General features: G+C 41.2%; 4 protein-coding genes, 3 non-coding genes and 1 pseudogene across 24 annotated transcripts; 6 read left to right on the forward strand and 2 right to left on the reverse strand.

The window, feature by feature from the left end:
- Window positions 1-7,949: 7,949 nt before the first annotated feature.
- Window positions 7,950-406,940, reverse strand: EIF4G3 (eukaryotic translation initiation factor 4 gamma 3). Of its 17 annotated transcripts, none has more exons than XM_057547055.1 (37): window positions 406,418-406,940; window positions 308,996-309,071; window positions 266,740-266,868; window positions 207,566-207,661; window positions 206,039-206,152; window positions 202,473-202,505; window positions 191,053-191,073; window positions 189,947-190,126; window positions 189,035-189,149; window positions 181,563-181,660; window positions 178,872-178,994; window positions 160,679-160,784; window positions 153,405-154,244; window positions 113,072-113,160; window positions 108,424-108,670; window positions 105,727-105,860; window positions 103,889-104,008; window positions 103,385-103,495; window positions 98,117-98,287; window positions 85,701-85,898; window positions 62,900-63,046; window positions 61,241-61,477; window positions 60,093-60,197; window positions 58,469-58,601; window positions 55,343-55,437; window positions 53,350-53,443; window positions 52,227-52,344; window positions 50,205-50,425; window positions 48,111-48,229; window positions 44,002-44,174; window positions 38,112-38,237; window positions 36,858-36,939; window positions 34,595-34,693; window positions 25,783-25,929; window positions 13,807-13,888; window positions 10,059-10,205; window positions 7,950-8,580 (listed from the first exon to the last, which is right to left on the reverse strand). In XM_057547055.1, the coding sequence occupies exons 1-37, from the start codon at window positions 406,624-406,626 to the stop codon at window positions 8,399-8,401; spliced, it is 5,517 nt and encodes a 1,838-aa protein (XP_057403038.1). In that variant the 5' UTR covers window positions 406,627-406,940; the 3' UTR covers window positions 7,950-8,398. The 17 variants fall into 17 exon arrangements, with proteins under 17 accessions (XP_057403038.1, XP_057403034.1, XP_057403065.1 ...); XM_057547051.1 differs by having other exon boundaries at window positions 160,679-160,787; XM_057547082.1 differs by lacking the exon at window positions 266,740-266,868 and having other exon boundaries at window positions 160,679-160,787.
- Window positions 61,638-61,874, forward strand: LOC103005239 (small ubiquitin-related modifier 2-like). Its single transcript, XM_057547132.1, has one exon. The coding sequence runs from the start codon at window positions 61,638-61,640 to the stop codon at window positions 61,872-61,874; it is 237 nt and encodes a 78-aa protein (XP_057403115.1).
- TRNAR-CCU (transfer RNA arginine (anticodon CCU)) lies at window positions 87,918-87,990 on the forward strand. Its single transcript has one exon. It is a non-coding gene; the product is annotated as a tRNA-Arg (tRNA).
- On the forward strand, window positions 242,121-242,193 carry TRNAG-UCC (transfer RNA glycine (anticodon UCC)). The gene has a single exon. It is a non-coding gene; the product is annotated as a tRNA-Gly (tRNA).
- LOC114236827 (U6 spliceosomal RNA) lies at window positions 365,898-366,004 on the forward strand. Its single transcript, XR_003622687.2, has one exon. It is a non-coding gene; the product is annotated as a U6 spliceosomal RNA (small nuclear RNA).
- Window positions 406,941-430,626: 23,686 nt separating the features above from the next.
- Window positions 430,627-430,695, forward strand: LOC114236829 (U6 spliceosomal RNA; annotated as a pseudogene).
- An 8,027-nt stretch (window positions 430,696-438,722) lies between these two features.
- Window positions 438,723-556,454, reverse strand: ECE1 (endothelin converting enzyme 1). 2 transcript variants are annotated; one of them, XM_057543997.1, is made up of 19 exons: window positions 556,306-556,454; window positions 500,572-500,658; window positions 492,570-492,711; window positions 486,320-486,532; window positions 475,923-476,044; window positions 474,004-474,150; window positions 472,814-472,879; window positions 471,485-471,676; window positions 465,287-465,429; window positions 457,366-457,480; window positions 452,929-453,039; window positions 451,243-451,341; window positions 450,704-450,781; window positions 449,079-449,182; window positions 445,995-446,105; window positions 445,252-445,319; window positions 444,251-444,441; window positions 441,997-442,092; window positions 438,723-441,328 (listed from the first exon to the last, which is right to left on the reverse strand). In XM_057543997.1, exons 1-19 carry the CDS (start codon window positions 556,306-556,308, stop codon window positions 441,152-441,154), a joined length of 2,265 nt encoding a protein of 754 aa, XP_057399980.1. In that variant the 5' UTR covers window positions 556,309-556,454; the 3' UTR covers window positions 438,723-441,151. The 2 variants fall into 2 exon arrangements, with proteins under 2 accessions (XP_057399980.1, XP_057399972.1); XM_057543989.1 differs by lacking the exon at window positions 556,306-556,454 and adding an exon at window positions 500,866-501,012.
- Window positions 556,455-563,276: 6,822 nt separating this feature from the next.
- LOC103006756 (28S ribosomal protein S24, mitochondrial) lies at window positions 563,277-568,720 on the forward strand. Its single transcript, XM_057531645.1, has 2 exons — window positions 563,277-563,466; window positions 568,078-568,720. Exons 1-2 carry the CDS (start codon window positions 563,277-563,279, stop codon window positions 568,590-568,592), a joined length of 705 nt encoding a protein of 234 aa, XP_057387628.1. The 3' UTR covers window positions 568,593-568,720.
- The last annotated feature ends 7,996 nt before the right edge of the window (window positions 568,721-576,716 follow it).

Raw genomic sequence — 576,716 nt, forward strand, 5'->3', positions numbered from 1 at the left:
GTTTAAATTCTACTTTTGCATGGACTCTCACCATACCTGCCACTCTTTCTTCATTTTTCAAATACACCCTGCATCCCCCCTACCACAGAGCCTTTGCACTCATGATCCCTTCTACTTGAACCCACCCCCTTAACTATTTAATTCTTTAGATTTCTCAGTTTAAAATTCTCTTCCTGAGGGAAGCGTCCCCTAACCCCGCAGTTTACACAGGGCACCCATTATATGCTCTCATGGCACTGTATTTTCAAAACATGTGCCATTTGTAATGCCACATTTGTGTGTCCAACCAACACCTTGCAGTTTAAAAATATTTTAAAAATATCCGAGGGGGCTTCCCTGGTGGCGCAGTGGTTGAGAATCTGCCTGCTAATGCAGGGGACACGGGTTCGAGCCCTGGTCTGGGAAGATCCCACATGCCACGGAGCAGCTGGGCCCGTGAGCCACAATTGCTGAGCCTGCGCGTCTGGAGCCTGTGCCCCGCGACGGGAGGGGCCGCGATAGAGAAAGGCCCGCGCACCGCGATGAAGGGCGGTCCCCGCACCGCGATGAAGAGTGGCCCCCGCTTGCCGCAACTGGAGAAAGCCCTCGCACGAACCGAAGACCCAACACAGCCAAAAATAAATAAATAAATAAATAAATAAATAAATAAGAAAATCCTTTAAAAAAAAAAAAAATATCCGAGGACTTCCCTGGTGGTCCAGTGGTTAAGACTTTGCATTTCCACTGCAGGGGGCGTGGGTTTGATCCCTGGTCAGGGAAGTTCCGCATGCCGGGAGGTGTGGCCAAAAAAAAACAAAAAAAACAATGAAGATATGAAAAAGGGTTGTAACATGACTGAAGCTTAAAAAAAAATCTGAAAATATAAATTGTTCTCTAAACTGTTTGGTAAATCAGGTTATTTTCACCATTCCACAGTGGTCTCAACCCTGGCTCATATTAGTATCACCTAGGCAACTTTAAAAAAAAAATGATGCCAAGGTTTCATCACCAGAGAGTCTGAAATAACTGGTCTGGGGTAGAGTCCCAGGATTTGTGTTTTTGAAAACTCCCAGGTGATTCTAACACACAACAATGCTGAGCCCCATTATTCTATGCTCTAGGAAGCAATTAAGATAGGACAGCTATTAGAGCTTTGGCAAAGATAGTTTCCTAGGACTTCAGGTCAGAAGACGTATTTTGATTAACAAGAGGTAAATATTTCAGAAGAGTCAGAAAGGAAATCACCAGTAGAACAAGTTCAACTGCTGGATGGTCATTTGTTGTGAAAATTTCAGAAAATCTTGATATTCTTACTTCTTCAAAAAGTTTAATATCCTATTTTACCAAGACTTAATTCACTGTTAAGCTTGGCAAACAGTATTTAAAGTGATTCTGGATGTGCTCATATGGTTGGCATGAGTGAACCCTTTTTAGAGAGGACAGTGGGGGCCCATACAAGTGAGAGTGAACAAATTAGCAGTAAACAGTAGCATTAGCATCAGAACACAAGTCTCCTAACTCTAGTCAAGATCTCTTTTCCACTACAGCATACAACTTCTTCCTGTATGAACTATTGCTATCCACTCAGGTAACATTTTTTTTTACTCAGCTGGTTCCTTTCGATGGCCTAATTTGTTTAACTCTTTCATGTTTCCTGAATAAATCTAAGACTTTACATTTACCTCAAAGTACTAATTTAGTTGCATCTCATCAAGTTTTGATATGCAGTACAATGGTTTCCATTGTCAGTTAACTTCTGGTTATTTAGCAATTTCCATTATTATTATTTAATTGAGTTAGTCTCTCAGGTAAGATTTTAACACTGTACTGTATGGTACTTTAGTAGACTGTCTGAATATTGCTAGCTAAGGGAAAGTTAAAACAAATTATCATAATAGGGAAAGAGAGGGAATAGTTCTAATCCTTTCTTCTTGTTATGTAGGGTGAGCAAAAGCACAATTGTAGGGCTTCCCTGGTGGCGCAGTGGTTGAGAATCTGCCTGCTAATGCAGGGGACACGGGTTCGAGCCCTGGTCTGGGAAGATCCCACATGCCACGGAGCAGCTGGGCCCGTGAGCCACAATTGCTGAGCCTGCGCGTCTGGAGCCTGTGCCCCGCGACGGGAGGGGCCGCGATAGAGAAGGGCCCGCGCACCGCGATGAAGAGCGGTCCCCGCACCGCGATGAAGAGTGGTCCCCGCTTGCCGCAACTGGAGAAAGCCCTCGCACGAACCGAAGACCCAACACAGCCAAAAAATAAATAAATAAATAAATAAATAAATAAATAAGAAAAAAATCCTTAAAAAAAAAAAAAAAAAAAGGTTAAAAAAAAAAAAAAAAAAAAAGCACAATTGTAGTATCTATAGGGTGAAGTCTTTTGGGTACCAGAGTTATCATATAAAAAATGAAGCAGTATTTGTAAAAAGTCAGTACTCCTGTGAAACTGGCAAGATCTCACATTCAGTATAAAAAAAAAAAAGAGTTTACAGTGTTGGCAGAACTAGAAGCAGAGAAACCCCAGTTGTAATGAGCTCACCCAGTGCCCAGATCTTGGTTCTAAATACTATTCTCCTAAAGAAACCAAGCCTCCTTGAAGAAATGACTGACTCTACGACTAGGGCAGGAAAAATACAAAAATACAAGATACTCCAGTGGCATCTTGTACTGTCACAAAATAAGTGCTCTAAAAACAAACAGATGAAGACATGTCGAAGAGACACATGAATCAACTTGAAAGAGCTCCCAAGGCCAAAGCTGGAACAATCAGGGTGACAAAATAATGTGGTATTGGATTATAACTCAAAGTGTTAAGATAAATATACATGAATCTGTACTGATATATATGTATGTATATAATATAGTAATATATGTGTGTGTGTGAGTGTGTGTGTGTGTATATTTACACACGACTTAATAAAGAAACAAACAGAAGAGACAAATCTTTCTTGCAGGAGAATTCGAAATAATAAGCAGGTATCTCCAACTCCAGGAAGGAAGTGGAGCATAATTCTCTCCTATTCCACCCTCCCTCCCCCAATATGGGCAAGACTTAGTGACTAGCTTCCAAATAGACCAGAGTAAGAAAGGGGGAAAAGAAAAATAACTTTAGACTGGAGACCTGACAAACACCACTTTAACCATGCAGTCAAGGTTAAACATCACCAATGACGTCATGGGGGCATCACATACCCCCTGATATGATATGAGGAGGGCACTTCACTTAAAAGGTATTTTTACCCCAAACTCTATAATCATGAGAAAAACACCCGACAAATCCAATTGAGGGACATTCTACAAAGTACCTGATCAGTGCTGTCAAGGTCATGACAAACAAGGAAAGATTAAAAAACTGTCAAAGGCCAGAGGACACTAAGAATACATGATGACTAAACGCAATGTGGTATCCTGGATTGCATCCAGGACTACAAAAAGGACAAAAGGGACAGTAGTGATAAAGTCTGGAGTTAACAGCAATGCACCAATGCTGGTTTCTTAGTTTTGATAAATGTCCTCTGGTAGTGTAAGACATTAATAGGGAACTGGGTGAAGTGTATATGGAACTCTCTCTACTAAATTTGAAACTTCCCCATAAGAGTAAAATTATTTCAAAATAAAACATTTTTTAAAAGTTTGGCACATGGGTCTCTGTAGCTTTTTTTCTTTGATATGTTAAGTCATTTCATGATTTGGTAATACAAAATGATGTCTTCTTTTTTATGGGGGGGTAGGGGATGGTTGGTAGTCCCGACATTAACAGATTATCATTTTTCCCTCTGAGGGATACATGTGATATTTGAAGCTAGTGAGCATATAGTGTATCTCTCCCTAAACTACTGGAGGATGTGGAGACTTAGAGCTCAAGTTTATCAAGTTTATTGAATAGGAAAAGTAATCTTCTATAAGACTAATAAACTGGGACTAACGGGTAGTAGGGGTGTTTCAAGGCATTTTTATTCCTTAATGAGTAATTTTACTTTCATGACAAGTAAGCAGCCTCAACAGTCACTATGTCCAAATGTGCCTCAATAGAGACGACAAATAAAACCTCAGACTCCAAGTCAAGCTACATCTTAACTTTTCTAGGGTACACTGTAGTAGCCTCTAATTCATGCAGGAATTTCAACCCCATGGAAAAGTTATTCAAGTAGCAATAAATGAGAGGTCAAAAATGACCAGACCCTAGTTGTCAGTGCTAGGATGTCAGATATCCCAGGTCATATACATCAAGTTCACAGAGTGACAAAAGAAAATTCTCAGGAACTTGTTCAGAATTAGCTGATGGTTGTAAACATATTTCTAAGTTATACCTAAAGAAGTGACAGAGAACAAAAAGTTAAGTCAAAAACGGGAAAATCAGGGTCGAAACCTTGCTGTCAGGTCCCTGATGTTGCAAACACCTGTAAGGTTTGATCATTTGATAAATGTTGGATTGGAGATCAACACAAAAAGCAATGCAATGTATGATTTCATCTAAATGAATCCACAGAAACAAAAAATAGAATAAGTGGCTCTCAGAGGCTGGGGAGAGTAGAGAATGAGGAGAGACTACTAAAGGATATGGGCTTCTTTTTGGCATGATGAAAATGCTCTGACATTAGATAGTGGTGATGGCTGCACAACTGTGAATATAGTAAATTATGGGTGAATTTTATAGTATGTGAAATATATCTCAATAAGAAAAAAAGCAACACAAAAATAAAGGAATGCAAAATGTTCTTCTCTCCAAAATGGGGAATGTAGGAGTGCATAAGGGCCAATGGCATGGTCAAAACTGAAAAACTGGATCCCTACATTTTTTTTTTTAAAGTAATAAAACTTAAGGGAGTTCCGGTAGTCTAGTGGTTAGGATTCAGCACTTTCACTGCTGTGGCCTGGGTTCAATCCCTGGTCTGGGAACTGGGATCCTGCAAGCTGCATGGCACGGCCAAAAAAAGAAAAAAAAAAAAAAAATTATAAAACTTAAGTAATGATAACACAGAATTACATCCAATAGCCCAAGACTAGTTCTTCTAGCTTAGAATCCTTTTGACTGGATCAAGTTCACAGAGTGACAAAAGGAAATTCTCCTTGAATGGAGCCATTTGAAACAGAAAGATGTCAAAAACCCCAGAATGATAACTTGTTTGAAGAGTGGTCCTAGACCAGATAAAACTGTCTTTGGGTTAATTGTTGTAAATAATCTAGATTGTATTTTGAAATATATTAAAAAAGACAAAAACCAAATCAAAGATCGTCCCACGTCTTAGTGGGACAGTATGCTGATGTAGCAATGCAAACTTCTAGCTTTCTTTTTTTCTTTTTTCCATGAAAAATGTGACCTCCGTGTGAGTAAAGATTGTTTTGTTCACTGTTTTATTCCCTGCACTTAGAACACAGTAAATGCTCAGTGAATATTTGTTGAATGAACCAAGTTCATGATGCAGCCATGAACAGGCTTGCTGGTCTTTGTAAGAATCTAAAATGGGTTTATTTTGAAAATTGGCATCATGTTCTTTTTCTAGAAAGGGAAAAACTCTCATTTAAACTTATTGAGTAGCTATAAGTTAGCTGGTTTGAATACAGGCATAAAGCACCTTAATCAGTGAACTAAACCTTAATTAATGAACCTCTTCCCAAAGTTCAAATGGGTGAAAGAGCTTTTGTGACAGCTTGAAGGAGTTGCAGCCATGTCAGCGCTGACCATGTCACCTATTACTTTAAACCAAAAACAAACAAACCTTGCTTTCCAGTAAGAAAACTGTGAGGGAAATCCAAAAGGGAGGGGATATATGTGTATGTATGGCTGATCCATTTTGTTGTGCAGTAGAAGCTAACACAACATTGTAAAGCAACTATACGCCAATCAAAATTTAAAAAATAAAACACAAGAACAAAAAAGAAAACTGTGAACAGGGTAAGATTCATGACAGTGTTTTGCATTTCAGCTGGTATAAGTGTGGATCAATTATCCCACTTTGCTCATATTTTGCCATTAGGTAATCTTGCTAATCCCATCTAACGTTCTGTGCATAAAGCAACAAGTTACCCATAAATTACTTTGTAGTCTCCTCATCACACTTCACACTTATAGGTGAGATTTCAAACACTATTTCTGTTACTGTACTATAGACGTTTATAGCTGAAGCTTTTTTCAACCCTTGAATTATTTTCCCCCCAATATTATTATCTTTCCTCCAATCCTTACACTTGTCCACATCTAAAATACCCATGAAGAGGCCATCACTACCACCTGAGGTTCCGTCCTGGCTAGACCCCTGCAAACGACAGCCACGGATTTCCAAGAGGCAGTCACCACCTTGCTTCTCCATCCCCACCCACCACCCTTCACCCCTGTGAATGAGTGCTGCCGACACCTAAAACTGCATCAGTCAGGAGATTCCTGGATCAGAATCCTCTGCACTTTTGATTCTGGCAGCTGTTAAAAACCCAATATAACACAGAATCAAGCTGCTTCTTCCGATTGAGGGTTCCCAGGCAGAGCCTGCAGCCAGACCCTGAAACTTTTCAGGCCCCATCTCTGATGACAGCTGCTGTCATACGCCTGTCACAAGACTTTCAGGACTTTGTTCTTCGAGAACAGCTTTCCACCCCTGTGCAGTGGGCTCAGTGGGCTCATGTAGTGAGATCCTGTATTGTGTTCAACTACATTCTGAAGAAGAACTTTTTATTGCTATGGAAAATTTTGTTCTTGTGCATCAAAAGTCTTGCCAAGTCTCTTAATGTGAATATTTCTTCAGAGATGGAAGCTAGAAGAACCCTTTGGTTATCCAGATACAAAATACAAGACTGCTTATTTGGGAGCAGCATGGCTTTCTTCATAATACATTTTGTAGGGTGATGGCCTACAAACAACTGAAATGGAAAGCCACCTGTAGAGACTACAACTTCATCAAAGAAGACAAAAAACAAAGCACAGCACAGCACTCCAGTATCTGTCGGAGAAACAGAGGCCCAAACCACAGTTCATTTTATACTCACCAGAATGGCTTGAGTGAAGTTGAAGTTGGGGAAAAATGTGATTTTCACACATGGTATTGGTTTGGTTTTAGACCCACACCCACTTTTTAAAAAGTGTAATTTAGCTTTGGTTTCTTTCATTTTTTAGAAGACATCTTTGGGTTTCTTAAGCACTGGCAGCAATGATGATTTTAAAAATCAGTGGTAGTGGTAGTATCAAACTGAATTAGTGCCCCTAATCCAAATACATAGAGTGGAACACGTGGTTATTTAAAATATTGCTGTTAGGTTTGTTCCTACCATGAATGCATTTCTAGTTGGTGTTGGAAAGAAGCATCCCCTGGACTTCAGAGAAGCTCTCCCACCCAAGCACAAGTGTCCTCCTTTACCGTCAAAGTAGCCTGCCTTTTCCAACTGCAGACACACAGGCAGGCAGGCAGGCAGGCAGACAGACAGACAGACACACACACACACACAAACACACACACACTCTCTCTCTCTCTCACTCTCTCCCCTACTTCAGAAGTGATTTTGATTAGACAGCGAGAAGCCAGACAGCACCAGAGATGGGCGCACATGCAGCAGCTGTCAAAAGGAGAAGTCACTTTACTTTCTTTTAAACTTGCAATGTTTGTCTTTATTTTGTTCTTTATATTTTGAAAGTGAAAAGAAATAGTATTGAGTCAATTTCTTTTTGTTTTTTTAAATATTTGTTCTATGTATTTACAAGCCTTAAAGTTGCTCTAAAGATTTCAAAAGTATTAAGAGTACTTTTCCCAGGGTAGCACTTTTTTTTAAAACAATTCTTGGAGTTCTCTGGTCCACAGCATTTCCTTCTGTTCCAAGGTTATGTATGTTTTGATTACTATTTTGATTTTTTTATTTTCTGAAGCAAGCTGAGAGGCAGGCAGAAAGATCTGATGCCAAAAAAAAAATAAAAAAATCTTTCTTACCTTGTTCACCCCAAACCTTCTTAAATCTGGACTAAATACTATGCTTTAAAACAAACGTGAGGTGCATCTGAAGGGGAGGGAAATTTATTTCTCTGCTTTTCTATTATACAAGTTGTTTACAGAAACTGCAAATTAAAAAATTACACTGGCATTTGCAGTCCTTAAAATAAATTAAAAGTTCTCAACTTTTTTTTTTTTTGCTAAACAGATGTGTTTTTTTTTTAAAGTATGAGTCCTCGTTTAAAAAGAAAAGATTAAAACAGAAAATACTTTCTATAAATAATACATGTATTTTGGTTTTAGTGCTCCCGCCCTCAGGTTTGAAGTTTACTTTTTTCCAGTACCTTTTTCCTCCATGATCACCTTTCTTTCTCTTTCCCCTCTCCCACTCGTGCACACGTGGGGGTTTCTGCGAGAATTGGCCTTGCTGCACTGTGATTGGCGAAGACGTGACACTTTTTATAAAAATACTTAAATTGTTTCTTTTGTTTCATTTTGTGTATTTGAAGTTTTAGTTATCCTCAGACTCCTCTTCTGCTTCCCGCAGCCATGTGAAGAATGCTGTGACAGATTTCAGGGCCACACCCTTCCCATTCTGCTCTGCAGGGTCCTTGCTGCTTTCCCATTTGTAGAAGGCATCCTCAGAGATCACCTCCTCGTCATACAGGCAATCAAAAAACATCCGTAGCAAATCTGCAAGGAGGTGAAAATAAACCATCAGTTTTGGGGGCACTGTAGCTGTGAGAAGACTGTACTTCCAAGCAGTGAATGGATGCACGTGAACTCCCCAGGATAAGAGCATCCATGACACTTCATCACACTCCCTCTTGATAGCATAAGAGCAAAACCATTTGTCTAAAGAAGGGGAGAAGATTTAAGCAGTCTAAACTATTTCCTATTCCTATTATTTTGTTCAATTTGAACTATTTTCTGATATTGCTGAGCTGTTTGATATTATGTAGTTCTCAACCTAAACACGTGAAAATTAAATACAAGAATACTTTTTTTTTTACTTTCTTCTTTATACATTTTGTTTGAAATTTTACAATAAAAATATACTATTTTTACAAATTTTGGGAGGAAAAGGCAGAATGTACTCCCCCCCCAATGTTGTTTTCAAAATGAAAAGAGTAATAATTCATATAAAAAAATGGGTAAAAACTATCTCATCTGGATTTTATCCAGTGAAACGATAGTCGTTGTTTATTGTTTTCAATGTCCAGATGATCTGGGCAATTTTAATCCTCTGTTTTGCTCTCGCAGTGGAAACTTAGCTTATATTGTTGTTCAAAAAAGAGACACTTATAGATAGAATGTCTCTTCAGTTACACCCTGAGGATTGTTTCAATCTTTTCCTTTATTTCCCAGAGGGATTTAACAGCACTAGCCAAGAAGGAAAACTCTGAAAAAGCTACAACCTAAGGAAATGCCAAAGAACTACTTCAGTGCTATCTCTAAAACAGCCAAGTATTTACTATCCACTTTCACAAGTTTCAACTGAATTTTCAAGATTTAACACAATTCAGTTAATTTACCAGCATCACTAAGACTCTGGTGTTCAGGTTACCTTATTTGTCTGGTTAGCCAGAATTAATCATAACTCGTAACTGAAAATTAGTCTAACTGCCTTAATGTCTTTGTTGGGTATCTTGAGGATTCTGAAGAGTATCATCTTCTTTCATTATTAAGACCTGTGTCAAAGAAGGTGAAAAACTGTACTGTACATATGCTAATGCCAAGGTGCCCTAGACCTGCACTGTCCAATAGGGTAGCCACTAACCACATGTGGCTATTTACATTTAAATTAAATGAAATTTATTTCCTCTGTCACAATAGCCACATTTAAGTGCTCAACGGACATATGTGGCTCATGGTTACCATACTGCATGACAGAGATACATTTCCATCATTGCAGAGAGTCTTATTAGCCAGACCTGCCCTAGAATGAGGATTAAATCTCTAATATAAACTAGTGTTTTTGTTATCATTTTCTCATAAAAGTCTAACACTTAAAAACGTTCAGGTCTATTAAAGTTATTGGTTATCTGAGTTTTTGTAACTAGTGATTCTTCTATTATCCACTGTTCAAGCCCATCCAACCATCTCTCATGTCTTGGCCTGGATAAATCTCACCCTCTGGTTGGGTTAATTGTAGCAAGAGGTAAACTTACTGGCAGGTTGATCAAGTTTTACTATTGATGCTTGTAGTGCATAAAGTGCTTGCAGTTCCTTCTCCGTATCTGAGTCCAGGTACTTGATTAAGATCGGCACTCTCTGCTTGATAACAGCAGTGTCTACTCGGAAGGTAGAACAGTCGGCTGGAGGTGATAGAAGAACTGAGCATTAACACACAGAGCCATTTTCAACTTTCTGAGTCGATAAGACACACAAGACTCTGCAAGGAAAGAGGAAGCAAGGGGGTCCAAGGCAAAGATTTTGAAACCCAAAATTTTCTGAAATTCTTAATGGGATATTCTCCCTGAAACAAACAAACAAAAATACAGAGGTGGGGGATATATTTAGAGTGCGGGGTTCCCTCAAGAGCAGCACACTCAGTTCTTTATCTTTAATCGTAATGAAACAGGGACAGTGGTTTCATGACATTCTAAACTACAAAAGGAATTAGAAAGGAAATTAAAGTGATAGTTCATATAAAATCTTTTCACAAGGGTAAAAGAATTAAAACTGTTTTATTATTACTATCAGGATAAGGATTAACTGTGACAGTGGCAAACAACACATTTAATCTGAGCCTTCTGAGGGAAAGGCACAGTAAAAAAGGGGCTAAGAAAAGCATGCTCAGGGCCTGGAAGCATGCGTGGTTTTTTGTTTTTGTTTTTGTTTTTAACTTTATTGATCTTTGCTATTGCTTTCTTTGTTTCTATTTCATTTATTTCTGCTCTGATCTTTATGATTTCTTTCCTTCTACTAACTTTGGGTCTTGTTTGTTCTTCTTCCTCTAGTTCCTTTAGGTGTAAGGTTAGATGGTTTATTTGAGATTTTTCTTGTTTCTTGAGGTAGGATTGTATTGCTATAAACTTCCCTCTTAGAACTGCTTTTGCTGTATCCCGTAGGTTTTGGATCATCGTGTTTTCGTTGTCATTTGTCTCTAGGTATTTTTTGATTTCCTCTTTGATTTCTTCAGTGATCTCTTGGTTATTTAGTAACGTATTGTTTAGCCTCCATGTGTTTGTGTTTTTTACCTTTTTTTCCTTGTAATTGACTTCTAATCTCATAGCACTGTGGTCGGAAAAGTTGCTTGATATGATTTCAATTTTCTTAAATTTACTGAGGCTTGATTTGTGACCCAAGATGTGATCTATCCTGGAGAATGTACTGCGTGCACTTGAGAAGAAAGTGTAATCTGCTGTTTTCGGATGGAATCTCCTATAAATATCAATTAAATCTATCTGGTCTACTGTGTCATTTAAAGCTTGTGTTTCCTTACTAATTTTCTGTCTGGATGATCTGTCCATTGGTTTAAGTGAGGTGTTAAAGTCCCCCGCTATTATTGTGTTACTGTCGATTTCCTCTTTTACAGTTGTAAGCAGTTGCCTTACGTATTTACCCCTTGAACATTATGTAGTGTCCTTGTCTCTTGTAACATTCTTTATTTTAAAGTCTATTTTATCTGATATGAGTATTGCTACTCCAGCTTTCTTTTGATTTCCATTTGCATGGAATATCTTTTTCCATTCCCTCACTTTCAGTTTGTATGTGGCCCTAGGTCTGAAGTGGGTCTCTTGTAGACAGCATATAGATGGGTCTTGTTTTTGTATCCATTCAGCAAACCTGTGTCTTTTGGTTGGAGCATTTAATCCATTCACCTTTAAGGTAATTATGGATATGTATGTTCCTATTACCATCTTCTTAATTGTTTCAGGTTTGTTTTTGTAGGTCCTTTCCTTCTCTTGTGTTTCCCACTTAGAGAAGTTCCTTTAGCATTTGTTGTAGAGCTGGTTTGGTGGTGCTGAATTCTCTTAGCTTTTGCTTGTCTGTAAAGCTTTTGATTACTCCATCAAATCTGAATGAGATCCTTGCTGGGTAGAGTAATCTTGGTTGTAGGTTCTTCCCTTTCATCACTTTACATATGTCCTGCCACTCCCTTCTGGCTTGTAGAGTTTCTGCTGAGAAAAAAGTTGTTAACCTTATGGGAGTTCCCTTGTATGTTATTTGTCATTTTTCCCTTGTTGCTTTCAATAATTTTTGTTTGTCTTTAATTTTTGTCAATTTGATTACTATGTGTCTCGGTGTGTTTCTCCTTGGGTTTATCCTGCCTGGGACTCTCTGCGCTTCCTGGACTTGGGTGGCTATTTCCTTTCCCATGTTAGGGAAGTTTTCGACTATAACCTCTTCAAATATTTTCTTGGGTCCTTTCTCTCTCTCTTCTCCTCCTGGGACCCCTATAATGCAAATGTTGTTGCGTTTAATGCTGTCCCAGAGATCTCTTAGGCTGTCTTCATTTCTTTTCATTCTTTTTTCTTTATTCTGTTCCGTGGCAGTGAATTCCACCGTTCTGTCTTCCAGGTCTCTTATCCGTTCTTCTGCCTCAGTTATTGTGCTATTGATTCCTTCTAGTGTATTTTTCATTTCAGTTATTGTATTGTTCATCTCTGTTTGTTTGTTCTTTAATTCTTCTAGGTGTTTGTTCTTTAATTTTTCTAGGTCTTTGTTAAACATTTCTCGCATCTTCTCGATCTTTGCCTCCATTCTTTTTCCGAGGTCCTGGATCATCTTCACTATCATTATTCTGAATTCTTTTTCTGGAAGGTTGCCTATCTCCACTTCATTTAGTTGTTTTTCTGGGGTTTTATCTTGTTCCTTCAACTGGTACATAGTCCTCTGCCTCTTCATTTTGTCTATCTTTCTGTGAATGTGGTTTTCGTTCCTCAGGCTGCAGAACTGTAGTTCTTCTTGCTTCTGCTGTCTGCCCTCTAGTGGATGAGACTATCTAAGAGACTTGTGTAAGCTTAAGCATGCAGTTTTATTTCCTCTGTAAGTTAGCACTGGGACAAAATCTTGTTTTTAAAAGCAGCTTCTATACTTTACAACTCTGATATTAAAACACCAAAGTCTTATGGTTCTATAGATACTGAAAATTATTTTAAAAATTTTAATGAAGACTTTCCACTTAGCCTGTTATTTTCCTTGGTAAAGAACTAACATTGAAAAAACATTCATCTGAAAACACATTCATGTGACAGAAAATCTTAAACTCTGAAGCTATCTCTATAATGATAAAGACAGACCTGAAATTCTGAACAACTTTTGAGCTGACAGATTTTTTTTTTTTCTACTTCAGTGACAGAAATGTGGATTTCTATCTGAGACTAAGTGGATGATCTCATCAAGTACTGGTAAAAACTATATGCAGCTTGGAACATTTAGGTTTTCTACCAATCTGAATCCTATCCACCTATGTCTTATCATATAAAGTCAACATAAAGCAGGAGAAATAATTGGTATTTTCTTTCCTCATATATGTATTTACATATAATGGCTCTTCTGTTGAGATTAGTCCTTCATTGGTATTAAATAAGAATATTCAAACTGTTCTTTAGAGCTCTTCAATGGAAGACAGGAGGCTTTGAATGTTGGAAGTGAAAAGTAAAGGTAAGGTCACATGTAGCAGAGTATAAAACAACCCAAGGAGCATGCACCAACTTCCTGTTGAACTGAGGAACACAAGGCACGCAGCAAATGCTCACATCTGGGCTCTCTGCAGGCAGTGCAGCTATTCATCCCCCTGCCCGAGACAGCCAGGCATTACAGAGAGACATGGTATCCATTTGGCACAGAAACTGAGCTTTACAGGGCAAGTTTGGAAGGCAATATAAACTCTGACCCATATCATCTCATCAGTAGTTGACATATGGGGGATTTCAGGTGTTAAGAGCTGCCTTCAGAAATATTACTTACCTATAATAGCTGCTTTACAAACGGCTGTCATTAAAGCTCTAAGGAATGTAGGTGAACTCATCTGGCTTTCATCTAGGTTAGCCTGAAATCAAAAGTAAATAGAATAGTTAAAGGTACCCTTGCACACCAGAGAAATTGTTTTCCCCTAAACCTGGCTTTGTCTGGCACTAAGGGCAGACAGGATCATGTTCAACTTTCTTGTAAAAATTAGCCTCCTAATTCACCAGAAAATACTGGGGCTATCGCCAGTTCTGTCTGAAAATGCTCTCAGTAGCAGTATTTCATTTTCAGAGAGCTTACTACTCCCTATCCTTTGCTCATTCAGTTAAACATTGCTGTGTACTATATACATTCAGAAACATAACCATTTAAAAGCATTTTCCCTTCTCAATAAATAAGCCATATTAAGATGATCTATCCAAATCTATAAAGTTGAAAGAACAACTACACCACAACTACACAGTATTTTAAAGCCTACTTTGCTCAGTAGTGTGCAACTATGTTTAGATGTACTAACACTGCTTTCTCATCTTAATTTTAATGTGACTTGGAGGTTAATTTCAAGCATTACCTCAAACAAACCCTTCAGGTGGTGGTGAGAAAACTATTACTCTTTTCTAAGGATGGCAAAAAAATGTATTTAGAGATAAGGTAAATAGAGTAAATGGGCCCCCAATTTATTTTTTAGTTTCCCTTAAGATCTTATCTTTTTTCTATAAAACACTATACTAGTATGGACACCAAGGGGGGGAAAGCGGGGGGGGGATGAATTGGGAGATTGGGATTGATATATATGCACTGATATGTATAAAACAGATAACTAACAAGAACCTGCTGTGTAAAAATAAAATAAATTAAAATTCAAAGAAAAAAACCCCACTATACTAAACCAGATAACCAGCATAAGGAAAATACAAACAAAAGCAGCCATTTTCTAGGCAGGTATTTCAAATATTTTCCAGAGTTTATGCTCCTTATGCCTGTGAACAGAATTAATGCTTATCTCAGCTTCTTTTAATAGCATAGCATAGTATTTTCTACTGAAAGAGTCAGCCTTAAAACGACTGGCTAGGAAAAAATTAAAGATGCCATTTTAGACGTACGTGTTAGAAAGCTAAGAATTTCAAAGATATTTAGAGATCAGTTTAATGTTTATGAATTTTAGAACTGACACAGACTAACCAGCAGCTCTCTCTTTGTTGAATACCTAACCTCGCACATCACCTGGGAGGAACTGGCGGATTCCTGAGAGCAGAATTAAGAGTGGTTAACAAGTCAGATGGCCAGCTCTGCGGGACACTGGCAGAGCTGAACACAGAGGGCCATGATACCTTTTGTTACCGATCTTTTCCCACAGGACAGAAACATGTGGTGGCACTGCTGACAGCTAAGGCTGAGGATAGGGTGGGGCAAGAACTATGCATAAAAGATTTCATGATGATTTATGTGTTATAGCCAGTTGCTGGTATACCTCTTTAAAAAAATATACAGGCTGAAGCCAAAGCTGGTCTAGCCCCAGAAATTACTTCTGCAAAGTCTGAACAATTATTTTTGAAGAATAAATGAGAGAATAAAAACACACCATTACTTTTTGGCCCAACAATACTTTATAAACATGTTGTAGAGCTATTTCAACTGAATATCATTTGAAATCCCCAAGGATTAGACTTCAAGCAGAGTCTGAGAAAAATAAACAAATTAGCTAAATGTGATTAGATAATAAATAACACTTCCAAACCATCTGACTGTTTCTTCTGTTTTAAAGAAACAAATTGCATATTTCTTCTACCAAATAAAGCCAAATACTGTAATTCTAACATTCAAGAATAGAAAAGACACGAAGAAAAGTATCAAGAACACTAAAGATTAAGCAAAGATGTTAACAAAAATGCACAAGGACAATAAGGAAGATGGGTCTGCTAATTGGAATTGATAAGCGAAATCAGATTATTATATAGTACCAGTATCAGACACAGAGCAACAAACACCTTATATGTACTGTCAGCTCAGTGACCATCACGTTTTTGTCTTCTTGCTCCTTTTTTAAAAGTCACCTTTATTAGGTATAATTTACATTCAGTAAAATTTACCCTTCATCTTCTATTTAAGGAGAATAACTGTTGGTCTGGAGTAGGCAGAATAAATACTAATATTTAAAAAATGAAACCCAACATGGACGAAGAGGTAAAAACAGCATCATTTTGCAATACATGAGAAATAGAAGAAATAAAAGACCAAACTGCTGAAATCTATGAAAAATCATGGAGAAGGAGAATGATGTTAAGTATGCAAACATTGACCTGACTTCTAAAACATAAAAGAAGGTGTCTGATGTCAATAATATACCAGAAAGCCTGATGCTGATTCTATGCTAAAATCTATAACTATCATATGAATGGTTTAAAAGTCTTAGAGAGGGCTTCCCTGGTGGCGCAGTGGTTGAGAATCTGCCTGCTAATGCAGGGGACACGGGTTCGAGCCCTGGTCTGGGAAGATCCCACATGCCACGGAGCAGCTGGGCCCGTGAGCCACAGCTACTGAGCTTGCGCATCTGGAGCCTGTGCCCCGCAACGGGAGGGGCCGCGATAGTGAAAGGCCCGCGCACCGCGATGAAGAGCGGTCCCCGCACCGCAATGAAGAGTGGCCCCCGCTTGCCGCAACTGGAGAAAGCCCTCGCACGAACCGAAGACCCAACACAGCCAAAAATAAAATAAATAAATAAATAAAGTAGCTATAAAATTTAAAAAAAAAAATAAATAAAAATAAAAGTCTTAGAGAGTAAAGAGATGGTTATGTTAAGAGGAATAAATACATACATGAAAAACAAGTCATGCTAAACTAACCTTCTTTCCTTTTCTGATACAATCAGTATATGGTAGCTCAGATGGATACAGCCTTCACTTTTCTAGACTTTAGCAAGACATTTGACAAATTATCTAATAAGAGATATCCCCTTATGGACAAGATGAAAAGGTGAACTAGACAGAAGAATGATGTGAAATAATAAACAAGTTAATAGCTGAAATGTCCACAGGGGTGGGATGACATTTGGTCCTAAAAAGTATGCTGCTTTGTCCTTGGTCCTACCCCATTCACACATTTTACCCATAACTCGAATGAGGACAAAGTTGACATATTAATGAAATGCAAGGAGGATACAAAGTGAAAAAGATGGCAAGCAAAATTTATGAACAAGTCAGAATCTAAAATGTCCTGACAAGATTAAAAAAAAAACTGTCTAATTTAAGAAGATAAATGTAAACAGAATTAAATTATTAAGGGACTTCCCTGGTAGCACAGTGGATAAGCCTCCGTGCTCCCAATGCAGGGGGCCAGGGTTCGATCCCTGGTCAGGGAACTAGATCATACATGCATGCTGCAACTAAGAGTCTGCGTGCCACAACTAAGGAGCCGGCGAGCTGCAAATAAGGAGTCTGCCCGCCTGCTGCAACTAAGACCCAGTGCAACCAAATAAATAAATTAAATAAATAAATATTTTAAAAAAAGAAATAAAATTTTAAAACACCATTTTGGTTCAAAACCAAATGCATAAGTTCAGGATGGGAGAGATGACTAACCTGTAGAATATAAAAGAATGGGTACTACAAGACTGAAAGAGCAAGGAGACCTTCAAGATGGCAGAGGAGTAAGACGTGGAGATCACCTTCCTCCCCACAAATACATCAGAAATACATCTACATGTGGAACAACTCCTACAGAACACCTACTGAATGCTGGCAGAAGACCTCAGACTTCCCAAAAGGCAAGAAACTCCCCACGTACCTCGGTAGGGCAAAAGAAAAAAGAAAAAACAGAGACAAAAGAGTAGGGACAGGACCTGCACCTCTAGGAGGGAGCTGTGAAGACGGAAAAGTTTCCACACACTAGGAAGTCCCTTCACTGGTGGAGACAGGGGTAGGGGGGAGGCAGGGGGGAAGCTTCGGAGCCACAGAGGAGAGCGCAACAACAAGGGTGCAGAAGGCAAAGCGGAGAGATTCCTGCACAGAGGATCGGTGCCAACCAGCTCTCACCAGCCCGAGAGGCTTGTCTGCTTACCCACCGGCTGGGACGGGTCAGGGCTGGGAGCTGAGGCTCGGTCTCTGGAGGTCAGATCCCAGGGACAGGACTGGGGTTGGCTGCATGAATACAGCCTGAAGGGGGGGCTAGTGTGCCACAGCTAGCCGGGAAGGAGTCCGGGAAAGAGTCTGGACCTGCCTAAGAGGCAAGAGACCATTGTTTCAGGGTGCGCGAGGAGAGGGGATTCAGAGCACCGCCTAAACGAGCTCCAGAGATGGGCGCGAGCTGCGGCTATCAGCGCAGACCCCAGAGATGGGCATGAGATGCTAAGGCTGCTGCTGCAGCCACCAAGAAGCCTGTGTACAAGCACAGGTTACTATCCTATCCACACCTCCCCTCCCAGAGCCTGTGCAGCCCGCCACTGGTCCTGTGATCCAGGGAAAACTTCCCCGGGAGAACACACTGTGCGCCTCAGGCTGTTGCAACGGCACACCAGCCTCTGCCACCACAGGCTCTCCCCGCATTCAGTACCCCTCCCTCCCGCCCGACCTGAGTGAGCCAGAGCCCCCTAATCAGCTGCTACTTTAACCTCATCCTGTCTGCGCGAAGAATGGACTCCCTCAGGAGAGCTACACACAGAGGCGGGACCAGATCCAAAGCTGAACCCCCAGGAGCTGTGCGAACAAATGAGAGAAAGGAAAATCTCTCCCAGCAGCCTCAGGAGCAGCGGATTAAATCTCCACAACCAACTTGATGTACCAGCATCTGTGGAATACCTGAACAGACAACGAATCATCCCAAAATTGAAGCGGTGGACTTTGAGAGCAACTGTAAAATTGGGGTTTGCTTTCTGCATCTAATTTGTTCCTGGTTTTATGTTTATCTTAGTTTACTATTTAGAGTTTATTATCATTGGTAGATTTGTTTATTGATTTGGTTGCTCTCTTCTTCCTTTTTTTTTTTAATATATATATATAGATGTATATATTTTTTTCCTTTTTCTCTTTTTGTGAGTGCGTATGTGTATGCTTCTTTGTGTGATTTTATCTGTATAGCTTTGCTTTTACCATCTGTCCGAGGGTTCTGTCTGTCCGTTTTTATTCTATTTTTTAGTATAGTTTTTAGCGCTTGTTATCATTGGTGGATTTGTTTTTTGGTTTGGTTGCTCTCTTCTTTCTTTTCTTTTTTTATTACTTTTTAATTTTTAATAATTATTTTTTATTTTAATAACTTTATTTTATTTTATTTATTTATTTTTTTCTCCCGTTTCTTCTGAGCTGTGTGGCTGACAGGGTCTTGGTGCTCCGGCCAGGTGTCAGGCCTGTGCCTCTGAGGTGGGAGAGCCAAGTTCAGGACACTGGTCCACCAGAGACCTCCCGGCTCCACATAATATCAAATGGCGAAAGCTCTCCCAGAAATCTCCATCTCAATGCTGAGACCCAGGTTCCACTGAATGACCAGCAAGCTACAGTGCTGGACACCCTATGCCAAACAACTAGCAAGACAGGAACACAACCCCATCCAGTAGCAGAGAGGCTGCCTAAAATCATAATAAGGTCACAAACACCCTAAAACACACCAGCGGACGTGGTCCTGCCCACCAGAAAGACAAGATCTAGCCTCATCCACCAGAACACAGGCACTAGTCCTCTCCACCAGGAAGCCTACACAACCCACTGAACCAACCTTAGCCACTGGGGGCAGACACCAAAAACAGCTGGAACCACAAACCTGCAGCCTGTGAAAAGGAGACTCCAAACACAGTAAGTTAAGCAAAATGAGAAGGCAGAGAAACAAACAGCAGATGAAGGAGAAAGGTAAAAACCCACCAGACTAAACAAATAAAAAGGAAATAGGAAGTGTACCTGAAAAAGAATTCAGAGCAATAATAGTAAAGATGATCCAAAATCTTGGAAATAGAATGGAGAAAATACAAGAAACGTTTAACAAGGACCTAGAAGAACTAAAGAGCAAACAAACAATGATGAACAACACAATAACTGAAACTAAAAATTCTCTAGAAGGAATCAATAGCAGAATAACTGAGGCAGAAGAACAGATAAGTGACCTGGAAGATAAAATAGTGGAAATACTACCGCAGAGCACAATAAAGAAAAAAGAATGAAAAGAATTGAGGACAGTCTCATTGACCTCTGGGACAACATTAAATGCACCAACATTCGAATTATAGGGGTCCCAGAAGAAGAAGAGAAAAAGAAAGGGACTGAGAAAATATTTGAAGAGATTATAGTTGAAAACTTCCCTAATACGGGAAAGGAAATAGTCAATCACGTCCAGGAAGCACAGAGAGTCCCATACAGGATAAATCTAAGGAGAAATATGCCAAGACACATATTAATCAAACTATCAAAAATTAAATACAAAGAAAAAATATTAAAAGCAGCAAGAGAAAAACAACAAATAACATACAAGGGAATCCCCATAAGGTTAGCAGCTGATCTTTCAGCAGAAACTCTGCAAGCCAGAAGGGAGTGGCAGGACATATGTAAAGTGATGAAAGGGAAGAACATACAACCAAGATTACTCTACCGAGCAAGGATCTCATTCAGACTCGATGGAGAAATTAAAACCTTTACAGACAAGCAAAAGCTAAGAGAATTCAGCACCACCAAACCAGCTCTACAACAAATGCTAAAGGAACTTCTCTAGGCAGGAAACACAAGAGAAGGAAAAGACCTACAATAACAAAACCAAAACAATTAAGAAAACGGTAATAGGAACATACGTATCGATAATTACCTTAAATGTAAACGGATTAAATGCTCCAACCAAAAGACACAGACTAGCTGAATGGATACAACAACAACACCTGTATATATGCTGTCTACAAGAGACCCACTTCAGACCTAGGGACACATACAGACTGAAAGTGAGGGGATGGAAAAAGATATTCCATGCAAATGGAAATCAAAAGAAAGCTGGAGTAGCAATACTCATATCAGATAAAATAGACTTTAAAACAAAGACTATTACAAGAGACAAAGAAGGACACTAAATAATGAACAAGGGATCAATCCAAGAAGAAGATAAAACAATTGTAAATATTTATGCACCCAACTTAGGAGCACCTCAATACATAAGGCAAATGCTAACAACCATAAAAGGGGAAATTGATAGTAACACAATCATAGTAGGGGACTTTAACACCCCGCTTTCACCAATGGACAGATCATCCAAAATGAAAATAAATAAGGAAACACAAGCTTTAAATGATACATTAAACAAGATGGACTTAATTGATATTTGTAGGACATTCCATCCAAAACCAACAGAATACACTTTCTTCTCAAGTGCTCATGGAATGTTCTCCAGGATAGATCATATCTTGGGTCACAAATCAAGCCTTGGTAAATTTAAGAAAATTGAAATCCTATCAAGTACCTTTTCCAGCCACAACGCTATGAGACTAGATATCAACTGCAGGAAAAAAATCTGTAAAAAATACAAACACATGGAGGCTAAACAATACACTACTTAATAACCAAGAGATCACTGAAGAAATCAAAGAGGAAAACAAAAACTACCTAGAAACAAATGACAATGAAAACACGACGACCCAAAATCTATGGGATGCAGCAAAAGCAGTTCTAAGTGGGAAGTTTATAGCAATAAAATCCTACCTCAAGAAACGAGAAACATCTCAAATAAACAACCTAACCTTACACCTAAAGCAATCAGAGAAAGAAGAACAAAAAAACCCCAAAGTTAGCAGAAGGAAAGAAATCATAAAGATCAGAGCAGAAATAAATGAAAAAGAAATGAAGGAAACAATAGCAAAGATCAATAAAACTAAAAGCTGGTTCTTTGAGAAGATAAACAAAATTGATAAACCATTAGCCAGACTCATCAAGAAAAAAAGGGAGAAGACTCTAATCAATACAATTAGAAATGAAAAAGAAGTAACAACTGACACTGAAGAAGTACAAAGGTTCATGAGAGATTACTACAATCAACTATATGCCAATGAAATGGACAACCTGGAAGAAATGGACAAATTCTTAGAAAAGCACAACCTTCAGAGACTGCACCCGGAAGAAATAGAAAATATAAACAGACCAATCACAAGCACTGAAATTGAGATTGTGATTAAAAATCTTCCAACAAACAAAAGCCCAGGACCAGATGGCTTCACAGGCGAATTCTATCAAACATTTAGAGAAGAGCTAACACCTATCCTTCTCAAACCCTTCCAAAATATAGCAGAGGGAGGAACACTCCCCAACTCATTTAACGAGCCCACCATCACCCTGATACCAAAACCAGACAAAGATGTCACAAAGAAAGAAAACTACAGGCCAATATCAGTGATGAACATAGATTCAAAAATCCTCAACAAAATACTGGCAAACAGAATCCAACAGCACCTTAAAAGGATCATACACCATGATTAAGTGGGATTTATCCCAGGAATGCAAGGATTCTTCAATATACACAAATCAATCAATGTGATAAACCGTATTTACAAACTGAAGGAGAAAAACCATATGATCATCTCAAGAGATGCAGAAAAAGCTTTCAACAAAATTCAACACCCATTTATGATAAAAACCCTCCAGAAAGTAGGCATAGAGGGAACCTACCTCAACATGATAAACGCCATATATGACAAACCCACATACAACACTGCTCTCAATGGTGAAAAACTGAAACCATTTCCACTAAAATCAGGAACAAGACAAGGTTGTCCACTCTCACCACTATTAAAATTCAACATAGTTTTGGAAGTTTTAGCCACAGCAATCAGAGAAGAAAAAGAAATAAAAGGAATCCAAATGGGAAAAGAAGAAGTAAAACTGTCACTGTTTGCAGATGACATGATACTATACATAGAGAATCCTAAAGATGTTCCCAGAAAACTACTAGAGCTAATCAACGAATCTGGTAAAGTAGCAGGATACAAAATTAATGCACAGAAATCTCTTGCATTCCTATACACTAATGATGAAAAATCTGAAAGAGAAATTAAGGAAACACTCCCATTTACCACTGCAACAAAAAGAATAAAATACCTAGGAATAAACCTACCTAAGAAGACAAAAGACCTGTATGCAGAAAACTATAAGACACTGATGAAAGAAATTAAAGATGATACCAACAGATGGAGAGATAGATCATGTTCTTGGATTGGAAGAATCAACACTGTGAAAATGACTATACTACCCAAAGCAATCTACAGATTCAATGGAATCTCTGTCAAACTACCAATGGCATTTTTCACAGAACTAGAACAAAGAATTTCACAATTTGTATGGAAACACGAAAGACCCCGAATAGCCAAAGCAATCTTGAGAAAGAAAAACAGAGCTGGAGGAATCAGGCTCCCTGACTTCAGACTATACTACAAAGCTACAGTAATCAAGACAGTATGGTACTGGCACAAAAACAGAAATATAGATCAATGGAACAGGACAGAAAGCCCAGAGATAAACCCACACACATATGGTCACCTTGTCTTTGATAAAGGAGGCAAGAATATACAATGGAGAAAAGACAGCCTCTTCAATAAGTGGTGCTGGGAAAACGGGACAGCTACATGTAAAAGAATGAAATTAAAACACTCCCTAACAACATACACAAAAATAAACTCAAAATGGATTAAAGACCTAAATGTAAGGCCACACACTATCAAACTCTTAGAGGAAAACACAGGCAGAACTCTCTATGACATAAATCTCAGCAAGATCCTTTTTGACCCACCTCCTAGAGAAATGGAAATTAAAAACAAAAATAAACAAATGGGACCTAATGAAACTTAAAAGCTTTTGCACAGCAAAGGAAACCATAAACAAGACAAAAAGACAACCCTCAGAATGGGAGAAAATATTTGCAAATGAAGCAACTGACAAAAGATTAACCTCCAAAATTTACAAGCAGCTCATGCAACTCAATATCAAAAAAACAAATAACCCAATCCAAAAATGGGCAGAAGACCTAAATACACATTTCTCCTTAGAAGATATACAGATCGCCAACAAACACATGAAAGAATGCTCAACGTCGCTAATCATTAGAGAAATGCAAATCAAAACTGCAATGAGGTATCACCTCACACCACTCAGAATGGCCATCATCAAAAAATCTAAAAACAATAAATGCTGGAGAGGGTGTGGAGAAAAGGGAACCCTCTTGCACTGTTGGTGGGAATGTAAATTGATACAGCCACTATGGAGAACAGTATGGAGGTTTCTTAAAAAACTAAAAATAGAACTACCATATGACTGAGGAATCCCACTACTGGGCATATACCCTGAGAAAACCATAATTCAAAAAGAGTCATGTACCACAATGTTCATTGCAGCTCTATTTACAATAGCCAGGACATGGAAGTAACCTAAGTGTCCATCGACATATGAATGGCTAAAGAAGATGTGGCACATATATACAATGGAATATTACTCAGCCATAAAAGGAAACAAAATTGAGTTATTTGTAGTGAGGTGGATGGACCTAGAGTCTGTCATACAGACTGAAGTAAGACAGAAAAAGGAAAACAAATACCGTATGCTAACACATATATACGGAATCTTAAAAAAAAAAAAAGTTATGAAGAACCTAGAGGCAGGACAGGAATAAAGACACAGATGTAGAGAATGGACCTGAGCACACGGGGAGGGGGAAGGGGAAGCTGGGACAAAGTGAGAGAGTGGCATGGACATATACAGACTCCCAAATGTAAAATAGCTAGCTAGTGGGAAGCAGCCGCATAGCACAGGGAGATCAGCTTGGTGCTTTGTGACCACTTAGAGGGGTGGGATAGGGAGGGTGGGAGGGAGATGCAAGAGGTAGGGGATATGGGGATATATGTATACGTACAGCTGATTCACTCTGTGATACAGCAGAAACTAATACAGCATTGTAAAGCAATTATACTCCAATAGAGATGTTAAAAAAAAAAAAAAGACTGAAAGAGCAGTTTGAGCTCAGTGTAGTGAGCCTGCCAGAAGCACAGAGTTAAAAAAAAAAAAAAAAAAAGCAAAAAGCACCACCTAACTCTGTACTGTTGGACCACACCTGGTGATCATGCTCAGTTTGCACATGTCACTTTGAGAGGAATGTTCAAAATCCAGGTTATGTTTGTATGAGAATAACCAGACAAGGGTCTGGATATCAAGATTTCAGGAAGGAATGAAAGAACCTAGAGGGGGAGATAGGGATATATCTTATTGACTAGTATAAATTACTTAAAAAAGATTCTGAATTAGGTGAGATGATAGATTATCATATAGACAGCAGGGAAAATAGGTAAAAAAACCAATTTATCAGAAGTTTCATTATTTCTCAGTGCCTGGAAATGAGTTGTTAAAAAAACAACAGCCCATTAGAAGGACTACAAAACAAGATATATGCAAGAGGGAGAGAACTAGATTAGCCTTCAACGGCTTTCTTTCAACTTGGATTAGTATATGATCCCATGGAAATGTGCACAAATAAAACACATGGACATAAACAGAAGTTACTATTTAAAGGAATACAGTAACAAATTAAAAACGGACATGATCAACAGACTCCACAACACAAGATAAATAAGATATAAAGTTTCCAGAAGGGAGCGTTGTTATTAAAATCTCAGTCAACACATTTAATAATAATTATATATTGCTTATTAATTTTATCCAGATTAGTATTTAAAACATGAGAACATTAAGAAAGAAATGCAAATTTTTGAATGGTAAAATGCAGGGTGTATCCAAAACTAATGAGAGATCCAGAAAAATGGCTTATGTTCTGAATATTTTTACCTGACTTTATAAAAGACTACAAATCTTATAAAAATAGAAAAACAGGATTAGTTTCAAATACATAAACATGTAAGAATAAAAACTAACTTCATTAAAGTTAAAAACTCCCATTAAGTGCGAGGGTAAATATGTGAATGAAGGGGATCCCACAAGAATCTTTCTTGCAGAGATATCAGGGAAAGTGACATAGTCTTTATACCTCTACCCAGTCAAAGATCTGTTCATCATTTGCTTTGTCCTCAATAATGAGTTTCTCAAGTCGCTTATACAGCTCTTCGGCAGAGAGTTCTTTCTTTGAAAGTGCTTCAGAGGAACAGGAACCATCAGACTCTATAAAGTCCAACTTCTGTAACATACAGTGTTAAACGTTATTAACATAATTCAATATTATTATCACCCTGAGAAGAAAACAAAGTCATGGGCTATCTTTTCTATTGCACATGGAATCAAAATGATCAGCAGAAGCCATTCTATATTTATTGTTCTAAAAGATTCTCACTCCATTATCCTTCTGAATATTTCCCCATTTTTTAATACTGCATAGCCCTGCTTCTTCTTAAAAACAAAAGCTTACTTCTCCTCCAAATCATTCTGAGTTTCAGTCTTTTTAAAAAATTTAAGTATATCTGACATACAATATTATATTAGTTTCATGTGTACAACAGTGATTTGCCATTTGTATACACTGTGAAATGGTCACCACAATAAGTCTAGTCATTATCTGTCACCATACAAAGTCAATACAATACTATTGACTGTATTCTCCATGCTATACATTACATCCTCATAACTTATTTATTTTATAGCTGGAAGTCTGTACCTCTTGACCCCCTTCACCTATTTCACCCCTGCCAACCCCCCCTTCCCCTCTGGCAACCAACTACCTATTCGCTGTATCTATGGGTTTTGATTTGTTTTGTAGACTCCACATATAAGTGAAATCATGCAGTATTTGTCTTTCTCTTGACTTATTTCATTTAACATAATACCCTTGGGTGCTTCAGTCTGGCTTTTAGCTGTGACATAGCTCTAAGGCAGGGCGGGAGTACTGGCAAGGGTACAATTTAACTCCCTTTCTGCAGCTGATGATTTAGTGTCACTATTACCACCGAGCTGTCAAAAACTCTACAGTTTTAGTTTTGTCAAGTCCTTCAAACACCTCTTGACCATTCTGAATCCGAGTGTGAGAAACGATGCCATAATTGTTTAACTCTTAGATGGGTAGTTAAAAAAATCAATAATCAAAATGATTTTTCATTTTCAAGGGTATAAGGAAATGAGGTACATAAGTATGTTTTGCCTTATGAAGTTTCTCTATGCAAAAACCATGAATATTAAAATATTAAAGATTATTAACATATTTTCCTCTAATACCTTAGAAGACTCTGATATATTCCTATACCCTCCTTTGATCCACAAAGAAAAAACTACCTTGAATTCTGTGAAAAAAAAATTTCATTCTATCGTTTTAATTGTCTTTACCACTTATGTCCATTTTAAAATATATTCCTATAAAGTTTAGAAACATGATTCAGTATTACAATTTTTCTGATTCAATGTTGATAAATATCCCAACCACCACATTTCAATATACATACAAAATCACAAGAAGATGGCCATAAGTTCTTTTAAGAACAGGCAATTTTTCACAGCCTTGAAACATTCTCCAAATTTGTTCTAACACTCTTAGGTGTTTGAACACCTACACAGAATACTTTTTTTTTTTTTAATTTTTTTTTCTGCCTTTATTTTTTATTTTTAAATTTATTTATTTATGGCTGTGTTGGGTCTTCATTTCTGTGCAAGGGCTTTCTCTAGTTGTGGCAAGTGGGGGCCACTCTTCATCGTGGTGCGCAGGCCTTTCACTGTCGTGGCCTCTCTTGCTGTGGAGCACAGGCTCCAGATGCGCAGGCTCAGTAGTTGTGGCTCACGGGCCTAGTTGCTCCGCGGCGTGTGGGATCTTCCCAGACCAGGGCTCGAACCCGTGTCTCCTGCATTGGCAGGCAGATTCTCAACCACTGCACCACCAGGGAAGCCCCACAGAATACCTCTTTAAGCTACCCTAAACCTACATAGATGATTGAAGGTCTGAGAGTGATTAACAACAACAGCAAAGTCAAACATGAATTACATTGCTCATTAATATGACATAAAAATGTGAAAGTGAACGTCTTCACCATGGCCAAACAGAGTCAGTGGTGAGCTGTAAAGTTTACCTTGGTCATTGGAGAGAAACATTTATTTCTCAGAATCCCTGTGTTTCTGTATACGTTATCTAATCCTCCTAGAACCTAGAAGGCTGGGCTTCAAATTTATGGATCAGCTCATCACTACCTCTTGCAGAATGTACTCGGGTTTCCAGAAAAAGGGCATTAAACCAGCCATTTTAATTTTTATTTATTTTGGCTGTGCTGGGTCTTCGTTGTGGCTCATGGGCTCTCTAGTTGTGGTGCACAGGCTTCTCTAGTTGCAACATGCCAGCTCAGTAGTTGCGGCACACAGGCTTAGTTCCCTGACCAGGGATCGAACCCAGGCCCCCAATGCATTGGGAGTGTGGAGTCTTAACCACTGGACCACCAGGGGAGTCCCTAAACCAGCCATTTTAGAAGAAAGCTAAAATTCAGGATACAGAAGGCCAAGTTTTCTGGAACCTCATTTTTTTGTCTTTTAAACATTTTTATTAATAACAACATCATTTGTAACTGAGTGAGTTCCTCTCTATGCTCAGTGTTTCTTAAACATTATCTCATTTAATCCCCATAAAAATTCTACCAGATAGTTATTATAAGCATTTCATATGTGAGGAATATGACGCTTAGAGAAATCAAGTAATTTGCTTAAAGTCTTAAATGGTAGAAAACTGGAACCTGAATCCAGGTTTATTTGACTTCAAATCAGGGTGCCATATGTTTTCATTTCTCTTGGATATAAACCTAGAAGTACAACTGCTGGGTCTCATGGGAATTCTGTGAGAAAACATCCTTACGTAGTTATTTTCATAAATTACATCTTTATACAATGTATGCCCATTAACACATATTTAGTTATTTTCTTATGGATTTGCCTTTTAAATCATATAGCAAAGAAAATGAGGAGCTACAACCAAAAACATAATAATACTTGTTTTTATATTTACCTGTGTGGTTACCTTTACCAGTTATCTATATTTCTTTGTATGGCTTCGAGTTACACTCTAGTGTTCTTTTGCTTCAGCCTGAAAGACTCAGTTTAGCAGGGGAGGTCTACTAACTCATTTAGTTTTTATCTGGGAATGTCTTAATTTCTTCTTCATTTTTATAGGAAATATTGCCAGATATAAACAGTCTTTAAATTTTAGTACTTTAGTTATTCTTTTTTTTTTTTTGGCTGCATTGGGTCTTCGTTGTTGCGCGTGGGGCTTTCTCTAGTTGAGGTGAGCGGGGCTGCTCTTCACTGTGGTTCACAGACTTCTCACGGCGGTGGCTTCTCTTGTTGCAGAGCTCGGGCTCTAGGTGCGCGGGCTTCAGTAGTTGTGGCACGCAGGCTCAAGAGCTCAGGCTCAGAAGTTGTGGCGCACGGGCTTAGTTGCTCTGCGGCATGTGGGATCTTCTCGGACCAGGGCTCGAACCTGTGTCCCCTGCATTGGCAGGCGGATTCTTAACCACTGCACCACTAGGGAAGCCCAGTACTTTAAAAATATCATTCCAGTGTCTTTTGACAGCCATAGTTTCTGATGATAAATTGGCTGTTAATCTTATTGAGGCTTCTTTGTATCTGACGAGTCTCTTCTCTCTTGATGCTTTCAAGATTTCTTCTTTGTTTTTGTCTTTCAACAGTTTCATTATATCTTGATGTGAAACTGACTTTATCCTGCCTGGAGTTTGTTGAAATTCCTAGATGTGTAGATTCATATCTTTGATCAAATTTGGGAAGTTTTTGACCATTATTTCTTCAAATACTTAAATACTTTCTTCTGCTCCTTTCTCCCTTCTCTGGGACTACATTATGTATATACTGATGTGTTTGATGGTGTCCCCTAGGTCCTTAGACTCTGTTAATTTTTCTTGATTCTCTTTTCTTTGCTCCTCAAACTGAGCAATTTCTTTTTTCAAAGCCTCTTTATATGTTAAATGGATTATTTTTTCAATATGTATTATTACAATTTAAAGTTTTCTTTAAAAAATAAACTATAGGCACTTTTTAAAAAATTCAGTGATATTCAGTTTCATATAACAATGCCAGAAATTTCATTACCAAAACAATTAGTAAAAGAGTGTATCTGTTGTGAATATTGAAGATGGATTTTCATCATAGTAAATTAGTGCTGAATCAGTGATTCCTGACTGACTGAGCAATTTCAATTGCCCTGTTTCCAAGTTCACTGACTGATTCTTCTGCCTGCTCAAACCTGCTGTTGAAAGAGTCTAATTTTTCATTTCAGCTATCATCATTTTTCAGTTTCTACTTGGTTCCTTTTTATAATTTCTACCTCTTTACCAGTATTCTCAACTTGTTCAGTTCATCATTCTGATTTCCTTTATTTCTTCGTCCATGGTTTTCTTCAGCAACTTGAGCATATTTAAGTCAGTTAAAGTCCTTGTCTAGTATTCCCAATGTTTGGGCTTCCTCAGGGATGCTTTCTGTCATTTTCTTTTTTTCCCCTGTGAATGAGCTGTATTTTCCTGTTTCTTTGAATACTTTATAATTTTTTGTTGAAAACTAGACAGTGTAATGTAGTAAGTCTGGACATCAGATTCTCTCCCTCACCCAGTATGATGTTGCAGTCATCTGTTTAGTGACTTTTAGACAAGGACTATATTCCTTCTCGTATATGGGTACTGAAGTCTCTGATCCATTATCTCTGCAGTCAGCCAGTGACCTTTCAGAGATTTCAGTGAATGCCTGGATCCAATGAGAAAAAGAGAGGGGTGTGGGGGCGTGGGGAAGACATAAATGTGTTCTGTTTAAGTTCTTTGACAGACCCCATCCAAGAAGTTGCTTCAGGGTGAGGAGCTGAAACGACATCAAGGTCCTGCACAAGATACTCGGTGAACTGCTAGGCAGGTTAAAAGACACAACACCAATCTTCAGAGGACAAGGTCTTTACTGCTCAACATGGCGCCAGAAAGAAGGTGCTACTGTCTCCTCAGCTGTCTGTCACAAAGCTGGGGGCTGATAGCTTTCTATGCAAAACACCAAAATCACTGGAATTTACCAGACTCTTTTTTTCATCAAGCATCCTCCTGGTGTTGGTAGTGCATGTGTTCCACTCCATAATTCCAAAATAGCTGATTCTAACAGACCTTCTCAGCTCAATAGTTGTTGCAGTGGAGGGACTAATTCTGGACCTTCTTACTACATCATCTTCCCTCCATCCATACACTGATTTTTAAATTTTAAATTAACCTTACATTCCTGTGATAAGACCTACCTAGTTATGATGTATTATCCTTTTTATATACTGTTGCATTTGATTTGTGAAAATTTTGTTGACAAGATTTTCTCTGTGTTAATTAGGAATACCGGTCTATAGTTCTCTTTTCTTGAAATGCCCTTGATTTTTTTTTTTTTTTTAAAGTATTTTTTTTTTTTTTTTAAGAAATTCACGTTCTTTATTTATTTATTTATTTATGACTGTGTTCTTCGTTTCTGTGCGAGGGCTTTCTCTAGTTGCGGCAAGTGGGGACCACTCTTCATCGCTGTGCGCGGGCCTCTCACTATCGCGGCCTCTCTTGCTGCGGAGCACAGGCTCCAGACGCGCAGGCTCAGTAATTGTGGCTCACGGGCTCAGTTGCTCCGTGGCATGTGGGATCTTCCCAGACCAGGGCTCGAACCCGTGTCCCCTGCATTGGCAGGCAGATTCTCAACCACTGCGCCACCAGGGAAGCCCTGCCCTTGATTTTGTTATCAATTTAATGTTGGCCTCACAGAATGAGTTGGAAAATAAGTCTCTCCTGTTCAATGTTTTAGAAGAATTGGTGTAGAATTCTTTGCAGAATTGGCATTATTTCTCCCTTAAATGTTGGGTGGAATTCATCAGTGAACTCACCGGAGCCTGGAGTTTTCTTTGTGAGAACGTTAACTACTTCAATTTCTTTCATAGATATTCAGGTTATCTATTCTTCTTCTTGAGTCAGCTCTAGTAGTTTGTGTCAAGAAATTTACTCATTTCAACTAAGTTGATGTATTTATTGGCATAAACATTATTCGCAAAATTCTCTTACCTGTTGTTATGTGTAGAGTCTATACAATGTCACCTCTCTCATTCGTTTTATTAGAAATCTGTGCCTTCTCTTTTTTATTTTTCCTGGTTAGTCTGGCTAGGGGTTTATCAATTTTATCTTTTCAAAGAACCAGCTTTTGACTTCAGTGACTTTTCTCTACTGTTCTTCTGTTTCACTGACTTCTGCTCTGATTCTTGTTATTTCCTTTTTTCTATTTACTTTGAGTTTTATTTGCTCTTCCATTTTCTAATTTTGTAAGGTTGAAGCTGAAGTTACTGATTTGTGACCTTACTTGTTTCCTACATACAGGTGTTCAGTGCTAAAAATTTTACTCTAAGTATGGCTTTAGTTGCATCCCACAAATTTTGATGTGTTGTGTTTTCATTTTCATTCCGTACAAAATATTCTTAAAATCTTTTATGATTTCTCGTTTGACTCACGGGTTATTTAGAAGTGTGTTATTAAGTTTCTAAATATATGTTGCCCTTATCCTTAAAGGTTAGTTTATTTGGAAGTCAACTCTAGATTAACTGATATTTCCTCAGCACTTTAAGATTATTCTGGGACTTCCCTGGTGGTCCAGTGGTAAAGAATCTGCCTTACAATGCAGGGGACACGGGTTCGATCCCTGGCCAGGGAACTAAGGTCCCACGTGTCATGGGGCAACTAAGCCCATGCGCCGCAACTACTGAGCTCGTGCACCTCAACTAGAGAGCCTGCGTGCTGCAAACTACAGAGCCCACACGCTCTGGAACCTACACGCCACAACTACAGAGCCCATGCACCCTGGAGCCTGTGTGCCACAACTAGAGAGAGGCCTGCGCTCTGCAACAAAGAGCCCGCGCGCTTCAATGAAAGATCCCATGTGCCTCAACTAAGACCAGATGCAGCCCCCTCCCAAAAAAAAAAAAGATTACCCCACCATCTTTCATTGTTATCTATGTATACTTTGATAACAATTGGCTTTCATTGTTGCTATTGCAAAGTCTGCTTTTCCTTTGTAGGTAATGTGCTTCTTCTTTCTAGCTACTTTAAAATCTTTTTTTGCTTGTTTTTGATATTATGCAGTTTCACTAAAATGTAACTATCCTATGTGGTATACATGTGCTTTCTATATAGATTCATATATTTTTCAGTTCTGGAAAAGTCAGCCACAGTGTCTTCAAATATTGCCTCTTCTCCATTCACCCTATTTCCCCTTCTAGGACACCAATTGGACACATGTTAGACTTTCTCATTCTATCCTCTAAATTTCATAACATCTCTTAGAATTCTGTCTAGTTTCTTCTCCTTCTTTTTTTATATCTGCCCAGTCATTTTGACTACTCTCTTCATGTTTGCTCATTTTTGTGATTCCCTCTTTTTAAAATAATGTTATTTTATATGCTGAGTGATGATTCCATTATCTCACGTCTTTGGAGTCTACATCTTGCACTTATTGTCTGTTTACTGTCACTCATGGTTACCTGTTTCGTTATATGTTAAATGAACTCTAAGTATTAACTCATATATTTAGATAATGTTAATTTGTAGAAAGTAAGAGCTTTATAGTTCTTGAGTATAGTTTTCTCCAAAGAGCATTTTGGTTTGCTGCTTCTTGGAGCCAGGGTAATATTGAACTAGGACCATTTCAACATCTTCAAGATCTCTGGCAGCGCTTATAGGCAACACACCCTTTACATATGCTTACTGCTCAGAGTCGATTTCATCTTTGGCTTTTTTCCCCCTTATTCGTTTTGTTACTTGGGAATTTCTTCCACTTTTTATAAGCCCAGCTATGCAAGATAAATTATGCCTTATGTAGGTTCTTATTATCATGGCAGGAGTGCTCCTCAGTGTATCTAGACTACAACCAAAAGGAAGCTAAAGTCCACAGTTAACCTAATGTCTTTATCCAGCTTAAATATATCCAGCTTAAAATATACTTAAAGTCATTTTCAGATTGCTTTATTATTTTCTTTTTTACCTAAGAGTGATTTTTTTCTTCTTATTGCCGATTTTGTTGGCTGTCTTAGCATTTATTTTCCTCAGGTGTTTTAGGATTCTGACTTGCAGGATCATTTTGAGAGGAAGTTTTTTTGTTTTGTCACTCTTCTTTTTATGGTTGCCTCTATTTGATCCCCCACAATTCTTTACTTAGGACCAGATTATATTGACTATGGAACCTTCTGCCTTGTTGTGGATTTCTGAATCCAGTTACCAAGTCAGTAGGCAGCTTAGCTAAGGTTCTGCCTATAAGACTATATCTACTTCCTTGTATTTATTTATCGAGTTTCCACTCAGTGACATGCAGTAAGCCTGTCTCCAATCTTCTACCTTGAAGGGGCATCTAGACCCTATTACTCCACAGAAATAACTTCTACCTGTCTCTATTTGCTTTCAGACCCAGAGCTCAGAAGACTTGCTGCTTTAGCCCTATTAACCCTGCTTTATTTATCAATTTCATTTCTGGTTCATGGAGACGTGTAGCTTGTTTTCTAAGTGTGGCTAAGTCCTTAAATTTTTCTTTTCTTTTTTACCTATCATCTAATGAATGCAAAGACAAAAAGCTACGATGTTGTTAAAAGTTGCCTGGTGAGAATCGTGATTGATTCTGACGAGAGATCAGAAAATATTTGTCCGTAGGAATCACAAGGTTTTTTTTGGGTAAAGTGGCTTTAAAGCATGGACTTACAATGACATCTTGACCATGATTCCTATTTTGGTCTAATTTTAATAACTGGAATACTAGTACAAATACCTTTATCTCCTCTAAGAAACAGACCAACTACGATCAAACAGGAAGGTACAAGCCTTGCTCTTACTCACCTGCTCCAAGAGAAAATTATGTACATCTTCCCCTTCTGGTAAAAAATCCTTCCAGCTGAGGTCAGCCTCCCTCCATAAGGCTCCCACTTTCTTATGGCTCTAAAACAGAGATTAAGTCCAATCCATTTACTTTTACATTGGAAGGAGAAAAAGAAGTCAAGAGTACAGAAGTTTGAAGGAAGGCTAAAAAACTGAAACTTTTCCTTGCTGATATGAAGTTAATTTCTTAGGACTCTTAGCTTTCAAACTGAGATGTCTGAATGTTCATAAATGTAATGGTAAATGAAGTACAGTTGCTTAACGTTCAATAATTTCTTCTACCAGATGACTAATCTGGGGATCTGCAAGCTGGTGTTTGGGGTTTATGAATATAATCACCTAAAAAGAATCCAATTCACAGAGCTTATAAATTCAAAACTGTCTCTTTTCCTGGAGAGTGCTATATGCATCTGCTATTAAAGCCATTCAATAAGCCTCCCTGGAGTCCCTCTTCAAAGTAGATTATGATTATGCTACCTAACATGAGAATGACTAAGGAAGTCATTGCTCCTGATCAAGGAATGAGAATTATTTCAAGGGCAAGAAAAAGTGGAAGGTTGAGCCCAAGAAACAACAGAGAAGAGCTGCTGTCAGGTGGAAAACTGATGAGGAGGTACAAGTCCACTGCCTGAACAAAATCACAGTGATAAAGGAAAATGTCAGGCTTTGAGGCTGCATCTGTCATCTAAGGAACATGTACTAGTTATTTCACAGACTAACTTGCCCAAGGTATAGCTGATAACCTGGCAGAGTCAGGATTTAAACTCAGGCTAATTCCAGAGCTTATATTCTATGAGAATTTTGTTTTAGTTAGGAGAAGTGAGAATTTGCTTTCTGTTTCTACAAATAAAAGTTAACAAGAATTTGAATTTTAAGGACTAAAGTCAAGTAGGTAGAAGAGGAGAAAATTCTGGAGCTACAAATTAGGGTTCAATAAAAACTTTAGTGCCATCAAGCAAAGAATATTAAGAACAAATAGATAATCAACTAGAATTAGAGATGAGACTGTTTAGTACACCTATCTATGAATAACTATTACACAAATAAGTATAATAGTTTAAAGTCAGAAATCACTCTAAAATTTTCATACGTGAGTTGTTTTGTTTTGACGTTTCTCACCCCAGGAGTTACATCACCTTTGTGAAGCTACACCACTTTCCCAAACGTCTTAGACCTCTAATATAGCACTGACACTCTCTTTTGAAACTATTGGTTTAGATTTGTTTGTCTCCCTCTCCAGTCTATAAATTCTTTGAAGGTTTAGCTATCTTTGCAGACTAAAATCCTAGCATAGAGCTTTGCAGAGAATGATGCAGTATTTATTAAACTAAAATAAATGCAACTTTAAGATAGAAATTCACAATCCTGCAGAATCATTTTTACCACCTATTTCTTTCTTTGCCATTAAAAAAATTTATTTTATTGAAGTATAGTTGATTTATCATGGTGTGTTAATTTGCTGCACAGCAAAGTGATTCAGTTATACATATATATATACATTATTTTTCACATTCTCTTCCATTATGGTTTATCACAGAATATTGAATATAGTTCCCTGTGCTATACAGTAGGTCCTTATTGTTTACCCGTTCTACATATAATAGTTTGCATCTGCTAATCCCAAACTCCCAGTCCATCCCTCCCCTACCTCCCCCACCCCCACCCCACCCCGGGAACCAAAAGTCTGTTCTCTATGTCTGTAAGTCTGTTCCTGTTTCATAGATAAGTTCATTTGTGTTGTATTTTAGATTCCACATGTAAGTGATATCAATATGATTTTTTTTACCACCTATTTCTAATCAGATTACCTAGCCTGTGATCCAAAAACATTGTAAAATTAATCATTTTATGAATCTTATCTTTCTCTGAAAGCAGAGGAGTTTTAATTGAAATCTATTAAAAAGTATAAATAATATAGCCATTTTGTTTCAAGAGAAGATAAAATCATTAGCCACAAATAAAATACATCTTGAGATTCTTTAGAATTGTACCAAACCTGAGATTAGATAATTCTTTCCCAAATTACAAGAAAACAGAAGGACAAATATACCTTTGGAAGAAACTAGATTGAACCAGAAACCTCACTTTTTTTTTTTTCTTCAAATAATAGAAGTTAAGAGAGTTACATGCACAGTGATACCTAAGCTTTTCACGGATAACCCAAGATCAAAATCACTACACTTCCCAATAGGCTGCTAAATCCAACACTCAGTTTAACACTCACCATTTGTTTGCATAGAAGGTGCAATATTTCAGAAAGCAAGACTCCAGCTCTTCCAACAGGAAGTAAAGGTTTGCTAAATTCTCTGTAAAAGATAGGAGTAGTGATTAAGTACCTCTGAACAAATTCTCTGTTCTAGAACAGTATGCAAACAATGTGTGCCGAAAGAACAGATACTGTGCAACCTAAATAATACTGGGCAAGCCAAAATTCCAGAACATCTCTAAGTAATAATTTTCGGAAGTAGTTCAGAGACTTCAGGTTCACTTTACGCTTCATGGGGAAGCTGAAAAGAGACTTTAGAATTCCTGGGTTTTGCCTTTTTCTCTAACTGCTTCAGTGACAGAAGCAATGCAAAGATCAGTCTCACTTAACAATCTGTTTATTTACATGAGCTCCACCTTAAGCCGAAAGAAGAGAAGCACCTTAGGTAGCAGGGAGTTGTGAAGCTTAGCTATGAAGTGTTTTTAAGAACGGAAGCTTTTCTTTAGAATACAGATGAAACAGAAAGGAACCAATTTTCTCACAGTCTATATCAGTATTTCCCAAACTGTGTTCCACAGGATATCAATAATTATTCCTCAAAAAATGATTCTACAGTCAATTAAGTGAAGCACTGCTGACTTAAACAAAGCTAAAGTTTTTATTTGTTGCTTGGTTTTACTATAGGATTCTCATAACCTTTAATGTGCTATAATACGCTTTGTGAATCTCAAAGAAAAGGGACACAATAGTATGTAGAGTTTGACTATGTGGACAGCTTTGGGGGAAATACTAATGTTTTGAAGAAGAGCTTGGGAAATACTAGTCTACACAGTGTAGCAACAATTTCCCACTCACGTCCAAATCTAGAAATGGCTAAGAGCTCAGCTCCTTTTAAAACAACCTGAGCATGTGCTATGCAGGTACCACAGTCTGAAAGTTACTATGTGGAACTATAACTTCTTACAGCATTGGAGCAATGAGAGACATAAAAGTCAGATTAATATTAAGCTTCCAGGAGCAATCACCTTCCAATTACATGATTCTGGAGCCATATCTAACCTTAATGGACCTCAGGGCTATTATATCCCCATCACTTCTCCAATTTAGAAAAATATAACATTTTTATACTGAAATTAAAAGTCTTAAAGAGCCACAGGCTGCGTGTGAGAGTCTTCAAAAGCACTAAAGCAAGAGCACTATGCTAGAAAGCCAGCTGGTAAGCTCTGAGTCATTTTAACTAGATATACATCAAAAGAAACAAGTATAACTTACATGATAAGTTCTCTCATGGAGATTCCGCCTTCTTTTAACATGGGGGTCACCAGTTCAGCAAGGTACAACCAAATATGGGGAATATCAATGGCCATGTCATCTGCCAATTCCAATGTTTCTGAAAAACTGAAAAAGAACAGGAAAAAAACTCACATGCAAATGTAATTCAAAAGTTAACATTAAATAAACAGACCAAAAACCAGTCAACAAATACCTATTAAACAACTACTATGTTCGGTACTGTTCTAGGCATCAAGTAAACAAGTTTTTGCTCTCAAAGAGCTTATATTAGTGTGGGGAGGAAAACAAAACAACCAAAAGCCTATTTGCAGACAGGGCTAATTCTCTGAAGAGCATGAACTATGGTACTAGGCTATCCCTAGAGGGTGATCAGAAAATACCTCTGTATGGAAGTGACATCTGAAAGACTTAAATGATGAAAATGAGGCAGTTATATGATGTTCTAGGGTAACAAGCTATTCTATTTACTCCCACACTATAAATAGTTCACCACAGTTGAGTATCATATCCTCTGAGTCAGTCAGAAGCACCGACTAAAAACTTAGTGTAATGCAGACCAGACACAAGGAGAAGAAAAGACAAAAATCCTTGTCACTGAGGAGCTTACAATGGGGAAGATAACTGGATGGATACAAAAGAGCCTGACAACATTACTATATAACATCGTCATTATGACATGTTACAAACTGTTCGACCTCTAAAGAAAAGCTAATGGTTTCAGGCTTTCATGCTATGGAATATTTCTCAATGTGAAGTAAAATAAATGGAATTTCTATATAAAATTTAGAAACACCAAATACAAAACATCAGCACAGTCTTATTTAGGCTGAAAATCATAGCTATTCATTTTAAGTATAAAAACATAACTCAAGACTTTGTTCATCGTTCCAGTATAGAGCACATTAAAAAGTCCAAAAACAAAAGTGAATTAAACTCTAGGAGACATATACATAATTACAAGGAAATACACATAATCTGAAGGAAAGGGCGAATGAATGAAGGGGCCAAGAGCAGGTGGTATTAGTCTTCCTATCCTTTTAGAGCTCTGCACACATAAAATGTGTGCTTTTTCACTGCAATTCCAGTTTCTAGCCAGAGTGTGCCATTCTTTTTACCCACCCCAGAGGCCTACACAGCACTTTTTCACTTAAAAACTACAAGGCAGGGTCCCTTTTCCTGAAGGTGCCACTTCAAAACAATTGGCAGCTCAGCCACATTATCTAACTCTGGGCTTCATGAATCCTTAATGACAATTTTGTGACCTCACAGCTTGCAGTTATTTGACATCTATTTGCTATTCAACAGATTCTTGACTGTTCTCTCATTATGTCCACTTTCAGCTCGGTTAATGTGCCAATGATGGAACATCATCTGGCCGGGCTCCAGGATTTCTGGGTTGATCACCTGTAATGCCTATTCATGTTCCATGGGTTAGCGGTATAGATTAAACTGTTTAATGAGCCCATGAGACAACCGTAGCCGTCTTGGTCTTGCAGCAATGTATCTGCTCTTCTTTTCATCTCATATTACAACAAAGAGATACCCATATTCTTGCCCCGGTTTTCTACTTTCTTGATTAGTCAGTTTATCATGGTATAATTTGCAGAACACAATCACTGATCAAATCCATACTGCTGATAAAAAAAAAATATTTGGCTGAACATAGGATATCTGAAGCAAAAGCTTGTAAGAGACTTATTTCTCTTCAGATTTACAGTTCCTAAATCCTTTTGTACGATTTTAAAAGAAAAATCCTAGGTGTGCAGAAGCTGCTAGAGAATTATCTTTATGTCTTTGGACTACTACCTAGCCTGTAACAATGCCTTGCATAATATATTATATATTATATATATTCTGAATGTATATTATGCCTTACATAATATACATTCAGAAGCTGGCTGAATAAATGAAATAGAGCTACACCGTAGCCTTGCTTCTTGGTATGTAGTGACCACCACACCCACTAAACTGCACTTCTGTGAGGTCCACAGGTGGGACTTAGGACATCCCTTCCCCCATTTCAACTACAGAAACTCTACTTTTATTTACTTTATATATTGGGTTCCTGTCTAAAATTTAATTAAAGAAAGCAATACATTGTTAAAAGTTAGAAATATATTTTTTAATTCAGTAAAGTTCTGATTAGACATCTGCTAAAAAGGCAAAATAATCTACCGTAATTGGAAATGATATTGTCAAGCAGCATCTTCTACAATTTGCATTATGATAACTTAATAAAAATATAAATCTTACTGTAGATAATCAAAGAAGAAAGAATGAAGACATCTCAAAATTAGACTGGTCAAGTATTATTATGACTGATCATTAGAGAATCTAACTACAGGTAAAAGGAAGAAATAAATAAAAAGGTTTAAAAAGCCAGTACCATCTTCAAAGGAATACCACAAAAGAGAATATTTAAACTAAATCTTACCTATGTGAGCAAATGGGGTCTTCGCTTGCTAACTAGCACCTCTACCATTTTGCATATGGAACTTAGTCTGCTTGTCCATGTAAGTGCCAAATAGTATCTTTTTACCAAAGCAGAACTGCCTTAAGTGGCAAGAAAAGTTCCAAAAAAGTAATCAAAAAAGTTCCAAAAAAGTAGCCAAGGAGGAGATAAGAATTTCCTTTCCAATAAGCATCTCCCAAAATGAAATATTAATATAGCAAGATTCCTTGAAGGGCACATATTTTATGTCTCTAGTCAACTCCAATTTTTACTGTCCTGTTTTTCATTTGTTTATTACACTTTCAAAGAGATTCCAATTCCATGGTGAACAGTGAGCTACACTCAACTACCTTTAGTAGACAGTTTTTAAAAAGAAGTCTTCTGAGGCCATGATATTAAATGACTGTACCACACTATTTGAAATGCACCTACACAGTAACGTGCCCACGTACCTACCTATCTAATTTGCATCATAAAGTATGTAGATTCAAGTCCTGAAATTCCCAAGAGGATGGCTTGATGTTGTGGAAATGTTATTTATATACAGCAACTATTATGCTCAGAGTTTATACAGCATCTTGTAAGGAAAATTCCAAAGGATCTAAGCTTTATTTATAAACCACCTGACACAAAGAGCCTATCTGAAATTTCTGTCTAGTCTATCTTACTATTTAAGTAGCAGTGCATGCTTTGGGGAACTGTAGGAGAAGGGGCAGATTGACAGTTGGAGGTCTTCTCCTTTGTTTTCCAGAACCATCACAGCTTTAATGACTGCTCAGAAGTTGGCATCTAAGCAGTATCAACATCCAAGAAAGCTGACCTTGTGCTCCTCCACAGCGCTATGTAAGGACACAGATCTTTGGATACTGGGACTAAAGAGACAGAAGACAGGGCATTTCTGTGGCTCCAGTGAAATGTGTCTCTCTGGACAATACGATCTATTTATAACTTAGGCTTCAGAAGCAATTGGGAAACTACGATCTACTTGCAAGAAGGCTCTTGGTAAATAATAACCAAGAGGCTATCTCTTTGTTTCCACTGTGCCAGGCCTCTGCATTTAGGAAAGAACAGGGGTCTTCATAGGGCTCTTGGTCTAAGGATGGTTAGGTCTAACTAAGTATCAAAAGCTGGGCCTGAAGCCGCTGCATTATCACAAGCTGCAGAGGAAGGAGGGACAGAGAGAGATGAAGTAGTTACCGAGACACAGAAGTGTTCATCTCATTTCTGGTCTAAATAAAAGGCTGTGGTTGTGGTTGTACTGCCAGCAGCGGCGACAGCACCACCATGAAAGTGTGGACACCATGTCTGGATGTGACACTTTTTCCTCAGGGAATCCCACAAAGAGAAATGAAAATGTGTGAGGTAGCTTAGAAACCAAGCTAGCACCTCACAAGTTCAATTAAGGCCAATGAAGCTAGAACACACTCCTTTGAGGGCTTTCCAGGTATGAATCAACTTCTGAGTATAGTTTCAAGAGAGACAGAAAATGGTAAATAGTAATCTAGCATTCTCATTTCCAAAACTTGCTGGTGAATATATCATAGTATCTGGTAAAAAGCAAATATTTATAAATTAATATAATAGGTATTACTGAAACTATAGCTTCAAGTTGGCTAGGGGCAAAACTCAATGTGTGAGGCTGTAAATACCCTCATTTGCTCTTATTATTTACACTGGCTGGTTACTGGAGTGAATCTCATATATCTCTTTTAAAACTGAAAAAACATCCTGGCTTTGTTTTTTTTTTTTTTTTTTTTTAAATCCTCTTCGGATTTTTTTTTTTTTTATCAGTCTAACAGGAGTGAGTGATATCTCATTGTTGTTTTAATTTGCATTTCTCTGATTCTTAATGAGGCTGAACATCTTTTTTTTTTTTTTTTTAAATTTATTTATTTATGGCTGTGTTGGGTCTTCGTTTCTGTGTGAGGGCTTTCTCCAGTTGTGGCAAGCGGGGGCCACTCCTCATAGCGGTGCGCGGGCCTCTCAGCATCGCGGCCTCTCTTGCTGCGGAGCACAGGCTCCAGACGCGCAGGCTCAGTAATTGTGGCCCACGGGCCCAGCTGCTCTGTGGCATGTGGGATCTTCCCAGACCAGGGCTCGAACCCGTGTGCCCTGCCATTGGCAGGCAGACTCTCAACCACTGCGCCACCAGGGAAGCCCCCATCCTGGCTTTTAAAGGCCAACAACCATAGCAACTTTTGCAAAGTTTCTTACTAATAAGTTAACTGGGTCAGATGGCCTTAATCTAGTCAAGTCACTGAATCAAGAGAAATCTAGCTCATTGCTGAAGGATAACTTCTTAATGATCCTAGGAACAAATATACATCTTCTGGGACCTTGAGGACAATGTCATCATTCCTTACAAAATCAAATGAATATTCCTAAGTACATTCGACCTTGGCATTTAATGGTTACACTATTCTAAGAGGTTGGCCATATTTGAAAGATATACAGTGATCACCAGCATTTAATTTACAAGAACACAAAAAAGATTGGCAAAGAAGTTTTACAATGAGAAAAATAACTTAAATAGTGCAGAATTCTTACGGCCATCCCGCTCAACGAGCATATACCCCGAGTGAGTATGAGTTGTGAGATTTATCCCATCTGACATTTATCCTTCAGGAGGTCTTAGTTCCTTTTCTCTTAGAAAGTGGGTACCTGTCAGTCCTGGGTGTGGTTCTATGTTTACCTTTGCACAACATGGCTCCTAAAACAAAATTTTTTACCATATGCAATTTTCGCCTTAAATATTGATTTTAGAACATAAGCCTGGGCAAGATTCTGTGATTGTACCACAAAGAACCTGACCCATGCATTTGTGATGATCACAAAGATAATCAGAACCTGATCCAATAAGGATATAACACAAGTGACAGCCAGACTTGATCAAACCAGCCATCAAGAGAAATCATAATGAAACCAACTTGGAATAAACTATATCATTAACAACTTGGGAGTTACATATGCTTCTTTGGGGGTACAGTGAACAGACAAGCACTTCCTGTCCAAAATGAACCAGGGTTTACTGAAAGAATAAGGCTTTTAGGTTTAAGTTAATTTTCTCACAAAGAAAAGCTTTTTCCTAGAGAACATGCAGGGGTTTACATATAAATGGGCTGATGAGCTCAGAGCTTCCCGACAGTTAAGGGGGTCTCTGCTATCTTACCTACATCATAATATATGTCTAACAACTAGATACAGAAAATCAGAAAATAACCATTATGCCCTAGCACAATCTATACAATGCCATCATATCAACCAACATATTATCAATATAATATACATCAACATATTATGGTAGATACAGTTTTAATCTACGGAAACAGCTAAACACTTAAAAAGATATGTACTTTTAAAATTAAAGACTACTTAAGAGCCTAGTAACTGAATACCACTCTTGAGTAGGATACCGACCCTTTGAAAAAGTCCTGTTTGCTGAGTTTTTCTGACTGCACCAGCTGATACAGTAACTGGCCCATGTGATCCCTGGTGATCTGGCTCCTTTCCAGGGTGGACTCCACACCCATTCTCACAAACACATATAGCAGGCCCTGGGCATTCAGCTCTTCCACACACTGCATGGCTTCCTGTTCAAATAGCAAATAAAAGCTTACTCCAAAATATGGATAGAATTACCAGAGTGTAAAAATAAGTTTAAAATCTTTTACTTATGACAAAGTCAGTAAACAACTCTAAGAACAAGACAGTTTTCATATATATATATAGTTAAACATTAATATAGCTCAGTAAAATGCAGGCTAATATGGGCAATATTATTAGGCATATTTAAAAATAATAGTGCATCTTTATAAGGCTAATGTGTGTAGATTAACAATTTTATTAAAGATCACTCAAAGGACCAGAGGCAAAAATGTATTTTTCTACACAATATTTACCTATATTATGATCATTTTAAAACTGGAAATGGTATATTATGAAATAATATTTAAATAGAAATTCAATGTCATGATTCAAAGGCCTTAATGTGGCAACTGAGGTAATTCTGTTTGGGTATGTAATATTTGCAAAATCTTCAATGAAAAATGTCTTCCTTCATAGTAAAGTTGACATGGTTAGCTGAAGTACTAAAAACGTTTTAGGAAGATCTTGGGATGTGGGGCTTGTAAACTGGTCCTTACCATGGGATGATCTAGCTAGGTCAATATCTTTGATCTGGAGGATAAAAGCCTGGCAGCCAGGGTCACTGAATCACCAATACAGCAGTGTGCCTCCCTGCGCTCAGCTACCTCAACTTTGTCTGAGTCCAAAATCCTTTGGTTCAACATCTGAGGAGAGTAGCTCTTCTGAGGGGGAAGATGCATGTGAGAAGGGCAGCCTCCTGACTGAAGAAGGGAGTAAGGCATATCTGGGTGTCTCACTGCTATTTTATTTCCCCTCTGCTACTTTATTTAATACCTCCCACATCAATTTTTTATCTAAAAAATTTTCAAACTATAGAGAAATTAAAGAATAATACAAGGTACACCTGTATACCTTTACTTCAATTTAGATTCATCAGTTGTTAGCTTTCTTTCTCTTCATATATCCAAGAAATTTAACATTCATACAATAATGTCAACAAAAATATCTGATATATAGTACATATTCGAATTTCCACAATTGTCCCCAAATGTCTAATATAACTTTTTTTTGTTGTTGCTCTAGGATCCAACTGAAACCCGACATCACATGTCATGATGTCTCTTCAGACTCCTTCTTTTTGGCCTTGCTGTGCGGCTTGAGGGATCTTAGTTCCCCAACCAGGGATTGAACCCAGGGCCCTAGCAGTGAGAGTTCCAAGTCCTAACCACTGGACCATCAGGGAATTCCAATTCCCGCTTTAGACTCCTTTAGCCTAGATCAGTCCTTTCTCTTTTTTGTCTTTTTATGACACTGGTACTTTTGAAACAACTGTCATGTAAAGCTGTTTCTTACATACACTTTTAACCAATCAATCCTTCTGTTTCCAGCCCCATCTGCACCTCACGCACATTCATGGTTTGCTCAGTAAATTACCATTCATCCTTCTAACTTCCAGAATGCTGCTGCCCTCTATTCCTTATGCTCTTTATCCTTGTGGGTTTTTACCTCATTTTAAGCCTATCATCGTCATTAAAAGACCATTCCAGGAGAGAGTAAAAATGAATGCAAGTACTCAGTGCTCAGTACTAAACCTGAAGTGACTAAGTGTCTTCCAGTGAGTATTTAGTCACTGAATCTGCCTACCAGGCCAACTAACTACATCATGGAACTTCTAATGAGAAGCTTCTAATTTCACAGCAGTTCATAATCTTACCCTTCTCCCTGATTTTCTAACGGTTTGATTCTTGTTTTTGAGCTCTCAGCTGAAATGACACCTCCTATAGTCCCTGTGACCGCCCAATCACCAGCTATCATACCACCTAATTTTACTTCTCTGTACTATAACATTGTTTTTTTGTAGTAGTTGTTTATTTATTTTTAGGGCAGCTTTGTCTGTATGTCCCACTAGAACATAAACTCCATAAAAGAAACATAAAAACAGACTATGTTGTTCACTACACATACTACAGTATTTCCAGGAAGTACTCCTTAAAATGTGGCTGGCACATTTCAGGTACTCAATACATATATGTATCACATAGGCTAAAAACACAAGATGTGGAGTCAGACAAACGAAGGTTTGAACCCTGACTCTGCCACTTACTTACTATTGTATGAGTTTAGGGATGTAACTTAATCTCTCAGCTTTGACTTCCTATCATAGGGTTACTATGAGGATTGCATATAATATGTATATATTGATAGAAGCACTTGGCACATTGCCAAACACAAAACAAAGGCTCAATAAATATTAATTTATATTAGCACCTATTAAAATATTAGGGAAAAAAACTTCCTTAGAATGAGCTCTGTAAACCTTTAGCATGAACACTAATACCCTAAAGGGTAATAAGAAAAAGTATAGTTTATGCTCTGAAGCTAGAAGCCTGGATTTGAATCCTGAGTCTACCACTTACCAGCAGTATGACCTAGAGCAAGTTACTTTACATCTTTGCACCTCAGTTTCCTTATTGTAAAAATGGCTATCATAATAATATTAATGTCTGGATGGTATTATGAGGATTAAATAAACTAATACACATAAAATATGGAGTAGCACCTGGCACATAGTAAGTCCTCACTACGTCCGACATTATCACCTGGTTCTTACTGCCACTCAGCAGCAGAGCTGCCTTGTACAATGCATAATGACATTCATGAGTCATAACTGACTCTGTCCCTTCCGTAGTGCAGGCTTGGTCTAGGGCTAAAGAATCTTCAAAGGGTCCTCCTGTTGCACCTAACACCTAAGTGTTACGAAGGTCTTTTTCTTCCTAAACCTCCAGTTCATCACAGGGTCCTACTTTTCCTCTTTCAAAGTATTTGTTGCTCACTGACTTTGTATATCCTTTAAATTATTTCTAAAGACAATCTCTACTGCTTTCTTCCTTACTGTTTCTGTTTTTCATCTTTTCTTAGCCTTTCCATTTTCTTCTTTTGCATTTCCCTACTTCCACATAAGAAAAAAGCTGTGCTGCCAATTTGTAAGCATACTCCTCATTTTCCAGGAATCTAACAAATCACAGTATATGAAGTCAGTTCTTTGGCTCATTCCAGCTAATGTTCACTTATTTTTGCTGCATTTCCAAGGGTTTCTGCAAAGTACTCCTCTCCAAGTCGCTCATGAGCAAAACTTCTTCCTACTTCTTGTAAATTCTGGACAATTTCAGTAAGCTTTTGCCAAAGCAAAAGTAGTTAATGTATCCGACAAATATTTTAACAGATAAGCCTTTGCTGACTCCAGATCCCTAAACTAGGCCTCATTATATGATCTCTCCTAAGACCCTATAGGTCTACTACAGTTTAACTATTTACGGAATTTATCTGTTTATGATCTGTCTCTACCTTAAGACTATAGGGCTCGTGAAGTCAGGCAGTATGTATATCTTATTCACTGCTATCTTAAAATGAAGATCAAGGAGAAGGTTAAGGTTAAAGAAGGGCAAATGGAAAGCCACATCTTGAAATGTTTCACTTAGGCTGTCTGACCCTGGCATATTACTTACTCTTTTGTGCCTCAGTTTTCCACTTATGAAATAAAGAAAAAGTAATGTCAGCTGTACTTTAAAGTTAATATGAGAATGATGATAAAATGATTGTAAAGATAATGACAGGTAATATATAAGGAGCCAGGAATTCCTCATAATGATAATGTGTTATTTTTTGTTCATCAATATCAAAGTCAATTTGGTTACTCCATAGTGGGAATGGATTGATACCCCTTCTTCCTTCCTAACCATTGATCTTGTGATCAATTTAAAAGAGAGTACTTGGCCGAAATGCATCAAAGTTGTGCAAACTGACCTGTGTAGGGCTTGGATTACTCACTCTAAGTCTCGTCAGTTCACAATAACTGATTTATACCAGAACCAAGTTCCTCTGTCTCTTGCCACAGGGCTTTCTGTGTTGTTGTTGCTTTCTTTTTTAAAAATTTCATTTACCTTAAAATCATTAATGTGTAGAAATTCATCAATGATAGATTTGGACTTCCTCTCCATCTCCTCCTCTGACAAGGCAGGCTTGTCAGGGGCTGGCGTTGTTGGAATTTCTGGTTTCGTTACTAGTGAGGTTAAAAAAAGTGAGAAAGTAAAAATGACAAAAATTATCATTAAAATGGGAGGATTATGGTTGACAATATTTATGTGTTGCTACATTGTTTTTTTAGTAAAGGCATTAAAATAGGTACAAATTTGACAAAGCAAGCTACCTAAAAGCAGAATACAGAAACATTTTTTTAGAGTAGATATGCACTAAGTAACTTCATAATCCACAACAGCTACAAGGTATAGGGATATGATAAATTTTTATAATTAGAGTTTTGTTCCTTTCTGCATTTTTTTTAAATTGAGGTTCAGTTGATTTACAGTAGTACATTAGTTTCAGGTATACAACATAGTAATTCAACATTTTTCTCTATTATACTCCGTTTCCTTTCTGTATTTTGATTCCTCTCCGTTGCTTCTATGATGGAGAGCACGTGAGGCCCACACAGTTGTGCACAGAGCTGCAGCCACACCGGCCTTTGGCAGTTGCTTGAATACGCCATGGCTCCACCTACTAGTACTTTGCTCACGGTGCTCCTCCTGTATGAAATCATCTTTCTCTCTGTCTCTCATCCGTCCCTCCCTGCAAACCTGTCTTAACTCCTCTTGGTCCTTCAGACCTGAGGGAAGCCTTCCCTAACATCCCTCTGTGTCAACTGTACTTAGCTCCTTTGTTAAGTACTCTCTTAGAACTATATTTCTTTCTTTCATAGCATTTTGCTCAGTTTGTATTTATATATCATCTTTCGTGGGGTTATTTGATAAAGTTCTTCCTGATCCAGCAGACTGAAGGCCAAGAGCAGGGATCGAATACCCAGAAGTCACTAGGTGCTCAGGTGCATGTGGCAAATGAACAAATGGCCCAGACAATAAACATGCAGAGGGCAGCTGTGCTACATTACTCACTACACACAAGATTATGTTCACACCCTACTTGTTATGTTCTCAAAATAAACTAGCTCAGATTAGAAAGCCACATGTCCTTAAAACTAAAAGATCTGGGGTGGTGGTGGTGGGATGAACTGGGAGATCGGGATTAACATATATACACTAATATGTATAAAATAGATAACTAATAAGAACCTGCTGTATAAAAAATAAATAAATAAAATTTTAAAAAAAACCACTAAATGATCTGAAGTCTTTATCAGTTGGGAGAAGACATTTCAATTTGCCTGTGAAATCCATTTAGAAACTACAGTTGGGAGACACGATTTAAATAGCGAAACAAAATTGAAAGCTTGGAAAATGTTGTAAAACTACCAGTATTACTTCAGGATTAAGATTTAAAACTATTTTTCATCACTGTCATTATCATCAAGACATCTAATACCTTTTGCAAACTTTGTATTTATTAGGTAATGTCCTAAGTATTTACATGTATTAACCTCACTTTTAATCTCCACAACTCTACAGGGTTAGTACACTTATTATCCCCATATGACAGATGAGGACACTGAAACACAGATAGGTTAAATACATGAGGCAGTTTTTAGAGCACCATCTGAGTTGGTCCTCTAAGCACATACATGCTCAACATGTACAAAAACCACAGAGGTTCCTAGATGAAGGTAACTAAAGACAATCTGATACTTTCTCTTTGGTTTGCCCTGTCGTGGCTCAAGAGTGTCAGAATTTTCATACATTTGAGGGGCTGTACAAAGGACAGGCACTCTAATGCACACTGGGGTATAATTTAGGGAACTTCTAAGAAATTCACTGCTTAATATACAGCAAGAGGACCTCATCATCATCACTTTTAATAGTGAAAGGGGAAAATTTACAAATTGCTGAACAAAGGGATATCTGGGGAATGAGAACTATGTTATAAGATTATGAAGATACCCTTTAACTTTTAAGGCACTGGCGTGTGTGCTGTTATCATGTATTGATTCTGAAATCTACTCAGGCACAAAGTCTCCTTTGCATTTTTTCCCTTCCAAATTTAAGGGCCCAATCTTCACCTGTACCTGTTCATATAAAGCCTCTCACCTGACTCCCTGATTCTGCTTCGCTCAGCCTCGGTGCTGTTCCTGTCCACATCCATGCCTCCTGTAAGCTGCTTCACAGTCTCCAGCATCTCTCTCCGTTGCTCTTCTTGAGACTGATTGTCTAACAGGTCTTTACTGCTGCTGCCCCTCATGAAAGTGTTCGGACGAGCTGCTGCAGATGGAAGGGGCTTGTCATTCTTCTCCCTGCCCATGCTTCCGCGACTTAAAAGACAAAACAACAATTTTCAAACTAAAGACCACCCCATCCACTCTGTATTCAAATTATAAAATAACACTAAGACTTTCTAAAAGTATGCAGAAGAATTTTTCACAGATAACTTTAGATGTGTGAGGCAACAATTATATTTCAAAGTATAATTATTTATATAAACAAGTAAAATCATGCTTTAAAGAGAATATTAAGATGTGTTCGACTTTTTTTCTTAAATGTTAAAGGGATACCACTTGAAAATTCTAAATGCCAATGGCAATTCCTTATTTAAATTAAAAATAATCTTTTAGGGCTTCCCTGGTGGTGCAGTGGTTGAGAATCTGCCTGCCAATGCAGGGGACACGGGTTCGAGCCCTGGTTTGGGAAGATCCCACATGCCGCGGAGCAACTAGGCCCGTGAGCCACAATTGCTGAGCCTGTGCATCTGGAGCCTGTGCTCCACAACAAGAGAGGCCACGATGGTGAGAGGCCCGCGCACCGCGATGAAGAGTGGCCCCCACTTGCCCCAACTAGAGAAAGCCTTCGCACAGAAACGAAGACCCAACACAGCCGTAAATAAATAAATAAATTAATTAATTAAAAAAAAATCTTTTAAGAAAAAAGAAGACAGTAATGAATGTATGAGCTAAATGAGTGAAAGGGAAACAGAGTACCAAAAGAACGTGGTATCACAATCTTAAAAACTTTCAATGATACTTTATTTATTCAGAAACTTCAAATACATGGAAAATATTTGAGAACCAAGTAGTAGAAACAGTTTTTGAATAGCCAAAATCGCATACTTCGTTCATTTTAAGAGAGAATCTTCCTATCTTCCTACTCTTTTTTCAGACAATTCTAACCAGCTGGGCAAATAGGTCCTTGGCCCAGGGCAGATCAGAAACAGAGAATTTAAAAGTAGAAAAGAGGGACGACCTAGAGGAATGACAATGGTCTAACCACTATGAAAGAACATACACAGTACTCAAAAAGCAGGGCCATCAGGGGAAATCTGTGGCAGGGCAAAGAGCCACAAACACCTCAATAGCACAGCCGATGCTCAGCGGCAATCTATGTCATCGTTAAAAAGTTGACCTGTGCTATATTTTGTTTCAAAAGCCAAGAGAATAGTAATACAGCTTAGAAAATCTACCTAGTTATACTGATTATAATAAAAAACAAAAATTTGAGAGTTTAAAGAAACTCAGCTCTAAAAGTGTTTACATGAAAAAATTTTATTCTCTGTCACTATATTACAGGTCTCCATCCACTCTCTGTAAACTAGTTAATGGAACACTTGACTGTATAAATCCTATAAAAATGAAAGTAGAAAGACAGTAGAATATAGAGAGTTGTGAAAAATAAAAGACAATCTCAAATATAACTCCAAGGACAGTGTGACAGAGAAATATACGGGTGGGCTGTTATGCCCTTTAACTCACAGCTTGAGAGTGCTAGGTTAATCTAGAGCATCCTGAGGCATTACCTTGGAGAGCCCTACACAAGCCTCCATGGCTCTTTGGGTGGGCCTGGCTTTCTTAGTAGAGCAAAGTATTAGATATTTGTCAGATAACTTGCCCTTCCCTTCCACCTCATCCTAAATCTATAATTTCCTTATCTTGGAGAAAATCAACTTTAGGGATGAAAGGAATCTATCCATAGGGATTATCATCATAATCTGTGTGTGTCTGTGTGTGTGTGTGTGTGTGTGTGTGTGTGTGTGTGTGTGTGTTGGGGGGGGAGAGAGAGACAGACAGAAACAGTCTGACAAGCAGGTCAGTCTTGAGTTAATGTGCAGACTGAGCTTCTTACCTAGTTAAGGTCCGTCGGGAATCAAACTCTAAAGGCGTGGATGATGGAGACCCTGAGGGTGCTGGAGGTTGCAAAGCAGAGAATCTGTTTAAACTGGAAGCACTTGACCTTAAGGCATCTATAGGTATTGAGAAGTGAGAAAAAAATACAAAGCACATGACTAAAATGCAGCTTCTAATTGATCTGCCTCCTTGGGGTGGGGCCTGAGACTAGGCACTTCTAACCAGCCTAACGAGGTGTTACCAATCTCCTGGTCCACAGACCACACTCTCAGAAGCACAGTGTTAGAGGGATCTTGTATGCAAAAAAGGATTTAGGAATCTTTGTTCATTACAACCATTTGCTCCTTTAAAAATATAATTCAATTATCCTAAGTAGGGCATGGGAATGGTAAATAGAGGAAGGAAGGAGGCAAGCAAAAGCAAAACAAAATATTTTACTTAAAAAAGCTAACTAACATAAATGCTGTGATGTCATTTACATAAAATTATGGATGTGAGTTTAAGTGAACAATTTCTTTTCTAATTTAAAAGAAAAAAGGTCAAAATTACGTAGTAGAAGGGAAATACGGCAAGGAGGTTAACAATGAAGTTTACATTTTTTCCACTGGTCTTTCTTTAGCTTTTAAGATGTGTTTGTAATGATCCAAATATTTCAGTCCTAAAGCCAAATCTCTCAAAATCTACTTTTGACAAAGATTTTGAAAAATATTTTAATCTAATTCTTTTTTCTTTTACAACTCCCTGAAATTAAATGCTTCTGGGTAATAATATTATTTTTCTCAGCAATATGAGTTTCCCTTTTTAACTTGGAGTCCCAGTAATTTTTCTAATTATATTGAATTTGTGAAAAATAACAACAGCAACAAAGGAATCAAATAGATTAAAGTTTTAAATAACCTAACTGAATTAAAAAAAAAGGTTTTAAATATTCAAAATACCTAAGGATCCTTACTGAGGAGGAAACGCTCAAATTATGTTAGAGTGGGCCACCAATAAATCCAGTCACGATTAGCCTATAGATATTTTCCTAAAATTATTTATGAAATGACTGCAGAAAGCATTGTAAGGTGAATGCTAATAGACCACATGCAGGTTCCCAAGAAGGGACACTCCATACTTACCAGTCTCACTTGCCTTTGCTCCACCACTGCTGCCTTTTCCCCAACTGCCCAGCTGTGCTTTAGGTACCAGCTGAATTTTCTCATCAATTGTGGGCTGTAACATAAGTGACCACAAGTCAACAATAGGAAATATTTTAGAAGAACAGTTTACCTTTTTTTTTCCGTGAAATAAAACCAATTTCAGCAACAAAATTTTGCCTGGAATGCCCACATAAGAAACATAAATGGGAGCTGTTCACATTAAACTGGGATTCCCATCGCCCCTGAAGGACTCACTGGACTCCAACTTCCGCAAAATACAGTTAGAAACCACTGGTCTGGAGAATGCATTCAGATCCTCTAAGACGGCATGCCAATCTGCTAAACATAAGTAGTTTCTAGTGATTCCCCTCTTACAATGATGCCCAGGGATTTAAAAAAGGAAAAAAAAAAAAAAAAGGAGTACACAAATACTACAAAATTAACTCATTAATCTCTTCAAGTGACTGTCAGAAAACAGGTTGAAAGACACAAAGATTTCACATTTTAGCAAAGCCTAAAATAGGGTGGGGCAGGGAAGGAGAGGTGGAATAGGAGCATTCAATAAAGAGGAATAAGACAAAAGAGAATGAAATGTTAAGACAGGGAGTTAAGGTGCCTGATATCTCTCAGGTTTAACCCTCCCAGCACAACTTCAGTATAAATGAATACAAGTTACTCATAAAATGCACACTGCAACACAAAAGCTGTAAAGCAGCGCCTTGTAACAAAGGTATTACTATATTCTGACAGTACTGTTTGCTATATGACAGTTAACAGCTAACAGTGAATTTGCTTAATGGTTTTGAACTTTTAATGAGATGTTTATATAGAGTACCTACAGTATAACTACCTGAATATATACATTTATTCTTTTTAATGTATATATTTTTCAAAGTATTAAGGAAATAATGTTGTAGGCTTATCATAGTGCCCATGCACAGAAACAATATTGTAAAACACAGACAAATGATTTTGGTTAAAACTGTCTCTTGCTGGAAATGGAAGTGGATGGGAATCAAGTTGTATTCAGAAATGGAATTCCTTCTGAGACATAAACAACTGGAAGAATGTACCAGAATCTTAGAGAACAGGATCCCAGCTGATACATCAAAAGAGACCCAGAGAGGGACTGTTCTATCCTGAAGCAATGCCTTGACAAGACCATAAAGATGCAAACAACATAGCCCATCTTCTTCCATTTGATATTTTCAACATTAGCTTTAGCTTGTCTTTATCCTACTGGCAGGTTGCCAATTTTCAGAACTATGGAAAGTATATTACAAGTAAGGATCAAACTACACTTGCAAGTGATTTGCAAAACTCACTGGGCTGTAGAAGTTTCCACTTTTACAAAATGTAATTCTACTTTCTCTATATTTTCAAAGGTTCTTCATTCTACTTATAGTGATCAACTTCCACTGCTGAAAACATCTGCTAGGAGAAAATTCTTTCCTCTTACTGCCCATGGATTCTCAAGAGAAGGAAAGAGAATACATTAAATCTTTATCACAGAATAATTTCTGGTAGGTCCTCTGTGATTTCTTTTATGCCTTGGATATAGCAAACCATTCATTCCTTTCATGATTAGACTTAGACAGGTACCTGCTTCTTTCTCAGAGCTAAGAATACACTGTATAAAAGCTTGCAATTAACTATGGCTTCTCAAGAATTTTTGTTATCATCTCTCTTATACTAAGCATCTCATACCTTTAAGAATTAACCTAGTCACTTAGTAAGCCTTAGTAAACCTAATTAACCTAGTCCTCCTTAATAAACACTCATAGAAATAAAAGGACTAATGCCAGGACAAGTAGGTAAGAATACACCTACTGATGATGCTGACCTGTAGAAATGCATCTGCATTAAAAACCACCACCCCATAAAATCTGCAATATGGCTATTTTATATGAGAAATAAGTTTGAGAGCCATGTTCTGGGGCTGTTTGAAGTTGTGTTTAAATGTCACACTCACCTTAGTGATTTTCAGGAATTTTGAGGGGTCCAGTACCCGACTATTCTTGGCCCCTTGAACAGTGTTCCACCCACCTTCCTCCACTCTCTGGACACCTGCAGGGAAAACAGAGCGAGCCGCTCTCTCATCTGTCTCAAATCAGTTTGACAATGAAAGGGCAAGCAATATTTTCAACTCAGCAGCTCCAATCAAAACCCAGGAAAAAGACAAAAGAAATTGTAAAAGCATTGCTGACAGTCTCTTTACTACCCACAACATGAAAGTATCAAGTAGAAGTACTTTGTTTGTATCCATCTCCCATGAAACATTACTGACCTAGAAGAAACCAACTGATACAAATGAATAGGGATTTACTGCTAGACAAGGGAGGGCCAAATCTAATGTTTATAGAGGTAATGATGAGAACACTTTGGGAGAGATCAGATGGAAATAATTTATTGCAAAGTTTATTTCACTTAATGGTGTCATATGACACACTATGCTTCAATCATCCCCCCAAAACCTGCTTCTCCAAACTTTCAGCCACTGAGGCAGAAAACCTTGATTCCTCTTTCTCTCACTGGTCACACCTAATCTGTCAGCAAATCTTGTCAGTTCAACCTTTTCAATGTATTCAGCATCTAGCCCCTTCTTTTTTTTTTTCTTTTTTTAGAGTAACAGACCAACCAAGATGAACCACACCCTTTTTTTTAAAGGGAACGCTATTTATTTATTTATTTATTTAGGCTGTGTTGGGTCTTAGTTTCTGTGTGACCGCTTTCTCTAGTTGCGGCAAGTGGGGGCCACTCTTCATCGCGGTGCGCAGGCCTCTCACTGTCGCGGCCTCTCTTGTTGCGGAGCACAGGCTCCAGACGCGCAGGCTCAGTAGTTGTGGCTCACGGGCCTAGTTGCTCCGCGGCATGTGGGATCTTCCCAGACAGGGCTCGAACCCGTGTCCCCTGCATTGGCAGGCAGATTCTCAACCACTGCGCCACCAGGGAAGCCCTGGTCCCTTCTCATCACTACCAACACTACAAATTTGGTTTAAGCCAGCAACACTCCTCGACTGGTATAAAAACATCGTCACTGGCTTCCCTGCTTTCACCCTCACCTGTTTTCATCATGGCAGCCAGTGTGACCCTAGTAAAGTGTGAGTTAGGTCCTGTCACTTCTCTGCTCAAAACACTTCTGTTATCTATTTCACTCTGAGAAAAAGACAGGTTCCTTATAAATGGCCTACAAACTCTAAATAATCTGGCCCCCTGCCTCTCGGATTCAATGTCCTACCGCTCTCCCCCTGTGCCCTTTGCTCTAGCCACACTGGCCTCCTTGCTGATCCTTGAAAAGGCTGCTTCAGGGCCTTTGTACTTATTATTCCCTTTGCCTAAACCTTCTTCCCCAGATATCCACATGACTCATTACTTCATTCAGTCTTTGCTCAAACACCACCAACTTTTAATAGGCTGCCCAACCTCCCTATTTAAAACTGTAACCTCTATTCATCAAACCTTGCACTCCTACCCCCTCCCTCTCTGTTTTAGCTTTTCTATAGAACATATCTATCTGGCAAAACTGTATATTTATGTATTTGTTCCCCACCCCACCTCCCACTCCCCGTAAGATGTAAGCTGCATGAGGTAAGGGACTTCGTCTCTCCTGTTAAGTGACAAGCACTCAATAAATATTTATTGAATAAATGAATGAAAGACCACCAAACTGTCTATCCAAAAGCTTTTCCAATCCTCACATACGTCTTGATTTTCTCTTTGCTAAATGGTATTAATGATCATGAACAGGCTAGCTTATTCCTTGTTCTTGTGAAATGGAAAAGCACACTTTCTTCCCTGGAGGATTCATCTGTCAGAGCTTCACTATGAGCTATACAGTGTCTGTGATAAATAAGGGCTAATGGTTATTGAGTATTTACTAGATGGCAGTTGCTATGCTGAACACTTTACCTATATTAGCTAATTTCATCCTCACACAAATCCTAGGTACTATTATGTGATCAATTTTACAGATTAAGTGACTTGTGCAAGGTCATACAGCTAGGATGCAGGAGAGCTGAAATTCACACCAAGATAGCTTGGCTCCAGAGTCTATGCTCTCAACCTCTATACTAATATGACCCAGTCACTTAACTGATCACTTAACTGTACAGTGGACAAAATGAGCATTCTCATTTTGATGTCATCTTAGAAGAAACAGGCTTAAAAAAAAAAGATCATTTCCTTTCTGAAAAAGTTTTCCTCTTCCAATGTTCCTAAACTTAGTCAATAGACTTTCTATTTTCTCAGGTGTAAAATGCCTTCTATTTCATCTTTCATCTTACCTTCCTCCACATAGGATTTCAGGCAACAGCAACATTTCTGAGTTCAGTGTAGCCCTTGATTCATCATGTGAAGAGCAACAGACTCATTTTATTTATGTATCTCTAGCATGACATTACTCCTTTGGCTCAAAAACACACAATGGCTCCTTAATGTCAAATCAAGCCGAAAGTTCCTAATCTGGCTCCATTCTTCTGGGCAAACATTTTTCCATTCCTTCTGAACACTTAAATTTTACTCTTATCAGGCTTATTGATTCCTCTTTACAGTATATGTTTATTTTAATTTCATGACTAAAATTTTTCCTTCCCTTCCAAATATCGTCCATCCACCAATACCCAGTTCAAGTGCCCCTTCCTCAAATAAGGATTTCCTTCAGGTTTCTACCTCTCCTCTTCTGAATTTTAACAGCCTTAGTGGAGAATACATTTCATAATTGATAGTATCTTCCATTTGCTTGAAAATGTCCCCTTTATTAGTTTTGGCTTTCCAGATAAACTGAAAGCTTTTAGAGGGAAGGAGCTATATCTTCTACTTCTTTTTACATCTCTCACCAATACTGAGTATACAGAAGATGCTCAGTAAAGTCTTGTTGATTACTGCCTTTGAAGTAGTCAAAGAAATCATGTTTAGTTCTTGTATTCTCTGCTTTTACTCAACAACCAGTCTCCAGGTGAAGCTGCTTCACTTACCAATCACCACTCCATTCTTTGGGTTAGTCTTTCTGCTCTCATTTCATGTTTAAAAATAGAATTCTTAAACATCTATCTCTCAAAACTCCCAAGTTCTCTAACGCCTGGTGGACTCCACCCCTCACCTGGTCTTCTCTTCTCTTTGGTCATGAGTTGCTGGACCTTCCTCTGTTCTTCTTGTTCTTCTATTTTAGCTTCTTTGTGAATCTGTTCAATAGTTTTAGGCCCTTGATCTGCTCTTCGAGATACCCAATTACACTATAAAAGGAGAAAATGAAGTTATCAGCCAGATAACTAAAAATACAAAGGAAAATAAAAATACAAAGGAAAATTTTGAAAATCTGTTTTATACTTTCACTGCTGGAAAAGTATAAAATACATATAAAATCTGGTACTATGGCAGTTCTTCATTACAGCCAAATAATTAAATTTTTCTCAATCAACCCTGAGCTACTGTATACTGAGCATTCCAATAGCTGATGGATAAAGACAGAGTGAAAGACTGGCCCAACTATCTATCTATCTATCTATCTATCTATCTATCTATCTATCTATCTACCTATCTATCTATCTATCTTCCTTCCTACCTACCTACCTACCTATCTATGCATTTTATCATTTTGTATTTTTTGAAAGGAGCGAGAAGGGGAATCAACAAAGATCAGGATTCTTTGGGCTTGACTTAGTCTGGTATATTGCTGCTCAGTTCATAGCACACTCCACTGGGGCTCTAAATCGAGGATGACTAGCATTTTTCTTCCTCCCATATCAAGGTTCTGGTGTCTACACAAAATGCCACACCACTCTAAGCTTTGGTTATCCTCTCTACTAAGGACAAAACAAGTTGTCTCCTTATAGTTACACTTCTCCCTTTACTTCCCTTCCCAGCTATAGTCTCAACATCGGATACCAATATGAGTGACTGAAGGAACAGGTGGAGAAGTTTTTAACATTTATATTAGCTTGAAGCAAGAATGGCAAAAAGGTTTAAATCAGCATTCAAAATTCTGATCAACTGGTAGTGGCTTTGTTAATAAGAAGGATCCTGAGGTCACATCTCGGCTTAGGAAGATAAAGAATCGTCATCAATACTATCTGGTCTGGGTGCAGGGCAGGGAAGAGGGGGGACCTATATTCACTTTCTCTAGCTTAGGGTCAGCTGCAGTATATTCCCTGTAGGAGTTAAAATAGGAAAAGGGAAAAGAGGTGGTAGTGGTAAAAACTATACCTGGTATAAGAAATGAGAAAAAAAAAAAAGCAGCAGAACAAGAGGGTATACAGTAAGAAAAACAGAGAGGAAAACATCAACATCTCTTTTGAGCTGGGTACAATACATAATTACCTCAGTGAATCTTCGTAACATATCTGCAAAGTAGGCAACATCACCATTTCAGAGGCTAAAATGTAAGGCTTAGGGAAGTTAAATATATTCATTTTGAACATGAGCCTTCCTGATTATTTAGCATGCTAAGACTAAATTTAAATGACCACAGTTTGAACTCAGAATGGCTGATTTCAAAACTGCAATGTGGTTTGAAAATCAGAATTAAGAAAAGAAACAAGTAACAGACAGGTAGGTGTATATGCCCTTTGTCCTTTCACATAACTCCCTCACGAAAGTTTGTCAGTTCAAGTTCTGAGAGTCAGGCAGCAAAAGCATTAAATTATTATACATGTAAATCTTAGGACATCCTCCCCAAGCCAACTCCTGAAAAGAGACTGTAGTGGTAGGCTTATTTTTCTACTTACCAGCCTTAGGTCTATCACATCCTGAAGCATGAATCGAATCCTAGATGAGGTTTTTCTTTCTTTCACAATTTTCTCCATCTGATTAAAATACTGGTCCATACGTGGCTGCAGGATACAAAATCATTAGTATTCCTGGCTGAGGAATTCAAATGTGGTTTTACCATGTAGAATTTTAAACAGTCTATAAACACAACTTATAGCCAAAAGGCCATGTGGTAGAATTTTTAATTGAACATGACACCCAAAATAAAGGCTACATAGTCCAGGCAGCTGGTCACAGTCACAGGCCAACAAAATATAAATGAAAATGTCATACTGCAGCTCCTTGGAACCTTAAGAGAGGGGTGGCTGTGTCCTTTGCCACTTTCCAACCTTCTTGGCTATCAGATCAGTAAGGACAAGGGCTACACCTTAGTGATGACAAAATGTTAAGCTGGAGGAATTGAAATTTCTTATCATCGCTTAGCCACCAGGCCAGCCTCAGACTTCTTACCCCTGAACTTCATTTACATGGGTGAGAAATTAACCTCAGTCTTGTATAACACACTGATATTTGGGGTTTTCTGTCATAGCCAAACATAATCCTAGCTGATTCTGATGTTATGAAACATTTCTAACATTATTTCTTTGATGCATTTCTAATTTCCCTACCCGTTATTTGGAAAGTACCACGTTATATTTGAATTATAATACTTTTAATGATTTCTTATATTATGGTTAGATAGCTCTGTCGCTAATGTTCTATTCAATTAGAACATAAACTTGAGAAAGCTATCGGGTCTTCTTTGTTTCTGTCTTACCCTCAGTCCTGGCCCTTAGTAGCTTTTCTCTCCAAAATTTCTGTCCACAATTTGCTATACATACACATACAAATGACCTGTGAAACAGTCATGCAGAAAAAGGACAAGGGACAAATAATCTCAATTCATGAACTGGCTTTTATGTAATTTGGGACCTTCTTCACTTCTGACTTTAATGAAAATGTGGTAAGGAGCATGATGGCCCAAAAATGACAATGAGAAGGACAGAAGAAGAAAAACAAGCAGCCTAGACTGCTGGGGCAAGATGGACACTTGTGTTCACAGCCTACTTCTTCCGCAATTGACAAAGAGTCCCTGCCGGAGGTTTCTGAGATTTGGGGTTTTTACCTTTGCTTTCTCAAAGTCCAGGTCTTTGCCAATTGTGGTGAGTAGGCGACACAGGCACTCGAGGGATTCTTCATCATGGTTCTTTAGCAGCTTCACCACACAGTCATGCATGATGGCTTCAGTCAGCATTTTGAGTTTAAAGAGTTCTCCAATGAACTTGATGTTACCAATGGATCTCCGCCGGGCTTTATCCTTAGCTTCTTCTAGTTCATCATGAAGCCTTGTCCTCTCCTCCGGCTATTGTGTAAGGAAGAATAACAGAATCTTGATGATGAAAATGGTACTGCATAATAGATGCTAAAAACATACGCTTGACTGGTGCTGCTTGTGTGCTTGTTCAGGGCAGACCTGGTACCTCTTTTGTGAAGTGGCAGCTGAGGAGACTCCAGTGCTCACCATGGCTGATGAAAAGCCCAAGGAAAGAATCAAGACGGAGAACAATGATTGTATTAATTTGAAGGTGACAGGGCAGGATGGTTCCGTGGTGCAGTTTAATATTAACAGGCATACACCATTTAGTAAAATAATGAAAGCCTACTGTGAACGACAGGGTTTGTCAATGAGGCAGATCAGGTTCCGATTTGATGGGCAGCCAATCAATGAAACAGACACACCTGCACAGTTGGAGGTGTAGGATGAAGATGCAATTGATGTGTTCCAACAGCAGACAGGAGGTGTCTACTAAAGAGGGAACCTGCTACTTTACTCCAGAATTCTGTTCCTCCAGACCAAGAAGATGTTCTCAATCAGAAAACCGCAATTTGGTTCCACCACATCCTGACTATTACAGTATAGTTTCTCTATTCTTTCATTTTCCCCTTCCCCATTCCTTTATCGTACATAAAGTAACTGGTGTATGTGCACAAGCATATTGCATTTTTTTTTAAACTAAATGGCCAATGGTATGTTTTGATCGACATCAAATGGAGATGGGATGGGGAAAAATACTGGTTCTGTGAAAATACCCCCTTTTCTCCATTAGTAGCATGCTCATTCTGCTCTTATCTTTATATTCCAGTAAGTTATTTTGCTCTCACTGTTTAACAAAAAAAGAACAACATAAAAACTCTTGCATACCTTGTTCGATTGGAGAATTTTAATGTTTTTCATGTATCATTGTAAAACCTAGGACAATTTTATAACTTTTTTGTACGTAGCTGTTACATGTAAGGCAACCTGTCTTTAAGTAGGGATAAATTACTCTAAAAGAAATGAATCCTAGATAGTTTTCCCTTCAAGTCAAGCGTCTTGTTGTTTAAATAAACTTCTTGTTTTTAAAAAAAAATACACTTGGATTCATGGTCCTCACCCTTTCTAGGGGTCAGGGATACCCTTTGATATTTTGACAGTAACTACAGACCTACTCAGAAAACAAAACTATACCATAAGTGTGCATCCATTTCAGGAGATTTCTGGAATTTAGTGACCTTTCTGAAGTCTAGGTTCTGAATCCTTATCTTAGAAGGTTGAGTTGCTCTTACATGTGGCACTAAAAGGAATAAAGCATTCCTCTAAACACCAATACAGTATATCTCCACATGAAGAAAAGGCCACAAGCACCTACTGAAGTAGTAGGAAGATATTGTAGCCAGCTTCCTGAAAATTCTATTTGATGATACTCGAAGTGCACAAGCACTGTCTTTCTGTGAAAATACTTACAGCACTGGCAGCCTCGAGTTCTTTCTGCTTCTTCTCAAAGACATCATCATCGGCTTTATCTTTTTCAAACTCCTTCTGGCAACGGTTCAGTAGTAGCTTCCGGAAATTCACTGTGTTACCAGGCTTGTCCGCCATGGGCACTTTCAGCTGCATCCAGATGGGATAATGCAAAAGCGGCAAAATTACTGAAAGAAATTTAATGATTTTCTCAAAATATCTATTTTCTTTATTGTGCAAAATAACGCTGACCGAACCACAGGTAAGCATTCTACAAGATATATACAATTTAGCTTAAGGCATTTCATGTTTCAATGGTTAAGATGTTTTAAGTTTTACACAGAAAAGATACACATTCCTCTCATATAAATGTACTGTATCCTCTCTGACTGGTTGTGCCTCTAGCTGACTGAAATCCTTGTAATATTACTATAATCATGATTCTGCACTCCTCTAGACCTTTTTAACTCTGAAGGGTTATTACTTTTGTTTTTCCTCCTACTACTGTAGGTACTTTGGTTTAAAGGAACAAATAAAAACGAAATAAAGCAGGGGAGAATTTCATGGCCATAGGAAAACTGTTAGAGGTAAGATCCTTATTCTAGAAAAAAGCAGAAGTGCGGGGACACATTTGAGGATTTTTGAGATATCTTTTCCTAAGGGGAATGTCACAACACTGTAATACTAGTATTTACTTTGACTATCAATATAGTATGTTTATTATTATTATTATTTTTTTTGATAAATTTATTTACTTTATTTATTTTTGGCTGCATTGGGTCTTCATTGCTGCACGTGGGCTTTCTCTAGTTGCGGCGAGCGGGGGCTACTCTTTGTCACCGTGCGCGGGCTTCTCATTGCAGTGGCTTCTTTTGTTGCGGAGCTCAGGCTCTAGGCACGCAGGCTACAGTAGTTGTGGCTTGCAGGCTCAGCAGTTGTGGCTTGAGGGCTCTAGGGCGCAGGCTCAACAGTTGTGGTGCACGGGCTTAGTTGCTCTGTGCCATGTGGGATCTTCCTGGACCCGGGCTTGAACCCGTGTGCCCTGCATTGGCAGGCAGATCTTAACCACTGCGCCACTAGGGAAGTCCCTGTTTATTATTTCTTATGTGTCAAAAGAAAATACTAATTCTCTAAAAGTTCAGTCTAATAAATGCCCACCTTAGAAACATTCTTTTGATATACAGAAAGACTCAGGGTGGAGGGGAGGCGCCTCTTGGAGGCAAGATGCCTACAAGATTTCCATTCAAATCCAATGACAATTGCTTTCTAGTAACTGCAGTAGCTCACACCTTCAAGGTTACTTGTAACCAAACACAGAGACATTCTTATTTAGAATATAAAGAAAGTGGACCGGTACAGTGATTGACTAAAATATTCTATTTTACAGACAAAATCCCCTGAGTACCATTTTGAACAGTCATTGCTTCACATGGCAAAATGGTTTTTCTAGAATCACAGTGGCTCCCAAAGTTCTGAAATGCATGGTCTTCACCCTAGATTTAGTGGGAGAAATTGGTAAAAAATGGGACGTGTTGTATTCATACTCACAAAAGAGTTATCAACCAGAATGGACTTGGACAACTACTGACCAAGGCTGAATGGCTAGAAACTTGAGGACTGAGGACTACGCTACTACAGTGCAATATATTTGGGCCAGAACTGATGGCACACTCTCCAATATATTCCCAATGGATACGAAAGACCATTCAACAAGTCCAGTTCTTACCAACCTAGGGTCAAGTGTTTCATTATACCTTCTTTTCAGCAAGAAACATTAACTTAGAAGGAGGAGAAGATGATCAAATACTTTTTAGACAACCATAGAAAAGCATGTCCCTATCTCCAAATTCAGGCCATTCAAATGCTAGTGACTACAAGTCACTTCAAAGTCAGGCCTATTCTACGATCACACAAGAGTAGGTGTTAATCAGCCTTAAAGAAAAGAAATACTACACAAAAGCAAAGGTTTTTTTCAAAGTAAAAGCCCAAAGTAGACTCTTACTATATACAACCCAGAATATACAACAACAATGCACTACAAGAAGCATATCTACAAGCAAGGTTATATATAACAGAGCACCAACATGACATAAGCTCCCAGAATAGACTGAAGGTTCTAAAAATCAGCAGTTATATCCAATTTGCTCCTGTATAGGAACACAAGTAAACCAGTCAAAAGCTCCTATCCAACTTCCTGGCATATTCACCACCATTATCTATATTAACACTAAGAACATAATAGAGTGATATGATAAAAATCACCTGGGCCATAATGAGATGTTTCCTGCATTATGGATTTACTGTGTAGAAAATGAGAAAAATGTGCATAATATGAAAATTCAAGCCACTGTCTTATGGTGAGAGGGACCAGAATTAAAATGAGTCAGAAAGGTTAAATAAATACAACTTGTGATATGTTGGTTTATAGGAACAAATAGAAATGGCATAAGGCAAAGGAGAATTTCCCTACACAAAATGTATAAAAAGCTTTGCCTTTTACACCTTTTATGTAGGGAAGGCTATGTTGAAAGTGTTGGGTTAAAGATCAAAAGATTCACTCACCTGATTTTAAACAAAGGCAATTCTTTTAACCCAAGTTCGTTTCATCATCTAAAAACAAGGGAGGCACAATCCCTGTGTCTAACCTAGAGTGCAGCTTTAAGCATCCAGTGAAACAGGTTTGGGGGAAACACTTTATAAGTCACAAAGAATAAAGTTTACCTGGGGTATGGTGAACACTGAAAGTGAAAGAGCACTGGAATCTTGAGTCATAAAATCAGGATTTGGATCCCAGCTCTATACCTAATCAGTATGTAAATGTGAGCAAGTTACCTCATTAAGCCTTAGTCCCTTCATCTGCAAAAGGAGGCATTCCAGTGATTACAGATTGAGGGACATCATAAAGTAGCTGTTGAAACAGGAGCTTTGGAGATAGTCATAACCCCAGCTCTGCCATGTGACTTTGGCCAAATTAATTAGCTTCACCAAACTTCTGTTTCTTTCTAATATGCGGATAACATCTATCTCTTAGGAGTGTTTGAAGGATTAAATGAGATAGTCTAAGTAAAACAAATAATAGTGCCTAGAACATAATTGAGAGTACAATAAACTAATATAGCTATATTTAAACTTGGAGCTGTATTTGACATGTTTGTAAGTAAAAATTAAGAGAAATCTATATTCTAATAACATAAATATCAAAGAAAGTATTTTAGTTAGCTCACAAAGCAATTAGGGAGAGAACCACAAAAGGCAAGAGAATTGAATATCTGCTATCCCAAAATGATGGTCATGGGGGCTTCCCTGGTGGCGCAGTGGTTGAGAATCTGCCTGCCAATGCAGGGGACACGGGTTCGAGCCCTGGTCTGGGAAGATCCCACGTGCCGCGGAGCAGCTGGGCCCATGAGCCACAATTACTGAGCCTGCGCGTCTGGAGCCTGTGCTCCGCAACAAGAGAGGCCGCGATAGTGAGAGGCCCGCGCACCGCGATGAAGAGTGGCCCCCGCTTGCCGCAACTAGAGAAAGCCCTCGCACAGAACGAAGACCCAACACAGCCATAAATAAATAAACAAATACTTTAAATAATAATAATAATAATAATACTTCTTAAAAAAAATAAAAAACCAAAATGATGGTCATGGGACATTTCACATGTATAGGACATAAAGAACATGTGATTGTGCATAAGCTTTTTAGATATATTCACATGGAAGTATTAAAATCAAACAATCAGCAGAATGGCCACAAATCTGCAAGTACATTTGTCTCCAAATGAATGAATGTCTAGCTACACAACCCCTTAAGACTTGTTTTGGAACTTGATCTTAAGGTCCTCTGGGGATGGTTAACAGGGCTGTGGAAATATGGAAATAGGCCAGGGAGGATATATCCTCTGAGAATTGTGATGCATGGTAACTTTTTTCTTCTTAAGAGATGATAAGTTCAACAGGATTATGACATTAAGTCAGCATGTGTTGTCAGCTGGATGTTGGTCAGGAGACTCAGTAAAATTGGTTAGTTAGAACAGAACATGAAGAGTGGGTGTCTTAGTCTGGTAGGACTGCTATAACAAAATATTGGTTCAGCCAAAAAGTTCGTTCTGGTTTTTCTGGAACATCTTAAGGAAAAAAACCCGAGCGAAAAATTTTGACCAACCCAATACCATAGACTGGTGGCTTAAACGACAGACATTTATTTCTCACAGTTCTGGAGGCTGGAAGTCCAAGATCAAGGTGCCAGCAGATTTGGTTCTTGGGGAAGAAGGACCCTCTTCCTGGTTTACAGACATCTGCCTTCTCCTCTATCCTCATGTGTCCAAAAAGAAGTTCTAGTGCCTCTTCGTCTTCTTATAAAGGCACTAATTCCATCATGGGGCCCCACCCTTATGACCTCATCTAAAGCTAATTACCTCCCAAAGGCCCTGCCTCCTAACACCATCACACTGAGGGTTAGGGCTTCAACATATGAATTTAGAGGGAGACAAACATCCAGTCTGTAACAGTAGACAAGGTAGATGCTTGAAGGTGTGATTGTGGATAATAGCAAAAATGAAAGGTGACATGCAAAAGTGAGAAAAAGATCTCTCTAAACAACTGTAATTTTCTTGTTTTTTTTTTTAATTTATTTTTTGGCTGCGTTGAGTCTTCGTTGCTGCGTGCAGGCTTTCTCTAGTTGTGGTGAGCGGGGGCTACTCTTCGTCGTGGTGCACAGGCTTCACATTGTGGTGGCTTCTCTTGTTGCAGAGCACGGGCTTCAGTAGTTGTGGCATGCGGGCTCAGTAGTTGTGGCTCACAGGCTTGGCTGCTCCGCGGCATGTGGGATCTTCCCGGACCAGGGATCGAACCTGTGTCCCCTGCATTGGCAGGCAGATTCTTAACCACTGCGCCACCAGGGAAATCCCAACAAGTATAATTTTCATCTAACAGTAGTCCGTGATCAAAACTAAGATACTAAGTGTTTCAAATGGGTTGTTTGGGAGATGATTTCTCAGGAAGTGAGGGAGTCAAGGGGGAATATTTTATAGTAAGACTGCTTGGTAAGCTATATTCGCTGGAGAGCACCTACCTTTTCATTTTCACACAACAGTAAACTAACCATGTGACATTACATTACACTGTAAACTAACAGTGTCCATCTCATATTGTGATGAGACCTGTCCACATACCGGTCAGCCAGCAATCTTGGATATGAATGCTGTCAGCATCAGGTAGTCATTTTCTTCAAGCAATAGGATTTGTACTGCTAATATATTTGTTAGTGTTGAGGGTAGATACTCCTTATCCTTAAAAGGATGAAACTCCCTGAGAATCATCAAGGGCTATCAGCTGTGTGTTAATTATAGTAGTCTAATAGGAAACTAGAAAATAGAAGGACAAGTACTGGCCTTGCTTAGCGTGCTCAGGATTTTTTTTTTTAATAGCTTTTTTTTTTTTTAATTATTAGCACCTTTACTTATTATTTATTTATCCATTTATTTTTTGGCTGTGTTGGGTCTTTGTTTCTGTGCGAGGGCTTCCTCCAGTTGCGGCAAGCGGGGGCCACTCCTCATCGCGGTGCACGGGCCTCTCACCATCACGGCCTCTCCCATTGCAGAGCACAGGCTCCAGACGCGCAGGCTCAGCAGTTGTGGCTCACGGGCCCAGTTGCTCCGCGGCATGTGGGATCCTCCCAGACCAGGGCCCGAACCCATGTCCCCCGCATTAGCAGGCAGACTCCCAACCACTGCGCCACCAGGGAAGCCCCATGCTCAGGATTTTGAATGCTGTCCCAGAACATAAAGATGCTAGTGGTAACTCATGGCCCAGTAGTTATTCTGCTCGAAGCACGTTCTGGTCTGAGGTATAGTATTTGGAATGACTAGTATAATATAAACAAGTGGTACCCCCAAACTAACTCTAAAATGCAAAGTGAACAGCAATAAATCAATTGTCTGACTATAACTCATAGGTCTATGGTGACATACTATCATTTATCAGTGGTTATATCCTGACCGTAGTAAATCCCCACCTAAAAATGAACATAATCTGTATGTATTATGAACACATCTATCAAAATGCAGCTCTATTAGATACATGTGAAGAGGTATACAGTGCTTAGGGATACCCACAAGATTGAAAAGGGAGTGGTCAAGTTATGAAAGGGTAAGTCAATTCTCATCAGTCTTTTCTTCAAAACATTTTTCATCTCTCCTCAGGTAAGTTGCACATCCTTCCTCCTCCAGTTGACTCCAGCCACTTGCTGTTGCCTGAGGCCAACTTTTCATGTCTGTAATTCCAGGCTTTATTTCTGAAGAGATTTAATTGTGTCTCCCTTGTTCTCTTAGTGTCTCTTTCTATAATCAGTCCTATCCCTCTTTTCACATCTTGCTTTAAAGCACTTAAAAAGTGGCAACATTAAAAGTCCTGGATGTGGGAGATTAACCAAGATGGCGGAGTAGAAGGACGTGCTCTCACTCCCTCTTGCGAGAGCACCAGAATCACAACTGGCTGCTGGACAATCATTGACAGGAAGACCCTGGACTTCACCAAGGAGGATACCCCACGTCCAAGGACAGAGGAGAAGCCACAGTGAGACGGTAGGAGGGGCGCAATCAGAGTAAAATCAAATCCCATAACTGCTGGGTGGGTGACTCACAGACTGGCGAACACTTATACCACAGAAGTCCACCCACTGGAGTGAAGTTTCTGAGCCCCACGTCAGGCTTCCCAACCTGGGGGTCCGGCAAAGGGAGGAGGAATTCCTAGAGAATCAGACTTTGAAGTCTAGTGGGAATTGATTGCAGGACTGTGACAGGACTGGGGGAAACAGAGACCCCACTCTTGGAGGGCACACACAAAGTAATGTGTGCATCGGGACCCAGGGGAAGGAGCAGTGACCCTGGGGGAGACTGAACCAGACGTACTTGCTGGTGTTGGGGGGTCTCCTGCAGAGGCGAGTGGTGGCTCTGTTTCACCGTGGGGATAAGGACACTGGCAGCAGAGGTCCTGGGAAGTTCTCCTTGGCGTGAGCCCTCCCAGAGTCTGCCATTAACCCCACCAAAGAGCACCGGTAGGCTCCAGTGTTGGGTTGCCTCAGGCAAAACAACCAACAGGGAGGGAACCCAGCCCCACCCATCAACAGTCAAGTGGATTAAGGTTTTACTGAGCTCTGATCGCCACAGCAACAGTCAGCTCTACCCACCACCAGAGCCTCCCATCAAGCCTCTTAGATAGCCTCAACCACCAGAGGGCAGACAACAGAAGCAAGAAAAACTACAATCCTGCAGCCTGTGGACCAAAAACCACAGTTACAGAAAGAAAGAGAAGATGAAAAGGCAGAGGGCTATGTACCAGATGAAGGAACAAGAAAAAACCCCAGAAAAACAACTAAATGAAGTGGAGATAGGCAACCTTCCAGAAAAAGAATTCAGAATAATGATAGTGAAGATGATCCAGGACCTCGGAATAAGAATGGAGGCAAAGATTGAGAAGATGCAAGAAATGATTAACAAAGACCTAGAAGAATTAAAGAACAAACAAACAGAGATGACCAATACAATAACTGAAATGAAAACTACACTAGAAGGAATCAATAGCAGAATAACTGAGGCAGAAGAACGGATAAGTGACCTGGAAGACAGAATGGTGGAATTCACTGCTGCGGAACAGACTAAAGAAAAAAGAATGAAAAGAAATGAAGACAGCATAAGAGACCTCTGGGACAACATTAAACGCAACAACATTCGCATTATAGGGGTCCCAGAAGGAGAAGAGAGAGAGAAAGGACCAGAGAAAATATTTGAAGAGATTATAGTCGAAAACTTCCCTAACATGGGAAAGGAAATAGCCACCCAAGTCCAGGAAGCGCAGAGAGTCCCATACAGAATAAACCCAAGGAGAAACACGCCGAGACACATAGTAATCAAAGTGGCAAAAATTAAAGACAAAGAAAAATTACTGAAAGCAGCAAGGGAAAAACGACAAATAACATACAAGGGAACTCCCATAAGGTTAACAGCTGATTTCTCAGCAGAAACTCTGCAAGCCAGAAGGGAGTGGCATGAAATACTTAAAGTGATGAAAGGGAAGAACCTACAACCAAGATTACTCTACCCAGCAAGGATCTCATTTAGATTTGATGGAGAAATCAAAAGCTTTACAGACAAGCAAAAGCTAAGAGAATTCAGCACCACCAAACCAGCTCTACAACAAATGCTAAAGGAACTTCTCTAAGTGGGAAACACAAGAGAAGAAAAGGACCTACAAAAACAAACCCAAGACAATTAAGAAAATGGTCATAGGAACATACATATCGATAATTACCTTAAACGTGAATGGATTAAATGCCCCAACCAAAAGACATAGACTGGCTGAATGGATACAAAAACAAGACCCATATATATGCTGCCTACAAGAGACCCACTTCAGACCTAGGGACACATACAGACTGAAAGTGAGGGGATGGAAAAAGATATTCCATGCAAATGGAAATCAAAAGAAAGCTGGAGTAGCTATACTCATATCAGATAAAATAGACTTTAAAATAAAGAATGTTACAAGAGACAAGGAAGGACACTACATAATGATCCAGGGATCAATCCAAGAAGAAGATATAACAATTATAAATATATATGCACCCAACATAGGAGCACCTCAATACATAAGGTAACTGCTAACAGCTATAAAAGAGGAAATCGACAGTAACACAATAATAGTGGGGGACTTTAACACCTCACTTACACCAATGGACAGATCATCCAAAATGAAAATAAATAAGGAAACAGAAGCTTTAAATGACACAATAGACCAGATAGATTTAATTGATATATATAGGACATTCCATCCAAAAACGGCAGATTACACGTTCTTCTCAAGTGCGCACGGAACATTCTCCAGGATAGATCACATCTTGGGTCACAAATCAAGCCTCAGTAAATTTAAGAAAATTGAAATCATATCAAGCATCTTTTCTGACCACAACGCTATGAGATTAGAAATGAATTACAGGGAAAAAAACGTAAAAAAGACAAACACATGGAGGCTAAACAATACGTTATTAAATAACCAAGAGATCACTGAAGAAATCAAACAGGAAATAAAAAAATACCTAGAGACAAATGACAATGAAAACACGACGACCCAAAACCTATGGGATGCAGCAAAAGCGGTTCTAAGAGGGAAGTTTATAGCTATACAAGCCTACCTAAAGAAACAAGAAAAATCTCAAGTAAACAATCTAACATTACACCTAAAGAAACTAGAGAAAGAAGAACAAACAAAATCCAAAGTTAGCAGAAGGAAAGAAATCATAAAGATCAGAGCAGAAATAAATGAAATAGAAACAAAGAAAACAATAGCAAAGATCAATAAAACTAACAGTTGGTTCTTTGAGAAGATAAACAAAATTGATAAGCCATTAGCCAGACTCATCAAGAAAAAGAGGGAGAGGACTCAAATCAATAAAATCAGAAATGAAAAAGGAGAAGTTACAACAGACACCGCAGAAATACAAAACATCCTAAGAGACTACTACAAGCAACTTTATGCCAATAAAATGGACAACCTGGAAGAAATGGACAAATTCTTAGAAAGGTATAACCTTCCAAGACTGAATCAGGAAGAAACAGAAAATATCAACAGACCAATCACAAGTAATGAAATTGAAACTGTGATTAAAAATCTTCCAACAAACAAAAGTCCAGGACCAGATGGCTTCACAGGTGAATTCTATCAAACATTTAGAGAAGAGCTAACACCCATCCTTCTCAAACTCTTCCAAAAAATTGCAGAGGAAGGAACTCTCCCAAACTCATTCTATGAGGCCACCATCACCCTGATACCAAAACCAGACAAAGACACTACAAAAAAAGAAAATTACAGACCAATATCACTGATGAATATAGATGCAAAAATCCTCAACAAAATACTAGCAAACAGAATCCAACAACACATTAAAAGGATCATACACCACGATCAAGTGGGATTTATCCCAGGGATGCAAGGATTCTTCAATATACGCAAATCAATCAATGTGATACACCATATTAACAAATTGAAGAAGAAAAACCATATGATCATCTCAATAGATGCAGAAAAAGCTTTTGACAAAATTCAACACCCATTTCTGATAAAAACTCTCCAGAAAGTGGGCATAGAGGGAACCTACCTCAACATAATAAAGGCCATATATGACAAACCCACAGCAAACATCATTCTCAATGGTGAAAAACTGAAAGCATTTCCTCTAAGATCAGGAACGAGACAAGGATGTCCACTCTCACCACTATTATTCAACATAGTTCTGGAAGTCCTAGCCACGGCAATCAGAGAAGAAAAAGAAATAAAAGGAATACAAATTGGAAAAGAAGAAGTAAAACTGTCACTGTTTGCGGATGACATGATACTATACATAGAGAATCCTAAAACTGCCACCAGAAAACTGCTAGAGCTGATTAATGAATATGGTAAAGTTGCAGGTTACAAAATTAATGCACAGAAATCTCTTGCATTCCTATACACTAATGATGAAAAATCTGAAAGAGAAATTATGGAAACACTCCCATTTACCATTGCAACAAAAAGAATAAAATACCTAGGAATAAACCTACCTAGGGAGACAAAAGACCTGTATGCAGAAAACTATAAGACACTGATGAAAGAAATTAAAGATGATACCAACAGATGGAGAGATATACCATGTTCTTGGATTGGAAGAATCAACATTGTGAAAATGAGTATACTACCCAAAGCAATCTACAGAGTCAATGCAATCCCTATCAAATTACCAATGGCATTTTTTACGGAGCTAGAACAAATCATCTTAAAATTTGTATGGAGACACAAAAGACCCCGAATAGCCAAAGCAGTCTTGAGGCAAAAAAATGGAGCTGGAGGAATCAGACTCCCTGACTTCAGACTATACTACAAAGCTACAGTAATCAAGACAATATGGTACTGGCACAAAAACAGAAACATAGATCAATGGAACAAGATAGAAAGCCCAGAGATTAACCCACGCACCTATGGTCAACTAATCTATGACAAAGGAGGCAAAGATATACAATGGAGAAAAGACAGTCTCTTCAATAAGTGGTGCTGGGAAAACTGGACAGCCACATGTAAAAGAATGAAATTAGAATACTCCCTAACACCATACACAAAAATAAACTCAAAATGGATTAGAGACCTAAATATAAGACTGGCCACTATAAAACTCTTAGAGGAAAACATAGGAAGAACACTCTTTGACATAAATCACAGCAAGATCTTTTTCGATCCACCTCCTAGAGTAATGGAAATAAAAACAAAAATAAACAAGTGGGACCTAATGAAACTTCAAAGCTTTTGCACAGCAAAGGAAACCATAAACAAGACGAAAAGACAACCCTCAGAATGGGAGAAAATATTTGCAAATGAATCAACGGACAAAGGATTAATCTCCAAAATATATAAACAGCTCATTCAGCTCAATATCAAAGAAACAAACACCCCAATCCAAAAATGGGCAGAAGACCTAAATAGACATTTCTCCAAAGAAGACATACAGACGGCCACGAAGCACATGAAAAGATGCTCAACATCACTAATTATTAGAGAAATGCAAATCAAAAGTACAATGAGGTATCACCTCACTCCTGTTAGAATGGGCATCATCAGAAAATCTACAAACAACAAATGCTGGAGAGGGTGTGGAGAAAAGGGAACCCTCTTGCACTGTTGGTGGGAATGTAAATTGATACAGCCACTATGGAGAACAATATGGAGGTTCCTTAAAAAACTAAAAATAGAATTACCATATGACCCAGCAATCCCACTACTGGGCATATACCCAGAGAAAACCGTAATTCAAAAAGACACGTGCACCCGAATGTTCATTGCAGCACTATTTACAATAGCCAGGTCATGGAAGCAACCTAAATGCCCATCAACAGACGAATGGATAAAGAAGTTGTGGTACATATATACAATGGAATATTACTCAGCCATAAAAAGGAACGAAATTGAGTCATTTGTTGAGAAGTGGATGGATCTAGAGACTGTCATACAGAGTGAAGTAAGTCAGAAAGAGAAAAACAAATATCGTATATTAATGCATGTATGTGGAACCTAGAAAAATGGTACAGATGAGCCAGTTTGCAGGGCAGAAGTTGAGACACAGATGTAGAGAATGGACATATGGACACCAAGGGGGGAAAACTGCGATGAGGTGGGGATGGTGGTGTGCTGATTTGGGCGATTGGGATTGACATGTATACACTGATGTGTATAAAACTGATGCCTAATAAGAACCTGCAGTATAAAAAAACAAACAAAACAACTAATACTAAACTTTCATTGGGTTATTTGTATGGAAATATATTAATATAAATGTTTCAGACATTACATGAAATTTCTAAAAATCTTATATTTGTATTTGTATGGAAATATGTATGGAAATATGTTAATATAAATGTTTCAGACATTAAAAAAAAAAAAAAAAAAGTCCTGGATGTGGTATAATAGGACACAGAATGCTCAAAAATATACCCTTAGTGCCACTCTCTATAGCTGAGGTATGCATGCCTGCCACAGCAGAGATAAAAAGTAACAAAAGTACGGTCTTAAGTAATACAATAAAAAGTTGTTAGTTATTCTTTCATTCATGCATCTACCCACTCACTCAAGACGTATGTCTGAGGGTTTTTTATGCGCCAGGAACCATTCTAGGCACTAGGAATTTAGCAGTGGAAAAACCTAGAAAAAGTCCCTGCCCTTAGGAACTTACGTTCTAATGGAGTTCTGAGATGGGGGTTTTCTTTAAATTTTGATTAAAACAAAAGCATCTCAATTAAAATGACTAATAACCCAATTTAAAATTTTATTTAAGCACAGATTTAGATACAGGATAGCAATTTCTCTTGTCTACTCTTCTTCACTGGCCGCTCGATTCAGTACTCCTAAGAGGAGTACTGAGTTCTAGTTAAATGCCCTGCAGTTTGTGAAGGACGTCTTGCAGGTCTCTTCAGTCATTCCTAGTTGAACTAGAGAAGCAGCAGCATACTCCAGAGGCACGGGTTACTATCTCTTATGATGCCCTTAAGCCATATGTGCCAGAAGTTTCACTCAGCAGAGCTTGGTAGAGGCAGGCAGCTGCATATATGTCTAAATAAGTGTGTCTGTGTACATAATAAATATGGCATATGCAGAGTAACTTGGTAAAACCAAAACTATTATATCAATTTCCTCTGTAAATCTAAAGAATTCCTTTCTTAAAAGCCTACCCTTTAATAAGTCATGGAAAACTGACACACAATATAATTGTATTCTCAAGCCCTCCCCTAGATAATCACTGCAAAATAACAAAGGAGGGGCTTCCCTGGTGGCGCAGTGGTTGAGAATCTGCCTGCCAGTGCAGGGGACACGGGTTTGAGCCCTGGTCTGGGAAGATCCCACATGCCGCGGAGCAGCTGGGCCCGTGAGCCACAATTACTGAGCCTGCGCGTCTGGAGCCTGTGCTCCACAACAAGAGAGGCTGCGCACCGCGATGAAGAGTGGCCCCCGCTTGCCACAACTAGGGAAAGCCCTCGCACAGAAACGAAGACCCAACACAGCCATAAATAAATAAATAAAATTAAATTAAAAAAAAAAAAGTAACAAAGGAGGTTTTAAATGGAGGTGTGTGATCCAGGTGAACGAGAAAGAGGCAGAAAAAAGGTTTAAAAACTACTCTGAGGGACTTCCCTGGTGGTCCAGTGGTTAGGACTCCACACTTTCACTGCCGAGGGTGGGCGTTCAGTCTCTGGTCAGGGAACTAAATCCCACAAGCTGTGCAGCGCGGCCGAAACAAAACAAAACAAAACAAAACAACCCAGCTCTGAACAATGAAAACAAGCATTCTCTTAAATCTTAAAATCTCAACAATCTAGACCAGGTTTTCAACCTCGACACCATTAACATTTTGGGTTGGACAATTCTTTGTTGTAGGGGGGCTGTCTTGTGCACTGTAGGATGTTTAGTAGCATCCTGGGCCTTTACCCACTAATATGCCAGTAGCCATAACCAAAAATGTCTCCATACATTGCCCAAGGTCAGAACAAAACCACCCCTGAGAGTTGAAAACCACTGATATAGGCCATTGTTTGTGCTAGGGTTCTATCATTTAACATTTGAAACCTCTATATGTATAAAATTCCTACTTAGGCAATTTTCTAACTTTCATAACATAGGGATAATAAAATGGTCGTGAGGATTAAATGAGTTAGATGTAACAATTTTAGCACACATCTCAAAAAAATATTGCTATGATTCCTACTACTTGTTACTCTCCCTACTACTACTTAGGACCATAATTATGATTATGTGGGCAACTACAACTAGATTCCATTACTTCAAATGACCAACATGGATAATCCATGAAAGTGGAATAGGTCTATACATTTCTTACAACTATGAATCAGGCCAAAGACCTTGCAATTTGACCTGTGGTTGTGTCTTAGTAAAATATATTGATAAGGACAAAGAATTTACTTAAATAACTTAATGAATATAATGGATAGAAAAAGAACACCTCCCCTGGGTAATATCTTAATTTTTTAATTCACTGTCTTCAATTTCTCTCATTCTATTGGGAGGTACTGTTTATCAAACTAATAATTATGTTTTTTGTTTTTTTTTTAAATTAATTAATTTATTTATTTTTGACTGTGTTGGGTCTTCGTTTCTGTGCGAGGGCTTTCTCCAGTTGCGGAGAGCGGGGGCCACTCTTCATCGCGGTGCGCGGGCCTAGGTGCGCGGGCCTATCACTGTCGCAGACTCTCCCGTTGCGGAGCACAGGCTCCAGACACACAGGCTCAGTAGTTGTGGCTCACGGGCTTAGTTGCATCCGTGGCATGTGGGATCTTCCCAGACCAGGGCTCGAACCCATGTCCCCTGCATTGGCAGGCGGATTCTTAACCACTGCGCCACCAGGGAAGCCCTAATAATTATGTTTTTTAAAAAAAAAAACAAACCAAACTGCCTGTGGTCAAGAAGGTTTGGAAAACTTCGCAGAGAGTAGATCCTTCTTGTTTGATTTCACAGGAAACATCAGCACAGGAAACAGAAACTTAAAGGAAAATAATCTGCTTAAGCTGGCATTAGTGAAACATATACTACCATTTCAACTTTGGACAACACTGGCCCATAGACATGCCATCTGAAAATAATCAGCTTAACTCCATTTCTTCCCTTAAAATAAAAGAGCACGGGCTTCCCTGGTGGCGCAGTGGTTGAGGGTCTGCCTGCTAATGCAGGGGACGCGGGTTCGAGCCCTGGTCTGGGAGGATCCCACATGCCGCGGAGCGGCTGGGCCCGTGAGCCACAGCTACTGAGCCTGCGCGTCTGGAGCCTGTGCCCCGCAACGGGAGGGGCCGCGATAGTGAGAGGCCCGCGCACCGCTTTGAAGAGCGGTCCCCGCACCGCGATGAAGAGTGGCCCCCACTTGCCGTAACCGGAGAAAGCCCTCGCACGAACCGAAGACCCAACACAGCCAAAAATAAATAAATAAATAAATAAAGTAGCTATAAAATTAAAAAAAAAAAAAAAATTAAAAAAAAAATAAAATAAAATAAAAGAGCACACATTCATGTATTCATCACTAAACTTTGCTAAAACTTAGTATTTTGCCATACTTATTTAATTTATTTATTTATAAATATTTATTTATTTGGTTGCAACGGGTCTTAGTTGCGGCAGGCAGGCTCCTTACCTGTGGCTCCTTAGTTGAGGCATGGATGTGGGATCTAGTTCCCTGACCAGGGATCAAACCCAGGCCCCCTGCATTGGGAGTGCGGAGTCTTAACCACTGCGCCACCATGGAAGTCCCGCCATATTTACTTTAGATCTTTTATTTTTAAGAAACATTAAAGTTCAAGGGCCCAGAGTACTTTTTTATTTTTCACTCTATTGCTTGTTCTTTTTTTTTTTTTCTTTTAAGGTTTAGCTTAATGAACACTGAAAGCCTCCCAGAGCCTCACTTAAATTCTCCTTTCAAAGCACTACCACCTTCCAGCCTCCACAGTTAATCCCATTACCCTATACTTTTATAATAAACACTTTCTTGCTTTTCTTTGTTTCACCATCTAGATATGCATCCCCAAACACCATGAAACCATTGTTTCATTTTTGAACTTTAAATAAACAAATCACATAGTATATATTCTTTTGGGTCTGGCTTCTTCTGCTAAAGCTTTTTCTTATTAGATCCATGCGTGCATAGTTATAGTTTGGGTTGACTGTCCTAGTATGAACATGCAACAATTTATCCATTTTACTGTTGATGGGCAGTTTCAAGTTTTGATCCATTATGAATAATGACACAAACATTTTTGTATATGTTTCTTGGCACATAAGAAATGTATGTTTATCAGCTGGGTATATATTGATACTTAAGAATGGAAATGCTGGTTATAGCAGAAAAAATAACTTCAGCTTTTGTAGATAATGCTCACCTCTTTTCCAAAGTGGCTGTTACAATTTATATTCCCACTGGCAGTGTTTGAGAGTTCTGGTTGCTTCACATATTTGCAAACATCTGGTAAATTCAGCAATCTGGTGTTACTATGTGGTTTTTTATCTAGTTGATTAATTTTCTCACATTTATTGGTAATTTGGATAACCTCTTTGATGAAGTGTTTGTGTAAGTCTCTTGTCTATTTCAAAAACTGAGTTATTTTCTTATTGATTTCTATTAGTTTTTTAAGAAAAACTTTGATATAAGTCCTTAATTGGATTTTTGTGTTGCAATTATCTTCTCCTAACATGTGGCTTGCATTTTCACTTAACAGTGTGACACCTTTTGATGAAAAATGCTAATTTTAATGTAGTCTGATTTACCAATCTTTTCATTTGTATATGGTGACTTTTGTGTTCTAAGAAACTTGCAAATTATTGTTCTCTTTACTATCTTTTTCTTCTTGTAATTAGCTTTACTATGACTAGTTGTAAAAGCTTTCCTTTACTTTCACCCTTTAAAAAAAAAAAATCATGCTTGGGGTTTGTAGGAAATCTTTTGATTTTACCATCTTTTACCCTCCCTGTAATTTTCCTTTTTGGGGGGTCTCTGTGCTTCAGTCTGGATTCTATAGACTTATCTTCTAGTTCATAATTCTTTTCTTCATCTGTGTCTCATATGCTATTAAATCTATCCACTGAGTTCTTAATTTTATTATAATATTCAGTTTTGGACTTTCTATTTGGTTCTTTTTATACTTTCTCATTCTCTATTGAAATTTTCAATCTATCTTTAACACCTTGAACATAAGCATATTCATTTATCATCTGTGCCTGATAAAGCCAGTATCTGGGTCCCAATGTAGGGCATTTGCTTGTTGCTGGTTCTCATTCATACTGTCTTTTTTCCTTGTGTGTCTAATTATCTTTAATTGGGTGCTGGACAGTTTATTTGAAAAACTGTTCATAGAAATAATTTGAAGACTAGTATGACAGTCTCTAAAAAGAATTTTTGATTGCTTATTGCAGGTACCTAGGGGGCACTAACACTGAAATCACCATAATCCAAATTCAAGGATTGAGATGATTTTATGTTGAACTACAGTCCCTGTGAGAGTGGGTGAATTTCTTTCTTTCTTTCTTTTTTTAAATTTTTTGGCTGCGTTGGGTCTTTGTTGCTGCGTGAGGGCTTTCCCTAGTTGCGGCGAGCGGGAGCTACTCTACATTGCAGTGCGTGGGTTTCTGATCGTGGTGGCTTCTCTTGTTGTGAAGCATAGGCTCTAGGCACACGGGCTTCAGTAGTTGTGGCGCATGGGCTCTAGAGTGCAGGCTCAGTAGTTGTGGTGCACAGGCTTAGTTGCTCCATGGCATGTGGGATCCTCCTAGACCAGGGATCGAACCCGTGTGCCCTGCATTGGCAGGCAGATTCTTAACCACTGCGCCACCAGGGAAGTCCCGAGAGTGGGTGAATTTCTGATTCACCCTTGTTCCAAGCATTCAGTCCTTTGGGATCCCAACCAAAAGTATAGGAGGATTTACTAGAGCCTCTTCTGCTACTCCTTTTGGTGGGCCTTCATCCAACTTTTGTGCCTGTAACCCAATGAAAGTCTATGAAAAAGAAGTTGTTCAAGACTTTTAATTGCCTCTTCTAGGGGTTTTACCAAATGTTTCACTTTTCTTCTGATTTCTACCTTTTCTAGGATCTTAGAAATTCTTTACTGTCTTTTAGCTCTCTGATACGTTTAAGATTTTTTAAAATATTGTGACCAGCTTTTCTAATTGTTATCCATAGAAAGGTGCTCTGAATCACCTAACCTGCCAATACCAGAAGCCACAACAGTTTACCTTAATCCTACTTCCTTCTTTCTCCTACCTTGAATTTAGTGTTCATTTCCGATTTGTATAATTTTATTATATATATTTAATAAATAATAATTTTATTTTGCATATTAAAAACCTTGTTAGATGGTGTCATACTATTAATTCGGCAATAAGGTTTTTCAGGTTGATCTATGCTGATACACTTGGCATTACATCATTAATTTTTTTTAAATTTATTTATTTCATTTATTTTCGGCTGCGTTAGGTCCTCGTTGCTGCGCGGGCTTTCTCTAGTTGCGGCGAGCAGGGGCTACTCTTTGTCGCGGTGTGTGGACTTCTCATTGAGGTGGCTTCTCTTGTTGCGGAGCATGGGCTCTAGGTGTGTGGGCTTCAGTAGTTGTGGCTTGAGGGCTCTAGAGCGCAGGTTCAGTAGTTGTGGCACATGGGCTTAGTTGCTCTGCAGCATGTGGGATCTTCCCGGACCAGGGATCAAACTCGTGTCCCCTGTGTTGGCAGGTGGATTCTTAACCAGTGCGCCACCAGGGAAGTCCCTACATCATTAATTTTTGTTTTTCTTTTTTTAGCTGCTCCATGTGGCTTGCAGGATCTTAGTTCCCTAACCAGGAACTGATCCCGGGCCACAGCAGTGAAAGTGCCAAGTCCTAACCACTGGACCACCAGGGAATTCCTACATCATTAATTTTAACTACTGCGTGTATGTATTACTATTCAAATCCACTGACCAAATAAATTGTGGTGTATTCTTATTGTCTTCTTTAGCCTTTTTACAGTTGTTTCCTATTGTTCACTATTAAAATCAATACATAAATAAACATTCTAATATATGATTCCTAGTGCACAACTGGGAATTTCTTTGGGGTATATACCAAGAAGTGAAATTACTGGGGTATAGTATATGAACATCTTCACTGTTGTCATCCAATTACTCTCCAAAGTGATTATATTCTCTTTCTCGACACTTCAAAATGGTTTCTTTTTTCTCACTCTCATGGATGTGACTTGCATAGAACCGTATTTTATCTTGTCATTTCCCTAATAATGAATAACACTGAGTATCTTTTCTTAAGTTTATGAGCCAATGGATTTTCATTTCTATGAATTGTCCATTGTTTAATTGGGTTTTTTTTCTTACTGATTTGCTTTTTTTCCCTCCTCAATTCTGGATTCTAATATTTTGGTAGCTATATGTATTCCAAATAGATTCTCCCAGGCTGTGGCTTTATCTTTTTATTTTATTACAGCATCATTTGCTGCACCAAGGGTTATAAATTTTAACAAATTTGATATTTTTCTCCTTTATATTCATTTTGATTCTTGCCGAAGAAATTTTTCCCCACTCAAAGTTCATAAAGATAGTCTCCTTATTTTTCTCCTAAAAGATTAGCTTTTCATATTTAGATTTTCATTATTCTTATGGTTGTTTGATTTTTGTATTTGGTTTGTATTAGAAATCTATGACTATTCCCGCTGCCACCCTTAAGTAAAATAAATCACCCTTAAATAAAATAAAATAAATCTCAAAAGTAAGTTAGCTATGGTGTTAAAAGTTAGGACAGTGGTCACCTTTAAGGAAGAAAGAAAGGTATGATTATATTTAGGTATGATTATTATCTACAGGGTATCTACAGGGTGGTAGATGTGTTCACTTTGCTGATATAGAATGAGCTATAAACTAATGATTTGTACATTTTTCTGTATACATGTTGTAGTGGTGTGCTAAAGCTGGTTCACCCTAGTTCATGAGGGCCAATTGTTAAACAGTAATTTGTGAGTCAAGTATCAAACTGTTGGTAGCTTAAAATTAACCATTAAGAGAGTATTTACATCATTAATTTAACAAAAACTACAAATAAGCAATTTTTCTTTTCCCAAACTGCATGTATTTCTGTTATACTACAATAAAAAAAGTGTAAAAACATATATATCCTTTGGTATATGATATAACTTTGGGGGAACTTACGCTAAAGAAGTAAAAGCTCCAGCATGTAAGAATAAATATACTTAGTTGTTTATTGCAGTGCTGCTTCCGGTTACAAAAAAACCTTCAAAACAAAAAACTAGAAACAACATGGGGTGGGGGCGGGGGGCAGAAGAGAGGAAAATGAATGGAAAAATTTTATGTGTGTGTGTGTGTGTGAGTGTCTGTGTAATGCGAAATATGCAACTACTAAAAAAGTATGAGTAAAATCTATCTGTAATGACCTAGCGGGATGCCCAAAACATACTAAGTGGAAAAAAAAGCAAAATGTAAAACCATGATATAATTCAATTAAAGCGAAAATTTTAAATATCCTCTTTACACATATGTATATATTTTTATATGATTTTATGAATATAAAGAAAATTGTGGAAGGGTACAACCAAATCGTTCACGTTGATCGCCTTGGAAAGAAAGGAAGCTTAACTGGCTGGGGCTGCAAGTGAGGAGTATTACCTTTCTCTGTGTTTATCCCTATTTTGTTTGACTTATTCCAATAGGTGGTTGCTTTGTAATCTAAAAAAATCCAATAGTTAAAAAAATCTTATTATAAGAGGGTATATCATAACAAAAGTCCCATAAATGGTTGGCTTATCTGTGAATTCTTCCCATTCCAAACTAACTTGTATTATGCCCAGGCCTTTTCAAGGGTTATTATCAGCAAGAGTATGCTTCTCTTAAAAAAAATTAACAACCCTTCATTGTTTGTAGCATTAAATTCAAAAATTGGTAAAGAGCACAGAAGTATGAACCAGAAGATCTGGGATCTAGTCCTAGTTCTAATTTCTGACTACATGATGTCATGGCTGTCACAATGAAAATGAGAGGCATGAGCTGAAGAATCAGTTTGCTTTCAGATAACTGTGGTATGTTAGAAGGCAATATGGCAAGTGATGGAGTTAAATAATCCTAGATTTGAGCTCTAGCACTGCCACTTACTAGGTATGTGACCTTGGGCAAGTTATTTACCCTTTTTTAAGCCTCAGTTTCTTATTCAATAAAGTGCAGCTAATAATACTAACCTTTCAGGGTTATAAAAACTGTTAAAATGACAAATGTAAACCACCTACCCATAGCACAGCCTAGTAGGTGCTAAATAGATGGTTTCTGCTATTATAATCATCCTCATTCTATATCTAGCATTTTAAGATCTTCACAATCTTTTCCACCACCAATTTAGTTTTGAATCATTTAGGGCTTACGACACGCCAGATACTGAGCTAGGACGTTACATATGCAATCTCATTTATTTTAATTAATTTTATCAATATAATAACCTTAAATTGTATGAATTAATCTTATTTTATGTATTAAAAAAATGAGGCTTAAAGAAGTTATGTAACTATTCTGAGGTTATAAAGTCAGCAAATGGCAGAGTTGGAATTCAAATTTAAATTTTAAACTTCAAATTTTAAACCTAGAACTATGATACTCCAAAGTCAGTGGTTGGAATCATTATGCCATGCTTGTTGCCTTAGACTTGAGCCTGCATGGAATACGTTCTTCCTTCTCTATACTTGTACCCCCTCACCCCCTTCCATCCAGGCTGAACTCAAACTCTACTTGCTTCAGAAAAGTTTGTCATTCTCCCACGAATATAGTGATTTCTTTTTCCTTCAACTTGATTTTTCAGGCTAAACCATCCATTCAGACATCAACACACTGCAATATCACAAAATACCTTATAAGTGATTTTTTTCTTGCTAATGTTGTTTTTTTCCAATATGGATTTTTAGTCCCTTAAAGACAGAAAATGTACCTTTTCCAAGTCCCAACAGACATACCTACCTTTGACACAGGTACTCAAAAATACTGGTATAAAATGATGGAATTCTGAATTTTCATAGTGAGGCAAAATGACAATAAGTTGTGATAATTAAGAAAGAACTCAAATGTTAAAGGACACACATTTCTGATACAAGTACCTTGGTAACAGTAACAGGCAGAGAAAACACAGATGGTACATGGCAGTTTTATGACTGCAGAATAGAGGACAATGAACACTAACCAGAAGCTCTTTGGTCTCCCATTCTTTCTTGCCCTAGATTTGACAGGCTGTGGACAATGTAAAGAGAAAGAAATCTAATAGTTTCTAAGACAGTATCATCAGTTTGAAACCTTTATGATCACAACTACCCTATCACTTTTACCAAGGCTAGACTTAGAATCAAAATGTTTTTCAATTTTGAATCTAAATGTAGATGTAAGCATTTGCTTTATTTCTATAAGATGACACCCCAGGAAAAATTGGTTGTCCGTGACAAAAATTTCACAGTACAAATTTAAACCTTACTTGATCTTCCTCACATTGCATGGGACCATATCATGCCTATTTCAGTCTCATCTCCATATTCCCTCCAGAGATGAGTAGGTATTTTTAAAAAGCAAGATTATTTTTATACAATGAGGATATTATATAAAGTACTAAAAATATATTCTCCCCTTTACTCTGCCCCATTAACACTCTGGGAAGAATGTGTAGTGAGGGGAGAATATACCTCTTGGAGATTTCTGGTTTTACTCCTTCCTCTCTTCTTACCGTTACTAGACATCGACACATGTTTGCGTAAGCCACAGAGAAACTGGGTTCGTCAATAGCCTTCTCAAAGACCAGGTCAATGACTCCTTTCAGCCGCTCCTCTGTGTCAACAGTAAGTCCTGACACTTGCTTCATCAGTTGGTTGAACATCTGTGGTGTCAATTTATTTAAGATACTTCGAACTTTTCTAAAAAGTTCCTAGAAGGACCACAAAAAAGAAAAGACCATTATATTAACTGTGACATTATGATGCTTTCTATAAGGATTAATATTTTGTTTATAATTTGTAAGTGCGATTTCCTAAATTATTAACAAAGATTGTGAACTAGTCATAGAAATAATTAAATCCATCTATTTTAACATCTAGTAAAAATTTACACTACCTCTTTTTCACTACAGATGAGAATTCAAGGAACTAGGTATGTTTTCCACTTCACTGGTGGGACTATAATTTGGTACATTTCCAAGGGCAATTTGGCAATGTGTACTGAAACTCTTAAAACTGTGAAGTGCCCTTTAAACCAGCAATTATACTTTCAGAAATTTATTCATATTTAAGGATAGGTTAAAAAAAGGTTTTAGGGGGCTTCCCTGGTGGCGCAGTGGTTGAGAATCTGCCTGCCAATGCAGGGGACACGGGTTCGAGCCCTGGTCTGGGAAGATCCCACATGCCGCGGAGCAACTAGGCCCGTGAGCCACAACTACTGAGCCTGCGCGTCTGGAGCCTGTGCTCCGAAACAAGAGAGGCCGCGATAGTGAGAGGCCCGCGCATCGCGATGAAAAGTGGCCCCCACTTGCCGCAACTAGAGAAAGCCCTTGCACAGAAACGAAGACCCAACACAGCCAAAAATAAATAATAAATAAATAATAAATAAATTAAAAAAAAAAAAAAGAATCCACCTGCCAATGCAGGGGATGTGAGGTCGATCCCTGGTCCAGGAAGATCCCACATGCCACGAAGCAGCTACGCCTGTGCGCCACAACTACTGAGCCCATGTGCCACAACTACTGAAGCCTGCAGGCCTAGAGCCCATACTCTGGAACAAGAGAAGCCACCACAATGAGAAGCCTGTGCACCGCAATGAAGAGCAGCCACCGTTTGCTGCAACCAGAGAAAGCTCTCACACAGCAGTGAAGACCCATTGCAGCCAAAAATAAATAAATAAATAAATAAATTTATTAAAAAAAAATACTGTGTTGCAAATATCCAATGATATGGCTTATATGTGGAATCTAAAAAAAAAAAAAAAGGTACAAATGAAGTTATTTACAAACCAGAAACAGAGTCACAGATACAGAAAACAAATTTATGGTTATCAGGGGGGAAGGGGAGGGAGGGATAAATTGGGAGATTGGGATTAACATATACACAGTATTATATATAAAACAGATAACTAATAAGGACCTACTGTACTGCACAGGGAACTCTACTTAATACTCTGTAATGACCTATATGGAAAAAGAATCTAAAAAAAGAGTGGATATACGTATACATATAACCGATTCACTTTGCTGTATACCTGAAACTAACACAACATTGTAAATCACCTATACTCCAATAAAAATTTAAAAAACAATAAAAAAAAAGAGTGTTGCATATTTGAAGTTTTTATCACAAGAAAAAAAATTTTGTAATTCTGCATGATGATGCATGTTAATTAGACTAATTGTGGTGATCATTTTGCAATATTTATACAAATATTGAATCATTATGTTGTACACCTGAAACTAATATAATGTTCTATATCAATTTATACCTCAATTTAAAAAAAAGGAAATCTCCAGCATCAAAAAACGACAAAAAATTGACTGAAAATCATTTATTCATTATGACTGAATATCTATTTGATGCTCCCAAAATTCTGTATTAAGTACAAATGAAGCATGAGGCACAGTAATCAAAACCATTAAAATTTAGCTGCAAAGATAAGAAAGTTACAAGAGAAATGATACAACAAAGCATGAAATTGATTAGAAGCCAGAGAAGTGAGTCATTTAGGTACAAGAGAGGTCAGAGGCAATGGGTTAGTCAGGAAATACCTTTAGAAGGAAATGAGAATAGGGCCAGATTACGAAGGGCAGAAAAAGCTGGCTAAATGAAAAAGAGGGGGAAAAGACATTTTAGGAAGGGGAAAATATTTTAGGAAGGAATTGTTATTGAGGCTCTTCTATTTCAGGAACAGAAAACAACAAGGAAAGATCAGAGGACTAGGGACTTCCCTGGTGGTGCAGTGGTTAAGACTCTGTGCTCCTAATGCAGGGGCCCCAGGATCGATCCCTGGTCAGGGAACTAGATCCCACATGCATGCTGCAACTAAGAGTTTGCATGCCACAACTAAGGAGCCCAACTGCCACAACTAAGACCCAGCACAACCAAATAAATAATAAGTAAATAAATATTTTAAAAAAACCAAAACAGATCAGAGGACTAGTGTGCACTAGTTGGGAGAGAAAATGATAGGACTTAAATGATAGATTAAAAGCTAGAGTGAAGAGATAAAAATCAGCCTCTCAGGCAGATGAGTCAGGCAGCAGCAGTGGGAATACTGTATCAAGAGAAGAAAGATGAAGCAGGGAACCCCAGCAGTAGAACCACAACAGCAGTGTATGTATGTGGAAGTAGTCTAGACACGTCATTAGCAATGATTTCCTAGAAATGTTTCAAGGAAAAGATTAAATCTTATGATACAGGAAAAATAAGGTCACTGGTGGTCATTCATAATGTTGTTATAAATACAGTGGTAGGAACAAAAGTCAGGGTGAATGAGTTTTCTGGAAGTGGAGGCAACAATAAAACTGTTGTTTTGACAAAAGGGAAGAAATAGAATAACAGGTAGCAGGAGCAACAGGTCAACATGGGGTTTACCTGTGCAGAGAAGAAGAATAAAAACACAAAAAAGAGAGGGAATGAAGCAAAGATGTTCTGTATTAAGAAGAAAAAGTGTCAAGAAAAAGGAGGTTGTATTGGCCCTGAAAAAGAAGTCTATTAATCCTGCACTGTATTTGCTTTATCTATTCACTAAAGAACACTTAGCTAATTAATGACATCTCGAAGTCAGTATAATTATTCTTCTGTTTCTGAAATTAATAATGGAGAGAACTTGGTCAGAATAGCCATCACTGTTAGATAGCCTCATCCACCAGAGGGCAGGCAGCAGAAGCAAGAACTACAATCCTGCAGCCTGTGGAACAAAAACCACATTCACAGAAAGACAGACAAGATGAAAAGGCAGAGGGCTATATACCAGATGAAGGAACAAGATAAAACCCTAGGAAAACAACTAAATGAAGTGGAGATAGGCAACCTTCCAGAAAAAGAATTGAGAATAATGATAGTGAAGATGATCCAGGACCTCGGAAAAAGAATGGAGTCAAAGATCTATAAGATGCAAGAAATGTTTAACAAAGACCCAGAAGAATTAAAGGACAAACAAACAGAGATGAACAATACAATAACTGAAATGAAAACTACACTAGAAGGAATCAATAGCAGAATAACTGAGGCAGAAGAACGGATAAGTGACCTGGAAGACAGAATGGTGGAATTCACTGCTGCAGAACAGACTAAAGAAAAAAGAATGAAAAGAAATGAAGACAGCCTAAGAGACCTCTGGGACAACATAAAACGCAACAACATTCACATTATAGGGGTCCCAGAAGGAGAAGAGAGAGAGAAAGGACCAGAGAAAATATTTGAAGAGATTATAGTCAAAAACTTCCCTAACATGGGAAAGGAAATAGCCACCCAAGTCCAGGAATTGCAGAGTCCCATACGTGATAAACCTAAGGAGAAACACACCAAGACACACAGTAATCAAATTGGCAAAAATTAAAGACAAGGAAAAATTATTGAAAGCAGCAAGGGAAAAACGACAAACAACACACAAGGGAACTCCCATAAGGTTAACAGCTGATTTCTCAGCAGAAGCTCTACAACCCAGAAGGGAGTGACACGATATACTTAAAGTGATGAAAGGGAAGAACTTACAACCAAGATTACTCTACCCAGCAAGGATCTCATTCAGATTTGATGGAGAAATCAAACGCTTTACAAACAAGCAAAAGCTAAGAGAATGCAGCACCACCAAACCACCTCTACAACAAATGCTAAAGGAACTTCTCTAAGTGGGAAACACAGAGAAGAAAAGGACCTACAAAAACAAACCCAAAACAATTAAGAAGATGGTCATAGGAACATACATATCGATAATTACCTTACAGGTGAATGGATTAAATGCTCCAACCAAAAGACACAGGCTTGCTGAATGGATACAAAAACAAGACCCATATATATGCGGTCTACAAGAGACCCACTTCAGACCTAGGGACACATACAGACTGAAAGTGAGGGGATGGAAAAAGATATACCATGCAAATGGAAATCAAAAGAAAGCTGGAGCAGCAATACTCATATCCGATAAAATAGACTTTAAAATAAAGAATGTTACAAGAGACAACAAAGGACACTACATAATGATCAAGGGATCAATCCAAGAAGATATAACAATTATAAATATATATGTACCCAACATAGGAGCAGCTCAATACATAGGCAACTGCTAACAGCTATAAAAGAGGAAATCGACAGTAACACAATAATAGTGGGGGACTTTAACACCTCACTTACACCAATGGACAGATCATCCAGACAGAAAATTAATAAGGAAACACAAGCTTTAAATGACACAATAGACCAAATAGATTTAATTGATATTTGTAGGACATTCCATCCAAAAACAGCAGATTACACTTTCTTCTCAAGTGCGCATGGAACATTCTCCAGGATAGATCACATCTATCACACCTGGAGAATGTCACAAATCAAGCCTCAGTAAATTTAAGAAAATTGAAATCATATCAAGCATTTTTTCTGACCACAACACTATGAGATCAGAAATCAATTACAGGGAAAAAAACATAAAAAACACAAACACATGGAGGCTAAACAATACATTACTAAATAACCAAGAGATCACTAAAGAAATCAAAGAGGTAATCAAAAAATACCTAGAGACAAATGACAATGAAAACACGATGATCCAAAACCTATGGGATGCAGCAAAAGCAGTTCTAAGAGGGAAGTTTATAGCTATACATGTCTACCTCAAGAAATAAGAAAAATCTCAAATAAACAATCTAACATTACACCTAAAGCAACTAGAGAAAGAAGAACAAACAAAACCCAAAGTTAGCAGAAGGAAAGAAATCATAAAGATCAGAGCAGAAATAAATGAAATAGAAACAAACAAAACAATAGCAAAGATCAATAAAACTAAAAGCTGGTTCTTTAAGAAGATAAACAAAATTGATAAGCCATTAGCCAGACTCATCAAGAAAAAGAGGGAGAGGACTCACATCAATAAAATTAGAAATGAAAAAGGAGAAGTTACAACAGACACCGCAGAAATACAAAGCATCCTAACAGACTACTACAAGCAACTCTATGCCCATAAAATGGACAACCTGGAAGAAATGGACAAATTCTTAGAAAGGTATAACCTTCCAAGACTGAACCAGGAAGAAATAGAAAATATGAACAGGCCAATCACAAGTAATGAAATTGAAACTGTGATTAAAAATCTTCCAACAAACAAAAGTCCAGGACCAGATGGCTTCACAAGTGAATTCTATCAAACATTTAGAGAAGAGCTAACATCCATCCTTCTCAAACTCTTCCAAAAAATTGCAGAGGAAGGAACACTCCCAAACTCATTCTATGAGGCCACCATCACCCTGATACCAAAACCAGACAAAGATACTACAAAAAAAGAAAATTACAGACCAATATCACTGATGAATAGAGATGCAAAAATCCTCAACAAAATACTAGCAAACAGAATCTAACAACATATTAAAAGGATCATACACCATGATCAAGTGGGATTTATCCCAGGGATGCAGAGATTCTTCAATATATGCAAATCAATCAATGTGATACACCATATTAACAAATTGAAGAATAAAAACCATATGAACATCTCAATAGATGCAGAAAAAGCTTTTGACAAAATTCAACACCCATTTATGATAAAAACTTTCCAGAAAGTGGGCATAAAGGGAACCTACCTCAACATAATAAAGGCCATATACGACAGACCCACAGCAAACATCATTCTCAATGGTGAAAAACTGAAAGCATTTCCTCTAAGATCAGGAAAACACAAGGATGTCGACTCTCACCACTATTATTCAACATAGTGTTGGAAGTCCTAGCCACGGCAATCAGAGAAGAAAAAAAAATAAAAGGAACACAAATTGGAAAAGAAGAATTAAAACTGTCACTGTTTGCAAATGACATGATACTATACATAGAGAATCCTAAAAATGCCACCAGAAAACTACTAGAGCTAATCAAAGAATTTGGTAAAGTTGCAGGATACAAAATTAATGCACAGAAATCTCTTGCATTCCTATACACTAATGATGAAAAATCTGAAAGAGAAATTAAGGAAACACTCCCATTTACCATTGCAACAAAAAGAATAAAATACCTAGGAATAAACCTACCCAGGGAGACAAAAGACCTGTATGCAGAAAACTATAAGACACTGATGAAAGAAATTAAAGATGATACAAACAGATGGAGAGATATACCATGTTCTTGGATTGGAAGAATCAACATTGGGAAAATGACTCTACTACCCAAAGCAATCTACAGATTCAATGCAATCCCTATCAAACTACCACAGGCATTTTGCACAGAACTAGAACAAAAAATTTCACAATTTGTATGGAGACACAAAAGACCCCGAATAGCCAAAGCAATCTTGAGAAAGAAAAATGGAGCTGGAGGAATCAGGCTCCCTGACTTCAGACTATATTACAAAGCTACAGTAATCAAGACAGTTTGGTACTGGCACAAAAACAGAAATATAGATCAATGGAAGAGGATAGAAAGCCCAGAGATAAACCCACGCACATATGGTCACCTTATCTTTGATAAAGGAGGCAAGCATATACAGTGGAGAAAAGACAGCCTCTTCAATAAGTGGTGCTGGGAAAATTGGACAGGTACATGTAAAAGTATGAAATTAGAACACTCCCTGACATCATACACAAAAATAAACTCAAAATGGATTAAAGACCTAAGTGTAAAGCCAGACACTATCAAACTCTTAGAGGAAAACATAGGCACAACACTCTATGACATAAATCACAGCAGGATCCTTTTTGACCCACCTCCTAGAGAAATGGAAATAAAAACAAAAATAAACAAATGGGACCTAATGAAACTTAAAAGCTTTTGCACAGCAAAGGAAACCATAAACAAGACCAAAAGACAACCGTCAGAATGGGAGAAAATATTTGCAAATGAAGCAACTGACAAAGGATTAATCTCCAAAATTTACAAGCAGCTCATGCAGCTCAATAACAAAAAAACAAACAACCCAATCCAAAAATGGGCAGAAGACCTAAATAGACATTTCTCCAAAGAAGATATACAGATGGCCAACAGACACATGAAAGAATGCTCAACATCATTATTCATTTGAGAAATGCAAATCAAAACTACAATGAGGTATCATCTCACACCGGTCAGAATGGCCATTATCAAAAAATCTACAAACAACAAATGCTGGAGAGGGTGTGGAGAAAAGGGAACCCTCTTGCACTGTTGGTGGGAATGTAAATTGATACAGCCACTATGGAGAACAGTATGGAGGTTCCTTAAAAAACTAAAAATAGAACTACCACACGACCCAGCAATCCCACTACTGGGCATATACCCTGAGAAAACCATAATTCAAAGAGTCATGTACCAAAATGTTCATTGCAGCTCTATTTACAATAGCCAGGACATGGAAGCAACCTAAGTGTCCATCATTGGATGAATGGCTAAAGAAGATGTGGCACATATATACAATGGAATATTACTCAGCCATAAAAAGAAATGAAATGGAGGTATTTGTAATGAGGTGGATGGAGTTAGAGTCTGTCATACAGAGTGAAGTAAGTCAGAAAGAGAAAAACAAATACAGTATGCTAATACATATATATGGAATCTAAGGGGAAAAAAAAATGTCATGAAGAACCTAGTGGCAAGATGGGAATAAAGACACAGACATACTAAAGAATGGACTTGAGGATATGGGGAGGGGGAGGGGTGAGATGTGACAGGGTGAGAGAGTGTCATGGACATATATACACTACCAAATGTAAAATAGATAGCTAGTGGGAAGCAGCCGCATAGCACAGGGAGATCAGCTCGGTGCTTTGTGACTGCCTGGGGGGGTGGGATGGGGAGGGTGGGAGGGAGGAAGATGTGGGAGGGAGGAGATATGGGAACGTGTGTATATGTGTAGCTGATTCACTTTGTTATAAAGCAGAAACTAACACACCACTGTGAAGCAATTATATTTCAATAAAGATGTTTAAAAAAAAAAAAAAGAAATTAAAGATGATACCAACAGATGGAGAGATATACCATGTTCTTGGATTGGAATAATCAATATTGTGAAAATGACTATACTACCCAAAGCAATCCACAGATTCAATGCAATCCCTATCAAATTACCAATGGCATTTTTTACGGAACTAGAAGAAATTATCTTAAAATTTGTATGGAGACACAAAAGACCCTGAATAGCCAAAGCAGACTTGAGGGAAAAAAATGGAACTGGAGGAATCAGACTTCCTGACTTCAGACTATACTACAAAGCTACAGTAATCAAGACAATATGGTACTGGCACAAAAACAGAAACATAGATCAATGGAACAAGATAGAAAGCCCAGAGATAAACCCATGCACCTATGGTCAACTAATCTATGACAAAGGAGGCAAAGATATACAATGGAGAAAAGACAGTCTCTTCAGCAAGTGGTGCTGGAAAACTGGACAGCTACATGTAAAAGAATGACATTAGAACACTCCCTAACACCATACACAAAAATAAACTCAAAATGGATTAAAGACCTAAATGTAAGACCGGACACTATAAAACTCTTAGAGGAAAACATAGGAAGAACACTCTTTGACATAAATCACAGCAAGAACTTTTTTGACCTACCTCCTAGAGTAATGGAAATAAAAACAAAAATAAACAAGTGGGACCTAATGAAACTTCAAAGCTTTTGCACAGCAAAGGAAACCATAAACAAGACAAAAAGACAACCGTCAGAATGGGAGAAAATATTTGCAAACGAATCAACGGAAAAAGGATTAATCTCCAAAATATATAAACAGCTCATGCAGCTCAATATTAAAGAAACAAACAGCCCAATCCAAAAATGGGCAGAAGACCTAAATAGACATTTCTCCAAAGAAGACATACAGATGGCCAAGAAGCACATGAAAAGCTGCTCAACATCACTAATTATTAGAGAAATGCAAATCAAAAGTACAATGCGGTATCACCTCACACTAGTTAGAATGGGCAACATCAGAAAATCTACAAACAACAAATGCTGGAGAGGGTGTGGAGAAAAGGGAACCCTCTTGCACTGTTGGTGGGAATGTAAATTGATACAGCCACTATGGAGAACAGTATGGAGGTTCCTTAAAAAACTAAAAATAGATTTACCATGTGATCCAGCTATCCCACTACTGGGCATATACCCAGAGAAAACCATAATTCAAAAAGACACATGCACCCCAATGTTCATTGCAGCACTATTTACAATAGCCAGGTCATGGAAGCAACCTAAATGCCCATCGACAGATGAATGGATAAAGAAGATGTGGTACATATATACAATGGAATATTACTCAGCCATAAAAAGGAACGAAATTGAGTCATTTGTTGAGACGTGGATGGATCTAGAGACTGTCATACAGAGTGAAGTAAGTCAGAAAGAGAAAAACAAATATCGTATATTAACGCATGTATGTGGAACCTAGAAAAATGGTACAGATGAGCCGGTTTGCAGGGCAGAGGTTGAGACACAGATGTAGAGAACAGACATATGGCCATCAAGGGGGGAAAACTGCGGTGGGGTGGGGATGGTGGTGTGCTGAATTGGGCGACTGGGATTGACATGTATACACTGATGTGTATAAAATTGATGACTAGTAAGAACCTGCAGTATAAAACAAACAAACAAACAAAACAACTAATACTAAACTTTCATTGGGTTATTTGTATGGAAATATGTTAATATAAATGTTACAGACATTAAAAAAAAAGAATAGCCATCACTAAAAAGTCTACAAATAACAAATGCTGAAGAGGGTGTGGAGAAAAGGGAACCCTCCTACACTGTTGGTGGGAATGTAAACTGGTGCAGCCACTATGGAAAACAGTATGTATGTTCCTTTAAAAAGTAAAAATAGAATAGCCTTATGATCCAGGAATTCCACTCCTGGGCATATATCCAGACAAAACTATAACTGGAAAAGATACATGCACCCCCACTGTTCATAGTAGCATTATTTACAATAGCCAAGATATGGAAACAACCTAAATGTCCATCAACAGATGAATGGATAAAGAAGATGTGATATATATATATATATATATATATATATATATATATATATATATATGTGTGTATATATATATATATATATATATAATGGACTACTACTCAGCCATAACAAAGAATGAAATAATGCCATTTGCAGCAACATGGATGGACCTAGAGATTATCATACTAAGTGAAGTAAGTCAGAAAGAGAAAGACAAATACCATATGATATCATTTATATGATGTAGAATCTAAAATATGACACAAATGCACTTATCTACAAAACAGAAACAGACTCACAGACATAGAAAACAAATTTATGGTTACAAAAGGGGAAAGGGGGTGGGGGAGAGATAAATTAGAGTTTGGAATTAGCAGATACACACTACTATATATAAAATAGATAAACCACAAGGTCCTACTGTATAGCACAGGGAACTATATACAATATCCTATAATAAACCATAATGGAAAAGAATATAAAAAATAATATATGTATGATATACATACACACACACACACATATATATCTGAGTCGTTTTGCTGTGTACTAGAAACTAACACAACACTGTAAATCAACTATACTTCAATAAAAAATTGAAAAAATCATGGGGAGAATTCTGTTACAGAGTAAAGACGCAGATTACACGTCACAACAAACGGACTATTCAGTAACTACAACACTGTGAGTAACAATCTCTTAAAGCTTCAGTTTCTTCTAGGAAGAAGAAAAAAGAGACAATATCTATTCCTTCCTTCATAGGTGTTGTAAGAATCTAATGAAATACGGCACTAATACAAGTGCCTTAAATACTAAAACAAGATCTTTTCATCTTCAATGATAAAGATTTAGCAGGAATTTTAACTATCTTTGCAAACCTTTTAGGTCCCTATTCAGTAAGTAATTCTCAGAGGGACTGGAGGAAGGGATGTAGAAGATGCTTTAAAAAGAAACAAAAAGGTTGAGATACATTGAGAAGAAATGGAGGAAAGATCAGGTACTTGATTTTAGTGAATCTGGAGAAGGATGTACTTAGGGACAAATGTCTGGGGCAATTACTAGAAAGATGAACAAAGGCAAGCAGCCAATTAAGGTTGGACAACATGGCTTTGTGTTGGATCAGTTCATCTTGGTCCTGACTTTGTATGAACAATTTTGCTGGTTAGCATATTGTTTAACAAGTATTTATTGAGTATCTACTGTGTATGAGGCTCTGTGTGTGCTCAATCAGAATCGGGATTTGTAAGGCACATCTCTTTCCCAGGAACATTATCATACTAAGTACATAACTGGGCTCCAGGAACCTACCAAGTGCTTTATATTGCTTCATTTAATCTTCACAATGCCCTATGAGGTACATTATATTAGCATCTTATTTAGTATCAAATTAGTATCTTAATTAGTATCAAAAACATCCAAAGGATATAATAGAGGTAACCCAGGGATAGGAACTGGCATTGTGTGTACAGCAAAAGATGAATAGAGACTTTGTATAATTTGACACACAAAAATAATTTTGTGTGGATTAAAGGAATTCATTCAATTTACCCTAAGGAGTTCTGAGGGCAGGATATGTACAGAAAGATGCACAGACTTCAATTTTATTACAAAGGACTATGAAGAAGATGGGTTTCTAAATTCTAACTTATTAGAAATGAAACATAAAGCAATATACTAACTAGACTAGCACAGGGTAATGACTGAGAATCTAAAAACACATTTTTAAGAAAAGCAAATATTGATCTAAATCTGAATGGTAGAATTCTATGATATATGAGCCCTCTAAATACAGTGTCTGTTTTGAAAAGCACACAGAATGCAATTTCAAGAGAAAACAGTAGGTGGCTGGCATCTATGATAGCTTTTAGAATAATGCTTGTAATATGAAAAAAATCAGGAAAAATCTTAAACTAAAATCTCTACATATATTAGAATAACAGGGCAAAAAGACAAATTAAAACAATATCATTATAATCCCAAAACAGTGTTAGAGTGTGCTTCTGTTCTCACCTGGGTTTTAATGTTTTCAGGATCCTCAGCTTGGCTGTCTCGTTTTTGGCTGGGCTTCCAAGCGTTCTCTGCCTTTTTCAGGTGCACGTCTTCTTTTACAGAGACTGTGATGATCTTTCTGGGTTCTCTTCTCTGTCCAGGTTGAGATCTCCGTGGTCCAACATTCAACAACTAGGACAAGAATATTTTTTATAATATCGACACAGAGTACTTACAATTTACTGTCTCTGCTGTGCTGCTCAAGTCAGGACTGATGAACACACCAAACACTTCTGGATGCAAAGATGGGTACTAGGCATTCAATTTAGATGTGATCTTTTTTTTGGAGGGGGATGTCTTAGAACACCATCACTGTAATTTACACCACCACTACAATTTTTGACCATGAAATCCTAAATGAGATAACTAAAGTGATGGAAAATTATGTTTGATAAAGCTGTTAGTCCTAACAAAAAAGATTACCCTTAACTGAAGCATCTTCTTTTTTTTTAACTAGTTATGTGACTTGGGACTGGTCACTTGAACAATTACAAAAATTCACAGGCAGAAATCATCACAGTTACAAATGTGCTTCAAAAACTGGTTCTCTAAACTTCATGTGAAATGCAAATACACCCTTACCATGAAAATTATCTATAGCATAGACACCCAGCCTGACTGCAGATCTTAATGGATCCCTCAAAGTTTGCTGGGTCAGAAATACTAACACAAGTCTTCCTTCTATTATTAATGAAATCCAACTAAATTGCTCTCTGAAAAAAGTGTCTTCCTTTCTTTGTCAGCTCTTTTTTCCTTCTAGATTCCCTCTGTACTCATTCTGTTGAAACCAATATATGTTAGCATGTCACACTGGTCATCAAATTAAAAATTGTTACTGTAAGAGCAATGGTAAGTTAAAAGTTGTATTCTGTGTATTAAAATATTCATAATAGTTGCTACTCTAAATGCTTGGAAATACTTTTTCACGATTAAATATTTGGGTTGATAGTAAGTTCTGCTCCTCCCAGATCTGTAGCATATTGACAGCCTTTACTTTTTTGAACATGTCCTTCTCTAAACGATGAGTAAATATTGCAATTAGGTTTCAAGAGGAAAGAAAAAAACACTTCACACAAGACATATAGACCAGAATCATATCTCACTTAATGTCCCAACACTACCCTTTAAGTAGAAACTTAAAGGTCATGCTTTATATATAAAGACACATTCTAAGAGACATGGTCTGAGGCCTTTGATAAGCTTCAAAGCCTTTACACATGACTTATCTCAGAATTAATTATTCTCTTACCCTTTACCATCTGCCCTAATTAGAAACAGCAGTATCAAGGATGTATCAGGATCAAAACTTAGAATTTCTGGAAAATACACAGCAATCTTGTCAAATACATCCAGCTAAGGACTTGGTACTGATGATATGATCTTAAGACTATTTCATAAACATGAAAAAGCTGAGGTCAAATAAACCCAGAGGTACCATGCATGGTGTAACTGAGAGAGAACTAAAGAGGATCACCATACTAGAAAAGTACCAACAGGGAACAGCTGCTAAACCAGACAGTACTGAAACCTTGATATGGTAGCTCAGGCAAAAGAATTCTGTTAAGAAAAGGTAGTAAACCATGTATTGTCTGGTTCTTATAATTCAGGATATATTCTAGTGTTAATTCATGTGGGTTACTATCCTTTTCAATGTTTGGATAAAATTCAAAGATCACAAGGCATTTAACTTAATCAATGCATCTGAACATAAAAATTTGTCAAGGACAAAGATTGGTGGGTGTAATAAAAGGTAATTATGTCAAAATCGTGTAAGAGCCATAGTATAATCTGTGGATATAATTTTAATCATGTTTGAATAAAGTTAGAAAACGTCCACTTCCAAAAAAATACTGCAAACACCAATGAATGTTTGAGATTTCTAAAAAGTAAGTATGATTTACGCTACAACTCTTTACCTGCCCCAAGACAGGTAATATGAGTAATATGAGTGAATTTCAAACAAGCAGCATAGAGATGTGAGATACAGTACTAAATAGATAACAACAGTGTTTCAAAGGAAAAAAAGTTTTGAAAAGATAAGATAAACTGTTAGTCTAGGATTAAAAAATTGAAATTATAATCCATGTGCAGCCTTCCAAGACAAATTTAACTTTATCTGTATCTCTGGATAAAACTAAGATAGATACTGTTCACAAATATTTACCTAAGTATACTGAGTCCTCAATAGATTACTATTCTTATAAATGCTTAACATGCTTGATTAATTAATCTCTAACATTCTTATGCTTATACTCTGAGAATGTTTATACTCTGAGAATGATTCACTGTCTGGTGAAGTGGAGAAAAGAGGCAGATTAGAAGACAAAAGAATTGTGGACTCTTGAATACAATTCTGCTACTTATGAGCAAAGTTACTGTGAGCAAGTCTCAACTTTGTTGAACTTAAACTTTCTCACATATTAAATGCTTATCTTACTTACAAGTTATTACGAGGATCACAGGATACAATAAGGCATGTAAAAGGACCTAAAAACTAGGTACAATATCAGGTATTATCATCAATACCAAAGGAAAAAAAGAAACTTTTAAAAAAGTGATATATAGACTGGTTAATTACCTTTAAACATTTCGTGTCCTTTGTGTGTGTGTGAAAAACTTAATATAAATTGTCAGATTTACAGTATCTTTCAAAAGTTGCACCATATGTAATGAATGACTTATCTACTAAATACAAACAAAATCTAGGATCCTGTGCTGAGAGTTATGGAATATATACAAAGAAATAAAGCCTGGTTTCTTTGCTTGAAGGCCAATCCTGACTGATGACTTGAAGAGGAACTTTGAGGTATAATGTGTGCAGGGTCCACAAATGTCAAAACTAAAATGAAGTGTCAAAATTTCAGGCTAACTAGTGATACACAATTTTTTTCAGGTGAGCTAAAAAATTTAAAATTTTTTACCCACTCTTTTTCTTAAATGTATTAAATAAGAAACTATACACATCTCTGCTGTAGAATTTAATATACATTGCTCCTATCTCACTCAGAGACTATAAGCTCAAACACTTCTGCTTACCTGGATAACCAAAGAAAATAGGACCAATATTCATTCTAGCATTTTTTAAAGAGAGATAACCAAGGGTCCCTTTAAGAGAGAGGGAAGGATGATATGAGCTTAGGAAACCTCTTTGCACCTAGGATTTTTATAACAGCTCAGTGAATCTCAAAGTTAGTTAAAATGAACATGAGTGGCAAGTTACCACTATAGGTCCACAGCCCCTTTCTCAATACATTTCTTCTGGGGCACTTTCTGTGATGTCTGCCAACAGATTACTATTAAAATTAACACCACAATAGCCAATTAATTTGATTTTTAAAAAACTAGAGGGATGATACTGCCTGGGTGTTTCCAACAGATATACACTTAACTGTCCATCAAAAGACCTACCTTTATGTTTAAAAATTGTATGTAACTGCATATGACGCTAAAACAATTGCTACACATTAAAAATATTTTATAACAAGTCTGTTGCAGGAAAGTTTATACCAGGAGTCCTGGAAAATTAAGCTATCCTAAGAAGCATACCTAGTAGATCTTAACGTCTTTGCATGGTAATTATTTATAAGCCAATTTGGAAGCTGTATGGAACCAGAAACTATGAAGAGTAGGGCTGCTGTTTTTTTCCAAGCAGCATTATTGATATATAATACATATCCTTTAAAATTCTCATCTTTATCTTCACCAATATACCAAGGTAAGCTGGACAAATTACATGGAGAATGTTTGTTTGCTATGGGAGATGTTGGAAGAATAATTACTTGCATTAAGACTTAACATATTAATATTACCTTGATTAATCAAAATAATTCCACTTAAAAATTAGCTTGTGGCACATGACAAAGCTATGCAAAGAAAGTGAATTAAACAAAGCACATTTTTTGGAGACACTACAAATTATTGATAATGGCTCATTCCCTGTCACATTACTTTGCACCAAATAACCCATTTATCTGATATATGCAGGCACATAAATTATTGGGCAAACATACATTGTGATAGTTACTTTTAAAACTCCTTTTCTAATTTCAGTATTTTGAGAGAGATATAGTTATTCTTAATTCATAGTATTGCCTTTATGCTATACCTGATTATTAGACAATAGCAAGCTGATAATGAAAAGTGACAGTATCCACGGGAAGAGGAGATGCCGGAATTCATATCTTCTGTGACTAACATATGAACAAAACTGAGCAACATGATAACCACAGATATTAACCAGGGAATAATCAAAATGGCATCAACATTATTTCAAATGTTTGGCAAAACAAAGATATAAAACGAAACCAGAACTAAAACAAACGTTAACAAATATAAATTTAACCCACCAACAAGGGAAATAATGCTGAAAAACAAGGTATAAAATGGTTTCTAGAAAGCTGCTTTCTAAGACTCTCTGGTGTGGAAATTCAAAAATTTAGGAAAATATTTTAATTTGGTATTTAGAGAAATTAGATAAACATTAAATTTCAAACCTGTGAGAACAGAATATTATATACACAGAGGTCTTTAAGATGGTGATGCTCAATAAAAAGTATGCTTCAAATTAAGATTTTCTGTAAGTTTTACTGTATAAAGCCTCCAACACGGTGTAGACCTTTAAGTATTTTCAATCAGTATTTGGCTGCAGGCAAATAATTCAAATAATTCAAATGTCTACCAAGTGTCATTTGTTTTCAAACAGTGTAGTCTTATTTCAAAGCAGGTTTCAAAAGTTGCCATTCCAGAAATAAAAAGGTGATGGGGAAATAAAAAAATGTCACCTTATATAAAAATATTTTTACAAACATAAAATAAAGTAGTGTAAACAGGGTGATCCACAAATGTACATCAAACCCCAAGCTCCTTCAGAACTTCAGATTAAGTGTTCTCTATGCCATTCCAACTTGGGAAAAAGAGGTATTCACATCACTGGCAACTTTACCCCATGCTTTCTGTAAGTCTACAAAGCATGGAGTAGGCAGAGCCTGCCAAATTCTGCATAGTGCAGTGCCCCAGCATAACTCCATTGGTGATGCCACTTCCACCGCTGAAGAGCCTGCCACTGGGGGTGTAAAGGCAACGTGCAGTTTACCAACTGCACTCTTTTGTACATATCATTTTTTCATATTTTGACTTCACAACCTACAGTAAATGAGAAGAGCAAAACAGAAAATATAACACCACAGACTACTGTTTTTTTGTTTGTTTTTTTTTAAAGATTCAGCGCACCCCTAGAGGCAGGCTCTTCAGGGGTGGGTGAGACATCTCCAGTGGCGTGCAAGTTGGGGCTTTGCTCTGTTCCAGAATTGGCAATCCATGCCTGCTCTGCACTTTGCAAATCTGTAGAAACAAAGACAAAGAGATGACCATTAGCTGAATGTCACCAGAGACCTCTAGTATATATATCAGGACACCTCAAGACAGAACAGGAATCCTATTCAAGATTGGCTCTATTTTTAACCCATTTGCAGGTCTTTTCAACTGCAAAAATATGAAAAAAAAATCGAGACCAAATTAATGTAGACCAGCTTCTTTCAAGTAAAGACGACTCAAGTGTATTCTTTATTTGTTTTAATATTAGTATGGAAAGGATAGTCTTCGCCTCTTCTACTTCTTCTTCTTGGTTAGAAGAATCAAGGAATAAAAAGCTGCTTGCTCTCTTGCCGTTAGACAAGATGACATGAAGTCTATGACAGTTTCTAACTAACTGGGTTGTAGGGAACTTGCACTTACAGGTACACCTCTTCCACCAGGGGCTTGCCTTCCAAAATCTGCAAAGGCTGGAGTAAAGTCTGGTCCTCGAGGTAAAATCCGAGGATCCAGAGTTCGCATTGGCAATTTCGGTTGGTTGATCTGCACAAAGAAACAAAGGAAAGCTTAACACAAGTTCCAGAGCATTCAGTGCCAAGAAGATAAAAACTTAGACTGAAAAGTTATGTCAGCTGAAAAGACAAGCACTGGCTTTTTGAGCCAGTGGGAGTCCAATCTGAATCCTGATAGATTCTCCTGGGCTAGCCACAGAGCCCTTAGTCAACAATGGTTTTTTGGTTCCCTGGGAATGATTAGGCCTACAATTCCCAAGGGGAGGCTAGACAATCAGTGGACTGGTTCACTAGACACTTAGGACCAGTAGAATGGCACAAGACAAGCTATTTTGAGAACTTATGAACTAGGGCCAAATTTTGGAATCTTTTTCCAGGATCATCAAAGCACTTGCCTCGAAGAAACCTGATATTGCCCCTTTCGGTTTTGATGCTGTTGACTTATGGTTAGTAAAGGATGTATTTTGAGTGGACAACAAATCTCAAAAGGAGATAAGTTTCACATGTTATGACTCATTTAATTTTCCTTTTTTTTTTTTTGGTTGCACCGCACCCCTTGCGGGATCTTAGTTCCCTGACCAGGGATTGAACCTGGGCCCTGGCAGTGAAAGTGCCGAGTCCTAACCACTGGACTGCCAGGGAATTCCCTATGATGACTCAGTTAAAATCTCACTTTGTCTGCCATGTTAATCGGAGATATCTGGCTTTGTATAGGCGTATAATGTGACTATACCCTCAGCAAAGCTAAGTAGCTCAGTGAGAAATCAACTCATGATTGGCCAAAGTCAGAAACAGATAAGGTAGGAAGACAGGAAGGAATATCTTCTAAGATGATAATCTAATTCAGTGGGTATAACAAAACTTGCCCTCTGAGGTACCGAAGTAGTTTCAAATTAGTACCACCAATCATTCAACTGTCCTCATGTTAGTACCTAACAGAGAGGACTCAGCAAGAGAAATAAAACGATTTGTTGCTATAACAGAATAAAATAATATAAATAAGGTCTGGAAAAGCAGCTGCTAGAAATCCCAATAAGAACTGTATCTCATTCTGTAACAAAGTTACCGTCTACACTTTAATTAGGGATTAACAGTTCCTCTATAAAATGAGAGCTTAGTCACCAGAACTGGTTCATCACTGATTTACATGAAATTATTTGGGTGATATACACCTGACTTTACATCTTTTAATTTAATAAACAGATGAAATAAACACTGACTGGACTAATTTTCTGTATGCACCATTAAGAACAGATGTAAAGAGAAAGGGTGCCTATTTATTTGCACAGGTTAAAGACTAATCCTCCTATAAGTATCTCTTAGGGAAATTTTGAGTTATACACTATTTGAATTATGTTAACTCCCACTGAAGTTCGATCTGCCAAATACTTTCCTAGGTTTCTGACCTAACCTCAATACCATTCTAATTCCCTACTGAGGTTTTAGAACAGTGGGGAAAGATAGGTATATTAGCCCAACAGACACAGTTTCTACCACATCACTAGGAAGCAGCCATAATAAGCTGACAATAAATTTTAAAACTTTACCCCTCAAATATGAGCCAAACCCCACAATTACTGTAATCTATAATAATAAACCCAAAACCCAACAATGCTTAATTAAACATTTAATTCAAATGCCATTTGGTCCAACAATTTCTAAGAATTGCTCACACTTCACATATTTGCACTGATAGTTAAAAACAGTTCCCACCAAAAAGACATAGCTTTCTCTGAGTGCTCAGCTTACCTTGTCAAGAACCACATCACTGATAGGAGGCAGGCCCTCTGGTTTCTGAATACATGCTGGCATGAACTGGAAATCCAGCAAAAACTCCCTGTCATACTGCTTCTTGCCTTCTGTATCAGCAGGCTTCCAGGATTCTAAAAAGAGGAATGCAGGCAGACAACTGTCTATAAGGTCATTATATGTATATCCAGTAAGAGTATAAGCTGACTGCAATATTTTACTTTATCTCATCAGATACAAACAAAGCCACCAAGGAAACACTGAGCTTCAGTCAGAAAATGTCATATAAAGATTTAAACTGTTATTTGTTCTTTTATCCCCTTCTGGATACCTTTGAATAGTAAAGTAATCTGAAGTAAGGTGCTATAGGAACCATTTCATTTACACATTAAGCAGCCTTTGGTCAGGGACATGTAATAATCCTCATTAAATAAACTACCAAGCCTTTTTTTTAAATACAATTTTTAAAGGTTATATACTCCATTTGCAGTTATTACAAAATATTGGCTCTATTCCCCATGTTGTACAATACATCCTGTAGCCTATCTTACACCTAGTAGTTTGTACATAATAATACTCTTGGTTTCCTGGAAAAGAAGGATACTTTGTATGTTCACTTGGAAATGTTACTTTGGAGGGAAAAAAAAAAAAGGTAAAAGGATGTAAAACACAAAAGCAAATAACTTATTAAAGATTCTGAAAAGTCTAAGCAGTCTATAGATTATTTTCCCTGATTACAGTTTAATCTGAAGAAAACAAAATAATGTACTTGCTTACTGAGCCGACTAGACTGGAAAAGCACATATCTTTGTCCAAAAATCTTGTCACTAAACATATTCTTAGCTAATATTTTTAATATGAATTTTAAATTAGTTCTTTGCCACAGCACTTACTTTGCTACTCTTACTATTGTTTCAGCTATCATTACTCACAATTCTACTATCATTATATAAAGTTGGAGAATTTCTTGAAATTTTTATTGGATAATAAAAGCAAGTCACAGCTTTTTCTTTTAATTAACAAAACACTCATCAAAATCAGGTCCCAGATCACTTCATGACAGGACACTAGATCCTTCTTTATCTTAGTGGTTCCTAATATACAGGTCATAGACTCACTGATGGTCTGTGAGAATTTCACAGATATTTTATTACCATATCATATTTATTAAAATATATACAGTTTATTAGGATCTAAATTTTAAATTGCCCTTTTCCTCAGTTACTGCTAGTGTATATTACTGGGGCAAAGGGCAGTTAGTTGATCAATATAGTTAGGGTCTATAGTTGTGCACTTTTTCCTTGCCAAACTAAAGGATAAAAATATAATTTATACAGTCCTAAAAAATGACAAGAGTCCTTCAATCCCTGAACAAGGATTGGTGGTAGCCCAAGTGCTTGGCAGTATAAGCCTGGATCTTTAGAAGAAGTGTCAGTATATTGAGCTTTAAGTGTCAGTATATTGAGCTTTAAAACTTTACCACTCAAATCTGAGCCAAATCCCACAATTACTGTAATCTATAATAAACCCAAAACCCAACAATGCTTAATTAAACATTTAATTCAAATGCCATTTGGTCTAACAATTTCTAAGAATTGCTTAGAAATTTAAACAAAATTTACAATAGCCTAACCTTACAATTTCATAAAGCTCATTAGGAGTACAGTTCACTGGTAGTGTTTTCACTAAATATAACTGATCAGTATATTAAGGTGGGATCGATGAAGGGCTTTCAAACATTTTTGACAACAACTCACAGTAAGAAATATAGTGATTTCATGACTCTGAGCAAACACACACATATATAAATGAAATTAAAAGTTTAAAAAAACAATACTTCGCTTAGTGCATGTAATGCACTGACAATCTTTATTCTATTCTCCTTTTTAAAAAATGTTGGTTATAACTTACTAAATTAATTTCACAACCTATTAAATCGGTTAAAACCAGAAGTTTGAAAAACACTGGTCGAGATTATTTTTGAGGCCTGATATTTTACATTCAAACACTACCTCATGCGGACGTCACTTTAGATTTGGCAGACTAAGAAAAACTTTTCACCTAACCCAAATTTTCTACCTTTCCCCACATGTCCACACCAAATATCCATAAATCTCAAAGTCAACCATGGTTTATATAGTATTAGGACAGAGGTTTAGTGCATTTGACAGTGTCTAAAGCTGAAAGATCCTCTAGGGTTTATCACATATTTCATAGGGCACTTCCCATACCACAGGTGCTTAATAACTTAGTCATACTGCTTCCAACTGCCTACTGGCGTTCAGCTCTACAGAGTGAGTTCTATCAACAAACTAAGTTCAAGGTTTGTGAAATGACAAGTACACTATCTCAAGGAACATGGCCATCATATCTGAAATATCTCTTTCAATTAAAATGAAAAAATTAAATTTCTCTTGTCGAATTCTACCAACCTAGCACTGATTTCCTTTGCCAGCTGCTCCTCCAATGCCAGTGAAAGCAGAATACCAGCATCAGATCTCACTTCCGCCAACATAGGACTCTCTGGATTTGCTAGCTACTAACGCCCGCCTGCTGATCTATTCTGTAAATATTACATTGTGATGAGCCTCTTCCTTCCATCCAATATTTCTTCATGAGGAGGCAACATTTCTCTAAGTTGCAGTACAGTGAAGGAGAGAAGGAAAGACATACACAGGAAGACAGGGATAAACTTACCTGATTTAAATGGGAATGTGACCCCTTCACCAGAACTATCAGTGAAGCCTGAATTAGCATCTATTCCTTCACCCTCAGAAACACTCTCAGCACCATTGCGTACAGGCTCAGCCTCTTCTCCATTTTCTTCCACAGTTTTCACATTTTTTAGGTCAGAGGGGTCTCTTTCAGGATGAAACCCTTGGCTCATTTTATCCTGTTCAGATTCAAGTACTTTGTCACCTGAAAGCTCCTCTTCAGCTTTAGGCTAAAGCATAAGTGAACACAGAGGTTATATTCTTTTCACTGTATGTAAATACACAGGAAGACCCACATTTATCCCCTCAAAAAGCATAGGAAAACATGTCACTCAAGATAAGGATGTCTGTGTTCAGCATATGGTACTAAAATGGTAAGTTTATTTAAAACACTTTTCTCATTTCATATCCTGGGATAAAGCAGACAATTCAAATGGCTACTGAAATGCTTTAACATGACTAATGAAATCTAAATATACCAAAGGTTAAAAAGGAAAGAACTGTTAATCCTTGGAACTTGATGGACATGAAAGAGTTCTAGTCAGAATCTATATCAAGCACTATTACCCTTGCCACTAAAGCTCAGCAAATATAAAAAGAAACACACTAGAGGGTATTTTTTTGTGCTGTCCTCTGGCTGTGAAATAGAGAGTTCAATGAATAGTTTAAAGTATGCTAAGTCCCACAAAGCTGACCATCCCTCACATTTAACAAGGAGGACACTTGTTAGTTAAAATCTATTTTGTTTACTGGTTCTTAGAATTCTCTGAGATTGTGACCTTGTTCAAATTATACATGGAAAAATGCTTGGAATATATTCCCCCAGGGAGAAATCTGGGTTCCAGGGCATCCTATTTTTAAAAGGCAAAATCGAATTAAAGTTATTCACCAGATTATTTTTGACCATCTCAGTTTCAGATACAAAAAAAAAAAAAAAGTAATTCTTAAGGGCCATATCAGCCCTCAAAACTCCCTGAGGCAAAGTTCTCAGTGAACTTTAAGTCTTTCTTTTTCAAAGGGAAGCACTCTGAAAACAATCCTTTGGAAGAAGCTCTCAAAGGAAACAGCAATTTACCACAAATCCCAGTGGATAAATTCACACTAGGAGAGCCAAATTCGAGGCTCTATTGAATTGGTTGAACAGAGGATGGTATAAAAGGATGTCATATACACCAGGAAGTAGTCACCCAACTGATTTATGAAAAAAAATTTTTTAAATTAAAGAGTTACAAACCCTACTTTGTTATTAAGTATTATAACAGATATGATACTAATAAATTTTCTTCTACTAAAATCAGATCATGGGGAAAAGACGCTAAATTTTAAAATGTTATCAACAGAAACAGATGGTTTTTAGGCCTTGTTTCTAAAATGGAAATAAAAAGTTCATGCAAATACACTCCCTTCTCTCTCTCTCTCTCTCCCCCTTGTTCTTCCAACAGGAAGAGCACAGAAACCATCAAAAGAAAGACAGACATAAAAATTCCAAGAAAATAAAAGACGAAAATGATTTATTTTTATAAAACATGGCAGTAAGTGAGGCATCTTTTATACTTTGAGAAGAAACTGATCTACCAAGTTTGAATCATGAATTAGCAGCCTCACTTTTTCTTATTCTATACTCTACTATAGTCTAAACTCAAAACAACCTTGTAATACCACCTTATAATTAAGTACAGGTCATCAAGAAGATCTTTAATAATCTGGCATGTGAGTCTGTAAATGGTACTTAAACTTATTACAGAGCAGTATAACTACATTATACAATCATATAGAACTCTTATTATAGATCCTGTAAAATGTGAAAAAATGCTGTTTTAGAGAAAAAAATTTATTGAGTCATCTTCTCTGTACCTAAAACCAACAACAACAAACAATCTATTGGATATAAACAGAGGATGCATTACTTAGAAAGTCAATTTCTAACTGGAAAAAAAAAGTATAAAGAAACTTGGCCCATGAATGACAAACCATAATTCAGAGCACAAAGAATCAATGAGGTGTCTGAGGCACATTATTAGAAGGGATATTTTTCAAGGGAATCCACAAAAAAATTGCTGCATTAAATATTTATGATGATTATTCTTCCTTCAGCAGGATGGAGCTCTACTCAATTAGTCTGTAAATGTCTAACAGTTCTTCAGTTGTTTACCCAGAAAACCAGATTGAAAAAAGAAAACACTTTATTGGCCAGACTGTCAAAGCAGAAACTTTTATAGGAACTTACTAAAACAAGAATTTAGTTGACAAAACTGCCTGCTTAATGCACAAGTTTTTGTTTTGTTTTGTTTTTTTTAATTAATTAATTAATTTATTTTTGGGTGTGTTGGGTCTTCGTTTCTGTGCGAGGGCTTTCTCTAGTTGCGGCAAGCAGGGGCCACTCTTCATCGCGGTGTGCAGGCCTCTCACTGTCGCGGCCTCTTGTTGCAGAGCACAGGCTCCAGACGCACAGGTTCAGTAGTTGTGGGTCATGGGCCCATTTGCTCCGCGGCATGTGGGATCTTCCCAGACCAGGGCTCGAATCCGTGTCCCCTGCACTGGCAGGCAGATTCTCAACCACTGAACCACCAGGGAAGCCCCAATGCACAAGTTTTTAAAGTGCTAGAAAATCAGATTGACAACTACATATGTAACGATCAATGAAATACCTGAAAAATTTAAAATAAATTTTAGGATGCCCTGACTAACAATTTTAAGATGAATCATCCTTCAAGCTACCTTTCTAGGCTATAATTTAAAGAATTTGGTTAAGTACTTGCAATAACGTAACAACTCAATATATAACCTAAAATATGCTGATACCTAAACCCATTCTTTTAAAGGCTGAGAAAAATCTAAGAAAAGAAGACCTTGATGATCAGTGAAAAATGAAGACAGTGACAACCAATATTAACTAAACTACTCTGGTAAATGCTCAATTTTAGGAAAGACAAGGGAATAGGATTTCTGGAAAAAGTCTGTGTGCAAATGACCAAATATCTTTTTATTATACTTTTAAACTATAAGTTTAAGAAAAAAGTGGTTGGTTCAAAATGAGTCCAAACAGTTCTTCTGTATGAAGAATAACAATCTAAAGCAGGTTTTAGCAAACTATGGCCCGTGGGCCAAATCTGGCTCCTCACCTGTTTTTGTATAGTGTGCAAGGTAAGGATGGTTTTTACACTTGTAATGGTGGAAACACATTTCAAAGAAGAATATTTTATGATATGTGAATATTATATGAAATTCAAATTTCAAGAAACTTTTACTGAAATACAGCCACTCATTCATTTGCACATTGTCTACGGTTGCTTTTGGGCTATAGCAGCAGAGTTGAGAAATTGTGACAGGGATCATATAGTCCACAAAGCCTGATAGTTACTTTACCATCTGGACCGTTATAGGAAAAGTTTGTCAACCCCGACCTGAAGATGAGGATGAATACTTGGAGGCACAGGAATAGTGACCTACCCATTTAATATTCAATAATGCTTTGAAAAACAGCCACAGGGCAAAGAAACACAAAGTATAATAGAACAAAGTGAATAAATAACAGCTGAATCTAAAGAGAAACCAGTCTGTGAAGCTCTTACAGCCATACCAGGAATGTATGCGATTCCCCTGTCTCTGGAAGGTATTTTATTCTTTGTAGGAGCAACATTTTCCTGTTCAGTTGCAATAGGAGTGTAGCAACTATTTGCACCTCTATAACTTACTGCCAATTCTTACGCCCTGATAACCATAATGAAATCACTCCCATGAAACATTTTAGCGGTTGCTACGGGACTAACTGTGACATCAACAGAGCACCATGTACGAGCAATGACAGGACAGGGAGAAGTAACAAAGGGGTACTATGAGCTGCCTGAAGGGGGTAATAATTGTAACTAGCTAGAAAAGTTTTATGAAATAAATGCATTTAAAGTTATTTTAAAGTAATTTCTACATTTTAATGTTATCATCTTAAACATTCAATGAAAATTATTTTAATAAAGTAGATATAAGAAGAGCTCAAGAATAAAAAAGCAACATAGAGATTGTTTATATTACTCTTCATTAAAAGCTTCAGTACATAAGACTAAGGATACTGAGATTAGAGACTATGAAATTGGTAGAGCACTCCTTAGGACTAAATCTGCTCTTGATTCTTCCTCACATCATGTCCTGGACCTGGTGTGTTGTATCCTACAGCGAAATCTGGCATGGCTTAGTTCAAATAGACAAACCATATGTGAAAAGTTATATTCCTGGGATTCAGGTAAAAGACAACAGATTCAAAATCAATTTCCTTAAAATACATCTGATGATTTCCACCAGCACTGCTAATAGGTATTTGAAAATAATCCTGTTTTTAAAAAACCAGATTAGTCTTTCCGTCTGTTTAATATAAGGAAAAAAATTAAACAATACTTATTTTTGCCACTTGAGAAGAGGTATTTTAAAACAGAGACAAGAATTCAATGAAATTGAACATGCTATTAACAATCTTTTAAAAATTCTGTAAATGGATTAAAAAAAAAAAATCAGACCCTGAGCTCGATATATTTGCTTGGAAAACAGTATCTCAAGAAAAAGTTACAAACCCACATTGTTTTAGGAAATGGCACCAGTGTTCTGAAGATGAGCTGAAGAGATTTACTGCTGCCCCTTACCTCCGATTCTGCCTCTAACAGCTCTTCACTGGTTCGGGTCCGATCTTTTGGTTTCTTCCACGTCTTTGGTGCAGTTATAGCTGTCTGAGCTGAAACAGAAAAGCAGACTGCCATTACTTCCCACTGCAAAGTTTGGAAACATTAGGTCTAAGTGATACCTGTGTTCAAATTTAGCAGAAAAAAAGAGGGCTTCCTCCACACTGAGGAGACAGATGGATGATAAAGTGAAGAGCTGAGTAGCTGTGGCCCAAAGATGGCAATGGCAAATGTCTTAGGCACAAATTGGTCACATCAGTTCATATGGCCTTCAACCAGTGGCCTAAGTTCCTCCTATTTCATGGTTAGGACATACTGAGGTACATAATTCAGTATGAGGTGAGTATCTATATAAAAAAACTGCCCTACCAGCCAATTCTAGACTTGGGCCTGGTTCTACTGTTAATCAACTATGTGATCATAAGCAAGTCACACTTCTCAGGCACCAGCATATTCAACTATAAAGTATAAGAAAGAGTAAGATTAGAAGATATCTAAGGTTCCTTTAAGCCACAAAAAATATTAAATTCCAGATTCTGGTTTTTTCTTAATGATTTTTATTTAGTTTTGGCTGTGTTTTGGGTCTTCATTGCTGCGCACAGGCTTTCTCTAGTTGCGGCGAGTGGGGGCTACTCTTCATTGTGGTGCGTGGGCTTCTCATTGCGGGGGCTTCTCTTGTTGTGGAGCACAGGCTCTAGGTGCACCGGCTTCATTAGTTGTGGCACATGGGCTCAGTAGTTGTGGCTCACAGGCTCTAGAGCACAGGCTCAGTAGTTGTGGCACACGGGCTTAGTTGCTCTGAGGCATGTGGTAACTTCCTGGACTAGGGATGGAATCCGTGTCCCCTGTATTGGCAGGTGGATTCTTAACCACTGTGCAACTAGGGAAGTCCCCAGATTCTGTTTTAAAAAGCTTTCTAGGGACTTCCCTGGTGGTCCAGTGGGTAAGACTCGCATTCCCAATGCAGGGGGCCCAGGTTTGATCCCTGGTCGGGGAACTAGATCCCACACGCATGCCTCAACTAAGAGTCCACATGCCGCAGCAAAGATCCTGTGTGCCGCAACTAAGACCTGGAGCAGCCAAAAGAATTAAATAAATAAACAAACAAACAAATAGATAAAAAAGCTTTCTAGACAACAAAAGGATACTTTGATTAAGATTTCATTAGATAGGCAGCACTTCTACAACATTCAGCTCTCACTTCACATCAATACTGTTGGCCTACCCTTTCATACTGCTGGGGTGAAAATTAAGGAAGAAACAGATCATTTTTTTTTTCTTTTTGGCCGTGCCGCACAGCTTGCCGGATCTTAGTTCCCAGACCAGGGATCGAACCTGGGGCCCCAGCAGTGAGAGCACCTAGTCCCAACCACTGGACTGCCAGGGAATTCGCAGAAACATAGTTTTTATTGAATTATTCTATTGTACCAGAAGTTTTAGATGGAAAGTTAAGCTTACAAAGGATTTTTAAAATTTATTTGGCTTACAAATTCCACAAAATCATTCAACACTTGGATGTACAATTTAATGATAATTTAAACATCACATAGCAAATAGAATATATTAAAAGGATCCCACAAAAGGAATAAACACAAAGCTGAAGGGAAACATCTAATCTGATTCCTTATAGAAATAAAAGATCTCATTGAGACTAAACCAACTAATCTCTCTGGGGCAGGTTCAAATCTTTTTTGGAAGAACAGTAGAATATAAACAGTCACACTGGTCTGGGGAACAAGGAAAAGGAGACATTTAACCATCTTCTCAAAATTACTGCACCATCATAAAAATACTCTGTAAATCCCCTTTGTTACACACACCTCAAAACAATGTCTTTATCCTTCCCTTCACAGACCATAAGGAACAATAAAGCATTATTAGATCAATTGTTATTCTTCCTTTGTGGCCTACCAAGGTAAACCATTTTCTCAAAGTACGGAACTCAGATTATGGTAACTATGGGTGGGTTTAAATTCGCTGTTGCCTCACAGTCTTATGATGAATATGTACATTCATGTATTCATATATGTGGTATGTGGTGGTCTCTTTTCAATTTTAATGAATCTTCTGATTTTATATAACCAGTCCATTTTATATGCATCTCTCTGAAATGCTTCTGATTAATTCTGCTTCCACAGAAGAATCCTTTTTAAGAGTTATAGAGAGTTTGAGGAAACTGTACATTTAAATTAACATTTTGTTTCATATATGCATGAATTCAGCTCTAATTTCCATTCATGGAAAAGGGGAAGACTACTTTCTGGAGGATTTGTTAAGACGAAACACAAACTCAGGAGTAGTTTCCTCTAAACAAAAAAACCAAAGATGTAGACAAACTTTTCCTTCAAAACTGTATCAAATGTACCCAACCCCAAAACATTAAACAAAACATTTCTTCCATGGGTAACATAACACATATAACATGCTTTTTAAAAATTAGCTACGTACACAGCAAGAATTGTTACTCTGTTCAAGTGGTTAAAGTTGTGATTTAAAGCAATAATTCACAAAAAGAGCTGAGAGAAAGCACACACCTCTTTAGGAGATACTCAGTCCTTTAAAAAACTGGACACAGATACACACCTAGTGTCTAGTGAGATTGTGATATACAACCCCTCTCCTACCATTACTGATGGAGAGGTGCAGTAACCTTCGGTGTGCTAGAGTAGGGAGAAGAAGAGGTAGGCGACAAGGGAGGGAGGAAGCAAGGGAGGGAGAGACACAGAGACAGAAACACCAACTGCCAGATTTAAAGGACAATTAATACCAAGTTAGCTAGAAGAAGGGAAGTAAATTTAACATACTGTCTCAGATTTGTTCTTTCCTTTCTAGTCCATTGCCAATGCCTATACCTTAATTAGGCCCTTAATACTGCACTGATTTAACAAGAGATAGTCTCAACTCACTGCCTCCACTTTCTTATTTTAACATATCATGTGCAATACTGCCTGAATTATGGCCTCTCTAAAGAATTGATTTGATTGGTTATTCTTCTACTTAAAATATTCCTTAAGGCATCATCCATAGTGCCAAGCAAAGTTCCTTACACAGGGTAGGCATTCAAATTTATTGACTGAACAAATGACAGCAGCTCTCTGTTAAAAGAGGTACTACCAACATTTCCAAGACAAAGACAAATTCTTTCTCCCTTGTCTTGCATTAAAGCACCAAAGGAAAAGTGACAATCTCTGGATGAGATTCATAATTACATCAATTTAGAGATGCCTAAAGGAGCCTCCCCAACTCTCCATAAGAATTCAACTCTTAGAGGCACATTGAATTTCTACTACTTTAAAATCCAGAATAAGTAAATTCCAACAGGAGAGCAATGCTATGATTTCAAGATTTTTGCAAATTTTTACATTATTGGCAGGAAAATGTTTCCCCTCATAGCTCTTTTTATGAAATGACTAATATATAAATTCTGAAAAATATTTGGGACATAGACAAGTTTAATCACTGAGTTTTAATAAACAAATGGGATCAGGAAACTTGCACAAACCTCTTAGATAGGCTCATCCACCAGAGGGCAGACAGCAGAATCAAGAAAAACTACAATCCTGCAGCCTGTGGAACAAAAACCACATTCACAGAAAGACAGACAAGATGAAAAGGCAGAGGGCTATGTACCAGATGAAGGAACAAGAGAAAACCCCAGAAAAACAACCAAATGAAGTGCAGATAGGCAACCTTCCAGAAAAAGAATTCAGAATAATGATAGTGAAGATTCAGGACCTCGGAAAAAGAATGGAGTCAAAGATCGAGAAGATGCAAGAAATGTTTAACAAAGACCTAGAATAATTAAAGAACAAACAAACAGAGATGAACAATACAATAACTAAAATGAAAAATACACTAGAAGGAATCAATAGCAGAATAACTGAGGCAGAAAAACAGATAAGTGACCTGGAAGACGTAATGGTGGAATTCACTGCTATGGAACAGAATAAAGAAAAAAGAATGAAAAGAAATGAAGACAGCCTAGGAGACCACTGGAACAACATTAAACGCAACAACATTCGCATTATAGGGGTCCCAGAAGGAGAAGAGAGAGAGAAAGGACCAGAGAAAATATGTGAAGAGATTATAGTCAAAAATTTCCCTAACATGGGAAAGGAAATAGCCACCCAAGTCCAGGAAGAGCAGAGAGTCCCAGGCAGGATAAACCCAAGGAGAAACACGCCAAGACACATAGCAATCAAACTGGCAAAAATTAAAGACAAAGAAAAACTACTGAAAGCAGCAAGGGAAAAACGACAAATAACATACAAGGGAACTCCCATAACGTTAACAGCTGATTTCTCAGCAGAAACTCTACAACCCAGAAGGGAGTGGCATGATACACTTAAAGTGATGAAAGGGAAGAACCCACAACCAAGATTACTCTACCCAGCAAGGATCTCATTCAGATTCGATGGAGAAATCAAAAGCTTTACAGACAAGCAAAAGCTAAGAGAATTCAGCACCACCAAACCACCTCTACAACAAATGCTAAAGGAACTTCTCTAAGTGGGAAACACAAGAGAAGAAAAGGACCTACAAAAACAAACCCAAAACAATTAAGAAGATGGTCATAGGAACATACATATCGATAATTACCTTACAGGTGAATGGATTAAATGCTCCAACCAAAAGATGCAGGCTGGCTGAATGGATACAAAAACAAGACCCATATATATGCTGTCTACAAGAGACCCACTTCAGACCTAGGGACACATACAGACTGAAAGTGAGGGGATGAAAAAAGATATTCCATGCAAATGGAAATCAAAAGAAAGCTGGGGTAGCAATACTCATACCAGTTAAAATAGACTTTAAAATAAAGAATGTTACAAGAGACAACAAAGGACACTACATAATGATCAAGGGATCAATCCCTTGTTATAATAGACTTTAACTTTAAGTCCTTGTTATAAGGACTTTAAGTCCTTGTTATAAGGACTTTAACTTTAAGTCCTTGTTATAAGGACTTTAACACCTCATGTACACCAATGGACAGATCATCCAGACAGAAAATTAATAAGGAAACACAAGCTTTAAGTGACACAATAGACCAGATAGATTTAATTGATATTTATAGGACATTCCATCCAAAAACAGCAGATTACACTTTCTTCTCAAGTGCGCACAGAATATTCTCCAGGATAGATCACATCTTGGGTCACAAATCAAGCCTCAGTAAATTTAAGAAAATTGAAATCATATCAAGCATTCTTTTCTGACCACAACGCTATGAGATTAGAAATCAATTCCAGGGAAAAAAAGGTAAAAAACACAAACACATGGAGGCTAAACAATACGTTACTAAATAAGCAAGAGATCACTGAAGAAATCAAAGAGGAAATCAAAAAATACCTAGAGATAAATGACAATGAAAACACGACGATCCAAAACCTATGGGATGCGGCAAAAGCAGTTCTAAGAGGGAAGTTTATAGCTATACAAGCCTACCTCAAGAAACAAGAAAAATTTCAAATAAACAATCTAACCTTACACCTAAAGGAACTAGAGAAAGAACAGACAAAACCTTAAGTTAGCAGAAGGAAAGAAATCATAAAGATCAGAGCAGAAATAAATGAAATAGAAACAAAGAAAACAATAGCAAAGATCAATAAAACTAAAAGCTGGTTCTTTGAGAAGATAAACAAAATTGATAAACCATTAGCCAGACTCATCAAGAAAAAGAGGGAGAGGACTCAGATCAGTGAAACTAGAAATGAAAAAGGAGAAGTTACAACAGACACAGCAGAAATACAAAGCATCCTAACAGACTACTACAAGCAACTCTATGCCCATAAAATGGACAACCTGGAAGAAATGGACAAATTCTTAGAAAGGTATAACCTTCCAAGACTGAACCAGGAAGAAATAGAAAATATGAACAGGCCAATCACAAGTAATGAAATTGAAACTGTGATTAAAAATCTTCCAACAAACAAAAGGCCAGGACCAGATGGCTTCACAGGTGAATTCTATCAAACATTTAGAGAAGAGCTAACATCCATCCTTCTCAAACTCTTCCAAAAAATTGCAGAGGAAGGAACACTCCCAAACTCATTCTATGAGGCCACCATCACCCTGATACCAAAACCAGACAAAGATACTACAAAAAAAGAAAATTACAGACCAATATCACTGATGAATAGAGATGCAAAAATCCTCAACAGAATACTAGCAAACAGAATCCAACAACACATTAAAAGGATCATACACCATGATCAAGTGGGATATATCCCAGGGATGCAGGGATTCTTCAATATACGCAAATCAATCAATGTGATACACCATATTAACAAATTGAAGAATAAAAACCATATGATCATCTCAATAGATGCAGAAAAGGCTTTTGACAAAATTCAACACCCATTTATGATAAAAACTCTCCAGAAAGTGGGCATAGAGGGAACCTACCTCAACATCATAAAGGCCATATATGACAGACCCACGGCAAACATCATTCTCAATGGTGAAAAACTGAAAGCATTTCCTCTAAGATCAGGAACAACACAAGGATGTCCACTCTCACCACTATTAATTCACCATAGTGTTGGAAGTCCTAGCCACGGCAATCAGAGAAGGAAAAGAAATAAAAGGAATACAAATTGGAAAAGAAGAAGTAAAACTGTCACTGTTTGCAAATGACATGATACTATATAGAGAGAATCCTAAAGATGCCACCAGAAAACTACTAGAGCTAATTAATGAATTTCGTAAAGTTGCAGGACACAAAATTAATGCACAGGGCTTCCCTGGTGGCGCAGTGGTTGAGAGTCTGCCTGCCAATGCAGGGGACGCGGGTTCGGGCCCTGGTCTGGGAGGATCCCACATGCCGCGGAGCGGCTGGGCCCGTGAACCGCAACTGCTGAGCGTGCGCATCTGGAGCCTGTGCTCCGCAACGAGAGAGGCCCTGACGGTGAGGGGCCTGTGCACCGCGATGAAGAGTAGCCCCCACTTGCCACAACTGGAGAAAGCCCTCGCACAGAAACGAAGACCCAACACAGCCATAAATGAATAAATAAATAAATTTTTTTAAAAAATTAATGCACAGAAATCTCTTGTATTCCTATACACTAATGATGAAAAATCTGAAAGAGAAATTATGGAAACACTCCCATTTACCATTGCAACAAAAAGAATAAAATACCTAGGAATAAACCTACCCAGGGAGACAAAAGACCTGTATGCAGAAAACTATAAGACACTGATGAAAGAAATTAATGATGATACCAACAGATGGAGAGATATACCATGTTCTTGGATTGGAAGAATCAACATTGTGAAAATGACTATACTACCCAAAGCAATCTACAGATTCAATGCAATCCCTATCAAATTACCAATGGCATTTTTTACGGAACTAGTAGAAATCATCTTAAAATTTGTATGGAGACACAAAAGACCCCGAATAGCCAAAGCGGTATTGAGGGAAAAAAATGGAGCTGGAGGAATCAGACTCCCTGACTTCAGACTATACTAACTACAAAGCTACAGTAATCAAGACAATATGGTACTGGCACAAAAACAGAAATATGGACCAATGGAACAAGATAGAGAGCCCAGAGATAAACCCACACACCTATGGTTAACTAATCTATGACAAAGGAGGCAAGGATATACAATGGAGAAAAGACAGTCTCTTCAATAAGTGGTGCTGGGAAAACTGGACAGCTACATGTAAAAGAATGAAATTAGAACACTCCCTAACACCATACACAAAAATAAACTCAAAATGGATTAAAGACCTAAATGTAAGACCAGACACTATAAAACTCCTACAGGAAAACATAGAACACTCTTTAACATAAATCACAGCAAGATCTTTTTTGACCTACCTCCTAGAGTAACGGAAATAAAAACAAAAATAAACAAATGGGACCTCATGAAACTTAAAAGCTTTTGCACAGCAAAGGAAAGTATAAAGAAGACGAAAAAACAACACCCAGAATGAAAGAAAATATCTGCAAATGAAGCAACTGACAAAGGATTAATCTCCAACATATATAAACAGTTCATGCAGCTCAATATTAAAAAAACGACCCAATCAAAAAATGGGGAAAAGACCTAAATAGACATTTCTCCAAAGAAGACATACAGATGGCCAAGAAGCACATGAAAAGCTGCTCAACATCACTAATTATTAGAGAAATGCAAATCAAAACTACAATGAGGTAACACCTCACACCAGTTAGAATGGGCATCATCAGAAAATCTACAAACAGATGCTGGAGAGGGTGTGGAGAAAAGGGAACCTTCTTGCGCTGTTGGTGGGAATGTAAATTGATACAGCCACTATGGAGAACAGTATGGAGGTTCCTTAAAAAACTAAAAATAGAATGACCATATGACCCAGCAATCCCACTACTTGGCATATACCCTGAGAAAACCATAATTCAAAAAGACACATGCACCCCAATGTTCATTGCAGCACTGTTTACAATAGCCAGGTCTTGGAAGCAATGTAAATGCCCATCGACAGACGACTGGATAAAAAAGATGTGGTATATATATACAATGGAATATTACTCAGCCATAAAAAGGAACGAAATTGGGTCATTTGTAGAGACGTGGATGGATCTAGAGACTGTCACACAGAGTGAAGTAAGTCAGAAAGAGAAAAACAAATATCGTATTTTTTTTAGTTGTATTTTTAAATAAATTTATTTATTTATTTATATTTATTTTTGGCTGTGTTGGGTCTTCGTTTCTGTGCGAGGGCCTTCTCCAGTTGCGGCGAGCGGGGGCCACTCTTCATCGCGGTGTGCGGGCCTCTCACTGTCGCGGCCTCCCCCGTTGCGGAGCACAGGCTCCAGACGCGCTGGCTTAGTAGTTGTGGCTCACGGGCTTAGTCGCTCCGCGGCATGTGGGATCTTCCCAGACCAGGGCTCGAACCCGTGTCCCCTGCATTGGCAGGCAGATTCTTAACCACTGCACCACCAGGGAAGCCCCAAATATCATATATTAATGCATATATGTGGAACCTAGAAAAATGGTACAGATGAACTGGTTTGCAGGGCAGAAATTGAGACACAGATGTACAGAACAAATGTATGGACACCAAGCGGGGAAACTGGGCGGTGGGGGTGGTGTTGGTAAAAAAAAAAAAAAAAAAAAAAAAAAGAATTCTTTTTTACACTTTAAATAGTTTAACATAGTCCAGAATAGGAAAATCTACAGAGACAGAGAGTAAATTAGTGGTTGCCAGAGGCTAGGGGAAGGGGAGAATGGGGAATTACTGCTAGTGGGTAGTGGGTACAGGGTTCCTTTTTTGCACGATGAAAATATTCTGGAAGTAGACAGTGGTAATGATTGCATAACTTCGTGAATGTACTATAAACCACTAAATTGTACACTTTAAACGTGAATTTTATGGTATGTGATTTACATCTCAATAAACCCATTATTTCAGAAAAATAAAAAATAAAATAAACAAACGGGACTACATCAAACTAAAAAGCTCCTGCACAGCAAAGGAAACCATCATCAAAGTGATAAAGCCAACTGACTAAATGGGAGAAGATATTTGCAAATCATATATCCAATAAGGGGTGAATATCCAAAATATATAAAGAACTCATACAACTCAACAAAAAAACCCCAAACAAATCGATTTAAAAAATGGGCAGAGGATCTGAATAGGCATTTTCCCAAAGACAATATACAGATGGCCAACAGGCACATGAAATATGTTCAACATCACTTATTATCAGGAAAATGCAAATCCAAACCACAATGAGATATCAACCACAACTGTTAGAATGGCTACTATCGAAAAGACAAGAAATAACAAATGTTGGAGAGGATGTGGAGAAAAGGGAACCTTTGTACACTGTTGTTGGGACTGTAAATTGTTGCCGCTGCTATAGGAAATAGTATAGAGATTCCTCAAAAAACTAAGAATTGAGCTACCACACAACCAAGCTATTCCACTTCTGGGTATTTATCTGAAGAATTTGGAAATACTAATTTAAGAAGATACATGCACCCCTGTGTTTAACGCAGCATTATTTACAACAGTCATGGTATGGAAACAACGTTAAGTGTCCACGTACAGATGAATGGAAAAAGAAGATGTGGGGTGTGCGCGCGCGCACACACACACACACACACACACACAACGGAATACTACCCAACCATAAAAAATAATGAAATCCTACCATTTGTGACCACATGGATGGACCTTGAAGGCATTATGCTAAGTGAAATAGACAGAAAAAGACAAATACTGTATGATTTCACTCATATATTTGGAATATAAAATAAATAAACAAACAAAATAAAATCAAAACAAACTCACAGATACAGAGAACAGGTTAGTGGTTACCAAAGGGGAAAGGAGGTGGGAAAAATGAGTGAAGTGGGTCAACTATACGGTGACAGACTGTAACTCGATTTGTGGTGGTGATCACTCTGTGGTGTATACAGTTGTAGAACTATAATGCTGTGTACCCGAAACTTACATACTTAAAAAGAAAAAAAAAAAGGATACTTTACTACTGGTAAGGGAAGGTCTCAAGAGCATTGTCACAGGGTTTTACATAAAGAGTAGAATGTTCCAATAATGGAAAGAGTGCAAGGTCCCACTCTTAACACCCAGTTCCAATCCTTTCTCATTCCTGTCTCCCAGCCTCAATGTTTTATTTTTTTTCCCTACCCGGCTTTGAAATCCTAAAAGTTGGCAATAAATTATTCTGATTATATCATATTCAAGAATTTTGTCTAGAGTTTCTTGAAGTTGGGGATCTTATTCTGTCCTTTTGTTCTTCCACAGATCCTTGTGAGAATCTAGGAAAATGTGATGATTTATTTAAGGAACAGGGGCAGAGCAAAGAAGAAACCCAGGTGAGAGAAGGATTAAGTTTTTACCACGGAGATGTAAATAAACTGGAAAAGAATAATTATGGTGATAAAATATGTAAGAATGATAGGGTCATTAAGAAATGTCAAAGAAAAGAAACACTAGAGTCTAAGTCTGCCAGTGTTTTTCCAGCATCTTCTCAGGTGTTGCTATTTGATATGGATGGATGGATTGGTAATTACGCTCCCAGTGTGTGTTAAAAATAGACTTTCTGCTCTATGACTGCTTCACAGAAGCTTAAATAGTATAAGCTAGTCTCCTCAGGGTCTAGCACTGAAACCAAAAAAGTAAGTATAACAAAATAAGAAGTCTAGACTTAAATTCTACCAAAAATATACATCTATAACACAATTTAAAAGTTTTTACTTCCAGTTTTAACATTAAACATCATCACAGTAAGAGTCAAATCATAGGTGTATTAATTTTATTGATGTTCTCAGTAACTACCTTTCAGTTTTCTTTTGTTTTTTTTTAATTATCCATTTATTTATTTATGGCTGTGTTGGGTTGGGTCCTCGTTTCTGTGCGAGGGCCTTCTCCAGTTGCGGCAAGTGGGGTCCACTCTTCATCGCGTTGTGCGGGCCTCTCACTATCGCGGCCTCTCCTGTTGCGGAGCACAGGCTCCAGACGCGCAGGCTCAGCAATTGTGGCTCATGGGCTTAGCTGCTCCGCGGCATGTGGGATCCTCCCAGACCAGGGCTCGAACCCATGTCCCCTGCACTGGCAGGCAGACTCTCAACCACTGCGCCACCAGGGAAGCCCTACCTTTCAGTTTTATGGGTTTTTTTCCCTATTGTTTCCCTGTTTTCTATTTTTTTTTCCCCCTATTATCTTTATCATTTCCTTTGGGTCTAATTTTGCTTTTCTTCTTTTATTAATTTAAAATTTCAGCTTTACTGAGGTATAACTGATATATAAAATTATAAGATATTTAAAGTGTACATTGTGATTTAATATATGCATACACATACATTGTGAAAGGATTCCCCTCATCTAGTTAATTAACACATCCATCATCTTACATATTTATCTTTCTTTTTTTCTTGGTGAGAACATTTAAGATCTATTCTCTTAGCAAATTTCAGTTATACAATACAGTGTTATAAACTATAGTCACCATGTTTTACATTAGATCTCAGACCTCATTCATCTTATATAATTTGTTCAGTTAATAGTTTCTTCAGATGGAAGCTGAGGTCAATAATTTGAGACCATTTTCTTTTCTAATATGGGCATTTAGTGGTGTCAACTGCCACCCAAGTACTATCCTAGCAGTGTGGTAGGGAGAATAATGTACCACCAAAGATATCTGCGTCCCATTTCCTGGACCTTGTGAGTATGCTACCTGATGTGACAAAAGTGACTTTGCAGATGTGATTAAGTTAAGGGATCTTGACACGGAGACTATTATCCTGGATTAACCCCATGGATTCAATGTGATCAAAAAGGTCCTTACAAGTGGGAGGGAAGCAGGAGAATTGAAGAGATGCTATGCGGCTGGATTTCAAGATGGAGGACGGGGCCCCAAGCCAAGGAATACATGTGTCTCTGAAACATGGAAAAAGAGAACAGATTCTCTCATAAAGCTTCCAGAAGAAACAGAGACCTGTTCATATCTTGATTTTAGTCCAGCGAAACCAGTTTTGGACTTCTTTTTTTTTTTATTTTAATTTTTATTTATTTATTTATTTATTTTTGGCTGTGTTGGGTCTTCGTTTCTGTGCGAGGGCTTTCTCCAGTTGTGGCAAGCGGGGGCCACTCTTCATCGCGGTGCACGGGCCTCTCACTGTCGCGGCCTCTCTTGTTGCGGAGCACAAGCTCCAGATGCGCAGGCTCAGTAGTTGTGGCTCACGGGCCTAGTTGCTCCGTGGCATGTGGGATCCTCCCAGACCAGGGCTCGAACCTGTGTCCTCTGCACTGGCAGGCAGATTCTCAACCACTGCGCCACCAGGGAAGCCCAGTTTTGGACTTCTGACCTCCCAAATTGTGGTGATTTGTTATAGCAGCAACAGGAAAAGGACACAACCACAAATTTTGATTTGGGTTTTCATTTGGTTCAAAATACTTTATATTGATAATTTCCCTTTTGATTTTTTCTTTGACCCTTGGGTTATTTACAAGTGTGTTATTTAGTTTCCAAATATTTGAGGGATTTTTCCAGAGATACTTTTCTTGCTGATTTCTAATTTAATTCCATTGTGGTCAGAGAATATACCTGCTTTGACTTGAATCCTTTGAAATTTATTAAGACTTGTTTTATGACCCGCAGTATGGTCTATCTGGGCAAATTTGACATTTGCACTTCTGTATCTGCTGTTTGACTGTTTAATAAGGTCAAGTTGGTTGTGTTGTTTAAGCCTTCTATAGCCTCTCTAATTTTCTGTCTACTGGTTCTAACAATTATGTTTTTCTAATTACGTCAAATCTGTGTCACTACTTTTTGATTATGTGAAATGCAGTTATAATAAATGTACTTAAAAGTTATTTATGATTTTCTATGCTAATATTAATAACTATGTCAGTCATAAATCAGTTTTGATTATTTTTCTCCTCATTGTGGGTCATATATTTTCATGGCTTCACTGGTTAATTCTAGCAAACATTTGAGGAAGAAACAGTATCAATTCTACAAACTCTTCCAGAATACTGAAGAAGAGGGACTACTTATCAATTCATTCTATGAGGTCAGCATTACCATATACCCAAATATGAAAACTGCCATAAAAAGATATGCCAGTATCACTCATGAACTTAGATGCAAAAAAAAAAAAAAACTAAATAAAATTTTAGCAAATCAAATTCAATAATACATGAAAAGAGAAATACCTCATGACCAAGTTTTATCCCAGGAAAGCAAAGTTGGTTTAATATTCAAATATCAAGTAATTAATAAACAAAAAAAGAAAACTATGATTGTCTCAAGAAATGCAGGAAAAAAACTGATAAAATCCAACATGTATTCCTGATTGAAATAACAAATTTCTCAGCAAACTAGTAATAAAAAAGAACTTCTTCAACCAGAGAATTCAAACCCCTACAGCTAGTATCACACTTAATGGTGAAAGACTGAAAGTTTTCTGAAATCAAGAAAAAGACAAGAATGTTTACTTTCACCACTTTCTTTCAACATTGTACTGGAGGTTCTAGCTAGTGTAGTAAGTCAAGAAAAAGAAAGAAAAGGTGCATCCAGTTAGAAATGAAGTAAAACTGTCTTTCTTCAGAAATGACATATTTACATAGAAAATCCAAAGGAATCTCTACAAAAATGCTAATAAATCTAGTAAGTGAATTTTAGCAAGGTTGCAGGATATGAGATGAAAAAAAGTCTATTGTATTCCAATATATTAGTTATAAAAAATAAAAAATTGAAATAAAAAATGCCATTTACAATAGCCATCCAGATATATGAATCTGACAAAATTATAAAAGCCCTGTATATTAAAAACTTCAAAATATTCCTGAGAGAATTAAAGAAGACAGACTTACATGTCAAAATATATCATGTTCATGGGTCAGAAGACTCAGTATTGTAAGACATCAATTTTATCTGTAGATTCAACACAAACCCAATCAAATTCCAACAGGTTTTGTAGAAAAAACTGCAGAAAAAAACTGATTCTATAATTAACATAGAAAAGCAAAGGACCCAGAATGGCCAAAACAATTTTGAAAATGAAGAATAAAGTTAAAGGACTTAGTGCTATCTGATTTCAAGAGTTATTAAGAGCCTCAGTCATCATGACAGTGTGGTACTGGCATCAAGAAAGATGACTAAAAAAACAAAAAAAACAAAAAAAAACAAAAAAAAACCAAAAAGAAAGATGACTAGATCAATGAAAAAATTAGAGAAATCAGAAACAGACCCACATATAACACGCACAACATATTTTTGTAAAAGTTGTAAAGGAAATTTACCAGGAAAAGGGTAGCCTGAAATTCTCGTACATTGCTGGTGGGGATATAAAATGGCGCAAATACTTGGAAAATGTCTTGCAGTTTCTTAAAAAAAATTAAATATACACTTACATATGACCCAGTCATTCCACTCTTAGTTATTTACTCAAGAGAAATGACAGCATATGTCCACACAAAGTCTTACACATGGATGTTCACAGCAATTTTATTTGTGACAGCCTCAAACTGGAAATAACCCAAATGTCCACCAATAGGTGAACAAATTGTGCTACATCCATAGTGTGTCAGCAATTTTAAAAAATGAGCCACTAACATGTGCAACAATATGGACATACCTAATGAGTGAAAGAAACCAGACAAAACAGTTTATGCTTTCTGATTTCATTTACGTAACGTTCTAAAAAATGCAAACTAATCTATAGTGACAGAAAGCAGATCAGTGCTTGCCTGGGGACTGGGGTGAGGGTAGTGCAGGACAGAAGGATTTATAAACAGACAGGAAGAAACTTTTTGAGGTGATAAATACGTTCATTATCTTGATGGTTGTAATGGTTTCATGAATATATAGAGATGTCAAAACTAATCAAATACTTTAAATATGTATATGTTAATTTTATGTCAATTACACTTCAATAGAGGTGTTGAAGTGGTCTGGGTGGTTTCTAAAGTAAATAAAACATATGCATATCCATATATCTGTTATGAACCTATAATAAATGACAGTGTTTTTAAAGATTTAAGAAAAACATATATAGTATTCTTCCACTTATGGAAAGAAACAGAAATCTATACATTCAAGCAATAGGATTCCAAGGGCTTTTTTTCTTCCTCCTAACTTTTGCTGCTTTTTATCTTTTAATTTTCTTCTTTTCAAAAATGCCAAAAATATCATTTGAAGCGAACAAATATAAAGGTAATATCCCTCTCTACCAACTAGCCAATTCTAGTTGCCTGAGCTGAACAGAGGTAGCAGTCTTTGGGGTACAGTCTACCATACCTTTACGGCTCACCCAAATAATCACAATCAAATATGTAGGTTTATTTTAAATTTAAAAACGGGGTCATGCCATACAAGTTACTTTGCCAAGTGCTTTCCCCTGCCTTTATTATGGAAGTCCCTCTAGGCTACAGGGCAGGCCTGCCCCCGAGGGCCGCCGCACAGGGTCCCTCAGGGTGTGTGTGCACGCCTCTGGGCGAGCTTCACACGCCTTGCTGCTTTTCTTGCCACAGCGACCACTTACAAACCCTTCCCTGCTGCTTCTTTTACTTCCTCCCTGCCACCCCCACAAAGGCACGCGCACACATACGCATTTATCTTAACCGATACCGCCAGATTTCACTCCAAAAAGGTAAAAGTAATTCACATTCCTATCACAAATACGAGTGTTAGCTTTCTTCCATTCTCACAGGTATTGATATTATATCTGCCAAACTAATAGCTAAAAATGGTATTTCAACATTCACTAGTAAGGGTCAGCATCTTTCCCTATTTTTACTATTTGTTCTTTCTTTTCTGTAAATTTCTTATTTTATCCTTTACTCAGTATTCCATTAGTTGTTTGTTTTAACCTGCATACACTCTATAAACAGATTAACCTCTTACATACCGTTTTCTTTTAATTTCCTTTTGCCAAGACAACAATTCAAAATTTTATTTATTACTATTTTATAATGAATTTTCTCTAATGAATATGTGTTATGTTTATAAACAACACCAACAAAAAAGCCATGAAAAAACAACACATGTATTTTAATTAATTTGAAAATAAGGCAAGGAAAAGTCTTCTTTTTTGATACGGTCTCAAATACTTATCAATGTGCCACTTTCAAACCCAAAAATTTTTTAATGGATTCATTTGCATGGACTAGCCTCACAATCTTTAAGACCATGCCTCTCTCTAGTTTCTGAGGCATTAAAGCTAGAAATTTAGCTTCTACATTCTGGTCAAAAGCAGGACCATTTCCTGCCCCAACAAGTGCTAAAAATTTTACCACTAACCCACTTAATATACCTTTGCTATTATATACAATCAAAGACTTAGATACAAATTGAAAATGCATCGTTAGAATTTGAGCCATTTGAAGGTAAGAACTGTATCTTACTGGTCTCCTTTGTATATCCTACATCTAATACAGTATATGCTCACTAAAAATCTGTTAATAAACAAATGCCCTGCAATCAAAATTAAACCGAAGATTAATGTTTCTCTACAACAGCAATAAACACTGTTTCAGTCTTTTTGTATTCGGTAGGTACTACTATATTATTTCTATTTCAGAGATCAGGAAACCGAAATAGGAGGAGGTTAACTAAATGGCCCCAATCCCGGAGAGAGCAAAGGTTGGAGCCAGAATTAAAACGCAGATGTAACTTCAAAGCCTTTGTCTTCCCAACACAATACTCTGCCTCTCAACTCTACCTTGCTCCTGTACTTTCTCATCTTAATTCCAGCTCCATTTTCATTTTGGTTGTCTTTTGTTTTTGTAGCAGGAGAGGATGTGGAGGTAAACAAGGGACGGTAGCGTGAAGAATGCTGTCTGCCTGTGACCCCTAAGCATAGTAGGTCAAGTCATCAGGAAAATAAAATGACAAAGTGACTCTAAGTAGAAGGTTTGTTCAAAGCTCAGCAGAGGACAGTTCATTATGCAATGCTGTCAGCAGTGAGAAAAAAGATGACTCCAATGAGACCACTACCCCATTTTCTAGGCCTCTGTATTACATTTTACTGCTCTTTCTACAGTGCCTCAGGCATTTTTACACTTTAGTAAACACTTCTGCGCCACTTCTACCATGATCAAAATAGACTACAATTAAATTTAAGGTAAATCTAGTACAGATAAAGAAATGTCAATCACTACAGCACAGATATATAATTTGAGAACAGACTACAACACAAGTGGTTATCTTTCTGTCTACTAAATGCTTTTCATCTCTAAATACAACACTAGAGCTCATTCCCTTGAATACATAAACCCTGATTTAAAAACCCCTCCCATCTGATCATCAGTGAGTCCACACTGCCAGTGCTTTGCAAAGTGTAGAGGAGTCTACTGAAACCTTAATCTGGGGGAAGCCACTAAGAATAAGGAAACACACCTTGACAGATGTGATCACTTATCCCTCATCTTCACCTTACCCAACCTTATATTAACACAACTATCTCTCTTTAAGATCATCAAGTTCCCAATGGAAAGTCATCTCTGAGTCCCAGAGGTCAGAAGAAGACCTGTCAGATAGTATATACAAATTGACATTGTTTGAACAAATGAAATAAAGCTATTAATCAATTTAGTTCTGAATTTCTACCCCAAACGGTTAAGTATGAATACATCAAAATATTTCAACACATTATAAAGACCCATCTTTAGGCCATACGTCCATATTTCTTGGCTTTCTATGACAGTTCCCAATTTGAATATTCTTCCTTGTGTCCCAAAATACGGATCAGAATATACTGTCAAAACATATTTTAAGTTACAACTCATCTAAAAATAAATTCGAATTTTAGAGGTGATCTAGAGTCTACTATGGAAATCTAAAAATGTCAGCATCTATTTATTCCAAGCAGAGTTGCTCAAATATTGTTGAGTCGAACAGTACTAAGTCTTAAATCCAAATAAGTGGAATTTTTAAGTACTCTCCCATCCGAAAAACTGACCTGATACAAATGGTATTAGGAATTTACACAAAAAATAAATTCCTAAGGTATACTTCCATTCTTCTGATTGGTATTATTTAACAATGATTAGTGTAGACCCCATTTGCAACATGTATAAGAAAGCCATGCTTTTAGGGGGTTATAACATGATTTAATAATGTGATTGTACAATTTATGAAATATCTTTATATGTACAGAATCACATTTCAAAGGGAGTATCTCCCTATACAATCAAATAGATTTAAATGTTTCAAATAACACTCTAATCGTGTTTGAATTCTGTGTGTAAATAACCAATAATAGCTAACTTAAATTATGACAGCTCTGGGACTCATAAGTAATTGTTGAGTAAATGACAACTACTAATGAGGGTGCTATATTCTAAAATCCCTAATAGTTTTCGGACGTTATCAAGTACTTCATTGCTATCACGTAAAAAATGACCTCTTTTTCATTTTTTAAATGGTGCACTAGGTACTAAGGTACAGCCTAGATTACACGCATGGATTCTGGAATCAGTAGAAACTTGCAGAAAGAGTTATTATTTAATGAGCTGGGGATGACATCTTCTGTGCTTTTGTGGTCCCTTATTAGCCATTTAAGGTGAGTACATTTAACTCTAACCCCTGTCATCATCTACCTGTTTACTCAATTGTTAACTTATATGAATATATGAACATTATATTCATCTCCAATATAAAATGAGTATCTACATCACAAGGATTATTTTAAATGATTTTAAATTATGAGAGGAAATACAGTATAGAGAACAAACTAGTGGTTACCAATGAGGAGAGGGAAGGGGGTACGGGCAAAATAGGGGTAAGGGATTAAGAGGCACAAACTACTATGTATAGAATAAAAAAGCTACAAGGATATATTGTAAAGCACAGGGAATACAGCCAATATTTTATAATTACTTTAAATGGAGTATATTCTATAAAAAATATTGATTTACTATGTTGTACACCTGAAACTAATATAATATTGTAAATCAACTCTACTTCAATGAAAACTATAAATAAATAAAATTTTTAAATGAGAGACAATATAGAAAAGCGGTTATGAGCTCTAGATGTGGAGCTAAGTTTGAATGCTGGCTCTACCATTTATTTACAAACTATATAACCTTTAGCAAGTATTATTTCCTCTGTATCTTGGTCTCCTCTTCTGTAAAACAAGATAATAGGGTTGTTGTGAGGATTAAAGAAGTTAATACAACAGTGCCTGGCAAATAGTAAGCACTTAACCAGCAACAGCTATTATTAAAAACAACAAATTTTTCCAACTAGGATGGTATGGCTCACTTATTTATTTATTGTTTTTGATGTGTCTTTAATTATAGTTGATTTATAACGTGTTAACTTCCTCTGTACAGCAAAGTGATTTAGTTATACACATATATACATTCTTTTTTTGATATTATTTTCCATTATGGTTATCATAGGATACTGAATATAGTTCTCTGTGCCATACAGTAGGACCTGTTGTTTATCCATTCCACGTAAAATAGCTCACATCTGCTAACCCCAACCTCCCACTACATTACCTCCCTCAACCCCCTACCCCTTGGCAACCACAAGTCTGTTTTCTATGTCCCTGAGTCTCTTTCTGTTTCATAGATAGGTTCATTTCTGTCATATTTTAGATTCCACATATAAGTGATATCATATGGCATTTGTCCTTCTCTGACTTACTTCATTTAGTATGATAATCTCTAGTTGCATCCATGTTGCTGCAAATGGCATTATTTTGTTCTTTTTTATGGCTGAATAGTATTCCATTACACACACACACACACACACACACACACACACACACACACACACAGCCCACATCTTCTTTATCCATTCATCTGTCGATGGACATTTAGTTTGTTTGCATTTCTTGGCTATTGTGAGTAGTGCTGCTATGAACATAGGGGTGCATGTATCTTTTTGGATTAGAGTTTTTTCTGGATATATGCCCAGGACTGGAATTGCTGGAGCATATGGTAGTTCTATTTTTAGCTGTCTGAGGAACCTCCATACTGTTTTCCATAGTGGCTGTATGTATGGTTTATTTTAAATACACTTGATTTGTTAGTCAGATACTCTATAACACACACACACACATATGCCAAGAATAAACTGACACCAACAAAAACTTATTCATTTGCTTAAATGAGTAAACAAACATTTAATAAAAGCTCTAGGAGGGTAATAAAACAAATCAGAGCTTTACTAATCTTGAAGAAGGTGTAAGAGAGCTGGAGATAAAATGCATACGTATCAATATTTGTAAAGCCCTACAAGTATTCTAAACTGATATAAACATACTTAGGTGTTAAGAGTCAAGGAGTTATCAGAACAGAAAATTTTGTGAAGATAGTCATATTGAAAAAATTAAATTTTGAGCAAGTTCTTTAATATGGTCTAGGTTGAGAAGACAACGTCAAGGCAACAATGTGGGAATTAGTACATGGTAAATGGATGTGGAGGACTGGCTACAAAAAATAAAATAGTACAGCTAAGAAGAGATAACGACTAACAGAGGACCCTGAAGGTTAACCTGAGAGCCTGGATCTCACACCTCTGCAACAATTACTCTGTCTCTATAACGCTTAGACAGATATATCCAGAAACAGTATTTTCTCTGGAAGACTTTTCTGGGAAATGTGTACTGAACATACTTTTGTAGAGAAGTCTCAAAGCAGAGAGAATTGCAGAAGCTGAGGTATTAAGAGAGTCTGTGAAATTGACTAGAAAGGGAAGGGGATTGAACAGATGGATGGATAAATAAATGGGATGGATAGCTGGAAGGATAAGAAAGGCCTGGAATGGTCCTGGGTAGGCGGCCTTGGAGAGAGCAATGCAACTGTGGCAAAAATATACAAGAACTAAGTTACATACAAAGGAAATTCAGACTCATTAACTTATACAATAAAACACAGATCCCTTATGTTTCAACCACAAATAACGACCCTGCTGTCCCAGCCCAGTTGGGTGTTCCATATTTGTGACATTAAACAATGCACCTAGAATGGTTAACTACAGAGGGGCATTCACTATCCAGCTGAGAAGACCCTCTCAAACTCAGGTAAGATGTAACTACTAGCAAAATAGTAAGACAGAATAAAAATAATACATAGTTCAGACATAAAACACATCAAAAGACAATGTGGTTTCAGGTTGTACTCCAACATTCCTTTACATCTGGTATTGTCAATTATGGTGTTTTTGTTGGAACCTACTTCCTAAATGTCTAAGCTATAACTTCCCTAACATGATTAATTTCTATCTTCAGGGTTTTTAGCATAAAGTTCTTAGGCTGATGCCTCTGACAGATCCTTATATAGATGCTGGTAGCACAACCACTCACAGTCCTATTCATTTATTTTTTTTAATAAAAGCTTTATTGAGATGTAATTCACGTAACTATAAAATTCACCTTTTTAAAGTACACAATTCAGTGGTTTTATCTGTAATGGAAAAACTCCAGTCTTTCCATCTTTCTATGAAGGGAAAAACCCAATTCTTGCCTGCAATGTATTTCCTTTTCTACTAATCCAGAACACTTCACTTCTGACACTTCTGGTCACCAAATATGTAGGGGTTTCCCCCCACAACAAGCAATTCTCTGTGATGCCAGCTGTGTTTCCACAATTTAATTCAAACCTGGAGATAGTGTCAGATATTACAAGTTAGGGCTCAGTTCCAAAAGACTGTCCCCCACCCCCACTTCAGATGCCAGTTGCAAGTCTAGGTTATCACCTGTGCTTCCGAGCGACCTGCTATAGACTGGAAGTTCCAACAATCCTCTCCTCAGGTTTGCTAGAACAGCCCACAAAACTCAGGGAAACATTTCATTATGTCTACCAGTTTATTAAAGGATTTGATAAAGGATATAGATAAACAGCAGGTAAAGATACACACGGGCAGGGGAGAGGTCTGGGAGAGTCCCAAGTGCAGCAGCTCCCCGTTGTCGTGGAGCTGGGGTGCATCACCCTCCTAGTGTGGATGTGTCACCAGCCTGGAAGCTCTCTGAACTCCCTACTATGGAGGCTTCATCGAGTAGGCATGATCCAATATTAATTCCATTTGCAGCCCCTCTCCTCCCTCTGGAGGATGGAAGGAGGGCTAAAAATTCCAAGACTCTAATCAGGACTGATTCTTTCTGGTTACCAGCCCCCATCCAGGAGTCATCCAAGAACCCACCTAGAGTCACCTCAATAGAACAAAAGATGCTCACAGTGTTTTCATCACTGAGGAATTTACAAGGCTTTTAGGAGCCCTGTGCCATGGACAGAGGTCAAAAAACAGTATTAGAACAAGAGATGCTCCTAGTGTTCTTATCATTCAGTAAATTACAAGAGTATTAGGAGCTCTGTGCCAGGAACCAGAGGCAGAGACCAATATATATTTTCTATTACAGGGACACCTCAGAGATATTGCAGGTTCGGTTCCAGACCATTGCAATAAAGTGAATATGGCAATAAAGTCACACAAATTTTCTGGTCTCCCAGTACATATAAAAGTTATGTTTAAAAAAAAAAAAGTTATGTTTACACTACACTGTAGTCTAATAGGTGTGCAATAGGGTTATGTCTAAAAAAATTTATATACCTTAATTTAAAAATACTTCATTGCTAAAAAATGCTAACCATCATCTGAGCCTTCAGCAAGTCATAATCATTTGCTGGTGGAGGGTCTCGCCTCGATGTCGATGCTGCTGACTGACCAGGGTGGTGGCTGCTGAAGGCTGGGGTGGCCGTGGCAATGTCTTAAAATAAAATAACACTGAAGTCTGCCGCATCAACTGACTCTTCTTTTCACGAACGACTTCCCTGTAGCAAGCAAGGCTGTTTGATAGCATTTTACCCACAGTAGAACGTCTTTCAAAACTAAGTCAGTCCTCTCAAAACCTGCCACTGCTTTATCAGCTAAATTTATGTAATATTCTAAATCCTCTCTTGTCATTTCAGTAGTCTTCACCAGGATTAGAGTCCATCTCAAGAAACCCTTTCTTTGCTCATCCGTAAGAAGCAACTCCTCATCTGTCACAGAGTTTTATTATGAGATTGCAGCAGTTCAGTCACATCTTCAGGCTCCACTTCTAATTCTAGTTCTCTTACTGTTTCTACCACATCTACAGTGACTCCTCCATTGAAGTCTTGAACCCCGCAGGAGTTGGAATCAACTTCTTCCAAACTCCTGTTACTGTTGACATGTTGACCTCTTCTCATGAATCACGAATGTTCTTCGTGACATCCAGAATGGTGAATCCTTTCCAGAAGGTTTTCAATTTACTTTGCCCAGATCCATCAGAGGAATCACTATCTATGGCAGCTAAATAGTCTTACGAAATGTATTCATTAAATAATAAGACCTGAAAGTTGAAATTACTCCTTGATTCACGGGCTGCAGAATGGATGTTGTGTGAGCAGGCAGGAAAACATCATTAATCTCGTACATCTCCTTCAGAGCCCTTGGGTGACCAGGTGCATTGTCAACGAGCAGTAATTTTTTTTTTTTTAATATATATGTTTACCTACTTTTCTTTTTTTTTAATTAATTAATTAATTTATTTATTTATTTATTTATGGCCGTGTTGGGTCTTCGTTTCTGTGCGAGGGCTTTCTCTAGTTGTGGCAAGCGGGGGCCACTCTTCATCGCGGTGCGCAGGCCTCTCACTATCGTGGCCTCTCTTGTTGCGGAGCACAGGCTCCAGATGCGCAGGCTCAGTAATTGTGGCTCACGGGCCCAGTTGCTCCGCGGCACGTGGGATCTTCCCAGACCAGGGCTCAAACCCGTGTCCCCTGCATCGGCAGGCAGACTCTCAACCGCTGCGCCACCAGGGAAGCCCAACGAGCAGTAATATTTTGAAAGGCATCATTTTTTCTGAGCAGTGGGTCTCAACAGTGGGCTTAAAATATTCAGTAAACCATGCTGCCAACAGATGTGTTGTCATCCAGGCTTTGCTGTTCCATGTATAGAACACAGGCAGAGTAGATTTAGCAGAATTCTTAAGGGCCCTAGGATTTTCGGAATGATAAATGAGCACGGACTTCAGCTAAAAGTCACCAGATGCATTAGCCCCTAACAAAAGAGTCAGCCAGTCTTTTGAAGCTTTGAAGCCAGACATTGACTTCTCCTCTCTAGCTATGAAAGTCCTAGATGGCATCTTCTTAAATGGAAGGCTGTTTCATCTACACTGAAAATCTGTAGTTTAGTGTAGCCACCTTCATTCCTTACCTTAGTTAGATATTATGGGTAACTTGCTGCAGCTTCTGTATCAGCACTTGTGGCTTCACCTTGTATTTGTATGTTATGGAGACATACAAATACAAGCCTCTTTCCTAAAACCTCATGAACCAACCACCTCTGCTAGCGTTAAACTTTCCTCCTGCAAATTCTTCACTTCTCTCAGCCTTCAGAACCAAAGAGAGTTAGGACGTTGCTCTAGGTTAAGTTTTGGCTTAAAGGAATGTTGCTGCTGGTTTGATCTTCTAACCAGACCACTAAAATTTTCTCCATATCAACAATAAGGCTGTTTTGTTTTCTTATCATTCATGTGTCCACTATAGTAGCAGTTTTAATTTCGTTCAAGAAGTAACTTTTCCTTTGCATTCACAACTTGGCTAACTGTCTGGCGAAAGAGGCCTATCTTTCTGCCCATCTCAGCTTTCGACATGCTTTCCTCACTAAGCTTAATCATTTCTAGTTTTTGATTTAAAGTGAGAGACATGGGACTCTTCCTTTCACTTGAACACTTGGAGGCCATCGCAGGGTTATTAATTGGCCTAATTTCAATACTGTTGTGTCTCAGGGAATAGGGAGGCCCGAGGAGAGTGAGAGAGATGGGGAACAGCTTGTCAGTGGAGCAGTCAGAATACACACAGCATTTATGGATTAAGTTCACCATCTTACAGAAACATCCAAGACCACTATCACTGTAGCAAATATAATAATTATGAAAAAGTTAAAGACATTGTGAGAATTACTAAAATGTGACACAGAGACACAAAGTGAGCAAATGCTGTTAGAAAAATGGCACCAAGAGACTTGCTTGCCACAGGGTTGCCACAAACCTTCAATTTGTAAAAAATAGTATCTGCAAAGTGCAATAAAGTGCATTATAAAGAGATATGCCTGTATCTCACAATTGCATATTTATAGAATTATGCACCCTTCACCACTATCTAGCTTTAGAAGATTTTCATTACCCCCACAACGAAACCCCATATCCATTAGCACTCCTTCCCCACTCTTCTCTCTCCTCAACCCTTGGCAACTACTAAGCTACATTCTGTCCCTAGGGATTTGCCTATCCTGGACATTTCATATAAATGGAATCATATAATACATGGTCTTTTGTGACTTTTTCCCGTAGCATAATGTTTTCAAGGTTCATCCATGTTGTAGCATGTATCAGTACTTCGCTCCTTTTCTTGACTGAATAATATTTCATATTTTACATAGATACACAATACATTGTTTATCAATTCATCAGTTGATGAAAATTTGGGTTTTTTCCACTTTTCAGCTATCCTATTTATTGTTTCCCCATTCCTTTTAGTTTTCTCTTTCCCTTTCTTCCTAATCTTCTACTCCTGACCGAAACAGAAAGTTAATAATGTTATTACTATCCTCTATTTTATACGCTTGTTAAGGCTTTCACTGGTATAGACTCTCCTTAAAATTCATGTTCTAAGCAAACCATCCCTCTTCCAAATGACAGCAGAGGTCACTTTGAGATGTGCCTTGTGAAGATTAATTGATATAATGGTACAAATCCTTTAACCAAAGTTATACATGCATATAGGGACTATTCTAAGGGATTTTCTACCATCTTATGCCTAGAATTTAATTAAGAACTTTTCAGATGCTATCATATTCTTGAGCTGCTCTCCTATGGAACAAAAATTCCTAAGGGCAGAGATCACGACACCCATTTGCTCTGTGTTATATTAGTACAGTTCAAAGGGAACATTTGGGCCTTTAATACTAGCTGAAAATAGTAGTATTAATAATACTTAACATTTATAGGGTGCTTAATATGTGCTAGACACTATGCTAAGTGCTTTTTACATATTGCACATTTTATTGTCACTACATATTTATGAGGTAAATACTATTATTATCTTTGTTTTCTGGATGAGAAAACCAATTCAGAGATTAAGAAACACAAGGTCACAGAGATGGACAAAGGGAAAGGCTAAGACTCAGGAGTATCTGACTCTGTTGCTTTGATCTTGACCACTATACTTTACTGCTGGTGTTTAGACTAACCAAATACATGAAAAGTTACATTCAGATCTTATGCATATATACTAAGAAGATTGCTACTATAACTAAAAATAACAAAAAGATATTATAGTCAAAAATGAGAAGCTTAGAATTCATCTTGAGGGTGAATGCCCCCAGTGCCACCCATCACTCTGAAGGATTTAAGCAGAGATGTGAAAAAGGAGTGATAAGTCCAGATCTCTATTTTAAAAAGATGACTACTTCGTGGAGAATGAACTTGAAGGGGGCCAAAGCTGGAGCCAGAGAAATGAGAGGTATCCATGCAGAAGTGCAGGTCTAAGGCAGTAGGAAATGGAGAGGAGGAGATAAATTCAACAACCATATCAGGTAAAATGAGAGAACCTTGTTAAATATATGAAAAAGGAGTGACTCAAGGAGGAAGTACATCAACAGTGACTTCAGGATTTTAGCTTAATTAAAGCCAGTGCCACTTAGATAAAAGAACAGGTTTGGGGGACTAGGTGATTAGTCTGGTATTGGATATATTGAATCTGAGACGACTCTGGAATTTCCAAGTGGAGATAACCGGCAGGCAACTGGAAATACAAGACTGAAGCTCAGAAAAGAAGGTGGGATGGAGATAAAAAATGTAATTCATTAACACATACCACTGGGGCCATCTACCATTAGATGAAATTACCCATGAAAAATGTGCCGAATAATATCAGAATTAGAACATAACCCAAATATGAGGGAAAATTTTGGGGTGGTGAAACTGTTGTTTATTTTTACTGTGGTGGCGATTACATGACTTTACATGTCTGTCAAAATTCACAGAAATGAATGCTACAAAGAGTGAATTTTATTGCATATAAATTACACTCAATAAGTCTAACCAAAAAAGAAGAAAAGGAGAGTGATCAATAGTCAATAATCAGTACCAATAATGCCATTAGAAGTGGTAAAAAGACCAATACGATAGCATGTTGCAAGCATAAATCAGACCATATTACTTAATAGTGAACACAGTAGAAGCAGAAATGGTAGACTGTTCTTGAGAAGACTGGGTAAGAGGAAGAATGAGTTTAAATGGTAACTACATGGACGCGTAGGATTGAGGGAGTGTTCATGGTCTGAAAGAGACTTCAGCATATTTACAATGAGAAAGAAGTCTGTGGGAAGGTGGTGAATATATATATATGAGACTGCAAAGGGACAGCTAGTAAACTCTGATGAAAGTTTGGATAGAGATAGGTTTGTAGCTCCGGCAGAAGGTTGAAAAAGGCATACTCAATGCACTCAGTTTTCTAAACAGAGACAGAAAAAAAGCCATCTGCTGAGAGTGGGGAGGGTTGGGCTGATTACAGGATTTTACAACAGGGAGGTCATAAAAGGAATGGTTGGTGGTGGAGAGCATGTGTTTGTAGAGGCACTTCCATTCACAGTGGGGTAATCTTGTCCAGTAGTGCTCTGCCTACTGGAATTTAAGAGAGAAGATGGGGTATTAGCACTGTTTTTTTCTAAAGGAAAAGGGGATAGTAATTATCAGATAATCCTCCTCTTCCATCTTTGCTCAAGTCTCATCTTCTATAAAGGCCTACAACTCTAACCATGTTATTTACATACTACAACCTGCTGCCCCTCCAGCATTCCTTTCCCTGCTTGATTATTTTTATAGTACTTAAAACTTTCTAATATAAACTAGGGCAGGGATCACTGGATTCTTCATTGATGAATCTGAAGTGCCCAGAACAATGTAGAACATAGTAGACTCTCATTAACTATTTGCAGCTGAAACAAGTGGGCATTCACAGGTCCTTTTAAACATGCATAAATGTATACTCCCTAAATCCAGAAAATATTAAAAGAACTTTATAACAATGTAAAAAGCATGTTAGAAAGAATAACAGAAATGTGATGTAAAGGAAGGCTTACGTTGTAACTCTTCCGGTGACCCTGAAAAAGCCAATTTACCTCCACGGCTTATTTTTGGTAATAGCAAAGTAAGAATAATTATATCCCAGAAACAACTGCTTAAATCGTAAGATTAATAATGCTTGAGATGCCTGAGAAAAGGTCTTGTAAACATTAAAAAAAAGATGATTTTATTATGATTGCAACTAAATTACCAAGTAGCTTTAATATAGCAATAGAAAATGGAGAAAAATCATATATTGAAGGAAATGCATTTTGGACATTTTTCTGCATTAGTAGTGAAAGTTATCTCGTCAACGATATTGGAAACACTTCTCAAGACTACTGTGTGCAAGGTGAAGATGGATATTGGAGAAACAGAACGCTTTTAGCAAGACTAGGCTTGCCTGAAAGAGAAAAGCATTCCCCTGAACTGTCTGTATTACCCTGTCTGGAAGCAAGTTAAGTACAATGGTTTCTTTCCAAGGTAGATTAATTACTAAGTCTGGGAAAAGTGGGCTAAATTCTGAACAAGGTATCTATGTCTATTCATGGAAATATGTATAACTAAGTTAATTAATATCCAATGAATGAAACTTCAAGGCTCATGTTGCGAAGAAATGAACTTTTGTAAATAGTGGGGACGTGTAACCCATTTGAGGAGGCAAGGAGGACCTGTGCACAGTGCTTGCCAGACAGGCTTGGCACCTGAGTCTGTGGATAAGCTCCACCACCAGGTAGGTGCCTGGACTCCTTCCACAGCATATGAATACAGACAGCATTTGAACCAGCACCAGCATTCTACAGAGAATGCTTAAGATTTCACTGTGGAAGGCAACAAGAAAATAGGAATAACATAGCAGAAATGTTCTTTTTAGGCAGCTTTGTTGACAATATTTTTATCAACATGGTGGGGAAATCCAGTCATTTAAATTTATTTATCCCTAAGGATCACTCAGACTCAAGCCTCTAGAAAAGGGAGCTAAGAGCCCTTGTTTTAAAAATTGCTCTGCTGGTGTTGAAAGTGACATGGAACCAGGAATGTGTAAGAAGTTCTGTTCACAAGGTTCCAGAACACAGTCCTCCAGAGGAATATGAGAAGTTAAATTAGATGGGTGCACAATATGGGAAGGATTGGGCTTGTGGGACACTCAAATCACTGGTGACCTATTTTCGGCCCCAGTAACCAAATCTTCCAGGGATATTTCGAATACTTCTCAGAAGGCTTAAGTCAAGCAAAGGCAAGTATAAATTTCAAATTCCTTATTATTGATGTGGACCTTCAGGTTATGGTTTTAAACATGAGTCTTTTTCAGGTTAGTTTACACAAACTAAAAGACTTTTATTTCTTTTATTTTCTGCTTACTTATGTTTTATCTCTTTTAAGGTATTTTCAATATTCACAAGTGAGAATAAATCAAGGATTATTATGAAGACAATTTTCCTGAATTAAAGTATGTTTCTTTTATACTGAAGTAAATCAAAAGTGAGAACATGGAGATTGGTTCAAGATGAGAGAGTAGAAGGATGTGCGCTCACACCCTCTTGCGAGAGCACCAGAATCAAAACTAACAGCTGAACAGTCATCAACAGGAAGACACTGGAACTCACCAAAAAAGATACTCCACATCCAAAGACAAAGGAGAAGCCGCAATGAGATGGTATGAGGAGCAAAATCACAATAAAATCAAATCGCATAACCGCTGGGTGGGTGATTCACAAACTGGAGAACACTTATACCACAGAAGTCCAGCCACTGGAGTGAAGGTTCTGAGCCCCAAGTCAGGCTTCCCAACTTGCGGGTCCGACAAGGGGAGAAGGAATTCCCAGAGAATCAGACTTTGAAGGCTAGCGGGATTTGACTGCAGGACTTCGACAGGACTGGGCGAAACAGAGACTCCACTCCTGGAGGGCACACACAAAGTAGTGTGTGCATCAGGACCCAGGGGGAAGAAGCAGTGACCCCATAGGAGACTGAACCAGACCTACCTGCTACTGTTGGAGGGTCTCCTGTAGAGGCTGGGAGAGGGGGGAGGCTGTGGCTCACAACAGGGACAAGGACACTGGCAGGAGAAGTTCTGGGAAGTACTCTTTGGCATGAGGCCACCCAGAGTCTGCCATTAGCCCCACCAAAGAGCCTGTAGCCTCAGGCCAAACAACCAACAGGGAGGGAACTCAGCCCCACCCATCAGCAGACAAACGGATTAAAGTTTTACTGAGCTCTGCCCACCAGAGCAACAGTCAGCTCTACCCACCACCAGTCTCTCCCATCAGGAAACTTGCACAAGACTCTTAGATAGCCCCATCCACCAGAGGTCAGAAAGCAGAAGCAAGAAGAACTATAGTCCTGCAGCCTGTGGAATGAAAACCACATTCACAGAAAGAAAGACAAAATGAAAAGGCAGAGGACTATGTACCAGATGAAGGAACAAGATAAAACTCTAGAAAAACAACTAAATGAAGTGGAGATAGGCAACCTTCCAAAAAAAGAATTCAGAATAATGATAGTGCAGATGATCCAGGACCTCGGAAAAAGAATGGAGGCAAAGATCGAGAAGATGCAAGAAATGTTTAACAAAGACCTAGAAGAATTAAAGAACAAACAAATAGAGATGAACAATACAATAACTGAAATGAAAAATACACTAGAAGGAATCAATAGGACAATAACTGAGGCAGAAGAACAGATAAGTGACCTGGAAAACAGAATGGTGGAATTCACTGCCGTGGAACAGAATAAAGAAAAAAGAATGAAAAGAAATGAAGACAGGCTAAGAGACCTCTGGGACAACACTAAATGCAACAAAACTCGCAGTATAGGGGTCCCAAAAGGAGAAGAGAGAGAGAAAGGACCCAAGAAAATATTTGAAGAGATTATAGTCGAAGACTTCCCTAACATGGGGAAGGAAATAGCCACCCAAGTCCAGGAAGCACAGAGAGTCCCAGGCAGGATAAACCCAACGAGAAACACGCTGAGACACATAGCAACCAAATAAACAAAAATTAAAAACAAAGAAAAATTGTTAAAACCACAAGGGAAAAACGACAAATAACATACAAGGGACCTCCCATAAGGTTAACAGCTGATTTCTCAGCAGAAACTTTCAAGCCAGAAGGGAGTGGCACGATATATTTAAAGTGATGAAAGAGAAGAACCTACAACCAAGATTACTCTACCCAGCAAGGATCTCATTCAGATTTGATGGAGTAATCAAAAGCTTTACAGACAAGCAAAAGCTAAGAGAATGCAGCACCACCAAACCAGCTCAACAACAAATGCTAAAGGAACTTCTCTAAGTGGGAAACACAAGAGAAGAAGAGGAACTACAAAAAAAAACCCAAAACAATTAAGAAAATGGTAATAGGAACATACATATTGATAATTACCTTACATGTGAATGGATTAAATGCTCCAACCAAAAGACACAGGCTTACTGAATGGATACAAAAACAAGACCCATATATATGCTGTCTACAAGAGACCCACTTCAGACCTAGGGACACATACAGACTGAAAGTGAGGGGATGGAAAAAGATATTCCATGCAAATGGAAATCAAAAGAAAGCTGGAGTAGCAATACTCATATCAGATAAAACAGACTTTAAAATAAAGAATGCTATAAGAGACAAAGAAGAACACTACATAATGATCAAGGGATCAATCCAAGAAGAAGATACAACAATTATAAATATATATGCACCCAACAAAGGAGCAGCTCAATACATAAGACAACTGCTAACAGCTACAAAAGAGGAAATTGACAGTAACACAGTAACAGTGGGGAACTTTAACACCTCACTTACACCTATGGACAGATCATCCAGACAGAAAATTAATAAGGAAACACAAGCTTTAAATGACACAGTAGACCAGATAGATTTAATTGGTATTTATAGGACATTCCATCCAAAAACAGCAGATTACACTTTCTTCTCAAGTGCACATGGAACATTCTCCAGGATAGATCACATCTTGGGTCACAAATCAAGCCTCAGTAAATTTAAGAAAATTGAAATCATATCAAGCATTCTTTTCTGACCACAATGCTAGGAGATTAGAAGTCAATTACAGGGAAAAAAAAGAAAAAAACACAAGCACATGGAGGCTAAAAAATGCGTTACTGAATAACCAAGAGATCACTGAAGAAATCAAAGAGGAAATCAAAAAATACCTAAAGAGAAATTACAATGAAAACACAACGATCCAAAACCTATGGGATGCAGCAAAAGCAGTTCTAAGAGGGAAGTTTATAGCTATACAAGCCTACCTAAAGAAACAAGAAAAATCACAAATAAACAATCTAACCTTGTACACCTAAAGGAACTAGAGAAAGAAGAACAAGCAAAACTCAAAGTCAGTAGAAGGAAAGAAATCATAAAGATCAGAGCATAAACAAATGAAACAGAAACACACAAAACAATAGCAAAGATCAATAAAACTAAAAGCTTGTTCTCTGAGAAGATAAACAAAATTGATAAACCTTTAGCCCGACTCATCAAGAAAAAGAGAGGACTCAAATCAATAAAATCAGAAATGAAAAAGAAGAAGTTACAACAGACACCACAGAAATACAAAGCATCCTAAGAGACTACTACAAGCAACTCTATGCCCATAAAATGGACAACCTGGAAGAAATGGACAAATTCTTAGAAAGGTATAACCTTCCAAGACTGAACCAGGAAGAAACAGAAAATATGAAGAGACCAATCACAAGTAATGAAATTAAAACTGTGATTAAAAATCTTCCAACAAACAAAAGTCAGGACCAGAGGCCTTCACAGGTGAATTCTATCAATCATTTAGAGAAGAGCTAACACCCATCCTTCTCAAACTCTTCCAAAAAACTGCAGGGTTAGGAACACTCCCAAACTTATTCTACGAGGCCACCATCACCCTGATACTAACACCAGACAAAGATACTACAAAGAAAGAAAATTACAGACCAATATCACTGATGAATATAGATGCAAAAATCCTCAGCAAAATACTAGCAAACAGAATCCAACAGCATATTAAAAGGATCATACACCATGATCAAGTGGGATTTATCCCAGGGATGCAAGGATTCTTCAAAATATGCAAATCAATGTGATACACCATATTAACAAATTGAAGAATAAAAACCATATGATCATGAAAAAGCTTTTGACAAAATTCAACACACATTTATGATAAAAACTCTCCAGAAACCTACCTCAACCTAATAAAGGCCATATATGACAGATCCACAGCAAACATCATTCTCAATGGTGAAAAACTGAAAGCATTTCCTCTAAGATCAGGAACGAGACAAGGATGTCCACTCTCACCACCATTATTCAACACAGTCTTGGAAGTCCTAGCCATGGCAATCAGAGAAGAAAAAGAAATAAAAGGAATACAAATTGGAAAAGGAGAAGTAAAACTGTCACTGTTTGCAGATGACATGATACTATACAGAAAGAATCCTAAAGATGCCACCATTAAACTACTAGAGCTCATCAATGAATTTGGTAAAGTTGCAGGATGCACCGAAATCTCTTGGATTCCTATACACAAACAACGAAAGATCAGAAAGAGGAATTAAGGAAAAAATCCCATTCACCACTGCAACAAAAAGAATAAAATACCAAGGAATAAACCTACCTAAGGAGACAAAAGACCTGTATGCAGAAAACTATAAGACACTGATGAAAGAAATTAAAGATGATACCAACAGATGGAAAGATATACCATGTTCTTGGATTGGAAGAATCAACATTGTGAAAATGACTATACTACCCAAAGCAATCTACAGATTCAATGCAATCCCTATCAAACTACCAATGGCATTTTTCACAGAACTAGAAGAAAAAATTTTACAATTTGCATGGAAACACAAAAGACCCCGAATAGCCAAAGCAATCCTGAGAAAGAAAAATGGAGCTGGAGGAATCAGGCTCCCTGACTTCAGACTATACCACAAAACTACAGAAATCAAGACAATATGGTACTGGCACAAAAACAGAAATATAGATCAATGAAACAGGAAAGAAAGCCCAGAGATAAACCCGTGCACCTATGGTCAACTAATCTATGACAAAGGAGGCAAGGATATACAATGGAGAAAAGACAGTCTCTTCAATAAGTGGTGCTGGGAAAACTGGACAGCTACATGTAAAAGAATGAAATCAGAACACTCCCTAACACAATACACAAAAATAAACCCAAAATGGATTAAAATCTAAATGTAAGACCAGACACTATAAAACTCCAACAGCAAAACATAGGAAGAACACTCTTTGACATAAATCACAGCAAGATCTTTTTTGAACCACCTTCTAGAGTAATGGAAATAAAAACAAAACTAAGCAAATGGGACCTCATGAAACTTAAAAGCTTTTGCACAGCAAAGGAAACTATAAACAAGACGGAAAGACAACACTCAGAATGGGAGAAAATATCTGCAAACGAAGCAACTGACAAAGGATTAATCTCCAAAATATATAAACAGCTCATGCAGCTCAATATTAAAAAAACAAACAACCCAATCAAAAAATGGGGAAAAGACCTAAATAGACATCTCTCCAAAGACGACATACAGATGGCCAAGAGGCATATGAAAAGCTGTTCAACATCACTAATTATTAGAGAAATGCAAATCAAAACTACAATGAGGTAACACCTCACGCCAGTTAGAATGGGCACCATCAGAAAATCTACAAACAAATGCTGGAGAGGGCGTGGAGAAAAGGGAACCTTTTGTACTGTAGCTGGGAATGTAAATTGATATAGCCACTATGGAGAACAGTATGGAGTTTCCTTAAAAAACTAAAAATAGAATCACTATATGACCCAGCAATCCCACTACTGGACATATACCCTGAGAAAAGCATGATTCAAAAAGACACATGCACCCCAATGTTCACTGCAGCACTATTTACAATAGCCAGGTCATGGAAGCAACCTAAATGCCCATCGACAGATGAACGGATGAAGAAAATGTGGCACATATGTACAATGGAATATTACTCAGCCAGTAAAAAGGAATGAAACTGGGTCATTTGTAGAGATGTGGATGGACCTAGAGACTATCATACAGAGTGAAGTAAGTCAGAAAGAGAATAAGAAATATTGTATATTAATGCATATATGTGGAATCTAGAAAAATGGTACAGATGAACCAGTCTGCAAGGCAGAAATAGAGACACAGATGTAGAGAACAAACATATGGACACCAAGGGGGAAAGCAGGGAGGGTGGTGGTGGTGGGATGAATTGGGAGATTGGGATTGACATATTGGGACTGACTAGTATGTGTAAAATTGATAGCTAATAAAAACCTGTATATAAAAAAAAGCGATAACAGCAACTCGATTGGCTGTATGAATCAGAATTTTATTAACAACTCCTGAAACATACAATCGTATCTCCATTTGAGAAATAAATCTCTCATCTTGCAGCCTACAGAAACTGAAAACCATCCTTCAACCTTAGCTGAGCCTACAAGAAATATAAGGCAAACACTCGGAAGCCACACAAACAAGGTCAGCTGCTGCTACCACTACAATACTGGGGATATGGGAGGCTGTTGCCAGTCTCTATAACCAAGGAGTTTACATCTGAACATCCACGTGGGACATACAAGATCCTGGATCCCTACAAAAGCAAGGACTTGGAACTGAGATTCTTATAAAAATCCCCGAGACTCCTAACAGAGTGACAGTCTCAGTGAAAAGGAAGCTAAAACAGTACACAGACCAAAATAAACCAGTGAACCAACACAGAGTGATGACAAGGAAGGATATTTGGTTTCAACTAGGTGTAGAGAGCCTGCTGTCATCCTGAAAATTAGTATACACAGGGAATGCGTTCACTTTGTGTGCGGTAAGAAAGTTCGTTTAGGACATTAAACTCAGATTAAGTTCCAGCTAATGTTTTCCCTAAGACATGCTTTGAGAGGAGCTGCCCTCAATCCACATCCGGGAAAGTTTAGCTGAAGATAAGTTCATAAAACAAATTTATAAAATATACAAAGAAACAATACACCATGAGCAAAGCCAGAGAAGACAAACAGAAAGAGTAGAAACCTCCCTCTGCCAGGAGAACTTCAAATAATAGTTTTATATCAAAAACAGATAATGAATGTAAAAGAAAAAGAAAAAATCACTATTATTTTTATCATTCAGGGCCACTTTGGACAGAGGCTCTGATTCTTTTTTTAAATTTTTTTTTTTAATTTTACTTATTTTATTTATAGCTGTGTTGGGTCTTCGTTTCTGTGCGAGGGCTCTCTCTAGTTGTGGCAAGTGGGGGCCACTCGTCATCGCGGTGCGCGGGCCTCTCACCATCGCGGCCTCTCTTGTTGCGCAACACAGGCTCCAGACGCGCAGGCTCAGCAATTGTGGCTCACGGGCCCAGCTGCTCCGCGGCATGTGGGATCTTCCCAGACCAGGGCTCGAACCCGTGTCCCCTGCATTGGCAGGCAGACTCTCAACCACTGCGCCACCAGGGAAGCCCACTATTATTTTTAAAAGTGGAAAAGTTTATGTTACACAGCATGCATCTCACACAGTATATACACTCATGAAATTGCACAAAATGAATTCCTGAATGATGAGTGGGGAACATTTTTCCACAAGTTCTGAAATTCTCTCTTCTTCCCCACCAAGTATAACGAAACCATAATAAAAATTCCTAGGACTTCAAGAAATCAATTAATACAGGGACTTCCCTGATGGTCCAGTGGTAAAGAATCCGCATTCCAATGCAGGGGACGCGGGTTAGATCCCTGGTCAGGGAACTAAGATCCCAAATGCTGCAGGGCAACTAAGCCCACGCACCTCAACGAGAGAGCCCACGTGCCGCAACTAGAGACAGAGAAGCCCGTGCGCTGCAACAAAAGATCCCGCATGCCGCAACTAAGACCCAACGCAGCCCAAAATAAATAAATATTTTTAAAAAGAAATCAATTAATACAGATTTTTGCACATTTAATTATTGAAGTGATCATATGAATCAAAAGTCTGGCCCATCTCTGAGGCTTTTCAGAGTACCCTGAAGATACAATTCTCGTTTTATAGAGTTTACCCTTCAACCCCTAAGCCTCCAGAATTGCTGCAATTTGCTCCAGTCAGAAATATGATCTAGAATAGTGGCAAGAAAATGTTTTCTAGCAGAAGTAAGAGAAGGGACCATACACCTTAAGTCTGACTTTACTGCTTTAAACAAGTACCTCTATACAAACTACTGCGTATTTCTATGCATCACACTTGTCAAAAGCAAATGGTTTCTGAAGCGAGCTTTAAAGTGTTTCATCCTCAGGCAGAGACAGTAAGAACTATTCTCAAAAGTCAGTATGACTGACTTTCATCCTCAGGCAGAGACAGTAAGTGTTTCATCCTCAGGCAGAGACAGTAAGAACTATTCTCAAAAGTCAACAACAAAAGACTGATATCCAAACCAAACTGTTACAATTTTAATATCCTCTCAAAGTAAACAAGGTATGCTAAATAAGTGCAAAAAAGACGGGAGTCATTAAGCATATGACAATTTCAGGCCGATATTATCTAAAAGAATGACGATGAGTTAATTTTCATGGTTAACTTTTATAGCAATAACATTAAAAAATATTAATACTGAAATCAGAGGGCCAGGAATGTTTCTGGTAAGCCTTACAATTTAAAAAATGCTAGAGGTGCATGGGTTCTTGAGGTTCATTTACTTTGAATTTTGAAGAGTGTAAGATATAAAGGGAAATTACAGAACTTCTAGTTCCTTTAAAACACATTCATAGGTTAAAAAAATCATGAAACTAGAAAAATGCCAAGACACTTTCCTTCCTGACACCACCAACCTCTACCTCATCCCTAATCATGGCAAAAGACACTTCTTTCTTTTAGCTATCTTCTGGTTTACTGCTGAATAATCTATATTCTTTTACTAAGGTGCTGGTGACTTACATTACTAATTCCAAGAGTATTTGCATTTCGAAAAAAAATGTACCATGGTAATGAAGACAACTTAACCCCAGATTCTGTTTGTCCATTTATCCCTGGGAGCTGTCTTGCAATGTCAGGCCACCTAAGTGACAAACTGCTTAAAAGAATGAATGAATGTCAGGGATGAGTAGAAGTGGGATTTCAGTGCAGAACTTTGCTTTATACTTATTTCAGTTCTGAGATATGGTTTGTATCTTTGACTGTATTCCCTATGCCTGTTATTCTTTCTATTATTTGTTTGGATGTTTTTTTCAAAACATTTGTCTTCAATAGCTTCTCCTATTTTTGGAACTACTACATCACTAATTGTTGAATGACAACTCACAGGTAGGTAAATGAAGGGAAAAAATGAAGGGTCAAACAAATTACTCTTCTCCATCAAAAACAAGTGTTCTAAAAAAAAAAAAAAACAAGTGTTCTTTGGAGGGGCATTCACCTACAGCCACACCAAAAGAAAGATTGTTTTTTCAAAGAGTTACAAAAAAGCCCCAGGTCACCACCCCACCAAGGAGGAAGTTCCTAACATAGTGAAGGCACTATGCTTCTGGAGCATACTGATGCTTATGGAGGCCGGTCTATTGAGGAAACAGGCGATTTATAAATATTTATGATAAATTTCTCCCAGTCCCAACTGCCTGGCATTGTTTGCTTTTCTGCTCTGGTTTACTGTGGAACTAGATGTTCTACAGTTCCAAAGAACCAGACACCTCTCAGAGACCTTCATGAGGAAATTACCTCGAGAACTGAGCTGGGTGGGAAAACCACATCTTAAAGGTAGAGATCAGGTTTTTTGATTTGCCAAGTTTCTCAATTAGACAGGTCACAGTAGGCAATAAATATTGGGGATGTGGGTGACTAAAACATCTCCAGTACATATCTAGATTAACTGCTGGGGGATCAGTCATTTGTCAAATTGTATAACTTAACTTGACAGGCACAGAGAGCAAATTATACAGTGTAGGGCAATGTTTCACAAGATGGGCTATGCTGACTTGTTAAAAGCCATATTCTTATGGACTACTGATATAAGAATAGTTGATAAGCCTCAGATAACTTTTGATTAATATTATAAAAACCTAATGGTTAGATCCAAGATTCCAGGTGATGCTACATTAAAAAGAAATAATTTTGAATTCAGAAGAATATAATACTTTGACAATATTAATGATAAAGCAATAATGATAAAATTAATATTTCAGGAAAAATGAAACTTTAAAAAGTAAAAGCGGAAGAGCATTAAACCTATCTTCGAGTTAATCAGAGAGGGTACTTTTATTTTTCAGAACTAGTTATAAACCTTTGACATTCTGATTGCTATTTTCCTTAACCCAAGATTAAAGAAGAGGTCTTGCATAGAGGAATTCTTTTAAGTTTAGAATTGATTAGGCTTTAAAATTCCGAGAAGACAGGATTAGGGACTATAGACCATGCTGGTTTTGACTGGTTTCCAGCCCCAAAGCAACAAAATTAACCACGGAGGAAATGATTCATATGAATGAGGCAAAAACAAAAAACACGTGTACAGTGACATACACCTTGGAGGCATTTTGTATATTTCAAATTTCATTTGCATTTTTAGATAATGGAGTAACTCTTTGCTGGATGCACTAAAACATAAACACACCAATGAAGAAATCAGACTAGGAATTACAGCATTCATTTGATGTTTCTGGAAGTCAAGGGAAGTAGCCAATTAAAAAATAACTCAAACACTGCTTCTTTTTCATGTTCAACAAGCAAAATATAATTAATAACAGAATAGCTTACCTGGGACTGGGCTCTTTCTTGAACTTAAGTTCTGAGAATCCACAATCTCTTCTGTTTGCCCATCTGCTTCTACCTCTATTTTGTTCTGAATCTCTTTTGCATCTTCATTAAGGCAAGTTCTTATGCTCTCGTCCTCTTCTAAGACTCTTTGAACTGTGGTGGGACCACTAGCAGTACTAACATTAGAGGCAGCAGCAGGAAGAATGACTGGTGTGGGAGGAGGAGAAGCTGGAGGAGTGGGAGGAGACGGAGAAAAGGAGGGAACTATGGAAGGGGTGATAGGAGTTGCAACACTCTCCACTTTCATTTCTTCAGGGGGATTTTCCAGAATCTCCAATTCAAGAGTCAATGGCAACACCTCCTGTTTTGCTATTTCCACAATGCTTTCCGTGGCTGGTAATTTTTCACTAACTCCATTCATTTCATTAATTAGGTTAGTACTAGAAATCAGCGGAATATCATTAGGTGCTACACTACAAGATTTCTTGCATATATCATCATCAATTTCATCTATTGGTGAAGGATCTGATGCTTCTGTGCAAGATGTGGGGCTGAGTATAGGAATTGTGTCTTCTTTTGAGGAAGAGAGTTCACATCTGTCATCAGTAGCACTGGTGAATACTGGTTGGCTACTAAGAGCAGCAGGGGTGGGGGAAGCAACTGTACTTCGAGCAAGGGGAGAAATAGTGGTAGGTGATGGAGGCAGAGTAAGCTCTGGTATGGCTTCTACTGCAGTGACCTCAGATGTCTGGCCTGCTTGTTCTTTCTTCTCTCCACTAAGGGCTAGCCTAAGGACTGGGGAAGGAGTCTTTAACACTGGATCTGGTTTTGGCTTCTCTTCTGGGAAAGAAAAAAAGGAAACACATGTCAGAATAACTTTGGGATCAGAGATTATATTGTATTATTTTAGGGTAATTCTTTTAACCTCTTACTCTAAAACACAGGCAGCAGAAGACAGATCAAAATATTACTTATTTTGCCACTCCAAAAACATTGTCATATTTTCTTCTCTATTTTCCACTATTACTTAACCTCCAATACATATAAAGTTTACTTTGAAGTAAGAGAAGGAATTAATTCACCAAATGACTATGTCAAGAACACAAAGGGGGCTTCCCTGGTGGCGCAGTGGTTGAGAATCTGCCTGCCAATGCAGGGGACACGGGTTCGAGCCCTGGTCTGGGAAGATCCCACATGCCGCGGAGCAGCTGGGCCCGTGAGCCACAATTACTGAGCCTGCGCGTCTGGAGCTCGGGCTCCGCAACAAGAGAGGCCGCGATAGTGAGAGGCCCGCACACCGCGATGAAGAGTGGCCCCCGCTTGCCCCAACTAGAGAAAGCCCGCACACAGAAAGGAAGACCCAACACAGCCATAAAAATAAATAAATAAATAAATAAATGTAAGAACACAAAGGGAAAATCTAATCAAACCTGAAACTAAAACATTCTTGGGATGGGAATGGGGCTTTTCTTTAAGGTAGAGAAAGCCTTCATCTGTAGAAAATTTTTCTACCAAGGATACACTGTAGAGACAGGACAGGACAGTTCAGGGGCAAATAACTGGAGATTAAATTATTAGATACAGATACTATTTTTTATTCTATATATTTCTGCATTTGGGGGATTTTTATAAAGAACATGTATTACCTGTATAAAAAACTGTTTCAATAAAAACTATCATGGTGTCATTTATTATCAATGAAGTTTATTATCAGTGAAATCAAGTTCCTGAACATAAAACTTCATTTAAAATTAACTTTCATTTCTTAAAAGAGGCATATAACTAGAAATAATGTTAAGGAATAAAAATGGAAATTTATCTTGTATCTTCAATTGTAAAAAAAAAAAATTCTTTAAGGAGAAATCAACGTTAATATTCAGATAATCAAGTCCAATTAAAAATAAACAATTTATATGAAAATAATACAAAAAATGTGCATCTGTATACAGACAGAAAAAGAATGATAGCAAGAGTGAGACAGATAAATTGATAATCATAATAAAGGTACCAGAAAAATGAAAGGAAAGCTAACTCATGAAAATTTCTGTATTTTAAAATTCCAGGTAAACTGATACATGATTCATGCCTGGGAAGATGAAACCAAAGGAGATTTAGACTGGTTTCCAGCCTTGTGTTTCCTTAGTGGAATGAACAGGCTCCAGCGGAAAAACAGCTACTCATGAGCATGTTCAACAGATGCAAACAAAAATTTTAAGCATTGCTAACAGACAATCTAAACTGAAAGGGCCTTTACTTTCTCTGCCAGAAATCTTTATGCATCAGTGAAATTGAGTGTTTACAATAACTTTTAGTTAAGTAAGTCTGTCAAAGAAAATATGCTCGTTGATCAGATAAACAGATGGTAAAATTAAGCTGTTAGAGGCTAATTCATTCACTGCAACTACTTTTACTGGCCTTAAAATTCACTTTAATTGATGGGCTTAGAGGCCAGTGTTTCTTTAACTCTGCCTATTTACTGTAGTGGAGAAATAAGATCAATAGGCTCTGAATGCCAAATACTTCAGACTAAGTTGCCAGGGCAAGAGACAAAAACATTCAAAGAAATACATCTATTATATTTATTACATATATGTGATATATATAAAATAAATACGTATTTATTAAAATATCCCTGATGAAAATACTTTCCAACTCAACCAGAGTAACTGCTACATGGGTAACCCAGATTATAAGATACCACTATTAAAAAGCACATCAGAATATTACCCTTTGGGACTTCCCTGGTGGTGTAGCGGTTAAGAATCCGCCTGTCAAAGCAGCGGAAACGAGTTTGATCCCTGGACCGGGAAGATCCCATATGCCGCAGAGCAACTAACTCCGTGCACCACAACTACTGAGACCACACGCCGCAACTACTGAAGCCCACCCGCTCTAGGGCCCGCGTGCCGCAACTACTGAGCCCGCGTGCTGCAACTACTGAAGCCCGTGTGCCTAGAGCCTGTGCTCCGCAACAACAGAAGCCACTGCAATGAGAAGCCCGCGCACCGCAACAAAGAGTAGCCCCCTCTCGCCGCAACTAGAGAAAGCCCGCGCTCAGCAACGAAGACCCAATGCAGCCAATAAATAAATAAATTAATTAAAAAAAAAAATAAGGATATTACCCTTTATGACCACTGAATGAAACCTAGATGAATTAAATTAAACAGTAGAAAATAGTAAATCTCACATTAACAATCTAATAAGAGTATGTCAATTCAATTATTAATTTTGGGAAATAAAATTTCTGATACTAAAAATATCAAACAAAAGCAGACCTATGACTGAAACTTCTATATACTCTTGAGAAATAGCTAACATTAATAAAGAAAATTAGAAACAAAAAAAATTTATTTTGAGAGCTCCTTATTCTGAAATAAGCCCTTTAATTAATTCATTAAACTTTTACTACAGAAAGCTGAAAGGTATAATAGACTAGATCTAAATAAAGAACACTGATTTTATTTCTCTAAGAACTTTTACTATTAAGAGTATGTTTTTCAGAGCCATGATAGTTTGAAATCTAATATACTGCATTCAAAATGTTTATACCATTTGGCCATTTTTAGGAATTTGCAGGAATTTCACCTTTAAGAATTTTTTCTAAGGAAATAAACACTGAAGAGACAAGACAGAGGCCTGGAATATTTAAAGCAACAATATTTATAATAGAAAGATAAACTAAATATTTCTATTTATATTATAAACTAATATTTATAATAGAAAAATAAACTAAATGTCTAACAATGAGGGACTTATTAAAGAAACAATGGTCTGGGCATATAATGGTATATTATTGCAATCATTTGAAATAAGCTTTTAAAAGAGTATTTAATTATACAGAAAGTTGTTTATAATAAAAGACATGTTTTTCTAAAAAGCAGGGCACAAAAACTGCATGTGGAGCATAAACCTACTGGTAACAAAAAAAATACAGAATACTAACATAGATGCATATGGGGAAGTCTAGGATTACATACAGCTTATTAACAATGGCTCTGGATAATGAGATAAGAGATAATTTTTCTTTCTGTCTAACCATAGTTTCTATAATGAATGTCAGATTTATAAGAAAGAAAAAACTGCTCCCTTTTATTCTCATAGAGTGGTGCAACCAAGCGCCTAGATGGGCGCCCTTTGGTTGTCAGGAGCCACACATGACCGAGAGGGTGTTACTATCATTTAATGGGGAGCGACCAAGAATGCTAAGCATCCTGCAATCTGAGGGACAGTCTCATTTGACAGAGAATAGTCCTGTCCTAAATTCCAAGAGACCCAACTGAGCTACATTGGTACAACTGGTTGAATTACAACAGAATACCTACTCTACATCAAGAGCCTTCAAAACGCACTAAGACTAAGGCTTAAATAACTTTTATTTGTATTTAATTATACATACCATATCCTCAATACACTGAGCTGAATGCATTTTTTCAAACATCAGACAATCATTTAAGCTGTGTCTCTAGACTATCACACCAACTGAAGATTTTAATTCATTCAACAGTCTTTCTACAAGTCAAGCTGAAGTCTTCCTTGGGTTTTTATCAAGTACCAAAACAAATGGGAAATGGCATATTTGTCTGGAAACTTGGTCTTCATGTAACTATTCCAGCTGTTCACATCAAAAACTGAGAAAATCAGACACTTAATTATGGCAGCTAACATTTATTAAGCACTTAATATGTACCAGGAAATGGGTCAAATACCATATATACATAGTGTCCTTTGATTCTTACAATCACCAATGGGATAAAAACTATTACGTTCCTATTTTACAGATGGGGAAACTGAGGGTTTTAGAAATTAAGTCACAGGTCCAAGGTCATATAACTAGAACCTAAAAATGATTTCAAATGCTAAATTCTTCCAATTCAAGAACCTAAAAATGATTTCAAATCCTAAATTCTTCCAATTCAGAGGGGTAAAGGGGGGGGGCAGTTATGGAAAAAGAAGTATTTAGGTGAATCAAGCTAGTGGGAGACTTTGGGGCTAAAATGGGATCCCAGTACAAACCCTCAGTAATGATATTTCCATCAAGAGAGAAAAACCAATCTGACTGCAGAATGCAGAATCTATTGTTTCTGGGGGTAATATAAAAATTTTTTAAAACAGTGCATTTTCGTATCCTACTTTAATTTCAAAATGAATCTACAGTTAAGAAGAAATTTTTAAAAACTTTCTTAACTGTTAAAAAATTCTCTGAAAAATGATGAACCCTTTCTAATGTTATTTGAATTACATATATTTAGTTTAAAAAAGAAAACTACTCTGAAAACTATTCTATATATTGACAAGCTATGGCTAGAATTAGAAACAGAAGATTAGAATTACTGAGTTTTCTGGAGAACAGCTGGTACTAGAGGGAAGACAGCAGTAGTTCCAAAAAGTTACTATAAGCTCTATGAAATATACTTAAAACAGAAGTTTTTCTTTTCATCAAGGTAATGTTGAACATTTTCCAATTCACTCATATCTATATCAAACATCAATTTGAAATGTTGATTTTATTATTCAAATTTCCACTAAGCATAAAAAACTGAGAGGAAACAAAGAATTCTACATTCCTCCTTCTGCAAATCAAGGCCTAAATATGGTAAGATGCAGGTGTCTACCTAATCCAAAAATCTTAGGTCAGAGCTATCACCATCAAGATATGTTATGAATTCTGTGTATTGTAGCCCAGCTAGAGAAAGTCAGCATAAAGGATATATTTTAAGGCCTCTCTGCATGGTAATTATTCAGTATGTTTAGCACAATTCTAACTAGCAAAAGGATTATAACTGTGCAAAAGTAATGACATTTTGAAGGGAATACCCTGAAAATTCTCCACTCAGATTGAAAATATTCTGAATTTTGACTCAAAATTGCTTGATCATTGGTATTGGTGGTAGGAAGTAGTCTTCCACAATACCTACGAACTGCACTCCTGCAAGGTGAATGGCTTTAATATTAAAAAATTTAACTTTAAGCATGTATGAGTCTCTAACTCTGAACATTGCTGAAAGAAGTATTTGACACTGCAACTTTTAGAAGCATGCCAGTGTAGGATTTACTACCTATCTTGTGGTTTAAAACTATTTCATAAAACAAAATTTAGGACTTGTCTCTGTTCAAGTCTACCAGGCTCCTGAATACTAAAGGGAAAGAACACCATATTATCTTTGCATGCTGTAAAGAAACATTGAAACCACACATTAGAAGTTTGTGTTATCATCTTGCAATCCAGTGAAAAAACAATGCTACTAAATACCTCCACTTTGACTGTGTGCCAATTCCCAATGCTTTTTAAAGAATAATTTTTAGAAAGTACAGAAAGTATACATCAGCTATGGAATATTAATGGGTTTGGAGGAATAAATAATTCAAGAAAACAGAAAACACATATGACTTCTATTCATTCTTAGAATGAAATCAGAAACATGAACAAACTAACTTGCTTCCTTCTGTGTCTAATGAATTGTCTCCCAATTTTAGCTAAGGTCAACTTAAATCCAACTAGGCAGGAAAGAGAGACTGTGATAACCCACTTTCTGGCATGAGATTTCCCTTAAAGTTTCCTATTTATAATCCAAGAGGCAGTATGTGTACTTATTTCACCAAACATTTGGTACTTCATGTTCAAGGTCAACAGTAGAGACCTTAGTATGATTCCTGCATAATAATAACGGCTATAATTTACTAAGTGCTTTTCAAATGCTTGGCATGTCCCCACTACAACTCTGTGAGGCAGGTATTCTTCATTCCATTCTGTAACTGAAGAAATTAAGATATACAACATTATGACTCATCAAGACCAAATAGCGCTTGATGGAGTCAGGATCTGAACTCAGTACTATCCCCAACTGAGGCTACAGAAGCCAAACTTGTAAGAAGAAACATTTTATGTTTTTAAAAATAGTTAAGATACACACGAACACGTTGAACTTATAAACAAAAGTGTTGTTCTTATAAGGAAATATATACATCGATTTATCTTCCCCAACCTTGCTCCAAAAAAAACAGTTTAAGGCAGCTAAGCTTTTACGTATAAATATACACTGACAGCGAGGCATTAATAAAATGGAGGAAAAATTTTTACTAATCATACCTACTTTACTTTCTTAGAGGTAGAACACTTCGATTTTCCATCTCAAAGCTTTGTTTAAAAGTGGGTATCTAAATAATCCTCATGTTTTACTTTTATTCCTAAATGCTGAGGGCAATGTAATTAATTAAAAAAAAAAAAAAAAGGAAGAGACTAAAGGTAAGAGGGAGGAAAATAGTCATACACAAACCTTGCTTCTGGTCGCTAGCTGCAGTGACAGGGGTGCTGGCAGCAAGATGAGCGCTCTCCACAGTCCCATAAACCACAGGGCTGTGCTCAGGGACCTGGCTGGGCAGCTGCTGGGATTTGAAGTACAAAAAAGGGTGATAATGAGCGTGCGAACATAAAAACTAGCAACATGGAACCCAAGGCAAGTGGGGAAGACAAAGTAGGGCAGGAGATCACAAAATTTAAACAAAAAACAAAAAAACGGAAAGCAAGGAAAAAATATATAGGCCAGTATAATAAATTCAAAAAGTACATGGGAAGACAAGGAAGAAAAGGAAAAGAGGCAGCAGGAAAGGGGAAGGAAAAGAGATGATTAATATTAACCACAGCAAGAGAAGACAGCACAACAATCATTAGTACAATGCATTCTCCAGTGTTCCTTCTAAGGACAGACTTTCAATCTAACAATGTCACATCTGAGAGAGAATTTAGCATCCTCCCAGTCAAAACCAAAGGGACTTGGTCAACTTCATTTATAAATTACCTAGCAAAGTAGTTCATCAGTCAAAAAGAGGACAAACAAAACATGATGGGTTTTAAAACCAGTTACTGATTCAAGAAAACAATACTGAAAGGTGATTCTTATCATTTGTTCATATAACCACTCAGGTGAAATGCAACTTGGAAAGCCTTTAAAGGAACTTTCACCTTAAAATGTCTTTAGATTCTGGGTCAAGGATGATATCTTTTCAGAGTCATAAATCTGAGTAAAGTATCTGGCTTTTCAGAGCTAAGAGAAAACTATCCTTTTCAATCAGCCAGTATATGGAATAAAAAATGCCCATCAAAATCCTAGCAGAGTAGGTTGAAAAAAATTGCAGGCACTGTTCAACTTAGAGGGAAAAAGAATTACACAAGAAAGAACAAGAACATTCAATCTGCATCACGTTCCAGTTAGGTATTTGTTCTGGATTTGAGGGTTACACAAAAGCCACACAACAAAGCAGTGTCTCTCCTCAGAGATCTAAGGTCAATTTTTTGATAGCTATAATCGTCTACATTGAATTCTGTTAGTGCTATCAGAGCAGAGCTCCCTGCACAATTCTGATTTTTTTTTTGGAGGGGAGGGGGAAATTGGGGGTAGACAGGGACACTCAAAAATGGGAGTTAATGAAAAATATTTTCACGTCAGTAAGTCTCACATACAGTAGGAATATAAAATGAAATATATGAATTAAACACCTATCATTTACCATGTCATTTAACTAACAATGCTTTTCACAATGTACAACATACAATTGATATAGGACTATATGTAATGTATAAAATAACAGATAAAAATGGGAAACATAGTATTATTTCACCTATTCATTATAGACCATGAAAGTACTCATATTCCACAAAAACTTCTACATGAAGACCACTAAAATTATATTTCCATATGTAAAAAATGAAAGAGTTTCTATTTTCACTTTGAATCACTGTCAAATGGATAGTACTACCATGATTACTCTACTCTGAATCCTTAGCTCCAGTGGGAAAAAATTCTATTATTAAAATTCAAAAATTAGGAAGGGTTCCCAGCTGTAAGTGAAAATAACAGTCACCCCTCTGTACCCGCAGACGTGTGAACCGCAGATACACAGAGCCAACTGTACTAGCCATTAATACCTAAAAGACTTAAATATCCACGGATTTTGCTATCCACGGGTCCTGGAACCAATCTTCTGTGGATATTGAGGGATGACTGTAGGGACTCAGTTCAATTCTATGGTTGAAAACAGCTCTAGAACAAAGGAAAGAGTCTATACTATTTAATATTTATTAAATAGTTATCCAGGGCTTCCCTGGTGGCGCAGTGGTTGAGAATCGGCCTGCCAATGCAGGGGACACGGGTTCGAGCCCTGGTCTGGGAAGATCCCACATGCCGCAGAGCAGCTGGGCCCGTGAGCCACAATTGCTGAGCCTGCGCATCTGGAGCCTGTGCTCCGCAACAAGAGAGGCCGTGATAGTGAGAGGCCCACGCATCGCGATGAAGAGTGACCCCCACTTGCCGCAACTGGAGAAAGCCCTCGCACAGAAACGAAGACCCAGCACAACCATAAATAAATAAATAAATAAATAATTAAAAAAAAAAAAAAAGTTATCCACATAACCCAGGAAAGAAAGATCTGTAAATTGTGTCCTTTACCAGAAAGAAAGAAAATATTAACTACTCCAATAGTCAGGGAAATTAATAACCAATGAAAAAGGGTAACTGCTGAAAGTAGGTCACCAAAATAAATGACATACATGGTTAAGGTGAGAGTTTTAAGACAGTAAAAGACTGCTGATACCTATAAATCTGTATAGATCAGAGAGTTTTTCAATCTAGGATTAAAATACCTTCAATCATATTAAAAAGACAACTGCACAGACATTTTTCCAACAACAAAGCCCTAGGAAGATGTTACGTATAAAGATTTATAAGAAAGGAGTGAGATAACATGTTGGTTAACTCATAGTTCCAAATCCAAGTATCTAGTACTTAGTTATATAGCCACGGAATGCTAGGAAAGTACTCAATTTCCTCAGCTGGGGACTTCCCTGGCAGTCCAGTGGTTAAGACTCCACACTCCCAATGCAGGGGGTGCAGGTTCAATCCCTGGTCAGGGAACTAAGATCCCACACACCACACGGCATGGCCAAAACAAAAAAAAAACAAAAAAAAACACACAAAGGTAATCCTTAGCTGTAAACTGAAAAGGAACTAAAGATCCTACAGTGCCTTTCAGCTTTAACATTCTCTAGCTTCGGACAGGACCAAGAAAATAACATACTAACATACAACATACATCAATACTTTAATCTTATTTCAGATTAATTTTAATTTAGGATAATCTCAAATTTTAGCTAACCTCTAATTTCATCTCTTCTCAGGTGACATGATCAACCCTGTTGAGAATATATTTAATGAATTTCAGAATCACTGCACTTCAGTCACTTTCACTATTGGTAGGAGTTAAAATTTATAAAAATCAGACTGGAAGGGCAATTGATATCAAAACATAAAATAATTCAACAAAGATGCTCAGGAAGTCAGGTTAAAAGGTTAGGGTTTATTTGGCAACATCACATTGTTTCAACAGTTCATAATTTATGTCAATGCTAAATTCCCTCCCCACATCAAATTTTTCAAGATCAAAGCTCTGACTGGCAGAAGAAAAAAAATTCTCACTCTTCAAAAACAATGTTAAGGAAGCTTATTTAAAGAATGGCAAGATATCAGATACTTGATAGTACCCAAGAAGTGAATTTCCTTTATAAACTCTACTTGAGAATCTACTCTGTTGAAGATTTACATATTAAATTTGAAGTATTGGCCTGAAGGGATACTGGTAGATGTGGGCCCAATAGAGTACCAACAGATAAAACAAGGCAACAAAATCTGGGATTGTCTTTAATATTCTTTGCACAATTTAAAATTCACTTCTCGAGAGCAGCCAAGATGGCAGAGTAGAAAGACTCAGTTATCTCACTCATGAGCATGCCAAAATCACAACTGTCTTCAAAACAACCATCAATGAAAAAGACGAACCTACCAGAAAAGATCTTCTACAACTAAAGACATAAAGAAGGAACTAAAACAAGATGGGTAGGAGGGGCAGACTCATGATATAATCAAATCCCATACCCCTGGGTGGGCAACCCACAAACTGGAGAACAGTTATATTGCAAAGGATTTCCCATAGGAGTGAGAGTTCTGAGACCCATGTCAAACTCCCCAGTCCAGGGGTCCTGCACCGGGAAGATGAAACCTCAGAGCATGTGGCTTTGAAGGCCAGAGCGGCTTAATTTCAGAAGCCCCATAGGACTGAGGGCAAAAGAAACTTCACTCTTAAAAGGGTGCACACAAAATCTGATGCGCACTGGGACCCAGGTCAAAAGCAGTAACTTGATAGGAGCCTGGGCCAGACCTACTTGCTGGTCTTGGGCAGTCTCCTGGAGAGGTATGTGTGTGTGTGTGGGGGGGGTGTGGCTGTGGCTCACCCTGAGGACACAGACACTGGTAGCAGCCATATTTGGGAACATTCTACTGTGTGACCACTGCTGCTGGTGGCTGCCATCTTCACTCACTAGTTCCATCACCTAACCCTAAACCCACACAACAGCCTGTAGGCACCAGTGCTGGGACGCCTCAGGCAAAGCAACTCAGCAGGAACAGAGGCCCACCCATCAGCAGACAGGCCGCCAAAAGACGCTGTGATCCCACAGCCACCTCTAGACATGCACCAAGACATGCCCTTGCCCACCAAAGGGCCAAGAACCACTTCCACCCACCAACGGGCAGGCACTGCCCTCTCCCTCCAGGAAGCCTGCACTAGCCTCTAGAACAGCCTCACCCAACAGGGGGCAGACACCGGATGCAAGAAAACTATGATCCTGCAGCCTGCAGACCCAGCCCACTCAGAGCAGGCCAGACCTTATCCTGGGACCAGCTTGGCCCAGGCCCAGTCCACTAGCAGGCCAACACAAGCTTCAGGACACCCTGGATCCCATACCGAGCTGTGTCAGGAACTGGCTCCACCACCAACGATTTGAAATGAGTTCTAGGATCCCTGGGCCCTTCAGCCAGACTTCAGGAGCCAGCTCTGCATGCCACTACTAACCCCAGGCACTAATTCTGGGACCTGGTGTAATACAGGCAACAGCCTCGGAGTCTTTGGGATCCTGACTCCACCCACCAGTGAGCCAGCACTAGCCCAAGGGCCCCCTAGGGATCTAAAACAAGCCACCTCGTGACCAGGCCCCACCACACAGCAGCTAGCAGCATCCACACAAGGCATGGCCTGGCAACCAATCACACTAGGGGCCAGAAAAGCCTGCCAGACCACCCGCACAGTCAGCCCTCCACAACAGAAGGAGTCACTCAGCCCTCTTAGGAGGAACCCCTAGAGCATATAGCTTGGGTGACAAGAGGGAAGTGCACTGCTGGGACACATAGGATGTCTCCTATAGAAGGCCACTTTTCCAAGTTTGAGAAATGTAACTAACCTACCACATACATAAAAATACAAATAGCAACTCAGACAAAATGAGGTGGCAGAGAAACATGTTCCAGATGAAGAAACAAGACAAAACCCCAGAAGAAAAAGCAAATGAAGTGGAGACAGGCAATCTACCCAAGAAAGAGTTCAGAGTAATGACTGTAAAGCTGATAAAAGAACTCAGGAGAAGAATGGATACACAGAGTGAGAAGTTTTTAACAAAGAGTTAGAAAATATAAAGAACAACCAAACAGAGATGAAGAATACAATAACTGAAATGAAAAACACACTAGAAGGAATCAATAGCAGACTAAATGATACAGAGGAATGGACCAGTAAGCTGGAAGACAAGAGTCGTGGAAATCACTGCTGCTGAACAGAAAAAAGAAAGAAATGAGGACAGTTTAAGAGACCTCTGGGACAATATCAAGTGTACTAATATTCACATTATAGCAGTCTGAGACGAAGAGAGAGAGAAAGGGCCTGAGAAAATATGTGAAGACACAATAGCTGAGAACTTCCCTAACCTGGGAAAGGAAACAGTCACCCAAGTCCAGCAAGTGCAGAGAGTCCCACACAGGATTAACACAAGAGGAAGACACCAAGACACACCATAATCAAAATGACAAAAATAAAGATAAAGAGAGAATATTAAAAGCAAGGGAACTCCCATAAGGCTCTCAGCTGATTTTTCAGCAGAAACTCTGCAGGCCAGAAGGGAGTAGGATGATATATTTAAAGTGATTAAAGGGAAAAACCTACAACCAAGAATATTCTACCTGGCAAGGTTCTCATTCAGATTTGATGGAGAAATCAAAAGCTTTACAGACAAGTAGAAGCTAAAAGAGTTCAGCACCACCAAACCAACATTACAACAAACGTTAAAGCAACTTCTCTAGGCAAAAAAAGACACAACTAGCAACAAGAAAACTACAAAATAAAAAAGCTCACTGGTAAAGGTAAACACACACTAAAGGTAGGAAATCATACATACATAAAGCTAGCAGGGAGGTTAAAAAGACAAAAAAATGTAGTCAAGTCATCTATATCCACAATAAGCAGTTAAGGGATACACAAAACAGAAGTAAAATATGATATCAAAAACAGTAATCATGAGAGGAGAAGACTAAAAATGTAGGGGTTTAAAAATGCATTTGAGGGACTTCCCTGGTGGTCCAGCGGTTAAGACTCCGCGCTTCCACTGCAGGAGGCACAGGTTCGAGCCCTGGTTGGGGAACTAAGATCCTGCATGTCGATCTCATGTGCTGCGTGGCACAGCCAAAAAAAATGCATTTGAAATTAAAAGATCAGCAACTTAAAACAATCATGTATATATATAGACTGCTAACCGCAAACCAAAAATCTACAATAGATATATACACAAAAAAGGAAAGGAATCCAAACATAACACTAAAGATAGTCATAAAATCATAAGAGAAGAGAGCAAAAGAAGAAAGGCAAAACACAAAAAAACAAAAAAAAACGACCTACAAAACCAATAAAAAACGAGTAACAAAATGGCAAAAAGAACATACATATCAGTTAATTATCTTAAACATAAACGAACTAAATGCTCCAAACAAAAGGAATAAAGTGGCTGAATGAATACAAAAATATGGTCTATATATATGCTATCTACAAGAGACTCACCTCAGATCTAGAGAAACACACAGACTGAAAGTGAGAGGATGGAAAAACGTGTTCCATGCAAATGGAAATCAAAAGAAAGCCAGAGTAGCAATACTTATATCAGACAAAATAGACTTTAAGATAAAAACTGTTACAAGAGACATAGAAGGACACTACATAATGATCAATGGATCAATCCAAGAATAAGATAAAAAATTCAAATACATATGCAACCAACATAGGAGCACCTCAATATATAAGGCAAATATTAACATATAAAAGGAGAAATCGACAGTAACACAATAATAGTAGGGGACTTTGACACCCCAATTACATCAATGGTCAGATCATCCAAATAGAAAATCAGTAAGGAAACACAGACCTTAAATGACACATTAGACCAAATGGACTTAATTGATATATAAAGGGCATTGCATGTGAAAGAAGCTGAATACATTTTCTTTTCAAGAGCACATGGAACATCCTCCATGATAGATCACAGGCTAGGCCATAAAACAAGCCTTGATAAGGTTAAGAAAACTGAAATCATATCAAGCTTCTTTTCCAATCACAATGCTATGAGACTAGAAATTAACTACAAGAAAAAAACTGCAAACACGTGGAGGATGAAAAATATGCTACTAAACACAAACACATGGAGGATAAAAAATATGCTACTAAACAACCAATGGATCACTGAAGAAATCAAAGAGGAAATTAAAAAATACTTAGAGACAAATGAAAAAAAAAAAAGCTGAACTAAAACCTAGGGGATGTGGCAAAAGCAGTTCTAAGAGGGAAGTTTAGAGCAATACAAGCTTACCTCAGGAAACCAGAAAAATCTCAAATGAACAACCTAACCTTACTAAAGCAATTAGAGAAAGAAGAACAAACAAAACCTAAAATTAGTAGAAGGAAAGAAGCCATAAAGATCAAAGAAGAAATAAATGAAATATAGACTAAAAAACAAAAATAGATCAATGAAACTAAAAGCTGGTTCTTTGAAAAGATAAACAAAATTGATAAACCTATAGCCAGACTACACAAGAAAAAAAGGGAGAAGGTCCAAATCAATAAAATCAGAAGTGAAAAAGGAAAAGTTACAACCGATACCACAGAAATATAACAGATCATAAGAGACTACTAAGAGCAACTATACACCAATACAATAGACAACCTAGAAGAAATGGACAAATTCTTAGAAAGGCACAATCTCCCAAAACTGAACGAGGAAGAAATAGAAAACATCAACAGACCAATTACCAGTACTGCAATTGAATCAGTAATTTAAAAACTCCCAAAACAAAAGTCCAGGACCAGATGGCTTCACAGATGAATTCTACCAAACATTTAGAGAAGAGTTAGCATCTATCCTTCTGAAACAGTGCAAAAAAACTGCAGAGGAAGGAACACTTCTGAACTCATTCTATGAGGCCAGCACCACCCTGATACCAAAACCAGACAAAGATACTACAAAAAAAGAAAATTACAGACCAATATCACTGATGAATAGAGATGTAAAAATCCTCAACAAAATACCAGCAAACCAAATCTAACAGTACATTAAAAAGATCATACACCATGGTCAAGTGGGATTTATCCTAGGGATACAAGGATTTTTCAATAGCTGCTAATCAATCAATGTGATACACAACATTAACAAATTGAAGAATAAAAACCATACGATCATCTCAATAGATGCAGAAAAAGCTTTGGATAAAATTCAACATCCATTTATGATAAAAACTCTCCAGAAAGTGGGCATAGAGGGAATATACCTCAACATAATAAATGTCATATATGACAAACCCACAGTTGACATCATACTCAATGGTGAAAAGCTGAAAGCATTTCCTCTAAGATCAGGAACAAGACAAGAATGCCCACCCTTGCCACTTTTATTCAACAGAGTTTTGGAAGTTCCAGCCACAGTATTCAGAAAAGAAAAAGAAATTTTAAAAATCCAAATTGGAAAGGAAGAAGTAAAACTGTCCCTGTGTGCAGATGACATGATACTATACACAGGAAATCCTAAACATGCTACCAGAAAACTACTAGAGCTCATCAATGAATTTGGTATAGTTGCAGGATACAAAATTAATGTGCAGAAATCTGTTGCATTTCTATACACTAGCAACGAACTATCAGAGAAATTAAGAAAACAATCTCATTCACCAACACATCAAAAAGAATAGAACATCTAGGAATAAGCCTACCTAAGGAGGCGAAGACCTATACTCCGAAAACTCTAAGACACTGATGAAAGAAACTGAAGACGACACAACAGATGGAAAGATATACCATGTTCCTGGATTGGAAGAATCAATGTTGTTAAAATGACCATACTACCCAAGGCAATCTACAGATTCAATGCAAGTCCTATCAAAATACCAATGGCATTTTTCACAGAACTAGAACAAATAATTTTAAAATTTATATGAAACACCTAAGACCCCAAATAGCCAAAACAATCTTGAGAAAGAACAGAGCTGGAGAATTCATGCTCCTTGACTTCAGACTATACAAAAAAGCTACAGTCATCAAAACAGTACAATACTGGCATAAAAACAGACACATAGATCAATGAAACAGGATAGAGAGCCCAGAAATAAACCCAAGCACTTATGATCAATTAATCTATGACAAAGGAGGCAAGAATATACAATGGAGAAAAGACAGTCTCTCCAATAAGTGGTGCTGGAAAAACTGGACAGCTACATGTAAAAGAAATAAATTAGAACACTCTCTGACACCATACACAAAAATAAACTCTAAATGGATTAAAGGCTTAAATGTAAGACCAAACAGTATAAAACTCCTAGAGAACAACATAGGCAGAATACTCTTTGACATAAATTGCAGCAATATTTTTTTGGATCCACCTCCTAAAGTAAAGAAAATAAAAGCAAAAATAAACAAATGGGACCAAATTAAACTTATAAGCTTTTGCACAGCAAAGGAAACCATCGACAAAATGGAGAGACAACCTAGTAAATGGAAGAAATATTTGCAAATGATATGATGGATAGGGCATTAATACCTAACATATGTAAACAGCTCATACAACACGACATCAAAAAAAACAACCCGACTAAAAAGTGGGCAGAAGAACTGAATCAAAAAGAACACAAATAACAAATATTGGCGAGGATGTGGAGAAAAGGGAACCCTCGTACACTGTTGGTGGGAATGTAAAATTGGTGCAGCTATTGTGGAAAATAGTATGGAAATGCTGTGAAAAATAAAAACAAAACTATCATATGACCCAGCAATTCAACTACTGAGTATATATCAAAAAAAGAAAAAAACATTTATTCGAAAAGATACATGCACCCCAATGTTCATAGCAGCATTATTTATAATTGCCAAGATATGGAAGCAACCTAAGTGTCCATCAAAAGATAAATGGATAAAAAAGATGTGATACACACACACACACAAAACGAGCCATAAAAAAGAATGAAAATTTTGCCATTTGTAGCAACATGGATGGACTTAGAGGGCTTTATGCTAACTGAAATAAGTCAGATAAAGACAAATACTGTGTGATATCACTTATATGTGGAATCTAAAAAATACAACAAACTAGTGAATGTAGCAAAAAAGAAGCAAACTCACAGACACAGAGAACAAACTAGTGGTTATCAGTGTTGGGGGAGGGGCAGTATAGGGGTGGGGCAGTGCGAGATACAAAACTACTGGGTGTCAAGTATGTATTGTACAACACGGTAAAATAGTCAATATTTTGTAATAACTGTAAATGGAAAGTAACCTTTAAAAATTGTATAAAAATTAAAAAATTAGATTTGGCAGATTTAAAAAATAAATAAAATTCATTTCTCTTTACATAACCTATATTGTTTCCACCCAAAGAGAGGCCACCATCATTTACTGTCTATTTTAAACTTGTATATGACAGGATGCTTCAGTACAGAAGTAACTGTAGACAGGAGGCCAGCAACTATGGCCCAGGGCCACATGTCTATTTTGGTACTTCCCATGAGATAAGACCTTTTTACATTTTTAAATGGTTGGGGGAATTTTAAAAGGACAATATTTCTTGACATATGAAAATTACAAGATACTTAGAAAGTTTTATTGGAACAGCCACAGCCATTCATTTACATATTGTCTACGGCTGCTTTCATGCAACAATGGCAGAGTTGAGTAGTGGTGAAAGAGACAATTGGCTGCAAAATCAAAAATGTGTACGATCTGGCCCTTTACAGAAAATGTTTGCTGACCCTTATTGTAATCCATTGAGAGAAAGCCAGAGACTCCAAATAGTTACACAAATATAAGTGAGATGCTGATGTAATTTACTGTTAACATAAGAGGCTATTTGAATGTTTCACATTTCATTATTTATATGTAACTGACTTTTCAAAGTCCCACTCAATGACTTTAAAACAGCCATTGTAATAAATACCACATGTGTTTAACATATATACAAACCCTGGGGATAAAGAAGTATTGCCCCCAATTGAGAAACATTATGAAGATTAGGAAGTAAAATAATAAATAAATGGCACCAGGAAAAAGGACCAAAACATACTTCTTCCATAAATGGGAGAGAATTCTCCTACATTCATTCTTTAGAAAGGTGTGTGTCTGTGTGTGTATGCATGCGCACACATGCGCACACACACTCACATGTGTGGGTTTTCCCCCCTGGCATCTATCACATACAAAACATGGAGAACCCACTGGTGACTAAAACAGAAAAATCCTTAGCTTCTGGAGCTTATATTCTTTCAAGGGAAACATATTTAAGAATAAACCTGTATACACACAGAGGAATATTATTCAACCACACAAAAAAAATGAAAGCTTGCCCTTTGCTATAACATGAATGGACCTTGAGGGTATTATACTAAGTGAAATAAGTCAGACAGAGAAAGAAATACCGTATGAGCTCACTTATATGTAGAATTAAAAAAACAAAACAAAACTCATAGAAAAAGAGAACAGATTGGTGGTTGCCAGAGGTGGGCGGTAGGGTGGGAAAAATGGGTGAAGGGGATCAAAAGGTACAAACTTCCAGTTATAAAATAAATAAGTCATGGGGATGTAATGAACAGCATGGCAACTCTAGTTAATAATACTATATTGCATATTTGAAAGCTGCAAAGACAAGAGATCTTAAAAGTTCTCATAAATAAAAAATTGTTTTTTTTGTAACTGTGCATGGTGACAGCTGTTAACTATACTTATTGTGGTCATTTTACAGTATATACAAATATCATTATGTTGTACACCTAAAACTAATGTAATGTGTTATGTCAATTATACCTCAATAAAAAAATAAATAAAAAGAGGGGCTTCCCTGGTGGCACAGTGGTTAAGAATCTGCCTGCCAATGAAGGAGACACGGGTTCAAGCCCTGGTCCGGGAAGATTCCACATGCCGCGGAGCAACTGGGCCCCGTGCGCCACAACTACTGAGCCTGCACTCTAGAGCCCGCGTGCTACAACTACTGAGCCCACGTGCCACAACTACTGAAGCCCGCGTGGCTAGAGCCCGTGCTCTGCAACAAGAGAAGCCACAGCAATGAGAAGCCCACACACCGCAACGAAGAGTAGCCCCTGCTCAACGCAACTAAAGAAAGACCATGCAAAGGAACGAAGACTCAACACAGCCAAAAATAAATAAATAAATATAATTTTTAAATAAATAAATACATAAATAAAAAGAATAGAGAGGCAAGCGGAAGCAAGGAGATGAGTAAGAAAGTTATTGTTGTTTAGAGGAGATCCAAGTGGTTTAGAGAATAACAGTAGCAGTGGAGATGGTGGAAATGAGCCAGATAGGACTTGCTGATATAATGGTTGTGGAATATGGAATAAAGATTTTTGTTTTTAATTAAAAAAAAATTTTTGGCTGCGTTGGGTCTTCGTTGCTGCGCGCGGGCTTTCTCTAGTTGTGGCAAGCAGGGGCTACTCTTCATCGTGGTGCGCAGACTTCTCACTTGGGTGGCATCTCTTGTTGTGGAGCACAGGCTCTAGGCACGTGGGCTTTAGTAGTTGCAGCACACGGGCTCGGTAGGTGTGGCTCGCGGGCTCTAGACCGCAGGCTTGGTAGTTGTGGCACATGGGCTTGGTTGCTCCACGGCATGTGGGATCTTCCCGGACCAGTGTTCAAACTCGTGTCCCCTGAGTTAGCAGGGGGATTCTTAACCACTGCGCCACCCGTGAAGTCTCAGAACAAAGATGTAAAGACAACTTCTAGGCTTATTGTCTGAGCAACTAGGGCAGACTATGGTATAATTTACTGATAACACAAAAACAACCAGGGGAGCACACCAAACACCTGAGGAAACATTAACCAAGGATTCACAAACTCAAATGCTTTTATAAACTAATGGGTGACCTAAATATGTGACTCAAAAGGGTGTAAAATAATAATAGAACAATGTACCAAACTAAAGAATGTATGCCCAGGTTAAAGGCGTTCAGATTGACGGAAACTTTTTTTCTTTAAACACTAACCTGATAAAACAACATACATCTGCAATAAAGAGAACCTCTTCCCTGAAGACAAGGAAAGACTTACAAGGTGTCAGGAATGCTGAGGGAAACTCAGACACTCAGTGTAAAAGCTGTCCTGAGGCTTAGCTAGAGGACTTAAAATGATTTTAAGGTTCCAATGGGGGTAAGAGGGCTAAACAACAACAACTTTAAAAACCAAGTTTTTAAACCACACCGCAACGAAGAGTAGCCCCTGCTCGCCGCAACGAGAGGCCCGCGTGCAGCAACGAGGACCCAACACAGCCAAAATTAAATAAATAAATTTAAAAAGAAATAATTTTTTAACTACACAAATCAATAAATAAAAATTAAATGAGATACCATTTTTATATCTATCAAATAAGCCATAATGTAAGGAAAGGGGTATTCTCTCATATTGCTATTGGGAGATTAACTGGTACATTTCTGGAGGCTAGGTAACAAATGGCCAGATGGTTTCCAGGTACCAAGTTTGTAAGAAGCTCTTCTAAAGACTGAATAACCTGTTAACTTTGGTAATTTTCCCAAAAGACAGGAGAGGCTGTATCTTCCCTAATATGTGCCAGCAATCAATTATCTTTCACCTGCCCCTATACTCTGTGGCATAGGACTCTACCCCAAGTTATATCCATGCTTCATTATAAGAGTAATTCTTAAAACAGAAGAAAGAACAAGAGGGAGTAGGGAGAGGAAGGAAAATATATAGTTCTATTTAAAATTTTAAGTGATTTTAATTCACCACCCCTTTGGAAGTAGACAATTCTGGAAGCCTTGCCTATACAGTCATCCCTCAGTATCCATGGGGGATTGAGTCTAGGACAGCCTGTGGATACCAAAATCCTCAGGTGCTCAAGTCCCTTATATGAAAAGGTACAGTATTTGCATTTAACCTCCTAGGTACTTTAAATCATTTCTGTATTACTTATAATACCTAATACAACGTAAATGCTCCGTAAATACTTGCCAGTGCATGGTAAATTCAAGTTTTGCTTTTTAGAACTTTCTGTAATTTTTTTTCTGAATATTTTTGATCCCTGGCTATTTGAATTAGCAAATGAAGAACCTGTGGATAGGGAGGGCAGACTGTACAACACCATACACTTATTTTTACCCTGCAGGGTCCAAAATGACTTTCAGGAAGCTGGCACATTTCTTAATATGAAAACGTTCCTTGTGCCTCACTGCTATCAACAACAGAGATATAGCTCAGAGACTCTGATGCTGAGGGAAAGTAACAAAAATGTTCCCTTCTTTCCAACTTAAATATTTAAGGACTAAAAGGGAACTCTGAGATTACTTCGTATAATCCCTCATTTTACATATCAAAAAATAGGGGTTTAAATGGCTTAACATTCTGACCCAAGGTCATAAATCTAAGTGACAGAGTGGAGACCGACCAGCATCAAGTACTCTAGTATTCTGTCCATTCATGCACCTCTGTCTGTATACTATGATCATCTGAATGGGCACATATATTACACATATTTCTATAGCTTTAATACATCTGAGATATAAAATCTCAAGGAGTTATTCCACAGATCATTTTAAAACTTAGGAAGCAGGACAATTTTAAATTCAATCTACTCTTCAGGACAAAAACAGAAGTAGCAAAAATCTGTTTCTCCTCTCCATTCTCCTCCTCCAATGCAGTTTCTCTCAATTAACTCTTCTTAGCTTGCTTGCTTGCTAAAATCATTCATTATCCCCCTTTTCAAACATCCCATGTACACTCCATGTTATGTTTTACTATAAATCCCAGTATCTAAGTTTGAAGAATCACCTCTGATTCTTCCCTCTCTCTAACTCCTAGGGGAACCATGCAATGTGTTTACCTGGACAGTACTGGTTTATGCCTGTTGTCCCAGCAAAATGATTAATAGCATCCCCATTCATTTCTAAAACCGCCCCAGTTTAGATGATAAATCATAGGGTTACCCTTTTTATAATCCTTACTTAGTAACCAATTGCTGAATATTTCTCTCACTGGCTTCCTCTCCTTCAACTGACTTCCCAATCTATCGCTAGAAATGATAACAGTCTCCCTTCACTCAATTTCCCATCACCGTGTGCCTTTTTGCACATGCTGCCATTCTGCCTGGAACACCCTTCTCTCTCTTTCCATTTCTGTGAATACAATCTGGGAACTCAGACCAAGTGGCATCTCTGCTGTGAAGCCTTCAAGACTCCTCCAGTCATTCTCTGTGCCTTCTGAAATAACAATAATTGTAATACTAATAACAGATAACATTTGTTGAATGCTCATTATGTCCCAAGCTTAAGCAATTTTAAGTATTTATTTAATACTTATAATAACTCTATATGATATTTATTTCCCTCGTTTTTTAAAATGTGGAAGCTAAAGTTCTAGAAGATAAGTAATTTGGCTAAAGTTACAAAATTCAGTTGTGGAACCAGGACTTGAAACCAAGTATACCTGATTCCAAGCCAAAGCTTTAAACCTCTCCCCTGTACTATCTCACCTGTACCAAGTACCATTAATAGGTTTCTGTGATCCAACACATTTGAGCCTGTGCTGTAAATATGACCCACTTGGTTGCCTCTGTGCTTTAATAATTCTCAGTATACATTTCACAGGAGGATCGGTCATATATTAGTAAGTATCCTCTGTCTCCCTTGAAGAGACTGGGATGAGCTCAATGATAGGGAAGGGGCTTTGCTATTCACAGCACATGCAATTGTGACTCAAAGCAGGTACTCTGTAAGGCCAAAAGCAATACAGTATTTACTATTCAGTCATAAATTCTGAAAAGGGTTGTCTCATCTGCAGTCTTACTTACTAAGACTGTGGTCTAGGATCTATTTAGAATTAGGCCAAGGCTACAAACTAGCAGTTTTTAGGCTAAACCTAAAGGATCTTATTTGGCTGGCATAGTGCTATTTATTAGTAGAATTAGTTGCCAATAAAAACTTGCAGATTGATTTCTAGCTTCTTTTGAAACACTGGGTCAACATTTTTAAATGACATAACAATTAGGCATTAATGACTGCTTCCCTTAACCAGGGATATCCTCTCCTACTCTATGTGCACCACTCTCCATGAATTTCTAGAAAATGAAGCCAAGTGTCGGTTGCCATCATCACACTTGCGCTGTTGTTGTTCTTAAGAGGAAAATGAAATATTTCTAGTACATATGTCTGTTAAAAGGCTATTTATTCATTCCATGAATTTCATGCATTTGGAGTGACAACAGATCTGTAAGTGTGGATTTAAATGCAAACTACCTAATAAAATAAACTGATGCTTCAAGACAACATTACACCTCAAAAAGAACTACCAACATTATAATAGACTGATGACCTTTACCAAATAAAAATGTACATTTAATGGGCTTTATGATTACCCAAACACATACATTTGTATTCAGGCCTGGGATCCCTGGGGAAAGATAAAGAGCAAAAGGATTCCTGTGACTAAGGACAGAGAGATAACCAGAAGAGGGTAGGATCAAGTTTGTTAAGATTAAAGAAAAACCAACCCACAGGGAATTAAAATGCAAAAAGATATACTAATATATATTCAAGTTGAGAATTTAAACACAAATCAACAAAAGGTTGTCGACTACATAGTTGGACAGTAACAATGTGGGAAAATACAGACCAAAATTGAACTGCCCCGATCAACTAATCCTAAATTCTTGCTATAGTATGTTCCCACCTAACAGAGCACATAAGTGGATAACTTAAATGTGTATATGGTGCTTGTCCCATGCTTACGTCCAGGGACAAGATTAAGTATAAGCCCTGTTCAATCATTCCAGATTTGGAATATCCCTGGGGAAATAATAGGGAATGGTGAAAAGTTCTATTAACAATCATTAATATAACCTTACAATTCATATATCTAGATGGTTACGGATTATACTTAGCTAGACGATGGAAGACTGAGATAAAAGTCAGCCAGAGCGTATCATCGTTTCCAAGTGAAACACATCATTATACAGAGTCCCAAGTTTTAGGCCGACTCAAAATTCACAGATTTTCAAGGGGCTCTAAACTTAGACATCTGTTTGCGAGCTCAATTTTTAAAGAACTTTTTTTTAACCTATACAGTACTACTAAAATCAAGTCAATAGTCTGTCATTCTGAAATGCCTTATATTTGACCATCCATATCACTTGTTTGTAAACTGGGCTCTGAGAAGTACCTCACCATCCTGCCACAAGAGGGGGAAGCAAGCAGATCCCTAGACCTTAACAACTTTGGTTACGTCTGTTTTATATGCTGAGCATTCACTTTAGATATTTTGAAGATTTGAAATCACTCTTCTCCTCTGAATGGTTTAGCAGAATTTAAAGTAACCCAATGATGAAATCAAAATTCTGTCAAACTTTGGGGGGGGGGGGTCCATTTTCTATTATAGTTTGCTAAACCTCAGCTTCTCCTAGAAAGCCTTGATGTCTAAAAGCAAGGAAGTGAACTCTTAGAAGATCATGATAACCACATTCTGCAACAGGAACAAAAAGGTGTTTGACAGAACTTGTTAATAACCTTTGTAAATAATTAAAGAAGACACCCTCCACTCAAGAAGCTCATTTATGTAGTACTAAAAAGTAAGAGGTATACCTATAATCCATTTAAATATGCTCTGAATAACACAGGCAATCATCTCAACACAGTTCAATAAAAATGTTTAAATTCTCAATTTTAATGTTTATATTATCACAGAGTGTAGCATTTAATTCCTAAGACTCCATATTGAAAATATAAAATACTCATTTAATGATGAGGTTTCCATAGGAACGCAGCTCCTTTTGGTACCATGCAATAATAGTTCATTAGGAAGAGTGGCAGCAGCTATGCTCTGAATGTGAAGACAATACAGAGAAATATTACCAATAAAAAGTTGGAAGTTATAACAGTTTACAAAGAGAAACAACATGTCTGTTTAAATATCATTTAGATATTCGAGGCTATGAGACAACTGACGGAAAGGAAAAGTACAGTCAAGTGGCTATAGAAGAAAGAAGAGTTCAGTAGAGGTTAGTGAACAAAAAATACACACCATCATCCATCATGGCACATTCTGTCTTACCTGAGGAGGAGTAGGTGTGGATGTGGGTCTCCCTATGGGTGGAGTAGGATTTCTGCTGCCACCTCCAGACATAATCTCCTCTGTTATGTCTTTACCTCCCTGGTTTGGATCTCGAATTCTTATCTATAAGGTTACAAATAAGATGGCATATTTATAGATGGGTGTCTATGTAGTAGATTTATAGGCATCTGATGTATAAAGATGCAAACTGGGAAACCTGTCAAACATCAAAGTTGACAATCACCACATTTGACTTGATTTCAATCACGGAACCAGAGAGGGTCATTCAAAAGAATTTAGGCCATTAGCTCCAACTTGAATTAATTAGCACAACAAGCTAAAATGAAACCTAGTTGGATAAATTTCTAGGTCAAAAAGGCAAAGTATTAACACTTGTCTTTTAAGCAATGCCAAATTGACTGATTTTATTTATAATGCTTAACATAAGACGAGATTCATAAAAGAGTTTTAAAATATGGAAGTTACTATCTAAAGTTTTAAAGCCCTTAAATGGTTCTCTAACAAAATGTAAAATATCCATATCCTAGGACTCAGAAATAGGGATTTATGTTGCAGATAACCTTGTATATGTATGTAAAGATGCTCACTGCAATACTGTTTGTTTTTCCCAGCAAAGACATACAAAGATCCTAAAGACTGATCAAGAACATAGGAATTAAAACTTTATGCTACAATATGTGGAACCTAGAAAAATGGTACAGATGAACCGGTTTGCAGGGCAGAAATAGAGACACAGATGTAGAGAACAAACATATGGACACCAAGGGGGGAAAGTGGCGAGGGGTGGTGGTGGTATGATGAACTGGGAGATTGGGATTGACATATATACACTAATAAGTATAAAATGGATAACTAATAAGAACCTGCTGTATAAAAAATAAAAAAAAAATTTATGCTACATCCTTATAATTAAATACCAAACAGCCAGTAGAAAAAATGAGATTGATCTACATGTACTAATATGGAATGACTGTCAAGATGTATTGGTAAATGAAAAGATGCAAGATACAGAACAATGTGTATGGTCTTCTTTTAATTTTTTTGAAGGCTACCCACGCATAGACATCAGTGGAGATGGTGCTATAATGGAGATGGAGTACCTGGGTCTAGGCCTTCCATCCTGGGACAGTGCTGAAAGCCCCCCCTGCTTGTCATTAAATCCAGAGCTTATCAAGCTAGCCTTGGCTTCTTGAAAATGTCAAAGAATTCACTAATAAGACCATCTGTATCTGGAAGCTTTCCTGGGAGTAGGTCTTTATTAAGATTTCTACTATCAGCTATTTTTTCAGGTATAGAATCTTATTCCTGCTATAGTTTTTTGGGTTTTTAAAAATTAATTAATTTATTAATTTATTTATTTTTGGTTGCACTAGGTCTTCGTTGCTGTGCATGGGCTCTTCTCTAGTTGCAGTGAGCGGGGACTACTCTTCATTGCGGTGCGTGGGCTTCTCGTTGCAGTAGCTTCTCTTGTTGTGGAGCACGGGCTCTAGGTGCACAGGCTTCAGTAGTTGTGGCACACAGGCTCAGTAGTTGTGGTGCACAGGCTTAGTTGCTCTGCAGCATGTGGAATCTTCCCGAACCAGGGCTCAAACCCGTGTCTCCTGTACTGGCAGGCGGATTCTTAACCAGTGCGACACCAGGGAAGTCCCCTACTACAGTTTTATGTACTGTTTTACAATTCATTTATTCTACTTTCTTCTTCAGTAACATCTATTAATACTGTCTTCCATTTTCATTATTTTCTTTACTAATTTTTCTGCATTCTGAGAGTGTTCTTCAAGTCCAACATCTACCATGCTGTGTCAACATTTCCACAGCAGTTTCTCAACTGTAGTGTCATGATACATTGGCATGTCATGTTTATTATGATGTGTGCACAAATAATTTGTCTCTGATAAAAAAGAACCAAAGTTCTGAACCTCATTAATTATTATTAAATGAGAGTACTTGCAAGAGTATTGCTATGATGTCACTCCCACCTATTTTATCTGTGTGAATGTGGGAATCTCTTATAAACATCATTCATTTCGTGTGTTCTGATGGATAAAAGATTGCAAGCCACTCTTCTACAAAATATTCTGCAGTGCATATTTCATATTACTGTACTCTAATTCTCTTGGGCCTGCCTGACTAGATAGAGGCAAAGCCTCTGTAATTTATTTAAAACAATTACAATACATTTTCTAAATTCTGCTTCCTGTTTCTTAAAATAAATATATTCTATAGGAAATATTTTTCTTGCTGTCCTTAATACCATGCCCATCTTCTCTTGTGCTATTTTTCCCCTGTCAATTCATAGTTGAATATAGAGCTGACTAGGACTAGAGTTAAAGGACAATAAGGATGTGAGAATCGAGCTCAAATTCCTCCCACTTAGTGAGACTTTAGAAGATTAAACCTTCCTGTTCTGGAGCTGGATGGCATGTTGTCATTTAGCATAGCTAGCTCAGTGCATGTTGAAAATTGATATTAAGCAAAGGGTACTTGTAACATCTAGTTATATGCCCATACAAATCCTCCAGGTCTAGTGGTGCGGATATAAGGGAGGAATAAAAATTGGCAGTCATTTGGGAACTGAGGTGAATAATTATTACAGCTGTGGGTAAACTTATTTGATAAGTAAATGGACATTCAATTTTAAAGTGAGAAAACTTAATGAAGATCTCTTACTGTTTTTTTCTCTCTCTTGGCTGGAGGGGGCTGCTGCTGCGTAGGCACTATGATAGGTGCTGACTGATACACTGGCTGACTTGGGTAAAAAGGCGCTCCTAAAGAATTAGAAAAGAATGAAAAAAAGCATTCAGTTATTTTGTCAACCACTATAAGACTAGTAATGGCACTGTAAATCTAGACAATTAGTTTAAAAAAAAAGTAACAGACAAAAATAAGCATTCTTCTTGCTCAGCTCTTTCCACCAGCTCCCCTCCAGCTACTGAAGTGGTCAAGGAATGATTCCCAAACAGTCATAAGCATCTATCTTTTCTTCAGCATCCACTATAAAAACAACTAAATAAGCAACTCCTGCAGACTGCCACGAGCGTTACTGCTTAAAAAAAAATCCATCCTGGGGGCCCACTGCCTCCAACCGTGATTCTCAAACAAAGGTTTGTGTGGATGTGTCTTGTGTGTGGGTTTGGTCAGGGGCAGGAGAATATATCTCATCATCTTGGGGGTTGGGGTGGTCTAATTCTTCTCCTTACTTATGGAGAACCACTCCCACAGGGAGCTACCATTTAGGTTTGGCGAATGTCCTACTGTTGGGGCTGATAACAAGCAGCCTAAAGATGAAGTCCAGCCACTAGGAATCCAGGTTCCAAACTACATTTTCTACCATCCTCAAACTCCACACCTCTGCTCTAAGGGATAACGTATTCCTATCCCTTGAGTAGACCAATCTCTTCAACATTGTTCACGCCTTTGACTATACTGCCCTTCTGCCTGAAATTAACTTCTTCTACCTACCCACCTCAGTGAATCCTTTTTAACTTTCAAAACTTTGACTATTATTATAATTACTATTAAACCAGAGTGCTTATAGCAGAGGTGGTAAGAAGGGGTCAGATACTGGATATTTTTGAAAGTAGAACCTCCAGACTTGCTAATGGATTCGATGTGGGTGTGAGAGAAACAAGTGTCCAGGAAAATTCTTAAGGTCTGTCTGAGCAAGTGGAAGGATGGAGGTACTATTTACTGTGCTATTTATTTATTTACTGAGATGAGGAAGAGTACAATTTAGGGCAGAAAAATCAAGAGCTCAATTTTGGACATGTAAAGTTTTGACATTCTTATTAGACTTTCAAACAGAGATATCAAGTAGGCCAAAAGAGACACAAGTCTGGAGTCGGAGAATAGGTAATCTATTTTGGAATTAGACTATATGGACAGTATTTAAACCATGAGACTGGGTAACTCAGGAAATGAGTACAAACAGAAAAGAAGCCCAAGGACTAAACTTTGAAGCACTCTATGCTGTTTATTTATTTATTTATTTTTAATAGTGACCCTTTTTTGGCGGCGCTGCACTGCTTGCAGGATCTTAGTTCCCTGACCAGGGACTCAATCTGGGCCCACAGCAGTGAAAGCACGGAGTCCTAACCACTGGATCACCATGGAACTCCTAAGGCACTCTATGTTGTTTAGAGGTCACAGATATGAAGAAAACCCAGCAAAGGAGATGAATGGTCCAAGAATGGGCAGAGTGCTTAACTATGTCAAATGGTACTGGGAGGTCAATTAAGATTTAGCAAAGCAGAATTCACTGGTGACCTTGACAAAAGTTGTTTGGGGTGGGAGTGGAGGTGTGCATCCTCATCTGTCTTCAGAAAATGAAGACGGTGAGTACAGACAGCTCTTTTTCTTAAAAGTCTTAAAGGAAGCAGAAAAATGGGCTATAGGTGGACAAAAATATGAAGTTAAAAAAAAAAACTTTTTTTTTTTTTAAAGATGGGAATGAAACAATATACCTGTATGCTGATAAAACTAATCCAGCAGAGGGAGAAAAAAAATGATAATGTAGGAAAGAGAGAAGAGAACTGCTAGAGTAACAGCCTTAAATGGGTACATATATGATGGGTGCACAAGTGATGACTGGCCTTTAGTGGGAGAGATGGATAGCAGTCAAAGTAACAAGAAGGAAAGAAATGTGTATGAAGATAGTTAATACTGGTAAAATCCTTGGTACTTTAGTAAAAAGTCAAATAATGTAGGCTCCATTATCACTGTTATCATCGACATCTTCACCATCCCCACCATCTTCATAATAATAATCCTCAAGTGGAAATTTCTCGGAAGCACTATGATTTGCAGTATCAGAACTCTGCAGGTATCAATCAGGTTTCGAGAATCAGATTTGGAAAAGAACTAAACAGGGCTGATGTAAACAGCATGACTAGGATTTGAATAAATTCAAAGACAAAAACACATTAGCTATCCTCTAGTAAGTGAGCAAAGTATTATCAAAGTAGAGCTCAAATAAGCAATTCTATACTACCATATTACGTCACTAGCTCCAAAACTCACAAAACAATCCCCTAAAATTGGTTTCAAATGCTGTTACATAAGCAATACAATTGGCTCACCTTGCCTTATTTTTTAAGCTAAGTGAAATAAGATCCAAAAGGTAAAACATCCCTTAAAAAAAAAAAAAATCAGATTCTTCTAATGAATCAGTTCTGAACCAACACGATTGGGGCAGAGGCTTATGTATAATATATGCACAATAAATACCAGCTGAATAAACCTGGCAGAATAGGATAATCTCAATATAGTGGGGAGTTAAACACTAAATTAGTAAAACATTTAGTCAACTATGGACCCCAGCAGAGCAGGCCTTCTGCCCTACCAAACGACAGTTTTTTAAAAATAATCTAATCCAACTTCCTACATAGGCAGGGACATTTAAAACATTTATTTTATTCTATTAAAAATGTGAATCACTTTTGCATACCATTTATCAGGCAAGTTACTTAATGTCTCTGGAACTCTTATTCATGGAATGAGGTAGGTTTGTCTAGATCAGGAGGCCCAAATTCAGCTTAATACCATTTATTTTGTAAATAAAGTATTATGGGAAGACACCCACAAATAACACTCTATCTACTCTCTATGGCTGGTTTCCCACTACTATGGCAGAGCTGAATGGTTTGGGTTAAAGGTGGGTGTGGGGATGGGATTCTAGTTCTGCAAAGCCTGAGATATTTACTATATATGGTCCTTTATAGAAAAAGTTTGCTGACTCTTATTCTATATCAGTGGTTCTCCTAACCCCAGTCTATATAAAAGGTGCCAATGATATATGGCAAAATATATACAATAATAACCATGAAATACACACATACACACACAACTACAGGCTTGCCAACTTGACATTTTTGGAAAGGACTGTTCCTTTTTTGAAATTATTTCAGTCTTACTCTTTTGTTGTTAAAACAGCCTTCCTATAGGAAATGATACAATAAGTAGCAGTCTGCTTTAAAAGTCTTACTGGCAAAATTTTAAATATAATAGTCATGTATTTTTCTCCCTTTATTTTACTTTACTTTATATTTCACTTGCCCAGGATACTGAAAGATCTGGGAACAACTGGTCTAGTCAATATTTAGATTTCATCTCATTGGCAAAACCCCAAGCACAAACATCACACAAATAAATTCCTGAAAGGCAGGGAGAATACCTCAACATCTACATTCCACAGAATACTTAGCACAAATGTCTTTCACATTGCAGGTCTTCCAAAACCTTTCAAAACCTTCAATTTTCCATAGAAACAAAGATAAATATAGTGGTTAAATATGCAGGCTGGCACATAAAAATCAATTTATCCCATAACATACCCATAATAATAATGTATTGCCGCTCTGCGAAAACACAATCAAACTGAATTTGAGGTGCCAAAAAAGTTTCATACCTACACACACTACGGGGAACAATGACTCCCTCAGCTCTTACAAGCTGAACAAGGTGCCCAAGCCCCCATAGAGACTCAGGAAAAGAGTGGAAAGAAGATGACAGAAGGAAAGGGAAATGACATGACAGAGTGAGAAAAAAGGAGAGTATACTGGTTTGAAGTAAGAGAGAACGGGGCCATCTACCACTGTAAATTCTCAATCTTTTTTTTCTTCCTCAACATCACTGCCACCATCAACCACATCCCTTTGCTCCCAAAACTATGTTTTTCATCTTGGGCGATCACCCTCTAGGGTTGGCCTGTAAATAATTTCAGTCTCCATGAGGTATTTCTGATATAACATCAAAATATTTAAGAAACACTGACAAGAGAAAAACTGAAAAGCGACACTGAGAAAATACTATTCATTAGTTATTTTTCCTCAACACTGTAGAAACACTGCAAAAATTATACAGAATTCTATGATCTTTGTTACTGAAATTCAATGTAGTTAGGAATATTTTTTGAGAACCACTGTTCAAGGCTTAAACCAAGCAGGGGAGTAAACTGTTAGTATGCAGGAATTAAGTGCAAAGTTAAGGATGAAGAACTAAGAACTCTGGGGGGAAAAAAGCCCACCCAACTCACAAACTCCAGCAGTAGAGCAAGAAGGAACAAGTCTTGGATTCATTCCTTGCCAGTTCAGATAAAGGAAGGGCCTCTGCCCTAGAAGAACGGACTCCTGCTTTGGAACACAGAACTAGGATCCCATCCCCACACCCACCTTTAACCCAACCCAAGATCAGGACAGGAGAGGTGAAGAGGAAAGGGGAGGCATCAGGATCAGAGGGGAATTAAGAAATGGAAGTGAAAAGGTAAGAGAAGGGGAGATTCCAAGAAAAGGAAATAGAAAGGGAATGTTTATGGCTTCTAGACCATAAGACCAAGGCAATATAGCTGGAGGATCTATAATTGATGGGAACTATTAGATTACAACTTTTGATTCTGATAAAAACATACTAACTAGTGACAGGCTTTAAAACTAAAACATCTGCCCAAATAACAAAAAGAACCTGAACTTCTATCAGCAGAGAACTAGATTATGATTTATTCTTAAAATGGAATACTATGTAGCTTGAAATTCTATAGGCAATGAAATGGAAAGATGTCCATGAATATGTCGTGAGATGGGGAAAAAAACCAGGAAGTTTTAGAACATTAAAAATAGTATGTGCCCATTTGCATTAAAAATTATTTAAATATGAATGAAAAAAATATGTTTCAATCTGTTAAATCATTATTTCTTTAGGGAGTAAGGAGGGACAAAAATTGGTTATTTCAACTTTTTATGCCCTACATTATTTGTATTTTTCATCAACTTGGTTATTTTCATAATGAAAAACTATCTTAAGATCGTCTTTCTAATCTTAAGGAAACTAGGAAAACAGTGTTTTAATCTAGGTGATGAACTACCTACTCAATGTCTATTGGATCTATGTAAGAATTTCCTGGGGAAGAAAGAATATCTATCAAAAGGAACAGACATCCACAATATCTGAGATACAACTGCACCTCAGTCTATTGCTTTTTTGTAAAAATAAATAAATATGGCTTATATATAATAGAAATAAATAAAACCAAAATGTTATAATACTGTATATCCACATCATCAAAATATTTCTCTACTAGTAAACTCATCTATATTGTTTCCATATATACTGCAGCAGTAGTTTCAAGAGCAAGAAAGAGGGCTGGTACAGACTTATAATAATGATGATATTTTCTGAGTCAAAAAATCATTTATGTGATCTGTAAATAAACAGTAGACTAAAATCAGTGAGAAACCTTTCAAAATAATTTTGTAAATTCGAAGCTACAACTGCATTCCCTTTGCAACATGGATTTGAAAGAGAAATACTGTTAATTTCAGCATGTTTACTCTGACAGATAATCTCATCTTAAAGTTTTTCTATTCAATAAATTCTAGGTAACAACAACAGCCAATTTTACACCTCAAAATAATTTTAATTGGATTTAAATTTTCAGAGCAAGTACCAATACAAAGGCACTAGATTTGTGTGAAAACTGTGCCTTAAAGCTAAGTTCAAGGGGTGCACTAGTACCTCAACAGTACTGGCAATATTCTATGTTAAAGCTGGGTAATGTGCATATATTATTTTCCTTTTAAACATATGTGTAAACATGTATTATTCTGAAAATATCAAGTATTTCTTAGTAAAAATACCACTTAATAAAGCCATGTTAAATAAACATATATATTTGAGACATTTAATGAAGTTTTAAAGTATATCATTTTGAAACAGCAGTTTCACAAGTAACAGAAAGGTTTTCCTTTTCTAAAAGAAGTAAAGCTAGGTAACACTTGGTTGCTTTGCCTATTTCACCTCAAAACCTAAAGGAAACCTTCCTGGGTTATTCTAATACCCATCAATTATTCTATAAAGGTTTTTAACTGAGCCACTAATCCCAATGTTAGGAAATCAGTTAGTGGATACATGTTTATCTAGGGTGGGTTACCATCTTAAAAGAACAAGTTAAAATTTTAATATGTCCTTGCTGTAATGGAAAAGAGCAATGCTTACTGAATTTTTTTTTAAATAATTATTTTTTTAATTAATTAACTAATTAATATTTTTGCTAGGTCTTCCCTGCTGCGCACGGGCTTTCTCTAGTTGTGGCGAGCAGGGGCTACTCTTCGTTGCAGTGCATGGGCTTCTTATTGCGGTGGCTTCTCTTGTTGCGGAGCACAGGCTCTAGGTGCACGGGCTTCAGTAGTTGTGGCACGTGGACTCAGTAGTTGTGGCAGGCAGGCTCTAGAGCGCAGGCTCAGTACTTCCGGTGCACGGGAGTAGTTGCTCCAACACATGTGGGATCTTCCCGGACCAGGGCTTGAACCCATGTCCCCTGCACTGGCAGGTGGATTCTTAACACTGCGCCACCAGGGGAGTCCCCTTACTGAATGTCAAAGTTTAACTTTTCTAGTATTTGCTGATTTTATCACTTATAATTTGTCTTCTAAGGAAAAAAAACAAGTGTGGTATGTTGTAGAAATTTACTGAATAACATAAGTAATTTTCATTATTCCTTAGTTTAGTATCGGTTCACACACCAAGTATAAGCTTGGTGCTTGCTTCTCTGCATTAAAAATACTTGTAATTTTTCAAGGCATTTCCATTTAACTAATCCTTAAAACCTCCCCATGACACAGATCTTACCAAAGTTTTGCAGAAAAGGACTCACAGGTATACTGAGTTAAATTCAGTCATCCCATGTGTATTCTCTAAGTGCCTGCCAGTCACTGTTCTTCAGGTGCTAGGGATATAGCAGTAAACAAAACAAATAAAATTCCCTGCCTTCGTGGATATTACATTCTAGTGAGAAAACATTAACAAATGTTTTGGTAAATGGTGGTAAATGCTTAGAAAAAAAGAAATCATGTAAGGGAGATAAGGTATATTTATGCATTCAGCAAAAATCCAGCAACAATCTAGGTAATCATGAGCCAGCAGCAGACATCACACTCTTGAGACATGGGCTCTTTGCAACAGAATTACCAGCTCCTTCAGAAGGTGTCATTAACTAAATACAAAAAAAGCTTTCAGGTCAGAACTGTTTGCAACATTTTATTTAAAAATCTTTCACACCACCAAACCTCACTACCTAAACTGACCTGCCAAACAACAAAATGAAATAAGCACAACAAACTAGCAGAAATTGCCTAATTTTTCATACTTACCATAAGCACTGGGGAAGTCCCCAGGTCCCGGTCCAGGATAAAAAGGACCTGGCCCTGGCGGCTGAACTGGATACTGCTGTGGGGGCCCAACATACGGAGGGCCACTATGACGGTACTGCAAGAGAGGGGTTACAGACATTTAGGAAGTAACATGAAGGTAGTTTACTATGGGAAAATAAAGGGGTGTGCGTGTGTGTGTGTGTGTGTGTGTGTTTGTATATGTGTGTGTGTGTGTAAGAGAATCATTTAAAGGAGGCAAAGCCACTTTGTTAAACACATTCAAAACACCTGCTTGCCATTAAGATGCAATGAGTAGATAAACAACAAGGATTTACTGTATAGCACAGGGAACTATATTCAGTATCTTGTAATAACCTATAATGGAAAAGAATTGAAAAAAATGAATATACATATGTATAACCAAATCACTTTGCTGCACACCTCAAACTAACACAATATTGTATATCAAATATACTTCAATTAAAAAAAAAGATGTAATGAGGATGTAAAAAAGGTGTGCCTTAGGTAAAGCCATACAGCAAATCAGGGCACAGGCAGACATCAGCTCATTGTAAAATTATTTCAGGCTGATAGCTTTCAATGACACTGAATGGTATTACTGGAACAGGTAGTTATGGACTCTATTTTAGAGCAGCTGGTTGTGGGTAAGGGATTGGGGGAAAGCTAGGATATAAAAACAATTTCTCTATCATCTTAGAAAATTTTAAGAGATGAAATATCTCCTTATGATATTATGAAAAATGACAAAATGGCTTAGACTTATATCCAACAAAAAAGTTCACACGTCACTAAAAACCAAAGCTACCAGCCACCCTCCCTGTTCCCTCTGATGAGAATCTGAGTTAATGCCCACTCTGCTGATGGATCACACGGATCTGAGAGATACTTTACCTGTGGTATACAGTACTGAGGACCCTGGGGCACCGGGTATGGCATGGGCAGGTGGTTAACCATCATGATGTGCTGATTGGCCTGATACACTGCAGTGGGTGTCTGTGCACCAGGACGAATGGAAGGACTGCTGTTCGGGATGGTAGCTCTAGGAGGCTGTATTTGAGGCCTCTGGAAAAACTGAGGAGGGGAGAAAAATATATATATATATATATATTTTTTACAAAGGGCAGTATGTAAATTTTACTATCTTGAGCTTTCTCCTTTTTTCCACTTATAAAAATCTTATCAACTTGAATTAGAAATACAACATACATAAAAAGAGACTTAATTGCCTATATCTGGGTTCACAAAAAGCATTCCACACGAGGCACAGCCACACCGATTCACGCTTTGATCAATACTGTCACTCATTTGAAAACAGTAGGGCAGCCTCACTTTTAAAATGAAATCTCAGATAATTTAAACTAAAAATTCCACACCATAAATTATTAATTTTAAAATGTGTGGTAAAATATAACAAAAGGGGTAGTTGGTATCTCTCTAAAAGTTGTTCTGTTGTATAAAAGCATTGCTTCTTTCATAAAGAGTAGATAGCTCATTATCAACTTATTAAAAATTAAAGTAGTCCCCTAAAAAACTACCATTCAAGTCATTTATAAAGTATTTAGAATAACAATAAATCTTTCTGGACATTAAAATTTTCATCTCAGTTTATCAAGGTTAAATTAAACTAAAACCATCTGTAGGGTTGTCACATGCTAATTGTCACATGACAGGAAAAGCCTCCATTTTGCAAATAGTGGCAATCTCATACTAAACTGAACCCAATTTTGCTTTCTCAAATAGTTTGCAATAAAAGTGGAAAATCTAGACAGGCTTGAGAATGGTCTGGAAGGAGCACATCTCAAATCTTTCAAATGGTAACCAGTACTTGTGGTTGTTTATGGTTTTCACTGCAGGCTTAAAAGCCTTGAAACAATATACCAATAGTAAATTCCCACCGTGAATGCGTGTATTCATCAGCAGACAATCAATCTCCCTCTAATAATAATAATAAGAGAATAGAGAAATAAAGAGGCCATGCAGAACCAGTAGTTTGTTACCTGGATGGGTCTGAATCCTCCCTTCAATTATGAAGCAAGAAAGCAGCAGGAAACAGAAAGAAAGCCAATGGAAAAGCATATAGATCAGTAGGAAGGGGTAGGACATAGCATGCAGCTCAACAAAAATATCTTTCTATTTAGTAATAATAGGAGAAGAAAGAAGATTAGAAAATCAGAATGACAATTCTCTACTTGAGAATTCAAGGGCACATGGAATTGAAGAATCGAATGACATTTAATCGAAAGTAAATAAATCCAGTGGCAAAAATATTCTAATAGTAGCCAAAAGTATTAACAGCTTGAAAGGAAATGTATGCTTAGTGGACAAGTACCATTGGAACTACTGATTCCTACTCTTGGCTCTCCCCCATGATATGACTCAGCATTAGTTATTTAGCATCTCTGTGATCTGCTCTCCATCTTCAACGGAGATGAGAGTTAACAGTATAAGTGCCATTTGTTACTTTTAAGTTTGCAAAAGTCCTAAGAAATACCTAAACCTTTCAACTTTTACCAGGCTCCACATGACAGAAACTTGCTCTTTTCAATTAACCAGGTACATAAGAGGCCACTTACAGCTTTAAAATGGGGAAATATAGTAATACTCTAAAAATGCTGTCTAGCTCCAAAATCTCTTGCGTTGTCTCACAATTCCAGACATGAGTGTTGCTATTGGTCCAAATAACTGCAAGTTTGACCTTTGGGCCCACTCAGGTCTTATCATGTCCTACTCTTAAGCATCAAGCTACCCACAGGTGGTAGGAAGTAACTTGTCATCTTGTGCTGAATTGGAAGAAGTGGGATCCAGTGCCCAAGGCTCATCCCCATTCAGCCCTCATACCCCAGGGGAAAGAAAGCCCTAAAGAGAATAAGTCACAGAAAAGCAACACAGTAAGGTATAGCAGGAGAATGAAGTGAATGGGGAAACCAGATGGGGGAAACTACAGAGAGTAGTTGGTGAAGATGAAAAGAAAATACAAGAGGCAAGGGTGATAGCACAGGAACCTGGGCTGGGTCACAATGACAGCAATAGTCTTCAAGTTATCTCCACTGACACAGTTTTGGTGACAGATACAAGAATTTCTGTCAGTTGCAACCAAGAACACTGGACTAGTAAACTTTCCAGGCTAGACTTCACTTCTAATTACATAGCAGACAGAATCTATTATTCATCAATGTGAGCTGTGAATACATTTCAGGAATGAACCTAACCATTTTTATAACTCGGTGTATATATCACAGGAGCCACAAAACTGTTATGGACTCAAGGAAAGGAGGGTCATTCATCTGGCTCAACTTATTGAGCACTACTAGGTGTTAGACACAGTGAATAAAAAGATTAATTCTGTAAGAACCTTTTCCATGAACTCTAGAGGGCAGGCAAGACAAGGAGAGTATCAAACGGATACAGGTGATGATCCACTGTGGTTATATTATCAACAAATTTTGTCAGAGTACTTATTGCCTGAAGACACATGGTGTTACGGGGAGGTGAGGGGGAGAGAGAGAGAAGAAACTAGTCCATTAACTTATGCAGAACAAGAAAAATAGACATGGGTAAAGTTTTCCCATAAATACGTCTCTCACCACTATTTTCCACCTGTTCTGCTGGAATTTTTAACCAGCCTGTCTAGAATAACTGAGATTACATTTTATTCAAGGAGATTTCTGAATAGGATAAGACTGTTTACTTAAGCTGCTTTGAAAGAGAAACAAACCAATGTTTCTAATGATACTCTTAATATCAACATACAGCCAAGCCAGTAAAACACAAAATTTGTGGTTATGTGGACATACCATATTTTTTTTTATAAACTAAGATTTCAGCTTTGAAGCTAAGTAGAAACTTGCATTAAACAGGAACACTAAATAACAACATGAAGATTCATACAGCACTTTAAGCTACCAGGTACCACTCTAAACACTTCACATATATCAATATATTAAGTTATCCTCACAACAAACCTCTAAGGCAGGTACTATTTTTAACACCACCATTAGATATATGGGGAAATTGAGGGACAGGGAGATTAAGTAACTTGCTAAAGGTCTGCCATGTGTAATTTAAACACATTCAGGTTCTGGGCCTGTACTTTTAACTGTTACACACACTAACTCTCATGAAATGGAACACCCCTCATAATTTCAAACAAGTGACATCAGTCAGAAGAAATCTTTTCTTTTCAAAGGCTGAAGGGATATGGCAGGACGTTTATCAAACTACACTGATGCGTAGCAGATCCCTCAATCGTAATTGATTTCTGGTAAGAAAAACACTCCATCAGTCACCTCATGAAATTCATGTTTATCATTCAGGAAAACAGATTTCTCCTACCTACAAGATTCTAATTCTCTATCTCCCTTAGAGTAACTGAAACTTGTTCATATGCTTTTTTATCCTTGGTACATTTAACAGGCCTACTTTTACTCAACTTCACTGCACTAAGATTTTTACTATGACAGGCTATGTGGAGCTTGTCTTTCCCTTTATAAAGTACACCATTTCTCCCTCTCTCTCTCTCTCTTTCTCTCTCACTCTCACTCACACAAACACACACACACACGAGGTTCTAATATCTCCAGGACTAGAAAAGGTATAACGGTTGGACATGCAAAGAAATAAAAAGAAACGGATCCTCTATTTTGTACTCCCTCCTAACCATTCAATTGTAAATATAGAATTAGATTTAGTAGTTTACGGTAGGCATGGCAGCAAACCACAGCTTATTGAAAAGAGTGTGTGGATGTGAACAGGCTTTCCCAAACTGCTTCAATGCTTCTGAATCCTTTTTCCTCTCCACTGAGTGCTGAAGAATCATTAAAAGAATCAAACTATCCTGTTTTGGAAGGACAGTACAGGCCATTTAGTCTAACCATATACCTAAAGTTTGAATCTCTTATATGACATGCCTTTGAGGTTATGAGACTTTAGCAACTCAGGACACAGTTCCATTTCATTGTTAAATGGAGTTCTGACACTGCAAGAGTCTCTCCTTCTACTGGCTCCAAATCTATCCCTCTGTACCATCTACCCTCTGGTCTGACATCGATCCCAAAAAAAATCACATCAAAGTCAAATCCTTCCTCTCCAGGAGTGACAAACCTCTGAGTTATCTGAAGACTGCCATCACTGCCAACTTACACATCACCATTTTTTGTTCCATGCCAATCACCACCCTCCACCCCATCTCCCTCCAACCAAGATTTTTAAATTCCCTAACCAGCTAACTCTTTTTTCTCAATCTTCTCCCACTGTTCAAAGTTCTCAAAGTAGAGAGCCAAACCTAAACATCCAGGTCTGCCCAGACCGTACCAGGCCCTCACTCAATAAATATCTGTTGCTGAATAAAGGAACAATATATCTCTTTTATCCTGGCCAACTCTGTTTCCATTAATGAACAAGAATCACAGGATCACAGGAGCTCTTTTGTCAACCACATTTTACTACCAATTAGTACTGAGTTACAATCATCTAAAATTCTTTAATATTCTTTATATATAACCTGGCAATAAGTCATGCTCTTCACTTCTGTGTGTACTCTTATAGTTGTGTTTTGAAGTTCATATAGGAATCTAGTATTTTATTCCTTTGAAAATTTATCTGGCTAATTTCAACCCATCATTTCAGATTACACAGATTTTTTTTTTTTTGGATTCTAAATATATCATGCAATATCAAAACTACATGACCATCACCAAATTTGACAGGCATGGCATTAATCCAAGTTACTGATAAAAAATGCTGAAACGGGACAGGTAAGGAGAAAAGAACCTTGTACAATGTAAGTATCATCTCCAAACCTGATATCAATCTGTTTAATCTTTTATCTTTCAATGGTCTACTAGTATGCCAGGAAAACAGCAGAGGAAGATGACAGCCCTCGTTTGACGTGGTACTTTGGGTAGCTCCAAAGGGCTAGGATACATTTAAAACAGAGGGTGAATTTATAGGGTACTTAAGATTGCTGACCTTCACAGAAACACTCTAGAAGCAAGAAGGAAAAAGTTACCTCTTGGAAAATCCTTCTAAAGACGTAGTAATTATAGCTTTACCAAAGTTTCCTGGCCAATAACAATGGTAATAAATGCTTTTTGAAGATACTGCTAATTTTTTTTTTTTTTTTTGGCCATGCTGTGCAGCTTGCAGGATCTTAGTTCCCCAACCAGGGATTGAATCCAGGCCCTGGCAGTGAAAGCACCTAGTCCTAACCACTGGACCACCAGGGAATTACCCAGATGCTATTAATTAGAATATATCATTTTCTCATGACTTTGCTCTCTCGAATCATCAAAAGACAAAAATATCTCTAAAAAACTATATAATAACCAGAAATTCTTTGAAAAACACCTATTCATTTTCAGTAACCAGGAAAAATCTTATTCAATCACATTAGTTCTTCCTATGTCAAAAAACCACTGAGTACTTATTAATTTGCAAAGCAATAAAAACCGTATCAAAAATATGTTTCTGAAATCCCTAGCTTTTTGCATATATAGTTCAACCTACTGGAGGGGTAAACAGTAAGGATCTCAATTAAGAATTTGTTAGGTTGGGACTTCCCTGGTGGCACAGTGGTTAAGAATCCGCCTGCTAATGCAGAGGACACGAGTTCGAGACCTGGTCTGGGAAGATCCCACATGCCGCAGACCAACTGAGCCCGTGTGCCACAACTACTGAAGCCCACACTCCTAGAGCCTGTGCTCTGCAACAAGAGAAGCCACTGCAATAAGGAGCCCGCACACCGCAACGAGTAGCTGCCGCTCGCCACAACTGGAGAAAGCCTGCGCACAGCAGCTAGAGAAGACCCAACGCAGCCAAAAATAAATTAATTAATTTAAAAAAATTTTTAGGTTAATATCTCTTTTAAAAAATTAAGTACTTAAGAAAAATGTTAGTGCTATGATTTTCTGACAAGTTAGAAAGGGACAAGTAGTAAAGAGTCCATATAATGGGATATCATTCAAGTATCAATCAGATATTCTGCTGACTTACAACAATTTATAATGAAGGTTATTCATGTAAAATTCTTTGTTTTCCTCATGTAACATATATTGTCACATAATTTAGATTTCACTAAGAATTAGGAGATGTAAGCCCTATAGCTGAACTGTCCAACAGGTAGCCACTAGCCATATTTAGTTACTTAAATTTAATTTAATTTAAAATTCAGTTCTTCAGCCACAATGCACAATTCAAGCACTCAATAGTCACATGTGGCTAGTAGCCACTATAGTGAACAGCACAGATACAGAAGATTTTCTTCATCACAGAAAGTTCTATTAGACAGTGTTACCGTAGAAGATTATGTCAGATGGAGGAAAGAAACCCTTAAGGATTCTGTCAGGAAGAAGAAAGTGTTCTATCAGATCATAATGCAGAGTCTGGGAAACAAGCATCCTTGGAGAACACTTCATTCATAGGTAAAAATAGCTTGGGAAAGGGGAAAGGTAGGCTGTCTCACTGCTAAAGGAAACTGACACTTATCAAGGGCCCATTATGTGTCAGGCACTGTGACAGGCTGGTACTTTTATTCGTCACAATACCCTTAGGAAACATGCTGTTATTATGACACCTCAATATTACATCATTTGTAAGCATATTTTATCCATTTCACAGATAAGAAAGCTGAAGTCCAAGGTTAGTCTGCAGAAAAGGTTAGACTGAATCCCACTTATGCCAACTCTCAACCTGTATTTTCTTCACTGTCTCTGCTGCAATCCTACAACTCCTTGTGAGGAAGGCACCAGATAAAACTGCCCATCACTGGCCTACATCAAGCTCTGAAAAATACAAGAGTTCTGGTGATGAGACTGCAAAGATGCTTGGCTAGATTTCCTAACCATTAAACTCTGATATGCCAGGTCTGGCCCCAGAGGCACACCCAAAGTCTTCATTTATTTTATTTTCCAAATCTAAGAAAATGTCTAGAGCAATACAAATATTTCTCTACCAAGGACTAGGACTTCAAATGTAACAGCACAACTTGGAGAACAGAAACCTTTAGAGGTCATATTGGAAGGAGGGGATAAACATAAGCCAGCTGTTTCTTTTTTTTAACTCTTTTTGCAAAAAGAACCAAACTACAATAGGAAAACATGCATAGTCTCAATGCTTGCCCCAGGTAACATACTCCTTGATGCCAAACACTGTTTTTTATGAAGCTTATTATTTGTTTAAGCTAAATCCAATTAATTTGAACACTGTGTGAACTAAAATCACGTATCAACATACTGCAAAATGTTTTTGTTCCACAAACACTTTAAAATACCAATTCCCTGGTTTTCCTCATAATGCAAAGACTATTCAGCCATAGTATATAACCAACACTTGCTATTTCTTGTGAAATCCAAAAGTAAAATAAGGACAGGAACATAAGTAACTTTAAACCACAATTACACAAACTTCAATGACCAAAGACATGAAGTTAGTAACACAAGCCAGATCTACATTATACCAAGTCACTTGTTTTAATTCTGGGTGTACGTTCTGTTCTTTCCGTTTCTAATTACCTTGGGATTTTCAAACATCAGAATAAAAATAGTTCACATATTTCTAAAGCCAAGAGTGTTCTGCATATAAAATAACTTAGGACTACTTTCTTTTACCTTTGAAGAAAACTGTTATTCTAAGCTAAAGCTCTCTTCAGATTATAAAATGCAAAAAGAATAGAACATCCTTATTAATCTAAAGAATCCCTGCAAAAGCCAAAAATTAATTGTACCAGGAAGATGATGTGGCTGACATAATACTAGTTAGAACATGGTATCCCTGACTTGAGGGACTCAAAAAGAGCCCTGGCTGGCCACACATAAAGATCTTCTAAATAAAAGCAGTTCCAAGAAACATACACATCCTATAGCAGTTTCTTGGTTGTATTAAACTAAAAATGTTTACCATCCAAAATCTTGTTATTTGTCTCATTTCAATTCTGATAACTTCATTTTACAAAGAAAAAATATATAGGTTCTAGATTACTAGATTATTAGTTTTCTTTTCCCAAGCAACTATCTTCAAATAGCTCATCTAAATAACTATTGATTTTTTTTTCTTTGCATCGTTTTGCCAACTAAAAATTGGCACTTGCCATCTGCCTCTACAAGGATTAAATCACAAGCTGCTGCAGCCGCTGACCTTCAACACACGTTTAAAAGAGTTCAGGGTGGCGATCAGGAATGAGGCCCTCTGTGCTCTGGGAAAAACTGGCAGAACAGGCCTTTAGATAGTTAGATATTTTCAGAAGAAGATTTTATGAGCCCAATACTTGTATCTAGAAAAGCACTAAAATCATTCATGGTGACGTCTGCTCCTCGTGACTAGCAGTAACCTTCACGAGACTAGCAGCAAACTTCTGCAAAAAAATGTGTGCTTGATTACATGTACTCCTCCTTCACCAAAATCACATATATAACTGACCTTCGCTCCCTCTACCTCTTTGGAGGAGTTTCTCAGAGCTATCTGAGATGCTGTCTCCCAGGCTATAGTCCTCATTTTGCCCCAAATAAAACTGAACTCACAACGCTCACCTTGTGCATTATATTTAGTCAACAGTTTATAGAACCAATTGTTACTAAACATCCACGAGAAGTTATGTATTTACTATGGGACTTTAGGAACATCAATCATAGGAAACATCATCCAGCATCAAATTATTCTGTAAAAAAACTGAGATCAAAGCATGAAAGGATATATGATTGGAAAGGTAGTCTCTGATGAATAATGTAATAAAGGAGAAATGAGAAATCTATTCACTAATTCTAACTAGTCAAGACTAACTCTAACCCTTGATTTAATCCTTTCTGGCCAAAGCAAACAGCCGTAGATGAAAAAACCATTTGGGCCTTCAACTTTGAGTCTTAATCACAACAAACTAAAAATATCCCAGGACAAAGATGTTTTCCCTTAAAAAATGTATTTTCTGTATACCACTCAACTTTTGTTATCAACTGTATCGCTTTCATTATGCAAGCCTCTATATGTCTTGTTTTGTATTATGAGCATGAATCCATGCTTCTCCATGAACCTCTTAGGGTTTAGGTCTCTACTTGGCTTACGTTTGAGGAGAAGATCTCTTAAATACAGACTTTGGCCAGGGATTCTTTTTTTTTTGTCTTTCAAGCTTTTATTTAAGAGCACTACGATGGATTTTAGATCTTGTTGAACGCAGCCACGTCCATAGACTGCACATACTCGTCAAAAGCAGTGATCTGCTCCTCCAGCATATCCGTTCCAACTTTATCGTCTTCAACTACAAACTGTATTTGAAGTTTTTTAATTCCATACCCCACCGGAACTAGTTTAGAACAGCCCCAGACTAAGCCGTCTGCTTGAACGCTTCTGACGCACTCCTCTAGTTTTGCCATATCTGTCTCATCATCCCAAGGTTTCACATCTAATAAGATGGAAGACTTTGGCCAGGGATTCTTAAATGGGAAATAGTATCACCTCCACAGAGTGTATCTGGAAATGTAGGAAGGTGTATTTTGTTTTGCTTTTTAAATTGTCATTGGGGGAATTCCACTGGCATGTATGGCCCAAAAGTTGCTAAAGGAACTGCAATATACAGGGCAGTTTTTCATAACTGCTTATTTCATCCAAAATGCCAATACCAACTCCACAGTGAAATAAGCTGAACTGGCTCCTACATCCATGGATACGAGACAGCAAACTCTTCCTAACAGTGTACTCCATGCTGTTCCACAACGCTGGTTCAACTACATGCTGCTCAGCAGTATCACTTCAACCACACTCTCCCCTCCTCTATTTCTCCAAGGTAGCTACTGCAGCAGCCTGAGCCAAGGTTATGTATTTCCTTACTCACTTAATTCTGTGAGGTATAAAGAAAAAAATTTTCATGGTATTTAGGAAGGAAGAATACCAGAGTAAAAGCGGCCAGCTGCCCGAAGTTTCTGTATCCAAAAGCAATGCTCTGGATTTATGCTGCATCTCAAGAACCCATCTTCAAGAACTAGTGTGGGTTTCTTGCTAAAAGATAAATAATAAATATATATACATATATAGTTCTACTTTTTTAATGGTTGAAACATGCTGTAATTTCACAAGCATCATCCTACAAATAAATGAAGGATAATCTGCCAATACTTTCTTTGAGACATATTACACATGAAAAATGATTTCAGCATAGAAATTAACCTTTTCTCAGTAAGATTTCTTAAAGTTTTCCTTGGTTGTTGGAATTAAATAAAGATAAAGTGTATCACAAACCTTCAGGCTCAGAAGAAAGTTTTAAAAATAGATTTTCCCAGGCTTCCCTGGTGGCGCAGTGGTTGAGAATCTGCCTGCCAATGCAGGGGACACAGGTTCGAGCCCTGGTCTGGGAGGATCCCACATGCCGCGGAGCAACTAGGCCCGTGTGCCACAACTACTGAGCCTGCGCGTCTGGAGCCTGTGCTCCACAACAAGAGAGGCCGCGATAGTGAGAGGCCCGCGCACCACAATGAAGAATGGCCCCCGCTTGCCACAACTAGAGAAAGCCCTCTCACAGAAACGAAGACCCAACACAGCCAAAAATAAATAAATTAAAATAAGTAAAATTTTTTTAAAAAGGCACACCTGGTATTCTTTAAAAAAAAAACCCAAAAAACAAATAGATTTTCCCAAAGATGACAACATATAAAGGCTTAAATACAACATCCCTATCTGAGGACCACTGCAACTGAACCCAAGCAATAGAAACACTTAGCCTTATATGAAGGAGCTCAGAAACCTTTTTACTGAATCACTAGTTTCTTTTTACTCTGCTTCTTGAACAGAGATCTTCCAGCTTTCTGTCAGGAGTAACTGGCTTTACCCCTGACTAAAATGCAAACCCTGCCTTTATTATGGCCCTTGACTAGATTTGTTACCAAAAAAATGTATAATCAATCTTTTTACCTAAGAGATTATCTATTTTTTTAATTATTAGTAATCTTATCCTCTAGATTCATAGTCTATGTCACTCTGCTAATCATTTTATTTGTATTATCTCATTTACTCTTCACATTAGTCCTGAGATGGTATTGATACTGTCCCCATTTTACAGATGAGAAAACTGAGGCTGAGAGCAGTAAGTAGATTGCCCAAGAACACCCAGTTAATAAGGAAGAGTTAAATCTAGGTCTAGCTGACATCAAAGTCTAAGCTCTTAAAGTATTTTAACAATGCTATCTCTATCAAGTAAAAGATACCCCTGAGTTTTCTTTATCATATCCAAAGAATTGCCATCCACTTCATACAACCACCTCTGAGTTCTCCTGCAAAATGTCTTTAACACCTCAAAATTTGCTTGGCTTTTACATCGTCCAAATTGGAAAGACTGTATTTTGAGAAGTAGAGCTTTGTATTAAATCACTGCTAGATAATGAAGGGCTTCAATTAAACAATAACCATTTACTCAGTAATAAGAATTCTAAATATGATACCACAGGTAAACGCTGGTAATATTCCTCTCTTTTATCAAACCATACTAAGTTGCATGACAATATTAAAAGTAGCCAACACTTACTGGCTGCTTATTTTATGGTAGCTGACTTACATATATTATCTGTGATGTAAAGGGTATTTATCCCATTTTACATAAGAGGAAACTGAGGCTCAGAAAAAGAACTGCTTAACTCAGCTGGTAGGTTACACAGTAGACTGGTAATATAAACCCAGATCTATCAGATTTAGAATTTAGTAGGCTCTTTCTACTATAGAATGAGAAAATGTTTCAGAACACTTTGGGGAAAAAACCCTGCAAGTCTTTTTCTTTCTCCCAAACCATCCCTTCTAGTATATTCCTGCTAAATAAACTAGTGTCTGCATATACATTTTTGAAATTTTAATTTATACAATTACTTCATTTAAAAGAACAAATAGGCTAAAAATATTAAAATTAAATAAGGTATCTATTTTCTATATATCCTAAGAATAAAGATAATTCTATGCAGCAAATGAATGTATATTATTGTTAATGAATCTGTTATTAGGTCTAAGTTAGTAACTGAGATTAAGTGGTTTTAGAAATACTAATGCTATTTTATACACATCAATACAAGTTACATCAGGATGTTAACAGAAAACCCTTAGAATGTTGCCTATTCCATTCAGTTAAATTTAAACTTAATACAGGTATCCACAAAATCTGTAAGGGCTTAATATATCTAAACATTTTCAAGGTCCTCTAAATTCAGAGCAATTATTTTTTGGAAAGTAAAAAAACTCTATTATTTTTAAACTGTGTAATAAACAGAAGGAAATTGGTTTGTTAATAACAAAATGCTGTGAAATACAAAAAGAACTGTATTACCTCAGACCGAAGCTACTCCGGAAAAGAGTAGTTTGAGTGGGTCCATGGAATGGCAGCATTCTAAGAGTCAGAAACTACTAAAGCCCCCACCTATTAGTTAAGGGTAATAGTGAAGGGGCAAGGGTACAGTACCTGATGATGGGCAGGTCGAGGCCCCGCTGCAAACTGAGAAAAGGAGGGAAAACAAACACAAAAGGAAAGGCACAAAGAGTCAGAAACACCACAACAAAAACCAAAATGTCACACATTATGCCAAAAGAAATAAAACCCACAAGAAAAAAAAACACAAACAGTCAAAGCTTTGCTGCAGGACAGTGACAGACAGGTACTGAGAGTCAAGAGGTTAACACCTCTACCAGAAATAGTTTGCCATTTATCAGCTGGGAGAGAAACAGCTAAGCTGTTAGGCACATAAAGGTGCTTCTCTGAAAGGAATTTTTTTAAACCCTAAAATAAAGCAAAAGAAAGTTTGAAACACTAAGTGGTTATATTAAGACGAACATATGAAAAGTCAACTATGCTTATGCAACTGATGTAACTAGAGGGAATGAGAAATGCTTTTACATTACAAGAAATAGCCAGGAGGTAATTATAATGTCCAGCAGGAAATAAAGAATGTAATAGGATGGATTTCAAATTTACTTAAGTTAAATGGATATCTCACACATGAAATGGAAATTTCAGTATCTTCCTTTGTTTCTTGGAGTTAAAGATTAAAATTTATCTATTATAAATATATAAGCATATATAAATATATGTAAAATATATGTATGATATATAAATATATGTAAATATATAAATAATTATATATATTTAAATTCAATTTACTAGTAATGTTTAATACCAGGCATATGAAAGCAAACAGTAGTAAAGAACATCATTCTGTAACATGAGTAATCAAAGTGGTACTATTATAAGCTCAAGAAGAAAAAAAGAGTAAAAGAAGTCAAATCTCTCAATTACTATTTATACACAACAGCACAAGACTGTATACATGTACCTACTGCTATCTGATATTGAGAATAAAAGCCAAAGAAAACCTAACTTCTTAGCTAAATCATAGAGTACTTGAAAGCAGATAATACATATTCCAACTCTTACTTTCACTAACTTAGAATGGAAGAAAAAGCTTTTTCACCCATCAAATTTTAAATACAAAATCTCTAAGATCAAATAATTCTTCATCAGAGCAAAACTGGGCTTCCAAAGTGATTTTACTAAAAAGAACAGAGGAATTATTCGGGCACGTAGAGTCATGTACTGGCTACCTACACATTAACTACTGAAACGTTAACCACCCTCTTTAACAGTTAACAGAAAATATTTAGTAAGCAGTTTTGAATGCAAACCTTATAAGATTTTACTTGAAACATTTAAAGAGCTAAAATACATATTTTCCTTCAGTTGTTTGAGCCTTCCTTCCGTTAGCTCATTATAATGGGTAAACCAGACTGAAGATGAACTAAGAAACAAACCCTCATACTCAGAATTTAAGTTACCCACAATAGCATATGCAAGAGATTTGGAATTATTTCCTCCACTGCCATTATTTAATATAAAAAATTTTCAAGAAATTGCAGTGGGTCACAAGCCACAATGTAGGAAATGACTGAAGACAGCTCTATCAAGAATTTACCTTAGAAGCTAAAATATATACCTATTATTCAAGTAATGAAAAGTACCTTAACATATTTTGAAGTTATTCAGTACAACTTAATGAGCTCTCCATGACCTGTACGATTAAAGTGTGTTAGCCAGCCATTATATCTGCTAACAACCATTGTAAAATAGTTTTTCAGAATGACGATAATGGCAGCTACAGTTCTTGAAGAACACTTTCTCTTCAAAGAAACTGATGTCTTATATTTTCAGTTTTCCAACTATGAAAAGAACACAGATCAAACCTCTACTATGGACATCAAGCTTCAAGAATAGGTTAATACCACCCAGGTGGTATTAAAGTGGAGGGGGGGGTAGAAGTGAGATGTTTCTTCATGACACTTTTGAAGGAAATGGGAGAGAAGGGCCACGTTAAAAAAATTAACCTTAGTACAGTAGTACCTGTCTTATCACTGTTCCACAGAAAGGCCCCATTTCTAAGGCTCTAAAATAAAAGTTGAAACTTTATATATTTGGAATGTTCCAGTCAAAAGAGAATTTTCTATGAGCAAGAGGAGTACCTTATAAAATTACACATATATTAAAAAAAAAAAGTTAGTGGGAAAGTACCCTAGTCTATTTTGCACTAGTCACCATTGGCTATTGAGTTTTTCATTTGTAATGACAATAGTCTTAATCCTATGGGTAACTGTAAGCAACAGAACAAACTGTAGTCGCTGCTGGCTCATATTAAAAATAGAAACTTTTGTTTCTTTTTCTTTTTTTTTTTTAAAGAGGGGTCTTTAAGATGGTGAGGACTGTAGATATTAAGGAAAGCAGTCTTCTGTGAACTTGGATCCAATGTTAATGCCACCCACTCACCCACCCACCCACTCACTCACTCTTCTGTGCACAGTTGGTAACTGAGCATGGCCAACATATATTGATATAACTTTGGCACTTAGCACCACAGAATATAAAAATAACCAATGGTTACAGGTTACTGCAAAAGCCAAACTGTCCCCCTCTCCCGATTAAGCATTCAATAGTTTCACTATTTTGGAAGCTATTAAAAAACAAATTACAGTTTAAAGAGTTCCAATACAACCAGAAAATGGAACATATAGGTAGCTTATCACTATTTTTTTTTTACTTTTAAACAAGACTTTCAACAATATAAATTTAACTAAGATACTAAGTATCAAGTAGAAATACAGGCACAAAGATCACCTCAAGGAGGGAGGGGGGCCACTTGAAGCCAGTTGGATTGCAAAGGCAGCTGTCCAGGGAAGAACAGAGAAGCCTAAACTGTGCAATTGCCAATGGCCCATTAATGCAGAAATAGAACGGAGTAAGCTTTAGCTGCTCTACAAAGCCATGGGAAGAGTCCCTTCCTTAGTGCAACAGCTTACCTCTCCTCACCAGTTGGGACAGCTGTGGGATGGATGAGACTAGACTATGGCAACTTGGGATGTCAGAAGAAATGCAATCCTGCCAAATTCCAAACCCAACTTCACCCTCCCAGCACCAACACAAATGAAGCAAAGAAAATTGGACCCAAAACAACAAGCAAGAGTAGTGTGGGGTCTGCTAGTCTTGCACTTGTTTTGGGGTACGTAATGGAATGTTATGTGTGTGGTTTTTAGTAATGGGGGTGGTAATGGTCACTAGCAGAGCAGATGGTAAAAATTGCATAGAGGATAGTGTCTGAAGAGTTTATGACCACAGAAAAATGGCTGACAACTATAGACAGTTTTCCCCTTGATATTCAATTATAAAATGGAAAGAGGGAAAAAGAAGCCTTGAAATTTATCTTTTAAAATCAAATTCATCTGAAAGGGATATCCCTCTTCAAGTTTAAAATAAAGAAGAATCTAAACCCCAAATTACTCCTGTCTAATTCCCAATAGAGAAGACCCACCCAATTTGTTATTCTTTTCCCCACTGTGCCTGGCAAAAACTGCCATGCTAGGTTAGACTTTCAGAGAGGAAGCAATCAGTGCATTTGTGTTCATCAGCCAATAAATGGATGTGGTCAAAAATAATGAGTGCCAGAGGCACCACTGCCTGCAAGAAGTACAGTTTGTTATATTGCTTACAATGCAGTATTTTATCCAGCCTCTTCCAGCCAAGGACCTGTAAACGGGAGTCTGTTCCAAAACCTTCCTCCTCTTCCAGTTGTCTGTGCAATGTATTGGCACTGTTCTGCTGGGCTGTCAAAAAAACTGGTTTAGAGATGCAGCTCTTCAGTCAGGTTTTGCGCCAGTTCTAACCATGTAAATTTGATTCTTTTTTTTTTTTTCCCCCAATAATTATAAAAGGGGTAGAGGGGTAAAAAGGGCCACAGAATCCTTTGCAATAAGAGCTCACCACAACGTTCCGTGTTTAATGATTAGAACCGGGGCCTATCTAAATTAATCTGGTGAGATCTCAGGCCCACTCCAAGTAGTCAAGTGTCCACATTCCCAAACCACTCTCAGAACAAAACTTGCATCAGACATCTTGTTGACCATTTCGGCAAAAAAACCCAAAAAACAAAAAACAAACAAAAAAACCCAGACAAGCAAACAGGCACTAGGACCAAAGTCCCACCTCCTTAGAATGGTTCCACCCCCTGGGAAGAACCAGGATCTAAGAACAGGTATTGGAGAAGAGGGCAATAGGGAAAAGGAAGGTAGGAGGAGGATAAGAAAGAGATTACATTTTGGTGAAGTCTGTGATCTCCTAGTTCTTTGAGCAATTCTATCACATATTTCAATATTCCTAAATTCATGCATAAAACCAAATGAACAGGAGCTAATGTAATGAAATATTCCTGTACTACAGGCAAAAAAGCAAAGGTGGAGAACCAAAAGAAGATCCCTATATTCTGAGGAAAACACAGAGCTGAGATACAAGTAGGGGTGTGAGAGACAATGTGAGATGTTACAGAAGCACCTTCTAGCAAAAACTAATCATGCAGGGCAGGAAACAACATTCTAAGGAATGGACAGCTGAAGCCACTGTACACTTTTGTGAAACAGAAGGATGAACCTTGAGTAAATTCTCAGTCTTTGCAATACTTATTGCAATCCATGTAAAAGATGAGCAAAGAGGATGATAGCATTTACACTTGTATGACAATTTATTTATTGTCTGAAGAAATAAATACACTATTGGTGTAAGTCATGCGTATGTCCACACAGTCAAATAGTTAGAACTGATCTAGTAACAACGATTCAGAAGTCATACTTCCCAAAACACTGGAATTTCAGAGTCCAGTTAATGAAATTTAATTTACTTTCAAAATCATGCTTTACACTTCTCCTGAATTTTGAACAGTACAAATAACAAATTAAGAGCTGAGATGAAGTGAACTTGAATGCAACCAGAACTTGAATGACACAGAAAAGTAAAAGAAGATAAAAAGCTCCATTTCTTCTTGTTCTTAATAAATTCAAATTATTCCTATAGGAAAGGTCTGAAAATGCAATGCTATCCAATAATAATAGTAATAATAATTTTAAAAATTGTTTTGGTAAAAATTTTCTAAAATCGAGTAAAAATATTAGCCAAAAGAACCTAAGCTACTCCAAACACAAACTTAGGTGGAGAATATTATCTAGAACAAGTTTCTGCTTACTTACCGGAGAACGGGTCTGAGGTTGTGAATTCATTGTCTGAGGAGCTTGAGGGTATACCAACGTGGTTGGACCTGCATTCTGTCCAGAGGGATAAGGGGTCTGTCAAAGAATGGCAAGAACAATATCATAACGTGAGTAAATATGGCATAGTAACTCAAATTCAAGGAGTTTAAAAGTTCAGGAAAGTGTTTATTAATGTGGTTTACAGCTCTACTTTTAAAAACTTATCTTTATCACAATATCCAGCAATTCAGAATCAGTGCAGCTTTGTTAGAAGTTTTCTTAAATCTCCTGATGAGAAGCAATTTCATCACACTACTCAGAATGGTGAGCAATTTAAAACTTATGAATAATTTATTTCTGGAAGTTTCCATGTAGTATTTTCAGACTGTGGTTGACTGCCGTTAACTGAAACCTTGGAAAGTGAAATTGCAGATAAGGAGGGAATACTGTACTTTATTCTCAACAGTTAGTTGGTGGTATACTGAAGCATAAACTTCTGGCTGTCAAGATAATAAATACAGCATTGAGATGTACCCCTTATGAAAACACAGAGAAATGTAATCTCTTTCTACACTTCAAAAAGTTGCATAAGAACTTAGCCCTCTCATAACTAGTGTATTACAGAAAGGAACAGCAGCCAATTTTTTTCACAGAAGATGCTAAAAATGTGCATGCTGGCCATATTTGATCTTATTCAAACTTTTCACCAATATCTTCAACACTAGAGCCATATAAGTAAACACACAACTAACTGCAAAAGAAGTATGTGAATTAACATTCAGGCTCAAGTTCTTTCACTCAGTAGTACCACCCTTACTGTCCACACATAGCTGGTGCTCTATCAATATTGAAACTCTATCATTGCTCTCAAAATGAATACTAATAAAACAAAGAATTTATTTTCCTTTAGCTTAGAATTACTCTTTTAAACAGACAAAAAATAATCAAGTACTTCTTCTCATATTTAAATTGTATGTATGTGAAGAGCTGATGCATACTCTGTACACAAGCAGTTTCACCTGAATGCAAAGCATAACATCTGATGACTGCCACACATGGATGTGATTCCTCTCTCACAATGTATGCCATTGTGCCGTTAGCAATATATATATATTTTTGTTGTTGTTGTTGTTAACGGACTCGGGTCCTCTTTATTTTTTATTTTATTTTTTTAATTTTTGGCTGCCTTGGGTCTTCCTTACTGTGCGCGGGCTTTTTGTAGTTGCGGTGAGAGGAGGCTACTCTTCATTGCGGTGCGCGGGCTTCTCATTGCAGCGGCTTCTCTTGTTGCGGAGCACGGGCTCTAGGCGCGTGGGCTTCAGTAGTTGCAGTACGTGGGCTCAGTAGTTGCGGCACGCTGGCCCTAGGGCACGCGGGTTTCAGTAGTTGTGGTGTATGGGCCCTAGAGCACAGGCTCAGTAGTTGTGGCGCACGGGCTTAGATGCTCTGTAGCATGAGGCAATCTTTCCGGATCAGGGATTGAATCCGTGTCCCCTGCGTTGGCAGGATTCTTAGCCACTGTGCCACCAGGGAAGTCTCCCATTTGCAATATGTTAATAGGTGCATTGATAGAGAAATTTTGCCAATAGCTCACTCAGCTTTCTTGTAGAGAATCTGTCCATTCTTTGTGACTGGTTTTAGAAATTTCAAGGAATGATTTGACTTGTACCTGTTGTTGAGGCAGGGAGTACAACTGTGAAAGATGCCTCTATGCTTTTCCTCTCTTCTCTGCATTTAATGACATGATTAACCAAGTTTATTGATTAAATTATTCTGGGTAACTTCTTCAATATACTATTACACTTTGTTGAAAAACATTGCAAAAGCCTGAATGGGAACATTCTATGAACATGTTTCATAACATCAAATGTATAGAGAACTAGGGATAGATAGTCATTTTGATAGTCATCATAGATTTTGTTCGTACTTTCCTTTTCAAATACCTTCAAAGTTATCACAAAGATTTACTTCTCCAAGACTATATACATGAATGCTTTATATTTAAATGGCAATCCAGTTCACTGTACAAGTTTACAAGTAGAGACATATTCTCATTTTCATCATTACTTTCAAGTTTCAAAGAACTCTCTTAAGTCACTGACTTTTTTTATTAACTGGAGGTAACAACAAAAACTAGCAAATGGTGGTAACTGACTATCTGTTAACGGAATGCCAGTGAAGGAAGACAAGCCAATCAAAACACACTTTGTACTGCATACATAACCTTTAAGTCCATAATAACTATTTAAAAAACAGTGATTGTGACAATTAAAGATAGAAATCTGAGGGTGAATCCCATTACAACACAGAACACACTAACAGCAACTTAGGTCCAGATGCTGACGGTTTTCAAAATAAGGATATGTGAAAAAATTAATAAGATTTTCAATATAGAAGGGAATTAAGCAAACAAAAATAATTATAGCATTTAGATAGCTCTTAATATGTTTCAGAAACCATTCTAAGCACTTCACATATGACATGGAGATGAAAGGTTATTTCTTTTAAAACACTCACTTCCCCTTAAATAAATACTGCCGTAAAGACTAATTTCAATATTGTGCACATGTGTGCGGACACACATCTGATTTAAAAATTATGTAGCCATAGTCTTTCAAAGAGCTATCAGGTGATACTTACCAAATTTTAAATAAGCTTATCCTTTTACTCCACAATTCCATTTCAAGAAATTGACCCTAAAGATAAATTCATAATGGCAAAAAATAAAGAAGCACTCCATATTTCCATTTATAAGAGAGAGGTTAAAGTAAGCTATAGTCAGTCTAAGAGAGAACGTAGTGTAATCTTTGAGCTAAGAAAGAATGAGGTAAATCTACATACACTGTCATGGAAAGATATCTATAATATTAAGTGACATAAGCAAATCATAGAATTAGTAAGAATAAAAATCCTATTTGTGTAGTGTTTTTTGATATATGCTAATAGTATACTCAAAGATGTCTTGGGAAGACATATAGCAAACTTAAAATTGCTACTTTGCAGAAATAGAATTGAAAGGGGGATATAGGATACAACTTGTAGGTTTTATTTTATATACTCTGTATTAAGGGCACACCTCATTTTATTGTGCTGCATGTTACTGCACTTCACAGATACTTTGATTTTTACAAATTGAAGGTTTGCAGGAACCCTGCATCAAGCATGTCTTTTTTTTTTTTAAGTATAGTTGATTTACAATGTGGTATTAGTTTCAGGTGTACAGCAAACTGATTCAGTTATATGTATCTACATATATCCTTTTTCAGATTCTTTTCCATTATAGGTTATTACAAGGTATTGAATATAGTTCCCTGTGCTATATAAGCATGATTATCAACTCTATTTTCCCAGTAACACTTGCTCACTTCATGTCTCTGTGTCACATTTTGGTAATTCTCGCAATATTTTAAACTTTTTCATTATTATTATTATATTTGCTATGGTGACCTGTGATCAGTGATCTTTGATGTTACTATTATAATTGTTTTGGGGCACCATGAACTACACCCATATAAGTCGGCGAACTTAATCCATAAATGCTGTGTGTATTCTGACTGCTCCACTGACAAGCTGTTCCCCATCTCTCTCACTCTCCTCGGGCCTCCCTATTCCCTGAGACACAACAGTATTGAAATTAGGCCAATTAATAACCCTGCGTTGGCCTCCAAGTGTTCAAGTGAAAGAAGCGTCCCATGTCTCTCATTTTAAATCAAAAACTAGAAATGATTAAGCTTAGCGAGGAAAGCATGTCGAAAGCTGAGATGGGCAGGAAGATAGGCCTCTTGCGCCAGACAGTTAGCCAAGTTGTGAATGCAAAGGAAAAGTTACTTCTTGAACGAAACTAAAACTGCTATTTCAGTGGACACACGAATGGTAAGAAAACAAAACAGTCTTATTGCTGATATGGAGAAAATTTTAGTGGTCTGGAGAGATCAAACCGGCAACAACATTCCTTTAAGCCAAAACCTAACCCAGAGCAAGGTCCTAACTCTCTTTAGTTCTGAAGGCTGAGAGAGGTGAAGAATTTGCAGGAGGAAAGTTTGAAGCTGGCAGAGGTGGTTGGTTCATGAGGTGTTAGGAAAGAGGCTTGTATTTGTATGTCTCCATAACATACAAATACAAGGTGAAGCCACAAGTGCTGATACAGAAGCTGCAGCAAGTTACCCATAATATCTAACTAAGGTAAGGAATGAAGGTGGCTACACTAAACTACAGATTTTCAGTGTAGATGAAACAGCCTTCCATTTAAGAAGATGCCATCTAGGACTTTCATAGCTAGAGAGAAGAAGTCAATGTCTGGCTTCAAAGCTTCAAAAGACTGGCTGACTCTCTTGTTAGGGGCTAATGCATCTGGTGACTTTTAGCTGAAGTCCGTGCTCATTTATCATTCCGAAAATCCTAGGGCCCTTAAGAATTCTGCTAAATCTACTCTGCCTGTGTTCTATGCATGGAACAGCAAAGCCTGGATGACAACACATCTGTTGGCAGCATGGTTTACTGAATACTTTAAGCCCACTGTTGAGACCCACTGCTCAGAAAAAATGATGCCTTTCAAAATATTACTGCTCGTTGACAATGCACCTGGTCACCCAAGGGCTCTGAAGGAGATGTACGAGATTAATGATGTTTTCCTGCCTGCTCACACAGCATCCATTCTGCAGCCCGTGAATCAAGGAGTAATTTCAACTTTCAGGTCTTATTATTTAATGAATACATTTCGTAAGACTATTTAGCTGCCATAGATAGTGATTCCTCTGATGGATCTGGGCAAAGTAAATTGAAAACCTTCTGGAAAGGAGTCACCATTCTGGATGTCACGAAGAACATTCGTGATTCATGAGAAGAGGTCAACATGCCAACAGTAACAGGAGTTTGGAAGAAGTTGATTCCAACTCCTGCGGGGTTCAAGACTTCAATGGAGGAGTCACTGTAGATGTGGTAGAAACAGTAAGAGAACTAGAATTAGAAGTGGAGCCTGAAGATGTGACTGAACTGCTGCAATCTCATAATAAAACTCTGTGACAGATGAGGAGTTGCTTCTTACGGATGAGCAAAGAAAGGGTTTCTTGAGATGGATTCTAATCCTGGTGAAGACTACTGAAATGACAAGAGAGGATTTAGAATATTACATAAATTTAGCTGATAAAGCAGTGGCAGGTTTTGAGAGGACTGACTTCAGTATTTTGTTTTTTTAATTCTTATTTTATTTATTTGTTTTTGGCTGTGTTGGGTCTTCGCTGCTGCACGCGGGCTTTCTCTAGCTGCAGTGAGCGGGGGCTACTCTTCATTGCGGTGCGCGGGCTTCTCATTGCAGTGGCTTCTCTTGTTGCGGAGCATGGGCTCTAGGCACGCGGGCTTCAGTAGTTGTGGCTCGCAGACTCTAGAGCGCAGGCTCAGTAGTTGTGGCACGTGGGCTCAGTGGTTGTGGCTCGCGGACCCTAGAGCGCAGGCTCAGTAGTTGGCGCACGGGCTTAGTTGCTCCGTGGTATGTGGGATCTTCCCGGACCGAGGATCGAACCCGTGTCCCCTGCACTGGCAGGCAGATTCTTATCCACGGCGCCACCAGGGAAGCCCTGACTTCAGTTTTGAAAGACGTTTTACTGTGGGTAAAATGCTATCAAACAGCCTTGCTTGCTACAGGGAAGTCGTTCGTGAAAAGAAGAGTCAGTTGATGTGGCAGACTTCAATCTTATTTTACTTTAAGACCACCCCAGCCTTCAGCAGCCACCACCCTGGTCAGTCAGCAGCATCAACATCGAGGCGAGACCCTCCACCAGCAAAAAGATTATGACTTGCTGAAGGCTCAGATGATGGTTAGCATTTTTAACAATAAAGTACAGTTGACCCTCAAAAAACAGGGGTTTGATCTGTGTGGGTCCAATTACATGCGTATATTTTTCAATAAATACTACAGTGCTTCATGATGTATGTAAGTCAAATCAGTATGCTGTACACCCTACTGATACAGCACTGTTTGTCAATTACACCTCAGTAAAACTAGGGGAAATAAATAAATACTACAGTACTACACAATCTGTGGTTGGTTGAATCTGCAGACGTGGAACCAGGCATACAAAGTGCCAACTATGGGACTTAAACATCCATGGATTTTGGTATGTGTGGTGGGCCCTGGAACCAATCTCCCAAGTTGTTCAAGGGTCCACTGCGTTTTTTAATTAAGGTACGTACATTGATTTTCTTAGACATAATGCTATTGCACACTTTATGCACTATCGTATATAGTGTTAACATAACTTTTATATGCACTGGGAAACCAAAAAATTTGTGTGAATTGCATCACTGCAATATTCGCTTTATTGCAGTGTTCTGGAACCAAATCCACAATATTGCCGTGGTATGCCTATATGTATTTTTCCTTTTTCAAAAGAATTGATTACTTTTATAATAAAAACTCATTGAAGCTAAACTCTGTGATAGCTTCCCTTCTCTTCAACTTCCCTTCATGTGATAGAAAATAGTAAAGCAAACCAGAAAATCCAGTAGGAGGTCTGTATTTTGCGAAGTTTTAAATATTTCTGGAAAACAACTGAAATATGGTCTCATAAATCACAATGAAAACTAAATCAACAATATTTATGGAAATGTAACACAAAGACACTATGCTGTGGGCTATGTGCCTAAATGAGGCCAATAACATATGTTTACTGGTTTTTTTTTTGTTTTTTTTTAATTAATTAATTTATTTATTTATTTATGGCTGTGTTGGGTCTTCGTTTCTGTGCGAGGGCTTTCTCTAGTTGTGGCAAGCGGGGGCCACTCTGCATCGCGGTGCACGGGCCTCTCATTATCGCGGCCTCTCTTGTTGAGGAGCACAGGCTCCAGATGCCCAGGCTCAGTAATTGTGGCTCACGGGCCTAGCTGCTCCGCGGCATGTGGGATCTTCCCAGACCAGGGCTTGAACCCGTGGTCCCCTGCATTGGCAGGCAGATTCTCAACCACTGCGCCGCCAGGGAAGCCCTGTTTACTGGTTTTTTAAGCTTCAAGAAATCCACAATTTAAGCAATAAAGAGATAGATAATAGATGTACGTAGTATTTACTCAGTATGATCCTTTGTAGTCATTAAAAAAGATACAGAGGAGCATTTAATGACATGGAAAGAATGATATTGATAGAGAATGCTGAAATAAGCACATATAGGTACAGAATGTTGGTAGTATTTCAAGTCACTAGAGAAATACCTAAATTACTTAATAAATTGTGTTGGGATGACTAGATAATCATCTAGGGGGAAGGAGGATATATACACTCAACTCATGATAGCAAAAAATTCCAGATTGATTAAAAATGTTGGAATGTAAAACATGACACTTTAAAGGTACCACAGGCAAATCTATTTCTGTCATCTTAGAGCTGGGAATTACTTTTTTTAAAAAAATAAATTAATTTTATTTATTTATTTTTGGCTGCGTTGGGTCTTTGTTGCTGTGCACAGGCTTTCTCTAGTTGCAGCAAGCAGGGGCTACTCTTTGTTGCGGTGCACGGGCTTCTCATTGCGGTGGCTTCTCTTGTTGCGGAGCACGGGCTCTAGGCGTGCAGGCTTCAGTAGTTGTGGCTCGTGGGCTCTAGAGCGCAGGTTAAGTAGTTGTGGCACACGGGCTTAGTTGCTCCACGGCATGTGGGATCCCGGACCAGGGCTCAAACCCCTCTCCCCTGCATTGGCAGGCAGATTCTTAACGACTGCGCCACCAGGGAAGCCCTACTTTTAAAATCTAAATAAAAACAGTACCTATGGATACACCAATTATTTTTTTAAAATAGACTATTACTATAAATTTATAAAAGTTCTCAATTTTGTTTTAATATTTTTCTTTATAACTGTATGTGTGTATATATATACATATATATGCATTAATGTGTTCCTTCATTCTTATTAACTAGCTATTAGAGGATATAAATAGTGAGAAACTCTTCTATCAAATAAATGTTTGACATCTAAATCTGGCCAGAGAAGTAAAGATAATACCTTAAAGTCTAGACCAGCACTTTGACCATATTGGCATCCACAATGCTTCCAAGCACCTTCAACCTCTTACAATTGTCTTCCTGAGAGCTACACAACCAGTGTAAATAAAAATTTCTGTGATGAACTTTTTCATCTTGCAAAACTGAAACTGTATAACCACTGGTCCAATTTAAATTTATTTATACACATTTTAATCACTTAGAATTTAAATTTAAATAACCAGATATGGCTAGTTGCTACCATACTATACAGCACAGCGGCAGAAAGCTGCTAATTCCAAAATTTTACTCTTCTCATGTCTACCTTTTATATCTTTACAAATGTAACTCTAATTTTACAGAAGTACAGTAACATCCCCTAAGCAAGAGTCCAAGATAAAACGCTGGAGAGAGAAGCAGAGACATATCACTGAACTGGACATGCAGTCTTAAGCATATTACAGTTGTCCCTTGCTATCCTCTGGGGCTTGGTTCCAAGACCCCCGTGGATACCAAAATCCACAGATGCTCAAGTCTCATATAAAACAGTTTATTTAGTACAGCAGGCCCTCCATATGCACAGGTTCAGCACCCGCAGATACAGAGGGCCAAATGTACTTGTTTTCCCCAGCTAACTAAAGACTAAAACTTTATGGCACTGATTCTCAGAATGTGGACTGTAGAGCACTAGTGATGAGAAGGCCTGGGAGAGAAAACAGTCTCATAATATTAATGCCAAGATGTTGTTGTGTTGACATTTGCACTGACAGAAAAACAAGAAGCGTAAAACTACTGGTGCCTTAGTAAAAATCAAACCAATGGCAGTCCTTGTATTCCTCACTCCCACATTCTCACCATGCACTCACCAAAAAAAAAAAAAAAAGGGCGAGTACTTAAGTATGTCATTTATGTGACAGTAAAAATCATTAATTTTTATTCTGAGATAATTATAGAGTCACGTGGAGTTTAAAACATAATACAAAGAGTTTCCATGTGCTCTTCATCTAGTTTTCCTTAATGGTAACACCTTATGTAAGTACAGTACAATACCAAACCTTGAAAAATGACACTGATATGATCCAGCAACCTTATTCAGATTTCTCCAGTTTTACGTGCACACACATTTTCATGTATATTTAGTTCTGGGCAATTTTATCACATTTATAGGTTCCTGTCACCACTGCTACAGTCACAGTACAGAAAAGGTTCTTCACGAAGATCCTTTGCACTACCCTATAAAAGCCATAGGCACCTTCTTTCCTTCCTCTTTTCTCCCTTCACCTCTTATGCATCTAACCCTTAGGAACGACTAACCTATTCTCCATCTCTGTAATTTGATCATATAGAGATGTCATAAAAATGACATCACAAAGTAAGGAAGCTTTAGAACATGTCTTTTTAATATACTGTGTGACCAAATGAGAGAAAACAAATGAAACACTTCTGCAGTATATTGGGGTTAGCAGGTTATATCAAGAAAAAGCATTTATAAGACTGTTTAAGTTACAAGCTGAACTAGGTGCTTTTTCCATGTAACACCATTTTACTTGAAAGAATAAATAAGAGACAAACTATGCTTATGCAGACCTTGGTACATGGCAGACATTTTATTGAAAATGAACAAAGTGAACTTATCATATCGAGGAAAATTGAAAGTATTTGTTACCAATGATAAAATTCAAGCTTTCAAATGAAAATTCAACTTTTAGAAAATGTGTAACTGTCACCATGAGCTTGGCATATTCCCAACATGTAGACTTTCCAGATAAGAATGTGATTTTTTTATGCTGTATAATAAACAGTACGTGAAAGATCCACATAACTCAGTCAAGCAATATTTTTCAAATGACCCACGCATGATGATATACAAAGTATATAATTAATTCAAGTGCAAGATAGGCCAATAGATTTTAATGTAACAGAGTACCAAAAGTTCACTAATATGGATTCAGATTCCATACTGCAACTAACGTTTAAGAAACTACCACTTTTTGAGTTTGGTATAGTATCAAAGAATAACCACAACTTTCTGAAGAGGCTGTATAAAATACGCCTCCCTTTCCCAGTTACATCCCGGTGTAAGACTGTATTTTCCTCATATACTTCAACTGAAATAACACTGTAACAGGTCAAGTGCAGAAGCAGATATAAGATTCCAGCTAACTTCTATTAAGCCAGATATTAAAAGATTTGCAAAGCTTTGAATAATACAATTCTTCTCATCAGTTTTTTTTGCTGAGGAAAATATTTTTTCATAAAAATGTGTTATTCAGGTTTACAAAAATAGGTTTAAATTTATTTTAAAACAATATTTTTAAATTCCTCAGTTTTAATTTCTAATACAGTAAATATTAACAAATATAAGACAAAATATTGAGAACCCCCAAGATTTTTATTTAAGAGTATAAAGAAGTCCTGAATCAAAAAGTTTTGAGAACGCTGACCTAGATCAATATGAGAGCTAAAAGGGATCTTCCTTTATTTCTTGCTATTAAAATATTAAACATTCACTTTGTTTCCCTATCCTTAAGTTTTTCCTCAAAACAAAACAAAACAAAACAAAACAAAACTTTCCATTCCTGATGGCTGAGGGACAGTTTGTTTTCACTCTCCCAAATTTCCACATTAATGTGGTTTACTGTGAACCTAAAATAATTTCCATCCGCACTGCCTCCAGGAACCTTCAATCTTTCAAAAACTGTCTTCCTGAGCTCTACATAACCACATTCAAAAGAATAGGAAATGTAGTGGTGTTTTTGCCTGTCCTTGCCCAACCCCTACCTGGCATGGCACAATCTGGAGGAAGACACCCAATTCCCAGTTCCTCCTTCAGAACAGAGAGAAAAAGGCTCAACTTGTTTGTAACATTCTGGCTTGTCTGGGGGCTCACTGAGGGGTTGGTTTCTGTCTCACCTGACTCAGACCACTGATGGGAAGAGTGACATAGTTTGGATATAAGATTGGGTCCCTGAAAGGAGTGGCACCTGTTGAACTACATGCGAGCTGCAGGAAGACTTCAGACCTGCAGGCACCTGGGGCAAGAGACTACAGGCAGGAGAACACAACAGAACATATAAGGCCTTGAGAAGAAGCCAGGGTAAGACTGAGCAATTACAACATTTAAAAGGAGCCATGTATACAGTGGAATTAGGGGGAAACCAAACACACAAGCCCGGGGAAGACGTATGCACAAAAAATGATGGCTGATGGTCTTCCCCTGCAAGAAGCCAGTTTTCAAACACTGGAAGGTATGGCTGTTTTTTCAAATGCTCAATTATCAACAGAAGACTACAAGGCATATAAATAAATAGGGAAACATGGCACATTCAAAGGAACACCATATATCTCTAGAAACCGACCTCAAAGAGACATAGCCTTTGGAGTTACCTGACAAAGACTTTAAAACAACTGTCTTGAATATGCTCAAAAACCTACAGGAAAACACAGAAACCTAAAGGAAATTAGAAAAACAATATAAAAAGAAAATGAGAATAGCAACCAAGAAATAGAAATTGTAAAAACAAGCAAACAATTTCTGGAGCAGAAAAATATAGTAACTGAATTTTAAAAATTTACTTGAAAGGTTCAACAGCAGACTCAAAGAGGCAGAAGAAAAAACTGGTGACCTTGAGGAGAAAACCTTTGAAATTATCGAGTTCGAGAAGAAAATCAAAAAAATAATAATAATAAAGTAAACAGAGATTAAGGAACATAAGGGACCTGATCAAAAAAACAATATGTGCTTATTCCAGGAGAGAGGAACCAAGATGGCGGAGTAGAAGGATGTGCTCTCACTCCCTCTTGTGAGAACACCAGAATCACAACTAGCTGCTGGACAGTCATCGACAGGAAGACACTGGATCTCACCAAAAAAGATACCCCACATCCAAACACAAAGGAGAAGCCACAATGAGACAGTAGGAGGGGCGCAATCACAGTACAATCAAATCCCATAACTGCTGGGTGGGTGACTCACAGACTGCAGAACACTTATACCACAGAAGTCCACCCACTGGAGTGAAGGTTCTGAGCCCCACGTCAGGATTCCCAACCTGGGGGTCCGGCAACGGGAGGAGGAATTCCTAGAGAATCAGACTTTGAAGCCTAGTGGGATTTGATTGCAGGACTTCGACAGGACTGGGGGAAACTCCACTCCTGGAGGGCACACACAAAGTAGTGTGTGCATGGGGACCCAGGGAAAGGAGCAGTGACCCCAGGGGAGACTGAACCAGACCTACCTGCTAGTGTTGGAGGGTCTCCTACAGAGGCGGGGGGGGTGGCTGTGGCTCACCATGGGGATAAGGACACTGGCAGCAGAAGTTCTGGGAAGTACTCCTTGGCGTGAGCCCTCCCAGAGCCCGTCATTAGCCCCACCAAAGAGCCCAGGTAAGCTCCAGTGTTGGGTTGCCTCAGGCCAAACAATCAACAGGGAGGGAACCCAGCCCCACCCATCAACAGTCAAGCAGATTAAAGTTTTACTGAGCTCTGTCCACCAGAGCAACAGTCAGCTCTACCCACCACCAGTCCCTCCCATCAGGAAACTTACACAAGCCTCTTAGATAGCCTCATCCACCCGAGGGCACACAGCAGAAGCAAGAAGAACTACAATCCTGCAGCCTGTGGAACAAAAACCACATTCACAGAAAGATAGACAAGATGAAAAGGCAGGGGGCTATGTACCAGATGAAGGAACAAGATAAAACCCCAGAAAAACATCTAAATGAAGAGGAGATAGGCAACCTTCCACAAAAAGAATTAAAAATAATGATAGTGAAGATGATCCAGGACCTTGGAAAAAGAATGGAGGCAAAGATGGAGAAGATGCAAGAAATGTTTAACAAAGACCTAGAAGAATTAAAGAACAAACAAACAGAGATGAACAATACAATAACTGAAATGAAAACTACACTAGAAGGAATCAATAGCAGAATAACTGAGGCAGAAGAACGGATAAGTGACCTGGAAGACAGAATGGTGGAATTCACTGCCGCGGAACAGAATAAAGAAAAAAGAATGAAAAGAAATGAAGACAGCCTAAGAGACCTCTGGAACAACATTAAACGCAACAACATTCACATTATAGGGGTCCCAGAAGGAGAAGAGAGAGAGAAAGGACCCGAGAAAATATTTGAAGAGATTATAGTTGAAAACTTCCCTAACATGGGAAAGGAAATAGCCACCCAAGTCCAGGAAGCGCAGAGAGTCCCATGCAGGATAAACCCAAAGAGAAACACGCCGAGACACATAGTAATCAAATTGGCAAAAATTAAAAACAAAGAAAAATTATTGAAAGCAACAAGGGAAAAGTGACAAATTACATACAAGGGAACTCCCATAAGGTTAACAGTTGATTTCTCAGCAGAAACTCTACAAGCCAGAAGGGAGTGGCATGATATACTTAAAGTGATGAAAGGGAAGAACCTACAATCAAGATTACTCTACCCGGCAAGGAGCTCATTCAGATTCGCTGGAGAAATCAAAAGCTTTACAGACAAGCAAAAGCTAAGAGAATTCAGCACCACCAAACCACCTCTACAACAAATGCTAAAGGAACTTCTCTAAGTGGGAAACACAAGAGAAGAAAAGGACCTACAAAAAAAACCCCAAAACAATTAAGAAAATAGTTATAGGAACATACATATCGATAATTACCTTAAACGTGAATGGATTAAATGCTCCAACCAAAAGACACAGGCTTGCTGAATGGAAACAAAAACAAGACCCATATATATGTTGTCTACAAGAGACCCACTTCAGACCTAGGGACACATACAGACTGAAAATGAGGGGATGGAAAAAGATATTCCATGCAAATGGAAATCAAAAGAAAGCTGGAGTACCTATACTCATATCAGATAAAATAGACTTTAAAATAAAGAATGTTACAAGAGACAAGGAAGGACACTACATAATGATCAAGGGATCAATCCAAGGAGAAGATATAACAATTATAAATATATATGCACCCAACATAGGAGCACCTCAATACATAAGGCAACTGCTAACAGCTATAAAAGAGGAAATCGACAGTAACACAATAATAGTAGTAGGGGACTTTAACACCTCACTGACACCAATGGACAGATCATCCAAAATGAAAATAAATAAGGAAACAGAAGCTTTAAATGACACAATAGATCAGATAGATTTAATTGATATTTATAGGACATTCCATCCAAAAACAGCAGATTACACTTTCTTCTCAAGTGCGCATGGAACATTCTCCAGGATAGATCACATCTTGGGTCACAAATCAAGCCTCAGTAAATTTAAGAAAACTGAAATCATATCAAGCATCTCTTCGGACCACAACACTATGAGATTAGAAATCAATTACAGGGCTTCCCTGGTGGCGCAGTGGTTAAGAATCTGCCTGCCAATGCAGGGGACACGGGTTCGAGCCCTGGTCTGGGAAGATCCCACATGCCGCGGAGCAACTAGGCCCGCGAGCCACAGCTACTGAGCCTGCGCGTCTGGAGCCTGTGCTCCCAACAAGAGAGGCCGCGATAGTGAGAGAGGCCCGCGCACCGCGATGAAGAGTGGCCCATGAAGAGTGGCCCCCGCTTGACGCAACTAGAGAAAGCCCTCGCACAGAAACGAAGACCCAACACAGCCAAAATAAATAAATAAATAAATTTTAAAAAAAAATTAAAAAAAAAAAAAAAGAAATCAATTACAGGGAAAAAAACGTAAAAAACACAAGCACATGGAGGCTAAACAATACGTTAGTAAATAACCAAGAGATCAATGAAGAAATCAAAGAGGAAATCAAAAAATACCTAGAGACAAATGACAATGAAAACACGATGATCCAAAACCTATGGGATGCAGCAAAAGCAGTTCTAAGAGGGAAGTTTATAGCTATACAAGCCTACCTCAAGAAACAAGAAAAATCTCAAATAAACAATCTAACGTTACACCTAAAGGAACTAGAGAAAGAAGAACAAACAAAACCCAAAGTCAGTAGAAGGAAAGAAATCATAAAGATCAGAGCATAAATAAATGAAATAGAAACAAACAAAACAATAGCAAAGATCAATAAAACTAAAGCTGGTTCTTTGAGAAGATAAACAAAATTGATAAACCTTTAGCCTGACTCATCAAGAAAAAGAGAGGACTCAAATCAATAAAATCAGAAATGAAAAAGAAGAAGTTACAACAGACACCGCAGAAATACAAAGCATCCTAAGAGACTACTACAAGTAACTCTATGCCAATAAAATGGACAACCTGGAAGAAATGGACAAATTCTTACAAACGTATAACCTTCCAAGACTGAACCAGAAAGAAATAGAAAATATGAACAGACCAATCACAAGTAATGAACTTGAAACTGTGATTAAAAACCTTCCAACAAACAAAAGTCAGGACCAGAGGGCTTCACAGGTGAATTCTATCAATCATTTAGAGAAGAGCTAACACCCATCCTTCTCAAACTCTTCCAAAAAACTGCAGGGGGAGGAACACTCCCCAACTCATTCTATGAGGCCACCATCACCCTGATACCAAAACCAGAAAAAGATACTACAAAAAAAGAAAATTACAGACCAATATCACTGATGAATAGAGATGCAAAAATCCTCAACAAAATACTAGCAAACAGAAGCCAACAACACATTAAAAGGATCATACACCATGATCAGGTGGGATTTATCCCAGGGATGCAGGAATTCTTCAATATATGCAAATCAATCAATGTGATACACCATATTAACAAACTGAAGAATAAAAACCATATGATCATCTCAATAGATGCAGAAAAAGCTTTTGACAAAATTCAACACCCATTTATGATAAAAACTCTCCAGAAAGTGGGCATAGAGGGAACGTACCTCAATCTAATAAAGGCCATATACGACAGACCCACAGCAAACATCATTCTCAATGGTGAAAAACTGAAAGCATTTCCTCTAAGATCAGGAACGAGACAAGGATGTCCACTCTCACCACTATTATTCAACATAGTTTTGGAAGTCCTAGCCACGGCAATCAGAGAAGGAAAAGAAATAAAAGGAATACAAATTGGAAAAGAAGAAGTAAAACTGTCACTGTTTGCAGATGACATGATACTATACATAGAGAATCCTAAAAATGCCACCAGAAAACTACTAGAGCTAATCAATGAATTTGGTAAAGTTGCAGGATACAAAATTAATGCACAGAAATCTCTTGCATTCCTATACACTAATGATGAAAAATCTGAAAGAGAATTTATGGAAACACTCCCATTTACCACTGCAACAAAAAGAATAAAATACGTAGGAATAAACCTACCCAGGGAGACAAAAGACCTGTATGCAGAAAAGTATAAGACACTGATGAAAGAAATTAAAGATAATACCAACAGATGGAGAGATATACCATGTTCTTGGATCGGAAGAATCAATATTGTGAAAATGACTATACTATCCAAAGCAATCTACAGATTCAATGCAATCCCTATCAAATTACCAATGGCATTTTTTATGGAACTAGAACAAAAAATCTTAAAACTTATATGGAGACACAAAAGACCCCAAATAGCCGAAGCAGTCTTGAGCGAAAAAAACGGAGCTGGAGGAATCAGACTCCCTGACTTCAGACTATACTACAAAGCTACAGTAATCAAGACAGTATGGTACTGGCACAAAAACAGAAACATAGATCAATGGAACAAGATAGAAAGCCCAGAGATAAACCCACGCACCTATGGTCAACTAATCTATGACAAAGGAGGCAAGGATATACAATGGAGAAAAGACAGTCTCTTCAATAAGTGGTGCTGGGAAAACTGGACAGCTACATGTAAAAGAATGAAATTAGAACACTCCCTCACACCATACACAAAAATAAACTCAAAATGTATTCGAGATTTAAATGTAAGACCGGACAGTATAAAACTTTTAGAGGAAAACATAGGAAGAATACTCTTTGACATAAATCACAGCAAGATCTTTTTTGATCCACCTCCTAGAGTAATGGAAATAAAGACAAAAATAACAAATGGGACCTAATGAAACTTCAAAGCTTTTGCACAGCAAAGGAAATCATAAACAAGACAAAAAGACAACCCTCAGAATGGGAGAAAATATTTGCAAACGAATCAACGGACAAAGGATTAATCTCCAAAATATATAAACAGCTCATGCAGCTCGATATTAAAGAAACAAACAACCCAATCCAAAAATGGGCAGAAGACCTAAATAGACATTTCTCCAATGAAGACATACAGATGGCCAAGAAGCACATGAAAAGCTGCTCAACATCACTAATTATTAGAGAAATGCAAATCAAAACTACAGTGAGGTATCACCTCACGCCAGTTAGAATGGGCATCATCAGAAAATCTACAAACAACAAATGCTGGAGAGGGTGTGGAGAAAAGGGAACCCTCTTGCACTGTTGGTGGGAATGTAAATTGATACAGCCACTATGGAGAACAGTATGGAGGTTCCTTAAAAAACTAAAAATAGAATTACCATATGATTCAGCAAACCCACTACTGGGCATATACCCAGAGAAAAGCATAATTCAAAAAGACACATGCACCCCAATGTTCAATGCAGCACTATTTATAATAGCCAGGTCATGGAAGCAACCTAAATGTCCGTCGACAGATGAATGGATAAAGAAGTTGTGGTACATATATACAATGGAATATTACTCAGCCATAAAAAGAAACGAAATTCAGTCATCTGTTGAGACGTGGATGGATCTAGAGACTGTCATACAGAATGAAGTAAGTCAGAAAGAGAAAAATAAATATCGTATATTAACGCATGTATGTGGAACCTAGAAAAATGGTACAGATGAACCAGTTTACAGGGCAGAAGTTGAGATACAGATGTAGAGAACAAACGTATGGACACCAAGGGGGGAAAGCCACGGTGGGGCGGGGATGGTGGTGTGCTGAATTGGGCGATTGGGATTGACATGTATACACTGATGTGTATAAAATTGATGACTGATAAGAACCTGCTGTATAAAAAAATAAATACAATAAAATTCAAAAATCAAAAAAAAAACCTAAAAAAACCAAACAAATCAATATGTGCATTAAAGGAGAAGAGAGAGAGAAAGAGGGAGCGGGCTTATTTGAAAAAATAATGGTTGAAAATGTCCCAAATTTGAGGAAAGACAAGGACATACAAATGTAAGACGCTCAATGAACTCCAAGACAGACATATTATAGCCAAACTGTTAGGGGGAAAGAAAAAACACCTGTCAAATGAGAATTCTATATCCCACAAAACTGTCCTTCAAAAATGCGGGAGAAATTTCCAGATAAAACCTGAGGGAATTCATTACCACAAGACTTGCCCTACAAGAAATGTTAAACCGTGTCTTTAAATTAGAAACAAAGGACACTAGAAAGTAACCAGAAGCCATATAAAAATATGAAATTCTCCAGTAAAGGGAAATATGTGGGTAAATTTTAAAACTTATATTATTTTCATTTTGACTCATAACTCCACTTTTTATTATTTTATAGGACTTAAAGGACAAAAGCATAAAAGTAATTATAAATCTTTGTTAATGGATACATAATATATAAAGATGCGATTTGTGACATCAATACCATAAAGTGGGAGGAGGCATAGGTGTAAAGGAGTATAGAGTATTTGTAAGTAATTGAAGTTGAGTTGTTATTAGTTTAAAATAGAATGTTACAACTGTATATTCATGCACTCCCCATGGTAACCAATAAGAAAATATCCATAGGATATATACAAAAGGAAATGAGAAGGGAATTAAAACATGTCACTATGAAAACTCAACTAAATACAAAGCAAGATAGTAAGGGAATAAATGATTTAACAATAACAAAAACAACAAAAAAGAGCTATAAGTCATAAATAAACAACAAAATGGCAAGTGTGAGTCCTTCTCTACCAGTAATTAATTTAAATATAAGTAGATTAAACTCATCTAATCAAAAGACAGGTTGTCAGAATGGATTCTAAAAAACAGGATTCAATGACATGCTGTCTACAAAAGATTCACTTTAGACCTAAGAACACACAGATTGAAACTGAAAGAAGGAAAAGGATATCCCATGCAAAGTAACCAAAAAAGAGCAGGGATGGCTATACTAATATGAGCCAAAACACACATTAAGTAAAAAATTGTCATAAGAGACAAAGGGCATTATATAATGAGAAAATGTCAATTTGCCAAGATACAACACTTATATACTCATCAAATATCAGAGATCCTAAATTTATGAAGCTGCCACTGACAGCATTAAGGGGAGAAATAGACAGTTCTACAATAACAGTAGGAGACTGCAAAGCCCCATTTTCAGTAATGGATAGAAGAACCAGAGGGGAAAAAAAAATCAATAAACAAATAGAGGACTTAAACAATGCTGTAGACCCAACTGAACCTAAAAGACATACAAAACATGTGATCCAACAACAGCAGAGTACATAGTTTTCTTAAGTGCACACGGAACATTGTCTACAACAGACCATAAGTTTGGCCACAAGACAATTTTCAATGAATTTTTAAAACTATATTTTCTGATCACAATGCAATGAAAGAAATCAATAGCAGATGGAAAATAACAAAGATGTGAAAATTAAATAGCACACTCTTAAACGACCAAAGAAATGCCAAAGGAAATTAGAAAATATCTTGAGACAAATGAAAATGAAAAGACAACATACCAAAACTTATGGGATGCAACAAAAACAGCGCTAAAAGGGAAATTCAGTGCTATAACGGCTTACATTAAAAAAGAAGAAATCTCAAATCAACAACCTAACTTTACACCTTAAGGAACTAGAAATAGAAGAACAAACTAAACCAAAAGCTATTAGAAAAATGGAAATAATAAACACTAAAGCAGATTTTAAAAAACACAGTATATGTATAACTGAATCACTTTTCTGTACACCTGAAACTAACACATTGTTTTCAACTATATTCCAATATAAAATGAAAATTAGAAAAATAAAAATTAAAATTAAAAAAAATAAAGAATAGAACCATAGGAAAAAAAAAAGCAATGAAACCAAGGTCAACAAAATTGACAAAACTTTAGCTAGACTGAATAAGAAAAAGAAAAATAAGAGAGAGAAATAAAATCAGAAATCAACATGGGGACATTTTAACTGATTTTACAGAAATAAAAAGTATTATAAAGAGAATGCCATAAACAATTTTACACCAAAATCTAGATAACCTATATGAAATGGACAAACTCCTAGAAGCACACAACCTATGAAAACCGAACCATGAAAAAATAGAAAAACTAAACGGACCTATAACTGGAAAGGAGACTGAATTACTTGTCAAAAACCTTGCAACAAAGACAAGCCCAGGACCGCATGGTTTCACTGGTGAATTTTACCAAACATTTAAAGAATTAACAACAATCCTCCTCAAATTCTTCCGAAAAACTGAAGAAGAGAGAACACTTCCAAACACATACTATGAGCCTAACATTATCCTGATACTAAAGACAATAAAAACAATACAAGAAAAGTACAGACTAATATCCCTAATGTAAATATCCACAACAAAATACTAGCAAACAGAATTCAATAGCACATCAAAAGGATTATACACCATAACCAAGTGAGATTTATTCCTGAAATGCAAGGTTGATTCAACAAACAAAAATAAATCAATATAATACCCCCACACTAAAATGAAGAGAAAAAAACCACAAGATCATTTGAACTGATGCAGAAAAACCATCTGATAAACTACAACACCCTTTCATGATAAAAACACTCAACATACTAGGAATAGAAGAAAACTACTTCAATATAATAGAGGCCATACATGAGAAGTTCACATCTAACATCATACTCATTGGTGAAAGACTGAAAGCTTTTCCTTTAAGATCAGGAATAGGACAAAGATGCCTGCTTACACCACAACTATTCAACATAGTACTGGAAATTCTATCCAGAGCAATTAGACAAGAAAAAAAATAAAAAGAATCCAAATTAGGAAAAAAAAAAAAGATTCTCTCTGTTTATAGACAGCATAATCTATGCAGAGAGCCCTAAAGATTTCATAAAAGTCTGTTAGAAGTAATAAGCAAATTCACCAGTTACAGTATAAATAATAAACACATAAAAACTAGTTCTTTCTATACATTAGCAATAAATCTGAAAAGGAAATTAGGAAAACAAATCCATTTAGGTTGGGAGTTTGGGATTAGCAGATGCAAACTATTATATATAGAATGGATAAACAACAAGGTCCTACTGTATAGCACAGGGAACTACAGTCAATATCCTGTGATAAACCATAATGCTAAAGACTATGAAAAAGAATGTAAATATATCTGTAACTGAATCACTTTGCTGTACAGCAGAAATTAACACAACATTGTAAATCAATTATACTTCAATCATTTTTAAAAAAAGAAAATTCCATTTATAATAGAATCAAAAAGAATACTTTAAAATAAAATTAACCAAGGAAGTGAAAGACTTGTACACTGAAAACTACAAAATGTTGCTTAATGAAATTAAAGAAGACATAAATAGATGGAAAGAGATTCCATGTTCATGAATTGGAATACTTAATATTGTTAAGATGTCAATACTTCCCAAAGTAATTTACAGATTCAACACAATCCCTATCAAATCCCAATGACATGTTTTGCAGCTATAGAAAACTCCACCCTAAAGCTCACATGGAATCTCAACGGACTGTGAAAAGCCAAAATCATCTTGGAAAAGAAGAACAAAGTTGGAGATCTCAAACATCCTGATTTCAAAACTTATTACAAGTCTACAGAAATCAAAACAATGTGATACTGGCATAAAGACAGACATATAAACAAATGGAAGAGAATAAAGACTCCAGAAATAAACCCTCATATGTATGACCAAATTATTTTTGACAAGGGTACCAAAACTACTCAATGGGGAAAGGACAGTCTTTAAAACAAATGGTGTTACAAAAACTGGATATCCACATGCAAAAGAAGGAAGCTGGACCCTTACCTTTCTCCATGTACGAAAATTAACTCAAAATGTATAAAAGACCAAATCCTAAGCGCTAAGAGTATAAAAATCTTAGGAGAAAATATAGGGAGAAAGTTTTATGATACTGGATTTAGCAATGATTTTTGGATATGACACCAAGAGTACAAGAAACAAAAGAAAGATACACTGGACTATATCAAAACTAAAAACTACTAGGCATCAAAGGACACAATGAGGGAAAAACTCACAAAATTGGAGAAAATATTTGTAAATCATATATCTGAAAAGAAGTTAATATCCAGAAATCCTACAATTCAACAACAAAAAAAACCTGATTGAAAAATGGGTAAAGAATTTGAATAGACATTTCTCCAAAGAAGGTACACAAATAGCCAGTAAGCACATGAAAAGATATTCAACATCGCTAATCACTGGAGAAAAATGCAAATCAAAACTACAATGACATACTAACTCACACCCATTAGGATGGCTACTAAAGAAAAAAAGAAAGAAAATACAGAAAATAACAAACGTTTGGTTAGGATGTGGAGAAACTGGAACCCTTGTGCATTGCTGGTACGCATGCAAAACAGTGCAGCCAGTATGGAAAACAGAATGACAATTCTCAAAAAAATGGAAAATAGAATTGTCAGGTAGTTGAGCAATTCTATTTCTGGTATATACGCAAAAGATTTAAAAGCACAGCCTTGAAGGGCTTCCCTGGTGGCTCAGTGGTTGAGGGTCTGCCTGCTAATGCAGGGGGACACGGGTTCGAGCCCTGGTCTGGGAGGATCTCACATGCCGCGGAGCAACTAGGCCCGTGAGCCACAACTACTGAACCTGCGCGTCTGGAGCCTGTGCCCCGCAACAAGAGAGGCTGCGATAGTGAGACCCGCGCACCGCGATGAAGAGTGGCCCCCGCTCGCCACAACTACAGAAAGCCCTCACGCAGAAACGAAGACCCAACACAGCCAAAAATAAATAAATTAATTAATTAAAAAAAAATTAAAAAAAAAAAAAGCACAGCCTTGAAGAGATGTTTATATACCTATGTTCACAGAAGTATTCACAATAGCCAAAAGGTGGAAGCAACTCAAGTGTCCAGTGACAGATGAATGGATAAACAAAATGTATATACATATAATGGAGTATTATTCAGTCATAAAAAGTAAGGAAATTCTGATACATGCAACAACATGAATGAACCTTGAAGACATTATGCTAAGTGAAGTAACCCAGTCACAAAAAGACAAACAGTGTATGATTCCACTTATGAGGTACTTAGACTAGTCAAATTTAAAGACAGAAAATAGAATGGTTGTTGCCAGATGGTAGGGGAAGAGGGGGTGGGGGTTATCATTTAATGGGTACAGAGTTTCAGTTGTACGAGATGAAAAGAGTTTTAGAGACAGATGGTATGACGGTTGCACAAATATGTGGATGTACTTAATATCACTGAACTATACAGTTTTAAATGGTTAAGACAGCAAATTTTATATGTATTTACCACATTTTAAAAAATTTTAAAGTATCAACACACATTATCACAAGGTCTGATCACAAACTACTTTGTTTTGACAGCATTTATTCAACTTCATCAATTAGCTGTCAGACTAATACATATCTGTATATACACATATATACTTATTTATATCTCGTTGAATTTTAAGCAGTACTTGATCAAGTAGACCTCTCTAAACAATGACAACTTGATATGGCACTGTAATCCACCTGAAACTCATAAATGGTAGCTACTTACAAAAAATCACCTAATACAGACTTTAAAATCATCATTTAACGGTCTGCACAACACACAATGCCCTTTATATATTTCAGTGAAGGGAAAAACCAAGTTCTTATCTTTTATTTCCAAGGAAGGAGAGTAACACAGAGAATCAGACCCAGGCAGAATATATATTCAACTACCTCATAAAGAGGTTTTAAATGAAAACAAAAAAAATTCCCCCTCCCCACACTGGACATCATCAAAGAAACACTACAAATGACCATAGGAAATAGAAATAATTCCTCCATTACAGAGGAAAACATTGTTTCTGCATGTCATTCAGGGTTCAGTGAGACATCTGTTGCAACTAACTGCCAATCTTACAAGAAGGGGAGAACCACTTTCTCTTTTCCCAAATCTGAATTTATCTGCTGTGGAATAGCTGAGTTTACTTGATATCCTTTTGTAACTTGTTCTCTGGAACATGCCCAAGCACCATGGCTGAACCTTAGATTTTCAGGCCCAGACAATCTTAACACTGAGAAACAAGCAATTTTTTCATTTATCTATTGCGACAGGCCAGGTATGGAACAACAAATAGCCAGTGCAATTGCTGGAACTACTTCCAAATGGTGTTCAAGTCAGTCCCATTTACATGGAGTGAATTAGAAGGTATGTCCTTCCAGGTATATTAAATTCCTAATGACTGCACCAACTAAAAAGATGCTAAAATAGAAATCCCACTAAATATTCAAAATAAAAACAAATTCTCTCGTTTCCTTAATATGTTTTTGAAACAGAGAATGAAGCAAATTAAAACAGTGCAATAACTGTTTAATGCACAAGTCATTTTTTTCATCCACCATAAAAAGGTATGTATTTCCCATAGTATCAAGCACTGTAAGTAATGTAATTTTATAGACTACTAGACTAATTAAATATTCCCACTTAAACATTACTGTAAACAGAATGCTGACATTATTTCTTCCTAATGAATCCATTTTCCCTTTCCATTTCGAAATAATCTCGGACTCAAGTTCATATGCTCCACCTCAAAGAGCAACAACACTCAAATGTCAAAAAGAATTAATCACAGCGACTCACTGCTTCCCAGACAAATGAGAAGATTATGATTACTAGATATGCTCAGGCTTCCAAGTGCTTTCTCTTTCAGAGCCAAGCATGTAAATAGGTACACAGGGTAATAATAATCACATTTTGACACACTGAAAGACTCAATTACAGTACCCATTGGTGCCAACCCTGAGTACAAGGTGAGTAAATCAAGAAAATTAGAGTAACACTACAAATATCCTAAGTTAATATTAACAAAATCCAGCAAATATACATCACTAACATTTCTATTTCAAAAAAGCATGTGCTTTAACTTCACAAAAAGGAAAAGTTCCTACATAAAAATTTCGTACATAAATACCTCAGTGATGGCCCTGAAGCACCCAAAATGAGTATTTGTCCAGAATACAAGCTAAAGCGTAATTGTGCAGAATTATTTTCTGGATAATTAGAAGGCTATCTTCTTTTCCTAACCTTTTATTCAAATATCAAAGCTTTCATATTTACATTGAAAGAAGTGAAATAGTACTGGCCAACTATAATATTCAAAGTTATCTACAAGGGAGAACACTCATCTGTGGGTCTCCATTATGATTCTTCTATCTTGGGATGCTAAATGTAGTAAGAAAATAAAAATCCCCTACAAGCTATTTTTAGATCATCACTGAGCTGGTTAAATAAATATTATGCCTGCTGTGTAATGTGACTCCCTTAGTACTTACTCTGCCGATAATAAACAGACATCATGCACACTCTATCACATGAGACAGGTTGAGAAAACAGCTGAGTCACCCACCAACAGTCTTCCTGCTCCCAGTAACCCAGTGGAAATTTCTGTCTCACTACAACACTTGGCTTCTCCCATTCCCACTAATAAGTTACAATTCCCTTAAATCTTTCCCTCGATAATATGGACCAGTTTATGAGAAAGCTTATTTTAAGAATCACATAGCTCTCCCCCCACCCCAATTAACACACCAAGTGTTCCTGACAATACAAAAACAAAGACAAGCAAAAACAGGAGGCTAATTAGGCTGGCAAACATCTCAATTAGGCCAGTCTACTCTGGAGAAAAACACCTCTCTCCAGTTGACACGGAGGTACTTAACCACTGCACTGTTCACACAGCTTATGCTTTTTTGGACATGACCAATACATCCCCTAGGTTTTCCTTCCAAAGTATCCCTGAATGACACAGTCTACATTCTTGACCTCAACTACAGTTAATAAGGCTTCAAAGCAAAATTGCTTTAGATTTTCTTTCCTTTGAGGATGCTATTTAGTAGTATCGTCAATGAAAAACATTAAGCACACAAAAACTTTTTTTGGAATGAAATAAACTCTCACACCATACATTATTTAAAATGCAGCAACTCAATTTTTTTTCCCCAGCACCAACAGAAGTCCTGAAGATAAAGTTGAAAAAGACATGGTTCCTGTGCTCAAGGAATTGACAACTTACCTAACTCAACTGTAAAAGAATACAGAAAGTGCTTTAAAGAGTGTGAATAACATGTCAAGAAGCAAAGCAAAACCTGATTAATTCTTCCTGGGAGAAGATTTCCAGAAAGCCTCCACAGGTCACAGTTCAACAAGGGATGGGAATGTAGGCGAGCAGTCGGCCATATGAGGAGAGGAGCACAATGTGTAAGCAAAACAAAAAGTGTAACAGAAGCACAAAAACCTGGAAAATGGAAAAGCCGGAAAAATCTGCTGAACTCTGAAAAGGTCAGTGATGCCAGCGCATAGGGGTGGGTGAGCCAGTGTGGCCAAAGAATTAGATTAGGGCTGAATTAAAAAGATATGTCAAGATATGTAAGGACTTTATCTTAAAAGGAGCCCCAGGATATTCTGAACAGGGCAGCAATATCATTGGATTTGTTTAATGAAAAGGACTATTACAATAATATGGAGTCCTGGAGAAAAGGATCCACATCAGGGTTACCAGTTAGGTACCTTTGTTATAGTCTAGGTACATGATGATAAGGGTCTGGTCTACCATGATGAATCTAGACAAAGGAGGCATATTTCAAAATAACTGGTATACTGAAATAGCAGGACTTCTAAGTCACTAGATATAAGTGGTAAGGAAGCACCAAGGTTTGAGGATTGGGTAGCTCAGGATGCATAAAGAGCCAAAAATGATCAGGCCACCTCTTGGACCTCATCTCATATCCCATCACTCTCCTGCCACATTGGCCTCACTTATTTCCCTCAAACATACCAAGTTTATTTTCTCCTAATGTCTTTGCATTAGCTGTTTTCTCTGCTTTGGATGAAAAAGTGATCAATTCAACTGTATTATGTTGAGTTTTAACTGTCAAAGAAAACCCCAGGTATAAAGGTGTACAGAGTTATTAGACATGTATAGAACACGGTTGTGATCAGCAGCATAAAACTAACTCCTTGCCACACGAGTAGATGAGTTCACCTAAGGTACAGGACCAAATTTCATGAGATAGGGAAAAGAAAATGAATCTTTAAAGTAGGAAGATGTAGTTTCTGAAGGATGAAATGCAAGCTCCCTTTATGGAGAGTCTCTTTAGCCAGGCACATATCTACGTTAATTATACAAAACCTCTATGAAGTAAATCTTTTTTAAAATGAGAAAACATGTTCAGAGGAAATAAAGTAACTTGCCCAAGGTCACATACACAATGGCTAATTCTGAGTGTGAATCTCAATCTGCTGATACCAATGAAAGCAAAGAGAAACAAACAGAAGGGGTGAAACAAAATATCAATTAACATAATATTCAGGATAATGGTTACCTGTAAAGACAAAGGAGTGGGGTGGGTTAAAGGAGAAGTACAGGAGGGCTTCAAAGATATTGCTAACTTATTTTTTAAGGTGAGTGGTGGTCAGTTATTTTATTATTCTTTCAAACTGGACATGTTGTAATATATTCTTTTATACAATTATATATTTCATGATAATTATTAAAACTGTAGGTGCTTCAAAAATAAGTAAGTAGAAGGATTAGAAATGGAGAAGCAGGACTAACACAATGCATAACTTCAGGAGCTGTACAGTATATCAGACTGTTGTTGGCCAGCCTGTTGCAGATGAAAGTACAGTGCAGGACATAACCGGAAATCAGTTAATGATGATTATTAGTAGGATTACCAAACAGCTAAGTTACAGCTTAGTCTAGCTGTACTAAGAAATCATAAATTCTTAATAAAGTATATCAGCAAAAAGGTATTTTAATCTCTAAAACAGAAACCTTCATCCAGGGAGCCAGAAAAGAGGAAAACGCTTGGTTAGATTGAGTCAGGGATGGAAACTGGCAAAATACAGAAATTGAGGAAAGAAAGGGAACTAAGGGTTAATAATGATTAATGATAAGATCAAAGCTAAACAAATGGAATGTGAAGGCAGGAAGGGGCTTGTCATATTGAGAATAGAAAGGGATGACAGAATTAAAGGGCGTAGGCTGCAAAACAGGTAACACAGGACTAACCATGGGAAAGGTAGATGTAGGCGGCTGTGGTCAAAGAAAATGCAGATGTCAAGTTAAAGGAAGAGCAGTTCTAGGTAGAAACTAGAGGTAAACTAGTGCTCTTGAACACACATACAAGTCACATAAGTAATTTAAAAATTTCTGGTATCCATATTAGAAAAAGTAAAAATAAACATGTAAAATTAATTTTAGTAATATATGTTATTTAACCCAATATACTCAAAATTTCAACTTGTAGTCAATATAAAAACGGAGACATTTGGTGTAAGGTCAGCTCTCAGTATCTATGGATTCTATATCCACATATTTGACTAACTGTGGGTCAAAAATACTTGGAAAAAAAGATTTCAGAAAGTTCCAAAAAGCAAAACTTGAATTTGCTGCACACTGGCAACTATTTACATAGCATTTACATTGTATTAGGTATTATAAGTAACCTAGAGATTATTTAAAGTATAGGCATACCTCGTTTTATTGTGCTTCACTTTATTGCATTTCATAGATATTGTGGTTTTAACAAATTGAAGGTTTGCGATATGGAATTAATTAAAGAAACCTCAGTTAAAACTGGAGTCAGGACAGACCTGTAGGGGGCGCTCTCATGCCCTGCCAAGCATCATCAATTGCTCCAAACAGGAAGAGCCACAGCCACCATCTCCAATAGGAAGGTACCTCTACTCTCCAGCAGAAAAAAGAAAAGATCTCTCCACTCCACGACAGCCCAGCCAGAGGCTGTAGCAGTCCAACCAATGAAAAGCCTCTGTACTTTGGACTCCCAGCTTCCTTCAATGGACTCTTTGGCTCTCACAGCCCTTCCCAACTCCCCCTTTGCCCAAGCTCCCCTTCCTTGTTTTTTGGATTTGCCTATGGTCTGCCACAGCTTGCATTTTCCGAATTGGAATTCCTCTGGCTATTCCTGAATAAACCTGCTTTTGCTGGTAAGGTAACTTAAATTATTAAAGTTGACTTATTTGATGTCAGAAGTAGGATCTGAAGGAGGCGAACCCTGCGAGATGACGGCTTGCGGAAACGAGCGAGGTACCCGCACTGAGCCCCTTGTGCTCATTGCTTCTGTGAGTCACCGCCTGCTTTTGGTTTGGTGAGTCTCCTCTCAGATTCCTGAACTTTGGTCTTTTTTCATTTTGAGCTCTCCAACTTTACTGAGGAACCGGAACAGTTTCGCTCTTTCAGGAGAAAGGTTTCATCCTTTCTGGTCCAAGTCTTCATCCTTGGTATATACTCAGAGTTGTTTTCTGGACCACGTGGCAGCAAGGTTCTTTGGGAGATGGAGCTAACTGGGATCCAAGAATTTGTTTTACAACTTTTGGAATCCAGAGTAGGACTGTAGCAACTTTCTTGGGTTTCCAGGAGAACTTTGGGAAATGGGATCCCAGTCATCTAAATGCTCTGAGGGAAGCCCTTCTTTGGGGGGTTTCATGTTTAAAAACTATGGGCCCCCCGTTCACACTTTTAACTAAGTGGTCCAAACAAACTAAAAGAAATTCAGAATTACAGTGACCATTATGGGAAACTTTCCATCTCTTTGAACTCATTTTTCTTAAGGCTAAATTGGAGGAACATAGCTCTAAAATTAAACAAAACAAATGGTATATTTATTTTTGTTGATACCTGGAGGTTTCCAAACATGCGGAAAACCCTAAAATTGCCTCTTTGCAAGACTGCGTTTCTAAATTAACCAAAACAAAAAATACTAAAAAAGAACAAAATGGCTTCCAAAGCTTCATGCTCCTTGTGTTCCCTCCTCCAATTTCTTTGTCTCAGGCATCATCATCTTTGTCTTCTCTGACCCCTGGCTCAGACTCCACCCCAGCAGCCACCTTGTGCTCAAGCTGTGCCCCCATGCCATCTTCCTCTCTCCTCCTCTGTGAAAACCTATACTTTTAAAATTGGAACCTCTGAGGATCCAAATGCTAAATCCCTGTTTACTGTTTCTAAGTTAACTTCAGCAAATAACTAGAAGAAAAGATTTAAACAGCAATTGCCCTAGATTTTGATAATAGACAAATACACTCCAAAACTCCTAGGAGAAATCTTGCTTTCTGTTTCTGTTTTTGTTGAGACTTCTGCTAAGTCACCCATCATGTTCAAAAGGAGGAACATTTGTTTTAGATAAACCCACCTTAAGGAGTACCTTAAAAGAGGAGTCTAAGCCTCTTAGGAGACAAAGTAATGAATTCTTTGGTATGCAGTTTGTCTTCTAAAAGACAAACTGACTTGAAAAACAGATCTTAAAAGGAACCTGAAACAATGGAACCTGACAGCATGCAAACACAATTTGGATATAAGTATTCTTTTGAGATTGTATCTGAGACTTAGCTAAAATTTAAAATGAAACCATAAGGTCCCTTTGCATCTGTCCGTATTTTCATGTGTCTTTATTCATGTGTATATCTGTGTTGTAGATGTGTGGGTTGTTTTTTTTTCCTTTTGTATTTCCAAGTGGTACTGCCAAAATTAATCTGTGAGAGAGCTCTTAAAAATAAACAAGTGCTTATGTGATTTAAAGAAATATTACATAAACTAACCCAAAATGTTTTTCAGGTTCACGCTATCTAGGTTTAAATTTTAGAAAATGAAAGCTAGCTTAAGGTCGTTGTTTTAATTAAAATAGGCATGTCTTTGGAGTTATCAAGACTGAAAATAATGCAGGCATACAATTTTCATTCTAGTTGGGTTTACTGGTCAGATTAGTTCATGTTATCTTAGTTCAGGTCAAATAAGTTCATTGTGCTAAAAAAAACCTTGTCAGCAAGAAAAATAACTTGGTAAGATAAAATTTTTCATGAGTGGTCTAAACATGCCTGTTAAAAACAAGTGAATTGATGCACAGCAGAAACTAACACAACAATGTAAAGCAATTTTACTCCAATAAAAAAAAATTAAATTAAAAAAAAATAAGTGAATTGAAGGGATACGGAGAGATAAATGGTTCTAGATAAACCTTTTAAGTAGCTTCCCCAAATTTTTTGGCAACCTGAAACTTTACAGTTTTGCTAAGTTCAATTAAATGATGGGTAGTCATTAAATATCTAGATCATTCCCAAATAACATAAAATACTGAAACATTACTGAAAATAAGTTCATCCATTTTTGGCTTCCTTTACAAAGGAACTAAAGATATTTGAGTTTAAAACTATGAACTGGGAGAAAATATTTGCAACCGTCAAGGGCTTAATTTCCAAAATATACAAACAGCTCATACAACTCAATAACGAAAAAAACAAACAACCTAATGGAAAAATAGACATAAGACATTTCTCCAAAGAAGACATACAGATGGCCAACAGGGACGTGAAAAGACACTCAACATCTCTAATTATTAGAGAAATGCAAATCAAAACTACAATGAGGTATCACCTCACACCAGTCAGAATGGCCATCATTAAAAAGTCTACAAATATTAAATGCTGGAGAGGGTGTGGAGAAAAGGGAACCCTCCTACACTATTGCTGGGAATGTAAACTGGTGCAGCCACTATGGAAAAAAGTATGGAGGTTCCTCAAAAAACCGAAAATAGAGTTGCCATATGATCCAGCAATCCCATTCCTGGGCATATATCTGGAGAAAACTATAATTCGAAAAGATACATGCACCCCAATATTCATAGCAGCACTATTTACAATAGCCAAGACATGGAACCAACCTAAATGTCCATCGACAGATAAATGGATAAAGAAGATGTGGTATATATACCAATGGAATACTACTCAGCCATAAAAAAGAATGTAATAATGCCATTTGCAGCAACATGGATGGACCCAGAGATTATCATATTAAATGAAGTAAATCAGAAAGAGAAAGACAAATACCATATGATATCACTTATATGCGGAACCTAAAATATGACACAAATGAACTTATTTACAAAACGGAAACAGACTCACAGACACAGAAAACAAACTTATGGTTACCAAAGGAGAAAGGGGGTGGACGAGGGATAAATCAGGAGTTTGGAATTAGTAGATACAAACTACCATATATAAAATAGATAAACAACAAGGTTCTACTGTATAGTACAGTGAACTATATTCAATACCCTATAATAAACCATAATGGAAAAGATTATGAAAAAATATATATACATACATATATATGTATATATATATATATAAAAGTAACTGAATCACTTTGATGTACATCAGAAACACAACACTGTAAATCAACTATACTTCAATAAAAATTTTTAAAAATTAAAAAGATACTTGGGTCTCTTGGTAAACATGCCACATTGGAAAACTTACTATGAAGAAAATATGCTTTTAGGAATTATGAAGTGTATTCATAAATTTTCCAGTAACAGACCATTCATAATTGTTTAATGCTACAAGAAATAAGGGAAAAGTTGGATGTGTTTTTTTGGTAAGAAAAGGTAGGAGGAAGGGAAATACATTTTGTTGAGGAAAAGAAAGTAATTTTGTTTTAAAGCGAGGCTGATTGTTTCAGAATAGGAAAGTGGAAAGATAGGACAAAAACTGAATGTAAATAGTAAGTTGTAGAAGATTTGTGGAAAAGGAATCTTTGAAAAAAGGAGCTTTATGTGTGGTCAAGCTGGCTAAATATTATAAGGACTTTAAGAATAAGGTTTAAAATCAGTGGTGTACTTACATAAAACTAAAACTTAATTTACTTTATTTTGCTCAAAGAACAAAGTCTTCTTAGAATAGTGGTCTGCTCCTGATAAAAGACTGTGGAAGTCTTTTCCTTATCTTTAATTAGTCTCCTTAGAAACAAAAATTTGTAGTTTACCAAAATTCTTTTGTGTTTCATGTTGTCTTAACCAAGTCTTTGATTATTAAAGAAAACTAAATCTTCTCAATATTAAAAGTTGTAAGTTTCCCTTACAACCACTTAACCTTTTGTATTTGTCTTTGTAATCTTTTATTACTTTAGTCAAATAGATAATTAAGTATCATTTCATAGTGATCTGTGGTCCCACTGGATCAAACGTCCAAAACCTTTTGATATTTTTGACAAACTTCCCAAAAATCAGGTTCTAAATGAAACCTTTTTTTTTTTTTTTTTTACCTTGAACTAACTTTGGGTTCTCCCAGAGGGCCCATGGAGAATCTAAAAAGATTTGTCTCACCTGGTAAAACACTGAATGAATCAGTCTTATTTGATATATTAAATTACATATGAGGCTTGTCATGTAAGAAGGATTACTGAATCTTTTTACCTTATTTGTATAGGTGTATGTTAATATAACTGTTCAAAACTGTATCAAATTCCTGAAATTCCAAGATGCCCTGATATAATGTTATTAGTCATAATTTTTAAATGTATGTCACAGAAATAAGCAGATTCCCTTCTCAGTCCCATTATAATGAACTCTCATCAGATCTTTAAATGGGCATTTTCAAGTCTTTGCCATTTATAGGCAGTTACTGCTTTATTCTAATGCTTTTATAAATATGTTTCATCTTTAAAGAAATTCAGGACTCTGATGGGTATTCTGGAACACAGTTTTTTGATAACTTTAAAATCATAATACTGAACTGGGTAAGGATTTCTAAAACTCCAGTTGAAAACCGACTGCTTTAGTGTTTTGTTTTCCACATGTAAAGGGTCCTTTATTTTTCCTCTTCTCCTTTAAGCTATCTATAACTTACAGCAATTTGGTAAAGTGTATCTTCACAGCAAAGGTTGAAGAATTTATTTTTTTCTATCTGGTTCCCCCCAAATTCTGAGACTTTCATTAAATACTCCTGTTTTTCATGTATATATTTGCATAGATACAATGTATGCATATTTGCATCGGTTTTACCAGAGTCTATTCTCCTTGTAACAGGATGCCTGAAGCACCTGGGTCCCGCTTCTTTTGATCCACAACTGATAAAGGGAGACATAGTTCCATATTGTAAAGGTCTAATTGCTTCCATTTAAAAAAACTATGCTCTGGTAGAGAACTCATTTCACAGTGCAATCACGAGAGAAGAAAAATATATCACACTCTATACCCTGAAGATTTTGTGTACTGGAAAAGACACCTCCAAAAGGGCTCTCTCCAGCCTCACTAGAAGGACCCCTATCAGATACTGCTGACTAATCCTCATGCTGCCAAACTCCAGGGAGCAGACTCCTGGATCCATATGTATCACCAGAAGAAGACACTGAACCCCAACTGGATCTGCACATCATCTGACAACCTGAATATAAAGCTCACTAGGATCTGAATCAGATGACATCTGAGGGTGACAGCTTTCCCAAGATGTCTGGACTAGGCCTATATAGCTTTCTTTCAATACTGTTTCGTACACGTTTTTCTCCCTCCCTTCCATGGAATGACAGTGCCCTCATCTGAATTTCCCAATCCCTTGCGCAAGGCGGAAACCTCTCTGATTGCTGGATTTGCCATCAGAAACCTCAGTCCCCAGCCTTCCCTGGTGGTTCAGTGGTTAAGACTCTGCACTTCCAATGCAGGGGGCCCAGGTTCGATCCCTGGTCAGGGAACTATATCCCACATGCAGCAACCAAGACCCAGCACAGCCAAATAAATAAATAAATGTATTTTAAATTCATTTAGAATTTAAAAAAAAAAGGAAACCTCAGTCCCTCCAAGACAGCAATGGCCCTTTGGTTCACCCTATAAGTGATTTCACTGGCGTTCCAGATGCTGTTGTTTGTCCAAATTGTTCCATAGTACCATTTCATAGAGTCAGGGTGCTAAACCCGCCTAAACGTATTCCTTGCTTCATTTTGATCCAGCCCTGGGATAAGAAAACAAGATCTTTTCAATATTTGCATAAAAAGTTCTATGTAGGTAACCCTCTCAGTGTGTAACAATGTAATATCTGAGCCTTGGTAAGTAATGCTAATGCCTCTATACCAATGAATGAATCCATAGATACTATCACTTATGTGGGGGCCTTACGTACTCCCTCTGGTTACACTTTCAGATGTGGAAGTTTGGGGAATGGCTTTTAGGCGTGGGCAACTCATTGCCTTGATAGCTGGAGAATACAAGGACAGTGTGCCTGTGTTGTATTCACTGTCCTATTCGCCCTACATACCGAACAGAAGCCTCTCATTGGTCCATCCCATTAATCATCTATAACTGCCCTAAGCAAGAACTTACAGGAAGTGTATGTGATTCTGGCTTTGCCCTCATAGGGAGAGCTTTCTTCCCACAGGTCAGACTGAGTGCCAATGAACAAGTATCAGGAATCTCTCCCTGACACTAGGTGATTTAGCTGACCCCACAGCCAATTCAGTTTTAGCTCAGGAAATCACTAAACTCACTGGCCAAGGTGGTTTTGGATAACTGCAAAGCCCTTGATTACCTACTTGCTGAGCAAGGAGGCCTCTGTGCAACAGCAAACACCTTTTGTTGTACATGGATAAATACCTCTGGGGAAGCAGAGACCCAATTTACATAAAATTAAAGAGCAAGCACATTGGTTACAGCAAATTTCACCTGACAACCAACTGTCATTTATTCAGCTGGATACCTTCAGGTCTAGGCTCCTGGTTTAGAACCCTCCTGCAAACTGGTTTTAGAATGTTGTCTTTAATTCTGCTTTATATATTGGTTTTTAAGTTTGGTACCTATTACTTGTTGAACCTTTGTAAAAATGGCATACCTAGTAAGATGATGCTAGCTCAGCCTTCAAGATAAATTCTACTGCTTACAACCTTGACTAAATATGAACTTTTAACAAGAAATGCCTGAGAGTTCTCCCTAGTACCTTTTCCTGTTACTCAAATGCAACCTGATGAGGGTTCTGATTTGTGTATAATACTTCCCCTTCAACAGGGGACATTACAACCAAGGAAGGGCCTTCCTGGCACTGAAAAACAAACCACTACATGTGGAAATTCTGACTCTTGATTAGTGATGTTTTTGAGGGAAGATCTTGATCAAAAGGGGAAATGTGAAATTAAAGAAACCTCAGCTAGGGCTTCCCTGGTGGCGCAGTGGTTAAGAATCCGCCTGCCCATGCAGGAGACACGGGTTCGATCCCTGGCCCGGGAAGATCCCACATGCCACGGAGCAACTAAGCCTGTGTGCGCCACAACTACTGAGCCTGCACTCTACAGCCTGTGTGCCACAACTATGGAAGCCCACGAACCTAAAGCCCATGCTCTGCAACAAGAGACTCCATGACAATGAAAACCCCGCACATAGCAAGGAAGACCCAACGCAGCCAAAAATAAATAAATAAAATAAATAAATTTATTTTTAAAAAAAATAAAATAAAAAATAAAGAAACCTCAGCTAAAACTGGAGTCAGGATAGACCTGTAGGGGGAGCTCTCACGCCCTGCCATGCATCATCCATTGCTCCAAATGGAAGAACCATAGGCCTCCATCTCCAACAGGACTGTGCCTCTACTTTACTATCCTACAGAGAGAAGAAAACATCTCTCCACTCCACGACAGCCCAGCCAATCAGAGGCTGTAGCAGCCCAACCAATGAGAAGTCTCTATACTTTGGACTCCTAGATTCTTCCAATGGACTCTGTGGTTCTCACAGCCCTTCCCAGCTCTCCTTTTTCCCCTACAAAAGCAAGTTCCCCTTCCTTGTTTTTTGGATTTGCCTATGGTACACCATGACCTGCATTTTCCAAATCGGGATTCCTCTGGCTATTCCTGAATAAGTCTGCCTTTGCTGGTAAAATAACTGGCTATTATATTATTAAAATTGACAGTGGCAATCCTTCATTGTCAGGCAATGGTTAACATTTTTTAGTAATAAAGTATTTTTGAATTAAGGTATGTACACTTTTTTAGACAATGTTTTTGCACATTTAATAGGACTACTGTATAGTGTAAACATAACGATGTTTATTTTATTTATTTATTTATTTTTGGCTGCGTTGGGTCTTCATTGCTGCGGGCGGGCGGGCTTTTTTCTAGTTGTGCAAGCGGGGGCTACTCTTCGTTGCGGTGCGTGGGCTTCTCATTGCGGTGGCTTCTCTTGTTGCAGAGCACGGGCTCTAGGCGTGCGGGCTTCAGCAGTTGTGGCACGTGGGCTCAGTAGTTGTGGCTCACGGGCTCTAGAGCACAGGCTCAGTAGATGTGGCGCACGGGTTTAGTTGCTCCGTGGCATGTGGGATCTTCCCGGATCAGGACTCGACCCTGTGTCCCCTGCAATGGCAGGAGGATTCTTAACCACTGTGCCACCAGGGAAGTCCCTAAACATAACTTTTACATGCACTGAGAAATAAAAAAATTTATGCAACCTGCTTTATTGTGATATTCATTTTATTCCAGTGATCCAGAACTGAACCTGCAGTATCTCCAAAGTATGCCTTATATGTAAGGATGTGAATAGATTATATGCAAATACTATACCATTTTATATAATGGAAGTAAGCATCAGCAGATTTTGCTATTATCTGTGGAGGGTGGTCCTGTGAAACAATCCCATGCAGATACCAAGAGACAATTGTATTTTACATTTTATAGCACATCTCAATTTGTACTAGCTGTTTCAAGTGCTCAAAAGCCACAGGTGACTCTAGTGGCTATTACAGTGAACAGTGCAGGTCTAGACTATGTACATATGGGTTGCTGCATATGTGTTCATATACGATTGTTCTGGGAAAGTGAAAAAAGGGAAAAACAGAGGATGAATCCAGGAGCCCACAGCAACAGTCTAATGGGCCAACAAATGAATGCTAGATATCCTCATGGTAAATGGCAGAAAGTAAAATGAAAAAGTAAATTGTGCGCCAAATGCTAAAATCCTTAAAGAGTGTGGAAATTTGCTCTGGAAAATTAGCGATGATAGCAATAAGGAAAGCAGTATACACATATGCTACACATGGGTCATAGGTCAAGGACCTAGACAGAGTAATGAAGGGCCAGAGCAATGCTGAGCCTGCCTTAAAGAAAAATTTAAAACTAATAATATCTACTTGAAAGGATTTCTGGAAAGTAATGTTACCTAAATTTCCAGAGAGTAAGAAGACAGAGGGATGGTGGGTGAGCAACATGGAAAGGGTGCTAAGGAAGAAACCTGATAAGTAGACCGTTCCAGAAGGTCCAGTAACAGGATGTTACCAGAGATTCTACAAGCACTCTAACTACTATGGAATAAAAATATATGCAGATAAGCAAATAAATAGCAGAAGGCAAGTTTCCTGATTCTAGGACTAATAAGCTTCTTCTGGAGCTTAGAATACATAGTCACATAAACTGGACTATTTAATCTTCTCAGAGAAATAAATGGCTTAAATACAGAGTTGGCAGTTTATAAGGAAACTATCTTGCTTAAACTTTGTGAGGTGGTCTTTTCCAAATAAGCCCATTTGTGCCTAGCACACAGTATGCACTCTACAAATATCTGGCACCCAAATATTTATGGGAAGAATGGCCTTCTAAGAAAATCTAGCTATTAATTCAAACAGATCATCGTAACAGTAAAACCTGTAAGTAGGAAAAAGTATATTCAAAAAAAATGCCTTAAAAATAGGTTTGAGAAGAAATCAAACTACATAAATCCTATTTACCACAAAAAATCTATATGGACTCCTAGATCTTATTTATTAGCTCCAATTTTTTCTGTCAGTCATAACACTGGGAATATAGCACAGGCATTTTTCTGCAGATCATTCAATTTCCTATAATTTTTCATTTTCATAAAATTCCAGCAAGATGATAGACATGAAAGATGAAAAACAATAATGTCTCCCCAGACAAATTCTCATTAGGTTTGTCTTATTACTAGTTAATCTTTGGCAGAATTGTTCATTCCTGATGTCATGGCTCATCTGATAAACTTTTAAAATGTACATTGTAAGTCTAAATCAAAGCATGGCTCTAATAGATGATTTGGGATAAATCTGAATCAAGCTTTGGCTAAAACAAAATACAACTAATCTACCCAAATACTAATAGATAGTACACCATCTCTCCTCCACCCCCTTCTCCCATTCTTGTCTTGAAGCAGAACAATTCTTGTTTAATTTGGTTTAGTTAGAAAAAACATTTCAGCTGTTGAAATAAATGTCTTATGATACTGATTACAGTAAGACACCACAAAAATAATAACCTTTGCAGAAATTCCAGGTCATCATATCTGGTATGACTTTCAAACACTTTCATCTTGAAATCTATTGGTATTAAAAGAGTTACTAACAAAAAGTAACACCCATCGATCAGATGTCATCTTTAATTTATTTTGCTATGTATTCTACAGAGCAATGAACAAATGGTCAAAAGAAGAGTTAGAAGGTTGTAGAGAAGTATTAGTGAGAGGCAAAATAAAAGATGGTATACCTAAACCAAAAACTAATAACCTGTTTAAGCACTTGGACTTTTTTCCAAATACGTCATAACACAATGAGGACTGCTTCTCAAAGAAGCAAATAACAGAGGTGCCTACTGAACAGAATTTTTCCTTTTCGTGTACTATAATGTTTGCTTGACAGTTCACACTGCTGAATGACTTTTGGAAAAGTTCACAGATGAACCTGTCTGTGTTTCTAGACAGCATCAAGGTTATTACCATGGCTTTCTGAGTGATTACCCTGGGATTTCTAAACCACTCTACGTATCAGCTTTGCCTGAGGTGTGATGTGTTTTTTTTTAAACAATTTTACAGGGGTAATAAATACAGTGACAGTCAAACTAATAAAAATTTAACAACATTAAGTGATAATGTTAAAATACCTATGTAACAAGGCCGGGATTTCAGTAATGATGAATACAGATGTAAATTGGTATTAAAGATTTTAGAATAAGTCCCAGAAACGTATGATACTGAAATACAATGCCAGGGTAGATAAGAATTCATTACCTAAAATTAATTCCCAACTTTAAAAAAAAAAATGTTAGGACTTCCCTGGTGGCACAGTGGTTAAGAATCCGCCTGGCAAGGCAGGGGACACAGGTTCAAGCCCTGGTCCGGGAAGATCCCACATGCCGCAGAGCAACTAAGCCCGTGCACCACAACTACTGAGCCTGCACACTACAACTACGTAGCCCGCGTGCCACAACTACTGAAGCCCACATGCCTAGAGCCTTTGCTCCGCAACAAGAGAAGCCACCGCAATGAGAAGTCCGCGCACCGCAACAAAGAGTAGCCCCTGCTCACCGCAACTAGAGGAAGCCTGCGTGCAGCAACGAAGACCCAACACAGCGAAAAATAAATACATTTTTTTAAAAGGTAAATATTACAAAGCTACTGTAGCATAGGAAAAGCAATGGACATTTATTAAGCATCCAGCATGTGCCAGGGCCTTTGCATCTGTTATTTGATTTAATCCTCATACCATCCTGTGATGTAGGTATTGTTATTTCCACTTAGATGGCAAAATTCCACTTGGAAGGAGGTTTAACTTATCCAAGATCTCATAATAACTGGTAGAACTGGGATTCACAGCCAGGTCTCTCTTTTTAAAAAGAAACTTCACGGGCTTCCCTGGTGGGGCAGTGGTTGAGAGTCCGCCTGCCAATGCAGGGGACACGGGTTCGAGCCCTGGTCTGGGAAGATCCCACGTGCCGCGGAGCAGCTGGGCCCGTGAGCCACAATTACTGAGCCTGCGCATCTGGAGCCTGCGCTCTGCAACAAGAGAGGCCGCGATAGTGAGAGGCCCGCACACCGCGATGAAGAGTGGCCCCCGCTTGCCACAACTAGAGAAAGCCCTCGCACAGAAACGAAGACCCAACACAGCCAAAAATAAATAAATAAACAAATATTAAAAAAAAAAAAAAGAAACTTCACTTTCGATAATGCAGCCTTTATACTCTAGCAAACTAAGAATTCTTTTCCACGGCTTGTATTTTGGATGTGGGAGTGGAACTCTTCCTCAAAAAAAAGAAAAAAAAAAAAAAAAGCCCAGACTATGTGATCAATCTCTGTTTTAAGGTAGATCAATAGAAAATCTTTTTTGGTACTTTATCACAGTTCAATTGTTGGGCTGTTCTCAAGGCCTCTTCAAGACGTACTCCCGGAGAGACATTATTCATTTCTGAAAGGAATCTCTTTTCAGCCCCAGAAACATGGCTGCTAGAAAATTAAAAGGGCTGTATTTTAAATGTTATCTAACACAAATACTGCTCTTACTTAATTGTGGCTTTGGACTTTTTTAAATGAATGTTTTAGGCAATTCAACCATTCATTAAGTCATAATATGTGTTTTATTCTGCATTAGGACCATCCAATTACTCTTACTCTTTGTTACCTCAAAAACAGATATTTAATGAGCAGTACCCTATACAAGCTGGAGTGCACTTTAATGTCACTCATCACCCATCTCAATACCTGTACTTGTCAGGCCACTCTTTCTTCAGTCCAACTCTAGAAATATTTACCATAATAAATAGAATTTTAAAATCAGACAATTTTGACAAGTAAACTGATTTCACATCATACTCTGTAAAATGAAATATTTAATACAAAAATTAACCTTAACATCTCACATTACATTTCTTTAAATACCAGGGACAGTATTTCTTTGTACCTAACCACCACCATGACTCTATAAAAAAGCTTATTTGTGGGGACTTCCCTGGTGGCGCAATGGTTCAGACTCCGTTCTCCCAATGCAGGAGGCCTGGGTTCGATCCCTGGTTAGGGAACTAGATCCCACATGCATGCCACAACTAAGAGTTCACATGCCACAACTAAGGAGCCTGCGAGCCGCAACTAAAGAGCCCACCTGCTGCAACTAATACCCAGCACAACCAAATAAACTTTTTCTTAAAAAAAAAAGTTTGTGGATTACATTATGATAAAATTCAGACCAGAAAATGAGATCACCTGCCAGAAAAGGCAATAAATTCTATATCAATATAGTACTCAACTGGTTTTTAAAAATCTAAATCCCTGCCACAATATACACAAAAGACTTTTTCTGGCTTTGGAATTCAATCTTAATTATTTAATTCATGATAACAGTACCATTGAGAAAAGATTCACAGACCCCTCCTCAATATAAGCCTTCCTTAGAACAAGCTCTCGGAGGATGTAACAATAGAGTATTTGGCTCTTGTTTAGTTAAGCTTGTACCGGTAAAATAAACCTCTACTGAATTATACAAAACAGTTAAGAGCACCAGCCAGAAAAAAACTTCTGTTTACCCAAATAAAGCACTGCAAACAGCCACAAAGTTACACTTTTAGAATATTTCATTTAGAGCCATTTCCATCCCCAAAGATTTAGATAGTTACTTACATTCAGGCATTGTACATGGGGGAATAAATTCTTATTGTCTTAAAAAAATTGAAAAACACTGTACTGCAGCTTTAAATCTGAAAGATTTGATCTATTGAAGCCAAAAGCCCCTGCTCATACTCTGCTTGTATTAGAATGGTCAATTATACAACACCTGTCAGGAGAGAATTTGATTCGATCCTCAAAATTAACTGGTATATATTATCAATATAGTAAAAACTATTTGAGTACAGACTGTAATGTAAAGTATATTATGTGTAAAAAGTTAACAGTCCCCTGTAGATACTAGATAGAAATGGCTTCTCAATCACCAGAGCCACTTTCCCTAAGTTAAGAAATTCATTGTTTGTATGTGGTCTAAAAAATGGGGAGGCTTTCCGCTCCTTTCACTGAAAAGCACTTTCAGCAAAGAAGACCTACGAAGTCTCACTTAGGCAGTGGGTATTCCCTGTTCCACAGCTCTGTTCTCAACATCAGAATTACCTAGGTCTCATCCCAAGCAATTAGAGAACCTCTGGAGAATGGGACTCAGGCATCAGAAGATGCTAGTGGCAGCGAGGATTGAGAGCCACTGATCACTTTTCCATTTCTAAGCAGTGACGTTATCTTAGTACAGAAAAATACTGTACTAAGTTTACCACCATTTCTATATTCTTTACACTTAGTTCGACATTTAAATGCTATGGTTTTTTGCCTTTCACAAGACAACGATGGGCTCATATAATAGGATGGCTTTCACAATATACCTAGATCTGACATGCTACTTGTGTTCCCACAATAGTAACTATACTATTCAAAGCTCAGCTCTTCCCTACACAGCATAATAAAAGCCAGTTCTCTCCCCAACCCTAGTACCAGTTCTCCCAAGGCTACTGGGCTAAAAGTACTGACCTGCCTAAAGGAGAATTCAGTGCCTGGTTCACTGAATTCCCAGGTACCAAAGGTATTCTATAATCTGTGCACTGCTGGTTCTCTGCTTCCAAAGTCAATTATCTGCTACTCATCATATCTCCTGTACCTTCTACTGCTAACTACCACTATCATTTCTCCTACTTTCCTCCCCCCATTAGCCTCACTTTTATTTACTCTCTGGTTTCCTGACAGTTTCTTCTTGTACTTCTCATCTAAAACATCCCCAGCTAGAGTTCCCATTCCTCTCATTTGTCACACTGTACATAATCTTCACTCTAGGTCCTGCTGCTCCCGTTATGACCACTTCCTCCTCCCCTAGTTCTTTGGTTTTTTGTTTTTTGTTTTTTGGCTGCAATGGGTCTTCGTTGCTGCGCGCGGGCTTTCTCCAGTTGTGGCGAGCAGGGGCTACTCTTCGTTGCAGCGCTTCTCATTGAGGTGGCTTCTCTTTGCTGCAGAGCACAGGCTCTAGGCGCGTGGGCTTCAGTAGTTGTGGCTCACGGGCTCTAGAATGTAGGCTCAGTAGTTGTGGCTCACAGGCTTAGCTGCTCCGCGGCATGTGGGATCTTCCCGGACCAGGGCTTGAACCCGTGTCCCCTGCATCAGCAGGTGGATTCTTAACCACTGCGCCACCAGGGAAGTCCCTCTCCCACTAATTCTTGAATTTCAGATTTAGACATGTGTCTCTACATTTAAGAACCAGAAGTTTAAATATTGTGTGGCTGAATTTTTATAAAGCCCAATTTTGCAAATTTATGTTCCCCAAAGATGTTTCATGTTGAATGTTTAAAAAAAAAATCACATCATACTATTTCATAAAAACAATGTTATAAGTGGTGGTTGTATTCCCAAAATTATTAAAGCCTATTTTGTCTAAAACGAACCTGAAATAAAGTACTACAATGAATTATGAGAAAGCTAGGAAGAATGTCAAGAGCTGGGACCTGGAGATCTAGACTCAATCCTTTACAAATGGTGCTGTTAGGGAACTGCTGACGGAAACCACCTGCCTTGGCCAGGCCCACCTGCCTGAGTTGTCTCATAACAGGAGGTCCTGATAAGGAACATGGTGCTGCAGCTGAAAACTAACTGGGAGAATTCAGGAGGGGGCAAAAGAGGGAGCAGACAACCAACCTCCCAGAGTCCTTCTCACTGGAATCCATCTTGGCTGAGAGATGCGCACAGCACCAGGAAGGACCCTGAGTCACACTACGGGCCAAGCAAGATAACTGGCCAGAGACAACCTGGAAACTAACCCCATTGCCATAAAACCTGAGACTGTGAGCCACGTGGCAGAGCAGTTCTCCTGGGTTCCCTTACCCTGCTGCTCTCCGCCCAGGCGCCCGTTTCTAATAAGTCCCTTGCTTTATCAGCACATGTGCCTCCTCGGACAATTCATTTCCGAACGTTAGACAAGAGCCCACTCTGGGGCCCTGGAAGGGGTCCCCCTTCCTGCAACACTGCTACCTGTGGTATCTGAAGCAAATCATTTCACTTTTCACACTCAACATTCCCAATCTACAAAATGGAGATAATCATATCTATCTACAGGGTTATTGTAATGATAAAATAGGTACAGTGAAGTAACTGAGAAATGCTCTGAAAACTCTAACCTATAAGGCAATCTACCATCACGATATTATCCTCAAATACATAATCTGATAATAGGAGTACACAATAAATACTAGTTCACACTGTTATAGTTCAAGTTATATTAGGAAGGACAACTTTTAGTTTAAATTATTTCTAAATGTTTCCAACGGTCAAGATCCTCCTACACTCACTGTCCCTTATCTACTCAAGAGTTGATATTTTTTAGGAGAAACTGTCCATCTGATTCCTACAGCATTAGATCTACTTTTAGAGCTTGTTACAGCAATAGCTTCTAGTGCGAGACTGTCTTTTTCAAAGACCCTCTAGGGATGGTCATTCTTCAAGAAACCTATATTCCTTAAGGTTTTTTGGAGTAATTCAAACTATGCAGAACACAAAGATTTAGTGAAGGATGCCTTTTGTATGCATCCAGCTTTTTGATAGCTTTCATCTTCTCTATAAGTTATACAAAGTTTTATAGTCCCCTTTTCTAATATGCACTTCAACAGTGTTTTTCCTCCTTTGGTTTTATACTTCCTAATTTCATTGCTGCTGAAGTTAAGAGACAATCACTCAAAATCAAGGAGAAGACAGTAGAATAATGCCTTCCAGGTCCTTGATACTTATTTCTTTGCCTGTTGGCCAGCTGCCTGTCCTTTTGCTACTTCCCTCCCTTCTTAAATGTTGCCAAATGGTTATGTAAATAAGCCAGCTGGCTTCTGAGTCATCATTTTTGTATTCAACTTCTCTAACTCCCAAAGTGAACCTTGATACACTCTTTGAACCCTTAACAGCCCTTGGAATTTTTCAGTGTCTTTTTGAACATGGCAGCTGGACTTTCAGTGATTTTTCTCACTCCAGTGGGATTATTATTGGCAGCTGTTGGTCACCTACTTGTAAGTATTTCCATCGTTCCTTCCAAACATGCCTGTCCTCCTGATAACTCAATACATTTTTCTCTAAACATGCTACTATTGCCTGAAAGGAGAAAATCTCCATGTGTGTAAATTTTTAAAAGCTAAGAAGAAATGCGATAGTCTACACTGCATTTAGTGTAAAGAAGTAACTGCTGATTTGGCGATGGTTTCTTGGATATGTCATCAAAGACACAGACAAGAGAAAAAACAGATAAATTAGACTTCATCAAAATTAAAAACTTTTGTGCAAAGGACACTATCAACAGAGTGAAAAGGCAACTGATGAGAGAAAATATTTGCAAATCATGTATCTGATAAGGAATTGAGATCCAGAATGTATAAAGAATTCCTACTACTCAACAGCAAAGAAACACAATCCAATTGAAAAATGAGCGGGGCTTCCCTGGTGGCGCAGTGGTTAAGAATCCGCCTGCCAATGCAGGGGACACGGGTTCGAGCCCTGGTCTGGGAAGATCCCACATGCCACGGAGCAACTAAGCCTGTGTGCCACAACTACTGAAGCCTGAGCGCCTAGAGCCTGTGCTCCACAACAAGAGAAGCCCCCGCTCGCCACAACTAGAGAAAGCCCGCGCACAGCAACGAAGACCCAACACAGCCAAAAATAAAATAAATTTTAAAAAAAAATGGGCAAAGGATTCAGACATTTTCTCCAAAGAATACATACAAATTGCCAATAAGCACATGAAAAGATACTCAACATCACTAATCACTAATGACATGCAAATGTTCTACAGACACACACACACACACACACGAATTTCCTGACACCATCATCAAATTTGCTGTTATCAAAAGGAGCATATTCTGAATGACAGTAGACACAAGTTGGCCATTCAGAACTAGAAATACTATAAGGAGAGTTAGTTACTACTATATAAAAGCTCTTGATTCCTGGTATTAAAACAGATAAAGCAGTGTGGCAATTTATAGCTAGTGTTTACAGTCAACAACATCAGAACGAGGTACACTACGTATGCATATGAAAATAAAACCTACAATCCTTAAATTACAACATAACAGCTGTGAAATAAAAGTCATATTTTTATGGCAAGACGAGAAATTTAAACAAAAAATCTTCTCTGTCCTTTGGCCTCCTCTCTTCCCCTCACTGTGCATTGGTGTATCTGCATCACCAAACCTTTCCCATCAGCCATAAAGAGCAACATTCTCTTAGCATCAACAAGACAACACCTTAAGAGACAGCATTCCTTCTTGATCTTGTAAGGGGTCACATGACCCATCACGAAGATGATCTGGATTATTTAAACTGTCAGTAATAGGGCATTTGATGTACAGCCAGCCCTCTGTCTCAAAAACATATAACTAACTGTCCCTTGACTTCTAACAGGTGGAACAGTTCTCAGAGCCTTCTGAGATGCTGTTCCCGGGTTGTAATCCTGAAATTTGGCTCAAATAAAATTTCCCGTTTCTTTCTTAGATTGATTAATTTTTCATCGGTACAGTCTTCCATTGAGATCACTGGTTATTTTCAACTTTTCCTATCTTCTAATATATGCCTTTAAGTCTACACATTTTCCTCTAAGTAACACTTTATGCACATCGCACAAATTCTGATACAAAGTGCTGTTTGTCATTCATTTCTAAAGATAATGTTTTCTATTTTTATTTTATCTTTAAGTCAATAGTTTTTTAAATTTCCAAATAAACTGATTTTGTTATTATTTTTACTCCAACATTATGTTTAAGATTATGAAAAATATTATGAATAATTATATGTATTCATATTATGAATAATTATGTTCAACTAAAATAAATTATAAATCTGATAAGCTTTTTTAAAAACAGCAGTTATATTCTGTAGAGGTTCAACTTAAACACAATTTAGATTTTGTCTTTCTTTTGTTGTTAAGCTCTAAATTCTATAGAAGTATATTTAGAAAAAAATATAAATATGATTGGACTGTAACATTTTTCTCTGTAGCCTAACATGATTAAATTTTATAAATACTCTTTGAGTAGCTGAAAAAAAAAGCATAGTCTTAACTGAATGAGAAAAAATTAAATTAAAACAGATTTATTAATTATTATTTCATTCAAATTATTCATAGCCTTTGTAATAGTTTCTCTAACTTGAATTGGTAAAACACCTTCTCTATTTTTTTTTAAGTTTGATAATTATGATGTTCAAATCACTGATATCCTCAATTATTTTTATCTTGGTTGGCTGTGTACAAAATTTCTCTTTCATACATATATTTGAACTATATATACATTCTTGTGCTAATATATATTTATATAAAAACAAGTTTATTATCTGTGTCATTTATCTGTATCAGGGATTGGCAAAGGATGGCCCTTAGCACCTAAGAAAGGGTTTTACATTTTTAAAGGGTTAAAAAAGAAGCAGCAGCAGCAAAAGGTCATCTGGCCCCAAAATATTTACTATCTGGTCTTTCTAGTTTGCTAATGTACATCAGGGGGTAGCAAATTTATTCTGTAAAGGTCCAGACAGAAAATATCTTAGGCTTTGTAGGGCATAAAATCTGTAGCAACTATTCAACTTGTCAATTGTAGCACAAAAGCAGAATTCATAAATAAATTAGTATGGATGTATTCTAGTAAAACTTACCAAAAACAGGAGAGGGGTCAGATTTGGCCCTTGGGTCATAGTCTGCCAACCCATGATCTATATGGTTACTAACTAATCTGTCCATTTTTCTGAGATGTCAATCTCCCACACTGATTATGAATTTGTCAATTTCAACGTTTACATTTGCTTCATATATATTCTGAACCAATTATTAAGTGTATAAGAATTTGTAAAGTTACATCTTCTAGAAATTAAAGTTTTATATTGTAGGAATTATCTCTCTCCCATATAGTTTTTTGCCTTGCATTCTATGTTGACTTCTAAGGCTGCTTATACCTGCTTTCTTTTTATTAGCATTTTCCTTTTAATGTTTTCCTGCTTTTGTTTTTAATCTCTGTCATGTTTAAATGCATATACCTAGATTTCAGTTTTGACAAACTGAGTGACTATTTAATAGAGGAATTTAATGTCATTATTATTACAGTTACCAACAATGTTGTTTTACCACATTTACTTTTCCCTTTAAATTCATGGGATTTATGGTCCTAGCTTATTCTTTATTATTAAGGTAACGATATAACCCTTTACCATTATTTGTGCCCATTACTTACCTATTGTCTTTCAGCTCTAATCCACCCTGTAAGTAGAAGGGTGCTTTCACCTCCTGTTAGTATGGCTCCAGACACCAACTCCATTCAGATCTCTAGTCTCTGAAAGCCAGAGATCCAGCAGCAGACAGGCGCGCACACCTGATATTCAAAGTACTAGCCTCGCTTTGCTCTCTCACCTACTGAGTTTCTGACAGCCAACCTGCAGTAAAACTCCCTTCTCACAAGTCTGACCAACAGTCCCCTAAAACAGGAGCCCCCAACACCCGGGCCACAGACTGGTACCAGTCCGCTGCTTCTTAGGAACCGGCCACACAGCAGGAAGTGAGCTGTGAGCAAGGGAAGCTGCATCTGCCGCTCTCCATCGCTTGCATTACCACCTGAACCACCCCCCTCCCCCCGCTCACACGGGTCCATAAACAACTGTCTTCCACGAAACTGGTCCCTAGTGCCAAAAACGTTCGGGACCGCTGCCCTAAAGGACACTTCTCTAAGCTCCTAGGTTCTCACAACACCACCATGTATCCTCTTTCATTCCCTCAGCTCTAGAGACGTTAGCTGCTTCCTGTAGTTATTAATCTCTGGATTACTTCAGTGTCCCTTTGAGAATCAATCAGCTAGTTTAACAAATTCATGTATTAGATCCCCTCTATTTGAAATAGTGCCGTTTCTTTTTTTCCTGACAATACTTTACCAGCTGTACTGCTAAGCTAATTAGGCTGTCATGTTGTCAACTATACTAAACAGGCAGGTCAAAATTTTGGAACTAAACTGTAAAAGAAGATGGGCAATTTTAATGGTGATGAGGAGTAATAAAATTTGAGGTAATAAACAGTCTTGAGTAATATAGTGTAGTACCTGAAAATGGAGTATCACTGACAGGAAACTGAAAAGGAGATTTATTTTGCTGGTGAAATACAACAAAATATTGGCAACATAAATTCTTTCTTCTACATATCACCTACTTAGGTACCTATGGAACAAAACACTTGGCAGACAGTAAAGATACCATACAAGAGTGAGAGAATTCAGGTAGCTTGAGAGTTTATCATTCCTCAGAGACGAAAAAAATGAGGGTTCATCAACCAATGAAAACTTTACAATCACATCTAGCTCTTCCTATTACTTAATTATCAGCATCACTGGAAATTTGAGAAAAAAAGGACAGTAAATTAATATATGCATTAAGGAAAAAGTTTGTTAGTTTGGTAAGTGAATTAGAACACTTTATTTTCTTAACAATCAATCTATAATCCTCTTTGTTCATAGTTAATCAATTCTACTTGCTTTAAATATAACAACTTGTCCTTAACTCTTCTTTGACAGAATTTAAAATGACCTACCACAAAGCTATTATACATGATATGTGTGTTGTCTGCTTTTCACTGAGTATGGAGTCACTGAAATTCAAGACTCTTAGTTCTATAAAGATGCTAGCTTTCTTTCTTTTTTTGGGGGCGGGGGCGGGTGGGGAGGCGTGCTGTGAGGTTTGTGGGATCTTAGTTCCCTGACCAGGGATTGAACCCCAGCCCTCAACACTGAAAGTGTGTAGTCCTAACCGCTGGACCGTCAGGGAAGTCCCAAAGATGCTAGCTTTCTTATACTTCAAGTAAACTTTCTCATTTGATCACTGATAAAAAACAAATAAGCCTGTATTAAGCTCATCCTCTCCCTTCTCCCACATCCATGCAAATTGAACTCCCCCCCTCAATTAACCTGGATAAGAACATTTACCTAGGGGCTCCCCTGGTGGCACAGTGGTTGAGAATCTGACTGCAAATGCAGGGGACACGGGTTCGAGCCCTGGTCTGGGAAGATCCCACATGCCACGGAGCAACTGGGCCCGTGAGCCACAACTACTGAGCCTGCGCGTCTGGAGCCTGTGCTACGCAACAAGAGAGGCCACGACAGTGAGAGGCCCACGCACCACAATGAAGAGTGGCCCCCGCTCACCGCAACTAGAGAAAGCCCTCGCACAGAAACGAAGACCCAACACAGCCAAAAATTAATTAATTAATTAAAAAAAAAAAAGAACATTTACCTATATGCCTGATTAAGCTCGGGACACTATTCTACATGTCTATGGTACTTATCCCCTCTGCTGACCTTTCTCCCAGTAGTCCTATCTGCCCACTTCCCCCATAGCTCTCTGAATCACATAAATGGTGCTATGGATGGAGGTGCCTCCCTCGCCCCCTGCAAAAAATTCATAAATTGAAGCCCTAACCCCACAATGTGATGGTATTTGGAGATGGTGACTTCTGGAGACAATGAGATTTTAGATGAGGTCATGAGGGTGGGGCCCTCATGATGGAATTAGTGCCTTTGTAAGAGACATCAGAGAGCTTGCTTGTCTCTCTCTCTCTCTCTCCCCCCACCCCCTGCCGTATGAGGACATAGTAAGGAGGCAAGGCAGCTTTCTGCAATCCAAGAAGGAAGTTCTCACCAGGAACCAAATCAGTCAGCCAGCACCTGATCTTGGACTTCCTAGCATCCAAAAATGTGAGAAATGTCTGTTGTTTAAGCCACTCAGTCTACGGTATTTTGTTTTGGTAGCCTGAGCTAACTAAGACAAATGGAATATAAATTTTTGCAGGAAAAATCACAAGCACTCTGAACTGAATAGTCAAACCACTCCATTTCTTTTTTTTTTTTTTTTTTTTAAAACTAATTTTCTTTTGACCTTATGTGCTATATAACTAAGGCATTAGAATTTGTTGTATTGGTTTTTTTTTTTTTAATATTTATTTATTTATTTATTTATCTTTGGCTGTGTTGGGTCTTCGGTTCGTGCGAGGGCTTTCTCCAGTTGCGGCAAGCGGGGGCCACTCTTCATCGCGGTGCGGGGACCGCTCTTCATCGCGGTGCGTGGGCCTTTCTCTATCGCGGCCCCTCCCGTTGCGGGGCACAGGCTCCAGACGCGCAGGCTCAGCAATTGTGGCTCACGGGCCCAGCTGCTCCGCGGCATGTGGGATCTTCCCAGACCAGGGCTCGAACCCGTGTCCCCTGCATTAGCAGGCAGATTCTCAACCACTGCGCCACCAGGGAAGCCCTCCATTTCTTAATTCTCTGTTCTATTTCCCATTCCCTGATTTACTGGCACATGCTAATTTCTGTAGGTGAACTGAGGCTGCAATTTTCAAAACCATAAAAATCTGAAAAAATAATGTCACAGCTAGGTAAAAAACAGATTGGTGGAGCTGAAATGAGTTTCTCTTCTAAAACTACGGGAAGTAAGTGAAGTAAAGAGGTAAACCTGCAAGGGAAACTCTGGAAGAGGCTTTGCACTACCTATTAAAACAGATGAGTGGTAGCTAGAGAAATCAAGAAGCGCCTCCCAGGATGTGTCCAGAGGAAATAACTCCTTAAACGTGAAACAGATAAAATCCTAAACCTTTTTCCCCCTGACAGAACTGAGATGAAAATAAACAACATCATCAACAAAAAACTGAGCTTACACCAAAGACAATGAAAAAAATGCTTGTGAAATCACTCAGTTCTTACAGATTGGTTCTTAGAAAATTCTTTCTTTTTCTTTTTTAATTAATTAACTTATTGATTAATTAATTAATTAATTTTTGGCTGCCTTGGGTCTTCGTTGCTGCACATGGGCTTTCTCTAGTTGTGGCAAGCAGGGGCAACTCTTCATTGCAGTGCACGGGTTTCTCACTGCGGTGGCTTCTCTTGTGGCAGACCATGGGCTCTAGGCATGCAGGCTTCAGTAGTTGTGGCACTCGGGCTCAGCAGTTGTGGCCCGCAGGCTCTAGAGTACAGGCTCATTAGTTGTGGCACACGGGCTTAGCTGCTTCGTGGCATGTGAGATCTTCCCGGACCAGGGATCGAACCCGTGCCCCTGCATTGTCAGGCGGATTCTTAACCACTGTGCCACCAGGGAAGTCCCATCTTTGGTTTTTAAAACTGTGTTGAATTAATGTAGAATTCATTTTTAAAACTTTCACTCTTCACACTTAGATATTTCAAAATATAGGTTCTAGTCTTATAGATTTCCCAAACAGAATCTGAAACTTGGTGTTTAGGGTACGGAAAGTCTGAATAATAGTTGCACTTAACTATCATTCTTGCAACAAAACTTAAAAACTAACCACAAATATCTTGAAAGAAAATCACTGGGAATTTTTTCTAGTTACATGCAATGCAAAGAGAAGCATAATCAAACAAATATGCCTTTAGGCATATTTCATGGTAAGCTATAAGACTGCATTAAAGATGAAATTTGGAAAACATCTGGTGAAGTCCTACTTTATAAATATGGCTGCAACTGTTTTTGTTAATGAAAAAGACAAAAGAGCTAAAATTCTCTATCAAATATGACCACATTAAGATAAATCTCAAGAATCAGAGAAAAGAGCTTACCACAATTATTTAGCATATATTAGATGAAACCACAGGTATAAATGATTTAAATTTTTATAAGTCTTACTTTTATACTAATGACATTTGTAAAGGTATGTTAATTTGTAAACTGCTTAATGACAGTATTTGCTGATGAAATTTTCAATAGGTATAAATTTTTAAGTACGTACATATATTATCAACTGAAGAAAACAAAACAGAAGATTTGGCAACAGGACCAACTAAATGCAGTCAGTACTGCAATTTCTGGAGGCTACATCAAACCTTCATGTGCCATGAATGCAGCTTCCAAACACCAGTCACTTCAAAGACTGCTTTAGACAGCCATAATATGTTCCATGGGGGAGAAGGCTAGTATAAAAAACAATAAATTTTGCTTTGCTTTCTTTTTTTAAGGAATGTCAACATTCATCTATTTCAACAATGAAATGTGAAAAACCTTTTCAAAGCTTTCTCTACTTATCCTGGTTAGCAACGCTGACTGTCAGTCAGAGTTGCCAAACTCAATTTATTTTCTTCATGAAAGACATTTTAAAAATCAAAAAAAGTATAAAAACTTGCTTGCAGTAAGTAAAATCACTGTTCAACTTAATAAGAAAGATAAAGCAGTTTGCAAAGTCTGAAACAATCCATCAATCAACAACTGTGAGGCAATAGTGAGTATTTTTCCTTAGTAAAACAAGACCTCTGAAAGGAAAATGAAGTCTGGAAGTTGGATAAAGTAAAAAGATTGCAGGAACCATGAGTTGTTTAATCATATTCTTTTGTAATAATGAAAATAGTAATGTTAAAATAAGTACCATGATCAATCACTACTCCTCAGTGAAGAAGTCCTTTGCTTAGCATTTCCAGAGACAATAAAGAATCTAACCAGTGGATCACATACCATCACCATCTCAGTCCACTACTTAACATGACCAAGTTGATCTCTCAGAAAAAGAGAGGAACCAAATGAACAGGAACAGTGGGTGGAAAACATGTACCACTCCACTTCTTTGGCATTATTCTGAGCATGTCTTCTCAATGATTACTGTGAACATAGCTTAAGAGTTTAGACAGGGATACCAAGAGAAAAAAGAAAAGGACTAGACACTGAACCTGATAATCAGTGCCAGTTTGGACTCCTTATTTTGTAATTTAGCTCCATTATGAGAAAATTAACTGAGTTAAAACAAATGTGTACCAACAATCAAGCAACAAGCATAAAACACTTATGTTTTGCTTAAGTAATTTAAGATAATTCAAGTAACAAACTTCCGATATTTTTTACAAGACACAAAATGAAACAATGCAAAGTTTGCTTAATTTTAAGTATAAAATATAGAATTCATAATGTTTTCATGGGACTTGCCTGGTAGCACAGAGGTTAAGAATCCGCCTGCCAATGCAGGGGACATGGGTTCAAGCCCTGGTCCAGGAAGATCCCACATGCCATGGAGCAACTAAGCCCGCGCGCCACAACTACTGAGCCTGTGCTCTAAAGCCCACAAGCCACAACTACTGAGCCCGAGTGCCACAACTACTAAAGCCCGCACGCCTAGAGCCCGTGCTCTGCAACAAGAGAAGCCATAGCAATGAGAAGCGTGCGCACCGCAAGTAAGAGTAGCCCCCGCTCGCCGCAACTAGAGAAAGCCAGCACGCAGCAACGAGGACTCAACACAGCCAATAAATGAATAAATAAATAAATTTATTTAAATAAAAAAAGGACATGTGGTTAAAGAAGTTTCTTTAATCTTTTCTGCAGTTGATTTGAATCTAATAGTTCTGTGTGTAAGAATAAACCACACTGTTTCCAACAGAAAATGACCAAGCCTGGCCTCTACTTTTATCCTGGAAGGGATAAGCAAAGACCTGGAAGACATCTCAAACTCCTGGAGAGAGCTTCTAAATTTCACACTAATACCAGACAGGTAGCCAAATTAGACACACACACACACACACACACACACACACACACACACACAATATCCTGAAGAGAACCAAGTCAGGCACGAAAATAACAAATGTCACTTATTGAAAGCATTAGCATGTCCTGTTCTGAGGCAGAATTCTATATAGTCTTCATAACAGTCCTCTTAAAGAGTGGTAGAATTCTAATTCTCTCCTATATAGCAGAAGAAGAAACCAAGTTCTAGAGATATCAAATAATTTACCCAACATCATATAACCAGAAAGTGACAGACCAAGTCCCAGAACCTGGAGTCTGTTTTGACTCCAAGCCTATAATTCTTTTCCCTCTATTTTGAAGGTTCTACTTTCCATAATGATCTACAAACATGTCAACTATTAAACCTAAGGAGAGACTTCCCTGGTGGCGCAGTGGTTAAGAATCTGCCTGTCAACGCAGGGGACACAGGTTTGAGCCCTGGCCCAGGAAGATCCCACATGCCGCGGAGCAACTAAGTCTGTGCGCCACAGCTACTGAGCCTGCACTCTAGAGCCCGCGAGCCACAACTACTGAGCCCGCATGCCACAACTACCGAAGCCCATGCACCCAGAGGCCGTGCTCCGCAACGAGAGAAGCCACCACAATGAGAAGCCTGCACACCAGAATGAAGAGTAGCCCCCGCTCGCTGCAACTAGAGAAAGCCCGCGCGCAGCAACAAAGACCCAACACAGCCAAAAATTAATTAATTAATTAATTTAAAAATATATATAAACCTAAGGAGACTGAGTTTCCCACAGAACTCCCCATTTTTCCAGGTATGCCAATTTAGAAAAACTTCCTCACTCTGTAAACAGATATTAAGATATTGTTAGGAGACAAATGAATCCATATAAGGCTGTCTCTGTCTGAAAGGCAGGGGATAAAAGGGGGGTAATAAATCAGATGTGAGTTACTGGGTTCATCCATCAGATTAGGAAGATAACAAAACAGGCCACAAAGGGTAGCAAGATAATATTTGGTGACCCTTCTCCCTGGAATTCATGTACTCTGACTTCTAAAAGAAACTAATAAAATGGCATACAGAAAGGCATTTGTGGGCTCGACAACTGAGACCACTGCTAGATCATCCTTTCTTAAATGCAAACTATGCATTTGCAAGCAGCACCGTCTTTCAGAACACTTAAGGGCTTTGGGCCAACTGCTGGGGTCAAATCACAACTGGAAACCGTAAAAATTTGAAATGGAAAACTAAGCTATTCCCCTTATGTGCCAGTTATCGACTGCTTGCCTTTCAGCTCAAAATTCAACTTGTCTGCCAGTACAGTGAAAATGGATCTGGCACAATGTAAAGCTTTGTCAGTAGAGGGCACTGTGAAGATATTGCAGGAGGAAAGGGTTTTGCTTCCTGGTTCCTCTAGGCATGCAGAGCAGGCTCCGGCAGAACAGACAGCTTCTCCAGAACCTGACTTCCCCAGTGCCCAGCTGCTCTAGAGGGCGCAGCTTCTTCAGTGTCAGGATTCTGCTGCAATGTGCAGCAGCCAGCAGTACCCAGTAACTAACAGCTACCCCTGGTACCCTCTCAAGCCATTTTGCAGCAGAGTGCCTCCTAGAAGAAACAGCCCTGTGAAGAGTTTTCCCTCAGCACCTTAGAAGGCAGAATTCTGGAAAGTTCCAGAGGGTGGATTTCTAGTAAGTTCCACTGATGTGGCACCACAGCAACTTCTCTACCATTCAGAGAACCACATCACGCCAGATCTCAGCCCAAGGTGGGGGGAGCAGTCTCCTAACAGTAGCGTGAAATAAAGAGGCACAAGGTTGGACAGGCCTTTTTTAGATTTTGGAGAGAACATACATTACATTTGAGTGTGATACACCTCGACCTACCTACAAAGTCATCTGGGAGGTTTCCAATTTTGATTGAGGGAAAGGACAAAAGGAGGCTCTGCAGTAAGTTTAGGCTGTAACACAAGCTGCTCTACCACATGCGACCCGTGATCCAGCAGATTCAAGGTTACCTGAAGTGCCTGTGGCAGAGATGCTATAAGGAGCCTCTAGCCATTGTGCACTGCAGCAGCTCTTTGCTAAAGGAACCGGTGCTACAGAAGCCAGCTTTCCTCAACACTCCGTAAGATGAACTTCCAGCAAATTCCAGAAGAAGGATTCCTAGCACGTTCCACTGGTATGACACCACAATGACTTCTCTACTATAAGGTATGCCACAGCCATGCACTCTCTGGTAACAGGGTGGAGAAGAAGGCTCTTCCATGGGGACTCCATCTTGGCCCCAGGAGAAGCAGCTACTCCTTATATTTGTAATTTTTATATCATTTAGAGTTTTCTTTCTTATTAGCCAATCCCTCAGTACTCCAATCCCCTATTATATTTAATAATCCTTTATATTAAACTTTCCCTATTCAACTTACTACAGTTTTTCTTTCCTCCTGAGACTCAGACCAACATACCTGATTAATAGCGTGGGTGGTTCTGTTCAGTGCCATGAAAACCAACACTAGAAACTCATCCTAAACAATTAAGAATTCATTTCGACATATTTTACTTTTTTTTTTTTTTTTTTTTTTTCATATTTTACTTTTAAAACTCAAAGTTAAACAAGAATGATTTAGACCGAGTTTAAGTATAGTACTAAGCCCAAATTAATTTACATATTCCTGAATAGCGCTATTTCAATCATGCTTTGGCAAGTTGTACATTTCTTCTCCAAACATTCTATAGTTTAAACTATCATTAATCAACCCTTAACTTATAATCACCAGCTTTTAGCATTATTTTCAGTAATTCTTCCTCTTATTATTCAAGCTCTTAAAGACCTAAAATATAAAAGCCCAAATTGAAAATAATGTTATAATATTAATTTTCATTATTAAAAGGAATGTTTCGTACGTGTAAATACTGACAATCTCAAACAGCTTGGTTCAAGGTTATTGGCTTGACTCTCTCTACATTCCAGTAAGAGACTTCTTAACTCTACCCCACTCTTAACCACAAGGAAGACCAAATAAGCATGTAATGGTGAGTTGGTACAAGCTGAAAGATTTCTTGGAAATGGCTTAAAATGCAGGGGACCCACAGCGACATCTTCTTAAAACAGTTTCGGTGTCTCCTGTGCCTGTTACTTGGAAATAAACTAAGGAGTTCACTATTCTTTAACAGTTTAACAAAATTTTAAGCCTAACAAATTCCAATAATCTACTTATAAAACCAAACAAACAAAAAAGCCCTCTAAAATTATCAATACTAAGAGGGAAAGACAGCCATATCTTTTACAAAAGTAGAAAATAACCACCAACACTCCACCAAAAAGCGAAAAGGGAGACTAACAGATTACACATTGAAAGGCAAACAAGTGCTTTATGAGATTTTTAATGAACTTCATAGAGTCATACTCTAATTTCTAAAACAACAAAAAGGAAAACTAAATATCACTGACAGTTTATTTTGAATGACTCCATAAATGAAATGTGTAAAACTATTAGTAGTCACTATCATGGGAGGTATGTCTAAAAAAATGTATGAGAGAAAATAGAAATTACTCTGTAAGTAATGTTGTATGTTTGCTTAAAAGTTTGCTTTAGAAAAATAGAAATTCGGGCTTCCCTGGTGGCACAGTGGTTAAGAACCTGCCTGCCAATGCAGGGGACATGGGTTCGAGCCCTGGTCCGGGAAGATCCCACGTGCCGCGGAGCAACTAAGCCCATGTACCACAACTACTGAGCCTGTACTCTAGAGCTCGTGAGCCACAACTACGGAAGCCCACGCACCTAGAGCCCATGCTCCACAACAAGAGAAGCCACCGCAATGAGAAGCCTGTGCATCGCAACGAAGAGTAGCCCCCGCTCGCCGCAACTAGAGAAAGCCCGTGCACAGCAACAAAGACCCAATGCAACCAAAAATAAATAATAAATTAATAAATAAATAATTTTTTAAAAAAAGAAAACTAGAAAGTCAGCTCTGACATGGAAATTTCTTTTAGGAAAAAAAAAGGTTCTTCTTACTTGAGAGAGTCCAGGGGACGATGCATGTCCCGGGGGCGTTGCCGCAAGATTTGGATGCCCCTTGTTTATTTCATGTGCTGAGTAAGGGGAAGGGGTCGGGGGTCCCGGCTGTCTTGCTACTTGTGTTACCTGTGAGGAAATCAATTTAGTAAGAGTATTAGTAACTCAATCTTAATAAATATTGCCAAAGTAGCTAATTTTTTAAATATGGAAGTATCTGTCTCACTTTATACTAAAGTAAGTGCCAGACTGACTAAAGGCTTAAAATTTCAAAATTGAACAAATGAAATTCCTAGAAAAAACGACATGAATATTTTCATCCATTTGATAAAAGATTCTTGAAACATACCTAAAACTAAAAATCTTAAAGGAAAAACTATGCTAAATGAAAAACGCCAGACTAGAAACTACATACTGTACGATGCCATTTATATGATATTTTGTAAAAGGAACTAAAAAGAAATAAATGATTACAAGGGAAGAGGATAACTACGAAAGGGGCACAGGGAGATTCTGGGGGGATGACATAACTGTTCTGTATCATGACTGTAGTGCAGATTACATATCTCTTTGTGCTTGTCAAAACTAACAGAACTGTATACTAAAAAAGGTGAATTTTACTTTAGGTAAATTATACCTCAATAAACCTGAACCAAAAAAAGTTACTTATAGAGCATAATCTTATTTTTGTTTTTAAAAAAGTACATCTAAATATACATGTACATGCACATGCACATGTATACATATTTCTATATGTGTATCTACATCTACATATGTGTGCATATATGCAATATACTCACAAGTATACATGTCATATTAAAAAGATCTGTAAGAAGATACACAAAGATCTTAAAAGAAAGCATGCAAGTGTTTCTTTTTTTTCCTATCATTTTTATTTTCTAATATAGTTCAACAGTCAATTAGCTATTTTACCCAAGTTCTTAGATCCCCTGAATTCTACCACAGAGTTAAAAACTCTACCCAGGGAGAAATGAAAGTGGTCTCCAAATGACATTAGATTTTCCTGGAATTCAATCAATCAGTCAGAGGCTCTGAAGAAAGTCTACTCCCTGATAATCTAACCCTAGAATCCATTATGTCTATCTAAAACAGACATAAATGCCTAAAGTCTCAGCTACCTGTTCCCAAAGCTGAAATAAAATGGACTCACGGAGAACTAACTACAGTCAAAAGCTTACAGGCTAGTAAGAGACACGAATATGCTAAAATGTGACCAAAGTTTAAAACTGAAATTAATTGTATTTAATTTCTTCCCTGCTTTTTAAATAGCTTTATGATTTCCTTGAAAAACTTTGTTTCCAATTTGGAGTGAAAATTACATTTATAAGGGCATGAGGTTTACCATGAAATGTTATAGCATTTATAAATCTCATCAGGGCAATTTTTCAAAGGATAAAAGTCAGAATGCTATCTAAACATCTACTTTAGAAAATTAATAACCAGAAATGAAGAGTTCTTACAAGCAAATTTCTCACCAACAAGGCTTTATAAATTCATATTCTTATTTCACATGCTTTAGAATAAATTATTTTGATATTCTACTAAAGCAAAGCATCAAAATGGACACATATTTTTAACTTTAGGAAAAAAATTTGCACAATGAAATAAAGTGAAAGACGTTAGCTATACAAAATGTCAGGTCAATTCTCCAATTCATTCTGATAAAACAGTCAAAGATTAAATTTACCCAGGGCAAAAAATCATAATATGGAAAAATGTTTTTCAAATTGCTATTAAGAATAAATGAATATTAAAAGATACTATTACATGGCCATACTACCCAAAGCGATCTACAGACTTAGTTTGATCCCTATCAAACTACCCATGACACTTTTCACATAACTAAAATAAATAATCCTAAAATTTATATGGAACCATAAAAGACCCAGAAGTGCCAAAGCAACCCTGAGGAAAAAGAACAAAGCAGGAGGCATAACCCTCCAGACTTCGGACAACACTACAAAGCTACAGTAATCAAAACAGTGTGGTATTGGAACAAAAAACAGATATATGGATGAATGGAACAGAATAGAGAGCCCAGAAATAAACTCACACACCTATGGTCAGTTAATCTTCAACAAAGGGGACAAGAATATACAATGGAGAAAAGACAGTCTCTTCAGCAAGAGTGGTGTTGGAAAGTTGAACAGCTGCATGCAAATCAATGAAGTTAGAACACACCCTCATACCATACACAAAAATAAACTCAAAATGGCTTAAAGACTTAAATATAAGACACAACATCACAAAACTCCTAGAAGAGAACACAAGCAAAACATTTTCTGACATAAACCGTACCAATGTTTTCTTAGGTCAGTCCACCAAAGGCAATAGAAATAAAAGCAAAAATTAACAAATGGGATCTAATCAAACTTATAAGTTTTTGCACAGCAAAGGAAACCATAAACAATACGGATAACCTACAGACTGGGAGAAAATATTTGCAAATGATGCAACCAACAAGGGCTTAATTTCCAAAATATACAAACAGCTCATACAACTGAATAACAAAAAAAAACCCAATTGAAAAGTGGGCATAAGACCTAAATAGACATTTTTCCAAAGAAGACATACAGATGGGTCACAGGCACATGGAAAGATGCTCAACATTGCTAATTATTAGAGAAATGCAAATCAAAACTACAATGAGGTATCACCTCACACCAGTCAGAATAGTCATCATTAAAAAGTCTACAAATAACAAATGCTGGAGGGGGTGTGGAGAAAAGGGAACCTTCCTACACTGTTGCTGGGAATGTAAATTGGTGCAGCCACTATGGAAATAAGTATGGAGGTGCCTTCAGAAACTAAAAATAGAGTTGCCATATGATCCAGCAATCCCATTCCTGGGAATATACCCAGATAAAACTATAATTCAAAAAAATACATGCACCCCTTTGTTCATAGCAGCACTATTTACTACAGCCAAGACATGGAAATAAAGAAGATGTGGTATACACACACACACACACACACACACACACACACACACAATGGAATATTACTCAGCCATTAAAAAGAATGAAATAATGCCATTTGCAGCAACACGGACGAACCTAGAGACTATCATACTAAGTGAAGTAAGTCAGAAAGAGAAAGACAAACACCATATGATATCACTTATATGCGGAACCTAAAATACAACACAAATGAACATATCTATGAAAGAGAAACAGACTCACAGATATAAACTGACTTGTGGTTGCCAAGAGGGAGGGGGTTTGGGGAGGGATGGAGTAGGAGTTTGGGGTTAGCAGATGCAAACTATTATATATAGAATGGATAAACAAGGTCCTACTATATGGCACAGGGAAGCATATTCAATATCCTGTGATAAACCACAATGGAAAAGAATACGAAAAAGAATGTATATGTATAACTGAATCACTTTGCTATACAGCAGAAATTAACACATTATAAATCAACTATCCTTCAATAAAATTTAAAAATAAATAAAATATATTACTACATGCATATCACAAATAACACAAATAATAAGTTTTTTTAAAAAAACTTCACCCCAATATTGCCAAGGATCTAAGGAAACAGGACATAAGACAGGATACTGTGAATGGGTTTACCATGTCCCCAGAACTACAGAGCAATGCATCACAGCTGCCTTAAAACCACACCCAAAGAATGATTCCATTTTGGAATACATACCCTGAAGAAATAATCTTACACTCAAAAACTAGGAACTTAAATATATGAGAGCAAAAAAGGTAGAAATAGCAAATAACGAGAAAATAAAGTAACATAACTAAAGACATAAAAAATACATAGATGTGAACTGCCACCAATTGAAATGAATATGTGAAACAATCAAGAGTAAAAAAGAAAAGATACACCCTTTAGAACTACAAAGAGATTCTTCTATATTCTACTGACAAAGACGAAAATAAGTAAATCAATGATTTCAGATAAAGATTAGTGTTCAGCGCACCGCAACTAGAGAGCCCATGTGCCACAAACTACAGAGCCCACGGGCTCTGGAGCCCGGGCGCCATAACTAGAGAGAAGCCCATGTACCGTAAGGAAGAGCCTGTGTGCTGCAACAAAAGATCCCGTATGCCACAACGAAGATCCCGCGTGCCACAACTAAGACCCGACACAGCCAAAGATAAAAAAATAAATACACAAATATTAAAAAAAAAAAAAGATTAGTGTTCATGTTTCCCTGAAAACTGCTTAAGTGCACTTTTTAGAATATTGTTATCACCCCATGAAATACAGATGTTTGACAAAAGGAGAAAAGGCATTTAGCCAAAGCACATGCTACTGCTAACATTAAAATTTTCCTTAAAGCAAGCACCAGTGAAAAGCAACCTTCATAGGCAAATATCCCTGAAGTATGCATTCTCTGCTGTTCCTAAAGGGGTAGGCAAATTGCAGGAATCCTTTGGTATTGTATATTCTAGTAGAGTATTCCCTCCCAAATTTGGAGGTTTCTACTAATAAAAGCAAACCAAAGAAAATAAATCTGTATCATAATAATAGGAGAATCATGTCATTCTTAAAAATTCTCCCAAAAAAAGCTACTACATGCAATAAATCTCTGGCCTTCACTGTGATCTATTTAATTCAAAAAGACCCCCTATTACAAGTGTCATACTGCATTACGTACTACATGCTTGCTTTTAGTGTACTATAGAACTTACTGCCTTTGCCCGGGAAAAAGGTATACCATCTTCAATTAGAAATTATACAAAATATAAGTAGGTAACACAACCCTATCCCAAGGAAATGGCACAAGGGCTAATGAGGTTGTTGAGGATAAAATTCAAAGTTTCATGAAACTTTGAATATCTTCTTTCAAAATATTCCTAGATGAATGATTATTGAATTTTCTAGTCTCTGGCTACAGTTTCTTCTCCTCTCTGGCTAACTTATTCCATTTCAGATCATACTGTTATAATCCATACTGTTATAATCCTTTGAAGGTAGTGACAAGAAGTTCTCATGTAAAGGGGAAAAAAACATGTTTTCCCATTATTTATTATTAGTACCATCTCAATTATGGAGGCTGGGAGTAGAAGTATAAAATAGCTAATTATGGCAACTACTTAACCACCTCCAAAGCTAAAAAGATTTTTGTCTTTTATGCAATATTCACCTTAAGCAAAATTAATCAACCATTTTGTGGTATGCAGTGTGTGTGTGTGTGTGTGTGTGTGTCCTGTATTTAAGTTTAAAAGATTATATGCCCAAGAAACATTTACTTTTTATAGATATTATAGTTTTGCATTGGCAATAATGTAGAGCATCCAGAATTCTCATTCATATGCTGGTGGAAATGTAAATTGGTATAAGCTCTTTGGGAAAGAATTTGGCATTAGTTAGTAACCTTGAAAACAAGCATACCCTATAACCTAGCTCTTCCTAGGTATACATTTGCGAGAAATAGGAAAATGTGCACCAAGGTACGTGTACAAAAATGTCCATAGTTGCATTGTTCTTACTACCAAAAACTGGAAATAACACAGCCATTCACTAGCAGGAGAATGGATCAATAATGAAATATTTTCCTACATGGAAATCAAATTTAAAACTACAGCAACACATCACAACTTGAATGACACTCATTAATGATACTGAGTGAAAGAGAACACAGAAGACTACGGAGTATGATTCCAAAAAAGTTCCAAAACAAACAAAACTTGACTATACTAATTTAGAAATGCATAAATGGATGGCAACACTGTAAATAAGAGCAGGATTTTTTTTTTAAGGCAGACATATTGGGAAGACAAGGAGTTAAGATCAGGTAAGGCCACATTATGTTTTATTTTTTTACACCTGGGAGGTAAGACACAGATTTTGCTTTAAAATTATTTGTTAAACTCTACTTTTATGTTTTATGCACTTCTATGCAGGTATGTTATAATCCTCTTCCACTCCCTAAAAAAGCTTACAGACCAAAACAAGCAAATTACTTAGGTAGGACCTGGGGTAAAATACTAGTTACACTGGTACTAGTTATATGGCTGTTCTACAAGAGGAGTAAGAATATGAAAAGAAAATATATTAAAAGAGAACCTCTAAAATTTTATCTTACTGGAAACTTCAGCTAGCTAGTAAATTTTCATTCAAGAGTTCTACCGAAAATCATCTCCTATAAAATCAATGATATTTGGTGGTTGCTGACCAATGTAACTCGAAGAATCTTTTGAAAGTTTAAAGCTAAACCATAAAGGTCATGGAAACTAAGATGAGTCAGTAAGTATAAAGTTGAGGGCCTCCCTCGGTGGCGCAGTGGTTAAGAATCCGCCTGCCAATGCAGGGGACACGGGTTTGAGCCCTGGTCTGGGAAGATCCCACATGCTGCGGAGCAACTAAATCCATGCACCACAACTACTGAGCCTGCGCTCTAGAGCCCACGAGCCACAACTACTGAGTCTGTGCGCCACAACTACTGAAGCCCATGCGCCCTAGAACTCATGCTCCGCAACAAGAGAAGCCACCACAATGAGAAGCCCATGCACCGCAACGAAGAGTAGCCGCCGCTCGATGCAACTAGAGAAAGCCTGCGCAGCAACAAAGACCCCACACAGCCAAAAATAAATGAAATAAATAATAATAATTTTTTTTTAAAAGTTGATTTATTCAGCCCTAAATCACCTGATTTGAAAAAATATTCTGGCCAATTAAAGGCTATAATACATAAACTACAATTTTCAAATAATAGTAATTTAAAAATTAAACTTTCCTGAACATGATCATTCTCTAATGACCCCAGAGCAATGAAAATACCATGTGGGAAACAGATGTGGGGGGAAAATGGCCAGGTTTAAGCAACAGGAAGTAGGGACTATGGAGAACTGGACAGAATACCCATCCCCCATAGGGCAGTAAATACTCAGATACTGAGCTGAAGCCAAGTGCTGCCATTCAGGAAATAAGCCATGCAGTATCTTCCAAGTTTTCAAGAAAAACTAAAAATAAAGATTTTTACATGAAATTTTCCTGACCTCCAAAACACTGTACAAGCCAAATAAAGCACATCTATAGATTAAGTACACAGGCATTAAAAAAAAAAAAAAAAGTATACAGGCAGCCAGTGTGTGAATCTGGCTCTAGGGGTACCTCATGATCATCACCAAATATGAACTTTCCGGGTTTTTGTTTGTTTTTTTTTTTGACAAAACAAAGGACTATTTATTACTTTCAACAACAGCAGTAGCCAGAGTATGAGCATTTTTGCGCCACACTTTGAACCTGAGTCCCAAGGCAACACAAAGAGGGCCAGATGACAAGTGCACATATGGTGACTTGCATTACCTGAAAGAACACTGCACTTAGGGAACTTAAATCTTTTATAATGGGCAGTAAGCATGCTGTCTTTTGCTCCAGGAAGAGACATTATCTTTATTATACAATAAGCAGGCACGCACATTTGCTCTGAATGTCTTATACACTGCCATGGTGTTCTTCCACCTCTCCCACTTTACGTACCAACAGAAGGAATAGGGTAAAGAAAAAAAATGAGAACAGTAAAGCTCTGATGAATTTATTCTGAATTTTCCAATCAGCAAATCTAGAGAGGATAAACTTTCTGTGTTAAGGAAGTACTCACGTATAGACCTGTGACTGAATTCTAGACAAATAGTCATTGAATGAATACAGATATATTGTTAAACATTATATACACATATATAAAGTATTATATCTTTATTCATTGCACCTACATAATATATGCATATATTGCACAATATATGCAATAAAAACATAGCACTTAAAAACACACAATAATTAAATCTTTATTAAAAGAATTACAAAGGATTCCTATCAAGAAATATTAATGTTTTCAGCAAAAAATGATTAATATAAAGGTTAAAAGGGCACATGGTTTATGTCTGAGAAGCCATCCCTTAACTTTTTATCCCAAGATGAAGTTTATTTAGTGAAGTCATCTAAAAGCATTCCAACAGCTGCAATTCCCACATGGAAATGACCAAGTTCAATTTCTGGTAGACTGGAAAGATTCCAAAGCTTTTCTTACTTGGTTAATTTCAATACTCTATATGAGATCCTCTAGCAGCTGAATGGATAAGTAGTTTCTCCTTCTGATTAGTTTTTCATATATATCATCCTAGTTCTTCCTTCAGGTCATTTATTTTCCAGTATCTAGAGATATTTTTAATTACAGATATTGGGAAATAAATAAAAGCTGGTTTAGTCAACTAAAAAGGAACATTACAGTGGATACTAGAAGATTTTACTATGTATCATGACATTTTTCAAAGTCTCTCTGACATTATCACTGCCAATCCCCTCCCATAACCAAGAAAAAGAGAAAGTAAGTGACTTTCCTCTTTGTTCTACTCTTAGCTACACTTATTAGGTTGAACCATATGGAACTTCAGATATTCAAGTTGTTTTTCACATTAAAAAAAAAAGGCAATTTCAGGATTCCAGTAATACTTAAATACTCAAGCAAACAGATGCTATCATGGACAGTTCTGATAAATGTAATATTTAAACAAAGGATGTCACAGTCATCAACATCTGCAGCCCTCCAATGTGAGCCGGTGAGCCCTGAGGAAACTCAGGGCCGAAAAGACTACCTGCCGGGACTTCCCTGGTGATCCAGTGGTTAAGAATCCCCTTTCCAATGCAGGAGACGCGGGTTCGAGCCCTGGTCAGGGAACTAAGATCCCACATGCCATGGGGCAACTAAACCCACACACCGCAACCTACTGAGCTAGCGCGATCTAGAGCCCATGGTCCACAACCACGATAGTCCCGAGTGCCACAACTACTGAGCTCACGCACTCTAGAGCCCGTGGGCCACAACTAAGAGAGCCCTCATGGGACTTCCCTGGTGGCACAGTGGATAAGACTCTGCGCTCCCAATGCAGGGGGCTCAGCTTCGATCCCTGGTCAGGGCACTAGATCCCACATGCATGCCACAACTAAGAGTTCGAATGCCACAACTAAGAGTTCGAATGCCACAACTAAGGAGGCTGCCTGCCGCAACTAAGACCCGGCACAACCAAATAAAATAAATAAACAAATAAATCTTTTTTTAAAAAAAGAGAGAGAGAGAGAGATCCCTCGCGCCGCAACTACGAAGCCCGCTAGCTCTGGAGCCTGCTCACCACAACTAGCGAGAAGCCCACGCACCACAACGAAAGATCCCACACGCTACATCCAAGATCCTGCGTGCCGCAAACCAATACCCAATGCAGCCAAATAAATAAATAAATATTTAAAAAAAAAAAAACCTGCCATCTAGCAGCCATCAGACTGTAGCCACTCCCTACCATGAGCCCTGAGGAAACTCAGGATGTGAAAACACAGGATACTGGCCCCAGAAAGCTGAGGTGCATACCAAAGGAATGATTTCAGTGAGCCCAGTCTCTTGCATCCTCCCATACACAGAAAAGCGCTAAATTCCTTAACTTGAGATATCTGGTTTTCTTTAATTAACAATAATCTTTTTGATGTTCAGACTACCTGCCCTTTGTTACAAAACTTCTATATTACCTGGCTCCTGCCATCACCTCTTTGGAGCAGTCTCTCAGAGCTATCTGAAATGCTGTCTCCCGGGCTGCAGTCCACATTTTTGCCCCAAATAAAACTTAACTTGCAACTCTCATGTTGTGCATTTTTTTTAAGTCATCAGTTCTATCATGGACTCTGTAGTACTGGGTTCAATTCTGAAGATTGTTTCTTTTCATATTTATTAATTGGCAATGGAAACAAGAGAAAGAAAAGCAGATTAGCTACTTTTTCAATGTTAGCAGTTGAGTACCTACCACAGATCAGTAACAATAGAATAAAACTAAGAAAAAAACACCTGGCCTCCAAATGTGTCTAGGTATAAAAGGTAACAAACAGCATACCAAGTGTGAATCCTTCGGGGCCAGAGGACAAATTGTTGCAAGCAGAATTCTAAAATGGCTCTCAATATTCCTGTCTCTGGTGCAGGTACCCTGTATAATTCCTTCCCCTTAATATACCAGTGAATATGATGAAATATCACTCCTATGGCTAGGTAACTACACAGTTGACTTCAAGTTAATCAAGAAAGAGATTATCCTGGGTGTGTCTGAACTTATTAGGTGAGCTCTTTAAAACACAGTGAATAAGAGAGGTACTCTCCTGCTTTTTTTTTTTAATTAATTAATTTATTTATATTTATTTTTGGCTGTGTTGATTCTTCGTTTCTGTGCAAGGGCTTTCTCTAGTTGCGGCAAGCGGGGGTCACTCTTCATTGCGGTGCGCGGGCCTCTCAGTATGGCGGTCTCTCTTGTTGCAGAGCACAGGCTCCAGACGCGCAGGCTCAGTAGTTGTGGCTCACGGGCCTAGTTGCTTCGTGGCATGTGGGATCTTCCCAGACCAGGGCTCGAACCCGTGTCGCCTGCATTGGCAGGCAGATTCTCAACCTCTGCGCCACCAGGGAAGCCCCTCTCCTGCTTTCTTAAAGACTAAGCTGACTTACAGGTTATGCGAGGGCCACATAGCAAGGACCCAAAGGTAGCCTCTAGGAGCTGAGAGCAATTCCTAGCCAACAGCCAGCAAGAAAACAGGGACCTCAGTCCAACAACTACAAGGAAATAAATTCTTCCAACTATCCTAATGGGTATGGAAGTGAACCCCAAGCCTTACATGAGATTCCAGTCCTTGCCAACACTTTAATTTCAGCATGGTCCTGAGCAGAGGACCCTGCTAGCCCAGACCCACAGAATCTGTGAAGTAATAAATGGGTGCTATTTTAAGCTGTTAATTCTGTGGTGATTTGTTACATAGCAATAACAAAAACTAGGAAAAGACCTCACATGGCAGAGAAAACAACAGGTGTTAATATAAGACCCTGAGATCTTGACAAGGTCAAGAAATGGGAGTGACTAAACTGTTACAAGTGGGGGGTCGGGGGTAGTCCCCCCATCATCAGGCTAAAAAGAGATGGCAGCAGAGCCAATATTACTTAAGGGCTTGTAGGCATGGTAAGGACTTGGGATATTATTCTAAGTGGAATAGAAAGCTAATGGAAATTTTTCTTTTTTCTTTTTCTTTTTTTTTTTTTGCTGCGCTGGGTCTTCATTGCAGCGCACGGGCTTCTCTAGTGGTGGCACGCAAAGCCTCATTAGCTGCGGCATGCAGGCTTAGTTGCCCCACGGCATGTGGGATCTTAGTTCCCCGACCAGGGATCGAACCTGCATCCCCTGCATTGGAAGGCGGATTCTTAACCACTGGACCACCAGGGAAGTCCCACTATTGGAAATTTTAAGCAGGAGCATGACCAGATCTGATGTTTTCCAAAGATCATTTTGGTTGCTTTGTGAAAAGAAAGAATTGAAGAGTACAAGAATGGAAACACATTAGTTTAAAAGCTATCACAATAAGCTAGGCCAAAATTGATGGTAACTTAGAACAGTAAAAATAAAGATGAAAAGAAGTGGACCAATTTGGGTTGTATATTAGAGGCAGAGCCAACAGAATTGTTACTGATTTGACTGAACGGAAGGGACAGAGGGAATGAGGATTGACTGATTCACTTATTTAATATACATTTACTGAGAACAAATTGTATGCCATGCACTGGTACATGGGATACAAAATTAGGTGAATAAGACTCTAAAATCTCTGTCTTCATGGAGTTTACATCCTAGCTGAAGGTAATAAGATAATCGTAACAGATTTAATAATTTTTTAAATATATAATATAAAGTGATAATAATTATGGAAATACAGGATGGCTTTTAAGTTTATGGCTTGAAATATTAAGTGGGTGGAGATATTCATGTGAGATAGGGAGAGCAGATTTAGGGGAAAGGGTAATCAAAAGCAATATATGCCTATTAGATATCCAAATGGAAGTGATAAGTAGCCAGTTCAATATCTGAATCTAAGCTCAGAAGAGGAGTCAGGGCTAGAGAAGATAAATTTAGAAGTAGGTTCATATCAAAGTTTCAGGTAGTCTCTAAGCTAATTATGAAAACTAGCAAATGAAAATATGAAAAAGTGTGAATTTATAAACCAGGGGGCAAAAACCAAAGCTAAATTTATTTCTGGATCTATTTGGTCAGTGTTAATTGTTGCATATTCAAGACAGTGCTCACCCTCTCAATGGAATCTATATGGCTAATTTCTCTGCTCAGAATTATAAAAGAACAAACAAGATTATCATAAGATGAATCAGTAATGTCCTAAACTAAAACTAAACGAAAGTGAGAATCTCAGAATTTTAAAGACAAAAGGTGACTGAAAGACAATCAACCTAATTTCAGCAGTCCTAGGATCAATACAGACCTAGCACCACACAGAAGAAGACCCAAAACAGATATTTTTTTAGACTGGTTAATTATTTTTTTTAACTGAGGTATAACTGACATATAACAAAGTTGTTTTGTTTTGTTTAATAATGGGTCTGCTAATGTTAGGACAGAATATAAAGGACAGGACAGATAACCGTAATACAAACCAATTTGATATGATTCCTAATTTTACCCCCTCTGACATACAGTCAACACTGACTAAGCATCAATGCTCTGTCAGGCACTGTATTAAGCTTTAAAAATGAAATAGCCCTTGTCCTTAGGAGTTCCAATAGAAAGAAAATCACAGTAAGTAAAGAAACAAATCATGTGATAAATCCTATAAGGATATGTATTTAATGCATTGATTAAATACCAGAAGTAACTAGGTCTGAAACTGTTGAAGGCTTAGTAGAATCTGAGTTGCACCTTGAGAAGTAAAAAGCTTGAGTTCAGACCAAGAATTAGAGATATTATTTTTAAAAGAAGTTTATTGAGTACAGAGGTAAGAAGGTAAAACATGTTCCACATGTTTTAGGTAAGGGGTTCTCTTTAGAAAGGGTTGGGGGAAAGAGAGGTAAGTGGAATGAAGCTGGTACAACTGTAGCCTGATTATAGCCAGACTGTAGAAAAACTACATATTCTTTGCAAAGATATTTTAATTTTTTGCTGTTAGCAAAGAGGAGCCACTGATTTTTTAAATGATGATGTAATCTTGCCTCATTTATATTATAAGGATAAAAGAGAGGCTAGAATGTCCACCAAGAATATCTGTATATGAATGTTCCTTATTCAAAATACCCAAAAAGTGGAAATGACGCAAGTATCTATTAACTGATAAAGAGATAAATAAAATAAGGTATATCCACACAATAGATACTATTCAGCCACAAAAACATTATGCTAAGAGAAGTCAGTCATCAAAAGGACCAGATATTATATGATTCCACTTATATGAAATGTTCAGAATGGGCAAATCTATCAGAGACAGAAAGTAGATTAGTGGTTGCCTAGAGCTGGGTGACTGGGGAGTAATGGGCTAATAAGGGACACCAGGTTTCTTTTTGGGGTAATGAAAATGTCCCAAAATTGATTTTGGTGAGGGCTATACAGCTCTGAATATGCCAAGATCCAGTAACTGTACATTTAAATGGGTGAATTATATGATATTCAAATGTTGTCTCAATAAAGATGAGAGAGACAGAGATAGAATCTAGAGCTGAGGAAGCAAACTGGGTAGTAATGGGAAAGAAGATGATTTTCACATGGGAATCAATTTAAAAGGAACAATTTGAGAAATAACAACTTTAATCAAGAGCTGCAGAGATAACTTATGGTTTCTACATGCAATACATCACAATATCCAAAGGCATCAACAGGAAACTTATGAAGATTCACATCTGACTAGGAAAAGACATGGCAGATCTAGAAGTATTTTATCCTATTCACCTAACCTGAACTTCAGATGATTGGCTTTGGTGACACAATAGCAAACTGTATGTTCAAAATTTCTATCTTAGTTACTATTCATTTTGGTTTTATCTATTCTTCTTCCATATGTTAGAAACTGAGGTACTGAAAATACAGTAGGAGAAAACATGACCATACCTCACTTCAGCTCTATCATTTAATAGCTGTGTTACTATGGGCAAAGAACTCAGAGTTTCACTTTCTTACCTTGTAAAATAAGGAAATCTTATGAGGCATGTAATGAAAGATTACAGATACACTTTGGAGAGTACCTAAGATAGTGCATGATACACAAAAATTGGAAGCTACTAATATTTCTACTCACAAATTAAACATGAGGTTCATGAAGACCTTTATAGGAACATACAACTTATTTTTAAAATATAGTTTAACTTGATATCTAGGGCATCTTTAAACATGGATATCATGAGTTTGTATTCATATATGCAAGATAGATAACTATTCTTAGAATATAAACATATTAAATTAAGATGAAATAAATGAGTTTTAGGTCATTTTCCATTAGTTATAACATCAGAGATTTTAGCAGCTGAGGCATAAGCATGAGGTAACAGAGCTCTTTAATTCACTTATATCTGTTCTGTTGATGTGCCCACAAAAACAAATTTGCAAAAAGTACAGTAGAACTAAGAGCAGATCGCGAAACCCCCATCAAAAACAAAACAAAATTAAAATGTAACATTGAATCATTGACTAAAAGAATAACTAATACATTGACTGCATAATAAAATAAATTCCTATGTCCTCTGATATATTCTTAAAGAAAAGGATTACTGATTCCAAAAGGAACCCCCATCCTCTTTAGAACTAGATTTTTAATATTCTTAATATAATTCAGGTTCAGACAGTACAAAGGAAAAAACCTGAGACAAGATTGACACCATACCTAAAACTCTACATTTGGATTAGAGACGGAAATGGTTTCCCTAAAACTTAGTCTCTTTTATTTCCAGGCCACATGGGAGCTCTGGAGAATCTCACAAGAAAGATTCATGGAGATTATCATTCTCCTTTAATGTAAGAGTTAACAATATAAATTCTCTCACGAGTAAAACTGGAAAAAAAAAATCAGACGAAAAAAGAGCAGAGATCACAAAGCAAGAGTTAAGAAGGAAACAGAATTTATAAACAAACAACACTGTTCTGTTTCACCTTTGAGTACGAGTTTATTCATCAAGTATCCAAATTGTTCTAAAATTTTGCTTGGTTATTTGTTAGGGGACCAAGAATCTAACTATATTGAGAGGAAACAGAGACGAGAAAGGAAGACTGTGAAAGAACTGAAACACCACCTATCAAAGCAAAGAGTCAACTGATAACGACAAATCAAACGATGGTTAAAAAAAAGTGTTTTACTTACAGATACAGAGGTAATGCCAGAGGAACTAAGAGCAAACCTAGTAAAAAGCGCTGTCTCTGACGGGTAAAACCAGAAGGCGAAGAGTAGGCAAGGGGTTGTTTCTTTTCATAATAAACCTTTCTATATTATTTGCTTTTTAAAAGCCATATGTATTCTACTGCTCTGTTTTTATTGAATAGATGGATAAATGTTAATCAGTTATTTAAGAATCATCATGAAGAAATTACCAAGATAACAAAGATCAAAAAGAAATAGATGTTAAAAAAAAAAAAAAAAAAAAAAAAAATAGATGTTAATCACAGTATTATTTATAAAAGCAAGAATAGAGAAATAACACAAATGTCCATCAACAAAGGACTAGTTATAGTGACTTCCCTCACGATCCAGTGGTTAAGACTCCACGCTCCCATGCAGAGGGTGTGGGTTTGATCCCTGGTCAGGGAACTAAGATCCCACATGCTGCACAGTGAGGCCAAAATAAATAAATAAATTAAATTAATTAAAATAACAATAACAAAAAACCCACAAATGACTAGTTATATAAATCGTAGTACAAAAGGAATATTCTTTTTTTTTTTTTTTTAAGGATTTTCTTATTTATTTATTTATTTATTTATTTATTTTTGGCTGTGTTGGGTCTTCGGTTCGTGCGAGGGCTTTCTCCAGTTGCGGCAAGCGGGGGCCACTCTTCATCGCGGTGCGCGGGCCTTTCTCTATCGCGGCCCCTCCCGTCACGGGGCACAGGCTCCAGACGCGCAGGCTCAGCAATTGTGGCTCACGGGCCCAGCTGCTCCGTGGCATGTGGGATCTTCCCAGACCAGGGCTCGAACCCGTGTCCCCTGCATTAGCAGGCAGATTCTCAACCACTGCGCCACCAGGGAAGCCCAGGAATATTCTTATATGTAAACATCTCCATTCCTAAAAGTGCCTTCTTCCCAATATAGCCAAAACTCTTATGATGACGTAGTTCTGTATTTAACGACACAAATCATGGTCCACTAAAATGATGCGTAATTCTACCTTGACATGAAATGATACACATGATATGTTAGGATAAAAATTTAACTTCGAGGGCTTCCCTGGTGGCGCAGTGGTTGAGAGTCTGCCTGCTAATGCAGGGGACATGGGTTCGGGCCCTGGTCTGGGAGGATCCCACGTGCCGCGGAGCGACTAGGCCCGTGAGCCACAGCTACTGAGCCTGCGCGTCTGGAGCCTGTGCTCCGCAATGAAAGGCAACGATAGAGGCCCGCGCACCGTGATGAAGAGTGGCCCCCACTTGCCGCAGCTAGAGGAAGCCCTCGCACAGAAACGAAGACCCAACACAGCCAAAAATAAATAAATAAATAATAATTAAAAAAAAAAAAAAAAAAAAATTTAACTTCGAGGAATACACATAAGTATGAGCAAAAATCTTTTTTAACTTACATGTGTATAACTTTTAAAGTTGTATATGTATATTTTATATATGTCTATAATAAAAAGCATAAAAAGAATTCCCTCTACATATAAAGGTTTCTCTGGGAAATAATGGCTGATTCTCCTTCTCTTTACAATTTTATTTTCTGATTTTTTTCTTAATTGGTATTATTTAGTCAGAAAAAAAGTAAAGCTATAAGTCACCTGTTTAAACATATTTATAACTGTAAAAAATACATAACACCGTGGGGAATGGGTAATTGCATCCTTAAAATATATATTTAGAAATACTTTTTTTAATATCTTTATAGGAATATAATTGCTTTACAATGGTGTGTTAGTTTCTGCTTTATAACAAAATGAATCAGTTATACACATACATATATCCCCATATTAGAAAGACTTTTTAATAAGAAGTTGTTTATAATTTTAAGGGGGATACTAAATCAAAAGTATTTTTTTCTTAAGTACAAAGCAAAACAACTGGAAGAAACATGTTAAAATGAGTGGCATGGCCCTTTAGGTAGCAAGATCATGGGTCTTTGTTTCCTGTTACACTTTTCTCTGAGTTTTTTTTTTTTTTTTCTAGCAGGCACACATAAATTTTATAGTGAGCAAACCTGCTTTTGGAAGTTGCTAGTTAGGTTTCAGGATTGGCCTATAAAATCCTACTTAAGCCAATGATGTAGCTGAGGAAGACAAGGCTCACATTATCCTCTCTCTCCCTGCAGCCACTCAGAGTAATCACCACTGTTATCACCACTCTCTTATCTGTTTGCCTCATTATCTAGACAGGGACAGGACTTAAGGAGTACTTACAACAATGTTTGCAGATACATGCCCCTTCAGACATTTAAAAATAAATATTACACTATATTATTAATTCCAAAACTCTCACTATAATATGGCTATTTAGCAGTAAAACTGACTGAGGAGATTGCTTCAAGAGTGCAGAGCAGAAGGACATACGCTGACTCCTCTTGCGAGAGCACCGGAATCACAGCTAACTGCTGAACTCACCAGAAAAGATGCCCCACATGCAAGGACAGGGGAGAAGCTGCAATGAGACGGTAGGAGGGGCTGAATCACAATAAAATCAAATCCCATGGCTGCTGGGTGGGTGACTCACGAACTGGAGAACACTTAATACCACAGAGGTCCACTCACTGGAGTGAAGGTTCTGAGCCCCACGTCAGGCTTCCCAACCTGAGGGTCTGGCAATAGGAGGAGGAATTCCTAGAGAATCAGACTTCGAAGGCTGGTAGGATTTGATTGCAGGACTTCAACAGGACTGGGGGAAGCAAAGACTCCACGCTTGGAGGGCACGCACAAAGTAGTGTGCACATCAGGACCCAGGGGAGGGAGCAGTGACCCCATGGGAGACTGAACCGGAGCTACCTGCTAGTGTTGGAGGGTCTCCTGCAGAGGTGGGGGGTGGCTGTGGCTCACTGCAGGAACAAGGACACTGGGGGCAGAAGTTCTGGGAAGTACTCCTTGGCGTGAGCCCTCCCAGAGTCCACCATTAGCCCCACCAAAGAGCTCCACTGGTCGGCTCCAGTGCTGGGGTGCCTCAGGCTAAACAACCAACAGGGAGGGAACCCAGCCCCACCCATCAGCAGACAAGAGGATTTAAGTTTTACTGAGCTCTGCCCACCAGAGCAACACCCAGCTCTACCCACCACCAGCCCTCCCATCAGGAAGCTCGCAAAAGCTTCTGAGATGGCCTCATCCACCAGAGGGCAGACAGCAGAAGCAAGAAGAACTACAATTCTGCAGCCTGTGGAACAAAAACCACATTCATAGAAAGACAAAATGAAAAGGCAGAGGACTAAGATGAACGAACAAGATAAAACCCCAGAAAAACAACTAAATGAAGTGGAGACAGGCAACCTTCCATAAAAAGAATTCAGAATAATGATAGTGAAGATGATCCAGGACCTTGGAAAAACAATGGAGGCAAAGATGGAGAAGATGCAAGAAATGTTTAACAAACACCTAGAAGAATTAAAGAACAAACAGAGATGAACAATATAATAAGTGAAATGAAAACTGCACTGGAAGGAATCAATAGCACAATAACTGAGGCAGAAGAATGGATAAGTGACCTGGAAGACAGAATGAGGGAATTCACTGCCAGGGAACAGAATAAAGAAAAAGGAATGAAAAGAAATGAAGACAGCTTAAGAGATCTCTGGAACAACATTAAATGCAACAACATTCACATTATAGGGGTCCCAGAAGGAGAAGAGAGAGCTAAAGGACCTGAGAAAATATTTGAAGAGATTATAGTTGAAAACTTCCCTAACATGGGAAAAAACAATAGCCACCCAAGTCCAAGGAGTGCAGAGAGTCCCAGGCAGGATAAACCCAAGGAGAAATATGCCAAGACACATAGTAATCAAATTGGCAAAAATTAAAGACAAAGAAAAATTATTAAAAGCAACAAGGGAAAAAAATGACAAAAAACATACAAGGGAACTCCCATAAGGTTAACAGTTGATTTCTCAGCAGAAACTCTACAAGCCACAAGGGAGTGGCATGATATATTTAAAGTGATGAAAAGGAAGAACCTACAACCGAGATTACTCTGCCTGGCAAGGATCTCATTCAGATTGGATGGAGAAATCAAAAGCTTTACAGAAAGCAAAAGCTAAGAGAATTCAGCACCACCAAACCAGCTTTACAAACATATTGATAATTACCTTACCTTACCTTACATGTGAATGGATTAAATACTCCAACCAAAACATAGGTTCGCTGAATGTATACAAAAACAAGACCCATCTATATGCTGTCTACAAGAGACCCACTTCAGACCTAGGGACACATACAGACTGAAAGTGAGGGGATGGAAGAAGATATTCCATGCAAATGGAAATCAAAAGAAAGCTGGAGTAGCAATACTCATATCAGATAAAATTGACTTTAAAACACAGAATGTTACAAGAGACAAGGAAGGACACTACATAATGATCAAGGGATCAATCCAAGAAGAAGATACAACTACTGTAAATATTTATGCACCCAACATAGGAGCACCTCAATACATAAGGCAACTGCTAACAGCTATGAAAGAGGAAATCGACAGTAACACAATAATAGTGGGGGACTTTAACACCTCACTTACACCAATGGACAGATCATCCAAAATGAAAATAAATAAATAAACACAAGCTTTAAATGACGCAATAGACCAGATAGATTTAATTGATATTTATAGGACATTCCATCCAAAAACAGCAGATTACACTTTCTTCTCAAGGGCGCACGGAATATTCTCCAAAGATTGATCACATCTTGGGTCACAAATCAAGCCTTGGTAAATTTAAGAAAACTGAAATGATATCAAGCATCTTTTCGGACCACAACACTATGAGATTGGAAATCAATTACAGGGGGAAAAAAACGTAAAAAACACAAACACATGGAGGTTAAACAATACATTACTAAATAACCAAGAGATCACTGAAGAAATCAAAGAGGAAATCAAAAAATATCTAGAGACACACGACAACAAAAACGCAACCACCCAAAACCTATGCGATGCAGCAAAAGCAGTTCTAAGAGGGAAGTTTATAGCAATACAATTCTACCTCAAGAAACAAGAAAAACCTCAAATAACCCATCTAACCTTACACCAAAAGGAACTAGAGAAAGAAGAACAAACGAAACCCAAAGTTAGTAGAAGGAAAGAAATCATAAAGATCAGAGAAGAAATAAATGAAATAGAAACAAAGAAAACAATAGCAAGGATCAATAAAACTAAAAGCTGGTTCTTTGAGAAGATAAACAAAACAGATAAACCTTTAGCCCGACTCATCAAGAAAAAGAGGGAGAGGACTCACATCAATAAAATTAGAAATGAAAAAGGAGAAGTTACAACAGACACCGCAGAAATACAAAGCATCCTAAGAGACTACTACAAGCAACTCTATGCCAATAAAATGGACAACCTGGAAGAAATGGACAAATTCTTAGAAAGGTATAACCTTCCAAGACTAAACCAGGAAGAAATAGAAAATATGAACAGACCAATCACAAGTAATGAAATTGAAACTGTGATTAAAAATCTTCCAACAATTGGAGGTTGGGATTGACATATATACACTAATATGTATAAAATGGAGAACTAATAAGAACCTGCTGTATAAAAATATAAATAAAATTCAAAAATTCAAAAAAAAAAATCTTCCAACAAACAAAAGTCCAGGACCAGATGGCTTCACAGGTGAATTCTATCAAACATTCAGAGAAGAGCTAACACCCATCCTTCCCAAACTCTTCCAAAAAATTGAAGAGGAAGGAACACTCCCAAACTCATCCTACGAGGCCAACATAACCCTGATACCAAAACCAGACAAAGATACTACAAAAAAAAAGAAAATTACAGACCAACATCACTGATGAATATAGGTGCAAAAATCCTCAACAAAATACTAGCAAACAGAATCCAACAACACATTAAAAGGATCACACACCATGATCAGGTGGAACTTATCCCAGGGATGCAAGGATTCTTCAATATATGTAAATCAATCAATGTGATAAACCATATTAACAAATTGAAGAAGAAAAACACATGCTCATCTCAATAGATGCAGAAAAAGCTTTTGACAAAATTCAACACCCATTTATGATAAAAACTCTCCAGAAAGTGGGCATAGAGGAAACCTCCCTCAACATCATAAAGGCCATATATGACAAACACATGGCAAACATCATTCCCAACGGTGAAAAACTGAAAGCATTTCCTCTAAGATCAGGAATAAGACAAGGATGTCCACTCTCGCCACTATTATTCAACATAGTCTTGGAAGTCCTAGCCACGGCAATCAGAGAAGAAAAAAAAATAAGGAATACAACTTGGAAAAGAAGAAGTAAAACTGTCACTGTTTGCATATGACATGATACTATACACAGAGAATCCTAAAATGCCACCAGAAAACTACTAGAGCTAATCAATGAATTTGGTAAAGTTGCAGGATACAAAATTTACACACAGAAATCTCTTGCATTCCTATACACTAACAACGAAAGATCACAAGGAGAAATTAAGGAAACAATCCCATTCACCACTGCAACAAACAGAATAAAATACCTAGGAATAAACCTACCTAAGGAGGCAAAAGACCTGTACTCAGAAAACTATAAGACACTGATGAAAGAAATCAAAGATGACACAAACAGATGTAGAGATATACCATGTTTGTGGATTGGAAGAATCAATACTGTGAAAATGACTATACTACCCAAAGCAATCTACAGATTCTATGCAATCCCTATCAAATTACCACTGGCATTTCTTACAGAACTAGAAGAAAAAATCTTAAAACATGTAGGGAGACAGAGAAGACCCCGAATAGCCAAAGCAATCTTGAGGGAAGAAAATGGAGCTGGAGGAATCAGATTCCCTGACTTCAGACTATACTACAAAGCTACAGTAATCAAGACAATATGGTACTGGCACAAAAAGAGAAATATAGATCAATGGAACAGAATAGAAAGCCCAGAGATAAACCCACGCACCTATGGTCAACTAATCTATGACAAAGGAGGCAAGGATATACAATGGATAAAAGACAGTCTCTTCAGTAAGCGGTGCTGGGAAAACAGGACAGCTACATGTAAAAGAATGAAATTAGAATACTCCCTAACACCATACACAAAAATAAACTCAAAATGGATTAAAGACCTAAACATAAGACCAGACACTATAAAACTCTTAGAGGAAAACACAGGAAGAACACTCTTTGACATAAATCACAGCAAGATCTTTTTTGACCCACCTCCTAGCGTAATGGAAATAAAAACAAAAATAAACAAATGGGAACTAATGAAACTTCAAAGCTTTTGAACAGCAAAGGAAACTATAAAGAAGACAAAAAGACAACCCCCAGAATGGGAGAAAATATTTCCAAATGAATCACGAACAAAGGAGTAATCTCCAAAATATATAAACAGCTCATGCAGCTCAATATTAAAAAAACAAACAACCCAATCAAAAAATGGGCAGAAGACCTAAATAGACATCTCTCCAAAGAAGACATACAGATGGCCAAGAGGCACATGAAAAGCTGCTCAACATCACTAATTATTAGAGAAATGCAAATCAAAACTACAATGAGGTATCACCTCACACTGGTTAGAATGGGCATTATCAGAAAATCTACAAACAACAAATGCTGGAGAGGGTGTGGAGAAAAGGGAACCCTCTTGCACTGTTGGTGGGAATGTAAATTGATACAGCCACTATGGAGAACAGTATGGAGGTTCCTTAAAAAGCTAAAAATAGATTTACCATATGACCCAGCAATCCCACTACTGGGCATATACCCAGAGAAAACCGTAATTCAAAAAGACACACGCACCCCAATGTTCATTGCAGCATTATTTACAATAGCCAGGTCATGGAAGCAACCTAAATGCCCATCGACAGACAAATGGATAAAGATGTTGTACATATATATACAATGGAATATCACTCAGCCATAAAAAGGAACGAAATTGGGTCATTTGTAGAGACATGGATGGACCTAGAGACTGTCATACTGAGTGAAGTCAGAAAGAGAAAAACAAATATTGTATATTAACGCATATATGTGGAATCTAGAAAAATGTTACAGATGAATCGGTTTGCAAGGCAGAAATAAAGACACAGATGTAGAGAACAAACGTATAGACACCAAGGAGGGAAAGTGGTGGGGGGGTGATTAATTGGGAGATTGGGGTTGACATATATACACTAATATGTATAAAACAGATAATTAATAAGAACTTGCTGTATAAAAAATAAATTAAGTTAAATTTTAAAAAAACAAAACTGATTTAGAATATCAACTCATAAACACCAGGAATAACTCCAGTGGCCAGAGCTGCCTGCCAGTAGTATAAAGGGATAGGGCCAAGATAGTAAATAGATTTTTATTTCTTTCATTGCTAATAGTAGCCCAGAAAACTGTCTTAAGATTCCAAGGTCCTTTCCTGATTCAGTAATAAAACGTTAGCCAATTAGAGATGACGGTCTTGGGAAAAGGAACAGAGAATAAGGAATTCTGTAAGTCCAATCATTTTTTTTTAACATCTTTATTGGAGAATAATTGCTTTACAATGTTGTGTTAGTTTCTGCTGTATAACAAAGTGAATCAGCTATATGTTTACATATATCCCCATATCCCCTCCCTCTTGCGTCTCCCTCTTGCATCTCCCTCCCACCCTCCCTATTCCAATCATTTATTAAACTACCTTTACACGCAAAAATAACACTCTACATAAGCATGAGAAATTAACTCCTTACTTCTTCAAGAAATATATACTTTGTAGGCCATTTGCTGTCCTTGTTCTCAGAAGAGGAACCACTGAAAACTGACCTAAGGACTAATGGCTTTTATATGTTCAAAAGCCCCATCATCAAAGCTCTTAACTTTCCACCATGGACATGGTTGTATGTGAGTAGGGACATTACTGGTATAGGTTTTACAACTGCAATAGTAGCAGTCATTTCCCACTGTACAACTTACGCTCTTTCTTTCTTTCTCCTGATCTTCATTTATTGATAATGAACCATTTATCTAACTGCCCAAGGTAAGTGGATTCTGCTTTTAATTCCAAGATATTAGAACTATGAACTTGGTATTCAACTATAAACAAACATAAATTCAGTTACGTTATCAAAGTCACAATATTAAGCTGCTCTGGCACAGACCAAGTCACATGAAACGTGATATACGTTTCCATACTGAGGATGAGTCAAAGATCATCACTTTCTGGACAAAAAGCTTGAAACAAAGAACACAAGCAGAGGGTAAACTGATTCAAGTTATCTTACAAGTAGGCCCAACAGCATTAATAAAAGAACATGGGTTTTTCATACCAAGACCTGGGTTTAAATTCTGGCTCTACCACACAGAAGCTATACAAGCAAATTACCTAAATTCACTTTCTTCCTCTATAAAAGGACTACCCTCAAGATTCACTGAACACACTAAATGAGACAAAATGCACCACAATGCCTATTACTTAAAAAGTGTTCCCAAAATGGTAGCTGTTGTAATATTTCATTGTTTAAAAATATTTCAACTTATTTAAACTAAAATCTTAGTATGTGGCATATAAGTGTAAACCAAACAGTTTTGGGTTCAAATGATTCCTACTTTGATTTTCGTTGTACAAATGGGAGAGAGGAACAAGCAGGAATTGCACTAAACCTAAAGCAGTGGTTCTCAAAGTGTGGTCCCTGGACCAGTGGCCTCGGCATCACCTGGCAACTTGCTGAAAATTCACATTTGTAGGCCTCACTCCAGACCTACTGATTTGGTAACTCCAGGCTGGGCCCCACAAGATGATGCTGATGTAACTGAAGTTTAAGAACCGCTGACCTAAATACAACACTGGCAAGTTTTCACCAACATTCTCAGCACCTGCATGTTACACCTGCTTTGTGTATTTAGTCCACCGAGTTACAACATAAATTAGAAGGCAGACTATTGGACATATGTATGTCTATGCTATATTATTGCTGAGTATGACAGTACAAAGAAACACTATCATTTATAAATATCTTCATCCCTAAAATGTGCTTTCTTCCCAGTACAAGTAAAAATCACTTTCTTGACTTAACCAACCCATTCTCTGTTCTTTCCTTTACCCTCCATTCCAAACACACTTAATGAACATTTTATACTAGGTTATGATACAACCTCAATTTCTTGGAATCCCTGAAGAGTAAGTCATTCATTCTACAGTGCCAGATTTTCCAGACAGCTAGGAATGAATCTCTTTAAAAAAGCAAAACTTATTTTTCTCTTGTAACTATTTTGGATGGAAATCTTTACCACACTGAACGTAGGCTAAATTTTTTCTTGGTCGCACAAATTCATCATTATGAACATCAAGTTTTACGCAAAAGTATACTTAAGATTAATGGAGTGTCATTAGCCCTTAAACAATCTGCACACTTTTCTGCATCTATGATTGCTGTCGTGTAGTTAGCTATGACTTCTAGCTACTACAGCATTCCAGCCTAAAGCTGCAATCTTACTATCTTGTAATTAACTCTTTCTAATAATCTTAGATGGGCTTCAAAACTCAATAGCCAACGTTCCAATACTTTTTTTTTTGTAGTTCTCCAGCATCTCTCCAACTACACAAGTGTACACCACTTTTTCACTTACATACCTTTTTCCTTATCCTTAGAAACTCAACCCAAATTTCACCTCGCCTGAGATATATTTCTCAACACCCTGTCTCCGTGGCTGGGTTTCACACTGCTGCTCCACACTTGCAAGAATGGCAAGACATTCTCTGTCTAACTCGAATCAGCATTTATCACACTTAAACTATCGATCACTTTCAACTTTCCCACTAGGTTGTACGCATCTTCAGGACAAGGAGCATTGTATCCCTCGTGCTGTGCACAATGCCCCACAGGCAGATACTCAAAAAAATGATGAATGAACAGGTTAGGGTTTGAAAAAAAATCCCTTAAGAGGAAAGCACAGGGAATTCCGTGGTGGCGTAGTGGTTAAGAATCCGCCTGCCAACGCAGGGGACAAAGGTTTGAGCCCTGGTCCGGGAAGATCCCACATGCAACTAAGCCTGTATGCCACAACTACTGAGCCTGCGCTCTAGAGCCCACGAGCCGCAACTACTGAGCCCACATGCCACAACTACTGAAGTCTGCGCACCTAGAGCCTGTGCTCCACAACAATGAGAAGCCACCACAATGAGAAGCCTGCACCACAATGAAGAGTAGCCCCTGCTCACCGCAACTAGAGAAAGCCCGCACACAGCAACGAAGACCCCACGCAGCCAAAAATTAATTAATTAATTATTTTTTAAAAAGAGGAAAGCACAAAAACCTTGGTGCACTGACAGTCTCTGCGTTGTCAAAGTTTGAGGAGTTTGCTTTTGTTTAATGTTACTGTTTCGTTTTAGCTTTCTTCACTTCCACTGAAATGTTAAACAATTCCTTTCCTCTAATTCTTTTAACAGTTCATTTCCTTTGAGTACATTTTGTCTTTCCAGCCAAAGTGTAAGCACACAAACTAAGTGAAACCTCTCTCTCCTACTACTTTTTCTCCCATAGAACTTAGCCCAACACATAATAAACACGAAGAAAGAAATCCACCCCAAACCTGGTCTGGGTCAAACTTTTTTGTGTGATGTAATTTATCAGCTTCTTCTGAAAACAATTAGCACTCCTGATAAAATGCATGACTAATATTCAGAAAGATATTAATGAGATGAAGACCTCTCCCAGAAAGCTTCCCACCCAACCCAGCTCACTATCAGAGTCTAATAATCTTTAGTCATACATTTCACTATTACACCGCTTTCCTTTTTTCTATAAATGTCTTCACCAAGAGAAACCTCTCTTAATTGGCCTTTAAAAGTTTGAAATAAATATTCGACACATGCTCCTAATTAATTTTTCTGAATGTTTTAAAAAGGGTACTAAGCAGGGACCTCCCTGGCAGTCCAGTGGTTGGGATTCTGTGCTTCCAATGCAGGGGGCACGGGTCCGATCCCTGGTAGGGGAATTACGATCCCACATGACGCGAGGCGCAGCCAAAAATAAAGGTTACTAAGCGAATGCTTATTTGTTAGGGGAACCACTGACAGAAACCGCCCGCCCTGGATAGACCCTATAGTAACCATTTGCGTGAGTTATCTTACAACAGTAGGTCTGGGTAAGGAACGCAGACCTAACAAGCTACCACCAACCGGAGGAATTCAGGAAAGGTCAAAAGAAGAGAGGAGACGCCAGTCCACACGTCCTAACAACCTCCCAGAATCCTTCTCACTGTAATCCATCTTGGCTGAGCGATGCGCACGCCACCAGGAAAGAGCCTGACTCAGAATGACTGGCCAGAGACAACCCGGAAACTAACCCCATCACCATAAAACCCGAGACTGAGAGCCATGTGGCAGAGCAATTCTCCTGGGTTCCCTTACCCTGCTGCTCTCTGCCTGGGCGTCCCTTCCCAATAAATTCTCTTGCTTTTTGTCACCACGTGTGTCTCCTCGGACAATTCATTTCTGAGTGTTAGACAAGAGCCCACTCTTGGGCTCTGGAAGGGGTCCCCTTTCCTGAAACATATCGAACAAATAAAGACTAAAAATATATTGCTGACTTAACAAACCTAAGAATTAATAACATAATCAAAGGTTCTTTGGTATTTGTAACAGCTAAAGAAACTAAACACCCTTCTATTGAACATTCTGTACTCTGTATGGCAATTAAGCAACCACAGAATGACACAATAGACAAAGATGCTAATCCTTCACAGTCTCTTGCCTACAAGATTCCCCTGACAACCAGAATGTGCTTTTAAAAGATAAAAGAGGGGCTTCCCTGGTGGCGCAGTGGTTGAGAATCTGCCTGCTAATGCAGGAGACACGGGTTCGAGCCCTGGTCTGGGAGGATCCCACATGCCGCGGAGCGGCTGGGCCCGTGAGCCACAGCAGGAGACACGGGTTCGAGCCCTGGTCTGGGAGGATCCCACATGCCGCGGAGCGGCTGGGCCCGTGAGCCACAGCTGCTGAGCCCGTGAGCCACAGCTGCTGAGCCTGCGCGTCTGGAGCCTGTGCCCCGCAACGGGAGGGGCCGCGATAGTGAAAGGCCCGCGCACCGCGATGAAGAGCGGTCCCCGCACCGCGATGAAGAGTGGCCCCCACTTGCCGCAACTAGAGAAAGCCCTCGCACGAACCGAAGACCCAGCACAGCCAAAAATAAATAAATAAATAAATAAATAAATAAATAAAATTAAAAAAAAAAAAAAAGATAAAAGAAGGAACTATATGAAGTGAAGTTAAATGCTTCCATGTCTATCAAAAGCATACAGTAAAAAATGACCTCTCTATTCATACCACCAACTTCATGGCAATAATAAATTCATGTCTTAAAATAATAATGTTCTTTGTTTCTTTTTCCTTAAAATAATTCAACTCCATTTACCACACAATTTACTTATGACAGTCCAATTTCCTATGACTCATTTTATTTTAAATTGGTCCCCATCAGTTGTTTTTTTTTAGATAACAACAATACATATAATACTTTATAAAATGGCCCTACAGGGAATACCCCAGAGTTTAAATAAACACATTTTCAAAGTTCTCTAACATTAAAGGACTTGATTACTGTTTCTACTATTTTCTTATCTGAGAAACTCAAAAGCCATTTACAACTGACATTTAACAACAGAACACGCTTTGTATCTTTAAAGTTAATCCTCCTTCTGGAGGAGAAAAATCAGTGAATATATATTAAATATCATTTTAATTAGGTATGTGATTTAACATTTAATGAGCAAATCCACATTAAATACTAACAGCAAGGAATCCTAACTTTCATAAATGTCATTACTCAGCAGATACTAAAATAGGCAGCAAAACAGACCCAGAATTTTTAATAACCAGGATATAAATGAGCTCCACATATACAAATGCTTTAAAAAAGGTACCTCAAGGGGCTTCCCTGGTAGCGCAGTGGTTAAGAATCCGCCTGCCAATGCAGGGGACGAGGGTTCCAGCCCAGGTCCGGGAAGATCCCACATGCCGCGGAGCAAGTAAGCCCATACACCACAACTACTGAGCCTGCACGCCTACAGCCCGTGCTCCACAACAAGAGGAGCCACCGCAGTGAGAAGCTCGTGCACCGCAACGAAGAGTAGCCCCCGCCCCCGCATCTAGAGAGAGCCCGCACGCAGCAACGAAGACCCAACACAACCAAAAATAAAAAATAAATAATTTTTTTAAAATAATTTAAAAAATAAAAAAGGTACCTCAAGATGGAAAAGTAGGTAAAATCTTAATAAGGTATCTGTCAGTTTAACTCACAATGTACAAAATATCAATTGAGCTATTTCCCTATACTGAGAATCATGAAAAGAGCACCCTTGCAAGGGAAAACTTGGTCTAGCCTAGAGCAAGGACTCTTATCAGAGTTAGGATTCTTTAGCTAGATTCAAAGGATACTTGAACTCTCTTAAAACTGCAGTAAAAATTATCTTTGTACGTTCACTGTTCTGCAAAGCAGATCCATAGCTTTCATCAGATGATCAAGAGCCCCCATTCCCCAAAAAACTGAGTATTGCTTTTTACACCTTATTTTTGAGAGTTCAACAAAAGGAAGGCAGCTTCCTGCACAGTAAAATGTAGCACTTCACAAGAGCTGTAAAGTCAGATAGACCTGTACTCAAATTACATAACTTCAGAGAGTCCCATTTCAGTATTTGTAAATGAAGGCTGTCATACAATTAAACAATACACTGCATTACAGTACTTAGCACAGTGCCTGGGGCACAACAACCACTCAATAAATGTTAAAGATCCATCTGAGTTCAAATCCAGCCTCTAACTTACTAGGTGGATGACGTTAGTCAAGATACTTCACCTCTGTATCTGTTTCCCCAACTAAAAAAGGGGATATAATTATACTTACCTCATACCTTTGTTATAAGGATTAAATGAATTAATACAAATGAAGTGCTTAGAATAGTATCTGGTGCATAGTCAGTGCTCAGTGTTAGTGATGATAATGAAGAAAATGTTCTATAAAGTATCCTGTCAGTTTCCTCTTGATGAACTGCTCTGACCAGATTTGCTCAATTTTTATATACCTAGGTTATACATGCGGAGAGTTTAACCCCCATTTGTTAAAGGGTCAACTGTACATTTCATGACTCATTACACTATGGAGCAGGATTCTCATCAGCCACCTCAAAGGATTTAACTGGAATATGTTCACCTAACCCCACTTCCACTAAGATACAGTCCAAACTTTGTCCCCATTTGCATTTTATGGCTTCTTAGAGTTTATCTAGTCATCTTCTTTCTCTGGTGAACAATTACAACCATGCTTCACTCCTCCAAGTACTTCTGCCTAATGAGAATCCTTGATACCTATACCAATAAATCTTACTTATTATTTACATATACTTGTTCTAATTTATATAGTCACTAATGTGTCCTCCTCATTTTCCACTATATACTTAAAATAATGTATTACCATCTCACCTGATAAAATGATAACTCTTAAAGACAAGGATCATATTATCTACCATTGTTATCCCATATTATCTGACACAAAAACTTGCACACAGCTATCATTCAATAAACATTTACTGAATTAAGTTTGTCTAAATATCCTTAATAACTCTGCCACATCTTCAATGTTTAAGCCCTGAACGCAAGCTCCAAGAGGCCAGAGGCTTTTCAGTTGTATTTAAAAATGCCACAAAAAAGTAACTTCAAATATGTCTTAAATTGTTACAACAGATAACAATTCTACATTTAGCAAGAAAGGCAATATACAAAAATAGATTGGATCTAATTAACAGACATTTTTAACAAAGACAAAAAATACAGTTGTAGCAGCACCTAGAGTTCATAAATATTTGATGTTGATTGTGAGATTTGTCTAAAGAAAGGAGGATAATGTTAGTGATGGGTTTTTTATAAAAGTAAAACTTGAAGATATTAGTAAAATGTGAGCCCAGTAAGAATAAGGAAATGATGAAATATATTCAATCTGGAATATCTTATAAATTTTTGTAAAATTCAAGATGATCTTTCAAAGTAATACAAGCCTTAGAATCAGCCAACCATATGATCCAGCAATCCCACTTCTGGGTATATATCCAAAGGAAATAAAACAAGATATCTAAAAGATGTCTGCATTCCCATATTTACTGCAGCATTATTCACAATAGCTAAGATATAAGTCTATCAGAGGATGAATGGAGAAAGAAGATATTTTTTATATATGTATACATATACACACACACATGCGCGTACACACACACACACACACACAACAATGTATACAGATTCCACACCAAGAAAAAAAAACTCTTACAACAATAAATGAATTCATCGAAGTAGCGGGATACAAAGTCAACACACAAAAATCAGTTGAATTTCTAAACACAAATAATGAAGAAAACAATTCCATGTAAAACAGCATCAAAAATACTTAGGAATTAACTTAAAGAAATGAAAGACTTGTGCAACGAAAACTACAAACCATTGCTGAAAGGAATTAAAGAAGACATAAGTAAATGGAAACACATCTCATGTTCATAGATAGGAAGGACTTCATATTGTTAAGATGTCAGTACTATCCAAAGTGATCTGCAGATCCAATGCAATTCCTATCAAAATCCCAATGACTTCTTTTTAAAGAAATAGAAAAATCCATCCTAAAATTTATATGGAATTTCAAGGGACCCCAAATAGCCAAAACAATCTTGAAAAAGAACAACAAAGCTGAAGGACTCATTTACTTTCTGATTTCAAAACTTACTACAAAATAGTAATCAAATAGTAATCAAAACAGTGTGCTACTGGCATAAAGATAGATTCCCAATAGAAGAGAATAGAGAGCCCAGAAATAAATACTCACATACATGATCAAATGATTTTCAACCAGGGTGCCAAGACCATTCAATGGGGAAAGAAGTCTTTTCAACAAATGGCGCTGGGAAAACTGGATGTCCACGTGCAAAAGAACGAAGTTGGACCTTACTTAGCACCATATATAAAAATTAACCCAAAATGGATCAAGGACCTAAATATGAGACCTAAAACAATAAACTCTTAGAAGAAAACCTAGGACAAAAGCTTTATGACATTGGATCTAGCGATGATTTCTTAAATACGACACCAATGGCACCAGTAACAAAAGGAAAAATAGACAACTTGCACATCATGAAAATGAAAAAAATTTTGTGCCTCAAAAGACACTACTGACAGAGTAAAAAGGCAATGCACAGAATGGGAAAAATATCTGCAAATCATACATCTGATACAGGATTAATATCCAGAATATACAGAAAACTACTAACATTGAACAACAGCAAGACAAACAACTTTACTCAAAAATGGGCAGGAGACTTGAATAGATATTTCTCTAAAGAAGATATACAAATGGCCAAGGTGCACATGAAAAGATGCTCAACATTACTAATCATTATGCAAATGCAAATCAATACTATAGTGGCACACCACCTCATACCCATTAGAATGGTTACTATCAAAAAAACCCCAAAGAAACAGAAAACAACAAGGGTTGGAGTGGATATGGAGAAATTGGACTCCTTGTACACTGTTGGTGGGAATGTAAAATGGCAGAGCCACTGTGGAAAATAGTACAATGATTCATCAAAATATTAAAAATAAAATTATCATATGATCCAGCAATTCTACTTCCAGGCATATACCTAGAAGAACTGAAAGCAGGGTTTCAAAGAGGTATCATGGCAGCATTCTTCACAATAGCTATAATGATGAAGCAAACCAAGTGTCCATTGACAGAGGAATGGATAAGCAAAAATGTGCAATACACATACATTGGGACATTATTCAGCCTGAAAAAGAAAGAAAATTCTGACACATGCAACAATGTGGATGAACACTGAGGACGTTATGCTAAGTGAAATAAGACAGTCACAAAAAAAGACAAATACGGTATGATTGCATTTATGCGAGGTACTTAAAGTAGTCAAAATCATAGAGAAAGAAAGCACAGTGGTGGTTTCCAGGGACTGGGGAGAGAGAAGAATGAAGTTGTTATTTAATAGGTACAGTTTTACAAGATGAAAAGAGTTCTGGGAATGGATGGTAATGGTATTTGCACAACAATGTGAATATATTTAGTACAACTTAAGTGTACACTTAAAAATGATTAAGGTGGTAAATTTTATGTTAGGTCTATTTTACACAATTTAAATATATGTATGTACATGTATCACTAAATGTGATTTTCATCTTTTATTATATTCCAAATACAAAAATTTGGATTTCCAACTGTGGTTGAATATCACTCAGCAATGCCACTGGAGAAAAGCGACAATAATAATTTTAAAACTACAATCTTCCTTACAACCTTCTTGCCACAACAAACAGGAAAATTTCATTCCTTTTCTATACCCAGTAATTGAAAAATATTAAACAGGAAAAAAAAAGCTAAGAACAAAGTCCTAAAAATTCCTAAATAGTACGTTCCTACAACTGAGAATTGGGTATATAATTAAACCTTTGTTAATTTTACAACCAAAATATGACATCATTATTTTATCAATGTAAACCTTCTTCCACAGTCACTTAACCTGCTAATTTCCTCTCCTGTGAATTGTTAAATAGCACTTTTGACCTGTCGAATTAGCAAAGATGTTTGAAAATGAGAAGACCTGAAACTATCAAGATAAAATGAAATGGATAGACTCCCATAATGCTTGCAGCAACATAAAGGCCCGTAACTTTACAGTATGTGAAGAGTATTATCTTTATAGTGTGTGTATTGGGTTGGCCAAAAAGTTCCTTAGGTTTTTAAGTAAAACTAAAAGACACATTTTTCATTTTCACCAAGAACTTTATTTAACAACGTATTCACCGTTTTATTCCACTACCTTCTGCCATTTTTCAGGCAACTTAATAATTCCCAAAACTTTTAATCTTTTTGAGCAAAGAACTGTTCCATGTGTCTTTTACAGTCTTCCAGGGAATTGAAATTTTTTTCATTAAGAGAATTTTGTAAAGACTGAAATAAATGGAAATCCGAAGGTGCAATGTCTGGTGAATACAGGGGATGAATCGCAACTTCCTAGCCAAACTGTAACAGTTTTTGCCTGGTCATTAAAGAAACATGAGGCCTTGCGTTAGTTATCCTGATGGAAGATTATGCATTTTCTGTTGACTAATTCCGGATGCTTTTCATCGAGTGCTGCTTTCAGGTGGTCTAACTGGGAGCAGTACTTGTTGGAATTAATCGTTTGGTTTTCCAGAAGGAGGTCATAATAGAGAACTCCCTTCCAATCCCATCATATATACAACATCACCTTCTTACCGGCCTTTGGTGTGGTTGGTGGTGGTTCATTTCGCTTGCCCCACCAACTCTTCCATTCCTTGTTATTGTACAGTATCCACTTTTCATCACCATCACAATTTGCTTTTTTTATTTTTTAAATTTATTTGTTTTATTTATTTATTTTTGGCTGCACTGGATCTTCGTTGCTGTGCGCGGGCTTTCTCTAGTTGCGGTGAGCAGGGGCTACTCTTCATTGCGGTGCGCGGGCTTCTCATTGCAGTGGCTTGTCTTGTTGCAGAGCACGGGCTCTCAGCACACAGGCTTCAACAGTTGTAGCACGCGGGCTCAGTAGTTGTGGCTCGCGGGCTCCAGAGCGCAGGCTCGGGAGTTGTGGCGCACGGGCTTAGTTGATCCGTGGCACATGGGATCTTCTCGGACCAGGGATCGAACCTGTCTGTGTCCTCTGCATTGGCAGGCAGATTCTTAACTACTGCGCCACCAGGGAAGCCCCATAATTTTTTTAAAAACGGAACATTTTCCTTACGTTTAAGTAGAGAATCGCATGCGGAAATACAGTCAAGAAGGATTTTTTTGCTTAACTTATATGGAACCCAAACATCAAAGCTATTAACACAACCAAGCTAGTGCAAATGACTCTCAACACTTGATTTGGATATTTTGAGTATGTTGGCTATCTCCCATGTGGTATAACGTTGATTGTTCTCAATTAATGTCTCGATTTGATCGCTATCAACTTCAACTGGTCTACCTGACTACAGAGCATCGTCCAGCGAGAAATCTCCAGCACGAAACTTCGCAAACCACTTTTGACATATTTGATCAGTCACAGCACCTTCTCCATACACTGCACAAATCTTTTTTTGTATTTCAGTTGCATTTTTACCTTTCTTGAAATAATAAAACATAATATGCCAAAAATGTTGCTTTTTTTCTTCCATCTTCAATATTAAAATGGCTACACAAAAATCCACCAATTTTGATGTTTCTTTTCTTTTAATGCATGCTGATATGACAGCTGTCACAACAGAATCTAAGAAAACTGTTTCGAATGAAGTTAAAGACCACTAAGCACTACTAGAGCCATCTTACGGAAAAAAAACAATGAAACTTTTGTCCAACCCAATATTTTAACCTAGTAAGGCTGCTTTTGGGAATGTTAGCCAAAGGAAATAACCCTATTTAAATAGAAAAAAAAATACACGTATATATGTGTGAATATGTATTTTATATATGTATGTATCACAAAGTTATTTAAAATAGAAAATAAAGAAGAAGGGATCTTTAAACCAAACACTAGTCTGTAAATTAACTGATTATGTAAATTATGGTTCATCTCATTGACATGCTACTTACTTAAGCTGTTAACATAATGTTTATAAATGCTATGTAACAGCATGACAATTATTTACAATGCAATGTTGTATTAAAAAAGAAAACTGCCAAATTGTACAATCATTATGATTTACATTATGTTTAACAAAAACCAAACTCTATTATTAGGAGGAAAAAATAATATATGAAACATGATTATGACAACTCTAAATTTTAAGCCCATAGTTTACTTTTTTTCCAGGAATAAACTAATGATAAACATAGCAACATGGATAAATCTCAGAATAATTAACCTGAGTGAAAAAACAAAAAACAAAGTCTAGAAAATGCAAATGAATCCATAATGACAGAAAGCGGACCAGTGGTGGGGGAAGGTAGAAAGATGACAAAGGCATGAGGAAACTTTTGGGAGTGATGGGTATATTAATTTTCTTGATTGTGGTAGAGGTTTTTATTGCTATAAACTTATAATACAACTTACCAAATTATACACTTTAAATACTACATTTTAGATATATTTAAATCATAGGCACTACATATCCTATATATCAAATACACTCAATAAAGCTGTTCTTAAAAATAAAGTATAAATAAACAAACAAATAACGAGTTCAACTGGTGTTTTACCATTGGGGGGAAAAAATGGATTGTTACTCTGTGCTGGATTATAGGGCAATTAAGTGGATTTACATCTGGCTGGACACCACTGTTTAAGGAGTGTCGATCAACCCAAGCTAAATTTTGTCTCTGTGCAGAGGTCTCCATTGACATGTTGGCCTACTTAATACGTATCAGCTGACTCTAATTACATGACACAGAGCTACAGGATGACAGAATCAAAACTTTATAAAGTATAAGCTGACTAAAAAGGACTGTGAAATGTTATGACATTAAGGAGTAATTTATTCAAATTAAATAATTTATTGACAGGAATTTTTCACAAGCAGTTAATAAGACAGCCCTTCCACTCCCCTAGAATATAGACTGCTGCTTCTTGTAGTAAAGTCACTATTCCAGAAAAAAAATTTATTAAGTTTATCTCTGTAATTATGTTAAAAATACTGGTTTAATAGTCATAAAATCTAATTTCTCTAAATAAGATATACAGTTATCCCTAGGTATCTGAGAGGGATTGGTTCCTAGACCCACTCCCCCCAGATACCAAAATCTGAGGATGCTCAAGTCTCTTATATAAAATGGCTTAGTGTTCCCATATAATCTACACACATCCTCTCCTATACTTTAAATCATCTCTAGATTACACTAATACCTAAAACAGTGTAAATGCTATGTAGATAGCTGCCAGCAAACAGCAAATACAAGTTTTGCTTTTTGGAACTTTCTGAAATTTTTTTTTTCAAATATTTCAAGCCACGGTTGGTTGAATCCGAGGATGAGGAACCCCTGGATATGAAGGGCTGACTATATAAGCCAAAAATATACAACATGGTAAAATTTCACATTTTGTTCTTCAGAAGCATGCCAATAAGACAGTTATTAATGAATATACTTCAGATTAGCTCATGCCTCTTTAGTTTTGCCATTTCCTCTCTACCATAGTATATACTGCTCTTACTAGCATTTAAAAAATACTGGCTTTATTCTTTTTTTGTTCATATGACGAATCACCCTAATTATGGTTAATGAAGAATAATGACAAAAGTATCCCTCTCATCCCTGATAAATACTCCAAGGAGAAACTTAGATAAACCAGACTATAATAAATAAATAATAAGCATGCTAAAACGTAAAATGAAGGCATTATAAAAGCTGAGCCCTACTTCTGATACCTCTTTGATTAGCAGCAGAGAACTTATGTAAAATGGTTGACATAAGGGCATACAGCCTCCATATCAGACATTAAAAAGTAAAATCTTTGTATAATTTTTAAAGACTATCCAGGTGTCTTTTTGCCTTTCAAGGAATTTAACCAACTCAATTAAAGTGACATAAGGGCACCATATGAGGAGCCAGGAGGAGGTGAATTGAAGGTTAGCCTTTATTTTATGACGTTAAATGTCATAAATGATGCTAATGGACCTAGACACTAGAGAATAATGACCAATACATAACCTTGGGGCTGAGAAAAAGGGAGACTAAGCACCTGGTCAACTACCCTCTTACTCATTGTTAATGGGCACAACAGCATTGTAAAAGTGGGGAAGAGACTTAAATTACTAAGAATGGAAATAAGTGATCAAAAAGTAGAGACATCATATTTTAAGGTAACTTTTTACTGTCTAAAACCCCTGGTCCTTCCAGAATAGGTATCACATATAACTGACACACCCAATTTTTAAATTAACTGAAGGACCACAAATACGGCAGTAGCTTTTAATAGTAAAAGTCAAATTTGATCTAACTCAAAAAATAAATTCAAAACCTTAGATGCGAAACAATTCACATAAACTGTGTAGCAGGCACTGTGTTACAGGATTTTGATTATCTCCTCTCTAAAGTACTAAGTTTACGAAGTCACATGTCGTCATTTAATGAGGAATCTTAATAACATGCCTACACTTTAACTCAGGAATTGCATTTCTAGAAAGTTACTCTATAAAATAATCCAAAATACAGAAAAGGGTTAAAATTCAGTAGGTTATTCACGACAGGAAACAACCTAATGCTTAACTCCTCACAAAAATAATGTTCACACATATAAATTTTTCTCAACAAAGACCCTGTTCCTCACCCAGTGTTCCTTCCTATAAATAGTACCATGTTCATCCACTCAGTTGCTCAAGCGACAATCCATGACATCTTCCTTTACTCTTCTTTCTCTCACATCCCACATCCAAGCTATCATCATATCCTATTGACTCCACTTTCAAAATATATAGCAAACCCCATCTCCTCTCTTTGACTGTTACCAGCTTAGAGCAAGCCACCACCATTTGCCTATATTACTACAATAACCGCCTACTGGTCTTGCTTCCACCTCACAACAACAACCACCTACCCTCATCAGTCTACCCTCTATACAGTAGGTACAGTCACCTTAAAAAAAAAAAAATCAGATCTTCTGTTCTTAAATTTCCAATGGCTTTCCATCACATCTAGATTAAAATCCAAAATCTTTACCATGGTCTATAGTGCCCTATATAATCTGATGCTCCAGATTCTATCTCTGGGTCTCTGCACTGCTCTTTCTTCTACCAGAAGTGCTCTTTCCCTAAAATCTACAATCTCACTCCCTTACTTCTTAAGTTTCTACTTAAATGCCATTTTTTCAGATGAAACTTCCCTGGGAGCCCTAGCTAAAGTAGGATGTCCAGTCATTCCTTACCCCTTTATCTTGCCTCGTTTTCATCAAGGCATTTATTACCACCTAATAGCATATTGCACACATATTTTTTTTTATTTAACTATCTTTCTATCTCACAAAAAAGTAAGCTCCATGAGGAATGCAGGTTTAGTTTGCTCACTACTATATTCCCAGCATCTAGAACAGTGTCTGACACACATTAAAAGCTTAAGAAATAATCTGTCAAATGTTGAGTGAATGCTAAATTCTTATAACAAAACAGCATACAACAATTTATTATTTCAGACATGTTTCAAGTAGCATAGGAAAAGCTAACATTACAACATACAGTGAAAAATGAGAATAAAATATCTTATACAGAGCCTACAACACAGAAAAAGAGACAAAGGAACTATACCAAAAAAATGGTTATAGGAGATGCCTATAGAAATCAGTCAAGATTACTAGAAATTTTCATCTTCTTCTTTTTCCTATCCTAATTTTGAAAATAATTTAATATTGAAGGTATACTTCCATAATTAGCAAAAATTATATGTTAAGAGTTATGCCTGATAAAATTCTACAGCCTTTAAGCTCAGTACTTTTTTTTTTGGCCATGCCACGCAGCATGCGGGATCTTAGTTCCCTAACCAGGGATCGAACCCGTGTCCCTGCAGTGGAAGCACAGAGTCTTATCCACTGGACTGCCAGGGAAGTCCCCAACCTCAGTACTTTAAACAAACAAACAACTCTGGCCTGGAGGAAGTTTGTGCCAGAAAAAAATTAAAGGTTATTTTTTTTAATGTAAATTGAAGGTTCCCAGTTAGTACAGTGAGCAGATAGTTTATCATCCAAACTGGGGCCATTTTAAGAGTTACAGAGGGTTCAAAAAGTAATTAACAGGTGTTTAGTTGATCTACAATAGGTGTAAACTGAGACTTGTTTTAAGCAAACCAAGAAAAATAATTACCTTACCCATTACCTGCATGATAAACTTCTATCTCTTTAGGACAACCTTAAAACCTGCAAAACTCACTTATCTCATCTCTACTTTGGCTACAAAACCTAGCACACATGCCACACTTCTGACTACTGACCATTCCATTAACCATGCCTCTAATTTTTCACTTCCTAGAAGGCCTCTTCTTCCCTTTTCTGCTTAGAAGTCTTATACCTTCCAGCTTAGTGTCACTTCCTCAATGAAGCAACTTCTCCCTTTCCCATATAATAGCATGTTCATATCTCTAATCAAAGGTTCTCAACCAGAGCCTTATGAATGGCCTGATGGACATCTGTGAAGTTCTGAAATTATATGTAAACACTTGGCATATGCTCTTTTTTGAGGAGAAAGCACTGAGACTATTTTCAGATTCTACAAGTAATTTATAACCCAAAAGGATAAGAATTATTGCTTTATCATACCACTTGGGTTACAGTTATTTATTTACTCATCTCTCTCACTATACTGTGAGTTTCTTTAAAGCACCCTATCTCCAAGAATGAATGGTATGATGAAATGAAACATTAAAAGATATGTCCAGGGCTTCCTTGGTGGCGCAGTGGTTGAGAATCCGCCTGCCAATGCAGGGGACATGGATTCGAGCCCTGGTCCGGGAAGATGCCACATGCCGCGGGGCAACTAAGCCTGTGCGCCACAACTACTGAGCCTGTGCTCTAGAGCCCATGAGCCACAACTACTGAGCCCACACGCTGCATCTACTGAAGCCTGCGTGCTCTAGAGCCTGTGCTCCACAACGACAGGCCACCGCAATGAGAGGCCTGCGCACCGCAACCAAGAGTAGCCCCCGCTCACTGCAACTAGGGAAAGCCCGCATGCAGCAACGGAGACCCAACACAGCCAAAAATAATAAATAAATAAAACTAAATAAATTTTTTTTAAAAAGACATGTCCAGGGACTTCCCTGGTGGCACAGTGGATAAGACTCTGAGCTCCCAATGCAGGGGGCACGGGTTCAATCCCTGGTCAGGGAACTAGATCCCACATGCATGCTGCAACTGAGAGTTCTCATGCCACAACTAAGGAGCCCTGGAGCCGCAACTAAGGAGCCCGCGAGCCACAACTAAGGAGTCCACCTGCTGCAACTAAGACCCCACACAACCAAATAAATAAATATAAAAAAATTTTAGGGCTTCCCTGGTGGTTCAGTGGTTAAGAATCCTCCTGCCAATGCAGGGAACACAAATTCAATTCCTGGTCTGAAAAGACTCCACATGCTGTGGAGCAACTAAGCCCATGCACCACAACTACTGAGCCTGTGCTCTAGAGCCACAACTACTAAGCCCGTGTGCCACAACTACTGAAGCCTGCACACCTAGAGCCCGTGCTCCACAACAAGAGAAGCCACCACAATGAGAAGCCCGCACACCACAACAAAGAGTAGCCCCCGCTCACCGCAACTAGAGAAAGCCCAGGCACAGCAACAAAGACCCAATGCAGCCAAAAATAAATAAATAAAATAAATGAATTTTTAAAAAAAGAAAGAGAAAATAAGGGGAGAGATCCCCCCTCCCTTAAAAAAATTTTTTTTAATTTAAAAAATAAAAAATAAAGATATGTCCAGGAATTCCTTGGCAGTCCAGTGGTTAGGACTCTGTGCTTTCACTGCCGAGGGCCTGGGTTCAATCCCTGACTGGGGGACTAAGATCTCGCAAGCTACACGGCACAGCCAAAAAAAAAAGACATGTCCAACTCCTCCATTCTCCCCTAAATTCCCTTAGGCTCACTACAATACCCCTGTAATCTGCTTCTAATTTTATTATCTTCATCCTCTAACTTTTAAATTTCCCTTCATTTATGAATTTGAATCTATCATTTAACATAAATATTTAAATTTACTCCAATTAACCACTGTTCTCTTTCCTAAACTTTCTGCATTTTTATATGTAATCAAAGAAGGAAAAAAGTAAAATAAAAAATTTAAGTTAAAAGTGTAAAATTTATTAAAATTTAAGAAAAAATATCCAAAAGAAAATTAAAACTCAGTGTCCTAGAAGACTCACAATATTTATGGAAGGAGGAAAAGGGAGGAAAAAGAACACAGGTGTACAAGTCAATCTACCTTAACAGAATGTTTCTTTCATGTCTACTTCTTAAATTAAGATGACAGGGGAAAAGACCTATTCACCTTATTATATTATATACATCTAATTCTGTTCGAGATTTTATTGAACTTTTCTGTCAAAAGCCTATTATGTACCAATCTAACAAACACTGCCTATAATATCAAAGGTTCATGTGCAAAAAACACACACAATCTGACAAACAACCCTGAGGTACTCACCGTGCTGTACACTGCCGAGACAGTAGGAGTGAAGATTCGATCCTCGAGAGGCTGCTGCACAGGTCCTCTAGGAATTCTAGAAGAGCGAGTTAAGGATAAGAGAACTCAAAAATGAACTGCTTTAGCAGTAAGAGCAAATTACGACCACAAAATTCTGTCAATGACCCAAGCTTTGTCATCTAGTTAGTGGAGTTATACACTTATTTCTCCAGAGAAACTAGAAAACAAAGTATTTCCAATTTCCTAATGTGACTAGATCAGTCTCTCCAAAAGTGATTCCCATGATAAACATTCCATGGAAACTCAAAACAAATAAAAATCATACAACAAGCCTCCTAACTTTAGGCCCATGATGAGAATCTACCACCTTTACTTTCTAGAGAAAAAGACTAAGGAAGTATAAGCAGGATATTCAGAAAGATAAGACTAATTCATCAACGTGGAAATTGCTGACAAAGACCTAGTCTGTTCTGCGAATACAACTGTTTCCTTGTTTTTCTTTTTTAGCTGCTATTTTCCCAATATCTACCCACCAACTCCTCATTTTTATAAAAGAGGCTCTCCACTGTAATTTAGTTTAAAATATTTCAACATGTCAGGATATTCTTCAAAAGACAAAAGACTATCATTTTATTCAGCTTCAAAACTGAAAGACGTAAGCTCTTCTACCTGGTAAGGTGATATTTTACCTCTTTAAGAATGACAACCAAGAGACTTGGCACAGAAGATTAACAGCAATTATCTCTGGATGACAGGATTACATAACTGCCTTTTCTACCATAAATATAAATTATTTGTATAATTTAAATGTATTTTAAAAGAAAGACTATAAATATAATAAACCCAAAATAAGACAGAATTCTTTCTTCAACCTAACAAATATTTAATAGTTCTCATATCATGTTCCTTTCTAATTTAATGAAACAGTAAGGAAGAAGAAGTGACAGCTGCAAATAATAATTTTATATGAATGACCACAAGTTGCAGAGGTCTAAAAGAATCTTTAGAAGTAAAATTCTTTATATCCAAGTAGCAAAAGTTTACTGAGGTGGGAGAGGGAAAACCAAACCAAACCAAACCAAAAAACCCAATGCTTTAGTCACTCAAAATTAGTAACACTGTACCAGTCTCTAGTTAGTTCTTCAAACTAGCAACCTCAGACAACAGTTCCATGCGTTGCCATCATCCCCTACACACAAAGAACTGATTTAAAATGCTGCACTGAGAAATACAAAGCTAAAACATTTCATAAAGGAACTGCTTCATCCAAAGAAACTATATATATGTTTGCAATGTAGAAAACATAAGCCTAACAAGTTTCAGGACAAAAGTCCTTTATATTAGTTTGTCAATTCTTTCAGAATGAAGATTACCCCTAGCCAAAATAAAACTTTCTTTGAATTACGGTTCTGCATTGTGGTCACACGAATGGTAGAAAATATGAGACTGTTCTTTCTTCTACAAAGCCAACTGCTAGTAGTTTTTCGAGCGAGGGCCAACTGTCACTATGTGGGAATAAGTTCTCAAATGAGTCATCGGTAGTGGGCCCCAAGAGCTGAGCCATACCATTTAACCTTACTAGGAAAGGTTAAGGCTCCTGATTTTTATTAGTAACTTTACTGGCTAACAATATTACTGTTACCTACAAGACTTCTAGAGAGACAATCATATATTTGGCCAATGTTCAATGTAACAAACATTCTTTTTCCTTGGTCACATAAAGAATATTGACTTCATTTATTCCCCTCTCTGAAAAATACCAACAGAATATTGTGGATTAATACATTGTTTCTTAAAAGACCATTTGGATAAAAATATTTAAGACAAAAACATAGTTCTATAAAAAGAAAACTGAAAACAGAAGTCAGGAGATCTGAATCTAGAGCATGCGGCAAGCCTAACCAACCATGTTGTCCTCAATGAACCATTTTACAGCATCTCCTATAAACTTAGTCTCAGCAAGATGAAGTAATTTGCCCAAGTTAACAAGGCTAACTAAGCTAAGTGGCCAGGTCAGGTTTCTTCTGTATTCTAAAGACAGCGCTCTTCCTATTACATCAACCCGCCCATGCGCAGAATACTTTATAGCATAGTAAAAAAGCATTATCACAACCTGGTCAAAATATGGTTGCCCCTATCTTCCGGACAGAATTAAATTAGTAGTTCATCTCATAAAAGAGTCAATGGAGTGTCACTCTAGAACTTCTAGAAAGTCCCAAATTCTTGGCCCAGGCTGAATCATCTGCCCAATGGCAAATGAACACACTACTGCAGACTGGGCACGTAATGCATGAAACCCAGGGAACTTATTTTATGGAGCAATTTTCTCCTTAATTCGTAGTGGTGATGGTTGCACATCTTCATAAATATGGTTTTAAAAAACCCCACTGAATTGTACACTTTAAAATTGTGAATTTTATGGTATGTGAATTGTATCTCAATTTTTTTTAATGGTATTTTAGTAATTTGCAACTAGGCTGTTTAGCACCCCCTCCTTCCACTAAAAAAGCCTAGATAAATCAGTATGAGATAAGCACTGCTAGGCATTTTCTCCAGAAACAGGTGAATTTCAAAGAAATGGCATGCATGTAAAGCTCTTACACTACATACTTCCTAATTCTGCCTGTCATTAAGCTTATTACCAGCTCTCACCAAGCTCTGTATCTCCAGCATAAATCACTGGATGCTTACCTCCCTTTCAGCTCAACATAACAAGCAAACAGCTTCTCATAATACCACTTAAAATTCTAATTCAAACAATGAGCAGCGTAATATGCATGTGCAGTGCTCCGGACGACACTGTTTTTATTTTTTAAATCTCATGACTGAAATACAGTAGCACACCCACTTGACACTTCCGTAGTTCAAATTGCTATGATTTATATTATGTCATTAGAAAATACAAGCATAATCGTTAGCAAGATTGGACAGCTGCTATGTAATAACCGAATTAATAAGACTCTTAAGTATTGGGTTGGCCATAAAGTTTGTTTGCGTTTTTCCATAACATCTTATGGCAAAAACCCAAACGAACTTTATGGCCAACCCAAAATAGAACTATAAATACAAAAAAAATCTAATTCCCCACCTTCTTTCTAATAAAAAATTAACAGAAGACAAACTTCAGAAACAAATAAAATTTGAGGGTTAAAGAGTAGTAAAACACAGTAGACTCTGATTATAGTACTCACTACATACTCTCCACTAAATGTCAATTAGGCAGATATTCATCAGAGAAATCCAAGGATCTATGAGGAGATTACATAATGATCTGAACATTTCCTACTTACACCATGAAGGAAAGAGGAGACCTATAATTTTTTGAGCACAGATGTTTACTGACATTTCAAGGATGATGAACTCCCACGAGGATGAAACTTCTTAATCTATGGCAATCATATCTGATCCTGGGTTTGACGTATAGTCAGTACCTCCTCAAAAGGTAGATTTTGACAAATTAGAAAACAAGTAGTGAAAACAAGTAGTGAGGGACTTCCCTGGTGGTCCAGTGGTTAAGAATCCGCCTTCCAATGCAGGGGACATGGGTTCAATCCCTGGTCGGGGAACAAAGATCCCATATGCCGCAGGGCAACTAAGCCGGTGCGCCACAACTAGTGAGCCCAGGCACTCTGGAGCCCACACACAACTAGAGAAGCCCACGTGCCGCAACTAGAGAAGCCCACATGCTGCAAAGAAGAGCCTGTGTGCCACAATGAAGACCCAGCGCAGCCAAAAATTTAAATTAAAAAAAAAAAAAATTAACCCTTTCCTACACTCGGAAAAGCTTCGTAAAAGATAAGGGCTAGAGATGTACTACCAGAGACTGTACATAAGTAAGAGAAGCAAATTCCAGAATGGAGCCTTCAGCAGATAACAGTAAAGCATCCTCAGCTAATTTCTACTTACCTAAATGGCACCAAAGACAGAGCCCATCCTCAAACTCAAGTATGAAACTATACTGGTAAGATTAATGCATGTTATTATGAAAGATGAAACAGACAGGAATGAATTAGAGTTTGAAGCTGTCAAACGTAGGCACCAAGCATGTAAGATGTCCCAAAAAGCAGAACATCCTGAATGACTCGACTTAGCAACTACAGAAATCTCAGGGGTCACAACTTTAGTAATTCTGTATGGACAAAAGCAAAACAGAAACTGTATTCTCAAACCTAAACACTATGACATATCTACTTCTACTTTAACCTTGGAATCTATAACAGAATGTGTTTAAAAAATTATTTTTTTTCATTGCTGCTTATCTTTTGCCACTAAAACTGCACAGAAATAAAACTAGCCAATTTTAATATTTGTTTCAATTCAATTTCATGTTGAGGTGTTAATTCAGGTCCAAAATCCTTTATTGGAATTCAGAATTTTTCCACTGTTAGAAAGTTAATAAGGCAGCACTCCTTAATCAAATAGATTAGTATCTCTACTGTAAAATATATGAATATTGAAATTTCTGTATTTCTGTCCAGAGTTTTTGCCAATTTCAGAAAACAACTCATTTCCCCAAGCTCTTTTGATTTTAGAATTGCAAGCCTATACCTTCTTTCCCATTGTGTTTTAGCTCTAAAAGTCTCTGGAAATCACCATTTGAATGTTAACAGCTAGGAACCATTATATTGCTTTCTTTTCTTTTTTTTTTTTTTTTTTAAACAAATCCAGAAACGTTAGTCTCCAAGTGCTTAGCCAGAAATGCCTTTGTTCTGACTCTGGTTTTCTAACGCAGAACACAACTCACCACATATTACAAATTGATTTCCTGACAGCCGCATTTAAATTTACCCAGAAACATACTCTGCTTAGGTTTTGTGTGTTTTTTTTTTAAAGACCAATATTGCCAAAGAAAATGGCTGCTGACCATGCTGTTAATATTTCATAATTCTATTTTTAGTTTTTGAGGAACCTCCATACTGCTTATCATAGTGGCTGCACCAAACAACAGTGTAGGAGGGTTCCAAAAAGTAATGAATTACTGATACAACAACACGAGTGAATCTCAAATGCTAATTAAGTTAAGTGAAAGAAGCTAGACTCAAAATGGCTATGAGTCCATTTATATAACACTCCGGCAAAGGCAAAACTATAGGGGCTAGGGCCTGGGGGAGAGTTTATCTTAAAAGAGACAGCACTATGATCCAGCAATCACACTCTTGGGCATATATACAGACAAAACTATAATTCAAAAAAATACATGCACCCCTATGTTCACAGCAGCACTGTTTCCAACAGCCAAGACATGGAAGCAACCTAAATGTCCACTGACAGATGAATGGATAAAGAAGATGTGGTATATATATATATACACACAATGGAATACTACTCAGCCATAAAAAAGAACGAAATAATGCCATTTGCAGCAACATGCATGTAACTAGAGATTATCATACTAAGTGAAATAAGTCAGAAAGAGAAAGACAAATACCATATGATATCACTTCATGTGGAATCTAAAATATGACACACATGAACTTATCTACGAAATGGAAAATGACTCACAGATATAGAGAACAGACTTGTGGTTGCCAAGGGTGGGGGTGGGGGATGGACTGGGAGTTTGGGATTAGCAGATGCAAACTATTACATATAGAATTCAACTATTATATATAGAATTATATATAGAATATCTACTATATAGGACAGGGAACCATATTCAAAATCCTATAATAAACCATAATGGAAAAGAATATGAAAAAGAATATGTATGTATAACTGAATCACTTTGTTGTACAGCAGAAACTAACACAACATTGTAAATCAACTATACTTCAATAAAATTTTTAAATAAGAGAGATGGCACTGAAGGACTGTAATTAGGTGATGGAACTTTTCCATATCTTCAGTATGGTGGGGCTGCAAAACTCTGCATTTATCAGAATTCATAAAACTATATATCTAAAATAAGTGAGTTCTGAGTTTCTCCAAAGGTTAAGCAATAAAGTCACTAAATGACTCAGCAATACTCACTCCTAGGTATATATCCAAGAGAAATAAAAACATGTGCACACAAAACTAATAAATGAATGTTCATGTCGGCATTATTTGCAATAGCCAAAAAGTAGAAACAATGTTTTCACCAACTGATGAATGGATAAACAAAATGAAGTATATCCACACAATGAATTTTATTTGGCAATAAAAAGAAATGGAAGTCCTGATACATGCTACAACATGGATGAACCTTGAAAACACAATGCTAAGTGAAAAAAGCCAGTCACAAAAGACCACATTTTGCATAATTCCACTTATATGAAATGTCCAGAACAGGCAAATCCACAGACAAAAAGTATAAAAGAAAAAGACTAGTGGATGCTTAGGCCTGAGGGGATGGGTGGAAATGGAGGAAGGAGGGATGACTGCTAAAGGATATGGGTTTCTTTTTGAAGTAATCTAAAATTAGGTTCTAAACCTATGGTGATAGTTACCTTAGTCTGTAAATATACTAAAACCCAATAAACTATACATTTTAAATGGGTGAATTTTATGTTATGTGAATTATATCTCAATAAAGCTGTTATCAAAAAAGTGAATAACACTGTAGGTAATTTTTAAACAAATTTTTTAAATAATAATATTAAAACTTCATGGTGGGGCAAGCACTTTCTCTACTACTCTATCCCCAGACACTAGAGTATTGCTAAAAAGAGTCATAAACTCAAAATGCTTCATCATCATGATCTAGTCCAATAGACTTATTTTTTAAGATAAGTGATTTTTTTTTTTTTTTTTTTTTTGGCCACGCCACACAGCTTATGGGATCTTAGTTCCCCGACCAGCGATTGAACCCAGACCCTGACAGTGAAAGCACCGAGTCCTAACCACTGGACCGCCAGGGAATTCCCGTAGTCCACTAGACTTAAAAGAAGTATGGCTCATCCTAAGAATCTACATAGCAAACAAAGAGAAGTTTTACACAACAGTAATAGTAAAACAGGTGCCCCACAGGAAAATGGGTAGCTGGATTTATGCAGTGAACTGAATTTCTTTCAATGGCAGAAAGAAATACAGGATCTTATACTCTCCTGAAACTCTGCCTAATGACCTTGCAACATGGAAACTTGCCCAGCCAGCCTCTTGACACTACTCCCGACAAACTTTTCTCTTCAGTAATATCTGGAAAAGATCCTTCTCTATCCACAGCCAACAAACCCAAGCCAAAGCACACTTACACTAAACCAGTGGATCAATACTGCTTGTCAATATACCAAAGGGGAGATTAATTATAGTATCTAGAAATGAGTCAAAGTATTTCTGTACACTAGAAAAACGGTAACAAAGAAAACCACATTTAACAGAAGAAATAACTTCACAAAATAAAGAATTGTGGTTAATTCATCAACAATGAAAACCACACCAAATTATACTTGGAAGGTCCACATGGCTCTAGTCAACCTAACAACAAATGCAGGGATTCCATATACCTAGTACACTCTACTCCACAGGAAAACTCTTCAAATATCTGAGTACTGTTAATATTAATAAATCTTTTAGTCTTTATTAAGTCTTTATTATTTAGTCTTTATCTTTTAGGTGAAATACTCACTTCCTTTTGACCACTCGTGGAGAGGGAGATGTGGTATAATCCTATCAGAGCAAAGTGGAAGGGAGACAATTTTCTTATTATCAATGCAAACAAAGATTGTGTGAGCTTTCTTTACCTCTGCTTATTAATACATTCATGTTGTCTGTAATAAACTATTGTCCATGTGTGTTTTCTTTCCATCTAAAATTGTCACCAAGTCATGTCTGACTCATTCTGGGCATAACTGTAAGTAATCAATCATTTGAAAGTAAACAGAATACATTTGCACCTATTTAATTTCATCATGCAGATTCTGATTCATTTCATTTTGAAATCTAATCTTACACTCAATTTTTTCATCTAAATTTCCCAGTAGTTTTTACAAGGATAAGAATTTCATCTTAATTTAAATCACTGGGGTAGGTCAGAATTAAAGAAAGAGCACTGTGATATTCCAGAAACCCCTTCTTCTTGGCCAGAGGAAATGGAGGAAAGAGTCTTTGTGGGCCAAAGAGTATTAGGGGAATTCCAAAGAAGAAAAGTAGAGGAGGAGGATCCCTATTTCTTTGTATGAATCTACATAAGGCCAGGCTCACCCTCAAAGCTGTACATAAATGGGACAGCTCCAAAGCAGCATATTAAAAGCTCTGAAAATAAACGAAGATTAGAACCACCCCCCACAGAGAGACAAAACTTCAGCCCTGAGCCTAATCAAGTTGATTGTCTCCTTAAAAAAAATTTTTTTAATCACAATTCTCCAAGGATTATAACAGGACCCAGAATCTATAAAACATAAAATTTTGGGACTTCCCTGGTGGTCCAGTGGTTAAACCTTCACCTTCCAATGCAGGGGGTGAGGGTTCACTCCCTGGTCAGGGAGCTAAGATCCCACATGCCTTGGGGCCAAAAAAACCCCAAAAAACATAAAACAGAAGCAATATCGTAACAAATTCAATAAAGACTTTAAAAATAGTCCACATCAAAAAAAAAAAAAACTTAAAAAAAAAAAGCATAAAATTTTAAATGTCCAGGATACAATCTGAAATTACTCAGCATACAAATATAGTAAAATGTAACCAATTCTCAAGAACTAGCAGTCAAATCTAACAAGGTTGATTGCTTAAAAAATATTCTCCAAAGGATTCAGAATCTATAAAGCTTAACATTTACAGTGTCTAGGACACAATCCAAAATTACCTGACATACAAAGAACCAAGAAAATGTAACCAATTCTCAGGAGAAAAGACAATGAACACACGCCAACCTTGAAAAGACTAAGATATTAGAATTATCAGGCATAGAACATAAAGCAACTATTATAACTATGCTCCAAGAGGTAAAGGTAAACACATTTGAAGTGAATGGAAAGACAGAAATCCTCAACAGACTGATACAAACTATAAAAAAGAACCAAGTGGAAATTTTGGAACTGAATGATACAACATCTTTAAAAAATTCACTGGGTGGTATCAGTAACAAAATGGAGATGACAGAGGAAAGAGTAGGTAAATCAGAAAATAGATCAATGAAAATAAAGAAAGAAAAACAATTACTAAAAATAACAAGGAGATAAGGAGGCAAAGGTGGAAAACTACATAATATGGAAGTTTGCAATGGTAAATTATAAGTTGTTAATGTAACCCGTGGGTCAGCAAACTTTTTCTCAAGAGGCTAGATAGTAAATACTTGTGCATTCATGGTATTTGTATGAGCCTACGAGCCATATGGTCTCTGTCACAATTGCTCGCCTACACTGCTGTAATGCAAAAGAAGCTACAGATAACACGTAAAATGAATGCATATGGCATGTTCCAATAAAACTCATTTACAAAAATAGGCAGCTGGCTAGTGGGCCATAGGTTGCCTACCCTTAATTTAACCTAATAAAAGAGCTTTCCCCAATACTTTGTACAACACTACCCACTTAAAATTATAAATGCTCAGTTATACAATATCTGGTAACACAAACCTTATGTTTCCAAACAGTAATTAAATTCACCCATGATGTAGATGGAAGAAGAGTTATAGTACTATGTCAATAGACTGATACTAGTGAGATTCTTGAAATCATCATTAATAAAACAATGGTATTATCTGAAAAAATTAGTGTACATATGGCTTAAATTCAGACTAGTTTTTAATAACTAAAACAAATTCTGATATGCCAATAATCACATATAAATGTTAATTCAGTAACAATGACAGTGAATCCTTAAGTAATTTTACTCCACAATCTCAAGTAGTAGTAGTAGTAGTAGTAGTAGTAGTAATAAAAATAAAAAAAGAAATAAATGTCCGGAGAAAAAATAATTTTAACATATCCACCCATATTAAAAGAAACAGGAAGACATATTTCGTTTCAATTCTCTTTCCTATTAAACCACCTTCAATAATACTAAAAATTAATATTAAAGTCAACTATCTTGTACTGTGCTTTTCATTCTGACAAATTTACTGTTCTAAAGAAAAAAATATTTGCGTGTATTTCTTAAAAATCTATATTTATAAAAACACACTGATCTCCCTATAGTATACTGACTCACTAATGCTCCCTAATGTTTTTTATTTTGTTTTGTTTTGCTTTTTGGCCGCGCCTCACAGCCTGCAGGATCTTAGTTCCCCGACCAGGGATCGAACCCCTGCCCCCTGCAGAGGAATTGAGGAATCTTAACCACTGGACTCCCAGGGAAGTCCCTCCCTATTGTTCTGAGACAAACATTGTTGTGGTTTATTTGATTTAATGTACTATAACAACATTCTGAAATACAGCAGTCCAGTACCCCAGTCCCTATGGCTAGCTACACTCCGCTCCTACGTTGCCTTCTATTCACCATCCCTGTCCCCTTCTAAACTCTGACTACTATCAGTTACCCAGTCCCCTACACCAAATATTCACTATTTAAATAGCAAGGAGGCAGCCAAAAAGGAATGTTAAATCCTCACTGCTCCCTAACTATTGCTCAACTTTTGAAAATCCTGTTTTAAGAGGACTGTAGAAAGTTATAAAGAATTCTCAAGAGAATAGAGAATGTGATTCATTTCACCTAGAGCAGGATGAGTGAATGGTGACTATAAGGATTGGCTAACAGTAGTGAAAGGGTGAAAAAGAAGAGGAAAGAAGAATGAAGAAATAAGATCCATCTCTCCTTTTTTTAAGTGACCAAAATCCTACTTTCCTGCCTAAAAGCATACTCACCACAGAATTTCCTAATGCTTTGTACTCTAGAGGCTCTGGATTGGAGTCAGACAATCTTGGGTTCCATTCCTAGCTTTAGCCTTTAGTACACTGTGTAGTCATAGTTAATCTCTAAACAGCAGCTTCCTCAATTGTAAAATGGTAACATAAAACATTCATAAATTGCTCTGATGATTAACTAAGTCACTAGACTAAATACTTTCTGCACAATGCCTGACAGGTATTTGCCATTCAATCCCTGTTAATTCCCTCTTCTAGCCCCCAAATTAGAATATGCTACAACCATGGTCTGGAAAGTGGCATTAAAAGGACAAATGCAAGAAATCGGCTTTTAAGCAGCTAGTCACCTCATTCATTCATTTTCAACAAATATTTTATGAGTAGCTACAAAGTAGTGAATAAAATAAGCAAAGTCACCAAACTCATGGTGCTTACATTCTATTGGGGGCAGACAGACAAAAAGTCAGTAAACAAACCAGATAATTAAAATGGTGAAAATGGCATGAAAATAAAAAGAATGATATAAGAAGTGAGTAATAGTACTCTGGATAAGATAGAAGAGATAACTTCTAAATTGGGATCTGAAGGGTGCAAATTATCCATTCTACAAAAAGCAAGGGAAAGAGCATTCTAGGAAGGGGGCATCAAATGCAAAGGCCAGAAGTAGAAGAGGGCTGTGTTCAAAGATCATGAAACTAGAGGGGGGTAGGGGAGGCATGGACTGGGAGTTCGGGATTAGCAGATGCAAACTATTATATATAAAGAATTGATAAACAACAAAGTCCTACTGTATAGCACAGGATATATTCAATATCCTATACTAAACCATAATGGAAAAGATTACAAAAAAGAATATACATACACATATTCATGTATAACTGAATCACTGCTGTACAGCAGAAATTAACACAACATTGTAAATCAACTATACTTCAATAAAATAAATTTTTTTTAAAAAAGGATCATGAGACTAGAGTGAAGGGAGTATGTAGGGAGTGGTCATCACAGAGTTCAGAAACTCAAGCAGGAGCTATGTCATCTGAAGCTGTGTAGGCCCTGGTAAACAATATGAAATCTAAGATCAACAGCAACAATAAACGTCTGAACAACCCGTGTCTGCCTAAGAGTAGAGGGGTGAAGGAAAAGAATAATCAAAGAAAGGCTTACAGATGTTTTACCTTGAGCAGCTAGGTAGACAGCAATATTATTTAGCAAAACTGGGAAGGAACAGGTTGAAGTAGGGGTGAGAAGGAAATCAAGAGGTCTGAAATGCCAGTTGGAAATCCAAGAGGAGATGTAAATACACAAATTGGATAAATGAATATTTAGGTCTGGCTAAAAATCTGATCTAAAAATACAAGAACTTGAAAGTCATCAACATAAAAATAGTATTTAAACCCAAGAGAAATAAAGAAGCAAAGTACCACAGCCCTGAGGGTGAGATAAAGGAGGCATCAGCAAAGGACCCTGCCCAGGTAGGAGGAAAATCAACAGATGCAGTAGTACTGGGGTACCGAAGGACCACATCATTATTCAGGGAAGTGAAGTGAATATTGCATCCATAACATTCTCTTTATACTCTAACTGCTGACACACCAGAACAAGAGTAACCAACTTGCCAGCCTTCCAGGAAGCCTTGAGAATCCAGTTTTAGACCACATGGGCTGCTACACGCTAGCCAACACGTTGCTAAAATCTCATCATTAAAAAAATAAAGTATGAATAAATGGAAACTATCTCCTAGAATTGAACTAATACATTCAAGGCATTTAACAGTATCTGGGATACAGTAAACCTCAACAAACATTAGCTATCATGGTGGTTATTTTAAAAACTCTCTAATTTTTAAAATGGCTTAGTGTTTACAGACACAAACCTTGTTGACTAAAAGATAATCTGAGTTCTCAGGCTCCAAGGCAGAGCACTCCACAAGATAGATATACTCTTAAATGGTTTGTCAAATGTGTAAAGTTTTATTAATGAAACAAGTGATACCATTAGTGTAAGCATTATTACAGCTATACATACAAGTTCTAAGAATTTTTTTAAGGAGGGGACTGATCAGTATTTTCCTACTGCAGAAGAAGGGGAACTGGATAAAAACAGAGTTAGGCTCAATTTTATTCAGATATATGCAGCTACAGTAAGTTATCTGCATTTCTCAAACTTAGGTCTTACGTGTCAAGGTTCACTTTGACCCCTGAAGTAGACAGATATGTAGAAAAAAGGTTAACAGCTTCCTCAATACCTAGATTACCTTGTGGGAAATGATCTTATCTCCTCAGTTTCCTCATCTATACTCTGTGGGAATGATGGGAAGATTTAACAAAACAAGGCTTGTGATGTGCTTGGCACATAATAGGCAATATCTAATTATTTCAAATAGTTCTTCCATAAAGATTATTATTTTCCTTTCTCTGAGTATTCAGAAGACATGGCATTTAAGATAGCTCTCCCAGATTCCCACCAATCGCTAACAGCACCAAGAACTTCCTACTTCATTCTTTAGAGCTTAGAAAAGCTAGAATGAAAGATGTGGTGAAGAAAAGGACTTTGGGAGCATCTGACAGATACCATGACATATGAAAAAAGAAGCTAAAAATTATGCAATCTGTTCCATACCTGACAAAATTCTGAAAGATACTGATTGAGTTATGCTACTTTGGATAGTGAACTTTTACACAGACATTTATTCAGCTCTTCAAAGAATTTCTCTCCTCTCTGAAACTTGTTAATTCTGACTTAACTGTTCTCCCCAAGGTGAGCAGCTTATTAGATAAACTTAACGGTTCTCAGCTCAAGGTGGTTTATATGGAATAGTGTCAGAAAGAGGAAACTGCTTTTTTTATTTACGTCTGAACAACCCGTGTCATTAGCCCAAATAAATTCACCCAACTGTCACATGCCAGAAGTCACATTACTGAAAATACTTGTTCCCACCATGCCAGCTATCAAAGAGACTTATGGGGGAAATCAATACCCTTTTACTAGCAAAACTTACCTTCAAAGTCTACCGCCCACTTGAAATTTTTTGAGCAATTTTCTAATTTTCTCCTTAAAAACATGATCTCACAAACATCAACGGCAATACAAAACACCAACCACCACCACTCAAAAAATAAATAATTCTCCTTTTTCTGTAGTCATCATTTTTAATAATGTCAAAGTACACTGGAAACATTTTTCATCACTCCATCTACTTGCAAATACATAGCCAACAAGAGCTGCAAAGCATTCTGCAACTCTGTCTCACCCTACTCAGAGCCACCCAAGAGAGCAGGTCCCCTAGCGATACCTACTGAACAAATAAAGACGACGAGTCAACTTTCAATCACAAAGCCAAAAAATGGATTATAAATAATACCAACAAGAAGAATACAAACTTTTACATCATTATAACTTACTTTCAATATTCAATAAAAATGTCCTGACAAAGGGACTTCCCTGGTGGTCCAGTGGTTAAGATGCAGCACTTCTACTGCAGAGGGCATGGGTTCAATCCCTGGTCTGGGAACTAAAATCCCTCATGTTACACAGCACAGCCAAAAAAAAAAATGTCCTGACAGAGAAAAAAATCTTACAAACTTTCACAACTCTAAACATAATTTCTTAGGATATCAGACCCATATGAAGTCACTGTTATTTTACGTGGTGACTGTGAGGTATGGCAATAACTACAGGCAATGTTTTCCTGTCTCATTCTAGACACGCCTGATTCCACTTAAGAAAGATGGAATGTTTCTTTCTTAAGAAACATTTAAGAAAGATGTTTTCTTTCTTGAAACAGCAGCATTTCTTTTCAACCTAAAATTCTGAAAGGAAAGCATGTTATAATGAAAACTATCAAACAGAAAGTTTTTCAGAAGGTTTCACATGCTTATGTAGAATGGACATAGCCAAGATGACTTTCTTCCATAAATTCCGGCCCAAAGTAATTACTATGTATCCAGTGTCACATGTTTAAATTTAACAGTCTTCCAAAAAATTGTTTTAAAAACAATCACATTCTTCAAAGACGGCAGGCTTATAAAGTTTTTTTTTTTTTTTTTGGGGGGGGCTGAGTTGGGTCTTCGTTGCTGCACGTGGGCTTTCTCTAGTTGTGGCGAGCGGGGGCTACTCTTCATTGTGGTACACGGGCTTCTCATTGCGGTGGCTTCTCTTGTTGCAGAGCATGGGCTCTAAGCGCGCGGGCTTCAGTAGTTGTGGCATGCGTGCTCTTGAGCACAGGCTCAGTAGTTGTGGCGCACGGGCTGAGTTGCTCCACGGCATGTGGGATCTTCCCGGACCAGGGCTTGAACCCGTGTCCCCTGCATTGGCAGGTGGATTCTTAACCACTGCACCACCAGGGAAGTCCCTGATTTTTAAATTTTTATAGTGATTTGATATTTTATTTTAAAATAAATTTGACTGGTAAAATCAGAAAGATACAAATATTCGGAAAACTGAAAAAGAACAAAAAGAACAATGGAGAGAATGATTTGAAATACAATACAAAACATATCAATAACCTTCTGCTCTTATCTTTCTAATGGCAATGTTCCCAAATCAAATGAGTTCCTTTGTTATGACATGCATTTGATAAGTATTAAATAAACCTAAATCCAAGAAGAGTATCCAAATACTGTGTGCTAGAATTTAACAGATTAACTTTTCTTTATCCACAAGTAGCAAACCTTAGCATAAGAGATCAAAGGATACTTAATAAAAAGTAACTTCTAGGGCTTCCCTGGTGGCGCAGTGGTTGAGAATCTGCCTGCTAATGCAGGGGACGCGGGTTCGAGCCCTGGTCTGGGAAGATCCCACATGCCGCGGAGCAACTGGGCCCGTGAGCCACAACTGCTGAGCCTGCGCGTCTGGAGCCTGTGCCCTGCAACGGGAGAGGCCACAAGAGTGAGAGGCCCGCGCACCGCGATGAAGAGGGGCCCCCGCTTGCCGCAACTAGAGAAAGCCCTCGCACGAAACGAAGACCCAACACAGCTAAAAATAAATAAATAAATAAAGTAGCTATTAATTAAAAAAAAAAAAAAAGTAACTTCTAGTTGGTTCTAGTAAATTTTGGTTTTCAAACACGGATAGGTATACAGAAATTCTAACCTTGCATAATGCTTCAAATCAAACAATGCCACTTTATGAATATTTAATTCTCAGAAGCTGCTACTATTCTGTCCCACTGCTCCATATCTCTCTCAGTATCCCCACCATTTACATCAAGGTTCCAGACCAATACAATTCCAAGCCAAGCTCAAGTAGAGTCAGCCTCCCGCTAAGCTTGATGACTGAATCAATTAAGGATTCTACATATTTTCTAGCTCTGCTAATTAAATGTAAACAGAAATCTTATGAAAACAGCAATCTAGATGCTCAGAATTTACTGTCTGTAACTATTTAACTAACAATGTTACATATGGTTTCTCCATCTATTAAAGAAAACAATAAAGTTGCATATAATTCTAAATACATGATAGGCCTCAAAAAATGTTAATTATATAAAGGTAAAAGTTGAAATTCGGCTTGTCCTAGCTTACATAACTCAGAAACCATAAAATCAGAGGTAAAATCTATAACCTGGCTCACCATTAAAATTTATTCCTGTTATATTTTTTAAGGACTAGGAACAATTTCTTCTATTGCTTAGTTGCTAGAAATATTTAATAAATTTGATGGCTTCGCAAATTTTAAATGTTTGTAAAGCTTTATTACATGATTGCATACACACAAAACATCTCTGAAAGAACACATAAGAAACTGACAACAGTGGCTGCCTCTGAGAAAGACAACTAGGGCACTGAGGGTGGGAAGGAGATTTTATTTTCACTGTATATCGCCTTTTGTCCTGTTCAAATTTTTTATCATTTTCAAATATTGTTTTTTAACACACAATTTAAAAACAGGTAAGTTAAAAGATGCTTACCACAGGCTTGATGAACATAAAAGTTAACAGAAACATTATAGTTTTCACTTTTATAAATAGGTATAAAGTGTCTACTCTGAGAACTGTAAATATGCTTTGCCCCAAATATAACATTCCATCATAATAGTTATTACTCAACTTAACCGGAAGGAGGAAGAAGTGGACTCAAGATAGTAATACTGGGGTTTCCCTGGTGGCGCAGCGGTTAAGAATCCCCCTACCAATTCAGGGGACACAGGTTTGATCCCTGATCCGGGAAGATCCCACATGCTGTGGAGCAACTAAGCCCGTGTGTCACAACTACTGAGCCTGCACTCTAGAGCCCACAAGCCACAACTACTGAGCCCGCATGCTACAACTACTGATGCCCGCGCGCCTAGAGCCAGTAGTCCACAAGAGAAGCCACCACAATGAGAAGCCCACGCACCACAACCAAGAGTAGCCCCCGCTCGCCGCAACTACAGAAAGCCTGCGTGTAGCAACGAAGACCCAACGCAACCAGAAAATAAATAAAATAAATTTTTTAAAAAGATAGTAAGACTATGCAAAAGTGACAAATCACTTTTTAATTCAAATTTAAGTAACTCCTATCTATATAACATAAAAAGAAACATTCCTTTTAGAACTGATGCCATGGAAATCAGTAGTTGCGAAGTTTCTTATCATATATAAATAAAATACGATAGGTGTGAGTATGTATTTATATAGAGTCTCGTCACACCTGCATTTAACTTACACAAAAGTAACCAGGCCACACGGAAGGTAGAGGGGAAGAGAGATGCAGGGAAATGTGAACAGTGCTGACTCTTGCCATTCCACTCAAGGAGCAGATGCTCCAGAGTCAGCGTGAGACTTGAGATCTAAACCAACTAGTTTCCTTGGTTCTCAAAGTCCTAAGTGTTACTCTAATGTTGAGTAGGTATTGTTATATAATCTGGACTCTATTTAACAGTGAATTATCCTGTGCTTAAAAAGGGAAGAAATACAACCTGGAAGAAAATTTTACTGTGCTGAACTTATTGAGACACAGTATGGTGATATCTCACGTGATTCCTTTAAAACAGATTTTTAAAAGTCATTTGACTATGCAGCCACCACCATCCCACCACCACTGGTAAACCACTGTGTACAAAACATCCCGATCACTCTCTCCTATTACTCAATTTCCAACTGTTACAGCAACATATCAATTATATTCTTATTAGTAATCTCTGCAGAGACGCACATAATTATTCTATCCCAAAGTCAATCTGTTACATATCAATAAATTCTACTGCATTAAGCATTTTTTATTCAAGAAAAAAATTCTACTGGCTAAAATGGGTCGGGGAATTCCCTGGTGGTCCAGTGTTTAGGACTCTGCGCTTTCACTGCCGTGGCCCCAGGTTCAATCCTTGGTTGGGGAACTAAGATCTCGCAAGCTGTGTGGCATGGCCCAAGAAAAAAAAAGTAAAATGGGTCGATCTATACTACCTCTACTTCAATGCAGCAGCAGCAGTCCAATTATTAACTAATGCGCAGGCTAACTGCTGGTATACAATTTTAGCCTATAAATTCATTCAATTTCCTCTCTATACTACTTTTGTAATTTTTCTAGACGCCATCCTCAACCTCCCCTTTCCCAAAGCCATGGCTACCACTTCAATTCAGATCTTCACTTTCTAGTTGCAGTAGCTGCCTAGGTTTCCTGAGGAGAGTCTCTTCCTCTTCAATTCATACAGTATGGTATCAGATCAATCTTCCTGGACAATACTGTGGTCATCAATGAACAGTAAATGGCTCCCCAATTGTTTTTTTACCTCCAAGTCCAAATCCTGTAATTTGATTACCACCACTACCTAGGAGCTCTCCTATATAATTTTTATTTCCCATTCCCTAAAATAAAACCTCTCCTAAATAACAAATGTTAGGCTCTTTCCTGACTGTTTGATCTTGCAACTTCCAATGCCTGAATGCCTTCCCTTCTTTCCTCCACTAATCTAAACCCTTTCAACTCCCAACTACTACCTGGATTAAATTCCAGGCTTCCCTACTTTGTAATAAGAGATCGTATGTTGCTTCCTTTCACTTAGCCTCAGTTACCCTATTTATTATTTGTAAAAGGAGACAGGAAATAATACCTTCAAGAACTATTGTAAGGATTAAATAAATAATCCTTATAAATAATTTAGTACATAGTAGGTGTTTAATAAATGGTATCTTATATGAGAGAACACTTCAGACACTTTCTCATTATTCCTTATGTTAACATCCTTTCTCCAACCAGACAAAAGACATCTTTATAAGAATCCCTGATGGAATAATTCACACAAGCAAATTAGTCCCAAAGCTAATTAGAATCCAATGCTGTTTGCTTCTCTTTTTGTCTTGATAAAGGCTTTTAGGGTAGGGATTACCCTGCCAAAATAAGTCTTGGTCCAAATGACCAAAAGGATCACTTTCTCACATGAAGACAGGAAAAAAGGATGTGGCACTCAAGCCAGCCCAAGCATCTCCCCAAAGAGTACAGATATTACTTCAAACATCAAATCAATGTACCTAAATACTAAATCAAAGTTCCTAAATCCTAAATACCTTGCCTCTCTTCCAGCCAGCCCAGCTGCAGTCACCACAGATCACCGTCAAGAGAGGCACCAACAACACAGAGGACCCAGGTTAAAGAGAGAAAGACTCCGTAGGTATGCAGAGAAAAGGATATAGGGGAAGGAGGGAAGGAAGGAAGGGCGGGAGGGAGGGCAAGAGAGAGAGAGAAAGAAAGGGAGGGAGGCAGGGAGAGAGAGACAGAAAAAAGAAAAGAAAAGGAAAGAAAAGAAAAAACAGAAAAGAAAGAACTGGAGAAAGAAGTAAGTGCTGATTCCCCCATTTTTCCCTACCCACTCATGTTGCTTGGGAGCAAGCAGATTAAGAATGGAAAGTGAACAAGCACTTGGAAAAATAAGACCTGACTTTGAATCTTGATTTCTCTACTTAACTTAGGAAAGTCACTTCACCTCTCCAAACCTCAGTTTTCTCATAAATGGTAACAGCTGTTTCACAGAATTATTATGAAGATGAAGTAGGATGTACCTAAAATGTGGCAGACACTCAACTGATACTGTTTCTGTCCCCTATGTCTTTGACTTCCATGCTATACTTAGAAAAGTAAATAAGAGGAAGAAAAACTTAATGAAAGAGGAAAGAGATGAAAGAATATTTAAGATATTATATAAGTAAATACCATCTTAGATATAACTGTTAATACTGACTGACATTAAATCTAACAGAGAGACTTCCCTGGTGGTCCAGCGGCTAAGACTCTGTGCTCCCAACGCAGGGGGCATGGGATTGATCCCTGGGCAGGGAACTAGATCCCACATGCCGCAACTAAAGACCCAGCTCAGCCAAATAAATAAATAAATATATATTAAGAAAAAAAAAAACTAACAGAAAAGCAGGCCATTTTGACAAACATTTTATGTGATTAAGAATGTGAACTCTGATGTCAAGATGCCAGATTCAAATCCTGGCTCCCCCACTTACTAGTTGTGCGCTCTTGGGCAAGGTACTTAAGCTTGTTGAGACTCAATTTTCTTATGTGCAAACGGAATAACAGTACTTATACTTCATAGGATTCTGGTGAAAATTAAATAATACATAGGTGTTTGATATAATTGCTAACAAATAATTTAACTATAGCAACTAAATTATTAGTAAATTATAACAAAAAGTTTATTTCTCCTTTAAAATAATTATCTCATTAAAATAACAAGAACAAAGAAATGATAGCTTTAATTGTTGAGATGATAAAATTTGGGTTTCTAAACTTTATGGTCTCAGAACTCTTTTACACTTAAAAATTACTGAGGAAACTAAAGAGCTTTTGCTTAAATGGATTATATCTAAGTATGTTTACCATATCGGAAATTAAAACTAAGAAAAATTTTGAATATCTACTAAGTTATTTTCAGATAGCGATAATAAACCAGTTATATGTAAACGTAAGTAAAATTTTTATTTTAAAAATTAGCCATAAAATTTTTTCTTTTAATTTAGGGAGAAGAGTGGCACTGTTTTACATTTTTGCAAATCTCTTTAATGTCTAGTTTAATAGAAGATCAGCTAAAATCTTAATATGTGCTCTGCATTCAATCTGTTGCAACATGTTATTTTGAAGTCTGTGAAGAAAAGCTGGTCTCACACAGATGTGTGGTTGGAAAAGGGAGAAGTATGTTAATAGCCTTTCTTGATAATTGTGCATATTCTTTTTTGTTATTACACCAAAACTTGACAAGTGGTAGTTTTTAAAGGTTATGTGAAATCTGGAATCTAAAAACCATGTTAATTAACTTTTCATACACAGTTACATTAAAATTAGTTGTTCCAGATTGCTTTTTAAATGGATCTTTCACCTATGCATGATTTTGTAATATCATGCACTGATCATCTGGAAATATTGGCACATTAACTTATGCAGAGTTTCCAGATATTGACACATTTCATTGCACAGTATTAAAAATCAAATCTGTTCAATAAATAAATAAAAATGAAATCTGTTAATATCATCATTGATCTCATCAGAAAAGTCTTATTAAATACTGGGAAGCTGTCAAACTCACGGTGGCAGATACAAGTCCAATATTCTAACTTTCACTTGAAACCTCTAATTTTATCATTGGTAACAGCTTTCCTCAAAAAGGCAGGCACAGTGGTTTATTTTTGAAAACATGTCTGCTAAATATGCAAGTCTGAATAAGCATAGTTCATCATTCTTTCAAATAAAAATGGTTACATGAAAAAAACCAGTTAGTTCTGCCTGCAACTCACTCACACAAGTGGTTTTCATTAAAGCCGTTATTGGACAACTATGCAACAGAAGTACTCTATGCATACCTCCCATTCCATCACACAGAATATTTTAAAATGTACACTTAAAGGTAAAGATTTAATAAAATGAATAAGTTCTACTGTTTCATCAATGATATTAAGTGAAACTGGAGCTTTTTTTTTTTTTTTTGGAGAATGCATGTTGGTGAAAAAAACAATCATTACTAGTTCAGCTGGTACTTCTACATTGATTCATGCTATTGCATCAGCAGTTTAACCCACACCATTGATTGGGCACCATCAGTGAATATGTCAATAAAATGAAAAAGGCAAGAAATATCTTAGAACAATTATTAAAACAGTTCTGACCTCTACCTCTACATAGTAAGTTACCCTAAGAAAATCATACTCTCACAGCGCCGCCTGATGGGCAGGAACAGAATTTCAACACTGCTAACATCCAGAATAAAATTCCTAGAGCAGAGTAAATCTAGGTAAGCAAGCCAGAAGCAGAGATCCAAGTAAGTAAGGGCACCAGAGAACCCTATAAATGTAGTTATGCTAAATTAATACAAAAATGGTCATGAAAAATTTCCAAAGGGCTTTTCATTCACACAGAGAACTCATTAATGTTCTTTCAGAAAAAAAGAACAAACTGGTATGTATGCTGGAGTATATATATCCTGTTAGCCCATATTTAGTAAAATCTTAAAATAAATGTAGCAATGGCAGCTTTCTCTGTGTCCCCACTGCCTCAACCCATGGTCAAGTCATTTTCCTTCTCCACCTCACCCTTAGGATCTCACACTCTAGGCCCTTCCAAAACGACCCTCACTCATCAACGTACTTCAACCACTAGAAAAACAGAGGCTCCTTTTGTTCCTCCTTTCTCCCAACCTTCTTTTCCTTTTCTCTAGCTTCAGGTGTAGGTAGCTAAGCACCTCAGCTCGTGACATATCTGTCTGGAATGGGTACAGCAACAGAGATGAACACTGCCAGTGGCAACAATTCAGTCTAAGAGCTCTGGGTTGAATCAAACACATCCCACACAACCCCTTTAATCTATAAACTAGAGCCAATGATTCCAGCGAACACCTAGGTTAAGAAAAACTTGAATATACCTCAACCTGAAGCCCAGAATTTTAACTGAAACAGATCGAATTCAGACCATCAAAGAGATTTCTTACAACAACTCTAAAAACACTGACCTCACGAGGCAGTTTATTCACATCAGTGATCTCGAATACAAATCTGATTTTAGCATTCCAATTCTTCCACTTACTACCTGTGTGATTTCTGGGGCAGTTACATTTAACATCTCTAAGCACAGGGGTCTCCACCTGAAAAATGAGGACAATAATAGTACCTACTTCACAGAAACATAGTTTATTTAGGGTATTTAACCCAGTGCCAGATATACAGTAGGCATACAATAAACCACTGCTAATATCAAGAACTCTAAGAGCAATTCCTCTTTCTAGTGTAAAGGTCAAAATGAAGTACCAATAGCAGCTGAACCAATGACAATATCGCAGAAATTTTACTCAGATTTCAACCACATATATATACACCAGCTTATATAACATAACTATGAATACATTTTCGCCATTGTTGAATATAATGGTCCCTTCTTAGAATGTGACAACCTAGCTTTAGCATCTAAAAATTTAGTACATATACTTGTTTAATACTGAGGTTATTGGGCTTCCCTGGTGGCGCAGTGGTTGAGAATCTGCCTGCTAATGCAGGAGACACGGGTTCGAGCCCTGGTCTGGGAGGATCCCACATGCCGCGGAGCGGCTGGGCCCGTGAGACACGGCTGCTGAGCCTGCGCTTCTGGAGCCTGTGCCCCGCGACGGGAGGGGCCGCGATAGTGAAAGGCCCGCGCACCGCGATGAAGAGCGGTCCCCGCACCGCGATGAAGAGTGGCCCCCACTTGCCGCAACTGGAGAAAGCCCTCGCACGAACCAAAGACCCAGCACAGCCAAAAATAAATAAATAAATAAATAAATAAATAAAAATTAAAAAAAAAAATACTGAGGTTATTAAATATAATTTAAATTGGTCACAAACACTTTCAAGCAGTTACTGTGTTGTGTCTAAGGGTAATGAACTGTGGCATTCATTAGGTTTACCTTAACAAATGACTTGTCTAGGAAAAAAAGTTGTGACAGATGAGGAAATGAAAAATCATAAACTTTCACAAGACACAGATTAAGACTTCTAGGGTTCAACAAAAATCTCTCAAGAATACAAATACAATAAAGCTGGGGGTATATGCACTGCTGTTTGTTACATTATTCTCTATAATTTTCTATATGCAAAAAATATTCATTAAAAGATGAATCACGTGTAAAAAACAGAGAGCTCTTGAGTAAATTAAAATAAAATTGAATAAAAAATAAAATTGTAAAATATAGTCCAGCCCTATCTGATAAAGTTTACATATCCAAATGTAACACGTTTTAAAAAATAACTTTTGCTTATTTCATCTTGATGGTTTACTTCTATATAAGCAAAATGTAGGACAAAAACAACACTATTAACTTGTGCCTGTTAACTGAGGCAAAAGGCATTCTTTAAATAATCCACATAACTGTCTAAATTCTCCACTTCATATTATCTAATAAACCATAAAAGCATTAAATAATTTAAAAACCATCTGACACCGGTTAAAAAGATTTTCATCTATACTTCATGAATGAATATCAAGCACCAACAATAAGTTAGATGCGATATAGCCATACAAAAAGGAAATAAAGTTCATTTTTACTTTTTAAATGACAGAGAATAATTTCAATAAGATCAAGTCTTGCACTATGGCACTTAGCTGTAACAGGGACCTCTTTTATCAAAAAACCACAAGAGAAAATTAAGCTCTGCTTTTCTTTGCATTTTTCATTAAGAGAAAGTGGATTTTTCTTTTGCAAGTATTTATTTGTAAGTAAGGAGCTAAAATTCTAAAAATGACACTGTTGCTGTTGCCAAGTATGAGCAATGAGACTGGGGGTGGTGACAGAGAAAAGGCTACTACTGCAAGTCCTAACAAAGGCCCAGCACACCGGCCATGGCTAAGCCTGAGTATGAAAGCACTCTTTGTCTTTCTGGTCAATGCAAGGCCATTGAATGTCCCAGTATATAGTAAAGAAAAAAAAAAAAAAAAAAAAAGGCAGGAGAATAGGGAGGATGGGGAGTTCTGCCACTTCAGGGGATATCTCCTCAGCTGCCTGGCTACAGTAAGGATCAAGAGTGCAAGGACACAGAAAAGCTTTCCAAGCATGTAGCTACCCAGTCTTTTGTCTATTAACACAAGCCAGCAAACAAGACTCATGCACCCTGCTTCCATTACAACTCATCTTACCATTAAACAAAATTTCTAAAACACATTGACCCTTTCAGTCTAGTTCATTCAGAAAACCACAGGGGAAATAAAGTCATTTGGCTTCCAATTTAGACTTCAGTAATGATAATCCTCTTGCTTGAAGAGACATCAGAAAAGTTAAAATTAATCTTATTTTGTTGTTCAAATGTTTTTCAAAGCCCAAGTAACCAGAGGAGGTTCCCTAATGAAGGCAGCAGTTCAATGTTTAACACAGGTTCACAAAGAGACGTCACATTTCAGTACACTATACTTGCTTTGAAAATAGCAAGCCCTCAGGGTGTGGATCCTAACCATTTTCCTCAGTGCCATAACTTAACCAACTGAAGGAAAGTTAGAGAAAGAAGCTGTCATAGCTTAATTAAATTTGATTGATAACCCATTGTATAATTATCCATGAAGCTACAGTTGGCATAAGACACCATTTCCTTTAAGGTTCTAAACAAAGAAAAGGCTCATTCTCTAGAATTAAGTATTAAGATTAAAAATAGTAATGTTAATTTGTTTAAAAAATACACATATATACACACACATTCCCCCCCCCACACACACACAGAAAGTTAATATGTCCTCATTACTGGAAATTGTCATTTCAAAATCCCACTCCATGACTAAGATTTTATATATGCATATGGCTGACTTTATGTAGCACTACATTAGAATTCACTCATGAGACAAATCAGACTGCAAATGCACTTAAATAATTAAAGTTGATTCTGAGGTTATGTAGATTTTGGTTAACTAGAAATTTTGCTTGTAAAATACTTTAAGAATTACTGAATTATATCTTTTGAGTTGAAATGGTTATGAAATTATAAAATCAGAGATTTCGAAGAGTCATGGGAGATAATCTTACAAAAATGAATGTCTAACTAAATGAAGAGAAAAAGACTCAGAAATTAAGTAATGTGCTGAAGGTCACACAACTAAATTTCCTTTATAATGAGAGTAGAAAATGAAAAGCCAAATTTGTGTAAGTTTACAACCTCAGTTTTACTGGGTTATGATCTGCAAATGAATAAATCATCTACTGTTCCCAAAGGACCTCTAAACAATTTTCTGGAAACCATACTGACTTCTGAAATAAAATAGTATTTTAGTGAGAATAAAGGGATATAATAAAAACAAAGAACAGCAGCTAAATTTATTTGGTAAATAAAAGGAAGAAGTAAATATTACATACTTTGAAAATCAGACAAAGAAAACTATAGCTGCATTCACAGTCTACAGATCTGTGGTTGCCTGTGCTATTAACTACAACGAGTTTTAAGATCATGTAATCACTATTAAAAAAAAAAATCAAATGGTAAAAAGGATACAGAGAGTACTAGCACAGAAGGATCTAAGATAGAAAATATCTTCCGTCATCCAATATTTTTCTCCTAAAGGTAACCACTGTCGAGTTTATTCATCTTTCCAGAAATTTTCTAAACACATACATTATCATTTTTAACTCTTAAAAATTGTTTCTAAAATTAATCATTATGATTGCTCTAAAATTATCTAAGATGTCAGGGAATTCCCTGGCTGTCCAGTGGTTAGGACACGGCGCTTTCATTGCCGGGACTCTGGGTTCAATCCCAGGTCGGGAAACTAAGATCCCGCAAGCCGCATAGCACGGCCCCCCAAAATGTCAGATCACTATAGGTTTAAGAAAGAAGAGTACGGGCTTCCCTGGTGGCGCAGTGGTTAAGAATCTGCCTGCCAATGCAGGAGACATGCGTTCGAGCCCTGCTCTGGGAAGATCCCACGTGCCACGGAGCAACTAAGCCCGTGAGCCACAACTACTGAGCCTGCGCGTCTGGAGCCTGTGCTCCGCAACGGGAAAGGCTGCAACAGTGAGAGGCCCGCGCACTGCGATTAAGAGTGGATCCTGCTCGCCGCAACTGGAGAAAGCCCTCGCACAGAAACGAAGACCCAACACAGCCAAAAATAAATAAATAAATTTATTTTAAAAACAAAAACAAAACAAAAAAAACTCTGATTTAAAAAAAAAAAAGAAAGAAGAGTAAAATTTCTAAATATGGGTCATTTACATTATGAAAACATAATGATGAAGATTGTTAAAGTTATAAAACAGACAAAATAAATGTATGAAATGTTAACAGAACTATTTGATCTAATATTCTGTCTGTTAAGACCATTTTTAACATTTAATTTCACACAATGGAGCCAATTAAAATATACATACTAGATAAATGACACTGTCACTTGACAAGTTACATCATCTATTAATCTTTACAGCTATTTCTCAGTGTATTCCATCTTCATTTCCCCCATTTCTTTTCCATTATATCTTATTAAACCTGTGACAATCCAGTAATCACTCCTTTAAAATTAAATTAGGTCAAATCATAAACTAACAACAGCACTCCGATTCTGGTGAAAAAAATCAAAGAACAAAAATCTAATACACTATACATGACGTCTTCAGTAAATATGTCCTAATAGATCTGAAATTCAAGATGCCAGTTTCTAATATGTATATTCCAACTGATGGACGTGTACTATGCTAATGAATATGAATCTCAGCAACTCACCATACCCAACACACATCTCAGTACAAGAGCAATACTATCAACTTTAAAATCAGACTTGAGCTAGAATCCCACATCTACCACCAAGCTTAGTTTTCTATCATGTAAAAAGGTATTCTTAACAAGTCTGGCACCTAGTAAACATTCAACAAATGGGAGCAATTATTATTACTACTAATAGTAGTAGCATTTAAAGAAGACCTTTCATACATTATAATAAATGCAAATGCTTCCTATATAGTAATATTTCACAAACAAAATTACTGACAAAGCAGAGTTCCTAGCATAATTGAGAAATGTACATATACATAAAAATATACATTCCATTTCCTCAGTTTATGAATGCACACACATGCTATGATACAGTTAAATTTCAAGAAATGTGAGAACTTAGCTTTGGACCCAATATCTGACATAAATGATCAAAAATACCAACTGAGCACACTTTCAATTTTCCATTTGGCCTTGTAAAACAACTTTTACCCCAACCCAACAAGTTAGTAGTAGTAGCTTCTTTTACAATGGGTCCCAACTATAACACACATGTACATTAGCCATTTCATTGTTTTCCAACCTTTACGCTGTCACTATGAAGAGCAATTGTGAGACACAAAGGTTTTGATGAAAACAGTTTGTGAGCAGTGGTTCCTTTCCTCACTGCTCATATACCAAAATTCTTTGATTCTGAATGCAGTTAGCACTTACCATGCTTCAACTTGCTGTCTTTACAATTATGACTCACAAATCTGTAACTTAAACTCAGATTGTTCTAAGTGATAAAATGTCTTACTGTCTGCTAATCATGTCCTCCTGAAATGTCCCACATGCAAACATGGCCATTTTCTATCACAACTCTACTATTTACCCCTAAAGCACTTCCCTCCTCCTGTTACTCACTTGTTTTTATAGCACTGTCATCTGTCCAGAAGCCCAATGAAGCAGCAGTGATCAATCTTAACTTCTACTCCCTTACCCTATACATCATCTATGCTTCACAACCACATAGAAAATGGGAAAGATCCACCACTATGCCTTTAATTATGACATTTAATTAAGCTTCTTGAATTGCTGTCAATTTTGTCAACTAAACCACTGCTTCAAAATATACTACCTAAGAAAAGATAAGTGGCCACTGATTCTTTTATGATTGTCATAAGCATATTACCAAAACTTTGTAAAATAGGAAATTTTAAAACTACCCACGATTCTATCTCCCTAGGCCACTCCTAGCACTTCTATCTATATTTTCTTACAGTCCTTTCTCCTATGTATGCATTTTCTTAGGAAGTTAATATAGTGTACAATACAATGACTACTCATTAAATCATGTATTTTCCTAGTACAACCGTCCCTCAGTATCCCTGACAGATTGGTTCCAGGCCCTCCTACAGATACCAAAATCCATAGATGCTCAAGTCTTTTGTATAAAATGGTGTAGTATTCGCACCCTCCAATATACTTTAAATCATCTACAGACTGCTTATAATACCAAATACAATGGAATTGCTAGTAAAGAGCTGTAAATACAATGTAAATGCTATGTAAACAGTTGCCAGTGTCGGTGCAAATTCAAGTTTTGCTTCTGGAACTCTGTGGAATTTTTTTTTCCTGAATATTTTCCAACTGTGGTTGGTTCAATCAGCAGACATGGAAGCCACAGATACGGAGGATCAACTGTATTCATTATTACATTTCATAAATAACTTCATTATAAATATATATGCTTTGTTGAAATTATTTTAAATACAAGACTATCAAGAAATTAAAAATCATTCAACCACAAGCCAGTGACAATCACCACTAACAATTTAGTATACTTACTTCCAGTCCTAAGAATTAACTGTTTGATTTCAATTCTGTATTGCTAATGAAACTCTGATAGAATATGGAATTTTCCTAATAATGATCTGAACCAACTTTGGCCCTAGTCAGGTTATTAGTCCAAAATACCATGCTGACTTTCAAAAGTCTTTGCTCATCATTTGTATATCTTCAAGACTGCAATCCCTACCATGCAGCAGTCCAGGAATAACTTCCTAAAGGCAAAGAGCGTCACTGAAAGACGATCAAATTGAAAGAAAATTAATTTCTACCAAACCAGAAGAATAACTCTAATCATCCTTTCATACAAATGATATACAAGTCTTGGCAAAGACTAGAACTCTCGCTAAAAAAAAAAGATAAAAAAATCATACAGAATTATTTTGTTTCTCAAGGGAACATGTGTAGCTAGAAGACAAAAGTGAAACTTCAAAGTTTGAAAAACTGATGAGATGAATTCTAAAACACAACTCTAAGACTAAGGTCAAAATAACACGAGACAGATTCCTCTTTATTATTGCTTCCTTCTTGTTGGTGTGTACTCTAACTGTGACCCTAATGTAAAAAGAAAAATGTTACCCCTTTCACATATCATGACCTGATCCTTCAACTCTACTATGGAGCCCAGGAAAAAGTCACCACAGGTTATCCACATCTCATCTCCAAAATACCTCCAAAGCAGCTATGACCTGCCCACTCCACTATTTGCTGTCAACTTTCCTAGTTCTATGACACTACCTCCTCCCACCTCCATTTTGGTCCTATACCTTCAATCCTCTGTCAACCCCATTTAAATGACAACACCATTGGAATCACCACCCCAGCTTACCTTATCTGAACTTCAGTCCCATCCATCACACCATCAGAAAAGAGGACACAAGCTGAATTTTGGGTTCTGTGGGTCAAAACCCACTACTCATTTGGTTTTCCCCCACCACGGAATGAGAAAACAGATACAATAAGACATTCCTTAGCATACAGAATACTCAAATGCAATGCAGAGATACAGAGAAGAGCATAAATACTTCCAGTTCTGTTAAGATTTATTCATTCATTCACTCACTCATATATTCAACAAATATTTATTAAGAGCCTACTTCATTCCAGACATCAATTTTTAGGAATAGGAGATAGAATGATTAACAACACAAAGTTCCCACCCTCTTGGCGCTTATATATAACCAGTTAACAATATGTCATCATATCAGTAAATGACACCTTCATCCTGTGGCTTTAATCATCATATATCCAAATACTAAACAAATTAAAAATTATAAAACGAAAGCTTAAAAAAAAAGAAGGTGCAGATGTTTTTGTTAAATGATGTGAACAGAGTCACAAAGTAGTCTGCAAGCAAAATATTCACACTAATTACATTCTGGAAAAAAATATATATATATGTTTTTCCATTTAGAGGCTATCAAATCACAATCTCATGTTGAAACGTGATACACGTCTATTCTAAATGTTAGCAAAAGTGACCACAAAGTAATCTGCAAGGACTTAACAGTGCAGATTATGGGCAATGCATATACTAGGCAACTAGGGTACAACAGGGCAAAACATAATCATTAAATGCCCATCAGTGCAAGGCATTATACTACAGAACACAGACATCCTCAGAGAGCTTACAATTTGGCTAAGTAAGATATGTGTATAACAAATAACCATTCAAGAAATTTTTTGAGGAATGCCAATCAGTGATGTCAATGACTTTGTAGGAATTCAGAAAACAAAGAAATATTTGTGGACTGAGATGATCAGGAACCATTCTACAAGAAATAAAAGGGGGGCTTCCCTGGTGGCGCAGTGGTTGAGAATCTGCCTGCCAATGCAGGAGACAGGGGTTCGGGCCCTGGTCTGGGAAGATCCCACATACTGCGGAGCAACTAAGCCCGTGAGCCACAACTACCGAGCCTGCGCGTCAGGAGCTTGTGCTCCGCAACAGTGAGAGGCCCGCGCACCGCGATGAAGAGTGGCCCCTGCTCGCTGCAACTAGAGAAAAGCCCTCGCACAGAAAGGAAGACCCAACACAGCCAAAAATAAATAAATTAATTAATTAATTTAAAAAAATAAAAAGAGAAATAAAAGGACTGAAATGGATTGCAGAGGAAGATTAAGACTGAGAAGTAAAAGACCAAGAGGCATTCTAAGTAAGGGAAATAAGAATGTACCTGGAATAGTCTACACATCGTGACCAGCATGGGTAGTGCAAGTACACAGGAGGCCTACACAAGATTAGAAAGTCATGTGATGTCAGAGCTAGAAAGGACTCCAATTCTACCACGTCCTTCCACGGATGAGAAAAGTAAGACTCAGGAGAGTCACCAAATAAGGCCACAAAGTAAGTCGATGGCAAAACCAAGATTATAACCCAGGTTTTGCTAATGCTTATGACTGAACACTATCTCCTTATTGAGTATGAGTTACTTGCAGAATGTTCCAAGAGGAAATATGCAGCAGGCAATCAGGCAAAGGTCCAGGAGAAGAAATAGTATAGATCTGTTGTCATCTTAGGATAAGGTTTAAAGTTATAGTAGCAGATGATATCCCAAAGAAGTATATGGACGAAAATGAGAGCCAAAGACCAAATCTGAGAAACAATATGGGGGATCAAGCTCTGTTCCCCCCACATTCCTGTCTTAGCCCACAGAATGGATACTGCTGCCATTTTTCACATTACTGGATCTGAAATTGTATCACTGTGCATATGCAAGTTATTTTTGTTTCCTCTCCTCCAAGCAGTAAGCCCTGCAAGACAAGCCCTGTCCTAGACTGAAAGTGTCCCAAGTTCTGCTGGTGACTCTTAACTCTGTTCAACCCAAAGAAGGTAGAAGGCATGAAGAAGCAGCATGTGTTGGAATCTGAGGGAACTCATGTAATCATACTCCTACCCCTTCAAAGTTCTAAGCAGGAGAGAAAGAAAGAGATGCCAGAAAAGAATTAAAATGTCAGCTTTACTACTGCTAAAAGCTAGACCAGAGAATTCAGCTGGTGCCCAAGAACAAAATGGGCTTCCTACTCCATCTGACCTAAGACCTTGGGACTTGTACCTGAGGACAGGTGGGTCAATAGAACAGACATTTACCTACTCAGCTACCCAGCAGAATAAAGAGTGTGCAAGAGAAGGACCACTGATGTCAAAAGACCTTCAAATAATTAACGCTGTTCTCACCTGAGGCTGCAGAGAAGCACAGAAGGCTTCTTACCAATAGAACCAAAAATATACTCCTTCAGGTTCTAAGAATTGACTTGATAAGGGAATTAATTTGATGTCTACTGATTTCAATCAAGGTACTGGTTCTCAACCTTAGCTACACATTAGAAACAGCTGTAGGGCTTCCCTGGTGGTGCAGTGGTTGAGAATCTGCCTGCCAATGCAGGGGACACGGGTTCGAGCCCTGGTCTGGGAAGATCCCACATGCCACGGAGCAACTAGGCCCGTGAGCCACAACTGCTGAGCCTGCGCATCTAGAGCTTGTGCTCCGCAACAAGAGAGGCCATGATAGTGAGAGGCCCGCACACCACGATGAAGAGTGGCCCCCACTCACCGCAACTAGAGAAAGCCCTCGCACAGAAACGAAGACCCAACACAGCCAAAAATAAATAAATTAATTAATAATAATTAAAAATGAATATCTGCTTATAAAAAAAAAAAGAAAGAAACAGCTGTAGGGCTTCCCTGGTGGCGCAGTGGTTGAGTCTGCCTGCTGGTGCAGGTGACATGGGTTCGAGCCCTGGCCTGGGAAGATGCCACATGCCACGGAGCGACTGAGCCCGTGCGCTACAACTGCTGAGCCTGAGCTCTAGAGCCCGCAAGCCGGAGCTTGTAGGCCCACGTGCCACAACTACTGAAGCCTGCATGCCTAGAGCCCATGCTCCACAACAAGAAGCCACGACAATGAGAAGCCCACACACCGCAATGAGGAGTGGCCCCCACTCGCCACAACTAAAGAAAGCTTGTGCACAGCGGCGAGGACCCAACACAGCCAAAAATAAAAAAATAAATAAATAAATTTATAAAAATAAGAAACAGCTGTAGAGCTTTCAAAACTCCCAATGCTTAGGCTGCACTCTAGAACTAAATCAGAACTAAATCTAAAAGTGATATTCAGGTTTTAAACTCCTTCCAAGTAATTCCAACGTGCAGCCAAGGTTAAGAACAACTAAAGTAAAACAAGAGGAGAAGCCAAACGGTACAGAGTAAGGTATCTGAATTAGTGATGAGGAACTTGGAAACATTAAGTAGAAACCAATCTTTTAGCAATTTTGTAGTTAAAAAAGCAAAGCGAAACAAAAACACTGAAACAAACATACTTGGCCAAAATGCCATTCAAGTAGCAGCAGCTTGAGAAAGGTACTTTAGTGTAGAGAAGTTCTGAATAGGTTATGGGCACAGGGGAAGGATTCACAGCAGCAGTCAAGAATGTGCGCACACAAGAAAGGAAGGTCGAGGTAAGTAATGGAGCAGGAGGCTTGACAGAAGTGAGAGGGAATGGAAATAGGACCAAAAGAAGATAACAGCGGGAGCTCTGTAAAAAAAAGGACAACTTCCAAAGGAATCCAAGCGAAGATATAAACATAGAAGTATTTTCATGAAAAACTAGGAAGCATAACGAGAAACTTATTTCCTTATCTTACATTCCCACAGCTTTACTCTTCTCAGCTAAGTCAAGGAAATTATCTGTACTGGTAAGAAACAGAGGAAGAACTACGGAGAGGAAACTAAAGGCCTGAAGTATATGTAAAATGTCTTAATGTAGCAAACAGAGGAGGAGGAGATATTGCAAAGTTTCCTTCCCTTTGCTGTGCTCTCTACCACTGATTTCCCAGCCACATGTATTTTTTTTTAAAATAATAATGATAAGGTATGTGCCCTTCCATCTACAGTTACTCTCACTTCTCATTTTTTAGCAAAAATCATCAAACGGCATCAACTCCATTACTCTAAAGCTTGGCACCATCCACAAACATCTGTGGTAGGAAAAAAAAATACACTTTTAAATAGGCAGTCTGTGGATCCTAGATCAAGCTAGCTGAGAATCATTCACTCATAGCATACATAAAACGACCATTTTGGTAGTCTCTGTCTGGCTTAGGATGAAGTTAATTCAAATCTCACTCTGGCACTTCCCTGGTGGCGCAGTGGTTGAGAATCTGCCTGCCAATGCAGGGGACACGGGTTCAAGCCCTGGTTTGGGAAGATCCCACATGCCTCGGAGCAGCTAGGCCCGTGAGCCACAATTACTGAGCCTGCGCGTCTGGAGCCTGTGCTCCGCAACAAGAGAGGCCGCGATAGCGAGAGGCCCGTGCACCGCGATGAAGAGTGGCCCCCGCTTGCCGCAACTAGAGAAAGCCCTCGCACAGAAACGAAGACCCAACGCAACCAAAAATAAAAATAAAATAAATAAATCTATTCCCTAAAAATAAATAAATTTAAAAAAAAAAAAAAAAACTCTCACTCTGAAGGGCTTCTCTGGTGGCACAGTGGTTAAGAATCCACCTGCCAACGCAGGCGACATGGGTTCGAGCCCTGGTCCGGGAAAATCCCACATGCCGTGTAGCAACTAAGCCCATGCGCCACAACTACTGAAGCCCAAGCACCCTAGTGCCCGCGTGCTGCAACTACCAAAGCCCGCACGCCTAGAGCCTGTGCTCCGCAACAAGAGAAGCCACCAAATGAGAAGCCTGCGCACCGCAACTAGAGAAAGCCCGTGTGCAGCAATGAAGACCCAACATAGCCAAAAATTAATTAATTAATTAATTAATTAAAAATAATAAATAAATCTCACTCTGAGATTTTCCACCTCAGCTCAGATCAGCACTGAACCTAATTATTCCCCTGTACTACTTCAGAAAGTTCATTTTCCACCTTCATAAAATTATTTTATTTCTACTTGAGGTATAATTGACATACAACATTAATTTCAGGTGTATAACATAATGATTCACTATTTGCATGTACCGCAAAATGACCACCACACTAAGTCTAGTTAACACCTGTCACAATACAGTTTTTTTTCTTGTGATGAAAACTTTTAAGATTTACAACTTTCAAATACACAATTCAGGTATTATCAACTATAGTCACCATGCTGTACATTATATCCCCATAACTTATGTTTTCATAATTGGAATTTGGTACCATTTGACTCCCTTCACCCATTTCACCCAACCCTCACCCCCGCCACCTCTGGCCACCACCAATCTGTTCTCTGTATTTATCAGCTTGGTTTTCTTTTGTTTTTTGTTTCTGTTTTTTAAGATTCCACATATAAGTGAGATCATACTGTATTTATCTTCATAAAATTCTTTATTGCTTGTTTTTAAAGAGAAAAGTGGGAAAGAAAACTTACTTATTTTGAATAGCTATTGACCACAATTATATGACTGAAATTTCTTAAATATTGATATTTCATCTTTTCCGACCACAATGCTATGAGACTAGATATCAATTACAGGAAAAAAACTGTCAAAAATACAAACACATGGAGGGTAAACAATACACTACTAAATAACCAAGAGATCACTGAAGAAATCAAAGAGGAAATCAAAAAATACCTAGAAACAAATGACAATGAAAACACGACAACCAAAAACCTATGGGATGCAGCAAAAGCAGTTTTAAGAGGGAAGTTTATAACAATACAATTCTACCTCAAGAAAAAAGAAAAATCTCAAATAAACAACCTAACCTTACACCTAAAGCAATTAGAGAAAGAAGAACAAAAAAATCCCAAAGTTAGCAGAAGGAAAGAAATCATAAAGATCAGAACAGAAATAAATGAAAAAGAAATGAAGAAAATGATAGCAAAGATCAATAAAACTAAAACCTGGTTCTTTGAGAAGATAAACAAAATTGCTAAACCATTAGCCAGACTCATCAAGAAAAAAAGGGAGGAGACTCAAATCAACAGAATTAGAAATGAAAAAGGGGAAGTAACAACTGACACTGAAGAAATACAAAGGATCATGAGAGATTACTACAAGCAACTATATGCCAATAAAATGGACAACCTGGAAGAAATGGACAAATTCTTAGAAAACCACAACCTTCCAAGACTGAACCAGGAAGAAACAGAAAATATAAATAGACCAATCACAAGCACTGAAATTGAAACTGTGATTAAAAATCTTCGAATAAACAAAAGCCCAGGACCAGGTGGCTTCACAGGCAAATTCTATCAAACATTTAGAGAAGAGCTAACACCTTCCTTCTCAAACTCTTCCAAAATATAGCAGAGGGAGAAACACTCCCAAACTCATTCTACGAGGCCACCATCACCCTGATACCAAAACCAGAGATGTCACAAAATAAGAAAACTATAGGTCAATATCACTGATGAACATAGATGTAAAAATCCTCAAAAAAAAATACTAGCAAACAGAATCCAACAGCACATTAAAAGGATCATACACCATGATCAAGTGGGATTTATCCCAGAGATTCAAGGATTCTTCAATACACACAAATCAATCAATGAGATTTACCATATAACAAACTGAAGGATAAAAACCATACGATAATCTTGACAGATGCAGAAAAAGCTTTCAACAAAATTCAACACCCATTTATGATAAAAACCCTCCAGAAAGTAGGCGTAGAGGGAACCTACCTCAACATAATAAAGGCCATATATGGCAAACCCACAGACAACACTGTTCTCAATGGTGAAAAACGGAAACCATTTCCACTAAGATCAGGAAAAAGACAAGGTTGTCCACTCTCACCACTATTAATTCAACATAGTTTTGGAAGTTTTAGCCACAGCAATCAGAGAAGAAGAAATAAAAGGAATACAAATTGGAAAAGAAGACGTAAAACTGTCACTGTTTGCAGATGACATGATACTATACATAGAGAATCCTAAAGATGCTCCCAGAAAACTACTAGAGCTAATCAACGAATCTGGTAAAGTAGCAGGATACAAAATTAATGCACAGAAATCTCTTGCATTCCTATACACTAATGATGAAAAATCTGAAAGAGAAATTAAGGAAACACTCCCATTTACCACTGCAACAAAAAGAATAAAATACCTAGGAATAAACCTACCTAAGAAGACAAAAGACCTGTATGCAGAAAACTATAAGACACTGATGAAAGAAATTAAAGATGATACCAACAGATGGAGAGATAGACCATGTTCTTGGATTGGAAGAATCAACACTGTGAAAATGACTATACTACCCAAAGCAATCTACAGATTCAATGGAATCTCTGTCAAACTACCAATGGCATTTTTCACGGAACTAGAACAAAAAAATTGCACAATTTGTATGGAAACACAAAAGACCCCGAACAGCCAAAGCAATCTTGAGAAAAAAAGACAGAGCTGAAGGAATCAGGCTCCCCAACTTCAGACTATACTACAAAGCTACACTAATCAAGAAAGTATGGTACTGGCACAAAAACAGAAATATAGGGCTTCCCTGGTGGCGCAGTGGCTAGGAATCCGCCTGCCAATGCAGGGGACACAGGTTCGAGCCCTGGTCTGGGAAGATCCCACATGCTGCGGAGCGGCTGGGCCCGTGAGCCATAATTACTAAGCCTGCACGTCTGGAGCCTGTGCTCCGCAACAAGAGAGGCCGCGATAGTGAGAGGCCTGCGCACGGTGATGAAGAGTGGCCCCCGCTTGCCACATCTAGAGAAAAAGCCCTCGTACAGAAACGAAGACCCAACAAAGCCATAAATTAATTAATTAATTAATTAATTTTTTTAAAAAAACAGAAATATAGATCAATGGAACAGGACAGAAAGCCCAGAGATAAACCCACACACATATGGTAACCTTATTTTGATAAAGGAGGCAAGAATATACAATGGAGAAAAGACAGACTCTTCAATAAGTGGTGCTGGGAAAACTGGACAGCTACATGTAAAAGAATGAAATTAAAACACTCCCTAACACCATACACAAAAATAAACTCAAAATGGATTAAAGACCTAAATGTAAGGCCAGACACTATAAAACTCTTAGAGGAAAACATAGCAGAACACTCTATGACATAAATCACAGTAAGATCCTTTTTGACCCACCTCCTAGAGAAATGGAAATAAAAACAAAAATAAGCAAATGGGACCTAATGAAACTTAAAAGCTTTTGCACAGCAAAGGAAACCATAAACAAGACGAAAAGATTGCCAAGAAACACATGAAAGGATGCTCAACATCATTAATCATTAGAGAAATGCAAATCAAAACTACAATGAGGTATCACCTCACACCAGTCAGAATGGCCATCATCAAAATATCTACAAACAATAAATACTGGAGAGGGTGTGGAGAAAAGGGAACACTCTTGCACTGTTGGTGGGAATGTAAATTGATACAGCCACTATGGAGAACAGTATGGAGTTTCCTTAATAAACTAAAAATAGAACTACCATATGACCCAGCAATCCCACTACTGGGCATATACCCTGAGAAAACCATAACTCAAAAAGAGTCATGGGGATTTCCCTGGTGGCGCAGTGGTTAAGAATCCGTCTCGCAATGCAGAGGATGTGGGTTCAATCCCTGGTCAGGGAACTATGTCCCACAGGCATGCCACAACTACGAGTTCGCATGCCACAACAAAGGAGCGCGTGTGCCACAACTAAAGGAGCTGGTGAGCTGCAACTAAGGAGCCTGCATGCCTCAACTAAGACCCGGCACAACCAGAAATGAAATAAAATTAAATTAAATTAAAAAGTCATGCACCCCAATGTTCATTGCAGCATTATTTACAATAGCCAGGACATGGAAGCAACCTAAGTGTCCAGTGACAGATGAATGGATAAAGAAGATGTGGCACATATATACAATGGAATATTACTCAGCCATAAAAGGAAGTGAAATTGAGTTATTTGTAGTGATGTGGATGGACCTAGAATCTGTCATACAGAGTGAAGTAAGTCAGAGAAAAACAAATACCGTATGCTAACACATATATATGGAACCTAAAAAAAAAAAATGGTTCTGAAGAACCTAGGGGCAGGACAGGAATAAAGACGCAGATGTAGAGAATGTACTTAAGGGCACAGGGAGGAGGAAGGGTAAGCTGGGACAAAGTGAGAGAGTGGCATGGACATACATACACTACCAAATGTAAAATCGATAGCTAGTGGGAAGCAGCCGCATAGCACAGGGAGATCAGCTCGGTGCTCTGTGACCACCTAGAGCGGTGGGATAGGGAGGTGGGAGGGAGACGCAAAAGGGAGGGGATATGGGGATATATGTATGTGTATAGCTGATTCACTTTGTTATACAGCAGAAACTAACACAAGATTGTAAAGCAAGTATACTCCAATAAAGATGTTAAAAAAAATTAAGTTGACATAGATTCTCTCCTTGTTTCTAAAAAAAAAACCCAAAAGATTGATACATATTATTATGTCAATAATAAGCTCAGAAAAGTAACTTTCCCTTTAAAATAGAATATTCCTTAGCATCCATAAATTAGTTTTAATTATATAAGCTTAGAACCTTACACACACTTTCAATGCCTCTTAAAAAAACCTAAGTCCGTTTGTATTTGTAGTATGGTAAAAATCTTCCAACTTTCTTTTTAAACCTTTTACATTCAGTTAAATCAATTTTTTAAAAAACATTATAGCAATGAAAATGAATAAAATACAGCTATATACAACTGCTATGAATCTCACAATGTTGAATAAAAGAAACCAGACACAGACACTGTGTTTACATTCATATAAAGTTCAGAACCTGACAAAAATAATCTATGCTGTTAGAAGCAGGTCAGGGACCTCCCTGGTGGTGCAGTGGTTAAGAATCCAGCTGCCAATGCAGGGGACACAGGTTCGATCCCTGGTCCGGGAAGATCCCACATGCCACGGAGCAACTAGGCCCGTGCGCCACAACTACTGAGCCTGCGCTCTAGAGCCCGCGAGCCACAACTACTGAGCCCGAATGCCACAACTACTGAAGCCCAGGCACCGAGAGCCCATGCTCCACAACAAGAGAAGACACAACAATGAGAAGCCTTCCCATTGCAACAAAGAGTAGCCCCCGCTCACTGCAACTAGAGGAAGCCTGCGTGCAGCAATGAAGACCCAATGCAGCCACAAATAAATAAATAAAATAAGAATTTTTAAACGCATTTGAAATTAAGAGATCAGCAACTTAAACAAAAAAAGAAGTAGGTCAGTGGGAGCAAACTGGAAAGTAAGCTGAGGGTGGAGGGTGGTCTTCTACTGCTTGATATCCTATACTGGTGCTTGCAGTATGAGAAAACTTACTGCGATATTCACTTACAACTGTTTTGCGGTGGTTTGTTACACAGCAACACAGATAAACTTCATCTACACACAAATACAATTCTTCCACTATAACAAAATTGGGGGCACCTTATAGCCAGGTATTGCCAAGTTTCTAAACCTCATGTGTAAAATAGAGTTGCTGTGAGGATTAAACAAATTAAACCCTTAACACTGTAGCTAGCATAGAGTCAGTGCTGAAAAAATGTTAGCTTTTGGGGGCGGGGGGTGTTCCTTTAGTGCTTTCTAAATATACCACATTTGTTTTCTCTTCTATACCTTTGCCTCACCTTCAATCACCTAGCTCCTTCGAACTCACCAAATCCCAACCATTCTGAAGAACAAGTTTAAACCCTTCCTCCCAGACCAAGTATTTTGATTACTCTTACCTTTGAGTTTCCCTTTTCTAAGATCAACTGTATTTACTGACTATATACACAAAAAACAGCAATGTAATTTATTATTATAAATGTATACATTTAAGTTTTATTTACCTTAAAAGAATGGTATTTAACTTCCCCCATGTGTTCCACAGTACATAAGAGAGATGAAATAACCTAACTAGAATTTACAAACTTTAATTTGTCACACAGATGAATAACAATATGAGTATTCTAGTTGGATACCCCCAGGATCTTCTAAATATTCCTAATACTTAAGTGATCAATGATAACTAATCCATCACTTCAAACACCTACTTCAATGCCCCAGCTAAGAGTTAGGTAAGCAGCATGAAAAAAGGAGGGAAAGGGCTTCCCTGGTGGCGCAGTGGTTGGGAGTCTGCCTGCTGGTGCGGGGGGCGCGGGTTCGAGCCCTGGTCTGGGAGGATCCCACGTGCCGCGGAGCAGCTAGGCCCGTGAGCCACAACTGCTGAGCCTGCGCGTCTGGAGCCTGTGCTCCGCAACAAGAGAGGCCACGATAGTGAGAGGCCCGCGCACCACGATGAAGAGTGGCCCCCGCTTGCCGCAACTAGAGAAGGCCCTAGCACGGAAACGGAGACCCAACATAGCAATCAATCAATCAATCAATCAATCTTTAAAAAAAAAAAAAGGAGGGAAAGTTTCACATTTTAAAGCTGAAGCTCAATAAGAACACGCACCTATGCTATAATAGCCAAAGGCTAGGACTTCCCTGGCGGTCCAGTGGTTAAGACTCCGCGCTTCCACTGCAGGGGGTATGGGTTCAATCCCTGGTCGGGGAACTAAAATCCCACATGCCTCACAGTGCGGGCAAAAAATAAATTGAAAAAAAAAAAAAAAAAGGCTAATTGTTCCACCTCAGTCTGCTCCTGGGATGAAATGGGATGCTGAAGGTAAGAGAGAGAGGGGTGCCACTTGAGAGAAAAAAGCCTCTCAGCACTGGCAGGGTACTCGTGGAAGAATGATAAAATTAAACACAACAGTAATAGCAGACCCTATTGAGCACTCCCTGCAAGCTGGGCTCCCTGCTAAGCATGCACATGCACTTGTCATTTAAGACTCAAAACAACTTGTGAAGTAGGTGCTGCTATTAAACCGATTTTACAGATTAGGAAGCTGAGGAACAGAGAAGTTAGGTGGCTTTCCCAAGGTCACACAGCTAGAGCACAGATTCGACCCAGATCACCTGAGCTCTAGTTCCAGTGAAGCCTATGGCCACCATCCTCTATTTCCCCTCTGGCATGAATTCATGTATTTATAAACAATGAACTTAAGGACCACGGAGAAGCTTAAACAAAGCTATACTTAAATTTGAAAGAATAAAGGAATTCAGATGAGCTCTCAATAGAGTACCTCTTCCACAACATTATATGAAAATTCCTTTATGCCAAAGAACAAATTGCAATCATTAATTAAAAATAAAATCATGTAAATATTTTAAGGGGCCAAATAATTTCTATTTTACCATATATTGGAAACCAAAAAGCTAAATGACTAATTCTAACCATGTAACTTATTTTTCTGTTGATTTATTTTCAGTTATGAAGTACAAGGTAAGAGAGGAGAATGACACTTTTTTGAATGTCATAAATTAGTTGGAAAATTAGTTACAAATTTAGACTTGCTGCTTTTTAAATAAACATCTCATTATTTAATATGCTTTCACATACCTAATGTTTCAATACTTTCCGCAGTTAGCACACAGATACAGAACAAATTCCTGCCAGGTCAACCAACAGATTTTTTTCAGTTTGGGCTAATTCAAGTTCAACTGTGATTCAATTACTATAGTCCAGGCCAATAATACTGAGCATTTTCTCGTAAGAAAATAACACAATTTAAATGTGTCAAAAACTTCTTTACAGTGCATTTAACACATCAGCTGGGGGTTCAGTCTGCCAGTTTGCATTACACATGTGAATGATGTGTTATTGCATTTACACAAGTAGCAATGCTGAGTTTCAAGTAACTACAGATTCAGGCTCAGGCAAGACCTGAATCATGATGATTTTGGAGACTACGTATTGTGTTTATTTGCAAGACAAGATCACGTATGCAGGCAAAACTACACAGTTGGAAATATGAGTGTAAATGTAAGAGTAATATAAACCAATCCTAATTAAAAATAAAATCCTCTGGGGCTTCCCTGGTGGCGCAGTGGTTGAGAATCTGCCTGCCAAGGCAGGGGACACGGGTTCGAGCCCTGGTCTGGGAAGATCCCACATGCCGCGGAGCAGCTGGGCCCGTGAGCCGCGATTGCTGAGCCTGCGCGTCTGGAGCCTGTGCTCCGCAACAAGAGAGGCCGCGATAGTGAGAGGCCCGCGCACCGCGATGAAGAGTGGCCCCCGCTTGCCGCAACTAGAGAGAGCCCTCACACAGAAACGAAGACCCAACACAGCCATAAATAAATAAGTAAATAAATAAAATTAAAAAAATAAAAAAATAAAAAAAATAAAAATAAAATCCTCTGGAAATTGCTGTTCTTTTTGATGGCCAAGCTTTTTCTCTTATGAGATGTCTTCATGATCCTCCTCATTCTCTCTTAATGGTAAATTATCAAAATATCTGAAGGTTGGAAGACATCTATCTAGTCTCAAAAGATCTGCAATTCTTTTTATCTGCCCTAGTCCCAATGACTCTGAGATATCAGTGAGCTTACATAATACAAGACACTTGAGGGGGAAACAAAAGGAATCAATCAAAAAAGGAAATGATGCTTTCAGTACCTAAACTGAAGTAATTTACAGCATTTGGGTCAAAACTGGCTTAAAATTTAATGGCACTAAAATGAAAAAAAAAGAAGGGAGCTGGAGACAGATTGCATTGGACAATTTTTTAAACAGCAGAAAACTTATTGCAAAAAAACAGCTTCTTTCCTAGATTATAATCAAGTAAAGTTTTGCACAAAGGTCCCATGAAAAACATACAAAATATTATTTTTTAAAATTCCAGTGATAACAAAAAGCATGCATTAAATGACAATATAGTGAAGGCATTTCTATGACATAGAAATGCTATGGCATATACAGTTATCTTTTTGATGGTCAAGGGATCAACTCAGGGATTAAAAATACATATTCTCTTCCTTAAATATCTCAAATATTATATATGTCTTCCAAATATTCAAGGTGTATGACAGAGCTTTAGACAAATGTATTCCAAATGCAAACATTCAAACTGCCATCCAAGAACCCATAGTAAAGATGTGCTATTGCTTGTTATATGGGCACTACTGGCTTCAAACACCAGAAAGACAGCAAATCTGATACACGCAAACCTAGGAGATACTGCAGGTTCAGTTCCAGACCACCACAATAAAGTTAGTATCACAATAAAATGAGCCACACAAATTTTTTGGTTTCCTAGGGCACATAAAAGTTATGTTTACACTATACTGTAGTCTATTAAGTGTGCAATAGCATTGTCTTAAAAAAAACTGTACATACCTTAATTTAAAAATACTTTATTGCTAAAAGATGCTAACCATTATCTGACAACTCAGTCTGTGAAACACAATAAAGTGAAAGTGCAACAAAACAAGGCATGCCTGTACTGGGGTAGGTTTTATTTTGCTTCTGTAGAAGGCCAACTCACTGAGCCATGTACAGAGAGGAAGGCTTGACTGCCTACAGTAGAAATAGATTATTCAGAATTCTGAAATCTTCTCAAACTGTAATACCCAAAATTTGTTGAAATCTCAATATGTTGGCTTTCTCATTTTTCTGTAAAGTCCTTTTTTTGACAGTATATTTTTATTTAATTTTTCTACTGAGGTAGAGTTGATTTACAATATTATATAAATTTCAGGTGTACAACAGTGATTCACAATTTTTAAAGGTTAGGTTCCATTTATAGTTATTATAAAATATTGGCTATATTCCCTGTACTATACAGTATATCCTTGTAGCTTATTTATTTTATACACAGTAGTTTGTTCCTCTTAATCCCTTACCCCTATCTTGTCCCTCCCCACTTCCCTCTCCCCCACTGGTAACCACTAGTTTGTTCTCTATAGCTGAGTCTGTTTCTTTTTTGTTATATTCACTAGTTTGTTTCATTTTTTAGATTCCACATATAAGTGGTATCATACAGTATTTGTCTTTCTCTGTCTGATTTATTTCACTTAGCATAATGCCCTCCAAGTTCATCCATGTTGCCGTAAATGGCAAAATTTCATTCTTTTTTATGTATGAGTAGTATTCCATTGTATATATGTACCACATCTTCTTTCTCCATTCATCTGTCGTTGGCCATTTACGTTGCTTCTATATCTTGGCTACTGTAAATAATGCTGCTATGAACATTGGGGTGCATGTATCTTTTTGAATCGGTGTTTTTTTCTTCAAATATATACTCAGGAGTGGGACTGCTGGATCATATGGCAGATCTATTTTGAGGAAACTCCATTCTGTACAGCCCTTTTTAAAGGAAGCATAAAATGGCATTCATTTCGGTCTGACAACAAGGTATATTCCTAAAAAGTTAAATAGCTTAATTCTTTGAATAAGAGTAATACTAACCATTTTAAACTGGTCACACTAAAGACCTTCATTTTTATGAAAACATATGCCAAGGAGCTCCTTTTCTCAATTGCTAACCAAAAAAAGGGGGAGAGGATAACACATCAGAAGTGATTTTCTGTTACTATGGTGTTTTCTGGTTTTGTCCTTCTTCAACACCAAGTAGATCTAAGATTACCTCCACATCAGTTAACTGTTTCAACTTATTCAGGTTAAGAAACAAGTTCTACAAGACCACATTTAAAGTGACACACATTACCAAAAAATGTACCCAGGCAATATCAACTACTACAAATATGAACAAGAGGCAAGAAATTTAATTATATATCCACTTAAATCCACTGATTTCTCAATAACTGTGTACCCATTACAATGCTATTATGTAAAAGATCAAATCTGGCTTATATATATGGAACTTACGAGATATAAAAAACAGCTTTTTAAAAGAGGAAACACAATTAGACAGTATAATCATATGATCACCTTAGCATAAAACAAGAAAACATGACAATTCTTCATGCCTGGAGAACTGAGCTTGGAAAGCAAAAACTTCTGATAATTACAGATCTAATTTAAAGTTTTTTTTTACTGGTATTAAAGCTCTAACATTAATATATAATAGTATATCACATGTTAACATATATGAGCAATTCTCAGAAGTCAGATTAATATGATAAAACAAGAACAAGAGTTTTAATTAAGATGCTCCATTAGCCTATAAATATAACCGGATTAGTTACTTAAGCACAAATTATCTCTGTATACCCAGTATCAGATCAATTTCAGGGAGACAGTAACACTGAAGATTTTAATAGTCACCAGTTTATTTCAAAATAGAAAAATGAACCAGGCATATCTTGATGATGATCTTCTGGAGTTAGCACATTCCATCAAGATCATTCAATTGTTGACTAAGTTACTGTGAAACAAAAATAAATAGGGAAGGCCTAGAAACAGTGCTTAAATACTGTTGAAATAGTGACCTCACTTTGTCAAGGACAAAGGGCCCTTATAAAGAAAGTCTTATGGTTACATATTCCATATAATAAGAATAGCTAACATTATTAGGCACTTACTAAGCCAGGCCCTGTTCTAGCACATTAATTCATTTACAACAAACCTAGGAGAAAAGTTCTACTATTTTGCTCCATTTCAGGATGAGACAACTGAAGCACAGAAAAGGCCAAAAAAAACAAAAACAAAACTTTTCCAAGCTTCCTAAATATTCTAACTCCAGAGTCCATACTCTTAACCATAATACTACACTGCATTTATATAAAGTATTAAGCCTTAAGCTGAAGAGACTTAAACAAACATTTGTCAAGATAAGGGAAACAAAGACATCAGGTACCAGAGTTATCACATTAAGAAAGTTGGCTCTATTTCAATTGATGAAGTAATAGTTGCGTTTGCCTTGGAACTCTCACCTCTGTATTCCAATCTACTTTCCCCAGTTAGTGGCATTTCCCCTCCTTGATAGGCATCAAGTGTCTTTAGCATCACTTTAAATAGCAAAAGACTGGATCTCAATCACAAATAACATACCTTAATAGACAGATGACCAAATACAGTTTAGAGACTTCTGGAAGTATTCCTATTTTATCACAAGGATAGGTTCCTTAAGCTCAGAGAAAAATGTTCTAAAAGTAAAATTTAAGATACTACCTAGGAAACTGAACAAATATTTTGGAAGAAAACAGGGTCATCCTGATCTCTGTAGACAAATGGAACAATATGGTAATGCAGCATAGTAAGATATTACAGATTTTAGGTGGGTAGGTATATGTAAAATCAGAGTAATTCTTACAAGTCATATAAATATCATGTCTCAGCTCTAAACCCTCCAAAGGCTTCCCATATCAAAATAAAATTCTTACCATTTCCTACATGGGCCTACATGAACTTGCTCCCCACTTCCTCATCTCCAACTACACTGGCCACCTTTAGCTACTTCAAATGTGTGTACATGGGACAACCTCAGAGATCTAACCCCACCTATGCATTAAGGCCATCCTGGCTTCCTAGCAACAGTATGTTAATAGCTTGTTTTGAGGACTCAGAGATTCAAACAGCAACTACCTCAGAAACCATTTGCCACAGAGCTAGCATCTTACATTGATCATCAGGCACTAATATTCATGAAATCACCCAGCTCCTCCAGGAGAGAATGTGAGAAAAGTACATACAACAAATGAAAGAAATAGTATGGTGAAAAAAACATCAAGTATCTGTATTAAAAATATAATGTCTTCAATCAAAAAAATGGGCAGAAGATCTAAATAAACATTTCTCCAAAGAAGACATACAGATGGCCAACACGCACATGAAGATTCTTAGTATCGCTAATTATTAGAGAAATGCAAATCAAAACTACAAAGAGGTATCACCTCACAGCAGTGAGAACGGCCATGATCAAAAAGTCTACAAATAATAAATGCTGGAGAGGGTGTGGAGAAAAAGGAACCCTCCTACACAGTTGGTAGGAATGTAAATTGGTACAGCCACTATGGAGAACAGTATGAAGGTTCCTTAAAAAATTAAAAATGGAGTTACCATATGATCCTGCAATCCCACTCCTGGGCACATATCTGGAGAAAACTATAATTCGAAAAGACACATGTACCGCAATGTTCAGTGCAGCACTGTTTACAATAGCCAAGACATGGAAGCAACCTAGATGTCCATCAACAGATGAATGGATAAAGAAGATGTGATACACACACACACACACACACACACACACACACACACACACACACGGAATATTACTCAGCCACAAATAAGAATGAAATAATGCCATTTGCAGCAACATGGATGGACCTAGAGATTATCATACTAAGTGAAGTAAGCCAGTCAGAGAAAGACAAACATCATATGATACCGTTTATATGTGGAATCTAAAAAAAACCCAAAAAGATACAAATGATCTTATTTGCAAAACAGAAAGAGACTCACAGACATAGAAAACAAACTTATGGTTACCAAAGGGGAAAGGGGGGTGGGGAATAAACTGGGAGATTGGGATTAACACATACACACTACTATATATAAAATAGTCAACAAGAACCTACTGTATAGCACAAGGAACTATATTCAATATTCTGTAATAACCTATATGGGAAAACAATCGGAAAAAGAATATATATATACATATAACTGAGTCACTGTGCTGTACACCTGAAACTAACATGATATTGTAAATCAACTATATTTCAATAAAATATATATATAATGTCTTACACATTACATAATTCACTTCACCAGCTCTGCCAGTAAAAGTAAAAAAATATTTCTTCCTACAATTTAAAAGGCACCAATGAAAAGAACTTAAGTTTGAGCAATGTCAGTCATGTAACTTTGCTTTTGTCATGATGAAGCTCAGATTCAAATCTGTAACCCACAACCAACAACCATCCAGCATCTTTGGCATTCATTTCTATATAATACTCATGCTCTACCTATCTGTCTGTCTGTTGGTACTTTTTTAATCCCTATCCTTATTTCCCCTTTGCTTTGATTTCTTTATCTGGTTTTATTTTTTTATTGAAGTAACACTGATTTATAACATTATATAAGCTTCATTTGTACAACATTATGTTTCTACTTCTGTATACCCTATAGCATGCTCACCACCAAAAATCTGGTTTCCATCTGTCACCATACAGTTGATCCCCTTTACCCATTTTGCCCTCCCCCTCTGGTAACCACTACTGTGTTCTCTGTAACTATATTTGGTTTTGTTTAGTTTGGTTGTTCTTTTATTTTATTAGTTTTTATATTCCACTTATGAATGAAATCACACAATATTCATCTTTGTCCAACTTATTTCACTTAGCATGATACCCTCAAGGTTCATCAATGTTGTCACAAATGGCAAGATTTCACCTTTTTAAGGCTGAGTAGTATTCCACTCGTGTGTGTGTGTGTGTGTGTGTGTGTGTGTGTGTGTGTGTGTGTGTGTGTGTGTGTGTGTGTGCGCGCGCGCGCGCCTATACACCACATCTTCTTTATCTATTCATCCACTGATGGGCGCTTAGGTGGTTTTCATAGCTTGGCTATTGTAAATAGTGCTGCAATGAACACAGGGGTGCATATATCTTTTCAAAGTGTTTTTGCATTCTTTGGATAAATACCCAGAAGTGGGACAGCTGGATCACATGGTAGTTCTATACTTAACTTTTCTGAGGAATGTCCAATACTGCCTTCCATAGTGGCTGTACAAATTTACACTCCCACCAACAGTGTATAAGGGTTCCCTTTTCTCCACATCCTCGCCAACACTTGTTATTGCTTGTTTTTTTATCTATCTTTATTTTTGGCTGTGTTGGGTCTTCATTGCTGCATGTGGGCTTTCTCTAGTTGCGGCGAGCAGGGGCTACTCTTCGTTGCAGTGCGCAGGCTTCTCATTGCAGTGGCTTCTCTTGTTGTGGAGCACGGGCTCTAGGCGCACAGGCTTCAGTAGTTGTGGCACGCGGGCTCAGTAGTTGTGGCTCATGGGCTCTAGAGCGCAGGCTCAGAAGTTGTGGCGCACGGGCTTAGTTGCTCCATGGCATGTGGGATCTTCCCAGACCAGGGCTCGAACCCGTGTCCCCTGCATTGGCAGGCAGATTCTTAACCACTGAGCCACCAGGGAAGTCCCACTTGTTTTTTTTGATAATAACCATTCTTGCAGGTGTGAGGTGATATTTCATAGTGGTTTTGACTTGCAGTTCCCTAATAATCAGCAATGTTGAACATCTTTTCCTGTGCCTGTTGGCCATCTGTATGTCTTCTTTGGAAAAATGTCTATTCAACTCCTCTGCCCATTTTTTAATCATGTTGTTGTTGTTGAGTTGTATGAGTTCTTTATATATGTTAGATATTAACCCCTTATCAGATATAGCATTTGCAAATATCTTCTCCCATTCCGTAGGTTGTCTTTTCATCTTACTGATGATTTCCTTTGCTGTGCAGAAGCTTTTTAGTTTGATGTAACGCCATTTGTTCATTTTTGCTTTTGTTTCCCTTGCCTGAGAAGACAGATCTAAAAAGATATTGCTAAGGCCATCTTTACCTAATTTTATCATCTATTATTATTTCAAGTATTTTTGTAAACCACTTTGAATCCTTCTTTGAATGAAGTTTAGCACAGATTAATTAACTCTACAGATTACTATTAAATTTCTGTTTCTGCTTAAGATACAGAAAACTACAAAAACATGGCACCCTCTCTAAAAGAAGACAAGACCAGATTACCTGAAACACCACAACCTTTCTTGAGCCCATCAGACTGCTGAAGTTGCAAGGCAACCAAATAACCCGAATTCCAAAGAGGAACAAGACCCTCCAATAAAGAACATACACAGTAGATGAGAAGAGAAAGGGGTAATCATAATACAGTGAATACAAAGATCTGCTAAATACTTACTGAATTCCTAAAAGGTATAGGCTAGCATGCCAATTTCCCAACTGGGTGCCCTATCCACAACAGGAGTCTGCACTCACTTGCAAGCTCTTCTCCACTGGCCTCCAAAGGGTGCTCATGAAAAAGATTGGTTTCATGGCAGAACACCAGAGAGAGTCCCACTCAATGGCACAGGAATTCAGGAGGTGACCAGTCATTGCTGGGAACAGGAACATAGCCGCACTTGATTCCCCATATCCTTTTCTCCTATGAAGCAAAGGTGTTAGGCCACTGGAGTAGGGGCAGCAAACCCTTTCTGTCCTAGGACACTGGCAAACATTTGTTGTTGCTGAGATAAAGAGATAAGCAAATCCCTCTATCCCTGTGGGGAGGGGTAAGTAACCATCTTGTGCCTAGGATCCCACACAAATACACCATCCAGGAGCCTCCTAATGCTGGGAGAGGGGCAGGAAACCCTATCCAAGAATAAGTACAAACACAAGGCAAACAGTGGCTGCCACAAGGAGGAGAGGGAACAATGACAAAGTCCTATTTATAAGGCCCAGATGAACAGGGTCTGCAAAAGACTGAAGCTGAACTGAGATAACTGCCTCCAACATAATCATAACACCAAGGAGCAAGCAACAGCATTCTACCACCAGGGGTAACAGTAGCCACCACTACAAGACTATGAAGACTGCGGTGCACTGAAAGTAATGATAACGACAATGAAACCCCAAACTAGTTCAATTCATGACTAGTTTGGCTTAACACCACACACTGACAGCCCAACAGAAGTGGGGTGTACCCATTTCCAAACATAAATACAATTTACCTCAGTCTCAACTGTTGTTCTATACACTATGCCCAACACCTAAACAAAAATTATGAGACACACAAAAAAAAACAGCCTATGGTCAAGAAAAAAAGCAACCAATACAAGTAGACTTAGGGATGATCCAGATGCTAGAACTATCAGAGAAGGATATTTTTTAAAATTGTGATTAATATGTTAAAGGACTTAGTGAAAAAGGTGGACAACATACATGAACAGATTAGATAATATCAGCAAAGAGATGAAAATTTTTCTATACGTTAAATGTAAATGCTAGAAATAAAAAATACAATGTCAGAGATAAAGAATTCCTTCTACAGATTCAGCAGCAGACTGGACTCAGCTGATGAAAGAATCAATAAACTTGGAAAATAGATGAAGACATCAATAGAAATTATCAAAACTGAAACACAGGGAGAAAAAAAGAAAAACAGAAGGTCCAATGTTGAGGGACTATCAAATGGTCTAACATACACGTAAATGAGGTCTCAGAAGGAAAAAGGAGACTAAGGCAGAAGAAATACTTGAAAAGATAAATACACGTAAATGAGGTCTCAGAAGGAAAAAGGAGACTAAGGCAGAAGAAATACTTGAAAAGATAAAGGCCAAGAATTTTCCAGAAATAATAAAAGATACCAAACAGATTCAAGAAGCTTAAAGAAATCCCAAGCAGGATAAAATAAAACAACAACACATACCTGCCTAGCCGCATCAAACAGCTTGAAGGCAACCAGAGGGGGTAAAAAATACTACATACATAATCAAGAACAAAGATAAGAATTACCGTAGATCTTATCAGAAACTATGCAAGCCAGAAGACAATGTTTTTCACTACCTTCAATGCTGTAAAAGAAAAAATTTGTCAACCCAGAATTCTATATGCAGGAAAATTATTTTTCATCATGAAGGCAAAGATCACTATCAACCTAAACAATGTTCTCCATGCCAAACTGAAGATAAATACTGCTAGATACTTTTACTTGAAATGCAATAAACATGGTAAAAAGTGTCTTTGCCCTTGAAATGATGTTAAAAAATTGAGAGGTTATTTTCCATAATACTCAGATATTTTCCTTAACATTCAAATGAAAGTTTATCATCTCCTAAACACGCTTCTAAAAGCCCTTCCTGGGCTTCCCTGGTGGCGCAGTGGTTAAGTATCAGCCTGCCAATGCAGGAGACATAGGTTCAAGCCCTGGTCCAGGAAGATCCCACATGCCGCAGAGCAACTAAGCCCATGTGCCACAGCTACTGAGCCCGCGTGCCACAACTACTGAAGCCCGTGTGCCTAGAGCCCATGCTCCGCAACAAGAGAAGCCACAGCAATAACTCCATGCACCACAACGAAGAGTAGCCCCCACTCGCCGCAACTAGAGAAAAGCCGACATGCAGCAACGAAGACACAATGCAGCCAAAAATTTAATTAATTAATTAAATAAAAGCCCTTCCTGTTAACCCTGATACCTCTCATCCAGTCTATGGTTTAGAATACTATGGAGGAACTGAAACAATCAAAAGAGAATGAAACAAACCTAGGGAAAAATGCTGAATGAAAAAAAAAAGGTTCTCTCTGAATAGTAGAATTATGTTTGATTTTTTTTTTCTTCACAACATCTAAAGCTTCATATTTTCCATTATGAACAGTTACTATTTTTGTTTCAGATGGAAAAAAAATCCTATTACACAAAAATGACAATGTACCATAGTTAAATAATACTGCACTTTAGAGACAGGGCTGAAGTCAAGTACAAACCCTTTCTTTCTTCATAGTTGGTGCCTATACCATACCGGTATGGAGTATCACTGCTAGTTACAGGAAAGTGAATGCAGAGCAATCAAGTAAACACAGTGCTACCTTCTACCATAGCCCTACCTTTCAGAGTAATAAAAATCAAAAAGGAGCAGCTTATAGCTTACATATTCCACTCATCACCATCTTCTCCAACAATTAAAAAAGAGGCTAATAACAAACTAGGTTTCCAGGCAGCTCTTTAAACCCAAAGGCCATAAGTACTAAGGCTTGAAAAATATCTGATATGCTGATAATAAACCACCCAGGATGGTTTAAGGGGCTTTATATACTCTAGTCCTCCCCATTATCCAAATAACGTTAAGTACTCCTACTACCATTTATGGATAAGGAAGTACAGATATCAGAATTTAGATCCTTAAAGATCACTGTCGGGACTTTCCTGGCGCTCCAGTGGTTAAGACTCCACACTCCCAATGCAGGGGGCACAGGTTCGACCCCTGGTGGCGGAATTAGATCCCACATGCCGCGTGGCAAAATGAAAAAAAAAAAAAAAGAGAGAGAGATCACTATCATCATATGCATTATCCCTAGTCCTTAAATTGTATTCCTAGATTTCCACTGTGTATTTTAATGTCACTTGCTTCTTCAATGCTTATGCCTATTAACAGTGAACAGACCATATTTAATAAAAACCTCACATAAGAATTATACTTCACTGTGCAAAATAATTTGAAACGGTCTTGTCCCTACCCTTTAGGAGACAAAAATCTTCTGCTTTTTGGCCACTCCCCACAGCATGCAGGATCTTACTTCCCTGACCAGGGATCAAACCCGTGCAGCCTGCAGTGGAAGCTTGGAGTTCTAACCACTGGACCAGCAGGGAAGTCCCCCAAAATCTTAATTGCTCAAAATATTGGCTAATAATACTTAGATTAGCTCTTTCAAACAAAACCTTGCAACTTCTCAGTCAAAATGACTTAATAACTCTATACAGAAATACAAAGTTGGAAGTAAGTTCAGAAAATACTCACAGGATGAAAAAATACACACAAAACAATTTAGATTTAATAATTCTGATTTCTTCCACAACTGAATTAAAACTAAAAAGATTTAGAAAACTCAAATATAAGTATGTAGTAAATATAAAAGAAATACACTGCACTAATAAATCCCAAATTCAGGATAACAGTTACCTCTAATGAAAGAATCAAGTGATAAAGGAGGGGTACATGCTGAGGTCTTTAAATATACTGATAATGTTTTGTTTGTGAAGCTGGTTGATGGATACTTGGGTTTGCTATACTACAGTGTACTTCTGTATAGTATCTGCAGTATTTCAAAATACATCTTTTAAGTTTTCAAACCATATGTCACTCTTTATCTCCCTGAACACAAATGTAAATAATCGTTACCATACTATTACTGCAGTTTCTAGAAGAAGAACTATATCCCACCACATACACTAAACTTACACACTAACTCCAACCATGACAAGTAAATGCCTTTTGTGACAAAAGACAGTATAACCTATTTTCATCATTTTTACAGTGAGGTCAATCCCACCTACCTATCCACAGTAGTATTATGAAAACGAAGTGGGACAAAAAATGAACAGTCCACATGTTCATCAAATGTTAGTTATTATTAGTGGCAACCGCTAAAGTACAAAAATGCAAAAAATATGACATTGTATGTCAGTATTTACAAACTGTAGGTCTTCACATGTGTACTTATTCCTGACAGTGTATACATTTCCTTCCACTCCTAATTTGTGGAATAACCTTGGGAATGGATACATGTATAACTAACATAGGTGAAAAACATGTCTAGCTCCCAGAAATGCAATAAATCATGCCAAAAATCTTCAGAGGCAGTGTTTAAAGCTTCCTGTTCTCAGTATAGACTTCTAGTAAACATTATTTATTAGTGTCTACTTTGTGCCTAGCACTAACGGACCCTAGAGAAATAGAAACAAAAAATATAATTCCTGCCTTAAGCATTTAGTTCAGTAAAGAAAATAAATAATAAATTTATCTATAGCTGTTAGTAGAGCAACTAACCCAGCTGGAAAGAGGTGTGAAGTATCACCCTATTGATTGGTACTCTCTGCCATATAGCTCCTCCTCTTTATCCTTTCCCTTGCCCCCAGTTCTGCTAGTCCCGGTCTTCTCTGAAAGCAGACAGGAAAGCAGTACTTAACCTTTCTATATACTACAGAAGTGCATTATTCACTAGGTAACCTCTAAGCTACATGGGGCTATAGAGCACTTGAAATACAGCTACCACAAGGTGGATGTGCTATAAGTGTAAAATATACACTGGAGTGCAAAGACTTAGGTACAAAGAAAGAATGTAAAATACAGTATCTCACTAATAATTTTTATAATGATCACATCTTGAAATGATAATATTTTGGATATACTGGGTAAGTATGTTATTAAAATTGATTTTACCTGTTTTCACTTTGTAACATGGTTACTAGAAAATCTAAAATTACACAGCTGGTTTACATATTTCCACCCAACAAATAATCCATAAAAAAAATTAAAACTGAATACATAATGCACTTCAAAAGTATTCAGTAAGGATTAGCTAAATCTGAATCTTAGATTGAAATTTCAAAAATATTAGCTAAAGTAACCTATAACCATATCTAAATTCAATCTTTTTAAAAATCAAACATGAAGAAAGAAAGGATCTATGTTGTCAGAATTCTAATTACCTAGGGCATGTGTTTATGGTCTGACAATGACACTCATTAACCCAACAAACTGAAACCACAAACGTTACTTTTCTAGATTAATTTTCAGTAAAATTGTTCCTCCTCCTATTACACTGAATTACACTAGAAATAGCCCAGTATACCACAGTTCATCAAAATCATACCACAGCATCAAAACCCAAGCTCTTTCTATAATTACAGAGAAGTAAACTTCAAAACATCCTAAAAACAAGGCATTTACTTATGAGCGCTCAATTCATTTAAATTACGTGTAAGTGCATTCTTACAGAATCTGACCTCTGGGGCTAAAAGTCAAAGCTCTTGCTCTTTAGTATCTAGAGAGGCCATGAAAATTAATTCATTAGGTACATGACTCACACTGACCTGAGTTCCTCAAGAGTCACCTGAAGGACCAGCGTAAGAGCAAAGAGAGAATTCCAAAGGCCCTCCTTCCCCAAGCCAAGGAGACTTACGTGGCTGAGAAGATTCTGAATAGATCAAACCAAAGAGACTATAAATGGACCCAGAGAGACTACAAATGACATCCAGGGGCCCTAAGACATGACTAGGCATTCCCTCATCTCTAGAAGAACTTAAATAAAGATCAGTACTAAAGAAGCTAAAGAACTATTACTCTTCCACTCAATATTCATATGTAAAAGTCCCAAAGCCCAGGAAATTTGACCCCAAGGATGTCCATAATATATATTCCAGGAATCACAGAACCAAGACAGCCTCCTTGCCAGTACTTTATAACACAAAAAAAATGTTATTTGAGGGCAAGACGTGGCCTTTGAAAAACTGCCTAAACTGCACCCACTTAAGAGTAACCACTTTGAGCGCTCACTTCGGCAGCACATATACTAAAATTGGAACAACGCAGAGAAGATTAGCATGGCCCTGGCGCAAGGATTACACACAAATTCGTGAAGCGTTCCATATTTTCTGATTCACTTTGTTATACAGCAGAAACTAACACAACGTTGTAAAGCAATTACACTCCAATAAAGATGTTAAAAGTAAATAAACAAAAAATAAAAGAGAAAAAAAATAAAAATAAAAAAATAAAGGTAACCACTTCGGACCTCCCTGGCGTTCCAGTGGTTAAGAATCCGCCTGCCGGGCTTCCCTGGTGGCGCAGTGGTTGAGAATCTGCCTGCTAATGCAGGAGACACGGGTTCGAGCCCTAGTCTGGGAAGATCCCACATGCCACGGAGCAGCTGGGCCCGTGAGCCACAGCTGCTGAGCCTGCGCGTCTGGAGCCTGTGCCCCGCAACGGGAGGGGCCACGATAGTGAAAGGCCCACGCACCGCGATGAAGAGCAGTCCCCGCACCGCGATGAAGAGTGGCCCCCGCTTGCCGCAACTAGAGAAAGCCCTCGCACGAACCGAAGACCCAGCACAGCCAAAAATAAATGGATAAATGAATAAATAAATAAATAAAATAAATTAAAAAACAAAACAAAAAAAAAACAAACTCTAAAAAAAAAAAAAAAAGAATCCGCCTGCCAATGCAGGGGACATGGGTTCGAGCCCTGGTCTGGGAAGATCCCACATGCCACGGAGCAACTAAGCCCGTGCACCACAACTACTGAGCCTGTGCTCTAGAGCCCACAAGCCACAACTACTGAAGCCTGCATGCCTAGAGCCCGTGCTCCACAACGAGAGAAGCCACCACAATGAGAAGCCCGTGCACCTCAATGAAGAGTAGCCCCGACTCGCTGCAACTAGAGAAAGCCCACGCTCAGCAACGAAGACGCAACGCAGCCAAAAATAAATATTTTTTCATTAAAAATAAATAAATAAATAAAAGTAACCACTTTAGCCAAACTGCAGCCTTGGTGATTTACAGTTCTGTTTACAGATTTTCATAAGAGAAACAGTTAATCACATCACAAACAATGAAGACTTATCAATTCTATATATGGTCCAGAGTTAAAGCACAAAAATACTAGTGGCTAACCCCAAACACTTAAAAATAATAATGACCAAGTGTTTCCATATCCCTTGGTATGTTGAAACACAACAAGGATTGACTTGAGCTCAATACCTATGTATAATACAAAGGGACAGTTGACACAACTTCTTTTCACATAAGAGCACCCCCAAAGTGACCCACCCTCAGCCTGGATTAGGTAAGAACCAGTATCTATGGTCCTAGAGAACCCTGTGCCTTTCTTTAATACAGCAAATATCACACATATTACACTTATCTCTTTAATCATCTCTCCCTCACCACATTGCAGGACCCTAATATCTCTGGCACCTAACACAATGCTGGGCGTATCTCTGAGTGCTCAAAAAAAATCTGCTGGTTGAATGGATAATATGGAGCTATGCTGTCCAATGTGGCAGCCTCTAGCCACATGTAGCTATTTAAATATAAACTTAATTAAAATTAAATGAAATTTTAAAATTTAGTTCCTCAGTCACACTTGCCACCTTTCAAGTGCTCGTTGCTACGTATGGTTAGTGGCTGCCATATTGGACAGTGTAGACACAGAATGTTTTCAACATCACAGAAAGTTCTATTGGACACTGCCTGGAGTGTCCCTTGATTCTGGAGGCATTTCCTAACAGGATTATTATTCTAAGAGAGAAAAGGTAGAAAGAAAAATGTTTTAAATGTGCATCAAATTCCAATAGTAAACAATACAACCAAAGGAAAGGAGGTTCTTCTGCAAGACTGTCTCTAACATCAACTATGTTTCAAACTTTTCTGATAATTCTTTATTGCTAAAGTTTCATTATCAACTAACCCCCTTCTCCCACATATTTCCCTGTTGTGCCTAAAAGAAAGCCCTTAGTGACAAAAAGGGCTGCTGCCCATACTCTAGGAAGGTGAAAAAAAGAATATATGAGATTATTTTTACCCTAATCATAGGCTAATAAAAAGGTCAAAAAGGATTTTGGAATTAGTTTAGTCTAGTTAACCAATTTTACAGAGAAAGAGACTGAGCACACAGAAGTAAAATAACCTACAGAAAAGAAGAGATGTTAGAAGCAGACCAAACAGGTAAGGGAAAACAAAAAGCAGAGTGCACAGAAAGCCAGAAACTTCTATTTTTTTTACAGAATTATGGCATATTATCCAAAATATCAAAATAGTCTATACTTAAAAGGGAATGATAAGTAATAGTAAAAGGTCAAGAAACTCTCAACCAAAGTTCTGTCTTGTGTAAGAGACCCTAAGTTTCCCCTTACAAACCCTAATATATTATTTAAATGCTTTCACTGGCAGTTTACTTTTTCTTTCCATAATATAATCACATAAATTATTTATTCTCATAGTCAGAATCTATTTATTCCTACTAGTCAGAATAGATTTCAATTAAGCCACAAATACAGGCAGCTAAAACTGAAAGTAGAATATTTACTAGTTATTTTCAATGGAAACATAATTCCAATGACAAGTTAAGAGTATAAACAATGAAAGTGAACTAAGGGGAGAGAAATAATTTGCTTCTCAAAAATGAAATCACTTCTGTCACTCTGAAAACGTTATCTGAATGAAAACCACAGTAAGAGTGTTTCTGCTTCTTAACTGATTTTCATTTCCATGACCTATAAATAAAAATACAGAAGAAAGTAATTTTAAGTTCTCTTATTACTTCACTATGAGCAAAAGCAAATTCAAGGCAATAAATCCAAAGATGTTATTAAAACAGAGAAAGACTGACAAATATATTTTTTTGACATAATACTTATGTAGCTTGGAGTGTCCTCAGCCTCGTATTCTTAAATAAACACTGAATTTTGTTTTTCAAAGGGCACAAATCTCTCCTTTGTAGGAATTTTATATATCTAATTTCTTACACCTAATTTCTTACACCTAAAGTTATAAGAAAGCTTTTATATCTGCTCCATTAGGTCGAGAATCCGCCTGCCAATGCAGGGGACATGGGTTCGATCCTTGGTCCAGGAAGATCCCACATGCCGCGGAGTAACTAAGCCCACGTGCCACAACTACTGAAGTCCACGCACCTAGAACCCATGCTCCGCAACAAGAGAAGCCACCACGATGAGAAGCCCGGGCACCACAACAAAGAGTAACCCCCGCTCGCCGCAACTAGAGAAAGCCCAGGCAGCAACGAAGACCCAACACAGCCAAAAATAAATAAATAAATAAATAAATAAATTTAAATAAATAAATAAAAATTCTAGGCAGGTTTACGGTAATCCCAATAATCCTCAATAACAACAGGGGCAGGACTATGCGTTGCACACAATAAACTTTGCTGGATTAAGAAAGTTCACTGGGCTTCCCTGGTGGCGCAGTGGTTGAGAATCTGCCTGCTAATGCAGGAGACACGGGTTCGAGCCCTGGTCTGGGAAGATCCCGCATGCCGCGGAGCGGCTGGGCCCGTGAGCCACAGCTGCTGAGCCTGCGCGTCTGGAGCCTGTGCCCCGCAGCGGGAGGGGCCGCGATAGTGAAAGGCCCGCGCACCGCGATGAGGAGCGGTCCCCGCACCGCGATGGAGAGTGGCCCCCACTTGCCGCAACTAGAGAAAGCCCTCGCACGAACCGAAGACCCAGCACAGCCAAAAATAAATAAATAAATAAATAAATAAATAAATAAATAATTTAAAAAAAAAAAAAAAAAAGAAAGTTCACTTCACGGAGTTCCCTGGTGGCCTAATGGTTAGGATTCCAGGCTTTCACTGCCGTGGCCCAGGTTCAATCCCTGACTGGGGAACTGAGATCCTGCAAGCTGCACAGCGCTTCATAACAGGAAAGAAAACAGATAAAGGCTGTCAGTGTCCATTAGTTTGTCAATATGACCAATCGGATACTGGTAATAAAATATTTTAAGTTCTAAGAGGATGTCAGGTGCAAAATGCCTGGTTTGCCCTTTAACTTTTTACCAGGTCTCAGAACCAACCTATTTCAAAAGATATGAACATCTTCCTCTAGTCATCTGCCAAATCCTATTTCAGTATGAATCTACAAATGAAACTTAAAGGACTTGTCTGCTGAGAAGTAAAGGAATCATCCATTTCTTGATCATTAAAAATCAAGAATCTTAACAAAGAGGAGACCTCAAATCCAACAACAAGCAACATGCTAGTACTCAACGCTCTCAGAAAAGGTACAATCCAAATAATTAAGCTAATTTAATGTCATTTATATAATACGTAAGACCTAATTAACTCACAATTGACCATTTCAATTTTCTAGGCTAGGAGTCTTAACTTTAATTATATATCTAAAACTTCAACTCCAAAATATGATTCAGAAGACGTCTGTATATTTTTTAAGTTGCAAAAATTATTCCAATGAGCAGCCTAAATTGAGAACTACTATCCTAGCTTAAACACATCCCTAAAATTATGCTAATTAAGTTGGCATTTTCTTCAATTAAAAAAAAAGTAAAAGATTACTTACTTGGGTCAATCAAGTCTAATGAAAATATTAACTAACTTTAGTTTTCAATGACTGAAAAAATTAATACTTCTCATATTCTTAAACACATCCTCCCAATTTGTTTTACACTGACTTCTCTCATCAAGAGTGTATCACAATATGTCTTTGTCAGGAAAATAAAATGTTTTCTAGACATCTGTGGATAACCAACACAATGACAAAACAGTTAACAAATTGATTTTCAAATTGCAAAGATGGGAATAAACTAATATAAGAGAAGAGAAGGAACAATAAAATGTTCTTCATTTCACTAAAATTCAAGGTTCCAATAGCTTGGGCAGAATTATTTATGAGGCAGGTTATAAAAAGATAAAAATAAGAGAAAGCAGTTTTTAGCAACGGATGACAGTGAAGATGACCATTTGAAAACAAGACCAATCAACAAACTGCACAAAATGGGATCTGAAAAAAAGCAGACATATTCAGGGTTAGGACTGAAAGATGGTTAATTACTTCCTTGTTTTATGAACGCTTTGAAGCTTCAACTAAGCTCTTCAGCTAAGGAATTAAGAGCAAAAAAGTTGTTAGCAGACTTCCTTGGTGGCGCAGTAGTTAAGAATCCACCTGCCAATGCAGGGTTCAATCCCTGGCCCGGGAAGATCCCACATGCCACGGAGCAACTAAGCCCTTGCACCACAACTACTGAGCCTGCGCTCTACAGCCTGCGACCCACAACTACTGAGCCCGCGCACCACAACTACTGAAGCTCGCACGCCTAGAGCCCGTGCTCTGCAACAAGAGAAGCCACCGCAATGAGAAGCCCACACAGAGCAACAAAGAGTTAGCCCCTGCTTGCCCCAACTAGAGAAAAGTCTGCGCGCAGGAAGACCCAAGGCAGTCAAAAATAAAATTAAATAAATATATTTATTTTTTTAAAAAAGAAATTTTAGGATTTCCACTTCACAGTCTCCAACTGTGAGAAGATATGAGTCCAAAATCATAACTGAAATGTATCTGGAAAATACTGTACATGAGAAACTCCACAAAACACAGACAATATGCAAATATATAAAACACTGACTATACTACCAACTTGTTAACATGACTTAACAGAAATCAGTCTACTTTTATTAGTAATATGGTCCTTTAAAAAATTTATTCCAAGAGCAAATAAAGGCACAAATTCAGTAAAATGTCCTTGGTGTCAGGCGCCACCCACAACACTTAAAGACAACCTTTGAGGCCTGTTACCCAACTGCAGGAAATCCATCTGTCAACTGTACTAATCTACCTCATCTTCCATTCATAAACACGAATGGAAACTAAATAATCACCAGACATTAAGAAAGTAAAGAACCAAGATGAATAAACAGAACCAACCCTGGAGGGAGTGAGATGGTGCAGGGAACAGAAAAAGATTTTTTTAATTTCCAATTAGTACCTATGAAAGGATACAAGATACTATTCCAATCATAAAATAAGACGCATCTGCTACACACAGAAAAGGAGAGAAAACAAAAATTCTTAGATATTAAAAAAGTAATCGCCAAATGTTTATTTACATACTCTTCAATTCAGCAGTTCTATTTATAGGACTCCATCCTACTAAAATACTCACACATAGGTATAAGGATATGCACTATACATTTTAACACACACAAAAAAGCCTAGAAACTATACATATATCCATCAATAGGAAAGAGTTAAATGAATTATGGTACAACTATAGAATAATCTACATGTATCAACATGGGAAAGATTTATACAATACATGAAAAAGCAATCACTAAACATGTGCAGTATAATCCCACTTATAATCTTGTCACGCAAGTAATATAATAGTAATAGCTGTTTACTACTATATAACACAAAGTGCCAGGTACCATTTTAAGTACCTTATAGGTATAACTAATTTAATCCTCACAACAACCTTAGGCACTAGAGTCTATAATTAACCCTTTTACATGAGGACACTGGGACACAAAAAGGTTAAATCGTTTTTCCCAAGGTACACAGCCACTAAACCATGGGAGCTGGGACTATCATCTATGGGACTCGAAATCCTCCAAGATCACACTTCACACTTCCAGCAGTTAGGATACAAATCACAGAGTCCAGCTCCAGAGGCCATCCTCTAAAAACCTCCACCTCTCTCCCACTCCCTGACACTCTTCCTTTTTCCCCTTCCTCTTTCTCTCAATTTGTAAATGCATACAAAAAGATCTGTAAGAAGAGAGATGCTGAACTGTCAACTGTTATAGCTGCTAATAATGGAAGTGGAAGTGAAAAAGGTTTTTAATTATTTTTAAATATATAATATAAAGGTATAAATCAATATAATCTGTATTCTTTATAATATACATGCATTACTTGACTGTTTTGAAACTAAACTAAGATCTGAATAAAGACATGAAACTAGCATATAAACAGATAATTTTCAAAACAGTAAATAAAAGCTAATAAACATGGGAGAAAACAACTAAATCTTATAAGTAATCTAAGAATGCAAATTAAAACTGTATATAATTTTCACCTATCAAATTAACAAAGGTTAAAAGAATATTTAATGCTGGTTAAATATAGGGCAATATGCATCAATTATCCTAATGTTCACACCTGCTGATCCAGTAATTTTTACTTTATTGAACAAATATCTGAAATACTGAAAAACATTATACACAAAGATGTTAGTCTCAGCATTTCTTTTAATAACAAAATTGTTAACTGAATAATCCAGTGATAAGCAATGTGCTTTAAGTATACTGTGGTACAGCCATATACAGAAATGTTATAAAACCATTAAGGAAGCCTTCTCAAAATTTTTATTGAAATGGGAATGTATCAATATGTTAAAATAGAAAAAATAATATTCACAGTATGATTTGCAGCTATGCACATATGAGTATATGTACATAAACACATATGCCAACACATGTATACATAAACATATATATATTTAAAAACTCCTCCAAGGAAATATATCAAAATGCTAACAATAGTTATCAATGGGTGGTAAAGTTACAAGTGATTTTTTTTCTTTTTTCCCTGTGATTTTTACAATGATCACATATGGCTTTTCTGTGGCAGGGAGCTTTTTTCTTTTTTAAAAGCCTTTTCTCTTCATCATATTAAACAGAGAAATGAATGAAGCAGTTTGTTACTACCCATCCAGATATATCATATCTTACTGGTTGTCAAGCAGCATATCCTACATCATGCCCACCTCCAGTCACAGGCAGAAAGGACAGAAACTCAGGCACAAATACGCCCCATCCAAATGGCAGTGCATTCACTCTAGGGAGCAGCCTAAGCAGCACGAACAGCAACTTCAAGTCTCCACTCAAACCACTCCCCATCTCTCACCCAGCGTTTTAGGTTTACTTTTGATGTGATACAGTAATCCTCACACAAGCTGAACATGGGGACAGACCATTTTAATCCTCTACTCTATGCCACCCAGTCTGTCCCTGAGAGAAATGCTACCCATTTAGTAAATTTACCCACCAAGCCAGAAATCACTGTCATTCTGGACACTTCTCTGTCATCAACTGAAACAGACAGGTAAGCCTTGCTGCTTTCTAAAAATGGCCAATCCTGCCTGGCAAATGACAGCATATGCTAAGATTTCTCACTTCTGCAGAGAATGGGAGGTTCCCCTGCTAAGGCTATAAATCCCAATACACAGTGGCATTCCCTCTCAACAGCAGAAACTGAAATGTAGTATCTCCTCCACGAGAAAAGTCCAATTCTCCTGGCAACAAGCTTTAAGAGAATCCTGACCTAGAGCACGCTCTCCAGGCTTCTCCTCCTGCTTCGTCACAGGAACCACAGCAGCCGAATCCTATACTACGTCCGCCCATGCTGCAGCAGCAGCCATGTTTGGCTCAGCCCTGCTGCAGCCCCAGATGAAAGCCAGGACAGCAAGGACAAGATGGCAAAGGACTTTAAAAAGGAAACTCTGTAACAAATAAGATGTATCATAAAAAATGTTGCACTAATCTGCCACATCATTAAAAGTAAGGCTTTTTTTTTTTTTTAATGATGCCTCTTTCAAAGTAATTTAAGCCACTTCTCTTGGTATCATGAAAACAAATTTGGGAAGATCGGCATAAGCATTACTATTACGGTACAGATCAATTTAATCAGAATGCATGGGGAACACAATTCGTAAGTTTTTACTTAACTAATAACAAAAAAACGCTCCCTCTCTCCCTTGATTCCCTGTTAAAAAACTACAAATGTATTTTATATCCTCTTCACTCTTAAAATAATGAATGTAATTTAACCTGTCTTTGCTTAGTGAGAAACTTGCAAGGAGTCACATTTTAGCTTAGTTTCATTTTTCAAAGTAGAATGCTTTACTTCTCTGAATATAAAAGTGACATGTGGGGGCTTCCCTGGCGGAGCAGTGGTTAAGAATCTGCCTGCCAATGCAGGAGACACGGGTTCGAGCCCTGGTCCGGGAAGATCCCACATGCCACGGAGCAACTAAGCCCGTGCGCCACAACCACTGAGCCTGTGCTTTAGAGCCCGTGTGCCACAACTACTGAAGCCCGTGAGCCACAACTACTGAGCCCACAAGCCACAACTACTGAAGCCCACGTGCCTAGAGTCCGTGCTCTGCAACAAGAGAAGGGAGCGCAATGAGAAAGCCCGCGCACTGCAACAAAGAGTAGCCCCCGCACGCCGCAACTAGAGAAAGCCTGTGCACCGCAACGAAGACCCAATGCAGCCAAAAATAAATAAATAAATAAATTTATTTTTTTTAAAAAAAAGTGATATGTGGTTAATGTAAACAAAAATGACTTAGCACATAAACAATATGTTACTAAATAACCAAGAGATCACTGAAGAAATCAAAGAGGAAATCAAAAAATACCTAGAGACAAATGACAATGAAAACACGACAATCCAAAACCTATGGGATGCAGCAAAAGCAGTTCTAAGAGGGAAGTTTATAGCTGTACAAGCCTACCTCAAGAAACAAGAAAAATCTCAAGTAAACAATCTAACCTTACATCTAAAGGAACTAGAGAAAGAAGAACAAACAAAACCCAAAGTTAGCAGAAGGAAAGAAATCATAAAGATCAGAGCATAAATAAATGAAATAGAAACAAACAAAACAATAGCGAAGATCAATAAAACTAAAAGCTGGTTCTTTGAGAAGATAAACAAAATTGATAAGCCATTAGCCAGACTCATCAAGAAAAAGTGGGAGAGGACTCACATCAATAAAATCAGAAATGAAAAAGGAGAAGTTACAACAGACACCGCAGAAATACAAAGCATCCTAAGAGACTACTACAAGCAACTCTATGCCCATAAAATGGACAACCTGGAAGAAATGGACAAATTCTTAGAAAGGTATAACCTTCCAAGACTGAACCAGGAAGAAACATAAAATATGAACAGACCAATCACAAGTGATGAAATTGAAACTGTGATTAAAAACCTTCCAACAAACAAAAGTCCAGGACCAGATGGCTTCACAGGTGAATTCTATCAAACATTCAGAGAAGAGCTAACACCCATCCTTCCCAAACTCTTCCAAAAAATTGCAGAGGAAGGAACACTCCCAAACTCATTCTCTGAGGCCACCATCACCCTGATACCAAAACCAGACAAAGATACTACAAAAAAAGAAAATTACAGACCAATATCACTGATGAATAGAGATGCAAAAATCCTCAACAAAATACTAGCAAACAGAATCCAACAACACATTAAAAGGATCATACACCACGATCAAGTGGGATTTCTCCCAGGGATGCAAGGATTCTTCAGTATACGCAAATCAATCAATGTGATACACCATATTAACAAATTGAAGAATAAAAACCATATGATTGACTCAATAGATGCAGAAAAAGCTTTTGACAAAATTCAACACCCATTTTTTTTTTTTTTTTCAAACATCTTTATTGAAGTATAATTGCCTTACAATAGTGTGTTAGCATCTGCTTTATAACAAAGTGAATCTGTTATACATATACAATATGTTCCCATTTCTCTTCCCTCCTGCATCTCCCTCCCTCCCTCCCTCCCCATCCCACCCCTCTAGGTGGTCACAAAGCACCGAGCTGATCTCCCTGTGCTATGCGGCTGCTTCAAACTAGCTATCTATTTTACATTTGGTAGTGTATATATGTCCATGACACTCTCTTACCCTGTCACATCTCACCCCACCCCCTCCCCATATCCTCAAGTCCATTCTCTAGTAGGTCTGTGTCTTTATTCCCGTCTTGCCACTAGGTTCTTCATGGCCTTTTTTTTTTTTTTTTTTTTTTTTCCCTTAGATTCCATATATATGTGTTAGCATACTGTATTTGTTTTTCTCTTTCTGACTTACTTCACTCTGTATGACAGACTCTAACTCCATCCACCTCATTACAAATACCTCCATTTCATTTCTTTTTATGGCTGAGTAATATTCCATTGTATATATGTGCCACATCTTCTTAATCCATTCATCTGTCGATGGACATTTAGGTTGCTTCCATGTCCTGGCTATTGTAAATAGAGCTGCAATGAACATTTTGGTACATGACTCTTTTTGACCTATGGTTTTCTCAGGGTATATGCCCAGTAGTGGGATTGCTGGGTCGTATGGTAGTTCTATTTGTAGTTTTTTAAGGAACCTCCATACTGTTCTCCATAGTGGCTGTATCAATTTACATTCCCACCAACAGTGCAAGAGTGTTCCCTTTCCTCCACACCCTCTCCAGCATTTATTGTTTCTAGATTTTTTGATGATGGCCATTCTGACCGGTGTGAGATGATATCTCATTGTAGTTTTGATTTGCATTTCTCTAATGATTAATGATGTTGAGCATTCTTTCATGTGTCTGTAGGCCATCTGTATATCTTCTTTGGAGAAATGTCTATTTAGATCTTCTGCCCATTTTTGGATTGGGTTGTTCGTTTTTTTGTTATTGAGCTGCATGAGCTGCTTGTAAATCTTGGAGATTAATCCTTTGTCAGTTGCTTCATTTGCAAATATTTTCTCCCATTCTGAGGGTTGTCTTTTGGTCTTGTTTATGGTTTCCTTTGCTGTGCAAAAGCTTTTCAGTTTCATTAGGTCCCATTTGTTTATTTGTGTTCTTATTTTCATTTCTCTGGGAGCTGGGTCAAAAAGAATCTTGCTGTGATGTATGTCATAGAGTGTTCTGCCTATGTTTTCCTCTAAGAGTTTGATAGTGTCTGCCCTTACACTTAGGTCTTTAATCCATTTTGAGTTTATTTTTGTGCATGGTGTCAGGGAGTGTTCTAATTTCATACTTTTACATGTTCCTGTCCAATTTTCCCAGCACCACTTATTGAAGAGGCTGTCTTTTCTCCACTGTATATGCTTGCCTCCTTTATCAAAGATAAGTTGACCATATGTGTGTGGGTTTATCTCTGGGCTTTCTATCCTGTTCCATTGATCTATATTTCTGTTTTTGTGCCAATACCAAACTGTCTTGATTACTGAAGCTTTGTAATATAGTCTGAAGTCAGGGAGCCTGATTCCCCCAGCTCCATTTTTCGTTCTCAAGATTGCTTTGGCTATTCGGGGTCTTTTGTGTTTCCATACAAATTGTGAAATTTTTTGTTCTAGTTCTGTGAAAAATGCCAGTGGTAGTTTGATAGGGATTGCATTGAATCTGTAGATTGCTTTGGGTAGTAGAGACATTTTCACAATGTTGATTCTTCCAATCCAGGAACATGGTATATCTCTCCATCTATTTGTATCATCTTTAATTTCTTTCATCAGTGTCTTATAATTTTCTGCATACAGGTCTTTTGTCTCCTTAGGTAGGTTTATTCCTAGATATTTTATTCTTTTTGTTGCAATGGTAAATGGGAGTGTTTTCTTAATTTCACTTTCAGATTTTTCGTCATTAGTGTATAGAAATGCAAGAGATTTCTGTGCATTAATTTTGTATCCTGCTACTTTACCAAATTCATTGATTAGCTCTAGGAGTTTTCTGGTAGCATCTTTAGGATTCTCTATGTATAGTATCATGTCATCTGCAAATAGTGACAGCTTTACTTCTTCTTTTCCGATTTGGATTCCTTTTATTTCTTTGTCTTCTCTGATTGCTGTGGCTAGGACTTCCAGAACTATGTTGAATAATAGTGGTGAGAGTGGGCAACCTTGTCTTGTTCCTGATCTTAGTGGAAATGGTTTCAGTTTTTCACCATTGAGGACAATGTTGGCTGTGGGTTTGTCATATATGGCCTTTATTATGTTGAGGAAAGTTCCCTCTATGCCTACTTTCTGCAGGGCTTTTATCATAAATGGGTGTTGAATTTTGTCAAAAGCTTTCTCTGCATCTATTGAGATGATCATATGGTTTTTCTCCTTCAATTTGTTAATATGGTGTATCACATTGATTGATTTGCGTATATTGAAGAATCCTTGCATTCCTGGGATAAACCCCACTTGATCATGGTGTATGATCCTTTTAATGTGCTGTTGGATTCTGTTTGCTAGTATTTTGTTGAGGATTTTTGCATCTATGTTCATCAGTGATATTGGCCTGTAGTTTTCCTTCTTTGTGACATCTTTGTCTGGTTTTGGTATCAGGGTGATGGTGGCCTCGTAGAATGAGTTGGGGAGTGTTCCTCCCTCTGCAATATTTTGGAAGAGTTTGAGAAGGATAGGTGTTAGCTCTTCTCTAAATGTTTGATAGAATTCGCCTGTGAAGCCATCTGGTCCTGGGCTTTTGTTTGTTGGAAGGTTTTTAATCACAGTTTCAATTTCAGTGCTTGTGATTGGTCTGTTCATATTTTCTATTTCTTCCTGGTTCAGTCTCGGCAGTTTGTGCATTTCTAAGAATCTGTCCATTTCTTCCAGGTTGTCCATTTTATTGGCATAGAGTTGCTTGTAGTAATCTCTCATGATCTTTTGTATTTCTGCAGTGTCAGTGGTTACTTCTCCTTTTTCATTTCTAATTCTATTGATCTGAGTCGTCTCCCTTTTTCTCTTGATGAGTCTGGCTAATGGTTTATCAATTTTGTTTATCTTCTCAAAGAACCAGCTTTTAGTTTCATTGATTTTTGCTATTGTTTCCTTCATTTCTTTTTCATTTATTTCTGACCTGATCTTTATAATTTCTTTCCTTCTGCTGGCTTTGGGGTTTTTTTGTTCTTCTTTCTCTAATTGCTTTAGGTGCAAGGTTAGGTTGTTTATTCGAGATGTTTCCTGTTTCTTGAGGTAGGCTTGTATTGCTATAAACTTCCCTCTTAGCACTGCTTTTGCTGTGTCCCATAGGTTTTGGGTCGTCGTGTCTCCATTGTCATTTGTTTCTAGGTATTTTTTGATTTCCCCTTTGATTTCTTCAGTAATCACTTCGTTATTAAGTAATGTATTGTGTAGCCTCCATGTGTTTGTATTTTTTACAGATCTTTTCCTGTAATTGATATCTAGTCTCATAGCATTGTGGTCGGAAAAGATACTTGATACGATTTCAATTTTCTTAAATTTACCAAGGCTTGATTTGTGACCCAAGATATGATCTATCCTGGAGAATGTTCCATGAGCACTTGAGAAAAATGTGTATTCTGTTGTTTTTGGGTGGAATGTCCTATAAATATCAATTAAGTCCATATTGTTTAATGTATCATTTAAAGCTTGTGTTTCCTTATTTATTTTCATTTTGGATGATCTGTCCATTGGTGAAAGTGGGGTGTTAAAGTCCCCTACTATGATTGTGTTGCTGTCAATTTCCCCTTTCATGGCTGTTAGTATTTGCCTTATGTATTGAGGTCAACACCCATTTATGATAAAAACTCTCCAGAAAGTGGGCATAGAGGGAACCTACCTCAACATAATAAAGGCCATATACGACAAACCCACAGCAAACATCATTCTCAACGATGAAAAACTGAAAGCATTTCCTGCAAGATCAGGAACGAGACAAGGATGTCCACTCTCGCCAATATTATTCAACATAGTTTTGGAAGTCCTAGTCACGGCAATCAGAGAAGAAAAAGAAATAAAAGGAACACAAATTGGAAAAGAAGAAGTAAAACTGTCACTGTTTGCAGATGACATGATACTATACATAGAGAATCCTAAAAATGCCACCAGAAAACTACTAGAGCTAATCAATGAATTTGGTAAAGTTGCAGGATACAAAATTAATGCACAGAAATCTCTTGCATTCCTATACACTAATGATGAAAAAGCTGAAAGAGAAATTATGGAAACACTCCCATTTACCATTGCAACAAAAAGAGTAAAACCTACCTAGGGAGACAAAAGACTGGATGCAGAAAACTATAAGACACTGGTGAAAGAAATTAAAGATGATACCAATAGATGGAGAGATAGACCATGTTCTTGGATTGGAAGAATCAATATTGTGAAAATGACTATACTACCCAAAGCAATCTACAGAGTCAATGCAATCCCTATCAAATTACCAACAGCATTTTTTACGGAACTAGAACAAATCATCTTAAAATTTGTATGGAGACACAAAAGACCCCGAATAGCCAAAGCAGTCTTGAGGGAAAAAAACGGAGCTGGAGGAATCAGACTGACTTCAGACTATACTACAAAGCTACAGTAATCAAGACAATATGGCACTGGCACAAAAACAGAAACATAGGATCAATGGAACAAGAGAGAAAGCCCAGAGATAAACCCATGCACCTATGGTCAACTAATCTATGACAAAGGAGGCAAAGATATACAATGGAGAAAAGACAGTCTCTTCAATAAGTGGTGCTGAGAAAACTGGACAGCTACATGTAAAAGAATGAAATTAGAATACTCCCTCACACCATACACAAAAATAAACTCAAAATGGATTTGAGACCTAAATGTTAAGACTGGACACTATAAAACTCTTAGAGGAAAACATAGGAAGAACACTCTTTGACATAAATCACAGCAAGATCTTTTTTGATCCACCTCCTAGAGTCATGGAAATAAAAACAAAAATAAACAAATGGGACCTAATGAAACTTCAAAGCTTTTGCACAGCAAAGGAAACCATAAACAAGACGAAAAGACAACCCTCAGAATGGGAGAAAATATTTGCAAACGAATCAACGGACAAAGGATTAATCTCCAAAATATATAAACAGCTCATTCAGCTCAATATTAAAGAAACAAACAACCCAATCCAAAAACGGGCAGAGACCAAATAGACATTTCTCCAAAGAAGACATACAGATGGCCAAGAAGCACATGAAAAGATGCTCAACGTCACTAATTATCAGAGAAATGCAAATCAAAACTATAATGAGGTATCACCTCACACCAGTTAGAACGGGCATCGTCAGAAAATCTACAAGCAACAAATGCTGGAGAGGGTGTGGAGAAAAGGGAACCCTCTTGCACTGTTGGTGGGAATGTAAATTGATACAGCCACTATGGAGAACAATATGGAGGTTCCTTAAAAAACTAAAAATAGATTTACCATATGATCCAGCAATCCCACTACTGGGCATATACCCAGAGAAAACCGTAATTCAAAAAGACACATGCACCCCAATGTTCACTGTAGCACTATTTACAATAGCCAGGTCATGGAAGCAACCTAAATGCCCATCGACAGACGAATGGATAAAGAAGATGTGGTACATATATACAATGGAATATTACTCAGCCATAAAAAGGAACGAAATTGAGTCATTTGTTGAGACGTGGCTGGATCTAGAGACTTTCATACAGAGTGAAGTAAATCAGAAAGAGAAAAACAAATATTGTATATTAACGCATGTATGTGGAACCTAGAAAAATGGTACAGATGAACCGGTTTGCTGGGCAGAAGTTGAGACACAGACGTAGAGAACAAACGTATGGACACCAAGGGGGGAAAACTGCAGTGGGGTGGGGATGGTGGTGTGATGAATTGGGAGATTGGGATTGACATGTACACACTGATGTGTATAAAATTGATGACGGATAAGAACCTGCAGTACAAACAAACAAACAAACAAACAAAAACAATACTAAACTTTCTTTGGGTTATTTGTATGGAAATACGTTAATATAAATGTTTCAGACATTACATGAAATTTCTAAAAATCTTATATGTTCTAGTATGTTATAAGTCATAATTCTAGTTATTACTTTAAAATGTATATCTCAGAAATTAAAAAAAAAAAAGACTTAGCACAGAAAGAAAATGAAAATCACCCAATCTCACCAGCAACCAGAAATAGCCCCTATGAACACTGTTGTATAAGCAAGCACTTTTTCTATATATTTTTTAAGATAAAATTTGATCACACATGCTACTTTTAACTGGCTTCCATAGAATAAATGTGGACTTTTTCTTAGTATTTATTTATTTATTTGGCTGCATCGGGTCTAAGTTGTGGCACATGGGATCTTTGTTGCGGCATACAGGACCATTTTTTTTAGGTGTGGCATGCAGGATCTTTTTAGTTTCAGCATGTGAACCCTTAGTTGCGGCATGTGGGATCTAGTTCCCTGACCAGGGATCGAACCTGGGGCCCCAGCTTTGGGAGCACGGAGTCTTAGCCACTGGACCACCAGGGAAGTCCCAAAGTGGACATTTTTATGTCAATAAGTGTTTTGCAACATTTTTAAGGGTTACATAGTATTTCAATGGATATTGAGCCCAGAATTTGCCCAGAACTCTATTACTAGGCCTTAGAATGTTTCAAAAGGTTTGCTATTATAAATGATGACATGACAACAATCAGAATTTTATTTAAACACTGACTTTCAAAGTACAATTCTGTAAAAGCAGATGATATTATATAAAACAAAAACAAAAAACCAAGCCTGATTTCAAAGTAATCCTTGGATATATGTTGACCTCAGAACCTTAACAAAGTTTATTATAACAACAGTCCAATTTCTGTTACATCACCAAGGGACACAAGAAGCAAAATCCTAGGTCGAACCATCTCATTCATCCCACTTGGAAAAGAAATTCATTTTAGTCTCTGTCTCACCCTAGATACCTGTTTAGTGAAAGAGACTAAGCTCAAAGAAAAGAAAATAGTGGCAGAGCCTGGGGAAGAACTGAAAGTAATTCCGTGAGGTAAAACTGATCCAGGACTCTAAATGGACACTGCTGAGATCCATCTTCAATTGGAGGATGAGGAAATTAAAAGGTTTAGAAGAGGTTCTAGACTCCCAGACCTATAACTGACAGGGAACCAAGCACTTAGAGCAGCCATATTCAAAAGTACACCTGCACATTCCATCAGAGAAATTCCTCCAGGTTAACAAATTTATTTGAAAAGGCCAACTATTTCCAGTTCTGCATCCCTTAAATGAATAATCAAACCTGCTAACACTAGGAAAAAGCACAAGAACAATAAAATGCCCCATTTTCAGGGTCATCAACATGGAGCTTCTTCATGAAAATGAAATCCATTTCCCTCCAACCCAAAGACTGGTTACTAATGCAATTTCAATTATCCTTCCAGACTTCATAAGTCACAGCTGAGTTGGTATCGACCACCAAGAGCTCAAAAACTTCCCAAATACTGTATAATGAAATCTATCAACATTTGAAAACTATTATCTTCCAAATGATCAATGCATGATGCTACAAAATCATGCATGGGTAAAAGATCCATTCAAAGTACCATACAAACCAACAGATTTAAGTGCATGAGAAGTTCATGGAGGGACTTCCCTGGTGGCGCAGTGGTTAAGAATCCACCTGCCAATGCAAGGGACACTATCCGCCTGCCAATGTAGGGTTCAATCCCTGGCCCAGGAAGATCCCACATGCCGCGGAGCAACTAAGCCTGTGCGCCACAACTACTGAGCCTGCGCTCTAGAGCCCGCGAGCCACAACTACTGAAGCCCACGTGCCTAAAGCCCGAGCTCGGCAACAAGAGAAACCACCGCGATGAGAATCCCGTGCACTGCAATGAAGAGTAGCTCCCGCTCGACAAACTAGAGAAAGCCCGCATGCAGCAACGAAGACCCAACGCAACCAAATAAACAAATAAGTTCATGGACATGGTTTCAGGTTCCAAATTGAAACTAACCTTTAAGAAACTACCATTGTCAGAAAGTTAGGTTTAAAAGAAAGAAAGAAAAGAAACTACCATTGTCAAGTTTTCGTATAATAATAAAGAATATCCACAATTATCTGAGAAAGACATTAAAATACTCCTCTCCCTCCCAGTCTCCTTCCCAAATCTGATCTGAGACCAGATTTTCTTCAAACAAAACACTGTATAGCAGAATGAATGCAGAAGCAGATATGAGAATCCAGTTACATTCTTTTAAGCTAGAAATTAAAGAGATTTGCAAAAATATAAAACGCCACTCTTCACACTAATTTTTGTTCTGAAAAAGTTATTTTTCAATTATTTAAGTTAATCTATAGTGGGTTTGTCTTGTTTTTAATTAAGTGAATATTTTTAATTTTTTCATTTTAATATCTAATATAAATATCAACAGCTACAGCCCACGTAAGAAAAGCTCTCTGAGATCCTCAATAATATTTAATAATGTACAGGACTCTTGAGATTTAAAAAAAAACAACAAAAAAAACCCTGAGAACCACTATTTTAAGTGAACGGTTTTCACTGTGTTTTCTGTGGAAATTTTGCCTCAATTTCTTGGAATGTAATTTCCAATCTATAGAATTAAAATATAATTGGGAAGTTTTCACTTCTGCAAGAGATTTTTTTGCATCCACTGCTCTAAGAGCTCACATAAATTTACACAAGCCTCTTTCACAATGTATCAGGTAAATCAGCTTATACACTCATTAATAAATTGACTCCTAAATGTTTCCCACTCTTTTCTCATATCTATTTTCTAGTTAAATTGAAGTTTTTCAGGAACAACGCCCATCTTTCATTTTACTTCTTCCCACATTCCTCCTACAGTATACAGCAGGCATTAAATGTGTGCTGCCCCTGTACCAGTGACTTACGACCACTTTCAGAATGTATTATTTTTGTAGGAAAGCTAAAAAGTACATCTCAAGGATTTCTATACAGAAAAGAGCCCTCAATCATTCAAGAAGATTCTAATGGCTCTCTGAATAGTAGTACCACTAATTCTTATAACTATCAAAATATGGCATCCACCACAATGACCTTTCTTTCGAGGCCATCTGAGAAGGGGCTGAGTTAAAGGATTTCCATGATCCATTCCTACCCTCAGATTCTAAGAGTTGGATTCTTTTTCTTCTCAATCCCAGCATTAAATAATGCTGGATACTATGGTTGTTTAGGGACGGGAAGATGAGTCAGCAGGTGAAGCCATTTGTGAGAAGCAGTTTCATTACACTTCGAACAACAGACAAGCCAGCATAAGACAGCTGCCATTGTTTACATTGCTGAACATGCTGTCGGGTTTCACAGGCCTATAAAACCACCTATTTTTGGTCAGCAAGCTCCATTTTTCTTAGTTAAGGGCTAATAAGCATCAGACTTAGTTACCAGCTCCTAAAGCACAGTGAACAATCTCTTTTCTCAAAGCAAAAATAATTTAAGTGCCTAAAAGAGCATTCAAAAACCATTCTCGCAACTAGGAGCGTGCCTCTGATCGCAATAACCCAGTTCTCTTCATAGACTACTAATGTTATACATGTTCAGACACAGGAAGAAGTGCTTCCAATAAGAAAAACAAATAAGGATTGGTTTTTTTTTTCTTTTTAATCACATAACATTGTTAACTAAAGCACAGTTCAGTGCTTATTTAAAGGAACTGAAAACAAGTGGATAAAATATGACTTACTAATCTTTTTTGAGAGAGTCGGAGAGGCCAAATAACCTGATACTCAATGGAATTACCTTCTCTTGTTCTGGTTCAACTCAGTTTCACTTCTCAGAACAAAAAGTGTTTCACCTTTAAGAATCCTTCTGTCATAAGAAGGATTCCCTCCAAATACATTTTTCTTTTTTTTTAATTATTTTTTTAATTGGACTATAGTTGCTTTACAATATTATGTTAATTTATACAGTACAGCAAAGTGAATCAGCTATATATATATATATATATCCCCTCTTCTTTGGATTTCCTTCTCATTTCGGTCACAAGAGAGCACTGGGTAGAGTTCCCTGTGCTATACAGTAGGTTCTCATTAGTTATCTATTTTGTACATAGTATCAATAGTATATATATGTCAATCCCAATCTCCCAATTTATCCCACCACCCCCCCTTCCCCCTTGGTATCCATACGTTTGTTCTCTACGTCTGTAGTCTGTCTCTATTTCTGCTTTGTAAATAAGATCGTCTATACCAATTTTTTCAGATTCCACATATATGTGTTAATATACAATTATTTGTTATTCTCTTTCTGACTTATTTCACTCTGTATAACAGTCTCTAGGTCCATCCATGTCTCTACAAATGACCCAATTTCGTTCCTTTTTATGGCTGAGTAATTAATATTCCATTGTATATATACACGACATCTTCTTTATCCATTCCTCTGTTGATGGACATTTAGGTTGCTTCCATGTCCTGGCTATTGCAAATAGTGCTGCAATGAGCATTGGGGTGTATGTGTCTTTTTGAATTATGGTTTTCTCTGGGTATATGCCCAGTAGTGGGATTGCTGGGTCATATATTAATTCTATTTTTAGCTTTTTAAGGAATTTCCATACTGTTCTCCAGAGTGGCTGTATCAATTTACATTCCCACCAACAATGCATGAGGGTTCCCCTTTCTCCACACCCTCTCCAGCATTTATTTTTTTGTAGATTTTTTGATGATGGCCATCCTGACCAGTATGAGATGATACCTCATTATAGTTTTGATTTGCATCTCTCTAATAATTAGTGATGTTGGGCAGCTTTTCATGTGTTTCTTGGCCATCTGTATGTCTTCTTTGGAGAAATGTCTACTAAGGTCTTCTGCCCATTTTTTGATCCAGTGGTTTGTTTTTTTAATATTGAGCTGCATGAGCTGCTTATATATGTTGGAGATTAAGCCTTTGTTCGTGATTTGTTTGCAAACATTTTCTCCCATTCTGAGGGCTGTCTTTTCGTCTTGTTTATAGTTTCCTTTGCTGTTCAAAAGCTTTTAAGTTTCATTAGGTCCCATTTGTTTATTTTTGTTTTTATTTCCATTACTCTAGGAGGTGGGTCAAAAAAGACCTTGCTGTGATTTACACTTCACAGCAACACACTTCAAAGAGTGTTCTTCCTGTGTTTTCCTCCAAGAGTTTTATAGTGTCTGGCCTTACATTTAGGTCTTTAATCCATTTTGAGTTTATTTTTGTATATGGTGTTAGGGAGTGTTTTAATTTCATTCTTTTACATGTAGCTGTCCAGTTTTCCCAGCACCACTTATTGAAGAGGCTGTCTTTTCTCCATTGTATATTCTTGCCTCCTTTATCAAAATAAGGTGACCATATGTGTGTGGGTTTATCTCTGGGCTTTCTGTCCTGTTCCATTGATCTATATTTCTGTTTTTGTGCCAGTACCATACTGTCTTGATTACTGTAGCTTTGCAGTATACTCTGAAGTTGGGGAGCCTGATTCCTCCAGCTCCATTTTTTTTTTTTCTCAAGATTGCTTTGGCTGTTCGGGGTCTTTTGTGTTTCCATACAAACTGTGCAATTTTTTGTTCTAGTTCTGTGAAAAATGCCATTGGAAGTTTGACAGGGATTACACTGAATCTGTAGATTGCTTTGGGTAGTATAGTCATTTTCACAATATTGATTCTTCCAATCCAAGAACATGGTCTATCTCTCCATCTGTTTGTATCATCTTTAATTTCTTTCATCAGTGTCTTACAGTTTTCTGCATACAGGTCTTTTGTCTCCTTAGGTAGGTTTATTCCTAGGTATTTTATTCTTTTTGTTGCAGTGGTAAATGGGAGTGTTTCCTTAATTTCTCTTTCAGATTTTTCATCATTAGTGTATAGGAATGCAAGAGATTTCTGTGCATTAATTTTGTATCCTGCTACTTTACCAAATTCATTGATTAGCTCTAGTAGTTTTCTGGTAGCATCTTTAGAATTCTCTATGTATAGTATCATGTCATCTGCAAACAGTGACAGCTTTACTCCTTCTTTTCTGATTTGGATTCCTTTTATTTCTTTTTCTTCTCTGATTGCTGTGGCTAAAACTTCCAAAACTATGTTGAATTAATAGTGGTGAGAGTGGGCAACCTTGTCTTGTTCCTGATCTTAGAGAAAATGGTTTCAGTTTTTCACCACTGAGAACAGCGTTGTCTGTGGTTTGTCATATATGGCCTTTATTATGTTGAGGTAGGTTCCCTCTATGCCCACTCTCTGGAGAGCTTTTATCCAAATATATTTTTCAAAGTTGTGATTTCCAATAAAGTACTGGGCTGAGAAACAACTCCTAATTGCTTTCTCGTTTCATATCCCATGGCTCATCTGGGCATTACACCTTAATAATTTCCCTTTTCATTTCAAAGGCAGTCAAATTAACCTAATATTTCAAATTCCTAGCTGAACTAACAAGGAGATATAGATATATACAATACATATATATCTATGACAAAAGATGCCCTGTTAGCCAGGAGGTACTTTCACTATTAAGTGTTCCTTTATTTGAGTACCAAGACAATATGCCTTTTAAACTATAAACTTACAAGCTATCCACCATGAATCTCCTACAAACCATGCATCAACTGTAAACAAAGGCTGAAACTTAAATCAGAACTACATGTGTTTTTTAAAATATATAAAGTCCGAGTTATCTTTAAATACAGGTTGGTAACAACCAGGGAAATTAACCTAGCTCCAAGTCTCTTAAACAAAAATATCTACACATAATTCATAAATTTGGAAAACTGCAGATAAAAAAGTAAATGAACTGAAAGTCATCCTTAGAAGAAGTATATACAACCTATCTTAAGAGTCCCAAGTAAAAATTATAACCCACATATTTGGATTTGAATTATTTACTAAAAATATATAATCTGATCCTCCTGCCTAACAACATTCCAGAAGGGTCCTTCTAAAACACAAATTGGCCACATCATTCCCCAGCCTACAGCTTTGATGGCTCCTCACTGTCATCTGGCTGAAATCCGTGCTCCTTAGCATGGCTTATACGGCCCTTTTCTGTGGCCTCTGATTATCCACTTCTCCCCTCCAAACTGTTGTTCCAGCAATGATGAACAAGTCATTTTCACTGTCCTAAGTCTCTGTATGTGCTGATTCATGGCTGAAATACTCTTTGTCCTACCATTTTCTTTCACGTGGCTCAGTCATCCTTCCAGATTGTTTAGAAGTACCCCCTTCTCCAGGAAGCCTCTTCCCTCATTCCTCCCAATTCTCTCCCACCCACACCCTTAAGTGAAGTGACCCCCCTCAGAGCTCTCATGGGTCCTATGCTTTCTGATTCCTGTTTACTTACCCTCTTACATATCTGTCTCCTGCATTAGGACTGTAAACTTCTTGAGGGCAAAGACTATGACTTATTTCTAATTTCTCCATGCTTAGCCCAGGACACATTGTCAGTGCTCAATAAATACCTACTGAATGACTAAGCTGGGATACATAAACAAGAAAACAGATTTTTTTTTTTTTTTGGCTGTGCTATGTGGCATGCGGGGTCTTAGTTCCCTGACCAGGGATCGAACCCGTGCCCCTTGCAGTGGAAGCACGGAGTCTTAACCACTGGACTCACTGCCAGGGACGTCCCCAAAACAGATTTCTATTTAGAACCTATGGAGAAAGTATCCCATCTCTGCTTTGTTCTACATTCCATGTGAAACAGCTTGCCAAATCACCAGTTCCCAGCTGGTACAAATACTGGACTAACAAAGCAGTTCCCAACTTGTAAACCAAACTCCTTAGGTACAAAAATTCATCATCCACAAGATACTTTCACTATTTCAAAAAGCTTAAGAAATTATACATCAGTCCACAATAACGAGACAAAAACTCGCTAAAACATCAGTTCCTTTTCTCCTTCTTGAAATTTATCAATTAAGGGTGGTAACACTGAGTTCATTATGCTATGCTTAATTCCTGATTAGTATATAAAATCCTTTATTAAAAATGTGAATTCAAATGAATGATTTCATAATAACTGAGCCCAGAACCCCAATAACAACAGCTTTTGAGTAGCCAAGGTAGATAATATGTGATTTAAGTATATTTAAAGGTTTTTATTATAAAATATGCCATTATTATAGAGAATAAGCAAAAGTATAGATTTAAATATAACTACCCAAACCAAAGTCCATCAGGGACTAATTTCAGGCTTGCAAAGAAAGAGAAAGAAATTTCTCTTCGGTTCCCAATCTTCCTTAAATGTAGCAACAATTACTTAAGCAGAGTTTGGAGTTTAAATCAAAAGGCTAGGACTTCACTGGTGGCACAGTGGTTAAGAATCCCCCTGTCAATGCAGGGGACACGGGTTCAAGCCCTGGTCTGGGAAGACTCCATATGCGCGGAGCAACTAAGCCCGTGTGCCACAACTACTGAGCCTGTGCTCTAGAGCCCGTGAGCTACAACTACTGAGTCCGCGTACCACAACTACTGAAGCCTGTGCACCTAGAGCCCGTGCTCCGCAACAAGAGAAGCCACCACAATGAGAAGCCCACGCACCGCAACAAAGAGTAGCCCCTGCTCAACGCAACCAGAGAAAGCCCACGCACAACAAAGACCCAACGTAGCCAAAAATAAATAAATTTATTTTTTTTTAAAAATCAAAAGGCTACCTGTCAAGTATTAAATGTCACTTTCTCCAGCTACATAAAGCTCAGTGGGAACCTAACCAGGAAAGCATAAAAATATTGTGCTTTCTTGGTTCTCTTTCCTTTCAGCCGCTTCCTCTTTTCTACAGTTTCATCATCTTCATCAAATCACTGGACACTGCATGGACTTAGAACCTTTGCTTTTCTCTTCACGTTCTCCATTATGCTTATATTTTCACACATTTGTTTTCCCAGCCCTTTCTGCTCATGTGACCTTCATCTCCCTATTTCCAAACATGTCCAGTTATCTCCATTTGTTAAATGAGTAAGACGTTCCATTCATTTCAAATCCAACATGTCCTAAACTGAATTTATCTGCCCACTATCTCAAAACGTGATATAAAATTAAACCCTACATCCTTCTTACTCCATCAATGACAGCATAATTTTCCAGTCTCAAAGGCTTGGAGTCAGTTTTAACTTTTTACTTTCTTTTATCAAGGATAGTCAAATCTTTCTTTCTTTTATAGCTTTCATGATATGACCATCCTTTCCTTTTCACTTCCCTCTAGCCTCAATGTGCAGCAGTAAAACCTTGGAAAACCGTTAATGGAACTAGCATATAGTCTCCATACCTCCTGTCTCTCTCAACCCATTCAGCACAATCTTCATCTTCCGGTAATGACCAAACATGTTAGCAGGTCTTAAGTCTTCAATAAACTTCCACCTACTACAAGATAAAAGTACAGATTATTTAGCTAAATACGCAAAAGTCTCCAAAACTATCACATGTACTGCACATTCTATGTTTTCCATTTCAGCCAAGCAGGTCTTCTGACTACCCCAAACATACTACGTACCATTTCCTAACTGCTATAAATGTATCCTTCCTCAACTGTAATTGTCCTGGGACTTCCCTGGTGGTCCAGTGGCTAAGACTCTGCGCTCCCAAAGCAGGGGGCCTGGGTTCAATCCCTCGTCAGGGAACTGGATCCCACATGCCACAACTAAGAGTTTGCATGCTTCAACTGAAGATCCTGTATGCTGCAACTGAAGACCCCACACGCCACAACTAGAAGATCCCACATACGGCAACTAAGACCCAGTGCAGCTAGCTAGCTAAATAAATAAATAAATAAATAAACTGCAAATGTCCTTCCCCTTACATCTACCCAAATCTTACTTCCTATTCCTCTAGTTCTCACTGCTCTTTCAGGCCTCCGATCTCCTACCTCCATTCAGAGAGCACCTTAAATTTTTAACTGTTTGACTAGAGTACATAAGAAGCAGAGAGCACATTTCAGGTTTCTTTTGTATCTCCTTCAATAGCTAGCACGTACTATTATTTAATAAAACTTGCTCCTTTGTTCATTTAATAAACAATGATTGTGTGTCTACTAAGCCTCAGGCACTGTTAGCTTAACCTGTGGTATCAAAACAATGACCAATATTTCCCTTCCCTGTTCTACTTCTTATTCTTTTCTCAAGATTCCATTAGTTCTTTCCTTCTCCCGTGAGCATCCTAACCTTACCATTACCAGTTGTCCTCTTCCATTCAGTTGAATAGCAACTAAGCTATTTTCACAAATATGTTTCTGGAATACAAAAGAAACATGACTTGCCTCTCCAAATATTCTGAGAAAAATTAGAAAGAGTGACCAGCAGTATGTGTGTGAAGGCTATTTTGCCATCTGACAGTTGGAGGCTTCTCACAACTGTCCTTACCACTGCCACTCATTTTCACACACAGTACTCCTATGAATAGACCAAAGCCTTAATTTCACTAAATGTATGCAGACTTACTTTTTGTACCTAGACTCCGTGATAAATACATGGTTAACTGAAGAAAGGGGGTTGTGATTTTTAAAGTGCATATGAACTGTAACTTTTAATGACTAAATTTCTATTTCAGTTAAGCTCCTTCAGGTAAAACAATTCATCAGACCTGGCGTTCAAAATTTAACAACAATAAAAAACAATGTAGGTGGTTTATCCATGGGTTCCACAGGGTTAACTAGAGTACGTCTCCGACCTCAAATCTCATCAAAAGAATTTACTCTTAAAAACTCAAAGAATGTGAAATACGTACATCTTCTGACTAAATCAAACTGTTAGATATGAAGTAAAGACACTGGACCTGTAGTTCCCAATACAACCTAAACATAAAAAGCCCTTCAAATTCAAGTCTCTGGGAGCAAAACAAAGCAAAAACAAAAACAATACAAAAACCTCTACACATTTCCTTCTTTTATCTACTCTGCTAACAGAAGAAGGAATACTTTTTAAATCTGACCAAGTTTTAATACAAATTAAAAACGTTGACTCTTGGGGAATTCAGATGCTGGCCAAGCTCAAAAATAAAAAATTAAGTAATTACACAAGATATGCTGTGATAACCTAAAACCATACTGAAAATTGGTAAAAATAATAAAAATGAAAAAGTAGAACAACAAAAAAACTATGTTTTAATTCTCAAATTGTTTCACAGTAACAAAAGCTTCTTGTACTGTGTCACAAGGTCAAATAAGTCATTTCCCTGGACAGAAACCACTAATGCTGTTGCCTTATAAATGCCATCATAAAGTTTAGAAAGCATTTTCTCTTTCATTATCTCAATCATTATCATAACCCTTGGAAAAGGAGAGAGGTACTATTTTCCTCATTTTACAGATGAGAAAACTAGAACTCAAGGAATTAGGGGATTCACCACAACCACATGGCTACCTTCATGTAAGAAAAGGGATATAAGAAATGTACAGGTATCTACTCATTTGTATAAAAGAAATACAGGAAAGATAAACCAGAAATTAAGAGATTGGTTACCTCCAGGTACAGTTGGGAAAGAAGGCAGAAAGAGAAACTGGGTAGCAGAGATAGGAGTAACACTTCTCTGAGTATATCTTTTTTTTTTTTTTTTAATATAACTCAGACTCTTAGAACCAGAGTAATGTTTCACATATCCAAAGTAAACAATCAAAACTAAAAGTAGAGGAATAGGGTTAGCAATTCTCAAACTTTTTATGTGTATACTATAATTAGCTGAGTAGATTGTAGATAATGAGAGCCAGGTTTCTCATTATTGGAGATATTTAATAAATAAGGAAAAGGGGAATGTTAAAACAAACTGGGTGGCATTGCAGTGGAACTCGAGCTATTAGTATAAACTCGTGGTTTTTAATGTATATATAAATACAGAAATACAGATAATGTGTATACAAGTGGGTTAGTGTATATATATATATATATATATATATATATATATATATATATATATATATATATTTCCTAATTTTGTCTGCCAATAGGGCCTAGAAGCAATGACATTCCAGTAACATTGAACACACCTCGGCCCAGAGCTTGGTCACTAATACCATTTTCCAATAAAAAGAGTCAGGATTTCTTGGAGAAGTGTTTGATCACAGCATTGAGGCAGGAAAAATACAATATGAACCTGAAACACCTTGTGGTGTCAGAAAGTAAAGAAATGCTTTAAAAAAGAAAGGGGGTGGTGTGGGCAAAATTCCCTGGCAGTCCAGTGGTTAGGACTCCACACTTTCACTGCTAGGGGCCTGGGTTCAATCCCTGGTAGGGGAACTAAAATCCTGCAAGCCGCATAGCACGGCAAAAAACAAACAGGTTGGTGGCTAGGTAGAAAAACACAGTAGCCAATCTGAAGGAACTCCTAATGGCCAAAGTTGGAATAATCTGAGCAACAAAACAAATAATGATAATACATATCCGTGACTCCGTGATGATATAAATATATAATAGAATAAATCAATAAATGGAGGAGAGCTCTTCCTCACAGCAGAATTACAATTAATAAATGTAGAAGAGAGAAATAGCCCCAATTATGCAACCACAAACTTAATAAACGTTGCATGTTAAGATCCACCAGTTGCTGAAATTAGTGGGCCAAAGTGTGAGGAGAAACAGTATTTGCAAAGTCTTCCACAAGATACTTATCAATTACAAAGAGAAAGATAGTAACGCCACAGTAGAATGACCCACCATGCAGACGCCAATCTAACCAAGTAATCAAAGTAACCATTACATACGGACATCAGGAATTTCTTAATATGATACACTATCGAACTTCTTGATATGATACACTACTAAAGGATGCATTCTGCTATTCTTACCAAAATTCATAACCTCATTCTGATCATGAGAAAACATCAAATAAACCCAAACTGAGGGACATACTACAAAATAACTGACTGGTAATCTTCAAAGGCATCAAGGTCATGAAAGATAAGGAAAGACAGAGGAACAATCACAGACTGGAAAAGACTAAGGAAAAATAATAACTAAAAGGATAGTGGAAAAATTGGTAAAAATTCTAATAAGGTCTGTAGTTTAGCTGAAAATACTGTATCAATGGTAATTTCCTGTTCTTGATGATTATACTGGTTATGGAAGATGCTAACAGTAGGAGAAGGAGGTGAGAGATACAAGGGAACTCCTCCTACTATTTTGGCAGGTTTTCTGCAAGTCTAAAATTAGTTCAAATCAAGTTTTTTTTTTGGGAGCTGACAATACTTTGCTCCTACTTAGTTGACATGCTAATGTCAAAGACTTCTATAATAACTACAAGGTCAAATACAAAATACAAATTGTTGGACCAAAGGATATAAAATGTTTTGCTGCCTCACAAAGCATTTTAGTAACATATCTAGAAATAGCATAAAGATGCCTAATTTTCTAAGCTATATAATGGTTACTAGGTAGGATGACCCTATAATTTACCATCCAAACCAGGACCATTACAGGAGAAAGGGGATCTTCGGTTACCCTACTAGTAGGTCAAAGTGGTTCATGTTATTAAAGATCTCAAATCAGTCTGAGCTGGCATAAACTTGATGCTTAGGCAAGTCATCCTCATTTCCCTTAGCCTCTGAACAAACGCCCCTGAGGGAGAGGGCCATAAAGTTGGACAGGGAGATCCCCAAAGTAGACTTATGTAATGCGAAAGTAAGCTAATGCATACTTACATGCTTCGATTTTTTAATTATGATTTTTTAAAGGTCAAGAATGAAATCACTGACTTTCCAGAGCAGCATTCAGCTTTCACTGCCTTGCCTAAAATGTACCACATTCAAGTACACTCACCCAGTCACTGCATAAAAGGTAATAAGCTAAGGTTAAGTACTCTGCTGTATGCTTTTGAAACAGCAGTTACCTCAGGAAGTTGGACTGGTTCCAAATTCTATTATTTCTGAAAAAGATCAACAATATTGAAAGTATCAGCTGAATATGACATATTAGCCTCAAAGACTCAACAATATTAACCAGGTATTGATGTCCTTAAAATTCTACATTTAGGTTAATTAAGACCCTCTTCCTTTGCATATTTAGTAAGAGCTAAGCTAAAGATACGCATAGTAATTTATAAAACTTAAAAAGTAGACAGACATAATCTTTAAAAATCAGCAACCCCATTCCCACACTGTAATATTTCAAGTCACTGAAGAAGTTTCTTGTGTGTGGCAAATCTTCATCCAAAGCAAATAAACCCTGTTTTTATCAGACCTGAAAGGTTATACAGAGCCTCTTCTTTAATGTGGTCTTTTCCTAAATAGTAAAAAGAATCCTGTTAGAGATTAGCAGTATTTCTCTATTTTGTTTCTTTATAATAATATAAAGAAACATTAGCGTAGACTGAGGGTATAACCTAATAAATAAAAAAAATCAAATTTAACTTGAAAATTACATAAATGCTTTATGCAGAACTAACATTCTATGTGAAATACAATAACCCAAGAATTTGTAACTTACAATTTCAATTCTTCACAGGACAGCAAAGTAGTCAAATGCCCATACCTTACTTCTTACAAAATTATCACTACCTAATAGGAATTATCTTAATAATAGAAGCAGGCAAAATCTCTTTTGAATAGTTCTAGGCATTATACAAAAGGAAGAAATGGTCAAAGTTTGTTTATTCAATAAGTCATAAAAAATTAGCACACCTCACTAAATCTCAAACATTTAATGGATTATAAAACCTTACACATAGTTCTGTGATGCCATTCCTACTCTCCTAATCTTTCCTGTTCCTTATTTCAACTTGCACACCTCAACCAAACAAATCTTCAAAACTACTGTTTTCATCACCAGTTTCCCAATTAAAAAAAAAAAAACGAAACAAAAGAAATGCAATTGATTTTTGACAAAGTGCCAAGACAATTCAATGAGGAAAGAACAGTCTTTTCAACAAATAGTACTGAAACAACTGGATATCCAAATGCAAAATAAACTTGGACCCCCTACTTAACATCATACACAAAAATTATCTCAAAATGGATCAGAGACTTAAATGTACAAACTAAAATTATAAACTCTTAGAAGTAAACAAAGAAGTAAATATTCATGACCTTGAATTAGGCAAAGCCTTCTTAGACACAATATGAAAGTGCAAGTGACAAAAGAAAAACAGATAAATTGGACTTCATCAAAATTAAAAACTTTTGTGCTTCGGAGGGTGAAAAGTGAAAAGATGACCCACTGAATGGGAAAAAATATTTGCAAATGTTATATCTGAAAAGGGACTTGTATCCAGAATATATAAAGAACTCTTACAACTCAATAATAAAAAGACAACCAAGCTAAAAACTGGGCAAAGGATTTGAGCAGACATTTCTCCAAAGATAAATGGCCAATAAGCCCACAAAAAGATGCACAACATCATTAGTCATCAAGGAAAAGCAAATCAAAACCACAATGAGATACTACTTCACACCCACTAGAACGGCCTATAATCAAAAAGACGTATACAATGCCAAGTGTTGGAACCTTCATCTTTTGCTGGTAGGAATGTAAAATGGTAGTCACTTTGGAAAACAGTTTGGCAGTTAATCAAAATGTTAAACATGGAGTTACCTCATAAAACCCAGCAACTGTACTCTTAGGTATATACTCAAGAGAAATGAAACATACATCCACACAATTATAATTATTCATAATAGTAAATAAGTTTAAACCACCCAAACGTCCATCAACAGATGAATGAAGAAAATGTAATACTTGGAATATTCTCCAACAATTTTAAAAAAAGGTTCTAAAACATGCTACAACATAGATGAACCACAAAAAAATTATGCAAAGTGAGAGAAACCACTCACAAAAGACCACATATTGTATTATTCCTATACGAAATGTCCAGAATAGGCAAATCTCTATAGGCTGAAAGTAGATTAGTACTTGCCTAGGGCAGAGAGAACTGGCGGGGGAGGGAACTGGTGAGTCTAATGGGTTTCTTTTGGGAGTGATGAAAATATTCCAAAATTTATTAGGGTGATGGTTGCAGAATTCTGTGAATATACTCAAAACCACTGAACTGTACACTGTAAATGGGTGGCTTCTATGGTATGCAAATTATATCTCAATAAAGCTGTCCAAAAAAAAGAGCAATGGTTTTGCACAAGTGAGGTCTAAGCTCTTCTCTTATTCATTCAAAGTCCTCTAGAATCTGGATCCATTATCTCAAGCATTCAACCTCAAGACTCCTCCACTCCAAGCATACTGCTCAGGACCCTTACAATCCAGCATACACCGTGCTTATTTCAGGCCCAAATCTTTGTTCATGCTGATCACCCACTCACCACAATCCATTCCTCTCTGCCGAACCAAACCCTGACTACAGGGTTAAACTCTTAAGCCTGACTACAGGCTTAAACTCTTCTTTTTAATTTTTTAAAAATTCATCTTTCAGTTCAAATTGTTTCTTATATGCTATTTTCTAGGGCCTAGAAAGAGTCAGGAGTCACTCACCCTTTCTTTCTTACATTCCTCCATTCTATCTTCAAGGTTCAGTCCTTTCCATTCTCAATGTAAAAATACTGTATTCTGGCTCAAAACTGGCTGTACTTATTTCTATTGCCACCTTGTTTTCCCCCTTGTTATTCCAAAATTCTGTTTGTTCCCATGTTTCAATCTTATTTCCCTAACTCCACATGAGACCGCATATGGTCTTTTCCTCCCTCCTCAATCACTCCATATAATACCAACGTTTGTTGAAACAAATTAAAGGAATCAAGGCAATATCACACATGTATACAATTCATAACTAGCAAATACCACCCTGGCCACGTCTTTTTTAAGTATGATTGAATATATGGATGAAGATGGATTCAAAGAAATAATTTTTTAAATGTACATAACTGTAGGGGGGAAAATCTGTGAAGTTAGATCAAGTTTTAATGTCGTAAATAATGCAAAACATTATAGGCACAAGTCAAAAATGTTTGACTTCTTGATAAAGGTTTCAGCCCTTCTCTTTCTAATGTGTAGTGATAACTTCTGAGCTACAAGCCAAAGGTGAAAGAAGACCTTTCCAAAGAAACAAAAATAGTTCATTCCAAATTGATGAAGAAGAAAACTATTCAAAAAGTAGTTTCTGCTGGCAGATAGCTAAGTAACAAAATAAGCAAGATACAAAACTATATGTAATTTAACCTTAAGTTATGTTACAAAAAAGGGCAGATTTTAAGTCCATTAAAATTAAAGTCCATAGAAAAAAGGACAAGAAATAAACCAAAATGTTAAACAGTGGTTATCTCTATGTACTAAGATTATGACTGACTTTTTACTTTTCCATATTTTAAAAATTTTCTGAATTGATGATGTGTTACTCATAATTATAAAACAAAAATTTTAATAGTAACATTTGACTATAAATGTTTTTTCTCCTTGGCCTTTATACAAATTCTAATCCTCAGTATCTATACTTCAAATGTAACCCAGCCATTTTAGATGGCTATGTAAACTGGGTCAATGCTTATGCCATCTCAAAGGAAATTATGGAACTATTTTCAATTCAATTACACATCAGTGCAAACAATTTAGGGCAGCTTTGAGTGCGAAAAGAGTGTTGTGATGCCATCTCTATTACCCCAAAACTTATCTTAAACTGATTCCTAGACTCTAACTTAATCAACATTTCATTCAACAAATATTTATAGACTTCCTACTACCTGCCAAGCACTGTTACGGGTGCTAGCAATTCAATAGTGAACAAAAGTGACAAAAATCTCTGCCTTTATGGAGTTTACATTCTCTACAAATAAAATTTAATGTCTCAGAAGAGTCAGGAAACACACACACAGGGCTCAAAAAAGTACAAAACAACTACTAGTTAATAAAGATCATAAAAACTGACAAATTTCAAATGTACTTTAAAAAGTTCAAACTATCTCAAATTTCAGTTAAGAGTATAGGAGACTGAAAAACTTCTGATTGGCAGCAAGCCAAAGAACTAGGAACCAATTGAGAATTCAGAAGTATCTTGGGATCCTGCAATATTTCATCCATGTAAATCTCACCTGCAGTTTACACATTACTTGAAGTCAGGCGCCTACCTAATAATCAGGAAATACTTCATTTCGTATTGTATTAGCTCGAAGTATTATTCCTAAAGTAAAAATAGATTGTTTCTCATCACAGGAGTTTACTTCAGAACTTACTTTCCCTCATACCTCATAATGAACTACCTGGATCATCACCCAGAGCAAGGCAGCATCTGACCATGGCGGCAACCTTATTTTACAGCCTCAAGCCATCCCACCACAGACAATACAGTCTTCACTACTAAAGTCACAGAAGTATTTCAGTCTGTTTGGCTAAATCTAACATTAATAAAACAAAAACCAGAGGTTTCTTCTCATTATGAGCAAGCTGCCTTCCCTATGATCCACGTCAGAATGCCTCTAGTATCAGTAAGTCACCACAGAAACGTGTCACTGACCATCAGACAAACTAAGAAACCATTAATAGGTCTCTATAAATCCTTCCCGCCTACTTGCAAGAACAAAACAAACCTCAAACCATAATCTTCAGAATGAAAAGCCATTACAACTCAAGAGGATCACTTTGTAAACTATAAACTAGTCTAACCCCGTCATTTTAGAGAAGGGGAAACTGATGCCCAAAGTAGTTATGGAACTAGTCCAAGATAACACATTAAAATGGAAAAGCCAAACTTGAATCCAGATTTTTTTTTTTACTCCAAATCAGGTGGACTTCTCAATACACCAAGTAAAATCTGTATTTTAAGGCCAGCAGGTACTGCTTCCCAGCCAAAGTTTAATATCAGAAGGGCAAGGGGGTATTATGGGATGAGTGTGAAGGAGACCAGGAAAGAACCAACCACAGAGATCAGATCTGATACATATCTTCTCATACTCTAATTCCTCATATTATGATGCAGAAGATATTTTGAATCTACAGCAATTGTGTTTTGATTACCATGTTCTCTGGTACCTCCTTCTAGCTTCTCTGCTCCTGATAAAAACCTGAAACATGCCTGAAATCCATTTAGTACTAAAATTCTATGCAGCAGCAACAGCAAAGGAATTGTGAAAAGTCAGCCGGCAGAAGGTGAAAGCTCTGTAAACCTTGGGTAATCCTTACTCATCCTTCTAATTTAGCTCAGATTTCTTCTAGGAAGCCCTAATTCCTCCTTCCCCCAGGCTAGGCTCTTATAGCAGAGTTACTGTACTTGCCTCATGGTATTCTGTCCGTTTACCTGTCTGGACCAAGTTCTTTGAGGGCAAAGATTTCAACCCCAGACCTAGCACACAGGAGGTGCTGGATAAATGAACAATTTTAAAACCTGCCACTTAGATTAAAGCTCCAATACAAATAGCAACCCTATTATGATTTAAAACATGGGTTTCAAACATTTTTTAGCAGACGTTTTGTAAAAATCTTATCAGAAACCCCAATGTGGAAAAGCACCATATCAGTCCTTAGGTAATTTAAATTCTCAGTTTGACAGAAAATACCCGTAAGCCTAGGACAGGGAGTAGCAGCAGTACGTGACTGATGTGAGCTGATGTGACTCAGGCATCTAACTTTCTTCCTTCTTTATCTCCATCTTGCATTGGTCTCCCTCTCTCCCGTGCTAGAAGAGGATGATGAGGATCTGCTCTCTCGAAGCACAGATCCATCTTTGTTGATGGTGGGGCTTAGGAGTAAACAGACTGCTGGCCACTGCGTAAGCTACAGAGTTCTAGTTGCTAGTTATAAAGGTATTTTGCTGGAGGCCTTGCTAACATCTGAACAAGCAGAAACATGCACTGAATCAAATGTGGCAGGTCTATTCCTATGCTTTAAAGCTCAATGAGGTAAAGATAACCTACTTGTCTAGCAGTGTGTGGCTATGAGCTAATTAAAACAAGGTGCAGCATCACTGCATTCTAGATTACTCCACAGAGCTCCTTTACTTTATACAGACTTCCCCTAGCTATCAAACATGGGAGGGTATCCTTCCTTCCACTTCCACATGCAGACTTGGTAAGAAGTAGCACAGCATACTACAAAGGACATTCATAAGCTTTGGAACCACGGTCTGAACTGCAGTCCACTACTTACTAGAGAGACAACTGTGGGAACGTTACTTAACTTCTCTGAACTTTAGTTTCCTCATCTGTAAAATACAGACAGTATTTTACAGATGAGGAATATATACAGACTCATTACAGTCCTTGTGAGAATTAAATAAAACCATGTATGTATGGCTCCTAGAATAGTAGGCACTCAATAAGTGAACACTATTGTTATTATTCAGATTTAGCTTTGGTAGAGGCAAAAAAGAAGAAAGCAAACATTATTAGCTTCAGCCTACAAAACTGAAAATCAACACAGAACACAAAAAAAGGAAAACTGTAATACTAAAAAAAAAAAAAAAGGGAATATTTGCTTTTAATATATGTCATATCTAAGACAAAATAGCTGAGGACACAAGTCATTTTTGGGTCACCACAGGCCAAATTTAGTTCCTTTAAAGAACCCACTGCTCTGATTTCTTAACCAAACCAACTCCCCCCAAACAGTAACTAGACTCCCCAGAAGTGTCAGCAGCCCTGAGAGAAATTACACCCTGAAGTCTTTCCATATAAATAGAACACCATGTATTCATAACAGACTGCAAAATTGTTCTGTTTAAGTCAGAACTACTTGCGGACCTGAATTCAAACTCATTTATCTTTAATTATCTCAAGGGTGAGCAATTTCCATCTAAAGAACTAGGCTTTTAATGGGGACCCAAGAACTCCCTGAAAATGTAAGCAAGATTTTCTATGCATGTACAATTTTCTGTGGAGAGGATCTACAAGCTTTCATCAAAATGTCAAAGTTGTTTGTTACCCAGAAAAGGTTAAGAATCACTATTGAGATTCTCAGTAGAGCCTCTTGGAACCTCATACTGGGAAGCTGAGGTGAGCAAATCTCAAGGCAAGTATCCTAAGGTGCCAATTTCATAAACTATTCATATTGGATTATGCTATAAAACTCCAAGCATATTTCTCCCTTGCCATTAGCACTTTTTATATCAGGGTTTATCTTCTTCTTTCATCCCCACCATTCCTGCCCACCCTCTGCCATGCCCCATCCCTTGCCTCTCAGCAGTCAAAGGCGTCTTTCCATGAAATGGCTTTATGAGCCTGCCACGCCATGCCAATGCTTACTTAAGCAGGTTCCGTTTAAATTCAAATTCACTATCATTTCTGATTTGTCACTTGAACACTAAGTACAAATGAAGGACATCTTGTTACATGAATCTCTAGTATTTTTACAAATTTAAAATACTATCTGAACTTATTAATTCAATTCAAACACAACTGCACCCATATATTTTGAGGAACTGGAGAGGTAATCAAGCCATAGAAAGAGCAACTCCAAATTTGCACTCCAATCTCAATGCTTCAATGTGTATCAACTTATACGATAACCACTTTCATCAAACTAATACAAATTCCCACACTCAGTGTACAAAAGCAGAACTGCTCTATTTCAATCCATTTTTAACCAATTCCCCATTACCACTGATAACATTTCACCATTGGTATGTTGTAATGAAATCTGTAATCTACACTTCATTTACTATACAAGCTTTTAGATTTTAGCAATTTGTAACCTTTCAATGTGTAAAGCAAAGAGAAGATAATAGAATTGTGAAATACATCAAGAAGAAAATTTAATCTTACTTCGACAACATGAGGCAAAGTAAAAACTTAAAGCCACATAAAACCAAGTATCCTATATTACTACGTATAGGTATAAAAGTTATTTCCACTAGCAATTACATCTTAAATCCCCTTTAACAACTGTTGCAGTAGTAGTAACTACTTTTATGTTGCAACCAACTCACAGCTTTTATAAGTCCTTCCTTTGTGAAATGCGCTGAGAAAAAGTACACTTGAAACACTTAAGTCACAGCTCTTTGTGTCCAAATAACACCACCAAACTCACCAAGCACTGTCATATTCAGCACTCAGGTCCTTACTTATCACTCTGTAGTCAAGAAAACATACTGTGGGGCTTCCCTGGTGGCGCAGTGGTTGAGAATCTGCCTGCCAATGCAGGGGACACGGGTTTGAGCCCTGGTCTCGGAGGATCCCACATGCCGCGGAGCAACTGGGCCCGTGAGCCACAATTACTGAGCCTGCGCGTCTGGAGCCTGTGCTCCGCAGCAAGAGAGGCCGCGACAGTGAGAGGCCCGCGCACCGCGATAAAGAGTGGCCCCCGCTCGCCACAGCTGGAGAAGGCCCTCGCACAGAAACGAAGACCCAACACAGTCAAAAATAAATAAATAAATAATAACATAAGCATTACCAAAAAAACTTTAAAAAAAAAAAAAAAAAAGAAAACATACTGTGGACCTCCTTTCATTTAATTTCCAAAACAGCTCCAAGACACAGGTAAGGAATAATTTACTTGGTGGCGCAGTATAGAAACTTAGAGCCCTAACCAAATATGGGCAATCAAGACCAAAAACAAAACAACAAAAAACAAACTGAAATTAAAAAGGAATTTAAACTCACAAAGCATTAAGTCAAGATATGTTAAAGAGATCCAGCAATGAATTCCACCTCGAAGTAGGCATATCAGCCAAACTTCTTCCCCCAGAGTAAAGCAACTAGGGATACTGATCAAAACTAACCAGGTTTTGGAGGAGCAACAAACACTCAGGTATCACTAACCATTCTCATTGGTGAACAATTCTTAATTGAACAGAATCTTGCAGTTCAACCTTATGAAATCAGTACACACATGACACTGGAATGGAATTTATCTTACTCTGCGCCACCACTGCTTGGATTGAAAAAATGTGGACTAATAATATTCAAAGAATAGAGAAAATGGCACTTGACAGAAACCAAAACGATGACCTGGAATGACTCTAGAAGGGAGATACCTTCCCCTTCTCAAAGCAATGGACACAGACAAGAATCAAACTACAGACTGTGAAATAATCTGTGGACCTCACAGCAGTTAGCTTCTCACTTGCTCAAATACCCTCTCTCAAAAAGTCAAACACACGATGACACAAATACAAAAACACAACACATCTAACATCCAATGATTATTTATTGATTTACACAAATACAATGGATTGAGGGGAGGGATGCATGATGAAATGTTATTCTAAGGTAGCTAATAATACCTTTCTAAGTCTCCGTGGAATTCATGAACTCAATGTTTTACCTTCACCGGCTGGTTTTTAACTAAAATACCTCGTCACCAAGTCTTTTTAATCAAAGCTGTCCAAAAATTCTACAATCAAGCAAATAACATGAAATTAGACACATTCAATACTAGACTTTCCTCCAGGGTCCCTGGTACCCTCTAGACATAAGGCCTATGAAGAGTAAATGAAAGCCCTTTAAAAATATTCAGCATAACACAAGCCTTCCAAGAAGTGAGACTTTTGGGGGTGATGGGTAATGTCTGTTAATTTCCTCTTCCTTTAAAAAGGTCAAACGCAGGGAAGCGTCCGGTTTAACATTTCCTCCCTATATCGCGTTCCACCACAAACCACAACTCCCCCAATCGCTAAAAAACACTAGCCAGAGGGAGTGCTTTCTGCAAAATTTCACCGTAGATTTAAAATCCAACTTACCGCAGGAACGAGCTGAGTTTAGTTTCATACAGGAAATTTACCAATAAAGTTTATTATGTATTAATAATAATAATTAGAGAAGCCCACCATGCCCCGCTGCAGGGGGAGCTGAAGGGAGATGAGGAGGGTGTAGTCCTCACAACAATCAGAGAAAAGCCTTCCCTGCCGGGCTGGTCACAGGCACCAGCAAATTCGGCCTAATAAAGGGGGGGGGGGGGGTAGGGTTTACGGGAGGAGAGGCGAGGAGGGGAAGGGTCCCCCAGCTCCAAAAGGGAAGGGCTGCAGAAGCAAGGCCGGTGGAGCTAGTTTTCGCAGTAGTGCAGAGGGTCCCGGGGTGCCCCGCAGTGCTGCTGCCGGGGGACCCCAAAAGCTCCGGCCAAGCCGGGTGCGTGGGCTGGAGGAGCAGCCCCTTCCCTGGCTGGGCAGTGGCTGCCGGCAGGAGAGTCCCCGGAGGGGCCACAGCCCCCCTGGTCTGCAGCGAAGAGAGCCAAAGGGCCGGCAGGAAGGTGAAAAGGATACTGTTGGGGCGCCTGGGTCTGGAGGGCCCTGATGTTCGGGTGAGGAGGGGCCGCTGCCGCCGCTGCCGCCGCTGCCGCCGCCGCCGCCGCCGCCGGGTGAGGAGGCGGTACCGCTGCCGCCGCCGCCGCCGCCGCCGCTCCGGTGCCGGGTCCGGTTCCTGCTGCAGCCGCTGAGCCTGATTTCAGAGCCGGTTTCTGCGGTAAACTCATGGCAAAGCGAAGCCACCAACCCCCCCAGAGCGGGACCGGGCGCGCCGGGGTGCAGGGGCCGGGGGCAGCGGGGGGGCGGGATGGGGGCAGACCCGGGGAGGCGGCGGGAGCAGGGGGCCGGGGGGAGGCTGGGAGGAGGAGGAGGAGGGAGCCGGGGCCGGTCACACACGCCCGCCGCCGCCGCCGCCGCCGCCGCCGCCGCCGGCAGCAGCAGCCGCCCCGCGGGCCAGCACCACCGGCTGCCGGTCTCCGTGACAACGCGACCCCGGGGGGGGGCCGGACCCGGCGGGGGCAGGAGGCGGAGAGACCGGACCTTTCACGGCAATATCCTCATGGGCCGGCGGCAGGGGGTCTTTATCCCCCTCCCCGGGGGAAGCGGCGCCCTTCTCGGTAGCGGGGCTCAGGCGATGCCGGCGGATTTTCTTCACTCAACGAGCAGAGCATCCAACATGGCGCTGCGGCCGCCTCCAGCAGTCCGGCAGGACGGCCGCTCGGAAAACTTCGGGCCTTTTCGGAGTAGCTCGGGAGGCCGAGGGTGAGAAGCTCCTTCGGCTCTTTCCGGAGACTGCGAGAGGTCGGGGTTCTTCGGAAACACTCGGGGGCGCCTTCGGCCGCCGTTCGGCAGTTCTCCGGGGCTGACTCGCTTCCTCGGGAAAGATCGGCGAGAGGGGCTTCCAGGCTCGCTGCGGCTGGGGTGCGGGGCGGAGGGAGAGACCAAAGGCAAGGTCTGGTCTGCGAGAGCCCTCCTCTGCCGCCCAGCCTCGAAGAACAATGGTAACGGCCCTGGACCCTGCGGTCCGCAGAGCCCTGTCCGCAGGGGCGGGAGGCGGTGAGGCGAGAAACCTCGGTTACGGTGGGAGGAACCGCTTAACCGGAGTGAAACCGCTGGATAGGAGCCCGCCGCGTGCACCTATTAGCGTAACAAATAGCACTCGCCGGCCCTTAACGCAGTTCCCGTCCATTGTGTCTACATTTCGCCCTCGTCCACTCAGAGAGGTGAGCGGGATGAGGAGCCCCATTTCCAGAGCACGCTGAGTCTGAGAGCGGAAAAGTGACCGGCCCAAGGTCATCCAGCCAGGAAAGGACAGAGACAAACCTGGATCTGAAATCCAAGTTCATTCGTCCGAATGAACCTTGCCGCTTCCCAAGTTGCCTGGGGACCTGATCCGACCCTCCTTATCTAATCAGCAGCCTTAACTTAGGGATCTGTGGATGGATTCTTCCAAGGCCTGCCCGGAGACTGGAGCGCCTTTTGACCAGCAGCCAGTGGTCGGCTCCCCGGTGTCCTATGCCGGCGTAACACTTGGTGATAAGCTCCTTTTCTCCCCAGCAGGGCCAGCCAACACCCCCCCACCCCCTGCCCACATACTCCACCCCCAATTGGGGTCTTGTGCAAGCACAGGAGCATTGAGGGGAAAGGAATTGCAGAGATGAGGGAGCAAGCCAGGGAGTAACTGTAACCAGGCACTGAGCAGTTCATTATCTCACAAAGTCCTGTGAAAGAGGTGGTAATCATTTCACAAATGTAGCGACTGAGGCACAGGGAGGCTCAATACCATCACACAACAGAAGAAGCTGAGAAAATTGAGGCTCGAAACGGACAAGAGACTTTCCCAAGGTCACATGGAGAGTGTAGCTGGCAGAGACAAAATTAGAGCTGGGTTCTGCCTCCTGCTATACTGCCTCACACTGCCTTCCTTTTTTTTTTTTTTTTTCAATTCACATTAAGCTCTACATATAGTGGGTGCTTAATTCTTGACAGTCCCTGGGACCTCCAAAAGCTCCCTCTGGGAAAAAGCATCTGGAAGAGGGTGATACCACAACTGCATCTTTCTGGAGAGGGTTTCACAGCTCCTAGTGTAGAAAAGGAAGCATCATCCCCCCATCTACAGGCTGGAAGGCAGGAGCTACTTCATACTCTGGAATCCTAAACCATTTGGATTTGTAACACCTGTTTAACTGGGATTGGATTTTCTGCTCTTCTCTAGACGTGACTGGCTCCAGGAAAAATTCCCAAATGGTCCTGCAGTTCCCCAGATTCTCCTTCTATGTTCCAGATCTCAGACTTCCTTATCCCAATGGAAACCTGTTCCTGGGAAAGAATTTGGCTTCCCATTTATACTAGGTTGATAACAGACTGATAATTGCTTAATTGTTATTCTTTTCTGAGCTAGTTTCATTTCCTAACTTAATAGCTACAAGCATCTGGCGATTACTGTGTGTCTGGTCTCTGCTAAGCACTTTATGAGCATTATCTCTCTTGAAACAGATAGACCTTGGGCAAAATAATGTAAAAGTCCCTGATAAGATTCTGGCCCCAGGCAATCAATGTGGAAGGCTTATAGGGAGCAAAGTCAGAAAGGTAGAGCACTCTCCTTTCATCCAAAGCATAGCCCTGCTCAACACCTCCCGTCTGGCACAGAGAAGCTAATATTTATTGAACACGTCCTGGGTGCCAGGGTACAACTCTGCTAAACATTCTGCTTAGATTCACTCTTATTCACCTCAACAACTCTGCAAGGTATTATTATATCCCATTCACAAATAAAGAAACTGAGGCTTAAAGATGTGAAGAAGCAACTTGTATAACTTTCAAGTAGAAATGCTGGCATTCAAACCCAGGCACCTGACTCCAGTTCTGATTTGCCACCATTGCCTTCCACAGACCAACCTCCCCACGCTGGCCAGAGGCACTGTCAACAAGCGAAGCTGATTTTGTGAACTTGCCTGCTGAGAGCCCTCCATGGCGCCCCCATTGCCTTCAGGATCCAGTCTAAATTCAAGGCCCTTCAGGATCTGGACTCTGCTTCCATCCTGCCACTCTCCATCTCAGATCCAGAACTGCAGCCACCTTGCTCCACTGCAGACAAAGCCATTCTCTTCCTCGCCCTGGGGTCTGTATGTGGACTACAACCCCAAACCATCCTCTCCCTTCTCAGCCCGTTGGCTAATGCCTGCTCCTGCCTCAAGGCTTGGCTTAAGCCTCACCTCCTCTAGGCAGCCTTTCCTCACTCCCCAGGCTGAGCTAGGCTCCCAAATAGATGCTTAAAACTCAGTGTTGAGCAATAAAGAGTACAGCTGTTGGAATCAAATTACCTGAATTTGATTCTCAGCCCTGCCATTGATTAATTGTATGACCTTGGAGAAATCACATAACCTCTCAAGCCTCAGTTTTCTCATCTGTAAAATGGAGACTCCACCTCTTATCATGAGAAATAAGACAACAAAGTCCGGTCCCTTGCTCATAGTAATAGTTGGATACATTTTAGCTACTATTATTCATTTACATAGGAACATTACCTAGTCATTTAAAATATCCTTGATATCTAGCACTCAGTAAAAAGGATGTGAAGCTTGCTAAAGGACAGAATAATTGTGAACTGCCAGAGGATTTTCAGGTTACCCTGGAGAAGCCCTGGGTACTGCAGAGCCTAGGCTGGGCCTCACTGCACAGGGAGTGGAAAGGGTGAGAGCTTCCTGGAGAAGGCAGTGCTGGCTCACAGGAGGAGTCTTGAATTTTTGACCAGCCAGCCACTGTTCCCAGAGCCCACCACGCTACCCACAACAGAGACCTGCATTCCCTCCCGGAATCAAAATACCTCTCCATCCTCATTCAAAGACCCAGCAGACAGGTGAACACTTGGTTTACACATCTCCTCGTGGCTGGGTGATGGTGCTTTGCTTATTTGTTATCATGTGGGGTCACTGTGCTGTTTCTCTAAGTGAACTGAAGATTGGGCTCAGGGGGACCCCTTAATTTCTTAATTGAAAACTTTTGAAAATATTGTCGCAAGCTGGAGTTCTCTGGTCCTTTCATTTTTTTTTTCTCCTGGAAGGGACTAGCCTTTTAGCACAACAGAAGCCATCTTTAGTAGCCACAGAAGGTTTGTATGGTATTAGGTGCTCCTCTCTGAGACATGCAAACCTCCACCAAGGCCTGACGAGATAGAGCTGGGCATGGAACTTGCTGACCCAAGATCTAGACCCTAGGCAGTTAAGACATAGAGATGGGAGGGCAAGAACATTTAAAAAAGAAGAAGAAGGAGGAGGTGGAGGAGGAGGAGGAAGAAAGACCAAAGAAGGAGCAACTACATGGCACCCATTTGAAATGGACATGGATGGAAGGAGAGAAAGCCCAATGGGAATAGTAAAGAAATATTTTGTCCCATTCCCTATACTGCAGGCCCGTTCATAATTGGCCACGAATGTTCTTCAGTAAAGAGCTGTGCCAGCAGGCCCTGCCCAGCGTCAAAGGGCCCAGTGGTAGGGTGCCATGTAAGGGTGGTAGTTCCTTTCAAAGGTGGTAAACTTTCAGATAGATCTGGATTCTAACCTTACAGACTAGCTGATCAACCTTAAGCAAGTTTCCTAACTTCTCTGGGCCATTTGCAAAATAAAAACAGGAGGTCTGCCTCTAAAGGATTGAAAGCAAGACGGTAAAGGAGCTGGTCTGTAGAGAGCATCGCCAGGGCCTAGGGCATGGTAGGTACCTCAACAAAGCTTCATTCCTTCCCTCTTGCCTCCAAGGCAAAGTTTGCTGCCACTCCCACTCCCACTTCTGGGGCCAAGTCGTCCTACCCCTTTGCCCACGGTGTGTGTAATGGTCTTCATTTCTCAGCTATTCCTGGAGGGGACCACAGCCCCCGCCAGCACTGTGGCAGCAGATGCTTCAGCTTCACCAGGATGCAAGAGGGAACAAAAAATATTATCATAGAATGGTTAAGACAGTAAGTTTTATGTTATTTGTATTTACCACAATTTTCTTGAAGTATTGTAATAGAGTCTAGTCAGGACTGAAGGTGCCTTAGGGATCACCTTACCCAGTGTTTTAGGGGTAGAGCCCAGATATAAGAAAGGCTTTTTCTCAAGGTCAAACAGCAAGTAAGCAGCACAACCTGGACTGAAACTCATGGCCTCTTTTCACTGCTGGACCAAGGTGTTTCTCAAATCTGATACCATCCTCTCATTTAGAAGTCGGATCCCCCTATCCCCCCACCCCCAGTCTTTTCCCACTTCAGGTGTCGGTCATTCCTCCCCGTGTGCCTCTGGAATCACAACCAATCTTCAGGATTTATTAAATAAGCATTTACTGAGTGACAACTATGTACCAGGCACTGTTCTGGGCCCCTAGCAAGGACTGTGAGGCCACGTCTTAATAGGGAAGAGAGACAGGTAACTGGGCCTACAAGTTAAATAATCCCCATAATTATTTACATTAAAAAGTTAAAGACTTCCCTGGTGGTGCAGTGGTTAAGGATCCGCCTGTCAATGCAGGGGACACGGGTTCGATCCCTGGCCCAGGAAGATCCCACATGCCACGGAGCAACTAAGCCCGTGCGCCACAACTACTGAGCCTGTGCTCTAGAGCCCGCGAGCCATAACTACTCAGCCCGTGTGCCACAACTACTGAAGCCCGGCGCCTAGAGCCCGTGCTCCGCAACAAAAGAAGCCACCACGAGAAGCCCATGCACTGCAACATAGAGTAGCCTCCGCTCGCTGCAACTAGAGAAAGCCTGCGCGCAGCAACGAAGACCCAATGCAGCCAAAAATAAATTAAATCTTAAAAAAAAAAGAAAAGTTGAGGTCATGTCACTTTCTCTGCTCAGAGCCCTCCACTGTCCTCACTTCTGAGTTGGAATAAAAGCCAAAATCTGTTCAATGACCCACGAGGCCCTACGTGATCTCCATCTCCCACCCCGACCTTTACATCTCAGAGCTTCTGTCCTACTCTTCTCTTTTAGTGCACTGGCCTTTACAATGTTCCTTTTTATGTACTCCCCGCCTCAGGGCCTTTGCACTTTCTGTTTCCTGTCCTTGGGATATCTGCACTGCTCATTCCCTCACTTCCTTCATGTCCCTTTTCAAATGCCACCTTATCAGAGAGGCCTTCCCTGATCATCCCTTATAAGTTAACAACCCACCCCCAACCCCAGCCTACCCTAACCTACTTTAATTTCCTTCATTACACTCATCACCGGCTAACCAGTGACATATTTACATATTCATGAGTTTACTATCTATCCCTCCCCATTAGAATGTTAGCCCTACAGGAGTAGGGATTCTGTCTGTTTTGTTCATTGCGGTATCTCCAGGCCCTAGAATGGTGCCTGACATGTATTGTGTGCTTGTGATATTGTGATTTATAATAAGAAATATATATTTGGTCTTATCCCATTCCTGGTGTAGAGCTCCTAAAACCCTTAGAATTTCCTAAGCAAGGAAAGCAATAAGGTGTCATTTGTTATGTTAATGAAGTGACTTTTGGAAAGCCCTAGGTCACCTAAGTAGGAGGGGCTGGTTGCCAGGGGAAACAACATTGTGATTAGAGGGTTGGAAATTTCATTCCCACCCCCTGACCCCTGGGAAGGGGAGAGGGCTGGAGACTGAGCTCAATCACCAGTGGCCAATGATTTAATCAGTTAAGCCTACGTGGTGAGGCCTCCATAAAGACCCAAAAGGACAAGGTTCCGAGTGCTTCCAGGTTGGTGAACGCGTGGAGGTGCTGAGAGAGGGCATGGAAGGTTCACACCCCTTTCCCCATTCTTTGCCCTATGCTGTTCCTGAGTTATATCCTTTCATAATAAACTGGTGATCCAGTAAGTAAAATGTTTGTCTTGGTTCTGTGCTCTGCCCTAGCAAATTAATTGAACCCAAGGAGGGGGGTCATGGGAACCTCCAATCTCTAGCCAGTGGATCCGAAGCACAGGTAGCAGCCCGGGCTTGCGACTGTCACCTGAAGCAGGGGGGCGGGGGCGGGGTGCCCCAGTAGGACGGAGCCCTTAACCTCACCTTATCAGAGAGGCCTTCCCTGACCATCCCTTATAAATGAGCTGTGGGATGTGAAGCTCTCTCCAGGTAGACGGTGTCAGAGTTGAGTTAAATTGTAGGATACTCAGCTGGTGGCTGAGAGTTGTCTCGTGGTGTACCGGCGGGCCCAGTAGATACTCGTGGACTGACTGACACAAAATGATGGCCGCTGTGCGGGCGCAGGTGGTGGAGGTGGGAGGAGAACGAGAGGACGGCGCACGGGCACCGCCTCTGACTCTTCAGCCTTCTGCTCTCTGACCCAGCTCGTACAGAGTTCAGAATTAGCCTGTCCTTCAAGTTGAACATCACTTGCAAATGCCTTGAACTAATTCCGACGGGGTGTGCCCGTCATCCTCAAGACATTGCTTTTCTCTCTACCGGTCAGTTTTGAACAAAACTGGAGTGCATTTTCCTAGAAAGGAGAAAGTGGGCCCAGGGAACCATCCCAAGGAGGCTGGGAGACAAAGAGACCTGGTCCTGATCCCAATTCTGCCACTTATCTTTCTTTCAACTCTTTATTATTATTATTATTATTGTAAGATACAACCTAAAATTCTTTTTAAGTGTACAATTCAGGGCAATCACACTGTTGTGCAGTCATTACATTGTGCATCTCCAGAACATTTTCGACATCCCAAACTAAAAACTCTGTACCCATTAAACAATAACTCCCCATTCTCCCCTCCCTCCAGCCCCTAGCAACCACCATTCTACTTTCTGTCTCTATGAATTTGACTACTCTCAGTACCACATATAAATGGAATCATACAATACTTATGTGTCTGGCTACTTAGTATTTTTAAGGTTCATCTTGTGTAGCATGTGTCAAAAATGTAATTCCTTTTCAAGGCTGAATAATAACCCATTGAATGGATATACCACATTTTGTTTATCCATTCATGTATCAGTGGACATTTGAGTTGTTTCCACCTTTTGGCTATTGTGACTAATGGTGCTGTGAACAGGGGTGGGATACTTGTACAGTATCTGTTCACAAGTACCAGCTTTCAGTTCTTTGGGGTACATGCTTAGAAGTGGAATTGCTGGATCATATGGTAATTCTATGTTTAATTTTTTGCAGAACCATCATACTGTTTATCCACAATGGCTGCACCACTTTATATCCCACCAGCAATGCACAAGGGTTCCAATTTCCCCACATTCTCACCAACACTTGTTTTCTTTTTCTTTCTTTCTTTTTTTATAATAACCCACCTAATAGGTGTGACGTGGAATTGCATTGTGGTTTTGATTTGTATTTCCCTAGTGATTAGTGATACTGAGCATCTTTTCAGGTGCTTACTGACCATTTGATACCTTCTTCAGAGAAAAGTCTATTCAAGTCCTTTGCCCATGTTTGAATTGGGTTTTTTTTTTTTTACTGTTGTTGAGTTGTAGAGGTTCCCTTCAGCTCTGCCACTTTTAACTATGTGTCCTTGAGTGAGTTACATAACCCCCCATTGTACCTCAGTTTTCTCAACTGTAAAAAGCAAACTTTTTTTTAACCTATTAATTCCTACTTCCTAGAGCTGTTGTGAGGATTAAGTAAGGTAGCAAGTGGAAAAAAACCATTAGTGTGTCTAGAAGATAAAAACAATAACAGCTAACATTTACTGAGCACTCACTATGTGCCAGGCATTGGGCAAAGCTCTTTACATGTATTAACTCATTTAATTCTCATTACACCCCAGTGGCGATCTGGGTACCAATACTGCCCGCACATAGGAGGTGAATCATAACAGGGCCTTCCTTCCTCCCTTGTCTGGCTGTCACCCAACATGTTCAGGAGGTGGCTGCTCGGCCTGGGGCAAGGCAGCATGTGATCTTACTGCTTCCACACCTTATTAGCAGAACCCCCTACACACCAGATCTGCTGAGCTGCCCTGTTACTGAGATCAACCTGCATGGCCACTGGGTCTGGCCCAGTGAAAGGTCTCTAATACCTGCCCAGCAGGCCTCCAGCGCTCTCTAAACCAAGGGACTTCGCACAGTCACCCTCATATCCCATCTTGAATCTGGAAACCACATCCTTCTACCCTGGGTGGTCCAGCCTTGCCCTGGCCCTTGTCAAGCCTAATGCCATTTAATCATCCTGCCAAGTTTACTGCCTTGGGAAAATCCTGGATTCCGATTTCCCCCCATCTAATGACTAGAAGAGGAAGCTGGATTTCCAGATGCCCACAGCTGGCTCCAAGCATCAGGCTGGCTCCAGTGATCTCCGTGGGAGCCGGTCTGCCAGCCTGGCCTGGCCTGGCCTGCCAGCACTCCAGACACCTGGAAAAAGGCTGAGGAGCGTTGCTATGCTCTGCCTTTCCCACCAGCATGAGAATGAAAATAGCAGCGATTTAGAATTAATTCTGCAGATGAACACTTTTCATCTTCCCAAATTTGGCAATCATGCTTTTTCCCCTCCACCCTTGTCGCACGCCTTTTCTTCCACTTGAACAGAGAAGTTGAAGAAGGTTTTTGGATCTCACCCTTATGCAGGGAAAGTGGGGATTAGATAGAGGCCAGGTTCCTCAGCCAGGTGCCTAAGGCCCTTTTGCATCTGGCTCTTAGCAATCTCTGCAACCTCAGTTCCCACCACATGCCCCTTGAATGGCCACACACTTTCATGTCTCCCAATCTTTCCAGACGCCGTTTCCTCCACCTGAAGTGTCTCCTGCTCCTGGATTGCCTGGCGAGCTCCTATTTGTCCTTCAAAACCCAGCTCAAGTATCATCTTTTTTTTTTTTTTCAAGTATCATCTTATGGGACAAATTTTCCGTGATCCCCCTCCTTCCCAGACAAATTTAATCCATCCCCACCTTCTGCTACTTTTGTGCTGGGATATTTTCTTGTGATTCTATCACACTGTGTGCATAAGGGACTTAAATGTAGCCTAGTACCTGGCACATAATAAATACTCAACAGACGTTAGCTTATTTATCTTTTCTATGAAGCTGGAAATGGCTTGAGGATAAGTATCACAGCCTGATTTCTGAACATGAAGAAAATAGAAGCCTCTTTCATTTCATGCTGCAGTGTGGCCGGCTTTCAGCTTTGGCCAAAAGCACTAAGTGATATCTTTGACCTTCTCAAGCCAAAGTGTTGGGAAGGTACCTCTTAAATAAACATAAATCACCCACATCAGTTATCAACCCAGGCCCAGTAGTCTCTTATTCACACCCACAGCTCCCTGCACTTCTCACGCAGGTACTTACTTGTATCATGGCTGTTCCCTGCTAGAAAGTAAGCTCCCGATGGCAGGGACTCGCTTTCATTGCTACACGCCCAGAGCCTGGCACTAGGCGGCGCTCCGTAAATAGTTGTGGGATGGATGCTGGTTGAGTTACTGAGTGTAACCCTACTCTGGCAGATTTGGGGGAGCACCTCGATTTGGGCAGGTCAGGGTCCTCTGCCGTACAAGGGTTTCTAGAGGGGCCTTCCCTGCTCTCAGGAGAACACCTAAACACCTCTTTGGCACCATAGCTGAGAAATGTGGGAGAAGGGCCCAGGGCAGTGCTGTTTATTTCTGCAGTGTAGGGCTTGGGTTTTGGAAAATGTAGGTCTTCGCTTGAATCCCAGTTCTAAGACCTTAGCCCATCACTTCACCTTGCTGGACCTTGATTCCTCTCATCTGTATGAAGGGGATTATAGTAGTTCTAATGTTCCAGCAAAGTTGTGAGGTGGAAAGGCCTAGCTCAGTACTGGACACATAGGAGATCATCAATAAAAGAGTATCCTCTTCCCTCTCCCTTTAACTCTTCTTATCTCTCAAATAGCTGAAGCTCTTTGGGGAGGGGAGAGTCCACATGGCTCCGTTAGAACTGCACACACACAGAACCCTAACTCATGGACCAGAAAGGCACGGCAGTTAAGAGCTCAGGCACGGGAACCAGGTTGCCTGGGATCAAATCTCAGCTCATTAGCTGTGTGATCTTGGGCAAGACATTTAACCTCTCTGTACCTCACTCTCTTTATCTATAATAGAGTAATGATGAGATAGCATCGGTCTCACAGACTTTAATAATAAAGGAGTGAAACAATACCTCGTACACGGGAAGCTCTCATGACACCAAAACACAAGCCAGCTCCTGTATTTAGAGTGAAGGTAATATGTGTGTAGATTTGATTTGTTCATCTCATGGCTGCCCATGATTGGATCTGCTGCTGTGACTTGGGGTTTGTGAGGATTTGAATCTCTGGGCTGCCATTCCTGGCTGACCTTCCCCCCAGTTCCTGGCCTGGAAGTGAGGGGAACCTGGCTGCAGAGTGGTCCAGTGGCCCAAGTAGTGGGTAGAACCCTGGCACTGGAGTCAGCCTGCAGCCTGAGTTTGAATCTCGCACCTTTGCCACTTCCTGGCTAGGCCCCTTTTCCTCTCCATCCCAGTTTCCTGCTAAGAACCACAGTGTCTATCTCACAGGCTGGATTCGAGGATTACAGGAGATAACGTATGCAAAGCACCCAGGATGGGGCCAGGCTGCGTGGTGAATAGTGAGTCCCTTCTCTCCCTCTTGCTGGCACTCCGCCCCTCCCGGCTCTGGCACTGCCTACCAAGTTCAAAAGCGGCTGCTGCAGCTGTCGTTTCTGAAAATACATTCCCTGGCTGCTTTGGCCTTTTCATCCAAGTCTTCCCCGAAGCCTTAAAAATTCCCAAATCAAGGGTTTAAAAAGACAAAAAGCCCAAGCTGACCTATCCACACCACTCATTGTCAGATGTCCGGGAGGATCTTGATCTGCCAGTCACTGAGCTTGACATTCAACTCCCCCAGTCAATTTCACTCACATCTGACAAGATCAATGAGAAAAATAGGCAGCAATGATCAAAAGGGCCGACAAAGGCTCTTGGGGAACTCTCCCAGCAGGATTTCTCGCCACACAAAAGTGCATGCAGGGGGTGCTCCATAAAAGCTCCTCCGCTCACAGGCAGCCCTCATGCCCAGAGACACCAAAAGACGGTTCCCATGACAACGCTGCTGCAAATGTTATATATAAATGTGTGTGTGTACACAGCCACACAGGGATGCACAGAAATAAACTCTTGGCACAATTTTTTCCTGTTCTAAATACGAAATAACCTGCAAGATTGATTGCTGGAAGAGAGGACAAAGAAGGTTTAGAACAAACATGCTTCCAACAGACTAGCTCTCAGTGATGGACACCTGTTTTGATGTCGGTCTGTTTTGTTTCCTGCACCTGGAATATAGTAGATACTCAATAAATAATTGTTGAATGAATGAATAAATGATGGATAGATGGAAGAAAGGAAGGAAGCAGGGAGAGGTAGGAGGGAGAGAAATAGAAACAGCCTGGAGTGTCAGGGCTGGAATGGCTCCTACTGAGAATCCACTCTGATCTAACCCTCTGTTCTTCTGTTGGAGAAACTGAGGCTCAGAAAAAGGAAGGAATCTTGCCAAAAGCCACAAAAAGAATTACTAGTAAAGCCCCAGTCCTGGATATTAAGTAAGCACTTAATGAATGTGAGTCACATTTCCACCTGAATAATAAACATATATTGAGCAATTATTATGTGCCAGCCACTGTGCTAAGTACTTACAGACATTATCTCATAATTTGCAACCGTGCAAGGGATGTGTCGGGATTCCCACTTAACAGAGATGGAAACTGGGGCTTTGACAGGTGAAATCACTTGACCAAGGTTATTTAGCTAGTTTGTGGTTGGAATGGGGATTAAGCCCAGGTGGCTCAAACACCAGGCTCTGAACCCCTACATTTCTCTCTGAAATGAGGGCTGGGGACCTGGGCCAAATGAGGGGGCAGAAGGGAAAACAGGGGCAAGTTGCCCAAGTTGGGGAGCTGTGGGGAAGGATTGAACTCACATTTTCAGGCTCCCAGTCCAGGATTCCTTCAGTTTATTCACTGCTTTCTAACAAAGGAACTGGAGGCTGCCTCCTGTGGGCCCCAGAGTCAGCCATCTAACTGGGCGAGGGGAGGGGACGCCCTCGGGCTGCCTTTGAATCCCAGGACTCAGCCTGAGGAGGTGGATCAGGGCTGATCCCGAGTCTCTTTAGTGTTTTTGCGCCCTCTGGTGGTCATATCTTAAAACTAGCAAGAATCAGCTCGCTTGCACTTCCTAGCAAACTCTCTAGAACCAGGTTTTTGTCTTGGTGCTCTGGAAGGAAAAGGAAATGGTACACAAGGTCCAAGTGCAGACTCCCTGCTGCCTTAGATGTGTCATGCCCCCTTTTTCTCTGCTTCCTGACTGGTCTCCTTGCTTCGACTCCAACTCTTCTCCAATCTATTCTCTGCACAGCTGGCAGAACCGCTTTTAAAAACCCAAAGCTGGGGCTTCCCTGGTGGCGCAGTGGTTGAGAATCTGCCTGCCAGTGCAGGGGACACGGGTTCGAGCCCTGGTCTGGGAGGATCCCACATGCCGCGGAGCGACTGGGCCCGTGAGCCACAATTGCTGAGCCTGCGGGTCTGGGGTCTGTGCTCCGCAACAAGAGAGGCCGCGATGGTAAGAGGCCCGCGCACCGCAATGAAGAGTGGCCCCCACTTGCCGCAACTGGAGAAAGCCCTCGCACAGAAACGAAGATCCAACACAGCCATAAATAAATAAATAAATAAATGAATTAATTAATTAAAAAAAAAAACAAAAAAAACCCAAAGCTGATCGTGTCACTCCCCTGCTTATACTCTCCAATAGCTTCCCATTGATCTTAAGATAAAGCCCAATCCTGAGGATGAGGCCAATGGCCATTCCCTCCCCCGCCCCCTCCGATCTCCAGCCTCACTGGCCTTCTTCCAGGTGCTTGAGTCTTCCTAATTCAGTCTTTACACCTGCTGTTCCCTTTGCCTGGCACACTCTTCCCCGCCATTCCCCCCCCCTTTTTTTTGACCACACCACACGGCTTTCGGGATCTTAGTTCCCCGACCAGGGATCAAACCTGGGCCCCGGCAGTGAAAGCAAGGAGTCCTAACCACTGGACCACCAGGGAATTCCCACTCTTCCCTGCCCTTTATCTAGCAAATTCCTGCTTGTTCTTCAAGCCTCAGCTCAAAGGTTACTTCCTCAGAGATACACTTTAATATTTCCCAGCGCTTTCTTTTTCTTTTTTAAATTTTCTTTGTTTTATTATTATTATATTTTTGGCTGTGTCAGGTCTTAGTCGTGGCAGGCGGGGTCTTCGTTGAGGCACACGGGATCTTTCGTTGCAGTGCGGGCTCTTCGTTTTGGCACACAGACTTCTCTCTAGTTGTGGCGTGCAGGTTTTTCTCTCTCTAGTTGTGTCGCCGGGGTTCCAGAGCACGTGGGCTCTGTAGTTTGCAGCACGCGGGCTCTCTAGTTGAGGCGCGTGAGCTCAGTAGTTGAGGCGCGCGGGCTTAGTTGCCCTGTGGCATGTGGGATCTTAGTTCCCCAACCAGGGATCGAACCCCCGTCCCCTGCATTGGAAGGAGGATTCTTTACCACTGGACCACCAGGAAAGTCCCTCCCCAGCACTTTCAAGTTTAGAGAGCTCTTTACAATGGAGATTTCTTGTCCAGTGACTGCTTCTCTTGATAGCTAACAACAAGAACCCTATCTCATTCAATGCTGTATTTCCAGCACCTAGCACAATGCCTAGCACATAGTAGGTTCTAAGTATTTGTTGAATGGATGAATGAATTAATAAAACAAAACAAACAAAAAAAACCCCTTGATATTTATTAAGTACTTTATGCCAGGCACTATTCTAAACTCTTGACAAGTATTAATTAATCGAATTACCACAAATCTCAAAACCCATATAACAGATGAGGCAGCTGAGCCTCAAAGTGGTTATTCAACTTGCCCCAGATGACGTAGGGATTTACTGTGGGAGCAAGAATTTAAATCCAGACAGCCTGAACTGGAGCTTACCTTTCGGTTTGCATCCTCTCTTCCCACCAGTATCCTCACCACACCCACCACCCACACCCTCCTCACGCTCCGTCCTGGTCTCACAGCACTTCTCAGCCTTCTCTGCCTCCAAGCCTTTGCACAGCTAAGGAAGCAGAGACCCCAGGATCAATCATCCTGTCTATGTGCTTGTTACTCTCCACTTAAAAGCCCTTTCATAACCATTACCTCATATGAACTCTATGTGAGGTGGGCCTTCTCAGCCCCATTTTATAGGTGCAGAAACAGACTCAGAAAAGTTCAATGATTTCCTCCGAATATACAATAAGTATGCATTGTGCATTTACTAAGTGCCAAGCATGTAAGGGATTCAGGAAAATTTGTAACAAGTTGCTACAGGCCATCTATGGACCCCCAGAAATCTCAGACACAACATGAGTTTGTACCCTCTTGCAGGTTTCTCTCCACAGACCTCCATCAGGCCTGCAGGAGGGAAGTGGCTGCAGCTGCAGGGAAGGTGGGAAGTCTCAACCTCACCAGGACCCTTCCCCTCTGTAGAATGAAGCTGCTGGGGACAGGCAGCAAACCCTCCCCTGCAGGGCACATATGACGACCTATTATAGCTGAGGAAAGTGGGAGGGGCAGGACACCATCTTGTACCAAGATCCTATGCCAAATACCATTACAAGGCTCCTATCACTGGGGAGGGGCAGGAAACTCTCCCATATGAATCTGCCAAAGGTAACAAGGCAGAGTTTTGCTGCCACGGGGAGGAGGAGCAGGATCACTGAGGAAGCCCCACCCCCAAGCCCAGGGATTCAGTTTGCCAGAGACTGAGGCTGGACCAGGATAAGATACACACCCTACCCCCCTCCACCAGGCTAGCAAGCACCAAGTAACAAGCAACAGCAACCCAACCAAGGGATGGAAAGTTGAGGGGTGGAGCAGGAGCATTGATTAAAAACCCTCCAGCCAACCAGTCCCCATCCTGTTTGAGATGATGCTAGACGAACTGGAAGCCAGTAGTGCAATGAAGGTAACCATAGCAACAACAAAGTCCAAACCAGCTCCTGACTACACTGACTTAAGCTCTTACACTAATTGTCTAGCAGAAGATACATGCCCATTTCCAGGAATTAATACCATTTAATTTAGTCTCTACCATTCTACACACAATGTCAGGAATTTGGTCAAAAATTATAAAACACTAAAAAGCAAGAAAACCACTGTCAAGAGACAAAGAGTCAACCACACCAGACTCAGAAATGATGCAGTTGTTGAAACTATTAGACAGGGACTTTTAAACAATCATGATTTATATGTTAGAAACACTAGTAGAAAAGAGGGACCACATGCATAAACAGATGGGGAATTTCTGCAGAGGTGGAAGTTATGGGTCAAATAGAAAATCTAGAAATAAAAAACAACCATGGTAGCAGAAATGAAGAATACCTTCTATGGACTCATCACCAGACTCAACAAAACTGAGGAAAGAATTGGTAAACTTGAAGATAGTTCAATAGAAATTATCCAAACTGAAACACAAAGAGAAAAGAAGTGAAAAAACAAAGAAAGAGAACAGAGCATCCAAGAGCTGTGGAACAAAATCAAATTATCTAATATATGTGTAACTGGAATCCCAGAAGGAAGAAAGAGAGAGAATGGGCAGGAGAAACACTTGAAGAGATAGTGGACGACACTTTTCCAAAAATGATGAAAGACATCAAACCATAGATGTAAAAATCACAGAGAACACCAAGTGGGATAAATAATGCCCCCACCAATAAGAACACAAAAGAAAAAACACTTAGAAACATCATAGTCAAATTGCTGAAAACCAAAGATAAAGAGAAAATCCTGAAGGCAGACAGAGGGAAAAAAAGATACGTTAATACACACAAAGGAACAAAGATAAGAATTACAGGGATTCCCTGGTGGCGCAGTGGTTGAGAGTCTGCCTGCCAATGCAGGGGACACAGGTTCGAGCCCTGGTCTGGGAGGATCCCACATGCCGCGAAGCAACTAGGCCCGTGAGCCACAATTACTGAGCCTGTGCGTCTGAAGCCTGTTCTCTGCAACAAGAGAGGCTGCGATAGTGAGAGGCCCGTGCACCACGATGAAGAGTGGTCCCCGCTCGCCGCAACTGGAGAGAGCCCTCGCACAGAAACGAAGACCCAACAGCCATAAATAAATAAATAAATAAATAAATAAATAAGAAAAAGAAACGAAAAAAAAAATAGAATGTTGTTTCCTAAATACAGAAAGATTATTTAAAAAAAAAAAAAAGAATTACAGCAGACGTCTTATCAGAAACTACGTTGGAGGACAGAGGGAGCAAAAAGTGCTCACTGAACTGAAAAGGTATCTTGAGATTGAAAAATGAGGGAAGCAGCTTCATGTAATCAATGGATCAGTTTGTTAAAGGATAACTTGCAGGGCAGGCAGCGACCCATAAGCACTCACAGCTGCACTGCACACCACCAAGGGGCCATTGGGGCAATTTTATAGTTAACCTAGGGTACGGGGCTACGTGCTTGGAAACACAGAATGCATTCCTAAGTCAAGATTTATGAATAGGTAGCTAGTCTTCTGGGAGCTGGGAATACGTCAGCAAACGTCTTCATCATTGTTTGGGAACTAACAGACCATAGAGGCCACCTGGACCTAACGATCATTAAACATTATCTATTAACTACAAAGCCCTTGATGACAGAGAGGAGAGTTACTACCCAGTACAGCCCAAGGTAGTGTCAGTGGAAGGACAGGAGGAACTGAATGGGCCCAAGATGGAGTCAGTGATGCTAACAGCCACACAAACTATACAAACAGAAGACAATGAACTGACATCTTTAAAGTGCTGAAGAAACATCAATCCAGAATTCTATTTGCAGCAAGAATATCTTTCAAAGATGAAGGTGCTAGTGACATGAATCCATACATGGCATAAAATTGCATACAGCTACACACACACACACACACACACACACACACAGATAAATGAGTGCATATAAAAGCTGGTGAAATGTAAATAAGGTGTTAATAAGTCTGATTAACAGACTTGTATTAATGTCATTTTCTTGAATTGACAATGTTAGGTTTTTTTTTTTTTTTTAAATTCTGAGGATTTTTTTAAAATTATTTATTTATTTATTTATGGCTGTTGGGTCTTCGTTTCTGTGCGAGGGCTTTCTCTAGTTGCGGCGAGCGGGGGCCACTCTTCATCGCGGTGCGCGGGCCCCTCACCATCGCTGCCTCTCCTGTTGCGGAGCACAGGCTCCAGACGCGCAGGCTCAGTAACTGTGGCTCACGGGCCCAGTCGCTCCGCGGCATGCGGGATCTTCCCAGACCAGGGCTCGAACCCGTGTCCCCTGCATTGGCAGGCAGACTCTCAACCACTGCGCCACCAGGGAAGCCCGACAATGTTAGGTTTTGATGTTGTACAATAGTTATGTAAGATGTTAACACTGAGGAAATCTAGGTGAAGGGTACACAGGACTCTCTATGCTATTTTTTTGCAACTTCCTATGAGTCTATAATTATTTCAAAATAAAAAGCTTTTTTTTTTCTTTTTTAATGAAAGCACAACTATTCTGTATCCTGATTGTGGTGGTTAGAGAATCCTACACTTACCTCAAAACTCACAGAACTGTATGCAAAAAAGTCAGTTTTACTGTATATAATTTTTAAAACATGAGGTGAGGTAAAGACTTCCTCAGATGAACAAAAGCTGAGAGATCTCATCACCAGCAGACCTATACTATAAGAAATCATAAAGGAGTTCTTCATGTGGAAGACTGTGATACCAGAATAGACATTTGAACCTACACAAAGAGATGAAGATCTCCAGAAATGGTTAAAATAAAAGTAAATATAAAAGGCATGTTTAGACTCTGTTAATCAACTTGAAAGATAATTGACTATCTAAAGCAAAAATAATAGCGATGTGGATTTATAGCATATACAAAAATAAAATAGATGACAATAATATACAAAAGATGCTAGGGAGGAATTGTGAGTATACTGTTGTAAGTTTCTTTCCCTATATGTGAAGTAGCATAATGTTATTTGAAATCAGATGGAGATTAATTAAAGATGTATGTTCTAACCCCCAAGGCAAGGATTGGCAAACTGTGTCTATGGGCCAAATCCACCCCTCTGCTGTTTTTGTACAACTTGCAAGCTAAGAATTTTTTTTTTTTTGGCCACACTGTGTGGCACGTGGGATCTTAGTTCCCCGACCAGGGATCGAACCCGCCCGGACTGCGGCAGTGAAAGCGCTGAATCCTAACCACTGGACCACCAGGGAATTCCCTGCTGCCAAAAGGGACCTGTGGCTGTTTACCAGAGTGACTGTGCACTGGGGAAAAGGAAATAATCAGATTTTCCAGGGATTACTGGATGCTAGCTCTGAACTGATCCAAAACACCACTGTAGTCCATTGGTCAGAGTAGGGGCTTATGGAGGTGAGGAGATCAATGGAGTTTTAGCTCAGGTCCAACTCATAGTTTGCCCAGTGGTGGCTGAAATCCAACCTGGGGCTGTTTCTGCAGTTCTGGAATGCATAATTGGAATAGACATACTCAGCTACTGGAAGAATCCCCACATTGTTTCCTGACCTGTGGAGTGAGGGCTACTATGGTAGGAAAGGCCAAATGGAAGCTACTAGCACCATCTGTATCTGCAAAATTAGTAAACCAAGAGCAATTCCACTTTCCCAGAGGGACTGTAGGCATTACTGCTACCATGAAGGACTTGAAAAGTGCTGGAATAGTGATTCCCACCACATCTTCATTCAACTTGCCCGTTTGTCCTGTGCAGAAAATAGGTGGATCTTGGAGAGTGACAGTGGATTATCATAAACTTATTCAGATGCTGACTCCATTGCCGCTGCTGTTCCAGATATGGTCTCATTGCTTGAGACCCCCCCTGTGTTTTAGTCCAGTCAGGCTGCTATAACAAAAATACCACAGCCTGGGTAGCTTAAACAACAAACACCTATTTCTCATAGTTATGGAGGCTGGAAAGTCCAAGATCAAGCAGATTCAGCATCTGGCGAGAGCCCACTTCCTTGTTCGTGGATGGGTCATCTTCTTGCTGTGTCCTCAGATGGGTCTCTCTCTCTCTCTCTCTCTCTTTTTTTTTTTTTTTGGCCACGCTGCACGGCATGTGGGATCTTACTTCCCCGACCAGGGATCGAACCTGTGCCTCCTGCAGTGGAAGTGCGGAGTCCTAACCACTGGACTGCCAGTGAATTCCCACATGGGTCTCTTATTATTTTTCAAATGTTTTTTTTTTAATGTTTATTTATTTATTTATTTGACTGCACCAGGTCTTAGTTGCAGTAGGTTCTAGTTCCCTGAAACTAGCAGGGATCTAGTTCCCTGACCAGGGATCAAACCCAGGCCCCCTGAGTTGGGAGCACACAGTCTTAGCCACTGGACCCCCAGGGAAGTCCCATAGGTCTCTTTAATAAGGGCATTAATCCCATTCATGAGGGCTCCACAATCATGACCTCAAGTACCCTCTTCCTAATACCATCACACTAGGGGTTAGAATTTCAACATATGAATTTGAGAGGGACACAAGCATTCAGCCCATAACATCCTGGAACCTAGTGTGCAACTATCAATCAGCCTGGCAAATGCTTTTCTTTCAATACATCTTAGTAAAGACCTCAAGAAGTGGTATTCTTTCAGCTGGACAGGCAAGCAATATACCTGATCATCCCTCCTCAGGTGTGTATCAACTCTCCAGCCCTATGTCATAATTTAGTCCCCAGGAGCCTTGATTGCCTTTTCCTTCCACAAGACATCATGCGGGTCCATTATGGATATTGTACTGATTGGACTTGGTGAGCAGAAAGTAACAAATACTCTAGGGACTTCCCTGGTGGTCCAGTGGTTAAGAATCTGCCTTCCTGGGCTTCCCTGGTGGCGCAGTGGTTGAGAATCTGCCTGCCAATGCAGGGGACACGGGTTCGAGCCCTGGTCTGGGAAGATCCCACATGCCACGGAGCAACTGGGCCCGTGAGCCACAACTACTGAGCCTGCGCGTCTGGAGCCTGTGCTCTGCAACAAGAGAGGCCGCGATGGTGAGAGGCCTGCGCACCGCGATGAAGAGTGGTCCCCACTTGCCGCAACTAGAGAAAGCCTTCGCACAGAAACGAAGACTCAACACAGTCATAAATAAATAAATAAATAAATAAAAGAACATGAATTTCTTTAAAAAAAAAAAAAAAGCAAACTGGGCTATTCATTTAAAAAAAAAAAAAAGAATCTGCCTTCCAATGCAGGGGACGCGGGTTCGATCCCTGGTCAGGGAACTAAGATCCCACATGCCATGGGGCAACTAAGCCCCCAGGCCGCAACTACTGAACCTGCATGCCACAACTAGAGAGCCCTCGCGCTCTGGAGCCCACACACCACAACTAGAGAGAAGCCCACGCGCCACAACAAAGAGCCCGTGCCACAACTAAGACCCGCCACAGCTATAAATAAATAAATAAATAAATAAATAAATAAATAAATAAAAGAAAGTAGCAAATACTCTAGACATTGATAAGACAATTGTGTGTCAGAGGGTAGGAAATAAACCCCACAAAAATTCAGCAGTCTCCCACCTTAGTGACATCTCCAGGGGTCCAGTGGTGTGGGACATGTCAAGATATGTCTTCTGGGGTAAAGGACAAATTGCTGCTTTTGTCACCTCCTACGACCAAAAGAGAGGCACAATGTCTAGTGAGTCTTTTTGGATTTTGGAGGCAACATATTCCTCAGTTAGGTGTGCTACGAGGGCCCACTTACCAATTAACCTTCAAAGCTGCTAGTTTGAGTAGCACCAGAACAACAGAAGGCTCTGCAACAGGTCCAGGCTGCTGTGTAAGCTGCTCCGCCACTTGGGCTACACGATCCAGCAGATCCAACGGCACTTGGAGTGTCACTGGCAGTTGGAGATGTTTGGAGCCTTTGGCAGGTTCCCACAGGTAAATCATAGAACAGACCCTTAGGATTTTGTGGGTGACTACTCTTTTTGGGAAACAGCTTTTGGCTTGCTACTGGCCACTTGACCATAGGCTACCCCATTACCATGTGATATGAGCTGCCCTTCATGAACTAGGTACTGTCTGACCTACCAAGCCATAAGAGTGGGCAGTACCACAGTGCTCATTATGAAATGCAGGTGGTATCATCAAGGCTGTACTTGAAGAGGCCCAGAAGGCACAAGTAAATTTCATGAGGAAGTGGTCCAAATGCTCATGACTCCTATTCCCACTACATTACCTTCTCTCTCCCATCCCACACTTACGGCCTCCTGCAGAGTTCCTGGCAACCAGCTGACTGAGGAAGAGAAAACTCAGGCTTGGTTTACACATGGTTCTGCACCAAGTAAACATCTACAGCACTACAGCCTCTTTCTAGGACATCCCTGAAGGACAGTGATGAAGGGGAATCCTTCCAGTGGGCAGAATTTCAAGCAGTGCACCTGATTATTCATCTTGCTTAGAAGATGAAATGGCCAGAGGTATGAGTCTATATTGATTCATAGGCTATGCTCAGTGGTTAGCTGGGTCATAAGGGACTCGGAAAGAACACGATGGGAAAATTGATGGCAAGGAGGTCCCTGAACACAGTCTTTCTGCCAAATTTACCATCCGTGGACTTATAGTATTGCTTCTGATCAAGGAACTCACTTCACAGCAAACGAAATCTGGCAATTGACCTGTGCTCATGGAATTCACTAGTTTTATCATGTTCCCCATTATCCTGGAGCAGCTGGCTTTATAGAATGGTGTACTGGCCTTTTTTTTTTCTTTTTAATAAATTTATTTATTTATTTTTGGCTGTGTCGGGTCTTCGTTGCTGCACGCAGGCTTTCTCTAGTTGCAGCAAGCGGGGGCTACTCTTCGTTGTGGTGCGAGGGCTTCTCACTGCGGTGGCTTCTCTTGTTGTGGATTACGGGCCCTAGGCGCGTGGGCTTCAGTAGTTGTTGCGCATGGGCTTAGCTGCTCTGCGGTATGTGGGATCTTCTTGGACCAGGGCTTGAAGCTGTGTCCCCTGTATTGGCAGGCGAATTCTTAACCATTGCGCCACCAGGGAAGTCCCTGTACTGGCCTTTTGAAGACTCAATTACAGGGCCATCTAGGTGGCAATACCTTGCAGGGCTGCAGCAATGTCCTCTATGCTGTATATGCTCTAAATCAGCGTCCAATGGATGGTGCTGTTTTTCTCGTAGCCAGGATTCACAGGGCCAGGAATCAAAGGGTGGAAATAAGAGTGGGTCCTCTCCCTATTATGCCTAGTGATCTACTAGCAACATTTTTGCTCCCTGTCCCCTGTGACCTTAGGATCTGCTGATCTAGAGGTCTTAGTTCTAAAGGGAGGAATGAATGATTCCACTACGCAATATGGCAATGAGTATATTGAATTGCCACCCAGCCACTTTGGGGTCCTCATGCCTCAGAATTAACAGGCAAATAAGGAGGTTTCTATAGTGGCTGGGGCAGTTGATCCTGACTACCAAGGGCAAGTTGGATTGCTACTCTACAATGGTAACACGGAAGAGTATGTCTGGAATACAGGAGCTGCCTTATGGCATCTCTACCATGTCCTGTGAATAAAGCCAAAGAAAAACTACAACAACCCAACATAAGCAGGACTGTTAATGGCTCAGACCTTTCAAGAATGAAGGTTTGGGTCACTCCATCAGGCAAAGAGTCATGACCAACTAAGAGGCTTGTTGAGGGCAAAGGAAATATGGAATGAGTAATGGAAGAAGGGAGTTATAATGACCAGCTCTGACCACATTGCAGAAACGAGGATTCAAATAGTTATGAATATCTCTTCCTTATTTTGTTATGAATATGTTTGCATGTATATTATCCAAATATTTTTGTTTTCTTCCCACTCCTATTCTCTTATCATCTAATATAAGATCTATCAATAAGAGTTAAGCTTATTTTCAGAATTTAGGTTACAGAATATCAAAGGAGAAAAGTGAACATCACCCAAAGACTCAGCATCCTCTTTTTGAGAAGGGTTGGTGTGTTTTGGTTGTAGGCAGGATAGTTATATCATGTTTAGGTGGAAGTATGATTTCATTATTGTCTTTATTTGAAAACTAAGTGTGATTTAAATGAGCTAAAGAGGGGGAAATTAAAACTGTTCCGTGACCTTAAAAAAATTTTTTGTCAAAACATTAACAACTCCTTTTAGCCTCAGTCTAGTCTTCCAACTAGATAAGATTTATTAAGCTACCATTCATACATGGAAAACAGTATGGAGGTTCCTCAAAAAACTAAAAACAGAGTTGCCATATGATCCAGCAATCCCACTCCTGGCATATATCCAGAGGAAACTATGATTCTATAAGAGTGCTTGCTTCAGCAGCACATATACTAAAATTGGAACGATACAGAGAAGATTAGCATGGCCCCTGCGCAGTGCTTTGTGACCACCTAGAGGGGTGGTATAGAGAGGGTGGGAGGGAGTGCAAGAGGGAGGAGATAGGGGGATATATGTATATGTATAGCTGATTCACTTTGTTATAAAGCAGAAACTAACACACCATTGTAAAGCAATTATACTCCAGTAAAGATGTTAAAAAAAAAAAGATACATGTACCGCTATGTTCATAGCAGCACTATTCACAATAGCCAAGACATGGATGCAACCTAAATGTCCATCGACAGATGAATGGATAAAGAAGATGTGGTACATGTATACAATGGAATATTACTCAGCCATAAAAAAGAATGAAATAATGCCACTTGCAGCAACATGGATGGACTTAGAGATTATCATACTAAGTGAAGTAAGTAAGAAAGAGAAAGACAAATACCATATGAGATCACTTACATGTGGAATCTAAAATACAACACAAATAAACATCTACAAAACAGAAACAGACTCACAGACATAGAGAACAGACTTGTAGTTGCCAAGGGGGAGGAGTGGTGGGGGAGGGATGGATTGGGAGTTTGGGATTAGCGGATGCAAACTATTATACATAGAATGGATAAACAACAAGGTCCTACTGTATAGCACAGGGAACTATATTCAATATCCTGTGATAAACCATAATGGAAAAGAGTAGGAAAAAGAATATATATGTATAACTGAATCACTTTATTGTACAGCAGAAATTAATACAACATTGTAAATCAAATACACTTCAATAAAATTGAAAAAAAAAGATACCATTTATAGAAGTACTTTCATTTCCTAACAGCATCCAAACTAAAGCCCCACTTCATTAAACCCTCCTCAAGATCACCTACCACAAGACCAAATTCTATAATAAGTATTTTCCAACACCCACTTACTGAGATACCCTATGATTCCCATAGTGTGCGTGCTCTCTGATGCAACAAGCAATAATCCCAATTTGTCCAACCACCAGTGTGTTCCTGGGGGTCTTTGCCTAAAGGGCACTGACACTTGTTTATTCTAAGCATCTTATTTTCTGTTGTTGCTACTGTAAATGAGTTTTCCTCATCCATCATATCTTCTAATTGGTAAGTATTTGTGTGTATGAATGCTATTTATTGTTACATGTTAATTTTATAACCTGCTTCTTTGATGAATTCTTTTATTAAGTTAATTTTATCATTTATTCTCTAGGGTTTTTCAGGTACACAATCATGTCATCTGCAAGTAGAGATCATTTTATTTTTGCTTTTCCGATTCCTGGCTAATTACATTGGCTAATCCATCTGGAACCAGGGTAAATAGTGGGGGAGATACTGGGAGACTGTCTTTTCCTGACCATATATTCCATATTTGGGCTACTGTAAATAATGCCACAATGAACATTGGAGTGCATATATCTTTTCAAATTAGAGTTTTTGTTGTCTTCTAAAAAATACCCAGAAGTGGAATTACTGGATCATATGGTAGTTCAATTTTTTTTTTTTTTAAGATTTATTTATTTATTTATTGGCTGTGTTGCGTCTTGTTGCTGTGCGCGGGCTTTCTCTCGTTGCGGTGAGCAGGGGCTACTCCTCGTTGCGGTGTGCGGGCTTCTCATTGCGGTGGCTTCTCTTGTTGTGGAGCACGGGCTCTAGGCTTGCGGGCTTCAGTAGCTGCAGCACGTAGGTTTCAGTAGTTGTGGCTTGTGGGCTCTAGAGCACAGGCTCAGTAGTTGTGGTGCACGGGCTTAGTTGCTCTGCGGCATGTGGGATCTTCCCAGACCAGGGCTCGAACCTGTGTCCCCTGCATTGTCAGGCAGATTCTTAACCACTGCACCACCAGGGAAGCCCTCAATTTTTAATTTTTTGAGGAACCTCCATACGGTTCCATAGGCTGTACCAATTTACATTCCCACCAACAGTGCACAAGGGCTCTCTTTCCTCCACATCCTTGCCAAGACTTGTTATTTATTGTCTTTTTGATAATAGCCATTCTGACAGGTGCGAGGTCGTATCTCATTGTGGTTTTAATTTGCATTTCCCAGATGATTAATGATGTGGAGCATCTTTTCATGTGTCTGTTAGCCTGTATATCTTTTTTGGAAAAATGTCTATTCAGATTTTCTGCCCATTTTTTTTAATTGGGTTTTTTTTTGATGTTGAGATGTATGAATTCCTTGTATACTTGGATATTAACCCCTTACCAGATATATCTTCCCCCATTTGCAAATAGCTTCCGCTATTCAATTGGCTGCCTTTCCATTTGTTGATAGTTCCCTTCGCTGGGCAGATGTTTTTCTGTAGTTTTGCTATTTGTCGAATCCGAATGAGATCCCTGCTGGGTAGAGTAATCTTGGTTGTAGGTTTTTCCCTTTCATCACTTTAAATGTGTCCTGCCACTCCCTTCTGGCTTGCAGAGTTTCTGCTGAAAGATCAGCTGTTAATCTTATGGGGATTCCCTTGTATGTTATTTGTTGTTTTGTAGTTTTGCTATTTGAAGGACAGTTGGGTTCAATGTAACATCCTTGGATTGCTTCCGTAAGTTTCTTGAGAATGCTGCTCCACTATTGCTTTGCTTTGCATCTTATTTATTTGTTATTGCGTCAAAATATATATAAATATGTATAACATTTATCACTTTAACCATTCATAAGTGTACAATTCAGTGGCATTAAATACATTTACAATGTTGTGTAACCACCACCACTATCTATACCTAAAACTTTTTCATCATCTCCAGCAAAAACTCTGTACCTATTGAACTATAACTTCCCCTTCCCTCTCTCCCTCCAGCCTCTGGTAATCTCTATTCTATTTTCTGTCTCTATGAATTTGTTTATTCTAGGTACCTCATATAATGTATGTTATTTTTTAAAAAGTCTGCCTAAGTTATTTCATATTTTTGCCTGGAGGCCCTGCTTTCTATCTTTAAAGTCCAATAGCTTTACAAGGATCTATCTTAGAGTTGATTGCTCAATGTCAATTTACATAGTACCCAGTGAACCCTTTTGATGTGTAGATGCAGGTCTTTTATTTCTAGAAAGTCTTCCTGGATTATAGTTTTAAATGTTAGCTCTTTGCCTGTCTTTCATTTCCATCATTTTCTCTCTGACTGTTTTAACTTTATCTAATTTTCGTTCTCTTGGTTGTCTTCCTGCTTTTCTTCAATGTCCTTTAGTAAGTTTTCATTTGAATCTATTGTCCCTTGGACACCTTTTAGTTTAATCTTCATTTATGATATGATTTTGTTATTTTCTTCTCCAAGATCAATATCAATTCTCATTTCATTTCTTCCTCTTTTTTTGGCCTATTTCTGCTGTCAGTTTTTGTATTCCTGATTTGAGGTATTTTTCCGTATCCCTAAAGGCTTATTTGAGGATATTTAATTCAGTTTGGAGTGTCATGTTAGTTTTCTTCTGCTGAGATGCTCTGATTTGCATTTATTTTCTCTTTTTTTTTTTAACAGTAGTTTTGAATGTATGTGATCTGCCTTTTTACAGTCCTAGTCATTCATGGACAGGACTTCTTATTCAAGCTTGCCCTCTGCTGTACGTCCTGCAGTCCCTGTTCAACATCCTTTATAAACAGTGTGGAGGAGGAGGTGGTGGTGTGGTGGGGGAATTGGCTTTTCTTAGGTCTCACTTTTTTTAATTCAAGTATAATTGACTTACACTATCATATTAGCTTTCTTGTTTGTTTTTTAGGATTCTTACTTTTCCCTTCTTAATCCCTTCTTTCCTTCACTATCACATCTACAAGGGAACCAGCCCTACTCTATATATCTGCTTCTCTCCAAGAAGCAGTGCTTCTACAAAGCTACCCTTTCTATTCTTTCCAGATTCCTCCTGGTTGCTGGTGCTGCTGGTGGCTATTATGCCCCAACTGTGTTCAGTGTTTTGGCATTTGGTGTTGGACATCCTGAGAGTGATTTTGTCTGTGGGTCACCTAAGACTGCCACGCCCCTCTACTGTTTTTCACAACGTCTCTGAAACCTTCTCTCCATCACTCGCGGCACCCACAGGCTTGCAGCTGTATGTGGTGGGACTTCTGTTGGAATTTGGATTATTTCTCTACTTCAAGTAATTCAAGGTTCCTGTGTGTTTTTTTTTTTTTTTTTTTTAAACTGGGAAATTTGAGTCTCAGATTTTTTTTTTTTAATTTTATTTATTTATTTATTTATTTATTTATTTATTTATTTATTTTTGGCTGTGCTGGGTCTTTGGTTCGTGCGAGGGCTTTCTCCAGTTGCGGCAAGTGGGGGCCACTCTTCATCGCGGTGCGGGGACCGCTCTTCATCGCGGTGCGCGGGCCTTTCACTATCGCGGCCCCTCCCGTCGCGGGGCACAGGCTCCAGAAGCGCAGGCTCAGCAGCCGTGGCTCACGGGCCCAGCCGCTCCGCGGCATGTGGGATCCTCCCAGACCAGGGCTCGAACCCGTGTCTCCTGCATTAGCAGGCAGATTCTCAACCACTGCGCCACCAGGGAAGCCCTCCTGTGTGGTTTTATTTCCTTTCTTTGTTGATTTACCTTCCTTTGGGGGTTGGGTGAGTGGGTACACTTGAAACTAGGGCGCCACCTTTGCCCTCCAAGCCTGGAAGTCCTGGTAAATGCACTTGACATTTAATAAACACTGTCAAATTGGCCCTCACAGTGGGTGGCAGTACCCAGTTCCCTACGTCCTCACCAATGCTTAATATCAAATATCATCACTTTTGTTGAACTGATGGGTGAAAAATGTTACCTCATCGTAATTTTAAATGCATTTCTCATATTATTAGTGGGATTATCGTTTCAAAAAAAATTTTTTTTTGTATTTTTTTCTTCTCTGAATGATCTCTTTAAATCTTTTGCTCTCTTTTTCACCTGATTGGGTTTTTTTTTTTATTTTATGAGTTGTTTATATATATTCTGGGTCATTAGCTATGCATGTTGCAAATTTTTTCTTCCAGTCTGTCACTTAAAAAATATATATATATTTATTTATTTGTCTGCATCGGGTCCTTGTTGCAGTGTGCAGGCTCTTTGTTGTGGCGTGCGGGCTTCTCTCTAGTTGTGGTGTGCAGGTTTTCTCTTCTCTAGTTGTGGTGCGGGTTCCAGAGCTCGTGGGCTCTGTAGTTTGCGGCATGCAGGCTCTCTAGTTGAGGCGCACAAGCTCAGCAGTTGTGGCGTGTGGGCTTAGTTGTCCTGTGGCATGTGGGTTCTTAGTTCCCTGACCAGGGATCGAACCCGTGTCCCCTGCATAGGAAGGCAGATCTTTACCACTGGACCCGTCACTTGTTTTTTAATTCAAAAAATTTTAAATTGAAGTATAGTTGGTTTACAGTGTTGTGTTAGTTTCAGATGTACAGCAAAGTGATGCAGTTTTTATATATATGTATGTATATATATATTTTTTCAGATTCTTTTCCATTATAGGTTATTACAAGATATTGAATATAGTTCCCTGTGCTATATAGTAGATCCGTGTTGTTTATCTAATCTTTTAATTTTATTTATTGTATCTTGTTTATAAATGAATTATCTTCATGTTGCCAAATGTATTAGTCTTTTCCTTTTATGTTTTTTTTCTTTATTCACTTGTATCTTTGTGTATGTGTCTTTAAAGGGCTTTTTAAAAAATTTAATTTATTTATCTATCTTTGGCTGCGTTGGGTCTTCGTTGCTGCACGTGGGCTTTCTCTAGTTGTGGTGAGCGGGGGCTACTCTTCGTTGCGGGGCTCGGGCCTCTCATTGCGGTGGCCTCTCTTGCTGTGGAGCACAGGCTCCAGGCGTGCAGGCTTCAGTAGTTGTGGCACATGGGCTCAGTAATTATGGCACACGGGCTTAGTTGCTCCGCGGCATGTGGGATCTTTCTGGACCAGGGCTCGAACCCGTGTCCTCTGCATTGGCAGGCGGATTCTTAACTGCGCCACCAGGGAAGTCCAAGTGTGTGTGTGTGTGTGTGTGTGTGTGTGTGTGTGTGTGTGTGTGTGTGTGTGTGTGTGTGTGTGTGTGTGTGTCTTTGGATGATAGGATTATGGTAGATTTTCATTTCTTTAGTTTTTTTTCAATATTTTTAGAAATTCTACAATTACTTTCATATTTGTGAATAGCTGTGTCTTTTCAAAGATGACTTTGCCTACCCAAAGTCATGAACATCTTCTGTAATATTTCATCTAATACTTTTATAGTTACTGCATGTTTAGGTCTCCAGTATGTGTAGAATTTATCGCTGTGATCACTGTGTGTGAAAACTGTGTGAGAGAGGCAAGATCTAGATTCATTTTTTTCCCAAGTGGATATCCTAACACGATTTATTAAATGGTTCATCATTTCCCAACTGATTTAAAGGGCTTCCTTTATCCTATACTAGTTCCCACATATACATAGAATTGTTTGTCTCCCTCATCTATTCAAGTTGTTTCATTTCTCTAATCCTACACCAACACCACATCATACTACTTACTAAAGCTTTATAACATATTTTGAGAGAACCAGCTCCCTCATTATTCTTTTTCAAAATTGTCTTGGTCATGTGCATTTTCTATTCCATGTGAATCAGCTTATCAAATTCCATGAAAATTATCTTGGAAGTTTGGTTGAAAGTACATGGAAATTATAGATTAACGTGGGGGAGAACTTTTCCATTCATGATAAGGGTATTCATCTGCATTTATTCAGGTCTTCTTTTATGGTCTTCTGGAAAGTTTTAGTTTTCTTTGCAAAGGTCTCACCCATTTTTCATTATTATTGTAGTAGATTCTTTAAAGTTTAGAATATTGTCTCATCCCTCCCTCTGCAGTTCCTCAACCCTTATGGAGAGTCTCTGCTGAATCCTTTTGCTTTCACAATTAATTATTATTATAGGTTGTATACATTTTCTAGTTGTTCTCAATCGCATCTTGCATGTGTTTCTATCTCCTTAACTGTAGGATAAACTCCTAGAGGGTCGAGCTGGGGTTTTAATTCCTGCTTGGGGAGGGGGGCATGCTTTGGAAGCGGAGGATCTGCTGCTAACAAAAAAGGGAGGCAGTTCGGGAAGGGAGAAGCAGGGGGCCCCAGGGCTCAGAGTGGGGAAGAGAAAGGAGCCTGTTCACTTGGTCATTGGGAAAGGAAGAGTGTCGGTAAGATAGGTCTCTGCAGGAAAAAATGTCTCCCTTCTGCACCTTCAGCCTGCGTGTGTGTGTGTGTGTGTGTGTGTGTGTGTGTGTGTGCGCTTCCCGAGGCGGTACTGTTTTTAGCAGCCTCTCATATTTTCATGTGAGACGAAGGCAGACCGGAGTGATGCTTCTACAAGTAGGGAGCACTAAAGACTGCCAGCAAATCACCAGAAACCAGGCTTCTAGCCTAGATTCTCCCTCACATTCCTCAGCAGGAATCAACTCTGCCAACACCTCAGTCTCAGACTTCTAGCCTCCAGAACTGTGAGACAATAAATTTCTGTTGTATTAGCCACCACGTTGTCATAGTTCATTATGGCAGCCCTGGCACTGAGACACTCTGGTAGGAGAGGGAAGCCTGTATGAGCCACCTGCTCGGGACTGGAGGTCAGAAATGGCTTCCTAGAGGTGCTGCTGAGCTGGGCATTGAAGGATGGGTAGGAGTTTATCAGCCAAAAGAAGTCAGCGAAAAGTATTCCAGTTAGAGGGAAGAATACATGCAAAACCCAGGAGGAGGCATGAGTGTATGTCAGAGACTCCTCCTTGAACTTCTTCGAATTCCCCTTCTCCTGCCTGCCCTGCCCAAGCACCTGAGGCCTGGAAACCCACTGCTGACATCCTTTGCTCCAAGATAATGGAAAAATTATTTTTACCAGGAGGTGCCTTGAGCCCATGTGGTGACATGCATCATTCTCACCAGCAGGGGGCCCTAACACGATCATACGGATGAAGGAAGTGTGGGCAGGTGGGCATAGGCACTGCATAACCATCTGGCATTTGTCAGGGTCCAAGGCCTCTGCTCTGGAGAGGAGGTGCAGTAGGCCCTGGGGGTGCTAGCAGCTCTGTGCTGGCCGGGCGCCCTCCCTCAGCTCCACAGGACACACACCGCCCCAGAAGGACACACACCTGGACCAACATGGTCCTCGGTACAAGTACTTTATTTCAGTTACAATAGTGCCACACCAAAACTACAGTAGCACAAAACATGATAATACAAAAAATAGATTCCAAGCTCCAAACCCCATGTCCATGTGCCCACGGAGAAGCCGCCCCGTGGCTCCCCAGGCCTAGGAGGAAGGGGCCTCTCAGAGGGCAGCTGCCCAAGGCTCTGCGGGGGAGGCAGTGGGAGTGCTTCCTTTGCTTCCATCCCCGCTGGTCCCGAGTCCTCCTCGGCCTGCCCCCTGCCACTCCCTGAAGCAATGAGGGCAGAGGACGTTCCCTCCGGCTGGACCCTCAGCCCTAGGACCCCTGCTTCTGGCTGGCAGGTCCCAGCCCACGGTGCCGGGACTGAGACCCTCCTCGGGGAAGGCTGGAGGGCAGGAGGGTGGGGGAGGGGAGGGCGCAGGCCCAGGAGAGCTGGTCCCTCCGCGGTGAGGTGCGCATGGCGGGCTCCCCACTCCAGCTCCTTCTCTGGCTCCTGTCCTCCCTTTCCTCTGAAGAGACAGCAGGCCCGCCGCTGGTGGGGACCAGGGGCCTCACCTGGAGCCCGCTGCCAACACGCCTGCCCCAGAGGCAGGGCCAGGCTGAAGGTGGGCGAGGCAGTGGCCGAGCCTCTGCTCACTGTGGGCGAGGAGAACTCCGGCTCCCTGTGGGAGCGGGGCTGGCCCGGTGGCCTGGCTGCCAGGCAGGAGGGCTGAGGCGGCTCCTGCCTTGGTCATGGGTGCCTGCTTCCTCAGGGCCAGCCTAGGGCTACGCGAGCTCCACCAGGTGGGGAGCCCAGAGAAACTGTGGCCGCAGGGAGGGGACCACATTCCTGGTCCCCTAGCACCTCAGGCCAGACCAACCAGGTTGGGGAGCCTTCCCCTCGCAGCCTCCCGTGGCTAAGTGCGTCCCCCAAGAAGAGAAGTGGATCTTGCTACAAGTATCGTCTTGATTCAACCCAAGGGGCTGAGGGTGGGCTGGAGCCCAGGGCAAGTTCAGGGGCTCTTCAGACTCCTGACCTCAGTGCCACAGACCTGCAGGCCAGAGCCTCTGGGTGGCCATGAGGGGCAGCTGTGTGGCACTGGCAGTAGGGGGTATGGCCTTGTGTTCCAGTCAGGACACTTGGGGGGCTTCATTGAGGAGGCCAAGGGGCCCCTGGGGGCGGAGGGCTGTCTCCTTGCGGGGAGCCCAGGCGCAGCCTTGGATAAGGCACTAGAGAAGGGCGGGCGGGCCTGGCTGCGGTCCTGGGAGCCCGGCCCGGGCCAGTGGTGGAGGACAGAGCTCGAAGGGAGGATTTGGGCCCTTGGGCAATGAGAGCTGCTTTCTCTTTCCTTCTTCCCTGGGAGAAGAGGGTCTGCAAGGCAGAACCCAAAGTGGCCGGGATGGCAGGATGATGCAGAGAGGCAACAGGCCCCGGGACCGACAGGGGGCAGCCAAAAGAAGGGGGACAGAAAAAGGACATCTATGGCATGGCAGAGTACACCTGATGGGGATGTCTCAGCCTCGCAGGGCTCCTGTGACCCGGATCCGGGGTGCTCGGGCACCTCCAGACAGGGTTCGAGGGCCCTGACCTGGCCTCATGTAGCCATCAGTCCCCTGCTGTGACTTTGGGGTCAGATCTTCCCTGCTGGGGTTCCCACTGTTGGACTCTGGGGACAGAGGCAGGCACACTGAGGGGGCGGTACCAACGAGCTGGCCCCTCCCTCTGCCGGGCCTCTGTGCCTCTCCTCTCTGCACCAGGGGACCAAGAACCAAGGGAGGAGGCTGAAACCGCATACCCCAAGGACGGAGGCAGCTCTCCATTGGGGGACCTGCTCAGTGGCTGGGGATCCTGCTTCAGCCCAACCTTGCAGCAAGTGAGGAAGCGAGGGGGGTAAATCAGTGGGGCTTGTCCACAGGTTATTTAGAAAAACAGAACATAATAAATATAATCAATCCTTTCCTTAAAAAAAAAAAAAAAGTGTTTCAAATGCGTTATTTCCCTGAAGATTTCCAGTGTATTCCACAATGTTTAAAAAATAGTTTCCCCAAAAATACATCTTTAAAGCACTGACACAGTGGTGTTTGTGGTGTATCTGGCGCTGGACGTGGGCAGGAGGCTGTGTCCCGCTGCCCGTGTCGGCGTCGGGCCCAGGCCTGGTGAGCAACCAGCCTGACACCCAAATGCCCATCAGAGTTGACACACGTGTGCCTGGGATGACCGGGTCTTCACAGGGGAGCAAATCTCGGATTAATGTGAGAACCCACATCACAGACTTGGTTCGGGCTGAAAACCCTCCAGCGAGGGGAAGGGGGCCCGAGGTGGCCGAGGGGGCCGGGCGACGCCCTGGACGCCGGATGGCGCGGGCAGCCTTGTCGGCCCTGCCCCGGGGGCTGGTCCTCAGCCCCTGCCCTGCTTCCTCCGTCTTGGTTCTTGGTGCTCCACCCCTCTCACCACACTTCACACTTGTGACGAGGGTTCATGGGTGAGCCGGGCGGGCAGTGGAAGTGTTCCGAGAACTCCCTGGAGTTGGAGATGGAGCCGATGACCCGGAAGCGGGACGGGCTGTGGGGATCGGTGATGAGACCTTCATGCGAGCTCTCGGGTGTGCGGACAGAGCACCAGACCTTCGGGGGAGCGACATGGGAGAGGCCGGGGTCACTGCGGGGCTCTGGGGCCGCCAGACTGGCCCCATCACCACAGCAGGGAAATAAGGGCCCCGCCTGGTTCTGAGACCCCCGGGGGGCCAGGAGAGCCTGTCAAGTGGGTTAGGAAGAGACAGGGGCTGGTGGGACCCCATCCCAGCTTCCTCTGCTGCAGCCAGAGCAGCTCTCTGTCTGTTCCGGGCATCTTCGTGACATTTCACCTGAATGAAGGATTCTGCCCCAAAACCAGTTTGAGTCCACATCACTCACTTCCCGGGCAGAACGAACTGTCTAATGGCCTGGTGGCTCCGGGCACCAACAGAAGGCTACATGCTGAATGCCAGCTCAAGGAACAGCCCGGGACATCTTGAGTTTTCAAGACATTTCTAGAACCCCAGAAGCAGAAGGGCCCTTAGCAGTCACCTCGTCCTCTCACCTACCTGATGCAAGAATTCCTCTAACAGCATTCTTGGCCCTTCCTTGAATTTCTCTAATGATGAAGCTCACCTCCTTACAGGGTAAATGCCCCGTGGACGGACCAATGAGCTAGGGCTTCCCAATTTGAGGAAATTTGCCTTTTGATTTTCAGAGCTCCTGGAACTCAAGATGGCAGATTGTGTCTGAGTTTGGCTTTTCTCTAATGAACTCACCTGTGCAAACCCCAGGAAGAAGAGCTGGTTATTGGTGAGACCCAGGGTGGGTAACGTCTGCTCAGCCCCGTACTTCTTCACCCAGTTCTGGTAGGCCTGGGGGGAGAGGACAGAGCTCAGGGTCCCCATGACACAGGAGCAAGCGGGGTGGGGTGGGGGGCTACCATCGGAGATCGGGGAAGGTCTACCCAGTTAGGACAGGGACTAGCTTCTGGTGGTGGCCTCAGCTCAGCCTAGAGGAGCCGTCCTCTTTACCTGCACTCATTCTGAGGGGAGCTCATTCAACCCTATGGCTTTGAATACCATCTACATCTAAATACCGACGGCTCTCAAATGCACCCTTCTAGCTCCAGCCTCTTCTTGGGTATATTCAACTGCCCCAGCTGGATATCCAAGATGCATCCCAAACTTAACACACACACACACACACACACACCACTTTCCCATCACAGTAAATGACATCACCAACCACCCAGTTACTCAGGCCCAAACCCCAGGACTCTTCCCTGATTCTTCTCTTTCAATCAACCGAACAACCCAAATCTAACCACTTCTCACCTTTCCCATTGCTCTATCCTCTCTCTTGCCTGGACAACCTCACAGCAGCTTTCTAACTAGTCTCCTTGACTCAAACAGGTCCAATTCCAATCCCCTCCCAACTTAGCAACTCAAGTCATCCTCATAAAGCAGGGGTTGGCAAAATTTTCTGTAAAGGGCTGGAGAGTAAATATTTTCAGCTTTGAAAGCCAAACACTCTTTTCTGCAGCAACTCAAGGGTGCCACTGCTGTGTGAAAGCAGACACAGTCACCATGGAGATGAATGGGCATGGCTGTGTCCCCCTCAATTTTTATTTATTTTTATTGATTTATCCAGCTGAGGGCTGGATGTGGCCCAGGGACTGTAGGTCAGCAGACCCTGTCGTAAAGGATAACTTAGATCATGTCATTCCTCTATTTCAAACCCCTGCAGCGGCTCTCATTGTCACCAGAATAAAACCCAAGCTCCTTGCTCAGCCAACAGAGGCTGGCAACCTGGCCCAGCCACTCCTCCGGCCTCCCCTCCTGCACTGGGCCCTGCCCTCCCTCCACGCTGCTCCCGTCCTCCTTCCTGTCCTTGACTACGCCAGGCTTGGGTCCATCTCTCATGGCCTCTGTAATTACTCTTCTTTCCCAGCTTTCCCTGCCTCTTCCTCATCATTTAGGTCTCAATTCAAATGTCATCCCCTCCAGAAGGCCTCCCCTGGTCATCCTTCCCCCCATTTTCCTTTATGACTTTGGCCTAGTTTATATTCTTCTTCTTCTTATCAATACCTGAAGTTACCTCATTTATTTGTGTAGGTATGTATTGCCTTTCTCCCCCTCCCCACCCCGTTAAAATTGTGAGCTTTAGACGAGATCGGGCGCGTTCAGGGTGGTATGGCCGTAGACTAAAATTGTGAGCTTTAGGACAGCAGGATCCCTGTCTGTTTTGTCATAGAATCTCCGGCGCCAACAACAGTACGTGGTGGGTAGAAAGTTCGTGATTCCCTTTCACTGACTAATGGACGTCAGGCAAGTTGCTGAATGTTTCTGGGTTGGTTTCCTCACCTGCAAAATGGGCGTGTGATACCTAATTGTAAAGCTGTCGGGGGCGCTGAGCACAGCGCCCAGCACACAGTAAGGCCTCAATACGGGGCACCTCTCAGGACTTCTGCTCTCGCTACCACAGGGAGCAGGAGGCTCTGCGTCGGCCTCTGGGGTCTCCCTTCCAACTCAGCTAACATCTCTGAGTGCCACTCCGGACCAGGCCCTGAGCCCAAGTGGTCACATGCTATCTTTCTAACACCCAGCCATGCATCCTGAGGCTCAAGGAGGCTGAGTGACTTACTCCAGAACCAGGATGTGAGCCGGAAGTGGCTCCAAGACCACTGACCCCTCCCTCCTTTCCCGGGCCCACTGCTGCCTGAGTCAGTGGTGGCTTCCCCTGCAAAGGGAAGAACAGGCAGGCCTTCAGGTGGGTCTAGCCCAAGCCCTTTCTGGTGACCTTCAGTCGGGCTGGACTCAGAGTAGACAGCCTTCTATGTGTCAGTTCCGTGCTAGGTGCTTCATAGACACCCTTTCAATCAGTCCTCACTGCCACCCATTCCACAGATGTGGCAACTGAGGCTCGCAGGGCTGCTGTGCTTGCCCCAGCTTGTCTACAACCACCCTTAACTGAGAAGCAGCTGGACAGTCCCAACCTTGGCCTGGGGTGTGTGAGGAGGGGGCCTCTTACCCGATAGGCCGCCTTGAGGCCCCCATTATCAGCGATGTTCTCCCCGAGGGTGTGCCGGCCGTTCACCGGCTCCCCGTTCACACTGTAGTTGCCGTACTGCTCCACCATGCACTCGGTCTGCTGCTTGAAAGCCTCCACGGATGAGTTCTTCCACCAGGGCCGAAGGTTCCCGTCCTTGTCATACTCCCGTCCTACGGGGTCAGACAGAAGTGTCAGGTCAGGGGGAGAAGAGGCAGAGCCGGGACCCGTGCTGCTGGTTGTGCCTCTCCTCCCAGGGAGAAGTGATCCACCCATCTACCCACCCATCTACCACCCAGCACCGGGGAGATGAGGCCGGTCTGGGTGCTAAAGGAGCTGGATGAATTAGCTGGTCTGGGGTGGGGTGGGTAGAGGAACATGATCTCGGCAAAGGACCAGCACGTTCAAAGCTTCGGTGGAGCTGGATTCACTGTCAAGGCTGGTGAAGGGCCTCTGACCCTGAGCCAGGAGGAGGTGAACGCAGCCAGCAGTGCTAGGGTCATGGGAAAGGGCCCGGCCTCCAAGGCCTTGCCTCCTCCTTCTTGGCCTTGGGAGTCCCCAAGGCAGGAGGCAATGAGGAGGATTCTGGACATTAGCTGGTGAGGCGCTAACTCTTCTGACTGCGGTTGGACCAGAGAAATCTCTGGAGTGGTGGAGAAACGTTCTCTCCCCGCTGACTACTGGTACCCACCCCTGGCACTGCACACCATCCTGAAGCAGGGTGCTCCGCTGTGAGTCTGCCCAGTCCTCACAATCACCACACGAGCATCATGCCCATTTTACAGAGAAGAAAACAGAGGCCTGCAGAAATGACGGGACTTGCTAAAGTCCACACAATTGGCAGGTGGCCGGGCCAGGATATGAACCCAGATCCTTCTGTCTCTAAGGCTAAGACCCTCAGACGTGAAGGGAGCAAACGCAGAAGCAGTGGGGCAGGAAGCTGGTGGCAGAATCATCTGAAGGGGACCCCAAGGAACCTGTACCTTGATCGTCAAAAGCATGAGTCAGCTCGTGGCCCACGACGACACCGATGCCACCAAAGTTTAAGGCACTGAAGGGGAGGACACGAAGGTGAGAGTGATGCCATGTGGGGAGGGACCACTGCTTTCCCAGCCTGGAGACACGGCAGAGTCCCGCAGGGCTCCAGCCAGGCCCCTGAGCCAGTCAGAGCCTGGTGAGTCTGCCGTGCCCTGCCTGTGCCCGCTGGACGCCAAGCACTGTGCCAGGTGCTCTGTGGCATCGCACGGTCCTCTTTGGTCATCCCAAAGAGTTAGGCCTCGGTAACTAACTCTATAAATGAGCAAACGGAGGCGTGGAATGGTTCAGGCACTTTGCCCAAGGGCCACACAGTCAGCAGAGAACAGGCCTGGGATTCGGACCCAGGCCTGTGTGGATTTCATTTCCGAGACAGTGCCCTCACTCTTCCCAACTTCCCAGCTGAGACTGTTCTAGAACACTGTTAGAGGGGAATTTCCCTATATGTGGCTCCTACCCCCAAGTTCCCACCGTGCAGGGGCTTCCCGGTCCTGGAGACCCCGGAGGGAAGCACAGGGAGTAAGGCTGTTGTTTCCATGGCAACATCTCCTGGCCGGTGGGACCAGGAGCTCTCAGTGAGATGGGTTTGCACGTGGGGTCAGCTGTGGGCCACAGGGCCGGGCTTGGCTGGGGGATCCACTGAGGGGTGGAGGGGGAAGGAGATGGGGCGGGAGCAACAGGAGCAGCCTACTTGGGTGAAGAGCGGGTGTAGAACGGTGCCTGCAGGATTCCAGCCGGAAACACGATCTCATTCTTGGTGGGCGAGTAGTAAGCGTTCACCATGGGTGGGGTCATGCTCCACCTGCAAGCAAGACACACGGGAAAGCTCAGAGCCTGCTGGGGGAGCGCAGGTGGGGACGGCCCATCTGGAGGGTGTCAAGAGCCCTAAAAGTGTGGATCCCCCTTGACCCCAGGCCCCAGGCCACACAAGCACACAACAGTCCCTGAAACTATTAACTTTAGCCATGTGGGCAAGTGTACAGTGAAATCTTATTTTACGTTTAATTTCATTTCACTGACTATTAAAAATGTTGAGCATCTCAGGACTTCCCTGGTGGTCCAGTGGTTAAGACTCTGCGCTCCCACCGCAGGGGGCACGGGTTCGATCCCTGGTCGGGGAACTAAGATCCCCCATGCCATGCTGCGTGGTCAAAAAAAAAAAAAATTTAAAAACGTTGAACATCTCAGAAAAAAAAAAAGAGAACAAAATGGACCATGACATACTAAAAAGTCATTACAATCTAGGCTCAACATGTATTTGTCAGCAGTTTTCAAAGTGTGCTCTGTGGATACCTGGCGGGATGGGAATCCCTCAATTCCCTTTCAGGGGTTCTGTGAGGTCAAGCTATTTTCATAATAATGTTAAGATGTTATTTGCCTTTCCCATCGTGTTGACGTTACACTGATGGTGTAAAAGCAACGCTGGGTAAAACTGCTGGAGTCCTAGCTGAGCCAGGCTGGTGGCACCAGCTGTTCAGTTGGTCACCATGTTCTTCACCCGAAAAAAAAGAGTCATTTTCACTTAAGAACATCCTTGATGACGCAGCATAACTATTAACTTCATTAAATCTAGACCCTTGAGTACAAGTCTCTAAATATTACGTGTGACCAGATGGGAACCACTCATAAGCGTTTCTGTTTTTTTCATGGAACACCATTTGTACTTGAGAGGATGACTGGTGTTTGACAGGCATATCCTTGAAAATGAATAGAGTGAGCTCATCACCTCAAGGAAAACGACCGACACCATTTGTTGCCAATGATAAAAATTCAAGGTTTCCAAAAACCTGAAGTTTCAAGCAAAAATTTGAAAAACTGGTATCGGCCACCACAAACTTGACAGCTGCGCAATACTTAAAGACTTCTCTCTGGAGGTCAGCAGTGATATTACCAAATGTGGATTTTTTTTGATATTCTAAAATGAAGAAGTTACTGTTTGGAAGATATGTGAAATTCAGTGAAGCATTGTTTTCCAAATGACCAATGCATGGTGTTACAAAATCATACAGGGGTAAAAGATCCATTCAAAGCGCAAGACAGACCGATGGATTTTAGTGTAACAGAGTATGAGAAGTTTATGAATATGGTTTCGGACTCGGCGGTGCAATTAACCTTTAAGAAAGTTACACCTGTCGCGTTTTGGTATAGTATCAATGAAGGATGTGCACATGTATCAAAAAGCCTGTTAAAAGGTCCCTCCCTTTTCTAACTACATGTCTGTGTGAGGCTAGAATTTCTTTATTCCTATCTTTTCCTTTTTTTTTTGGCCACACCACATGTGGAACCTCCCCAACCAGGAATTGAACCTGTGTCCCCTGTACTGGAAGTGTGGAGTCTTAACCACTGGACCACTGGGGAAGTCCTAGAATTTCTTTATATATTTCAAAACAATATATTGTAACAGACTGAAGGCAGAAGCAGATGTGAGAATCTGGCTGTCTTCTATTAAGCCAAACATTAAAGAAATTTGCAAAAAGTAAAACAATACCTCTCTTCTCAATAAATTTTTTAAAAAATTGTTCTTTTTCATAAAATTTTCAGAAAAATCAGTATAACTCCCATAGGGTTTCCCTGGTGGTGCAGTGGTTAAGAATCTGTCTGCCAATGAAGGGGACACAGGTTCGAGCCCTGGTCCAGGAAGATCCCACATGCCACGGAGCAACTAAGCTTGTGCGCCACAACTACTGAGCCTGCGCTCTAGAGCCTGCAAGCCATAACTACTGAGCCCATGTGCCACAACAACTGAAGCCCGTGTGCCTAGAGCCCGTGCTCAGCAACAAGAGAAGCCACTGCAATGAGAAGCCTGCACACTGCAATGAAGAGTAGCCCCCGTTTACCACAACTAGAGAAAGCCCACGTGCAGCAACGAAGATCCAACGCAGCCAAAAATAAATAAATAAAATAAATTTATTAAAAAAAAATATATATATATAACTCCCATAAACAAAAAAGCTTTTGGGGGTTCAATGATTTTTTTTAAGAGTGTAGAAGGGGCCCTGATGGTAGATAGTAATGAAACACTTGGCTTCCAAATGATTTTTCTGGTGGGAAGGGCCAGTGGGGAGTGGAGTGAGACAGAAAGGATATTTTCTCCAAGAGCCTAGACCGTCACTATGTCTCCTCCAGTAAGTCCCACAGAGATGTATTTAGGGGTGGGTATATTAATGAGTGGGAGACTAACTTTAGATGGAAAATTTTAAGCTAAATTAAAAGACTTCAAATAAATTCACAACACTGGGGCAGTGCCTGCGCCTTATTCTGGAGATCAAAGACCGCCTTCTTGTACGTTTAGGGGGAGCCCTGGTTGAAGACAATTCAAACCCTTGTTGTCCACAAGAGGGAGCCAGAGGCAAAGAAGTTGCTTTCTCTTTTCTCTAAGATTTACCCTGCAAAATGTTTTAGGCATGGAGGGAGTTTAGTCTGAGAACTAGTACTAGGCTGATTACATCTGAGTTTTCTAGGAGGCTATTAAGCTCCTCGCATCCTATCTACAGATAATGAAGCAAAGGCTCCGAACGCTGAAGAGCTGGGCGGTGATGCCAGGTCCGCTCAACTCCGGGGAACAAGCTCCCTCTGGCAACAGGCTGGGCGCTAAGGGCACACAGACTCGGGCTGATCTCAGCTCCCGGCTTCTGAGCGGGGTAACAGCCGCCCCCGCTCCTCACAGGGCCCTCACGACAGTCACATCCCGTACCCGGCTCGTGCTGAAGGAGAGCTGGGCCCCCATACCCGCCTGCAGGAGCCAGTGCCCTCCCAGCGAGGCCCGGGGACTCACTGATCTCTGTTGGGCGCTTTCCGGAGCTGGTCGGCAGTGACCCTCCACGAGAAGTTGAAAAACCGCATGGCGTTCTCGAAGTAGAGGTCTGGAACCGAGGTGTACTGGACGGGAGGGAGCAAGCCACAGGGTCAGAGCCCACTCAGGTCCCTGAATGCAAACCGTGTCTTCTAAAACCGAGGAAACTGAGACCCCACGCAGTCAGGGGACTGGTCCGCAGGGCAGAGACTAGAACGGAGGGCTCGGAGCTGCAGGCTTGGGCTCTTCCCTTGGCCCTCACCCTGCTGGGGCCTGGCCCCCTCCCCCCTCCAAGGACACACCAAGAGCTTCACCCAGGGCCTCCCAGCACCCAGCAGTGTCTCAAGGCAGCAGGAAGCCCCTGCAGCCGTGCCAGGGCCTTAGGCAGGAAATATGTCCAGTGGGGTCCAGAACTTTCTGCGATGATTGACATGTTCTATGCCTATGTTGTCAGATACGGTCGACATCAGCCACATGTGGCTTCTGAGCATTTCAAATGTGGCTAGTGCAACCTTTTAACTTAATTATTTAATTTTAATTAATTTTGATTTTAATTAATTAGCCATCTGTGGCTAGTAGCTACCATGCTGGCCAGCACAGACCTCATAAATCCAGCTGGGATCTGTGAAACATCAGGGGACAGGCATTACTGCACACCTTCCTCACCACTCAGCCCGGCCTTTCAGTTCTTGCCAGGTGCAAGGTTCTCCCTTAGATCTGCTCTAGAACTTTTTGGCTTTACATCAGGGCTCTGGTAAAATGCTAGGCCCTTGGGGTCATGACTCCAGTCCTGTGGGGTCTGCCTGGGCTGTCTCCAGGAGCCCCTCATCTTATATCATGATACCCTGGAGCATATAAAATTACTCTCAAGGAAAAAGGCTGCAGAATGAGTCCCATATTCTCAGAAGTAGTTTTAATATTCTTTGGTTTTAAATATAACCATGATGAGCGGTTATTACAATTTCAAAAATGCCTGAATTCACAAATTTCAATTATAAGGTATAAAACTTTATCTTTCGGGGCAGAAGCACAATCCATTTAAAGGAGTGATTTGCCCAAAGCTCTAACCATCAGGGATGTATCAACTACGCTTGTTGCCTAAATTAAGCTAAAACGTGCATTTGGGATTTATGCTTCCTCTTTCCCATTAGCATTTCAAAGTCCGAATGAGAGGTCCAGGTTTCTCTGGGGAGGTTGGGGAGAAGCCTGGGGATAGGAGGCAACTCGGGGGGCTGGGAAGTGTATGAGGGGTTCCACTCTGTACTCCACCCCCTGATGCTGTAGGGACACCGATTCTCCCTACACCTTCTAGGATCTGTTTTCCCCCGTTATTTCCCACTCATTCAGTAGAGCTGACTGTGCTGTGCCGGTCATTGACTGCTGGTGGCTCTGGGGAGGCGGGGGTCACCGGCTGGCCCAGGAGAGGAAGGAGCAGATAACGGCTCCTTAGTTCGCGGTCCATGCCCAAACCCCACACCACATCATCTCCAGATGTCTTGACAGTCATGGTGCCTCCAGCGGCCCACCCAGACCCAGCCTCTGCCCTTTCCCAAGTGGGGCCCCACGGGCATTCAGGAATGCAAGGGGGCAGGGTGGGAGCCACTCACATCACTGAACACTTTGTCCAGCTCCTTGGGGTCCATGATAAAGTTGGGGTAGCCTATCATGTTGTAGATCGCATCCGCCTGGGCAGGAGAGACACAGAGGACAGTGAGCGCCCAGCAGTGCTCTGTGGGTGCCGGGCTCAGGGTCTGGGCCAAGGGGAAACGGCCCAGCTCCTCCCACCTCAGAGCTTTCACGTCCCTTTCTCTTGTCTAACTTCCACTTATCCTTGGGGTCTCTGCCTAAATGTCATGTCCCAAGGGAAGCCTTCCCTGGTCACCCCCCCCCACCCCCGCTGGGCCGCGTCTCATCCATGGTCACACCTCCGTTGCACACTTAGCACAGTTTGTTTTCCTACAGTCGTTAATCCGATCATGTGCTCAAGGCTGTCCCTCCATCGGGCTGGACTTTCCACCGCCTGAAGGCAGGACAGCAACTGTGCTGCGCTCACTGGATAAAACTAGTCCCTCCTTCATCCCCCCTCGTCCCTCTGCGGCTGCTGCCCTCTGTGTGGGACCCCCTCCCAGCACCCGTCCAGCCTCACCTTTTCCTTGGCTGATTTCCGAGTGTCTTCATCCATCCACTTCAGGGTGCTCAGGCTCTCTTCAAACGCCTTCTTGATCTCCAGGATGATCTCGCTGGCCTGAGGAGACAGCAGCTGAACCAGTCAGGTCTGGGCACTGGACTTGCCTAAAGGCAGCGGGCATCCCAGGGAGAAGGATGACGCCGGGCCAGAGACTAAACTCAGATCCTGGCTCGAGGCCTTGTGCTCCAAGGTGCTGGGCTAAGGAGGGGGGCCACAGCCACGTTCCCCCAAACTCGCTCCTCTGAACACTAACATCCTGTGAGATGAGACTGGACTTCTGTAAACAGGGCTCCCTGGTCAAATACACTCAGGGGCAAGCTTTGGGAATGCTGGAAAAGTCTCTTTGCTGCGGGACTTTTCAGAGCCTTTACTGGGTACCAGGCACTGCAACTCTTTTCAGAGATGCCAGAATATGTAGCTGTTCTCAGATGTACTGGACCACAGAATTCCTTTCTGATGGACCGGGCTTTAAAATCTAGAGAGGTCGGGGCTTCCCTGGTGGCGCAGTGGTTGAGAATCTGCCTGCCAATGCAGGGGACTCGGGTTCGAGCCCTGCTCTGGGAAGATCCCACATGCCACGGAGCAACTGGGCCCGTGAGCCACAATTACTGAGCCTGCGCGTCTGGAGCCTGTGCTCCGCAACAAGAGAGGCCGCGACAGTGACAGGCCTGCGCACTGCGATGAAGAGGGGCCCCCGCTTGCCGCAACTAAAGAAAGCCCTCGCACAGAAACGAGGACCCAACACAGACAAAAATATAAATAAATAAATAAATAAATAAATAAAGGAGTTCCTTTAAAAAAAAAAAAAATCTAGAGAGGTCGAGTTCTGAGGAGCGGTTTCAGAAATGCTCTGCTTGGGCTGGAGATGAATGGCTGCTTTTGAGGGTGATAATGTCGAGAGCAGACCCGGAGACTGAAGACTCTAGGGCAGGAGAAGGTGGAGTCCCGGCAGCAGAAAGAGCAGAGGGACTGATGGCATCAGCCACTAACAGGCAGGTCATGGTCGGTCACGCAATAGATTTGAGTCTCAGTTTGCTAACCTCTGACTGCAAATAATATCTATGCAGTTAAAGTTAGAAATAAAAGTGGTACCAACGACGTAACAGCTACCATTTATTGAGCCCTTATTCTGTGCCAGGTGCCCTCTTGCATGCACTATGTCATTTAGTCTCCACTGGCAGGATGGACACTCCTACTTGCATGTTCACGGAGTGAGAATATTATCCCAAGTCACCCAGCCAGGAAAGAGGTAAAGCCAGGATCTGAGCTGGGGCCTGGCTGTCTCCTGGTGCTCAGCCATGAGGTTCCTCTGTCTGTCACCCCTCGAGGTCAGGGTGCTCTGTCAACATTACCTCTCTGGGTCCTGCCTGCCCCTTGGAGGTGGAGATGGCTGGAATAACTTGGCCGGGCTGTGGTGAGGGTTACATGAGCCACTACAGATAAAGCGCCTGGTACCCAATCATAGTAGCTATTGTGCGTAACTCAGATTGTTCAAGGCTTTAGAAAACAGGACCTTGGAGTTAAAGCTGGAGCCCTGGCCTGGGGTAGGGAAGGTCCAGAGCAGACCAGAGCGTGGGCTGTCAGGCTCATGAGGGGCCATCGCAGGAGTGATGTCACAGCCTGTGTGCACAGGGAGACACTTACTATGTTCTTGCTGTCCTCGGCGAAGGTCGCTTTGACGAACATAGGGCCCAGGGCGAAGCCCAAGGTGTTCTCTGTGTCACTCACACAAAACTTCCAGCGAGGAAGACAGGTCTGGAAAACATAAGTCAGAGGGGTTACTTGGCCCCCATCCTTCTTCCCAGCCCCTGTCTGTCTGGGAGGTAGCACTAGCTAGGCCCGTGCTTCCGTCCAGAACTTGAGGGAGACCTTTTCTGACCCAGTGGAAGTTATTTTAGGCACTGGACCAAGAGGCCACGGGATAGCCCTAATAACCGGCATCTACTACTTCCTGCAGAGCACTTCACAGATGCTGAGGGTATCCTCCGGAGCCATCCAAATGAACCTGGGAGCCTGATGAGGAAACAGATACTGAGCAAGGGGAAGCCGCTGGTCCAGAGTACCCCAGCCACCGGAACTCTCACGTGCCTGATTCCACACCCCACGCCCCTCCTACCCTCCTGGAAGAGGATGAGGATCCTGGTGGCAGAGAGCCTCGGGCAGTTAACTTTCCACCCCCCAGTGAGGCGCTAGGTTCAGCCCCACTTGCTCCCCTGCCCTGGCAGCCTTTGTGGACAGTCCGTATGACCACAAGTGGTGGCCCTGCTCACATAAACCCCTGTGCTGCAGAGGAAGCCGAGTCTTCTTAACCCTGAAGAGCAGGTGGTGAAAACCACCCAGGCTCAGGGTAGCCTGCTTCATAATAGCCATCAACTGAAAACAACCCAAATGCCCATCGACAGGCAGATGGATAAACAAAATGTGGTATTTTTATACAACAGCACACGACTTGGAAACAAAAGGGAGGGAACAACTGAGGTACACAACATGGATGAATTTCACGGCCGTTTTGCCGAGCAAAAGAAGCCCGCACAGTGTGTGGTCCCATCTACGCCCACCTCTGGGGATGCAGGGTCGGGGGGACTGATGGGAATGGAGGGCAAGGGACCCTCCTGTGCAGAGCACGCTGGACAAACGGCTGATGGAAATGTTCTCTGTCTTGATTGGGTTGGTGGTTACAGGAGTGATTTCATTTGTCAAAACTCACTAAACTGTATACTTAATGTATACATTTTATTGTGTGTAAATTACACCTTTTTAAAAATTTTCTTAAAGGCAAGAAGGAAGAAAGGAAGGAAGAAAAAGGCACTCCAGCCTTCTCTAAGTTCTTTTAAACTCTCCCAGCCATGTGTCCACTTGGCCGCCCCTCTCCTCCCCCCAACCCCACCCACTGCTCTTCCTCAGCTTCAAAGCCTACAGCTGGACACGGGCTGTACCTGGATCTGGCGGAGCCTGACCACACAGGAGGTCAGGACCCGGGGGATTCTATCTCCTGGGCTCTGTGGAGGCTCCAGGCTGGGACGGCTGAATCATGGACTGATTCTTATTGTCTTCTCAGGGGATTCTTCGCATAAACCCATTCATTCACGCATGCGTTCATTAATTCACACAGCCAGTGTTCTCTGAGCAGTTCTGCTGTGCCCTGACTGTGCTAGGTCTTGCCCTCAAAGGGCTCAGTTGAAATGCCCAGAACATTCAGGGGGAGAGAGACAGATGCATAAAAAGCATAACAGCATCAGCAATAGTAGTGAATGTTTATTAAGTGTTTACTGGGTGCGGGGCCCTACCCTGTAGAATCCTCGTTATTAACCCTACGAGGAAGGCACTCTCTGTGCTCCTTTCTGCAGATGAAGAACACGGTGTGGAGTATGGTAGCCTTTACAGCAGACTTTGTAGGGATTCCCTCATGTAATCCCAGACAACCCTCTGGTAAACAGGGCAGTGATTAGTTACCCCTTTTTACAGATGGGAAGACTGAGCTCCCTGATCCAATGAAGTGATTTGCCCAAGGCTGTATGGTTAGAGAAAGCATTGCAAACTCAGAGCTTCTGACCCAAAGCTCTGTGCTATTACCTCCCTACAAGGATGGACACCTGGATGCTCTATAAGGCTTTACAAGTTAAAAGTGTTTTCCCAAATGGAGGCCATTCCCAAGGGTCCTGTGAGATGAGGTCAGGGATGATCCCAAACAACAGATGAGAAAACTGAGGCTCAGAGAGCCACAAGGACTACCCAAGGTCACACAGTGGGGCTGTGCTTTGAGTTGTGCGGGACGCAAGCTGGACAGACCTGGCCTGGACCCAGAAGCAGCCATGGTGGGGAGTGGGGAGGGCCAGAGAATGAGAAACAGATGAGCAGTGTCTTCCCCCCTCAGCCCCGGGGCATCTAGTGAGCCCCAGCTCAGAGCCTCCCAGGTCCAGGGTCTCCCAGCTGCCCTTGCTTCTGCCAAGGCCTTCCTGTATCCCACCAGCTCTCATCTTGCAAATCTGAAACTCTCTGCCCATTCAACAACTTCCCACTCTCCTCTCCCCACCTGCTGCCCCTGGCAACCACCAGGAAGCTCAATTTTAACTTTTGGTTCCTGCAGAGCAGAGGCTGAGGGGTGCAGAGCTCAGGGGTACGGGCTGTGGAATCAGATGTGCTGGGTTTGAGAGCCACTCCACTTACAAGCTGCATGACTGAACAAGTCCCTTCCCCTCACTGAGCCTCAGCTGCCTCATCTGTCAAATGAGATGATGACAACAGTTTCCAACACACAGAACTGTTGTAGGAGCTTGGTGAGATAATGCCTATAAAAAGTAAACATCCAATAATGATATAGTTTATTTATTATCACTAATAGTGAGTAGCCAAAAGTGCCAAAAGTTGTAGTCATCCAGACCTGGGTTTGAATTTGAGCTTGGCTGCTTCCTTGCTGGGTGACTAGGGAAACCCCTTACCTCGCTGAGCCTCAGTCTCCGCATCTGTAACCCGGGGTGGGGGTAAAGTGATGATGGAGGCGTGTGCCCCACCCCACAGAGCCGTATCTGTAACTACCATCCCGGGTCCTGGTCAGGCCCCTCCTGTATAAAGTCTCCTGGGAGACCACGTGTTCAGGGGACAGAGTCCCTGCCTTGTCGCGTCTGTGACCCAGGCACTCACCCAGGGCTGGACCAAGATAGGAGCAGGTGGGGCAGGAAGGAGGGCAGGGCAGCCAGCATTTCCCCTGGCCCTTCCCTGCAGGCCCAGCGTGGCCTTCGTGGCTGAGCAAGCCCCTCTTGCCAGGAGCAGGCATGGTTCCCAGCCTCCCTCTCCCTCAGTCCCCTTCCTGCCAGAGGCGGGTGTACAAGGGGAGGGAGAGACAAAACCTTCCCCTGGACCAGCTCCGGGGCCCACATGCTGCCATTCTCCGCCAGCCCTCATCTGGCTCTGCCCACTCCCCTGGACTCTGGGAGGGGCTGCAGGAGCACAGCCCACCTGGCACCAGCTCTGCTCGCCCTCTGGGGTCTTGCTAGCTGCGGTGCTGGGCGTGGGCAGGGTGTGCCGGGGTAGCGGGGCTTGGCACTCCAGCCTCCACTGCTCTGTGGCTGGGGCACCTCTAGCTGCCTGCAAGGGTCCCGGCTTGGTGTATCCCCTCAGCACGTGAGGACTGATCGGTTTCTCTCAGCCTCCTCAGCAGACGTGGGGGCCTGGGGCACAGACCCCATCTCAGTGTCTCCATACTGGGCTCAGAGGCTGGCACATGGTGGCAGGGCGTCAGTGAACACGCACTAGCTGGCTGTGTGAACGACACAATGACCTCCACTTCCTTGGGGAGGTGGAAGTAGCTAGAGGGCAGGGGTCACAGTGGGGCATTTAAAGCTGGTGAAGGGACTTCCCTGGTGGTCCAGTGGTTAAGACTCCTGGCTCCCAGTGCAGGGGGCTCGGGTTTGATTCCTGGTCGGGGAACTAGATCCAACATGTGTGCCGCAACTAAGAAGCCCACATGCTGCAACTAAAAAAAAGATCCCGCATGCCTCAACGAAGATCCCACGTGCCTCGACTAAGACCTGGTGCAGCCAAATAAAGATAAATAAATAAATAAATACTAAAAGATAAAATAAAATAAAATAAAGCTGGTGGAGACCACCTGGTCTGGGGCTTGGGAGGATAATAATATCAGTGGACACTCGTGTCGTACTTACCATGAGTCAGGGGCTGCTCCAAGGGTTTTACATTTATGGTGAAGAAGTAGTATTATTGGGGGGTCCCTGTGTGAGAGGGGGCTGATGATCATACCCACCTTGCAGGGATGTGACAGTCACATGAGTTATACAAGGAAAGCCTTATCACCATCACCATCACCATCGAGAAGGAGTCGGAAGGGAAAGACCAGAGGCCGCCTTTCGCTGTAAATTAGCTAAATCACTGCGAGTCCTCTTTACACTTGAAGACGGTGTAATCACCTCTTCCTGGAAACTTCTGCCCACCCCTGGCTGGCCTGGATCCCCTCCTGTGCGTCCAGGGACACCTTGGTGGGTCCCTTCAGTGGCCCTCTTCATTCTCTGCCTGTCATCTACCTCCCTCGCGAGTTCTAGGGCCTGGCGCACGGCAGGTGCTCACCTTCTTGGTCCCGTACATGACTTCCATGAACTTCTCGTCGGCGTCCTGAAAGCGCTGATCGAGGAAGGAGCTTGTCTTCCGCACCAGGTTCCAGATCATGTAGTTGTTCAGCAGGCTGGGGCAAGAGGATGACAGACAGGCTCAGAAGTGCCCCAGGCTGGATGCACAGGAGCATTCCCCCCACTGGCCTCTAGGGGGCGCTCATGGAGATGCACCCTGGATGCTGTGTGGTACTGGGCTGAAGAACGGAAGGAGTGGCCATTTCCAATGCTTGGGGAAGACCCAGCCAGAAGGCCAAAGATGGGAAAGGGGGCCTAAGAATCGGAGGGGCAGGAAAGGAAGCTCTGGCCAGCCGGGCCAAGGTCTCCATGAATGAGAGCTCTTACTGTCCCCACCTCCAGGGCACAGAGAACCATCTGTGGCTGTTGTCACCTTTGCAAGCAAGTCACCTTCACACATAGATATAGTGATCACTATGGTGAACATCCAGCCTCAAACTGGAACCAACCTGAATGTCTGACAACTGGGGAATGGTGAGTAAATAATCATATTTATACTTGATGGAATATTATGTAGCCATGAAAAATGAGACCTGCAGAGGGTCTAGGATGACATGGGGAAGGTGCTTATGATAAAGGTCAAGGGAAAAGCAGACTATACACGTGTTCACAATGATGGGGAAAAAAGGAACCATGTATTAGAAAATCCATCTCTTGCTCTCTCTCTCACATACATGCTTCTCTCTACAAACACACATACGCATCCCATAAGATCAACATGAGTGTTTTGGGTAATTTCAATTTTTCTCTGTAGTTAAAAACATTTCTGCAACAAATCTTTACAATTAAAAAACCATAGGAGGAACCAAGATGGCAGAGTAGAAGGACGTGCTCTCACTCCCTCTTGTGAGAACACCAGAATCACAAATAGCGACTGGACAATCATTGACAGGAAGACACTGGAACTCACCAAAAAAGATACCCCACATCCAAAGACAAAGGAGAAGCCACAATGAGACGGTAGGAGGGGTGCAATCACAGTAAAATCAAATCCCATAACTGCTGGGTGGGTGACTCACAGACTGGCGAACACTTATACCACAGAAGTCCACCCACTGGAGTGAAGGTTCTGAGCCCCACGTCAGGCTTCCCAACCTGGGGGTCCAGCAATGGGAGGAGGAATTCATAGAGAATCAGACTTTGAAGCCTAGTGGGAATTGACTGCAAGACTTCGACAGGACTGGGGGAAACAGAGACCCCACTCTTGGAGGGCACACACAAAGTAGTGTGCACATCGTGACCCAGGGGAAGGAGCAGTGACCCCAGGGGAGACTAAACCAGACCTACCTGCTAGTGTTGGAAGGTCTCCTGCAGAGGTGGGGGGTGGCTCTGTTTCACCGTGGGGACAAGGACACTGGCAGCAGAAGTTCTGGGAAGTACTCCTTGGCGTGAGCCCTCCCAGAGTCTGTCATCAGCTCCACCAAAGAGCCCAGGTAGGCGCCAGTGTTGGGTTGCCTCAGGCAAAACAACCAACAGGGAAGGAACCCAGCCCCACCCATCAACAGTCAAGTGGATTAAAGTTTTACTGAGCTCTGCCCACCACAGAAACAGTCAGCTCTACCCACCACCAGAGCCTCCCATCAAGCCTCTTAGATAGCCTCAACCGCCAGAGGGCAGACAGCAGAAGCAAGAAAAACTACAATCCTGCAGCCTGTGGAACAAAAACCACATTCACAGAAAGATTGACAAGATGAAAAGGCAGGGGGCTATGTACCAGATGAAGGAACAAGATAAAACCCCAGAAAAACAACTAAATGAAGTAGAGATAGGCAACCTTCCAGAAAAAGAATTCAGAATAATGATAGTGAAGATGATCCAGGACCTTGGAATAAGAATGGAGGCAAAGATCGAGAAGACACAAGAAATGTTTAACAAAGACCTAGAAGAATTAAAGAACAAACAAACAGAAATGAACAATACAATAACCAAAATGAAAACTACACTAGAAGGAATCAATAGCAGAATAACTGAGGCAGAAGAACGGATAAGTGACCTGGAAGACAGAATGGTGGAATTCACTGCTGCGGAAGAGACTAAAGAAAAAAGAATAAAAAGAAATGAGGACAGCCTAAGAGACCTCTGGGACAACATTAAATGCAACAACATTTGCATTATAGGGGTCCCAGAAGGAGAAGAGAGAGAGAAAGGACCAGAGAAAATATTTGAAGAGATTAGAGTTGAAAACTTCCCTAACATGGGGAAGGAAATAGCCACCCAAGTCCAGGAAGCGCAGAGTCCCATACAGGATAAACCCAAGGAGAAACACGCCGAGACACATAGTAATCAAAGTGGCAAAAATTAAAGACAAAGAAAAATTATTGAAAACGGCAAGGGGAAAACGACGTATAACATACAAGGGAACTCCCATAAGGTTAACAGCTGATTTCTCAGCAGAAACTCTACAAGCCAGAAGGGAGTGGCATGATATACTTAAAGTGATGAAAGGGAAGAACCTACAACCAAGATTACTCTACCCAGCAAGGATCTCATTTAGATTTGATGGAGAAATCAAAAGATTTACAGACAAGCAAAAGCTACGAGAATTCAGCACCACCAAACCAGCTCTACAACAAATGCTAAAGGAACGTCTCTAAGTGGGAAACACAAGAGAAGAAAAGGATCTACAAAAACAAACTCAAAACAATTAAGAAAATGGTCATAGAAACATACATATCGATAAGTACCTTAAACATGAATGGATTAAATGCTCCAACCAAAAGACACAGGCTCGCTGAATGGATACAAAAACAAGACGCATATATATATAGGCTGTCTACAAGAGACCCACTTCAGACCTAGGGACACATACAGACTGAAAGTGAGGGGATGGAAAAAGATATTCCATGCAAATGGAAATCAAAAGAAAGCTGGAGTAGCTATACTCATATCAGATAAAATAGACTTTAAAATAAAGAATGTTACAAGAGACAAGGAAGGACACTACATAATGATCAAAGGATCAATCCAAGAAGAAGATATAACAATTATAAATATATATGCACCCAACATAGGAGCACCTCAATACATAAGGCAACTGCTAACAGCTATAAAAGAGGAAATCGACAGTACCACAATAATAGTGGGGGACTTTAACACCTCCCTTACACCAATGGACAGATCATCCAAAATGAAAATAAATAAGGAAACAGAAGCTTTAAATGACACAATAGACCAGATAGATTTCATTGATGTTTATAGGACATTCCATCCAAAAACAGCAGATTACACTTTCTTCTCAAGTGTGCATGGAACATTCTCCAGGATAGATCACATCTTGGGTCACAAATCAAGCCTCAGTAAATTTAAGAAAATTGAAATCATGTCAAGCATCTTTTCTGACCACAACGCTATGAGATTAGAAATGAATTACAGGGAAAAAAACGTAAAAAAGACAAACACATGGAGGCTAAACAATACGTTACTAAATAACCAAGAGATCACTGAAGAAATCAAAGAGGAAATCAAAAAATACCTAGAGACAAATGACAATGAAAACACGACGATCCAAAACCTATGGGATGCAGCAAAAGCAGTTCTAAGAGGGAAGTTTATAGCTATATAAGCCTACCTAAGGAAACAAGAAAAATCTCAAGTAAACAATCTAACCTTACACCTAAAGGAACTAGAGAAAGAAGAACAAACAAAACCCAAAGTTAGCAGAAGGGAAGAAATCATAAAGACCAGAGCAGAAATAAATGAAATAGAAACAAAGAAAACAATAGCAAAGATCAATAAAACTAAAAGCTGGTTCTTTGAGAAGATAAACAAAATTGATAAGCCATTAGCCAGACTCATCAAGAAAAAGAGGGAGAGGACTCAATCAATAAAATTAGAAATGAAAAAGGAGAAGTTACAACAGATGCCGCAGAAATACAAAGCATCCTAAGAGACTACTACAAGCAACTCTATGCCAATAAAATGGACAACCTGGAAGAAATGGACAAATTCTTAGAAAGGTATAACCTTCCAAGACTGAACCAGGAAGAAATAGAAAATATGAACAGACCAATCACAAGTAATGAAATTGAAACTGTGATTAAAAATCTTCCAACAAACAAAAGGCCAGGACCAGACGGCTTCACAAGTGAATTCTATCAAACATTTAGAGAAGAGCTAACACCCATCCTTCTCAAACTCTTCCAAAAAATTGCAGAGGAAGGAACACTCCCAAACTCATTCTATGAAGCCACCATCACCCTGCTACCAAAACCGGACAAAGATACTACAAAAAAAGAAAATTACAGACTAGTATCACTGATGAATATAGATGCAACAATCCTCAGCAAAATACTAGCAAGCAGAATCCAACAACACATTAAAAGGATCATACACCACAATCAAGTGGGATTTATCCCAGGGATGCAAGGATTCTTCAATATACGCAAATCAATCAATGTGATACACCATATTAACAAATTGAAGAATAAAAACCATATGAACATCTCAATAGATGCAGAAAAAGCTTTTGACAAAATTCAACACCCATTTATGATAAAAACTCTCCAGAAAGTGGGCATAGAGGGAACCTACCTCAACATAATAAAGGCCATATACAACAAACCCACAGCAAACATCATTCTCAACGGTGAAAAACTGAAAGCATTTCCTCCAAGATCAGGAACGAGACAAGGATGTCCACTCTCACCACTATTATTCAACATAGTTTTGGAAGTCCTAGCCTTGGCAATCAGAGAAGAAAAAGAAATAAAAGGAATACAAATTGGAAAAGAAGACATAAAACTGTCACTGTTTGCAGATGACATGATACTATACATAGAGAATCCTAAAAATGCCACCAGAAAACTACTAGAGCTAATCAATGAATTTGGTAAAGTTGCAGGATACAAAATTAATGCACAGAAATCTCTTGCATTCCTATACACTAATGATGAAAAAGCTGAAAGAGAAATTATGGAAACACTCCCATTTACCATTACAACAAAAAGAGTAAAATACCTAGGAATAAACCTACCTAGGGAGACAAAAGACTGGATGCAGAAAACTATAAGACACTGATGAAAGAAGTTAAAGATGATACCAACAGATGGAGAGATATACCATGTTCTTGGATTGGAAGAATCAACATTGTGAAAATGAATATACTACCCAAAGCAATCTACAGAGTCAATGCAATCCCTATCAAATTACCAATCACAGTTTTTACAGAACTAGAACAAATCATCTTAAAATTTGTATGGAGACACAAAAGACCCCGAATAGCCAAAGCAGTCTTGAGGGAAAAACACGGAGCTGGAGGAATCAGACTCCCTGACTTCAGACTATACTACAAAGCTACAGTAATCAAGACAATATGGTACTGGCACAAAAACAGAAACATAGATCAATGGAACAAGGTAGAAAGCCCAGAGATAAACCCACGCACCTATGGTCAACTAATCTATGACAAAGGAGGCAAAGATATATAATGGAGAAAAGACAGTCTCTTCAATAAGTGGTGCTGGGAAAACTGGACAGCTACATGTAAAAGAATGAAATTAGAATACTCCCTCACACCATACACAAAAATAAACTCAAAATGGATTCGAGACCTAAATGTAAGACCGGACACTATAAAACTCTTAGAGGAAAACACAGGAAGAACACTCTTTGACATAAATCACAGCAAGATCTTTTTTGATCCACCTCCTAGAGTCATGGAAATGAAAACAAAAATAAACAAATGGGACCTAATGAAACTTCAAAGCTTTTGCACAGCAAAGGAAACCATAAACAAGACGAAAAGACAACCCTCAGAATGGGAGAAAATATTTGCAAACGAATCAACGGACAAAGCATTAATCTCCAAAATATATAAACAACTCATTCAGCTCAATATTAAAGAAACAAACAACCCAATCCAAAAATGGGCAGAAGACCTAAATATACATTTCTCCAAAGAAGACATACAGATGGCCAAGAAGCACATGAAAATATGCTCAACATCACTAATTATTAGAGAAATGCAAATCAAAACTACAATGAGGTATCACCTCACACCAGTTAGAATGGGCATCATCAGAAAATCTACAAACAACAAATGCTGGAGAGGGTGTGGAGAAAAGGGAACCCTCTTGCACTGTTGGTGGGAATGTAAATTGATACAGCCACTATGGAGAACAATATGGGGGTTTCTTAAAAAACTAAAAATAGAATTACCATATGATCCAGCAATCCCACTACTGGGCATATACCCAGAGAAAACCGTAATTCAAAAAGACACATGCACCCCAATGTTCACTGCAGCACTATTTACAATAGCCAGGTCATGGAAGCAACCTAAATGCCCATCGACAGACGAATGGATAAAGAAGTTGTGGTACATATGTACAATGGAATATTACTCAGCCATAAAAAGGAACGAAATTGAGTCATTTGTTGAGACGTGGATGGATCTAGAGACTGTCATACAGAGTGAGGTAAGTCAGAAAGAGAAAAACAAATATTGTATATTAACACATGTATGTGGAACCTAGAAAAATGGTACAGATGAACCGGGTTGCAGGGCAGAAGATGAGACACAGATGTAGAGAACAAACGTATGGACACGAAGGGGGGAAAACTGCAGTGGGGTGGGGATGGTGGTGTGCTGAATTGGGCAATTGGGATTGACATGTATACACTGATGTGTATAAAAGTGATGACTGATAAGAACCTTCAGTACAAACAAACAAAAAAGCCCACTAATACTAAACTGTCTTTGGGTTATTTGTATGGAAATATGTTAATATAAATGTTTCAGACATTACATGAAATTTGTAAAAAAAAAAAAAAAAAGATCCTGCATGCCACAAAGAAGATCCCGCGTGCCGCAACTAAGACCTGGCACAGCACAAATTAATTAATTAATTAATTATTTTAAAAAAAGTATTAAGCTTTCAATGTTCCTCACAGTATTCAAAATAAACTTCAGATTTCTTCACTCAAAACAAAACAAAGCAAAACAAAACAAAAACCATAGGACTTCCTTGGTGGTCCAGTGGTTAAGAATCTGCCTTCCAACGCAGGGGACACAGGTTCAATCCCTGGTGGTAGAACTAAGATTCCACATGCCGGGGGGCAACTAAGGCTGTGCGCTCTACAGCCTGCATGCCACAACTAGAGAGCCCATGTGCCGCAACTAAGACCTGACGCAGCCAAATAAATAAATAATTAAGTTTAAAAAATTTATTTATTATTTTTGCCTGCGTCGGGTCTTCATTGCTGCACGTGGGCTTTCTCTAGTTGCGGCGAGCGGGGGCTACTCTTCATTGTGGGGCGTGGGTTTCTCATTGTGGTGGCTTCTCTTGTTGTGGAGCACGGGCTCTAGGTGCACGGGCTTCAAGAGTTGTGGCATGTGGGCTCAGTAGTTGTGGCTCGCGGGCTCTAGAGCTCAGGCTCAGTAGTTGCGGTGCGCAGGCTTGGTTGCTCTGCGGCATGTGGTATCTTCCTGGACCAGGGCTCAAACCCGCATCCCCTCCACTGGCAGGTGGACTCCTAACCACTGCGCCACCAGGGAAGCCCACTAAATAAATATTTTTTAAAAATCATAAATATTAACTAAGTTATTAGCTTACATTTACTGAGTCCCATTCAGTGTCAGGCACTGTGTTAAAATACTTCACACAGATTATTTCACTCAGTTCTCTGTATTTGTATCCCCATTTTATGGATGAGGAAAATGAACCCGAAAAAGGGAAAGAAACATGCCGAAGGCTACCAACCTGGCGGGTGGCGGAGCCTGGGTACCCTGCAGCCTCTCACAAAAGCCAGCCCACGGCCCATGTTCCTAGTCAGTGTGGCCCCGTCCTGGCTGAGGAGAGGGGCCGTGTGTGACCAAGAGGCTGCCCACGAGAGGCCCATCCCAGGCGGCCGGGTGCCCTTACCATTTGTCTGTGTTGTTGATGAGGGTGGAGACCTGGCTCAGGTACTCTTTGTCGTAGACAACTATAGGCTCGGATTCGTTGATCTCCACGGGGTAGAAGATGGTGTTGAGGAAGGGCAGCCAGTTGATGGCGGGCGCCAAGGCCTGGAAGGGAAGCAGACAGCGTGACTCTGGCTGGGCTCTTCTCCTCAGAGCCCAGGACTCTAGGTCGTTCTTCTGAAGAAGGCGCCATTGAGTCCTCACCGCGGACAAAGCAAAGAGCTGGGCGCTGGCTGACGGTGCACTGGGCAGATGTCGAACCCAGGCTGGCTGACTGTTGTCAGAGACGCTGTACATAAAACTGTAAGGCACCAAACACCAAACTGTAACTTGAAATGGAATAAGAGGAGACACAGTGACAGCAGCGGCAGCCACTGTTGGTCAAGCCCCTCCAGTGCCAGGTGCCACTGTCAGTGACACACATCTTCTCTCAATTGGACCTCATGACAAGCCTAGGTGGTAGGTACCATTATCCCCATTTTACTGATGAAGAAACTGAGCCTCAGAGGGGTCTGTAATGGATGTGTGTAGAATCTGGAGCCAACTGCCTGGGTTCATACGCTTTCTAGCTGTGTGACCTGGAGTAAGTGGATGAGCCTCTCTGTGCCTCAGGATCTCATCTGAAAAGTGAGGCTCATCATCATCATAAAACCCACCCCACAGGGTTAGTGTGAGAATTAAACAAGTAATCCTGTCTGTTCTACTCAACATGTGGTCCTGTAACATCAACTAGATTCTATATGATCCGTCTTCTGTATGATTGGTAACTACAAGAATAACAGCAGTAGAGTGCATAGAATTCTCTGGTCCACAGCAGGTCTTTCTCAGCCATGGGATCTGGAAAAGCAAGCATAGGATGATAACCTCAGCAAGAGAGTAAAAGCCCTCAGCTCAGCCGATGCCCACACAGGAAGCCAGTCAGCTCTATTTTAAGATAATTTAAAAGGAGCACCTGCACACAACCCTCCCCACAGAGGCACATGCCACTTTGCATAACTCTCAGCTCCCAGAGGGCTGCACTTGCCCTTGGCCCGCCTAACGGCAGCCCCACTGCATAGAGCTCCCATCTGTCTGTCTTCGGGGTCTCCGCGTCCACAGCCAGGAGTTCCATTTCCCACCAGGCAGCCTCCAGCCACACGAGCTATTTCTCACGGTTCCAATTACTGTCTTGTGAGTGTTTTGATGACCAAGTGGCACAACTTTAAAAAAAAAACTGTGGTAACATAAAATTTACCACCTTAGCCATGTTTAAGTGTACAGTTCAGTGGCATTAAGTATAATATATTCATATTGTGCAACCATCACCACAATCCATCCACAGATTTCATCTTGCAAAACTGAAACTCTGAATCTATTAAACAATAACTCCCCCATCCCCCTCCCTCGCCCTAGGCAACCACCATTCTACTTTCTGTCTGTGAACCTGACTACTCTATATACCTCATCTGAGTGGATCCGTGCAGTATTTGTCCTTGTGTGACTGGCTTATTTAACTTAGCATAATGTCCTCAAGTTACACAGCTTCTGAATGTACTGCTCTAGTCCTACTTTCCCCATATGTTCTGTTCTTTTCAGTTCTTTTCAGTCCTGTAACTTTAAAGGATGCAAGGTTTTTCTGGACTGCATATACTGTTACAGCAAAAATGCCTGTAATGTCAATGGTATCTGGTATTTAGCAAGCACTCCATCAATGTTAGCTATTATAATCATTGATTAGCTATTATAATCATTGCTCAAAGCCTCCCAAGAGTGGTCCTGGGACTGATTCCAAATTCTGTTCTTTGTTCCCTTGAAAATGGGCAAAATGCAAGACAAATAAAGGAAGCGAGAGATGCCTTATAAATGGCCTTCATACGGGAAGATCAATTAAGAACGTAAAATCAGGGCTTCCCTGGTGGCGCAGTGGTTGAGGGTCTGCCTGCCAATGCAGGGGACGCGGGTTCGGGCCCTGGTCTGGGAGGATCCCATATGCTGCGGAGCGGCTGGGCCCGTGAGCCCCAACTGCTGAGCCTGCGCGTCTGGAGCCTGTGCTCCGCAACGGGAGAGGCCGCGGTGGTGAGAGGCCTGCGCACCGCGATGAAGAGTGGCCCCCGCTTGCCGCAGCTGGAGAAGGCCCTCGCACAGGAACGAAGACCCAACACAGCCAAAAATAAAATAAATAAATAAATAAATAATTAAATAATTAAAAAAAAAAAGAACGTAAAATCAATCTGTGACATCGATGACTCTATAACCTGCTGGTATATACTTATAATGTTCTCAGTGACAGAGGCAGCCATAAAAACCTCCCACTTAGTCTCTCTGGTTTTAAAGGGCAGCTCAGCTGCTGGGGAACAAGGACCTCAAAGGACTGAGGAGGGCAGGTCCCGTGGGCAGTGGTGTGCTAGTAAACATTTAACAACTGGCTCTCAGTGATGGTGGATAATTTGCATTGCCACCATGACCTATTGCAAACTACCCACAGAGTTGGGAAGAGCTGTGCCCAGTGGGCCCCAGTACATCCCCACCTGCCTGGCACCAAGATGAGCTGGGAAGAGCCCTGTTTTGGAGAAGACCTAGATTGGGGTCCCCACCATGAACCAGCTCTGGACCTCAAGTCACTTTGCAGCCTTTCTCTCAAATGGAGACAAAAATCCCTGCCAAGGGTGGGCTGCTCTGTGCCTCTCGGGACAGCTTATGCAATAAATCGAGCTTCTTTTTTCCCCTAGCTTGTCCATTCCGCCCTCTCTTCCTGGCAGGAGCTCCTTAAGCAGGTGACCTCTGGGGCTCCCCATCAAATTTCTGTGGCTGCAAAACTTGAAGGTGTCCAGGTGAGATGGTCAAACAGGGCTCAACACTTAGAGCCATCTGACAGTGTGACCTGCTGGCAAAGCCCCTGGGAAAATCGCCAAGTTTACAAAATGTCGTTGTTCATACAATTAACAAGAGCTTCATAAACTGCAGGTGATTGGAACTCTCTGATCAGGGTACAGATATAGGTGATGATAAATCCCCGTGTACGTAACACAAGCCTGTTCCTTTAGGGAGAGCAGGTGTTCTGTGCAGGCAAATTCCCACAACTCTGAAAACAAGGTGCATGTTGAATACCAGGATTTTCACATTTTCAATCTTTACTGCTTTAGTGAACACCTAACTTAAACCCGAGTGCCTGGGTCCATCTCCATGGAGACGGCTCTTTTAACCAACCAGGACATTCCACTTGTGACTCGAAGCCTTTGGGGCACACAGATGAGCTCTATTTTCCACACCCGCAGCCAAAGAGGACCGCTGGTCACCAAGCACCCAGCTCAAGTAGGCTTGCAAAAGTGGGAGAGGCAAGAGGATGCCCCCAGGCTCTATCTCAGCTGAAGAATTTAGAGCAGAGGATGGGGCTCATTCCCAATCAACTTTTGGTGTGGAAAGTCCTAGAAAGGAACAGGAAGGTCCTCAAGCCTCTAGAGAAGCAACAGAAGGATGTTTTTTGTTTTTTTTTTTAATAAAGTATTTTTTTTTAAATTTATTTATTTATTTATTTATGGCTGTGTTGGGTCTTCGTTTCTGTGGGAGGACCTTCTCTAGTTGTGGCAAGCGGGGGCCACTCTTCATCGCGGTGCGCGGGCCTCTCACTGTCGCGGCCTCTCTTGTTGCGGAGCACAGGCTCCAGACGCGCAGGCTCAGTAATTGTGGCTCACGGGGCCCAGCCGCTCCGCGGCATGTGGGATCTTCCCAAACCAGGTCTCGAACCCGTGTCCCCTGCATTGGCAGGCGGATTCTCAACCACTGCGCCACCAGGGAAGCCCCAGAAGGATGTTTGATTCATGGGTCTGAATTCAGGCTCTGCTGCTGGGAGCTTGCCTGGAACCGCCGTGTATTCCTAGAACCACACTATGAAAGGCTGGGGAGCCTTCCCTGAGCCTCCTGGAGTCTGGGAAGAAAACCAAATTTCCAGATACCAGGGAACAGAAAGACATTCTCTGTCCAAGGGTGGAATGAATCAAATTGGTTTAGGGCTGGCGACGTGGGCTGTCATTACCGATGACACAGGAATAATACTAAGATCGATTACTGTAATATGTTCAAATTGCATGTCAGTTTACAAGATGAGATCTCATCCTTTGCCTTATCTCACCGTCATGCAACCCCATGGGCAGGGCAGGCCAATTCTCATCCAGGACACCAGGCTTCAGGGGTCCAGGAATTCTTTAAACACTAGACATAATTTTTTTATACGTAACCATGTCCATTTCTTCTGGGAGACGCGCCACAGTTTTCAACCTGTCCTCAAAGAATTCTGTGACTTAAAGTTAAGAACCACTGCCCCTTATGAGGGCAGGGGCTGTCCCTCATTTGTCTCTGTGTTCTGCAACGGAGCAGGTGTAAATGAGCAAGCAAAGCCCATTTTACAAGGAAGGAAACCAAGGCTCAGAGAGGGGGTTATGTGACTTGCCCAAGGCTCGCGGTGGGGCTGGGCCAGAGCAGTCTTCTGACTCCAAGCCCAGGACTCACACAATTCCAGGCTGCCGCCTCTGCTGAAATCCTCCCCACCTTGGCAGCTCTGTAGCTGGGAGGGAGGAAAAGCCTTTCCTTGCTTGCTTGGAAGAATAGAGCAAAAGCAATGGTGAAAAGACATCTGGGGGCAGAGCCTGGAAGCCACGCTGGGGCAGATGTGCCCAGGGCTACTGTGCTTTCTCGGCCACTCTCGGGCTGTCAGTTGGCTTCGTGGCCACTGCAGGGGGGAGAGGGACTGCTGGAGCCCTTCTGGGCTGAGAACTGGGCAGCTGGAGCAAACCAAATCATGTTGCACAAACAGCATCTCCCTCGACTTCCTGGCCTCGGAGCGGAAAAACAGTGCCAGATGGTGCCCAGCACAGGCTGCTGATCTCCATAACAATCCACTCAGCACCACTCCCCCTGATGCCAGCTTCTCTGGGGACCTAAAGGGCAGCTGGCACCCAGAAGGAGGCCAGGCTCTCTTGCCCTCATCCCCAGCCTTTGTGTGGGCTGCACCTCTGCCTGGGACACTCGGCCTGGCTCTTGCTCACTTATTCATTGGACTCACCCTCCCTGACGTAGCTCTGCCCCTGGCCCCAGTGCCCTGCTTCTTCTGCCCAAAGCACTCGGCAATGAGATTGAGCTTGTTTCCTCGTTGGTGTCCCTTACTCGCCTGGAAGCACGTCAAGAGCAAGGCCCCAAGGTAGCCCCACAGACACTTGTTGGAGGGAGGGATGGAGAGAGAAAAAGGGGTAGGGACCTAGGTGTTCTTCCCTAAAGCAGCAGAAATGAGCCAAACTCTAATGGATGGGCAGGACTCAGCTGGGCAGAGGAAGAGTGAAGCCTCAACACAGGTGGCCTGGACATCCTTCCTAGCAGGGAAGCATGGCCTAGCCAAGCATTCCTGGGCGATGGCAGGAAACAGGAATATTGACTAAGGCCGTTCTGCTGATTCCTCTGCGACCCCAGAGGCTGGGGGAAGGCTAGACACCAACATGCCATGAACTGGAAAGAAGGAACTGGCAGGCAATCAACTCACTACCTGCAAGTCCCAAGCAGCCACCAGGGGGCAGGCTTTGGTAGAGGCTGACCTACAGAAGAGACATCGACTTCTCAGAAGGGTACACCCAGTGCAGAGAGCGTCACAGTTCTGACCCCAACCCTGTTACAGCTCCAGCAGGTCACCAGGGGTCGTGGTCAGAAGCAGAGCTCCAGTGAGCCAAGCCTGAGTCCAGGTCCCAGCTCCCCTGCCACTTAGGAGCCTAGAGGCCTTGAGCACGTCACCTAACCTCCTGGCTCGGAAAAGGGAGGTGACATCAGAACCCAACCTTCACGTTTACTGGCTGTGCATCAGGCTTGATGTACTTGAGCTTGAGAGACTGGAAATGCCCAATCAATGTGAGCCAGTATTATCACGACCACAGAGTCTCCCCGGGTAGCTGCGGTTTCAGAAAAGCAGCCTGGCATAGGGCAAGAGACTGGCTTTGGCTGGTCCCTGGCTGTGTGGCCTTCAGCAGGCAACTCTAATTCTCTAAGCCTCAGTTCCGTCTGTGAACTGGGGACAGCAACCATCCCTGCTTCATGGGGTTGCTCTGAGGGTCTGGTGAAGGGGGTGTAAACACCCCAGTCCAGTGCCCTCCATCCTGAATTCTGTGCTGCCTCAGCCTCCGCGTCAGCAGAGCTCAGCTACCTGCAGTTCGGCTGCCGTCACTTTGTGGTAGATGAGCTCCTCGTCCCGGCGCTTCTCCTGGGGGATGGTGATGTTGGCCAGCGCTGTCTCAAAGTCCAGGATCTGCTGCATCTGGGGCCGGATGGTGTCCTCGTCCCCTCCGCCCAGCAGCTTTCCCAGCTGGACCATGTAGTTCAGGTATCCCATCAGCACCTGTGGGACCCAGCACCCCCATCCGTCAGTGGCTGCTACCCGCTGCCCACTGGACAAGGGGGGCAGGGCGGGGCAGGCCAGCTGCAGCCCCACGCAGGGAGCCAGGGGGCTGGGGGGTTTCACCCAGGACACCCGCTGGAAACCAGCTTCAAGAATGGTTTTGGCAGTGCACCCCTTCTCTGGTTCCCCATGGCCCTCAGGATAAAGCTCACAAAGGTCCCCAAGTGGGTTGGTCCCTGCTGTCCCAGCCCATACTCTCTCCTGGACGCTCATCACACGGAAGCCACCAATGGAGCCATCGCTCAGTTCCTGGAACGCATTTCTGATCCACCCTTGCTCTACCAGGCCCCCAGATTTGAATTAGGTCCCCAGGTTACTTTCTCAGCTCACCCTTCCCTTCTCACAATTTATCATCATGCCTCTAATTGGGTGGTTAGTTACCTAACATCCGCCTCCCCTCCCAGACTCGAAGCCCCATGGGGCAGGGACCAAGCTGGTCTTGTTCACCACTATCTCCCTAGCATCAGGCACTTGGTAGGCACTTGCTCAATACAAGTGGGTGGAATCATGAATGGACAGTCGACGAACCTCAGGCCAGGTCTCCCTGGGACATCATGGGAGGCAGCCAGGGGGAGGGAAAGGTGTGGGCTTTGGAGTTATTGGATCTGGATGAGAATCTCAGCCTCACCACTGACGACTGGCTGTGTGACCTTGATAAGGTCACTTAGCATCTCTGAGCCTTATTTCCTCCTCTGTAACAGGCCAGGTAAAAATAATACCCATGTGACACATAAGGCGAATGAAGTTCAGAGATATTCAGTATATGCAGGGTTACTGGGAAGGCCAGAGGTGATGTGTATATAAGGTGGTGGGTCTTATCACTGCCTCGCTCTAGAATGGGGACAAATGACACCTGTCCCCTGTGCCCACGGTGCCTCAATATGCAAGAGCCTTACTCTAGAATGGGGACAAATGATACCCCTCCCCTGCCTGGGACTGCCAGGTAAGGGACACCTCTATGCTCCTCTAGCTTCAAAGACCCGCAGAGGTGTGTACACTGAGGGAACACCAAGGGGGACGAACCATGGAGAGAGGTGGTCTGGGCCGAAGCCATTCTCTCTGAAGAGGCACACCTACCTTCTCATTCTCGGTTTTGTTCAGGTAATAATCCCTCGAGGGTAAGCCCAGGCCAGACTGGTCCACCTGAAGAGAAAGGCAGGGGTGAGAGAGGATCTCCCGTTGCGCACGCACACCTGCGCACGCACACCTGCGCGCGGTCTCCGTCTGCTCCAGGGACAGCAGGCACATGGCAATGGAGGAGCAGCTCAGGCCCCAGGAGGAGCACAAGCTGGTAACCGAGGCCACCCCTGGGATGGGCCCCCCAGCGAGGGGACAGACACGTGTTGGGCTACATTCCTTCCCACACATGTGGTCAGCCGCGGGGATTTGGGGCCCTTCTGAAGGTCAGACGGAAGCACCCTCCTCTTTAAACTCCTTCTAGCCTCGCAGAGCACTTCTGCTTCATTAAACACTTCCCAAGGTGGTGAGCAGTCCAGAGCCACTCACGGCTGTGTCACCTTGGTCAAGTTGCCGAACCTTTCTGATCCTCAGGTTCTTTACCTGGAAAATAGGGGAACTATCTAACCCGCAGAGCTGGAATGAGGATTCAAGGAGAGAGTGCCAGTGAGGGCCTTGCTGGGTGCTGGGCAGGTAGGGAGGGTCAATTCCTGATAGCTCCTATCAGAGCCTTGGGCCACACCTTGACATACCTAGAGTAGGTGTTGCTATAGTTCATTTGACTGATAAGGAAATTTCATCTCAGAGAGGTTGAGGCACTTGCCCATGGTCACGCAGTGAGTGAGTGGCAGAGGTGGGTGGGAACTTAGCCTTCAGGACCCCCAACCCGGGTTTCTTGCTTCTGCATCTGAGGGTGGGCAGACCAGGGCTGGGGTCCCCTGGGTGTGCTGATACTCAGTCTGGGGCAGGCTCTGGCAGGAAGAGGTGGACTCAAAGCTATTCCGAGCAGAGCCACAAAGGCCAGAGACTGAGCTGGGGTGACCGGGAGGTGACTCCAGCTGTGCCCAGGACTTGACATCACTCCTGGGACCCATAGTAACCAATCAGAACCCCAAAGATTCACCTGTGCTGCAGTGACCCCCACCTACCCAAGGAAGGCAAGCCTGCCCTTTCACAACTTGCCTGCAAAAATCTCACAGTTGGGAGCCTCCAGAAATAACCAAGCTCAGAAACCAGAAGCCTGTCGCCCAAGGGCAGCTCTGCCCTCACGGTCAGGCCCGGCCATCTCCCCGGGCCTCCAGGCCCCTCACCTGGATCACATTGCTGCTGGAGTTCTTAGAGTCGGCGCTGACATAGACGGAGAAGAAGGGCGAGGTGCGGTAGTGGGATGTCACCACCTGCAGCGTGCCCTGGAAGTTGTCCTTGTCCCAGGGCCCCGTGATGTTCCAGCCCCCGAGCTGTGGGGAGGGAGGGGGGCCGGGGAGGGGATGAGGCAGTGTCGGGGGAGACCGGGTGTAGATTCTGACTCTGCGGCTGACTTGCTCTGTGACCCTCTGCAGTCCTCTGACCTCTCTGAGCCTCAGGAGTAAATGAAAGGGCTGGTCTGTCTTCCTTTTTTTCTTTCTCTCTCTCTTCCTCCCTCCCTCCCCCTCCCTCCCTTCCTCCCTCCCTCCCCCTCCCTCCCTTCCTCCTTCCCTCCCCCTCCCCCCCTTCCTCCCCCCTCCCTCCCTTCCTTCCTCCCTCTCTCTCTGTCTCTCTCTCTCTTCCTCCCTCCCTCCCTCCTTTCCCTCCTTCCTTCCTCTCTCTCTCTCTCTCTCTCTCTCTCTCTCTCTTCTTCTGGCCGTGCCATGTTGTGCAGCTTGTGGGATCTTAGTTCTCTGACCAGGGATTGAACCCATGCCCCATGCAGTGGAAGGGCAGAGTCCTAACCACTGGACCGCCAGGGAAGTCCCTGGTCTGTCTTCATTAGGGGTTTCTGACCAGTCATGAAAACATACAGCGGCTGCTCCCTAGGTAGCTGGGGATGGGGATGGGAAGGAGACTTTTCCTGTACTCTGTTCACTTTTGCATACTCAATCACATGAATGTAATTCCTGTTAAAGCAGAAATTCAATTGTGCCTATAAAAGAAGGGTCCTTATTCTTTAAAAGTTTGGTGAGTTAAGGTCTACCAGAGTTTCTCTCTGAGTTGGGATGCTTTTCATCTCCTCAGTCTTCCCTGGTTGGACACGTGCTGGCATGTGGGGCCTGTGCCAGCGGGGAGGGGCTGTCCTGTCCCAGATGCCCACAGCTCCCCACCCTGCTGCAGTGCCTCCCCTGAGCCCACCTAGGAGGCGGGCCTCTGGGGAGCAGGAGTTCCCCCGAAAACACCCATGGCCACCCTTCTGTGTGCACTGGGCAGCGCGGCCAGCCTCGGGCGTCCCCCCGACCCCCAAGTCCATCCAACGCTGACTGGAAGGTGCCCAGGAAGAAGAAGCCTCATTCTGCTCAGGGTGAGGGGGGGCCCGTGTCAGCATGGCCCCCCTCACAGGGAGGGCTCTGCTTCTGATCCCACACTTTCTGATGGTCCTTCCAGAACACACCCCCCTCACACACAAACATGCCCGCTGAGGAAATGGAAGCAGCAACGTAGAGAAACATCTTCCCTGTAAATAGGGCCCTTGTCCCACTCACAGACACCCAGAGACACATGCATGTGACAGACAGCCCCATACAAATACATCCAGACATTCCCACCTACAGAGATGTGCATGCACACACACACACACACACACACACACACACTCACTCAGACAACCTGACACACGCCAGCAGACAGACTCCATGATCCAGCTGGGCGAGGTGGCTGGCGGTGTGAGGTGGCTGGGCCCTGGTGGCAGCTAAGAGCTGGGGCAGAAGCCAGGGGGACAGGCTGGTGGCAGGGGCAGGAGGAGATGGGGGAAGGGGGAAGGGAGCAGGGGGCAGGGGTAGGAGATGCGGGGCAGGGGGCAGGGGTAGGAGATGGGGGGCAGGGGGCAGGCGTAGGAGATGGGGGGCAGAGGCAGGAGGAGATGGGAGGCAGGGGGCAGGGGTAGGAGATACGGGGCAGGGGGCAGGGGTAGGAGATGGGGGACAGGGGCAGGAGGAGATGGGGGGCAGAGGCAGGAGGAGATGGGGGAAGGGGGAAGGGGGCAAGGGCAGGAGATGGGGAAGGGGGCAGGGACAGGAGGAGATGTGGCATAGGGGTTCACCTTCTCGATCAGCTCCATCAGGGGTTTGGCCTTGAGCTCCTCGATCCTGGTTTCGTTCATACATGCACGGTAGTATACCTGGGCCTTCCTTTCTGCCTCGCTCACACTGGCCGTGGAGTTTTCTGGAATGACAAGGGACAGCAGTTTGCAACACGCCCCCATTTGCACACTGGGTGGCCCTGGGCGAGTCCCTCTTGGAGCCTCGGTGTTCTCAGCTGTGACAAGAGCTGGGACTTGGGCCCGTGAGCGCAGGTGAGGAACCGCCACGGTGGGCGTCTGACCGCCGTGGGCAGACTGGAGGGCTCCTCATTCGCTGAGCACAGGTAAGGAGACTGTGCTTCTCCCCCTCTGCTGGATGGGTTCTCAGATGTGTCCCTGGCCTGGCAGCATGGGCCACCCAGCGGGAGGACAGTCTGCTTTCCCTGCCAGCCAGCGTGTGACCCAGACACCCCCGGCCGGTGCGTGCAACAGAGACCTGTCTGGTTTTTTTTTCAGATCCCAGAGAACCTTTCTTGTGGTAAAGACAGGGCTTGGACGGAAGCTTTAAGGCCCCGTTCATTACAAACTGACTCTCCGCTTCTTCCTCAGAGGGGCCGGGCATGTTCATCAGACTGAGAGCTGACTCAGAGGCCCTTCGCCGTGTCCCTTCCCGTCCCCCACAAGCGGCATCTCAGTCCCTGACACCGGGACACCGGGAGCCTCTGTCCCTTCTCCTTGTCCTTGGTGCCCTGGCCGGGATGCCACCCGCTGAGGCCACGCTCCTGCACGGGCACAAGTGGGGGCAGTGTCCCGTCTGCAGCCAGAGAAGGTGATGGTTTCCTGCTGTCCAGGGCACAGAGGATCTGCCTTTCTCTCAGAGCCCTGCTCCAGACCCCCACCCCGCCGGGCCCCCGGTTCCCTCCGCTCCCACCATTCATTTTGCCGCCCCGCCCCGCTTGGGGAACTCCTCACTGCTCTGGCCACTTTTCCTCATTTCATTCTCATCCCTTCTGGACCCCGAAACCCCTTCCTTTGCTTCTTTTTCCGGCAGAGCTTTATCCATTCATTCACTAAGCGGGTACTAGCTGCTCACTCTGTGTTAGACTCTGTGCCAGCTTTGGGGACACAACAGACAACGTCCCTGTCTCCATGGAGCTTCCTTTCCAGTGTGAGGACACAAGTAACAAACAAGTAAACACATAAAGAAAAAGCTCCCCCTGGCCTTCTGCATAGGATACTGTCAAACCCCACTCAGCCTTCAAGGCCTCTCAGAGGCCATCTTGCCTATGAAGCTTCTCCTGAGAGGTTCATTCACGAAGGGCCTCAACACTGAGCACCTACTGGGTGCCAGGCACTGGGCTGGCCACTAGGTTTCATGGACACGAGGAAGACCCGCTCCTGCCTCCAGGGAGCTCATGGTCAAATGGTGACACATACATGCAAAGATATGACCTCAAGACAAGATAGTGCTTTGACTAACGCAAATGGTTCTGGAACCCAGAGAAAAGTCACGCCCTTTAGTGGAGTGGGGAGGGGTGGGGGTGGGCGTTTCTCCAGAGGATGTTCTACGATTTGAGCTAGTTCTGAAAGATGAAAAGTTACTCACCAGGTAGAAATGAGGGGAAAGGGTACTGGGTTTGGGGGGAGTGGACAGTATGAGGAAAAGCAAGGAAGCATAAAAGGGCATGGGAGAAAAGAAATGTTTGGTGTAGCCTGTTTCAAAAGGGCTGGAGTCATTTCCTGACCAGCCTAATTAGCTTTCCCAGTCCCTCTCCCGAGAGCTCCTCTGCCCCCCAGTTCTTACCATGAACAGCATCACGGGTGTCAATGGTCAGAGAGCATCAGCCCCCGTCTTGCTGCAGTCAGGGTGACAGCCCTCAACAGGGGATGGGACAAGCCTGGGGCTAGTTGAAGGGAGATACAGAGACAGAGGTCCAGGGGCCTGCGTGCCGAGGATCTGTGGAGGGTACACACAGCCCTGGAGACCACAGGCAACCACTGCTGAGCCCTGGAAACACCCGAGTGTCCGCCAGGCCCTACTGGAGCATGAGAAGAGCCTTCTGGAGGGGGGAGCGCAGACGTGGGGAGAGCTGGACTTTGCCCTGCTCCTCAGACTCACGAAGCAGAACATGAGGGAAAGCAGAGCCCCTCCCAGGGGCCTCGTTTCTGTGACAACACCCGCCCCCAGCAGCTAGGCTTTATTTATTTATTTATTTTCCACATCTTTATTGGAGTATAATCGCTTTACGATGGTGTGTTAGTTTCTGCTGTATAACAAAGTGAATCAGCTATATCACCTAGGCTTTTGAAGAATCATCACTGCTCACCAGACTCCAGAAGCAGCATCTGACTCTGGCCATGACCCTGAAATGCCAGGCCAGTGTCGGGGGAGGCGTGTTCTGTGTGCTCTGGTCCACGAAAGGGCCTGCCATCTCCCTCCTCCATGGCCCCAAGGCCACCGAGATAAGAGGCCCAAAGAAAGACTCCCAAGGAACAGCCTGGCTGTGCCGATTACAGCGAGTTCCAGGCAGAACCCCCGTTCCCCAACACCTGTACACAAGCCCCATATGATCACTGAGAGGAGGGGGAATGCATCGCCTCCCTCTCTCCTTCACTGTCAAGGTCAAACTTCCTTCCTCTCAGCTCCACACCCTGGCTGTTACCTCCGCTTGTTTCCCCACAAATGTTTAGTAAGTTCTGAAGGTTTGGAGGCTGCCGGGCTGGGTGTGGGGAGGCAGCAGGCAACACGGCCACGGGTCTGCCCGCACGGGGCCAGCCTGGCGGGCCAGGCAGACAGCAGTGCAAGCATCGCAAGGCATCTGATTGTACGTGGGGCGACTGCTATAAGAAGAAAGTGCAGGGGGTCTGGAGAGGATGGCAGGGGGCGGCCTGGGAACTCCCTGCCGGAGCCCTGGGGATGAAGGACGAGTTGCACGTGGAGTGTCGGTGGGGGCTGTGCTGGGGCTGCCTCGCTCACTAGTGCACGTCCTCGTCGCCCCTGTTCCCCCAGCACCGGCGGGCACACGGCGGTCCTCAGCCACGCCTGATGAAAGAACAGAGCTCAGGGTCTGCTTCTGATGAGGAAGGATGCCCTATCTGGGGGGTGAGCCCGGTACCGCTAGAGGCTCGCACAGGGAGGAAATGAGGCAGGCTGGGCAGGAAGGGACAGGAGTGTGAGCCCCACCAGGGGTTAGCATGTGTCCTCCCCCTCCCTCACCCCGGCTTCCCACGCTGACGCCGGCTGGGGCAGGAGCCCCAGGAGCAGGTAAAGCTCCTCCCCTGCCCCACCGCCGCCCTCTGGCTCCTGTGCCCATCGGGACAACCCATGGCACATTCTCCACCTCCTCTCCTTCCTCCTCACTCACAGGGCACCTACGACCTGGCAGGCTCCTTGGGGGACAGGAGCCGAAGCGAGATGGCCAGGTAAGAGGGCGCTGCAACAGACCAGGTGAGCGATGGAGTGATGGTGGGGGCTTGGGCCAGGGTGACAGCAGAGAAGGGGTGAGAAGCAGGGGAAACGTGAGAGAAATAGGAGTCAAGATGCTGCCAGGCTTCCTCGGCCTGAGCAAGGGGATGCTAAGATGTGGAAACTGGGGATGGAGGGTAGGCTCGGGGACTGGAATAAGCGCTTCGGTTTTAGATGTTTTAAGTTTGAGATGTCTATGAAACATCCAAGTGGAACCCTGGGGGCAGTTTACAGAGCTGCTGTCTTGAATACTTTCAGTTCAAATAGGCACTGGAGTATACACATTCCTTAAAATTGCCTAGAGGGCCCTATAGCATGCATTCTCAACTGGGGTAACATTGCTCCTAACGGGGGGAGAGAATTAGTTCTTGGATGGCAGAAACTTTTTTTTGGTCGCACCGCACGGCATGCAGGATCTTAGTTCCCCGACCAGGGACTGAACCCATGCTCACTGCAGTGGAAGTGTGGGGTCTTAACCACTGGACCGCCAGGGAAGTCCCCAGAAACATCTTATTCTTTTTATGCATACATACAGTCCAGAAACAAGCATACAGTAGTCTATCTGTGGTATTAAAATTTTAGGGAGGGAGCAGTCATTAAAAAAGGTTGAGAGACACTGTCCTGGATGATCTGGGCCCTGCCACCTCCTGGCCGCCAGCTCTAGCCTGTCTTCTGTTCCTTCCCTCTCGATTCCATGCTCCTACCCCAGGGCCACCGTGCTCACTGTTCCTCCTGCCGGCCACACTCTTCCCCTCACATCCTTGTGGTCTGTTCTCTCCCTTAATTCAAGCTTCTGCTCAAATGTCCCCTTCTCCGCAGGCCCATCCTTCCTGCTCACCGTGGCTACCATGACCTCCCCCTTCTCTGGCCCTGCATCCTACTTGATTTTTTTCAAGGCCCTAACTGTTCACAACCATGTTATCTATTAACTCATTTATTTGTTTATTGTCTGTCTCCCCTGTGAGAATGTAAGTTCCACACACACAAAAGACTGTCATTCCTCACAGGATCCTAGGCACCTAGGGGTGCTGGCACACAGTTAGTGGACAGTATGTAACTGTTGAGAGAATGAATGGAGGCGTGTCTGGGAGTGCCACAGAGAAAGGCATCCATCACTTCAGCCTGAGGGAGGAGGCTGGGTTTCAGAGTGAAGTCAGGCACAGTTAATTTTCTCCTGAGGAAAAGCTTGGTTTCCTTTAAGACACCCCCGACCGTGTTTACTTCTCAGAAGTAGGGAGCAGCCTAGGAGGAATGGATAGGGCAGCATCAAGGACCCAGCAGGGGGTCACATTTTTGAGATAGTGGCACTTCCAGGGCCCCAGTGGTCTGGAAACAATCTGGCAGCCCAGGACCAGATAATAGGACTCCCAACTGCCTGGGTACTTCCTTTTAGGGACCCCAAATTTCCAGAAACTTCCTCAGTCACTTCCCCAAAGTCCCCGAGAGGAAAGATAGCATACCATTTAATCGGCCCGCTTCTTCCTCTGGGAGTTTTTATTGGAACACCATTTCCCACATCACTCCTGGGGAGGAAACAAATGCTCCAGCAGCTGGGAGGCTACAGAGATGGGGGTTCCTGGGATTCTGAGGCACTGCGCCCCCCCCTCTGTGCTGCAGCCAGACCGGCAGGCCAGGAGCCTGTGGGGCCCCGACTCCACATCAGGGCAGGACGAGCGTTTGTTTTAGATAAAACCACAGACACAATTCAGACAGTCACAGGGCTCAGGAGCCCCATCCGGTGAGGGTAAGAGGGGGCGCTGATAAGGCAGTGCCTTTTTCTGTAGAAGAACAAAAATCATGATAAGACCATTCCCATTTACTGGTGACTACTGCTCGTTAGGCTGTGTGCTGGGATCTTTTCATCACCACACTGACACCCTGAGGTGGATACGGTCACCCCGTTTCATACAGAAGGAAAACGAGGTCCAGGGAGACGAAGGAACTCGCCTATGGAGGCAGAGCTAATGGGCGGCACGCCGGAATTTGAACCCACGCATTTTTAAGCCTCCCGGAGAAAATGAGCTACTTCCTCTGTGTGTGGGTATGGCTGCATGTGTGTATCTTGTCACAGCCGTTTCCACCAGTGGGTGCCAATTTATAGGCAAGAGGCTGGGTAACCGGTCCAAGGTCACACCAGTGAGTGGCTGAGGCCAGAGCAGAGGCCTAAGCTCTCTCTGCTTCCCTTTCCTCTTCTGCAGGTTGGCTTGGAAAACCAGAGGTAGATCTGAAGCAGTCCAGCCACCCCTAAGAAGCCCCCGATACCCACTCCCATCCTTGGATCAATTTATCAATCAGCCCATCTCACCACTCCCCAAACATGAAAGAAAAAGAAAGGCCTGCTGCTGCAGGCGTGATATTGGATAGAAAGCATTTCAGATGCAGAGCTTGTCCGTAGAATTTCCAATGTGTACAGGAAGATGAAACTACATTAGACAGTAAATATTGGAAAAACAGATCAAAATGAAAATAGAAGAGATGTCACAGGGTGACATGATTAACTGCCAAGTCACTGACATGGACAAATTTAATGCTACTGGAATGATTCTGTTTGTATTTCTCAGGGAGACCGGTGTCAGGAGTAGAAGAAAGGGAAACCACTAACTTTTTCTTTATGGAATCTGTGTTACTTGAATTGTTACAACAAGCAGGCATCAATTTTTTTTTTTGCGTGATTAATCTTAGAATATAAAATGTAGTAAATATGACAAGTACACAAAATATAACTGTAGCTCAAGCCCGGAGAGGTATCCACAGAAGGCATAACGGGAGAAGCAGGTTTGACAAAAGTCTTGAAGGACTGGGAGGGGTTGAGGTAGGTATTCTAGATGGCAGAATAGTCTGTGCTAAAAGCAGACTCTGCAAAGCCTAAGGCAAGGCCCAGCCAAAGGGGTGACGGGTCCAGCTGTATCTTTCCTCTGATTAAGTGAGGACCCTCTTGTCTCCCCAAAGCCTACGAGGACAGCCCAAGCTGGCAGCTTGGGTGGATGGCAGAGTGTCTTTTGGGAGAGGCATCTGTGCCTCATGCAGCTGAGGTCACCCCCCTCCAGCCAGCAGGCAGCCAGAACACACCACGGTGGCCCTTGGCCCAGTTCAACCCACCTGCTACAGATCTGCCTGGATTTCCTCTGAGGGCGCCAGAGTAAACTCACTGTTCACAGAAAGTGGCTTGCCCAAGGTCACATGGCAAGCTGATGGTAATAGCTGTCCTGCCTGGCCAGCTGACACAATCCTTACTGGCCTCTGAATTGTCCTTCTTCTCCTAGAGAAGCCGCCCCCCAGGCCAGCCTGGACAGCGGGGCACCCCTGTGTGCTCCAATCCCCGCCAGCTCCAGCTCCCTCCTGAGGCCTGCTGGCTGACCCCTTTGTCTTGGGGGAGCTGAAACCAGCCTGGCCTTAAGCCCAAGAATGCACTGGCCCACATTCCTGCATATTTTGGTCACCCACTCACCTACTTCCTGCCTCTTCGGGAGTTTCCAGGTATCAAAGTCCCAGGTATCAAGGCCCATAAGTGAGGCGCCGTATCCAGACCGGTTTCCGGGAGTGAGCCCGGGGAGAGGGGTTGCCAGGATATGCCTTGTGGGGAAGCTCTCGGTCACTACGACATGAGGTGACCCCAACTACTGTGTTCATGAGGTCTTGGCCAGGTCTCACCTGGCCTGGAGAACGAAATCAAGCAGCCTTGGGGGAAAGGAGGTTGGCAAACCATACTTGTGGGCTGCTCTGTGACCTCTGTGTGCAGAATCAATAAAGAAAGAATACAGGTCTGAGGCCTCCCAGATCTGGGGCTGAATTCCAGCTCTACCATTTCCTAGGAAATATGTTTCCTCTGTATTTGTGAGTCTCATCTGTAAAATGGGCACATACTCCATGGCGTGAATAAAATAATACCAGTAAACAACCCAGCATGGTCATGGATACACCCTATCTCTCCTTTCCTGATAAGAGGCTCTATCAGTGCTTCTATAAGAAATAAAATAAGCAATAATTACTCTTTCTTCAACCACCCAATTAATCTTAGAACACTCCTGCCAATGCTCGCAGTTAGTTCCCACTTCATAGGTGAAGGGCTGAGGCAGGCTGAGCAGCCTCTCTGTAGTCACACAGCTTGTAGGGAGATGTCTGGGCTGGAGCTCACCCACCACCACTGAGAAGTGCAGTCCTACTCTGCCGAGCACCTAGTAGGTGCCAGACTCTGTGCTAAGCACTCTGACCCATCACAGTGAGACAATACCCAGAGTAACCTTGAGTGTTAGGTGGCACCGTTAGTCCCATTTCACAGATAGTGAAACTAAGTTGTAGAGAAGCCGGGTCACTCGTCCAAGGCCACACGTGATAAGCTAGCATGGTAGGGCTCGCTCCTGATACCACCAGGCCCCGGCCCCGGGGTCAGGGTTCTGGCTGCTCTGTGCCCAGCTCAGTGCACTCCCCCACCCCTACCTTGACCCTCAGGGACAGGGGGGATGTAAGGCCAGAGCCCAGGACTGCTGCCAGAGGGGTAGGGGAGGGGGATAGGCTCGGTCCTGGCCTAGACCCAAGGTCTTCCTGATAAGACCCAAGATCCTCCTAGAACCAGCAGGATCAGGACCCACGGGGGTCCTACACAAGGGCCAGTTCTGGACCTGACTGGGGAGTTAGAGGGCCCGTCCGCCTTTCTCCCCCATTCCCTCTGGGTGCTAACTGCTTCCCCTGGCTGGAGTCCCTCTTCATCCTGGACTGGCAGGGTGTCCTTGGCAAGCTTAACTTTTCTCATGTTCCTCATCCATAAAATGGGAACCACAGTTCTTAAGTCCCAGGGTAGCTGTGAGGATTACGGAGGCAGTGGATATGACGAGCCTGGTACAGAGCACGGCACATAGCAGACACTCAGCAAGTGCCAGCCTCTTTCCTTCTTTCCTTCAGACTCTCAGAGCTCCGTGCTTCCTGCAGGCTCTCCCCAACAAGATGGGCAGGGAGCCGTACTGCCCCTGGCACCTGGTGGAGGTGGTGTGGGACAGGGAAAGGACACGTGACCAGGAGTCAGGCAGTCCCAGCTCTGCCACCTGCTAGCCTGTCTTGAGGAGCTCTCTGGACTTCAGTTTCCTTGTCTATCAAGCGGGGTGAGCAACAGTTTCCTAGCTCCTACCCTACAGGATCACATAGGGTGATATCTACAAAAGAGCTCTGTAAACTGAAAAGTACTGGGCAAAGGTCAAGGGTAAATAATAATGGTAACACCAACACAGACAGCAGCCACCACAATACACCTGGCCCAGGTAAAGCGCTTTAAAGATATCTTCCCATTTAATTTTCCAAACCTGGAGGAGGCATGGTTCCCATTGTACTGATGAGACGAGAGCCCAGAGAGGTTATGTAACTGACCCAAGATCACACAGTAAGTGGCAGAACCAGGACTTGAACCCAGGTCCTGGTGACTGAAGCAGAGGCACTAGCCCATCTCATTATCCTATCTGGACTGTTCTCCTGCTTTGGTTGATGGTCCCTGCCCAGTCCCTGGCTGTGTCTTTAGGTGCTGGGGAAGGAACATCCCTGAGTTCCAGTCTGGCTACCACAGACATGTTTGCCTTTAGTTCTGAAATAAAAGGCTGGGTCCCCTTGCAAAGGCACCCGGGTAGCATAAAGCACACAGAGGGCTTTGCTGTTCCTGACATATGGGGTTCCCTCAGCCCCGCCTTCACACACCACCTGGCTCTGTCCCTCAGGGAGACAAGCAGGCGGCTGCCAGGGGGCCCTGCCCAGCAGCTGCTGGGGGCCAAGAAGTGGTGGGTGGGTTTCACTCTGCAGCAGCCACGCCCCCTGGAGCTGAGGTGGGGAAAACAAGCAAAGGTCTCCTTAACCTAGTTTGCTTATTTCCACTTTCGTCTTAAAGACACAGTTGCCTGAAATTCATAATCATCAAATTAGACTCTTTTCCTATCTCATGGGAAGGTTTCTGTCCCTTTGGGAAGATCTGCCCCCTTTTAGGTATCTTCTTCAATTTACCTACTTTTGAGTATCAAGACGCTTTTTTTTTTTTTTTTTAAACTGAATAAGTATTTGTCAAATCTAAGTTCTGTCATTGGTGGATTAATTGACTGGCTTTTCATGACCTAGCCTCTCTCAGCATTTAGTCCCAGGATGGGGCAGGGGTCAGCGGGAGACAGGTATGGTGAAGGTCTCGGCCCTGAAGGGTTTAAGTCGGGACCTCTATAAGTTACAGCACAGGGTGTTTTGATTCCACATGGAGAAGCACCCAACAGGCAGATGTTAATTCAACAGACATTAACTAAGGATATAACTTCAAACAAGACCAACATGGGATTCTAACCTGAGGATGAAACAAACAACCAACAACAAGGTCAACTAGAGGTGCTGAAGGCCTAACAAGGTATAAAGAGAAGAACTTTGGTTAGACGGCTTGTCACGCAAGCTCGATTACCATGAGGCCAAGGAAGACTTCTGCCTACAATGAATAACTCTCAGATAAAACCGTTGTTAGAACTTTGATCAGCTCACAACCTTAAAATCTGATCTAGTGTGCTCAGCCTTCATTCCTTTTGCTCATAACTTGCAAAACTCACAGTCAGTATTAGTCAAAAACTAAGGCACAGCTTAAAGCCAGAAGAGCAATGACCACAGCTACCAGTTCTTGTGCACCTACTACATGCCACACATACCACGTTAATGCTTCACACATGTGCTCTCTAGTTCTCGAACCTCTGCAGTTTGGGTATTATTCATCCTGTTCTCATAGATGAAGAAAGTAAGGCTCAGAGAGAAGTAACTTGCTCAGGATCACACACCGAATGATGGGGCAGATATTTAACCCAGTCTCACCCACTCCACAGCCCTTCGTCTCCCCATCCTGCCAGGCTCTTCCTTCAACCGGGCCTGGCCAGGTAGGTCCAGCGGACAGCCATCCTCTGCAGCCCGTCCACTGGTCCCGCTGCCGGGTGCTTACCGAGGGGGTGCTTACCAAGGAGGTGCTTGATGATGGCTTGGTTGTGTTCCCAGAGGTTGCTGAAGGTCCCCCAGCGTGAGTGGCCGTCAGGCACGGGGTTGGCTTTGATCCAGCCGCCACAGGCATAGGTGAAGAAGTCCTGGCAGGGGTCCACCGTAGGGTCCATGGAGCTCAAGATGGAGCTGGTCACCGAGATGCAGGCCTCACTTAGGCACACCGAGGGGGTTCCTGGCAGGGGTCAAGGACAAGAGGCCAGTGAAGGGCAGGCAGGGAAGAGGCTATGGGAATACAGGGCAGGTGGCCTGGGGCTCTGGGCTGCCATGCCCCGCCCCAGCCCTGACCAAACAGATTTGGAACTGGACAGTCACTAGACCACTACGGAGAAAAGATTTCAGTAGATTTACGATCTCCTGACGTGTAAAACAAGACTTCTGTCTAGCTGCCTAAAATCCTTTCTATGGCTTTAAAAATTACCCAGAACCAAGGTGCTTCTTTTAATCAGTCCTTCCTTCCACAAATATTCATTTATTTCTTTATTATTCCCTGATGTTCAACAAATTTATTTGCTCATTCATGCATTCATTTATTCAACAAAACAATTACTATCTTCCAGGTTCTTTGCAGAATGTGTGTGTGTGTGTGGTGTATGTGTGTGTGTGTGGTGTGTGTGGTGTGTGTGTGGTGTGCGTGTGGTGTGTGTGATGTGTGTGTGTATGTGTGGTGTGTGTGTGTGGTGTGTGTGGTGTGTGTGTGTATGTGTGGTGTATGTGTGTGTGTGTGGTGTGTGGTGTGTGTGGTGTGTGTGTGGTGTGTGGTGTGCGTGTGGTGTGTGGTGTGTGTGTGTGGTGTGTGTGTGGTGTGTGTGGTGTTTGTGTGTGTATGGTGTGTGTGTGTGGTGCGTGTGGTGTGTGTGTGGTGTTTGTGTTGTGGTGTGGGTGTGTGTGGTGTGGATGTGGTGTGTGTGGTGCGTGTGTGGTGTGTGTGTGTATGTGTGGTGTGTGTGTGGTGTGTGTGTGGGGGTGTGTGTGTGGGGGTGTGTGTGTGGGGGGGTATGTGTGTGGTGTGTGCGTGGTGTGTGTGGTGTTTGTGTGTGTGGTGTGTGTGTGGTGTGTGTGTGTGTGTGGTGGGGAGGATATAAAAGGCATAGTCCTTTCCTCCAAGAGTTAATAATTTAGTTGGGGATACACACATTATACAAGAAAAGTAAAAAGACAACAGTAGGAGAAATGTCTGTTATTTATTGTACCAACATAGACGGAGGATATTTAGTCCACGCCAAATGGGTGATGCAGACAATAAGGTGCCAGGTCTCAGGAAGAAGGAAGGAGTCTTAGGAACAGAAGGAACTATGAAAAATCATTCCCCCTGAGTACAAGGCAGCAGAGTTATCTCACTGAATCTTCAAAAAAACAAAAACGAAACAACCCTAAGAGATCACTTTGCTTAAGGCCATCTTTACACATGAGGAAACTGGGGCACAGAGAGACTAAGTACCCTGCTCAGTGGCCACTGGGGTTTGAGCCCCAGCCTCTCTGCTATGCCTGCCATGGGCCTGGGAGGGAGCCCCCCCGGCGATGACTGGCCCAGGAGGCAGGGCAGCCCCATCTGTCAGGTGCTGCCATGAGGAGGGATGGGAGTTGGCACAGGTGGGCAGTGTGGAGGGCTGCCAAATCCTCCAAGTGCCCCCAAAACACAGTGAGCAGAGGAACCAGCTTCCTTTGAGCCGGTTCTCCCAGGACGTGGGGCAGAGGCAAGAGGAGGGGGCTGGACTCCCGCGGCGAGGTTGGTCGGTGGGCTCAAGCAAAGGAAGCAAACGGTGGGCAGCCTTAGCCGTGGCCCAGCCCCAGGTGACGAGATGAAGCTGACTGCAGGAGACGGAGGCTTGTGACGAAGCACGCAGGCCCAGCCGCACCGCCTGCTGACCCAAGCTGACCGGCAACAAGAGGGACCGTTTCCTGATACGGGGGCGACACCCCCGTTGGAGGATGAGGACGCCGAGGCTCTGAGCAAGTGAAGGGAGCAAGGTCGCTCTGTGGTGTGGGAGCGCCCGGGCTGGCCCCACTCCAGGCTGCTGCGGCAACGCCAAGGCCGGGGTTTTCCCACTCTCCCTCACCACCCCTTGGCCAGTCATGCCAGGGGCTGCTGCAGCCCTTCTGGCGCGTTCGGTTCCCCACTGCACAGGGAGGAAGGCAGCAGGGCAGGCATCGGGGGCTGTTTCTTAGACCTGGGTTCAAATCCCAGCTTTCTGCTTCTGGCCTCATGCAAGTGGCCTCGCCTCTCTGAGGGTCGGTTTCTCCATCTGGAGATGAGGAAGAACAGTAGAACCAGTTTCATGGTGATGATGATCTCATGGCTGGGCGGGGGGCTCAGCTCCCTGGAGTCTTAGGGTCCAGTGTTCCCAGGCCAATTCTCAGAGAGCAGAAGAGAATGCATGGGCTGGCAGGGTGGTCTTCCTCTCACTCGGAGACACAATGCCAGCTGGGGCTGGGCAGCCTGTGTGCTTATTAACAACTGATGACAAACCCAAAGTCCTGAAGGCTGACAAAGGGCTCAGAACGGTTGCACAACAGCACAAAAATCAGGGTGACTCTATGTTGAGGTAATTACTTGTTTTGAGATGACCGTACAACAATTAAAGATTATTGAGCCCTTAGGCATGAAAATAGAGAAAGGAAATGGTAGGGGACATGGCATCATTTAAAATATCTCTAAATGAGATCTTTGAGTCGCATGCCCTGCTTCCCGACTAAGGGAATGTACCAGAATCTTTATGGGGGCAGGGGGTGGGGGGAAAGAATTTCTGTGTAGTTTGAAAAAGCCTATTCACTATTATGATATAACTTCATATTTGGAAAAGGAAAAGAATACCTATTGTTTTTATACAACAAACTGCAGGAAGTAAAGCTTGACAAATACTTTGCTGGTGGGAAAACACAGAAGCCAGCTGTTAAGAGGGTGATCCTCAGGGAGCAAGACACATCAGAATGTGTGTGTGTGTGTGTGTGTGTGTGTCTGTGTGTGTGTGTGTGTGTGTGTGTGTGTGTGTGTGTGTGTGTCAGAGAGAGAGAGGTATTTGTAGTTATCATACGGGGACTTGGTTTTAAAACAAAATAAGAAGCCAGCCCCCAGGAATCAGTCTGAGAGGCTTGAGTTCTTCACTAAGCACCTAATCTGCTAGGCACACTGCAAGGTACCCAGGTGGTACTTAAGCAATAATCACTTGATTATTTAACTATTACTGGTTTGTAGATGCTTTACCAACTATCCTTGGCCTAGCAGGTGCTTAATGTACATTTGATTAATTAATTCATGGTTTCCAGGTCCCTCTAATCTCCTGTCAACACCTTCAAAAACTCAGCTCAGGCTCCCTCTCCTCGGGGAAACCTTCCCAGACCCTCATCCTTCTCTGCGCCCCTTGGCTGCCTGTGTGTCCGCTATCTGAGCACAGACCATGCTATGTCATGGCCGTCTCCTTGTCTACATCTCCCACTAGAATGGGAGCCTGAGGGTAGGGCCAGCATCTTACTTGCATTTATAGTTCCTTTGCCCAGCATTGAACTTGGCACCTAGCAGCTGTCCAATACATGTTTGTTGAATGAATGAATGGCTGAGTGAATAAAAGAGCTTTGTCCAGCCCTTGGTCACCACCTGTGGATGCAGAAAATATTTCTTCCCTTTAGGACGTGCATGATCCGTCGAGCAGGTCCCAGATCTAGCTCACAGACACTCGTCTGGATGGTGCCTGGTCTCGACACTAAGTAAGACACTTCAGAATATTTTCCAGAGAATTTATCGTTTGTTTTGCTGCCACTGCTTGCAAAGCATCTGTAAGTTTCTGGAAAGGATGGTGCAGCAGGAAGGTGGATAAATATGTATTTAAGTGCCCAGACATAACTTAAAGGTGAGTCTTTCAGAATCATCAGAATTTGCATTGACTGATGTTTGTACAGATGTGGCTGATGCCAGCCAGCACCTGCTGCTGGGTAATGAGGTTATTGTCAGTATCTGGGGTGGCTGCTGCTTTCCCAGGCCCAGGCAGCTGATAAAGACACATGAATTGGCTCAAGGGTCACCGGATCCCCAGCCCAGCTCCACCCTGGGGGAAGAATTCCCCTCACCCAGGTCTAGCCTGGGGAAAACCCTTCTGCAGCCCCGAGGTGGAAGGGACAGACAGAAGCAGGATTCCTCCCTGTGGGCCCCACCTGGCAATGACAGAAGTATTTGGGTCCCAATCACTAGAAGCCAGGCCTTGGGGGCTCCCTTCTGGTTTCTGATGGAGAAACAGCCTGGGAACTCCTAAGGGCAATCTCAGGGCAATACTGCCTGCTGGAGTTTAGCCTGCTCCCCATTCACAGGGCCAAGAGCTGGGCAGATGAGGCTGGCTAGGGCCTATACTTCCTGGCAGGGTGTTCTGAACTAAACCTGATTTAGGATGAAGCAAGACGGCGGCTGCAGCAGGACTTCCCTGGCGGTCTAGTGGTTAAGGCTCCGTGCTTCCAATGCAGTGGGCGCGTGTTCGATCCCTGGTCGGGGAACTAAGATCCCACATGCCTTGTGGTGTGGCCAAAAAAACCCCAAAAAAACAGGAAGATGGCAACTGCAGGACAAGAGTGATCAGTAGAGAAAGGCTGTTCCCACTTAGTCCTCCTTCTTGCTCTTTGTTCATTCAATCATTTACTTATTCATTTTGCAAAGTATTTGCACATCTATGGCATGCAGGCACTATGCTAAGCACATATGGTTAAGAAATCATTAATTAATTAATCAGATATGCATTAATCACCTGCTGTGCTAGGCGCATTTGGTAAAACATCTACAAATCATTAAATAGTCAGTTAAACAAGCGATTATTTCTTAGGTACCACTTAGGCACCTGACAGATTAAGTACTCATTAAATGTTTGTGGAAGGAATAATGAATGAATGAATGAATGAATGAATGAGTGCTTGATCCAGGAGGGATGTAAGGATGACTCAGATGAAGTCCTGCCCTCCCTCCAGGCCCCCAAAGCCCTTCCTCATCCCAGTGCAGCATGGCCACCCAGGCAGGCCAGTAAATTCACAGTGGAGAAGGCTCAACAAAACCTGCAGTTGATGTTCCCCGATCCTGTGAAGGTTCACCATCGCTCTGATGGGATGAGTACCAGGTGACCAAGTTGATGGGGTTAAACTCTTGGCAAAGCCCCAGAGGCTACTCAACCAGGTGGGCTACTGTCATCAGAAAGCTGGATCTTGGGGCCCAGGGGAGAGATCCTGGAATTGACTGGACTCCCATCCTTATTTTTAACTTGGATCTGCCCTTTCCAGGTCCATAAGAGCTTATGGATCATTGATTCTGTGTAAGGCACTTGCTACATCTACTCAGCCAGACACAGAGAACCAGCCTCAGGCCCCCTGACAGTGGGATTGAAGCGGGGTCTGATCATACTGCTATACAAGGTAGGACAGAGAAATGAGATGACAGAGGTACACAAAGGTCCCTGGCTCACAGAAGGACAGCTTTTCTGGGAGTACTAACCCACCCTGGGGTGCACCATGAATTACAAAGCCTGAGCTCTGGGGCCCGCCAGCGCACGGTTGAACTCCAGCTGCCCCACTCCCTCTCGCACTAGCCACATGACCTTAGGCAAGTCACTTAGCGCCACTGCCTCAGTTTCCCTGTGCGGAAAACGGGGCCAGAAGCAACCATACCCCACAGGGCTGCTGTGAGGAGGCAATGAGATTATATCCGTAAAGGAGAGGCCTGGTATTTGGTACATGGAAAGTATTCAGCAAACGGAAGCCATTATTGCTATTTTGTTGGAACTAAGGATGGAGGACAGGGCCAGCCCATGTGTCGAACCAGCCCACATCCTAACAATAATAGTACCCGGAGCTAAGGCTAGAGAAGGCCTATTGGGCACCAGGTACGTGACAGACATCATCTCGAATCCTCAGAGACACCCTCAAACTGAGCACTATTTTCTCCATGTAAAGTAGAGAAGACACAGGCTCTGAGAGATTGAGTGACTTGTCCAAGGTCACATGGACAATAAGTTGCCAGGCCAGGATTTGCACTCATGTCCTTCTGACCCCAAACCCTTCACATCACCCATCTGCCCAGCTCCCAGGTCTTGGTCTGTTGCAGCAACCCCAGCCTCCAGACTCAGCTCTTTCCTTGGCCTCGGAGGCCAGGCCTGGCTAGAGCGGGGAAGCCCCCTTACACAAGTGGACAGAGCCTGGGGCAGGAGTGAGTGAAGCCCATCACGCAACACGGGGGCACCTACTTGTCCGGTACTGGATGCCTAGAGCTGCCAAGCAGGCCACCATTCCTGCCGCCAGAAGTGCCACCAGCACCACCAGCCGCTTCTCCAGCTGGGTCCGTGCAGCCCAGCACCTCTGGCCACTCCGGGGGCTTCGGAAGTTCACCTGTAGGGAAGGAGACAGGCGGGGCGAGGAGAACGTGAGCCCAGGGCCCCCACTACCCAGGAGGAGGGGATTCCACGGCAGGACCCAGCCCTGGGGAGACATCAGGGCTGCCTGATGTCCCCTCCTGCCTCAGGGGTGGTCTGGTTCCCATGGAATCAGTCCTAATCCAGGAAAGGAACCACCACCCTGCTCGGCAGCTCAGATTCGCTGCTAAACATCAGTCAAGCAGTCAACCCAGCTGGGCTTGTGTTTTTTGTGTCACCTGATACGGGTAGAAGAAAAAAAAAGAAGATCAGCTTTTCCCTGTTTCTCCAGTAAGGAGTTAAAAAAAAAACAGGATGTTTGGACTCGCAGGCATCCAGCAGACATCCAGCCGGGCTCTCTTCAGAGCTCCAGCTTCAACAGGCCGGGGGTGACACAACCCCCATGATGACACAACCACGGTGCACACTTCCCAGGGGCACAGCCAGCCTTAGCTGTCGAAACTCTCATAATCCCATGAGGGCTGTGTTCTTAGTTTCTTTTTACAAATGAGGAAACCGAAGTCCGGAGAGGTGAGACCCTTGCCTCTCATCACTCAGCTAAATGGGTAGAGCTCGGATTTGAGCCCAAGTGTATTGATTCTAGAGCCCGCATGTGGGTCAGAGATTAGAGTCTTGGGAGATGTCAGGGGAGATGCAATGGAGAAATAGCTCCATTGGAGCAGGTCCTCAAAGGGAGGAAAAAATGTCCTCAGCCTAACAGTCCAGCTAAACAGGAAAGGAGGCACAATGGGAGGAAGTGGAGGGCGTGACAGGGCCTTCCAGGCTGAGGAGGAACCCACCAGTCTATAGCACTCAGAGTCCTCGGCCCGGCCCTCAGACCCGAGGCCAGCTGGGGGCTCCCCTCTGTTCTACAAGGCGCTTCCTGCAAAAGCCAGGGCCGCGGGACAGGAAGGGTCCCCTGAAGGTGGGGTTCAGTTTAGTGACATTGTGGCCAACAGTCGAGCACCAACTCAGGGCCACATTGGAAGGACCACGGGGAAAGATAGACTCCCTTGTTTTCAGCTGCTCACTGCCCAGCAGAGAGGCAGATAAAGAAATAGACTGGGGTGGGCAAAGGTTCAGTCTGGGAAGGCTTCCTAGAGGTGGGGATGCCTGGGCTGGGTCTTAAAGAATAACTAGAAGCTGGCCAGGTGAATGGGGAGGGGAAGGGAAAAGGGGGGCCTGGATCCTAAGGGGTGCCGTAAGCCAGGTGAAAGACCGGGGACTTCTTCCTGAGGGCTGGAGTGATACGATTAGATTTACCCTTTGGAAAAGCCAAGGTGGAAGGAGCAAGGCTTGGAGGGGAGCAGGCATGCAGGCAGGGAGACCCACAGCCTGCCAGGAGGTGAAGCGGGTGATGTCAGGGGAGATGAGGAGACCCAGCCTCTGACCTGTCAGTGCCCCCCAACAGCTGAGGGGACAGGTGCCCCTAGGAGCAGGTCACAGCCTTCAGGGAGCCTCACACTGGTGCCTGGGGAATCTGAGGCTGGTCACCTTAGGGAAGGGCATTGAACAGCCTCGTGGTCATCACTGGCTATTCTGTGAACAGAAAATGACTGGGGGTTGCTGCTCTAGAGAAAGAGGAAGACAAGAACTTTTTGTGGAAAAAAAAAAAACAGATGGGTTCTACAACCGAGAAAAGGAACTTGAGGCTTGGTGACAATTCTGTGGAGGTCCGGGAGGCTCGGACACAGAAGCAGCTGTGTCAGGTGGGGGTCGGGGTCGGGGTGGGCCGCCTCCTGAAATCTCTTAAGAACCTTTTTAAAAACGTGAGACATGAAGATTCTGACCACGCTACTGGTGCAGACACAGCCTGGGACGATGCTGACATGCTCACAGCAATCGACGTCTATAAAGTGCTTTTTCAGAGGCATCAATTCTCTCATGCAGTTTACCCTGGGCACCGGTATTTCAGAGGCCCCCCCCAAAGGATTTGCCTTGTCTGGGGATGCTGACATTTACTTTTCCTGGGCCCCTGAGCTGGTCTCACCTTCTGCCTCCCACTCTGGGCTTCTCAGTGCCCCCATTACCAAGGCTCAGCTCGTTGGGGGAGAGGGGTGAAAAGCTAAGAGATGGAGCGACCTTGGTGTAACAGGTACCCCGTCCCCTCGGAGGCCAAGGATCACAGCCATCAGGGCTGGGGAAGCAGAAAATCCTCTCTTATGTGGACAGAGCAATATCGAGGTGCAGGGAAGCTGAGGAAGTGGAAGGGAGAGAAAGAAGAAATAAAAGGGAGAGGATGAAAGACAAAGGGAGGGAAGGAAAAAAAGAGTAATCATGGCAGGTATTGTTTGAGGGCTTTCTGTGCTCCTGGCATCACGTTCATTCTATTTTGTTGCTAGCTGATGCTATTCTATCTTCACAACATCCCTAAGAGTAGGTATGAATACTAGCTCCAGAAGAAACACAGGAAGTGGGGCGAGGAGACAGCGTGAGAAAACCCACGTCCCTCCCGAACCCACAGCCTCAGCCGAGTGGCCACGCTGTCCCCCAGGAGCAGCAAGCCGAGCTGAGCCTCATTGTTTAACGTCAAACAAACAGATGGTGTTCACTGCAGAACTTAAATAGAATTAAGTCAGAATTAAATTAAAAATTCATAGTTCTAGGCAGAAATGGCAAACGGAATTTGAAAATAGGGTTTTTAGCCTCCGTACTATTCTTTGCTCGACTTGAACTACCAGGTTGACGGGCCTCTTGGTTTCTGCACAAGCCTCGTGTCTGAGGGCAGAAGAAATCCAGAGGCATCCTCCCGCGGCAGGAGAAGTCACCGGGAGACTGCGCCGGGCTCAAGAGGCCTCTCCAGGAGAGCCTGTCCAACTCCTGGGTGCAACGGACGGGGCTGGGGCTGTGGGTCTGAGCCGCTGTCTGGCTCCGTGCTGTCTCCTCCCTGAGCCCCTCTTGTCCCCGCCTCGCCTCCTTCAGAGCCGGCCTTTTGGAAATGAGGGCGTGCTGATCACGAGAGGAGGGTCTGCAGGGATGCGGAGGGTCGGGGGATTAGTGACGGGCAGCCCTCTTGGTCTCTGGAGAGGTAACAGGTAAGGGGCATCAGCTAAGGTGCAGAGCTGACGCCTGGAAGATGGGGTAAGGATGACGGTGAATGCTCAGCTCACTGGCAGGCTTAACATCTTAGCGACTGTCGTGTGAGGCAGAGAGAGAATGAAACAGAAAGGAAAGGAGGCGCTGGCAAGACAGGTGGAGAGGGAGACCGAGAAGGAAACAGAGCTGGAGAACGAGAAAGAGGCAGGAACCGTCTAGCTGTCTAGCCCAGGAGTTCCCAGGGTTTCCACGGCCAAGGGAACAAAGCCCTGATGAGGGATAAATATTCGGTTACAGAAGTGAGGACCTGGTTCAGCAAAGTTCTGCAAGAACGAGTTCTGCAGGCGAGGATGGGACACCACGCCGGGGCCCAGGAGACAAGCCAGCAGAAGGGGCGGGGAGCCCAGCTTTCAGAGGAAGCAGGGGCTCCAGAGGGAAGGCAGAGTCTTTTCCTGAGTCACCGCCTGGCCCCCCAGCGACCTGGGCTGAGTGGAGCAGCGAACAGGAGTCAGTCTGGCCAAAGGTTTGGCAGGGAGCGCACCCACTGCAGCCCAAAGGCCAGACCACTCCGTGAGGGCTGGCAGGGAGGCCTGGCTGCCTGCCTTGAAGTCAGCCTTTCAGAGCAGACAGACCAGGACAGCCTGGCCCTGCATGATATCCTGCCTCCGTCAGGGTGTTAGGTTGGGGAAGTTTCTTCTAGCGCAGTTTCTATATGGTGAGCTTCTGGCTGAGGCCACTGGGGCCAGGCCAGAGTGAAACTGTAATGCCCTCCTGTCCTCCCCATTTCCTTCCTGAGCCCTACCTGCCCCTCTGCCCCTGTGCCTGACTCTCTTCCAATGACTGAGAACAGCTTATAGTAGTACCTGTGGGGAGGGAGGGGACTCCTTATATCTAAACAGGATCAAAGTCTAGTATTTAGAAGAAGCACTTTCCAGCTCTCTTGGCTTCCCAGAGAAACACCCAACTGCTGATGACACGATGGCACGGGAGAAAGGGCACAAATCCGAGAAGTCAAAGGTCAGCCTTGACTTTTATCAAGATCCCTCGTGCAACCCTGGGCAGCCTCTGGACCTCAGTCACCTATTTTTAAAATGAGGAAGTTGGATGAGGTGCCAGGTCTGACCAGCTCAGATCCTAGAACAACTCGAAGGCCAGGAGTATAAAGATCTAACAGGCAGGTAGAGCTGAAAGGGTTTCCTGGTAAAGCCAAGAGGTCTCTGTAAAGTACTCAGTGGGACTGTCTCTGAAATCACCTGCGAAAGACAGCTCTGTGCATGGCGGGGGTGGGGGTGGGGCGGGTAGAAAAATGAGAAAACCACCACTAAGAATTAAATATCTCGGCTTTCCTTTTTCTTGAAAAAATTGATTTTTAGGATTAACTGGATGAGTTTCAAAGGTTTTGGTAAACAGTTGTGGCCCTCTGCTCCCCAGTTTAGGCTGCAAGTGTATCTTTAGCTATTTCTCTTTGAGCCACTGGGGTGTGAGGAGACCAGGCAGCCAGTTTGAGCAGAACAGAGGCAAAGCTATTATATTTAGGGCATCACTGAGATATCATGCCTGGTGAGTTTTGATAATGATCCCGATAACAACCAAATGCATTTCCTGTGCATTATACATGGTGCTTTCACTTATATTGTCTCATTTCAATCTCTGCAACAGCTCTGAGAGGTGGATTAATATTAACCCCATCTTGCCAAAAAAAGCGGTTTAAGTGAGTAGTTTTCAGGTCTCAGAGCCCATGAGAGGCGAAGCTGGGGCTCCGTGTTAGAGATGGGGCTTTCAATTCTGTACTCAGTCCACAGTGACTAATTTTAGTTGACTGTAATTAACTTGTACCTCAAATATGAGATCAAGGAAAAGAAAAATCCTTTCAGGTGAGGTACAGGTAGAAATTTGCTCCAGCTAAATACAGCACTTTGTCAGCATGTTCAGGCAAAAAGGTGGCAAGTTTGGCTGAAAGATGCAAGTTTTCATTTACTAGTGTTGGTATCGACGACTTTGAAGTTCCGAGAACCAATGGGCTTCCAAACTTTGAAAAATCAAGTAGCTGATTTTTATAGCTGCCCATCAAGAGAGGGAGATTTTGGGGGACTGGGTCCATTTTAAAAAGCCTAAAATTGAGGGAGCAGTTGCGTTTCTAGCAATCACTCACAGGAAATTATTCGAAAGTCTAGAAAATGGTCACCCACAGTTTTACAGATACTGGGCCTACTGTCCAACTGTAGCAGATTGAGTAAATATACTTTTATATATTGGTACCATAAAGTATTATGATTTTTAATGGCAGCATGTTTTGGAAGTATTTTTTTATTGTATTTTATTTTTTTGGTCCCACCACATGGCTTGCGGGATGTTAGCTCCCCAGCCAGGGATCAAACTTGGGCACTCAGCAGTGAAAGCGCCAAGTCCTAACCACTGGACCACCAGGGAATTAGTGGAAGTATTTTTTAAATTGAGGTACAGTTGATGTTTACAAAGTTTTTAACAACATAGAAAAATGCTTATGAAGTGGCATTAAATGAAAATGAGCTCAACTATATTCTAAAATATATATAAGCAAATGTGAAAAACCAGAAGCGGTTATCTCTGAGTGGTGGGGTTACTGTTTCTTTGTAAATCTTTTTTTATACTTGACTCTTTTTTTTTTTCCCACAAATGAGCATGCAAAGTTTTTATATTGGAAAAAAAATCCCTATGATTAAAAACATAAAATTAATAGAAAACTCTGCTTTGTAAGATGAGATAAACAGGTTCTCGACTCTTAGAAGAACAATTGTTAGCTAGTTCACGTTTGCTTTAGGGAAGTCGGGGAGTCTCAAGGAAAGCCAGGCTGGGTACCCACAGAAATGCCTCCAAATTCTTGGGGCAAGCTTTTTGCCTTTTCCTGTAGTAAAAGTGGGCGATTTACCCAGTTTGGCAGTTTGGTGTACTGCCAACCAGTGGCAGTATGTACTCCAACCACATGCTAGCTCTGTGACCACAGGAATGTCCCCAACCTCTCTGAGAGTCAGCTTTGTCATGTGTAACATAGCCACAGGGGCCCTTACCTCATGATCAGAAAAAAAAACAAGAATCCTAGCAGGCCCAGAAATATGCATTACATCCATTTTCTCTAACTCCATTTTACAGATGAGGGAATTGCGACTTAAAGAGATTAAGCTGCTCACCCAAGATCACAAGTGGTGTCAAATTCAAAGCTGGGCCCCCGGCTTCAGAGACTGGGCTGCCTCCACTCTGCCAGGCAGCCTCAGGCGGATGAATGTACTTTGTGGCCTGAAAAAAGGCTATACCCACGTGGGTTGCTGTTATGATGACAACACAGCATATTATTTTGTTGTGAATCCCGAAATGCTTCTGTGCTGATATATTTAGAACCTTCTGTGAAAGATGAGACTGAAAAAGATTGCTGATTAGATTCTGTTTTGATTTGGGAAGGGAAAAGTGCCTGCCACAGAAATCTAATTTCCTGCTGGATTTAGCCTCTTAAGAAGGGTCTATGGGGAAGAGGGTCTAGACAGACTGGGTTTGATTTCTCACTCCCAGATTTCTAGCTCTGTGACCTAAGGCAAATTGTCTCCCCTTTCGGAGCCTCAGTTTCCTCATCTGTAAGTGGGAACAGTAATCCCTATAGCTCATGGGGGTGGTCCTGAAGTTAAGCGGGATGATGTAGGTAAAGGTGCTCTATTCCAGCGGGCAGACCACTTGGGATCATGAGTTTGGATCTCCCTGGGCCTATTTAACCAGACCGGAGGAGGGACTCAATCAACGCTGTTTCCCTTTACTAATATTATTATCCCAGCTTCTAAGAGCCTGAGTAGGGTTGGGCCTGGCAGCCTAAGTTTCCACACACCCTAAGCTTGCCCTTCAGAGGAGTTGTGATTTGTTGTCAATTCACTGGGCAGCCCCAAGACTCTCCTCAGTGCCCCCCTTGGTCAACCTGGCAGAAGTCCTCCTGGACTGAGCTGCTCCAGCCCCTCTTTAAGCCGGTTTTTCGGAAGTCAGGTCACAGGGCCCCCTTGGGCATCCTTCATATTTCCAACTCGCTCCCATCCACCTGCTTGAGTCCAAACCCAACCAGGGCTGAGGTCCTGGTCAGGACTGTCCCAGCTCAGCCCCACAGGGGAAGAAGAGCAGAAAGAAGCCACACTCACTGGTCTGCTACCAGGCAGGGAGGTGGTGGGCATATTGGAATCCCACAGGGGCAGACCCTGGGTTGGGGAGGAATTGGGCTTCCTGAGTAGGCTGAAAGGGGCAGGGAAAGGGGGAGCAGAGGATGGGCTCCAACCCCCAGCAAACTCAGGGACTGGGGGGAAAGAGGAAGAATGGGGTAATGCCCACCAGACAGGGTGACCAACCACCCCAGCTGGCCGAGGACTGATGGGATTCCAGGGCTTTCCAATGCTACAACTGGGACAGTTTTAGACTCTGCCGGTAAAGGGCTGTGTGACCCTGGGCAGGTCTCTCAGTACTCAGGGAACGGCCTCTTCTGTGAAAAGAGAACTGGACCAGCTCACCTCTACAGGATGCTTCAACTCTGCCACCTGGCCTGTAGCCCCAGTAGCAGGTGGTCGGGAGGGTTTGGGGAGGTGCAGAGCTGGGGAGGGGAGGCCGGTGGGGGGAGTCCAGCGTCTCAGGGGCACTTCTAACCCAGAAGGACTTTTTCGACAAGGAGCCCAGAGCTGCCGGTCTGGCACTGGCCCCCTCCCTCCCGGCTGGCAGGATTGGGGCGGGGTGGGGGCGGCACCAGCGCGACTGCCTGGTGGGCCTGGGCTGGGGGCTCTCAGAGGGCCCGGGTTCCTACCTGCAGGTGGTTTGGGTACACGTCACCCTCGGAGAGTGAGTCCACCAGGTCCTCCTCGTCCAGCGTAGCCCGCTTGTAGGTCGACATCTGCAAGGCCAAGTGCAGCACGGATTCTCTTAGCGCCTCCATGGCTCGCACGCCCGAATGGGGAAGCGGCCACCCGCCGCCTCCGCTGCCGCGCCCCGCCCCGGCCGGGACACCGAGACCGGCCCACGGACCGGCCTGCGGCGGGGGAGGGGGGTTCCCGCCTCCCTCCGCCACCCCCCTCCCCGCTTATGCAACACCGCGCCTCACCCCCAGCGCCGACAGCGCGGCGGCCACCGGCCACGGCAGCCACAGGCTCCGCATGGTGCCCCCAGCGACGCCCGGATCCCCGCCGCCGCCGCCGCGCGCGCCCGCGGGTCTGGCCCGGGCGGGCCCAGCTGTGAGGCTGGGCGGGCTTCGCACCACCTTCGCGGGCGGGGCCTGATCGGCGCGGCTCCGGTTCCCTCCCTGGCCGCGCGGGGGAGACCACCCCAGGGCCGGAGTCCCCGGGGAGATGGAGGCTGCTCCCTTTCCCAGAGGGCGGGGTGGAGGGGCCTTACCCCAGCAGGCAGGAAGGGGGCTCGCAGCAACCCCTCCTTCGAAGAAACATTAAGCTCCCCTTCAAATCAACCTCTACGGCAGATACCAAAAGTCAGGTATTAGGAAAGTGCCCCTAATTTGGCCTACAACAGTCAGGAGAGAGATTCCTCTCACCATTGTCCCTTACGGGCCCCAAGAGCGGTCTTGCCCATTGGAGCTAGAAAGATTAGGGGGAAAAAAAGAGGTGGTGTAAAAAAAGGCATGTGCCTCCCCTCTCATTTCCGCCTTCCTCTAGCTCAGGGGTCTTTAAGTCAGAGTTCATGATGATCTCAGAAAATTCCAGAGAACTCTCCTGACCGAGAATGAAAAATGTTATGTGTGTGCGTTTGGGTGGCTGGAGGGGAATCCCATGCTTGTCTCCAGGCTCACAGGTGTGACCTTACCCTCAAAACATTAACAGCTTGGGGCCTAGTTGAAAATCAGGAAGGTGACCCTTCCCTCAGATGTGGGGTGCTCAGGCACCCTCCCTCCCACCCGAGACCCCAGACAACCCTAACCCAGCAGTTTCCCAAAGGACCCTCCGTGTCCAGTGAGACCTGGAATACCCCGCATTTATATGTTTTCCTCAGCTTTCCAAAGTGCGCCTCTGTTCATTCCCATATTTGACTCTCACAGTCACACGTGTGTGAAGGAGCAGGCACAGAGGGCTGAGGTGACAGCCAGGGTCACAGCCACAGTGACAGCTCCTGAGGTCTCCTGGCTTCGCCTTCTGCCTTCTTATAGCCCTCTCTGCAGCCAGAGCGAGGCTTTAACAGCAAATTCTGATCTTGTTACCCTTGCTTCAAACTCTGCAGGGGCAGTCCCTTTACCAGTCCCCCATGGCCCCTGCTCACCCTGACCCTCATCTCGTGCTGCTCCCCACCTCATCTCACTCAGGCCCCAGCTTCTCTGGCCCTTCCTCTGTTCCTCAGATTCTCCAAGTTTCTCCTTCCCTCAAGACCTTTATAGCGCTGCTCCCTCTATCTGGAACATTCTTTCCTCATCTCTACTCCTCCCATGGCCGGCTCCTGCTTCAGATGTCAGCTTAAATGTCACCTCCTCAAATATCCCAACCATCCTAAGTAGACACCCAAATTCTCGATTACGGCACCCCATTTTCCCCTTTATAGTATTTACTGCAGTCTGTCATTTATTTATTTATGTTGGTTTTTACGTCTATCTCCTTCCCCCTCCCCAGAATTGTGAGTTTTATCAGGGCTGGGACCTTGTCTGGCACAGAGAATCCCCATCACCTGGCATACCATAGGTGCTCAATAAACTTAAAATGAATGGTAGAACAATTAGAGGGGAAGTGAAAATTACTCTGGGGAAGTGCCTTTGAATCCTTGTGCATCTAATTTTGCAATGCCCAAAGACAAAGGAAACATGTCTAAGCACCCTGGGAGAGGCAGGGTGCGTGGGAAGAATTTGAATTCTGGGGTCTTCTGCTCCACTCCCACTGGGTGCAGGACTTCCCATTACCCACCCGAGAGAGAGAAAGGGCTCCCAGGCTGCTTCATTTCATGCTGGGCTACAGCTGGGCTTTTTCTGAAATCAGGACTCTCAGCTACACTAAGCAACAGGTGTTAACCACCCCAGGAAAAGACCCTTGAAAAAGAAATTCAAGTCACCAAACATCTCTACTGCCTGGCACAGCAGCTACTATTTCCAAGGCACCTAGGGGTATGGGGTGTTTGTCAGTTCTTCTACATCCATCATCTCATTTAAGCTCTTGGCTCTGAAGCAGGTATTCTTGGCCCCTTTTACAGAACCTGAAACTGAGGCTCGGGGAAGTAACTTGCCCAGGTGTAGTGAAGCAAGGGCTCCTTCTCCTTCCGCCTCAGCTCAGAGGTCAGCCCTTCCGGAAAGCTCTCCTGACCATTCTTCTCTGACCCCAAGCAGCATCTGGCCCCCTGCTCTGTGTCCTCCGCCTCCCCAAGCCCCCCATCCCATGCTTCCTTCTATTGAAAGCACACAGCACCTTAAGTAGAAGAACCTTGAAGGCAGGGGTTGGGTCTCGTCAGGCCTTACATCCCCAAAGGCCTAGTCGGGGGCTGGAGCCTCCACAGGCGTCTGAGTGAAGGTGAGAAGCGAAGCAGGAGGCTGGCAGCCCATCCCAGGGGCCGAGGCCAGCCTGTCTGTGGAGGGATGACGAGGGAAGCTCACATACCTCCCAAGCAGAAATCCGCGGAGACCGAGAGCTGTTTATTTTTCAGCACACAAAAGATGAGGGGCCCTTCCTGAAACGCTGCCTGCCAGCCCCGGGCTGGGGAGTGAAACTGAACCCACCTCCGACGTGGGAATGGCTTAGCTGGCTCCGCTCCACAGGGAGCACAGTGGGCCCCAGTCAGCGAGTGACATTCCAACGACAGTGCAGCCCTATCTCTTACCCGCCAGCCTCTGGGCGGGGCCTTCCACACAATGTCTTGCTGGATCCCCACACCCACCAAGAGCCCCAACCTCAGCAGGTATCACTTCCCTTTTAGGAGAAGTGGGAGGGGACTAGGCAGGGAGAGGGGCTGGGCAGACCAGACACCTAGAATGAGCCACTGGGCCCAAGGTATCTCTCCCGACCCCGTGAAGCCCTGTGAGGTGGGGATCACCACCTCCACTTTACAGAGGAGAAGACTGAGGACTGGGGAGGTGGCGGCACACACCGTCCCCCGCCCCTACTGCCCCCCTCCCCTGCCCCAAGTCACCTGCCTAGAGAGTGAGATGCCAGGATGTGAATCCTCGCTGCCTGACCTCACCACGCGGCCTCCAGAGAACCCCAGGCACTCAGCTAGTGAGGGGCAGCGCTGGGCCTGGAACCTGGGTCCTGGCCTCCTGGTCCCGTGCTCTTTGTGGAGGGGGAGCTGCTTCTTCAGGTGAGACCTCGTGGAGTCCAGAGGCGCTGAGTGGCAGGGCAGCCAGCGCTGTTCTCCCTAATTGCCTCATTTGCGGTTGTGGGGATGCCCGCAGCCAGGGAGCTTCAGGGAAGGGGAAGAACCTCTGCTGCTCTTGGGGGGGAGTCTCTGCCTTGCTCTGCTCCCTCCTCTCCCAGGTCCGCTGAGCCCCTGGATGCGAAATGTGGGCCTGGTGTTCGTGAGAAGGGCTTGGCGGAGACCAAGAATGGAGGAGTGGGAACCACGGTCCCCAGTCCCCCCGCCTGCACAGAGAAGGTGAGGAAAGCCAGATGGAGGGTGTGATGGTGCCCGGCTCTGGAAACCCCACCCTGTGGAAATCAAAGGCCTGGGGTGAACAGAAATGAGAAGTATTATAAACGCTTGTGTGTTTCTGATGACAAAGGCCTCTGGCCCAGGGGCAATGGGTGTGATCCCACCGGGCATTTGCCCCGACTGTGTTAGTCACTCAGGTGGCTCTCGGGGTTGGTTTGCCCAAGGGCGGTAGGATCTTCCAAGAAATCTAGGAGCCCGTCAGAGGCAGCTGTAAGTGAAATTCAGTGAAATTCGGAGGCTTGCGACTCCTTGACCACATCCTCTGAGCCATTTTCACATTCTGTTTCTAAGCCTCAGCTCCTTAGGGATGCTGCCCTTTGTGGCCAGAGCCCCCATCAGTTCTTACCTCTCGTGCCAGTAATTAGTTGAGATCTGCTGAATCTTTACATGTCATCTAATACACACTCAGGTTATATGTTAGTTAAATACTTACATTTAACAAACACAATGATAGAGTAAAAGCTCTAGTTCCAAACCTCAGTTCAGATCCCCACTATGCCACTTCCCAGTTGCGTGAGCCCGGGCAAGTGACTCAGCCTCTCTGTTCCTCAGCTGTCTCATCTGTAAAACGGGGATGAAAATAATAGCACCTCCCTCGTAAGACTGTTGTGATACTTAAATGGTTACTATAAAGTGCTTAGAACAGTGCTGGGCACACAGCATGTGCCCACCAAGTGTTAGCTGTTATTATTTGTACCATCAATTCTTATAAAACACAAGGCTCAAAAGCCTCCAATTGATCCCCACCACCTAAAGAACAAAATCCAAACTCCTTAGCTTGGCATTCAAGGCCGCCCGGCAATTGGCCCAAACCTACCTCTCCAGACTCACCCTTCCCACATACCTCTCAGGTGTGTGGCCATCACCCTGACCCCTGATCTATCCCTCACTCAAAAGGAGTTTGCTGAGTCCTTGATGTTTGTCAGGCTCTGTGCGGCAAGCTGAGGGGGCAGCCCTGAGTAGGACTTGGTCACTACCCTCAAGGGACCTATGTCTCCCAAGACTGTGCCCCCTCCACCCCAACTACCGCTCTCCATGACTGGCCTACCTCCTCCTCCATGAAGTCCCCCCTCCTCCTCAGTCAGAGGGAATTATGCCCTTCCCTCTGGTGTACCCCCAGCATAGCACCTGCATTTTGTTCAGGCCTTTGTCTAGGTGTCTTTATCCCAGGGATGGACCTGGGGGGATGGGCAGCAATCATTTTATTTCCCTCCATCCCCGGTGTCCAGCACAGAACCTGGTATATAGATAACTGGTTAATTTGTATCTAAGATTTTCACCAAGGCAAAGGCATCTGTGACTTCAGCAAAGAAGAAACAGTAGAGTTTAGTTACTTGATGACAATGTAAAATTCAAATACGACAACTGTGGGCAAGGGGCATATAGTAAAAATATAGTCATCACTCCTGAAGATGATACCATGTAACATCTATTACTACTATTACATTATCTATGACATTGCTCAGTGTCTTTTTTTTAAAAAATTAATTAATTAATTAATTTATTTATTTATTTATTTTTGGCTGTGTTGGGTCTTCGTTTCTGTGCGAGGGCTTTCTCTAGTTGTGGCAAATGGGGGCCACTCTTCATCACAGTGCGCGGGCCTCTCACTATCGCGGCCTCTCTTGTTGAGGAGCACAGGCTCCAGACACGCAGGCTCAGTAGTTGTGGCTCACGGGCCTAGTTGCTCCACAGCATGTGGGATCTTCCCAGACCAGGGCTCGAACCCGTGTCTCCTGCATTGGCAGGCAGATTCTCAACCACTGCACCACCAGGGAAGCCCTGCTCAGTGTCTTTTACATGAGAAATTTCCATGTGATTAATTTCTTTTTAAATTTACCACAAAGTTCTTGGAGGAGTGAACTGCTTCTTAGCTCTCCGATTATAGGAATCACAGGAATTGGCTGAGGAAGCTCACAGCCAAATGAGAAGCTCACCTATGGGCACTTTTCTGGTCTTTATGTTCAGCTTTGTCCTTGTCCACATTTTCCACTCTATTTTCTCTGCTCCTGATTTTTCATTTCTATTGCATATCATTATATTGGATGTGTTTCAGTTATAACCCATCAGGAATACTTTGTGGAATAAAGTGAATTAGAAACAACCTGTATCAGGAATTTACCTTCCCTATTCTACTCTCCTGGGAATGCAGCTTCAAAGTATTTATTCAACAGTGGGAGTGAGGCAATAAAGACAGACCTGGGCCCAACTCCAGGTTCTCTGGCTCATGTGACCATGTCATTTCCCTTCTAAGTCCTCAGTTTCCTCATTTATAAAAAGGTTCAGTGTAAAGATTAAATGAGCTGAAACAAACTGCCTGGCATAGAGCGTCCCATTCCCAAGTGACCTGGCACCTGGGGGACACACTACAGCACCCACCTCATAAATTGCTTTTCTTTATTTTCCTTCATCACCTTTCCCATTTGCTTCTGCTCTCATCCAGGTTTTCTGATCTTGAACTTAGTTCAGCTGACGTTTGGCGTGAATTTAGCTCTGTTGCTGTACTCCAGGCAAAACCAACTGACTTCCTGGGTGTCGAGGCTAACATCAACAATAAGTCTAATTACCGAAAGATAGTATGTACTCTTGATATGATGTGATAAAAATGGTACTTTACCTCTGTGGCTTTCCTCCTCAAAGCATATTACCCCAGTCTAACCCTAAGAAAAATATCAGACAAATCCCAACTGAGGGACAGCCTACAGAATATCTGCTGAGGACTCCTCAAAACTGTCAAGGTCATCAAAACAAGAAAAGTCTGAGAAACGGCCACAGCCAAGAGGAGGTTAAGGAGACATGACAACTAAATGTAATGGGGTATCCTCAGTGGGATCCTAGAACAGAAAAAGGACATTAGGCAGAAACTTAAAGAAAACTGAATCAAGTATAGACTTTAGTTAGTAATAACATATCAATGTCAGTTCATTAATTGTGACAAATGTACCATATAATATATTAATAATAGGGGAACTGGGTGTGGGGCATAAAGAAACTCTCTGTTCTATCTTCCCAATAATGCTATAAATCTGAAACTATTCCAAAATAAAACATTTGTTAAAAAAAATAACTGGCTGCCCCCTAAAACAGAAAACAAAGTTGTCGACACTGACACAAGCCCAGCACTGCCCAGTTCTCAAGGTTCTTTTATACCCTCATCTTATTTGTGTCTCATGATCAATCACCCTGTGGAATAAGCCCAGGGATCCCCATTTTACAGATGAGGAGACTGAGGCCAGAGAAAGGAAGCGGCTTGCCTGTTAGTGGCAGAGCTGAGACTCAAACCCGTATCTTCTTGACCCTCTCAGGGCCTCTTCCTCTTTTCTAGGTTGACCTCTTCTGGAGACTGTAGGCTGCCCATTCGGGATGTGGGAAATAGGGAGGGATATAATGGGGGGGGGTTGGGGTTGGGAAGGGAGATTCCACTTTGTGCCAGATGGAGCTGGAGGCCTGAGCATGGAAGGCGGGAAGGTGGGCAGGAGCTAGGGCGCAGTTAGGAGAGGTTAGTTAGGAGTTAAGGGAGGCCTAAAGGTGAGAAAGATTGGAAGGCCAGGGGCACAGAGCATACATGGGAGGTCAAGACTGCTAACCACCTCCTTGGAGAAGGCAGCAACCCTGCCGGCCAATGAGTCAATCACCCTAGTCTGGACCAGAGTCCCAGGCTGGGCTCCCCTTAACGTGCTGGCAGTGGGAGACTTGCCCACACATGCCGGGAGCTGAAAAACATTCACCTACTTGGCCTGGTGTTGACTCACCTGCCTGGGGGCCCTGGAGGCACTGAGAGCCTTACCTAGTGCTGCCAAAGGACTGTGCCTCAGTGCCTGCCGAGAAGGCCCGTCCACACCCAAGCCCCAAACCTGGCTAGCAACCTCTTCCTTCTTCCCCACGTAGGCCCTCCACCACACCACTGACCGTTCAGGCCCCCTGCAAGGCTCCTACCATGCCTCTCTCCACCCCACCATCCTGATGGTCTCCATCTGTCATCTCTGCCCCTCTGTCCAGGCCCACTTGGCTCTGCCCCGCCTCTGCCTGGAAGCCTTCCCTGATTAGGCCCCCAGTCCGCCATCTCCCAGCTGGCTCCAGCAGAACCTTCTAAACTAACTGATATGATCCAGTCACTCTCCTTCTCACGCAGGCTTCCTGGAACTGGCAGAAGAGAGCATGAGCCTTGGCTGGGCTTCCAGCATTGCCCCCCACCTACCCCAGGCCCTGATCGGCTCCTGGCGCCTCTCCAGCCTCTCTCACATGCTCGAACCTCAGTAAAATATGAACAGTCAGCCCCCTAAACACACCGTGCTTCCTCTTCCAGGCCTTTGCATGTCCACTAGCCTCTGCCTGGGAGGCCTTTGCTCTCCTCCCTCCCCTGGCTAACCCCTCAGCTCCCAGGCATCTTCCTGCAGGCAGCCTTCTTGGACTTTACTGTGACCCTTGCTCTATGCTCCCCAAAGGCAGCTACACAGCCTTCTAGAATCTCATCCCACCAGAGTGACCAGCAGCCAAGTGCAGCTGTGTGACCTTGACAAAGCTTTCTGTGCTTTGGTTTCCTCATCTATCAAATGATTATGGTATCCACTCCATAGGGTCTTTATACATATTCAACAAGATGCATAAAGTCCTCAGTCCAGTGCCTCACAGAGAAGCAGTGCTCAGTAGATGTCAGTGTGTGTGGCGGTGGGTTCAGAAAGGGCTGGCTCTTCAGGTCACACTGAAGATGATGGAAGATGGGAAGGGGAGGAACTGGGAGGACCTATGACATGCCAGGCACCGCGCCTGATCTCCTTGACTCTTCCCTGTTAGCTAGCGTAAAACAACTGTAATGCAAGGAAGGTCAGTAACTTGCCTCAAGTCACACTTCTGGTAACTAACAAAGCCTGGGTTGGAGCCCAGGTGTATCTATTCCCAAAACTTGTGGTTTTGCCATTATGACAAATAAGATGGCAGCCCCAACCTGCTCCATCCCTACCACTTCAGGCGCCACCTCTTGGCCGGGTTAAAGGGGCTGGGTTGTCCACTCTTATAACCAAGCACCAAGTTCAAGACAGACCAGAAACCTGCAGCGGGCCATAAGCTGTGCACGATGACCAGGCTGGGTAAGTCCCAGGCGGGGAAGACCAAGCATGCCCAAGCATTTGTCGATCTAATCACATAAAACTTCGGACAAAGCTAATCTGTCTCCCTTAGTGATATTTATAATGGTGATGACAGAGCTGCCCAGTAATTAGGCTCAGCCAGGAAGCAGTTCATGGAAATGGTTATAATTAGTATTTGCGTTACACGGGTGGGCGGGTGAGGACTGGGATGAGGGGGAGGAAGCAGGCGGGGCAGGAAGCCTTAGGGACTCCTTGGATCCCTGAACAGAGGTGGCCAGGGCCCTCACACTTTGTGCCAGGCCCTGTGCCAACCGACTCATGTGGATAATCCTGTTTAGCTTTCATGATAACTCCGTGATGTGGGCCCCATTATCCATTTTCTAGGGTGAGGGAACAGGTTCAGAGAGGTCCATTCACTTGTGCAAAGTCACACAGCCAGTGAAGAACAGATCCAGGGTCCATACCGGCCTGCTCATCTTCCCCTCCAGCCCAGTGATGTTCTAGACAGCAGGGGGTAATCAGGACTTGGGCTGGGAGGCAGGAGATCTGTATTCTGGACTGAGTTCCAACATTGCCTTACCCTGTGCCTCAGCTAGTGACTTCCCCTCTCCAGGACAAAAAGAGAAGGTGTGCCTGTCAGGCTGGGAGTGGCTGAGAGTGTGAACTTGGGAGGTAGGCTCCTGGGATTCTAAGCTCTGGGCAAGCCACTTAACCATCTGAGCCTTAGTGTCCTCATCTGTAGAATGGAGACCAGTATTGCCCTCATAGGGTTGTGAGGGTTAAGTTAAAAAACTCAGAACAATGCCTGAATATTATCATCATTTATGGGAAAGGCACGTGCTTTGGAGTCAGTTTTTCCATCTGTAAAATGGGGAGGTAGTTACTAGATTCAAAGAGTGGTTTGAAAGCATATGTTTTTTAACCCCATAGAGCCCTCTATTTAATTTATTATTATTATTTTTAGTTAATACATCCAGTTTTTATTTTATTTTAATTTTACTTATTTTTGAAGTATAACTGACCTAAACACTATGTTAGTTCCAGGTGTACAATATAGTGATTTGATATTTCTATACATTACAAAAGGATCACCACAGTAAGTCCAGCTAGCATCAGTCACCATACAAAATTATTACAATATTATTGACTATATTCCTCATGTTGTACATTTCATCCCTGTGACTCTTTTATTTTGCCACTGGAAGTCTGTATGTCTTAATCTCCCTCAATTATTTCACTCATCCCCCTACTTGCCTTCTCTCAGTCAACCACCTGTTTGCTCTCTGCATCTATGACTCTGTTTCTGTTTTGTTACATTTGTTCATTTGTTTTGTTTTTTAGACTCCACATGTAAGTAAAATCACACTGTATTTGTCTGTCTCTGTCTGACTTATTTTACTTAGCATAATACCCTCTAGATCTATCCATGTTGTCGCAAATGGCAAGATTTCATTCTTTTTTATGGCTTAGTAATATTCCATTTTATACACACACACACACACACACACACACACACACCCCACATCTTCTTTATCCATTCAACTATCAATGGGCACTTAGGTTGCTTCCATATCTTGACTATTTTAAATAATGCTGCAATGAACGTTGGAGTGCATATATCTTTTCAAATTAGTGTTTTTGTTTTCTTCAGAAAAATACCCAGAAGTGAAATTGCTGGATAATATGGTAGTTCTATTTCTGATTTTTTGAGGAACCTTCGTATTATTTTCCATAGTGGCTATACCAATTTATATTCCTACTAATGGTGCATGAAGTTCTCTTTTCTTCACATCCTTGCCAACACTTGTTCTTTGTTTTGATTACTGTAGCTTTGTATTATAGTTTGAAATCAGGGAGCATGATATCTTTAGTTTTGTGCTTTTTCAAGATTGTTTTGGCTATTTGGGGGTCTTTTGTGTTTCCATACAAATTTTAGAATTATTTGTTCTAGTTCTGTGAAAAATGTCATTGGTATTTTGATATGGATTTCATTGAACCTGTATATTGTCTTGAGCAGTATGGTCATTTTAACAACAGTAACTCTTCCAATCCATAAGCATGGTATATCTTTCCATTTTTTTGTGTGTCTTCTTCAGTTTATTTCATCAGTGTCTTACAGTTTTTAGTGTGGAGGTCTTTTACCTCCCTGGTTAAACTTATTCCTAGGTATTTTACTCTTTTGGATGCAACTGTAAATAGGACTGTCTTCTTAATTTCTTCTTCTGATAATTCATTGTTAGTGCATAGAAACACAATAGTTTACTGAATATTAATTTTGTATCATGCAACTTTACTAAATTCATTTATTAGTTCTAATAGTTTTTTATAAGATCTTTAGGACTTTCTATATATGGTGTCATGTCATCTGCAAACAGTGACAGCTTTACTTCTTCCTTTCCAGTTTGGATTCCTTTTATTTCTTTTTCTTGCCTGATTGCTGCAGCTAGGACTCCCAATACTATGTTGAATAAAAGTGGTGAGAGTGGGCATCCTGTCTTGTTCCTGATCTTAGAGGAAATGCTTTCAGCTTTTCAACATTGAGTATGATGTTAGCTGTGGGCTTGTCATATATGGCTTTTATTATGTTGAGATATGTTTCCTCTACACCCACTTTATTGAGAGTTTTTATCGTAAATGGATGTTGAATTTTGCCAAAAGCTTTTTCTGCATCTATTGAGATTATCATATGATTTTTATTCTTCAATTTGTTAATTTGATGTATCACATTGATTGATTTGCAAATATTGAACCATCCTTGCATCCCTGGGATAAATCCCACTTGATCATTGTGTATGATCCTTTTGATGTATTGTTGAATTTGGTTTGCTAATACTTTGCTGAGGATGTTTGCTTCTATGTTCATCAGTGATATTGGTCTATAATTTTTTTCTTTTCTTTCTTTCCTTCCTCCCTTCCTCCCTCCCACTCCCTCCCTCCCTCCCTCCCTTCCTTCCTTTGTGTGGTGTCTTTGTCTGCTTTTGGTAACAAGGTGATACTTGCCTCTAAAATGAGTTTGGAAGCATTCCTTCCTCTTCAAGTTTTTGGAATAGTTTGAGAAGAATAAGTGTTCACTCTTCTTTAAATGTTTTGTAGAATTCACCTGTGAAGCCATCTGGTCCTGGAGTTTTGTTTGTTGGGAGGTTTTTTTTTAAAAATTATTACTACTGATTCAATTTCATTACTGGTAATTGGTCTTCATATTATCTATTTCTTCCTGATTCAGTCTTTGGAGATTGTAGGAATCTATTCATTTCTTCTAGGTTGTCCATCTTATTGACATATAATTGTTCATAGTAATCTCTTAAGATCCTTTCATTTCTGCGGTGTTGGTTGTAACTTTTCCCTTTCATTCCCGACTTTATGTATTTGGGCTCTCTTCTCTTTTTGGGGGATGAGTCTGGCTAAATGTTTATCAGTTTCATTTATGTTTTCAAAACCATCTTGTATTCACTGATCTTTTCTATTGTTTTTTATTCTCTCTTTATTTCTGCTCTGATCTTTGTGATTTATCTCCTTCTGTTAACTTTGGGTCCTGTTTGTCTTTTTTCTAGTTCCCTTAGGTGTAAGGTTAAGATATTTCCTTGTTTCCTGACGTAGGCTTGTATCATTATAAACTTCTCTCTTAGAACTGCTTTTGCTGCATCCCATAGATATTGCATCGTGTTTCCATTTTAATTTGTCTCCATGTATTTTTAAATTTCTTTTCTGATTTCTTCAGTGACTCACTGGTTGTTTAGTAGCATATTGTTTAGCCTCCATTGTTTGTGTTTTTTGCAGTTTTTTTTTTCTTGTAATTGATTTCTAGTCTCATAGCATTGTGATCAGAAAAGATGCTTGATATGATTTCAGTCTTTTTAAATTTATAGAGGCTGGTTTTGTGGCCTAGTATGTGATCTGTTCTAGAGAATGTTCCATGAGCACTTGAAAGAAATGTATATTCTGCTGCTTTTGCATAGAATGTTCTATATATATCTATTAAGTCCATCTGCTCTAATGTGTCATTTAAGGCCAGTGTTTCCCTATTGATTTTCTGTCTGGATAATCTGTCCACTGATGTAAGTGGAGTGTTAAAGTCCCTACTATTATTGTGTTACTGTCAATTTCTCCTTTTATGTCTGTTAATATTTGCCTTATATATTTAGGTACTCCTATGTTGGGTGCATACATATTTACAATTGTTATATCTTCTTGATGAATTGATCCCTTTATCATTATGTAATATCCTTCTTTGTCTCTTTAATTTTTACAGTCTCTGTTTTAAAGTCTATTTTATTTGATATTAGTATTGCCACCTCAGCTTTCTTGTTTGTTTGTTTGTTTTTGGCCACCCTGCATGGTTTGTGGGATTTTAGTTCCCTGACCAGGGATTGAACCTAGGCCCTTAGCAGTGAAAGCACAAAGTCCTAACCGCTGGACCACCACGGAATTCCCCACCCCAGCTTTCTTTCCAATTCCATTTGCATGGGATATCTTTTCTATCCCCTCACTTTCAGTCTGTGTGTCTTTAGATCTGAAGTGAGTCTCTTGTAGGAAGCACATATATAGGTCTTTTTTTTTTTAAAAAAAAACATTCAGCCACTCTATGTCTTTTGATTGGAGCATTTAGTCATTTACATTTAAAGTAATTATTGACAGGTGTGTACTTATTGCCATTTTGTTGTGTCCTGGTTGTTTTTGTAGTTCTTTTTTGTTTCTTTCTTCTTCTTTTGCTCTCTTCCCTTATGATTTGATGACTATAGAGTTAATGTTTAGATTCCTTTATCTTCTTTTGTGTCTACCTATTCCAGATTTTTGGTTTGTGGTTATCATGAGGTTTATATATAACAACACACACACACACACATATGAATATGATATTTATATAATTATTTTCAGTTGATGATCTCTTTAAGTTCGAATGCATGCTAAAAACCTTGCATTTTTACTTCCCCTTCCCACATGTAATGTTCTTGACTTCATATTTTACATCTTTTTGCTTTGTGTATCCCTTATTGTGGATATAGAAGATTTTTCCTACTTTTGTCTGTTAACCTCCCTACTGGCTTTATATGTGGTGGATCTACTACCTTTATGTATATTTGCTTTTACCAGTGAGATTTTTCCTCTTGGAATTTTCATATTTCTGGTTGTGGTCTTTTACCAATTAGAGAAGTTCCTTTCACATTTCTTGTAAAGCTGGTTTAGTAGTGCTGAACTCCTTTAGCGTTTGCTTACCTGTAAAACCCTGTATCTCTCCTTCAAATCTGAATGATAACCTTGCCAGGTAGAGTATTCTTGGTTGTATGTTTTTCTTTTCATTACTTTAAATATATCATGCCACTCCCTTCTGGCCTGCAAAGTTTCTGCTGAAAAGTCAGCTGATCATCTTATGGGAGTTCCCTTAAATAGTTGCTTTTCTCTTGCTGCTTTTAAGATTCTCTCTTTATCTTTAATTTTTGCCATTTTAATTACAATGTCTTTGTGTGGACCTCTTTGGGTTCATCTTGTTTGGGACTCTGTACTCCTGGACCTGGATATCTGTTTCCTTTCCCAGGTTAGGGAAGTTTTCAGCTATTATCTTTTCAAATAAGTTCTCTGCCCCTTTCTCTCTCTCTTCTCCTTTTGGGACCCCTATAATGTGAATCTTAGTATGCTTAATGTTGTTCCAGAGGTTCCTTAAACTATCCTCATTTTTAAAAAATTCTTTTTTTTCCATTCAGCTTGGGTGATTTCCACTATTCTGTCTTCCAGTTCACTGATCCACTCCCCTGATTCATCTAATCTATTGCTGATTCCTTCTAGTACATTTAAAATTTCAGTTATTGTACTCTTCAGCTGTTTGGTTCCTCTTTATATTTTCTAACTCTTTCTTAAACTTCTCACTGTGTACATCCATTCTTTTTTTTTAAAAATTATTTATTTATTTATTTAATTTAATTTTATTTTATTTTATTTTTATTTTTGTGTGAGTTGGGTCTTCGTTGCTGTGCGTGGGCTTTTCTCTAGTTGCGGGGGGCTACTCTTCATCGTGCTGCGCGGGCTTCTCATTGCAGTGGCTTCTCTTGTTGTGGAGCACAGGCCCTAGGTGCATTGGCTTCAGTAGTTGCAGCACATGGGCTCAGTAGTTATGGCTCGCGGGCTCTAGAGCGCAGGCTCAGTAGTTGTGGTGCACGGGCTTAGTTGCTCTGCGGCATGTGGCATCTTCCTGGACCAGGGCTCAAACCCATGTCCCCTGCATTGGCAGGCGGATTCTTAACCACTGCGCCACCAGGGAAGCCCTGTGTACATCCATTCTTCTCCCAAATTCATTGAGCATCTTTATGATCATTCCCTTGAATTTTTTATTGGGTAGACTGCTTATCTCCATTTCACTTAGTTCTTCCTCTGGGGTTTTATCTTGTTCCTTTGTTTGGAACATATTCCTCTGTTGCCTCATTTTGCATAATTCTGTTTTTATTTCCATGTATAAGGTAGGTTTATTACATTTCCCAATCTTGGAGAAGTGGCCTCTTGTAGGAGATGTCCTATGAAGCCAGCAGAACACTCCCACTGGTCATCAGAGCTGTATTCCCTAGGGGTGCCCCCTATGTGGGCTGTGTGAGCCCTTCTGTTGTGGTAGGGCCAACTACTGTGGGCGGGGTAGGTGGGGACCCAGTTGGCTACCAAGCCCTGCCTTGTGCAGGGGCTGCTGGCCTGCTGGTGGGTGGGTCTGGGTCCTGTAGAGCCCTTTGTTTTTTGTTTTGTTTTGTTTTTGTTTTTGTTTTTTTTGGCTGCACCACATGGCTTACAGGATCTTAGTTCCCCGACCAGGGATCAAACCTGGGTCCCCTGCAGTGGAAGTGTGGAGTCCTAACTACTGGACCACCAGGGAATTCCCAGAGCCCTTTGTTTTTAAAAACTTAACACTGCAACCCAAAATACAAAAGAGATATAAGTGGAGCTGCCACTTACGCATTCAATGACCCCATATCCTGACCCTGAGCCTGGTTTCCTCAGAGGTTCCAAGGAAGAGAGTTTGAAAAATCCCTCATCTATGTTTCTCTCTGAGAATTAATGGCTCTAAAGCTCTGATATCAAAGTGAGGTGGATGCAGGCAATGGTGGTCTGGGGCTGGGATGGTGTCACCCAGTGTGGGTGGGACAGACTGGGCCACACCTATGGCAGAGTTCACTGGGGCCTGTTGGCTGTCACCATTCAAGCTAAATAGCTGTTTCCCCAAGAGGTGACTGAGAAGCAGGGGAAAGAGCACTGGACTTGGAATCAGGTGGATGGACCCACATTCCAGCCCAGCCACATGGCCTCGGTCAAGTCGCATCACCTCTCTGGGCCTCACTGTCCTCAACTATAAGATGGGCATGATAACACCGTTCTCATCTAGCGACATCAGGACCAAACTGAACCACATGCATGTAAAGGCTTTGCAACTGTGAAAGACTGCCCCAAATCAATATTTTCACTTATTTCTGGTAGATTATTTTCCCTTCCTAAGAGCACAGAGTCTGGAGCCAGACTATGTAGGTTCAAATCTCGATGCCACCATGTACTGGCTGAGGGCCCAGGGTCCAATTACCGAGCCTGTTTCCTCCTGTGTAAAATGACAGCATAAAGGAAGGGCTTAGCATAGTGCCTGGCCCACAGTAAGTGCTCAATAAGTGTCTGCTGCTCTTGGTGGGGGGAACAATAACTAATGGCAAACTTGCTCCCTAGTGCCCTCATCCAGTGTAGACATAGTTGAAGAGGGGTGAGTGGCTCCTCTTGACCCTCTAAAGCATGCAAGTTCAAAAGCTGTAGTTGAGATTTTTTGGTTCTGCACTGAAGTGTGGAGCAAGCTTTCCCGGGCTACACTGGGGATATGCCTGTCCTCTGTCCTTAAAAGTCCAATTCAATTCAATAGCTGTTTCCTAGAGGTTCTGTGATGCCTGGGTATTGAGCACCTATCATATGCCAGGCCCTCACCATAACCCTGCATGGTAGGTAGCACTGTACCCATTTGACAGATGAGGAAACTGAGGTTCAGAGAGGTGACATGAGCACCTCAAGGCCAGGCTGCCCCTTCACGATGCACAGGATCTGGAGCCAGGCCCAGGGGGCTCCCCTGGTGTGGAGGCTGCTGGAAGGCTTGTGAGGGCCCTGGGGTACCAGCCCATGTTACTTGGTGTTTTGGTGGGTAGTGGTGTTCTGGCCTCCCCCCATCATGTCCCTCAGGCTTCCAAAACTCTTCCCTGCCAGTGCAGTGACCACAGCCCAGCCCTGCCACATCATCCCTCCTACAGCCCACGGCCCACGACCCTTTGCTGTGCACCAGAACGGTTGTGAGCACTCTGCATTCATCACTCATTCAATCCCACCAACGACTTTCTGGAAGTGATCTCTACCTCTCTGAGCCTCGGCTTTCTCATTGGTAATGTGGGTAATAATAAGAGTACATCTCTCAAAAGTGGGTGTGAAGACCTAATTGGAAAAAAAAATAATGGCAAACACTTATTTAGCATTTACTTCAGGACAGGTCTTGGCTCAGTGACACAGGCAAGGGCCAGAGGGGAGGGTCTGGCCTCTCCCTGTCATGTCCCTCAGGCTTCTGGAACACTTCCCTGCCAGTGACCACAGACCTTCTTTCCCCACAACCCCGGGTCCTGAGGAATGCGGCCAAATGGAGCAGCAAAAGCACGGGAGTGGGAGCTAGAAGTCCAGGTCTGGTCCTGGCTGCGCCCTCTCTGGGCCTCAGTTTCCTCTCCCGCGGATGTGCTAGAGGACAAGGGAAATGCAGCACTGTTGGGCCTGGTTATCCTTATCTTCCCCTTTCCAACCTCCCCAGGTGACAGGCTTGTCTGAACGAAGCACCAGTGGGTGGAGATGCCCCAGCCACCAGCTCTCCGCAGCGGCAGCCTGGCCTGGCCCTGGGCCGGCTGGCTGATTCTTCTGCCGTCACCTCCTCCTCTCCCCTGCCACCCTCTGGGCCTGGGCCCTCTCCCTGCCAGGTTCCTGCTGCTTTTGTCCTCACTTGCCCAGTGCTCCCTGACACCCTCATCAAGCATCAGCCATGCTTCCATCCTCCCAACCCCACCCCTGGCTGCTTTCCCAGCACATCCTAAAATTGGGGCTCCATCAACTGACAGCCAAGGTGCCTGGACCTGAAAACGACCTGTGCCAGGGCAGTCCCAGCGGGTGGGGCCGAGCCTCTCTCATCGCTCGTTCAGGGTGATAGCACCCTTGTCTGGCAAAGCTGCACCCCAAATGGTATAACCATCCCAGGCAGCTTTGCCCTCCACCCCCGCTCCTGTAGTGGTTAGGAGCGGGGACTCAGGAAGCAGACAGTCGGGGTTCAAATGCCAGCCAAGTACTCTGTAACCTTGGGCAAGTCACTTAATCCCTCTCTGCGTCTCAGCTTACTCATCTGTATAATGGATGCATTAATAAACTGTTAGGAAGATTAGATGACTTAATAACATTGAGTACTTAGAACAGGACCTGAAGCAAAGGAACCAGTCCACAAATATCAGCTACTATTGTAACTAACATTCTGATCAGCCCAAGGCAGAACGCACATCCTGGCGGTCCACAGGTCAAGTCTGGCCCACACATGTGAAGTATCTGGCCTGTAGTGTTGCAATAGGTTTTGAAATGCCAACATTAAGGAGATTTTACATGAAAATCCGTATTTTCAGCTTTCCTTGAAAAAAGACTTGGCAGAAGAAAAAAAAAGAAAAACAGACTTGGCAGTGCTGGGCCCACATTCTCAAGTGGCAACAGCCAGCTGGAGCTGAGGAGCGGCTGCCCCCTTTGGACCGACCAGGAATCCCCAGGGTCCTCCAGCCCCCCACCCCTCCCTATTTCTTGTCTCCTCCTCACGGTAGCCCAGGCTCAGCTGCCACTTTTCATCATGCTGGTACTCTACTTCTTCAACAAAGAGAAAAGAAATATTTCTTATAATCTTGCCTCAGTCAAAAGTGGGAAAATGATTTCTGTGAGGCTTAAAAACAGGCAAAACTAATCCATGGTGACAGACATTAGAACAGCAGTTGTCTCTGAGGACAGGACTGACTGGAAAGGGGCATGAGGGAACTTTCTGGGGGACTGCAAATGTCCTGGAAATGTCCTGTATCTTGATTCCACTGTGGTTACACGGGTGTCTACAGTTGTCAAAACTCGTCAAACTGTTTGCTTCTGGCCTGTGCATTTTACTCTATACAAGTTACACCTCAGTAAGAAAAAAAAACAAAGTGCAAGACTTAGAATGGGTTAGAAGGGTCTCGTGTTTCAAAGAAAACATTGTCTGACACCTTTGTGGGTGTGAAGCAAACACCTGTGAGTTTAATGTACTGACAGATGGGAAAGAAGACACAACGTAAGGTGCCCCCCTGGGAAATCAACGCAGTGCCCCTTGCTCACATCTGAGTTTGAGACCTACCGTCCAAGGCCACGAACGACTGCTCTCAAAGGACTCTGAGACCCATAATGTCCAGCCCAGTAGCCATTAGCTGCATGTGGCTACTGAAATTAAAATAAAATTAAAATGAAGAATTCAATTCCGCATTTGCACTAGCCACAGTTCAAGTGCCCGATAGTCAGACATGGTTAATAGCACAGATACGGAACATTTCCATATCACAGAGAGTTCTATTGGACAGCGCTGGTGCACACGCTGGCTATGTAGCTGGGCTAACTTCTGGGCCCTAGGCCAGGGCAGACACTGTGATCACTGCTGCACAGCGCCTGACACACAGTAGCTGTTCAGTAACTGAGCTGAATGAATGAATGAGAATAGAAGCAGCAAATGGCGAGACCTCAGCTTGAACCCTGACCCTGGCCCTCGCCAACTGCGGGGCCTCCAGCAAACCTGCCCTCTGAGCCTCGGTGTTGTCTGTACAGATGGTAGTAGCGATCTCTCCCTCTCTCTCAGGACTGGGCACTTAAACCGATGTTCTCGGGGTGCTCAGAGGACCGGGAGCCAAGAAAAGGCCTGCAGGGGAACTGATGTACCAGCAGTCCCACTCTGAATTCTAGAACAAGTAGGAGGCATGGGAGTGGTGGGAGGGGCAGTTGGGGGCATTTCTGTTTGTTAGGGTTGTTTCTGAAAATGCTCTGGGGTGGGGTGGGTGGGCACGGGCAGTGGTGAAGATAAAGCAGGCTGGGCCCAGCTCTGTGGGTCTGAGAGGGAGGGCTGCTGAGCACGGGGGAACATCTACATTAGCCCCCATGCCTGGCTGCCAGAATGTGAGCTGGAAACAGCATCGGACACCCACAGACATGGCTGTGGTCAGGGTGTCTGGGACAGGGAGCCACCTCCATTTCCAGAGACCCCTCTGTCCCCTCAGGAGGTGGACTCCCATCAGGGCAGGCCGGGATGGGGGGCTTGCTGGGCCCTGAGCCGGGGCTGGCCCAGGGTCGTCTTCCCTGCATCCATCCTTCTCTACATCCAGCTACACAGAGCCCCATGAAAGCTGGGAATGTCAGTGCTCATCTGTCCATTCATTCATTCAACAAATATTTATTAGGCACCTACTGTGTGCTAGGAAATGGCTCCACGCTTGACATACATCATTGAACAAGACAAAGTCCTTGCTCTCACGAGCTTGAAGTTTAATAGAAGGGACCCTAAACAATGTTGCTAAGAGTTATTATAATGATAGCATCTGACATGTATTGAGTGCTTACTGTGTGCTGAGCACTGTAAGTGCTTTTTAATGCATTTCTTATTTAATCCTTACAAAAATAATAATATATATTATTATTGACCCTGTTTTATAGGTGAGGAAATTGAGGCACAGAGAGGTTACAGCCAAGATCATCCAGCTGTAAGTGGTGAACTTTGGGATTTGAACCCAGGCAGTTTGATTCTGGAGTCCCTAACCCTAACCAGTACCTTGACTGCCTCATTGCAGAGAGTGACTTGTGTTACAGAGAAAGGACAGCAGGGCATTGTGGTCGGGAACTCTGAGGAGGAGTGGAGGAGCCCTCTGTGAGCAGGTGACACGTCAAGTGAAACCAGAATGATGGGGTGTCAGCGGTGAGGGGGCCACTTCAGGCAGAGGCAACAGCCAGAGCAAAGGCCTGGAGGTAGGACCAAGCAGAGATCAAGGAGCAGGAAGAAGGGCAGTGTGGCTGGAGGGGTGAGCCTTGTCTGACCCCCACGCCCACCCCATCCCATTCTACAGATGAACTAGCTGAGGTCCAGAGGGAGGAAGTCTCCTGAATAAGCTGCACCAGGGGCACAGCCAGGACCAGAAGACAGGCCTCTGGACACTCCTTCCAAAGCCCTGCATGCCTGTGCCATGGCTGCTAAGAGCTCGGTGGTGGTGAAGGAGCCAACTTGGGCTTAGGATGACTGAGGGCCGCTGATGGGTCCTCGTCTCCCTGCACCCAGATCCCCGCCTTCCTTCTAGGTCCAGTGTGTCAGCTCCTGGACTCGCTGCTCAGGACACTTGTCTACGTTTGTCCAGCCCAGGCTGCACAACCCTGGACTCCCTGCTTTATCCCTCCTCTAAATCTGCTTCTGCTGTGCACAGCAACCCTGAGGGCTGGGAGTTAGGATCGCCACGTCATGGACGGGAAAACAGACTTTGATGTCAGACACACTTGGCTTAGCTGTTTAGTGACGGTGATGTTGAGCAAGTTATGTCACCTCTTGGAGCTGCAGTTTCCCCCACCCCACAAGGAGGAGAGCAGTGGCTTCCTGGCAGGGTTGTCCTGAGTGTCAAATGAGACCCTGGGTGGAAAGTGCCAAGCGCAGGGACAGGCACAGAGTAGGTGTTTCATAAAGGGCATCCCTCACCGTCACAGTCACTGATGGGAGGACGTCAGGGGCACGAGGACAGGCAGGAGAGCTTTCCTTGCACCCCAGGAGCCATTCTGGTTACCTGTCCCCACCAGGTCTGCAGCTCTGGTTCTAGAGTAAAGAGTTTGGGGTTCTTTGCACCGCTGAGGAAAACAAGTGAGGGCTGGAGGTGGAAGCTCTCTCTGCCTTACCGGCTGGTACCAGACCTGCTGTGATGGCCAGGCTGTGCCCACAAGGGGGCTGCTGCTCTGGGGCGCCAGGCTCGACAGGAAATGGGAACGAACAGATAAGCCTTTGGGAAAGGCAGCCAGGCCCAGGGGAGAGGCCCCTGACCACTTGGGGGCCTGAGCCCACCTTAAGCATCCTTGTGGGGCGGAGATCTGGGCCAGGACAGGAGAGGAGCCCATTTTCCTAAGACCCCAGTGGGTCACATACCTTCTGGATCCCTCTGGAAACGTGCCTGCCCCGCTCTTGCCTGATGCCATAATCCAGCCCCTCCACCCACGTGGGAACTGCCACCCTCCCCCTAGAGCACACCTACTTCTCCACCTCTGGACCTTTGTTGATGCTGTTTCCTCCAGCTGGAGAGCCTTGCTCCTTGCTCTACTCTCTAAGAACTAACCTGAGGCTCAGCCTAAAGTGTCTTTCCTTTGTCCCCAGCTGAAGTCATCCTTCCTCGGAGCTTTAGTCTAACAAGCAAGATTGGCTCCCTTTCACATATCCTGCCAGGGCCCGGACACAGGGGCACAGTTGGAAGCCTTAGTCCCCAGCCCCTGCCCCAGAGGCCACCTGTGTAGGAATCCCAGGGGCTGCTGGGCTCCTCCCTTGGAGGAATGGAAAAAGTACTCTCTCATGGGGGAAAAATCCCTTCTGCGGAATTGGTGGTAAGAAGAAGGAAGGTGTCTTGTGGGAAGGGCCAGGAGACCTGAGGGAGCTCTGGCATGTATTCCAGAAATCCTTGAGTTCAGGGATGAGGCCGAAGAGGCAGGAGTGAGGCTGTCCAGGAAATCTGGACATAGACCAGACCTGGGAACTCTGGCTGTGTGATCCTGGGCAAGTCGCTTAGCCTTGCTGAGCCTCAACCTCCTCACCTGTGAAATGGGGCTGATGCTCCTTAACTCTCTAAGTATAAGGTAAAAGCTGTTGACACATGGGAGACGTCTGACCCTGGGGCAAACTGGAGCTGTGGACTGATGCTGATGATCCCCAGGGCTCCACTCTCAAAGACCGAAGCTTGGAGTACTTCTTCCCTTCCTGCCCGCCCAGGGCCTCCCCTGCTGGGAGTGGTTTTAAAACTCTCCAGCATCTTGGCTAGAAGCCAGAGCTTCTTAAAGTTACTGACCTCCTGCTGAGGGCTTAGCCGGACACAGCCAGAGCCCATCATTCACTGTTTCTGGAGATTATCACAGCTCGCAGAAACGGCAGGGCGCCTGGCGGGAACCTAGCCCCAGCTCCTTGCTAGCCTGGGGTGGAACTGGGCCAGAAGAGCACCCCACATCCTCTGAAAGAATCCACAGGGCCTTCCCTCCCTCTCTTCCCCATTGCCCAGGCCACAGTGGGGCTCCGGGGTCCTGGGGCCGCATCCCAAGCATGGGCACTGCAGTTCCATCCCCACTGGGCCATGAGATGTGGAGTTGCACGGAAAGAACTCTGCAGTCAGGGCGTTGCAGTCAGGGGGTGGTCACTTCCACTCCGTGATTAAGAAAATAACTCTGGAGCCAGACTGCTTGGGTTCAAATCCAAGCTCTGTCATTTTACCAGCTATGTGACCTTAAACAAGTTACTTAACTTCTCTGTGCCTTCGTCTCCCCATCTGTAAAGTGGTAAAATAATAGTACGTACCTCACTGGGTTGTTAGGAGAATGTAACTGGGCACTGTCCAGACCTCACCCTCTGCCATCACCCAGGCAAGTCACGACTGGGTCCTTCCCACCAGCTTCCATTGCCTGACACAACCTCACTATTGCTGTTTATCCCAAGAACTCCTTTGACACGTGGCTCAAATGCCATCTCCTCTGTGAAGCCTCCTCAGTCAGGCCCCTCAGGGTTTTAAGAGACAGAAACCCAGCTTGAACTGAGTTTTGTAACTCAGTTCAAGCAAACGCCTGGGCTTGCAATGCCTGGGAGGGAGAGAGGATCAGGCATCAGGCAGGAGGAGATCCAGTTCAGATGTTGCTGCTGGGGTCTCTCCCTCTGTCTGACCCCATCCCTCAAGTTCCCTCTGTGTGTTACCCTCGTTCTTATCTCCTGAGTTTAGACATCCTTCAGGCCCAGAGAACTGGGCCAGGCTTACTTACTGGCAGCTAAGAGCCCTAGAGAAAAGAACCCTTCTCTCTCCCTGTGTTGAATTATAAAGTCTCAGGGAAGAACTCTGATTGGCCAGGCCTGGTTCATATGCCCTCCCTGGGAAGAGGTGGGGCAAGATCCTGTGATTGGCACCCAATTGATAGCACAAAGAGTGGGGGAGGAGCAGTTTCCAAAGGAAGGGGCTGCTGTTAGCAGATGGAGTGGGTAGGGAAGCTGACAGATACAACCGATGTCCATGCCATCACCCCTGACACCCTGGCCCTGCAAGTTTTCCTTGCTCTGTGCTCCCCTGGCACTCTGCACAACCCTCCACCAGATCCCACCTGCTACCGGATAACAGGATGCCATGGGGACTGGGTATGTGGCTGTCCCACCCACTGAGTCATGAAATCTTAAAGGGCCAAGGCTCTGGTCATCTGGGCCCTCTAGCACTCAACTCTGCCCCCTAATTGTAAACAACTTTCAACAAATGAGGGAAAAGAGGCTCAAGAAGTAAAAGGGGTTGCCCAAGGGGCCAATCTGGATGTGAATCGTCGTCTAGGCTCTTCTGACCACACCCTGCAGCCTCCTCCCTCCACCCACAATCATCAAAAATCATCTTCAAAAAAACCCTCCTTGACAAGGAGACTGTAACCCATCCCTCAGAAAGAAGGAGATGGGCCCCAGACTGGTGCCCTGTAGGGAAAGGGCTCTGGCTTTGCAGTCAGCTGGACTTATGTTCAAAACCAGCTTCTTCCGAAGACACACGTTACGATCTTGGGCAAGACGACAGGCGAAGAGAATGTGGACAAAGTATGTGGAGTGAAGCCGGGACCTGAGGGATGGGGGCTGTTGCTTTCAGAGTTGGGTTCCCTGTTCCTCTCAGGGTAACCAGTGGGTCTAACTGGCTGCCCAGACCGCAGGGTACTGAGAGTCACAGCCCCGGTGCCTCCTCTCGCCCAACGTGCAGGGATGTTCCCAGCGTCCACCCACTCCTCTGTTCACCCACTTATGAGCTCAGCAGGCCTGTCCCACAGGCCACCAAAGGCACCGGCTTCTGGGGCAAGCAGGAAAAAGAGCATGTGGCATCGCCCGCCGAAACGGCACTTTTCTCTTATGTCGTCACACACATCACCAAGAGGCAGGACAATGGAGCAGTAGCAGCGTGGTGGACCTGGGACCCAGGCAGCCTGGATTCAGACACCAGCTCTGCCTCCTATTACCAGTCTGGCTTGGACAAGTGACATGACCCCCTGTGCCTCGGTTTATCAGTAAAACAGAGATCATCACAGCACCACTCTCACGGGTGGCTATGAGAATGAAAGGAATTAAAATATACAAAGCATTCTGACCCTGGTGCTATTTATTTGATTCCCTCATGCATCCATGGGGTAAGCACTACCACTGTCTCCCATTCTGCAGAAAATAAAACTGCAGCCCAGAGACAGGCAGTGACTTGCTTGGGTTACAGTGACAGAAAGTGACAGAGCCAGGACTGGGCGCCAGGTCTGACTCTGAACTCCCTGTTGTTCTCACTCTGCCCCTCTGCCCCCTGTTATTCCCTCCTGGACTCTGAAATCCTGTCTCAGCAGGAAGTGCTCGTCCCCACCTGCCACCACACCAAGGCCTCACGGGAGGGCAACTCCCCAAGTCCAGCCCCAGCCAATCGGGGTGGACCCTCGGCCAAACCAGATGCTACTGAGCTGGCGTTGCCTCAGTGACCAGGAATGTCCGCCTAACAAAGCCCACCCCAGGCTCAGCCTCCCATCTGGTCCCCGTTACCCCCCTCACCACACATGTGTCACGCTTCCCGGGGAGCCCGGGAGGAAATGCCTGGTGGGGAGAGGAGGCCTGGCTCCTGCTGACAGTGGGGGAGCGATGGCTGTATTGGCTCCAGGAGACACAAGCTGCCCCATCTGCAGTCTTGGCCCAGAGAGGTCCCCAGGCGCAGAGCAGAGCTAAGGGGGTGGAGAACCAGGGACAGGGGGACATGACAGAAAAGGGAGTGGAGGGTGACTGCAGGAAGGGAGAGTGCCAGGCTCATTTTCTATGGGAACAAGCTGCTCCCCCATCCTGGAGTGGGAAGAGCAAAGGTTTTGGAGCAGAGAGACCTGGGTTTGAATCCTGTAATTTACTGCTGTGTGACCCTGGGCAAGTCACCTCACCTCTCTGAGCATGTTTCTTCATCTATAAAATGCGGACGTCTGAACCTACTTCACAGGGTGAGAAATGAGGAGATAATCCATGAAAAGGCACACAGGAACTCAAATTTCACCTCGTCCTAAGAGGGGCACTGCCAAGGGGACGGGCTGTGATGCTGGATGCTAATAAGATGGCACAGGAATGTCCTGGCTCATGGAGAGATGGCAGGGGCGGCTGGGATGACCCCGGGCTTCACCCTGAGCAACAGCCTGGCCTGGGTCACAGAGGCGTGATGGCGGGTATTGGCCACAAGGGTGCTGCTGTTACTGCTGCTAAATCACAACAACTATGACAGCAGCAGCAACAAAACCAATTCCTTGAGCAATGACTTCATCCAGGCCCTGTGCTAATAAGCACTTTACATGTGTTTTCTGGTTTAACCATCACAGCAACCGCAGGTGAGAGATTTGAAAGTAGAGGCACAGAGAGGTTAAGTAACTGGTTTAAGGTCACATAGCTGGGGAGAGGATATAATTCAAACCCAGGTCTACCCAACTCCTGGGCACCACAGGATCCTGCAGAATGGAGTGGGAGTTCTGGGCAGGGAGGCCTGACTAGGCCAGGCGGGTGTCCCTGCCTGGGACACTCACACAGCAGCATTCCCAAACCCCCTCCTGGGTCCCCAAACCCCTGGCTCTGTAGCCATCCAGCTTGGGCTCTTCCTCCTTCCCCCTGGGGCTTGGCTTCTGCTCAGCCTGGCTCAGGAGCCAATTCGCAATTGCACAATTAACAATTAGGCACAACTTTTCTTCTCTTCCAAAGGAGAAAACAGCAGAAGCCTTGGTGAGACGGACACAGCAGAGCTTCTGCCGGAACCCATGAGATCTGTCTCTAGTCCCCTGCCAGGCTGGGGAGGCCCCTTTCCTGACCCAGCCCAGCCAGGAAACCAAGAATCAGGCAGCCCCTCTCCTTCTTGTCTTCCTTTCTCATTCAAGCCCTACCCCTCACGCCCGGGACTTCCTGACTGCCCTAGCCCACAGTTTTCACATGTTCCTCTGATCCCAATACCACTGATTCCTGATTCTTTGTCTATGTAGTCAGCACTTGGTCTATACCACTGTCACAGGATCATGTATCTCTGTCAAATTGTAAGCAATTTGCATTTGTTTTGTTTTGGTTTTTTCCCCAAGCAACACTATGATGTTCCTCTCAACACCAAGTCTCGTCAGGACACATAGAAGTTGCTTGACTCACAGTATACTCCTTGGCTTGGAGAACTCCTATTCACCCTTCAGAACCCAGATCAAATGTCATCTCCTCCATGAAGTCCTCCTCTGTGTCCTAAACTGCCCCATCTCTGTGCACCTGTAGTGATTTGTATGTATTGCTAACAGAATGTCCTTCCCTCCTGCACTGTAGTTTCTATGCAGGTACTGTGCCAAGATTGTTACACTCAATTCTAAATGTACCAATAATTCTGCAAGAGAAAGTTAATATCCCCATTTAACAGATGGAGATGATAAGGCTCAGAGAGACTGAGAGACTTACCTAAAGTCACACAGCTAATAAGTGGCAGGCCTGGGATTTGAATCCAGGTCTGCCAAGCCCCACGCAAATGATTCTTTGGTGGGGTCAGACTGCCTCCCCCATGATGGGTCTTTCCCACTGACTGCACTGGAATCCTGAGCCTAGCATGGTCCCAACCTTTGTAGTTCCCCCATGGATCAGCCCCAGAGGTGAGATGTTACTCACCCCGACCCCACTGTGGCATTCCAAGCCAAAGGGGACCAACCAGCTGGGCCCACCTCACTCTACCAGTCTCCGGACCACCTTAAAAGCACGCCTATCCAGGCAACTAGGCTTTAGAAGCAGCTCCTGGCCTCTGAAGCCACTCCTTGGCTACACAGATAATTTCAGGGGATACCTGGGCTTAGGGGAGAGAGCAGGCTCTGGAGCTGACTGACTTGGCTACTGGCTGTGGGCCATTGGGACCATGACTCAACCTCTGAAGCCTTAGTCAGCTCATCTGTGAAGTGAGAAGAACCCTTCCTCACGGCAGATTGATTAAGATCAAGGGCCTCACACAGGGCCTGGAACACGCACTTACTCAGTCAACAGATATTTACTGTGCACCTACTATGTGCCAGACACTCTTCTTCGTGCTGTTCACAGCAGCAGACAAAATAGGAACACTCCTGTCATTAAGCGGTTTTTAAACTCTTAGAGCAACCCTCCTCAAATTATTGATCAGTTCTCTCAGCAAAGAGTCCTATGATACAGTGCGTTTATTGGATCCCCCTCCGTAACATAAATAACATATATGCACCTTGGACGCTCTCCCGCGGTCACCAGGAGACATGCACAAGGCAGCTGCACAGCATCATCTAAACAGTGAATGAGAGGGCTTCCCTGGTGGCGCAGTGGTTAAGAATCCGCCTGCCAATGCAGGGCACACAGGTTCGAGCCCTGGTCCGGGAAGATCCCACATGCCACGGAGCAACTAAGCCCGTGAGCCGCAACTACTGAGCCTGCGCTCTAGAGCCCACAAGGCACAACTACTGAAGCCCGCACGCCTAGAGCCCGTGCTCCACAACAAGAGAAGCCACCGCAATGAGAAGCCCACACACCGCAACGAAGAGTAGCCCCCGCTCACCACAATTAGAGAAAAAGAAAGCCTGTGCACAGCAACGAAGACCCAATGCAGCCAAAAATAAATACGATAAAATAAATAAGTTTAAAATAAAAAACAGTGAATGAGAAACACCTAAACGGCCACCTCTCGCAGCCTGCATAACTGTGTAGATTCATGTGACACAACACATGACACGGCACTGCAATGACATGGACACAAACTCAAACACGACATGCGGAGAGAAAAGCTCCAGAGGGAAATACATAGCCTTGTACCAATTAAAGTTTTAAAACACATGAGCAATGCTATGTATCATTTGGGGAGGCAGAAGCATCTAGTAAAAGAATCCAGGCAGTCATTTAAGAAAATAGTTTCTTCTGGAAGAGGGGTGGGTAGGGAATGGGATCAGGGAGGGACCCGTGTGGGACGTTCAGCTGCATTTGGAATGTTTTAGTTCTTAAGTTGGATGGTGGGTTCACCAGTATTTGTTTTTGCTGAACTCTATGCTTTTTATATGTCTGAAATATTTTGTCCCACACCAAAAAAGGCATGGGCTTTGGAGGCAGACACACTTGGATGGAGAGCCGGAATCGGGCTCTGCTGATGCGTGAGCTGTTTTTTCCTCTGTGAAGTGGGGATCATAAGACCCCTCTGCTAGCTCCCACGACTCTTCTGAGACTCAAACAAGGTTGTGTTTGTACAGGGCCTGGCGCACAGTGCGGGGGCAGGTGGGCTGGCGCACAGTGCGGGGGCAGGATGGCTCACAGCAGGGCCTGGCACGCGGTGGCTTGGCGCATAGCAGCGCTCGGTGCACTGTTGGGGGGCTTGGCGCACAGCAGCTGTTATTGTTCTTACTGCTCTCAGGAGAGTCTCCCACAATGAATGGATGGAGGCGAAGGGCCAGTCCACAGGCCTCAGATCAAGGGGAGAAAAGGGTTTACTCATCCCAAGGCCAGGCTGGCCTTCAGTGATTCTTAACTGGTGACGCATATGGGGCTCTGGGGATTGGGTAATCTTGGTCCCTTGGCCAGGACACAAAAAGAAAGTCATGGGCCTGGGCTGGCTGGACTCCCTCTAGGGCCCCACCCCTACTCAGACTCTCTGTCTCTGGCCTTCTAGGTGCCCCTCCCTGCTGTGAGTTGGGCAGGAATGCTGGGCTCCCTCCCTGCCCAATTCTCCTCGGCCTCTCCCGAGACCCTACTCCTCATTCTCCAGGTGGAGTCTTAGCCACCTTGTACCCAAACAAACGCTCTGGAGCGACTTCCGCAGGTCCCAGGCTCCAACAGGTGTGACCGAGGGAGTTGAGCCCGGGCGTCCATCTCCTGGTTCAAATCCCGGCGTAGGGTGTGACCTCAATGCTCCCAACCTTCGACTGGGGCCACCGCCACCCCCTCATGGGGTGGGGGGGAACACCTGCGCCTCCCAGGCGCACCCCACAAGTGTTAGATGGACCACTCCGGCTGCCCAGGCTCGGGCTGCTGGCATATTTAAATGATTCCTCTGGCTTTGGCACAACCCAAGTGGCATTTCTGCTGGACGCCAAGATGAACCCGGGCAGGGGAATGTGTGAATATACAGCAGGACAAGACCCGGGGCAGAGAGTGGCAGGAGGTGGGGAGCAGGGGGCCCGGCATGGGCTTTCAGCCACTGGAACCAAGTGAAACCACCCTGCTGGCACAAGCACAGGAATTTATCAGAGTTTCCGAGAGCCCAAGGGCATTTCTGGGGCACAGCTTGGAGAGGGCAGAAGAAGGGAGGGGGTGGCTGTGAAATCATGAAGCATCTGGGGAACGTATTTACTTCACCCCTGCCTTTTCCTAACCCTGTCCCACCCCCATTAACAAAGGACTAGGGGCATCCTCCCTGGAGACCGGGGCACCAGTTCTGCCTCGGCCACTCAGTGTGAATCTTTGGGACAAACATTTCTCCTCTCTGGGCTTCTTGCTTCTCCATCTATAAAATGGGTGGGATGATACCTAAGGTCTTATTGATCTATCAGACTCACTCCACAAGGCTGCATAACCAGAGTCAGCAAAATCCCCTTTCCTGGGTGAGAAAGGGGCAAAACCCCTGGGCTGACCTTCCTCAGCCCGGCCAGTCCCACACACGGTGATGCGCTAAAAAGTACTAAACTGGAGGAGGTAATTTACAGCAAGAACTACAGCTCCCAGGTGGGCACAACCCAGCAGGAGAGAAAGTGAATTAGGGTCCCAATAGAGTTTGTATGGGAAGAGTGGTATCAGCAGAGGCAGATGCAAAGGAATATTGTTACGCTTTTACAAACTCACCCTCTCAGCAAACCAAATTTTGTGGGCTTTTGACAGCTGGGGCTGTGCCATTCCCAGGGCTCTGTTTCCTCATCAGTAAGGTAAAAATAATAAGAGACCAAAAAGGGCTCTTATAAAGATGTGATAAGGTGCGTGTAAATGACATGACACATACTAGGTGCTCAGTCAGTGCTGTCCCATCGGGCACCAGGAGGCCCTGGATGCTGGTTCCCCGGCTGCCTCAGCTCCCTCAGCAGGCCCACAAGCAGACCGGATGTTTACACTGGCCGGCCAGGGCCCCCTGCCTGCCTGGAACAGGCTGAATAAACACATGCGCTCACAGGCTCCTGTCTCCAGCCCCCTACAGGCCGCTCGCCTCCCAGGCTGGTCGTCACTCTCACAGGAGCCTCCAGCCCACTCCGGATCCTCTGTTTACAGGTTCTCTCCACGGATTATGTTTGGGGTTTGCTGCATCCAGCTGATACCTGGCAAGACACCCTAACCCAGGCCATGATGATCTCCAGAACAGGGGCAAAGTGAGAGAGGGCCAAGCTCTGGGAGTCAAGGGCTGTGTGGGCTTGGACAGGAGGCCCAGCTTCTCAAGAGGCTCAGTTTCCTCATCTACAAAATGGGGATAACAGGTGACAGTGAAGGTTACATGGGGTAACATGATGAAGGCACAGAGTACAGTGCCTGGCTCCTGAAAGGTACTAGAAAAATAAGCTCTTAAAATTAAAAAAATTTTTTATGGGTAATTGTTTTATGGATAATTGAGGAGTTTGGCTAAGCAGTTGGTGGGCCCTTGAGAGCACTTCTTAAAAATAAATAATAGGAAATTTTTGGCCAGACTGTGCCAAGCACTTTCCATGCATCATCTCATCACCTCCACACAGCAGCCCCAGGAGATGGGGTGCGTCATTATCCCCCGTTTCACAGGTGGAATGCTGAGGCCCAGAAAAGGTCGAGTCACTTATATGGGGTCACACAGCCCTTGGTAGATGGAGGAAGTGTGTGCTTGATCCAGAAACTGTGCTCTTAACCTCTACCCTTGCCCACATCCCTGTAGGGGCCGCATCTGTGTCTTCCCTCCCACCCTTCCTCCATTCTGGGAAGGCTTCCTGAGGTCCCAGCCTCCTCTAGGCCATGGGGGTGCCGGGAACTTCCAGCAGCCTCAGGCTCAGCTGTGCAGCCACCCCTGCCCATTGCCTCGGTGGTGACTTGATCATCTGTGATGTTCTTCTGTGGCTCTGGGTCACAGCCTGTAGGATCCCGCTGCTGCTGGGCCCCTGGTTTGGAAAAGAGGGGGATGGGCTATCACTGACTCATCATCTACCCCATGCGATGCGCCGAATGACATTTTCTCATGTAATCTTCATGACCACCCTGTGCTGGAGGGATTATCATCCCCATTTTATGGAAGAGAAAACTGAGGTTCCAAGAGGTGAAGGCACTTGCCCAGCATCCCCCAGTTAATCAGTGGCAGAGCTGGGGACTCAAACTCAGGTCACTCTGACTCAGCAGGCTGCCCCTGTCTCCTGGGGGAGATAAGACAGGACACAAACAACCTAACACAAACCAGAAAGCGATAAAGGGCTTCAGGGAAAGCCAGATAAGGGGCTGGGGACATTTACAGAGAGGGGCTCGGCCTTCCTGGGGAAGTCTGTATGAATAACACAAGAGGAATTCCCCATGGGAAGAGCACATCCTGGGGGCGCCCAGCAGCTGTGCCCAGGAAGGGGGTCTGTTGAGGACTTAGGTCTGTGCAGACAGGGCTGACCACAGGAATACCTTGTCCTGAGTGGCTGTGACTGGCCAGTGCCTTCACAGGTAATCAACACTTAATGAGCACCTACTGTATACTGGGCCATTTTCCCAGCAATCCTGTCATACAGGAAGAATTATTATTTATTTATTTTTTTAAACAAGAACAGCTGTTTTTTTAATAAATTTATTTATTTATTTATTTATTTATTTATTTATCTTTGGCTGTGTTGGGTCTTTGTTTCTGTGCGAGGGCTTTCTCTAGTTGGGGCGAGCGGGGGCCACTCTTCATCGCGTTGCGCGGGCCTCTCACTGTCGTGGCCTCTCCTGTTGCGGAGCGCAGGCTCCAGACGCGCAGGCTCAGTAGTTGTGGCTCAGTTGCTCCACGGCATGTGGGATCCTCCCAGACCAGGGCTCGAACCCGTGTCCCCTGCATTGGCAGGCAGATTCTTAACCACTGTGCCACCAGGGAAGCCCAGGAAGAATTATTTTCATTTTAGAGAAAGAGAAACTGAGGCTTGGAGAAGGAAGGGTGTTTCCTCAAGACCATACTGCTTGGAAGGGGCAGATCTGTCTGATTCCCAAGTCCTAATGAAACAGTTGTGTCCCTTTGGTCTGGTCCTGCCTCCCTCCTGCTCTGTCTGAGGCTCCCAGGACAGCTTCCCCAGGCCCACTGACCACAGTCCCCATCTGGCTCACGTGGGCAGCTGGAAAGACTTCTGAGATCAGCATTATACCCCCATTTTACAGATGAGGAAACCGAGGCTGTTCGCACGCAGCTTCCCAGTGAGATGGACTGGGGACGGGGTGTGTGTGGATGAAACCAGAAGACCCCACAACCCACCTGAGCTGAGCACTGCTTCCCTCTCCAAGAATTTGGGGCAGGTCAGTCAGTGCTGCCCACTTCTGGCCTCCTAACAGATGCTTCCGTTCCAGGACTATGGGCACGTGTGGGGAATTTGGTGGCCCTTTGCCCAGCAAGAGCCAAGGGATCCTGGCTGCACGGCTGCCATGGAAACACCAGAGGATGCTCTAAGGGCAGGAGACCAGTCAGCCTTTCTCACCTGGCCAGTGCAAAGGGCAGGCCGAAGGCACAAGCTGGGACTGCCAGGGCCCCTCCTCCCATGCACTCTACCCCAAGGCCCCAGGCCCTGTGACAAAAATGACAGTGCCAACTGTTGGCATAGGAGACAGGGAGGTGTGCTGTTTTGGCACTAGGAGTTGGAAACTGGCCTAAATACCTAGCCAGGTGAGGACAGAAAAACTCAGAGGCGAAGAGGAGAGGAAGAAGAACAGATGGAGGGACAGTCGGAGAATGGAGTCGGGAAGGACAATGGGGTTCAGAGTTAGAAAACATTTCCTGAGCCTGTAGGACATGCCTGGCATCAAACTAGCACCTTCTTCACACTAGTTTTGTCACCCGATCCTCTAAACTGTCCCACTCTACGAAAACTGAGGATAAGTTCCAAGAATGAGGAGACAGAGTGAGGCTAGAGGAGGGCCTTGATGGGTCCAGCCCAAGGGTACAAGGTCAGGGGTGATGGAGGGAGAAAATGGGGATGCAGGCAAACACAACAAAGCTGTCTGGGTGGAGGGGACAGTGGTGGACCCAAGGCATCGAGCTACAGAGGTGGAAACCCTCCCCTGACCGTAGGCCAGTGGCTTCTCTTGCCAGCTGCCAGCCAGTGGGGCTCATCTTGTCCTTCTAAGCATCAGGTGGAATGAAAAGAGCACTGCTCTGAAGTCCTGAGTTCAAACCCATCCCTGATGCTCACTTACTATGTGACATTGAGCAAACCATTTGCCTTCTCTGGGCCTTCTCTTTAAAGCAGAAGCATAAATTCAAATCCTGGCTCTACCATCAACTAGCTGAGTGATCTTTCTTGGGCATATCACTTAACCTTTCCGACCTTCAATTTCCTCATCTGTAAAATGGGTCTATTAATGGTACCTATATCTGATAAGATTAAGTGAAAATATGTAGGTTAAGCATTTAGCCCATACTAGGCTCTCAATAATATTAGCTGCTATTAGTATTACCATACTTTTTATTGAATTATCAGCAGGTCTCAATCTGGGGCAGTTCTGCCCCTCTAAGGGGTTTTTGTATATATGTGGGAGCATTTTTGGTTGTCAAATGACTGGGGAGTACTCGTATTTAATCCTGGGGGCCACAGTTGTTAACTTCCTGCTATATGTGGAACAATCCTGCAAAATAATAAAAACTGCCTCTCTCAAAATGCCAAGAGTGCCTGCATTCAGAGGCAATGGCTGCTAACCTCAAAGGACCCTCCCAGTGTCCTTGACTTCCAAGTCTAACAGGAGGCAGTGCACGGTACCGGGTCTCCGGGTCAGGTACACCTGATTTCAGTCCATCTCTGCCACCAATAAGCTATGAGACCCCGGGGATATCATGTCACCTCCCTGGGCCTCAGTTTCCTCATCTGTGAAAAGGGGACACTGATTCGTGCCCTGCATGAATGCCTGTGGCTTAAACAGGGTAATGACTCCAGAGCATCTATAGCAGGGGACTTGAGAAATGGTGGCCACAGAGCAGGACAGGTGGTGCTCTGAGGGCAAGTGGGCAGGCGGAAGGGGCTGGGCAGGTTCCCGAGTTATCAGAACAGGAGCAGCCCTTCCACACCCAGACCCCTGAACCCCAGAGTGAGACGAACAGATCGGCTGGCTTTCCTGTAGCTCACTGGTCCCTGCAGGACTCAGGGAGAGGCAAGCAATAGGGATCCTAGCATCTTGCTGCTCAGAGCAGGAGGTGGGTCTGGGTTGGGAGGGACAGTCAGGCATTGCCTTCCTCCCTTCAGGGCAGAGGCTGGAGGTGGCCTGAGATGGGAGGGAAAAGGGGAAGGACCATGAGCAAATAGGATGGCAGGGCTGTGAACAGGGCTTGTTAATGTCTCTTTCACAGCTTGCAGCTGGTGGCGGGGGGGTGGGGTGGGGGGTGGGTGGGTGCGGTGCATGACAGAGGGAGGGAGGAAATGGGACATTTATCAGGTCCCCAAATATGCACCATAATGTGGTAAAGTGCTTTATATCATTTTATGCACCCAATGACCCTACAAAGTAGGTGGTTCTGTCCCCATTTTATAGACAAGGAGACTGACACTCCGGCAGATGAAATGATTTGTCCAAGGTCACACAGCCTAGACATAATCATGATTCTTTCTCTCTCCCTGTCTTCTCCCTCTACTTTTCTCTCTCTCTCTTTCATACCCCATTCAAAAGCCTCATATTGCTCCGAGGATAAAGATAAAACTACAAGCACCCCAGGCTCTGGTACCGCCACCCTGTTTAGCCTCATTTCACAATGTGCCCTCCCCCTCCCTACCCCAGACCCCAGTGACTCTGCTTTTCTTGTAGTCCTTCATTCCCTTAAACTACTGGGCCTTTGCACACACCCTGTACCTGGAATGCTCTTCCCTTCCCTCCTAGTTACACCACCTCTCCTTCGGATTGCAGTTAGAGTGTCACATCTGCAGAGAGGCCCTCTCTAACCTTTACTAGTCAAATCCCCCTATTACAGGTACGTGCAGCATCAGGACCCTTGTCTTCATGGCATTTGTCACTGCTGCAATTTCATGCTTATCTGAGATTATCTGATAAAGAACTTTCTTACCTCCACGCTCTTATCATATTGATTAATAGGTATTTATCAAGTACCTACTATGTGCCAAGTGCTGTCCAAGGTACTGCAGGGAGGTGGAGAACAAGCCAGATAAGATCTCTATACTCATGAAATTCACATTCTAATGGCAGGAAACAGACAAAGATGGCACAGTCTATGCAAAGGGGCAGAGGTGGGAGTGCAGAGTAAGCTGCACTGGGGGGTGGGAGGGCAGACTGTATTTCTGTTTGCCTGAAGCAGGGAGAACAGGGTAGGGAAAGGCCAGAGACGATGCTGGAGAAGCGGGCAAGGACTAGGTCACAAAAAACCCAGAATTCCTACAGAGGAGTCTGACTTCCTCCAGGACAATGGGGGGCACTGGAAGGGTTTTAAGCAGGATGGTAACAGGGCTTGACATGTGTTTCAGAAAGCTGTCTAAGGCTGCAGTGAGGAGGCAAGGTTGGAGGAGCAAGGCTGGAGGCAGGGAGGGCAAGCAGGAGGCTTTGCCTTAATCCAGGGAAGAGGGTGGCTGGCAGAGGGCGAGGGTGGAAAGAAGTGGAGGGGAGGCAGAATACTGACCGAACTTCGGCAGGAAGGCATCTGGTTGGCACCTGGAACTTCATGCAGGCAACTGTGAACAGAGGTGCCGCTGACTGAGAAAGCAGGGCAGGCAAAGCCGGGTTTGGGAGGCAGGAGGGCGGGTGCAGAGGCGGCCTTCACCATGGAAGGACAGCATCAGTGAAAGAGAGGATGGGAGGAGTCCAGGGCAGAGGAAAAGGCCATGGCTTTGGGGACCACTCCAACGTGCAGCAGACAGAGAGGAAGGCCACAGTACATTCTACAAAATACCTGCCCAGTATCCTCAATACTGCCAAGGTCATGAAAAACAAGGAAAGTCTGAGAAACGGTCACAGACCAGAGGAGGCTAAGGAGACATGATGACTAACTGCCATGTGGTGTTCTGGATGGGATCCTGGAACAGAAAAGTATAAAAACTGGTGAAATCTGAACAGAGCGTGGATTTAATTAACTGTAATGAACCAATGATGGCTTCTTGGTTTTGACAAACCTACCATGGTCATGTGAGATGTTACCATTAGGGGCAGCTGGGTGAGGGGTATACAGGGACTCTGTATCATCTTTGCAACTTTTCTGTAAACCTAAAATTATTCCAAAATAAAATGCTTATTTAAAGAAAGGTGGTTTCAGCGGGACTTCCCTGGTGGTGCAGTGGTTAAGAACCCGCCTGCCGATACAAGGGACACAGGTTCGAGCTCTGGTCCGGGAAGATCCCACATGCCGTGGAACAACTAAGCCTGTGTGCCACAACTATTGAGCCTGCGCTTCTAGAGCCCATGAGCCACAAGTGCTGAAGCCCACGTGCCTAGGGCCCGTGCTCCGCAACAAAGAGAAGCCACTGCAATGAGAAGCCTGGGCACTGCAACAAAGAGCAGCCACTGCTTGCCGCAGCTAGAGAAAGCCCGCGCGCAGCAACGAAGACCCAACGCAGCCACAAATAAATAAATAAATACATTTATTAAAAAAAAATAAAGTCATTCCCAGGGAATGACCAGACGCGCTGGGATCTGTGCCCTGTAGAAATCGTGCACGTTTGCTGAAATCCCCGACAGGGGCTCAGGAGGGATGGCTTCATGGGGCTTCGAGGCTGGGGTCACTTCCAAAACCAAGTCTCCTCACACCTTCCCAACGGTTCCCAGAGAGTGACCTTGTAGCCAGGGAGGTCTGAGGACACAATAAAAAGCCTTTGTTGAAGCTTCATTTAAAAAAAAAATCTTAAAAATTCATGCCAATTCTGCATTCTACTCCAAAATAGTGTCTTTTAATTTCACTATAAATGTCCCCCACTGTACTCCCCAGGGCAATCTCGTGCACTGATATGAAATGCTCAGATACAAAGTATGAAACCTCAAAAGTGGACAACTGACCTGGAGAGAGTGGGGGAGAAAGGACTCCATCGTCTAGAATAACGCAGCTGGAGAAGGAGGAAGAGGTACCCGGGCCCTACGACTGGCTACAGACTGTGCCCCGGGCTCAGGTGCCTTCATTCATTATTTCATTCATTTTTTTCACATACTCATTCTTTTTACCAATATTTATGTGCCTCCCATGTAGCAGCACTGTTCTAGGTGGCTAAACCAGGGAACAAGACACACAGAAACCCTTATAGGTTAGTGAGAAGAGATAGAGGAAATAAAATGAATAAATAAAATAGGGAGGGGCTTCCCTAGTGGCGCAGTGGTTAAGAATCTGCCTGCCAATGCAGGGGACACGGGTTCGAGCCCTGGTCCAGGAAGATCCCACATGCCGCGGAGCAACTAAGCCCGTGCGCCACAACTACCGAGCCTGTGCTCTAGAGCCCATGAGCCACAACTACTGAGCCCACGTGCCACAACTATTGAAACTCGTGCGCCTGGAGTCTGCGATCCGCAACAAGAGAACCAACGGCAATGAGAAGCCCGCGCACTGCAATGAAGAGTAGCCCCCGCTCACCCCCGCGTGCAGCAATGAAGACCCAACACAGCCAAAAATAAATAAATAAAATAAATTAAAAAAAATAAAATAAAATACGGAGTATGTTGGATTGTAGTGAGTGCTAAAGAGAAAAATCAAGCAGGGAAGGGACAGAAAATGGGGGGAGGGACGATTTTCAGTAGGGTGGCCAGGAAGGTCTCTCTGAGAAAGTGACATCTGGGTAAAGACGCAAAGGAAATGAGGCTGCTTTGTAGATGCTTTCTCATTTATTTTTCACAACTGTGGGTGGTATTATTTGCCCTGTTTTACAGATGAGAAAAGTGTCTCAAAGAAGTAAAACGATTTACTTAAGGTCACCTAGGAAATAACAGGGAAACTGGGGGAGAGCAGTGAACCCAGGCCCATCAGTTCCTCTCCAGGAAAGGTGATCAGGAACACCTGTCTCCACCCTGCAGCCCTGTCCCCAGGCCCTGGCAGACATCACCAACTGATGGAATCCATCACACCTCTCTCCCTTGCTGAAGTCAGATTTCCAAATCCTCAGAATAGTCACTGCTAATTAACACCCCCCACCCCCATATACCTCCTTAACCTGACCAGGTTAAAGACCGGTTAAGGGGTAGAAAGGACTGGCATGCCCCCCGCCCCGAGGGCACTGGGTGGGCAGAGGAAGGGGCGAGGGATCAGCCTTAGTCAAGGGGAGGGACCTTCTATTTGCTCAGCTCAGCACAGTTCCTTCCAGGGTGACCCTCGTCGCTGTCAAAGCTGCGGTTTATTGACTTCACTGGGTCTGGCTGCCCCATCCAACTAGTTGCCCTGGAATCCCTCCCTCCACGGCCAGAGAAACAAGTCTGGAGGGAACCAAGAGGGGCTCTCCTCACCCCCACTCCTTCCCCCTCCTTTCCACATAAAGAGAAACATTTCAGGGTTGAAGAAGTGACTCATTTTCCCCCAGAGAGGGCCAGGGCTGTACCGAGTCAGGCTGGAAGAGCCCTTGGGTCACTGATCTGCCTGCTTGATCCGGCTGAGATGGCTCTGGGCCCCAGGAAGGGGAGACAAATGGAGGTGGAGGTGGCAGAGACAAGTGGCTGGTGGAGTGTGTCTGGCTTTCCTCATCCAGCCTCAAGTGTGTCACTGGGTGTCCCGGCACTGCCCAAATGGAACCTGATGGAGAAGGAAAATTCCTCTGGATTTTCCTGAATGAGCTTTATGGCTGACTCACTGGCACTTGGGGACAGCAAGAAAACTCACAAATCACCAAAGAAGGAAAAATCCCTCTTCAATGGAGGGATCCGAGATCAGCGGCAGAAATGCTCCCTGACATTTTGTTCCAGCTTTTGTTCCTTAAAGAAACACATTACACAATAGATGGGGGTCAGAATTGCTTGCAAAGTGCAATTACATATATTGAATTCTATTTCTCCATTAGCTGGCATTAACACTTAGAGACATGTCCCTAACGACACTATGAACCATGCACTGGCTCCAGGACTGTCGCCCTGGCACAGGAAGGCTGTTCCCCATCCCGACCCCTCCCCTGTTCCAGCCCTGTGGGGTGGCACCCTCCCTCCACTCAGTCTTTCACGGGTGTCTGCTGAGAGCAGGTGGGCCAAGACAGCCAGGGTCTCTGCCCTCCAGGGCTTCCCCTCTGGGGCAGAGAAGTAACAGGCACAATTAAAGGGCGTGTGTGCCCGGAGGACAGAACAGTGCCAGATCCTCATCCAGCTCGAAAACCTGCTTCCGGCTGCCTGGCCCCTCCCCGAAGGGGACCACCTGCTTCCCTCCAGAGAGATCCCGAGTAGGAGTTCCAGAGCAACCTTCCTCTCGTCCTCCTCGGCTGGCCCCTCTCTCTTCACTGCTTGAAGCCTTTCTGAGCCACAAGCCCACCCAGTACCTGCCCTGAAGTTAGACGCTCCAGAGGAGCCTGCAAAAAACTCCTGGATCTGGAGTTACGGCTCTAAGCTGTGTGGCCTTGGCCGAGTCACCTCGCCTCACCAAGCCTCAGCTTCCTCATCTGTTAAATGGGGACATAAGAGGACCCATCTCTTTAGATCTGACTCTGATGAAATGAGTCAGCATATACATCGTTTGCCACAGAGCCTGGCTCAAAGTAAATGCTCACCAAACTATGGCTCCTCCCTCCTGCTCTGCGGAGCAGACAGGAAAGAGGACAGAGAGAACAGGTGCCACAAAGAGCTGCACCAACACCAGAGGTCAGGGTACTGTCCTCCTGACGGCGGCCAGAGGCTCGAGAAGATCCCGGCTTCTTTCTCCAGGAAGCCACCAGCGGCTCTTAGGTCACCCCCCACCTCACTTCTAAACCTGCTGCCCATGTCCTGCCAGCGCAATGATTCCAGTACAATGAGCTCCCAGCTGTGGGAAGGGGACTTCCTCTGACTTGTCCCAATCTTGCCTCATCCCGACCCAAGAAGACATCAGGACCAGGGGGCTGAGCCAGTACCATTGAGCTCTTTCCCTGTCCCTTCTCAGCCCTCATTTTCTTCCACCCGACGTTCTGAGTTAACAGTAGCTGCTTCCCAGGCCCAGCTGCCACACAGCATGCAGCTCCCGGAGCAAAAATACCCATGTGGGGGTGGGGGGGCCTGGGAAACGGGGCGGCAGGAGGAAGAGAACACATTTCTTGAGCACCTACTGTGTTCCAGTTCTTGGGGTGTGGGTGTGCGTGTGTCTGTGAGCGCATGTGTGCGCGCGTGTGTGTGTGTAGGTGTCTCACCTCTAGGAGAGCAGGGGACCCAGTCCCCAGAGAAAGATCAGGCCTGGGTCCAAGGTCCAGGGGCAATTCCCAGGGAAAAGGGTCCTGAAGGGAAAATGGGCTCTGGAACCTGGAGAGAAAAAGGGGGAGCCTGAGCCCCAAAGAGGAAAATGGGGGCTCCGATACAGAGGGAATGAGGTCCATGACAGGGGAGTTATGGCTATCTTGGATCCCGAGAGGGGATACTTTAGACCAGGATGGGGAGGTGGGGAGAGGCCTGCAGAGCTAGAAATTCATTTAACTGAATATCTCAGAGATTTTATTTGCCAGAGAGTTAATGGGGGGGGGCAGGAGGGGGACAGAAATCTTAAATGGCAGCCAGCAGTTTCCAGTACAAGAGGTTTGGATGAGGGGGCATCTCCTACCTCTGGGGAAACCTCACCGGCTGAGGTCCAGGCTGAGGCCCTTGTGTTTCCTTTCTCTCCACGGCAGAGAGCCTCCTCAGGTCCTTGGAAGGCCCCCACCCCTGCCCAGTGAGGGGCCATGTGGGCACAGCGACTCCAGTCCCCACCCCAGCCCCACTTCTGTGGACTCCTTCAAAGCCTGGGGAGGGCGGCAGCTGAGTGCAGAGGTCATGGAGAAAGAATCCGGAGGGCAGAGAGCTGCTCCTCCCCCATTAGATGCTTGAAAGACAGAATCTGTGCCCATAAAGCCTCCCCCTTCTCTGAAGCCAGCAGACTCCACAGTGGGGGAGTTGGGGGGCACAGGGAGCGGGTGCAGCCACCAGAAGGCCTGGAAGAAGGACTGCAAAAGCAGCTACCAGGAATCTGGGCCTTGAGTCAGAGTTTTGCTGGAAGGCCCGCTAACAAGCTGTGTGACCCTGACCCAGAGCAGCTCACACATCTTTCTGGGCTCAGTTCTCACCTGTCAAGGCAATGGGCTGGATCCCCTGTCCCACCCCAATCAATCACCAAGACTGTCAACTCTACCCCTCAGTGTCTCTGTCTGCCTCTCCTTCACCACTACCACGGGCTTGGGCTGGACCACCATCTCCCACCTCCATTCCTGCCCCCTCACCCAAGTCCATCTCCACTCGGCAGCCAGAGAGAGTTTAAAAAAAGGCAATTCAGGTCCTGCCATCTCCCTGCTGGCACCCTTTCCAGGGCCAGGTGGACCCTCCACCCTTCCAGTTATAGATGTTTGCCTTTTCTTCCTTTGCAGGCTTAAGTGGGGTCTTTCGGTGTAGAAGAAAATTAAGCCTAAACTTTACTGATTTGAAACACATACACACACACACACACACACACACACACACACACACTCTGTGGCTTTCCATTTTCCACTGTTCTTGGGATGAAGTCCAAGTCTCTCACCTGGTCCACATAACCCCATAGGGCCCAGGCCCTGGTGACCTCTCAGCCTCACCTTGGGTCACTTTTGCTTTCTACTCCAGCTGCGCTGAACATGCTATAGGTCACCCACCTCAGGACCTTTGCACATGCCATTCTCTTAGCCTAGAATCCTTTTCTACCTTTTTACCTGGTTAATACTTAACCCACCCTTCAGATTTCTTCTCAAATGTTTCTTCCTGAGAGATGTCTTCCCTGCCACTGCTCTCCCCCCAGCCCCTGCCTGGGACGGGCTCCTCAGACATAAGGTCACACACTATCCTGCTCAAAATCAGAAATCTATGCAATTACCTAAGACCATTTCTGTGTGCTTACCATTCTATACCCTGTGCCTGGCACAGAGCAGTTGCTCAATAAATGGTAGTTACCACCACCACCAATCTTCTCATATTTACCTAGATTCCATGCCTCTAAGAATCTACGTGGGGGAGTGTGCAAAAGAGGCCGTGTGGGGGCCTGAGAAGAACACAGGCATCAGCAGCTGAGGGATCTGGGTTCTAATTCCAGCTCTGCTTCGATGAGATTTTTGGCTTTGGGTAAGTCACCGAACCTCTCTGAGCCTCAGTTTCCTCAGCCAATTAATCTGAAGATTAAATGAACACTTACGGCACATTGATTACAAATGTCTTTATTATGACTGGTAGAGGTCTCTTTCAAGACTCCCCACCTCCTTTTGCATCAATTTCCCCCACCAAGCAATGTTCTGATGGCTGAAGTGACAAAACAAAAGGCCCAGGACAGGGCTGGGCCCAGAGCATACGTGTAATAAGTCAGGATTTCCAAAGTGTGATCATTCGCCCACCAGCGTCAGAATCAGGAAGTTTGCTGGAAATGTAGGTTCCTGTACCCAACTCCAAACGTACTGAATCAGAATGTCTGTGACAAGGGCAATGAAATATGCATTTGTCACCGGAATTCCTGGTGATTCTCATGTACACTTGGGCTTGAGAAGCACTGTAGTCAATGCAGTCTTCCTGTTACCACTAACCTGCAATTCCTGGGGCCCTGATTAGAAGCCCATAGGTTATGTGGAATGGGGGTGAGAGCATCTGTCACCAGAAAGGCACAGGCCTATCATGAACTGTTCTGCTTCCTCATGGCTTAAAAACATGAGCACAGGCCTTGGAGTTAGACAAGGTGAGGAACAAATTCTGGACTCTCTACTTGCTTAGCTGTGTGACCCTGGACATGCCGCTCAACCTCTCTTTGTTGCCTTCTGCAGATGTAAAATGTAACAACCAACCTCTACCTGCCGGGGTTGTTGGAAATGATCTGAGGAAGTGCCTTATGCAAAGCTCATTTCAGGTGCTGGGGTGGGGGGAGATGGGGAGAGCTGCAAAACAAAACAGGAAATCCTTCACCGACTCCTCATGCCTCTTCTGCTGCCACAGGTGCACCGGAGGTGGAAACTGTGTGTCCTTCTCAGGACACAAGTCCTGGCCATCTAGAGAGGGCAGAGACTCTCCATGCAAGGCTGGTCAACCACCCACCACCCTTGCAGAAGGGGTGGGCAGCAGGGTTTGCGAGGACAGAAGCAGGGGTTGGATGGGAAATGGCTGGACAGTTGCCCAGGGCCCGCACTGAGTGGCCCAGGACCAGAAGAATCACTCTCCCAAGGCCAGGCCTCGCAGGGCAGTGGAGCCAAGCATGCCACGGTGGGTGACAACACAGACTCTGGAGACAGACTCTTCAGGTTTAAATTTTGGCTCTGCCACTACTGGCTCTGCCTGGCTGGTGAACTCCTAATCATCCTTCAAGACCCAACTCAAAATATCACCTCCCTGGGCCAAGTTAGTCATCCATTCCTCCAGCCTTTAAAGGCTGTTGCCTTTCACTTGTGGCCAGTCGACTTGTCTACCTCTCCCACAGGCCTAGGAGTTCCTTGAGGGCAGAGATACCCCCATACCTGGCACAGAAGATGCATTCGGCAAATATTGGTTCAGTCTGAATTCCAACTTTTTCAGCCTTCTGAGTTCCCTTCCTCGCCCCACTAAATGCCTCTATTCTAATCCCTGTTCCTCTCTCAGATACAAGCCCTTTGTTTTCCAGGGTTTCAACTTCCAGATCTCTTTCTCCTGAAGGGACATCAGCTCAAGCCAGAGCTGATGCTTTAGGGAGGATATACAGAAAGACCTCATATTAACTTCTTAACCTTTGCTGGCTGCAAAGGACTCCCATGGAAGGGGAAGCAGTCAGGGTCTGTGAGACTGCCTAGTCATAGGACTGTGGGGCACAGTCAATTACAGACAAAGCACTCTAGTGTAGTGGTTAAGAACTCGGGCTCTGGGCTTCCCTGGTGGTGCCGTGGTTGGGAATCCGCCTGCCAATGCAGGGGACGCGGGTTTGAGCCCTGGTCCGGGAAGATCCCACATGCCGCGGAGCAACTAAGCCCGTGCGCCACAACTCCTGAGCCTGTGCTCTAGAGCCCATGAGCCACAGCTACTGATCCCGCGTGCCACAACTACTGAAGCCCGTGCGCCTAGACCCCGTGCTGCACAATGAGAGAAGCCACCGCAATGAGAAGCCCGCGCACCGCAGCAAAGAGCAGCCCCCGCTCACCGCAACTAGAGAAAGCCCGCGAGCAGCAATGAAGACCCAACACAGCCAAAAATAAATAAAGTAAATAAATAAATTACCCAAAAAACCCCCCAAAAAACAAAAAACACCATGAGAAAGGAATTACTATCATCCCATTCCACAGGGGAGAAAACCGAGGCTCAGAAACAGTCCCTGGCCCAAGATCACCCAGCTAGGATTAAGCGGCAGAGCTGGGACTAGAACCCAGGTCTATCTGGCTCTGAAACCCACATCTTAACAGAAAGAGCGCCAAATTAGGAGTCCCGGAAGTCAGGGTCTAAGTCCTGCTTCTAACTCATGTGGCCTCAGGCAAAGCCTCTTTCCCTTTCTGAGCCTTTGCCTCCCCTCGAAGAGGTTCTTGTAGATGATATCTACATCTCACTTCCACTAGATCTTCTGAGACTCTGTGAACCCCCATGCCCTCCCCTCCCTCCTCCTTCCCTCCACCCGCGGAAGCCCAGCAGGATACCAAGTAACCACCCGCTCAGCGGCAGAGAAGTACTGCTTTCTCGTGGCCGCCTCCTGCCTCAGACCAGCCTGGGACACCCAGGAACCACCAAGCCACAGGGTTTCCTCGAGCCAGGCCGTGGGAGCAGCAGCCCGAGGGCAGAGGGGCTAGGCGTGCCTTTGAGGCCATCACTTCCTCCGCCTCACTTCTCAGCAGGGTGTGCGGAAGCGGGGGAGGCAGGCCCTGGCTCTGTGCCCTTCTGGCTCCATGTCCCTGGGTCCCCAGGGCCTGGGGTGGTGGGAAAGGGGTCACTTTGGGAGAATCCCAAGCTCCCCCTGGAAGGCTGAGTTCAAAGGGAGGTTTTAAGACAGGTCTATCTGGCTCCAAAGGCAAATTTTGCCCACCACGCTCTGCTGCCAGGAACATCCTGCAGCACCTGGGATGCCCCCACTACTGCTCTCCCGTCCTCTGAAGTAGCTGCTAAAATCCCACATCCTAGAGTAACACAAGCCTCCTTGCCCTCAGGAGAGGAGAAAGTACTGAGGCCCACTCTCACCAGACACTGGCCTCCCTGCCTCACTCCTGTCCCCTACAGGCCATTCCCCCACACAGCAGCCAGGGTCTTTCTAAAACATAAACCAAACGAGTCATCCCCTACTTGGAGCCCTGCAGTGGCTTCCCGGCACTCTAAAAATGAAATGCCAGCTTCCCCCCACACTTGACAAGGCCCTGAAGGACCTGGCCCCTCCATGCCCACCTCTTCCTACCCACTTCCCCCTTGCTTCCTCTGCCCAGTCACATCGGCCTTCCTGCCACTCATAACGTGCCAAATCCCTCGTCCCTGCCTCAGGCTCTTTGCACCTGCTGTTCCTTCTGTTTGGAACTCTCCTCTCCCGCATCTTTGCCTGGCTGCCCCCTCCTCATCCTTCCCCGGCCATCTAGAGTATCCCACCCCCCCACCTCACAGCCACATCATTGTTTTCTTTTCTTTCCTTTTTCTGAAGTGATCTTTCTGGTTGGTTGGTTGGTCTGTTTAGTCTCTGGCTCCCTCCGCTAGAATGTAGCTCCTTCAAGGGCAGGGATTTTGCTGCCCCATCCACCTCTGTCCCCACAATGATGCACGACCTCATTTCATCCTTATAACCCTGCAGATGAGGATACAGGAGCTCAGAGAGGTGGAGAGACTTGCCCAAGGTCACAAAGCCCAGAAGTGGCAGGATACAGACCCAGGTTTTCTCCATCGCCTTTGCAAAGCCTCCATGGGCGGGGCTCCCATGGCCAGAGGCCTGCTCTGGGGGGCTCTCACCCAGGGAGGACTGATTCACAGTGAGGTGCGTAGGGAGGGTACCAAGATGAAGAGCCTACCCACTTTCCCAAATGGTCCTTTCTCAGAGATACAGGACACCTGGGGTTCACAGGTGGCACAAGCGCAACCCTGGAGGTGGAAAAGCACAGAGCAATTGGAGGCAAATGGCTCCCAAATGAGGGGAGCCCACCAGAAACTGGGGAGCTGCGGAAACCTCAATCCACACAGTGTTTTGCAGAAGGGGAAACTGAGGACCAGGGAGGGGAAGGGACTTGCCTAAGGTCACACAGCCAATCAGTGGTAGAGCCTCATGGCCTGGGGTCTCCAGGGCCAGGACCCCCTCCCTGCCCTGAGAAATGACAGACGCCTAGATAAAGCTCAGGCAGGGTCTAGGCAGAGCCCCTGCCTGGAGCTGCCAGGCCCTGACAGCATAGGCAGGGCCGACAGTGTGGATCTGAAGCATTAAGACAAAGAAAGGACTCAAATTCCATCCTTCTTCTAAAAACATTCATGAAGAAAGTACTCTAGGTTAGGCCATGGGGCCCTGGGCAAAGAGGTGAACAGTATCCTCCTTGGAGAATTGTGTGGCAGTTTCTAGGAAACTTAAATACGCATTGACCCTACGGCCCGGCAGTTCCACTCCTAAGACCCACCCAAGAGACACGCACGGGAATGTCACAGCTGCCCAAACTGGAATCAATTCAAATCTCATCCACGGACATTCACATGCACATCTACCCAGTGGGATGCAATAGAGCCTAAAAAGGCACAGATACTGGCAACAGCATGGAAGAACTACAAACGGTCAGTATTGACTGAAGCTGAAGGAAACCAGACCCAAGGGTACATACATATGAATTCATGCAGATGAAGTTCAAAATCAGGCAAAACAGAGTAATAGAAAGTAGGTCAGCAGCCCCCTGTAGCAGGGGGATTGACAGAAGGGGGCACATGGGAACTTTCTGGGGCAGTGGAAAGGTTCTATATTTTGATCTAGGGGGTGATTATGTAGGTGTGTACGTTTGTAAAAATTGAGCTGTACAAGATGTGTGCATCTTATGCAAATTATACCACAATTTTAAAAAAACGTACAACCTTGTCCTCAAGAAGCACCCAGACAAGCAGCACCAGGACTGGCGTGTGGTTCTCATGAGGCTGATACAGGCTGAGTCCCCTGTATGTGCCAGGACTGAGCTGGGTTCTTCTGAAACAGCACCTGATAAAACTGTTCCAACTACTGTACAAAATAGGCCCCAGCATCTCCATATTAGCGACGAGGAAAACACAGCTCAGAGAGGTGTCATGCTGTCCAAAGTGACAAAGCAAAAAGCGTGGGAGCCAGGCTTGAACCTGGGCCCACTGGTCTGTAGGTCCACTTCTGCTGACCGGCAGCTGCCTCGTCCCATGCCTCCTCCTCTCCAGGGCTGGAGGGAACAGTCCTGTGTGTACTGGACTCGGAGCTTCTGTGAAATAGCTGCTTTGGAAATGCATGCTTCCTCCCCGCTCTGCCTCCTCCACCTTTCCTTGCTGCTCTCACTGCCACAAGTCTCGGAGGTCAGCCCTGGACCTCAATCCAAAAAAAGGAGCCTCGGGGGGGGGGGGGGGGGGGTGTGTGTGTGTGTGTGTGTGTGTGTGTGTGTGTGTGTGTGTGTGTGTGTGTGTGTGTGTGTGTGTGTGTGTGTGTGTGTGTGTGTGTGGTGTTAACCAAGGGGCTTTTCCAGCCCTCAGGGGTGTGTGTGTGTGTGTGCGTGTGTGTGTGTGGTGTTAACCAAGGGGCTTTTCCAGCCCTCAGGGGTGTGTGTGTGTGTGTATGTGTGTGTGTGGTGTTAACCAAGGGGCTTTTCCAGCCCTCAGGGGTGTGTGTGTGTGTGTGCGTGTGTGTGTGTGTGTGTGTGTGGTGTTAACCAAGGGGCTTTTCCAGCCCTCAGGGTGTGTGTGTGTGTGTGTGTGTGTGTGTGTGTGTGTGTGTGTGTGTGTGGTGTTAACCAAGGGGCTTTTCCAGCCCTTGGGTTCCCCCAGTCCAGCCAGTGGCCCCAGAGTACTAGGAGGGCTTGAGGGTAGAGTCCCCACCCTTGGCTCCAGTCCCCAAGTGACGCAACCCTGCGTCTGGATTCAGAGAATCATAAAATGTTTATCTGGAATAACGGCCACCACCACCATCACTCAGTTCTTACCCTGTGCCAAAAGCTATGCGCATTAATGCGTCATCTCGTTAACCCTCACCAATGACCCTCCAAAACAGGTATGTTAGGATCTCATTTTACAGATGGAGAAACCAAAGCTCAGAGGGATTAACTGACTTGCCCACAATCTCACAGTGAGGAAACGGCAGAACTGGGATTCAAACCTCGTCTGGCCAACTTCACGCCTGTGCTCTGAACCAGAGTATTATGCTTGTGGTCCTACATGTCACAGCTGAAAAGGCCCCTTGAATCGGTCTATCCCAGCCATGTCATTTTACAGATGGGAAAACTAAGGCTCAGGAAGGGAGAGTGTCTTGCTCAGGGCCACACGTAAAGTTAGAGGCAGAGCTGGGCTGGAAGCTACATGTATCTCCACCCTTGGCTTTGCCTTCAGTGACCACAGCGGCCTGGAGCAGGCCACGTGCACCTGGAGGGGCAGCGTGTGGGAGGGGAGGCTCTGGTTCCAGGCAGAGGTAAATATTGACATGACAGTGTTTACACTTGTAACCCTACTCCTCCTGGCTGCCACCCACCCCGCTGCTGCCTACAGCCAAGGAGGCAAAGGAGCTTGTGGGGAGGAGCCCAGGGAAGGCGAGGCTTGTGTGTCAGGCTCACACTCACGGGGGCATGTGGTCAGGAAGCTTGGGACATCTCCAGTCAGGGGCCACTGGAGACGTGGGCCGGGGCCCCTGGGGCAATGCCGGGAGCTGGGGAGATGGGGGTCTGGGCTGGGAAGCACAGGCCTGGGTTTATGTCCTAGCTCTGCCACTGACTGGCAGTGGGACTCAAGGACAGTTGGTGAGTGGGGAGGAAAGGACTTCATTAACTGTCAAGTGCTGTGCAAAGGTGAAAGATAATCAGTATTTCAGCCTGGCCAGTGTCCAGCCCCAATCAGCTCCCAATGCCCCTGGCCACTGCCCAGGAGTCCCATCCCTGTCCTCAGGGGGCTTTCCCAGGAAGGAAGTTTCTGCTAAATTGAGTGGTAGTTTGGGACTAACGCCAGAATCTTGAGGAATCAGGAGGCCGCTGCCCAGTTCCAGCTCCTAATTCCCTAAGTGGCCGTTGGGCACCAGCTTTCACAGCTCTGTAATGGGGATAAACCTACTTCCTGTGGTTGGTGTGACAGTCAAAAGGGTTACATTTAAGTGCCAGGCACATGGTAGAGGCTCATTGTATCCCTCAGTCTTTCCTCCTGTAAAATGGGGACGTTGAATTAGCCGGTTACAAATCCCCTTTTAACACAAGCATTCGAGGTTTTAAGAAGATCTAGCAGCCAGGCCCACCTCCCTATCTCTGCGCCCTGACATTGGGTCCTCCCTCAGCTAATTTCCTAAATGTTCTCCAGAAACTTGTTCTTCTGTTTCCATCTCCCCGTCAGTAAACCGCCCCCCACCCCGCCCACCTCGCCAGGAGCCCTGTGGGGAGGAGGGAGCCATTCTGAGGCTTGTAAGCGAGCTGAGACAGGCCAGTGGATATCCCAGGCACCCCATCCTCAGGGCCGCTGGGGAAAGGGCAGAACCCTCAGGGCCTAGACCCCCAGCACCTCTCACTGGCAGTGGGGTTCAGTCAGCGTTGCTTGCTCATTAAACTTTGCCCCCCAGACTATAGCTCTTTAAGGACAGGAGAGTATCTCCTTGTTGTCATGTCTCCAAAGCTTGGCTCCTAGGAAGCATTCCATTACACTAACTTTTGCCATATGAAGCAGCTCAGATGCCGCCTCCTCTGGCAAGACTTCCCTGATACACCTCCATGGCCAGGGTGACTCTGGAGCTGCATCCCCGTTTTCTACCTTGTTTCAGAGCCATTCAGAAGCTTCGCCTTTCTCTCTTTTAGGTCAAAGTTCTTGGAGGCCAGGAGCCCCACTAGTTATCTGCATGAAAGCATGAGAAGAGGAAGGTCAATGTCCACAGGGCTGGGGGCTCTGTGGGACCTCTGTGGCCACAGCTCCCTCCTCTCCTCACTGCCCATTCTGGGCAGCATGATGGGGATGTGGTGTGGGGTGGATGGGGCAGTGACTGGTGTCTAGACTACTGTCATCTCTCCTAGGGCCACTCTGGCAGCCTCCTAACTGGTCTCCCAGCCTCCAGCCTCACCCCTCCTACCCATTGTCCAGAAAGCAGCCTGTACGATCATCTCAAAATGCAGACCTGACCACATCACTCCTCTCACTGCCCTTAGGATCGAGCCCCGAATTCTTAACCTGGCCCTCCCTGCGTGCGCCTGCCCGGGGCCACCTCCCAGACTGCAAATGAATTAACTGCCGAGTGCACCATGTTTTGTCCCATCTCCCACTTACTGCTCCCTCTGCCTAGAATGTTCCTTCTTTAGGCTACAACCTTAATGTCACATCCTCAGGGAGCCTTTTCTGATCCCCAGGCCAGGTTGCCCTATCTGCTCCTCAGCACCCTGCGAGTCTCCTTGGTAACAGAAATCACACTTGTAATTTCCTGCTCCATATCTGCCTGCCCGCCAGACTGTGGAAGACAGACCTACCCGTCTCGTTCACACCACCCACAGCCCCAGCTCCTGGCATTATGCCACGCATACTTGTTTGGTGAATGAATGAATGAATGAATGCAGCACTTTGACGGGGGCGAGGTGCTTACCTAGTCAACCAAAAAGAAAAAATTGAGGGGAACGAAAAGTCGTAAGCATTTGCTGATGGTTCCTCCCTCACTGTCATCAAAGTGTGGACTTTAGCCAAACTGCTTATGTCTTGGCTGATGCCTGAAACTTTCTGCTGAACCCACCCTGTAGCCCTCTTACTTCTCAAATCCAGCTCCTCTCCTGGTCTCTCCAATTCTGTGTGAGAAACAATGTATTTATTCTTTAACAAAAGTTGACAACATGCCTATTTACCAAAATGTTAGCAATAATCCAGTTATCAGCACAGGCTCTGGCCACACGGGGAAAGGTACTTCTGTGTTCCGGGAACCCCCTACAGACTGGTTCAGGGGGGACGTGGCTGTCCTCCCACCTTTAATTAATAATACTTTTTCCCTCAAGTGCTTAATAGGTAATGAAGCATTTCTACATTGTATCTTATAGAAGGAGCAGATCTGCCCCACTTGGTAGGAAAGGAGGTGTAGAAAGAGGGAATAACTGATCCAAAGTCATGCAGCAAGTTGGTGGTATATCCAGTATTCAAACCTAGGAGCTGGACCTGTCCTCAACTCAGCCACTTACAGTAAAGATGATTCCCAACCCTTAGCTGTGGCTTTGAGCTCAGCCCCTAGTTTGGAATGTAAAGAAACATTCTCAAGGCGCCACAAGAGTGGACTGGCAATGCCGGGTTGGGCCTCCTTCCCCCAACCTGTCCGTCTGGTAACCCTCCAAACATCTGGGAGGTCTGTGCCCGCTCTGGTACTATCTTGCTGTGTGACCCTGGGCAATCTCCTTCACCCCTCTGTGCCTGCTGCTGGGCAGTATGGGGACAGCCAGAGACAGGTGACACAAAAAGTCTCCTGAGAACCCTCATGTCAAGCCTGCACTGGGGGGGTCTACTTGAGGTCTTTGAGAACAGCGCTGATTCCCTGCCAAGGGGTTAGAGACCTGGGTGGGGAGCTTGGAACCATCAGGGAGATTGAGCCAGGACAACAGGAAACAGCCCACACACTCTCCAAAGGAGCCCCACTAGGAACCCAGGGGCCAGGGGAAACTTGGCAACGATGGAGGGAACACTGAATTGTTTAAAACCCATGGAGCAGGAGATCCAAGGAATAAACACTCTAGCGGCCCTGAATCACCCCCACCTCAGGAATGAGCACAGGGACTAGTGCTTAGGGGAAACCAAAATGATGGGGGTCAAGGAGGCCTGACATCAGCCTCCTCTGCACCCACATGCAGTGGACCAACAATCCACAGTGGAGCTCCGGCTCCTCGGTCTGCCTAAGCCTCCAGCCATCCAGCCCCATCAACATCCCATGCCCACTCTCTCTCCTCTCTCCTGCCTCTCTGATGCCCAGGTGTCAGGCAAGCCCCATTCAGGCCTCTCCCGTACTCCCACACCTCTGGTCCTCTGCTCACACAGGTTCCCCTACCTGGGATGTTCTTTCCAACTCAGATGCCACCTACTCGGTGAAGCTTTCTCTCACCTCTCCATACAGAAGGGAGCCCTCGCCTGGCAGGATCTCTCTACCTCTCCTAAAGATATGCCACCTAGCCTGAGGATTGCGTGGACATTTATGAACTGGTGGAAGCTCTCCTGACACAGTGTTTATGACTGTTTTTCCCTCCCTAGACAGGGCTTGGCATATAGTAAGTGTTCAATAAATCTTTGTTAAAAGATGAGCCAATGACCCATTCTCTAAGTATCACTCTTCCCTTCTTCTCCCCACAACATGATAAATTTTAATCCTTCTTCCAGACTTAGCAAATAGGTTAGATGTCAGGCAGAACTTCCCACCTTGAGCTTAAGGTTGTACAAGAAAGGAAAGTTAGCTGTATTCGAGCAAAGCACTCTCACTGGGTTATCTCACTGAATCTGTACACCATCCCTGTGAGATAAGACCCATCATCTCGTTTCACAGACGAGGAAACTGATACTGGGAGGTGATGATGTAATTTGTCCCTCTGGGGAAGTAGAGGAACCAGAATTCAAACCCAAATCTGTTTGATGCCAAAGCCAGGGGTCTCCCTGACAGGCTGGGAGGCTTCTTAGGTTGTAAGGCTCTGAAAAGTGTCACCAATGCAAGGTGACCTCTCTTTCTTTACTGATTTTTAAGGAGAAAACAGTTCTCTTTCTGAGTAACTTAGGTCAGGGTGGGCTTGGAGGCAAAGTGGATGATATGACCTCAAAGACACCCTTTTTATTTCCCGTATACTGAGACCTTAAATCAAGTGCCGGTCCGCGGGGAGTGAGTGCCCTACCACTGAAAGTGTTCAAGCAGAGCAATCCAGGGGCAGGTTCCTGATCCACGAGGTGGGCTGGATCCAAGATGGTCTCTAAGCACCTTTGGGCGTGGAGTCAAGCCATACCTGCATTACTACTGACTCCGGAGAGGCAGGTGGTGCAGGGGAGGCGGACACTCGTGCAGCGAGAAAAGAGGGGACTGGCTTGGAGGGAAGAGGAAAGGGATGTTGTAAGGGCACTCCAGCCCTGGGCAGAGCAGGGGCTGGACCTGGGGAGCCCCTGGGGGGACTCGTCAGTCTACAGGGGATCCCATCCTGCCCCCACCCGGGCCCCCACAGGCTTGGCAGCATTGCCACAGAGAAGTGGAGGTGGCTGCATCCCCGGGACTGGCAGCCACCATCACTGGCACGTGCCCTCCTCAGGCCCTACGTGGTGACTTGTATCCACTCCACAGGGTACAGAACTGGACTAGAGAGAGAATCAGAGGGGCCTGTCCTTGGGGGAAAGAAGCCACAGAGAAGTAGGTGGCCTTGGCCCCCAAGATGGAGAGGTGATCACTGGGCCCCAGAGAGATATTGAAAGGTCTTAGCTTTCCTTCCAGAGACAACCCTCCTCTCTAACACAACCTCAACAGCTCCGGCCCAGCCAAATGGGTTTCTCTCCTGAGGCTTCAGAAACCCCCCTGAAATCCCCATGCCCAGCTCCCTTCTCCCCGGTGCCACTGCCCATCCAAATCAGTGCTTGGTCTCAGCAAGCCCCTCCTCTGAAGACCCATTACTGGGAGATGCTGGGGAGACCAGATCGCTGGGCCTAGGGTCCCCAAGTGGCCCCTGGACTCTGACAGCCGTCAACCTGGCTGCCCAGCCTCCACTCTCAACCCCCTAGGGGAATACTGGATCCACAGTCCCAGGGCGCCCGACCTAGCCTTACGAATGCGCTCGGCGCTGCCACCCACGATGCCCCAAGCCGAGACCTGGAACCACCTCAGAGGCCCGGGACACTCAGGTCCTACCGAATCCAGCCTCTTCAGATTGCCCCCGACCCCCTTACGGAACCAGCCGAGGGTCTCCAAGCCCAGCCGGGTCCAGGGATTTCCGGACGCCCCAACCCAGAACCGCACCAACGGACCCCGAACCGAATCGGCCACCCCAAGCCCTCCAAACCCGGCCGGGTCCAGCCGCCCAGAACCAAGCTCGGCGCGGCCGCCCCCGACGGGACAGAGCGCGGCGCCGCCAGGCGAGCCAAGCCCTGCCCGCGCGCCCCTCGACTCCACGCCCTCCCAGGGCTGCTGCCTGAGCCCAGCCCCCGCGAGCTGGGCGGGCCCCGAGTCCCACTCCGGCGCCGCCGCGGGGGACCGTCGAGGCGGGCCGGGCGCAACACTCACCATAGCTCGCGCGCTTCGCTCCGGCCCCGCGCTGCCCCCCGGGCCCCACTCCCGGTTCCCGGCCGCGCTCCTCGGACGCCGCGGCTGCTTGCCGCGGCGGCGCGCTGCGGCCCCGAGGCTGAGCGCGGCACCGGCGCGGAGTCCCAGGAGGCGGGCCCGCCGAGGGGCCAATGGCGGGGCGGGGGGCCCGGGCAGCGCAGCCAATCACGCCCGGGGACCGCCTCCCCCGCCTGCGCCCGCGCCTTAACCCTCTGCGCGCTGGGACTGGGGCCGGGGCCGGGATTGGGTCGGCGTGCGGACCCCCGAGGGCAGAAACGGGCTGGGTCTCCGGCTTCAGGGTGCGGGGTCCAGACCTCGCCGAGACCGGCTCGGGGCTGGCGGAGCCCGGGGAGCGGCTCAGCTGTGTCAGGTGCGCGGCGCCGGGAGCCTCGGCGACCTTTGTCTCCTGCCTGGCGCCAGCAAGGAGTGTGAGCCAGCGCGCTGCAGCTGCGTGTGTGTGTTTATGTGGGCTGTGTGTGTGTGTGTGTGTGTGTGTGTATGTGAGTAAGAGGGGAGGAGGAGACAGAAAAAGCGGAGCGGGGGATGGATCCCGCGTGCCTGTGTGTTTATGTGTGACGGAAAGGCAGAGACTGACTATTTTGGGAGTTTGTTACTGCCTGCTTCCGTGTGTGTGTGTGTGTGTGTGTGTGTGTGTGTGTGTGTGTGTGTGTGTGTGTGTGTGTGTGTGTGTGTGTGTGTGTGTGTGTGTGTGTGTGTGTGTGTGTGTGTGTGTAAGAGTGAGAGAGGGTTGAGAGGAGAAGGTAGAAGGGAAGCAGAGAGAAGGATGGATGTTTCTCCATGCCTCTACGTTTGTATGTCAGAGGAGAAACTGTCTCTACATGTGGTTGTGTAACTGCCTGAGTGAAAGAGGTGTGTGTCTGTGTATTTGTATGAATGTGTGATCTGTACTTTTGGGGCCTCTTTTGCATGCACGTTGGTGTGGTAGAAAGAGACTTTGTGTCCCTGCTGTAAACAAGTAGAGCCCAAACCCCTCTGGTTTTGTGGTGTAGCATGTGCACATGAGAGGGGCAAGGCTGTTATTTGGTACAACTGTGTGTGTAGCCCAGTTTGTAAAAAAAAAGAGAGAGAGAAAGATTGTGGGTGAGGTGAAAGTGTGTGTTTTGTTTATGTGACTTTGTGATTATCTCTGTGTTGTGTTGAGAAAGAGAAACTAATATGCAGGAACCATGATAAGTGGATGTTTAGGAGAGACAAAGACATTCCAGAGGAGATGGTGTTTGGGCTTTGAAGGATGTATAGGAGTTCATGAGGCCAGAAGGAAAGACCTGGGGAATCTTGCCTACCAGTCGCAGGTGACAGAGGTGGATTCTGGAAGACAGGGCATCTACTGCCAGGAGGGGGAGTAAGAGCAGCTGGCAGCCACCCCTGGTCAGGAGCTGGCCCACAGTGACTGAGCATGCAGAGGAGGGGTCTGGGCACACAGTGCAAGGTTACAAAGGGACCATCTGCTCCTGGGCAGTGTGTGTGGCTACCTGGAGGGCAGGGAGGGAGCTGTGGAAATAACTCTCCCTGTTTCCATTCAACAGCCCTCTGTATTCTCCAGTGCGGAGGGAAGGAGACAGGGAGGAGGCCACTTGTCAGCATTCACAAAGTTTGTTGAGTGCCACAGACTAGAAAGGAGGGGTGGGCCCTGCCCAAAAGGTGACCAGAACTTCTCTGGACCTGGATGCCCAGACCCTCTTTCCATCCTGGAGGACTGGTAACTTATACCATCAGCTGCCCAGGCCTGGGCTGGTTTCAGATTCCTGACCATTCCTGGTTTCAGATTCGTGACCATTCCTGATGCCTGGAGGGACATTCTGAAATCCAGGGAGACATGAAAATGGAACCAGTTATCCTGGCTTTCCACTTGCCAGCAGTGTGATTCTGGGGGATTCCCTTCTCCTCTCTGAGCTTCAGTTTTCTCCTCTGTAAAATAGGATTTGTAATTCCTGCATACCCCCCAGTACTGTTGGGAAGATTTAATGAGTTAATGTACACATGGGCCCTCTGTAAGCTATGAACCACTGGAAAATGTTAAGCGTTGCTCCATTTATATGAAGTTCAAAGCACTTCGATGCTGTCAGAAGTCTGGCCAGTGTTGCCTTTGGGGAGGGAATGACTGGAAAGGGGGCAACAGGGGGACTTCCGGCTGCTGGTAAGGTGGTTTGGAGATGGAAGGACTGGGGACAGGGCTGTGCTGAGTTTGTGAAGACGCCTTAGGATCTGTGCATTTTTTTCTGTATATGTTATACTACAACAACATGTTCCAAAAAAAAGAAAAGAAAGGTCAGGCATCCTGACCACATTTTATTCACTCACACGATGGGCATTCTGGAATGCTCTATCAACGAGGCAGGAACTGGTCTGAGTATTGGGGATACAACAGTGAACATGGTGTGATCCTGACTCTATGAAGAAAAGAGGAGAAAGGGCGTGGCTTTCTCACCTCTGAAGGGGGCACATTGGCAGGGGAGGGGCTTGCCCAGAGCCACTCCCTGGCTGGCAGCAGAACCAGGACTAGAATGAAGGACTCCTAGTGCTATGGCTGAGTCTCTTCCATTCCACCAGGCTGCCTAGGAGAGACAGGCCCTGGTCTTATGCTGCTCAGGGGAGAACAGTGAGAAGGTTTGCTGCTAACTCTGACCCTAACCCCCAGCTCCCTGAGGATCCTCAGAACTCACCTCCACCAAACAGCCTTCTAGGAACAATTCTATTCTATAGATGTTATGATTCCCACCCCAGCCCCATGTTACAGGTGAGGAAAATTAATGTTCAGAGAGGGAAAGTGACTTCCCCAAGGTGGCACAGCCAGTCTAAGAGGATTTGGTCCTTTGCTGGCATCATGCTGCTTCTGTTGACATTTGTGGGCTTGCTGGGCTCTCTGACAGAAACCTGGGTGGTTGTGTGGCAGGAAACATGTTTCCCTTGTCAGGCTCCTATAGACTGGATGGTGAGGGTGCTTCCTGCAAATACTCAGGTTTCTGGGCACAGCAGTCAGAGCATCAGGGCTCAAACTGGCAGAAGAACTCCCTTAAACTGAAAAGTACAGGGGTAGAGCTAGCTTTAGTCATGGCTGCATTGAGGAGCTCAGATGATGTCAGGATTGGTGGTGTCATTCTCTTGGTCTCTCAAGACTGTTTCCCTCTCTGCTGGCCTCGTTCTCTGGCAGGCTCTCTCCTCATGATCACAGGGTGGCTGCCAGCAGCACCAGCCAGGCATCCTAGTCTCTCAGCAGCTGCAACAGAAACAGGGACTCTTTCCTCAACAGTTCCAACAACATTCCTCAAACCAAGTCTCATTGGCTCTTATTGAGACATGTATCCATTCCTTGGCCAATCACTGTGGCCAAGGGTTCTGACTGTCCAGGCCATGGAGAGTGAGGGCCTCAGAGGCACCTGGCATTTGAGTCTAGGTGTGATTTCTAGCCATCCCAGCCTCAGGACTCACCAAGGTCCAAGAAGAATCCTCCCGAATTTGTGGAGAGGCTTACATTTCATAGGCTTTCAATAAATGGCAACAGTTATTATTGGTATTCTTCTTCCTCTGCTTTGCCTCTGTCATCATCTTGTACAGAATAGACATTCGGTAATGTCTAGCATACAGTAGGTACCCAAAGAATCCTTAGTGGTTGACTGAGTTTTTGGGGGAGTGGGGGGTTGCTGATGCCATGTACCAAGTCAGATAGAGTCTGGAAAAATTGGACAGCCCACAGGCCTGCAGACAGGATGAGACTCATTATGAGAATTATTTAATTTTTTATTTTGTTTTGTCTTCCATAACTGAACTGAAGCTATAGTCTAGAGCTCCTGGGGGCATCACCGGACTCTCCAGGAACAGACTCCCCCATCACACACATCCACCCACCAGCCTAGGAGGATATAGTCAGGAAAGCATCAGAAAGAGCCCGTTAGGAGGCTGGTCCGGGAGGAGCAGGCAGAGCTTGTCAGACCCAATCAGACTATTTCTTGACTGATACAACCCTGCAGAGAGTTTGCCTGGGGTGGGGCTGGGGACCGACATGTCCCAGCCTGACCCCTTTCTCCTTGGGCCACCAGCTACTCTGATTCAATTGGGCAGTTTGAGTTTCCATGAGGGATTGGAGGTCCATTAGGTCTTGACTAACAATAGCTGCTATTTATCAAGTGTGTGCTGGGTCACATAGTTGGCACTTTGCATGATTTAAATACAGGACCAGTGGAATATATTTTGGATACTCACATTATTCCTGCTTTTGCTTTACTCTTTCTGCTGTTTTCCCCCTTTTCCCTGATTTCAAGTGAAATTAATATGTGCTCACTGTAAAATAATGTAAACAATATGGAAATGAATACAATAGGGAAAAAGTCCCCCATAATCCTGCTCCTCAAATATCAACCACTGTTAACTCCTTGATGAGATTCTGCATTTAGCTGTATTAACAGATGTATGTCTGTTTTGTGAGAGGAAGAACATTACATTATTCACCTGTTCATAGCCTCCTTTCCTCCCTGCCTTTGAGGAAGAAAACTCTGTAGTTCAGGTAGCTTCAGCCTGGTTTTATTCTGTGGATCTGAGTAAAAGGAGGAGGGAAGGGAAGGAAACAAGCTAAGAGAGAAAGGGCAGAGGTTGCTGGGTGGGAAAAGATGGGAGAGGCTGGAGCAGGGGGCAAGGAGGTAAGAATAGTGCAGCCTGAGCTTTGAGAGAGCATTTGAGGGACTCAGGATACAGATTTGGAGGCTGTCTGCAGAGGGTGGGAGGGAAGACGAGAAAAAGAAACAGAAAGAGGAAAAGGAATGTTAAGTTTTTTTGAGATTATGAATAAAATCACCTTTAACATTTTCAAAAGAATTGAATAAATATTTAAATTGCCTTTTGGACTTCCCTGGTGGCGCAGTGGTTAAGAATTCGCCTGCCAATGCAGGGGACACAGGTTCGAGCCCTGGGCTGGGAAGACCCCACATGCCACGGAGCAACTAAGCCCGTGCGCCACAACTACTGAGCCCGTGCGCCACAACTACTGAGCCCGTGCACCACAACTACTGAGCCTGTGTGCCACAACTACTGAGCCCGTGTGCCACAACTACTGAAGCCTGCTCGCCTAGAGCCCGTGCTCCGCAACAAGAGAAGCCACCGCAATGAGAAGCCCGCGCACCACAATGAAAAGTAGCCCCCGCTTGCCGCAACTAGAGAAAGCCTGCGCGCAGCATCAAAGACCCAACACAGCCAAAAATAAATTTAAAAAAAAAGAAAAAAAGCCCTTTAAATTGCCTTTCAATTTTTTGTTGCTGGGGCGGGGGGAGGAACTGGTGTTTCTTTCTAATTCAATAGTGATTTGAGACTGGCCTCAAAGTGGCTCAGCTTTACCCAGGTTACTTTTTTATAAACAAAAAATGAGATTACATAATATTAATAATTGCTAAAATGTATTGACTATTTACTATATGCCAGGCATTGTGCTAAATATTCTTCTATATTACTTTATTTAATTCTATAATACCCCAATGGGGGCAGGTACTACTATTATCTCATTTTACAAATGAGGAAGCTGAGGCTCAGAGAGGTGAAACAACTTGCCCAAGGTCACACAGCCAGCAAGTAGGGGAGCTGGGATGAGATAATTTTTCCATTATTTTAATCGTCTGGTATGTAGTTTCTTAGTTTTTGTTGTTGTTGTTATTTGTGTGTTTATTTGTTAAGGAGCTTCAAACCCCTTTTTGCTTGTGATCGGGCAGGAATATACATAAATAAAAGTTAGGCATGCACTGTCCTTGACCCCACGATTCCCTGTGGTCAGTATTACCCCTGTTTTCTACGTTAAGAACCTGAAGCTGAGTGGGACATGATCACTAATCTAGAGTAAGGCAGCTTTTAAGTTGTGTCATGGGATTTGAACTCAACTGTGTGTTCTCTGAAGGACCATACAGGAGCCGGAGCTGGGGTGGGGATCTGGGCTACATCTCGGTCACCCAGGCACAGAGTCACAGACCCTGAGGGCTGGACCTGAAAGAGATGTGAAAAGTCATCTATTCTAGTCCCTCTTTCCATTTATAAATCTCCTCTGCTGCTTCCCCCACAGAGGTCACATGGCCCAAGTCTGAACACCTCTGCTGATGGGAAACCCACTACTTTTGCGGAGCCCAGAGCCAGGGAAAGTAGGCCAGGCTGGAGCAGTGAAGCAGATGAAATGCCTGAGAATTAGCTGGGACAAGCACGGAGACTGCCAGCAGGGACAGGAGTGCAGAGAGAATGGAAAACCACTCCCTCCAAGTAACAGGAGGGGCGAGGGGAAAGAAACAAGCTAGGAGAGAAAGGGCAGAGATTGATGGGTGGGAAAAGATGGGAGAGGCTAGACCAGGGACCAAGGAGGTAAGAACAGTGCAGCCTGAGCTTTGAAAGAGCATTTGAGGGACATAGGCTCAAAGGCTTTCCCTGCCAATAGCAGCTCTTCTATATACAGCCCCTCTCAGTGGGGGGAGTAAGGATGTGTTTTTTCAAGGGACCAGGTCACCCCAGAACCAGACTACTCTAACCCAGTATATTTCCCCTTTTGCTTTGGCTGCTAGGAAGCTCTGAGGTAAGTTATATATTGAACCTCAGTTACTAATTTGGTACAGAAGCCTGATAGATTTCTCTCTATCTCTTTCTAGTGGCTTTCAATCTCTCTTTTAAATCCATGTTTTATAATGTTTGCTTTACCACCGAGCAGTGGCTCCACTGAATTTTTGTAAATGGAGGAGATTTTGATCATAAACAAAAACATTCTGTAATGTGAATTTGTTGGTTGACAACTGGAGAGAGTCAGATCCTAGAGAAATGGGATAGGGCATAGGACTGGACAGGGCCAAGATGGGGGAAGCTGGATCAGGCAAGAGGGAGAGGACGTCAAGACCATCTTAGCAAATATGATTGGTCACTTGAGGAATAGGTGCTTGGTGCTGGAGATATTCCGCATGGCGGGGAGGTCAGGGGCACTAGAGAGGGAGAAGCTGAGTGTGAAGGATGGAGTCACACACCCAGAGAGAAGGGAAGAGGGCTCAGGCAGTGGGAGCGACCTGTGCAAAGACCCGGAAGTGGGAAGGGCGCAGGAGGGCGGGAAGAAGACTCCAGTGGCTGGAGTGCTTAGAGCAGTGAGGACAGTGGGTGAGCTGGGGCTGGGAGTGGTAGAGCCAGGCCAGGCCTTGCCACTCAGGGAGGTGTCTTGTATCCTAAGGGCTGAATATTTGTGTTCTCAGGAGCTTTCCCAGGGAGCTGCTGTTTCCCACTCCTGGGTGTCTTTGACTTTGGGCTGGGGGTGCAGGTGAAGGTAGGAGAAAAGCATCGAGCCAGGTGCCCTTGAAGCAGACCAGCTGCTCAGCCCCACTGACTCAGGGGGCAACTCCCCAGGGGCTGCCCAGCCAGTCAGAACCAAGGATGGTGGACTAAGACCCCCCCCCCAAAAGACCCCATATGACTAGGGCTGGGGACCATGGGATGAGCTTCCACTCTGGAGTCAGACTCCTTGAGTGGATTCTGACCTCAGCTGAGGGACCTTGGCCAAGGTTCCGTACTTCTCTGAAGCTCATCTCTAAAACGCGAGTGATGTTACCTATCCTGAAGGGGTGTTTTGAAGATTAGGTGAGTAGACAAAAGCAAAAGACTTAACATAAAGTAGTTATTTCAATGAACATTCACTTCCCCAAACCCAGGGTACTAGGAATGAGGCCTTTGATGGAGACACCCCCATACCCTACACCCCTGCCCCATCTCAAGTCTGATTAGGGCTCCCACGTCTGTGCTCCCACAGCCTATGTTACTGCTAACATAGCCCCTCCACTCTGTCTAGCCCAGCCTGTTTCCTGTGTTCCCTCTGTCGGTCTCCCCTGTCTGATCCCAGCTCTGTAGCCCCAGAAACAGGCACCAGACTATAGCTGGTGCTCAATAAGTGTCTATCGAACTGTACTGAAGGTCTCTTCTAGGGGATGCCACCTGATTAACGAGCACCTCCTCTCTGCATACACTATTTGGTTTAGACTTCACATAACCCCTGTTTTCACAGATGAAGTTCCTGAGGGTCAGAGAGGTGAAGTGACTTGCCCCAGGTCACACAGTGTGTAGGTAAGTGACAACTTGGAATTGAACCCACCTCTATCTGATTACAAAGCTCCTGTTCTTTACTGAGGCTGTATATGTCCTCACTGTAGTTCTTTCACACATAGGGGAGAATTCAAAGACTCCAGCTCAGCTGCAAATGGCTGGAGGACCTTGGGGATGGGGCCAGTCACTCAAAATCTCTGGGCATCCGTCACCTCATCTCTAAAATGAAGGGGTTTAAAAAAGGAAAGAAAATGAAGGGGTTGGATCAGTGATTCTCAACTCTAGCAGCCTATTTATTTGAATTATCTGGAGAGCTTTTAAAATGTACTGGCACCTGGGCCCCACCTCAGGTCAATTAAACCCGATCCCTGAGGGTGGATCCTAAAGTTCATCAAACTCCCCAGTGATCTGATTGCATGGTCAGGGCTGAGAACACCCAACTAGCCCCTCAGTGAGGCCTGTTGCAAGAAGCCATTCCATCTGGCATGGCGGAGAAACCAGGGCTTCAGAACCAAGCGGATGTGGGTTCTAATCCCAGATCTGCTCTTTCCCATACCCCAACGTCCTCATCCTGCAAAGGAGGAGAGCAAGGCTCAGTGAAGTCCAAGGTCACACAGCTCAGAAGTGCCATTGTGTCAGTTTGAATCCAGGTCTGCCCTCAGGGGCATTGGGTCTGGATATGGAGAGGAGGTGCAGGCAGGCAGGTCCACTTGGAGCCTATAGCTCCGCTGGCCCTCTGGACTGCCTGAGCCTGGGCGGAGTCTGTCAAGGGGGACCCTGCAGTCATCCCTGCCCCGTGACTCACAGTTTGGGAAGCAGGTGCTGGGGCAGCATGAGGTCACACATACCTTGGCCGTCTCCTTGCCTAGCATGTGCCCAGGCACCTCCACTACCCACTGTGCCCCAAGCCCTGGGCAGCGGCAGGCCAGTGTGGACATGCTGGGCAGCTTGTGTGTGACTGGGGCAGTCGCATCGGCTGCAGGAACAAACTGGCAGGAAGACTGATGCCAACTTCAGGCACAAGCAGACCTTGTTTTAAACACCTGCCCCATCACTCATGTGCCATGTGGTTAGCAGGTCGGGGCACCTCTTTGAAGCACTACAAAATATGCATAAAAAGTATAGCTCATGGGCTTCCAACCCTGAGTTTGACCATGCCGTTCCCTCTCCTGGAGTGCCCTTCCCATCTCTCCTCCTTGTAGGTCTCCATCCAAATGACACCTCTTCAGATAGGCCTTCCCTGGCCACCTCTCCAAGGAGCTTCCCCTTTTTATTCTCTGTCACCGCACCCACTGTATTTCCTTCCTTCTATTTGACAGACTTTATTATTCTATACTTAGGTGCTTGATTGCTCTCTCCCTAATTAGGTGATAAAACCCATAAACGTAGGGCCTGTGTCTTTTTTGTTTTGTCATGTCTCTTTACAAGACATGCCACAAAACTCACCCATTTTAAGTGTATAATTCCATGATTTTTAGTAAATTCGCAGAATTGCGTGACCATCACCACAATCCAGTTTTAGAACTTTCATCACCCCCAAAAGATCCCTCAGACCTGTTTGCCGTTAATCCCTGCTTTTACCTTCATCGACAGGCAATCACCGATCTGCTTTCTGTCTCTCCAGTTTTGCCTTTTCTGGGAATGTCACATAAATGGAATCAGTATAATATGAGACCTTCTGTGTCTGGCTTCTTTCACTGAGCATGAAGTCTGAGCTTCATCCGTATTGCGAGTATTGGAAGTTTGTTTCTTTTTATTGCTGAGTAGTATTCCCTAACATGGTTGTGCTACAATTTGTTAATCCATTCGCCTTTTCAATTTTGGATTGCTTCCAGTTTTCTCTATAGAATAATGCTGATATGAACATTTGCCTACAAGTCTGTGTGGACACACATTTTCATTTTGCTGGAGTAAATACCTGGATACCTATGAATGGAATTGCTGGGTTTTATGGTCAGTGTATGCTCAACTTCCTCAGAGACTGTCAAACTCTTTTCCAAAGTGGCCATATCATTTTACATTCCCACCAGCAGTGTATGAGGTGGCAACATGTCTTTTATCTACCAAAATGTCCCCAGGATTTAGCCTGAACGCCTGACACATAGTAAGCAGTCAGTTAAATAAGTGAGTAAACAAATGCTGGCTGAACTGGCGTGTAGTTAGACCCCTACTAGGCGTCTAACATTGTGCTAATCACCCGGTGGCTGTCCTCCTCTGAGGTTGACATTAAGCCGCTTTATACCCAGGCTACATTGGTGGAACCCCGACCCCAACCCCAGAAGGACCCTTACTGAATGATGTCTTTCTTTTTTTTTTTTAATCTTTATTTATTTTTGGCTGCGTTGGGTCTTCGCTGCTGCATGCGGGCTTTCTCTAGTTGCAGGGAGCCGGGTCTACTCTTCGTTGCAGTGCGCGGCCTTCTCACTGCGGTGGCTTCTCTTGTTGTGGAGCACAGGCTCTAGGCGCGCGGGCTTCAGTAGTTGTGGCGCACGGGCTTAGTTGCTCTGCGGCATGTGGGATCTTCCCGGACCAGGGCTCGAACCCATGTCCCCTGCATTGGCAGGCGGATTCTTAACCACTGCACCACCAGGAAAGCCCCTGAATGATGTCTTGATAGTGTGTCCTTGACTCTCTGACGTACGATGGAGGAATTAAATCCACATGGAGCGGAGCATCTCTGCGTTGTCTCTAAAAGACTGCTAAAGAGATTGTTCAAAACATAGGTCCATATAGCAGCACTTATGTGAAAAATCCTTCTTGTACTTTAACACCAGGGTAAAGGGGCTTTCACAGCTGAAATAGCCTTCATTCTTTAATCATGAGTTGGAGATAATACATCATGTTTCCCTTTTTGCCTTGCATGAGAGGATGCTCAGGGCAACATTTAATTGACTGTGAACTCCTGGAGGACAGGGACCAGGGCCTGTTTGCCTCTGGTTCCCTGGGGCCTGGCACAGCTCCTATTCCGGAGAGCTTTCTCAACAAATGTCAGTTGGGTGGAATGGAATGGAAATGCAGTAACTACACTAACTTAGAATATTTTAATCAAATATTTTCCAGAACTCCATGTATTTTTTAAACAGTCTGCACGTGTAGTTTACTATAGATGTTGTATATGTTACTTGGAGGTGTATAAATTATGAAAGAATAACATTGAAGAAAGTAGAATTCCTGATACTAAAATATTTATATCTGGAGCAAAGATAAATCACACACCAAAATAGCTGTGGAGGAAATGAGAAAGTGATGAATGTTATACAAGAGTTATTAAGGGCTTTGAAAGTCCACAGGCCAGATTTTGGCTGAGGGAAGAGGAGAAGCGGCAGGAGAGGTGAAGGTGTAAGGACAGTATTTCCAGAGGCAAAAGCTTTAAGGGTGTGAGTGGGCCAGATTTAGGGGAAACAGGCCCTTGTACCCTTGTAGGAGGTGGGAGCTGATGGAAGGAGCAGTTGGTTAAAGAATTCTCAGGGAAGTTGATCTTGAAAATACATATCCCTTTTGACCCAGAAGTTCTACCTTTATGCATTCCTCCTACAGAAATAATTAAAGATATGCACAAAAATATAGCTGCAAAGATACTCCCTCACAGAGTAGATTTTAATAGAAACTAATTATGCCTATCTTGATTATGTTGAGAAATTTTTGGCAGAATTTCTATAGCTGTTAAAAATATATTAGGACTTGCCAAGTTGGCGGCGCCCGTCTGCTGTCAGGAGCTCCGGCCACTGGTGCTGTCCTGGAGCCGGGAGCTGCCGTGCGTCTGGCGCGCCCTGCACACCTCCGCGGTCTGCGCCAAGAACCGGGCGGCTCGAGTCCGAGTGGGCAAGGGGGACAAGCCAGTGACCTACGAGGAGGCGCACGTGCCGCACCACATCGCCCATCGCAAGGGCTGGCTGTCGCTGCACACGGGTAACCTGGCTGGGGAGGACCACGCTGCAGAGAGAACAGTGGAAGATATTTTCTTTCGTAAATTTATGCTGGGCACCTTCCCAGGCTGCCTGGCCGACAAGCTTGTTCTAAAGCGCCGGGCTAACCAGGTGGAGATCTGTGCCCTGGTCCTGAGGCAGCTACCTGCACATAAGTTCTACGTCCTTGTGGGCTACAGTGAGACTCTGCTGTCCCACTTTTACAAGTGTCCCGTGCATCTGCACCTCCAAACTGTGCCCTCGAAGGTTGTGTATAAGTATATCTAGGGCAACCAGCCTGTTTGCATCAAACTGTAGCCTGCAAAGGACAGAAACTTGTGGAAAAGGACTGAAGTAGAAACAGGGGAAATACATCCCCTCAGACTACTGAAGCTTTGTCTTCAAAGTTGGCTGTTGAATAAATAGACTCTCCATGTTGTCTTGCTTCTTGGTCTGTCTAGAGAACTAGAATAGGGTTTCTTTGAGGATGCTCCAGGGTTCCCAGGAAGGCTGCCAGTTCCTGAGGTTTAGGTAACAGCTATGGTTCAGTGAGTGTCTTGTGCCAATCACTGTGTCAGGAACTTTACCTGAAGTTCTTTGTTTTCTCTTAAAATGGAAAGATCCATTTTTGGAGATTATAAAACAATGTTAATTTTTTCAAAATTAAGACAATATGGACATGTATTAAATCAGCTGTGAAGCTTACTTGTAATTCTACCCCAGAGAAAGCTACTGTGAACAGTTTGTTGTATTTCAGATGTACTTTTATTCCCCCAGAAATAATGTAGCACATAGTCATCTATTAAACAAGCTTAACTGCACCTAGTCTGTGCCAGACACTCTTCTGAGTAGCCTGGAACCCATCAATGACCAAAACATTGCATTCCAAGATCCTTGCCTTCATAATACTTGTATCCCAGTGGAGGTGGAGGGGGACGGGGAGGGTTAGGCCGCACTGAAGACTCCAAGCAGGTGAGGAATATAGATATGCAGGTAAATGGAGGAAGAACATTTCAGAAAGTGGCATCTGCAAAAGCCACACATGGTGCTGGGAAATGGGACAGGGATTGCTCACCTTCAACTTCACTCTGATACTGATGACCTTCACCTTGACCATGATCCTGGTACCCTTAACTTGACCCTGAACTTTAACATACCCACTCTAATCCTAACCCCTGATGTCCATGATCCCACCCACAATTTGACCTTTACCCTCAGTCTCACTCTTACCTGAGGGTGCCAACCAGGCCCCACCCCGCCCCGATCCTGTCTCCGATGCTGACTGACTGACTGACTCACCATGACCCTGACCCTGTGTCCCTCACATTTATGTAACCCTGACTCTCAGTCAGAAACTTGACTGAAGACTTCATCCTAACACTGTCTCGACCCCTACAGTGACCCTAACTCATCCTAACTGGTAACACTGATGCTCGCTTTGACAGATTATGCTCCTCATCCAAACTCTTATGACCTTGACTGTGAACCTGAAAGTCATTTAAATCTGACCTTAATCCTGACTCTCACTCATCACTAAACCAGACTATGACCTTGACCTTGAAACTCAGCCATCACCCAGACCCTGTCCCTCACACAGATCTGACTCTACTCTTGACCCTGACCTTGACCCTATTCTAAGACTCAACAATCCTGAAGTTGTCATTCAGGCCCTGAGACTCACCCTGATACCCTGACGACAAACCTCAACCTGAACCTGACTTTGATCCTCACCCTGACCCTTCTGACTTTCACTCTCACACTGACCCTCAAACTCAGTCTGATCCTGGACCTGGCTTTTCATCTGAATTTGACCCTAACCCTGTTCCACGTTTTCATCATAATACTGACTGACCAGAAGGTGTTCTGACCCTCACCCTTACTCTGACTGTGACCTTGACTGAACCTCAGCTGGACTCGATTATGTCCCTGACCCTCATGACCCAGATCCACCCACGTACTGAATCTTATTCAAATCCTCAACCTGACACTGGCCCAATCCTGTACCTGACTGTGACCCTTAGGCTCACCCTTGCCTTGAGGAACCTCCATACTGTTCTCCATAGTGGCTGTATCAATTTACATTCCCACCAACAGTGCAGGAGGGTTCCCTTTCTCCACACCCTCTCCAGCATTTATTGTTTCTAGATTTTTTGATGATGGCCATTCTGACCGGTGTGAGATGATATCTCATTGTAGTTTTGATTTGCATTTCTCTAATGATTAATGATGTTGAGCATTCTTTCATGTGTCTGTAGGCCATCTGTATATCTTCTTTGGAGAAATGTCTATTTAGGTCTTCTGCCCATTTTTGGATTGGGTTGTTCGCTTTTTTGTTATTGAGCTGCATGAGCTGCTTGTATATCTTGGAGATTAATCCTTTGTCAGTTGCTTCATTTGCAAATATTTTCTCCCATTCTGATGGTTGTCTTTTGGTTTTGTTTATGGTTTCCTTTGCTGTGCAAAAGCTTTTAAGTTTCATTAGGTCCCATTTGTTTATTTGTGTTCTTATTTCCATTTCTCTGGGAGCTGGGTCAAAAAGAATCTTGCTGTGATGTATGTCATAGAGTGTTCTGCCTATGTTTTCCTCTAAGAGTTTGATAGTGTCTGCCCTTACACTTAGGTCTTTAATCCATTTTGAGTTTATTTTTGTGCATGGTGTCAGGGAGTGTTCTAATTTCATACTTTTACATGTACCTGTCCAATTTTCCCAGCACCACTTATTGAAGAGGCTGTTTTTCTCCACTGTATATGCTTGCCTCCTTTATCAAAGATAAGGTGACCATATGTGTGTGGGTTTATCTCTGGGCTTTCTATCCTGTTCCATTGATCTATATTTCTGTTTTTGTGCCAGTACCAAACTGTCTTGATTACTGAAGCTTTGTAATATAGTCTGAAGTCAGGGAGCCTGATTCCCCCAGCTCCATTTTTCGTTCTCAAGATTGCTTTGGCTATTCGGGGTCTTTTGTGTTTCCATACAAATTGTGAAATTTTTTGTTCTAGTTCTGTGAAAAATGCCAGTGGTAGTTTGATAGGGATTGCATTGAATCTGTAGATTGCTTTGTCACCCTTGCCTTGATATTGACTCATCCAGACCTTGACCGTGATCCTTTTTTTTTAAATCGAGATACATTGGACAGGTAAAGTTATATAAATTCAAGGTGTACAACATGTTAATTTAAGGACATTGTTATATTTTAATGTGATTGTAGCAATAATTAGCACCTCTATCTCATTGCAAAATTATCCTTTCTTTTTAGTAGTTGGAAAAATTGTTATAGTCTCTTAGCAAGTTTGATGATTATAATATTTTTGTCCCTATTGTACGGTACTAAGCATTATATCTCTAGGGCTTATTTACTACTTGTAAATGTGTACTCTTAACATCTGTCCCCCCACCCCCTCATCCCCTGCTAATCACTATTTTATTCTGTTTTTAAAATTTTAGCTTTGTTAAATTGTACATGTAAGTGATGTCATACTCTGTCTTTCTATGTGTGCAAGTCCATCCATGTTGTCGTAAATGGCAGAATGTCCTCTTTCCTTGAGGCTGAATAATATTCCATTGTGCGTGTGTGTATGTGTGTGTGTGTGTGTGAGAGAGAGAGACATTATCCATTTGATGAGTACTTATATTGTTTCCATGTCTTGGCGATTGTGAATAATGCTGCAATAAAAATAGGAGTGCAGATGTCTCTTTGAAAAAAAAAAAAAAAAATATATATATATATATATATATATATATATTAGGACTTCCCTGGAATCCGCCTGCCAGTGCAGGGGACACAGGTTCGAGCCCTGGTCCGGGAAGATCCCACATGCTGCGGAGCAACTAAGCCCCGTGCGCCACAACTATTAAGAGTGTGCTCTAGAGCCTGCGAGCCACAACTACTGAGCCCACATGCCACAACTACTGAAGCCTGCGAGCCTAGAGCCCATGCTCCACAACAAGAGAAGCCACCACAATGAGAAGCCCGTGCACCGCAATGAAGAGTAGCCCCTGCTCACTGCAACTAGAGAAAGCTCGCGCATAGCAACGAAGACCCAAAGCAGCCAAAAATAAATAAATAAATTTATAAAAACCAAAACAAACAAACAAACAAAATATGTTGATGTGGGATAGGTATTGAAATGGAAAAATGTTCATGAATTGTGAGTGAATTAAGAAAAAGGAAGGCTATGATATTGCATGTGCCCTACAACTCAGCAATTCTGTCTTGGGTATTGATCCCAGAGAAATTCATGTGCCCAACACAAGAAGACTGTACGTACTAAGGTGTTCTGTAGCACAGTCTGCACAATCAATTATCAGTGGAATTGGTAAAGAAACTGTGGTCCATTCATTCCACGGAATTGTGAATGGCAGTGTGAATGAACAAACTAGGTGACATGAATCAACACGAACGCACCTGTAGGACATAACGTCAGACCCAAAGGCAGATTGCAGAAGGATATATGCACAACAATGCAATTCATTTGAAGTTTAACAATATCCAGAGCATGGATGGGAAAGCTAAACCCCAAATTTGTAAGAGAGATTGACTCTGGTAGGGGGATGCAGGGGAGGGATTGCCAAGGAGCACTAGGTCATGGGTAGAGGGTGTTTCAGCCACATCTGTCTGGTTTTATTATTTTTTTTAAGGAGCTGAAGCAAATATGCTAAAAGTGTTAAGATTTCTCAAAACTCGGTTATGAGAAGTACATGTTATAGTACTCTCTCTGTTTGTATTTACTTATGATACTTCATTTGAAAAATCACACTCATTATATTTTGTTAATATAAATATATGCATGTGGAAAACTGAAGTTTAAAGAGCATATATAGCAAATAATCAGTTAATCATGATTATTTCTCTGTGATGAGATCACTGATTATTTTTATTTTTTTATTTTCCTATTTTTATTTTCCTATACCTGTATTTTCTGATATTCCTATAGCTAACATGTATAACCCGCACAGTGTTTTAAAATCTTTAAAAAATAAAATAGTCTGAAAACTGTAAGGGGGTCATTTTGAGCAGAGACAACAGTAGGGTCAAAGGCTGGCTGTGGAGAAGCTCCTATATTTGGTATCGGGTAGGGGAGTGATGAGGAGAAAACCTCTGGAAAGGAGAACTAGCCGTACAATGTGCAGCACTTGGTCCCAGGCCAAGGTGCTGCGACTTGACCTTGAAGGCCAAGGGGCCTCAAACTGCGGTCTCTGACCTCTGAGGAGCCTCAGGCATGTTCCCAGTAATCTGGCTTCACTAGGGTTTTCATAATTTAGGGCTTTCATTTCACTGATAATCTAAAAACAACGAGTATAAGCATAATTCTGACTCCTCTGAATGACCCAGGTCTCATAACCCAGAGCAGCTAACCCCATTTTCATGCCCATGTTGGTCTGTGCTTGGGGTCAGGTTGGCGCCAACTGCCCCACTTTAATTGTCTTGGGCTGATGAGGAAAGAAAGAAGCAGGCCTCGGCTTGGCTGGTTTATCTTCCAGCACCGTGAGCTCAGCCCTTGGGCCTGGGAGAATTCCAAGGGCCCAGACAATGTTTCACATCTGAGAAAAGAATGTTAATGACTCTGAAGTAACAAACAACAACTAAAATAACAGACATGCCTGCAAACATTGTTCCTTGAAATAATTTCAACTGCAGAATTATAAAAATAAATCCCTTTTAATAGCAAAAAGAAAAAGTATAGTTGATGTGAAGTGTGGGTACATTTTCATATGTTTGACAAGGGGTGAGGTGGAGCCTCCAAAGGTAAGAATTCTGGGGGCCTATGAAGGTCCTTATAACAAACAGTCCTGGGCTTAAAACACAGAGGAACGGACATGCCCACAGCAAGGGAGCCAAATGATGAGGCTATGCGCTCACCCTTTGAGAGGGTTCCCCTCACCCACATGAGAAAAGAAGTGAGCAAATCGATTCAGCCCACACAGTCGTGTAGGAGCTCCAAAGTAAAAACAAACAAACAAACAAAGACAAAACAAACCACCACACTGGCACAGCCAATAAAATTGCAAGGCTCAAAATTGCAAGGGGGTGATTTTGATTCTGCAGAACAACATCATCCAGCACATTAAATGAATAACATTCGCCTGAGTGTTATCAGGTTTGTAGTTGTGTTTGTATTTAATTTATAACTCGGTTTTATGGTTGTATAGGAGCCCTTGAAGTTTGTACCTAGCTTTATATCTTAAGGAACAGTATGATAAAAGCATTTTAAATCAACAGTATCTGGCATGGGAGGATCTTCTTCCTTTTGGAGAGCCTGTCTATACATTACTCAAGTTGGGAAACACGGCTAGGGGCACAGCGACCTACTGAAGGGCTCCGAGTCGGGGTTGAGCTGGTGGGAGCACGGTGCCAGGGAGATGAATTGGGCAGCGTGTTCTGGATGACCAGAAGCAGTTAGAGTAGGGTTGGCATGAGGCTTGAACTCCTAAGGGCAAAAATAAGGGTCTTCTTCTGAGCCCTCACAGTGCCAAGCGTAGGACCCAGGATGCCACAGGAGCTTGATGAAGACTGGCCACCAGCCTGCAATTTTCTGGTGGGGGAGAGTCCTGGCTCTCCGGGCTGAAGGCAGAAGATGTACCTCTTCTGGTCCCGGTGGTCCACTGGATCGAATCAGTACACTGAGGCCTCACTGCATGTTTGCCAAATGCGAGGGGCCAGAAGGAACATGCTTCTCCTCTCTTCATCCTTCACATGCAATCCTCCAGTAAATTGTTTAGTTCTACCTCTGAAGCATATCCAGACCCAGGCCTAACCCTCCCAGCCTCCGCCATCCTTCACCTGGACTGTGCGAATGGTGCCCTCATCAGTCTCCCTGCTCTGCCCTTGTCTCCCGAGAGCCACTTCCCCACACACAGAAAGAGGGAGATTCTGAGAATGTAGATACTCTGCTCTCAAAACTTCAGTGGCTTCTCACCAAGCTCAGAATTAAATTCAGGCTCTTCATGGTAGCCTTCAAAGGCATGAGTGATCTCCCTCCACCACCCCAGTCACCGCCTCTCCCCACTTTTGCTCACTTAGCTCCCACCACACTGTTCTCCTGCTGTCCCTACAAGACACCACACTCATCAGGTTTCAGGGCCTTTGCCCTTGCTGTTCCCTGTACTTGGGACCTTGTCCTCCAGGGCTGAGCAGGATGGCTCCTTCTTACCTGTTACGTCTCATCACAAATGTCACCTTCCCAGCAGCGCCGTTTCCCCTGATCCCCTGGATGAGGCAGCTCCGCCACCACTGCCCTTGCCCTGCCACCCATACTCTGCTTCAAGTCATTGTCGCACTTCCTGAACTTGTCTGGTTAATGTATTCATTACTCCTTGAACATCTAAATCTATAATAGGTCTTGGGCCCCCATGAGGGCAGGGCCATCTCTGTCCTGTTCACTGCTCATCTCTAGCACCTAGAACGGGCTTGGCACATAGTTCGGTGCTCTGTAAAAGCATATTGAGTAAATGAGATAACATTTCATACCCACGAGAATGGCTAGAATCAAAAGGGCGAGGATGCGGAGAAATTAGAATTTCTATACATTGCTGGTAGGAATGGAAAATGGTGCAGCTGTTTTGTGTTGCCATATGATTGCCTGCAATTCCAATCCGAGGTATATACGCAAGCGAATGAAAACACATGTCTACACAAAAACTTGTTCATGAATATTCATAGCAGCACTATTCATAATTGCCAAAAATTGGAAACAACCCAAATGTCTACCAGCTGACAAATACATAAATAAAATGTAGTATATCATTACAATGCAATATTATTCAGCAACAAAAAGAATAAAGTAATGATACATGTAACAACATGGACAAACCTCAAAAACATATACTAAGTAAAAAAGGCAGACACAAAAGGCCACATATTGTATGATTTCATTTACATGAAATGTCCAGAATAGACAAATACACAGAGACAGAAAGTAGATTCATGGTTTCCAGGGGCTAGAGGGAAGGGGAAATAGGGAATGACTGCTAATGAGTATGGGGTCTTTTGTAGGATGATGAAATGTTCTGGAATTCGGTAGTGGTGATGGTTGCACAACTTTGTGAATATACTAAGAACCACTGAATTGTCTTTAAAAGGATGAAGTTTATGGTATGTGAATTATATCTCAATTTAAAAAACTGGAATGCTAATGTTCATAGCAGTGTTATTCATGATAGCCCGAAAGTAGAAAAAAAACCAAATGTCCATCAACTGATTAATGGATAAAGTGTGGTCTAGCCATACAATGGAATATTATTCAGCCATAAAAAGGAAGTAAGTACTGATACAGGCTACAACATGGTTGAACATTGACAACATTACACCAAGTGAAAGAAGCCAGTCGCAAAAGGCTGCATATTCTATGATTCCATTTATAGGAGACATCCAGAATAGGTAAGTCTATAGAGACAGAAAGTAGATTAGTGGT

This window comes from Balaenoptera acutorostrata, chromosome 1 (assembly GCF_949987535.1).
Source record: "Balaenoptera acutorostrata chromosome 1, mBalAcu1.1, whole genome shotgun sequence".
Classification (NCBI taxonomy): Eukaryota; Metazoa; Chordata; class Mammalia; order Artiodactyla; family Balaenopteridae; genus Balaenoptera; species Balaenoptera acutorostrata.

Coding starts and splice junctions, on each gene's coding strand:
- LOC103005239 (XM_057547132.1), top strand. CDS start 61,638: ATGGCTGATGAAAAGCCCAAGGAAAGAATCAAGACGGAGAACAATGAT.
- EIF4G3 (XM_057547051.1), bottom strand. CDS start 406,626: ATGAGTTTACCGCAGAAACCGGCTCTGAAATCAGGCTCAGCGGCTGCA. Junction 160,788..178,871: donor CCACACCTACTCCTCCTCAG/GTAAGACAGAAT, acceptor TTCAAATCCCAG/CAGCTGCCCAGCCAGGTCCC. Junction 105,861..108,423: donor CACATTCCCATTTAAATCAG/GTAAGTTTATCC, acceptor TCCTCTTTTTAG/AATCCTGGAAGCCTGCTGAT.
- ECE1 (XM_057543989.1), bottom strand. CDS start 500,919: ATGCGGAGCCTGTGGCTGCCGTGGCCGGTGGCCGCCGCGCTGTCGGCG. Junction 471,677..472,813: donor ACAAAACCGAGAATGAGAAG/GTAGGTGTGCCT, acceptor TGGGTCCCACAG/GTGCTGATGGGATACCTGAA. Junction 446,106..449,078: donor AAAGCGCCCAACAGAGATCA/GTGAGTCCCCGG, acceptor TCTTGCTTGCAG/GTGGAGCATGACCCCACCCA.
- LOC103006756 (XM_057531645.1), top strand. CDS start 563,277: ATGGCGGGGAGGTCAGGGGCACTAGAGAGGGAGAAGCTGAGTGTGAAG. Junction 563,467..568,077: donor TAGAGCAGTGAGGACAGTGG/GTGAGCTGGGGC, acceptor AAAATATATTAG/GACTTGCCAAGTTGGCGGCG.